The 471,581-nt window shown below is 44.4% G+C and overlaps 3 protein-coding genes and 1 long non-coding RNA gene across 40 annotated transcripts; 2 read left to right on the top strand and 2 right to left on the bottom strand.

The window, feature by feature from the left end:
• Positions 1–7,169: 7,169 nt before the first annotated feature.
• Positions 7,170–55,426, top strand: VWA2 (von Willebrand factor A domain containing 2). Of its 8 annotated transcripts, XM_070219926.1 has the most exons (15): positions 11,033–11,262; positions 14,212–14,318; positions 15,943–16,004; positions 20,191–20,265; positions 21,613–21,746; positions 27,852–27,961; positions 36,209–36,403; positions 40,226–40,359; positions 41,001–41,133; positions 44,194–44,249; positions 46,912–47,019; positions 47,989–48,561; positions 50,777–51,328; positions 52,004–52,129; positions 53,019–55,426. In XM_070219926.1, the coding sequence occupies exons 3-15, from the start codon at positions 15,953–15,955 to the stop codon at positions 53,087–53,089; spliced, it is 2,319 nt and encodes a 772-aa protein (XP_070076027.1). In that variant the 5' UTR covers positions 11,033–11,262; positions 14,212–14,318; positions 15,943–15,952; the 3' UTR covers positions 53,090–55,426. The 8 variants fall into 8 exon arrangements, with proteins under 8 accessions (XP_070076016.1, XP_070076007.1, XP_070076006.1 ...); XM_070219915.1 differs by lacking the exons at positions 11,033–11,262; positions 14,212–14,318 and adding an exon at positions 7,170–7,874; XM_070219906.1 differs by lacking the exons at positions 11,033–11,262; positions 14,212–14,318 and adding an exon at positions 7,170–7,874 and having other exon boundaries at positions 27,795–27,961.
• Positions 55,427–55,628: 202 nt separating this feature from the next.
• Positions 55,629–152,902, bottom strand: AFAP1L2 (actin filament associated protein 1 like 2). 21 transcript variants are annotated; one of them, XM_070219780.1, is made up of 22 exons: positions 152,712–152,793; positions 147,400–147,540; positions 147,026–147,079; positions 96,451–96,579; positions 90,161–90,235; positions 88,425–88,519; positions 80,436–80,526; positions 77,742–77,825; positions 74,794–74,999; positions 73,376–73,555; positions 70,120–70,209; positions 68,407–68,491; positions 67,956–68,060; positions 65,273–65,484; positions 63,261–63,406; positions 62,273–62,384; positions 61,352–61,597; positions 61,092–61,266; positions 60,643–60,798; positions 57,946–58,139; positions 57,701–57,823; positions 55,629–56,815 (listed from the first exon to the last, which is right to left on the bottom strand). In XM_070219780.1, the coding sequence occupies exons 1-22, from the start codon at positions 152,725–152,727 to the stop codon at positions 56,789–56,791; spliced, it is 2,742 nt and encodes a 913-aa protein (XP_070075881.1). In that variant the 5' UTR covers positions 152,728–152,793; the 3' UTR covers positions 55,629–56,788. The 21 variants fall into 21 exon arrangements, with proteins under 21 accessions (XP_070075881.1, XP_070075938.1, XP_070075982.1 ...); XM_070219837.1 differs by lacking the exon at positions 147,400–147,540 and having other exon boundaries at positions 152,588–152,902; XM_070219881.1 differs by lacking the exon at positions 147,400–147,540 and having other exon boundaries at positions 147,026–147,074; positions 152,712–152,902.
• A 24,661-nt stretch (positions 152,903–177,563) lies between these two features.
• ABLIM1 (actin binding LIM protein 1) lies at positions 177,564–468,867 on the bottom strand. 10 transcript variants are annotated; one of them, XR_011441743.1, is made up of 24 exons: positions 468,604–468,864; positions 319,456–319,590; positions 294,357–294,540; positions 290,849–290,958; positions 271,502–271,628; positions 269,463–269,556; positions 228,357–228,444; positions 225,171–225,229; positions 222,654–222,734; positions 213,570–213,647; positions 212,692–212,847; positions 209,565–209,600; positions 207,566–207,695; positions 205,223–205,342; positions 197,234–197,338; positions 195,270–195,317; positions 189,963–190,054; positions 188,613–188,718; positions 186,947–187,011; positions 186,245–186,305; positions 185,563–185,635; positions 184,720–184,794; positions 183,660–183,740; positions 177,564–182,568 (listed from the first exon to the last, which is right to left on the bottom strand). XR_011441743.1 is itself a non-coding variant. In XM_070276223.1 (23 exons), exons 1-23 carry the CDS (start codon positions 468,614–468,616, stop codon positions 182,455–182,457), a joined length of 2,085 nt encoding a protein of 694 aa, XP_070132324.1. In that variant the 5' UTR covers positions 468,617–468,867; the 3' UTR covers positions 177,564–182,454. The 10 variants fall into 10 exon arrangements, 3 of the variants coding, with proteins under 3 accessions (XP_070132324.1, XP_070132317.1, XP_014588662.2); XR_011441742.1 differs by lacking the exon at positions 468,604–468,864 and adding an exon at positions 347,879–348,233; XR_011441741.1 differs by lacking the exons at positions 205,223–205,342; positions 468,604–468,864 and adding exons at positions 192,257–192,403; positions 347,879–348,192.
• LOC106782047 (uncharacterized) lies at positions 347,953–351,232 on the top strand. Its single transcript, XR_001378884.3, has 2 exons — positions 347,953–348,344; positions 350,844–351,232. It is a non-coding gene; the product is annotated as an uncharacterized lncRNA (long non-coding RNA).
• Positions 468,868–471,581: the final 2,714 nt, after the last annotated feature.

Genomic DNA, 471,581 nt, shown 5'->3' with positions numbered 1-471,581 from the left:
GGGCCAGTCTTCCTCAGAAAAAAGAGGAGGATTGGCAGTGGTTAGCTCAGGGCTAATCTTCCTCAAAAAAAAGTTATCAGAGTCCAAGGTTTTATCATATAGTACAGAAATTTGAATACAAACAGGTTTTTGGCTTTTTGCGGTTTTTGGTGAGGAACATTGGCCCAGAGCTAACATCTGTTGCCAATCTTCCTCTTTTTCTTGAGGAAGATTGTTCCTGAGCTAACATCTTTGCTAATCCTCCTCTATTTCTGTATGTGGGACTTTGCAATGGCATGGCTTGATGATTCCTGTGTTGGTCTGCGCCAGGGATCCGACTCCAGGGCTGCTGAAGCGGAGTGTGTGAACTTAACCACTACGCCTCTGGGCCTGCCCCAGAATACAAGCACTTGTCTCACAAATAGAGATACGGGTTAAATGTCTCCTGGCTTAATTCGACATATTCCCATACCAGAAACTAGGTCTTATTTCTGAGTAGGTTTAAGAAGTTTCCTACCTTAATGAACTTTAATTATTCAAGAAATATTTGAGCTCCAGCTATATGTCTGCCATTGAGGTAGGCACTATATTTGTTCACTGGGGCCTCGTAGGGTCCATCACACCTGCCAGTCTTGGTCTCAAAATACCTAGTTCAGTCGTAGGTAAGAACACTAGAACTGAGACCATATAACCAAACGAGTAGTCTCTTCCTCGGCAGAGACCATGTAAATAGACATATCAGATCCATTTTGTCAGGGAAGAGACTTCTGTCATGGAATAGACAGTAAACGGGTTGACAGGCTGGGGAGAAGGCATATGCAATACACCTTTTTTTTTTTTTTTTTTTTTGGTAGAATTCTTTTGCTTGGGCAGCTAGAAATGTAAAAGACTAGAAGTTGTGAATGAGGGGGATTAATATTCTGAAATTGAGCTTTCTTGCTATACATTGAGGATCCTTATCAGCAGGACCCTAAACTGCCAAATTCCAGGAGAGGACTACATCATTGTGAGGCTCCCTACTGTGAGGCTGCCAGCCCAAGGCAATAAACCAGGAGCGTCTCTGGTGGGCTCATCACCAACACAGCCACTGCCTGGTTTCGGCAAATTAAGCTCTTCTGAGATTAACCAAAGGGTGAGGTCTGGGCTCCACGCTGGTGCAAGTGCCTCTTCAGCCCGACTCGCACCCAAGCAGAGCTTCCTCATTAAACAAGATTCTCAAGGGCGGTTTTTGTTTGTTTTTCCAGATAAAAGGAATTGGAGGGCACCCTGGTTCCAAACACGCAGTGAAGAGAGCTGTAGGACAGTTGTGCTCACTGAATCTAAGAGAGGTTCAGTTCCATTGAGATGGCTGCCCATCTGCACAGGGGAGTGTTGCAGAGGGCCCACCCTGAGAACTGCTAACACTTTTTCTCTTGCCCCAAATGTGGTTCAAGTCACTGTTTAGGCAAAACAGTCTAACTTCCCAGGAAGGTTCTCGAGTCTTTGGCAGTAGCTTTCGGATAACCTAAAATTGGTTTCATCTACAGCTTTAGCTGCCCAACCTCAGCCATTTTCCTGCACTGTCCTTTTACCTTGCGACTGTTGGGGAGGAAGACAAATCCTCTACCCTCTAGGTCCTTCCAGCTGGGCTGCAAATTAAATTGACATGAGACAGAATAACAGGAGAAAATCAATCAAAGCTTTATAACATGTATACATGGGAGAAACCCAGGAAGACTCAGCAACTCACCAGAATGGCTGAGGTCACTGCCTTAAATACCATTTTTAGCTAAAGACAATCGAGGGTGTTGGAGATGGGGGATTCAGTTATGGGAGGTTACCAGAAAAAGCACAGTAAGCAAGAGTAAGGTTCTTATGCAGATTTAAGTCCTTGCCTTCTGCATTGATAAGAGTTTCTAAGGGCCAGCCCTGTGGCTGAGTGGTTAAGTTCGTGTGCTCTGCTGTAGCGGTCCAGGGTTTTGCTGGTTCAGATCCTGGGCGTGGACATGGCACTGCTCATCAGGCCACATTGAGGCGGCATCCCACATGCCACAACTAGAAGGACCTGCAACTAAGATATACAACTATGTACCGGGGGGATTTGGGGAGATAAAGCAGAAAAATAAAGTTTCTAGATATAAGTTCATCCCCCTCTTCCTGGGACAGAGAGGGAGACATCTTTACAAATGGAGATTTCCCTTGTAAATGTCCCTTATAAAGGCTAACTTCTACTAGGTTTTCAGAGCTTCTCCCGTGTCTGCAGTTTCTTAAAAGCAACCAGTCCAAAATTATCCTTATGCCAAAGAAACATATTTTGGGGTGGCCAATTCTGATCCCCGCAAGACCCTGAGGTGATGCTGTTTTTAAAACCTCATGGTGATACCCTTTTGATGAGGAGGTGCCTACCTCCTGTGATACAGCCTTCCAGGAAGTGAGATGGACTGAGGCTTATAAGTTGAGCAGAAGCCTACTGTGCCTCCTCCACAGGTGCACCCAGATTCCTCTCAAAATTCATTCAATGAATACTTACGTTAAGGCCTACATATGTTGACACAAATAATCCATAACCAATCTATACATCAAAATTGAGGCGAGTTTATTATGAGCCTGATTTGAGGACTATATAGCCCGGGAGAGTCCTTTCACAAAGGAATGGAGCACTCCAAAGAAGTGGGGGTGTACAGAGTGGTTATATACCGTCAAAGAGCATGTATCTCATATGATTGGAATGTCCCTTTTGCAGTAGTCAAGAGATTGCCTTGCTGGCACAGCAATTCACCCAGAATTGATGAACACAGCAGGTAGCAGGTCTGTAGTCTCCAAGTGGGTGGTCACAGGGTGAGCACAGCAGGCCAGCAATCAATCCTTAGTTTAGGGAGAAATGCTTATCCTAAAGGAAATGCCCATGCAGGGGAAGTTTCATCCTTATCTTTAAGGGCATCATTCTTGTCTTTGGGACATAGTAAATACTTAAAGCAGATATATAATGCATGCTCAATGGCCGTGTCAAGCCCATTTTGGAAAAACAAGTTCAGGCTGAATTAGTTTTATACCAAATGGCTTCCTCATATACTCCAATGTATCCTATTGCTTGTCATGTATTTATCACATATATGTGTGAAAACTAAAGACACCAAATTTGGAAGTATTGACAGTTTAAAGCAGCTTCTGCAGTTCTGGATGTTGACTGAATAACTAACTTAGGTTCCCCAAGCCTTTGCCTTTGTAGACATTCCACGTTTACTTGATTCAGCCAGAGAGCATCCCATTTCCCAGAAGCAAATCCAGTAAAACTTTGTGCCTAATTCTCACTGTCTGAAGGAGTTGGGATGTATGCTCTGAGCCTCAGAACAGTTGGGGCCTACCCCGAACCTAAGGGTCTTTAGCTTTGAGATGGCAGCAGTTCTCTTCCTCGTGTCCCCCACCCCAACTTTGTTCTCTCTCATTGCCCTTAGTGCCACCGTTTTTGCCCTGGCTTAATTTGCTGCCTGTGGAGCACTTCAGAAACAGGCCCTTTGTTTCCTCTGAGACGGTTTCTTTGCCATTTAATATGCATTGTTTCCTGTCCTTTCATTTCTCAACATGAGGGTTCCGGTGTGTGGCTGCTCTGTGGGTTTTGGGAAATCGACGGCTTTTGCGGCTCTATTATGCACCCTTCTCTGGGTCTTTTCGTATGTGCTTCACCTTGCTTTCATCATCTGGGAGACTGGCTGCAAAGAATTTGAATTAGGCTTCCATGGGTTTGGGATTTGAATTTTATAGGCTGAGAAACTGAGCAGTCAAAAATTAGGCATCTTTTCTCTGTCACAAAGCCAGTAGGCAGGAGAGCTAGAGGGGGAACCCCAGACCTCCTCATCTCCAAAAACGGTGAACTTCCACCACACTGGGTGTCTCTCACGGCATGTCGCTCAGTGCGGAAGTCTCCCTTTATCTCTGCATGGAATTCAAACTCGTCTTCATGGCTTGGGTGTTTACTACTGAGATATGCTGTACAGGGAAGTTCATGAATTAATTCACATTAAAAAAAAATTTTCTTTTAAACATTGGCACCTGAGCTAACAACTGTTGCCACTCTTTTTTTTTCTCCTTTTTCTCCCCAAATCCCCCCAGTACATAGTTGTATATTTTAGTTGTAGGTCCTTCTAGTGGTGGCATGTGGGACGCTGCCTCAGCGTGGCCTGATGAGCACTGCCGTGTCCGTGCCCGTGCCCAGGATCCTAACCAGCGAAATCCTGGGCCACCAAAGCAGAGCACATGAACTCAACCATTCGGCCACAGGGCCGGCCCCTAATTCACATTTTAAAAGGGCACTCACTGTGTAGTCACCAGGCATTGGGGCCGCAAAGATGAATAAGGCAAGTCCTTGGCAGCAAGGGGCTCACAAGCCCTTGGGGATGATAGTCCTCTTGGTGACTTTAATTTTGAAATTTCCACAAGTCTTCACAAAGGAGGGGTTGCCATGAATGAGAAAAGTAGCTTCCCAGCTTGTCTCCGTAGAGAAAGCCTCCACCCCTGCTAGTTTCCCCACTCACCACTCTCCAGAACCTGGACCACCTGCCTCTCTCCCCCACCGCATGCATACCTGAGAGAAAGACCTGAGAGGCACCTGCGACAAATGGATTATACTTTGATGTGAAGGAGTTTGAAGCAACTGGTACCTCTACCACTATTTATAATTTTAGCCTTTTACTTCTTAATCAAGGAATGAAAATATGAAATACCCCTAATTAAAGATGTCAAAGTGTCAGGAACACCCAGAATTGAAATATGGCTTCTCTAAGGTAAACCTGATCAGGCAAATGTGCCCTGGTGAATGTTAACAACCGGGGGCCGGCCCGTGGCCAAGTGGTTAAGTTTGTACACTCTGCTTGGGTGGCCTGAGGTTTCACCCATTCACATCCTGGGCTTGGACCTAGCACCACTCATCAAGCCATGCTGAGGCAGCATCCCACATAGCAGAACCAGAAGGACCTACAACTAGAATGTATAACTATGTACTGGGGGCCTTTGGGGAGAAGAAAAAGAAGAAGAAAAAAAAAGAAGAAGATTGGCAACAGATGTTAGCTCTGGGCCAATCTTAAAAAAAAAACAACAAAACACTGTTAACAACCAATCCTAATAGGCGGGGGAGAGGCTGTGAACTGTGAAATTTCCCCCACTTCCGGGACTTGGTCTGCCCTTCTCAAACCCCTGCTCTGTCTAAAGTGGCACAGGCCACTTCCCACTTGTGGCTACCTAACACTTAAAATGTGGCTGGTCCAATTGAGATGTGCTGTAAATGTAAAATACAACAGAATTTTGAAGATAGTGTAAAATGTCTATATTGATTACATGTTGAGATACTTGGGATCTACCGGGTTAATATTAAAATTAAGTTCACCTGTTTCTTCTCACTTTTGTAGTGTGGCTACTAGAACATTTACAATCACCATGTGGCTCACATCATGCATTTCTATAGGACGATGCCTGTCTAGAAGCAGAGACCCTCCAGGCATTTCGCCCTGCACACAAGTTCCCCCGCACAGATGCTTGCACATTGTTTATGCTACCCTAGCGTGGCTCTGTTTTTACATTGGGGTGCTCAGTAAATGCTATTGGGAAGAATTAATGAAGTGAAAAGCGAGTCCTCTTTTCCCCCTCAACAGTGAAGTTTGCTACATTTATGTTACCACAGGCCACTTTCACTGAAAGCTGTTCGTGTTGGGAGGGTTGGAAACCAATTGAAAATCACAGAAATGCAACAATTTTATCATTTTTTAATTTTTTTTTTCTAAAGATTGGCCCTGAGCTAACATCTCTTGCCAATCTTTTTCTTCTTCTTCTTCTTCTCGCCAAAGCCCCCTAGTACATAGTTGTGTATTCTAGTTGTAGGTCCTTCTAGTTTTGCTCTGTGGATGCCGCCTCAGTGTGGCTTGATGAGCGGTGCTAGGTCTGGGCCCAGGATCCGAACTGGCAAAACCCTGGGCTGCTGAAACGGAGCACGCAAACTTAACCACTTGGCCACGGGGCCAGCTCCTAAAATTTTTTTAAAAAGAGAGGTGTAAAAAGAAAATTGTTATCAGTCTATCAGATGGATGTTTACAAGAATAATGGGGTGAGGGGCATGGAAAAGAGGAAACAGGTTAATCTTCCTGGAGGGCAATTTGATAATATCCATCACAAGCCTTAATTTGGATTTACCCTGTAGCCTAGAAATTTACCTTCTTGTAGGTTACACCAAGGAAGTAACTGGACAAAAGCACAAATATCTAATTGCATAACTAAAATGAAAATTTAATAATATTGAACAATAGCAGCTAGGTTAAGTACATTAGAACACTAAGTAGGGGCTAAAAACATGGAATGTTCAAGAAGGGAAACAGAAAAGCTGGTTATGATACAGTATGTATGGAATGAACTAAAAAGAATGTCAATTTTTATAAACGTAGAACAACACTGGAAGAACACACACCATAATGATAACAATGACTATTTCTGGGTGGTGGAATAGGTACAGTTTTTCAACTTGCTTACTGGTATTTTCTTTTTTTGCAATGAGCACACATTATGCAATGACACTTTTTTGATGAAGTATGAAAACTATATGCAATAATTTCTTGTTAGCACCATCCAGTCAGTTCTGACTCCTAGCGACCCTGTGTCCTGCACAATGCTCCACGGCTATTCATAGGGTTTTCATGGCTAATTTTTCAGAAGTGGGTGACTAGGTCCTACTTGCTAGTCGGTCTTAGTCTGGAAGCTCTGCTGAAACCTGTCCCCCACGGGTGACTCTCCTGGTATTTGAAATACCAGTAGCATCGCTTTCAGCATCACGGATCCTCCACAGTATGACAACCGACAGACAGGTTGTGTGATTCCCTGATCTGGAAAGGGACCCGGGCCGCCACAGTGAGAGCGCCAGATCTTAACCACTTGACCACCAGGGCTGGATGCTATGCAATAATAGCCAACGTTTGAGTGCCTACTATGTACAAGGCATTGTGCCACGCATCGTGCTATTTTGCTTTGCGGCATTTGATTTTTAAAAAATCAGGCACCTTCTAGATTTAAACGAGATGCTGGCCAAAAGGCCTGCTTATTAATGCCCAACTGCAATAACAGGACAGACAGGTAAACAAACGGCAATTGCCACGACAAACAGAAGCGATGCCAAAGTCAACATTTTCGCTTGCGTCGGTGCAATAAAACCTGCGGAGTCGACAGCGGATGGCACAGTGCTTGCTCCCTGCTGCACCGCTCAGAGGCGGGGAGGCCCGCGCAGAAGGAGGTACCTTTGTTTATTTGCCCACCTTGGCCAAAGCCTCGTTAACCGCGAGAGGCGACGTTGGCCGGGTTCCCAGAAGCGCCTGATGCACGCCCCTTGGGACAGAGCGTCCAACCCCAGCAGGGTCCGCCCGCGCGTCTCGCCGCCACCCCTCTGTAAGGAATACAGGTGTCCCACGTGGCTCCCACCCCTGGGACGCCCCTCCTGTGGGCCTGCAGCGCCCCCTGGCCCGAGCCGCGCCCGCGCGGGCCAGCAGAGCCGCCCCGGTGTCCGAGGCCCGCCGTGCGCTCGTCCCGCGAAGTCGGAGCCCAGCGCTGTCTCCGCGCTGCAGGGCACGCGCATCCCGGCCCCCGCTAGCGACCTCGGAAGGAGCGCCGGTTACTCCTTCGCGCTCCCAGGAGAGGAGTCCGCTCGGCCCCCAGCCGCCCCGGCCCGGAGGGCGGCGAGCGTGCGCCCCGCGGCGTTGCGGGCTTTGTTCGGCATTGTGTGCGCTTTGTCGGGGCGCCGCCGCGAGGCGAGGCCCGCGCGCCCCCGGCAGTCGGCGTCCCGGGCAGAGCGCACCTGGCGCGCGCCGCCTTCCGGCTCCCCGCCATCGGCCCGGGAGGGCTCGAGGGCCTCTCTCTCTCGGGAAGCACTGGAGCGCGGACCGCAGGTAAGGGGACAGGGACTCGGTGGCTGTGGGTGGAGGAGGGAACCACGTGTCAAATCCGACCTGCTTGGCATAGTCATGGGACCCCCTAACCTGGCGCCAGCAGAAGGGGCGCGCCTTTTGCGTAAAGGCTTCGAGGACATGCCCGAACTCCCCCTGACCCCTTTTACAGTTCAGGTGCAGGTGTTAAGATGCCTACCGTGCAGTTTTCTCAGGCAGCTGAGTGCTCCCAGCGAAGTCTCTGCAAGCTGCACCTGAGGGGCCCGCTGCCCTGAGAAACTGGCCGTTGAGCAATGGGAAGTTTGGGGGATTTGTCCTCCCTGGTGATTTCACATACTGGGACACCCTGCCTCCCTCGGGCCAGCTGACCTAGCTCTGCTTCCTGCACTTCTGCCCAGGGCTCGGCTCTTGGCCACCTGCTGGGACCGTAAAAGAGAGGGTCTCAAAATTACACCTTTGAAACTTGCTAGGGGGCATAGATTTAAAGACATGGTGGGCACCCAGGCAGAAGAGAGGAAGGCACCTTGCTGCCGTTTCACTGAAGAACCAATGGCTCTCCAGCTTAGAGGGGCCTTTCAATGGGGACACCATGCAATGTGTTGGTGTCTTGGAACTTTGAACGGTTTTCAAATTACGAAGTTGTCTTTTGTGGAAATCCAGCTCAGAGCCATTTCTTGATGGTGTAAGGATTTCCCAGACTAGGTCCCCAGGCAAACCCCAAAGGGCCAGGGGGATTCCTTCCTTCATCATCCCTGTCTGTTTGACTGAAAACCATCAATGACAGATATATTTTTCTTTAAATCTGGTTTTTGGTCTGTCATCCGAAACTTAGAGTAGCTATTTCCCCTCCCGCTCAATAGGCTCGAGTCCCCTGGAATGAACCAGTCAGATGCCTATGTTTTTACAGATGAGGAAACTGAGACTCAAAGAAGGTGGAAGACTGCTTGAGGGAAAATGGGAGAGTCTGCCAGGAACCCGATCTTTTGGGTTTTAAAGGGCTTCATAAACAGCAGGGTCATTAATTGTCAAGTGATGGCATTGGAGATAAGTGGTGAAAATGTAAAAGCCTTTTCTTAAGCATGCCTGCACCATGTGTGCATCTTATGGAGCATTTCCGTTACCTCCCCAACACCTGGGACAGTGCTGGGCACAGGGCAGATGCTTAATAGTTTTTATTGAACAAATTAACTTTCATGTAATTGTATCAGTGGAAGGGTCAGCAACACGATGAGGTGTTTAAGGACAATGGTCCTCAAACTTTGGTAGTCGACAGATCAGTGAAAAAAATTAATTGTTTTAATTGAGAGGACTGTAACAGAATTGCTAATTTATTTCATCCCACAAGGATATATATAATGTATATGTGTATGTTTTTTTGGTAAGCAAGATTGTCCCTGCTACATCCATGCAATTTTTCCTCTGTTTTGTATGTGGTGCACCACCACAGTGTGGCTTGATGAGTGGTGTGTAGGTCTGCGCCTGGGATCCCAACCGGTGAACCCCTGGCCTCCAAAGCAGAGCACACAAACTTAACCACTACACCACCAGGCCGGCCCCAAGGATATTTTTTTAAAATAGAACAAATCCCTCCTATAATCTACCAGGCTACTGGAGATCTCTTAGGGACCCTGCACAAGGGAGGGTCTATCCCATGCAATACCCCCACGTCAGCATCACCCCAGGCCAGAGACCTGGGACGGCTGAGTACCATCATTCAGGTTGTATTCCTTTCCTTTAGTTTACCCGTTCACCTTCTAAACAGCTCCAGCCGGCTTCCTCTTCCTCTCCCACCCACAGAATTACCTGCCAGGCTACCCTGTGTATGATCACTGTTCTCCATCCCTCGCTTCCTTTCCTGATCCTGAGTTCCTTCTCTTGAACTGGACTTCTCTGATCTCCACTTAGGAAACTGCCCCTGCCCAGGCATCGTGGTCTTGTGTGACAGTGGCAACACCTTTTCCAGGGAAATAGGATGGGCGATGCCACCCTCATTTTCGAGAGAAGGAAATTGAGTGTCTGAAGTGAAGGAATTTACCAGAGAGGCTCATGCTCAGGTCTCCTGACGTACGACGGGTTCTTTTTCCATTCTGTCTGTGTCCTGTGCACTTCTTGTCATGATCAGGCTGGCCACATCGGAAGACCTGGGCCTGATGCCAAGCTTGTGATTTACTAGCTTTTTGACCTTGGGCCCCAGCTTCTCCAAGACCATTTCCACATATGTAAAAATGGAAACGATCATGTCTACCCTATAAGGTTATGAGTGTCGTTAGATGAAATTAATATGTTAAATGTAATGATAGGCTCTTAACATCGTGCATTTAGGAAGTGTTTTTCCATTAGGAGGGCCTTTCACACGCGATTTCATTGGATCTACAAGACTGGTTGAGTCTGAAACTGAGATTCATCCCATTTGACAGATGAATGAACTGAGGCGGCGGGGGGGGGGGGGGGGAGTTGTTGTTGGCAGTCACGTAGCTGGTTAGAAGCAGAGCTGGTCTGGAATTCTGTCTCTGGACTTCCAGTCCTGTGTGCCTGCTTCCCAGAGTGCCACGGCAGTGAATTTGGGTCCTGTACAACTTAAATAAAGGATTTTCAAGTATCATCAAAACGAAGATCAAAATCTCTTCTGGCTAAAAATGATGCTTAGCAGGTGTGGCGAGTGCGGGAGGCCCTGCGATTTATGCCTCTCCACCCAGCTTTCTCCCCAGCCATCCAGGGAATCCACACGGCATGGTGCTCATCCCTTGGTGCTGACTTCTGGTTGTCGACCATTGGGTTCTGAAAATTTGTGATTCTTTTAGGCAGCTGGGGGAGTTGGGGTGGGAGCATGATTTTCCCCGAGCAGCTTGGAAAGCGCTCGCCCTGCCGTATCAAACTGGAGACGTGTCATCCACTTCCCTGGACTCTCTGGGCCTGAGCCAAGTGTTTCACCAAACGGACAAGGAAGACAGCAGGGGCTTCCTGGCCCAAGACTTTTACCTCCGATTTTCACGTCTTCCTGTTCAGGTGTTGCCTGTTCTTATAAAGGGCTCAGATTTCCATCCCGCTGCCTGAGAGAAGGCTGCCAAGCCCTAATCTAATATTCGGGGTTGGAATTGCATTTTCTAAGGAGTGGAAGTGGTTTCCATTTTCACCCTGCACTCGTTTCATTTCCGATCATAGAGGAGAAGGCGGGCATTGTGCTGCAAACTTGCCTTCAGCTATCGCCAGTCTGGCCCTTCTTTTTCAAAAGTAGCCTTGTTTCGGCCCTCGTTTCTTCCTGTGTCTTGGGAAATGCAAGTCCCGAGTGCAGTGTTTTGTGGCGCCCTGGAGCAAACCTCGCTCACCTGCTGTCCCAAATGTGGCCGGTGCCGCGTGGAATGAGGATTTGAAGACAACAATCAGATGAGAGGTTTGGAGGGCGGAGGGCATCTCTCCATGTGTGAGAACCCCAGAGGCCAGGAAGAAAGTGTGGGATTAGCATGAGTAATGGAACAGAAAGGAAGAAATGTGGTGAGCCAGGTGTCCTGTAATGGAAAAGGCTTGACAAGGTCTACCTGGGAACAAATCTGTTTCTGCCCCTGGGTTGCAGACTGCTCCTGACTACTTTGTACAAAAATGCAGAAAGCTCTGGAAATCTTCTCATGTTAGGTACTCAAGTTTGGGAGTTGCTGGCAGGTTATTACCTGGGTGGAAAACTGCAAAGGGCAGGATTTCGAGTGGCAGATTTTTCATGATCTTTCTGTTCCTCTATCCTGATCCCCAGGATCAGGAACTGACAGGTTGAACAGATTACTGGGAGGCCAGAATGGAGTCCAGTGCATTTATTAGCTGTGTAACCTGGGGCCAAACACTTAACTTCTGTATGCTTCAGTTTTGTCATCTGGAAAGTGGGGATAATACACTCTGGCCGGCTGTGCGGATTGGGAGAGAGAAGACCCTTGAGATTGGAGTCGGGTGCTAGGCACGCAGTAAAAGCTCGCTAGATGGTAGTAGCTGTTGATTTTTACTGTGGAATTTGTCCTTTTCAAAAAGTTTTCAGACGTAGGATCGTATTTAGAATGTGGAATTAGTATTGCAAGAAAGTTTTGATAAGTGAGGAGGGGGAAATAAGCTGCACATTTGAGATGATTGGGTGGGAAGAGATGGTAAAGAGTGCTATTAATACTTTACCAGCATCGAAATAGCATTAGTTTCACTTATCTTGGTATAAAAAAAATACAGTGAGCACAAAGGTTTGTCTGGAAGCATCCCTCTGGCCCATCAGTGGTGGGCATGATAGTATTTATTTTGTACAGCAAGCGCGTATTTCACCTACTGCGTGCTGGGCGCCCACAGCTGGGGCTCCAACAGAGACTAAGATGCAGGCAAGATAAACATCTCAGCAGGCAGTTTCAGTGTGGGCCATGACAATAGACCTTGTGTTTCCGGGACAGGGGAGGGAGGTGCTGCTGAGGTCCCAGAGCCAGCCCCATCTGATCCTAACACGTATGAGGAGGCATTGGACTTCTTGCATCGATTTGCCGGTTGCCAACATAAGTTTTGTTCTAATGAGCAGAAACTTAGGTGACTCAGGAAAACATTCACCTGGGCAAGCAGAGGCACATAGCAGAGCCAGGTGAAGGCACTTAGGTTTGTCTCCTAGCGGAGGGAGGGAGCCTGTGTACTGAGTGCCTTGCTATGCGGCAGGGACCTTCTGTACTTCCACCTTGTCCTCACGGCAGCCTGGGGAGGCTGCTGGCACCCTGGTTTTATAACAAAGTAACAGGTCTGAACCTTGGAGTCCTGCATGTGCCCAAGGTCAGAAGCTGTGACGTCAGAAAATCATCCTGGACCCAAAGACTACACAGCATTGAGAAGTCCTTTACCTCTGCCCTGCACGGCCCCTCGGCCCCAGGCCTCGCCCCTGCCTGGCCCCCAGGCCGCAGGTGGGGACTTGTCCTGCATCCCTTGTGTAGACTAAGAGGAAAGAAAATATGTCCCTGGGGGAAAGGAAAGTGGGGAGTCAGCCTTGCTGGCACCCGCCCAGCTGGAAGCCAGCAGGAAGCCCGTCGGCCTCTCAGCTAGCCCACATCCTCTCCGTCTACCTTTCTCCCTTTGATTGTGTCTGGGAAGCCCCTGACTTCCTTGCTCTTGCAATATTGACTCTGTAGTTTTCACTGAGATTAGGGGAAGCCATGAGCCTCTTAGTTATGTGAAACAAAAGGACACTCAGCTGGTTGGGACACTTGATTCAGTTTGTTTCAGAAATATTTCAAAATCCGACGAGCTGAGTAAGGTCTCACCATCATAGGTCTGTGATGGAGGGGAGACCATAAGGGGATGTTTAAAACCAGAAGACACCTTAGCAGCATCTGGTCCACCCTCCTCCTTTTGTAAGTGAGGAACCACAGCCTCTCATGGGGTCACATGGCATCGGATGAGAAGCGGGGCCCTGGACTCTGGTGCAGGCTCTCTGCCACCATGGGGCAGGTGTGACCCCTGCCTGTCAGTAGTCACTTATGGGTGTGCCAGCTCAATGTGGATGGAGTTCTGAGCAGTGGCTCTAGAAGCAGCATGATTAGAGGAAATCTCATTGAATCAGGAGCTCGAGACCTGCGCTGTGGGACTGCCCAGGACACCTCCCCTTCTGAGCCTCAGTGACCTCATCCTTCATCCACTGAGTTTCCTCTTTAATTTCACACCATATTGTGAGCTCTTCTCCCCTAGCTCCTGCTCCCTGAGGGTGGGAATGCAGGCTTAGGGGTAAGCACTGTCCCATGAAAGCACCCCCACCCCCACTGTTTATTCATATGTCCTGCAATTCCAAGTAACTGGCAATAGCACCTTTATGAACATGAGTGGGCCATTTTAATCTTTTCCGCAAATTAAGAATCTACATTTCCTGGGTGACTTTGATTTTCAAGGCAGCTGTTGCTCTCAGCGTGCTCAGCACATCCTCTGAATTCGGAGTCTGAGTTCTGTTTGGTTCCTGCAGCTGGCAGGTGTGATTTCAATGCCTGGCAGAAGTGGTGGAGTGCGAGTTCCTCTAACAAGTAAGAGAATTCATTTTAGTGCAGGGTAAGTTCAAGGCACTTCGGTGAGCTGCTAAAGATGGCCAGGAAGCTTCTGCTGTGTATTTTGGAGAAGTGGCATCCCCAGTGGAGGCGGGGAGGTCTGAAGCCCCAGGATACATAAATGAAAGCTTGGTGCTCCTGCCTTGTGATCCGTGTTCTGAGATGCAGAAGGGTGGTGCTTATCTAGGATGTTAAAGGGACTTTTCCCAGCCGCGTGCATCAGGTTGGAGTGAGTTTCCCCGATGCGGCTGCACTCTTGGGTACCCCACGCAGTGACTGACACTTCTCCTTCTGCCTTGCTCTAGAACCCGGGGTTCCCCTGGCGTCCTGCAGCTCTTCCCTTCCATATCTCTGCCCAGGATTCTCTCCTGAATGCGTGTCAGTGCTACGTGTTTACTGGAAGGAAACTTTAGTAAGACCTCCATGTGGCATTGCTTTGTTCTTCCAAGTCTTTTCTTTTCTTTTTCCCCTTTTATTTATTTATTTATTTATTTTTTGAGGAAGATTAGCCTTGAGCTAACTACTGCCAGTCCTCCAAAAGACTCTGAGGAAGCCTGGCCCTGAGCTAACATTGTACCCATCTTCCTCTACTTTATATGTGGGACGCCTACAACAGCATGGCCTGCCAAGCGGTGCCATGTCCGCACCCGGGATTCAAACCGGCGAACCCCGGACCACCAAGAAGCGGAACGTGCGAACTTAACTGCTGTGCCACCGGGCCGGCCCCTTCCAAGTCTTTTCTTAATGGGCAAATTCAATGCAGAGAAACCGTAGGCTGAGATCTTGAATGTATTGGATCCCAAAGGGCAAAAAATAGAATTTCTAGAACCTATTGTTAAGATATTTTTAGATTTTTCCCTGCTAAATTATACTGGGGAAAAAGTCTGAATTTCATTCTGTATGACCCCTTTCAGTTCTTGTGCTACAGGTACACTTGCTAAAACATTGGACTGTTTGAATTGTGTGTCAACTCTTTGTGATTCAAATGATAATAATGGTAATAATGCATTTCTTGGGCCTCACAGCTAAAATTAGAAGTAAACCTCAAGTCTGTGCCCTTATGGGATCAGAGATACAGTTTATAGTTTCTTATTAAAAGCTCTCACTTTCCACCCTAGTACCTCCCTCAAAAACTGATAAATAGGGGGCCAGCCCCATGGCCAAGAGGTTAAGTTCGCACTCTGCTTCAGCAGCCCAGTGTTCGCTGGTTCAGATCCTGGGTGCCGACCTACGCACTGCTCATCACACCATGCTGTGGTGGCATCCCACATAGAAGAACTAGAATGACTTACAACTAGGATATAAACTATGTACTGGGGCTTTGGGGAGGAAAAAAAAAGAGGAAGATTGGCAACAGATGTTAGCTCAGGGCCAATCTTCCTCACCAAAAAGCATACCTTCCAAAAAAAAAAAAAAAAAACAGAGAAAAATAATTGATAAATATCAGACCCCATGGATCTGAATTTTACCCTTACTATAAGCATTATTAGGCAATAAAAACTTAACAAAAAGACTTTTGTTTCTTCCTCTGCCACATTACTGTTTATAAATAATTTAGAAAGTGCAGATTTGGTGACCTGCTAGGTTTCAGAAAATGAAGACATTGAAATCAAGTCTTCAGCCTGTCAGAGTCTAGCTCCTCATGAAGACGTGGAGATGCTGAGAGGGAGGGACGTCCCCTAAGGTCACGTGGCTAGTCAGGGCCCAGGCCCAGCCAGGACACAGGTCTCCTGCCTGGGTCGCCTGGACAGAGCATACCTTGCTAGAGTCTGAAGGAGCTGGGGGTCTGGGAGGGGGGGTGTCTGAAGATGTTAGACTGTCCTTTAAAATCAGAGTCACGGGAGTAAAGTCTTCTGTGGCTTTTTGGGAATTTGCGTCAACTCCAGTCTACTGTAGTCATTATGGCGAGGAGGGGTTTCTAGAGTCCTATTTGTGCCCTGGGAAAGGCTGAGTAGTTGTCCTCTTGTTTGGGGGTGCGACTTGGGGACCTCACAGAGCTAATTGCTGATGCTTTTTTTCTTGTCCTGGCCCTCTAGTTCTACCAACATGCCCTCTTTCCTGTTGCTGGAAGCCATCTGCGTTTTCCTGTTTGCCGGAGGTAAGTGTTTTTGGTGGGGGGGTAAGATGTTGAGGGGTTTGGTTTGCCTCACATCCTGTCGATTTTAACTTCTAAAGGTTTCTTGAATGCATCTGTATCTCTCCACTCCACAGTCACCTGCCTAGTCTAAGCCCCATCATCTCGTGCTTGGACCACTGCAGTATCCTCCTGACTTGTGTCCCTGGGCCCTCCTGGTCCCACTCCAGCCCATTCTCCACACAGCAGCCATTTCAAAATGCAAATCTGATCATATCTAGACCCCTCTCCACTCCCACCCCGTGCCTGAAACTTTTAAGTGATGTCCCATTGCTCTTAAGAGGTCTGATCTGACCCATGCCACCTCTCATCCCCTCCGGTGCCCCCTCCCTCCACCCTTTGTGCTGCAGCCTACACTCCATCCAGTCCTGCCCAGCATCCTGGCTCCCTCTCACCTTAGGGGTTCTTGGTTATCGTGGCCCCTCTGCCTGAATCACCCCCTCACCCCAACACTGCTGCCCTGATAAACTCCTAATCATTTTCGGCACCTAGCACATTTCCTGCTGGACCCCCAGATCAGATCAGATCCCCCTATTAAAACCTCCTGTAGCCCTGAGTCCCTCTGCTGTGTAACATGTAACACAGGCATGAGTTTACTTCCGTGTAAAACTTAAAAATTAGTATCCATCTTCTCTACCGGATGTAAGTTCCGTGAGCAAGAGACTCTGCATATATTCTTTATTCACTACTGTGTAATCTCGGTGCCTAGCGCTGTGCTTGGCACCTGGTCGGTGCTCAAGAAGTAGATTAATGAATGAATAACGGAGCCAATCAGTTTTCTTGTTACTTCCCACTCTGTCCCTTCCAAGTTCTAGCCTCTTTGAAATATGAGATGGTACAAAGGAGTAGGTGTGTTTTGCGGATTGTTGTCCCACAAGTAAGAACAAGTGGACTGGGTGACCAGCTGTCCGAGGCTGGCTCAGCATCCTCTTGTGGACTCTGAGATTCTCTCTTGCAATTCCTCCCTCGTCTGTGTTTCTGTGAGTAGGTGTACTCTCTCTCTGCTGAGTTGGCTGCTGTCACCCGCCTATTCCCCAGAGCAGGAGAGATAAGAGAGGCTGGAAGAAGGGGGTGGTTGCTCAGCCCACCTACTGTCCCCTCTCTGAGCCATACAGGTGGATGAAGGAACACAGTAGCTTCATGGCCAAGGGACTGGGGAGAAATGAGACGTGTTTGAGGACAGGGTTTGAATACAGTCCCTGGAGGCCCAGGCCCAGTAAAATTTCTGTTCCAGCTCATTGTGGAACTTCACCTTCTGTGACCCTGTCCAGTTTGCAGAGCACTTGATCTGACCGTTGCTGGGTTGTGCAGATGAGGCAAGGGAGGCCAAGAGAGGCTGTGTGACTTGTCCTGGGTCACACAGCTATTGGTAGCAGAGCTGGGATGACAACCCAAGTCTCCTGACTCCTGGGCTGGCCCCACCACTCTGGGCTCATCTAGGGCAGACAAGACTGTACAGGAATGATCACCCTAAGCCTTGGCTCTCTTATCTGTAAAGTGAAAGGGTTTGATTAGATTAGTGATTCTCAATCCTGCAAGCTCCTTAGCACCACCCATCCCCCCAGGAGATTCAAGTTCTGGAGCCCAGACAGGTGGTCTTCAGAGGTGTGGGCTGAGTTGGTTAGAAGAGGAAGCAGCTATCACACATTCCTCAGCTCCCTGTTCCAGGGGAACCTCTGCAGAGTCCTGAGGTGACTTCACAGGGGAGCAGTGGCGATGTCAGTCAGGCACAAGGGGCTCACCTGAAGCCCGGCACCCCCGAGCATGTTGTACAGGGAGGTGCATTAGCTGAGTCTCATCCTCGGTGAGTGGTCTCTGGTCCTGGGGATGCTCTTTCCTCCCATCCAGGGGAGACGGCTGGTGTGTCTGCACCTGGAGAATTTGCTGGTCAGACATTTATAAAGGCACAGTGGTTTCCTGCAGGGCCTCTGGGATTCCTCAGCTCCTTTGCCAATGATCTGTGGACGCGGTCAGGAAACCTTAGTGTCCTCCTGCTGTGTGCAGAGAGCTGGGCTGGGCTCTGGAGGGCAGGGGCAAGTGGGGAGCTCCCAGGGGAGCAGCACCACATTATGGGGTGGGCTTCGGGGCCCCCGAATTGGCAGGATCTTGATGATGTCTGAACGCCGTAAAGCAGAAAGCATCTATTTTCTGGAAGATCAGGTTGCTGAATTATTGAGTAACTTCATGTTCTTCTGTTTTGGGATGTTTTTGGATGTGTTGCCCCTGCCTCTGTCCCAACATCTGCCATTTTCTATGGAAGCGGAAGATTTTCTTTTCTTTAATTCAGTCCACTGTCTGTGTTTGTAGTTTATGTGTTGTCTCTGCCTCTGGTGGGAAAACGGCAGTGGCAGTGTCCTAGACCTCATGAAAGCTGTTTGTCTGAAGCTTTTGACTGTGGCACTAATTGCTGGTTCCGCATACTGGCCTAGAACCATGTTCTCCATGAGGAGCGATTGGGGGAGGGCAAATCAGGTGAGCGGAAACTATCTGCTCAGAGATTGGGGCGGCGGCGAGAACCAGAAGCTAGTGTAGTTCTCCCCAGGGAATAGTGAGTGGGGAGGAGCCATAGAGGTGGAGATGGTTGACCAGTAACCTCTGGGGGGGCTGCAAACAGGAAGCATCCCCCCCAGAACCCAATATCATCTTTTGGTGTCCCCCTCCTTGTCACTTTCCTGGCATTTGCAAATCCCCATGAGCGCAACATCCCTGCATGTGTGATTCCCTGCCACTCCCCCCCCCCCACTTAACCTCTTTCCCCAGCAGCCCCCAAGCTCATCTTCCTTCCTGTGCCCCCTCCCTGGCTTGGCCTGCTCCTGGGCTCTGCCCACCCCAGCTTGGTCTCCTCTGTGCTGACCCACCAGACGTTGGCATTTATAAAGCATTGGCATGTGTACTTCTGCCACCAGATATCGACCCTTTTCACATTATCCCTCCAAGTGGTCCCCTCTTTGCCTTCAGGACTTGCATCATGGTGGGCTCGCTGTGTGGCAATCCTGGGGCTTCCTGGCATGTTATCCCTGCCCTCAAAGTCTATTTTTTAAATTGTTAATGATTGCTCAGGTACCATTATTACAAATTAACTGGCTTTCATATAAGAGAACAAAAGACTCATCCATGAACAGGAAGTAGGAAACCCCAAAACTTTTTAGCCCTTGTTCATAGTCATTGCGCTGAATGAATATATCAAAGTTTACTCAAAGTCCTGACTCTTTCGATTTTTTTTTATCTCCAGCATTCCTCTGTCACAAATAACATTGAAGGGAGTGGCTTGATGCATGTTTTCCCTTCTCTGAAATTGTTTTTCCTTCAGATCAGTTTCCAGGTGCAATACTACAGGGCCAAATGGTGTGAGCGTTTTTATGACTCTCAATTCATTTGGCCAAATTGTTTTCCAGAAGGGTTGTACCAATTTACAGTGCCACCACTGGAAAGTTTTTTCCTGATTTAATGTTTCCCCAATTACATTTAAATTTAGAAGTTGATCATCTAAATTTCATGTTTACAAGGGTATCTTGAGGCGGCCTAGTGGCATAGTGGTTAAGTTTGTGCACTCTGCTTCAGTGGCCCGGGGTTCACAGTTCAGATCCCAGGTGCAGACCCACACAGCACTCATCAAGCCGTGCTGTGGCAGCACCCCACATACAAATAGAGGAAGATTGGCACAGATGTTAGCTCAGGGACAATCTTCCTCACCAAAAAAAAAAAGGCAGGGGGATATCTCATTGTTTGAGTTAGAGGATTCTGTCACCTGTTTGAACATTTCCCCTTGTGCTTTTCTATGAATTCACTTTCTTCTATGAATTGTCTGTTCACATCCAAGGTTAATTTTTATAGCAAGGAGCTGCACCCCAGAGACACACCCAGTTATTATGCCTAACTAGGGGCAAAACTCATCAGAATCCCAGGCTCTCTATATCCCCTCTGTATATATTTTTAATTTTTCTCTTCAAAATACCCACATTTAAGTACAAAGATCCCTGATAGAAGTGGGGCAGTTGGGGGTTTCTTTATGCTATCCCTCTGGTAATTTTTGAGATACAGTATCATTGAATTCCTCTTTTCTCTCTTTTTACCTGGTCACATATTGTGGAAACTAAGATGCCTCCCCTCTCTGCCTTGTCATGACTCCTTCTGGTGTTTTCTCTCCCAGTGCCCCCGTCCCTGCCTCTTCAGGAAGTCCACGTGAGCAGGGACACCATTGGGAAGATTTCAGCCGCCAGCAAAAGTAAGCCCACGTTTTACTCAACCCTCCAAACGCCCATTTCAGCCTCTGCATGACAGACCCAAGGGAAGCCATGTTACTCCAGACAGTTTCTGCTCCACTCCCATCTTCCTTTCATGCTGTGACCAGAGTCATTTTCCCCAAACGGGTCTGACCAAGTCCTTCTCCTGGGTAAAAACTCTAGGTAAATCTCTGTTGCCAAATTTCTTGGCCCATGCTTGGAGGTCTTCTGTTACATGACCCCCATCTACCCAGCCAGCCTTGTCTGCCGCCATGTTCCTTCCTCTTCCACCCTAATTAGCATCCCCTCTACATGCTCAAGCCACGCCAGCCCATTCCCAGAGGCTCTGTGTGTCCCTTCCTTCCCTCTCTGGTGAAATCCTCCTCAGTCGCTGCCATCTGGGTGTCACCTTCTCGCTGTGCTGCTCTGACTCGCTGGTGTGTCTCTGACTTCACTCTCTTACATGAGAGGTGAGGTGGTAGGGTATGGACTCTGGACCCAGACAGCCTGGGTTTGATTCTCAGCTCCACTTCCTGGTACTTTGACCTTAGGAAAGTTACTGAATTACCCTGTGCCCTGCTTTCTTCATCTCTCTAGTGGAAATAAATATCGCAAATCTGCTTAGGACTGGGGGTAGGGGTGGGGAGCTAAGTGATAGCTCCAGGGTACAGGGTTTCTTTTGAGGTGATAGAAAATGTTCTAAAATTGAGCTGATGATGGAATGTGTCTGTGAAGATACTAAAACCCACTGAACTGTTTACTTTAAATGGGTGAATTGTATGGTATGTGAATAATAGCTCAATAAAACTGTTAAAAATTTAAAAAATAGTCCTCTGTCTCAGGGTGGTTGTGAGAATTAAATAAATTAGTACATAAAGCGTTTGAAGCAGCAGCTGGCCTGTAGGAAAGATGCTGTCAGTGCCGGCTGTTACTGCTTGAACTCTTGGGTGACGTGGCCTCATGTACAGGGTGCCTGGCTGTGTCCTGGACTAGATCCTGGGCCCCGAGGGCTGGACCACGGCTCTTCAGTGTCCCTCACTGGCCGGGTAGCTCCTCCTCTCATATGGCTCAGTTAGTGTTGTTGAAATAGACTCTTCCACTAATGCAGGCTTTCACCTAAGGGCCTGTTGACGAGCATCATGCCCCTGGTGGGGGTGTGCTTCCCGCTGCAGAAGAGGGCTGCCTCTGGCCGGGACTTTGTGCAGTGTTATTTCCCGCATCGTGCTAAGAGGAGCAGCAGCCTGACCCGCCACAGGGTCGTTTCCCACTCCACTCTGCTTTGGGTGAGAGCCTATTGGGACCAGACTGCAGGGAAGCTGGCCGCCACCCTCTGTCCCACTCTCCCCTAGTGATGTGGTGCTCCGCTGCCGTGGACATCCTGTTCCTGATGGATGGTTCGCACAGCGTCGGGAAAGGGAGCTTCGAGAGGTCCAAGCACTTTGCCATCACGGTCTGTGACGCTCTGGACATCAACCTCAAGAGGGTGCGTGCAAGTCTTGTCATCTTTGTGTTAGGGCATCTTTGATTGCAAGTAACAGAAACCCCGTCTTCAGTAGAAGAGGGCATTTCCTGGCTTGTGGATCTGGGAAGACCGAGGGGGTGAATCCTAGTTCCAGGCACAGTGGGATCCAAGGGCTCAGTCCCTCTCTTTTTCTCCTCCTCTCAATTTTGCTTTCCTCAGTTGGCTTCCAGGTAGGTTTTCCTCACATAGCAGAGTGCCCTGCATTGTCCATCAAGCTAGTGACCCCAGGGAAAAGAAAGTGGACTTCTTTCCCTGTAGATCTGGCAGAAGTCCTGGGGAGGGCTCCGATTGGGCAGGCATAGGTCACATGATGATCCCTTGACCAATCACAGTAGTCAGAGGGAAGAGATTGTCTGGCTTGACCTGGGTCCTGTGCTCATCCATGTTCTTAGGGTGAGGAGTGAACACGTGGATTTGGTTTCCTGCTAGAAAGAGAAGTTGCATTTGTGGAACAGTGGGAAAGGGAAAGCATGCTGGCAGACAAAAACTATAACTACCTCCAAAGACTAGAGTCTTAATATGAAGCACAGCTCTTACCCTCTGTGTTCACTTGAAAGGAACTACTCATGCCTGAGTGAATCCAGCCAGTATATTCATTTCTTGTTCTTTGTTACTACAGTAGCAGGTCTTAAATATCAGCAGAGTGTGTTAGCTGTAGCTCTTGTGGCTGAAAGGGGCATTTTGAAACAACTCAATAGAAAAACAGGCAATGAACGCAGACAGACAGTTCCCAGAAGATGAACCACAGGTGGCCCTTAGACATATGAAACAATGCCCAACCACCTCACTCGATGTAATAGCAAATCTCTGGCTAATAGACCATTTTTCACTTACTGGATTAGCAAAAATCCAAAATTTGGTGACATGCTCCCCTGGCAAATCTGTAGGAAACTGGCATTCTCATGCACTGCTGGTGGAAGTGTGCAGCCTCTCTGGGTTGGAATCTGACAGTGTCCATCAAAATTACAAATGCTTGGACCCTTTGACCCAGCAATTTATTCTACAGATACTCCCACAGATGCAAAATAACCCACATATGAAGTCATTCATTGCAGTGTGGTCTGTAATCGTAAAAGATGTCAGACAACCCAAATGCCCATTCCCAGGGACAGGTAAATCCATTATGGTGCATCCATATGATGAAACGCTGGGCTGTTGCAGAAAGTGAATGAGGACGCTCTCTGATATGGAAAGACACCAAAACAAATTAAGTGTGAAAAGTAAGGTGCAAATGGCGCATATGTTACTTTTTATGAAGAATAAAGGAAAGTGCACAGAGTGGATATTGGTGTTTGCTTGTATTTGCATGAAGCGACTCTGGAGGGACTTGTGAGAGGCTAAGAGCAGTGGGGAGGCTGGGAACCGAGTCGGTGAGGTTCAAGTCCACAGGGAGACTGATCGGTATAGATGTTTTTATACTTTATGGATTTTGAACCATGTGAACCTACTCAAAAATCAAATGAAAATTTAGGAAGGGCATTTTGATCTGGAAAGCCATAATTACTTGAATTAGAGACTAGACCCATACAGGTTGAGGAAGGAAGTGGTTTTCCAAGATGACATTCCTGGGTTAATCCTAGAAAAACCTCTAGGATTTAGGAGCAAAAGTGTCTTTTAATGAGGGCCAGATGTTCTCGAGAACAGCATGTCCCTCGGGGAGAGTAGGCACTGTACCCTGGACCTCAGGCAGTCTCGCACAGTTATCCAAAGACACTGTCGCAGATGTCGTTTCCTCTAGGCCTGAGCAGCCTGGAAGTTCCAACCGTGAAATCACCCCATCATAGACTCTAAAAGGGCCGGGGCGAAGGACTGCTGAATCTCCACCCTCCTCCAAACAGGGCTTGCTTTTAAAAGGAAGTGATTCCCTGTGAAGTGTCACTAGTTACTCATGGAGGAAGGCGCCATAAAGATCAAACACTGTTGACCTTGGCATTGATGTAGTATGTCCTGAAATGGGTGGCCTGGAGACCCCTGTGGATGGCAAGTTGGGAGGGAAGAGCTGTGTGGATTATTGGAGAATGTTTTACAGACGAGGAAACAGGCTCAGAGAGGCTAAGTGACTGCCCAGGGTTGCACAGCAATCTTAGAAGAGAGCTCAGTGTGGAAGAACTGGGGCTCTTGACTTTCAGCCCAGGAATGGCTCCATTAGATCATTTGTCTCTCCTAGTGGGTAGCACCTGGGCTAGGGTGAGGTGGTGACGCTCAGAATTCGCACCCTGCTATCACATAGCAAGTGGACAGCTGGCAACACGGCATTGTGTGTGTGTGTGAGAGAGAGAGAGAGAAAGAGAGAGAGAGAGAGAGAGAGAGAGAGAGAGAGATTCCATCAGCACCCTCAGAGAGGGTAAGAAAACTATGACAAAAGACTTTATGGCTGGTGCTGTTGGGGGCAGCTATTTCGACCCACAGGTCCCCAGAGTTCAGGGAACTTAATTTCAGTGTTGCTGGCCCACGTCTAGAATGTGGCATTAAGTTCTGGAGGCTGATTTTTAGGCTAGAGATTGGCAAGCCAGACGGTGCCCACCACAGGTAGTCAGGACAGTGAGAGGCCTGGAAACCTCCATATATGGGGGAAGCTGATTCTCATTTTCACGTGAAAGAGGATACAGAGTGGCTCTGTTTTGCTAAGAGGGCAGAATGCAGGTGGTCAGGTGTTATATTTGGGCTTGACCTGAGAAAAACTTTCTCCCGGCAAGACTTGTTCAGCCAAGGAGCTGGGTGTCTGTTTCAGGGAGCGAGGGGGCATCTTGACGTCCAGGGGGCTCCGATGGCCTTGCTGGGATGCTGGCCAAGGGCTTTTGCATTTGGGCGATTTCAGAGGGTTCGGTCTGATTTGTGGCTTCAGGTTTCATGTTTTTGCTGCTGCGTTTTCGTGTCGTCTTGTTATCTCCACATACAGGGGATTTGATCTGCATCTTATTTTATTTTCTGTAACTTTAGTTGTCGGGGAAGAAATTTTCAGGTAGCTGTAAATTAAGGCTTTTTATGGGTGCTTTGTTGTTGAGGTGAATTTAAGGTGTTTGAAGTCTTCCTCTCAACACTTAAAAGCTGAGAAGTTCACTTCCTGGCTCTAATAGAATGATTGGGGCTGACTGATTGCAGCACGGTAAGACATGCTGGCTCCTCAGCGTGCAGTCAACTGAAGATAAAAGGCAACTGTTTGGCTCCCAAACCACCAATTAAATTAAATGCCTTAACTACTTACTCAAGCTGTTTCCGTCGTGTTTTGTTTTGAAGTTGTGTCCTTCCTGTTTAACCCAAGTAAACACGCCCAGCTGTTGGTCTCAAGGGACTTTTTTTTTAAACTAATTCATTCATTCACATGGTTCAGTAAGAAGACTTTCAATGAAAAGTACTCTTCCCCTCACACATTTTCCATTTGCCCAGTGCCCCTACCTGCTTCCTTGAGTAACCTTGCAGAACTGCTTCATGAAAATATAAGCAATATGAACATATATATTCTTTTTTTTTCTTTTTTTTTTCTGGAGGAGGATTAGCCCTGAGCTAACATCTGCCGCCAATCCTCCTCTTTTTGCTGAGGAAGGCCGGCCCTGAGCTAACCTCCATGCCCATCATTCTCTACTTTTTTTTTTATGTGGGACGCCCACCACAGCACAACCCGCCAAGCAGTGCCACGTCTGCACCTGGGATCTGAACTAGCAAACCCCAGCTGCCGAAGCAGAACGTGCGCACCCAACCACTGCACCACCAGGCCAGCCCCTGAATATATATTCTTATTTTCCCCTTTTTTACACAAAAGGTAGCATACGATGCACCCTGCTCTATCCCTGGCCTTTTTCTCTTTGCATTATCTTGGAAGGCTTTCCACATCTAGCTTTATAGGTAATACAGATATTAATATAGGTACATATTATTTTTTACAGCTGATTAATATTCCATCATAAGAATTCACCAAGGTTTGATTAATGAACCCCTATTGATGGATATTTGCTGTTACCAATATCCTGTGAGCTTGTATTTCACACATGTGGAAGTATGTCTGTAGGGTAAATTCCTAATAGCCCCATCCATTTGTAATTTTCAATAAATATTGACAAACTGCTCTCGATGGATGCTGTAACATTTACGTTCTTATCAACAGTGTTTGAGGACCTGGTTTCCCCCTGCAAATGTTGTATTTGGCTTTTTGCTAAACTGATATAGGAAAATGGCAGCTCAGTGTGGTAAGGTCAAGCATCTTTTCATATATTAAAAAGCCATATGTATATCCTTTTCTGGTGATCTCTGTTTTATCCTTTACCCATTTTTCTGTCAGATTGTTGGTCTTATACATATCAATTCCTAGACACTCTTTGTATATTGGGGAAACTAACTCATTGTCTCTGACATGAGTTGCAAATAATTTCTTCATTTTCGATTGCATTATGGTATGTTTTGCTCTGCAGAAGTTTTCTTCATGTAGTCAGATTTATCAGTCTTTCCTTTATGGCTTCTGGAATTTGTCATAGTGGAGTCTTTTCCACTTTGAAATTATGAAGGAATTCTCCCAAGTTTTCTTCTAGAACTTTCATGGTTACATTTTTCACATATAAGTCTTGAATCCCTTTGCAATTTATCCTTTATTCTTTTGCAGATGGCTATCCAGTCGTTCCAATATCACTTACTGACTAGACCCTCTTTTCCCCACTAGTTTGAGATGCCCCCTGTATCACACAGTAAATTCAAGGGAGATTTCAAAAAGGTTGCTCCTCAGAAACTTCTTCCTGAGCTTCTCTACTGCTCTTTTTTCCAGTGTCCATGTCCCTGACTTGCCCATCCAAGACTTAAATTTCTTCCTTGTTAAGATGTCAACAGCTCCTCCTCAGAACTTCCTGTGGGAGGAAAGCCCAGTGGGCTGTGCTCACTGGGAGCAGATGCAGCCAGCTTGGTGTGGCCAGTGCTTTGATCATCTCCCAAGCCCCAGGCTTGCCAAGGGCTCATCAGTGAAGGAATTCAAGGGGTAAGCAAAAGGCAGCATCATTGCTTAAATATGAATCACTTGGCCCATTTGCAATCTTGGCCAGAAGTGGGGTTAGTTATGAGAACAGTAACTGAGAATGTGGTTCTCCAGAGGTTTTGGAGAGCCAATGATGAAGTGCAGGGCTTGGGCCCTTGAGAGGAAACCTAAATGTTGATAGCCATCTCTGCTCTAGCCACACTAGTGTCCTGAGGGTCCACAGAATGACCTGACTCAATTTCCTTCTCCAGTTTTGCAAGCCATTGCATTTTTTCCTATGGCCTCCTTAAGGAGGATGCATAATCTGTTTGGAATCGCCAGTGGCTCTCACTCCCTCCACTATAGAGGAACCTCAGTTCCAGTATTACTTGTTTCAGGTTAGGCTGTTGACTCTGGTCTGGAGAGCTGGTCTTTCCCTAGCATGGCAGGAGCAGGCCTGGAAGGGCTGACCCCCTGCCCCCAACCAAGCACGGGGTGTGGTGGCTGTGGTGAGTGATGAGCGACCAGCGATGATGGCTGTGGTTGGCTTCTGCGGCAGGCCGACTTGGGTCAGCGAGCATTTTCTTGAAGGCTTGTGCTGGCTCCTGAGAAGAAAAATGGTGTAGCTGAGCCTTGTGAAGATCATAGACACCAAGTCCAATGGCCTGGCTCCCCTTCTTACTAGTCCTGGGCCAGATCTGTATCCTCTCTACATTGTAGTTTCTCCAACAGTAATGTGGGTATTAATAGTGCCTCTGTGGAGTAAGTGAAATAATGTGTGTGATTGTGTAAAACTACCTACATCTAGGAGGCATTTGGTACGTGTGAGCACAGACCCTGCCCTAAAGATGCTCACAGCTCAGCTGAGCGAGCTGCCAGAATGGGGGCCGGGGAGATGGAACTGGTGGTTGTCAGTGCAGAACACAAGCAGCTTTGATATTTCCTTCCAGATCCTCCTCCTGGTTTTTGGATCCTTCTTTTAGGGAGAATGGAGAAGAGCCGGCGCTGGTATTTGTTGAGTAGGCAGGAGGCAGGGTCGTTAACCTTTGTCCTCCTCTCTTCTTTCCCCTTAGGAATGTTGTGACTTGACCCCCCTCTCAGGCCCCTGGGCCCTCTGTCTCCTACTGCAGGTCAGAGTGGGAGCGTTCCAGTTCAGTTCCGCCCCTCATCTGGAATTCCCCTTGGATTCATTTTCAACCCAGCAGGAAGTGAAGGCAAAAATCAAGAGGATGGTTTTCAAGTATGTACGATCAGATGCTGCCATGGTTAGGAGGAAGCTATCTGCTCTTAACATCGCTCCAGAGAGGGCTGTGGGCTGGCTGCCAGCGCCCAGCTGTGCACAGTGGGTGATGAGAATTCCCCTCTCAGGGCTGCCCCTTACTGTTACATGGTAATGTCTCAGGTGGGAACTTCAATGCAAGTTGAAAAAAGGTATTTGCTGCTATTGTGTGTAATTGTCACTTACCTGGGAGAAGGCACTAGTGAAGGTGGGACTGGGGTAAAGAGCATGAGGTGCTGGGAAGAACACTGGCTCCTCCTCCCAGTTCTGTCCCTGGTGACCACCACAGCTTGGACAGTTCACCGTGCTTTTGGAGCCTCGTTTTTGTGGTCTAAAAAGAGTAAGTGCCGTTCTGTTATTGAGAGAGCTTTAAAAATGATGAGTAGCTGTTTATGTGCTCGTACACATCCTATAAATATATGTATGTAGTGGGGTCTTAACTTTCCTCACCAGTCAGCTGATGTGTGTGTGTATATGCACATAGGTCTATACATGTATTTTGTGTATAAATATTTTATATATGTGTGTATTATATATATACACACATAAACATCTAGGTGGATATGAATGTGTTATACACACGCATATATACACATATACACACACACACTGTTCTTCACAAGCCCTCATGGAAGAATGCCTGTCCTTGCCACTTGCCACTCTGATCTCTGGATCCTCTTTGGTTTCTGATGCCCTGTGTGCTAGTGTCCACTGAAGTCCTGCTCAAGAATGTGGTCCCAGCCATTAATGGCCGTCACCTCCAGTTGCAAAGACCCTGAGCTCTGAGGTCCATTTTCCAGCCTCAGGCCTCTATAGGTCTGCCAGTGTGCTCAAAAGGACAAATCCCCACACTGGGCAGGAACTTTGGGGATCCTACAGGCCCCAGGGACCCCCACTGACTTTATTTCAGGCTGTTTATCCCAGCCCTTTCCTCTGCCCATGGGTGCCCTGAACAGAATGAGGGACAAGTCAAAAACAAGAAAGTACAAAAGGAAAAAGCACATTATGTTTCTTAAAATCTGTGTTAGTATATGCTGACCTTTCCTTATTCCCTTGGAGCCTCCAAGCATGGGTTGTATAGAGAACAGTTGTGGCCTCGCTCCTGTATCTTGGGCCCAAACACACAGAGCAGCACTTGTCAGAGTAAGACCTTTGGTTGGAGATCTGGATCAGAATTGCCAAGGGAGTATGGTAACACACAGGTGCCTGGACTCTCCCAAACCCATGGAATCTCTCTCCGGGCCGTGACACTCAGAATCGGCACCTTTACAAGCTCTCTCCCCGCTGCTCCCTGGCCCTAGGACTGTACGTACACACAATAAGTTTTTAAAGCAGCCTTATTGAAATGTCATTTAAATACCATCAAGTCCACACATTTGATGTGTACAGCACAGTGGGTTTGAGTATATTTTCAGAGTTATGCAGCTATGACCATAATCTAAGTTTAGAACATTTTCATCATCCTAACAAGATTTTCATCATCCTAACAGCACATAAAAAGATGCTCAGCATCATTAGGCATTAAGGAAATGCAAATCAAAACCATAAGGAGATACCATTTCATACCCACTAGGAAGGCTAAGATAAAAGAGAATAACAAGTGTTGACAGGGATGTGGAGACACTGGAACCCTCCTACACCGCTGGTAGGATTTGTAAAATGGTGCACCCACTTTGGAAAACAGTCTGGCAGTTCCTCAAAATGTTAAATGTAGAGTTACCATATGACCTGGCAACTCCAAGAGAATTGGAAATATATGCCCCCACAAAAAATTGTACACAAAAACTTGTAATGTCCATAGCAGCATTATTGATAAGAGCCAAAAAATGGAAATAGTGCAAAAGTCCAGTGGATAAATGGATAAACAAAATGTGATATATCCATACAGTGGAATATTATTCAGCCATGAAAACAAATAATGACATGATTCATGCTACACTGTAGATCAACCTTGAAAACTCTCCAAGTGAAAGAAGCCAGACACAAAAGGTCACACATTGTATCATTTCATTTATATGAAATGTCTGGGATAGGCAAATCTATGGAGACAGAGAATCAAGTAGTCATTACCGGGGCTATGGGGAGGGGAAATGGGGAGTGACTGCTAATGTATATAAGCCTTCTTTTTGGGGTGATAAATATGGTTTGGACTTTAGATAGTGGTGATGTGGTACAATGCTCTGAATATACTAAAACCTACTGAATTGTATACTTTAAAAGGGTGAATTTTATGGTATATGAATTATATCATTATTGATATATTTTATTGTTAAAAAAAAAAAAGTCCTTTTGGGGCTTCCCCTGTGGCCTAGTGGTTAAGTTTAGCATGCCCTGCTTCAGCAGCCCAGGTTCAGTTCCCAGGCATGGACCTACACCACTCGTCAGCAGCCATGCTGTGGTGGCGACCCACATACAAAATAGAGGAAGATTGGCACAGATGTTAGCTCAGGGCAAATCTTCCTCAGCCAAAAAACCAAAAAAAAAACAGGGAATCACTTTTGTACCCATTATATACACAGTAACATTTACAGAAGAAAAATAGCCTAAATAAGTTTAGGACTGAAAGTCAAAAACTGTTTGGGTGGCTTCAATTCAAATGACTCAGCCCTGCTCTCATCTGGAAAACTACGCAAATCACAGTGAATTGGTCCAAAAAGGCATTGTAGAGATCACCTCGTGTCTCTTCCAACCCCTTATTTTACAAGGAGGGTACTGAGGTTGAGAAGGAGCAGGTGACTTGGCCAGGACCACAGGGTCAGGCTGCTAGTCCAATAGCCCAACCCGCTGTTCTTTCCCACCTCTCCCCACCCACCTCCCTGCCCCCTCCCCCCCAAACCCCCTAAATAATTAGTTGAGCCTCTTCTCAGCTGTGTTGAAAGTCATACCCAAGGGCTCGAGAGCCAATTATTTATGACCTATGACATCCAGAGATGCATTAAGAATGTGCCAGATGAGGCCACTGGAGGTGGGGAAAGAAGCCTCTTTATGTGTCTGAACAAGGTCACCTCTTCTTTGGGGGCTGTGTAGGGTCAGCACTTGTGCATCCTGTCTGAGAGAGCAAACGAGGCAAGGAGGCAGGCACTGATTTTTTGGCCACAGTTGCAGGGTTGCTGAGGACACTAAACAGTAAGCACGCTATTATTAATCAGAACAGAGGAATGTTGGCCGAATGGGAGCCATGACCTCCCCAGGGCTCTTTACCCTTTTTCTGCAGTGGAGTTTTAAATTCCGGACTCATTAATACAGCTCTCCCCAAAACCCAAAGCACTTGCCTTTCCAGACCAAGGCCATCCCCTAAAACCACCCTGACAACCGCCTTGTTGCTACTTTGCAATATAAAAAATAATACAATCGAACCTTCCAACATCGCACCCTGTGCTAACGTAAAATCAGATAAGCATAGCCAGCAATTGGCTCCCGAATGCCTGGAACTCCTGGCCAGCTGGCTGTGCAGGGAGCTCAGTCATTCCGTTAATCTCACAATAACACAGCTCTGAGTTTTCTGTGATTGAATTCTTTTGGACCCCATCTGCAGCTTTATCAGTTCACTGTATTTAGATAACTCTACAGAAAGAGCACTCGCCACTTTACCTGAGCACAAAGCACCTTACAGCCTCCTCTGGCCTCTTGCAAAGCACATTAACGTCTAAACGTAGCTTTTAGAATAGTTAAAATTACCAAGCACTTTGCTCTTTTTTGACTCAATATTATTTGGTGCGTATTCTGGCGTAAAGCTGCATTCTTTTTCATGTCGGTCCTTTTAAATGCTTATATAATAATCCAGGGAACTGAGCTATGACAATGCATTTAATCACTCCCCTAAAAAGACATACTTAGGTTGATTCCAGGACTTTTGTCTATTACAAAAACAACAGCAAAAAGCCTGTAATCAACATCCCTGTACCTACTGTGAGTTTGCTTATGAATTATTTTCAAAGTCTGTTCCGTGGACCACCTGCGTCAGAATCACCGGAGGCAGGGGAGGGGCGCCTGGGTTTCAAGGTAGATGAATTCTCGGGCCCAGTCACACACCTAACAGTTGGGACTCTCTGAGGACGGAATCTGAAATCCACATTATTACATCTCCTGAGACTCTGGCCTCAGACCTCCCTGTGTGGAGCCAGACCCCGTGCTCAGAACAGACTCAGATAGAGGTGCTCTATGGGATAAGCGAAGTGGAGGTAGCGGTTTCTTCTCATTTCCCAGGGTTCAGAAACTGTTAGCAATCTCACCCGACCTCGGTCGGAAGCCAGTAGAATGTTCTACTGGGACAGGCCAGTTAGGGTGCAGAGGTGGAGAGCGTGGGCGGCACAGGCATTTGTGTGCTGAGCGATATGAAGTGTGGACACCACAAAGGCCAGTGGAGTTGGCGGCCCGGGCTCTCGTGCCCTTGAAATTTAATTTTTCTCTAACCACAGGCTGGTGACTACGAAGAGAGAGGTCCAGACCCACTCAGAAAATCTGGATTGAAATAGAAAACCAAAGTATAACTGTGGAGGGGCGAGGGCAGACCGAGGATGCGGGACCACAGCCAGGAGGCCGTGGGACGCGCTACCAGGGTGAAGGCACAGGGAGCTCTGGGGCCGCGGGGGCACCTGGGCTTTTGGTGGGAAGAGAGTTTTATAACCTTTTAGGCATAACAATATAGAGCGGGGGCAGCAACGTTTTCAGTAAAGAGCCATAGAGTACATATTTTAAGCTTTGAAGGCCATGTGGTCTCTGCGTAGAAAGAAGACTAATGAACTGGGCGTCTGTTTTCCAAGGCCTTTGGGTCCACAGGCTGTAACTGACTAACCCCCAGAGAGGAAGGACCATTGGCTTTTGTATCAGCCTGACTGGGTTTAAAATCCAGTTCTGACCTCCACTCGCTGGGCAGTGACTTGACTGGTTGTGTAACCTTATGGTTAAGAACTTGGGCACAGGAAGTGGAGGGTCCAGTGTTCAAGTCCCACCCCCACGGCTCATGAGCTGTATGACCTTAGAGCAGGCCCTTCTCTGAACTCCCTGTCTCCGAGAGCTGTAGTGAGAGCGACACGAGCTAAACACCTTTATACACACACACATGCACTCTTTTTTTTTTTTTTTACTTTTTATTAAGATTATGATAGTTTACCGCCTTGTGAAATTTCAGTTGTACATTATTGTCAGTCATGTTGTAGGTGCACCACTTCACCCTTTGTGCCTTCCCCCTACCCCTCTTTCCCCTGGAACCACCAATCAGTTCTCTTTGTCTACATGTTTAACTTCCACCTATGAGTGGAGTCATACAGAGTTCATCTTTCTCTATCTGGCTTATTTCACTTAACATAATACCCTCAAGGTCCATCCATGTTGTTGTGAATGGGACAATTTTATCCTTTTTATGGCTGAATAGTATTCCATTGTATATGTACATCATATCTTCTTTATCCAATCATCAGTTGATGGGCACTTAGGTTGCTTCCATGACTTGGCTATTGTGAATAATGCTGCGATGAACATGGGGTGCATGGGACTTTTGGAATGGCTGATTTCAAGTTCTTTGGATAGATATCCAGTAGTGGGATGGCTGGGTCATATGGTATTTCTGTTTTTAATTTTTTGAGAAATCTCAATACTGTTTTCTCATACGGTTCCTTTTTCTCCACAACCTCTCCAACATTCGTCACTTTTTGTTTTGGTTGTTTTTGCCATTCTAACAGGACACTCACACACTCTTAGCAGAGTGGTGCCTGGCACATCCTAAGTGCTCAGTAAATATTACCAGTTACTGTTGCTATTCTCTGAGCAGGGGTTTCCTCATCTGTTAAATGACGATACTGTTAGCACCTTTTACTATAGTTGTAAGGATCACATTCAGTCACAAGTAGGTGATGTGTTTGGCACAAAATGGAAGCTCAGGATTACTGTTATCTCTTAGAATTGGGAGGGCCACGGGGTGGGTTCGCGTGCTCTGCTTCAGCGGCCCAGGGTTTCACCAATTTGAATCCTGGGCGCGGTCATGGCACCGCTCATCAAGCCACGCTGAGGCAGCATCCCACATGCCACAACTAGAAAGACCCACAACTAAAAATACACAACTATGTACTGGGGGGGCTTTGGGAGAAAAAGGAAAAATAAAATCTTAAAAAAAAAAGAAAAAAGAGAAAGAAATGGGAGACAGTCTGCCCTTCCAGGAACCCTAGTAGAAGACTCTTTGCAGACACTGAGCTTTGGTGAAGGTAGTGGTCTTCACGGGAATCAAACCCCTCTTGGCTGTCTTCAGTATCTAACATGAGATCCAGCCCAGTGTGAGAAGAGTCAGGGGCATCCTCTGTGATGAGCCCAGTGCCCAAGCCAGGCCCTCCTCGCCAGCCCCACAACCCAGCTGGTGTTGCTTACACCTCTTCCTCTGATCAGGATGGCCTCCTCCTTTCCTGGTCAGCAGATTCACCAACACCCCATCTGGACGCTTTCCCCTCTGAAGCCTGTTCCCTAAGAGCTCCTCCCCACACTGAACCCCTCCTCAGAACTCTTGTTATTTGCGTCCTTTCGTTGATATTTGTTATCTGCTACCTTATAGGTCTTGTTTCTTCAGCTAGACCAGGAGTTCTTTGAGGGAGGGAGCATGTTATACTTCCTGGTCTTTCTTCACTATCTTCCATCTGTTGGGTCGACAGTAAATACTAGTGGGTTGACAATAGTAAGTGGCTTTTTAATTGATGCAGATGCCAATATATACAGTAGACGAAGAGTCTTAATTCTAGGAGTTGTCCATTCTTGTTGACATTTATGAACTTCATGGATCTCCACAGAAAATTGCCCTCTAAGAAGTCACTTAAAATAGAAAGCATAGCAGTGAAGAATATTCTAGGCCTGGTCCATAAATTATTCCCAAGCACAATGTCCCATGCTCTTTCCTCACCTCTCTGCTGAATGGAAGGGACTTTGAGGACTGAGAGGAAGGTAAGGAGCCTGGATCCCTGAGTAGCTCCTTGGACGAGAGCAAACCAGAAGAGGCGCCTAGGCAGGAAGACCCATGTCAGACTTGCAGGAGAAGTAAACAGTTTTAGTGTTAAAAAAAATATGCACACGCACATTCACACACACATATACGTATGTGTCCACACACACACATACACACACAAGAATGCTATGCTTCTTGTCAGTTGGATGTTTTCACATTAGAAGAATGTGAGGCCCGTAGGCTCCTCTGAGAGGGCTGAATAAAAGGCAGGCATTGCCTTGATTTGTACTCAGAGTGCAATCTGAGAATAAATGTGTTTCCCTCCTCACATCTGTAGTCCGTGATTGGTCAGCACTGCAGAGTGACGATCTAAGTGGGTTCTCTCTAAGCATACAGTTAATATCATGGCGACTCCATCAGCCTCCACATTGTCGTTCATGTTCAGATGCGTTACTGTCCACTGAAAGGTTTGGCCTAAAATCCATTGTAGGGAGTCATTATTTTCTGCCCAGTTGACACTCAAAGCTGGCAGTCCTCCCTTTGAGGATAAGCTGGCAGTCCTCCCTCTGAGGATAAGCTGCCAGTCCTCCCTCTGAGGATATTTGCACAAGATTTAGCAGAGATGCTGTGCTGGGATTCCAAGCTCCGTCGACAGTCCCTGTAACTGGGCTGTGAGGATTAGAGAATCTTAGCATCCTGTTGAGATGGAACCACTGTCACCTGTCCTGATCTGGAAGTGGTCAAACAATTCAGCCTTCCGGCACCCAACCCTGCACTTGGAAGAAAGCCCTGATCATGGAAATGACCCTCATCAGACCCTTGCCCCAAAGCCCTGTCCTTCGCTCTCATGGACTCGTACTAAGCTCAGTTATCTGCTTTCCCACCCCAAGGAGATGTTGAGCCGTAACAAGAAGGGAACAATACAGGGGTGGGGGGATGGGAGGTGGGTGTTAGAACAACGATAAGTCATCAGCCCAGAGCCATCACTGGGGGAGAGAAAGTAAGAACACACACACATAAAGAATGACGTTATTACGTAATGCAACAGAGATGTGCAGGGTGAATCTTAGGTCCATGGGAAAAGTTAATTTCTGTTCATCATTGTGGTTTAGATGGTGAGAAAGTGCATATCTCTTGGTGGAACTGTCACTTTGCGCCTCTGCTGGGGAAAGCGGCCGTCCCTAATAATGGAGGGGCCCATTGTTTCAGGCTCTCATTCCAGCTTCACCTCTCTGGATCCCTGACGCTTTCTTCTTTGTTTTTTTCCTTCTGGGTGAGCTCAGAGGAGGGCGCACAGAGACAGGCCTTGCTCTGAAATACCTTCTGCGCAAAGGGTTCCCTGGGGGCAGAAATGCCTCTGTGCCCCAGATCCTCATCATCATCACTGACGGGAGGTCCCAAGGGCATGTGGCACTGCCGGCCAAGCAGCTGAAGGAAAGAGGCATTACTGTGTTTGCTGTGGGGGTCCGCTTTCCAAGGTAAGAGATTCGGTCACTCTGGCTGGGCCCTCTGGGTCGGCCTGGGGATATGGTGCTGCTGACCACAGGGAGAGAGGCGAGCTGGAAAAACCATCCTGGTCCTTCCAGAATCTGTCTTCTCCTCCCTTTGCTGTGTAGCCTCAGAGCACAGGGAGCTCCACGTGTTGGGAAGTCTGAGAGTTTGCGTTGTCTTTAGTCTGAACGTGTGGTTGTGAGTGCCAGAAACTTGACTCAAACTTATTTGGGCAGAAATGGCAAGTTGTGGACCCATCTAACTGCACTGGGTGGGTCAGGGGTCCCCCCGGAGAGGCAGGAGCCAGGGACTTCAATGCCACTAAGCTGCTTTCTGTCCCGCGCTCCTCTCTGCTGTTCTCTCAGCTGACTCTCTTGGGAAGCTGGGACTGTGGCTGCAGGCCACATGCAGCTCACATCTTCCCAGCTCCACCCTGGAGAGAAAAGACTCTTTCCCCCAGTTTTAAGTGGAATAATCCAAGAAAGGATTCTGCTTAGCCTGTGTCACAGGCCCACTCCTAAAGGAGGGGAGTGGGGTCCGTGACTGGCTGCCCGCCTCCAACCACGTTTCTCCAGATGCTGGAATGTGCCTTCCTAGAAGACAGGAGGGCACAGGTCCTCAATGCTCTCAACCCTAAAAACGAAGGTGACCTCTATGGACCTCTGATTGTTGTTGGTACTAAGTGAAATGACTCTGCTCTGGGCACTGTGCATATACATAAAAATTTCTTTATTAATTTCAGTACATTATTTATTCTCTCAATCAGTAAACATAGGTTGTCTTCCTCATGCCAGATAGTATTCTAGGTTCTCAGGATACAGACAGCAATACAAAGTCCCTGCCCTCTTGGAGCTTCCATTCTAGGAAAGGAACTAGATAATAAACAAGTGGATGAATAAACAAGTAATATAATTTCACGTGGAAATAAAATGCAAAGGAAGGAAAATAAAGTAGGGTGAGAAGTTACAGAGTGATGGAGAATAGAGAGCACAGCTATTTTAGATAGAGATATCTGGCAAGGCTTCTTCAAGGAGTGGATTTTTGAGCAGAAACGTGAGTGGAACGAGGAACAAGTTTTCTGAGCATCAGGGAAAAGAGCACGCAAGGCAGGCGAATGGCAAATGCAAAGGCCCTGAGGCTGTAGCTAGCTTCATGTGTTCTAGGAACAGCAAGACAGCCAGGGAATGGCTAGAATCTAGCCAGCATGGGGTGAATTACAAGAAATAAGATAGAAGAGGTGGGCAGGAGTCAGGCCTGGAGACTTTGTGGGTCATCGTAAAGACTTTGGAGTTTGTTGTGAGTAGGTTGGGATGTCTTTGGAGGGTTTTGAGCAGGGAAATGACATGAATTGGCTTACATTTTTGTTTCACACTAGACTGGCTGCCAGGCACACCGTAGACTGGTGGGGTGGGGTGGGGCAGAGAGAGAAGCAATAACAGGGGAGGTGGAGACACTAGTTAGGGGGTCTTTGGAGCCGCTCACACGAGAGAGAACATCACTGGTAGTAGGAAAGCGGCTGTGACTCCGCTGAGGGAATTGGATGTGGGTGTATGCGAGAAGAATAGAGGATTTGGGCCTGAGCGCCAGGGTGAATGGTGGTGTTATTTACTGAACTGGGAAGGATTGGGAGTAGAACAAGGGAAACTGAGTTCTGTTTCAGATGGATCAAGTTTGAGCTGCCTCCTGGCCGTCTAAGTGGAGAAGCTGAGTAGACGGGTGGGTGTAAGAGTCTGGAGCACGGGAGAGAGCGCAGGCAGAGAGGCTGAAATTGGGGGTGGTTTGTAAAGCCTCACTAGGGTCAACTCAGGCATGGGTGCAGAGGGAGGATGACCGAGGGCCAGCACATGCAGGACAGAAAGAGGAGGAAGATAGAGGGAAGGAGACTGAGGTGCCACCATTACCATGGGGATAGCCCAGATCGTGCCGTGTCCTGGTGGCAATGATGACCGCCACCACCACCATCATCGTTGTTGTTGTCATTGCCAATAAGTTGCTATTTAATGCAGGCTGTCTCATCATTGGCTCTTTGTGAGGGACCTTGCTTCCTGTCTCCCTGGCCCACACGGTGCTGAATAGAGTGCCTTGAACATCACAGTTCAAAGGTTTGTCTGTGAGGATGGAATCCACCACACACTGGAAACCCACGGCCCATTCTGGGAGTTTCTTTTCCAGCTGCTGGCTGCAGCAGTGCCGCTCAAGGTCTCTATGGTGGAGGTCCAGTCTGTTTTGTTTTGTTTTTTGTTTTTTCTAATCCATCATGGACTGATACATTTTTAAAATACAATAAAAAAAATGAATTACTAAAAAAATGAAATAAAATTTAAGCTCAAATGTTTATTACTCAGTTCAGCAGACATAAAGTGACTCTGTCAGGCTGCTGCATGGCTAATTTCTAAGTGCTTACTCTCAGTGTCTGTGCTGGTCTAGGGTGAAACGGTCTGGGGACCCGCACAGGCGCACAGGCCATGCTTTGATCATCCCTGTCTTAGGGAAATCAAGAAGCTATAGATCGGGAGAGCGGGCGTTGCTCAGGTCTGAATGGGCTGAGCAGCAGACACAGGAACCTTCTGAGGAGGCCTGTTGGTCTGCCAGGCCCACCTGACCCCTCCCCACCCTCCTAGTAAAAGGCCGGGTTGCTGTTGACCAGTGGTTCTCAAAGTGTGTTCCCTGGACCAGCAGTATCAGCATCACCTGGGAACCTGTTAGAGCTACTCATACTCGGCCCCCACCACATTGAATCTTCTGCGATGAATGCCTCAATCTGTGGTTTATCAGGCCCTCCATGGTTCTGACGCCCACTGAAGTTTGAGAACCACTGCTGAGGGCAGCATGAGGCTCTGTATGACTCTGTTCCCCTTCTATATTCATTGAGCCCCATCTCTGCTGGTTCTCAACTCTGGCTGAGCATCTGAATTACCCAGGGAGCTTTTAAGAAAGTCTATGGCTGGGCCAGGAGAACTAAGGGTGGGGCCAGGCAGAGCTGCCCACAGAATGCTAATGTGAAGCCAGAACTGAGAAGCTCCCTTCTGTGTGCCAGGCACTGTCCTAGATACTGGGAGAAATATCTGGTTTATATGGCTTCAGAGGAGAATGGGGAGTTTCATATAAGTAAATTTTAGAGATAAATGAAGTTTTTGCCATGTTGCCAAACCTTGGTCTATTTTGATGGGCAGGATTCTAAATGCATTATGGACTGCCTTGTCTTCTTAAAAAGAGGTTTCTCAACATGACTTAACCCTCTCTTCATGCCCTAGTGTCATCATCCCACGCATCACTTTTGTCCTGGGCGCTAACGGTGATGCACTCTGGCTATCAAAGTATGCTGGCTTCTTCCTCTCATGGCTTCACATTGCTGGCCTGAGTTCTTATGTCCACTGTTTGAATTCTTCAGTATTTTTTCTTTTACTAGCTGTCCTTGTTGGCTCTTTCTTGCTATCACCTAGAACCACTTTCCTTCATTTCCTTTTTGGTTACTTTTTTTCCTCATCAGCTGTGGGTTACAAGACCAGACAACCAATCTGTTAGGACCGTGTCTGAAATAAAAGTCAAGGGTTCAAGTGTGAGGAAGTTTGCAGGCTGTAGCAGGCACATGTTGTGACCCATGGCTGGGTGTCCTCACGGTCTGTCTGTGGTTCACTTCTCCATTTTCACCTGCATCCTAGCTGGATGAGGTGGCAGTTAAGTAGCTTCTGGATCATGGGGTGATGTTGCCATCCACAAGGAGCCTCCGGTCTGGGAGATGGGCGGGCAGGAGGAGCGTGGGTATGGGTGATGAGGTGATGTAACCTCTCTGCTGGGGCCGGGGGCAGGTGGGAGGAGCTGCACACACTGGCCAGCGAGCCGAGGGAGCAGCACGTGCTGATGGCTGAGCAGGTGGAGGATGCCGCCAACGGCCTCTTCAGCACCCTCAGCAGCTCTGCCATCTGCACCATCACCTCTCCAGGTATGACCATCCAGGCTGGGAAGGAGTGGCCTTGCGCATATGGAAGTGGGGTGCGGGGTGGGGAGGGTTCCCCGAGGCAAGAGGTCATGGCTCAGGAGGCTCCTTAGGGAGGGCGGGCGAGAGGAACGTGGTCCAGCAGCCTCGGCCCTCAGGTACTTTGCTCTGTTCTGCCTCGCTGTGTCTGGCCCTGTGGGTTTCTCAGCTGGGAACCTTGAGCTTGTCTCCATGGGGTAGAGTGGCCAAGGGCTTGGGACCCAGGTCTTGTGGGACCCCTGTGCCTGTCCCCTTTTTGGGAGGAAGAGCCAAGTCAGCTCCCCACTGTGGTCAGCACAGGGAGGCTTCGGCTTGGGGTGACATCCTGCATTCCTAGTCGTCTTTGTCAGGTCCACCCAGGAGCTAGAGTGAGGTACGTTATATAAAGCATACACGTGTGCATGGGATGTAAAAGCTGTGTGGGGCGGGCCCTGTGCAGGGGAGATGCTCGGGGACTGGCTGCCCAGCCAACAGGCAGAGCAGGACCCTGCCCCGGTGTGCTCTGCCCCAAGAAGCAGAAGGTAGCCCGGGCTGAGAATGGTGGAACCGTGGGTGGGGGAAGGAGTCCTAACCCTGTCTTCTCCATCCTGTTTGCGCTGTGGACACAGACTGCAAGGTCCAGCCTCACCCCTGTGAGCGCAAGACTCTGGAGACGGTCAGGGAGCTTGTCGGCAATGCCCTGTGCTGGAGAGGATCTCGGGGGACCAATGCCGTGCTGGCTGCGCTCTGTCCCTTCTCCAGGTTCGTCTGCAAGGTCTGGGGTCAGAGCTTGAGGGCACAGCCTGGGTGGGGACAGAGGCTCCCAAGGCCGGGCGCTCACGAGCTGCAGGGAGAACAGCTCTTTGGGGCCTTGGTGGTGGAACGTGTGACAGGGATCGGAGGAGGCCTGGGAGGGAGCCAGGGACAGAGCTCGGGGGCTCAGGCAGGGTCACAGCTACTCAGTGTCAAAGTCTTGTCAACACGCTCCCCAGGTACCCAGGGTGTGTGAGGGTGGCAGGGACTCAGCCGCTCTGGAAGGCTGGTAAGTCAGCCAAAAGCTGGTCCCATAAGCCAGTGGTCTGGAGTTGGGATGGTGGTCTGGTAATTTGCTTCCTCTCAGCGCTGGCTTCCACATTTCTGGGGCCTGAGTGAGGCGAGAGGCTTAAGATCCTTGGATGAATTCCAGCTGTGGAGGCCATGGGGGGGATGCTGGGTTCTTTAGGACTCTACTCAGGCACTCAGGAGCACCTGCTGCCAGGCCATCAGCCATTCCCTCGCAAATCCCTGCACCGTCTCTCGGCACTTTGTCCAGACTCGCCTACCTCTGTTGCAGCGCCTCTACTCAGCAACTGCTGATCTAGCCTCTCGCCCTTTCCGGAGGGTCAAAGTGGCATTTGGACCAGTTGTATCTTTGCCCTTGGCCTGCCCCCGTCCATGAGATCAGAGCACACACACAGAGATGAAATGAATTGGCTGAGAAGCCGTGAGGGCCAGGCTGGGCTGATGCAGAGCTGAAAGGCCATCTTGGCAGGGAAGGGCCATGCCCTGCACATGGGTCAGAGGAAATGGGGCCTTGTGCCATGTCAGAGGCCACTAGAGGCTCTTCAGAACCCGAGCTTTCACCTGAAAGGAGGCAATTCTTCCTTCCCCAGTGAGCATGTTCTAAGAGCCCACTCTGAGCCGGGCAATGTGCAGTCACTGCCCCCAAGAAGCTCGCAGTCTAGAGGGGGCATTGGACAAGCAGACCAGTGACCACCTGAGGCATCCCAGGTGCCAGGATGGGACCTGTCCCCCCTGGGACGTCATGGAGAAGGCGCTGCTTGAGCAGTCTTGGAAGATGCGGGGGAACCGGGTGGTGGTGGGCGGAGGCATTCAGAGCCTGGAGCCACGGGGAGAGGCTGGTGGGTAGAGAGGACACGCATGGCTTTGTGCTCGGACTCTGGAGGCAGGCTGCTGAGTTTTTAACCCCAGGATCACCACTAATGAGCTGGGAACCTCCCCCTGCCTGTGTCTACACTGGAAAAGGAGTGTGGCAATAGGATTGTCAAGAGCGTGCAGTGAGTTAATATGCAGAATCACTAATGTTGCAGCCTCCCAGAGTGATGTCTGTGTATAGTAAGCTCTGCTTCATCAATTCCCTCATTCAAGAAATTCTGAGGGTCTTCTAAGCTCCCGCCACTGTCCCAGATCCTGGGAAATCAGCACGAACACCTCAGAAACAAATCTGCCCTCAAGAACTGACACTCTAAAGACAGGAGGTAGCAACGAACAAAACAAATACATAAACTATTAGGTGGATACATGCTATAGGGAAAAGGGATGGGTCAGGGTGGGGTAGGGCCGAAATTTCAAATAGTGTGGGCAGGGAGGGCCTTGCAGAGAATGGGGCATTTAAGTCAGACCTGGGGAGGTGGGGGACAAGCGAGTACAGATCCAGGCAAAGTCCTGTGAACAACAGTGTCTGCCCCAACACCACCAATCCTGGTGCAGGCCTGGGGGACAGGGCGGGCCCATGGAACTCTCTGGGCTAGAACTAGTGGTTTCCTGAGGTCACTAGGAGTAGACATGGAGGAGGGGGAGTAGATTTCTCTTTCATGAGCTGGCAGCGTGGCAAACTTCTGACTTCAGCAACTCCTGGAGTTTGTAATTGACGTAGCATTTATCCTAAGCAGATATTTTGCCCCAGGAAAGACCCTGCCCTTGAGGTGAGCCCAGTGAGCCTGCCTGGCAGCCTGGGGTGGGATCTGGTTGGAAGAAGCCCTCCTTGGAAAGTTTGAGAGAACATTTTTGCCAACGCCCAAAGAGGAGACTCTCCCTAGCTGAGGCCATCTCTGGAGCTGCTGCCAACCAGGAGCAGGGCTTTCTGCCCACAGGACAAGGAGCCGCTCCTACTGCAGCTAAGCCCTTCTCCCCAGAGACTCAGGAGAGCCGGAGGCAAGGCCCAGAGGGTGGAGTGCACGGGCTTTGGAGTCAGATGGTAGCGTTTGGATCCCAGCTCTGCTGTGTTCTAGTAACCATGTGACTTTGGGCAACCTAATTCAGCCCTCTGAACCCGTATCTCCATCTGCAAAATGGAGATAACCGTCTCTTCCAGTAGCTGTGGATTCAAGGTAATGATGTGGACACGTGGAGCATGGAAGCCACCACAGGAATGGTGGCCCTGGTGTTATCACAGAATGTTAGTGCTCAAAAAGTCCTGAGAGGTCATCAAGTCCGGTGGTTTGCAAATCCTCTTGAGCTGCAGAGCCTCGTATGGACACTTGTTGTGCAGACCAGGAAAAGCACATTTGGGGTGAACGGGGTGGCTATGGCACTGGGGGAGGCCAGCACCCTAGCCACTCATTCTCCTTCTCTCTCCATTGAGGCTCCAAGGAACACAGTTGAAAACTACAGATAGAGTTACTATACCAAAGAGGGAACTGGAGACCAGAGAAGGAAAGTAACTTGCCTGGGGTCACAAAGCCAGAATCCAGTTGCCCGCCCACCCCCCACACCCCCAACAGCATTGTGCTGGCCCCAGAAAGTAGCTCTTAATAAGAAAGCTGTTCCCACAGTTCAGAGTATCAAACACGTATCTCTAACTTTTGACATAATAGCCAATTTACATTCTGTTTTTTAAAAAAATTGTCCCTGGGTAGTCTGAAACATTGCCTACTCTGTGCAGGTAAAAGCTGGGGTAGAGTCAAGAAAGAAAACGAGGAAATCTTTCTTGACCCGCTTCTGCATTGGAATCTATGTCAGCTTCTAGCGGTTAAATAACCTTCGCGTTTCTGCCCTCCTGCTACACCTGTGATCTCTACCATTTGTTTCCTTGGATTGTAGCTGGAAGAGAGTGTTCCTAACCCACCCCGCGACCTGCTACAGGACCACCTGCCCAGGTACAGTATGCCTCTTGCATTCTCTGCTCTTTCTGGGCCCTGGGCTGGCTTCTAAAGGGCATTGGCACTCCTGGGGCAGAGGGTGGAGTTGGAGCCAGCTCCGGGGCAGGGGGATGGGCGTTTTGGAGGTGGAGCAGTGTGCTCATGCCATACGCATTAGTCGCTTGATCAGGGGTACTTTTCTCCCTAAGAACAGAGTGAAGGCTTTGGAATGACCTTCCTTTAACCAGTGCCCCTTGCACTGATGAGAGGCAGCGAAGGGTGTGCCCTGAGCACCAGCTTTGCAGACAGAAAGCCTCACATCCAGCTCCGAACTCGGGGCAAGATACCCAAGCCTCAGTTTCCTCCTCTACGAAATGGGGGTAATGTTGGTCCCAGGTCTGGAATCCCCATTTCCCTGCTCTGTGTGATAGGGGGGCTCATACATGGGATCCTTTTGAAGGTTCAATAGATAATGCCCACGGAAGTGCTTCATCAGCTGTAATGTTCCAAGGAAACAGGAGGGCTCAAGAGCGTTAAGCACCATTCAGCCAGGTTCCCCAAGGGGCCCTCACTGCCCCCATCCTGGGGTCTAGTGCATCCCACTGACCCGGAAGCATAGAAATTGCACTCGCAGGTGTTGGCGTCTGTCTTTGTGTGGGTTTGCTCCTGACGAGGTAGGAGTCTGTCTCACGGGGGCAGAGCCAGTGGCCTTACGTGCAGGCGGGGTGGCACTTCCCACCCGGGGTTGGTGTGATCCCCCTGGCATCCCGTTTTCAAGTTCCAACATCACTGGCTTCTGAAGAAACTGGAAGTGAGATTGTTTCTGCTCAGAAATTAAAGTTCGAGGACTTACGGTTTTGGAACCAGAGTGACCTGGGTTTGAGTCCCAGCTGTGCCCCTTCCAACTATCTGACCTCCAGCACCTGAGGACTTATAGTCATCGAGCTTCAGCTTCCTTGTCCGTGAAACGGGCGTTTTTACAGGACCCACTTCACTGGGTTGCATCATTGAAAGGAGATCGTGCATCAGAGGTGCTTAGCCTGGGATCTGGCACATACTCGATGGTCAACTAGAGGCCACCAGTGGTGTTGTGAATGAGCCCCCAGGTGTTTCCAGGATACTCCAGCTGACACAACAGCAGGCCCAGGTGCCCAGAGTTAGCCTCAGTAATCTCCACCTTTGAAAAGTATACACTTAATTACAGTGATGTAACCACCAAGTAATATATGAACATTTTTAAGAAAAAAGGATAGAAATCACCAATTCCTATGGTAACCACACTCAGCTGCTTATCAAGCCCTTTGAACACATGATACTTGAACACATGAATATCCTGTTTGTTCTCTGCAACCCTGGGAGGGAGGTGGTGTATTATTTGCATTTTGCAATAATCCATAAGGAAATTGATAGAAGCTCAGATATTGACTGCAGTGTCTCATAGATCAGACACTTCAGAATGGGCCCGATTTTAACATAAGCTCTGGTTTCCTGTGTCAGATATCACCTTTGAAGAGGTGTTACCCATAATTTGCACCTTCCTTCTAAACGCAAATGCTGTCTTCCCTGTTACGGAGTGTTTTGCTTCATGCCTGGCTTTCTGCTAAGTCTTTCCATGGATTTGTTCATGTACTCCTCACCGTAACACTGTGGAACAAGCTCAGTATGATCACCCCTCTTCAGATGAGGATACTGAAGCTTGGAGGGACTAATTGAGGTGCCCAAGGAAGTGGAGGAGGCCCCATTCATTGATGGAGGATCCAAAGGCTTGTTGTCTTGCTGTGCCAGCCGGCAGAGGCTGTTAAGAACAACCACGTGTAGAACTTAAAGAAGAAACAGCACCATCCACATTGCAGCGTTCCCTGAGTTTTAAGACACCCATACTGTCGCCTTGATGCCACTGAGATGTTCATCCTTATCAAGCTCGGGTCCAATACCCATTAATTGTTATGGCCACCTGGAGCCCCTCAAGGCCTCCTCAGCAGCCGTGGGTTATTAAGGTGGTTGTGTCAGTCACCTAGGCCTGCCATAACAAGAGACCACAGACTGGGGAGCTCAAACAACAGAAATTTATTTTCTCACTGTTCTGGAGGCTGGAAGTCTAAGATGAAGGTGTCACTAGGGTTGGTTTCTTCTGTGGCCTCTCTCCTTGGCTTGGTCACATGACCTTTGCTCTGTGCACATCCCTGCTATCTCTTCCTCTTACAAGGACACCAGTCATTTGGATTAGGGCCCACCCTAGGACCGCCTTTAACCTTAATTTCCTCTTTAAAGGCCCTGTCTCCAAATATAGTCATATTTTAAGGTACTTGGGGTTAGGACTCCTACACATGAATTTGGAGGAGACAGAATTCAGTCCATAACATGTATTCTCAGTGTCAGAGCCAGGAGCCAGGTCCCATTGGCACATCTCCAGGTAAGCCTATAATTCACACAGGCCTTAGCGAGCCCATGATCGAGTGTCCTTTACCACCCACACCCAACCCCTCCTCTATGTACCTTATTGGCTTTCTTTCCCCTCTTTGCTTACAGGTATGGCGACTAATTTCCTAGTGGACCCCAGGGGAAGCAGTGGGCTGGGCCCTGCTGGGGCAGGGTGGCCTGCTGGACTCACCCTCTGGCCAAACCCTTCACACACCTCTGGGCTGATGTGCTAGGCTGTTAATGGGCATCTCTCCCAAAGGCCCTTGTGACTCACAGCCCTGCCAGAATGGAGGCACATGTGTTCCTGAAGGACTGGACAGGTACCACTGCCTCTGCCCAGCGGCCTTCGGAGGGGAGGCCAACTGTGGTATGTATGCACAGGACTTCTAAGCCTCTGACCGTTGGGGAGCCGTGCAGCACAGGCTCCCCCTTCTCACCTCCCACCCTTCTAACTACTAGGCAGAAACTGGCCCTTGAGTCTTAGTGCCACCCACTTTCCAAAGACACCACTGATCTGATGTCTCATGTAGTACAGCCCCTAAGCGCTCTGTGAATGATAACTCAGGTGGTGAGGCTCTGAGTAGGACAGCTGCTCCTGGCTTATTAGCTTTAGAGTGGCCGCTGCTTAATATTTGATCATCATGAGCCCAGCTGCTGGCTAGAGCCAGCCCAACTCTGGGTCCTGGTTCTGGGCAGAGTCTCTTCTCTCCTGTTCCAGAAAGAGGAGCAAGGAGCCTCAACCCTTTTTGGTTTTAAAGGTAGGAAATGAAGTTTATAATAGGCTTTACCCCATAGGATTGTTGGGAGTTTGAAATAAGATTACCTGTGTGAAGGCCTTGGCACCATGGTTGACATACAGTCGGGGTATAGTGCTGGGTCAATTGGAGATCCATCTAGAAAAAAGGGATCTTGACCCCTTACCTCACAAGCTAAACAAAAGTCAACTCCAGATGGATCACAGATCTAAATGCAAAAGGCAAAGCAGTGGGGCTTCTAGAAGAAAAAACATAGGAGCACATTTTCATGATCTTGAGGTAGACAAAGATTTCTCAACAGGACACAAGAAAAACTAACCGTAACAGAAGAAGGTTATAAAATAGGTTACATTTTTCTTTTTACAAAGTGGTGGGGTACAGACCCTTAGCCAGAGCCAGGAGGGAGAGCTCCCTGTCCAGCCCTAACTCTGTGACATGCACCGACTAAGCCCCTGCATCCTCAGTTTTTCTGCCCCTTCTTCCTCCGGGGAGGCCCCGTGTGGTGGTTGGGTGTTCCGGGTGGGACAGCAATCTGCATGCTCCAGGCGGCCATAGTGTGATGGCTGCTGTGAATCTGGCAGCCCCGAAGCTGAGCCTGGAGTGCAGAATCGATGTCCTCTTCTTGCTGGCCGGCTCGGCGGGCACCACCCTGGAGGGCTTCCTGCGGGCCAAGGCCTTCGTGAAGCGGTTTGTGCAAGCCTCGCTGAGCGAGGACTCCCGGGCCCGCGTGGGGGTGGCCCTGTACAGCGAGGAGCTGGTGGTGGCAGTGCCCGTGGGTGAGTACCAGGATGTGCCGCACCTGGTCAGGAGCCTCGATGGCATTCCCTTCAGTGGTGGCGCCACCCTGACGGGCAGTGCCTTGCGGCAGGCGGCAGAGCACGGCTTTGGGAGCGCCACCAGGACAGGCCAGGACCGTCCACGCAGGGTGGTGGTCCTGCTCACTGAGTCACGCTCCCAGGATGAGGTCGCTGGTCCAGCACGTCACGCGAGGGCCCGAGAGCTGTTTCTGCTGGGTGTGGGCAGTGAGGCCGTGCGGACAGAGCTGGAGGAGATCACAGGCAGCCCGAAGCACGTCATGATCTACACCGACCCACAGGACCTGTTCAACCAAATCCCCGAGCTGCAGGGGAAGCTGTGCAGCCGGCCACAGCCAGGTAAGGTCCCAGTGGCTGGGCCGGCTGGTCAGTGGCAGCCCCTTCCTTCTTTTGGTAACCACTCAACCAGAGCTTGTGCTAGGGGCTGGAACCACAGCTCCACTCTTTTACATACTAGCCATGTGCCAAGTAACTTGTCAGATTACTGGTCAATAAAATGGGACTAATAATAGCACCTCCTAAAGAGCTTTTGTGAGGATTAAGTAAAACAAGCAATATAAACACTTAGTACAGAGTAAACACAGAGTACGCACTCAGGAAACTGTAGGTATTGCTATTTTTTTATTATTATTTATTCTTAACAAAAAACTCTGAATCTACTAAGCATACTCGAGAACAGCAGCTTTCCAGCTTCTTTTGGCAATCCACAGAAAGAAATGCATTCCCAGTACACGCACACACATGCACACGGACACACAACTGCAACAAACGTTTCACGAAACAATACTTGTCCTTTCTATCTGGGATGCGTTCTGACATTTTTCTATTCTGTCCAGTTTCACGACCCATGAAGTTGATTTTGTGACCCTCCATTGGAGAGCACTGCCGCTGGGAGTGGACATTCCCATCTGGTGGGCAGGGCCTGGCGCATGGCCCGAGATGTAGTAGCTGAAACACATCCTTGACGGGGCTCCCCATTTCTCCTCTAGAGGGGTGGGAGGGAGGACGCTGCCTGTGGAATTCAGCTCCTCAGCCCAGATGTCACTCTCACCAGAAGTGAGGCTTTCCTTCCTGCAAAGGGGAAGGTCAGCAATCCGCCTGCCCCTCCAATCACGTCTCCCCAGGGCAGCCAGAGTGGGTTCTTTAAAGATAGTTTAGATTTACGGAAAAATTGTAGCAATAGTAGAGTTCCCATATACTCCCGTATAGAATTCTGTATGGGAGTATACTATACTATACTATATATACTGTATACTATACTATACTATATATACTGTATACTAGTATACTATACTCCCATACAGAACTCTATACTCCCATATAGAGTTCCCATATACTACACAGCTTGTAAAGATCTTTAGGTACAACTGTCACAATTAATGAACAAACATGGATACATTATCATTTACTAGTTTTTTACCCACTGTCCTTTTTCTCTTCCAAGGATCCCATCCAGGACATCATGTTACATTTAGTCATCCTGTCTTCTTAGGCTCCCCTCTTAAGTTTCCTCTTGACAGCTTCTCAGCCTTTCCTTACGCTGGAGTGCTAAGATCAGAGCCTCTTACACCATACTTAAACCTTTCCAGCGGCTCCCCAATGCACTTGGAATAACATTCAAACTTTCCCGCTGGCTCTCTTCTGAGAGCTCCCTGTGGTCTGGCCCCTGCAGGCCTCTCGGTAGCCCCTGCGTGAGTGGAGAGGGGAGCAGCCACACACACAGCCTTCTCCATCCTTGAGAAGCACCCCCACCCAGCCAGCTCACACTTACGCCTCCTTCAGTTCTTAGCTAATATGTCACTCCTCAGAGAAACCTTGACCCCTTCTCCCAATCGCGTAATGCTGCCCCTGCTGGTCCCTCTCGTAGTACTCCGCTCTTTTCCTCCACAGCTGCTCACACAGTTTGTAATTCTATGTTGGTTTCATGTCCATCTCCCATAGACTGTCAGCCCATTGTGGGCAGGCAGCGACCCATTTTGTCCACGTGGTATAAGTAGTGCCTTGTATACAGCACAGGGCATGTGGAAGGTGCTCAATAATGGGACGGATAAGGGTGCAGGTGAAGTTGCTGTCACAAGGTCCCCAGAGCTCAATGGCTTACATATGATAGACGTTTCTTTCTTTCACATCACAGTGCAGAGGTGAGTGGCCTGGGCCAGCAGGGTGGCTTGGCTATCTTGTGCTTCTGCCTCTAAGTCCAGGGTCACCGTTTATCAGCCAGCAGGAAGTGGGGAGAGGGGAAGTTGAGGGCAGGCAGCTTCCTTTTGAGGACTTAGAAACTGCACAGTTACGTCTGATCACATCCCATCAGGTAGAATTTGGACACAGGGCCACACCTAGCAGCCACGGAGGCTAAATGTATGGTGAGCTGGGCATGCATATGTCCTGCTAATATTTCAGGAGAGGCTGGAGGACGGATACAGCAGTGGACTGACAGACTGATTGGTCTGGGCTCAGCCCGACTCAGAGCAGTCCCTGCTCTGCCGGCCGGATCCAGATGAGGAGCTCCACCTGGCAGAGCCCACCCTGAGGCCCACTCTGCTTGCTCCCGCAGGCTGCCAGGCACAGTCACTGGACCTGGTTTTCATGTTGGATGCCTCTGCCTCCGTGGGGCCCGGGAACTTCGCCCAGATGCAGAGCTTTGTGAGAAGCTGCACCCTCCAGTTTGACGTGAACCCCGATGTGATGCAGGTTGGCCTGGTGGTGTACGGCAGCCAGGTCCAGACGGCCTTCGGGCTGGACACCCACCCAACCCGTGCCTCAGTGCTGCGGGCCATGAGCCAGGCCCCCTACCTGGGTGGGGCAGGCTCCGCAGGCATGGCCTTGCTGCACATCTATGACAAGGTGATGACTGTCCAGAAGGGCGCCCGGCCTGGTGTCCCCAAGGCTGTAGTGATGCTCACAGGGGGGAGGGGGGCAGAGGACGCGGCCGTCCCCGCCCAGAAGCTGAGGGACAATGGCGTCTCTGTCCTGGTGGTGGGCGTAGGGCCTGTCCTGAGGGAGGCACTGCGGAGGCTTGCAGGTCCCCGGGACTCCCTGATCCACGTGGCATCCTACGCAGACCTGAGGTACCACCAGGACGTGCTCATCGAGTGGCTATGTGGAGGTGAGTCGGGTTGACCTTCGGGGCTGCCTCAAAGGGAGGGTACATCACTACAAGCATTGTGGCTCCTCCCAGCCACCGAGTGCTCTCCACGTGCCAGGCTCTGTGCTAAATCCCACGCTCACATGAAATCCTGCAGCAGGCCCAACCATCTCCATTTGACCTTCAGGATGCAGATAATTCAAGTAACACAGACACCTCTTCCCAAACTTGAGAATTTATGCACTGCATTTAAACAAGACATCATTACAATACCCACTGATCCCCCAAGGGTCTAAGGACCCCAGGTTGACATTGACCTAGGTAGTGAATGACAGAGCTAGGAGCAAACACAGCCAGGCCAGCCTGACTCCAAGGCTTTCTTTGCTAGTGACATCCTGTCTGCCTTTTTTAAAGTATGTGACTGTAATAATCATAGTAAGCACGGGTACATGCACAGCACGTTGAAGGGAAAGAATCTCCATATGCGTGTCGGAGAGCTGGGTGGAAGCTGAGTCTTTGATCTTGCCAAGAAGCATGGGGCACCAACCGTGTGCCAACGTGTTGCTTAAGGGCCCACGGAACATTAAGACGTGTAAGACACTGTTCTAGTGGCCTCGCATGTGTACTGGGGTCCTTAGGGTAGGGGTCTTTCGGTCTGACCCAGGCCAGGCCTGGTGGGCATGTTCCTTCTTGTAGAAGCCAAGCGGCCGGTCAGCCTCTGCAAACCCAGCCCGTGCATGAACAAGGGCACCTGCGTCCTGCAGAACGGCACCTACCGCTGCGAGTGCCGAGGTGGCTGGGAGGGCCCCCACTGTGAGAACCGTAAGTGGGGCTCTTGCTCTGCATGTGTGAACTTAGGGTGGGATTCTGAGTCCTTCCACACCCCAGGAACTCAGCTGAAGGCAGGTCCTATGGCATTCACTCAGTGGAAGGAATCATACAATCATTTGTTCGTTCACGCATTTAGTGGGGTCTCCTACATCCCAGGTGTCCTAGGTGTGGAGAATATAGCAGTAAACAAAACAATAAGAATCTCTGCCCTCGTGGGGGTCCCATGCTAGTGGGGGAGACAGTAAATATAAGCACAACGTGTAGTATAGTAGGTGGTGCTAAGCACATTCAGAAAAATAATGGCGACTGGGAAGAAGGCCTCTGAGGGCGGCCTCGGTTAGGAGCACAGTGGATCCAAAGTAACAGGAACGAAGATGGAGGATGCAGGCACAAATGCAGATGGGTGGGTAGATGTGATGGTGGAAGCTGGTAGGAGTTCTTTTTTTAGTGTTTCTATTTGCTCAATGAAATGGGAGGAACCACTATCAGCTGAGTGAGGATGGGGAGGAGGTTCTGGGGGTTTGAGGAGAGAAGAGCAGTAACTGACTAGCAGAGAAGGGGAATAGACTAAAGACATAGAGAATGACTGTTGGGCAGCATTATGGGCCCACCTGTGGCTCCTGTTCCTGCATTTAAAGTCAGAACAGCCAGCAGCCAGGAGATGATTCCCACTGGAGTCTTGGATTTTCAGCTACCGGCAGAGGTCGGCTTCCTAAGGCCGGGTAGTGGATCTGAAGGGCACTCAGATGGGGCCTCTGATCCAACATCTTCTGCTTGGGTTGTGGAGTGAGAGCAAGACGTGCAGGGGCCCACGGCTGCTGGTTGGTTGAGAAGAGGACTCAGATGCTCCTTGTGTCCTCAGAGTTCACTTCTTTCCCAGGGGCCTTGAGAGGAGATGCCCCCAAGGCACAGGGCTCCCGCCGAGAGCCTGCAGGAGGCCAGCAGCCATAGCCTTTCCAGCAACTACAGAGAAGGCCTGGACAGCCTGGGCGCTGAAAGGGCGCCTGCCCTCAGCAGAGCGTCCTGTCTGCCTTGTGGGGTCCTTTGAGTGTCTGCTTCCAGTTCTGTCCAGAACCCTCCTGCCCACTTTCCTCACTCGGGGAGAAGAGGTGGCCAACTGCAAACTGTGCTGCTTAAGGACACGGCAGGAGCTGGTTTCATCCCCTAATGCTGATGTTGAAAACTCTTGACATAATAGTTACCTTCTGTACCTAGTTGTGCCCTGTTGAGCTTATGTCATCTGCCACCTTTCCTCTGAGGAGGAACAAAGGAACCTGGAGACTGGATGGCCTGTTTGAAGCTCAGTTTGCCCACAACAAATGCTAAATAGAATGTCGTTGGGATAGTAATGCTTAACTGAAAGATTTGACTGGAGTGTCATTCGGACCACTGCAGTGATGGCATTTCAAGATGGAGAAAGGTGGACCTTTTCATACGTCTTTCCCCAAAGATGTCCTGGATGCGTTGATTCTTTTGTTTGAAAAGGGGCTCGAGTGGCATTTGTGGCTTGTTCTGGCGACTGGATCTGTGCGTGGGAGAGAGTTGGAAAGGCCCCAGACTGGAATGTGACTGATTCACTGGCTTGTTTGATGGTAGAGGAGGGGCTGAGTGTGCAAACAGCCTTCGTCTCCAGGGGCCGTGTGAAGTTCGCCTGGGTACCGGGCAGTGTTCGCTTCGACGGGCTTCCTTTAGAGTTACTTAGGAGGGTTCACTGTGCGGCGTTTACTGAGGTCTTGTCTTACTCTCCTTTTATGGGGCAGTAGAATTCTTAAACTCAACAAATAGAGACTAAAGAAACTCAGAGGGGTTTGGCTTTTGTAAGCATCGATCTTCTAGCTCTCTGGGTTTTGGTCTTGTTTTACTCTTTATGTCTAGTTTTTAAAGGAATATTTCAAGAAACGATGTTGGTTATTTAAATAACAGGAGTATTTGTACCTATATGGCAAAGAGGCTTAGTTGGAACATTTTCTGGCACACACAGTTCTTACTCAGCCCTGCAGTAATTAGGAACCAGTTCTCCCCCTTGGTGGTGGGTTTTCGAGTTGGGTTTTCAGTAACAACCTTTGTAGAGCTCCTAAGTCCAGACAAACTTAAAGTCATGTTTTATATGTAAACGTTCAAGGCTACGTTGATTTAAACACCACTTAGCTGTAAGAACTTCAGGATTTCAGGTGCTAGAAAAGCACTCAAAGAGCTGATCGCCGTGGTATTGTGAGACATTAAAAATAGAGTGCGCTATACCAAGCACTGTGTTGCGACAGTCATTCGTGCTCAGTGGATATTTTAATTCCTCTTATTACCTTGGCCTCATCGGAAGGCGACATCAGAGCTGGGTCACAGGCCCACCTGGCAGGTGCAATAGGTGATGTTGGAGAATTTACATGAATCCCCTTGTCTTTAAATCAACAGCAGTTTAATCATTCCACACTGTCTGGCTCGGTGTTCCATTTGGATTACTTGCACTTAACCCCACAAAACCATGGGCCCTGGGCTTACATGGTAAAGGCTTTACTATTTCTCTTTTTAGGTCCCAGCCCTTTACATAAATATGTTTTCCTTGTAAAAATTGAAATACTGCAGATATGTCATCAATCTTTTGTTTTCTCTAAATCATCCTGATTCCGGTACACTTATTCTATTCCTGGGCTACTAAGCGTGTTTGTTAGGAGTGTTGAGATTTGCGGTATGCTTTCCACTTCCTTTGAGATGATTTTTTTGTTCATGTTTAATCTGTTCATATGATGAACTACCAATTAATATATTTTTTGATTGTTGAACCACCTTTGATTTCTTGAATAAGCACTATCTGGTCATGATACATGATTCTTCAAACACTGCTGAATTTCATTTGCCAATATTTTAAGACTTTTTCAGTTTTCTTTTGCAGTATGTGTTGGATATTTGGTATCACAACTATGCTGACGTTATAAAATGGAAAATACATATTCCTCAGGTTTTCAAATTGCTACATTCATAGCATTTTCTGTAATTTAAAAAACTGAGTTCTGCTATTTCATGTTGCCTTAGGTTGTCTTTTTATTGTATCAGTCTTTTTAATGAGCCAGATTTTGGTTTTGTCATTTTTAAAATAAGCACATTTATGCTAGAACTTTCTTAATTACTGCTTAGGCAACCTTCCAAGTATTGGTATGTTTCTTGTCCCCAAGAATGATCTGGGAGTGTGTTTAACTTCCAGCAGCATTGCTGTGCACTCACTCACATAAGATGGGTTTCTGCAGATGTCTCCTGTGTATTTGGTACATTGTTAATTATACTGTTAAAATCCTCTTTCAGCCTTATCTATGCTACTTGACTTAAGGAGGCTTAAGGTCTCCTGCTAAGATCCCTCCTTAATGTTCACCAGTTTTTACTCCACATATTTTGAAGTTCAGTGTGTAAAAAAGCAGATGTTTCTCCCTTGAGACAGAAATCCACCAGGCCCCACTCCAACTCATGTCATGAAACACAAGAAAAGCCCCAAAACCCAAAACACAATTAATATTTTATTAAAAAAAAAATTCTAACCACTTGGTAAAGGGAGACCAAGTGTTTATGACAAAGAAAGAAATGCCCTGGGATTAGAAAGACCATAAGAATCAAAAGACCTTTAGTTCTCAGGAACCAGTGTTGGAGAACTCTGATTCAGAACCCCCAGCAACGAGGCAGAGATGAGAGATGAAATGTTTCAACCTGTGTTAAAAAACAGTGCCACCCGGAGAGAGCACTACCAATTTTAGGAAACAAAAGTCACCACTTTTGGACATTAAGCACAACTTAAAAAACAGGGACTAAGACATTATATTGAATAACTCTTCCCTTAAACATCATGGCCACAGGACTGAATCTGTAAACACAGGATAATCTTTTTTTCTATGGTAATATAAAAAGTCAGTTAAATCTCAAAAGACATTTTTCACTGTTCTAAATTACAGGATTTTAAACATTTTTTTTTTATATAATACAGCATCACTTAAAAATTTATTTAAGAGCAATTGATTCAGGACTGCTTTAGGCTGAAAGAAAGTCTTTAACTTAGTGGAGACAGTGCCTCAGCTTGGTCCCAAATATTTTCCCGTTACCATTTCTTAAAAAGCATATCATAGATGGTATTAATGCTGTTTAAAATCACGGAAGATGGAGTTGGGCCTGCTACTATTGGAGAGAAGAAACTTGAAGGCAAGGATGGTTTAACCTCCAACACTGCTAAGAGATGACAGTCAGGAGTTTGGGTCTTCTCAGTCACCAAAGCCACATGACCAGTGGGCCAGGGCCCTGCTACCTTGATTTCTCTTCCACCAGTCTCAACAGCAGAAGCTTTTCACTACTTAAAAAGCTTGATAAAGCAATTGATGAAAACCTTCAAAGAGGAAACACAGAATACCCCTAAATACAGCAATGTCTTGTTTGCATCCAATAGACTTAGGTCTCCAAAGAAGCCTTCTTTTTTTGTTGTATTATGTCCTTTGGCTCTGAAAAGCGACAGAGCCTCTTCTTAGCCAAAGCTCTCCATTCATAGTACCCGAATCATTACTTTTTCTTCTAAACAGACTCACCCTTTCACAGAGTTGCTGCTTTAATGAAGACTTGAACAAAGTCAGATTGTCTCCAAGGTCCGTATTGACAGGAGAGTCTTTAGATGAAGCTTGTTTCCTAACTTGCTCCTTTCTTCTCCCATTCCTAGGGTACCATCCAAATACCAGCAACCCCCCCACAAAAAATAGGAATGTTAGTTATCTTCTATAGCAACCTCCATATACATAGAAGCAGTTAGGAATAGAGATGACAATTAAGTTTCAAGCCCAGTGTGTTCATCACTGCTTGGAACATCTGTTAAGAGATTTTGAGGCCATGGCACAGCAGAGAGTGGGGCGAGTGATGTGTCTGCCATGGCAGTGAGTGAACGGTGGCTTACGTGCTTGCATGCATTTAATAGTCACTGGTGCAGGTGCCTCAAAATATCTCCAGCAGGTAAGCAGGATAGAAATAAGGAGCAGAGTTTGCGAAAAACAAAGGCAGCTCTAGGCATGTTCTTTATTGTACAAATGCATAAGGGATTAGTAACACTTTTCGTCTAGCCTCCAGGGGAAAAACCCAGTAATGGCATCCGGACCTTGTTTATGCCTGACTGAGCCTTTTGCCACTAGTTGGCTGGGCGGCTTTAGGCAAATCATGTCACCTGTCTGAGTCTGTTTCTTTAATTTTCATGGGAGAAGTCCTTCAGAACCACTGACTTTTTGTTTGGAAAACTATCCAGTCACAATCTGTCTGAACTGCAGCTGTCTCCCTGGAATCTACTGATAGTCGAGTGGTGGGTAGCTCGAGGATTCAAGTATCCTCAGGCTGATTGGTAAGAACACTTGAACCGGGAACCTTTCTGGTTGGTCAGTGCCAAAGACTGAGCGAAAGCAGTGCAAAGCCCCAGCCCCTGTGTCTTCCTGCGGAAGAGGGGAGCCCTCACTCAGAGCTGGTGCCCAAAGCAGCACAGCGCCACCCGGGTGACAAGAGGGGCCCCACCCTAGCGACAGTTCTGCTGTCCACTGGTGCCCCTGAATGACCACTCACCTTGGCTTTCTGGAGGACGGTGCCTTTGCCTGTGACCATGACCGAAAGGGGCCTGTTCTTGAGCGCTGTTGCAGAGTTGACTGGGGTGCAGTCTGGGGCGGGGGTGGGGGTGGCAGCTTTGGGCTGTGGTGACAGGAGAGAACGAGGGCTGAGCCAAGAGGAGGGAGACATGACCCATTTCCCCCAACCCCGGTCCCAGGAGGCCCTGCCAGCAGTTCAGAGGAGCCGCAGCCCCTGGCACTCACTCGGGGGCTCACGCTCTCCAGGTGGGTGGTGTCCACAGTGGTGCCCAGCGTCACGGGCCCGGCCTCGGCCTTCTTCAGGTTGTCCTTCACCTCCACGATGTTGAGCTCGAGGTCCACACGCCTGCTCTCCTCGATCCTGCACTCCTCTTCCATTTCCTTCAGCTTCTGCTCCAGGCTGGCCAGGACTCCCTTGTCTGGAGAGAGAGTTAAGCCGGCTGCAGGGAACCGAGTTTCAGCCACAGACCAGAAAACCCTGCTGGGTAGAAGCAGGATTTACACACAGCCCTGCAGGAACAGCAGGTGGACGTGGACCACAACTCTGGCTCCAACTCTCAGAGCTGGGATGGGCCTGTGTGCGGGGGGCAGCCTCGAAGCCTAAGGCCTGTGTTGGCATTCTGCACAGGCTGGGGAAGGCTCTGGAGGAAGATGGCTCTGCCTTCACAGAGGGCATACGTCCCTTCTGGTAGGTTTTTACAGGCGCTCTGAGCTGCTATTGTTACAGTGACACAAAAGGGTGAGAGAAGCTTTACTAATGACCCTTAGAGGATGGCTGGGCTGTTTCGGCCAGCCCCACACAGTTCCCTCAGTCCTTCTGGCACTCAGTGGTCCTCAGCCCCGGCACCTTCTCAGCCCTGTTTTATGCTGCTTCTCCCTGGGGTTCTCAGGGTGGTACGGCAGCACCAAGAAATGACAACCACGGGAGTCCATGCTAGTTCATCTTGGAGCTCATTACTAGAGCTAAGGATGATACCACACGTGTTCACTAGAGAGTCCCGAGCACCAGTCAACAGCCACTAAAATAACTTATGTGCTGTTTCCAAGTTTTACGGTAAATAATCGTCTGTCAACCCTTGCCGGAGGACAAGCAGTCACAGGCGCCACCGTTTCAGAAAAATTCATGGAGAAAAAGAAAGCTGAGAAAATATGCTAATAATGTTTTTGGGATTGGAGTAAAAAAAAAAAAAGTTCATCTTTATTAGTTAATATCAAAACTTTGAGAATTACTTTCTTATGATCTGTGACTTTTTAGCCTAGCGTGTGCAGAGCTCATTTGCCAGAATAAACTATACAGTCATGCGCTGCGTACTGACATTTGAGTCAACGACGGACTGCACAGACAACAGCGGTCCCGTAAGATTAGCACCATGTAGCCCAGGTGTGTAGTGGGCTGTACCACCTAGACTTATGTCAATACACTCTGTGATATCCACACAAGGACGAAATTGTGTTAACAATGCATTTCTCAGACGCATCCCCCATCCTTAAGTGATGCACGACTATAGTAAAAATTCTCTCTTCTCGTACCTAGAATGTCCACACAGGAGGGAAAGGACTAGGATCCCTGGCTCTTCCTCACAGCCCCAGCTGGTGCACTCGGGGTTTTCAAGGACTGTCCTAGACGAGCCTCTGGTCACGCTCATCAAAACACATCCTCACTCTCTAGTCTGACTGGGTGGAAAGGAAACCAGGCCACTGTCTCTGAGCACTAGCAGCCAGGAGCACAGAACCCTCAGGACCAGTGGACACACATTTATAAAGACAGAAAGCAGACAGTGGTTGCCTAGGGATAGGCGGGTGGAGGGGAAATGGGAGTGACTGCTAATGAGTGTGGGTGATGGAAATGTGCTAACATTGATCGTGGTGATGGTTGCACAACTCTGTGAATGGACTAAAAACCAAAGAGGGGTACACAGTAAATGGGTCAAGGGTATCATCTGAATTCTCTCTCAATAAAGCTGTTAAATTTTTTTTAAAAAGTGGGTGACTTTGTGCCCCCATGACCTTCCTCCACCAGTCGTGTTATAAGCTTCCCAGGAATCGGCTAGGTTTGTCCCCAAACCTGCTTGTGCCACTCGTGCTTGTTAGTGCAACTCTGCAATTTAAATACTAAATGAGCACAGAGTTACGCTATGAAAATGAAGTCAAATGCCTCGGAAAGGTCCTCTGTGAGGCAAGGTGCTAGGAAATGGCTGATGGATGCTGTGAGGATGATTGGGAAAATAATCTAGAAGGACTCAGCTCTACTTGCAAGTGTAAGTTTTTGTTCACTTTAAAGAAATGACTGGAAATTAAGGATGCTGCATTATAGGTGTGGTTAATGCAACAAAGATGACATGGGGCTCCCATTAGCTGGCCCAGGTCTCAGGAAAAGGCATTGGCACTACATCAAAAGATGGGCCAAGAGGGAGCTGGACCAGTGGCGTAGTGGTTAAGTTCGTGTGCTCCCCTTCAGTGGCCTGGGGTTTGCAGGTTCAGATCCTGGGCGTGGACCTAGCACCACTGGTCAAGCCACACTGGTGGCATCCCACATAAAATAGAGGAAGAGCTCAGCAACAATCTTCCTCAAGCAAAAAGAGGAAGATTGGCAACAGGTGTTAGCTCAGGGCCAATCTTCCACACAAACAACAACAACAAAAGATCAGCCAAGAAATATACAAGTGAAAATAAAGCATTTAAGGTCAAAACACAATTTTTAGACATTACTTCCTTTAACTAGCTTTTTCAAGTGCCTCCTAGAAGAGGACTGCAATCTTTCAGACAGGATGGAGGGGACTGAGGCCTTTGCAGGGGAGCATCCATGTGTGCCAAAGATTGACAGAGGCTCCAGGACAGGTGCACAGGTCCTGGAAAGCCCAGGCACACGTCCTCTGAGCCAAAGGCCCCCGTCTGGCCCTCTCCACCTGGGAGGCCCCTTACCTGTACATTTTGACAGGGTCTCTTTCAGCTCCCGTTTCTCTTTCCGGAGCTGAGCCAGGTGCCCCCGGATTTCTTCCTTCTTCCTCTCAAGCCTCTCCTTCTCCTCGGTGTACCGCTTCACCTCAGCTTCTGTCCTGTTCTTGCCAAGTTTGATCTCTACAGACCCAGAGAGAGGGACCACCCCGGTCAGCCAGGCTGGAACATGAGGGCTGTCCCAACCCACTGCACAGGCTCAGAGGGAACCTGGAGCTTTGGCAGATCAGAGCTGGACAACAGGCCAGCCTAGCAGGGACGGAAAATGAAACTGAGCCCACACCTTCTTTGCTGTGTGACCTTGGGCAAGTCCCTTCACCTCTCTGAACCTCTGTTTGCTCATCTGAAAGGGAAGGAATCGGGCTAACGTCTTCAAGCCATTTCCAAAACACAAAACTCTTATCTAGCACAGGCACCTGCAGTGGTCACCCTCAACCTGTCCTTCACAGGTGGGCTGGCTCCAGCTGGGGTGAGGGCCACAGCGTCGGGGCAGCTGGATGGGAAGGAGATTTTCTGCTGTTCAGTCTGGATTTTGACCATCGTGGTTCTCAGGGAAGGCTCCTCAGGCTCCAGATTCTCCTGCTGCATCTGCTTTGGGAGGAAGCAGACAGGACTCAGGCAGCTGAGGGGCCAGGAAGGCAGGGCCACCGCTCACCTGCTGGGGGATGGCCTGTACCTGCAACTCAGGGGTTTCTGGAGACATCTCGAGGGCCTCATCTGGGGTGGGGCTTGGGCCTGGGTCTGCAGGGAGGGCCTCGGCCAGAGGGTCCAGGTGGGACAGTGGTGGGGAGGGGGCCTGGGCCTGTGCACTGCCGGAGCTGTGCAGGAAGGACTTGACGGGCGTCAGGTCCAGGTACACTCGGTCGGGCCCGCTCTCGTCCAGAGCATCTGTGGCAGGGGTGGCTTCCTCGGTGGGTTCCACCTGCAGAGGAAAGAGTCGGGTGGCTTTCACCATTGCCTCCATCCGTCGGCTGTGAGCCCTGTCTCAGAGCTCCTGTCCCCACCCTGTACTGGAGAAAGCAGGGACCTCCCTCTGGGAAGCCTCCTGTTGAGCTGGAGTTAGAAGGCCTGGGTTCAAGTCCTGGATTTGCCACTCAAGAGGTGGGAGATCCAGGACACAGTACCTCACTTTCCTAACCTTACTTCCTCATCCATAAAGAGAAAAGCATCGTAGTACCTCCCTGTAAGGCAGTCAGGATTGAAGGAGAGAATCCACTGAAGCGCTTAGCACAGCGGAGTTCAACGCTCGGTAAATGAACCTGCTGTCAGGATGACGATTCCACCTCAGCTACCACTTTGGGCCTCCAAGGCTAATGGTGTCACCGCTCCCAATCTAACACCACACCTCCCACCCCCAGCACTGACCAGGGCCGTTAACCAGCTGTTTTATCCAAACAAGTCCCCAAGCCAGATGGGCTGCACAGCCCAGTGTACACAAGAGGACCCTGTTGCCCCTAGCTTTCTGCACTGATGGCCCCGCAGGTGACTCGGAATCCACGCCTCTTAGGGATAATCTACAGTGTCTGGTGTTGAGGCAGTGAGGTTTGCCAGGAGGGGGACCAGACAGCCTGGGCCGCTGCCTGGCGGGTGTCCTTACCGTGGCCGACAGCTCCGACATCTCCACGTCATCATACAGCATCTCCTGGCGATCCTGGCTGGGCAGGCCATCGATGTAAGTGTTTGGCTCTGAGAATTTTCTCTGCATCAGTCTGGAAGACACAGCGAGAGGACGACTCAGGACAGGGTTGGTAAAAGCCACCAGTCTCAAAGGATTCGTAACAAAGAGATGCCATGAAAGCCACAGGCTGTGCCAGAGACCTGGGGCCTGGCACCCACCTTTTTAAAAACTAATTCATTTATTTAGCAGCATCTTCTCCCTCTCTTCCAAGGGCCTTTTTACTAGAACTCCTGGTTCCAAATTTCTCTTCCAGAAAAACAAACTTCCCCAGCCCTGTACCCCTCTTTTTAGGATCCTTTTGCCTCTTCTCCGTTCTCCTTCCTTCTAGGACCTCCTTCCAACAACAACAAAATCCCTTCTCATTTTATCTTCACAATACAGTTGGGGCAGCATAGACCAGATACTTTCCCCATTCAGTACGTAAGAAAAGGGCTTCCCTTTCAGTGGCTGGCCAGCTCCCACCAGTGCTGCGTCTATCAGCCGACCCAGGACCACTTCCCCCTGAGCCCCAGTTTGTTCATCTGGAAAGCAGAAACACCACCCACCCTGCCTGTTCCAGGGTGTGCTGGGGACCCAACGCAGGATCCAAGGGAAAGTGCAGAGTCAATAGCAAGGCAAGCGGAAGGCCAGGAAAGGCACTGACTCTCCCACAGGAGCTGGAGAGCATCTAACCAGAGCCCAGGATGCTGTGGCTGCCCCTGCGCCTGAGGCCTGGCTCAGCTCCTAGCTGGCCTCCCTGAGGGCTGCTCCTCGGCCCTAGTCTTCCTGCTGCTGGATAGAACAGGGCTGACCCTGAGTTCTCAGCTGCCACCTGCTCCACTGACCAGCAGAGGCCAGTCTGGGCCTGAGGTCCAGAAGCATGGCTGGGAACAGGAGGGTGCAAAGCAGAAGGCCCCTTAATACTCACAGCAGAGAGTTCTTGGCCGCGCTCACAATACAGGAAACCCTGTCGGCATCCACGTAGTCATAGGTGAATTCTTCTGGGTCTGTCTTGGAGCCCGACTCAGAGAGCAGGAGGCCTAGCCAGTGGCCCATTTCCTCAGAAGACTTGGCCTGGGAGGAGGCAGAGGGGGTCATGAGCAGGCTGGAGTGGGCCATAACAGCATCCCTGCCCTGATGCCCAGCCTGGACAAGGCCTCTGGGAGAGCCTGGGGCCACTGTCCCTCATTTTTACCAGCATATCCCATCCCCTAGGAACCCCAAATAGCATTTCCTGCCATGAGTGGTACCTTGACCACTTCAGTGATGCTGTGGACATTTGTCCCAAGAGCCACATGTGATTTATATACATGTATTTCTAGAAGGCTAATGGACCAGGAGAGAACTGTTACGTTGTATGTATTGTAGGTTGACACCTCTATTTTTTGAACTGTCGCCTGTCAGTTTATCACCCTAATCCATACACATAAGACTGCCTGGATCCCCTGCTAAGAAATAACAAAATTCAAATTTATTTTTGTTTATCGTTTCAGTAAAGTCAAGATGTCTTAAATACCTTACACCAGGGCAACCAGCTCTGATAAATCATGAACTAAACCCCAGTGACACTCATGCCTGGTTTTTTTCCAGGAGAAAACGCACGCTAAACAAATATGTACATTGGGTATTTCTATTAAAACGCCAATGTTGTTTCTTGCCTTTATAACGAGAAGAGACTGGGAATTCTATAAGCACTTACAAGTTTATTTTCATGATGAAAAACAGCTACCACTGTGGCATAACACGACCCAGCTCTACTATCTGATCGCCACGTTCTCGCATTCAGAGAGGCAGCTCTCGGCTGAGTTTGATGTTTAGCTGGTTTCCTTTTCCATTCATTTACAAGTGGATTTCTCAATAGAGCCCTACACGAGCATCCTCTAGTTCCAGCTACCACCGTCTCTGCCCTGGGCAACTGTCCTAACAGGTCCCATTTTGTTTCTTCTTGTCCCCCTTCCATCCATCTTCCACCCAGCAGCTGAAAGAAGCATCTGAAAACCGAAATCTGAGCATGCTACCCTCCCTTGAAACCTTCCGAGTCCCCCACCATTCTTAGGAGCAACCCCCTTGCCTCCCAGCCTCATCACACCGCTGTCCCCCTCCCACCTCCACCCACCCAGCACACCAGCTTTCACACATATCGCAGCCCCTGCACCGCTGCTTTCCAGCAACTGTTCCTAAGTAATTAATTGCGTAATTAATTGAACATCTCTCTATCATGCTAGAATATAAGTTCCATGAGGACAAGGAACATCTCTTGGTCACTATATTATTGCACCGAGTACATATTTGTCGATGGGACAGGTGCTTGGATGAAAGAATACAAGCTTTCCCCGGGTAAGCAATTGGGATGTGGATCTTTTAGCCACCAGAGGGCAGTATTGGAGCAAAATTCAGATGAAGACCCCTGGATAAAGGCCGGAGGGAGCGAAAGGAGTGAACCAGGGTGTGTGTGCTTGGGCCTGCCCAATTCAATGCAAGGCATTATGTCACCTCTTATTTCTGTAAATGTAACATCACATCAAACAGAGGGTGGGGAGTGGGAGAAATGTAATTGTATCACAAACCTAACTCTTCCCCCCAGATAAGCCCTAAACGTCGTCATTTTTACCTACTGGGCCCCGTCTGGTCATACGCAGACTAGATCAGACCCGCTGTGAATCCCCAGAAGGTTTTTCCAGCAGCACAGGGAGTTATAAATACTCTGCTGCCCTAAGTGCAGGAAGTAGCTCATTGTCCCGTTCCTATAACACCACCACCCTGAGGTCAGAAAGGGAATGGAAATTTTTTAAGAATGCAAACAATCTCAGGCAAAAGAAACAAAAATAACACACAACTGCAGTGACTCCCTTTGTGGGACTGCAGTCTTCGTGACCTGCCGTGAACAGCTGTGACCTCCACGCCCTGGCCGGGCCTGCCGCCCCCCACGGCCCGCAGTACCTCAAGTTTGGCCAGCTCCTCGCCGTTGTGGAGGATGCGGAAGGAGTAGAGGTGGTCTGGGCTCGGGTCTGGGACCACCTCGCAGCCCACCAGGCTGAGAGGCTGCTGGGCCACCTTGCTCCTATTCCGGTCCTGATAGAAGTGCAGGTGACTGTCCCGGACGGAGCACCAGCGTGACTTCCACTGGCTGTTGACCAGCACGTTCAGGTAACCTGCAGGAGGAGACAAGGCTGCAGGTGACCCAGGGTGTCCCTGGCCGCCACCGCCTCTGGGCCTCCTGGAGTCACCCCAGAATCAGTTCCCAGACCTGTCACACCTTGCCCAAGACACTTCCTTCCCTCCTGGAGGCTCTGAATCTCAGTGTGCTTTCCTCCTTCCCTCACGTCAGCAGCAGGACCCTTTGGAGGCGGCAGCACAGCTGTACTGGTTTTTGGAAAAGGTCTGTCCAGAAGGATGTGGGTGACTTGGACTAGACCAGGCCCGTTTGTATGTGTGCACAACAGAGGCTCCCCCACCCTCGGCCTCGTCTCCACAGCTCATGGTGCCCAGCAGTCCTCCTCCCACCTCTGGTCACTTAGGTAGGCCTCATGCAGGAGGGTCCCCCAGCTGGGGGCTCCTCACTGCGGGTGTAGCCCTCTTGACTCTACAGCCGTAGTTTCCTCAGACCCCTGATAGCCTTGCCTTCCATGAGTCCCTCAGTCTCAGCCTGCAGAGTCGTCCTCCACTTGGCCAGCTCCTCCCCATCCTCCCACACGCACTGGCCTTGGCCCTCCCTGGGTCCTGCACTCCCTGCTCTGCCTGCCTTTGGAACACTTGGATCCTGGAACCATGAAACTCTGCTTCCATGTCGGCCTCCCCAGCTGGACACGGAGCTTCTCAAGGGCAGGAACCTGCCACGCTCATCTCCAGCACCTGGGGTCTGTGCCCTGTGGCCTCTCCACCAGGGAGCCCCTCTTCCTCTGTCGGCACAGAGGCTGCCAGCACTGGGGTGCACCCATCACGCAAGCCTTTACTGTTCTCGGATGGCTGCATGTGCTGGGTTCACCTTCCCAAGGAGAAGACAGCCGATCACATGAACATTTACGGAGCTGACGCCACATGCCAAGCTTAGCCTTGTCCCTGGGGCTACAAAAATGGGTAAATTTCCATCTTCAGGACCCTCTGCACACCTCACATGTGGTGGGTTGATACCCCTCTGTACTGCTCACCTCCCCAGAGGCACTGGCTCCAAAAGAGGATGCCTTCTCTGTCCCAAGGGCTTGGCAGCTGCTCTGAACCTTAGCTGGGATGAATTAGGTCCATATAGCAGGGTCAAAGTGCACAGCCACCTTCCCACCCAGCCCAGTGCTGGACACACAGTGCGGATCGTGAATTTCTCAGAGCCACGTGAACATCACATCATGGCAGCAAAGTGGAAGAATTCGAGCCCAGGACCTAGGAAGTCTGGCTCATCTGGGCGGGCACCCCACTTGCCCATCACTGTTCTCTGGACCAAAGAGAACTCTGGGTCAGGAGAGGTAGGGAGCTCAGATGCTGAGTCCTGGGAAGAAGCGCAACTGTGTTCTTTCTCGCCCTTCCCCAGCCACAGGGGAGAGGAGCATGCTTTGCTGCTGAGGAGACTGACAGCAATAGCCCAGTCACATCTCCCAAACAGTGACTCACTGGGACGAGGCTCCCATGCCCAAGTCCGTGCCCTCTGAGGCTGCAGGGGCTGGCAGAGCTGGGCCATCACCCGGCACTCTGGCTGGAGAAGCAGGAGGCTCTGAGGGTAAGGCCCCGTCTGCTGCCTTCCCATTCACCGTGGCCACCCTGCCAGCCTCTAAATGCAGAACTGAACTGGGACTCAGGAAAGGAGCCCAAGGCTGGGACATGGGTTCCATGAGGAAGAGGAAAGGGGCCAAAGGTGGACAGTAATGGCCTTCAGGCCCCAGGGAGAGTACAGCAATGGGCCCCAGGTTGGGAGCCAGCACACTGGCTCACCCCAGGATATTTTCTGGGAAAGGCCTTTCTCTCCTGGCCTCAGCTTCCTCAAGCCTGAGTAAAGGCAGTGAGATGACCTCTGAGAGCCTACCAGCACCCACACCCCCTCCACACCAGCAACACTGGGCTACTCATTGTCCCGTTAAAGGGTCTCACCAGACCCCATCTCAGAGTCTTTACACCTGCCCACGGACACCATCCCAGTCTATTCAGCTCCTACCCATCCTTCAAGGCTCAGGTCCAGGAGGCCATCTCTGACAACAGAGAGGTTCCTTCTGTCCCTAAGGCCTTATAGCTTCTAAGATGGCACAGAGTGTGGTTACAGTTATAGAGCTGTCATCTCTCTTAGGCTGTAGGCTCTCAGGACTGTGTCCTCCATCTGTTTGGTCCCCTTTCCCTGACACTGCACCTGCTCTACAAATATTGATCAAATGAACATATTTTTAAAGACCATCAGGAGGACAGCAATCAGTTACCCCTCACGTCCACAAAGGATCCAGCATCGCGGTAGGAGAGAGTCTGTTTAGGCATAAAGAACCACCTGCAGCGAGGATAAACAGAAACTGTGGGCGTGGGGACACCATCCCCAGAGATGTTCAAAGCAAGACCTAAAATCCCGCCTTCGCTGTCTGAGCGGCCTTCCTGGAGACGGCTCCACCCCAGGGAGCAAGCCCTCTGGCCCTGGAGGCCCTACGGTTCTTACTCGACGTCTCGAGGGACCTCTCCGGAGGCTCCAGTGAGGTAGACTTCTTCCTGCCCAGGTTCATTAGGTTGCTCAGTTTGAGGCCAGCAGAACATTTCTTCTTGACTATCAAGATGAGAAAACAAGCAATCAGCGTTGCACACAGCCTACCAATATGCCCTTATGAAAGATGCAAAAGTAATCTAGAGATGATTTCAAGTATATGGGTGGATGTGCATAGGTTACATGCAAATACTACGCCATTGTATAGAGGGGACTCGAGCATGCACGCATTTTGGTATCCACAGGGAACCCTGGAACAAGTACCGAGGGACAACTGTAGTTTATAAACCGGAGGCATGTTAGAATCAGTTGTTAAAACCCATTTAGCCCTGAGCCAGACAGTCAAGTCTCACAGCCTGGAATACCATCCCCCTCCCAAACCTAGGCAGAGAGCCATAAGTGCTGGTACCATCTTTGGTCTCTGGAACCTCAGGGTGACCTTCTATGGAGCTTCCATACTCTGAGGCTGACAGGAACTTCTCAGTTATATCTGGCTGTGGAAGAGAGAGAGAGAAACAAGTGGGTGATCTTGTCTGCAAATGGTTACCTTGGAGACCACAATAATAATAGATATATAGAAATCTATATAATATAGAATATAGAAATATAGAAAATAATAGATGGCTCTTGAGAGTAGGCCAGAGGTCACCTGGAGCCCAGGTCACTGGTGGGACGTTGGCCAGGCTTCCCTCTGGAGAACCTGCTTTCACTCTCCCTTCCTGAGGTTCCCTGACTTCAGGCCACCACTCATCCTTGTTCACGAGTTCTCAAAATGGCCGCTCAACCTGGTGTGACAGTGGCCCCATAGCCAGCGGGGAGGGCAGGTAGCCAGCCACAGGGGTGACATTAGAGTCGGCATCCCAACTGAAGCTGACTGACAAGCTGGGCACCACCCATCCCGGGAGCATGAAGAAGTCTTGAGAACTGACTGTGCTGCCGACACATGGGGCTTTGGAGAAGAGCCAGCTGGGCTGCCCAAGGTCAGACAACGATTCAAATCCTGACTCCAGCATTCTCCAGCCAGGTGGTGTGCGCGAGTCACGACCCTCTCTGAGCCTCGATCCGCATGTGTGTAAACACGGATAATACCCTGTCTGCATTCCCAGGGCTGTTGAGGGACTAGAGAGAGTAGAAGAGTGTAGTGGCTGCTGCTGTAACAATGTGAAGCCCTCAGAATATTCCAGTCAAGCTTCCTCTAGAACCACTTACTCCAGACCTCTGTAAAACAAGCTGAGGGACTCCCAACCAATGGGACCTGGCCAGGGAACACTATGCCAGGTCTTTAGGGAGAACCCCTCTTTTTTTTATTGAGGTATATTTGACACAGAACATTATGTTAGTTTCAGGTGTACAATAGGGAGAGCTCTTGTTTCTCATCTCAAAGTGAAGAAAACCCAGGTTTTCTTCATCAGGTTTTCTTCAGGCCCAGAACGAACAAAACAGCCCCTCTCAGTCATTCTAGAAGGGCTATGGGTATTTCTCCACGGGGATGGCCAAATGAGCCTTCCCAAAGAACAAAGTGCCTCATCCTTGCTCAAGCCCTCTGTCACCCTCTTGCTTTCCTCCCTGCCAGGATGGGGACCCCAAGATGAGACACAGTGACCCTCTGCTCTGTGCACACCTGGGCTCCAGGACACCTACCTGCAGATACTCGGGGACATGAAATGTGACCCCAAAGGTCACAGCCCTCCCCTTAGCCAGCACCCAGCCCAACTTTCTCAACTTTGACCCCTAAGCAGAGGGCCCCACAGCTCCCTGCAAATGAGCACTAGAGCCTTTTGGCTGGGGTCAACATCGTGAGGGTTCCCCCGGCCCTGGAAGCTCTATGAGGAGTAAGTGGGAAGAAAGAGCCTCGAAAAATAAATCTCCCTTCTTTATGGAAAGGAGGGCAAAGTTACATTTGTCCCAGTAAAGCTTCCCTCCTCTAGCATGAAAAAATTTTAGATGTGTATTAATTTCATCAGTTTTCCTGCCAAGCTGAAGTTACTGCCCTGATCCAAGCATTGTATGTTTCTTATTAATTGGGCTGAAATGCAAAAACAAAGTCCTCAATTTTGTACTTTTAGTTTTTAGGGAGAAAAAATGGAAGCAAACTCTCCTTCCAGGCAGAGCAGAGACTTACTTTCTGACAGTTCGGGCGCTGGGCATCTGGGGTGTATTGGTTTCCCTCGGACACCCCTTCTGAAGGCAGGCCGCTCACCTCCTGGATGACCTGAAGGAAGAGGAAAGTCATTAGGGGAGGCCCAGGCCCTCGAGGCCCTTCGGCCTTGCAGACATAGCCAGACCAGAGCTGGAGCCCCTCAGGGTCACAAGGGAGTGGGTGGAGGTGAGAGAGAAGATGCACCATTTCCAGGAAATGGAGAACCACACCAACCCCAGCACTTGGCCCACAAGTGGCCTCAGGACCCAGCTGGGCAGGCTTGGGGCAGGGGGTGTGTTCCTTAGGCCCTCTCTCCTCCAGGACCCCACATGTTCTGGGGGTGGGCAAGGAGGGGGCCTTTGCAGCAGAGCCCCAAGATGGCCAGAGCAGCCAGCCCTCAGTTCCGTGAGCCCTCTCCTCGTCCGCATCCTGGGCAGGGTGCTGTTCAGCTGTGGGTGTGATGAAGAACACATTTGCCATTTGCCGGGTAGCTCCGGGGCTCTCTGTGGAACATCTCCACACTGTCCAGGAAGCAGGCCTGCAAACCTCCTGGGCCCAACGCTGGCTCTCCGGTCCTGCTTGCCACAGTCCACACCACCCTCCTCTGAGAAGGAGCCTTTGAACTGGCACCGGGGGCCTGGGCTGAGGGCAGATACAAGTCAAAGGTAGCTGAGTACACCAAGCAGCAGTACCTGCCCCCCCAAATCTGGGGACCACCTGGGGCATCCCCAGAGGGTACCAGTCAGGGCAGCCACAAACACACTGCCCATCCAGAAGCCCTTTGCAGATACGGACTCAGCAAGAGCAATTTCAGAGACCTTCCTTTTTCAGTCCCCACATAGAGCAGCTTATGGAAAGGAGATAAAATCAGAAAAGCAGAACAGAAGGAAGAACGGCTGTGGGGCTGGGAAACAAGGCTTTTCTCCCTCCTTAGATGGACTCCAGTTTGGGACCTTGGTCCTTGAGGTGGACCAAATATGCGACATGGTGCTGTGGGACAGGGCAGGCACTAGCTCTGTGACCGTGGGCCTCAGTCACATCTGCAGGATGGGACACCTATACCACAGGGCGGCTGTGAGGGCTCGTGGGTAAAGTACCCAGCACAGGAGAGGCACATTCGTTACCATCCTTATTATCTGGGGCCTGGACACACGGGCGCCCTGCCCAGGAGAAGGGTGCCGAACCAGGAATCCAGGCTCGAGGGTGTGGGCTTCTGCTTCTCTGGGAAGTTCTACTTTGTGCCTTCCTTTTCTGGGACTCTCGTGCCATACTCAACATCTCCCATTTACTGTCATATACCTGTCCCACCCCATGGGCACAGGTGAGAGCATGCAGAGTTGAGACACAGAGGCCCAGGGAAGGTAGGTAGGTTTGACAAAACAGATGCATCTGGTCCAGAGCCCATGAAACAAGCTAACCAGCCCCCCAGTTGCAAGTGTGTGCAGCTTCCGAGTCAGGCCCTTCTGGCCGAGTCCACCTCTGCTCATCTGACCAGGCAGGAAAAGGGTCTCTCTGTGAAGGGTGATGGAGAGGCTGTGCCTTCTGAAAGGCTTCTTGTCTTTGAAACCACCAGCAGGGAATGTGGGGTCAGGGGTCTCAGGAAGAGGGCGTGAGAACTGGGGAGGGAGGCTGGGGGTCGGGGAAGGACAGGTGGGTCTGAGCAGTCAATGGGACAGTGCTGAGAACTGGGAGCAAGAGCAGTGTGAGTGTGTGTGCGTGTGCGCGTGTGCACATGTACGTGCATACAAGTATTTCTGTGTGTGTGTGCATGCGTGTGCGTGTGTGGTGGGTGGGGTTGGGGGACAGTTGGCATGGAAACAGGGAACCTGGGCAAGAAAAAGGAGTTAAGAACAAAGCCAGCAGCCCAGGGCCCTGGTCCCAGTCAGTTCTGCAGCCCAGGACAGACCCCTAGCTCTCTCTGGGCCTCACTCAGTGCTCTCGTCTATACTAGTCAAGTTTTATGGAGTGCTCAGTATATGGCAGGTACAGTGCTAAGCACTAGGTATGCATTCACTGACTAACCCAAGATCACAGCTAAAAAGGAGTGAGCCCAGACTTGAACCCAGAGCCCATGCTCCTCAGTGGTCAGGCTCGGCCTTCTGGAGCTAACATTCTCACGGGAACTCTCCCAGAGAGACCTGTGAAGCCGAGCCACAAACCTGCCTGTGAGGTGGGACCCTTCCTGTCCTGTCCACTCCCCTCAGTCACCTGAGAGATTCACAGTAAGGAGCAGGGAGCTGTCAGCTCCTCCCACAAGCCCGGCTCTGAGACAGGCTGGGTCTGGTACTCTGAAACATTTAGTGAGTTCACAAAAGCAGCCTGGCCACCCTGGACCTCGGGTACTCAGCCTAGGAGCCGGCCCGCACCTCGGGCTGGTACCGTTTCAGTCAAGCTTCCATAAGGTGGTGCAGGTCTGTTCTCATGGACTCAGCAGGGTGGTTATGTTCAGCCCGGGCAGCAGACGGGGGTGGACAGTGGATATAACGCTCCTGTGATGGAAATGCATCAACATGGCCACGATGCAGGAGAGGCAGCAGGGGCCTCTCTGGCCTCACCAGGGGCCCTGCAAGGTCCTGCAAGCATGGGCCCCTTCTTGGGGCAAATCTCCTACTTTCTGGACTTGTCAAGCCCATCTTTAAACTGGGGCAGGCAGCCCCGACCCAGGTGCTTCATCACCACTGGGGCTACGTCATGGGGAAGCGTAGGCAGAACTGACCGCATGCATTCAGGATGGTACAACACACAGTCCTAGGTTTGAAACTCGATGCTACCACTCACTTGCAAGGGGACTTTGATCAGTCATCTTGCTCTGAGCCTTAATCTCCACTCCTGTAAAATGGGGACATTACCATCGCCCAGCTACCCCCAGTGTGGTTTGGTGGGTTAAGTCTGCTAAAGACACACGGCCCATAGCAAGTACTTAACAAATAGCAGGGACATCTATTCCTCAATAGGGAGCCTGGTGATGCCTCACTAGAGACCGTAAGACAAGTGGATCTCAACTACAGCCCAAGTCCAGATGACTGAGAAGGACACAGACCTGGCAGTAGACTGCTGTGACCCATTTCCGTAAGACGGACGGCTACCACTTAGAACACGGGCAGCCCTGGGGACTTAAGGACCAAAGGTCGTTTGCCCTTGACAACATCTTTCCTTTTCAGAAAAAGCTGGGAGCCAGAACAGCAGGAGCTCCTGGGGGAGCGGGCCCATGACCTCAGCGGCCTGGCGGCTTTCTCACCCTGAGCCACTGCTCCGCTTGGTCCTTGCTCTGCAGGCCCAGCACGATCACGTCAGCGTTCATCGGCGTGATCTTCAGCTTGTGCTCCTTCTTCCGAACTTGCTTCTCCTTGTGGACGACGCTGCTGCCCAGCAAGTTCACGTCCAACTGAGGGCTGTGGTCCTTGGAGGATTTGTAACACTGGAAGAAAACAGAGATGAGACGCTGCTTTGCCAGGGGTGCCAGGTTCTTCGGAGGGGGCCCACTGGGCATGGCAGGACCTGAGAGCCAGGCTCTGCCCAACAAAACCAAGAGGGTGACACCCCAGCACAAGGGCAGACCCTTCCCCTCAATGTCGGCACCTCCTGTTCTCGGCATCACAGTGACCAAGCCCACTGTCTCCCCCTCCTTCAAGCCTCCTTCTCACCGACCTTGGCACCAGGACCCCATTTATCCAAATGGCTCTAATCTCACTGTCCACCTGGGCTGGCTCCTAAATAATGTCCTCTGCGGGCCTCACTTCTCCAGGGTGGAATGGCTTTTCCCATTTCTCTGCCTCTCTGCATCTCTTGCTCAGCCTCCCCAGTAAGGGGTCCGTAGGGAACGAAGTTAGTTAGGAAGATGATGTTAGCGGAGGAAGGAAGAGACTTTCTTCTCCTACCAGAGAAAATACTCTGCCCCTCAGGGTCTCATTTGTAAAGTGGGGGTCCTCCCAGGTCAACCTCAAAGGACACCTGCACAGAGCAGGGCACGTCGAAACCAGTGAGGAGAGGGCTTTTTAATGATTCCATGGAACTTCAAATCAGGACATAAAACTGGGAATTTTAATTTAAAATAACAGGAAACAGGGCTGTGGTCAGACAAGTATCTTCTGATTCCTTTACGAGTCTTGTTTTAGAATCGGTAAGTCAAGATACTGTGACTTCTGAGAAGATGCCTCTGATTCTCCTGCTGCACAGACGAAAGCAGGAGCCAGAACCGGGGCTGAGATCTAGGCCGGGCACGCCCTGACTGGGCAGCAGGTTCTGCCCAAAACCTCCAGTGGCCCAGATGAGAGGAATAACGGACCCTCGGACCAAGGGGACAGAAAGATCCTGGAAAAAATGTGGACGGGATGGGATGGGGGGCAATGGGAATCACAGCCTCCTTTGAGAAACTGATAAAAACGACTAGACTTTTCTAGTTTAAGAAAAAGCACATTCCTAGAAGCTTGATCAGATTTAGGCTTAATTATTTCTTGGCAATGATAAATCATAAAAATCAAACCCAAAAAGAAGAAAGAAAAAGCACATTCGTTCATGCACACAAAATTCTGTGTACGATTTCAGGTTAGGGAGAGGTGAAAATCTAATACAAAAGGCTCTAACCGCCTGGTATCAGGGTCTGCCCCGCTCCCCCCACAACAGAGAAGACTGGAACGCAACGTGAGACCAACTGACCAGGAGTCTGGTGTCCTTGATGACGCAGAGCTGCTTGGCCCACTGTCCCAGCCACTTCTTGCGCCACAGGAAGGCACAGATGCGGGCGTCCCGCATCAGCTCGATGCTGGCCTCAGGCGAGGGCCACTGGTAGGGGGCTGACTTGCCCTTGTTGCTCTCCTCTTCGTCGTAGGACTCATAGGAGCTGCTCACAGCTTCTCCGTCCTCTGCAAGGAAGACCTGCTGGGTCACAGCCCCATCACCAGCACAGGGTCCCACACATGCAGTTTGCTCAGGAGGAGGGTGGCAGCAGAACAGCCACTGGCCCCCAGGCCACAACGCACCTGCCTCTCCGTGCCCTTGAACCAGCCCCACAGCTGTCAACCACAGACCCAGGCAGACTTTGCAGCCCCCAAAGCCTCTGAGCAAAGCTTCTTGGATGCTGCCTCTGACCACAGACACAAATAACTTAAAACCAGGAGTCTCTCCCTTTTCCTCCTCAAACCTTGTCATCTCAGACTCCACAGAAACCTCTGACAAGACACTGCACAGACGGACTGTTGGCTCCTGAGAAGGCCAGTTCCCCTACTCGTGCCTCTGTTTCCTCCACTAAAGGAAGAAGCGGTGGGGTGAGAAAGTTTCTGGGTTCTTCCAGGCCTGGCACTCTGTCATTCTAAGGGACTGGGAGGAAGGGGTCACCATGGAGCCCAGAGCTGGGCGTGTGGCCAGCTGCCAACAGCTGCCTGCCTGGCCGGGCCTGCTCCATCCCTGGTTCTGCCCTGGGAGCAGCAGGGGGCTGTGGCCCCTCAGAGATGGCTTTCTGGGGAAGCTGGCCACCTCCCCATACTTCAGTGCCCACCTCGTAGTCACAGCCCCTTTTAAAAATCCACTCTTACCCTCCACAGACTCTGTTCTCTTTCCCTCCCTGCTGAACACCTCTCGGCACAAACTCGGCTCCTTCTCCTCGTTGCCAGCTCACAGGATCCGCCACCTCTGGCAACCAGCCAACCTCACTTTTTTGTTCCCTTCGAAAGAATCCCAAAACTCACCAAACACAAACCACACCCGACTCTTTGCACGTTCTACACGCCTTGGTTTGTGTCCCCACCACCCCGCGAGAGTTGCTCTGTTCTCCAGGTCTCACTGCACTATTCAATGCCCACAAAAACTGGGTGAAGAAAATAATAAATCAATAAAACCCTGAAAGGCAAGACATGGAGAAAGGAGAACCTCAGGATCCCCAGTCCAATCCCTGGCTCCACACAGGAATCCTGTCTATCATAACCCTGCTCCAGTCTCTTCTTGAATTCCCCACGGATAGGGAGCTCACTACCTCCTGATTTCTGGACAATTCCTTCCATTGCTAGGCAGCTTCACCAGAAAGCGGGGCCACCATCTACTTCCCTGTGACTTCTACAGACACGTTCTGTCCCCTTGAAGCAGAGTGAATGAAATCTCTCTTTCCTCTCTATGATACAGTTGGGAAAAGAGCCCATGGGCCCCTTATCTTCCCTTCTCTGGAAGCCCCTTCGACCATCTGCATTGCTAGGTTCCTGCATACTAAGAAAACAGAACCATGTTTGAATTAGAATATAGGAATAACGGAATGAGGCCACTCCCACAGTCATTATAGCTACAATGCCAATGAAAAAGTGCCTTATTTTAATATTTTTAAAGATAACACTTTAAATATTTAAATATCAGTTTTCTTTAAAAGCATGGTGGTACTACTCCCCTTCACAGCTTAATAAAAAAAGTTGCACAGTTCATGATTTTATATCAATTATATAAGCAAAGATTGAAACAGTGGTGCTACCCAGTGGGGGACTCCAAACACTCATACTGCTGGTGACAACGTCGATTAACCCAAGCCTCTCAGAAAACAACCTGGCAGCCTGTTGTTTCAGGAGCCATAAAAACACCCATACCTTTTGACCCAGTAATCCCAGTCCCGGAGTTTATCCCAGGAAACTAGTTTTTACAAAAAAGAAGGAAGGGGGAAGGCTATACACATTAAGAAATTCATTCAAGGGCTATTTAACAGTCAGCAGAAGGAGAGGGGAGAAAGGATGATTTCGTCCACGTAGGAGCACACCATGCAACTGTGGTCAGTGGAAACTCTGAAGACGAGTCTGCAACTCGATAAACTCCTTAATACATGATGGTAAGTGAGAAGGCAGAATTAAAATTATTTATGCAAATAGACTAGTGCTAAAAAGCACAGGGAGAACTCAGAATCATTGATTTGATGCTGAGGTAGGATCAGGGTCATTTCATAAAAATGTCAGTATGTATTAGCTGTACAATAAGTGAGATAAGAATATGATGTCATTGGGATTCCTCCTTCAGTAACGAAAATCAATGGAAGGAGGCGGCAGAGGAAGTTGGCTGAATCCCTCGCTGTTTCGTGCTTCTGGGGTTGCCCTACGTGTTCCATGGAGAATTCTAACACCTGCCCCTCTGCCTCCCAGCGGGTGTGGGAAAGCCAGCTGAGAAGAAACAGCAAATCATTGTACCTCAAGCCACCTGGAGTAGCTTGGAGGAAATTTAGGGCAAATGTATCCATTTCATTTGTCCCTAAGAGCAATCATAGCACAACCATAAGTGTAAGATACTCTTAATACAGATACTTGGCTTCCAGGGGTCACAGATGAACAGGAGTGGAAGGCGGGATGCTCAGATAATTCCGTCCCAGTGGACTGCACCCCACTTTGTGCTGCCCAAAGTCCCCAGGAACAGAGGGTAGGACAGCCATGAAGCGCTCTGGGTCATTCAGCCATCATTCAGATGCCACAGGCAGGGGTCTGTGGAAGGCAGAGTAAGTCTCTCCTGGAAGGATGGCACAGGCAGGAGGCATGCACAAGGACAGGAGGAGGGCAGTGGCCATGCTTGGGGCATGTGCCCCATCTCTGAGAGCCAGGCAGCAGGCACGGAATCACTGGCATTCCAGCTCTGGGGACAAGCAGTACCCAGGGTGATCGTGGCGTAAATGACTCCTTCAGGCACCTGCCCCCATCTGGGGACTCCACTGGGAGGAAATCTGCCAGAATGACCTGTAGGATATCCAGAAGCACAGACAAAGGCAAGAAGGAGAGAGACAAGATGAAGAGAAGGACAGATGCAAGTGCAGAGATACAGAGAGAGACCCAGATGTGGCAGCATGGCTGCCTGCCCACCAGAAGTCAGTGCTTTCCCATCGGAGGTGTGGGCTTGTCAGGAGAGGCCCCATCCCCATCAAGGACATCATTTCCCAGCCTCTTCACATCCAGAGATGACCATGTGACTGCCTGTGCCTTCTGCTCCCTCTTTGCAGAGGATTCTGTGGCCTCAGCAGGTGGCCGAGCCCACACTGGAAAGAGCCTGGGTATCCAACCTACCCACTGACCAGTGATACCCACCCCGAACTGTTCTGTGAGGCAGAAACAGACTTGTGTGTGTTACTATAAACTGAAAGGGGGGTTATTTGTTACAGCAGCTGCCACAACCTGGCAGGAGATATCATCAGCCAAGTAGCTGATGCCTCAGGCAAGCAGGACAGACCCTAGTATCTCCTGCACAGGCCATCCGGGCACTTACTAACTTCTACTCAGGGAGAGGCGCCTGGCCCAGGGGAGCAGGTGGGGACAGTGCTGGTATAGTAGGACGAGAATCCAAGCAACTGGTCTTCCGCAGGAAGTCAGCAAAATCGCTGTTGGCCAGAGAACTAGAGCAAGGGGCCAAAGTCCAACGGTCATTCCTCCTGTTGTGACCTGCATGTCCCACTGCTCCAACAGGTGTGGGGGCACACAGGCAGGCACTGAGGGCGGGCTGGCTTACAACGCAGGTGAAGTCCCCTCGGCATGGCAAGTTCTCCCCGAGTCATCCTCGGGCCTTGTCCTGGCAGGAGTAAAGGCAATCGGGCATGTTCCCACCCACCCTCCTGTGTTCGAGCTGCCCTCCCGATGATCCCCTAGTGGTGGCGGAAACCAGTATGAATTCACCGTCAAGAGACAAACACCAAGAAGCCTGGGTCTCTCTGACGACTTGTTTGTGTCGAGATGAAGTGTCTGCCCCACAAACAGGCCCCCAGGAGCGTCTGGAAGGCAGGTCCTGGCTGGCATGGGCCACACCCGAGAGAGACGGGCTTAAGATGCATGGAGGTGTTCACTATGGTGAGTCACTGCTTCCACCTTCCAGACGGCAGCACCGCACCCTCGGCTTGGGTCTGAAATCACTGCGCGGCCGGTGACTCGTGATGTTTCACCCGCTGAGAGGGTTTAAGCTAAGTGACGTCTGCCCACAAAGCCAGCCTCTTAGAAAATAACCTCAGTGCAAACAGGCCCTCCCCTCCCACAGGGTTCCCAGGGCCTCAGGCTGCAGGTAAAGTGTGAAGGAAGAGGAGAGGAATCGGAGGGGGCTCCAAGTGACTGGTCCCATCTCATCCCTGGGCCTGTTCTTTATGGAACCAACAACCCCCCCTCAGCCAAGTTCATTCCCTCCACAGGGGTCCTCACCTCTTACAGTTTCAATTGCTTTATGCTTTCGAAGACTTTTCGCTCACAAAGGAAGAAGAGAGGAGGTAAGAAGGGGAGAGTGAGAGGACCAGGGTCCAGCTGCCTGGGAGAGGAGGATCACAACCATCTTTTCCAGAACTTTTGGGGCCTTTCTGTGTTAGAAAATCCCCACACCAAGGGCATTTCTGATCTGACCTCCTCAGGCTGAGAACCACTAGTCAAGGACAGATGGCTCCAGCATGAGCCCTGCCCCCATAGTACACATGATCTTTCTAATACCTAAGTTAGATCAGTCACCAACTCTCCAAAGGCTAGCAGTCTGATTCAGAGAAAAGCCAAAGTCCTCCCTATGGCCTGAAGTAGCCCTCTGTCCCCATCTCCTGTCTCCCCCTCCCCCCACCTCACCTATCCTGCTACACTGGCCTCCTTGCTGTTCCTCAAACATGCCAAGAGCACTCCTGCCTCAGGGCCTTTGCATGTACTGTGCTCTCTTTCTGCAAAGTTCTCCCTGCAGGTTTCTGCCCCACCTACTTCCCACTTCATTCAGGAATCTGCTTAAGGTCATGCTATCAGAGAGACCATCCTGATCTGAAATAATACCCTTTTCCTTCCCCAACCCAGCCCCTGCTGTTTTCCCTCCTAACGCTTATCACCACCTGACACATGCTATGTTCACTTATCGTCTGTCTGCTCTCACAGAATCGAAGTGCTGTGACCACTGAGTCCTGCCGAATCCTGATTCCTAGAAGTGTGCCAGGCACACAGTGGGAGCGCAGTAACTATTAGGCCAGTGAAAGAACCTGGAAAGTGGGCTCTGATGCAGCCTGGCCACATTTCTACTGCTGGCGAGGGCCTGGTGTCCCTCAGTCAACACACCTCTCCTCTGTCACACTTCTGTGCTGAATCCAGCAACATCCAGGTGGGACCACAGGAAGCATCAGACACAGTAAACCAGCTCATTGTGTTCTATCCCAAGCCCTCCGTGCAGGAGAGCTGGGTCTGCCGTAGACCTTGGCACCCCATCAGACCAGAGGCCGAACGCTCTGTAGCCAGTTTGCACTCCGGGCCACACTCTCTGGCAATAGCAATGAGGGCTGCCCTCTGCTTCCAGTACCAGCATCTGTGCAGGAAGCAGCCGAACCCTCTCCGAGCCCCAGCCCCGGGAGGTACCATTGAGGGATGTGTCATATGGCTCAGCCTCTTCATAGTAACCCTCCGGAGACTCGATCCTTGGGATGGAGAGCTGTTTCCGTTCTGGAATCTGTGGTATGAACAAATAAACACTTTCAGATACAATACACTGGGAATAACTCGGAATTAACCCTTTGGGTGGAAAGAGGGGGAAGTCCAGAAGAAAAAAATGCCTGGCTGGACTTTAAGCAAGTCGGGAGGAATAACACGGATTATCATGACTCCCAGCAGCCACCCAGTCTACAGTGTTTGGTTTGCATCCAGCTGAAGGATTATGGGCACGTTGTTCAACCTTGCTGGGCCTCAGCTTTCTCCCTGTAAAATGAGGCTCAAACCCCACTGCACACACACAATATCGTGCATGTGATGCATAACACACATAAAGATCCAGACGGTGTCAGGCTGCTGTGGTAGCTATGACGGCTCCTACATAGAATACACTTTCCAAAAAGCCAAGGCTAATCAGAGGCACACAGAGGAAGATGACCAAGTTTCTAAATCCCAACTTTTACCATACTAAGTTCAACCATTCGTTCAGCAAATCTTGGATGGCTCCCGTGTACTAGCGGAGGGATGCATCCAGACAAAGTCAAAGTTCTGCGGGAACCAGGAGGGTGTGAGCAACATTTAGGACCGATAAAGGATGCTCAGAGGACAAGATCTTTGAGCTGAGTCTCAAAGACAACCCTGAGGGGCCAGCCCGGTGGCATGGTGGTTAAGTTCACACGTTCCACTTTGGCGGCCCAGGGTTCACGGTCTCAGATCCCAGGTGCGGACATGGCACTGCTTGTCAAGCCATGCTGTGGTAGGTGTCCCACATATAAAGTAGAGAAGATGGGCACAGATGTTAGTTCAAGGCCAGTCTTCCTCAGCAAAAACAGGAGGATTGGCAGCAGATGTTAGCTCAGGGCTTATCTTCCTTAAAAAAAAAAAGGATGACCCTGAGCTTCATATGTGGCACAGGCTCGAATGAACGCAATTTGAGTAGAGCAGAAACCATGTGCAACTGTGCAGGAGCATGGAGCATGAAACCCCTCTGTTCCTCCACTGTTCCACCTGTAAAATGGGCACTAGACTATGAAGCTAATCTATTAAGCAATAGCAGGGGAGGAAAAAAGAGGGAGACTGTGGCATGAATATTAGTATAAACAAGTCATAAATATTACTCTATACAGGTTATAAATACAGGTAAACATCCATCCACATGAGTCCCCAGCATCTTTCTGAGTGACAAAACCTCTGGGAGGGCCAAGGGTATATTCATAATGAGTTGAGAACAGAAATGGCAAAATCTGAAGGGCATTCCCACTCCTGGTTTCGAGAAGTCCTTGTGCTGGGCATTCCATGCGAGGGGCAGGCCTGGGCCTTTGCAGGAGCTCCGAGGGAAAGGAGGGGAAGGCTCTTAGGGTAAAGAGGTGCAGGGCAATCAGAGAGGAGGCAGCCAATGGAGGGAGCCTGCAGGGCCTTGAGCTCAGGTGGACCCTGGGCTTTCGGGAATTCTCTGCTCCACTGGGGAGAGGAGCAGAGATCTAGAAACCCCTGCCTTGGAAAATGAGCTTATTTATGGGACCTAGGACAGAGACAGCTCCCCTAGTCCTGGCCCAGGAGACACTGGGAGAGCAGTCAGCCTGGGCTCAGATCTCTGGGGGTCGGTACTCAGCATAGGCTGCAAGAGTATCCATTCCCAGCTCCCCCAGGGCAGAGCAACGCTCCTGTGGCTGAACAAAAAGCAGGGGCCCCAGAGCCAAGTCCTCCGTGGCTTAGCGCCTACATCTACTTATAGGGACTCTCGAGTGAATGTAACTGGGTTTGAATCCAGGCTTTAGGATTTCATAGATTTAACCGTGGACATGTGACAGCCTCTCTGAGCCTCACGCCAGGTTCCTGGATTGCTGTCTGACAAGCTGAGACAGGTCTCCACGAAGAAGGTTGGCAGAGGCCAGGCCACAGCCTGGGTCCCACACTGCATCCTTCTACCTCCTTCTGGCCTCCCACCAAGAGAGCCGATACAAGTCCCAGAGGCAGGCCGGGAACAGCTTTCATCCCCGGCAGGTGCAACACCCAACACACAGGAAGGAAGAGAATAATCTGCTCATTTCCTAAGCAGACCAGCTGCCTCGCAGGGCCTGCAGATGTGGCTGGATCAAGGGAGTCAGCTGTGAGCGGCACTCAGGCTGGGCTCCTTCCTAGGGGCCAGGGCCTTGCCAACAGCATACGCAACCAACAGCTGCTACTGGATGACCTGTCATCTTTGCTGCCATGAGCCTGGAGAGATGTCTCTGCTCCTCTAGGCCATTCCTAGCCCCTTGGCCAGCCTGAGAAAGAGCTGCCCAAGAGACCCAGCTGTGGTCCTCTGAGAGCCAGCTTCCTGGGGCCCAAGGGGAAAGCATCCCCTCACCTGGGCAGCAACAAGGTGTGTGCAGATGGCTCCTGGGGCTCACGCTTCCTGACTTGGCCAGGCCTCCAGCTCCAGCCTCCCAGAGACCCACTCCCATCAGATGGGCCCTGTAGGGGAGGAAGACATTTCCTCTTCCCAAATGTGGGTTCGTCTGGCCGGAGAACGAATTAAATTCATATGAGACAGAATAGCGAGAGAAAATTAAACAAAGCTTTATGAGGAACCATGGCCCGGGGCCTTTCTTCTCGAAGGAAGAAAGGGCACCAAAGAAGTGGGGTGCATAGAGCGGTTATATACCCCCAAACAGGGTGTTTCACATATGATTGAAATGTCCCTCCCACAATAGTCACAAGATTGCCCTGTCGGCACAGCGCTTGATGGACACAGCAGGCAGTGGTCTGCTATCTCGGAGGGCGTAGCAGGAGGCAAGTCTATTGTCTTGAGCTGGGCGGTCACAGGTGAGCGCAGCAATCAGTTCCTAGCCTAAGGAAAGATGCTTAATCCTTAAGGGAATGCCAACATTGGGAGGGGGACGGAAGTCAGTTACAGGAGGTTACCAGAGAAGCACAATAAAATGCAGATTTAAGTCCTTGCCTTTGGCATTGATTAAGAGTTTCTAGAGAGAAGGTCATCTCCTTTCTTCTTCCTGGTACAGAGAGGGAGGCACCTTTACAGATAGAGATTTACCTTACCAATGTAAATGTGTCCTAACAAAGGGCAAGTTCCATTCCTCAGAGCCTCCTTCCCTGTCCCAGTTTATCAAAAGCAATCAGCCTCAAATAATCCTGATGCCAAAGAGACATATCTTGGGGTGGCCATTTCCAGGTCCCCACAGCCTCTTTTCTCACGGAGGAGACGGATTCCATCTGGAAGGGAGCTCCGAGTACCCAAGATTCCATTGATCAGAACAGGACAAAGGGGGAATGAACCCTTCTGCGGGAGCTCCCAAGTTCTCTTTAAGAGTTTCCCAGGCCTCTCACTGTAAAATCACCCACAGATGGATCTCTACAGAGAGGCAGTGTAGGGCAGGAGGAGGAATCTGATGTCCAGGGCTGGCGTCTGAATCCTGACACTGGCACATCCAAGCAGTGTGACTCTGGGCAATGTACTTGATCTCCCTGGGCCTCTGTTGTAAAATGGGAAGAGTAGAAATACCTGTCAAGTGGGGTTGTTGTAAGGATTAAACTATGCTCAGCACTAGTAAATACTCAGTAAATACTAGTTTTTACTAACCTAAAACATGAAATATAAAAATATCAAGCAAAGGGAGAAACGTTGCATGCACACATTTGGTGGAGGAAGCACAGATGTACTCTAGGGAGACAGAGAAGACACCGGTCTGACCTGTCTTATACCAAGCTCTGCCTCGTTAAAGACAGTCCCTGCCCTCAAGACTGTTTGGGCAAGAGATAAGGGCCTGGTCAAGTTCAAGGATAAACCGATTGAGAATTTACACAACAATTCAGAAGCGAAGTCACATCATTACACAGACACAATGGCCTATTATCAGAGGTCGCAGATCAAGAGATCCTAATCTCCCAGGTTTAAGAATAAAGGACTATTATTTTAATGATCATCATCATTCTGATGACAAGGATCGGGAGGATTGGGAACATTTAACTCAGAAGACGGGACTTCCAAGCCTGAAGGAACGTTCGAGGGCTCCTGGGGAGGGGCGGCAGCAGCCACAGCACTCAGCCTGATTTGCCAGAGGTCGGTCGGCAAACTTCTTCTCTAAAGGGCCAGATCGTAAATACTTTAGGGATTCGCAGGCCATCCAGGGCCTCTGATCTCCGCTGTTTAACTCTGCTGTTGTGCAAAAGCTGCCATCAAGAACACATCACTGGAAAAGCGCGGCTGTGTTCCAGCAAGGCTTTACTGACGAAAAAGCAGGTGGCTGCGGATTTGCATTGGCCAGGGGGCTGCCGTTTGCCAATTCTGCTTTTGATCGGAGAGCTGAAGACGAAGCGTGGCCCCGATGACCCCAGGCGTCCTTGCAGTCCTAAGCAACCTGCCCCAGAGTGGAAGGTTCCTGGGTGGGGGTTAGCGAAGCCAGCTGTCGGCCCCAGCTGACCGAGGCGACGTCCTTTTGTGAAGAAAGCCGCTCCCCTCACAGAGTAGCTCACTTAAAACCAGCGCCAATGTGCGTTCAGGCCCCAGAGGGAGAGACGGGGTGGAGATGGCCATGCTAGCCAGGAGCAGGAAGGGTGCCAGTAAACATCTGTTTCTCCTACAGTGACCACAGCACCTGGCTGGGCAGACCGCGGCCTGGAAGGGCCACAGCTGCCTGAGTCACTGGCCACACCCACGAGGTTGCTCCAGACCCCTGGCTGCCCCTTCCATTGCTGGATGGGTCTGCCTTCCCCTGACTCTGTGGGGGATGGAGAGGGACCCCAGGCTACCAGAGAGAGAATCAAGACACCTCGGACCTGGGACAGAGGCCGCCCTCCCAGCCTAGCCATAGGCACTGAGGACCCCAGGAAGACATCCAGCTTCTGCGGCAGCCCCCAGTGAGCCTGGGGCCAGGCATTCAGGGGAACAGCCACCTTGGCAGCCTGAAGCTCTGGGCTTTGCGTGGGAAGGGCTGTGGGTTTTTCTGTCTGAGGAAGAGAGTTCACGGGGTCACCCCAGGCTCAGGCTGCCACACTCCCCCATCCCAAGCTGCTGCCGCTGCTCTGGACCTCCGCCTCCTCCCTCAGAGCCAGAAGACACAGCTGTTCCCCACTCCGCCCTGACGCCCCTCCTCTGGGGGCCTTGCACCAAGAGTCCCGGCTGCTTCAGCCAGAGAGGAGGCCTGAGGGAGAGCAGCCGTGTGCGCGTGCGCATGGGCGGGATTGGGGAGAATCAGGTTGGCGCCAGCCCCTTCCTCATGCCACATCTGGAAGCCCCTGGGGGTGGGGGTGAGAGTGCGGTGGGCGCCCAGGACAGAACTAGGAGGGACCCAGAAACGGGAGGTGCACTCAGGATCCCTTCTTGGCAGAGAAATTCCAAAGGAGTGAAGACTGTAACATCAGCTCGCTCTGCTGGAAATCTTGCCGGGGCCTGGAGTCTGTCCACAGGAACAATTACTGCACATCGGAAAGGCTGCCCCGGGATTGTGTTATCCTTGGTGGTGATATTTTCCCCCATCCAGCACCAGGTTTCTCTCACACGCCTCTCCTGGGCCCCAGTACCCCCGGGGTCACCGCAGACACAGGAAGTCTGCCCCAGGGGAAGGCTACTTGCCCTCTCCTTGCTCAGAGGCCCTGCGTTTCATATCCCAGAGCCCTTGGGGCCCTTTGTGTCCCTGCCACTGGAGACTGGCAAAGGAGTAGTAAAAGACAGTGACAGAGCCCCTGCGACTGCTGGGACTCGTGTGACCTCATGAGTTTACAACTACACCCCGGACCCAGACCCTCTTAGTGCATCCTCATATTTGTGAGGTTCAGATCTCCACAGCAGATCAGCACCACCCAGCACTCCACCCCTGGGAGACTCTGCCTGGTGAACACCCCGCCCACCAGGTGTTGACCCATAAGCAGCTGCCCCAGGGGGACAGGCGGTGGCACTTCTGAAGGCCCTGGGTCAGAATCAGATGCTGAATTCAGGATAGGAAAATTCCAGCTCTGGCTCAGAGCAGCCATCTCTCCTCCTCGCTCCCACCCAGTGAGTGGTGCCTGGGACACATGAGAAAACCATAGCATCTCCCACCTGGAGAAAGCCAGTGGCAGCTGGATGGGAACAGAGAGGACGAGCTGCCTCCCCGAGTACCGGGGCCGAAAGGGAGGGGCACCTGCTGCTGGAAGGAACACAGCTTGTACCTTTACTCTGCTAAAAAGATCAGCTTAAGTGGAGAGGCTGCAGAGGGGCCTGGAGACCTGGGACCTGCATTCAAATCCTGGCCCCGCTACCACCCAGCGGTGGGACCTTGGCCAGCTCTTGTAACTTTCTGAGCCTCTCTTTCTTCATACAAAAAACAGCGACAAAAACAGGCACCACAGATGGGCGGTGGGGAGGAGAGTGTTTGCATGCACGAGGTGGAAGGGGCAGTCACTAGCATCGTCCGCATAGTGGGGGCACCTGGGACTCAGGCTCGGTCCATCAAGTCTCACCCGGCCTGAGATGAGGTGTCCCTGCCAGCTGTCACCCAGCTCCAGGGGCTCATATGGTGGGATACTGTCCCTGGCACTCCAGAACTGCCCCACCAGCTGCGGCCGTGGGAGAGCAGCTTGAGGAACCCTGTGCCCCTGGGGAAGGCACAAATGAATGGGGTGGTCTGGGGTGAGGGCCCCCTCAGCAGTGACCTGAGCCCACACATCTGGTGATGGATGGTTTGGTAGGAGCTCGTGATCATGCAGCTTCCTGCTGGCACTGGCTCCGGACTCCTGCTACCCACAGAAATCCTTCCCAAGCAGATGCTGTAGAGGAAAGAACCTGGGTTCAAATTCTGGCTCTGCCACTTCAAGGCCGTGTGACATTCAGACATTATAAACCTGCCGATTCTTGGTTTCCTTACCCATAAAATAGAAACACTACTGCTCCCCTCACTGCACGCTAATGCAGCACGCCACGCACAGCCTGAGTCCGAGAATGAGATGATCTCGTGAGAGAGATGTTCATGCTCCATTCATTTAAACACCAGGGAAGAACCAGAGACCTTAAATAACCTGTTCGAGGTCAGAGAGCTGGCATCTGGCAGAGCTGGGATCTGAAGCCAGGCCTGTAGTATTGCATGAGTCCATCCATGCATCCATGAATGTGTGTGTACACCCCACTGTGTGCAGACACAGGACACGAAGGACTAAACAAGAGACATGGTGCCGGTCCTAGGGAGCTTACATCTGGTCTGGGAGGGAAATAATAAACAAGACTGTCTCAATGGTGGCAAGTGCCCCGGAGTGGTAACTGGGCAGTGGGGCCGACAGTAACTAGCATGGGGATGGGGTGGGATGCCTCACATAGGCAGGTGAGGAATGTCTGAGAGATGACGAGGAGGCAGCCATTGAAGACCCACAGCCCAGGAAGTGCAAAGTCCCTGAGGCAGGACCGACCATGTGGTGCCATCCAGGAGCAGAAGGGAGGCCAGTGAAGAGCAGATGTAGTGAGGCTAGAGATGTGGCTGGGCTCGATGGTATAGGCCCTGGGGCCACATTAAGGAGTGTGGATGTTTTTTCCTACATTCAGTGAGAGCTATTGGTGGAAGAGCAGGAAGTGCAGTGTGATATGATTTATATTTCTAAAAGGTCACTGTGGCCTGAGCTGGTGACCACAGCTGTACATGGCCCCACTCGTGTGATGCTGGGTAAAGAGCCTAGCATAGCCTCGGACACAAGGTGGCACTCACCAGAGGCACTCTCCCATCATCTCCCACTCCCAATACCCCGAGCATCCTGAGTAGGTGGCCCTGAGTAAATGATGTCACCTGCAGGCACGCTTATGTTTGTGCAGTCCCTCCCAGTGTCCAGCCCCATGCCCTGCACACAGTAGGTGCTCAAAAAGCGCAGGCGCTTGGTGGACTGGCCCCTGTGAAAACAACCAGAAGTTCACAGGGCCCAAGTCAGGGAAATCAGGGGTCTGGGACCAACACTTACGATCTTGGGTGGCGGGAGGTCCGGCAGACTCTTCTGAGGGGCTGAGGTGTGCTGGCTGGGCTCCCCGTTGGTCAGTGGGCTCTGCTCCTCGGGCACTGTGGGCAGCAAGCAGAGGCTCCATGAAGGGGGCCCAGCCTCGCAGCAGGGTCTCATTATCCAGGAATGTCTGGTCACATGGACCCGTGAGTTCTATTTGAGCAGGTGTTAATTACCCAGGCAGGCAGTCCCCTGAGCCGACATTGTTTTTCCTCTGAGAATAGGGTGTCGTAGTGCCCCAGCCATGGCAGATTCCTCAGAAGGAACTGGTTTGAGGTTTCTGGCAGGCGCCGCACCCTCTCCTCCACCTGCCCCGTGTCAAAAATGGTATAGCCACAGAGCTTCAGCGAGCAGAGCTGCTACCCCGGGTCACTATATCGAGCCACTGGCAGCACGGACCCTGTGATTAAGGCTGTTTCCACCCCAGTTCCCCCGGAAGACAAACGACCCTGGGCACGGTGGCTGCCTTCATGCGGATGAGTTCTGTGGAGCCCCAGGCTGGGCGACAGGGCAGGAGGTGGAAAAGCCACACTGGAGACCTTGGCCATCAACCCTCTGTCTGCTTTTAAGGAAAAGGTGCCAAAGGCTCTTGTGAGCCTGAGGGTTCCAGTGGCAGCCAGGCCGGCCGAGGACAGACAGGCTGAGGCAGACCTGACCTCAGGGCTTTGGCGGCTGGCATCTGCAAGCCAAGCCTCTAACAGGACTGGGAGCTTTGGGGTGCTGTGCTCCCACCTCTCTCTAAGCCTTTGCATCTGAGTCACAGGCGTGGGAGTTGGGAGATGGGGCTTCTAATGCCCCCTCCCTTTTGCAACCAGGCAGCTCTGCTGGCCTCTGGGCCTCCCTGGGGTCCTGCTAGAGCCACTCTTGAAAGTTTTCAGAGGAAAGCAGAGAGCAGAATAAAGCAGGAGAGTAAGACACCATAGAAGACACAGTATGTCCTTCCAATGGAGATAAAATGCTCTGCCAAGAGAGCACCTTTGAACAAAGCCTTTAAATATTAAGGCAGTTGCTGAAATCACCATTTCCTCCCCCTAGGACCTCCCTACGCACATAAAATTCAGACTTCTATCAAAAGCCATAAAGTTGGGGCCAGCCCAGTGGTGCAGTAGTTAAGTTTGTGCACTCTGCTGTAGTGACCTGGGGTTCACGGGTTCAGATCCCAGGTGCGGACCTACACACTGCTCATCAAGCCATGCTGTGAAGGCATCCCACATAAAGTAGAGGAAGATGGGCACAGACGCTAGCTCAGAAACAATCATCCTCAAGCAAAAAGAGGAAGATCGACAACAGATGTTAGCTCAGGGCCAATCTTCCTCACCCGCCCCCCCCGCCCCCCACCAAAAAAAGGACATAAAGCTGGAACCATGGGATCAGCACCATACACAGCTGCTTTCTTAGAACATCTGAATTATGACTTCCTATTCCTGGGATGAGGCTGGGAAAGGCTCAGAGATTTTAGGGACAGATTCCTTAAGCATGAAGAGGATGAGAGATCTTCAAGAGGCAAGGAGGTGGCCTGATGAAACATCCCAAAATATATCAACCCAAAATACCACCAACCAAAATGTGACTTCCAAAAATAACTCCACCAGGCCCGTCTGTGGGGCTGGCTGGGAGGAAGGAGGGTGAGATGGGACCAAGGCTTCTCCCTTCCCCATTCCCGGGAGCTGGCCAGGCCATCAGCAGTCCCAGCCCTGTACCTTTGTCTTGGGACTCGGCATTCTGTTGCTTGTGGACCGTCACTTTGTTCATATAAATGTACTCTTCATCAGAACCTGCAGAAGGGGGATGGGAGACACAGGCTTCATGTGATTTCATGAAGGAAAAGGGCTTCTAGAGAGAAACAGTGTCCCCCTCCCAGAGATACTGTCGTCAGCTTGCATTCCAGTAAAAGCACACAACACTTTGAGTTGATTGAAAGAGTCCATTATCCAGAGAGTTGACAGATTTCCAAAAAAAGAAATGCCAAGTTGCTGACTTTTATTTTTTTAGCCTTGGGGAGGGCAGGGTAGGAAAGGGGAGGGTACAGAAGGAAGGTTTCAGGAATAAAAGTCTTAAGCGGAAATGCACCCATACCTCAAAATCTGCCTCATATTCTATCAAGCAGAGATTTCTCTGGGTTTCCTAGCATTTCATTTAAATTGTAAAACATTTCCTATCAGTCACTGTCAGCCTAGTCTGAATTACTGGCATGGGCTAATTAGAGCAGTGTCTACATAAGATAGGTTACCTCGAGGATCTGGAAGTTTAGCTCCCAGGCCTCTGGGTGGGGTGCCATTGTGGGGGCCTGAGACAGCAAAATCACGAGCTCTGGGTTTGGAGGGTTGAGTGTGCTGGGAATTGGAACTGGAGCGCCACCAGCCACCCGCTCCACCTGCAGACTGCACCTTGCAGCAGAACAGCTCTTTCCCTCCTTTAAAATCATTTCTGTGCAGGTTGTCACCTTCCCAGTGCCTGTCTGGGCAGAGGAAGGGTAACACTTGCTCAGGTGTTAACGCCCAGGGACCCTTTCTCCAGAAGGCTGCAGAGGAAGCTCATCCCAGCGTTGCTCCTCTTAGAAATCCTCCTGCATCTCTTTTGCAGCCCTTAATTTGCATTTCCTAGAAACTTGTGGCTGATAAATTCCAGTGGTTGGAGACCGTGTTACTGAGTCAAGGGGCCTCATTCAAACCCCTGGCGAAGGAGGCAGTTCAGCGTCAGTCCATTCCACGCCACAGACCGCCCAGACTCCAGCCAACAGGCCTGCAAAACAGAGCCTTGAGAACCCAGAGGAACAGGCTGGATGGGTCTTCCACCCTCAGCCTGCGGGATCGCCACCCTGGTGCCCAGCCCTGCCAGGACCAGTCAGCAACGTCACCTCTACACCAAGGGCTGCACAGTTTATGGGCGGGAACTATGAGATCTAAACATAGTTAGCCACAACTTGCGTACTTCCGCTGACGGAGACCCAGAGGGGCTGGGTCAGTACCTTCTCCAGGGCAGGGCACAGGGGAAAGGCGCTCTGCTGGGGGAGGCAGGAGATGTGGGGGTGAGAGGGAGGTCTCAGCCAAGCTCTGCCATTAACGCTGTAATTGTGAGCAAAACACCCAAGCCGTGGGTCTTGATTTTCTTGTCTGCATTTTCTGGAAAATAGTCGTGATGAAATATTGCCTGTTTCTACCTAACTCTTACCTTTTCAAGAGGACAAAACTCAAATATTAGGGAATTTGAAAAAGTAAGATAACCTCATAACTAACAAAGATGAAAAATGACAGCCTAAAACATGGGAAAGAACTCAAAGGCTCAATAATAGGAAAATGATGAAATAAACCACAGCATATCAACATACATACCAGCAGATCACCTTTAAAACTAAACGGATTACTGGAGAGTGTGCAAACTGGCACAACCCTTTGGAGGTGATTTTGGAGGAAAATTTAATTTTAAGTGTTGAGACTCTTTAACCCTGCATTTCCACTGCCAGAAATTTATCCTGAAGATAAACTCCAGCAGGTAAACAAAATTTTATTTCAGGATGTTCGTTGCCATACTATAAGAGATTTTCTTTTAAGAAAAACAAAAAACTGAAATGCCCCCTAACAGGGGGCTGGTTGAACATTATTGTTCACCCCTCAGTGGACATTACCCAACTGCGGAAAAAAAGCGAGTCTGCTGTTTACAAAGATATCCAACACTTACAGTTGAATTAAAGGATCGTGTTTCAGAATAGCAAGAAAAAGAAAAAGTATGTTAACTGTCAACATACGGAAACGTGCACCGGCAGCAATTCTAAACGCAAAAATAACGTAAAGCAGAATACAGAGGCAACGCTCTACCACACGAAAATATTCAGAGGACACTAATAGAGATCAAAAAAGGAATCGAATGTAAATAGGGTTTAATGTTCATTTTATGCTCATTTCTTTTTCCATACGATTGACTAAGCCCACACTCCCGTCCAAAAAAAAAAAAAAAAGGCAAGATATTGTTATTGTTTTAACTGTTGAATTCTGAGCAGGTGCTTCCTCTCCAAGATGGTGATGCGTTAAGCTGCAGGGAAATTGGCACTGGCCGCCTCAAGGCTGTGCCTCCACTCGGGCACTCTGCAAGCTGCGGGTGACTAGTTTTCAGTTCTCAGTGTTGCTAATCCAATACCATCCAGGGTGGTAAGTCGAGGCTCTCGGGACCACCTGCAATCCTAGGAAAAGCCCAGGGAGGCTGGCCCTGGCAGGGGAGGCTGCCGAGCTGTCCCATGTCTGAGCAGCGTGAGTTGGAGAACTTTCTATCATTCTCTCATTCATTTTCAGAAGTGCGCTGAGCACCAGCACTGTGCTCGGTGCTGGGCGTACAGCAGAGAAGACGACAGACATTGTCTCTGCCTTCGTGAACCCAACAGTAGGGGGCGAGGGTGGGGGTGGGGACAGACCCGAATGGGATAGTTACACGGGTGTGTGGGAGATGACAACGGCCACACGTGTGGCTGGAAAGGAGACTCATTGTGTTCTGAGCAAGTGTGTGATTCCTGTGGGAACTACCTGTCTGCAGAGGGCGGTCCTTCCCAGAGAAGTGGGTGAGGGGTGGGGAGGGAGCACATGGACCCTCTTTGCTACAGTTGGTCAGACAGAACGTTTGAAACTCTTGCTATCAGAGGGGCAGCCCCTGAAAGTTTCAGCCCCGGAGTCTCCGAGCAAGGTCCTGAGGCAGGGCTCATGGCCCTCACAGTGAAGGCAGGGACAGAGAGCAGGCCCCCCATAAACAGACCTCAACCTGTGCCTTGACCTCATCACCTAGACAAAAAGCAAAGAGAATAGAAAATTTGTGTTACAGTAATAAAACAAAAGACAAGGAAATGCAAATGGACAATTCCATCTGAAAAGTGTAAACATATACACACTTTACCCCAAATGTGTAGGACTAAACCACAGCTCAGCCAGTGGAGACCACAGCCTATCTCGAAATGATCAGTCTGCCTCCACCTGCAAGGCCCGTCAGGCTGAGCTAACTTTCTGGAAGATCCACAGTGAGGCAGGCCCGGGAGACCGAGAGAGGAAGACGGATGCTCTATTTTCAGGGGACTTTGGATTCTGTCCTGTGCAGCACCACAATTAACCTGATACGGGGAGGGGTGGGGTGGGGAGCATAATGGTTAGGTACACCTGCAGACCCAAGCCTGGCTCTGCCATGTGCCTAGAGCAAGTGACTTGTTGATAAGAGGGGAATAATAGCAACTCCCTCACTGATTTGGGATGAGGATTAGATGATGTAATCCATGTCATTTCATACATGACGCACAATGCAGGGAAATGGTAAACCACAAAAAATGTTAGCTGCTGTTATAACCACTCTGCTGTCTGAGAGGGTGAAAAGAGGACCAGAAGGGAACCTCTCAGTCAAACAGTGGCTATTAATAAGCAGACTGAGATTAGCAGAGGCAGCTGCAGGCCTCATTGTGGCTGTGCACGCTTATCAGTGGCTTGGGGGGTGCTTGTGACGATTTGTGCTGGGGAGCCCACTGACTGGTTCTCAGCGGCCTCCTGCAGCCCTGCAAGCTGCCAAAGTCCAGGGTGGGGGAGACCCGACTTTCTAAGAGCGGAACAATGATCAAGGGTGAAACAAAGGTCATCCCATAGGTGGCTACACGGCACGTTAAACCAAAAAGAGGACCCAACACAGGGAGCTCTGAGAGAGTGGTGAGAACCAAGAACCACGGGCCAGACCCCATTGCAGAGGTGCTCTTCATCACTGCACAGCCTCATGTCGGAGCGCACCCCAATGGTTTGGGGAGTGTGCTTTCCACAGGACTCACTGACGAGTCCTTTCATGGAGTGACTCATCCCTCTCTAACTCACCTGCTTTGTAATGTGGATTTCCCATCTGCCATTCCCACCTTTGATGTGCTGCTGACCAGCCCTCAGGACAGGCTAGCAGACGCTCACTACAAAGCCAGGAGGAGCCTGGGAACCCCGGGGCTGGGCGGGTGGCGGGGGGAGGGTGTGTGGGGGGGCTGGAGGCCTGCAAAGGCGGTGGATGGGGCTCAAGGAAAACGCCTCCAATGAAAGGCTGAGGGAGCCAGATTATTTCACCCAAAGGGAAGGCTTCTGAGCATACAGCAACAAGCTTCAGTTTTACGACTCTCTGTTATTTAGAGAATAGAAACTAGTTCCACAGGGAACAAAGAAAAGGGCAAGGGACCTTGAAATGTAGCCTGGCAGACTCAGGTGGGAGGAGGGAGAACTTCCTGTGGTGGCAAGAGCAGGTGCACACTCTGTCCCTGGCCCGGATTTTGGCTGCTCCTGCCGTGAGGCAGATGGATTCGATGGCCTCTTATGGCCCCTTACTGTCCCAAAACATCACTTCCAATTCTCAAATATCCGATTTAAAAATAAACTCAACTAAACAGTTGTGAGTGCACAAGAAGGTCTTTCTCTTTTAAAAAGAAATCTGACTGTGCTGGAAATGAACCCACATGTCCGTTAGAAGACTTGTACCAGAATGTTCAGAGCAGCCTTATCATTCATAATAGCCCAAATCAGTGAACAACCCAGATGTCCATCAAGAAGTGAGTGGAGGGGCCAGCCCCATGGCCAAGTGGTTAAGTTCGCGTGCTCTGCTTTGGTGGCCCAGGCTTTTGCTGGTTCAGATCCTGGGTGCAGACATGGCACCACTTGTCAGGCCATGCTGAGGCGGCATCCCACATAACACAACCAGAAGGACCCACAACTAAAATATATAACTAAGTACTGGGAGGATTTAGGGAAAAAAAGCAGAAAGAAAGAAAAAAAGATTGGCAACAGTTGTTAGCTCAGGTGCCAATCTTAAAAAAAGGAAAAAAAAAAGAAGTGAGTGGATAAGCAGATTGTGGTGTATTTCCAGAACGGAATACTACTCAGCAACAAAAGGAACAAACAAATGACACATCCCCTAGTGTGGACAAATCTGCTGAGAAAAGAGGCCAGACATAAAGTGAACACTGTAGGACTCGATTTATACGAAGCTCTAGGTCGGGCAACGCTAATCCACAGTGGGAGAAATCAGAACAATGGTTGCCTTGGGGTGGGGCAGGGGAATTCACTGAGAAGGGCCAAGAAAGAACTTTCTGGAATGATAGAAATGTTGTATGTCTTGTTGTGGGTGGTGGGTACACAGGTATATACAATTGTCAAAACTCATGGAATTGAATTCTTAAGATCTGTGTACTTGCTTTTATATCAAATCTACCTCAATAAAAAAGATAGAAAAACTATCAACTCAGGGTTCTGTGATTTACAAAGTCTTAAAACTACATTCTCCTGTCTTCCCTTGGGCTGTATGACATTGGGTAAGTAATTTAAACTCTCCAGGCCTCAGTTTCCTCATCGGTAATAAGAACACCAACCTCACAGGGGCATATTGAAGATGAAACAAGTTGATAGGCGTGCAAGTGGGAAGTGCCCGATTAAACGTTCGTTATTATTATAACAGTCATTGTCCCTTCTCTACTTTCAACCAGTATGGAAAAGTGCTTTGGAAACTCTGTTTAAAACCTCACTCCTGGGTTGCTGTGTTGAGTGTAAAGAGATTTCTGAGGCTCCTGTTCACATCACATCCCTCTGCCCTATTCCTACGGGCTGAACTGGGTCCCTCTCAAATTCATACGCTGAGTCCTAAGCCTCAGTATCTCAGACTGAGACTGTATCTGAAGACAGGGTCTTTACAATAAATGAGGCCACAGGGGTGGGCCCTAATCCAACATGACCAGTGTCCTTATAAGAGGGGACTTGGACACAGATGAGCACACAGAGGGAAGACCATGTGAAGACGGCCATCTACCAGCCAAGGAGAGAGGCCTCAGAAGGAACCAGCCCTGCCGACACCTTGATCTCAGATCTCTGGCCTCCAGGACTGTGAGAAAATAAATGTCTGTTATCTAAGCCAACCAGTCGGTGGGCCTTTGCTACGGTAGCCTAGTACATAACTAACCATCTTTCTGCTGCCACGGGGTCCGCTCTAAGGACCCTGGGGCCATACTTACTGCTGCTCTTGGTGTAAAGCCGGAGGAGCTCAGCCAGGCCACTCTTCTTCACCTCGGCTGTGCTGCTCAGATTCTCCTGGTCAAGAATCTTGAGGAAGTCGTCCAGCTCTGTCAGCAGCTGCTCTAGGGCTAGAAACAGAAACCAGAAAAACCCTTTACAGTGGCTGCCTCTCTCCATAGGCCCAGCTCACATGTACCTCCGAATCCCACAGCATCCCACCATGGATCCACTGGTCCCAAGGCGGGGTTTTGGGGTGAGGCCTGGCAGCACATGGGGGGCTCAGCCAAAATGTGGGCCTCCCAGTGTCAAGGAGGAGGAAACAGGCCCTTGCCTTGGAGATGGACGACCTGGGCCGAAACTGCAGGGCTACCATCTGCTGGAGTGACAGTGGCCAAGGTGGCCCATTCAAACCCATCAGGCCATGGGAGTCTGCAAATAGGATTTTCTTCCTCAATAAAGGTCAATCAAAACAGCACAGGGTCTGGAGAACCTGACCACAGATCAAACCCACAACCATCAAAAGAAATGCTGTGGTTGACCCAGTTGTTAATCCTTTCCCCAAGGATGGGGAAACACCAAGTCACCCCACGGAGCTGAAACAGTGATTGTTCTGTTCCCACAGAAATATGGACAACCCATCAAAAGCCACGCTGAGGCAAACAAAACCTTCCCCTGAGTTTCTTCGATGATTGAGTCACCTCAATGGCCACCGAGTCCAGCATCACTCCCAAGCTGGTTCAGGGCTCTGGGGCTACACATCCAGACATCAAATATGGCTCTCTCAAGGACAATCAGGATAAAAAGCACTCACCAATTTCTAGTTGGAACCACCTTGCAGAAATGCTAATGCAGAGGGCAATAGCCTAGGAGCAGGGCATTCATACTATTGTTTGTGTTATTGTTGAGCTAAGTCTCTATTAAGAACAGGACATCACATTTGCTGATGGCTTCCTCATCTTTGCTCTCCCACCCCGCTGGCTCTCCAGAACATGTTCAGTAATGGCAGCTGGCTCCTTGAGGTTCTAACCAGTGTTTTCCAGCCCTGGTTTTGCATTGGAATCACCTGAAGAGCTATTAAAATTCCTGATGCCCGAGCCACACCCCGGACTGATGATACAGAATCTCTGGAAGTGGAACCCAGGAATCAGTAGTTCTTAAACCTTGTCAAGTGATTCCAAAGTGCAGCCAACACTGACAACCAAGGGTCTAAACCCAGTGCCAGCTCCTGAGGCCCCTGCTCCCGAAGACAGCAGCCAAGAAATTTGGACTTGCCCTGTATCACCTGCTGCAGGAATTCTGAGCAGTTATGGATCTCTCCAAGCTCATTTCCTTATCCATAAAGTGGAGAAAAACATGTGGGCCCCGCCCATCTCAAGAGGTTGTTGTAAATGACAGAAAATCTGTGAAGCTCTTTACAAACTGTGCTTGTGAAATGCTACACTAACCACACAAAGAGTGTTGTCATCATCCTCTCTTCTCACCCTGATTTTTCTTCTCGCCCTTGTGGCATCATTAGTTATTTCTTGTTCTCCACCAACGGCATTCATCTCTAAGCTCCCCTTTAGAGAAAAAACAAAACTTGCAATGTGACATTTCCCACCGTACCACATACGGGAGAGGAGGGAAAGGAAGGTCACCTCCTCTGAGAAGCCTTCACTGACCATTCTTCTAAGAAGATATTTCTTCTTATTTTCTAACTCAGCATCTAACTCCTGCCTTCATAGCCCAGACCACAACTTATTAACAATATGAATATAAAATATTTTTTAAATAAAATTTAAAAGTGAGTAAAATCAGTGAATAATGGTTTTATTTATTTTGCTCATTTTTAAATTGTATTTTTGTCATTCTCACCCTAGTCTAGTCTGTTAGGCTTAGTGAGAGTTGGGACCAGATCTGTCTTAGATCTTTGGCACCTCATACGGTTATAAGTGTTGAGTGAACATTTATGGAATGAATCAGTAAATGAATGGATAAATTTCTTAGGCACCTACTAGTTCACAACTCTAAGAGGTAAGCATCATTATGCCCATTCTGCAGATGTGGACCTAGTGGCCCAGAAAAGGCCCATACGGTCCCACATGACCCATGGCAGAGAGCTGGGTTTGCTGTCTGACTCCAAGGCTGAGCTCTTGGCAACACCCCACCCAATACCTCCATGTAGGGCCTTCTTCCAGTCTCCCCTAAAGGCCTGGCTCCCCAGAACTGAACTCTAGATTATTCCCTAACCCCCTCATTAGACAAGAAGGCCTCACGCTCCCCTGGTTCTAAGGGAGGGCCCAGGGCCTGTTTCTGTTCAAACACCCCCTTGAATCTTAGTGCGAAAGTAGCCTATGAGCTCTATTCCTGCAAAACCAAACTCCCCGGAATGAATACTGCCATTGATGGTGGGAGAGTTGGAGGAGGGGACGGTGGGGTGGTTGTGAGGGTTTGTTATTTCAGAAGAAAGCAGTGAAGCGAGTACCCGCGCACATTACTGTCATAGCAAACACTGGGGTTAGCCAGCTCGCTCAGATGCAGGGGGCACTGCCTCTCGTAGGTCAGAGCGCTCTCTCCCCAGTAGGGGTATTCCTGAAAGAACCTGCCAAAGCTGGAGAACAGGGAAACCTCCTCCCCTGTTCAGTGTCCCGCTAAAGGATGAAGAACCAAGCAGGTTGCAGAGAGGGCTATGTGTCCACAACCCTCTGGCTTGTTGAAAGCAACTGGAGGTGAAATGCAGCCAACGGCCCCAATGCTGCCTGTCATAAGGGCACCAGCAAGAGCTCCCAGAGCCCACGGATGAGTAAGAATCGGGTGAGACACCATGGTGTGCCCAGCACCCGGCCGGGCCCTCAGCCTGAACTTACTGGGAAATTAAAAAGGAGATCAGGATGCCGGGGTCCCTGCCTTTTTGGAAGCTCATTGGCAGGACTAGACCAGCAGAGGTGAAGCAATTTACAGACCAAGATACATCACCAAAAGCAGGTGATACCAACTTCAAGTGTGACAGGAGATCAGACAAGAGCCTGGAAGGCTTCTGGGAAGATGGGGCAGCAGGGGAAGGACTTAGGTGGTTTTCTGCTTTGTTTTGTTTTGTTTTTAATAGCTAGTGATGAGCTTCCTGCTGGCTGCAGGAACTCAACAGGCTAAAGAGCCATGAGCTTAAAGAAGCCACATCAGGAAAAACAAAGCATAAATATCAGGAAAATGACACTGAGCCTCGAACTCAGCTCCAGTGCATAAGGAAAAGTGAAAGGCTGAAAGGCTGCATTTTCCTGACCTTCTGAACTTCCAAGGCTGTCCCACTGCTACTGCTTCTGAACAAAACACAGAAAAGGAAAAAGCACGAAAACTGAAAGCGTCTCTTCACATCCACATCCTCAGCTCCTCCCAAAAGCAGCCCTGATTCCTGGAAAACAGGCTTTGTTTATTTTCACGTGAGCAAATACGTACAAAGGCCAAGGGTGAAAAGCGTGCCTGGCTCTGGGGAGACAAAGGTGACCCAGGTTCAGAGAGGGCGGCCCAGTGGATACACAGGGTGAGAACAGAAGGAATTCAGGAATGTCTCCAAGGACCAGGAATGCAACGAGGAAAGAGACGAACTCTGGGGTTATCAGGGGGAGGAATTTATAAGCTGGTCATTGAGGAATGAACAGGAGCTCACCAGGAAGGGGCAGAGGCATTTCAAGGGGATGAGATGCTCAGAAGACTCAAGGACTGAAAGCACACGGGGTGTTTAAGAAACCATGAGTAGCTCTGCGTATCAGGGGCACATGCAGCATGGGGGTAGGGTGGGCTGGGCCTGAAAGGGGAGAAGGTGGGCTCTGAGGCCAGAATTGTGGGATCAGATCATGTGGGCAAATCATGAGAGTTTTACTGGCTTTGCTAAGGCATTAGTGCTTATCCTGCAGGGCCTCTGGGCAATGTGGTGGGGAAGGCCATGCAGGCTGTTCTTCAAGCAGGCTAGAGATAGAATAACTCTGTCAACAGTGGGGAGGAGGATGGGAGGGAACCAGGGGACCAGGAGGGGAGGCTGGTTAGATAACTGCATTAGTACAGATGAGAATGATGAGGATGCGAGCTACCCCAGCAGCCGGGGGCCATGCAGGGCACTGCACCCCCACCACTTCCAATTCTCACAACCACCCTGCAAGTGCACAGTGTGGGAATGGGCTCCTGAGGCTGAATTATGACCTAACTCGGTCACATTGGTAGTAGCGGCACTGGGGCTCACACCCAAGTATATCCAAATCCAAAGTATTTGCTGTGTCTGTCCGTTGCCTGTAGCCATCCCCAAGAAGCAGAGAGGTTTGCCTGGACCATGGCCTCTGCCTTCCATTCCACTGAACTCCACAATGGATGGAGAGAAGGGGTTGGACTCGAGATGTGCGACAAGTAGAAGCAACGGGACCTGGTGATAATCCCATCAGATGTAGGGACCCTAAGAGAAGATGCCCCTGGGTGGCTGAGAGATGCAGAATGACATCAGACACACAGGCTTGAGGACATTGCAGTGAACTGGGCAGCTGTCATCTCTGCCATCAGGGAACTGAAGGACCAGGCAGATGAGTGGGGGAAGCACTAAGAAAGCAGAGAGACCCTCCTTTCCTCTAAACAGCTGCATTAGGTGAACACTAAGCACCAGGGTTGAAGAAACGCAGGACAGAGAACGAGAGAGGGTCACAAAGCTCAGAACGTCATTTCCCTTCCCCTCTGGATCTGCGTCGTCCTTCAAGGCCCATCCAGGCCCCTTCTCTACAGAGCCACCCATGACCAGCGGCACCCGGCTCTTCTGCCAGCTTCTGCCTGCCTAGATTCCTTACTGTCAAAGCCAGTTGTTCCCAGTTATCTCTGTGTGTGCCAAGTCTATATCTCGGGCTAGGCAAGAGCTCTTCCTGCTCAAAGGTCAGCCTTTGTAGGTTTGGGCCTCTGATGAGGCACTAAACACAGTGGAGGCCAATGATTCTCCTGGATCACACCCTCTGGGATCCTGCTACAGGCTCTTGGAAATAATCAACAAAAGCAAGACCCCAATTTGCGTCAACCCTGGTGATATTTTTCAACCGTCCAAGCTCAGAGGGGCAGGCAATCCCTCAGAGGAATGTGGCTATTTCATTGAGGCTCTGGAAGGAGCTCATCCCATTTCCCTTCCCCCTACCCTGCCCCACGCTTCTCATTTTGGTCCCTTCCTCGTCCTCCAGTGGAGGGAGGGAAAAATAAGTGGGCTGTTCTTTCTGGAAACTGTAGGCCCTTGTGCAGGCTTTCCATCCCGGCTCTGTTAAAGTTCAGAGTTCTCTGCTCAGGGTCTGACAAATCATCAATAAGATTCTTGTTCAGGACTTCCAAGGCCCACGCAGAGCTGGACTTCAACTGCTCGATTCATCGCCCTCGGCCATGGCAAAGCTCTGCCTCCAGATGACCTCCTCCCCCGGTTTTTCTCCTCTCAAGGCAGCCTTGCTTTTTGGTCACTAGGTTCCCAACCATAAACATCTTCCCGACGTGCCAAGAAAGCTTCTCCTCATGGTTCCCCTGCTGTTTTATGCACACATTTTTATTTATTCAGCTGCATTTGCTGAAGACCCACGATGGAGCATGATTTTCCTTCCAAACATGAAACTAAGCAGACATCTTCTTTTAAATACGACGTGCATCACCCCCTCCACCCCAGTGGTTCCCAAGATCAAGCCACGGAGCAGCTTATCCACATGAACCTGACTGCTGGGGACCCACCAAAGTCACCAACGGGGTGGAAGTTTCTGTGCATCATGTAGATGCAATGAAGGATGGAATGGTGAGTAGATTCCTCCTGAACAGAGAGCATCCTCGAGTTCTCAAGAATGAGCTTTTGGAAAACATGCCCCTTCACTCTACCTAAGAAGGAGACATCAGGCCAAAGCCGCCTTTCTTTAAAAACGTCAAATATGGACCTAGCCTTTACCAAACTCCTGCTTTGTAACTGGCACGTTAATAGGAAGTGGGTTTTTACGGGTTTTTTTGTGGTGGTAATACACATATGACATAGAATTTACCATTTTAACCACTTTAAAGTTTACAGTGCAGTGGCATTGAGTACACTCATAAGGTTATACAACCACCATCACGCACCATCTCATTCTAGAACTTTTGAACCCCCTGAAACAGAAACTCATTGAGGCAGTCAATCCCCATGCCCTCCTCCCCGGATCTGTGGCAACCACAAATCTGCTTTCTATCTCTATGGACTTGCCAGTTCTGGATATTTCATATAAATGGAATCATATAATATGTGGCCTTTTGCGTCTGGCTTCTTTCACTTAGCAGAACGATTTCAAGGTTCACCCGTGTTGGAGCTTGGATCAGTACTCCCTTCCTTCCTACGGCCAAATAATGTGCCATTGTATGGATGGACCGCATTCTGCTGACCCATTCATCAGTAATGAGGAAGTGAGTTTTTCTACACAAAAAAATTTTTTAATTGGGGTATAATTTACATACAGTAACATCCTGTTTTCACTGTACAGTTCTAGTATTTTGACCAACACACTCAGTTAGGGAAACTATCACCACAATCAAGGTACAGAACATTTCCATCACCCAAAAAAGGTTCTTTTGTGCCCTTTTACAGGTGGCTCCTTGCCCCCTCCCAGGCCCTGGCAACCTGTACAGCCTTTGGAGTCTGACTCCTTTAACTTAACATAAGGCATCTGAGATTCATCCATGTTGGTCCACGGATGAGAATTTGTTCCTTTTGATTGCTGTGTGGATTTCCATTGGATGGATGGAGGAAACCCATACGTCTGCATAGATCCATCTATCTCCTCTGCTGGGTGCTGCTGCACAGACACAGCAGGTTTCTGTGTCCCCACACCAGTCTGTCATGCTCTTGAAAGCGTCTTCCTGCCGACATTACAGGACACGCCTGCTTTCAGTACACGTAACAGAGGACCACACAGGGGCATGCGTACAACAGGTAAAGCAGTGCTTCTCAGCAATGGCTGCACACTGGAATCACCCAGGGAGTTCAAAAACTTCCTGATGCCTGGGTCTGCCCCCCAGAGATCCTGCTGTAATTGCCCTAGGTGTGGTCTGGGCCGCAGGAGTTTTCAAAGCTTCCCAGGCGATGCTAATGTGCAGCCAAGTTAATGAACCGAGATAAAGGTGTGATTACTGCTTCATGAAAAACTTGTTTTCTTTACAAAATTATAAGATTCCTTTAAAAATAAATTTTCATAGTGCTTCTACATGACTCAATTCTGATTTTACATTTAGAATTTTCTAGGTTCATGCCTGTAAAGTCAGATACACTTGAAAATACCATCCCCGTCCCCCCTAAAGTCCTTTCCCTTCTAGACAGAAAGGAGGCAAGGACCAAGATGTCTATAGGTTTACACATCACTGGACTCAGTTCTTCATCTGCTTAAACAAGTGGAAGCTTCTATCACTGACAATCAGCCCCACCAAAGATGTGCAGGCTACCCCTCCAGCAGGCTGTCGTTGATCCTGCCTGCTTGGACCCCAGGAGACTGAGCCAGAAATGTAAATAACTTTCTCCAGTATAAATACTCCAGGAGTTTTTCTTTATCTCCATCTCCCAGCAATGGCGTAGGGGGAGAGGGTTTTGCTTCACTTACCAGCGCTGTCAATGCGCTGCTCCCTGCCAAGCCTGACCTTCAAGGTCAGCTTGTCATCATTTTTGCAAGATCTGCTTTTTCTCACCTATCTTGGGGTCTCATCACTTAAAACACTTTCCCCAAGAAGAGGCCGCCCTCCGCATTCCCAGATGAGCTGCGCGGGCTGAAGAGATGGGACAGATGCTTTGCTGCGGCTTGCACTACTGGAAAAACAACTTGAGTTGCTCACTGGTGACCTCTCAAACGGAACAAACCTCCCCCCAAGAGCAGAATTCCAACCCCAGCTACGGAGCCAGCTGGAACCAGAGCTGCTCAGAGAGGGCCCTTTGGAAATTCATACAGTAACAGCCGAAGACGTCAAACCAAGCACAGCACAGCGAGGCAGGGAGGCCCGAGGCCAGCCCAGAAGCATGTGGGCCAGATTACCTGGTGATTCTCCCGTCTTCTCCCATCTTTATTGTTTTCTATTTGTCCCATGAATGCAAGTCCTTGGTCCCCAATGAACTTGAAAGCTTTGTGTAGGTAGGGACCTCATCTTCTGGTTTGGTTTCCCCACTGTGCCTAAAACAGTGCTTTGTTCAAAAGCAGTGCTTGGAAAACATCTGCTGAGCATAAGGCTTCCGGACATACACACACACAGCCTCGTGAAAGCTCCTCCTGAATTGTTTCCTACTAAAAGGGTCTGGGCTGGTCTGTCCGGTTGGCCCAGGCAAAGGGCTCACCAGTCCCTGGCCACAATTCCAGTCCCCACCTAGGCCAGTTAACATCTCTGGAATGACCACCCAGAGGCAGCCTCTGGCAGCTAATGGGGCTGAGAGCACATGAGGCTTCTCACTCCTGGACGGTGCTCTGGTGGGAAAACCTTCTCAAGGGCGCAGGTGGGAAGGGCATGCAGGCTGCTCCCCTCGAGACCAGGAACCCAGGGCCAGAGGAGCTCAACCCCCAGGGCATGCCAGCAGTTCAGGGGGGGCACACGAAGGCAGCGGCAGGACACCCAGGTTCTAGCAGCCACCAGGGTCCAGGCCAGACAAAGAGGCTTTGGAGCCCAGGAGGCCTTTGTTCCCAGGCCCAGTTGGGACATTCCTTAAATGCAATCTGCCAGAAGAGTGGCTTCATTCAGACTCGGCGGAGGCCAGTTATGCGGGTGGGAGGCACAGAGGTTCCGCTGGGTGGCTCCCTGCGTGGCAAGTCGACAACTGGCACAGACCATTTGAGTCTCTGAACCAGAGGCTGTCGGGGTCACTCAAGTTCACACTGGAAGTTTGGGAAGTACTGTGTCTGATAGAAAGAAAAGAAGGCTGTAAAAGAACAGTGGTTCTCTCTCGGTGGAGGGGTACAGGAAATTGTTCATTCCTTCTTCACGGCCTCCTCTATTCCTCAAGACAGAAGAGCAGTGGGTTCTTAAACAGAAAAGATACCCCTGCAGCAGCCGCTACACTTTGAGTTTTGGCTGCAAATGTGGGCTTGTCCCTGTTCACTTGCTATTTGTATTAGAGAAAAAGGACACAAACTAAAGATGTATGGAAAGAAAAAAATCACCCTACCATTCAGATTTCCTGTTTCTTTCCAGCATTTGGCAAAAGTAATGAAACCCCACTGGAATGGTGTGCTGGTGGAGGGGGGGGCCTCTTCATCCTGTTCAGGCCTCTGCCCCCAAGGAGGTCAAAATCAGCCCCAGCAATCCAAAACCACCACCACCCTGACCTTAGAGTCAGCTGGCAGGAGGCTGTCCCCAGCCCGACTCAGTGCCCACCGGCCCATACAGGCAGGAGCCCCTCCTTGAGGCTCCAAGGAAGCTGGGCCGGAGAACAAAGCACCCCCAGCCTCCTTGTCTGGCCTGGCCCCTGGTGGCTGCTAGAACCTGGGGTTCCTTGCTCCTGCCTTCACACTCCCCCTGAACCGCTAGAGTGTCCTGCGGAGGAGGGGTCATGCGCCTCTTGGCCTGGGTTCCTGGTCCAGAGGGAGGAGTGTCCTCCATGCCCTTCCCACTTGCGCCAAGTTCCACATTCGAACTGCCTAAATCTTAATTCCAAATCTTGGCTCACTCTTGGCTCCACCACAGACTGGCTGGGTGGCCTTGGGGAGCTTGGTTAACTTCTCTGTGCCTCAGTTTCCTCATTTGTAAAATAGGATTAATAATAGTACCTACGTCATAGGTTTAGTGTAAAGATCACAAAATAATCCCATCAAGTGCATATACTGAGTTAAGTGGTAGCTGCTAAATAAAACCTAAATTCCTACTATAAGATGGATACAGAAAACCCTCCATAAACATACACCCCCCACACACACAACACATGCACACGTACATTATAATTTTAGTAGGACAGCTTCCAAAAAGCAATTGGAAATGTCCTTGCTTGATTTTGCAGGACTCCTAAACGCTGTGCGGGCAGAAAGGCGGCGGGGGCAGTCGAGGGGGAATCCGGGTCAAGCCCCTCTGGGGAATCACCTTCCTAGAAACACACAATGCTGAGAAGAGACAAGTGAAGGTTTTCAATCTCCCTATAGCTCCGCAGCCCAGGTCTCAACAGGTTAAAACTGACACCAGAAGTCAGCAGAGTCAGCGCCAGGCTGTGATTTGAGAGGTGGCCCCTAGCTGCTGTCCTTCTTTTCCACCCTCGGAAAAAGGGTCTAACCCCTGTCCCCACAGCATCACCTCTGCCTGCCTTGACAGCCAACCTTGCCAATGTTCCTTTGGGCAAAGAGTACAACACAATCAGAAATGTTGCCTCAGCAGGGATAACCCGTGAGTGTGTGCAGTGGCTCCTGTTGCTTTTCCCCCTTCCCCAGAATGCGCTCGACCTTTCTTATTTGTACCCAGTTCCCCTTTGGGAAACCTCTTTACTCAACTGAATTTGTGGTTTGGCTGAGACTAGAACCCTCACCCCTGACTCCACGGGCAGCCACATGACATTGGACCAGGCCAAACAGAGCATCTCAGCCCCTCCCCCCAGCTACAGTAACTAGCTTAGGGATGGCCTCGTGACCAGAGCTAAGCCAATGAGCATCGGCCTTGGGACTCTTCCTGGAACTGCTCGGAAGTGCCCGTCTCCTTCCTCAGGGTCTCCGAGCTGCTAGAGTGTCAGCCCGAGACCGCTGTGGCCATCTCTGGGAACAGCCTACCTGAGAAGGAAAACAGAGTCTGGAGATTCTGACAACACTTCAGCCCCGACTCAAACTAGACTTCCCCTAAGCCATTCAGTTATGTGTGGCCAAGACATCCCATTTTTTGATTAAGCTAGACTGGTCTGGCTCTCCTTTGCTTGCAAATGGAGAGAAAACTACCACAGCACATTTTTGACCCTGGGGTCTGGGCCTGGCAGTCTGCATATACAATTTCAGGTCATCCTGTGAGGCAGGCATGACCGTCCCCATGTCATGGAGGGGAGATCTGAGGCCCAAGGAGGGCCACACTGTAAATATCAGAGCTCAGAATCAACAGGTCCTTCTGGCTCCAAGCCTAGAGTTTATGCCATTAAACTGAGTCCACTTTACACTAAAGATTCGCTTATTAGAATAGATAGTCCAGAGAGTAGAATTCAAAAAACGTACTTACGAAAGCAAAGTGTGGGGAAAGATTCAGGAAAAAAAAAGCACCTTGAGAAGCCTGAGATAAAATGTCACCAAGGCCTGGGGTGAGCACAGAGGACAAATGAGCAGAGGGCAGTGAGGACAAACTTCTGCCAGCCTTAGGAATAACATAGGAGTGGAAACTGAAAGGGCAATTCCAAAGGCCCCTGGGGGAGAAGCAAAGCGGGGCATGACACCTGGGGCAATGGAAGGATCTGAGCGGAGACCTTTACTTATGTCAGGCAGTGCTGATGGATTTCAAGACAGTTGAGCCCCCCAGGGCAGCCTGATGCAAGAGCAAGAACGGAAGCTGCAAGTCTTGGCTCAGGAAGCAAAACAGGTGGGAGAGAATGCCATCCCGAAACCTCCACGCCTGACTGCCCAGTGCCAGGGGCCAGGCTGGCAGAACGAGACAGCTGACGAAATGGCTGGGGTGTGACTGTTAAGTTGTGGGAGAGCACAAGAAAAGGGTCTGCCTAAAATGGTCCTTAATATTAGGAAGAGTGGAGAAGCAGAAGTTCTCACATAAAGGAGCAATTTTAACAAAGCCAGCAGTTCCGAATGGCTCCCTAGCTAGACTAACCCTGCTTCTGCTGATCAGAACATCTGTAACAGACAAGAACTCATGATCAGGCAGAGAGCCATGTATAATCTCTTTACGTGAACCCCATCAACTCGGAAGCAGTCCCTTTCACAGCCTTACAGAGTTAGGAATCAATAATGAGTGGAAATTAACTGTTTTGGTCTACTTAGCATTCTTTCCCCCTTCTTTTGGTAACAGGACCTATTCCATATGGTTCAGATTTGGCGTACTCCACCTTAGCCATAGGAGGTGGGGATATAACTGAGGACTGGCCATCCCTCAGGCCCCAGTGATGGATTCATCACTGAACTGAAGCAAGGCCAGAATTTTCCCTAGGATTTGCTCTGTGTGCTTTGAGAGAAAGATGTCTTTCTTCTCTTTGGATTACGAAACCAGGAGGATGTATAGTTGGAGGTGCAGCAGAACACTCCCTCTCCAGTCTGAGGATGAAGCCAGTGCTCAGAGGGGAACAAAGCTGACACGTAGAGAAAGAGACAGAGTCCTACCCACATTGCTAGAGTTCCTGGGTCCAGCCATGCCGGAAGCTAACTTTGCACTTGCCAACTGCATGAACCAATAAACTCCCCTTTTCACATAAGCTGGTTTTTAGTCACTGATGACCAGAAAGTCCATATTAATGTGGAAGTGAACTCTGAACAAATGGTGACTCCATGTAAATAAACCACCCCCTTTAAAAGGCATACCTCAATTTCCCAAAGTCATAAGATGGCCCAGTAGTAATCTTAATTTCCTGCTGCCTTTGAAAGGTCCAAGCACAAAATCTACAGGGCTGGGTAATTTTCTTGAATAATGCCCATGGTGCCCAAACTGCCAGAAAAAGTGCTGACAATGGCCAGCAAACCCTGAGGGCACAGATGTGACAGTCCTGTTTAAAGCACACAGAGAGCAGCAGGCCTAGGGATGGGGAGCTGGGGTGGGGGTGGGGGGTTGCGTCCCTGCCAGGAGCCCAGCTCTTCTCTCTTTTCTGACTGGTGCCCACATCCTTGTGCTGTTCTCCATAGTCCCAACACAGGGTCCACAGCAGTGCTTTTCAAACTGTGGGCATGACCCTTTAGTGGACTGTGCTGTCATCGCAGTAAGTTAGCACTGGAGGCGTAAAAAAAAATTAAGTAGAAAAATATCAGAATGCACTGCATTTAGTAAGGGAGTGTAATCTTTCATAAAACCTGTTTTAGGTGTGTGTGGGCGTACGCACGTGTCCTGGGATACAATGTAAAATACATTTGTTATAATAGTCACGATAGAAAAGTTTGAAAAACATGACTACAGGCCATGATCTCTTATCTGAAACCCGCAGAGCCAGAGAGGTTGTGAAATTCAGTATATTTCAGATTCTATAAAAGGAACATGGTTCACATCCCCCCATCAGGGTTTGGAAAACCCCTCAAGAATAAAACACATTAGTATTTCTCCAGAAAAATACACCAGTACTCACGCTAAGTGGGTTCAATACATTATAAATCACCTCACATCATTTCAGATGCCTGCAAACTAATTTGTGCCGACTTTACAAAAAAACTTCTGGTTTTCCAAGTTTGGGGATTTGGGAATGGAGGAATTCATGACACTGTGGACCTATAGAGGGATTCTCAGGATCTTTTTCTTTCTTCCACCTCAAAATTGACTTTCAATTTTCCAATTTTTAAAAAAGACTTCATGGATGATGGCGAACTCACAGTACACTTTTAATGAATTAATACAAAGCTGTGAGGCCTAAGAAATTCACAGGACTGTGGGCGAGTGGGCCTTTTAAGGACCCTCCTCAAATTAACTCTGCCTCTGAGTGGGGCTCACTCAGGGACACATGGTCTACGACAGTACTGGTCACTAGCCTCCTGTGGCTATTGAGCACATGAACCGTGGTCAGTGTGCATTGAGATGTCCTGTAAGTGTAAAGATGGAATTTTAGACTTAATGCCCCTTGCTCCCTGCAGAAGAATGTAAAATATCTCAACAGCTTTTTTTTTTTTAACATTGATTACATGTTGAAATGATGATGGATGTATTGAGTTTAAATACATTAAATACATTTAAATACTTAAAGTTAACTTCACCTAAGTTTAAAATTTTTTAAACATACTTTAAAATTACATATGTGTTTTGTTTCTTATTCCTACAGGACAGCAGTAGTCTGAAACATCTAGCATAGACTCAGAGCATTTTAAAAGCATGTAAAGTCCTCTCTGTGATGAAAACCAAACAATGCTCAGAGAGAGAAGGGGACTTCGCCAAAGTCATATGGTTAGTTTGCAGCAAGCTGAATTTGCCAAAGCTGCCCAGTGCTTTCTAAACGGAAATTCAAGTCGTTTGTATCCTAGAGAGAAAAGGAAAGATCAAGGGGTCATTCTTTAATGAGCGCTCCCCAGGAGTGGCAGCAAAGGGCTTGGAAAAGGTAAGGCCTTCGAAACGTGTGGGTCATGAGGTGCCAGGTGGAAGAGGAAGTCCTCTCCTCAGGAAAACATCCGTGACCTGGATGAAAACAACCGGGCTCCTAGTGCACGGTGTACTTTGTTTACAGGAACAAGAGCCAGTTATTCATCACAGAAATATTCTAAATTAAACCCTGGAAGCCCTGTTATATAAACCACGTAAAGGTATCACAGAGTTTTCAGTTCGGTCATTGTTTTTGTTTAATGTTTCAGCCAAAATCTGTCAAAAGAAATGGCTGATATACAATTTGTGACTCTTCCAGCACATTTCAGTTTTTGGGAACATTCTCAGTTTGCATTTGGCTCTTTATTCAAATCTCTCTTTTCCTCCCCGGCCAATCTCAGAGGGAGCCCTCAGCTCTTATCTTCCTGCCCCGCCTCCTCTCTCGGCGCCAATTTCTCCAATTGTGGCCCCCAGCGTGGAACACTCTGGAATTATTTTTAGCCACATTTTCTCTGGCAAAACCAAGTTCTCCAATGCAACACCCAAGCACACCACATGCTCTCTGAACTATTATCCCTTCGACTCTCAAATAAGACTTGAAGAGCACCCCAAGGCGTAGTCAGCCTCTCAGCCCACAAGCTTGCCCTGCCCCAGCTCTCCGCAGCCCTGGCCCTGTCTACCCACACCAACTGTTCAACAAGTGTTTCCTGGGTGCCGCCTGTCCATCAGGGGTCCCTTCAGAGATGTACTGGGCACCTACCCTCTGCCAGGGCCATGCTAAGCAATACTATGGGGAGGATAAACAGGCAAATCCCTATTTCTAATTTGCATATATTCCTTGAAATCATAAAATAAGAATGCACGTTGCAACTCTGTGGCAGGTAATGCAGCAATGTTTCCTTTATCCCCTCCCCTCAACTACGGTGCTGCTAAATTGAGGATGCTTCTTAGAATCAGGGACATCTGAGAATCAGTCCTCCCTCGATCAGCTCCTCTGCTTCCAACCACGGTGACTCTCCATTCCCTTGTGGTGAGGGGCCTATTTGCACTGCGTTGAATTTCTCTCGACAACTGATTACTTTCTAAGTGTTCTCAAGTCCCTTAAATGATAAAATTGCATCTGTCCTAAACCTCAGACCAGATTTCTACACCACTACAAGCATCAGGTTTTGGAGTTCACTTTAGGCATCCCCTCCTGCACCTGGTTAGCTACCTGGCTAGGCACCTGTTGGGCACCTGGGTGGGCACACAGCCTGGAGCATGAGTTCACAGCTGTGGCTGACGAAGGCGGTGCTGGGCCTGGGTGAAGAATCCCTCTCCTCTAGCCCACGGCTCTGTACATCCCTGTCCTTTCCATTCAGAACTGGTTGTTGGGACCCCATCCAGCATCGCCTCAAGATTCCTCAGCTGTGAATCCCAAACTTGGTTCAGGAGTTGCTTACTTAGAAGTGAGGCTTCATTAGAAAAACCTGGGAAGAAAGGAGCCTTCTTGTGCCTCACCATTGCTCTGAATGTACTGTGGCATAAAGTAAAGCAAAAATACAATGAACTCTCAATTCAGCAACAAGGATTAGATTTTATGATGGGCCCTTTTCTACTGAAACTTAAACTATGAAGACAGAATTAGTTAAATAAATAACACAAAATGCTACTAATAATAAACCAGTAAAAGAGAAAGAATACACCCAGAAGAGGAAAATTGCTCTTATTAATAATAAAGTCAGCCAAATGACCGACAAAGTTTATCACACTGAGCTCTTATAATAAACCTATATGGCAGATATAATCATCCCTTAGGTAAAGAAACAGATTCAGGGAGGTTAAGTAACTTGCCCAAAGTCACACAGCTAGTAAGTCCAGATCTGAATTCAAACCAATGACCTCTCCCACCATCACCTTGACTGGCCTCCCTTGCAACTTCTTCTTTCATGTACAGATGGTAAAAAAAAAAAAAAAAAAAAATCCACAGTCATTTGAAAATAAAGCCTAGCAGAGAAGGCATATCGAAAGGACTATTGTTTGCCTAGATTTATATATAAATATAGAAGAACTCTGCTGGTCCATTTCGACCCGGCTTGTTAATACAAGTTGCCAGTGACCAAATCATATCCTATGAGAACAGTCACCCAGTGAAAGAGAACAGTAAAAGACTCAGGATATACATTTAACTTACAACAGGTGCTGAGACCACTGTTATTAAAGTTCCTGCTGCGTGACATTGAGTTGTTCAAACACTTGACAAGTTTACCGGTAAATCTCGCATGGTAATTATTTTGCTAATGCAATATTTGTTAAGCATGGGTGGCCAAATTACAAAATGGATCGACTTTATTACTGGGTTTAAAATAACTTTTTGTTTTAAAAAGACTAAATGCCTCTAACAAAGTTAGCTAATAAAAAAAAAATCCACCTTTCAAATGTACTTTGTGAGCCCCGTGTGTAAACATGCCTTGCACGTGTCAACACGGCAACAGGGAAATGGAAAGTGCTGGGAAGGAAATTGATGAGCTTCCATGGACCAACACTACTGGAGGTATTCATCCAAGTCCTCTGGAAACGATTCAACTTTCCTTGCCCCCTGCATGGCAGGTCTACTCAATCAGAGTGGGTTCACGGGGAGAGTTATGTCTGTTAATGGAAAGGTAAAGGAAGGGGTTTGGCTGACAAATGGTGTTTTAATCAAAGCCTTCCTCTGGCTTTAGAAACAGGTTTCAAACAAGGGATCTGCTAGTTCAGTGCAGACCTGGTCAAAGAAATCCAGATAGCTGCACTGTAATAACATATATTATCATCTTTTCTTTCATTCATCTGAAAAAAAAGGTCCTGACATGGTCAGGGCAAGAGGCAAAGGAGGCCAATGGAAATTGAGAAGACTAAGAAAACATGGACACAAAAAAAGGTAATATATATGATACTGCCACCTTACCAGGGCTAAGAATGAACGAATGCCACAGAGATAGAGTGTGATGGTTAATTTTACATGTCAACTTGACTGGGCCATGGGTTTCCATAATCACACGAGCCAATTCCTTATAATAAATCTCTTCCTATAGATAGGTGGATGGGTGGATGGATGGTTGGATGCACAGATATCCTATTGATTTTATTTCTCTGAAGAACCCTGAGTAACAGAGCTTTTGCAAACCAAGGAGATGTCCCACTCAAGTGAAAGACATTTAGAAAAGGGCAAGAAAAATTTCACATGGTCGGGAATTAAAACATTTACCGCTATTGTCCTGAAACCTCAAATCTCCGAGGTATTTTTCTATCCCAACTTTATTCTAACAAGCATGGTTCAAAACCCCATAGATGGGGTCAGCCCGGTGGCGCAGCAGTTAAGTTTGCACGTTCCGCATCTCAGTGGCCTGGGGTTCGCCGGTTGGGATCCTGGGTGCAGACATGGCACCACTTGGCACGCGATGCTGTGGTAGGCGTCCCACGTATAAAGTACAGGAAGATGGGCATGGATGTTAGCTCAGGGCCAGTGTTCCTCAGCAAAAAGAGGAGGACTGGCAGTAGTTAGCTCAGGGATAATCTTCCTCAAAAAAAAAAAAAAAAAAACCACCAAAAACCCATAGATCTGGACAGTCTCCTCAGCGTTGAGGCCAGAAGTCCTCAGAACTTTGGACATGCATTTTCTTTTCCAAGCAAAATTTCTGCTTCAGTACAATAATTTCCCCCATTTATATGTATTCTATTCCTGTGAAATCATGGGACCAAGTGTCAGGAAATAAACCCAGGCAGAAAATGGTGGGCAAGTTTCTGTCTGGGAAGCTGTGGAATTCTGTAGCATTACTGTGATGTCTCAACTGATCCCAGTCCAGAAACATCAATGAGATAATCAAGCTTATTCCCAAACTCCTGACAACTGACTTTAATACAGACTCTGACCCAGGAGGATTTCTGCCAAACATTAAACTGAAAACCCAAGGACAGTACCCACTTGTAAAAACCACTCCCATCTGACATGTGACATCCGAGCAGAAAGGCTAGGACAACTCTGGCACGAAGAGTTTGCAAAACGATGGAAACATCTTGACTTCCCTTTGGCAATTAAGAAGTCACATCCCATAGCGGGGTGTTGCCTCAAGCTGACCATGTCATTGTGCATCTCACAGCTTCATTTCTTCATCAGATATTTATGGAGCACCTGATATGTGTTGGACCCTTAGATTCAACCCCTCAATAAAATGGGTGTGGTCCTCTGGGAGTACACATCAACGTGCCGCAGTGTAAGTCCTCTTGCTATTGGGATGTTAGCTTTTCTGCACCTTTTGGCTGAACATTAGCACAAAATTCCTGGTATTCTTCACGTCTCAGTATTCTTCTGTGATTCTCTATGCACGAATGGGTGGCAGCAAGCCTACATTTTTTTTCTACAGCTATTGGACTAGGACAGCTGTTAAATTTTTCCCTTCTTATGATGAAGGATGACCACGGCACAGTGGAAAGAGCTGGGTTGGAATTCAGTGAGTGCGCTAACAAGCTCTGTGAACTTCAGCAGGTTTGATAACTTCTTGGAACCTTAGTTTTCCCACCTATAAGAAGCAAGAAGAAGCTGCACCTATTTCACAGGGTTAGTATGGGGATGAAAGGAATTAACACATGAAAACCACCAGACGTGAAGCATTTTTCAATAAATGTTATTATTACCCCCAGTAGTGGGTTGAATCGTGGACCCCCAAAGATATACCCAAGTCCTAACCCCTGGTACCTGTGTGACCTTTTTTGAAATTGGGTCTTTGCAGGGGTAACTAAGGATCTCAAGATGAGATTATCCTGGATTTAGGCTGGGCTCTAAGTCCAATAACTAGTATCTTTAAAAGAGAAAGGAGAAGGAGTTCTGAGATAGAGAAACACAGGAAAGGCGGCCATGGGGAGACAGACAGAGATTGGAGTTAATGCTGCCACAGCCAAGGAACACCAGGCGCCATCAGAAACTGGAAGAGACAGGGAAGGATTCTCCCCGAGTCATCAGAGGGAGCAGGGCCCTGCTGACGCCTTGATCTTGGACTTCTGGCCTCCAGAATGGTGAGAGAGTACGTTTCTGTGGTCTTGAACCACCTAGTTTGTGGTATTTGTTACTGCAACCCTAGGAAACCTAGACGTCCCCCTTCAACTCACGGAACTAGAGCAGAATATTCACACACAGCTTTAGGAAGAAAACAAAGAGCCCAGTAAGGAACAGACTCGCAAAAGATTAACCTGGGTTGGAAAAGATCTGACTTTCCACTGGATTATAATAATCTGATTAGGCTTAAAATCAGTTAGGCCAAAAACTTCTGAATTTGAAAATATCCATTCGGTGAAACAGAGCCCTTCATTCTTGCCATAAATAAGTGTGAACAACTTTCACAAAAAGCTGAGCGGGTGGTGGGTCTAGGACTTCTAGGCGAGAGCCCAACAGGTGCAGGCGAGACAACTGCATGGGGCTCATGGGACAGGAACGAGCCCAGGCTGCCCTCCGCCAGGTTCTGCCCCTTACTTGGTGATGGAGGGTCCAAGCCTCTCCTGAACTAGGAGCTGTCTTGCAGGTTCTGGACATAGGGGCAGCAAATTGGGAGAACAGATTTCTAGAAGTTGGAGTGAGGCAACTCTTGGAATGTATGCCAGCCTCAGAAATTCCAAGTTGTGTCCCTTGGAAAGTCCTTTGAGTCCACTGGCTTCCCATCCTTCACACAGCCGGCAGCGTGTATGCCACACACGCCCCAAGGCCCAGAATCAGGCCAGCTGTCCCCTGCACCACCCCAGAGGCAGTGCCCCAGGCCCCCAATGGACAAGCCGTGGGAACATCGTTGAGCCCCTGCTCTGCTTCTGAGTCCTGGTCCTTCTTGTCCTATCTCAGCTCAGTACTTGCCAGATGGGCCTCCAACCAACGTGCACTGAGCGCGAGGCAGTGGCTGGGCCCTTGCGTGTTTTAGTTTCATTTCACTTAATCCTTCACAATCTTACAAAACAGATTTTATTAACCAATCTTAAAGTTCAGGACACCGAGTGAAGTAACTTTCCTAAGGTTAGAGGTAACCAGTGGCAGAGCTAAATCAAAGCCCAGATCTTCGGCCTGGAATCCCATGCTCACCCCCCGCCAGCAGGGAGGCCTTCCTGGATCGGTCCAGATGGCTTTTGCCCTCCAACATTCGGCATCTTCTGTTCATATCACTAAAATGACAGTGCTATCATGTGATGGCCTGCTAAACCAAGGCATTCTACCCACATTATTATCTCTGTCGTCACGTGGCCTTCTCCAGTGTCTCTGCATCCAAACTGCCCTCTTCCTATAAGGTCACCTTATCTTTAGGGCATAAGGGCCCACCTTAATCCAGCATGACCTCATCTTAACTGTATAACATCTGCAAAGACCTTATTTCCAAATAAGGTCATATTCCAGGGACTAGGACTTGAATATATCTTTTGTGGGGACACAATTCAACACACAACAGGGCCCATGGAAGCCCAAACAAATAAATCGTCTTTTCTGAGCCCTCTCACCTGTGGGCCAGCACCTAGCAAGACTCTCCCTCCTCAGCTACAAGGAGTTGAGCTGACTTGCCAGGCTGGCTACAGGGGGACAGGAAGAGGGGGATCCCTTAGGGTCTTCCTGTTCACCCTTGGACCATGGGTTTTGCTTTATTTTAATATCTATGCCCTAGACCAATTAATCAGACTCTTTTTTTAGGAGGGGGTGTCCAAGCAGCTGCAGGTTCCTCATTTCATTCAAGTGAGCAGACAGGATTAAGAACCAGAGTCCTGGGCATAAATTGACTAAACCATTGGTTCAAGAGAGTTGGTAAGTCATATGCAACCAATGGCTGACACTCGTCTGTAATGTGTTTCCAGTGGTTCCCCGACTCCTCTATCCTAACAGTCCAGAGCTGTCAAGGCTTGTTTGGGGCCTGTCTCTCCTTCCCCCACTTCTGCCCAGGCCCCTAGCCTATAAACTTCATGAAGAATATTCCTCCATGTTTGTCTTGAGCATCATTTACTCACAGTGCCGAGATTGGTGGCTGGCACACAGCAGCTGCTCAATATTAAGTTGTTAAATGGATGAGTCAGCAAATGAATGAATACATGAGTGAGTGAACAAATGGACATAGGTAATGTGAAGGGCATTTTAGAAGGAATCAAAGCCACACTGAGGGTAAGTTGAATCTTGCCCTCTATCCAAGAGTTCTTAATCTACAAGGTGGGACACACCCACCCAACTCACCACTCGACAATTCAAGTAAGAGACAATTCAAGTAAGAACGTGTTAAGTCTACTGATTGCCATTCTATGGGGGAGGAAAGTAGAGTGACAAGTGTCTGGGCTGAGCTTTGGAAGATTTGGATAAATGGAGATGGGACAAAGACAGCGTTCAAGGACGTGGTAAGACAAGAGCTTTGGCGGCTGCTGAGAGGCAAAGAGCGCTGGAGCACATGCTTCAAGCAGGTGGAGAGTGAGATATGACTCCTACAGGGTGAGCCAGGCAGGCCTGAGAGAGCCTTGCCAACCAGTTGAAGGTGTGTTCACTTTGCTCCCCAGGTGAAGCCATCCTGTTGGCATGGGGGAGCCACAGATGGCTTGGAGCAGAAGAGAGACAATGAAAACAGAATTATAGAACAGTTAGCTGGCTGTGCTGTGTGCAATGACACAGAAGGAGGAAACCAGAAACCACAGGCCCATCTTGCTCTAACCCAGCCACAAATTCAAGTTTGCAGCTCTCAGACAGAGGCTGGGCATCCGAGTGGTCTGGTGAGCCCTAAATACTATCCAGAAACTTCTAACAGGACATATCTTACAAGGTCAATGGCCTGAAATCAGGACTTCAACGCTGAGGGTTTTCAATAAGGAATTCCTTCCCCTCTTTCTCAGTAGACATACTTATTAAATCATTGTGATCATTTTGGCAAAGAAAACTACTAACTTCTCCAAGCCTTGCTTGACTCTCAGTAATGTAACAATACAGTGTCATGCAAGTAAAACGTGCAGAAATGTCTAGGCGTGTGTATTGTTCTCTTCCATTCCCAAGCTAAGATATAAACCAGAAATCCCCAAGCATACCCTTGAGGACCCTTCAGGAAATCCAGTACTATTGGTATTTTTGGGATCCCTGGGCACCAACCTGAGAGTAAACATAAATGAGGCCCCAAATGCCAAGTCATAAGGTGGCCATCCAGATGATCTAGAATAGGCTTAAAATAATTCTTTAAATTATTAGAAAAAGGAAAATCTACGATTTAAAATCCTCAGAGAAACAATATCTAGGGCCCAGTTTGAGAAATATAATCTTTCTGCGATGTAGAAAACCATCTACAACAGCTTCCAAGGAACTAGTCCCCATCCTCCAGCACAGTCCCCTCAGGGCTCATGACTCACACAAGCGCCTGTGCAGCCAAGTCTGTCCAAACCCAGCCACTGCAATCAGTGGAAGGGGTAACCTTTCTTTGAGCATTCTTGCTTTTCCAGATGTCCATCATGCATTTGTAACTTTCTCTATCTTTGGGGCTGAGAATGACGACAGAACTAAGTGTGTTCCCAGCAGGAATGTTTAGCGAACAGAATCATTAATTGCAGTGAGGAGCCATGGGTCTCAATTTCCAGTAACAAGATGCTACCTCTTAGCAAAAGGGAAGATTCTCAGCTCCTCATGAAAGCGGCAACAGAGGCAGGGCTGGGCTGTGAAAAGGCAGGCAGGGGTGGGTATTCTGTCAAGAGGAACTGCAGGGCCCTCCAGCAAGGAGGGCTACGTAGGGTCCTCAAAACCAAAGGACAAAGTGATGATGGATGGAACGCGTGCACATGATCCCGGCCTTTGAACAGGTCACTTATTTGTGCCCTGTATACTTTCCAAAGGATTTCTGAAAATGGAAACAGAAAACCAAAACCCAAGGGGAAAGACAATATACCTCAAACCAAGCTGAAATTATAAAGACTATAAAATATGAGCTCTGGGGCCAGACCGGTGGCACAGTGGTTAAGTGCACGCATTCCACTTCGGTGGCCCGGGGTTCTCTGGTTCAGATCCTGGGTGTGCACATGGCACCGCTTGGCAAGCCATGCTGTGGTAGGTGTCCCACATATAAAGTAGAGGAAGATGGGCATGGATGTTAGCTCAGGGCCGGTCTTCCTCAGCAAAAAGAGGAGGATTGGCAGTACTTAGCTCAGGGCTAATCTTCCTCAAAAAAAAAAAAAAAAAACCCAAAAAACCCCAAAAACAACAACAAAACAAACAAAAATAAATAAAAAATAAAATAAAATATGAGCTCTGCCTTTCAAAGTAGTCAAGTCAGGTAAAGGAGGAGAGATGATTATTTTTATCTAATCAAAGGAAACACACCAGTCCTTCAGGAGGGACAAGCTTTTTCCTGATACTAAGTTGTAAGAGGAATTCCTCACATTTGACAGATCAAGGCTCCTCCAGTGTTCTTTCATATTAACACTTAGCGGCTAAGACGGCCGGGCAACACCACACCCATGAACAAGGCCCCAAATGCAGGGGAGGTGACAGCCCACACATCACTCTCTGGTTGAGCCAAAAGAAAAACAGAGCTTTGGGTGACTTCCCATCTCTTCTGTGTAACAGGAGTCTTCTTGACAAAAGCGGAGAAGACAAATAGCCTTCTGGAAACACCCTGTCTGTGCCAGGGCAAAACCTCATCAGCTGTTGGCAGATGGACATTCAGGGATTCAGACTCATATCAGGCCAAACTCAGGCTCTCTGACAACATGTTACAGAAAGCAGACTTTGGGGTGCATTCCATCTCCAAAATGCCAGGGGAAAAATTGCTCAATGATTTGGTCCATCTGTTGATGGTGCCTGTCTCCATCGCACACCCCTCCCTTACTAAAGCACAGGGCAGCCCAACACCATACAGTACTAAGGGGACAGGATGTGGTTGTGGGCAAGAGCTAAATGTGAAAAGGGCAGTTTGCAGAGCAGCAAGGAACTGACCAATAATGAGCCCAGTCCCCGCAGCTGCTGATAACAGAAGGCCAGAGGCCACGCTAGAATGCAACCTCCAGTGAATCATTGTTAATTACCAGGGAGAGAGGAATGAAGGCTCTGCTTGAACTTGCAAGTTTATTTCAGGTTATTCCAAAGCCTTCCTGAGCTCCCTGGCAAGGAGGGAGAGGAGGGTAGAGCGAGTGGAGGACAGATCTCTCTCCATCCTTTTCTAACTGGGGGATCATGTTTTGCAACATGGACAGCAGCAGCAGCAGATGGCTGTGGGAATGCAGACACACTGAATACAAACGGAAAGTTGACTTATTCTTCCCACCCTCACAGGCCAGGCTGAAGCATGGTGTTTGGAATCATTAACTACACGGACACATTAACACACATTAATGTACTCCATGTGCACACAGGGAGCAGAGATAAGAAGGATGCGTCGCCAGGAGCAAGATTCCACAAACAGCTGTGGAGCTGGTACAACACGGCCCCAGTGGTGCAGGAGATAAGGGAACGAGGGAGACTGCACCCGCCTTCAAGTTGACAACCCAGCAAGTGATGCCACTAGTTCATAACTATAACACAGGTAGAACAGGGCCAAAATCCTATCTGTCATGAAAACTGCCTACAGGAGGCAACTAGAGGTATTCCCAGTGACACTGGTTTCCTTGGCTGGATGGGAAAAATCAATTCTGATTCATAAAAACTTGTTATGAAAAATTTTAAATTTGTGAAAATTTTCAAAGTAGAGAATAGTAAAACGAACCCCCCATGAACTCAGTCCTGACCTTCATCAGTTCTAAATATTTTGCCATTATTTCATCTCTGTACCGTTTTTGCTCACGTGGTTTTAAAAAACCGGATCAAAATACATGTTTAAGTACTGCAATATGCATAAATACCTCAATGTATCTCTATCAGATAAAACCTTTTACATTAATTCAAAACCAACGATCATACGCAACAAAATTAACATGCCCAAACCCTATCCTTCAGTTATTTTGGCACCTCCTGCCCGTTGTAGGATGCAGAGGGTGGTAAAGGGAAGAGCTGAAATACCCTGTAGTCTTTTGCCACCACCACGCACCGTGACCCTGGGCAACCTGATCAACTCCCCTTAGTCTTAGTTTCCTCACCACTAATAGAAAACCAGAGGCGTTAGTCTCTCAAGTTTTATCCACACTCCAGATACTCTAACTCCGGCTATTCTCAGGCCTCTCAGGGCCCTTACAGGTTAGCTGCAATACTGCCTACAATTCACTCGCATACTCCTCTTTGAATAGTGCAATATATATAGTGCATATAATTTAAATCCTCACCTCAGGACAGGGAGCTAATATTTAAAGTACTCCAATCAGATTACACACACCAGGAGCTGCTGGTTAGTTGAAAGACCCCAATCAGAAGTCCACACCCCAAAGGCAGCTACTTCAATGCTTCGGATATTTTTATGGATGCTAAAACTGTTTCGTTGGTGACGTAAGCAGTGTTGAGGATAAACGGAGTGGCTGGAAATCCTGTTCCGGCACCCCTACCCTTGCATGGATGGGATATGAGAATCTAGGCAAACCCAGCAGCTTCTGACATTCAGAGTCACATCCCAGGTAGGCCCAGGACAAAAGGCGGGGCAGCGTTCACACATTGTTGGAAGACTCTGTTGCCTGATCCACTAGCATAGCTAAATCCTGCCATTAGCATTTTCTTGCACCTGCTTTAAGTGAGGTGCCTGTTGGGCGGAACACCTGAAGCCAGAAGCTTCAGGCCCATAGGACAGACTAAGACTGTTCTTGGATTTGTTTGCTCATAGATGTTTGGGATGCAGAGGAATTCAGTCTGAGACCTGCTTTCATTTTAACCTATCAATGGGGAGTGAAATTGTGGGGGCGGGGGGCTGTGGCCCCTTTCCATATCTTACCATTGGAAGTCGCCGTGTTCGCCAAAAGCACCCACATTGTGGATCTCATCCCACTTCTAAACTTTTATCCGCATTATTTCCCTCCATCTGCAATTCGTTTTTCCCCCTCTCTATAAATCCTTTCCATCTGTTGAAGCCCAGTTCAAATCCTGCTTCCTCCAAAGAGCCTTCTCCAGCCATCAGGACCCAGGTGGCAGCCAGGCAATACCAAATGATCCTTACATTTCCCATGACCGTGGAAATGGTCCCAGACCATTGGGACTGCAGGAATGCTGGGAGTTACTGTGACAGGCTGGCATCTGTTGGGCCTTCCGCAGGGACCCACAGAGAGGGTACTCTGTAAGTGTGGGGCCATTGGCTGGTGGGAGCCAAGCTGGGGCTCGCTCCTTCTCTATCCTCCCTCCCCACCTGCTACTGGGCCGAGCAGCTAAAGTAATGCTGAAAACTTTTCTCAGTCTGCCTGTCGACACACCCAGTTCTCAAAGGAAAAAGCCAGGTGGGTTTGTGCTGAGGAAGAAAAGCAAGCGAAGGGCAAGGGCTTGGCCATCATCTTGGAAACCAACTCAGCTGGGAACAGGCAGATCACGGAATAAGAGGGCTTCTGGTGTGCGTAGTTGTAAATGCTAATTCTGAAGAAAGCAGACAAGCAGGGGAAGACCCCTCCTCAATCCAGGGGGAAAACAAAGACGATTTACCAAGGCCAGAACTCGGGCCACAGAAAATTCCCTGTGTACTTCATTTTTTTTTTAACAACACAAAAGCAGAGGGAAGATTATTTGGGGGGGGAGGGGGGGAGTTGGGGAAGGCCCCTTTATGGCTCACAAACCTAGTGAATTAAATTGGATTCCAGTGTGTGGGTAATATGGGTGAGTTCTGTATTTTATCAGGGGGGAAAAAAGATAAAATGGATATACCTCTCTCCTCGAGAACCACATCCTGCAGAGACAGCAACAACAAAAGTTTCTTCCCCTTAACTTGGATAAAATAGCAAAATTCTTGACTAATTTGTTCCAAATTGAAGTTTCTCCTTAGGCTGGAGGAGCGATGCTCTAAGAGTTGTCCTGTGGAGAATCTCAGGGTGGCTGGAGAGTTTAACCCCCAGAATGAACACTGGTCTTGTCTCTTGATTCCTGGATAGTCACCTGGGCGGGCCCCAGGGCCGCCTGGGGAGCCCTCCTTCCCAGCCCAGAAGCCTTGTGCGCCATTTTTCATTCCAATAAGTTCCCAGGTTTTCCCTCCGTAAACACTAAGCCTAGCTCTGGGCTGACTCGCCATTGTTTGTCCCAGAATTTATGGCTCAGATAACGGAAGCCGCATAGGGCTGGGTGGGGCGGGAGGGGCAGGGGTTGCCATGAGTGAAATAACCCAGTATTTTCTTTTGCTTTATTCTCCATATCTCAATGTCCAGAACAGGCCGAGGGTGACCCGCTCCGGAAGCTTTCATGATGCCAAATACCTTCTCAATGAGTTCTTTTGTGTGCTTTCTTCTATTTTGATTAAACTCTTACTGGAAAAATGGAATGTACACACATGGTAAAAATATATATACCAAATAGCAGTATAAATGCAGGCAATGGAAAATGTCCCTCCCATCTCAGAACCCCCAGCATCAGCCCCCTCCCTGGCTACTACTGTCAATAAACTATGTATCCTACTAAGAATTTCCAATGCCAAATATTCTATATAAAAAACATACAGAGGAAAATACAGACAAAGCTCTTGTATAGTAGTAAGCTCACACTATATATAGCATTCAGAACCTTGCTCTTTTCACTTGCCAATGTCCCTTGGCCATCACTTTACTCAACAAAGGGATGTGCCTCATTCTTTTTAACAGCTCCATGGTACTCCATTGAACACGTACAATATATGTTTAAAAACATATCCTTTTATTTATAAAATACAACATAATTGCTATTTTGCAAAACTTGCCTTACAAGAAATGTACAGTGATGAGGAAAATCTCATGAACCCTTCCTCTTTCTCTTTTTCAAACTTTCAATCATAGCACTTCAAAGTCCCCCTGCTCCACAGGCTGCCCCAAAATGATGACGCTGGGACATTCACTTGGTGGCCAGCACAGAGGAGAGGACTGGGAAGATACAAGCCAGGCCCCCCAGCTCTGCCTCCACTCTCTGGTCTCCTCTTGGAAAACTCCAGGGCTCTGTCACCACGGTTACCTGCCAAGGCAGCCCCACCCCCAACGCCAAGAGGCAGGATGATCTTGCCCCTTCTGTGCTAGTAAAATCAGCACGACCGGGGTTCACAATGGGACCCCTGCCCACATGGAACTTACGTGTCATGTCAAAGAGCACACAACACAGTCCTATTGATTAGACCATGTCACACAAGCTCTACACGCGTAGTCCACTCTTGCTCCTCTCGCTGTTGCTTCAGCGTTCCGGGTTTGGGAGGACATTTTGTTGGTTTTTTCATAGAATTTAACATGCCCACTCCTTAAATCTCCTAGGCAACGTGACCCTAAACATCCCAGCTAGAGTTACAGATTTGAAACGCCTGCACATTATCACTGGATTTTTCTGTAACTTGGTCATTCAAGCAGAAAGAGAAAAAGTGTTTCTGGAAACTGTCCGTGAGACAAACAGCACAGCTGGCTAAACCTCTGGTGTGGAACCATAATGCCAAGGGCAACAGGCCTGACAATCAGGACAGTGGTCTCATTTAAGAAGCTGCAGATGTGTGTTCTTCCCTGGAGGGTCTTCATAGATACCCAGCTGAAGGAGAGAGAGAACCCTCGCAGGTCTCAGACCATCTGCGAGGCTCCCCTTCCCCAGCCTTGGCCTCAAATAAAGGCAGATGCTGTGAGCCCTGGCTTTAGTGAGGCCGTCCTCACTGGTTTGGGAGCAGCAGGGTTTGCTCCAGATTTGTTCCCAGATTTGTCTTTAGCTGCTCAGCACTTATGCAGGAGCTGCCAGAGTCCTGAACTCACCCCCTCGTTGGATGATTCTAGAAGGAAAAAAAAATCATGCAGCTGTTTCAGCTTCTCCATCCTTGGAAAGACCTTCCAACTAGGAGCTGGAAGGGGCCCAGAGCTGACGCTGCATCCTGAAGAAACTCTTTCCTAGACAGATTTCAGAGAACTAGGTCTGTGGGGTGGGGGTGGAGGTGGGGGTGGAGAAGCAGGGTGGGGAGACGGGTGGGTTTAAATCCTGTAGAGCCAAGAAGTGGCATGTGGGAATAGGAACATTCCTCATGGTTGTGATGAGAAGGGAATTTGTCACCAGACCCAACATTACCTGGTCTGGTGTTATTTCAGTTCACCGGAGTGTCTGAGCTAACCTAGTCATGAAAGGCATTAATAGGGGCTACTGCCTCATCCTCTAGAACAGGAGTCAGCGAACTACAGCCCACCAGCCAAATTGAGCCCATCACCTGTTTTTGTATGGCCTTTAAGAATGGCTTTTACATTTTTAAATGGTTGAAACAAAATCCAAAGAAGAATAACATTTTATGACACATGGAAATTTTATGAAATTCACATTTCAATGTCCATCAAGTTTTACTGGAACATAGCCATGCCCATTTGTTTACGTATTGTCTATGGCACACTACAATGACAGAGTTGAGTCATTGCCACACAGACTATATGGCCACAGATTCTAAAATATTTACTATCTGCCCTTTAAAGTTTTTTGGCCCCTATTCTAGAGCTGGCCAACAGGCAAAATCAAGGATATTATGTAGGTACAACTATAAGAAGAGAAAACACAATGTCCACAAAGTTTCTGTGGACAAAATTCAAAACATGATAAGAATAATTGAGTAAATGTTTTATAATACAGGTCCACTAACAAGAATGAAAATGTTTTTTGGGTGGGGATAACATTTTGCTTAATGGGGGTTCAAATTCAGTGTTCCCCCATCATCAAATCTATTGCAAGTGTTCATCTGTAAAAACCACTCTTAGCTTGAAGGCCACTGGCCTGTGCAAAAAGGAAGGTGACTTCAATTTTCTGATTTCATATTTCAGTCCCATAGGAGTCTAATTGTGAACAAAGACAAAAATTTTACATTAGATTTAGGACAACAAAGTATTCCATGGCCAGTTGTAATGTTCCCTTCCACTCCCCAAAAAAGTCACCCTCTTAAAGGAACCACACACACTAAACTTTATTGGAGAGATTGGGAGATCTTCTAGAGGAAGGATCTTGTTTATTCATTATGCATAAGCACTCTGACTGATGAACTAAACCAACATATATGGAGTTTCAACTATGAACTAGGCCTTGTGATCAGATCTGGTGGACATAGGTGAGTGTAATAGAAATAAGCATGAAACATTACCTATACTCAGGGACCTTCAACTTAGAGGAGAAGAGAAGGAATAAATGACATTTAAGTAATAGAACTAAACTCTAACACTGACGCTACAGTCTTCATTGGGCTCCTAGAAGTATGAATTTCTTTTAACCTGGGGAGAAAGTATTGTTTCTCTTAAAACTGAAGAACCTCTACAATCACTGCTCCTCTCCGAAGAGGATTACAGCAATTACCTACACAAGGAAAAGCATTTTGAAACAATCACATGGGCTGAAACACTGCAAATTCAGACCCGATAATGCAGTTGCTGAACTTGTTATATCCAGAACTGTCGGCACTCAATTAAAAACACTCACAACTTCAACACTATCCCAGGGATAGAAATACTGAAGACTTAAGACTAAAGAAAACATGGGAAGAATAAAGGACCACCCAGGCAGAATCAGCCAGAGACTGAGAAACCATTGGAGCTTTCAGGCCTCCCCAGAAGTCACCACCCACAGAGCCATGAGCCAGGAGGAATGGGAGCGAGATGGTGGAGAGACCCCAAGGGACTGGGCTCAGCACACCCTTCACCTGCCTTCCCAACGCAGGGAAGGTGAAAGGCACTCAACTTGATGTTTTCAAACAGCACTAGGGGGCATTACACAAGTTCCCAATACACATGTAAACTATCTCCTTCAGCCCACAGCCAATGCAAACTTGCCCCCTCCCTCCTACCCACCAGACATCCCAAGTCAAAGAACACCTCTGAACAACCAAATGGGAGATGCTGCCAACTTCATCTTAACTAGCACGTGAAGAGCGATCACGCCGGTTTAGCAGATGGAGCATTTCACCAGATTATCTGAAAAGCCTAGCAGAGAGAATCCTTTTCTAAGACTCTTCAGAGAGGCTAGTCTTAAGGCAAGAATCAAACGTGGTCCAAGCGCGATTTGTAAACTAGATTAATCTGGGTGAAGTCCAACCAAAGACAATGACGTGCTTCTCAAAAAGAAGCCCCTCAAAGGCTGGTGGACAGGAAGGACACAAATATCTGTTGACTGCTCTATCATAGACACTGTACCACACGCCAGATGTACTTAATCAAGGGCATATAACTTCCCCATGAGTGGTCAATGCTGTCTACAGAACCAAGGTCTTGGCAAAATAACAGTTAATGGATAGAATGGTTACTGATTTTCCTGAATGTGATGATGTAATTATTCAATAATTATTTATTGAGCTCCCCTACTCTTCTAGATACCAAAATGAATAAGATGTATTTCTGCCCTCAAATGCCTTAATTTCAGTTCGGCAAGTGATGGACCAAGGGCTGGGGAAGCACAGGGACAGGAGTACCTACTGGTCTAAGAGGCTTAAGGAGAAAGCATCACACAGGAGCTCCATTTCCAAGGGACACTGAGAGTACTCCCCAAGTCTGAGGGAGTCTGCAAAGTGCTCCAATGTGTTTTCTGAAACATTTTTCAGCAGTTGCTTGCCAAGAAACTGAATCATGGTCTTTCTGGTTGCTGGTGCCATACCTCTAATGTGCTGTGCCCCTCTCAGGCAAAGAAGGCTGTCACAGCAGAAACAGAGTTCAAATCAAGAGAAAGGGCCTTCAGAATGAGGGTACAAATCACCAGGTGTTCCAACACCTGCAAATGGATTGCTCTGCTTACAAAGAGCATGAAGACACAGTCTTCTTTACACTATTCACAGAATTCACAAGACAGCTGCTTCTGATTTAGTGCTAAACATGTTCTAAAATAAGCATTAGCTTTGTATTGACACAGGAAATTGACTGGAATTTTCAGTCAAACAGGTGCAAAACCATCTCATACTACTGAAGCTTATATCTATTACTTTGTGAATCTTCAATAATCGATACCCTTGTAGACACCTGGATGGAATACAAAAAAGGCTAGAACACATACTAAAATCAGAGTCCTTTCCAGGACAAGATGAAAAGCTTTCTATGAACAAATGTTGAAAGTGTTGTCGTTGTCTTCATTAGCTCCCTAGAGTCCAAGAGATTTAGGGTGTAATGAATACCTTCTAAAATGATGAACTACAATTTCTACATGAGAAATGGTCTCTCTTCATGAAACAACATTATCTTATTTTTCCTGCAACTGTTCCATCCTCCAGACTGTCAGAGACCTCTGCTTCTAAGATGGTGCCTGAAATTTAATTAGCCCCAGAAGACAAAGCTAAAGGCCTAGAAGACGAGAAGGAATGGCCCCAACTTCCAGCTTCTCAAGACCCTACAGTCCAAAAAGTCCCCAAAGAGGACCCATGGGAGAAGAAGCTTGGTCTCCAGGCCTGCAGGGATGTTCTAGCCACCATGGAAGACCAAGAACACATCACTGGTCATCACTAAGTGAATCTGGGCCAGTGAGCCCCAGACCACCAACCGTGAGGAAGCACCTGGCCCTAGCATGTCCGGGCCAAGACACGCACCAGATGGAGAAGAGACTATACCAGCTATGTATATACCACCTATGCCAGCTCCTCTGCAACAGTGATGTCTGAGACACGGTCAGCAAAAGCATTATCTTCAAAGGCAGGTCACAGTGACCCAGTCTAAATATCCTAATTATTTTCCCACAATAAAAAATAAAGAATAATCACCCACCACCCAGTGGAATAGTTAAAACTTTGGAAAATTTTCCCATGAAACAAATGTCTTTGGGGGGTGATAGGGAGAAGGAGGAAGAGACAGACAGACAGAGAGACATTTTCTCCTTTAGTGGCCGTTCTGAAATATCCAGGCAACTTGGATTGCATTTTTATTGCCATTTCTAGGCAAAATCCTTTTGTGATTTCTTGTTCTGCATGGGTTTACCCCACATTCCTACAATGCTTCCAGGACAGTCACATGATGCTCTCTTAATCCCATAACCCCTGAACCCCAAGTGTTTGATGAAGCCTGAGGAAGTAAAAGTTAAGTAGGTCTTTTCCTTGAGTAAATCAGTTCCCTTGCCTTACAACTCCCTAGAGGGTGGAAATCAGCCAAGGTCAGGAGAGTGAGTCTGCTTGGGAAGAGCTGATGATTTCATTGGTTGAGACTTTATGGGGCTCTGTATGTTTTATGTGGCAAATACTTCTGCTCTCCTTTTGCAAGGGGGGAAAAAACAAAACAAAACAAAACAAAACTCTATCCCTGGCAGGGATCTTGAGTCGCACAATCTGGGAAGAGAATGTAGCCAAAGTCCAACCTCACTTCCCCACTGTCTGGGTTCTCAATGGCCATTTAGTGCTGGGGGATGACAGAATTTATGTCCAAGAGGCTTCCATTCCAAAGGGTGGGGCTCACTCGGTCATTCTGTTCATTCTGCTACGAGGAAGCAGACAATGGCTCCAGGGAAGACCCTAAGTGGAACTTCCCACCATGCTGCCCTGAACATTGACAAGGCACCCAAGAGCACCTGACCCAGAACTTTTGGAAAGACCACCCTGTAGATGTCTGTCTTCTTTCTGTCTCAGGGTTGTCTGTCTTAAGCCTTGGTTTCCTCATGCCTACAAGGGGAATGAAAAACTCTACTTACCCTCATAGAATTGAAGGTACAAGATAATTCATATAATGTGTTTGTTAGAGGGCATGGCTAACTAACTTATTTACTACGTATAGGTGGCAGGAACAATGTGGGATGTGATTTGCACAGTCTCTAACTCTGCACTATATATAGACAAGCAGTTAGTAAATGCTTGCAATGAATGGTTTTTAAAACATTAAGAGAGAACACGTCACAAAGCTATAAAAATTAAAGCAGTGTGGGAATGGCATACGAATGGGCAACCACATCAATGAAAAAGACAAGAGCATACAAACCAGGCCCTAGGGCATACAGCAGTGAATTAGTTTATGATAAAGACAATGAGAAAGAAAGATAGATTATTGAAAAACACTGCTGGTATAACAGGGTAGCCATCTGGAAAAATATACATTTAGACCCCTATGTCATACCTCATGAAGAATTTCAGATTCTTCAAAAACTTAAATGTAAAAAATAAGATCACAAAAGTACTAGAAGAAAACATAGCCGGTGGGAATGTAAAATGGTACACTTGCTTTGGAAAACAGTCTGGCAGTTCCTCAAATGACTAAACATAGTTACCGCATGACTCAGAAATTCTTCTCCTAGGTATACACCCAAGAGAAACAACAGCATATGTCCACACAAAAACTTGTACACAAATGTTTACAGCAGCATTATGCATAATAGAGTGGAAACAACACAAATGTCAATCAGTGGAGGAATGGATAAACAAAAATTCATATATCTATGAATATAAATACAATGGAATATCATTTGGCCATAAAAAGGAAAGAAGAGGGGCCAACCTGGAGGCGTAGTGGTTAAGTTCGTGTGCTCTGCTTCAGCGGCCCAGGGTTCGCCAGTTCAGATCCCAGGTGCAGACCTATGCACCGATTGTCAAGCCATGCTGTGGCAGCGTTCCACATATAAAGTAGAGGAAGATGGGCACAGATGTTAGCTCAGGGCCAATCTTCCTCAGCACAAAGAGGAGGATTGGTGGTAGATGTTAGCTCAGGGCTAATCTTCCTCAAAAAAAAAAAAAAAAAGGAAAGAAGTACTGATAACACACTACCACTTGGATTGAACCTTGAAAACATTATGCCAAGTTAAAGAAGCCAATCGTAGGACTCTACATATTATGTGATTCCATTCATATGAAAGTCCAGCATAGGAAAATCTAGAGAGACAGTAAGTAGATTAGTGGTTGCTTAGGGCTTGGGGAGCAGGGAGAGAATGGAAGATAAGAGGGTGACAGCAGAAAGGTAAGGGGTTTCTTTCTGAGTTGATGAAAATGTTGGAAATTGACTGTAGTGATGGTTGCACATATCTGTGAAAGTTTTAAAGCCACTGAATTGTGTGCTTTAAATGGTGAGTTGTATGAGAATGCTTTAAAAAAAAATTTAAGTATAATTTTAGAGAAAGACTTTCTAAGTATAAGCAAAACCCAGAGCCATAAAAGGAGATAAATGTGACCACACACACACACACACACACACACACACACACAAAATCCTACATCAGAAAAGGAAACATAAAAGTCAAAAGACAAGAAACTGAGGGGGAAATTTGCAATTTATTTCCAAAAGGTTAATTTCCTTAACATATAAACACACCTACAAAAGTAATTGTAAAAGACCAACAACCCAATAGAAGAATGGATAATGCATATGAACAGAGTACACATACACACACACAAACGGGTTTTAAACACATGAAAAGACATTTGACTTCACTCATAATAACAGAGAGATACCATAAAGAGACACCTCTGCCCATTCTGACGGGCAAGGATGAAAAAGTGTAACAACATACTGTGTTGATGAGGGTGAGCCTCTGGCACTTTGCTGATGGAAGGAAAAAGGTCACAACTTCCCAGGAGGGCAGTTTGGCACTATCTAATCAAATTGTAAATGCACACATCCTTTGACCCAGGAATTCTACTTTCGAGATTTATGCCACAGATATCCTTCATGTGTCTGAATGACCTCCATGCGAGGAAATTCATGGTGGCATTGCTTGTTACAGCAAAGGATTGGAGAAAACTGAAATGCTCCATGATTATATAACTTTTGTGATCTCCACATAAAGGAATTACTGAGCAAGATTACAAAGAATGCAGCAGCTCTATCAGAAACGAGCTCCCAGAAACATCGTTAACTTAACTAAGAAGGGGAACAGCGAGTGTGCTGCGTTTGAGGGAAAGGGGGAAAATTACACATAGAAGGCTGCTATTTTATTCCATATATTTAGTCCCTAGATGGACTATTTTTTGAAGGATACATAATAAACTGGGGCTTCTGGCCAGAGAAAGTGAGTGAACAGGGGTCTCAGGGGGACCTTTTACTATATCCTTTTGCTTTTTAAAACTTTATAACATGAGGGTTGGAAAGAAGGAGAGGGAAAGAGGGACAGGGAACAGGAGGGGAGGGCAAAGAAGGGAGGAAGGGGAGGGCAGGAAGGCTGGGAGGAGAGAGAGAAGGAAGAAGTGAAGGCAAGACGAAGGAGAGAAAAGTGGGAGGACAGGGACAGTGAGGAGGAAAAATATTTGGACGAATATATCTTGACAGATATCATTGAGGGTGGAATTCTAGGGATTTTCACATTCCGTGTTATAAATTTCTGCTACATGTGCATATCTTATAATAAGTATTTATGTCTTTTGCTATAAAAAATAGATGTAAAATTACTCCATTGCACTCCTTATGGAGTGAAACAGCAATTTGAAATATATAGCTGTGTTTCACTATTTTAAATTATTTAAAATAACTCCAGTGTAAAAATGGAAAATAACGAAAAGAAAAGGAGAAAGAAAAACTGAGTTTGCCCAGTTGGGCCCTATCAGCTTGGAAATCTGACTGTTTATCTTTGCCCTGGAAAGTCAGTGGAGACACAACCGGAGAGGTAAAAGGGAAGCGGAACACGGTGGAAGTGGGGCTTCTAGACGCCTAGCCTAAAAGTTGACAAGACTGAGACCATACTGCTTATCTCTGAGGCCAGAAGCCCTCTCTCTACCTAACTCCCCAGCTCATCTCCTCTTTTTCTCAATCACCCCTTCCCCCTGGTTGCAGAATGAAGCAGAGATCCAGCCCAAGAGCCAGGCGGAGTTCAGATCCCAGCACTCGCCCTTCACGTCTCTCAGCCCCAGTACCCTCATCATTCAACAACAGTAGAGGTGGCCCTACAAGGACCAGACCCTCCAAAACCCTAGGATCCTATAATGATGGCAGAGGGTTTTGCAAACATATCAAGAGGAAGGGCCATCATCCCGTAACTCAACATCTAGAAGACAGTATTGGAGAGGTGGAACCATTCACTCTGATTATTCAGGGCCTTTCTCAGCAGCCATAAATTCCATCCTTTTCTCTGTTCCTTGCTGCCTTCAGCCTCTCTATCTCCATGACTGTCTGGGGCCTTCCTTGTCAAATCAATGGCATCTTGTTTGTAGTCTTGACCTAGCTCCAAGTGATGAACCAACTTCATTGGGAGTGTCTGCTGAGGACTCTCTGAGAAGAGCCATTGTTCCCCTACACTTGTCCAAAGCCTCCATTTAGGGACGGCTGTGAGCGTGGATGGAGGACATTCATCACTAGGAACATTTGCCAACAAATGAGAGACAGCTGTTGGGCTCAAACAGCGTGTGGCTGAATGTTGCCTGCAAAGAGGTTTATCTGCCAAATGAGACCATCTTCACTTATCTTTTCTTTCAAACTGTAAGAAATGGGGAAAACGGTCACCTTCCCCCTGCCATGTGAGAGCCCAAGCTCATCCCACTAATCACATAGCACACAAGGCATCATGGGAGCAAGTCAGCAAACGAGGCCTCCTGCATGATGGTTAAACATCCACCTCTGGGCCCCCAGAGAGAAGCCCAGGTCATGCGAGCCGTGCCTTTACAGCCAGGGACCATGGCTTGCCTCTCTTCATCCTCCACATGCCCACAGCAGTGCTGGGCCCACAAACTCAGGAGGGACTTCAGAAGGCTCGAGAGCTGGTTGAAAGAGGCAGATGAGAAACTCCACATAAATTCGTGGAAATTACCAGGAACAAGGTGAACACCCACCTGTGTGTATAACACTCTGTTATGCATTTTAGGGGCTAAAAAACTAGCTATAAAGACAAGCCAGGGATGTGAGGAAGAGAGATCCACATATGCCAGCAAAGGCGTGCTGACTGGGTCCCACATGGAGTATGAGCAGTTGGGGCCAGACGTGATCCATAAGAGCTGGCTTCTTGGAGGAAGGGATAGTGGATGAAGGTGAGCATGATTGGGAAGGGTGGAGGGAGGGGACCACATTTCCCTGTCATAAAGAGCAGCATGAGCAAAGGCCTGGCTGGACCAGCTGGGCACGCAAGAAAGAGACAGAACACCTGGAACCCAGGCACAGGGCTCTCCTCAGAGACAGCCAAGTATCAGCCATGAACAAAGCTGGGGACGATTCCTCCCCATCCCAAAGGGATGCACCAAGATGGCTGGACTGCAGCCGGTAGACTCAACGCCCTATTTTAGATAAGATTCAAATGTGGCTGCAGGTCAGGTTTGGAGCCATTTGAGCGTGGAGATCATGTCTAGCTCGATCAGGCTAGACTAGGCAGCAGAATGTGCTTGAGAGTTCGATGGAGCCGGGTTTGGATCCTGCCGGATTGGCTGTGAGCTTTTGCTTGGGCTGCCTGTGGCCTTAATGTCTGGCCTCAATTTCCTCCATCCACAGAATAAGGATAATAATATTTACTGTTGGAGTCCTGCCTCCACACCCCCACGCCCCGTTCTTACTCTGCAGACCTGGAACAAGATGAAAGTGGCTGATGGAAAAGCTCTGAGAAGCCTTTTATTAACATTCTTAGCTCAGCCTACCTCAGGGGAACAAGTCCCACATTCCAGGGGACTTCTCCCAAGAGAAGCAATGCCAAGAATGTCACTGAAAGATTCTAAAATGCTCTTTCTATCAGAACCCTCGCAGCTATTCAGCTACCCCAGGGAGCCGACAGGTACCTGGTGGAGGGCGAGAGTTGGCAGTTCGGGTTCTTACCCTCACCTCTCCAGAGTCTCTAGGGATTAAATGAGATGGTGAGAATAAAATGTGCAGGGGAGGTTGCCAATGATGAGCTCTGAACACGGTCACTATTCGATGTTGGCAGCAAGGCTTACACTGGCTGAGAGTCTGAAAACCTACCTTCTGGTAGAAAAAGCTTCCTTGTCAGTAGCTGTGTGACAGTTAGGTTTAAAGTCTCGGGCCCTTAGTTAGCCTATGGAGTAAATAGCCTTCACAAGACTTCTGCCACATCTCCCTTGGATATTTGAGAAGATAAAAAATGGAACATATATAGAAATAAAAAGAGGTACTGGTATTATTATTTTTAATAACTGCTCTTGATTTCTGATGCTTCACTTAATATCAAGAAGGCAGCAGCAGCCGCAGAGCTGGGAAGGCGAAGAAAGTCAGTCAGAGTTGACAAGGAGGGGGCTCCCCTGGACAGAGGTAGTGCCGTAAGTCAGGAGGGAAAAGTTGGGTGTGCCCCAAGCAACCCAGCCCCACCCAGGCAGCAGCTTCCAGGAGACCTGGGGCTCCTTGGGCCCAGAGGGACCCCATGGCCAGGCCAGGAAGCAGCAGGCTGGGATGAGTGAGCACAGCACACCCAGAAGCAGCATGTCACCAAGCAGATGTCCTCCTGGTGTTGCAACTGGTGTTGAGGCCATGCGGGCACTGGTCCTGTGATTGCAGAAGGCTTACTATCCTCCACCATCTTGCAGATGATCACCCTGGCATGGACGGATCCATTGCCTGCAGGACTGAAATGAACTTCACCAGCCTAACCGAATCTCTTACGGAGACTTCACTGTTGACGGTGATCTTGCATCTAATTGCTCACTTCATCAGCCAATCTCAAACAGGATTCCATCCAACCCTGGGTTCCCATGACCAAGAGAGCCCGCCTTCTGGCACTAAATACCCCAGGGTCGAGAATTAGTTTGGAGCAAACTAGCGATGATTACGGTAGCACTGTGGACTTCCCTTTGCCTAGAATTGCAATTCCCAATCCAACATTGAAACAATCACCTTTTATGTGTGTTCACCACTGTCTAGTTTTCTAAACATTTTTATGCCTGGTTTTTCATCTTCCCAACAAGCCCATGACATGAGTAGAGCAGTGATTATTAAAGATGGGGAAAACTGAGGCTGGGATGGCAGAGGACTAAGGAGGCCCAAGATTCCCATACTTACGGGTTCAGAAACAGGAAAGAGCTCTTCTTCATGACTCAGCTTTCCCCTCCCCATGGCAGCATTACTGAAAGCTAAGGTTTCACGTAATGGAAATAAACATGGCCAACGATTCAGCCCAACATCTTGTTTCACCACCACCCACAACCAGTCACTAGCATTTTGGGGCTCTGCGTGCTGAATCTACTGAGAAGCTCTCTAAGTATGAGGTTTCACTCAATCCTTGTAAACCTCCAAGGAAGAGCGTAATCAGCCCCTTTCAGATGAAGAAACTGAGGCTTGGGAAGGTTAAGTAATTGCCCAAGGTCACCAGGGTCCCACTGGATATGAACCAGGTCTGCATAAACCCTGCAACTTTCAACCATTATTATATTCCCTCCCGCTAAACTCAGTCTCAGATGATCCGAACAGTGCAAGAATAAAGCATTCAATGCCTCTTAAAGGAAGAAGCAATTCAGAGATGCTGGGTGGCTCAGATGTCACATAGCTGCCTTCCTTCCCTGGCTTTGCCTGGTGGGAAGAATGTGGGACCGTCATTCCGGAATCTCAGGCAATTGTCCTGCACCTGCCACCAATGAGCTGTGTGCTTGTGGGCTTACTCCACCGCCAATCTCGCCCTCCGAGCCCCCTTCAGTAGAGTCTGGAAAACTGCAATAGGCCTGGAGCACCTCACCTCTTCAGAGAAGTATTGAAGAAGAACATTCTTTTAGGATGTGTTTGGATTTTTCCCATAGAAAAAAAGACTGTTTGGAAGCCAAGGTAGACTAGCTGTCTAACCCACCCATTTGCAGGAGGCAGCAGCCACTTGGCAGGGGGGCTGGGAAACTCAATTCCACTGCTTGTGAAATGCTCTCAGAATGAGATCCAAGCTCCCTGGCGTGGCCCAGCTCTTCCACCTCATCTCTCTCTACCTTCTCTGCTGCTGACTAAGCTCTGTCCCCTGCCGCCACTCTCCTACACCCCCACTATACTAGCCCACTATGGCTCAGAACCTCTGCACCTGCTGTTCCCTCTGCCTGGAACTCTCAACCCTAGTTCTCTATACAGCAGGCTCCTCCTCTTCATGTAGGTGTTAATTCAAATGCCACCTCCTCAGAGAGACTCTCCATGACCACCCTGGCTAACGGTGGACCCCTCCCCTCCCCATTACTCTCACAACATCCTGTTTTCATTTTTCGTGTTACTTACTGCTACCTGAAATTATCCTTTCCTAGAACTGTGTGTGCTTGTTCACAATCAGCTTTCCTCCTCCAGAATGTAAGCTCCCTGAGGACAGAGGCCTCATGAATATTGTGCCCAGCTTTATCACCGCACCTAGACAACATCTGGGACATAGTGAAGCTAAAAAAAAATGCCTACTGTGTGAAATTCTCCCACGTAAAGGGGCTATTTAGGGACATCAGCAAGTTCATTACAAAATCGCAAATCCTTTGAACTGGAAAGGGCCCTGGGCTGACATTTGAAGTTAAGACAACAGAAATGAAGATCTTCATTGTTCCACCACTTGAGGTATCAACATTCCAGTGGACCCAGGAACTGGGAATGCAGGTCAGAGACGGGGGGCGGGGGGGGGGGGGGCAGAAATTGAACATGTCAGTAAACAGACAGTTGGGTGAAGAGCAGCTGTCAATAAATGACTTCCAGTGCATGAGAGAGAACGACGGGAAAACGCCAAACCTCCCGAGCCAACCTCAGGGTTTTTTCCATTTTCTGAAAACCTTAAGCTTTAGTTCTTGGCTTTAAACACAGTTGGATGTGCTGCCCACACTCTGAGCCACACCCGAAAGAGTTAGCTCTTCTGCCCAAGTTCACAAGACCCCAGGCAGCTCCAGGTCCTGCCTCCTGGGCCCAGGCAGCCTTGCAGAGCACACCATTGGGCAGAGCAAAAGTGGGCGCTGGTCTCCTTGCTTCAAGTGGCTCTATACCACGCATCCCCGTGCATCTCTACAAGACTTGAAAAAAAAAAAAGGAAAGAAAAAGAAAAACAGCTATTATTTTAAGTAGAGATAGAGATGGAACAAAAACTGTTGGGGGCCAACTCTGTCCAGATCAAACAGACCCAGGGTGGGAGAGGCAGTTTATCTTGTTTGTATGCACCAATTTTGAGTGAATATTCCCACCTCCTGGGTGGAGGGGAGCAAAAATGAACTGCTGTCCAGAGTCTAGCAACTTCATGTCCAACCAACCAAAAATCCCATTCTACTTGACCTGACAACATGCAGACCTCAGCTCTTGGCCACGATCTGTACTTAGCAATGTGGACCCAAAGATGACTCCAGGTGCTCAGTGGCTGGAGGCAACTGAAAAATACAGAGCTATTCAAATCCAGCTCTACCATCCCAGGCTTATCTGAGGGTGGGTTAGGAGCATCCCCTCCTCTCAATATGATTGCAGACTTCTAATCATGACCACTGCTCTGACAAAAGGTTAAGCTTTGGAGTCAAATGTAAGGGTGGTCTCTTACCACAATCTCACTGGCAAAGGGTCTTGGACAGACCAGCAATGAAGAAGAAGGAAAATGGACTCCCCATTTACTCCTCCCCATGGGGGGTTGGGAAGGGGAGACCCCCCCCCCCCATAGCACAGTGCTTGCACTTCTGGTGTTGCCCTCACTATGCCAAATTCTGCTTCAAGTCAGATTTGTAGGCTTCTAGTATCAACAACAGACTGTAAGCAAACTCTTAGGATTTCCCTTTCATCCCCATATCCCATCCCCTAACAGAGATGACCTTTCTAATATGTACCTTTTTGTTTGTGTGTGTTCCTGTTAATGCGTACTGCTTTATGAACTTTCAGTGGCTGTAAATACTATCGTCAAATGTCCTATCCAGCTTCTTACCTTTCAGTCAGCACTATGTCTTAAAGATCCACCCATGTTGCTGGATGGATATCTAATCCATTGCGTGTACTCCTGCTTAATTCTCTGGGATGTACATCTGCTGTCATAGTTCACCTGTTCACTCTCCCAGGTGACGTGAAGACTGCTTCCTGCCTCCACCACCACAAATAATGTTGCAAAGATCATCCTCGAACCTGCCCTGTGTGGACCCATGCAGAAATTTCTGCAAGTTCTGAGAACACTTGGCATCCTGCAGCCTCCCATTTCCGCTAGCCTCCTGGGTGGCTGTTTAGGTTGGTTGGTCCCTCAGATGCTCGTTAGCTTTTTGGAGGCTCCTTCACTGGTAAACTCCCATTCATACCCTTTAGTCATCTTCTTTTCTGTTGAGATTTCTGCCTCTTTCTGGTTGATTTGCAGTTCTTTATATATTCTAAATGTTAATCCCTTGAAGGCTTTAGACATTGTAAATCTCTCTCTCTCCTTTCTGCCTTGAAGGCTTTAGACATTGTAAATCTCTCTCTCTCTCCTTTCTGCCAGCTGCTTATTAACTTTGTCCAGGGGGTCACTAGTGACCAGAGGCCCTTAACTCTGATGTAATCAGACTCCGAGAACACATGAGAACAGCAACCATTTCTCAATCATACAATTCCAGTTTCTTGAGCACTTACAATATACCCCCAGGGGGTTAGGTGCTGTGGCCACAAGGAAGAATAAGGGCTTTTGACTCTTAAGGAGCTTACAGCCTCCTGGGAATACAGACTTTCCATCAACTATAACACGGGACACAATGACGATGGCCATGGAGGGTTGTGCAAGGTGCAGTGAGGGGTTAAAGGCTTCCTGGGGTCATGGTTAAGGTGTCAAGGCTAAGTGAAACTTGACAGATAAGTTTGCCAGGCAGCCCTGAGGGGAGGGCATCCCAGGTCAATGGAACCACATGCAAAAGCCCAATTTGGGAACCACAAGGAATTGAGTAGGGCTGGGGCATAGAGCAAAGTGAGGAGCAGAGGCTGGACAAATAGGGACGGGCCACGCACAGAAGGAGCTCGGATTTTCTCCAGGGCAGTACAAGGCACAGCACATTGCCTTACTCTCCCCACAGCTGAGGCGAGTTGCCCTCAACACTACCTGCACGCAAGCAAGAGGGCCTGGTTCAGGGGCCTAAAGAAATCTGGGCTCGCTTAGCTATAGCAGCAATGTAGTGAAGTCTCACAGAAACCCATCGACAGAACATTCTAGAAAGAAAAGGGTTCTTGAGTATCCAAGTTAAACTACCTAGGCAGATAAGAGACATCCATTGGACAGGTCTGGACTGTCCTGAATGAAGTGAAGACTTCCCTTCCTGGCCTCAGCTGGAAGCTGTGCCTGCTGCTGCTCCAGCCTTGAAAGTTCTCAGCTGCAAAATTCCCCAACCGCCAAGTGTGCTGGTGCCGGAAATGGACCAAATAAAGTCATTAGTGACACAGCAAATCTTACCCAAGACCCCACCAGGATCTCTGCCAGCCAGCTGTTTCCTCCTGAATCTACACCATTTTCACACTCAATAATGGTAAACTTTTTAAGGAAAAAAAAGAACACCCGTTTGTAGAGAATATTTTGCTCCCAGCTATGTGACTGCCGTCATTTTTCCCAGCCAGAGAAGTAATCTATATGCACGGACACATGGCAGCCAAGTACGAAGGCACAGAGGAGGGCTTTGCGAGGTGTAGTGAGGGGGTTAAAGGCTTGGGGGGGGGGGGGTCAAGGGCAAGGGGTCAAGGCTGAGTGAGCCTTGACAAATAAGCGTGGAATCTGGAAGTCACTCCACCCCAACAGAACACAGTCTCTCAGAACTCTCACTTTCTCTCCTTCAAGCTGCCTCAGCATCCCCAGGGCAAAAAAATCAATCTTGTGGGACAGCAATCTTACCCTTTGAGGGCATTAGGTAAACAGCTTTAGGAAATTTCAAGAAAAGGGGGCTGTCACCTGACACCTCCTCTCCTCCAAAATACACACGTCCCAATCATACCTGACGTCTGTAAAGTAATGCACTTAGGTTCTTTCTCCTTCGCTGTGGCCCCACCAGCTAGGTATGTTTGGGGCTGTAAGGATGTAAGGAGGAGAGGGAGCCCGACCCCCAAGTCTGGTGTCCCCCACCTCTCTCCAACCTACCAAAGACGTTTTCCAACACAATCCTGTGCCCACTTTTGCTCTGAGATGGCTCTCAACTCTATTGCTAGAAAAAAGGAGGTAATTAAGTACCCAAAGCCACCTCCACACTCTAGAGGCCTCCTGCTCGGGACAAGAGGCTCCTCCCCCTGCCAGCTGCTCCCCCAGGAGTCCAGCTGTACTGGGAGAAATGAGGTGGAAACTGACGTGACCCCACACTCCTGCCCTGATTAGTGGGCCTCACCTTCTCACACAGACAACATCGGCTGCTGGCTCCCTCCTACCGTTAACACCTCAGTGCCCCCTGCATACTTGAGAGCACTGGGGCCTTTATGTTGGGGTCAAAGAAGCAAAAACTCACGCACTAAGAGATTCATTAATTAATTAGTCCCCAGAGTCTCTCTCAGTCATAAATGGAGACCAAAGAGGTGGGGGCCCGGGAAGGAGTCATGCTTCAGAAGGATTTGATCCCAAAAGCCACAGACTAAATTCTCCCTCTGAGAACAACACGGCCTTTCCCACTCTCGAGGGAACCAGCGACACCTGGATCCCATAACTCTCAGAGATCTGCTCCCAGCCTGAACTGTTTACAGTTACATACAGCAAAGCCACATCAGATGGGCGGGAGATGGACGCTTGCCCACTGAGAAGGCAGGAGGTCAATGGGAAAAAATTATTTTAGTCAATGTTGAGCCTTCAAGTTCGGAACTTTATCCAAACTGTGGCGATGTTCTCATGCTCCCCCTGTGCGGATGCCAGGCCCTCCTCTGATGCTCACTTCCAGGGAAGCTGGGCTGGCAGTGGGAGGAGCCCCACACAGGGCCAAGCCTGTTTCTTCCACCCCTCGGAGGTTAGCAGGTCACAGGGCTGGTTAAGGACCCACAGAACTCTTTTTCCTGGGAATCCTAGTCACTGTGACGCTAACCTGCACTAGGCCAGGTGGGGTGGCAGGCAAGGGCCCAGGGTTATGGATGCTGAGGGTTGGGGAAGGTGGCATTCTTTGCAGCAGGCCATGTGGAGCGACAATTCCTAGGGCTTGATGAAGCTTCAGGAGTCACGCTGAACAGATTTTCACTCAGGCCTCCTCTTCCAGGAGGGAATCAGATGCTCCCCGTCTGGCTGAGAGCAAGCCCTATTTTCCCCACCCTGAGTCTGAGATCATCAGCTCCTCCTGGGGAAGCCTGGGATTCTAGCCATGGCTACTAGAAGTGCAAGCATGAGGCGACCAGAGAGCTGGTGTCAAGGGGAGGCTCTCTCTTTCTGGGTCTTTCTTGCCTCAGGTTCTCAGGGGAAATCCCTTTTCTAGACTCAAGACCCAGGAGACCTTAATGGAATTGGCAGAAAAAAAGAGTGAGGAAGTGGGACAGAGTCAAGAGGGGAGAATAAAGGAATGAAAGAAGAGAGCAGGAGGGAGGAAAGAGAGAGAGAGAGAATGGTGCATGCACAGGAGCAGCTGTGAGCCTGTGTGTACCCAGGGGGTTTCTGGAGCACCTAACAAACGTACTGTGCGTGATGGTTTTGTCATCAACCCAACCTGCTTTGCCACAGGCTAACCTTCAGGGCATCTAGGATGTTACTGACTTGAACCAGAGGTAGGCTGCCACCATCTCCAGTGAGACGTGAGCCTCACCCAGCTCAAGAACCGGCAGTGGCTCTCTCAGGGGATACCCATGGGCTCTAGACACCTGAAGCTGGCACAATGCAACTGCGTGACAGCCATCCAGACAACCACATTTGACCATCATACATACCATGATCCTCAGCCACAATTCCAGCGACATCAACTGCAGAGACCCCCATCTCTAAAACATGCTAAAAGACACGTAACCCAACTCTGCCATGACTGTCACGGGCCAGCCGCACTGCAGTAGGCATTTGAGCAGCAGGTATGAGGTTGTTGAGACTTGCTGCTTCTGCCCAAGATCCGCCACCCTTTATTTCCTTCTACTTGTGCAGGAAACTGCCAAGGAGAAGCCACAGGGGGCCTCTGTTAACTATAGTATCTAATGGTGGTGCCCATCTTTATTTCTTCAAAGTATGTGCTAGAAGCGAATGCCACAACAGGCCTGACAATGCAAAGGGCAGTAGGGGGGTGACCATCTCAAGTTCATAAGGAGTCTGGGATTGTAACTGAGGATGTTTGCCCCCAAGGAGACCCAAGACCATAAAGATGACGATGAGATGCCCCAAGCAAACTTGCCGCCATAGGTCCCAGCCTTGACATCAGGGTTACCGAGCACCCTAGCAGAGTTCCTTCCAAAAGGACCACATTTGAATTTTAGTAAATCAGCTCAATATGTTCTAGGACTGTGGGTATTAAATAAAAGAAGTCAGTGAAATCTCCAAACAATAAGCTCATTCAACACAATCTTTTTTTCTCCCCCCATCTGGGGACTTGAATACAGTTAACATGAATAAATGCTCTTGTGTAAAAACTGGGGGAGAAAAGAAGGGGGGTGGAGGATGGAAGGAAATGGCAGGGTTCCCACTTGTTGGTCTAACAGGAAGGCTAAGACAGTCCCCAGAACCCAAAGGATGCCAGTGTGCCAGGGTAGCCCTAGGGAGATGGTGGCAACAGTTTGCAGTCCAGGTAAGGAAGTATCAGGAATTTCCCCACCCAAGCACTCCCAGCTTCTCCTCTGCAGCCCTCCCATACTTGTACTCAAACTAGAAGTGGGCCCTGGGGGTGTCCCAAACCTGGCCCTTCCTAGGTGGACCAGCCACAAGCCAGGCCTGACTCAGCCTCGGGGAGGGTTCACTTAAAATATGCATAGAAAATATTTCCTGCTTCTTCCCCCTGCCTCCACGTCCTCCAACAAAGTGGAGACAATTAGGACTAAGGCCCACACCAGCTATTATTCTGCAATTCTTCCTGAATACTCCACAAATAGGTGGAACAAACCTGCCTTTGTAGGTGACTAGTGGCTTTGACATGTCTGTGATTAAGAAGAGTTGCATGCGTGAAATTCTCCTGGGTAATTCATAGTTTAAAGTGATCTGGGCCCATATGGTCATCGTGAAAGGAAGTCCTACAGCCTTCCAACACGCTCTACTTAAGGAAGATGGGAAGACACAGATCCAGCTCCTGAGGTCATAGAACCAGACACAGTTCACCCAAAAAACAAGCCAATTTGAGAGGGGTTTTGATTTTTTTAAAAATGGAAACCACCAAGATCTTCAGACTCCATTAGGACCACCAGAGTGATACCCCTTCATTCTCTTGGGATTCCACAACCCGTCTCCCGAACCAGTGCAGCAAGGGTGGGGATTCAGCCCTTGGACCATGAGGCTTTTCCCTGTCTGGAAACAAGAGGACTGATTCCTCACATCACATGGGACTGGGTGCATTACTTTGCTAAATCATGGGTTCTCCCCCATCAAAATGAATCCAAGCTAGCATAGACAAGCAGGACTGCCAAAAATAAAAAGTCAGCCAGGAAATAACTATGGTGCAGACTTGGGTATTCAATTCCAATTCAATAACTTTATTGGTGAGAAAAAAAAAAAAAAAAGACTTGTAGAAAGACTGCCAAAGTCAATACATTAGATCCATGTGTGTGTAGCAGCGAGTTCCCAGGGTGGGAAGCTGGACTAATGCTTTGATATTCCATGTCCCTCCTAGGCTCATCAGCTGCCTGATTTTAGGAGAACAGTTTTTTCCTTTTCTCTAAAGAGAGGGAGACTTCCACCATCACACTGTTTATGCCTAATGGAGAAGTCTCTTGCATCTAGGATATACCGTCATCTACGGTCTCTTTGTTTTGTATGAAAATTCTTCACCGCCTTCTGCTGTCTCTCCAGATCGCTGGAGGCAAGACCACACCAAGACCTCAGAGTCTATTTACAACCTGTGATGGCCGAGCCTGTGCTGGGTGGATTCTTCACTGATACCACAGTATCACAAACTACTAGGGTTTGTTTTAAAGTCAGCTTTCTGGAGGTACAATTTACACACAGAAAAAAAAAAAAAGGCCCTGTGAACCACACAGTTCTGAGTTTCCCAAACACCTAAAGCTCTGTAAGCACTACCACCATAAAGATGTGAAAAATAAAGATTTCTATCATTCCAGAAATTTCCCTCATACCCCTTTGTGGTCAAGCCCTTCCCTCAGCCCCGGCAACTACTGACTTGTTTTCTTCCCCCAGTTTCGCCTTTTCCTGAAAGTCACATAAATGGAATCGTACACTGTGTAGGCTTTTGAGTCTGGCTTCTTTCACTTAACCTACTGGTGCGTATCACTGGGAGTTAGTTATGAACTGTTAGTTTTTAAGTCTGGGACTTTTGCCTTCTTGTCAAAGAGACAAAATGATTGGCTCTAGTTCATCTGCCCGGGACGTGGGACTTTCGGTGGTAAAATCAGGAAAGTCCCAGGCAAACCAGGATGGTTTGTCACCTTCCTTGGGAAAGCTACCTCTAAGGGCAGGCATACACACTCGCCTGCTCAGATGCCTTCTGGGGCACAGGAGGTCGCTCTCTCTGAGCTACCAGCTGACACTCCTTTCTCCGTTTCATCACAAGCAGAAGGCCAGTTTGCAATCTGCTGGGGCTGAGCCCCCGTACAGAGCTCACCACACTCCACCAGGCCTGCAGCTGCCTGTGAAGTCCCTAGGAGGGGCTCAAGGGAGTGAGAAGAGAACTCAGAGGTCTGTTTAGAAAACAGCAGAGCAAGGCTTCTGTTGGCGTCGGCGCCCCTCCCCACTCCTCCGTAATATTTAATGCCCACAGAGTGTTGTGACATGAATGTGCCCTGGGCTCATTCTGTTTTTGTGCCAGTCCAATGCAACATTTCCAGGGCATTGCCAGCTCCTACTGTTTTTCTATACATTCTCCCTACTCCTTCCTCTCAATGGGGTTGTTGGTGAGTTTGTTTTGAGACTAACAGGAAGAAGGTGAGAGCCACGTGATAGAAAATTAATAAAGAGCTCAAAGTCCCTGTTAGATTTTAAGGGTCTCTCCTAGATAAACATGCTGAGACAACAGAGAAAAGTCAGGCAGGGCCAGGATGTGGCTCCACACATCAGGCTTAAGAATGAGCAGTTTCTTGCCTAGCTCCTTTCCAGCTGACCTTGAGCCAGGCTGCCTGGGAACAGGCTGAGCATCCTCAACTCAGAACTCCCAATAGCTTCAAAGAGCATGTGATGGCCATAGCTGGTGTCCAAATTAACTTTGATGACCCAACCCAGGAAGGCAAGAACTGGTGGGTTCAGAGCCATGTCAGAGGTTTCAGGGTATCTGCTCCCCTGAATTAATTTCACATTGCCCCTTCTCAAAGTATTCACCAGTAGCTCTCAGAAGTTATTCCACCAAGCAGCCTGTGAGGTGGGTTAGTAATCATTATCTTCACTTGTACAGATGAGGAAACAAGGCCCAGAGAGATTAATTGACTTGCCCAAGGTCGCAGAGCGAGTTAGTGGCAAAGGCCAGATTAGAACCCCAAGCCCCGGAGTGCCCAGGCCGGCGCCCAGCTCCATGAGATCCCCCAGCCTTCGGTCCAGAGCATGGGCAGAGCCAGGTCTGCGCCCCCGGGAGCCCTGGAGGCCAGATGAGCTGCTGCAGAGGGCACAGGCAGGCTCATACTCACAAGCAGAAACCTGCAGGATCCTTCTCTGTACCACCAGACAGCAACACCCCTGTGCTGGAACAGACAGAAATAAGGCTCAAGTCGGGAAAGCCAAGGGCAGCCACTGTACACTTGCATCTCCACTCTGGAATTTGGCTTTGAGATTTTGCTTCATTTCCCCTTGTGACCGAGGTCTGTTCTTGAGGGCCAGAGCATAGGAAAATAGGTGCTCTCATTGCCTGGCATTCATTCACTCACTCATTCCCCAATCATGGCCCAGGCATCTTCTACAGGCACGTGCTGCATAACGACGTTTCAGTCAACGACAGCCCACATATACAACGGTGGTCCCATAAAACTAGTACCAAATAGCCTAGGAGTGTAGTAGGCTGTACCATCTAGGTTGATGTAAGCACACTCTGTGATGTCCACACAACGATGAAATCGCCTAATGACACATTTCTCAGAACGTATCCCCATCAAGTGACACACGATGGTAAGTGCCTGGCAGTGCATCAGGGGCTGGGAGAGGGACCCTAGGAGGAGAAAGACAAGATCCCTGTGTTGGAGGAGTTCAGTCTAACAGGGGCAACAGACATATATACATGTAATTCTAAGACAATGTGACATTAATTCAACAAATATTTGCTGAGTCCCTACGATGTGCCAGGCATTGATGAGGCTATACGTAAAGTAGTAAGGGAACACAGAGGGCATCAGGGGAGGCTTCACGGAAGAGGAGGCACGTGGGCTAGGTCCTGAAGACTGAGGAGTGTTTCACTGAGCAGCTAGTCCTTCCCTGGCTAAAGGAACTCGGATAAGGAATGAGCCCAAAATTGTCTTGTGTACTTTTTTCTAAATAAACCCTTGCTGTTTTTAGAACAGGAATTCGACCCTTTAGAAACTCAGTTCTCAAGGATACTGTATCCTGTTTCTGACTCTCTGAGTTGTTGCTTAATCTCTTCAGGCCTCAGTTGACCTGTCTCTCAAATGGGAGTGATTCAGAGGGTGGCTCGGGGCTTCACTACAATCTTTGGAGACACGTTCACACAAAAGTCCTTGAGAAACAAATTCCTCACATGGCCCATGGCATTCCCTTTCCCACTCAGTCTGCTGCTCTCCACTCTCAACGGAAATTGGTTGTATTTATAAGAATCACGATCGTAAACTGACCCTTGTTGGGCTACCCGCACTCCCTCCCTCATTTCCCTCTCCTCCTCAAGACACATCCTCCTTCCAAAGATTCCTCACGGACCACAGGGCAACCAGCACTGAAGCGTGCTCGGGAAGTCAGAGGGACAAATCCTGGAGGTTGTCTTCTAGATGTAGAAACTGAGGCCAGGAGAGCTCAATGACCTGTCCCGGGAAACAGAACACGTGGGTCTCCCGGTTCCCAAGCCACTGCTTTCTCCATTGCACCGTGACCGTCTCCCTCATGTCTCAGCCTGGGCCCTGGGCAGACGCGCCATCCTTCCTGGCTTAGGGAAAATCTCCGTTCTGTGAATGACAGAAGTGTTTAGAGCAACATTTCCCATCATTAAAGGGATTTAGAAGAAAACTGGCACAGCCTCCCAAGCTTTGAAGCTCATTGGCCCCTCCTGGCCCTTTAATTGTGTTTGGAACCAGCCCAGTTCCCAGAGCTCCCCCCTTTAAGAAGAGGGGACAGGCCCAAAGCAGAATTCCCCCACCCCTCTGGCCTTTCAGCACCAATGGTGACCTCTCAGTATTTCTGCTTCAGACCACTTCATTGCCAAAGCATCAAGGGCTCCCACACAAAGAGCTTCAAAGTCAGGAGGGCTCAGGGTCAAGTACAACCATGAGCAAACCCTGAGCTTAGGATTCTGAAGCATCATATTTGAGATGGTTTTTCAGCAGTGTTCCCACACCCTTTTAAAGCCTATAATCACTTAAGGTGAATTACCTTCGACTTCTGCAGGTATCATAAGATTTGGGTAAAGCATATCAGGTGAGTATGGAGGGGGAATCTTTCACTCGACATTTGCTTTTAATTTTCCAGGCGAGGAAGGTATACATATAATTACTTATCTTCTGTCAATTGTTCTCAACATTGGCTGCACATTAGAATCACCTAGAGACCTTTAAAAAATGTATAATGCCTAAGCTGGACCCCTAGACCAATTAAATCAGACTGTCTTGGGTGGGGTCTACATAACCCTATTTTTTAAAGCTCTCCAATGGTTCCCATGTGTGGCTAAGGGTTAGAACCACTGCCTTAGGTAGAACTTCAACAAGGAAAAACCTGAGCTCCAAGGCATGGAAAAATAACAAATACAGATGATTCCTATGAAGGTGAAATGAACATTATTAATCTGCCCAGCTCTTTTAATTAGCTTTTCTTTTTCAGACCTTTCCTGACCACAGATCCAATGATTCCCATATAAGCTTTCAAGTATTTTACTGGCTTGACTCTTCACAGCTCATCTCTACTTTCCGGTACCCTAGAACTAAGAGCCATCTCCTGAGAATCAGGTGATTCGACTCAGAAACAAAAGAACACAGGAAAAGAATGATTACACTTTCAGTCAATTACTGTGATCCAAATTAAAGTCACTATCTCAGCCATGTCTGTTTGGATCCAAGTATGACACAATTTCAGGAAGCTTCAGCCTGGACGTTCCAAGTGCGATCCACAGATAGTAGGTCAGTCACATTTGGCCCTGGATGCACTCACCAGCTGGAAGAACAGTAGGAACCAGAATCCTTGACCACGTGGTATGAGTTCGGCCATGGGCTAACGCACAGTGATACAAGGATGCGCTTACGAGAGTCATAAATATGTAAACACCCAAGGATGGGAACCTTTTCAAAGTACCCTATAGAACTTAGCACTGCTTATACAAAACCAAAGAGATTCACATACAAGATATAGCAACTCTACCAACATTTTTTATGACAACTCTCATAAAAGCTCCATCTCTCTGGGAAGACACTCCCACATACTCTCCCCACTCCCCTTGTTTTTGCTTGCAAGAGCCATGGCTGTCTAGCAGAACGGCTTAGAAGGAATGGGGAGCAATCCTGGAAATGTTTCTGCATTAGACATAAGGTAATATTCCAACCACTCTTCAGCTCCAGACCTTTCTTTACATCCTACCAAACAATGGAAAATGAGCCCAGAGCCTAAAAATCATAGGCTAGTTTTGGAGGATGTATAACATGTTAACAGGCAGGCTGGGGAACACGGAAAACAATTTCTCCATCAACTGCTTTGTAAGATTTACAAATTAGACAAAACATTTTGAGAATGTGGAGACAGTGATGAGGCATTCTACCTATGAGATGGAGGGAGAGCTCAAAATTGGGAGTATAGAAACATAGAATGAGGCATTTAAATAAGTTTTTAAAGCGTCACAAGTAATTCTTCTTTACAATTTTTACATATGTTTTGAGAGCCCAAGAAATCTTGCTTTTGCATTTAACTTTGTTGTTTAAACCACTATACCTAGTTATTCCATTATTCAGTCTTACCTTAGAAAAAAAGAAAACGCCCTCCAACTCTAACAAGCACATTATGCATTCTACTTAGAGTTGCACTGGTTAATCGGAGATTGGGCCCAACATGCTTCATTTTGCAGAGACCAACTTTTCAATTCTGTGAGTGATCAAAGCACAACTCAGCTTCTTCTCAAGTGAACAGGAAATTCTACATGGGGGGGGGTCCCCCAAATTCCTCAGCTGAAAGGAGTAGTAAACAGAAGCATTCACCAGTGACACCTGAAGAGATTTCTCTCCAGAGTCAAACACTAAAAAAACAGTAGGATTAGCCTCTGCAATCCAGATAATTCTGTGTCCACTTATCACTGTCTGTGTCTCACTGACTGCAGAATAATGAGGCAGACACATGTGTCACCAAAAACACAAACACTCTGAGCTGGAAACTGTTTCCTTCAGTTGGCAAAAACCCCTAACTGATCTTCCAGGGTGGGAGGATTCAAACTCCCAAGAGACAAACATAACTAAGGAGACTTTCTCAGGTCAAGGGCCAAGTCAAAAGCTATGAATACAAAAACCTTCCCATAGTAACTGGGCATTTGGAAAGAAGATCCAAAACGTTATCATTTGCCCTAACTTTGAAAGATTAATATGCTTGCAATCTGGACCTTCAACCAGGAGCTACCACAAGGCAGGAAAGGCAGACCCTGAGCTGGAAGGGCCCCTCCAGTGGACAATTCAAGTCCTAAATTCCCTGTGAGGGTCCCTCCCAAAGGGCGCTGAGCCAGCGTCGGGGAGGGAGCAGCAAACTGCCCTTTTAGAAGGAGAGGGGCTGCGGCGGCCTCAAGTGTTCTGAGGCTCCACAAGGGCGCTTTCAGTCATTCAGGCGCAAAACTGACGCGATCTCAGCAGAATTTGAGACGAAAAAAAACACCCGGTTAGAAATGTGAGAGAGGCTCCGGCGAGGCTTCGCAGAAAGAAACCGGAGGTTGCCAACAAATTTAACCCTGTCCCCCCAGCCGGCTTCCTGTGCTCCTGGCAAAGACCCTTCCTTTACCTGTGAAGCGCTAAGATTTAGGTCTTTCTCCCTCACCTGTAACCAGGTGACCCAGACGAGGAAAAGCAATAGGAAAATCAAAAGACACGACTACTTTAGGGAACTAAAGCCGGTCCCCAAAGGTTCCTTTACGTCAGTTTCAGAAATGAGAAACCACTGGGAGCGAGATTCCTTGGGAATCTCAGCATTCTCCTTTATTGCTCTCTCCCAGGGGAAAATAAATATAGAAACAGTATTTCCTCTTCAGGTTTGGCAGAGACGAGTCCAGGACAAGAAAGTAAGTGCAAGAGGCTTTCCCAAAGGAAAGCGGGTAAGGGAGCCCGCAGCGTCCCGCTTAAGGGACACTTCTTTCAGCTCCTTTGCCCAAAGATCTGCAATTCGAGGCTTCTAGACTCCAGCCCAGGGGCTCCAAGCAAGGGTGCGAGCTGGGCACAGGACACAACCCCGGCCTCAGCCAAACCCAAAACTTGCCCAGCTGCGCACTGCGCTAAGCCCTCGGGCCGAGACGCTTCCACGCACTCCACCTGCAGGACACCGTGTTCGGCCCCCAATCCCTGCCCGCCTCCCCTGCCTGGGGGTAGGGGACCGGAGAAGGGCTCAGAGAGAGACGGTGACCGAAGCTGCCGGACGACTGGGGTAGCCCGACCAAGCCGGGAGCGGAGCCAAGCGCCCGCCCCACAGCCCAAGCGCATCGCGTCGCAGGTTCTTTCCCGGGGTCCGCAGAAGACCTTCACTCCGTCTGGCGCCCGGGCGAGAGGACCCAACAACTTGCCCCTTTGCTCCCAAGCAGCCCCGCACTGTTCCGACCTCACTCGGGGACTCCTCGGCCCCGGGCATCTTTCCGGGGCGTCTGGGGCCTGGCGGGTCGGGGGGCACGAGGGGGTCGCAAACCGCATGCTCTGTCCTCCAACAGGTGAGAAGCCTCCCCACGCCGACCCCCGCCCTCCGCGCCCGGGAGGATCAGAGGGCCCGGGCCGCGGCCGCCACCTAGGAGTCCACTCGCCCGGCCCGCGGCGCGGCTGTGGCCCCAGTCTTCGGGCCAGGTCTGGGCGGGGGCAGCCGGCTCTGCTCACCTGAGTCCAGGCGGGACGGGAGGCGCAGGCGGTGACGCCCCCCTCCATCCCTAGCCCTCCTTTCCGGCGCCGTGCGGGGCAGGAAGGGAGTGGGTGCGCGCCGCGCCGGGACCCGCGCGCTCACCTTTGTACCGCTCCATCGGGGCCACGGCGTGAGCTCCTCGCTGCTCGGCTCGGGCGCTGAGCTCTCGGCGCTCGGCTCCGCGCCCAGGGCCGCCGCGCTGGCCCCTCCCCGTGAGGTCACGCTCGCGGCCGGACCTCCTGGCGCGGCTGCCGCGCCCGGGGCGCTCGGACCCGGTCCCCGCCCGCGCGCCGCCCCCGCCGGGGAACTCCGCAGCCGACCCGCTGCGCTCCTGTCCCTGCGCACTCCGGGCCGCGCTCCCCGCCGGCAGTTCCCTCAAGTCTGGGCCCCGGGGGCGGCGGGACGGAGCGAGACCGGGACGTGCCCAAACCCTGGGGGAGGCTCCGGGGAGGGGCGGGCTCGGGCGGGCCTACACGAGCCGTTCTTCCAACCGCGGGGCTGCAAACCCACTGCCCGGAGGAGGAGACTGAGGCCTGAGCCAGGAGCCAGAGACGCGCCTAGAGCGCCTCCCTGTTGGCCCCGGGGCCAGCGCGCTTATGCCCTTGGCCTTCCTCGAGGGGCGGCATGGGGATAGGGATGGGCGCAACCGAGCCCTGCCCCCGCGCCTGCGCCCAGCTCTTTAAGAATCGCTCCCACCCTCTTGCAACCTCTCTAGGCAGCAGCCGCCGATCGCACACATGAGGGCACGTGAAAACGTCTACCCGCTGCCCTGTACCGGAGCCCAAGTTCCCCGGGCGCCATTGTTCCAGGCCCTCCTGAGAAGGACTGAAATTCCAGAGCCGCCTGGACAGATCCCGGAGCGCCGGTTCCTCGCTCAGCGCAGCGCGCGACCAACCCCGGAGGGTGGCATCTATTCCATAAGGAGTTCAGTCGTGGCTGTCACTCCACCCCGCCGCCACCAAGCGCCACACTTCCACCCTTTACCTCTTGTCATCTGTCCCTCTGTTCTCTTAACACGCCCAAGTCCTCCCCATCCGCCCCCTAAGGGATCCATGGCTTCCTTTAAACTTTTCTATTTTCACTTTAAAATCTCAGTCATGGTTTGTGCAGGATGCCTGGTTTTTCAACAAGTCTCCCCCAACTTCCTTGAAGGAACACTTAAGGAAGATTTGTTGTTGCTACTGCTGCTGTTTTCTGAAAGACTTCTTAATTGTTCTTGGAACGGCAGATTTAGCTCTGACGTTTGGAGACCTTGTGCCCTAGCCGTCTGAGAAATATTTTCCTCAGTTCTGTTAGCAGCTCACACTCACATCGATGGAGCCCTCCTCACAAAGCCGGGTGCCAAGGGCTGTACCTGCGCTGCCTTTAGTTTTCCCAATAACCCTGTGATGTGGGTATTATTATTACTTCTATCATGTAGTTGAAGAAACTGAGGCTTAGAGAAGTTAAACCACTTGCCCAAAGTTACACAGCTAAAAAGGAACAGAGCAGGCATTAAACCCAGGTCCGTCTGCTTCCAGATGTTTATTCACTAAACTTTCCTGGGGCTCATAGGAAATGCCAGTCTGTCTGTTACCATCTCTTGGAAAACAATGGCAACAGCCATGTAGGTGCTCTGATAAAACTGGAATGCAAGGGATTCTGGGAACCCAGTGGAGGGCCCTGAACCAGCCTGGAGAAGCCTCCTGAGTCTTGTAGAAGAGGTGATGGCTGAGCTGAGTCTTAAAAGATGACTTAGAGGTAGTGAGGTGCCAGCAGAGGCGGAGTGAGTGCAGCCTTTCAGGCAGACAGGACAGAAGGGACAAAGGCAGGGAGGTGAACCATTTCAGGGTCAAACAGTTCTGTGTTGCTGAAGCCAAAAGGGAGAAGCCAGGAGAGAAGGAGGTGAGGCCGGGGAGGTGGGTACAGGCATGCTCGAGGGCCCACAAGGCCAAGTGATCCAGAAGCCAAGGGGATTGGGCAGCTTTGAAAAGTGGGGGTGCCTTGGGGCTCCCTCGGAAGCTGAGTGGAGGGTGGAGTGCAGGAGGCAGTTGCGCCAGCCAGGTGAGAAGTGGCTGGGTGGTGGAAACCAGATGGGGAAGAGAGGACCGAGGGCAGAAATATGCAGGAAGTTTGATGCCAAGGCTCCGTGTCTGAGCACAGAGCGTGAGGAAGAAGGAAGACCCGAGGTTGACCTTCTGGTTTCCAGCAACTTAGGTGACCAGGTGGACAGTATCACCACTCATGCATTCGGTCATCCCTTACATATTTATTACCTGAGGCTCTGTTAGGTGCCAGGTGCTACCAGGCACTGCAGAGAGCATGAGCAAGGGAGACAAGGGGTTGCTGTTGGGACTGTGGGTAGGGGTCGGAACAACAAGCAAGAAAAGAGATGAGCATCACTGAGTCAGACACAGAGAGGTGGCAGCAGGTTGGGTGTTGAGGGAGAAAGTGAAGGGCCCACAGCACCTCCAGGGAGCTTAGAGCCCTGGATCTGAGCCCTCAGACTCAGCCACCTACATTATCTCCTTTAATTCTCTCCGCCACTCTTCCAGGTGGGCCAGGCTCATGCGGGTTCAAGAAATGGAAATAGTGGAGGCTGCAGCAAGAATGCTGATGTCTCAAGGAATCAAAGGACAGGAAATAGGGTTCAGCAGGCCTTGTGCAAGGTGGAGCTGGGATCCTGGTCTGCACGGAGGGTGCTCTTGCATTTTGTGTTCTCTTTTTCTCTCTCTTCCCTCCTCCCTCCCTTTCCTCATCTTGCAAGTGGCCGGGCATGGCACCCACCCTCCAGTCTACAGTGTGCCAAGACTACCATCGATGGCTCCCAGGTTTCCTTTCAAATTCTCAGGGAGAATCTGATTGTGTAGCTTGTCATTTTGAAACCAGCCTCAAGTGTGGTGGCTGGTCACTCTTGGTCAGATTCCAGCTCCGGCAGTCAGCTGGGGCCAGTGGGGGGAGGTTTCACCATCCAGCCCCACTCCCCAGGGTGCTGTTCGAGCTGACCCTCCCAGAGCAGGTGAGGGCAGAGCTGGCTCTGACTGAGGTTGCCAAGAGCAAAAGATGGAGATTAACCTGTCTCCATCCTACAAGTGAGGACACAAAGAAGTTAGGGACCTCGCGAAAGTCACCAAGTCTTTCAGAACTAGGACTCAAGAATCTGGTTTCCTGATTCCAAACCCTGTGCTTTGTCACCCGCCTCAGTTCCGGCTTTCCCAGCGTTGTAACTGGGCAAGGCTTTACCCCAGCAAGTCCTCTGGTGGCTGTCTCTGGAGGCACTTCCCGTAACCGCACCCCCTCTCTGCAGGCCAAGGGGTGGCTCGATATCTCTATCATGCCTGCTCCCTCTCCCCTTTCCCTCATTGGCTCCAGCCCGTTAATTACCTCTTCCTAAATCCTCTCTAGTTTATTGACGGAGACTTGGCAAGTCCCAGAGCCTCTAGACAAACAGAAATCAATCAGAAATGTATGCAGTGTGAATTTAAAATGGGAATTCGCCGCCCTTTCCAAGAATGAAACTGAAACACTACTTAAAACCATCAGTAGGAATCTGAGGCCTCTGGAAAGCTCAGCACAGCTTCCCCATCTCTCCAAAACCTGGGGGAGGTTAACCCCAGGTTCTTAGTCACTTGGCAACTTCCACAAAAGGGCCACTCACATTCAAATTCTAGTTCATTGGGTATCTGGCCTCCTGGATCAGATGATTGGGTTTCCAGATCATTCTCAACCTTCTGACCCACCCAGACCAACAGGATCCAAAATGGGCTGTCCTGCTACACATACAGTCCTGAAACCAAACTGAGTACCCTGCCCCGGAGTCTAGGCGGTGGGCATTCCCACCAAGCTCCACTGGGGTTGGGGCGCATCGGGACCTCAGTGTGTGGGGTGAAGGCATCCAGGACACAGATAACTGACTGCCCAACGGGCTTGTTCTCTGGTGATTTCTACACCTATTCTCAGCATCAGAGAGATTTCTCCAATCACAAGGGGGCTTCTCCAGCTGAGGCAATGAGGAGGGGGCCCACTGGCAGGCAGTTGCTTTGCAAACTTTACCCTGTTTGATTCTCACAGTGATCCAGGCAGCAGATACTATTTCCCCTCATTTCACACTCGGAGACCTTACGTAACTTGCCCAAGGTCACCGCTGGGTAGGACCCAAGCTAATCCCATTTGAGCAGCATCTCTGACCCAACTTCCCACCCAGGCTCTCTTTTGCAATCCTATTTTGTCAAAAGTCACCCATCAAACTGTTCTTTACTTCATTCCTACTCATTCTTCAATAGCCAGCTCAAAAGCTGTCAGCTCTGAGGGCAGTCCCCTCCCCCGCCACCCTCCATGCCCTCCTCAGCATAGTTCCGCTCCGGCTCTCCCAGGCTGTCTGCCCCTACTCATTCCACACCCCTCTATGTTGTATCACATTAGTTCTCTGTCCCCGTGTTTAATATAGCACCTGGCAGGGAGCAGGTGCTCCATCATGCCTGTGGAAGGAACAATGGATGACTTTTCCGTTTCTTCCCTCTTGGGGTTTCTGTGAAAACACACACACATACACACACAATGTCTTTGCTAGTTCAGATAGATGAAACAAATGATTACCAGAGGACATATCAGGTCTGGTTGGATGGGCATGGGGTGGGTTGATGCAGGAGGAAGATGGCTTTTGAACCAGGTCTTGAAAGAAAGAATTAACACTTGTTTTTTTTATTGTAATAAAATATACATAAAATGTACCATTTTACCATTTTTAAGTGTACAGTTGAGTGGCGTGAAGTACATTCACACTGTTGTACAACCATCACCACCATCCATCTCCAGACCTTTCTTTCTCATCATCCCAGTCTGAAACTGTATCCATTAGATAGTACTCCCCATGCTCCCTCCCCTAACCCCATGTAAACACTATTCTACTTCCTGTCGCTAGGAATTTGACTATTCTAGGTATCTCATAGAAATGGAATTATACAATATTTGTCCTTCTGCGTCTGGTTTATTTCACTTAGCATGCTGTCCAAGGTTCATCCATGTCCCAGGATGTATCAGAATTCTACTCCCTTTTAAGGCCGAATAATATTTCGTTGTATGTATAGACCATGTGTTGTTTATCCATTCCTCTGTCAATGGACATTTGGGTTGTTTCCATCTTTTCGTTATGGTGAATAATGCTGTTATGAGCATTGAGTTACAAACATCTATTGAGGTCCCTGCTTTCAATTCTTTTGGATATAAACCTAACAGTATAATTGCTGAGTCATGTGGTAATTCTAAGTGTAACTTTCTGACGTTATACCACCAAGATCTTTTCCGTAGTGGTTCCACCATTGTACATTCCCACTAGCAATGCATGAGGGTTCCAATTTCTCCGCATCCTCGCCAACGCTTGCTATTTTCCATTTTTTGATTATTTCCATCCTGGTGGGTTTCTTTCATTTTTTAAGACTCTGAAGTCAATGTGGCATAAAGTTGATGTTTCTTAAATCTGCGTGGTTGCTACATAAGCGTTTTTTATATTATACAGTGAGGACCACTGGTTGGGGTCCAATCCCCTCATAGCTTTACATTTGAGGAAACTGAGGCCTGTAATCTCCAAGTTGGAAGTGTTCAATAAATACTCAGGTGACTGAGCCCTCTCAGCATGTTTGAAATACTCCAGAATTTAAAAAAAAATATTTGATATTTTTTATCAAATATTTATTTGATAAATATTTGGCCTAGAGAAAGCAAGCAAATACTGAGAGGAGGGGAAATAGATGGAGAGGGGGAGAGTGGGGGGGCTAGAAGAGGGGGACTCCCAGGTGCCCCCCTGAGTCAGGATCTGTGCCAGAACCTACAGCAGGTGACAACAGGGAAAAGAAAGAAACGTCAGCACCAATCTCTGGCCCTCCCAGTGCCTTCAGCTGCACACCTCCTCAGGCACAGCCGGCACAATGGAGGGTCACAGGCCTGCAAACCGGGGCAAGTATGATTGCTGTTAACTGTTTAGAAAAGCACTCCTAGTTTATTCTGGCCAATGTTCCTATAATGATTTAGTTTACGTAAAGGGGCTATTTTTTTTTTTTTTGAGGAAGATTAGCTGAGCTAACTACTGCCAATCCCCCTCTTTTTTCTGAGGAAGACTGGCCCTGAGCTAACATCCATGCCCATCTTCCTCTACTTTATGCGTGGGACGTCTACCACAGCATGGCTTGGCAAGCAGTGCCATGTCCGCACCCAGGATCTGAACCGGCAAATCCCAGGCTGCCGAAGCAGAACATTCGAACTTTGCTGCGCCACCAGGCCAGCACCGGGCTATTTATTTTTCTAAATTTCCTTAAAATACCCTATAAGGTAGAGTAACTGACAGGTGACTCTCTACATATCTGCATAATTGAAGATCAAAGAGTCCAAGAATGTCAGTTTGGGGAGTAGTGGACATAGGACCCCTCACTTCATACAGATTGGTCAGTGATTCCAGGAATGCTTGCCCAGGTCATGCTGTGGGACAAGGGCTCACAGCCCAGAGCCTAGGGCTCCTCCAGGCCTCTTTTCTGTGGCCCGAGGGTCCTGGTCCCTCCTTGGTCCCTAGGACCATAGATGGGCAGGGCTGCTTGGTTTCCTGACTCTGTGCACAAAGGTTACGTTCTCCTCTCACAGCTCTGGGGTGCTGGCTGGGCCCCCAGCCCTTCTCTCTCACTCTGGAAAAGCACATTGCATGTTTCTGTAAACAACTCCCCTGTGTTCCAGATTCTGATGTGCCACCCGCCCCTCCAGAGGAGACTGAGGATTGACCTTCCCTCATCACCTTTCTCACTTTCCTCCTGAAATCACATATCCACTCAGTTACCAGGTAGGGTTCTCAAACTCTCGGTTGGGTCTTCTCTTCCGTAAGTTGGGGTTGGAGGGAGCAAAAGGACAAATTCTCCAGTCATCTACCCACCAAAATTGGAGGTTCTGTAGCTCAGTGGACAAACGCATCCTTGTCCCATCTTTTTTCTCTCCATTTCTCTTCTGTCTTTGCCTAACATTTCACACAGTCCCCCTCCAGGCCCTTTGCCTCCAATTTCCTGCTACCGTTCCCAACCCATCAATGTAGAGCATTTCAGACCTGTTTGGAAACTTGGAATCAATAGTGAATCCAACTGAGTGACCTGATGTTAAGGATACAGGAGGTATCCAGAGGGATACCAGCGCCTGCCCAAGGGTACCAGCAGCTGGCAGGTGGCACCAGTGCCCAGATGAGGTATCCAGCAAGAGCTCTTCTTCCACCTGCTTCTCCTCAGGGCTCAGCTGCCCTTTCTCCCTGAGGAGTCCTAACCCGGAGTCACACTAAGTCATACAGCACCACTGGAACTTGCCTGAATTCTGGTTCCTGGGCAGTGGCCAGGATCCTGATCTTGGATTCACTTCCTGGATTGTTTTTGCTGACTCTTCCCATGATTGCTAAGATCACCGGTTCTCAGAAGAGGCTCAGGCAGAAATGCAGCCAGACCAGAACTGGCAGCCCCACAGGTTCCTCGGAGTCCCCAGACAAGGAGATCTCCGAGAGGAATCATTCACTCGTGCCTGGAAGCAGAGAGCACTTCCTGCTTTTCCCCTTCTAGAATGTTCTTTCCCACCTCGGCAGAGTCTCGGCTGGTCCTTCTAGACCCAGCCCAGAGGCCTTCTTCCTCCATCAAGGCTTTCCAGAACGTCTTGAAAGCACCGAAGGATTGAAAGGATTCTTGAAATCCTGTAACACCTTTTCCCCCAAGATTCATTTCTCATTTAATAACAGAAAATAATGGCCATCTTTTTAGGTCTTGCCTCTTCAAATAGACTATATAGGATGATGTGAGCAGGAACTCAGTTTAGGCCCCTTGGTATCCAGTCAGGGCTAGCAAACGTCAGGCGTTGGGGTTTATAGGTTTGTTGTAGGTCCGTAGATCCTGCCACAGTGGGTGCTTCCCCAGCACCTCACTGCGCTGTGGATGAGCTCGGCTCCCCCAGGCCTCTTGTGGCTGCTGGGGCACCACCCCAGGCCAGAACAGCTCAGCCTCTCAATCCTTCTCCATTTAGCATGGCTGAGCTTCTTCCAACTCTCATCCTTGGGTTTCAGAAGACCTCTGTCTCCTGGTTGACATGCCTGGCTACTACTTCCAATTCTTTGGTGTTCTCTCTGTGGACCTTTTGCCTGTGGTTGGATGAAGTGGCATTTTAAGTCTTTTCCCTGAAGTCGTTGATTGGGGTAAAGGACGGAAATGGAAAGAAATTATTTAGGGATTAGCCCAATCTTGCAGAAACAACATTTTGTTAGTATCTAAGGGAAAGCAGATGGGCACTGATGGGGCTCCTGCCCAAGCAGCCCCTGGGGCGGGGAGGTGGGGGGGGTGGAGCAGAAGGCTGTCTTGAGGGCACCAGTGCATCTTTGTAACCCTGAACCGGGATCCTTCCCCAACAGGTCTGCTTCCAGCTCGCCAATCCGCCTATCCTTAGACTCACAGCATGTTTTTTCTTTAAAAGTGCTGATTTAGTTCAAATCCCTCAGTTCAAGGTTGGTGACAGAGGTGCTGAGAGATGGAATGACTGACCCCAAGCAACACGAGCAGGATTGGGGCTGGACTCTGGGTCTCCTGATTCTCCTCTTCCTGCAGCAGCCACTGTGCTGAGGGTAAACCTAGGGTCCTGCTTCCTACATGATGGGAAACGTTGCTGCATCTGGCCAAGGCCCCTGGTCCTGTTGTTCTGCTCAGACAGCCTGTCTAGAACCCCAAACACCAGACTCCTCACTATGAGGACAGCCTAGCACACAGCAAGTGCCCACAAATATTTCACTCATGAGCGAGGCACTCTCCTTGGGAGTGAGTGTATCCCTAAGGGGGCAAAGATTGGTTCTCGGGGGAGAGTGAAAAAATCTTACATATAGTATATAAAGACACTCACATACATGTAGAATATAAACAGATATTAACATTTCGTGGAGGAGTTATATCCTGGCCACAAATTACAACGTGTGTGGGGAGTTTTCCCCACACAGCCAAGCAATTCTCTGTCACCAGCTGGCTGTCCCACAATTCACCTCAATTCTAACATTATCTACCTGGAGATAGCATCAGATCCAACAGGATAAGGGCTCAGTCCTATGGCCCCTCCACTTTAGACGCCAGTCCCAGATCCAGGTTGTCGTCTGTGCCTCTGACCCACCAGCTATAGATTGGTGGTTCCAAAGACCTCCTCCTCGGGTCGATTAATTTGCTTGAGTGGCTCAAAGAATTCGGAGATACATTTTACTTACTGGATTACCAGTTTATTATAAAAGGATAGAACTCAGGAACAGCCAGATGCAAGAGATGCACAGGGCAAGGTCAGGGGAAAGGGCTCAGAGCTTCCATGCTGTCTCAGGCAAGCCACTCTCCCCAGTCTCAGCCTTCACTAACCTGGAAGTTCTCCGAACTCTCTGCTTTTAGGTTTTTAAGGAGGCTTCATTACACAGGCATGATTGATGAAATCATTGGTCACTGGTGATTCGTTCAACCTCCAGCCCCTCTCTCCGCCCAGGAGTCCAGGGGGCTGGGACTGAGAGTTCCTATCCTCCAATCACATGTTGCTTCCCCTGGCAACCAACCCCTATCCTTAGGAGCTTTCCAAAAGCCACCACATTAACATCAGCTCAGGTGTGGTTGAAAGGAGCTTATTATGAACATCAAAACATCGTTGTGGCTCTTATCATTTGGAAATCCCGAGGGTTTTAGGAGCTCTGTGCCAGAAACGAGAGGAAGACCAAATATCTACTTCTTCTTATCACAATCACAATTATCACAGGAAGCAATTAGGATAAAATGTCTAAAAAGGCTCCTGGAAGAAGGCAATTATGAAAAAAGGTGAGAAACACTAGACTAGAGGCTCTGGTTAGACTCTCCCCTCCACCTCTTCCCCGCTGGGTGACCTTGGGCAACTCACTTAACGTTTCTGCACCCCAGTTTCTCCCTCAGTTAAATGGAAATAAAAGTTGTACGCACTTCATAGGTTGTTGTGAGGATTGCATGAGATGATGTACATGAGGAATTTAGCTTGGTGTCTGGTACATAAGTTCACAACAGACGTTAGGTACAATAATTATTAAGGTGGCTGAAACCGAGGACGTCCTCCCCACAGCATGATAACTTAGGAAGAACCACTCGTGCCTCCACGGCGGAGAAAACAGAGCTACCAGATGTTTCAATAGTAATCGCCCAACACTCAGAATGGTCCTACTCAGTGTCAAGTGTTGGCATTGGTGCTATGATTTCAACCACCCAGCCCTCCACCCACCCACTCAGCTCTCGCCCTCCACCTCTCTGTGTGTCAGATGCCGACTAAGCACGGTGCTGCACGCTTTATTGGACATAAATTGCACAAAGTCCTTAAGGGATTAATAGCCTCAAAAGGGCGACCAGAAACTCCATCATCACTGGCAAAGGAGCCTGTTCACTAAGCCATTGCTTCTCGCACATCGACGTCTATAGGAATCACCTGGGGATCTGGTTAACATTCAGATTCTGATTGGTAAGGTCTGGGGTGGGACCTGAGATTCTGCATTTCTGACAAGCTCCTTGGAGGGCGGGAGTGACGAAGCCGCTTTCGAGGACTACACATCATTGAGGAGCCAAGTACTAAAGAAGCAGCCTTTTCCCACAGTTAGCCAACGTGAGGAAACGGGGTGTCCCTTCCTCTGCTGATGGCTGTGCATCATTTTGGCATCTTATGGCACCCACAATAAAGTGTCTAGAAAATTCCACGCTGGTGAATTCTGGAACAAAACCTTCAAGGCAAGTTCATCCTGCAACCTGGGGTCCTGACCGGGCTCTGACTATTTTGAACCCAGTGTTACAATGAGCTCGCTTCACTGCTCCTGCTGGATCACACGGTTGTACTTGTGTTTCTTTCATGATCAAAATACTTAGGGGAAGGGAGGGGAAGAGAAAAGAGAGAAGACGGGAGAGGAGAGTCATTGTAATGCAGCTTCCTAACTTCCTTTTGGAAACAGCCTCAGGGAGCCACAGTTTTTTCTGGCAGAATCAGCTGAGAGAATGTAAATAGGAATCGTTTTAGAGGATCCTCTAGCAGGGCAGGACATTTGAAACCAGGCCACTACAATCACATAGTGTCTGGGGATCTCATTCTGTCACTCGATTCGAATTTTTAGTGTAATTAAAGAGTCGGTGAAAATAATCCATAACCAATCTATAAATGAAAATTTGGGTGAGTTTATTCTGAGCTGAAATCTGAGGACCATGGCCCGGGGCCTTTCTTCCTGAAGGAAGAAAGGGCACCAAAGAAGTGAGGTGTACAGAGTGTTTATATACCCCCAAACAGGACGTTTCACATATGATTGAAATGTCCCTCACACAATAGTCACAAGATTGCCCTGTCAGCACAGCGCTTGATGGACACAGCAGGTAGTGGGTCTGCTCTCTCAGAGGGCATAGCAGGAGGCAAGTCTATTGTCTCGAGCTGGGTGGTCACAGGTGAGCACAGCAATCAGTTTCTAGCCTAAGGAAAGATGCTTAATCCTTAAGGAGATGCCAACGTTGGGAGGGGGAGGGAAGTTGCACCTTTATCTCAAGGGCCTTTGTTCTTGCCATAGGGAATATCTAAAGCAGATATACAATGCATGCTCAACAGCCATGGTGAGGCCCTTTTGGAAAGACAATGTCAGGCCGAATTAGGTTTATACCAAATGGCTTCCTCATATTCTCCAATATATGCTATTGCTTGCCATTTTTATTTGTCACAAGCAATGTTTATGGAAGGTCCCAGAGCAGAAAGGTTGGGGTGTGGTGTTCAGAGCCAAGAACAGGCAGGTCCTGGATGGCAAGGAACAAGAATCTTCCCTTTTTTTTAAATTAATGCGCTTGAGGAGCAGTTTCCTCCAAAAAAGGGAAAACCTGTTAACACATAAATATGTGGCAAATTGGACCTCTCAGAGAATGAAGCTGCAAGTGTGTTTGACTTGTGGCTTTGTTCTTTGAACTGCCCCATCCACCTGAGGGCTCGGGGTAGCCTTTATATCCTGCCTCACATAACCATTGTTGCTTAATTCAAACAACAACTCGGGACACCAAAGTGGTAAGGTCTTAGAATCCATGGTCTAGCCAACAGGTGGGCCACCTCTAGAGGGTTGTGAAAGTGGAATGGCTTGGGAAGCTGTGAGAAAGGCTTTCCTGAGCAGGGTCACGTCTTGATTCAAACATATCCTTCAGACTAAAGAGTCAGAGGGTATGAGAATCCCAGCTCCATCATTTATGATCTGTGTGCCATTGCGCATGGTTCTTCATCTGTAAAATGAGGATAACAATAATACCTACCTCACAAACACGTTGTAAGGATGCTGTAGGATGAAGCACACAAAAACCTTAGCATAATATCTGACATTGAGTGAGTGCTCAAAAAATGGTAGTGAATGCATTTAGAAAGTGCTCAAGGCTTGGGGAAGGGATGAAGGAACAAGGCGGAGGAAAGAGCTAAGAGCTTAGAAAGTTGTTTTTCTACCAAAGCTTTCCTTCATGCACATAGAACCAAATTCAGTGTCCTCACCCTAAGCCATAAATGTAGATCCCTCCTGTGCAAGTTTCTCGCCCACTCCCCATCGGGGAAAAAACCAACAGCCGCTTCTGAGCCTCTCATGACAGAGCGCTGGAAATGCCCCGCCCTCGCTCTTGATTTGTGCTTTGTGAATCTCTCATCCTTCTGCATCTCGAGCTGACACTGGGCTGGATCTAGCTTTTCTCCAAATCGATGGCATCTTTCTCCACTGAATACTTTTTGTTTCTTATGATAAAAATAAAGCTTTATTTACATCTTTCCAAATTAATTGCCCTTCTTTGTCACTGGATGTGTTTTTAATTGTGTTGAATTTCATCTTATTGATATGTCACAATTTTTATAACCATTCTCCCACGGAGGGGTGTCTAGATGATTTCTAGATTTCAGTATTATAAACAGAACATCTAAAAACATCTTTACACAGATTATCTTTCTTCCATTTTAAAAACAGTTTTGAGATATAATTGACATACCGTAGAAGTCACCCATTTGAAGTGTGTACAATTTAGTGTTTTTTAAATATATTAACAGAGTTGTGCAACCATCACCACAATTAATTTTAGAACATCTCCATCACTCTGAAAAGAAACCTCGTACCCATTTGTACTCGCCTCTTTCTTCCTCCGCCTCTGGCCTTAGGGAACCACTTATCTATTTTCCAACTCTATAGATTTACCTATTCTGGGAATGGCATATAAATGGAATCACAGAATATTCCCAAAGCCCATCCCATTACATGGTCTTTTGTGCCTGGTTTCTGCACTTGGTGTAATGTTTTCAAGGTTCATCCACGTTGCAGCATGTGTCAGTATTTTATTCCTTTATATTGTCAAATAATATTCCATTGTATAGATTATCACATTTTATTTATCCATTCATCAATTGATGGACATTTGAGTTGTTTCCACCTTTGGTCTCTTATGAATAATACTGCTAGGAATATTCCTGGACAAGTTTCTATGTGAACATGTTTTCCTTTCTATTGGGTCCACTGCGTAGTTATGTTCTTAATCTGGTGTTGCTCCCTGTGGTTTAACTCTTGTTCGTATGTTGACCTCGTGATCTCCCTCTCTGCCCCAAATCTGCTCCTCCTCCCAAGTACACTACAGCTTCCACCACCTGTCCTGTTGCACAATCCAAAACTTACCCATCATCCTTTGCACCTCCTTCAACTCCTCCATCCTCCAAGACACTGCAGCCCATATTCAGTGCAGTTGCAACTCAGATAGACGCATTCCCCAGAGAAGGCTTTGCTGACATTCTAGAATCAATCAGGCCATTAATTCTTTACACACTTATATCCCTCTGTTTATATTTGTTGGATTATTTGATTAATGTCTGTTTGCTTACTCTTTTATCTCAAGTGCTTAGCATAGTACCTACTTTATAGCAAGGCTGTAAGCCTCTCAACATTGGATATATATCACTTTTCTTTTATAACATCTCACAGATCTCAATACACTAATATTGTCAATAAAAATTTGTTGTCTTGAACTGCTTTTATTGCCTCTTCTTACAATTTTTTTTATTAAGGTATAATTTACGTAGAGCAGAATTCGCCCATTTTGGTGTACAGTTCTGACAAACGTATGCAGTTATGTAATCACCCCGACAATTAAGACACAGAACATTTCATCACCCCCCCATATTTCCATGTGCCCCTTTGTAGTCAACTTTCCCCCTAGCCTATTCCCTAGAAACCTCTGATTTGTGGTTTTCTGTTCCTAGAGTTTTGCCTTTTTCAGAATATCATATGAATCTAATCATACATTATGTAGCTTTTTGATTCTGGCTTTTGTTTCACTGAGCACAAGCATTTGAGCTTCACCCATGTATCTGCAAGAGCTCCTTCCTTTTTATTACTGAGTACTGTTCCACTGATGGGCGAATTACGGTTTGTTCATCCATTCCCCAGTGAAAGAACATTTGGGATGTTTCCAGATTTTGTCAATTTGTATGAAGTCAGTATAAACATTCACGTACAGGTTTTTGTGTGAACCAAGGTTTTGGTCTCACTTGGATAAACACCTGGGCATGGGATTGCCAGGTCACATGATAAGTTTACATTTAACTCTATAAGAAACTGTCAAACTGTTTTCAAAGGGGCGGTCTCATTTTGCATCCCCGCCCGCAGCGCACGAGCACCCCAGCTGCTCTGCCTCCTCGCCGGCACTGAGGATTGAGAGTGCTTTATATATTATGGATTCCAGTCCTTTATTGGATATGTGATTTGCAAGTATTTATTCCCAACTGAGGCTTGTTGTTTCATTCTCTTTATGATCTCTTTCAAAGAGCACACGATCTTAATTTTGACAACCAATTTATCACTTTTTCAAATTTTATGGATCGTGCTTTTGGTATCATAGCTAAGAACTCTTTGCCTAACTCAATGTCATGAAAATTTTCTCCTAGAAATTTTATGGCTTTGGTGTTTATATTTAGGCCTTTGGTCCATTTAATTTCTTTTTTATCTTATGAACGTTTTCATCTGCTTTAGTTCCCAAATCTAATCTATGATTTACTTGTCTAAGTTGCTCTCCAGGCCGGAAGCTCACTGAGGGCAGGGCCTGTGTCTTCTCCAGGTTGGTATTTGCATGAGCCTGAGAGTGGGCTCTCCTTGAATTGCGAGCCCTCGGCACCTCACCTGCCTCACCCTAGTCTCTGCCCCTTATTTTCTCCATAGTCATATTTTCCACAACACCAGGCATCGGGTCTCTTACTTTAGATCCTAAATAGATGTTACTGGAATTTAAAAATGAAGTATCAGAATGGCTTGAGGGCTGCTTATCCCATCGAGAATTAAGGGAAATTAGCACGACTGGGAAAAACCCTTTCTAGTCATTCCACAAGCACTGACTGTATGTTGTACACCTACTATGTGCCAGACGCTTGAGCGCCTCCCGTTGGCCCAGGAAGTTATTTCATGCAGTGTGACCTTCTTATCACAGAATTTATCACATTACCCAGAAACCAGGAATACTGAGCTGTATGACAACTAAAGTGCTCTAATAGGGCGTTTTAAAAATCTGAAACACATTCAGGTGGAAAGTAGCAATGGATAGAGACGCAATGTGTGAGCCCTAAAAGTGGAAAGACAACTTTCTACCTCAAGTTCAAGTAGGGCCAGATGTGTAAAGATAAGGGCTAGACTTGCAGGCCTCCTTCTCTCTAGTGCTCCTCTGGTTGCACTTTTCTCCCCCAACATGAAAGAGTTTTCATGGAACACCCACTTTCTGGCGACCTGGGGAGCAGGGACAGGACTTTCTCCATTCAAGGGTCGCAGATTCAAAGACTCGAGGAAAAGCCCAGTGCGTCTGGAAGCTGACTTGCTAGCTATCTTGGTCTGTTCAAGCTACAGCAACAAAAATGCCATAAACTGAGAGGCTTATAAACAACAGAAGTTTACTTCTCCCAGTTCTGGAGGCTGGAGGTCTGAGCTTAGGGTGCCGGCACAGTGGGGTGGGGGCCCTCATCTGGGATGCAGCCCTCTCCTTCCGGCCTCCCCTGGTGGAAGGGGCTGATGGACCTTCCCGGGGCCTCTTGTAGAAACCACTGATCTCAGTCGTGCAGACTCCGCCCTCATGACTCATCACCCCGCAAAGACCCCGGCTCCTAACACCGTCACCTTGGGCATCAGGATTTCAACATATCAGTTTTGTGGGGGACACTTTCAAACCACAGCACTGACCTGTTTCAGAACGTTTCATGGGAGGCATTCCGCGTCAGCAGCAACGAGAGAGGTAACTTTGGGCATCAAAGCAGCCCACCTGGATGTGAGTGGGCTTTACTTAGAGAAGGGATATCTCACTGTGCTGGGGTAGTAGGTGGATGCTCCCCCGGGCATCTGCTCATGTGTTTGGGAAGGAAGACACAGGGGCTGGAGAAGGACAAATCCACTCTCACCTCTGGAAAGATCTTAAAGAACTTCAAAGCTTTGATAGAACGTTTGTCCCAGACTGGAAAAAAATCCATTTAAATACCCTGTGTGTGTGTGTTTTCTTTCTAAATTACATAGCTTGAGAAATGATGAGCATAAAGCTTAGTGATTTGAATTTAAGCACCTCTGGGGCAGAAAAAGACTCAAGAGAAACTTATGACCTCGGCATTTTGTATGATTTAAAAGTAACCAAATACAGAAAACGAAATGAGATGTCAAGATTTCAATTTTAATTTTAAAGCAAGCATAGTCTCTTCCCAGTGATTAGTAATTAAAATAAGCTTCATACATCTAAGGGAGGAACAACCTAATTTGGGCAGTGTTTTTACAACTAATAATTTGTGAACCACTAGGCCCAGAATCACTTGAGAGTTTTGTTCAAAAAGTCTCTCTCTCTCTCCAGAGCTGATGACCTAGTGATTAAAGTTCAGGGCACTCTGCTTCGGCGGCCTGGGCCGGCTCCCAGGCACAGAACCACACCAGCCGTCTGTCAGTTGCCATGCTGTGGCGGCAGCTCACACAGAAGAACCAGAAGGACTTACAACTAGAATATACAACTGTGTACTGGGGCTTTGGGGAGGAAAAAAAACCAAGGAAGATTGGCAACAGATGTTAGCTCAGGGTGAACCTTTAAAAACAAAACTCTCTGTCTCACACACACACACATACATGCACGCACAATCACACACACAGAAATTAGTGGGTCCCACGTTAAACCTATTGAATCAAACTCTGGTGGTAAAGCCTAGGAGTCCGCATTTTTTAAAGAACTCCTTGGGTATAGACAGGATCATTTGAGTTTTAAAACTGCTAATGTACGTTTTCCCCTCATGGTGATAACACCTAATACTAAATACTAATAATACTGACAATAACAATGATATTTTGCCAACCATTAGTGGCTGTTACTGTGTGCCTCTTTTTTTTTTTTAAAGATTGTCACCTGAGCTAACATCTGTTGCCACTCTTCTTTTTTCTTTTTATTCTTCTCCCCAAAGCCCCCCAGTACCTAGTTGTATATTCTGATTGTGAGTGCCTCTGGCTGTGCTATGTGGGACGCTGCCTCAGCATGGCCTGATGAGCGGTGCCATGTCCACGCCCAGGATCCAAATCAGCGAAACCCTGGGCCGCTGAAGCGGACCGCACGAACTTAATCTCTCCGCCATGGGGCCCGCCCCCATGTGCCTGTTTTAAGTGCACCATGTGCATTAACCCATTTAATCCTCTCAGCAGCTCTCTGGGATAAGCATCGTCATCCTCCTCACTATGGAGATGAGGAAAGTGAGGCATGAGTGACTTGTCCAGCTCAAGCTGTTGGTCAGTGGCTCCCGTCTAAAGGAGTCAGCATATAGGGTGCCTAACAGCCTACAGGGAAGAGGCGGAACTTGCAGGCCCCTTTGCCCCTGAGCCTGGCAGAAATGGTGCACCTTGGCATCAATGCTCTGAGTTCTAACCTAGCCCAAGGCCAGGCTCCATCCTAACAGCAAAGTTCCTTGAGGCAGGAGGGGACAGCCACCATCTGGTTGGCCGACCCTGTTCTGCCCAGAGGGGGTCCTTTCCCAAGGTGGGTTGTACCTGCTGAAAACATTCCAAATAGCTTTAGCCAGTGAGGCCTGCTACACAAGCCCATTGATAACCAGGCAAAAGTTGATCTTCTTTTCTTTTCTAGGAAGGAAAAAATCAAATCTTTACCTGCCTCCCTGGGTTGGAGAAGTAGGCCTTGTTTCTCCATACCTGGGCAGGAGCATCATGGTGTCCTGGGGCTCTAGGTCAGCACCCTGGGGGAGTCTGGCCCGGACCTCTGCCTGTTCTACCTTGCCGAGGAGTTAGAGACCTTTCTCCACTGGTGAGGATGCAATCCGAGTCTCCTGGGCTACTATCGCAAATGACCACAAACTGGACGGCTTTAAGACAATGGGAGTTTATCCTCTCACAGTTCTAGGGTCCAGAAGTCCAAAATCACGGGGCAGGCAGCGCCATGCTCCTGCTGAAGGCTCTAGCAGAGGATCCTTTCTTGCCTCTTCCAGCTTCCCATGCTCCTGGCATTCCTCGGTTTGTGGCAACACAACTCTAATCTCTGCCTCGGTCTTCTCTGGGTGTACCTCTGTGTCTTCTCTTTTCAGTCTCTTACCAGGACGCTCATCATTAGATTTCAGGCTCGCTCGAATCTAGGATTATGTCCTCACCAGATGCTTGCCTTAACTACATCTGCAAAGACCCTTATTCCGAACAAGGTCACACTCAGGTTCTGGATGGACATGTCTTTTGGGGGACATTATTTCAACCCTCTGTAGATGCTTTCCTATGTGAGGTTTCAAAAATAAAATAACTAATCTTATGTAAAAAAAAAAAGTTTGCAGTCACGACTCCTGGCTTCCTTGTTCTTACTCTCCCTCCAGCCAGGCCCTGAAGACAGTCACTAAATTTCCCTGGAGTGACAGTCTCAGTAGAAAACCTAAGACTGGAGTTTTTTACGCTCACTCTCCTAGCAAACAATAGACTGAAGAAACAGTGAGCACCCTGGGGGGAAAAATAAGTTGTTTGGTACAATCTCAGTATTTCTAGGTCATGTTCTTCAACATTCAGAGGTTTCTCAAGGTTGCAAGTGGAGAAAAGGAGGAGAATAGATGCCGGTGGATTGTTTTTCCTTTAAGCAACTGAGCACCTGACCGGTTCAGTTCTCTCTCATCTCAGGCTTCTTTCTTTAAATGGAGACAATCTCCTTGCAAATGAGGTGACATTTGAGCGGATTCTGATGGAATCTGTCCAGAGGGCTGGACAGCCTGCTGTGCTGAAGGAAGATGCCAGCCATCTCCTAGGGAGCCCTCTGGGGACAGTAGTCCTCTCTGCAGGGCCTGACTTCCTAGGCCTTGTCTGACTTCTGGTCCCATGAACTGGGCTGACAGTGAGTGATGAAGCCTGGCCACGGGTTCTTGGCTAGTCACAGACCAGCTCTGCTCTTGACTAGAACTACGCACCGTGGGGCAGGTGTTCCCAAACTTGCTTGATCAGAATCACCTGGAAGCTGTGAAATTTTGTTTAAAGAGACAGCTGCCCAGCTCCCACCCCAGAACTACCTAATCAGGATCTCGTTGTGGACTAAAGCATGAGCTTTGCAGTCGGACCTGGGTCCAGTCTCGGCTCCTCCCCCAACTCCTCCTGCAAGCTTGGGCAAGTCAGGCAACCTCTGATCTGTGTATCGAGGCAACACCACTCACCCAGGTTGCTTATGGGGATCATAGTTGATGCGTTTGAAAGTGCCACATTCAGGGGAAGCCGTTTGATTAAAATAATGATTAATATATACCAGCAATTTACTCTGAGATGTCTGAAACATCTTGTTTTTATGTGGAGGAGGGGAGTAATCATTCTATTTAAAAACCAAGCCGGGGGCAAGCCTGGTGGTGGCATAGTGGTTGGGTTCACATGCTCTGCTTTGGGGGCCTGGCTTGTGGGTTCAGATCCTTGTTGCAGACCTACACACTGCTCATCAAGCCATGCTGTGGTGGCGTCTCACGTACAAAATAGAAGAAGACTGGCACAGACATTAGCTCAGTGACAATCTTCCTCAAGCAAAAAGAGGAAGATTGGCAACAGATGTTAGCTCAGGGCCAGTCTTCCTCGCCAAAAAAAAAAAAAAAAAAAAAAAGAGGAAGAAGAAGAAGAAAAAGAAAAAAGAAACCAAACAAGAGAAACTGGCTGACTCTTACTCCCACCTAATGGGAATGTAACCACCCATCAACACCTTCTAACTTCTCATTAAGAAGCATGTGTTTTGAGACAATAGCAGGAACCACAGAACTTACCCTTTCTGTGCCAGCATCCTTCCAGTTTCAAACTAAATGTTGTTATTCATGGCCAGGCTCCACCTTGCTCAGAAAGGCTCATATTTGTCTTTGCAAAGACGGTCTTTCTGGCAAATCTTCAGAAAACCTCGAGCTAACATGTTGACCCCAGAGAGCTGTGACAGCCTTACGGGGAATGTGGTTTTTGAACTTGATGGGAGGGGGTTAGAATCCCACCCACCTGCCAGTGGGCCTCTCTCATTCCTGGGTTTACCCTCTGCAGATTAAGTGAAACAACCTACACAGAGTATTTAGCCCAGCACTTGGCACTCCAGAGGCCCTCAAAGAATGTTAGGCTGCCATCACACCACCATCACACCATCCTTTACTATCATCTGAACTCACATACCCTCGAGCCTGATTCCCAAACTCTGGGTCTGGAAGCCGCCCAGGGCTCTGCCCTGCCTCCAGGCCCATGGGGATGTTCTGGGAGGCCCCCCCGCCCTGCTCCCCCCCCCACCCCCCCACCCCCCCACCCCCCCACCCCCCCCCCCCCCCACCACCACTAACATACCCTTAGGGCAAAGCAGAAACGGCTTCTGCTTTGGAGGGAGGTTTTCCTAAGCCAACTTTTCTTTTTATCTGACGGGAAGGGCTGAGTTAAGAGGCAGCAGCAGGGGGACGCACAAATAAATACAGAAAACCCTCTCCAGGGGCTGCTATTGTGCTTAGTACAATGGCAGGCTCTGGAGAGCATTTTTATCCAGTTGAGATTGGAAAGTAAAATAAATGTGGTCATATTACACCCTCCTCCAGAGCCCTGACTGGCTACAGCCTTCCCCCTAGGGCCGTAGGAGTGGAAGGGGCACTTTTTGTCAGAGTCCCGGCCTTGTGTGACGGAGAAGAGAACTTAGGGGGTGGAGGCAGGTCCTCAAGTTTGGGGTCAGGATTCCCAGAAGTTTTGGGCACTAGGCCTCCCACCAGCCTGGGCTTTCTCAAAGGCTGCCAGCACCAAGTCCACACCCTTCCCAGGGCTTTCCGGCCAACAATGGGCCATGGTCAAGAGGGCAGGCCTGGCAACACACCCAGGCTGTTTGGCTCTGAGGGGAAGAGGAGCCCCCTTCCAGCAATGGGCAGCAGGGGCTCCGGTGGACTGGTGGCTTTCTGGAGTCAAGGAAATGTCCCCAGTACTGTAAGGACTGGCAGCTCAGCCTTTGCTGCCTTGGGTTGCTTTGAAGTGAGTCATACAATTGGAAAGATCTTTCTGGAACCAAAGCCATCTTGAGTCTCAGCTCTTTTGCAGCTGGTATTTCTAGGCATCCCTCGAGAAGGCTAGGAAACTCCTCCCTACCCAGGAAACACTGGAGCCAATGGCTCTAAAAACCCCTCAGGAAGAGCCGAGCCCCAACCTGGAGCCTTTGGATGCTTCCATTTTGAGCAGCCTGCGACCCTGGCTGCCACAGCGCCCATGGGGATGCCAAAGCCCTTCTGCATGACACTTGCCCACGTGCCCAGCTTGCAACTGGAGAGGCAGGGTGTGAATCCGAGCCCCACCACTGGGTAGGGCACATCTTGTACAAGACACTTGCTCTCAGTTCTAAAATAGAAATGATGTAAGGAGCTTTGTGAAATCAATCGTGTCATACGCTTAGCTCAGGGCTGGGCAAATAAGTCCCTATTACATGGCAGTGATTTTATTAAAAAAAGCTAATGTTTGCTCATTTTGTATCATGTTGGGTCCTGTTCTACATGAGTCTCACAATATCCCTTTGAGGTAGGTTTTATTCTTCCTATTATAGAAGTGGAAATTGAGGCTTAGAGAAGTTAAGCAAATTGTCACTAGCTACACAGGTAATTATTGGTGGAGCTGGACTCAAACCCAGGCAGTCTGGTGTACAGCCTGCACTCAACTACTATATACTACTTTCTGTAATGGTTCCTATTAATTGGCACATCTTCAGGGGATCTCAACCTTAGACTATTATTGGACCAAGAGAGTGCTGTTATTGAAGCATATAAAAGAAGTTGTAGGCTTGTTTTAATGCTGGAGTGTTCATATACAGACTAGAGGGGGGAAAAAGTCCAAACAAAAACTAAAATTCTCAAATGACTAAGCTATTTAAAATAGTATAGACCTCATCCAAGTACCAGAAATCCTGATCACCCAACACCATCTGATATAATATAACCACCTGCTTTCCTGTGTTTGCTGTGTTTCTGCCTTACTTCATTTGGCCTCACAACCCCATACGACAGCCAGAGCAGGTATTCATTCCTAACTGACCAATCAGGAAACTGAGGCTCAAGGAGCTTAAGGGGTTCTTTATGTCTAAGTGGCTAATTACTCTTAATAAAGATCACTAAAGTTTCTCGAGCAATTACTGTGTGCTAAGTACTGTGCTGTGCTCAACATGTGTTATCACAATACAGCAACAATGTTTGATGGGCATTACTATTTTGTCCAACTTGAAGATGAACAAACTGAAGCCTAGAGAGGTTAAATAACTCACCCTAAGACACACAGCTAGTGAGGACCCCCAACCATTGTTCATAACCACGGTGTGGTGGTAGTGATGGGCCTCACGGCCAGACTGAAGGGAACTGGCCAGTCTCACACTGAGAACCTGCTCTATGCGGTGCACCCTGGGAGATTTAGAAGGTGGGAGACACAGTCCTTGCCTTCAGAAGCTCACAGGCAGTGGGACACAGAGGAAAACAGCCCGGGATTTGAAGTGGGACAGACCTGGGTAATCCCAGCTCTGCTGCTCCCTGGCTGTGTGATTAGGCACGTTTAGTTAGCCTCTGAACTCTGGCTTCCTCCCCCATAGAGAGGAGCTACAGTGATCTGTCAGGTAGGGATGTCATGAGGGATACCATTAGCACAAGGCCTGGCACTCAATATAAAGATCTCTCTGCAACTAAACTGAGGAGCAGAAACACATGCAAAGCCAGCAGTACCAGGCAACACTTGAAAAGTGTCAAACATGATGTTCAACCATAGTATGCAAAGAATGTACTGGGGCAGGTAGGGTTGGGCCCATCAAGACAGGCTTTGGAGAGGGTGTGGACTCAGGCTTGTCTTTGATTTAGGGCAAATGGAGCCCATGGGAAATTCACACGGTCACTCCAAGAACTGTGGGCAACTGATTTCAAATAGTCAGCATTGCCATTACCTCCTGTCCCTGGGGCCAGATCCTCTCTTCTCTCCGCCTCCTTGAAGAATTGGACATTGTACAGAAGAAATGCCATTGGCAAAGCTACAGAGGCAGGAGAGGGCATGGTGTGCTCAGGGAACTCACAGTGGTTTGGAAGAGCTGGAGGGCAAGGGTCAAAGGTGGGGCATTGTGGGAGGGGAAGCTGAGTGGTGGGCGAGGCCAGGGCCGGTCATGAAGGGCCTTGGATTCCCCACACAGGCTTGTCAGCTTTGCTGCGAGTGTGTGACAGCTAACCAGTGAAGTTAGGCAAGGAGTCAACTTTCAATGCAATGGTGATGACAGTGGCAAATGCCACACAGAGCGCAAGATAAGAACTGAAGACAAACACTGGCCGTGCTAATTATGGACCCAGGTGGTCACGCTGGGGTGGGTTGAAGCAACAAAAGAGTAGAACTCAGACTTCCAGCCAGGGCCTCCTGACCTCTTTTCTACAGTAGGGAACTAACAAGCCAAGTGTCTCGAGAATAACCTGTTTCCAGCTTCCAAGTGCGGGTCCACATGAACGCTAGTGCAACTGGCCCCTGGACAGGTGTTACGGACTGCACGTTTGTGTTCTTCCCAAATTCATACGGTCAAACCCTAACCTAACCCCCAATAGGAACGTATTAGGAGCAAGGGCTTTTGGGAGGTAATTAGATCATGAGGATGGAGCCCTCATGATGGGATTAGTACCCTTATAAGAGGAAACTTGAGAGAACTTCCTTCCTCTGTTCTCCACCATGTGAGGACACAAGAAGACAGTGCTGGTCTACAAAGCCAACGGACTCTCACCAGACACCAGGTCTGCCAGCACCTTGATTGTGGCCTTCCAGGCTTCCAGAGCTGTGAGAAAGAAATGTTTGCTGTTCAAGCTACCCAGGCTGTAGTATTCTGTTGTAGCAACCCAAACTGACTAAGACAATAGGCTCGATAGACACACAGTAGATCAGCTATGGTGGGAGGAGGCCATCTTGAGTATAAACAGATTCTTGCATTTTCTGGCAAGCCCAAAATCTCAGCAGTAAAGATAAGTAAATTGAAACCTGGAAGATTTTCTTCACTTAAAATTTGATAATGCAGGGGAGGTCAAAGATTTGAAAGATGTTTCCCCCCACTGCATTCTAGTTTCTTAGCACAATGGCCCCCACTCATGGCAATTCAGAAGCTCTTGTCCTCAGACCTCCTCAAATCCACAGCCTTGTCTAAACGATGACATTGTGTCACAAACAAAACCAAACCCAGCTAGAACAGCACAGTGCAACAGCGCCGTGAAAATTTTTTTCTTTAGTCGACTTGGTCAGTGTGGTCTGAATTATCGGACAAACAGTCTTGGAACACACCATTACTATTTGTTGCGTTTCCCCCTCTAACTGACCTTCCTGCATGATAAAAATGCACTCCCAAGGCTTCGGCTGAATTCTGATTGTGTGTTGGATATTGGAAGTTGGGCTGATGCTTTTTCAAACGGGACAGATCTTTAAAAGGAGCAGAGGAACGAGAAAGAAAACACAGTGTGGAGGCCTTTACGAATAAAGCACACACTTTATTCACAGAGTTGTGAGTACAACAGCGATGCAGAGCGCAGCGCGGATCGGGGGGCAGGTGCTGCCTGCAACAGGAGCACGGGGCAGGTGGCAATCACAAAGCACAGCGACATGGGGCCAGCGGGCCACACCGCCTCTGCGTGCTAGCACACGGTACTCGGGGTGCAGAGGACCCACCCACTCACTTTCACGGGGACACAACACATCTTTTAAACAGCGGTTCTTCCAAATATTTGCTTTCATAGTCTGAAAGGGGAGGGTGGGGGCCGGGGGGCAGGAAGAGCCGTGTGCCTTCCGACACTTGAATAGAAAACGCCATAAACCCAACATAAAATGAAAGAACCGCGAGAGCTTCGATGCAGGATTGTCAGCAACTCACAGAAACCACACACATTTATTACTGGACGGGTGTGTACACCAAACCCCCAAAGGACATCAATTCTGCAGACATTCGTTTTCTCTTCCGCAGAGAAACAAACGCATATACAATCATGCAGTGGCTCACTGCCTCTCTGAATGTTAGCGTATACGCTATTGTCTCCTGCCTTTGGAGAATGGGCTCAGAAAATGACTCAAGGGATCTTCATTCTGGGCAAGAGACACTTTTGGGAAGAATTTTATTTAATGGTAACAATTGCCACTCAATTATACTAAGCATCAAAAAATGTTGGATTTGTTTAACTCTGCTGTGTACACATACATTGTTTGGAAAGTTCCTTTCAGCTTAAACTGACCACCTCCCCCTTTCTTTTTGAGTTTACCATACATTAAATGGCCAAATAAAAACACAAAAATCCATAAGCAAAGCGTGTCAGTCTCCATCTCCCCACTGCTTCCTGGGCAGCAAATGGAAAGACAGGAATTTTCTTAAAATGTCAAAGTTTCTCTTTCTTTTCATTACAACACAGTTGCGTAGTTCCCTTAATGTACTCTAAGATGGTGCCATTGCAAATCTCAAGCCCCAAATAATCTCTTTTTCTGAACAGAACATTCTTCAGAAGAGAGCACTATGAGTGAGTTTTAGGGAATACTGACAAACACTTGGTTTGTAAAAGAAAATAATTTGACAAATCAAATAAAATCAAGGCTGGCCTAGGAAACAGATTAAACAGTGACCAGAAATACAGAAAGGTAAGAACTGAGCTGGCTTCAGAGGACACAGAAGAGTTGGTGATGAAGAGTTCATTTTCCTTCCACCATCTTTCAAGACAGTCAGAAAGAGGCTCTGTGAGCCCAGAGCCTGGAGGGTCGCCTGCCCCTTCAACAGGCAGGAGAACGAGAGAACACTAACACCAAGTCCGCTTTGAAGAGTTTTTAGAAAGACCTACCTAGTCAAAAGTGGTTAATTTGAATTTTTTAAACTTGCAAAAGCGTATACATTTTATATAATCATCTGAGAAGCAATTCTTTAGAAAAAGGTGTTTGCTTTAAAGTGTAAAGAAACTAGGAGAAAGTTTTATAAACATTTCCAGCAAGACTTCTCCAAGTGGAGTTGATTGACATAACCAGACTGAGGGGAGGAGAGTTGAAAAGAGTTGCTGCAGCCTCACCTCAGAAGAGGAAACTCAGTTTGGAAACAACAGAATTGGGAGAAGGAGGAAGAGCCTAGAAGACAGGGCAGATAAAAACCACTTTTTTTTGCAACTTTTTACCTATTAACTCTAGCTTTTCTGTTTGAGGTTTCAGAGAACGGGCAATTGATCTTTACCTATTGAAGCAATCACATCAAGAATGTTTCATAACTCACCCAAACCACAAGGTAGATGCATAGCCAGCTATGCAAGTTTCCAGATGCGCTCTATGTCTCATCCTAAGTCACACAGGAAGACTAGATGGCATCCTGGCTTTTCTGGAAGAAACTTTAAAGGAAGCACTGACTCTCATATTGCCATAGAGGCCTCTTTTACTTCCTGCCATCAGCGGTGCTTAAAGCATCACAAGTAAGCCCAACACTCAAAAATGTAGCCCTTTACGTATATACTGGGGAAGCTTGCCATGTGCATGATTCCCTTCCTGGAGTGAACAATCCCTGTTCATTTGACTGTTAATAACTGGACTTTTTACGTGTAGCGCAGGGCAGGGATCAAGCAGAGAACACTATCTCCTGTGCAGTGACCCGGACATTTTGGGGACAAGCATGCTGAGCCCAGTTTAGCAAAATGGATAGGGCATGGTAGCCCACAGAGACTTGGCAGTTGGGAGAAACAGAGAGCTCCAGAACCCATCCCTCTAGGGGGAGCCTTCTGCTGGGGAGTGGAGTTGGGGGAACCCATTCTGCATTGCAACTTCCAGTGCCCTCTCCCCAGAGCACAGCACTGCTCTGCTGGCAGGCAGGAGGTGACTGAGGTTTTCTGGCAACACATTTTTGCATTGTGCTGTTTAAATTTGCTAATACACTTGATATGGAAAGGACCTCCTCTGTCCCCACTAAGTTGGATGCAGAACTGAATTCAAAAGCTACAAGAAAAGTAGGGTTTTATTAGTGGGAACAGATTTTGGATTCAGTTAACTATCATTGCAATTTTTCTTATACTGACATTTGATCTGCATGTGCATGGCTCATAACTCATTAACTGATGAAAATATTCAGGGTCCTTTATTATCCCCACAATGAAAAAAATCTCTCCCCAGCCTAGCCCTGGGACCTATTGCACCATCCCTGTCATTGATTGTGGCAGGGAAACACTGGGAATACACCATAGTCCCCACCCCTTACTTTGCCAGACAAAGCTAGGACTAGGACACCCAGGCATCGTGCCGAGGCAGAAAGAAGATGGACAGTGGAAACCTCAGATGAAGCAAGAGGCAATTGATATACGAAGGGGCAACACTGCAAGGAAGAGCTGGTCTCCTCAGGTCCATCCCATCAGAGCTGTTTGCAAAATATGTTAGTAGGTCCAAAACACACACACACACGAATTTGTGAGAACAGTCCTCAAACATTCAGTGCCCAGCACTGAAAGGACAGGCAAATTCAGATGCCTCTGGGAAGACTGCAGGAGAATACCATAAAGCAATTACAGTGCTCAATTCAACACCCAGCTGATGGAGTGTGTCATGAGGTTGGGGTCTGCAGCACAGGTTCAGAAACTATTCTCCTTGCTTTTGCCCCTGGTGTCAGCTACTAACCAATCCTCATCCTTGGTGCCGGTAGCGGGAAGAATTTCTGAGCTTTTATTATCAGTGGCATAGGCAGGTGAATTGTTCTCTCCTTTGGCTTTAAAACCGAGCTTTAACTCCTTAGCAGAGCCCCAGAGCAGAACACATGTGCCCTGACCTCCTGTGGGTGGGGCTGCAGATCCTCTCCCTCATCTGACTCACATCCCGTTGGAGTCACAGCCACTGGCTTTCAGGAATCACGATGTGGTCTGAGACGCAAGTTCGGGTGAAATCCTAGACACTCAACTTGTGTTGACAAGTTGAGGGCTCTGGTGAGATGCTCTGATCCCACACACAGCCTGATCCTAGGTCTGTGGTCTTCGGTCTGATGCGGACCTGAGTTACGTCAGCCATGGAGTGTGCTGGCTTCCAAGCACCAACGCCCTCCCACAGAGAATGTAGTGGCGGGGATACAGTTTGGCCTCACTCTTGATCTTTGAGTCACGCACACCTGTGCAACTGTCCCTTGGAAGCTGCAGCACAGTGGGATGAGCATTCCAGCAGAAATAAAATTAAAAAGCATGTGCAGACTCACGAAACTACCCTGGGTGAATTAAAACACACACACATTCATCCATACACACAAACCATGAAGTCCACAGTGCTAGGCCAGAAGGAAAGCTGAAAAGGCCAAATTAAATCAGTTCGAGGCAATCTATCTTGGAGTTGCAGAGACTTAAAATGGAAAAACATGCCTTTCCTTAGCCTACCACTGAAAAGACCTTAAAAAAACCAAAATCCGCGTGGGCTTGATCTGAATGAGAGGATGCCAGATATAGAGCAGAGGCAAGAACTTGCAGTGGGAAGACACGGAACAATTTTTTTTTTTGCCTAGAGTGCTACGGCCCCTGTGCTAACATCATCAACCAGCATGCAGCTGGGCCAATCTGGAGAAAATGTTTTTTTCCTTTCTTTGCAAAGGGGTCCCCCCGAGACAGCTCCTGTCCTTGGTGGGAAGGAAGAAGAAAGCACACTATTTGATGCAGAAAAAGAGTTAAGGGAGGTTTTCCTTTCATTCCTTTTCCCTCTCTTTCTCTTAAAAAAAATTTCTTTTTAAATAATAGCTAAGTCCTTTACCAGCCAGGTCCTAGCAAAGAGCAGAGAACAAGGAGCTTGTTAGAAATTACTCGGGCTGCTATTCAGCCCGCCCGGCCAGATCTGCCGGGTTCCCCGACCGATTTCCATCCTGCTGGGGTGCAGGCAGAGCTGCGTGAGGCCAGTGAGGAAAGGCGTGTGCAAAATGGCTCTACCACATGGATATGTCCCTCAGGCTCTTGCTTCTTAGCCACAGTGCTACATAATAAATATATTCATACTTTGGAATTATTACAACTGCTTTTTTCCATGCGGCATCCTAAGGGCACTTGCTGGCACTTATCCACACAGTCAGCACAATTGTTGGACAACAGTTAAAAGAAAACAAAAGAAGTAGCTCCTGTTGTATACATGTGGTGATGTAAAAAGGTCACATGTGAACACGACTGTCAAGTGTGGGAACATAGAAATTTCTACCCCATTGCTTCCTGGCAAGTGTTGCCGTCGGTCGGCTCAATATTTGGCTTGTAGGTGTTTTAATCAGATTTTCCCTTTTTGTTGTTGCTGAGGGATAGTAGTTTGCAAATTCTCCAGTCCAGTTTGGGCCTTAATACAACATCCTATGTGTCACCGCCATTGTCAGTCCTTTTGCTAATTGCTGTCTACGTGTAGGATTTAGAAGAGTTTCGCTTTTTTCTTCAGGTCATTGCGTCTCCAAAGAGGTAACTTGTCAAACTCCTGTATGGACATTCCAAAGATTTCCCGAAACACTTCTGGGGCTAAGTGACGCTGTGGTGAGAGAAAAGAACAGTGGTCAGTCCTGATGGCTACATGGATGGCCTGGAGAGCCGCTCTCTAGTTTACACATTATCATTTTGAAGAGCAAGGCAGAAGAACGGAAGAATTCACCATCTGGTAGTTCCATACCTGGTCAGGCCAGGTGAGGCGACCTCCCCACCAAACAAAAGAGCTGGCAGAGTATTAATGATGAGTATAATAATGCAGAATGGTGCTGGGACATAGGCAGGGGACTTATTATGCTGGAGGCAACTCCACTTCAGGTCCTTGGGATATTGAGAAGATGCAGGACAAATGGACCACGGCAATAAGAAAGCCAGAGAGAAACTTCCAGGGCGGTCTGTGGGGAGCCCTGGGGCTTCCTCTCTCTTTAGCAACAGGAGTTCAGGGGGATGTCCTGTCTACTGAGGAGAACTTCCACCTGTCGTCCCTCCTAGAAAAGTTCCCTCAGGATACAGGAGCCTTTATTCTCTGTGCCAGGCTGATCTGGCGTACAAAGGTGCTGCCTTTGTAGGGGAAAAGTAATGATTCTTCATGAGACTGGCAGCCAGAGTTTTTCTTAATTAAAATCATTCAGACGGAAAAGTACAAAGATCACTCTTCCACGTCTAAGGAGGTCTAGGGTATGTGTACCCAGATAACCCTTCAACAAAGAATGGGGAAACAGCCAAGAGAGAAACTTGTCCTGTGCAAACCTCCTTACTGAGAGCTCCCTCCCCTCTCTCAACAGACTCAACCCAGGGTCTGGGAAAAATAAGAACCTGGGGTTATAGGAAGAAGGACAGAGACTTCATCCTACATCGCCAGCCATAATTATGGCAACATCAAGCTCCCAAAGAAAATGACTAAAATCACACTGTATCTTCTGGATCATTCTAGATTTTACCACACATTTTTATGCTGCTCTCCTAAGTATAAATTTGGCTTTTTCTCCAAAGTTATCTTAGTTCTACCTGCAATATGAGGTTGACCCTTTTTATTTTTTGTCTTCACTAAAGCATTTCTTAGGGGAAAGTTGGGGGGTTGAGGGAAATGCACAGGGATCTGCAGTTGAGACTGGATTTTTAAAAAAATTTTTTTACCTCCAGCCTGGTTCTGTCCACGTCTCTTAGGATTTTGTTGCGCCCTCTGTTGGTCACCATGAGCATTTCATATGGAAATATCTGAGAAGCAAAGAAAAAGTCTCTTCTAGAATACTACTGTCCATTTTATTAACAAGAAGAGTCTACCTAAAATATGGCACTCCCAAGATAGAGCTCCTAAGAGATTATAATCAGAGCATCTCAGTGATGGGTGCTCCTCCTTCAAGACCAGCTGAAGTTCAAGTTTCCAGTGGACTGGGACAGGGTCTTACTCTCAACGCCCCACCAGTGTCTCAAGTAGCACAATGCCTTTGGAGGGCTTTGTTGAGTGAAAGAACACAAACTTACTACGTATTAGGGATGCAAATTAAAATTAGAAGAGGACTGAAATTCAGGTATGTATTTTATCTTTACATGATGCTGTTATATGGCAGGCTATTTTCATGCAGGCTTCAATGATCTTGTTCCATGATCGGCTCATGACTCCATGGAGCCAGGCAGGCCCACAAGCAGTGTTCTGGTGGATGATACACTGAAATAAGCCCCAAGTACACTCACCAGGGAGCACAGCCCTTTAACACCTCTGGAGGTACAGGATGTTCTGGAGCTAGGGTGACCAACCAGCTCAGTTTGCTCCAAACTGAGGAGGTTTCTCAGATGCAAGACTTTCAGTGCTAACACTGGGAAAGTCCTGGGGAAACTGGGACATGTTGGCCACCCTATCTGGTCTGTAACTACTCCACCGAACACTGGGCATGTCTTTGGGCATGTCTTACAGCGCTCATCGCAGGGGCCAAGTTACTACTGACGTCACAGGAGAGATGTGCTGGTCCTTCACCGTGAACACACAGTGCCACACCCAGTGAAGGCCTGAACCTGCTGACTTGGTGTGACCAAACTAGCGGAACGGCAGGGTGCTTTATGACATGGCTTGCTAATGCACCTGCCTAGACCCAAGTGGGCCTCAACACTCTGACAATGAGGAAAAGATAGAAAACCAAATCTTTTTAGGGTTTTGTCCCAGTTTGTCATCCCCATGAGAGGCAACAGTTGCACTTGCCTTTGGTTCCAACATGTTGGGCATAGACACTCCTCGGTCCATTCTCATTGCAGGCATGTGGCCATCTGGAAGGGTCTGCAACAGAAAAGCTGGTTCAAGGAGAAGTAGATGACAGTGTGGGGAGCTGAGAGGGAGAACGTTGTGGGCTCCCACGCCTCCCTGTTTGGGTCTCAAACCTCATCACCACTTTGTAGATGTGTCATCTTAACCACCACGGACTTTTCAAAATGAGATCCTTGCTGAATACGAGCAGGAATCCTGCTATTTTATAATCAAGTTAGGGAAATACTTAGCTTAATAGCTATTGACTAATCCATGCATGAATTGAGGCTCCGTGCACGAAAGTATATGGTACATTAAAAAAAAAGCCAAGTCTATGATCATTATTTTCTTATTTTAATCTTAGTTTTCTTTGCACTTTGTTTCCTTTTCTCATTCTCCATAATTTTACAAGGTTTAGGTCCCAGGGAAAAAGGAACGGTACCAGAGCAGCTCTTTCCTATTGGCCAAGACAGAAGTTTCTTTTCATTTGGGACCATGCAAAGTTGGGGAGGACCTAAAATACTGAGTGGTTATAACTAAAAGAAAAAAAGCTGCACATGGGCGGACCCGTGATGCTGGTCTACTTCCACCCCAGAGAGGACTCTCCAAGGCTAGAGAAGAGAGTCCTCTGACGCCTGGCCTAATTCATGCCATATCCCCAAGGCCTGCAGGCACAGCTTGACCCAGGCCCCAGGCATGCCTGCTCCTCATGGCTCCTCAGAGCTATGGACTAATGATTAGACAGATCAACCAAAATAAACATCTTCTCATCAGAAACCCTTCACTGGAGCAGCAACGCACGTCTGGGGTGAAAAATGGCTGTTCTGCTGGTGTGGCCAACTCGAGAAAGACAAAGTGTTCCATACCTGGTAGTCTGGAGAAGAAAGAAAAAGAAAATATCAGAAGGGAAAGATCATAGAAAAACATGGAAACATTACTAGAGAGACTATATTCCATTGGAGTTCCTCAAACGTTCCCCAAGGAACCATGTTCTTTCCCTGCTCTCTGCATACACTGCCACCTGCCTCCCTGAAGCCAGGAAATGCCTCCTCTAGTTTTAGTTATCAGTTAAAACACTCATTTCTCTTGGAAGCTTTCCCTGACCTCCCAAAGATGTTCCTTCCTTCTCTCTGCATCTCCCATCACAGTATTTATCACACGGAGCTTCTCTCTCTCACTCTGCCATATGCATTTTAAGGACAGGGGCCATGTTTTGCCTATTGCTGTATCTTTAGGTATCTAATCGAGTGCTCCACACACAGTAGGAGCGATGATTCCTTCTTACAAACTCGCTTCTCATGGTCTCATTTCGGGACTGGAGGTCCTTTGAGGTTTGAGTAAATGCTCTGTTAGCTCACAGAGGATGGATGTGGTCCTGCTTAGGGATGCAATGTGGCATGAACCCAGCCAATATACTTGTGACTGGATGGCTTCTCCTCAAGCTCAGCCACAGTCAGTCAGAACCCGGCCACAGGAGCCTCACCTCGCACTCCGCCACTGACGTCCCCATAGCTGTTGTACTGAGCAAAGTCTGTAGAAACAGGCTAAAATGAGGAAAAACACATTATCAGAAAATCCACTCTACAGTGAATGTTTTGGAGTCATGTGAAATGAAGAAAGGATTTACAAAATCCTAAGAAGTCTGCCCAAGCTGAATTCCTGGACCTTCACTGTTTTTCTTTCCTATTTCCTCTTCTACTACTAGCAAATCTTTGTCTTGTAGTATACCCAGCGCAGCTGCTCAGCAGGCCCTTGGTAAGCAAGTGTCTCTTGCTGATAAATAAAAACACATTTCTCCACATAGTTACACAATTACATGTGTTCTATGCTTTGTGGGAGGGCAGTTGCAACAAACTTTCCTATATCTTTTCACAGCAGAGATTGGCTCAAAAAATTACTTTTTGTTTGATTGTAAAAATACCTGTCACACAGTTACTTAATCGAGACTTCTCATAAGTTTGTACCGGCCATTCTTTTATCTAAAGTCAATTTCTCTTTCTCTTAATAGAAATATTTTATTTTGCTTATAACTCAAAGTGATTTACCAGGAGATCAAGGAGATTACAACTTTCAATATATTCCAACACTGAGATCACATTGTGAGATGTATTCAGACAATATGTCAGCACTTCAACCAGGACTGAAAGGGGAAAAAATGCAGACACAATTAATTGAGAAACCTTACCCGGTGAAGCCCATTTCTTCCATAGCCTGGGAGAGAAGAGGTTTTTGATGACAGAGCACGTGACGCTGAATGAGAAAAAAGTAAAAAAGCAACTGTTAGGAAACTGCAAGTCCAATTCTTTAAGAAATTGGCAGTGTATCTTCTACCTTGTAGAACAGAAGATTTAGAAAAAATAATCCAAATAACATTGGGCTCAAATGTTCACAAAATGCTGCCATATTTAGGTGACACAGGGAGTGGGTAGGCAGTGACATTCCTGAGGAGGGGTGGGGAAGGAAGAAGCGCTCAGCATGCATTATCTCTGAATCCTCAAACCCTAAGAAGACTATTCTTATTTCCATTTTACAGAATAAAAATTGAGGCTAAGAGAAGTTAAATATCTTGCCCAAGGTCGCTCACCTTGTAAATAGCTGAGCAACGATTTGAACCCAGGGCTATTTGAATCTATAAGCCCATGCCCCAGTTGGTACGGCAGCAGTAACTGACCTGGAAGCCAACCAGGTAAGTTATCAAGATCGACTGGCCAAGCACAGTCGGACTCCCGGGAGGCCAGGGACTGGGTGCACCACCCAGCAACAGCATGGCCGCCTCAGAAACTGCTGGGCTCTGGATGGAGCAGACCTGGGCTTCAATTCTGGCTCTACAGCTTAACACGTCTGCAACTTTGGGCATGCTATTTCCTCTTTTTATGTCTTCATTTCTTGACCCACGTAGGTATAGTACTATATACTCTTATAGAACAGAATTCAGAATTAGAAGGAACTCTAAAGATTAGTAAACCACCTAATCCAAGATCAATGCCAGTGAGGCATCTAGGAGAAGTTGCAGGGCATTCCAGCTAAGAGTGTGGGCTCTGGTTCTAATACTCGGACTCCTAAATCTTAGTTTTGCTAGTTATTAGCAATATGACACCAGGCAAATTACTTAAACTTCCTATCCCTGCCTTCTGCTTTACAAAATGGGGATGGTAATAATAATAATATCATTACTTCATTGGCATGTTGTGAAGATAAAGTGAAGTAACATTTAGCAAAAGTGCTTGCATATAGTAAACATTAAACCCATTTTTAAAGGAACCCCCAGGAAAGAAAATTATGCACTATTTCAGAACAAGGGAGAAGAAATCTTGTGGGTAAGAGAGAATTAGCTTATGACAAATATAAGCAGGGGAAAACATACTGATAGAATATTTCAGCCCAGTATATAAGTAATCTTCTTCAAAAGTATCAAAAACACCATTATAGCCCTCAGCTCTTATATTGAACATATTAATGTAAAATCATAATGCTTAGAAAATGTTGTGCATGCTTTCTACAGTCAAAAAGCATTCTTTGTTCTCTATCAGGATGTCCTTTTTGCTGCTTCCCTCTGAGATGAGTATTCTAGAAGGTAGACCTAGCACACGGGAACTCACTCCTCATGGTTCTTGAGATCCTCCAAGGGCTCCCCCATCTCCAGCAGGAAGGAAACCCACACTTAAGGAGGAAGCCCGGCATGCTTATAAGCTAAGTTGACATGAAGTGGGCTTTGCACACTTTCCTTCCTGTAGAACACTCTGTGGGTTCCACCAGAAATGGCTCTGCCTCTCCTGGAACAGTCAAGGCAGGCTCCTTGCAGGCAGGTGGCTGGCTGCTGGCCTGGGGAAGGCGGTGGGTCTGCTGCTCACCTGAGTTGATGGGAGAATCATAGCGACTGGCTGACAGGGATGACCTCTCCCGGCTCTCCTTCTCCATCTCTTCTTTCAATATCAACTGCCCCAGGCCTGAGTTGAGCTATTCACAATGAAAAGAAAAATGAAAGTGAAGCCTGCAATTACTTTCATGGAACTACAGTTTCTTTTTAGGAGATCCTGTAAGAAGTTCCAGATTCTGGAGAGGCCTGGATGCATTTAGTCCCAGAGCCTTGTGGTTCCGCAAGAAGTAGGCTAGGTTTTAGACCTTGAACCCCTCTTAGCCTTTTCAAGATCAAGGCTCCATTTCCCCAAGCCAGGCTCCACGTCAGAAGAATGTTCTCCCTCCTTGTCCTCCCTAAAAGTGTCAGCAGGTAACCTCAGGAGGCATGAGTATGTGCAAATTTTTGATGTGGGAAGGGAAGATTGGGGCTAGTATCCTTAAAAAAGAAATTATACTGATTTGTTTAAAAACAAAGAAAAAAAAGTAATACATGCTCATTGTACAGATTTTAGAAAATCCAGAAGGAAAGAAGAGTAACCCCATAATTCACCACACAGAGACAACCACCATTCACATTTTGATTTATATCCATCCGTATTTTTCTATGTACATATTATACAAAACCGGGGTCATTCAATGAATGCAACTTTGTATCTCCCCCCTCCCCACATAACTAGTATCATATGCAGTTCCCATATGGTTAAGTACCTTTGGAAAACATCATTTGAAGGGTTTCATCAGTCCTCTATTGGTAGGAGCGTTTATAATTTCCTGGCTCCCTCTACCCCAGGCTAAAATTGGCCATCTTTTGTCTTCTGGGAGGCTGCAAGCCCATGCCAGAGATAGGAGAGTAGAATGAGGGCTTCTCAGTGGCAGTCTATTTTATCCCTTCCCTCCTGGCCCAGGTATACACACAAAGTCCAATGAATCCCGAGGGAAGACTTGGAGAAATGCTCAATCCCTAGGGAATTCCCTCAGCAGAGCCTACACGAGGGAAGGAAGGTGTTACACCTCAGTGTACCTGGCTCTTCAGCAAACTTTCAACACTTGCCCTGCACACACATACCCCACACAGGGTCTCCTCCTCCTCCTCGCAGAAGCCCCAATACTCCACATGCCTTTGACCTCCAGCCTCCAGGTCATCTCTTCCAGAACCTACTAAGTACTCTGTCTTATTATATTTAATCACTAGATGCCCATCTTATCTCACCTACGAGACTGCTAGCCCTGGAGGGCTGGGCCCATCTCCTCTTCATCTTGGTGGCTCACCCATAGTAGTCATTCAAAAAATATGAATCAAATGAAACTGAAGTGGACTGCAGCAAAATATTTTAAGGACAAACCTTCATTAACTGCTCTTCTTGAAGCTGCCGGCGTCTCAGAAGTTCCTCATCATCTTCCTCTCTGCCACTAGATCTGCGTCTCATGTCAGCTCCTAATTCCACAGCAAAGACAACTTCTCACATTAGCCTCATGGCAAGGGGATTTTAAGGGACTAGTTCACCTGTGCTCAACTTGTCAGGCTGTCAAAGTCAGCAGTGGTCTGGAACAATTTGTGAACAAAACAAGGCAAAAAAGAGCCTACCACCAATTCAACATGACTGGCTGGTTTCTTGAAACAACGGGCCCGTTTGACAAGCCAGTTCAGTGTGTGATCCAGTAAGGGATGAAGTTTGGCCTCCCAACAATTGGTCTGCTCAATTAGAACTTGGGTTTGCTATTGCGATGGGGTCTAAGTCATCCCTTTGGTCATTGGTCAGAGCTCTCCACAGTAGGTGGGAAGGGCATCTATAGTTAATATTTTGAGGTCCCTTAGGTTAATTTTCAAATAGAGAGGAATTCAAACTCATTTACATACCATCAAATAGGTAAGACAGTCACTCCCTTGTGACAAGTTTTAAAATTTTGTATTTTTCTCTTTTCTGAATATTTAGACTTGTCATCACCCTGTCTTCTACCCTTACTAAATTCATTACAAGCATGCTTTTTTATTTTTCTCTTAAGGGATGGGCCTCTAATGTTTCCTTTTTCTCAATCCTTTGAAAAATGGCCACAAGAGTTTTATACTGATGGGTCAATAAAAAGTGTTAATACAGCCAAAATGCTACTTATTTCAGACCAATATAGCAGCTCTTGTACAATTTTTAAGCTTCCTGGAAAAGGGGAGATGGAGTAGAAAGAGGAATCTGTTTGAAAGATTAGGAAATTAAGATAAGTATTGTTTTTCCTAAATTGCTTGGATTAATCTGGCTGTGGGAGGTAACAGGAAAGCTTGCTAATCTAATCAAAACAAACTTTAACTAACAGTCTCAGTTTTTCTCATTTTGATTAATGGACTAGAAATTTTCTTCATTTTGGAACCCAAAAGAGCTTTAAACTATTTAGTGATGACAGTTTCAACAACAAAATTTTAACTCTCCCTCTCCCCACGTTTAGCTGCTGTAATATTGTAATTGCCATAACACTGTACTAAGCAATACGACCGAACCAGGCCCCTCAAAGACCCCAAGAACTGCCTGGAGGGTAGAGACTGGGAGGGGAAAGTTGATGACTGATTCCTAGTTCCTCAAATCATAAACGTCAATGTGAATTTTCTCTCTTTAATCTATACTAATAAAAATTAATAGACACAAGTCTGCAAGAATTAGAGAAATCTCAGGTCAATATAACGTATAGAATACTTGTGAATAATGAACCCAGAAGGCAGATTTTCCCTTACCTAGTTCACACATATAAATTGCTTTAAAATCCACTTATATTGCTTTTAAAAGTTATTCCCAAAATAACCTGATGAAAAATAGCATGATGAAGAAAATTTAGAAAATTGAAGGCCTTTTAGGTTGTCAATTGAAATGTGATAAGATAGTCATATCTTTGTAAAGTTGACTCGCTAAATTTTCAGTATTTGCTTCTGAGTTTCGTAATACCACTTTTTAGGCCAAGTGATTTCACTATTGACAAAACAGTACAGACACGGACACAATTCTGAAGCATAAATTTGTGGTTCAAAGCAAAGAATGAAACAGCTCAAATGTGACACTTTAGCACAGAATTCATGGAAATGACAGATGTAAACTCACGTAACTTTACACGAGTAGTATTTCAGCACACCCGCTACCCTGTAACAGCCCTTCTCAGTAATGGCACACGTGATCTTGCAGGAACAGCAAAAGTGCTTCAGTGTTAAGATTGGTTGTTAAGAGGATTGTAATTACAACCCAGAAATAGTCTAAAACAAATTTAACTGAAAGAAGTCACGCTTCTGTGGATACTTGGTAAATGCACCCACTAGACTCTAATTATACAGAATGATGTTCTTGCCAAAAGGCTTGGACTCCACTGTGTTCAAAAGAGTTACTGATTTTGCAGCAATAACTATGAGAGTCCACACAAATCACCAGTTTTAGATGCATCTCAGTGGGCCTGGTTAGAGCAAGGCTCTGGTGATTGTTTTTTTTGTAACTCTGAAGCATTCTACACACACCTTAATACCACATTAGTGCTTTTCACTATTCTACCTCTTGGTCATCCTTTTCTTAAACATCTTTAAGACAGGACACATTTTCTTGCATATTTTTAAGCATTTCGAGATCTCCTAGCCATTTGTCCATTTGGCTTAGCTGCAACAGTTGCATACCTACGGCGGCAAGTGAGGGGGGACCAGGCCAGTGGTCCGTCTCAATCTTTGGTGTCTCGCTGGGGTCTGGAGCCTGAGCTGCTGGAAACTTGGAAAACTTGATGATGTCTTCTGAAGACCTGCTCTGGGCTGCCAGGGCAGCTGCATCTAGGCGGGAATCAGGGGGAGCTTAGCTATCAGTCTGCAAGGCCGTGGTGGTACCACCCCACTTACATAGTTTTTCTTGTTCTCTGGCAAAAGTTTCCACTCCAGAAACTCTGGTTATCACCATTATCAATTGCCCAGTCACTCAGTGGTGCCTAGTGACAACTCAACTCATTTTCCTTTTGTTCCTTCGGAAGCCAAGTTTCATACCATGTCTGTTCTACATCTGGAAATCCTTGTTCAAGATCTGAGCTGTCCAATACTAGCTATGTGTGGTTATTTAAATTTAAATCAATAAAGTTAAATGAAATGAAAAAATTGCGAAAATTAAAATTCAGCCCCTCAATTGCACTAGCCACACTGTAAGTGTTCAACAGCCACATGAGATTAGTGGCTACTGTATTGGATGGCACAGTTACAGAAGATTTCCATCATCACAGAAGGTTCGATTGGATAATATTCTTCTAGAACAATTAGATATTTGAATTAGTAATTTGAAATTAAAGAGCTAAGTTAAAAGCATGATACTGTCATTTGAAGGCTGGCTGGTTTCATATCTTTGTGGATCCTTAGCCACTAATACGTTGGTCTAGTCGATTCTAATCCTTACATATTACTTATGTGTCCTTGAGTCCTAGGAGAAATGGAAATGGGAAAATCCACTTTCACCTTGCAGGAACTGAGCATTGTGACTTATGTATGCCATACCCACTCATAGTTTTGTTCAAGGGTCTGCACAGATGAGTGAGTCATCCAACTTTAAAACAACGAAAGCCAGACTAGCAGCAGCATTAGTCTGCAGAGTTCTTAAGGGCTCTGCTTAGAAGAGGAGTCATTGGCTTAGAGCCCCAAATCTAATCAAATCAAAACGAAACCAAACAAACCAGGTTAAATGGTCAGTCCCTGATTCTAGCTAATGTTGCAAACTGGCCTGGGATGTTACTCAACATTTCAAAATATATTTATAATGCTTTAAATAAAACTTTCCCCTCCCTGGCCTCACATAGTTTAAAATCTAGAAATAACTTTTTGAATTTTCAGCTCCAATTCCCCAATCTTTTAGTAGCCTTCTGGGTCTCGATTTTCTTGGGTAACTTGACCAAGGTCACTCCATATAATGACAAGAAGTAAAGTGTTGGCCAGGTATGGAACAGAGTTTCCCTGACTCTCTAACCTCATGAGAAAAAAGAGATAGAGCTTGGAAAACACTGCATACTGTATCCTCTTCTTAAAGGACAGAACACGTTAGCATATCAAAGACTGAGAAATTCTGCATTACCAAAAAAAAAAAAAAAGTTGACTTTATTTAAGTCTAGCATTTTCCAAATGCATCAGGGCACAGACACTAGTATTTTGGTATAACATCTCTATCTATCGCATGGAGCTGCTGTTTTGCAGAACGTCCTTTGGGAGGTGCTGCCCTGGTTGTGTTACTCTTAGTTAATCACAGTCTGAAAGTAAAATGTAAGGTTAAAATAAATTTCACGAAGCCAATTAATCTCTTCCCAATAAATAATCTAACATTATCTAATCTCTTTAAATCTTAATTATTTGATGACTTTTGTTTAGAGAGACAGGGCCTAGAGATTTTAGTATTTAAAAAAGTCTCTAAATTGATAAATCAAACTATGAGAATCTTATTCTTAAATTTAAAATGAAAAGCATGACTTCAAACAGTACTTACGCATTAGAATTGGTGAAGTCAGTAAACATTCACATGTTAATGAGTGGGTGAGAAGACATTAAACCATAAAAAAACAAACAAAAACAATGTCAACAAACTTAAAAGCAAGCACATGGTGTAAAATCTTAAAAAAAAAAAACAAATGAGGTTAAAAAATCATAGTTCTAGAACGATTACAATACATACTTTCTCTTTTCTCCCCTAGAATGTTGGCCTAAAACTTTTTCCTTGTGCATTTTCAACTTTATTTGCTTTTCACGTCATCCTAATCCTTAACGACTCATTAATGTCAACTGGATTCTAAGGGTAGCCTTCAAATTTCCAGGCACAATTTGTATTTAATTTTCTGAAATCACCTGAAGACTAATCTTGGCTTTCTATCCAGTCACAAAGATTTATGGCAGTTAAATCTACAGGGACCTCATAATGCTGGAGGAAAATGTGGCTTACATATGGTAATGTGATTTCCTGAGTTTAGAAATTTGTATTCCCAGAAAAGGAAAACATAATCATAAATCCACATCCTGATTCTTTGTTTGCAGGAATTTTAGAGACAAGCTGGCCTAACTCACTGGTTTTTGCAGATGAGAAAACTGAGGGACAGAGATGGGGTCCATGACATCACAGAGCCATTTAGGTGAAGAGCTGGGACCAGGGCTAGGACCTCTGTCTCAGTGTATGTCCCATCCACTCCACTGCAGAGCACAGATGTCCGCACGCCCCATAAGAAACTGGGGTTCTGTTCGGACAGTCAAGTTGATGCAGGCTTAGTCAAATTAACTTTTCTGGGTGGCTGGCTTTTACTAGTTTTAATTAGCCAAACTAATTGCAAGCTCATCAAAATTATTACAGAGGTTGGCTAAATTATTTGATGGCAGGAAAAAAAAAGTCATGTCAGGGTGTTTGTGAATTATTGTGTGGCCAGTACTTCCCCTTTTCTATTAATGGAATGATACATGGTTTGATGGGCTCAGAAATAGGTTAGGAGCTTCCTAACCAATTCTCCATCTAGGAAAACAATTTTACAATATTTGCATCTTAGGAGATTGTAGAGGCATACATAATAAGCTGTGCACCCCAGTTCGATTCTCAAAAGCAGCAGCAGATAAGTCTTTCAGAGGACAGCAAAGAGAAATTCAGCTGACCCTGCTACTTAAAAGCTACTTGGAGGAAAGTGGGTTTTACCATGCTGTTTGTAGATGGGTGGTTTTCGGTAAATGTTGATCCCTTGATCTGTGGAAATGAAAAGCAAAGGTGTGTGGTTATGGGAAACAGTCCAGCGATGGGAAAAACAGATCAATCAAGAGGCAAACCAAACTGAAGACTATTGAACAAAAATAACCCAGGAGGTTAACTTTCGTATTACAAAGATTGAACTTACTGGAAAAAGAGATAACAGGAATGAGCAAATACTATAGACAAGTGATATGGAATCCTTTGTAATACATCTTAGGATAGATAGAGATGTCATTAATTTATGAGCTATTCATTTCAAATACACACTTCGCTAAAAGTGGGATTAAAACAGGAAGAAATGCAAGCAGTGGAGGTACTTCAATGGTAAGAAAGACATAACCAGTTTGGGGAAAATCCCCAAATTGCTACTGTCTAGAAATTGAGCTCCCAGTAGATACCAATGGCTCAATTTACCTTTCAACCAATGAGTGGAACAGTGGAAAGCAATGTAGTAAAATAAAGAGTATATATATATTTAAACATAAAAACACTTTTTATGCACAAGGGTAGCCCGATGTGCTGACAGTATGCTTGACAAAATCCTAACTCATATAGGCCAAATTAAAAAAAGAAAAGAAAAGAAAGAGAAAGAAAAGAAATGCCAAATATTATTCATATATTTATACAGGACTCCATTTGGTTATGCTACCATTTCACTTTGACTGCAAATACTCAGGAAATTTCAAAAGTTTGTTTCTCCAGAATCTTGGGCACTGTATCTTGAGGGGCATTCTTCATGAGAAAAAGTCTCAAATGTAGAACACTGGTTTTCAAGCTTCAATGAAACTTTTTAAAAAAGGCAGTCCTATCTTAGTGATATGAATCTCATTGAACTTTCCTCTGTTTTATTAAGTTTGGAATGCAAAAGAAAAAACGATTACAAATTCCAAATATGTACACTAACATTAACATAATGGATAATTTATTAAACCACTTTCGTAGCTAAAAGAAGCAAAACGACGTACAGTCAAGCGTTGCATAACAACATTTCGGTCAATGATGGACTGCGTAGATGACAGGGTCCCATAAGATTAGTACCATGTAGACTAGGTGTGTAGTTGTCTGTGCCATCTAGGTTTGTGTAAATACACTCTATGATGTTTGCACAAAGATGAAATTGCCTAACGATGCATTTCTTAGAACATGACCTTATTGTTAAGCAATGCATGACTGTACTTCCAATGGAAAAATAATATCGTGACTTCTGATAGGCAAACTTGCCTTTACAAATTGAGCTGACCTTATACATTAAGATATTGATGGGTTCTGACTTTTCCAGTTCCTGATGGCAAATTACTATTTGTAAACTGCGACAGTAAATGCTTGTGAGCACAGAGCGAAGCTTGCAGCACCAAGCCTAAATTGCAAGATACCTTTGTGGGCTACGGAGACTGGTTCGTTAGTTCTACCCTACAGAAAGACCACTCAGCTGATCCAATTCCACACCTCTCTGAAAAGAAAAGTTTGTGGAAAGAATCTCCACATTGGAGACAAACGGGAAAAATAAAAGTACTCTCAAGTGACGCTGTGGTTCAATATTTAGGAGGAGAAGATAACTAGATTGCCACTGTGATAATTGGTCAATGACACCAATCCACAGACTAATATCTTAGAAGGCACTAACATAAAGGACAAATGGAAACAAAACAAAACAACTCAACCCTCATTCCTTTACCCTCTGCCTCCCACTTCCCTTCAAAACATTTTGAGAAAACTTAAACCTTCAGTACAATTCTGGCATTTCACATATAAAACTTTCAAAAGGCCCTTTAGGTCAGATCCTGCAATTTAGGGTTTGTCGACTGGGTGCATCCCAATTAAAAGAGCATGAGAAATGGAGACGAGACAGAGGTAACAAGGCTACATTCTACACTGTGACAGGACACCAAGACACAGACCATGTCAGCTCCTACCTGGAACATGGAAATGTTTAGGGGCCTGAGCGTAAGTTGGAGTTAGAGGGCGGCTGTCTGGCCGGTAAGGGAGAGGGGAGTTCCGGCCGCTGCACGGCTCATTGCCTCCGATGAGAAGAATGGAGAAAACAAAATGAGAGAAGGGAGAGCAATAAAGAAAACAAAGCTAGCATAATAAAAATTCAAAACAATAAACTGGAAGGAGGTACATCAAAAAGGAGAAACAAAAGAAACAAACTCAATTTATCAACTTGGCTTGCAAAGGTGATATAAGGTTTTGTTTTCCAAAAAAGAGATTTGAGTTCAAGTGGAACCAGGTTAAAAGCAGCTAGCAGGAAGATGCGTCATTCCAATGGCATGCGGTTGGAGGCTGTGAGCTAGCAGCAAACTGATTAGATGGAAAGTCCATTAAGAGGAATGGAAAGTCACTTGCTAATGATTCAGGATCAGTCGTCAGATGGTTAAATCCCAAGCAGGTAAACGGGTGGAAGATGCAAACCCAAATACAATCACTTCCAGGCACGATGGCAGAGGCTGGCAATTGGAATACATTTCTCTGAATGGAGGGCTAAGTCTGGGAAGCTGTGCGGTCATCCAGTCCTTCCCATTAGCAACACAAAGTCTCTTCAATGAAGCATATGTTTCTGTTTCCTCACTTTGAAACACACACGATAAAGTCAGACCCCTTTCTCCAGGTCCTTTGGGACCAGTTATACCTCTTTCCACCATTCTCTTCAAAGGCACCACTGAAGTTCCATCCAGTCTAATAACTCCATCAATGAAACATTTACTAAACACCTACTATGGCTGGGCACTGAGCTATGACTGAGGATAAGGAGATGAATGAGATACAGTCCTTGCCTTCAAGGGGCTCAGAGTCTACCTAAGGAGACAGACTAAAGACACATAAATATAATATCACATAATTGCTTACTCAGAGATATATGAAAAATTCTATGACACTCCAATGAAGGTGCCATCGATTCTTCAGGAAGGCTACAGAAATGTGTTAGAATTGAGCTGGGCGCTGAAGAATCAGCTCATGAAGTGGGTGGTGAGCAGAGGGGTGGAAGGGCCCAGATTCCAGAGGGCTGGAGCATCATGAGGAAGGAAGAGCCATGGTATGTGACAGCAACCGGACTGGCCACTGTGGCTGGACAGCATGGTGCTCTTGGAGGAGAGAATGGGGAAGAGGCTGGGAAGGATTGCTGGGGCTTGGCTGCAAAAGCCCTGAGTGTGACCATAGCCACCATCACTCCCTCTTGACCAGGAGAAGCGCAGGGATGGATGGAGGCTGGTGCAAAATTGGAAGGAGATCCGCTATTGCCCTAGACTGTCCTCCTACCCCATGTCTGAGCAAATATCTGCCCCACAAATACACCAGAAGATGTGGGACTATCAAAACTTAATGAATTAGTAATGTAATTACTTTTATGATTGAATTGTAACAGTTCTTTACATATTCTGGATAAAGTCCCTTATCAGATATATGATTTGCAAATATTTTGCCCTATTCTGAGGGTTGTCTTTTACTTTCTTGATAGTATCCTTTGAAGCACAGAAGTTTTTAATTTTGATAGTCTTATTTGTCAATTAATGCTAACAATTTTAAATAAATCATAGATCTTCAGAAAATAGAGCATGAGCCAACTTTTTTTTTACTTTGTCTTTTTAAATTATTTTTTTAAATGGAGATAAAATTGACATATAACATTGTATTACTATTAGGTGTACAAGAGCCAGTTTCTTTAGGTAAGTCAAACTCTTCTAAATCTGGCCAGCAAAGTATGAAAGATGTCAGTTGCTGGAGTTTTAAACTAAAATATTTCAGTTTTAATTTCTCAATATGTATATTTTTAGGTAACCAGAGCACAGATCTGTACCAATGAGCAGTAAGATTTTCTGAATATGAGATCTGAAATTGTTACTGTCTCAAATTTAGATTCCAGGTTTTTGGTTATTGTGTTCTAAAACTTTTGCCTTTTTTTCCTCAAGAGTCAGTTAGCATCTAGCTCCCAATATATAATGTAGAATTTACAACTTAAGTCAGATATTAGCTTCTAAAAATTATGAAGCTTCACCCCAAACTTGATCTACTAAAAGGCCAATTTAAAAAAATGTTATCACATTTACTGTCACTCTCCTAAAGAGAAATAACCAGCTCCTGTCTGAAAAAAGGAGTACAAAAAGCACAGGTAGAGGCAAGTAGAGAAGGAAGGATATAGTTTATGTTTAGAAGCAAATTCTGTTTTCAATTAATGGCTGAATTAGAACTGGGTCTCATTCATCTCTGTGTGCTCAGCATGGTGCCTGGCCAAGAGTAAGTGGAATAAATGTCTGTGAATGAATGACTGAAGTAGGCCAACTAATTAATTCTACGGCCATTAATGGCCTAATTCAGTAAGCACCACTGCTGGGTTAACCACCATCTTTCTCAGATCTCTTAATTCAAGGCAGCCAGATGCTAGTATACAGCAACCCCCTTTTGATAGCACCCCCTTTGGATAACTTTCCCATTAGAGTTAATCCTCGACAACCCCAATTTAGTGGCGTCACTTTAGAAGAATTCTTTACTCCTATAAACATTACAAACTATTCACAAGAGTTATCCATACTTGAACAGCTATTCTTGGGGGCTATTCTCTAAGGGAGGTCTAGAGAACCTCAACTTTCCTGCCTTATTTGAGGTCGTCTTTTGAAGACTCTTCCTGTGGATCCTGAGCAGTGGCTGCTCCTGCTTCTGAACCACACTGCTGCCTGCGCTTCACCCTTCACCTCTAACCTTCCTGCACTTGTAGAATGTCAGGTATTTCAGGGCAATGTTTGCACACGTTTTGCTTTTAATACCTAATCAGATGAAACACCATTAAATTTGTTTTGATAATTATTAGCTAGTATCATGCACACACAAAAGTATCTTCATATACGGGACACAAAGGTTGAAGGTTATTAGAATCAGCATTTGCCCAAATAGCAAACTTTTTCTGTCTTTATGCTGGCAAGTGGCAGTACAAGCTGCTCACTTCTTGGATATGGCTGACAACTCTCAAGGGCCATGGAGTGGCTGTGTGAATTCCCAGTAGGTGAATTCTGGCTCAATGCGGTCTCCAGGTGGGTGTAGTTCTTTATTTGGCTGCAAATTTTGGCAACCATTGACCTTTCTAGTTGCTGGAAAAAGACTAGTACATTCAAGTCTTTGTAAGTAGATTTAACTCTAAATCCTTTAAAACCTTTCACAAAACATTTTAAAACACTAGGCAAAGAGAGACTCACGAACACATCCATCTAAGGGATTCTGCACATAACGGTTCCCACACGTCACAACAGCTCATTGGGGAATAAGGTCTGAGAACACAGACTCTTGCTAGGTACCACATTCTTAGCCCTTGAAATACTAAAGGCATTAAAAATTCTGGCACTTTTTTTTTTTTTTTTTTTTTTTTTTTTTTAAGATTTTATTTTTTCCTTTTTCTCCCCAAAGCCCCCCGGTACATAGTTGTGTATTCTTCGTTGTGGGTCCTTCTAGTTGCGGCATGTGAGACGCTGCCTCAGCGTGGTCTGATGAGCAGTGCCATGTCCGCGCCCAGGATTCGAACCAACGAAACACTGGGCCGCCTGCAGCGGAGCGCGCGAACTTAACCACTCGGCCACGGGGCCAGCCCCCAAAATTCTGGCACTTTTAAAAGAAAGAGAAAAATTCTCAAGATGAGGTCTCTATCCCTTTTCTAACATTCTAAATGATACAACTTTCCACTCTGATGATGGTCCCAAAAGGTTATTTTTGCGCTTAGTTCATTACTTAGGCAAACTAATGTATGAGACATCAGAGGAAATATCATATGTGGAAGGTGTTATTATTACTATCATCATCATCTATCAGCCTGGAGTTAAGACACTGTTTAAAAATAATAGTGTATATATCATGTAATATTGTATATGTCACACTCATAGCCATTTTGTTTCTTCAAATAAGTCCTTGTACTCACTCTAGTTGAGTTGTCATCTTAGCTACTGTGATGAGAAGCTACCTACATATATATATATATATATATATGTTTCTATATATTTCTTGGCCTTCATTTCTGGCTCCTACCATGTCACCCTAATAAGCTAATTTTCCAGTCCTTCGGAGATCATTCACTTGCAGGATTCTCACTGTACTTTACAAATTCACTTTCATTCTCTCTCTCTCTCTCTTTTTTTTTTGTGAGGAAGACTGGCCCTGAGCTAACATCTGTGCCAATCTTCCTCTGTTTTGTATCTGGGATGCCACGACGGCACGGCTTGATGAGTGGTATGTAGGTCTGCGCCCAGGATCCGAACCTGCAAACCCTGGGCCGACAAAGGGGAGCTAGTGAACTTAACCACTATGCCACTAGGCCAGCCTCACTTTCATTCTTCTTTCTGGCACCCAGACAGCCTAAGCGACCAATTCTAAGACAAGTAAACTGAAAGGGCTGTGCATGTGTCTGCTGTGGGATCCTGCTGGAACACTGCTCAGCTTTCCGGACTCTTTAAGTGCTTTTATTCCAAAAGATAAATGAATATTTTGAGGGGACCTTAGAATTGGCAGCATCTAGAATTTCATGACAGAGTTTCCAGATTGCTCATTCTTGCCTAAAACTTCAATAACAGTTATGGTTTCCTTCAGCAAGTGTCAAGTACACATTTACATCATAACAACTCATATCTATAGCAAAACATGGAAGATTCCCTTCAAAGAGACTTAATGTATGTAGCCCTCCTGTTCACAAATCTGATTTATACTTCACGGAGACAGAACGTAATGTCTAACAGTATTTCAAAGGGGAGGGAAGAGAAACTCAGCAAACATGGTACAAAGCCCCAAATGAAGTGAAAACAGTTTTTCCAAATCTCTAGACATGCACTTGCCCAAATGACCCAACAATGATATATGAATATAGTATGAGAGAGAAGAAATAAAAACGCACCCCAAAACAAGATGGACATTACAGAAAGGGGATGGGGAAGCCAGTGAAATAGAGAGACAGCCTGTGATGTGTGTGTCAGTTTTACACCCATGCAGGCATCCTCAGCTCCAAGGACGCTGGAGGCCTGGGCCACATGCATCAGAAACAAGGACCAGGAAGTGCATTGGGCAACAGGAGGCTGGGTTTCTGGCTGCCAGGGTGATAAAGGGTCCCCTGCTTCTATCTACACATTTCTGAGATGGACATCCTACTCTGGGGTCCTCAAGCTCTTCAGCTTACATTTGTTTTAAAAATAACTTCCCTGAGATCACAAGATAAATGACAAGCTCCAAGATAAAAACTAAATATTCGAATGAAGGGCCATGGAAAACCCTGGGAGACTGTACCCCATGTTTTCTGAAATGGCTATAAGTTCCCTCTGTGCTGAAATTGCAAGTGCTAGAGAGGCCTTCCATGTAAATGGATGCATGCTTTTCAAAATAACTAAGAAGTAATTCTTTGGAGAATAGCATTTAGCTATTCAACTATAATAGGCTTTTAAAGCAATGTCTTTAATATACAAATTCGCCATGATTTATTTTGTAGTTTAGCAAAAAGCTTATCTGATTTTAAAACTGAGCATATAGTGTTTTGTAGATTATATTTTGCAACTGAAGTATACAAACTATTTCATACGAACAAACAATAGGCATATGTCCAGTAAAAAGAAACTGGGAGAGGATCTATTAGATGTCTTTAAGTGTAAGCTCAGGGTCACCCTAATTCCTCTTGGCCTAATGCTTTTCGTAATTTAAACTCATAATATCTGGCTGTGTCAAAACCCTCAAATTCAGACTAAAACCAAAAAAGAATGTATATCTACATTCTTAATAAAGCACCATCTAGGCACATAGAGGTGCTGTAATTTTTATAACTATTTGGCATTTTTACTAAAAAGTAAAAATCTGTTAATTTTGTAATTTAAATGTCTCAAAGTCGCTGTTCCTCTTAGCCCCAATAAGAATGCAGTTTTCTAGTTAAAAAGAGATGGAAAGTCAAAGTTTGCTTTAAAAGTTATACTTCATGTATATTTAAAATGAAACACACATATACCTAACAGGAATGAGGGATGAGAAGGCCTGGGGTCTGGTGTAGGTTCTGCCACTTCCTAGCTGTGAGCCCTTAGCTGGGTCACTTAACCAGCGCCCCCTGCTCTTCATATCCCCCCGGGCGTATTTCACAGGGATGCTGAGAATGGGGGTGGGGGAGGGGAATCACAGACAGATGTAACTGAGTGCTCACTACACACCAGGGCACTTTACTTCACACCCCCTACTGACCTAGAAGAGGTTTTATACACGAGGTAAGTGACACTCAAAAGGTCAAGTCAACAACGCAAGGTCTCACAGCTAGCAAGTGACAGAGAATATTCAAACCCAGGACTCCAGTGTCTGCTTGGGGTTCCATCTCCCCATAGGCTGTTCACAGACACAAGATATTGTGAGTCTTGATGTTTTGTGATGTGTTATTTGTACAAACTTTAAATAACTTTACTGGGCACATGACATTGTTCTTCTTACAAAACGTTATCTCTTCTGAAAGATGAAACATAATAACTGAACAAGGCAGTTTACATTTTAATGCATTAAAAAGTGTATTTTCTCTTACATATAAGAAATAAACAAATAAAAAAATCTTAATTTGGTCAAGGGCTTCTATATTAAAGTCTCTTTAAAATACACCTCTGAATTTTTTTTCAATGATTTCTGATGGTTTTATAAACATTCTTTAAAGTATCCTCTTGACATCTAGCTAATAAAAGGTATTTTCCCAAAAAACACTAATTAGCAGTAATAATTTTAAATAATCTGTCAAGAATTTTAGAAAGTGCTGTGCTTACTGGGAAAGAGTGATTTCTTCACTAATGGCAAATGATGTGTGCCTTCACTAAGCATGTCAGCAATATTATTTTTACAGTACAGAAAATGCTAAAACAGCACACTTATAAAATAACTGCATACTGATGAGTATAGTACATTTATATTTTAGGACTCAAAAATCCAAGTGAGCAGAAAGCAAATAGCTTGGGTAGATGGAAATGAAGGTTCAGTCAAGGAGAACAACACAGAAGCTACTCGATAGAAGCATTAGTGATGTGAGCACTTGGAACTCAGGATTAGAATCCTGTGGGTCTGTTTTAAGACCCATGACAACATCTGTGTTTGCCTGTTACTCCCTCCTTCAGCTATTTTCGTTAATTAATTTGGTTCAAATCAAGATGATGGAAAGAGTTAGCCTCCTTTTGGGAGCTTATACTTATTTTAAATTATGGCCCCTTCATAATCCCTTCAGGGCTCCTGGCTCTCCCAACCCGTGGCGGGAACAGGAACTCCGATTGAGGACTGCTACAGAAGCGTAATGGACAATGAGGAAAACAATGGGAATGCCATAAAGGGAATGGGGAGAAACGTGGGGCAAGAACAGAAAACAAAAGGCAAAGTCCCTCTTCCCCATCATGCAAAAATCAGGACAAATCAAAAGAAGATTCCTCTAAGAGCTGGCTCAAGGAGAGAAATTTAAGTTATGTTGCCATAGATCTTTTACACTGTCCAAAAGTTTTAATATTGTGAAGTGGTTAAGTGGCTTATCACCATTTAGACAACTTTTGGATATTTGTTGCTAAATACCGTTGTGTTTTGCTGAGCCATATCACATACCCAAACCAGGAAAATATCCCAACTATATATTATATTTTGCTTTCGACACAGAGAAAAACAAAATAATAATATATATTTTTCTAAGCAGTGGATAATAAATCTTATGGTCTTAAACATACTTCCTGTTTCTTCATCTAGAGCCCTTAGAAGTGACATATTTCTCCTAAAGAGAGATGCCATGCCAGTTCTAAGACACTCTTGGGTGTAGTCATGACACACGCAGGCATGCTGAGAGGTCCAAAGCTCGGAGCTAACTCTTGGGGATGCACCTTATTAGCCTTCCCAAGGTTCTAATAAATGTCCACTACGCAGGGTGCTGCCTGAGAAGCCTGCCTCCTTACCTTTGATATGGGGAATGAAGTGGTGTCGAAAGGGGGAGTTGGGGCGGGAGTCGCTGTGGGTGGAGCTGAGGCTGCTGGTGCGCAGGTGGGACAACCTCTGCACACCAGGAGACAGCAGCTCTGTGCGGCAAGGAGTCAGGGGCAGGGCAAGGTGGAAACAGAAAAGAAGAGCAGATATTAACACAGGAGCAGGGACAACGGCATCGTTCCGAGGGAAAAAAAATAAAGAACGTTAATCAGGAGTCTGAAAAAGGAGGAAGGAAGAAGGGTTAAGAATGCACCTGCTAAGGGTTAGGCAAAGTGGGGAGGATTTGCAAAAAGGGTGAGGTCGGTACAGAGGCACCCTCTGAGAATAAACTGCTTTAGTGAGAGGAAGGGGCACCAGGACATTCCCTGTCAGGATGATGCCAGCTACCGTTGTTGAGCTAGTAGCAGGCACAACATTTAGGCTCAAAAACAGCTGTTTTAGAAAAGCACCTGACAAAACAGAACCCTCCGAAACACACGTGAAAATAAAATGACAATCATTTCTAGAAGCTTGAAAAGAAGTACTTATGCGTAAAGGTCAGATTCTTCTTTTCAAGCTGCAAACTTCTCCCCCTGGAAGTTTAATTTTATTTCGCCTACAGAGGAAAACCTGTCTGTGTCCCCTGGGTGACAAGAGCTCTTGTGATCTTGAGAATTGTGTAGTGGCAGCTCTGGGGAAGTGGAAACTTAGTTATCTCGGAAGAAGAATGCACCATTAAAACTCAACCCAGACCTCAGGGGTGCCCCTCATCACCTGGCATCTAGCAGAGATGGGGGGGTGATCCGAGGTGTTCTACACTGAGCACAGCTATGCTATCAGAACCCCCTTTTCGCTTTGGAAGAGTAGACCTCGAAAAAATACTAATAAACCCTAATAACTGGCATCATGCATATGTGTAATATATTGTGGAGGGAAAGGAGGAGGAGCGCTTGGAGTGGGGGATGTTCTGAAGGTTATTGGCATCAGAACCATGGAACAGACTAAAACTTCCTAGTGCTCAATAACGGTATGATCTTTAGGGAAACAATGTCCCTGACTGAGCCCTCTCTTGCTATGCAGGGCTCTCTGGAACAATAATTTCCCTGCAACCCACGTCCCACGTCACTATGACAAGTGTGGCCAGACTTGTGTGTTACTGACTGGAGACTCAGTGACCTCTGCATATGCCCATATGTAGGGGCGGCAGCATAAAGGATTTCTTGTCACCCAGATAGACAGGGCTTAACTCGAGACCCAGGTCCAGTGCACGAATAAAATGAAAATCGTTGTAGATGAAGAAAGAAAGGAATTCATTTCCTGAAAATTCTCATTTAACGTAACAACAAACAGTGAGTAAATATTTATGAGCCTAGAGAAAATTATACCTTTGAAGGATCAAATAGTAAAAATTCAAGGCTCTACAAGCATTAAATCCATGTCTTTAAAGAGAAGATTGCAGCCTTTGTATATTCTGTTCATTTCCTTTGGTTTTATTTTATAAAATACGTTAGCATATGAATGGGTTTGTTCTCATTAGCCTGTGCAGAAGCAAGAAGCTTAAAATGAAATCTTCATAGATGTACATCATCACTACCAAGTTTGTTTAGAAGGCCAAAGTCTTTCTTTGTGAATCTATTTCTCAGAGCTTCCTGGATCTGTGCTGGCATTCTTTCCCTACTCCACGTATGAGACACCCACTAACAGCAGCAGGGACTAAATTCTGCGCAGATAAAGGTCAACTGAAGTCCACAACTATTTAATATTCTCTACCGCAATACATCTCTAATGTTTTTCTGTTTTCCAAGTCTGATTCAAAATCTTAGGGTTGGAAGGGATCTTAAAAGTCATCAAACACAACCCTGAGGTTGTACACAATACTTCCTTCTAGAAGGTGCTTAGCCAAACATGCTTAGTAATACCACATGCCAGGATAGGGAAAATATAATAAACCCACAAATAAATGCTAATACTGGATTTTAGATGACGCTGATATGCCTAAAAAGCACATCAAAATATTTTCTTTTGGAGATCTTCATTTTAAGTCTCAAAGTGAGGAGATTTTCTTCAAGTCTAAAAAAAAAAAATCTCCCTTCCTTCTAGTCATTCACTGTCAAAATGTAATTATTTAATAAATCATAATGAATACAACTATAAAATCACTCGTTTCAACAAAAGATAGAACACAAAACATAGTTGGATATGAGTTTCTTTTCTTTTCTAGGAGAGGGGTAGATCTATTTGGTAGCCAGACTTTTTAATGCACTATCAGTGGGAAAAAAATCACAGAGAAACACAGATTATTATACAGAATGAATCCTAGGAACAGATGCCCTTACCGGGTCTGTGAAAATGCTGGGGAGAGCGAGACGTGGTTGGGGTATAGCTGTGGCGGCTGTACCCGGGGGAGTTGATGGAGCCCTGGCTGGTGGAGCGGTGGATCATCCGATCCCGAACGTCCTGGTACCCCTGGGAACAGAGAACGAGAAAGCAAGAGAACAAAATGTACATTCAGGTTATCAACACGTTCAAGTAAAATCGAGTTCCACAAAAGTTCCCAGGACCTATCATGTCTATGTTTTAGGGCCATATTCCTTAACTATGTATGCAGACAAGCATTCCACGGTTAATGCATTTTGTTCAAAGTCTGCAGTACTTGCATTTATCAAAATTTTAAGATGTAAAAATTATAAACCCCAATGTTGATAGAGCTCTGGGAAAAGAGGGAATAATTCCAATGACCACTTTTATATTGTGCTTTTCAGTTTTACAGAGTGTGCTCATGTATATTTTATCAGATATGCATAATAAGGAAGGTAGAAAACATGGAATTAGCTCCCTTCTCCCCTAATACAGACTGTTTCAGAAGGCTCCAAGCAGGCGAGAAACTGTGTGCAGGGGTGTAGCTCGTACAGGCAGAGCCTGCTTCAGAACCAGCCTCCAGACTCTAATCTCACCCCCCTACTCTGACCACCAACCCACACTGTCCACAGAACTGATCTGGGGATATTTCAAGTTGATTTTCCTGGAGAACATGCTGGTGGTGGCCTCAAACCCAGTAATTCTACTCCCAATTATTCCAAGGGAAACATATTCCAAGGAAATAATAAAAAATAGTCTTTAAATGGAAAAGTATAGTCAAAGATATTTGTAATACCACCATTTATAAAGACAAAACTGTGTATTACACGCTCAACAAATTGGGGAATGACTAAGTACATTATAGTACAGCAATGCAATGGAATATGATAGCACCACTAATATGTCACCTACGTCCACTTCTAGAAAGGAATATATTAGGTATTAAATACAAAAAAATCACACACACACCAACATAATACAAAACTGTTAAAACAATTAGAAGAGTACAAGGAATGTTTTAAATTTTAGGAATTTGATGTCTTATGAAGTTTCCACTAGTGTATGCTGGGTCAGACCTTGGTGCTGGACCACACTCAGATTTGGGTCAGTCTGAGCTTGGGCCACTAGCCTCAAAGCCACCCCTCAAGGGAAGAATTATGCAGGGGCACCAGAAAGTACTTCTATGGTTTCTGGTCACCAAGTAGGTGGTCAATGTTGCGGGAGGGCAAAACCAAGCACCTAATGAAACCAGAGGGTATGGGGTGAAGGAGTTGTTTCATTTTGCAGATCAGTACCATCAGCTTCCTGAAGAACCTTTACTCAAATGGGTTGTGAAAGTAACTAATATAGGGGCTGCCTTTAGTGTTGAATGCTGCAGAGTGGACGAGCATGTTTGGGCTGGTAAGGGACCCATGGCTCACTAGTGTACAATCACCGATGGCTCTATGTGAACCAGACACTTAGCAGGTTATCCCTGAGGGAACAGCCAGCCTGGTCGACTGGATAAAAGCCACTGTAAGGTCTGTTTACCCTGAGAAGGAGGAGAATAATATTGATTTTAGACTTAAAAGGAATGGCCTTCCAAGACGATGGCTCTGCTTACAGAATACACTATGACCGCTCTTGCCATTTCAGATGAACCAGTAGATTAGGATGCAGGTCAACTAATTATGGACGAGGGGAGAGAGCCCCACGTTGGGACAAGCAGCTTCACTCTCTGCAAACCCTTTCCTGCCACTTAGAGGAATAGGTTCCCATCAGCGTAAGGCTGTTTTCACCCCCCAGTCTCCATTTAAAAAGAAATTTCCTGCTGTGTCTTATAGTCACATCACACAAGTAAGGGATCCTGCGTTCGTCATAACCTTGCACAGTTTTTCTGTTCTTTTGTTTACTGTCCTTTTTAAAAAATTCCAGCCTAGGAAAGGTCCAAATAACTCCCCAAATCCACCCATTATAATTTTCAACAATGGCACTTACTTCTGCTGATGGAGTAGGAGACAAAGTCCTTGGAGACTAGAAGAATAAAAGAGAATTTAAATTAACTCGTTGTCAGTTTACTTAGAGTTGTTTATCAGAATCCCCTGGAAGCACTACTCAAAGTACAGATGCCAGCCACCTCTGGCGCATCTCCCATCTTCTGATTCAGTAAGTTGAGAGCGGGGATCAGACTGGTACACATGACAAAGCTCCTGGGAGACTCTGCACGTGGCTCTGCTGAAGAACCATGGTTTTGAGAATACGTTGTGATGCTTTAGGTGTTTAAGTTAGACAGACTGGAACTATTTCCCTTAGATGCTCAAGCCATGCTCAGTTTACTATTATGAGTTACAGTGTCTGCTGAAATACAGAATTTTGTAAACATGGTTGTTGACTAAATTTTAACCACAGCAATCACATAAAATAGTTTGATGACTAAAATAGGTGTGTGATGACTAGGTCTGTGGTATCCTGCCCTGGTGGCCTTGCCAACCTCCTCACCATTCACCTTCTCGTTTCCCTCCTTCCAGGCACACAGGTCTTCCTTGGGGCAATCAACAGACCAAGCCCTCTCTCACCTCAGGGCCTTTGCACTTGCTGCCCCCTCTGCCAGCAGTGCTTTGCACTCAGACACCAGCAGGGCTCACTCTCCATTTTCAGTGAGGTCTCTCCTCAACTGCACCACCACCCAGTGCCTTCTGTGACCCTCCAATTTAACAACCAACCGGGCCCCGGCATGCATTCTCCTCACTCTGCTTCGTCTTCCTCACAGCACTCTCGCTCTATAAAATCAGATTACATCCCTATTTGTTTATCGTCTGTCTCCCACATTACACTGCAGGCTCCAGGAGGGTAAGGACTCCATTCATTTACAACTAAGTATTCCCTGTGACTACGGCAGCTCCTGGTACATATTAGGCCAGGTCTGCCCCCGCTAACAGCAGGCTTCTGGATTCACCCTACTCATGCCTTCTGAAGGCACAAATGGCTACACAGAGCTTCAAGTGTACTCTTCCAGTGTTTCTAAAGTGGCCCGATGTGGAGTCTATGAAAGAAGTGTAAATAACTAAAGGAATAAATAATCAAATAGCTTGTAAAGTTTTCTAAGTCGCAAGGCCCATGTGTGTGGGAAGAGTGCAGTAATATGCCTGATTTCTTATCCGGGGGCATCTTCCCACCAAGATTCTATGCTCAGGGAAACTGGCAGGTCATCATTCCAGGTTATGACAGTAACGATGCTGATTATGAAAACAGCCAGCACTTTTATTGAGCTCTTATTCCATGCCAGGTACCGTTCTAATTTAAACATTTCACTTAATTCTTACAGAAAACCTCTTAGGTAGGTACTATTATTATCTTGAGTTCATAGAGAAGGAGATTGAAATACGTACTTTTCCCAAAGTCGTATGGTTAGTAAATATGAGAGTCTGGTTCCAAACCCAGAAATGTTTACTTCAAAGCCCAAACTCTTGAGTCATGTTTTACTGCCCAACATGGAGCCACTGGAAAGCACACAGAAATACAGACACTCTCCCGCCAAGCCTCCTAAAACAACTCACCTCCCCCTTGTTTGTATGATTTGAACACTAGGAAATTCTCATCCATTTGCTCCAGGAACAGCTCCTGTGCACTCTGCTCAGGAAGCTTCCTTGCCCTTTATCCCTTATGAAACTCTCCAGGGCCCAATGGCAGCTAAACAACGCAGGCCAGTCAACCTGCGCTTGAGAGCTGTTGCAGGTGCAGTTATAGCTATGTGACCACTAGGTGGCACTACAGGAAAACGGATACCACTTCCTGCCCAATGGACCGTTTCAATGCTGAGCTACCGCTCTGGAATAAAACCCAGATTGGACAATAGATAAATAAAAAGAACAATGTATATTATAATTATAAATGAATATAAACATCGTCATAAAACGATAAATATTATATATATTATTCAGAACAAATTAATAGAATTTTTCATGCCTTTTCTTCATCTATGACCTCAAAGCACCGTGTGATGCTATAGATAGTTTACAGTCTGTTTTAACCTTGGTTGAATGGCTGATTTTGATCCACTACTTGGGTAACATCTGATTGGACTTAAAGCAGTCTACAGATGATTCTAATTAAAAAAAATTAAAGGGGAAAAACATTTAGACTGAGTTGAATAAGCCAAGGGGAACAGACCAGAGCCCATGGGACCTGGGTAGGGGGTGACAGCAGGGAACCCCAACCCTGAGAGGGAAGGGGAGGACCTCAAGGGGCTGGGAGGCTGTGCTCCAGTCTCTGGATCATTAACGCGGGGAGAGCATTAATAAGCCCCAAGAAGAAACGTGAAAACAACAGTAGTAGCTGTGACTTGCTGAACATTTACGATGAGTCTGGTTCCCTGCTAATTGCTTTAATAGATTAGTTTATATAGGCTAGCTTTAATAGATAATAAATTACCTAGATATTATATAGATATTAATCTTTAATAGATAGTTTATTTAATTCTAACACCCTATGAGGTAGATTCTGTCTGTTTTTCAGATGAGGAAACTAGGTCAGAATGCTTGTCACATGGCCAAAGTCACACAAACAGCATGTGGAGCCCCTGGGTTGAGCCCAGAACCATGGCTGGTACCACTGTGCTATACTGTGGCCCCCAATCTCTCTACTCTCTCTGTTCTTGCACATTCTAACTATCTTAGGATGCTGAAAACTGCAGCTGTCAAAATTTAGGGTGTACACTCTCTCTCCTCATGATCCCCATGAATATATTTCAGCTTGTCTCAAGACCAAGACCCCCCAGGGGACCCTCCCTCCCTCATTCCCTGTGCCCAGCTCACAGACTCTCCCCTGACAACTTCAGCTTCCTTCCCAGAATGCTGGCTCTGCTCTCCTACAACCTGATCCTCACGCTTATTCATCCTCACTGTTGGTTTCTGTGGTTGGCCTCTCCCACCTCTCGGTAACCTCCTGAGGGCAGGGATGGTGCCACAGGCTTTTTAGTACCTCAAAGCACCTGGGATGGAAGCCTGCAAATAGTAGGCAATCAAAAGGACCACCTGATTTATTCTGACTCCAATCAGTAGTTTTATACATGTGACAAAAGAGAAGAAAGTTGTCGTACAACTCACAACTTCTAAGAATTGATTACCTCTCCCAGGCTCTGTCTGTCCTGTTTGTCATCATAGCCCGAAGAGTAGAAATGCTCATAGGTAATAAGATCTGGACGTTCAATATCATAAATTGCCTTGACCTTGGGAATGGCTGCTAAATCCTTGTAATCCAGGATTTCGTTGTCCACTTTTGCCTGGAAAAGTTAAACAGAAAGAAAAATTACTCTATAGTCTCATTTCTTCAGGGAACTATTGTCAGTGCATTTCATGTCTTGCTCAAAAAGTGAAGACCTTAAAAATAAACAAAGACCAAAACACTTTGCTTAGCACGGTCATACTTTGTAGGAAGTTGCCCATTTATACCATTTATTGATTGTTTTTAAAACCAAGTCACCAAAAGCTTAGGAAAAGACTATGCAGCATTCATCAAGTAGAGAAGACTGTAAAGCTTTAGGATAATTTCCTAAGTTTATTACGGAAAAGCAAAAGCTCAAACAGATGGTCAAAATATCCTCCCAGATGGCTAAAAACAAGAACTGCATGTCTAATAAACTAAATATTTAAATATCTTTGTGGCAGAATTTAAGAACACTCAGTATCAGCATTATAAAATGTAGAATTAACCTCTAATATCTGCATGCATGTTAGGCACAACAGTTTTTTAAGTCCTGCATCATGTCACTGCATTTTACAGGTCATCTACTCGATCACGCCACTGATGGTCACGTTCACTTATAAATTTAATTATCTGAAGGAAAACGTGATTGAGAATGCTGATCTACAAAAATGAAAATCGGATCTCACAACAGAAATAGAAATCCTCTGAATTAGCTTCTATTTTGGATTACCCACTGCACTCTGACAATCTCCTACCTTACCTGTCCCGAAAACGTCTCTTCCAGAAGTAGATACTTACATAGATAGTGTGACCTGGCGAGCCAGGGATACTGGAGCCTGGTCTAGAATAAATGCTTTCCGAGGAAGTCCTGGTAGGCTGTAAAATAAACAGTGACTTGTAAGATTTCAGACCCTGGCTTCAGAATCTGGACTGGCCTGAGTCCCTAAGCTTTACTAAAAAACTAAGCTGGTTAAAAAGGAAAGATTTGTGACTTTTGTGATGAAAGGCCAATACAGCTTAGAAGGAAAGATAAATGAAAACTAGTTGTGCAAGCCAGCCTTGAAAATGCATTTGGGGTCTTCCTTTTTACCTGCTCTTCCTTGCTCCCCACAAGGCCTTCTGGCTCTACCTTCGCACACATTTCTCTCCATCTCCATTCCCAGGATCCTGGCCCCAGTCATCACCTCGGCTCGCCTGGACTACTGCAATGGCCTCCTCTGTGGGTTTCCTGTCTTCACTCTTGCTCTCTTCAAATCCACTTGGCACCCACCAGCCAGAGAAGGCTTTTAAGAACATAATTTGGACTGTCACTATCCTGTTTTTGGCATCAGTGTCCACTTAGAATAAAACCACATCTCCCAGACCTCAGGATTTTGTCCCTGCCTTCCTCTCCAACTCTATCACTCACTAGCCCCCATCGCTCATGGGACACGGTGCCCGTCCCTGCTTCAGGGTTCTTAGCCTTGCTGCTCCCTCTGCCTGAAATGCTGTGAGCTCATTTCACTTGGCTGTTATTTTTCCTCCTTCCATCTTGGCTTAACTATCACCTCCTCAAAGAAGCCTTCCCTAATCTTTCAATGCAGAGTTGGTTCTCTCTGTTATTTTCTCTAACAAAATTTGTAACTCCAGATTTATTGGTTTCCTTGCATCATGTCTATCTCCATGATTAACTTTAGCTATGATCTCTGTCCTCATAGGGCTTATTTTTTCACCACTGACTATGCCCAATGTTTTGCACAGGTACTCAGAAGACATAAATGTTTGTTGAGGAAATGAGCTAGAATTTATTACTTGTAAACAAATACTCAGTTTGTGGACAGTTGACTCATGTTAATGACATGATTTGAACCTAGCCTCATGGAGAGTCACTGAAGTAAGCTTAGTGGTTGGCCACTGGGGAAGGTAAAAGAAACGGGACTTTATAATATATGCTTGGAGAACTCTGAGGGCGAGTGGTGGTCATAGGAGTGGGAGGGGAAAGTATAAGCCAGGATTAACTGCCTCCTACCTCTGCTTAGCATATTCTGGAAAGCTCTGCAAAGAAAACTGAAGGCCTAGCCTTCTCAGAAGACCTGCTCCCCTCTGTGCAGCTACTTCTTGGTGAGGATAATTTATAGTTCTAAGTCGGGGATAGGACCTTTTCCTCTTCGGTATTGTTTCTACCCATATTTGGCACCTTGAATGTGAGTGTAAGGGAGCCAAATGAGCTCCTAAAAACAAGGATGCTGCAGCACTACATAATTTCTATCTGAAGCAAGGAAGGGCAACCCACCCGGCCAGTTCGAGTCAGGCGGCCATTAGACTCACTGGAATAGTGAGAAGTAATTCATCGGGGAGACTGAGAGCAATCACGCTCAGGCAGCGTCTCCAGGATCTCTGAGCTACCAGGGTGGTGGGTTGGGGAAATCACACTGTGAACAGATAAAGGTGAGCCCGGCTCATCGCTTCTGGTCTTCCTCCCCAAGACCTGCCACATACAAGCACTTGCCTTCTAGAATGACAGTTTTCCAATCACAGGCATATCTCAATGTGAGAAAATTCCTAATTCTGAGTATACTGAAAAAGAAAGTATTTACATAATAACACTACTCAAAAAGTGCAATTCCTAGATCCATTCCCCAAGCAAAACACAGAAGTGACACAACCAAAGTGCAGCCCTCCTTTAAAAAGAGACGCCATCCCTTAATAAAGGTGAGCCAACATCCACCTCCGTGGGACTATTACTAATTACAGGGAGGCCGTCAGCTTCAAGTGGCCAGGATGTAATATTTGCCAAACCCAACACAAAGATGAAACCTCTTGACTAGCAACACAGGACTATTAACAGCAGCTAACATTTACTGCCCACTTACTATGTGGCAGGCCCCGTGCTGAGCTCTTCCCAGGCATGATCTCATTTAACCTTCTCAATAACCCCTGGAGGTAGGTTCTGTTACCACCCCTATTTTACAAATGAGGGAAAAGCACATGTGCACCAAGCCACAAAGGTAGGCAAGTGTGAGGATTTGGAGCCAGACACCCTACAGGCAGAGCCCAAGCTCTTAATCCCTGCACTAAATTTTCTCCCATATTGTAAGGCGAGTGTGACCATTTATCCCCTATCAACATAGCTTTGGGACAAACGAGGTGAAAGTAAAAGAAAAATATGAAGATCAACTAGCAAACAAGAGTGCCTGCTAACTGAAAATATTTTTATTGCCACCAGCAACATGAGAACCCCATACTAGCTCCCTGGGTTGGGGTGGGGCAGGAGAGGGTGTGCTCTAGCACAGTCAGATGTCCTGCAGTTGCTGGTGTTGCTATGACAAAGGCCTGTTTTCATTAACAAGCATCTAGGACATTATGTGAATAGCTGGAGTGCACGCTGAGCTTTGGGGTCTCTCCCACGTTACTCATCCGTATTTTTGCCAAATGTGGGTCAGGAACGCTTTCTTTCTTTCCTCTAACGACGCACCCGGGGATGGCTCTGAAGTGTTTTGTTCTCTCGTGTGCTGCACATGCTGCTAGGAATATAGCTGGAGGACAACACCAGCACATGTCAGGAAGCGGTCTTTAACGCTCTCTTCCAGGGATGACGAACGCCCTGGGAAGAAGAGGGCTCTTGGCCGACCTAGCCTGTTTCAGTTCAGTCTCTCTCTACCTTCCATCTTCCCTGGATTAAAGGATCCTGTGGGTTATGGAGGCTTTCTCGGAAGCACTTATCTTGTTCATGTACACTAAGAATATTGTTGGGCTAAGGGTTTTAAGAGTTGTCTGACAAACTGAATTCTTGTCAAGTCTCATTTGATTCTTTAAAAGTTTTCAGATCGGAATCACCTCCAATTTGCATACACCTGTCCAGGGTTCTCTGATTCGAAAACAAATATTCTAGGTTTTTATAGTCAGTGTTCAAAGTCAAGTCAATGTTCACCAAAGCTGCCAATGCTCTGGTGCTTCCTAGAGAGATCACTCTGCCATGCGCATCTTTAGACTACTTAGCGCTGTTTGAGAAATGCTCAGGATGTCTCTTGCAGATTCAGAAGCTGCTCTTCTTTCATTGCATTTACCACTGTCTGCTTTGGCTGCATTCTGACCTCCTAACCTTACTGTAAGATCTACTTCCACAGGCATCGCGTTTATGGGTTGGGTTGCACTCTTGCTGAAATTCTTTCTTACAAGGGCCCTTCTTTGTTTTCCTGTCTAAAATGAAATAATGGGATAAAACACAACTCACTATAAAATAATATAGTGGGGTTAAAAGGCTCGCTTTGAAGTCATAACTTGGTTCAAATCCTGGCTCTACCAGTTGTGTGACATTATGTGAGTTTTTCTTTTTCTTTCCTTTCTCTTTTCTCTTTTAACTTCCTTGAGCTTCAACTTCTCTATTTACAGAATGGAGGAGAGGATGCTAACAACACCTATTTTATAGGGATAAATGAGACGATATATATAAAGCTTCAAGTACCTTGCCTGGCACATGGCAAGTAACCAGCACTTTCCGGATATTAGACTGGATTTCTTAGCCAGTTAATCTCAAATAACGAGGGACAGTGCTGCCTCTGTTTTGCTTCTCATGATAGGATAGTCCTTTCCAATATGAGTTACATAAACTAGACTTCCTTAGAGTTCTCTACAGCTACCACACTTGGATTCCTTCCCATCAGAACTCAGATATGTTTAGGAATTTATCACAGTACATGGGGCAGCAGTCCCACCTGAGTTGACAAATGTCCTTCCCCTTAAGAACTCTATGAAGTGATCCTGTATCTTCTTGAGATGGTGACTTCCTGCTTAAGTCTCGGCTCTAGTAATTAATGCCCTTCCGTGTCGGATGGCAAAGACCTTGCGCAGGCCCGTCGTATCTGCCAGGACACTTCCTGCTTTGCTGCCTCTTGAACTGTGCTCAAGCCTTACACAGCACACAGGGATCGTCTGCTTTTTGTCACAGTCTCTAATGGCTTCCAAAATGTATTTGCTCACTCAGTAGAGATCAGAAGTCTCTCCCTTACGAAGACAGTAAAATTACTTTTTAAAACTGAACTCTTATTTTTGAAGTTTTAATCCTAAATATTTAGAATTTTACATTTCCACTCTAAACATCTAGAACTCCAAACATGTTGAATTTTAAATGAACATCTTGTTTGTTATTGAAAGAACTCCTTTTATTCTTCTAGCTGTATTTTTTCCCCTAATTAATACATAACTTGCTGAGGGTCTCTGATGGCCAAGACATCTTCAAAAGGCACGAAGCTGTCTTCCAACAGCCCAAATCCACTCAAATTGCAACTCACCTTCCCTTAGAAGCAACAACTTATTGATATGCTTTCCCTCTTTCAAATCCCACTGATAGTTTCTTCTTTACCATTAACTTAACTTGGGCTGTAACCAAGTTTTACAGATGTTCCATATTTCCAAAGATGATCCTTATGCACAATCATTTAACCTAAATTACCATTTTAACCCATTCAGATGTCTAGGTTAACAATAGTGACCCAATAATTATGAATTGAATTCAATAACCCAACGGATCAGCAGCCTTTGTTTCTGGAATTCTCTATAAGAGTTATGATGAACAAAATTACTCTCTTGCCTATATTATAAATGAAGATAATTTCAAATATTTATCCCCAAAGACATGCCCACTTCTGTTCTACAAAGAAAGGAAACAGGGACCTGTGACTAAGCTGTTAAAAGCAGTTGTAATTTACTTACTTTTCTTTAAGCACATTTTCCTTCATGTTTTGCAGGAAAAAAAGAACTTGAAAGCACAGATGGAAAAATTCAGTTCTTTCTTTTGATGCCATCTTTGGCAAAAAAAAAAAAAAAGGCAGAGAGAGGAGTGGAGAAGGCACAGTAGATATAGAAAGGATCATAGACTGACTGTGAGCTCTCAGAGTATTTTGCCAACAAAATCAGGCAAATAATTTAATCCTCATTTTGGCAACAGGAGGAAAGGAGCCTTCAGTAGGAACTTTCTAGTTGGGTGTGGCTGTCCACACTCCATCTCTCATGCAGAAGGGGTCCATATATGACCTACATTTATTTCCCAGCACACCTTCACACTCACTTTTCATTTCAAAAGCTTTTTTATATGATTTCAAAAAGGTTTTTTATCCGCAAGAAAAAAAAGTAAAAAAAAATCAACAGAGAGGTCTCACTAGAAGACTAGTGATTCACTCTAATGGGAACAAAAAAAAATGGCATTTGATCACTAAGAGTAGATGTTTGGAAATGCATATCTTTTTGTTTTCTGTATGAAATCTTTTCAAAAAGCCCTCTAATGACATTGCATCTGATTTTTTTCCCCTTTGCCTTGACTTTGCCCATCTGTCCTACCATTCAGAAGGGAAATTACACTGAAGAGATCTTTTTGTTTCCACTTCAGCTGTGATCATTCTTCAAATATTGACCATTAAAAACACTTACCAGAGCTCTGCCTGGCGAGTAAGTGGAGAAATGACATTTTCCACTTACTTTCATTCTGGGCCACCATGTACGCCTGGTCCCTTCTCAGAAGGAGAGTGCTGGAAAGCACTCTGCTGCGCCCACCCGCCCCCCACTCAGCAGGAGCAGCGATGCACGACTACGTTCATCTAATTTGCGCTCGTCCAAAGCCATGCTCTACGGAGGGAGAGAAACTACAGGCGACTGGCAACCAGATCAGGAAGCTCTTAGGAACACCTAGGGGACAACTACTGATATAAGGTGACTGCACCTTATACGAAGTGCTGCTGAGCATGACAGTACCTGCCTTGCGTTTTTGTGGAAGTTCACTAGACAGGGTGGTGGTAATAGCTGCAGAAGAAGGAATACTTTTAAAATCTGCATACACTGAATGTTCAGTGCTAAGTCAAGAAAGGGTGAAACCATCTCCTTCGGAAAAAGAAATTCGTGTTTGAGAAGAAGGAGGAGGGGCTCGTGGGCACACATTTCCTTCTCTGGAGACAGTTTCCCAAATGCCATCAGCCTTGATTATGGCCAAGAGGCCTCAGTGTCTTTGCAGTGTAAATCTTAACACCTATACATTCTGATGAATTGCAAAGACACACTAAATAGAATAAAATACTCGAACACAGTGAATGCTGAGAATAGAGCAACATGTATTGTAGCGACACTAATAAAACAAAAACCACCACTATTATTCCGTTGTTCTAAACATACATAAAGACACTAATTTGCTCCTTTTAAAAAAACATACACACGGTATTTGGTATATTATAGGTTTGCAAGTGCATATGTAATAATAGGTGAATGTTAGTTTCAAAAGAAAAAAAATCTCATGCCCATTTTGTATGGCAGTCCATTCATGCTTGAGCCTCCAAAGGCATAGCAAAGAAGCCCCTTTTTAGAATGAAAGCAAGGGATCCACTCTGGATTATTACAGATTTGGTCCTGGGAATATCATGTGCTGTGTCTAGAATGAATTGCAACAGGAATTACAAATGCTCAGTACTGAATTTTACCTATAGACAAAATCTGCTATTCACATAAAACTCTTCCAAGTAAGAAAGACTGGAATATGTTTTTGTTAGGTAATTCTATTGTCATCAATTTCTTTTCCCTATGATTTAGCAAGAGGAAGGAAGGAACAATGTCAGAATATAAATAATAAAATGACTTTCCTCTCTTAAATTTGACTTTCCTCTACAGCAAAACCAGGGCTCATTTCTGGTGCATACGGTGCTAAACGTTCCTGCAAGGATTACAGTTTATCTAACAGCTAAAGGTGTTTGATATTATCTGGTGAAATGAGCTGCTGTATAGGCCACAGTATTTAAAAGATCAAAACATCTGTGTGACTTGAGAATTGCTTTGGAGTTTTTAGGCTACTTAAAGGTTCTAGTGAGCTGCTCCTCCATGGCCAATGGGTGAAGGAGGACCTTGTCAAATGGCTCATTTTCTCTGCCAGGTCCCAAGCTGTTTACAACTTTCTGTGATAAAGCTAAAGTTGACTTCATTGATATTTACGGCTGAATAATTGGAATCAGATGTCCCTTGTGAACAACAGAAGAGGAAGAGAGAAGTTATTAAAAACAGACCTCTCTTTCTTTCCTTTAACCTATCACTTCTCAAGACGCTCCACGGCTCTTAAACTGAAGGATCTGGAGTAAACCAAAACATTTCCCACTTGATGAATGTATTTTTCTTCATGTCCGGAAGATACATCACTTGGCTATACCCTTAGGCTAACAAAATAAACACCATTTGAGTTATGAAGTATACTTTTGGGGGAAAAAACCCAAAAACTATTGAAAAGGCAACTTCTTGCCAACTAGAGGTACTAATTCTGGGCAACACTCATTTGCAGTGGGTACAAGCTTTGGCTGTTCCTCTGGATTCATGAGACTGTAATTTCATTGTATGTGAAAACTCTGCCACTGGAGCTAAAGTTTTAAGACACAATGAAGATCATACAAGAAATACAAGTTGGAGCGTAACCCAACATCACGGCCAACACAACGCACCCACGGCCTGGAATCTGTAGTTAAGTCTTGTTGCTCACGACCTGCGTTGTCCTGGGCTGACTTCACTCTATAGATAAAGAAACTGTCTGAAAGGCTTCTTTCCACTCTAAAACTCTACTTCTATCTTTCAAGTCATTTAAAGAAAGAAGGTGAAGTTTTAATAAAAGTAGATGAAAACCAAAACTCTTCTCAACCTTAGTGCAGCTTTGGCAGGCACAGAAAAAAGGCACAGGAATGAAGCCCAGACCACGGTGCTGTGCTGCAATTTGAATTGTTAGCAGAGCTACAAAATGGGTTTCATCTGGTCAAAGACGGGATTTGGAAAGACACTTGTAATTTAACAGGTGAAGGTTTCACTGATTCTCAGAGACCCCCAAAGAAGGTCAACTACGTGCGGGGAACACAGTCTCCTGCCTCGCTGCTCATCTGGAGAGCTGGCCGAGTACTCTCCCTGTTTCTGCACAGGTCCTACAGTCATCTGCTCTCTTCCTTAAACACTATCAGACTTAAGCCAAGATTTAGTGCTCTCCTCCTCCTGTCTTCCCAGGTTTCTTGTTCTCTCTCCTCTTGTGGCATAGAGGAAAGAACATGAGTTATGGGCTTACAGAGACCTGGGTTCCAATCCTAGCTGTTCCACTTCCCGGTGAGGAAACTCTGGGGATGTTCCTTAAATATGAGTGGTCCCAGTCTCTGCATCTGTAAAAGGGCAATAAGGATGGCTACCTCAGAGGAATTCTTAGGGAGAGCAACTGAGAGTACACGTAAATCCTCCAGCCTCTGCAGAGTAGGTCCCTGATCTCATTTGTTTCCTTTCCCACTTCACTACTCCATTCTTGAGCCCAACCACTTCCTACCTGAGCATTGCTGTTCCCTGGCCCTATGCTCCTGCTGTTCTTTTCACCAGGCCCACCCCTTTCTTGTCATCTCCACATATTCAAATCTCATCCAGCCTCCAAAATTCAACTCAAAGACCACTTTTCCCAGGAAGTGACCCTGGAGACTTTTTCCTTCATCTGACATTCTTTGATCTATCTGACCCATATCCTGTCATACATTTCTATGCCATTTTATAATTACTTATATGTTTTTTCTTCCCTACCAGTCTAGGTCTAGAGCATCTAGCCCAGCATTAACTACACCTGGGTGCTCAGCAAATATTTGTTCAATGAACAAACGTGAACACAGGACCAAAAGGGTAGCTTCTAATGTGCTCATTTTAATGAAGACAATGCTTTAGCCACTGCTCTAAATGAAAACATTGATCAGAGAAGAAATAGCCAGAATCAGGATGTGAGATACACTCTGTGGGGTGAGAAAAAGCATCTGCCGCTGCAGGAGCCAAAGAAGTTATGTGGGAAAAGCAGCACACAGAGGGAAAGCGACAGAAGCCTGGGGCCAGCACAATGGCTCTGAGCCTCAGCCTGGACACAGCGCCAACCTGCAGAGACGGAGACCGTCCTGTGCGTCGAATCAGACTTTTGGGATAAAAGAAATCGGATGAAGAACGACGAACGTTTGGCTGCCGTGAAACATGAGAAAAGGTAAGAATGAACAAAGAAATATCCTCAATTCAGAAACACTATCCAAAAAAAAAAAAACTTTCAGGAAAACTAATTTGATAGTAATCCCAAGTGGCGTTGCTTTAGTTGATACATGCGTGTGTGCGTGTGTGCGTGCGTGCGTGTGCGTGTGTTTGGGGGCCCATGTTTAAAAGCATATTAACTGGTCTTCCAGTACATTTGTCTATGTTCCAACCCCCAGCCCTTCCTTTCCATTTATTTTGGCTTAGACATTCTTACATATGAAGAGTAAGAAGCCAAGGAAGCCAATGAGAGATGTTCTTAAGAATCTGTTGTTATAAACGCCCCACGAGTTCTTAAATATCAAGAATGTGGATTACTCAGTGGGGTTGCTGAAAGATTCCTAAAACATTTTCATTTTGCTATGGTAACTGCATTAATGCGAGACCCAGTGAAAGGCCTGGAAATCTTGGCTCAAGATTTGTGATCTGTAGACACACCCTTAAGAGAGTACAAGATTTATTCCCTTATTCAAAAACTGATTCCCCTTTAAACCCCACCAATGTCAGCATGTCCCCCACCCGGGGCAGACTGGAACATCTTCCCCATGGGGGTGCACCATCCTTCTCACTACTGGGCTTCCCAAAGGTGCGTGAGCTGAGGGCTGGCCTGACCTCCCAAGTGGTAAATGTTGGCTTTAGGAGAAGAGCTTTGGAATTCTCTAGAAAGCTTTCACTAAAGGAACGAAAAACAATAGCTCCTCTTGACCAGAATGAGTGGAAGTATTTCACTAGTTGTTTTCATAAGCTTATCCAGAGAGTTCCATCAAGATGTGATCAAGAGTGTTGATTTTTTTAAAAAAAATCATTTTAGTAACACAATCTGCGAACTCAAGCAATCCTTACAGAGAAAAGACACACATTCCACGCAGTCTGGCCTCATTAGCATTCCTCCTTTTGTCTACCAAAAGACTTCATCAGGGATGAAGGAAAAATGATAATTCAAAAAACTAAAAGTACCACTGTAGAGATAGTGCAAACCACTATCTACTTGGGTGGTTTCTGGGCAGCATCCCCTAGCTGTGTTGTGAATTTTACATTCTTATGATAAAAGTGACAATAAGTACTATCTTTAATGTCCCACTATTTTATAAAGATAACCCATTTCCAAAGCATCTATGGTTCCTCAAAAATCCCAGAGTCTGGCCCTCAGACACAAGTGACTGTTCTAGTGTGGGCCTGCCTGGTCGATGGACTTGATGGTTATATTCACACATGCTCGTGTTGAAGATGCATGTCGGAACAGAGACCAAAACCATTCTGATATCGGCATATAAATTCCTTTTAAGTTTGTCTTGTCCTTACTCAATTATTCTGAGAAAAAGTAGTTTTTCCTCCACTTAAAGCATGCTGTACCGGGTTTATATACATGGCTCCGTAGGCCTGCTCGTGGCAGATTGAGAAGAAATGATACCATACTCCAGAGTCTGGCCTCCAATATAAATTCAGGCCATTCTTTTCCCTGAGACACCAAGTGGAGTACGGTCCAACTCCAGTTTTTCCAAGGGTACCACTGTGTTAGTTAAACGGAGAGACTGTGGACTGGAATCCAGTCTGATTATTGCTCTGAAAAATACTTCACAGCCCAGGTCAAAAACTGGGCCATCTGAACAGAATACGGATTATGATAATGACCTTACAACTGTGCATAGCCCTTTGCTTCTGAAAGAGACAAAATATTGTCATCTGGAGGTCTTCTGAGACTTGACTAAGACCAGGAGAAAGCTTTAGAAGTTATAGATAAAAGGATTTATCCTTTTGTTCATGTGCTCCATGTTCTAGGATAGTTACTAAAACATTTTGATGCTACCTAAGAGTTAAGTTACAAAACCATCCAGGGCTCTTGTCCACCTTGACACATCTGGGATCATCATTATTTCCCCCAAAGGTTTTATCTGACAAACCATCAGCTTTTGGAGATGGAGGCCACTCAGTGAATTCGGATTTGAGAGGTCAGTAAAATGTACCAAGAGTGGAGCAGTGAATGCAGAGTTTGGGTTGGAGTGGTTACAGAATAAGTACAAAAAAAAAGGTCTGGTAAGGAGGTCACTAGATGTTGGACCTAGAACTTGATGAATCATTTTTTCACATCTGTATGATTTGACTTTTCCCTTGATTGCTTTCCTAAGGACCCGACTAGTGAGGCAAGGCTTACTTTGTCTAACACAAGCATTTGGAAACAAAACCCACAATCAAAGGGAACCTCCTTTCCTGGACAAATGGTTTTTCAATGGCTTTTCAATGGACAATGGCTTTTTTTGGTCTGCTATAGAGAAAAAAAGTAATTTCACCCAAACTCCAGTCCCAAGAATTTGTGACTATAAAATATAGGGCCCGCAAATGCACGAGGCCTCACAGCTCTAATTACTTCCTTACCCGCAGCTTTTCCTCAGTCTTAGTAGATTGCTTACAGTCGGGATGCCAAACGGTGGAACCTGGCAAGACATAAAGCACCACTCAGAGTAAAGGAATTGGAAAGAAGGCATAGTTCTATTAGACAGAACTTTGAGAATGGTTCATATCCCTCTTTCCCCATAACAGGGAGTGTTAGAGCCCTATGGCCAAGTGAATTACGACAACTCCAAATTCTGCGTGAGTTTTCCTCATCCAGTCTGAGCTTGTTCTTTAAAGGTCATTATTGTAGACCACAGAGACCACTAACTGGGCACAAGGGTATTTTGACGCAAGAGATATTTAGTTCTTGACTGGGTGTGTATTTTTTTTTTTAAACCATATTATTATCCTTTAGAAGTAATGTCTGTGTGCTTACTACAAGCTGCATGTAACTTCAGAAATATGGGCCACACGCCATGTTTATATAACATCAAAACAAATAAGCAATTTAGATGAGGGAAATAAAGTCAAACCGGGCAGTCTACATCGAAAAGCAAAACTCTCTGAATTCTTCTGTAGATCCGATTTTACACACAGTCATCTACACAGACAGGGGAAGTCAAGCCAATCAGTAGAAAGGCTGAAAATTATATTACAAATCCCAGTTTCCTTTAACTTCCAACCTTTTAATTAACAACAACAAAAAAGTCTCCACTTTTAAACTGGTGAAGTTACTACTTAAGTGTCATTTTCCACTCCAAGGTCAATGGCCCTCTTTCTCAGAGTATGAAGCCCTTTCACAGACAGAACCGATGTCAGGAAACTCAGCAAAGTACTTATATCCAATAGAAAACTCTTATCTTGTGAGAATGCAAGCCTGCCTCTACTATTTTGAGTGCGTAGATACATAACATATGTCATTTATACAATTGGGGAGAAGACCTATACGTAAGTCCCAAGTTCACAAAAGGGTATGTTCGAATGTGGGGATGGGCAGGCAAGCTTGAGGGAGCACTCAGAAAGACTTAAGCAAATCAAGTTACTAAGTTGAAAGCAGGGAGTAAATATATAAATTTAACAAGAATCTCAGTATGAATATTAGACTTTCTCCATTTTATTGTTGAAATCTTCACCTCTTCCAGCAGCAATCTGTGTGGACTTGAAAAGTCACCAAATTAATATAACTCGAATTATTTTACACCACTGAGCTAAAATAACACTAAATTAATGACTCAGAAAATACATTTTATATCAGAATAATATTTTAATCCCTATTTAACAATCCTTTCTATCTCGCTTAACCCAGGTCCAAAAAAAAAAGAAAATCAAACAAACAACCATCAGGCAGACACACAGTCTCTTCAGCACTAACATTTACTCGGAGGCTGGCTACAAAGCACAGGAAATCCTCTTAACGTGCAGGGCCAAGGGGTCAGGGGCCGGGCCCGGGAGCAGCGTTCTCTGTGAAGGCTCCATTGAGCGGGAGTCCTTGGCCAGAACACCAGGTTTGTACACAGTGTCACATTGTTCTCCAGAGGTCAGACACCCAAAGAATGTGACTCAGAGGGAACATCAGATGTTGAGGAAGATGAAGCTGCTCATTCTTCAAGGATGTGCTGAGAGGGCAGGCAAAGAGGACCAAAGCCCAACTCTAGAAGAGATTTATAGCAATGCTGGAATTCTGCACGGAGCCCATCTTAACAGACAGTTGTTTATTTGTAGTACGAATATGCTGTATTGGTGCCCAGCTTGAAATCACTCTCTCTATTCAGCTTCCAGAACCATGTGAACGTGCAGAGCTACACCCAGAGCCTTTGAATCTCTGTTCCCAGCAGACGTAGGGTTGACGTGCGCTCCTGTGTCTTTGTGTTTGAGTGCTATAATTAACACACTCAAATCTAAAACAAAGCCTGGAGACCAAATGAAGAATAAATCGGCTCCATGCTGAAAATGCAAAATGACACCTGCCTATCGCTACTACAGATTCACAGCCTATCCTTCGGGAAATGTGTCACATAAAGCCCACATGAGACCATAGATTCAGATGCCTGTCACTCGCCTTTATGGGGTCCTTTAAAATTCAGTGGATTTTTTTAATCTTAATTTTTCAGAGTGATCATTCCAAAGCTAAAGGATGTTTGGGTTGTCAATTTCTCACACAGATAGCCTTTTTTAGGGGAGAGTAGCTGCAGCTTTGCTTTAATACTCAAGAATCATTTCTGTAGACTTTTCTTAGTTGCATAAAAACAAAACTGAGAGCAAAGCAAACCATTCATTAAAACTACACATAGTGTTACGTGCAAAGAGAAACGAAGACACAACGCGCAAAGGCAGATGAGACCCAGTAATTACCGAAACTGAACGAGCAAAAGCTCTTACGGTTCTTGCTAATTTTACTGATAAGCCCTTGTCTATTTAATGACTCTTTTCCCAGCTAAAAATAGTAAACCGCTTGCACAGATGGTGCTGTTTGACTGGAAGAGAATCTTCCCCTAAAGCTCTCTGAGAGGCTCCAGAATTTTAGAGGAGACAAAAACTAAACATAGTTGTACACTGGGTAAATTTCTCAAAATCATTTTCATTAAAGAAAAATCTAATGGCCTTCTGGTAATGGATACTTCGTTGGCTCCAGAAACTTCTCAATTTCTCTTTCAGGGACTTTGGGTGTGTTTGCTCTCACTCTTTCAATATGAGAGCTATGTCATCTTCATGGGATGAAGTACGTCCGTGATACAATTCACCAAATATGAGATTTTCTTCTTCCTGAAAGCCTGGATAAGAGCAGCTGAGAGACTAAAAAAAAACCTTTCTTGCAGCATAGTGAAATGAGAAAAGACAAGTAGCCATACAATAAGTTGCACATCTAGAAATGCATTCTCCCTTTTGATCTTTTGTTTCCCAAACACATTCCCGGGGAGGGTTGGGAGGAGGTATTGCTAATTTTCACTCTTGCTTTACATCTAAAGCATCAACATCCAGTCCTATTCATTCATTCCAGAAGCAGCACAGTTCATTCGTTAGCCTCAGGGGCTCACTGCCAGCATGTCATGTCAATTGCTCAGCTGATTAATATTAACTGATGAGGTCACTTTTGGCCACGTTCATTTTGGACCTGGGTAGCCTCACAGCTAATGAAATGCCTCCTCCTCTAAAAACAGTCAAGCAAACATAGCAAGGTTTTCCTTCCCCAGCTAGGGAGAACTTATTGGATTCTTGAGACCATCTTACCTTGAAGATACATTTCCTCTCCTTCTGTGAACATCTGGTTGCATCTGCTGCATCGTGCACAGCTGGGGTGGTAATGTTTGTCACCTGCCTGCAAGAGAAGAGGTGGGGAATATTTAGTCTACTCCTGGTCACCATTCTCGGCCCCTTTTCTGGACTTGGGGATTTGCAGGAAAAGAGAAGAAGCTGAGGCAGGAAAAATAATTGTCCAATTGACCAAACTTTCTACACCAACAGCCCTAGAAGCTGACGCCAACCCATTGGAACTGGGAGGGGCTCAAAGACCAGCTATTCGTGCCTGCTGGGATGGGGCTGCCATGCTCCTGGGGTTTCTGGCTTCCCTTTCTCTCTTGCCTTGGGCTCTCCTGGATGGTTGCCAATCACACCATGTTCCTGAGGTGGGTCCACTCCATCTCCCAAAATCCCCACCTCATAACATCCGAATTGATGTTGGAAGCTAATGTCAGTTTGTACTAAAGCAATACAAAGAAAAGATCCTATTTAGCAGGTTCTTGCTTTCTTAGCTAAAGAGTCTGAAAATAATGAAATCTACCCAGCATACATCAAGACGAGAAAAACCATAGTAAAAGACACCGTCCACTTCTTTTATCTCAGAAGGAGCTCAAGTTCTCTTCCATGCTGCTTATAACAATCTTTTGCCAAAGTCTTATGTTAATTGTTTTCTGAAGAAGGCATTTTATTGAGGTGGCTCTGCATTATTCATGGGCATTTCACATTCCTAAATATGACAGATGCCATCACAGCAGGTGTTGACTTCCCCACAGCAAAATGTTACCGGACACAGGGACAATTCTCTAGACAGGTGCCAAGTCACACTGAGTCACGCTCCAAATACATGCCTGACAAAATGAAATCCTTTTGTTTATAGCTTAGCAAAAACTCTCACCACCTAAAAATTATCAAATGTACTCTGCAATTAAATCAACTGTGAAAACATTTCTTCAGCATTAACCATGTGCAAGGCAGTGCTGAGAGTCCAGAGTTAAAAGTGGCTGCATTTTGTACCTACATAAAATCTCACCAGGAAATCAGAGGTCGTATAGTGAATCCTTTCTCACACCTTCCTGTGGAAACTACAAAAGCCACTTAACAAGCAGAGTGTGAGACGGTGGTCAGCTACTCAAGATAATCAAGTAGAAAAAAATTGAAGTTATTTAAAAGTAGAAGCCAGGAATGAAATCTTTTCAGTGGTGTCTGCCAGAAAATTCCAAAAGTGGAAATCTTGTTCTTGTCCACACAGTATTTTTTATTTATTTTTTTCCCAGGGGGTGATGGGAGAGTAGAAAATGTTAACACAAAGTAGCTCCTTTCCTTAGGCCATCCGGGGTCCAATGTGAGGAAAAGCAGGAAGAGAAAAGATATTACTCAGTTCTAGGGGCTGGCCCTGTGGTGTAGTGTTAAGTCTGGTGCTCTCCGCTTTGGTGGCCTGGTTTCACAGGTTCAGATCTCAGGTGTAGACCAACACCACTTGTCAAAGCCATGCTTAGGCGGTGACCCACATGCAAAGTAGCGGAAGACTGGCACAGATGTTAGCTCAGGGCTAATCTTCCTCAAGCAAAAAAAGAGGAAGCTTGGCAATGGATTTTAGCTCAGAGCTAATCTTTCTTGCCAAAAAAAGAAAAAAAAAATATTACTCAGTTCTAAACCACATTTGCTCAGCTGGGATGTCAACGCTGGGAGGTCTCAGGCAGTTGAGATAATCTCTGGATTCTCAAGGAAAATGAAAGGGAAAGAGTGAAGGCCCCTTGGTAGGAATCTTGTGTAGTCTACAGTGAAAACCAAACTCCTCAGTAAGCTAGGAATAGAAAGAAATTTCTTCAGATTGATAAAGTATAACTACCACATTTAGTGGTGCAACATTAGAGGCATTCTCATTAGAAATGGGAACAAGATGATGTACATTTTCACTAATGTTTTTCCACATTGTTTTAGTCCTAGCCGATGTGATGTCAAGAAAAAAAATAAGCATGAAGGTCACTAATAAAAGAGTTCAATCAACTAGCCAGATAAAAAATTAACATACAAAACCCAATAGTTTTCCTATTCACTAGCAAAACAAATTTAGTCAGTGTAATGGGAAAACAGGACCCCATTTGTAATAGCAACAAATAAACTTCTCAATGCAAGGTCTACACAAGGAAAACTACAGAACTTAACTGATGGACATAAAAGACTTAGTAACATACACTGCTTTTGGATGAGAAAACTAAATATTGTAATTTATCTAACATGAGCCTATTAATGCAATGCATTCCCAATCAAAATATTCACAGCTGTTTCCTCTATAGACCTTGACAAGCTGATTCTATAAGTTCCCATGGAAGAAAAAGATGCACAAAAATACAAAGACATTTTTTTAAAAAGAGAGAAGCAATGAGGGGGGATTGTCCCTTCTCAATATAAAAATTTATTCCAAGGCTAAAGTAATTAAAGTGCTTTAATATTGATGCACGAATAGAAAATAAATCAGTGGAACAGAAGAGAAGAAACAGTTGCCCAGCCATCCACACAGGAATAGAATTCAGTTTTGATAAAGGTGGCATTTGAAATGAGTTGAAAAAATGGATTATTCCATTAACAATGAAGATGACGGGTTCTCCACTTAGGGAAAGGTACAGTCTAGACTCCTAAGTCATAACCTACACAAAAACGAATTCTAGAGAGTTACAAAGCTAAATACAGAAACAAAATTATAGAAATATTAGAAAGACATATAGGACACTATTTTTAATAAACTTGGGGTAGGAAGGCTTTCTTAAGCAAGGCAAAACCTAGAAACAGTAAGGACAAATATTGACTGTGCACAAAAAAATAAAAATCTCTAGACATAAAACAAAGTTAAAAGAGAAGTAACAGGAAGAAAATATTTGCATGCATTTCAGACAAAAGATTATTATCTAGAATATATAAAGAGCATCTATAATGAAAAATAAATGGCAATATGGGCAAAAGGCAATTTCCAGAGGACATGTAGATAACCCAAAAAACAAAGAATTAGCTCAACTCCACTAGAAATCAGGGAAACACAATTTAGAAAAAAATATTTTTGTTCATCAAATTGCCAAAGATAAAAAGAAGACTAGTGTGAGGAAAGAGGCATTCTCACAGTGTTGGTGAGCAAAATTCTGTTTTTTGGAAGGCACCTTTGGCAGTATTTATTGATGAGGAAGCTGAGGGTTGGAGAGGTTTAGTAACTTGTCCATGGGCACACAGCTAGGAATGGTGGGGCTAGGATGCAAACCCAGGCAGTCTGGCTCTGGAATATGTGTTCTTAACTAGAATCATAACTAATAACCATACAGTACTCCACTGCGATAACTACCTCACAGTGATGTTATTAGGGTAAATGACCAAGTGACACTTTGGAAATGGTGTGACAGACTGCATACGATAATGATAGGAATAACAACACAGTAACTCTGCACAGAGATGGTTCCTGGGCCATTCACAAAAAGAAGCCTTGTTAGTGCGGTTTGGGATGCTGTCCCAAGGACAGGCACAGGAGAGTAACTGTGTTATATGAACTGTCACACCAGATGGGTGGACGATACATCAAGGTCCCATTGGCAGGGATTTGCTCTAAAAATTAGCAAAAACACTGCTAAGAAACAGTATCGTCATAATGCCAGGGACATCAGTCTTAACCCATGCACTTGCTTCATCCCACGATGCCGAACATGTCAAGAAATTCAGTGAGCCAGAATCAAAGGGCAGTTTCACTGCCATTCAAAAGCTTTTCTGTTTTTGTCGCAGTGGAGGCCTGGGGAGCCACAGAGTTAGCTGCTCAAGGATAAGGGAGCTCCTCCTTTGCATGTATGGGCAACCCCCTCTCTGTTTCACTTCTTCTTACACTGGTACCCATGACGGTTCCCAGATCAGCTTTGTGCACAGGACCAGAAAAAAGCACCAGAGCTGAACACAGACACAGGGTCATATGCAAACTAACCCCCCAAAAAACGGATGTAGTTGAATCAAAATCATTTAAATTGGGTCATTTTTAGAAGAAGGAAAAGTATTTCAGATCATGAACAAAATGAAAGTCTAAATAGTACCCATATAAGAACAGATGATAAATATATAATTCATTGTGGAGAGGGGGCTACTGACACAGACTTTAAAGCACAGTGGGCTTTGCTGTGACAGGTGATCCCACGAACAGTGGGTACCAGGTACCTGGCCCCAGGCCCAAACCCTGCAACTTGGCTCTGCCTGAGTCTGGAAGGCCAGATGTATTGCCAGGGCTCACCAGAGCTCTGTTGTCAATATTCTCCAACCATCTTTGTGCCCTGCTATTTAAAAAATTACAACCTTATTTTCTTCATTTTCATATATTCAAAATGCACATGTTAAAAGCCCACATTCTGGCTGGCATTAAAATCCACAGACAATAAACAATTTGCTTTTTTAGCTGAGTTCTGAACACCTTGTGGATCTGGGGTGCCCCAGGAAAGGGCTATAATATTTGGAATCAGGAGATTTGGCTGTCATTCCTCAATTTCTTATTCATGGGACCTCAATTACGTCACTACTTACCCTCTCCAAGCCCCAGGCCCCTCATCTGTAAAAAGCGAAGGCTGGACTAGACAATTTTTTTTTTTTTTAAAGATTTTATTTTTTCCTTTTTCTCCCCAAAGCCCCGCGGTACATAGTTGTATATTCTTAGTTGTGGGTCCTTCTAGTTGTGGCATATGGGACGCTGCCTCAGCGTGGTTTGATGAGCAGTGCCATGTCCGCGCCCAGGATTCGAACCAACGAAACACTGGGCTGCCTGCAGCGGAGTGCGCCCGAACTTGGCCACGGGGCCAGCCCCAGGGACTAGACAATTTTGAGTCCCATTCAGCTGTAAAATTCTGATTCTGTGTGAAATCCCCTATCTCCACAAGCTGACACAGCAGTGTGAACAGAAAAGCAATCTGGATAGAGAGAGGAAACTCTTGGTGGCAGGAAATGGAATTTAATTGATGACCCCATAGTGTTTGATACCCAGGAGGGACTCTGCTGCCCTGACTGAGCCCTGTGCCTACTCTAGTAGACCCCTGGGAGGAAAGAAAGAGAACTGTCATTACGCCTCATCCTTGGACAGATCATCTGCTTAGCTCCTGGACAGCTAACTGTCCTTTTTAGTTTCTCTTTCCCTCCTTTCTCTTGGAGCGCTCTACACCTGACTCGAGCCCAGGAGATGTGGAAAACAGCCCTGAGGTCAACCTTCAGCCATTTATAACTTATGCCCTACCTACTTCCAAAAAGGCCTTGCAGATGCTTATCAGAGAAGGCCATGATCAACTGGGCAATTGGATAACAACCTTAGAGGAAAAGAAAAATCAAAAGATTTCAAACTCAGGCAAACATGTTTGTTGAGATCTGAGTTTCATAGTAGATGAAGACAAAAGGGAAAATGGGCCACAAAAGTCTCACAGTGTGAAAAAATGGCCACACACAATTGTCACCAGAGAGGCAACGGTTCCCGATTCTAAATTAATAACAGTCATCGTGGGCTGAACTTCCATAGTGTCTTGCTCTGTGCCAGGCATTGTACCAAAAGACTTCAAGTGACTGGTCTTACACCGTCCCTGAGGTAGGTGCTATTTTATAGTTTCGTATTGCAAAGAAAGTAAACAATTTACCCAAAGCCCCCAGTGCTTGCAAACAGTAGAGCTGGCTTTGAGTCCAGGTGCCTGACTCCAGGCCTACCCTGCTACACTGCCTCGAACAGCACCAACGGAATTCTCATAGAGGGAGCTCAGCTCTGGACCAGAAAAAGATCTTCCACACTCATTTTGCTGATGTTTAGAAACGTTCAAGTAGTTGTGTCTTATATAGACCCTTGAGAAAAACTAAGGCTGTAGCACTGAAAGAAAATTGAATGAAGTCATTTCCACAGGGGAAGTTCAACTATCAACATCTAGGTTTGCAGTTTTCTTAAAGATCTGACTTGATTCAGAGATGGTGCTTGGAATACCCAAAGGAACAAACAAATTGCTTTCCTGTGCCCGTGACTCTTGCAAACAGCTCCGGTGGGTGGTGATTTCTGACTTAAGGATATACAAACGCCTGGAAGTTAGTGAGCTGGCCTAGACCAGGAGTTTTCTAACTTTACTGTGAGCATCCAAGAGCCTTTTAAAAATGGGTTCAGTGGCCCTAAGGTGGGGCCCAGAAATCAGCTTCTTTGTTTATTTTATAAATGCTGAAATGAGACTATGCAGATGATCATGAACTGGGGAAACACCAACCAAATCCCAAACCTGACGGTAGATGAGAAAATCAAAGGGAGTAACAAGGATGTGTTGCTTACACGGCAGGTGCATGGGTGGGAAGGAAGAGGCAGAATCACTCAAGTTCCTGTTTGACTCCTGCAGAAAGACAGGGCAGGGGCTGACTCAGCCTTCTTTGCGTTTGCCGTTTTTTTCCCTTGCAGTGGGAGAGGTTTCCAGTGCGGCTGGACTGGCTTGATCTCTAAGCTGGACACTCCCCTGTTCCAGGAGGCTTTTTTTCCCCTGATGCAACGTCCTGAACGGGCAGGATAATGAGGGTGTGCCTTGGCCCAAAGTTTGTATCCTGGGCAAAGGTGAATAAACCAGTCTGCTCAGGCAGCTTTCACAAAGCCCAGAGGGTCTATACAAGTCTGTGCAAAGCCAGCCTGCATGGATGAGAGCATCCTGCAGCCCCACCGCCTCACCAGCTACAACCCCTGCTCCAAACACATGTGCTCTGTCAATGGGTAGGGTGATAGCTTGTCAAGATGCACAAAATAATGCAGAGAGAAATACATCATTGCCTTCCAATATTCTGGTTTTCTTTGACCAGCTACTCAAAACAGAAAAGATAGCACCAACTCCCTTCTTTTTTTCTTTTAAATTATTTTACTGAAGTCATATTGGCTTATAACATTGTGTAATTTCAGGTGTACATTATTATTTATCAGTTTCTGTATAGACTGCATATTGCACCCCTAATAGTCTAGTTTTTATCCATCACCATACATATGCTCCCCTTTACTCCTTTTGCCCTCCTCTACACCCCCTTCCCCTCTGGTAACCACTAATCTGTTCTCCTTATCCATGTGTCTGTTTATCTTCCACATATGAGTGAAATCATATGGTGTTTGTCTTTCTCTGTGTGGCTTATTTTGCTTAACATAATACCCTCCAAATCCATGTATGTCATCACAAATGGGATGATTTTATCTTTTTTATGGCTGAGTAGTATTCCATCATATATGTATATATATATGCCACATTTTCTTTATCCATTCATCAGTGATGGGCACTTCCAACTCCCTTCTTTTAACGGGGGGTAAAGAATGAAAAAAGTGGCAACATCCCAGCATAAATATATAGTAGCTTTTTGCAGATGGTTATTGCTTTCCCATCTCCTTCCAAAGAATTAAGTGCAAAAACTTTAAAGCAGTCTTTGCAATTTAACAGTGCTTTATAAAAGTTATCTGTAAACATGTGCATTCCTAAAGTACCTAACCAGTCTCTTTAAATTGAGCTATAGATTCAATGCAACCTCTACTGAAATCCCAGCCAGGCTGTTGTAGAAATTAACAAACTGATCCTAAAATGAATATGGCAATGCAAGGGACCTAGGAGAGTCAAAAATTTTTGAAAAAGGAGAACAGGATAAAGTTGGAGGACTTAAACTACCTGATTTCAAAACTTACTATAAAGCTACAAGTATTCAAGACAGCATGGTATTGGCATTGGAATAGACACATAGGTCCATGGAACAGAAGAGACAGCTCCAAATAAACCCACATATTTATTGTCAGTTGATTTTTAATAAAGTGCCAAGGCAATTTGATGGGGAAGGGACAGTCTTTCCAACAAATGATGATGGGACAATTGGATAAACATAGCCAACCAAACCCTACCTCACACCATACACAAAATTTAACTTAAAATGGATCACAGCGCTAAACATAAAAGCTAAAAATATAAGACCTCTAGACAAAAACATCACAGAAAATATTTGTGACTTTTGTTTAGGCAAAGATTTCTCAGATATTATACAACAGCATAATCCATAAAAGAAAAAATTGATAAATTAAATGTCAAGACACTGTTAAGAAAATAGAAAGACCTGCCAAAGACTGGAAGAAATTTCTGTACATAATAAGCACCTTACAAATCTTATCCCATCTGACCCTCCTGGCAACACTGTGAGGTAGGCATTATGTCCATCTAACACATGAGGAAATCAAAGCTTAGGGAGATCGAGGAATTGCCCTAGGTTACCCACGTAGCAAGGGATGGAGCCGTGACCTGAACTCAGGTCTGTTCAACTCTAGACTGTGCTCAGACCATTGGGTCCTACAGTCTTCTTCTGCAGCTCAGTCAATGAGGGGAGGCGCCAGCTGAGGTCTGCCCTGGCAGAGCAGATCTCCTATGACTTGATGGTATCATCTTTCAATTTCCTTCTTTTTTTTTTTTTAAGAATACAATCAAAAGTTTATTGTACAAAATTAAGGCCTTCAAAGTTTACAGTTTGCTTAGGTTAAAAAAGACTAGATAATTTTTAAGTCCTTAAAACAAAAACAAACAAAAATTTTACTTTCACTATCCCGTCCCCAGTTATTAAGATGGTGTGATGAAACGTTACGAAAAACAAAAAAACTATAAATAACACCAAGTCCTTTAAAGACAACTATCTCAAACGTTTCTTGACCTAGGCGATCTTCATGGTATGGGGCAGCGTGACCCAAAATCCTCGTAAAGTACCCTGGCACCTCCAGCCTGCGTGTCATTTTCGAATTCAACAACAGCAACGTTGTCTCTCCCAGGTACCGAATGTACTTCCTTGAAACCAGGAACTGACTACATCACATGGATAACATCATCTCATTCATCTCTTTCGGTAAGTTATTAAGGAATACAACATAGTTGAGAGGGTAATGGGGGACCTGAGGGTTTGGGGTTGAATGTCTCTGGGTGTTTGCTGATTTGGTATTTCCTGACCAGCTGTTTTGTTTGTGGTTGTTGCAGTCTATTCCACAGATTGGCTTTTTTCCTTTCTTTGTCACCAAAACTGCCATGCATTTTACATATTATATCAGATTGTTCTCCCTTACAAGGTAGGTAGAAAGCCTTGAATATACTTCTTTTTTTTTCCTTCTTTGGAGTAGGAAAGAGGTATGCCTTTATTTTTTTCTCTTAAGTAAACTTCTTTATTGAAGTATAACATACACCAAGATAAAATGCACAAATTGTTAAGTGTACAGCTCAATGAATTTTCATAAATGCAACACATCCTGTAACCAGAACCCGAATCAAGAAACAGAAGATTCCCTGCACCCAGAAGCCCCCTCAGGCCTTTTCCCAGTCACCATGCCTTCTAATCACTATGCTGGCTTCTGCCTCCACAGGCCAGCGTTACCTGTTTTGGAAGTTCACATACACGGAAGCAAATATGTCTGGCTTCTTTTACCTGACACTGTGAGAATTATTCATGACGCTGCGTGTGCTTGCGCTTCACTTCATCTCAGGATTGCACAGTATTCCTTTGGGTAATTATACTATATTTTATTTATCCACTTCTACCCTTGACAGGCATTTTGGTCGTTTTAAACTATTGGCTGTTTTGAACAGTGTCGCTGCGAAAATTCTCGCCCCCGTCTTTTGGTGAATCATGTAACATTTCAGTTGAACACATACACAGGAGTAGATGGTATATAGCAAGGTCATTGGGTACATTTATGTTCTGATTCAGCAGCTACTGCCAAACAGTTGTCCAAAGTGGTTTCGGCCTTTTATTACGATTTTAATCCGAGAGGAATTGAAGGAATTAAATAAGAAGAATCAAATTAACAGCGCTTTGCCAAATGGATTCCCAAAGTGTTTTTCTAACCTCTGTGAAGTGAATGATCCTTTTTTTAATAAAATGGGCTCTAAGTAAAAGCTCTGTAGTTTAATCCCATCAGGTATCCATTATTCCAGGACCTCCAGAGTGTCACTGAGCAATTTCAATCCTTTCATCCTCGTCCTGTTGGTAGTATCCTTTGAACTGACAGGGAGATGTAGATGGAATGCAAATAGCCCTCATATTTAATTCCTAAACTGACTCAAAATCAGCAGGCAGGAGCTGGCATTGCCAGGATCACTCTGCATACGTCTTTCCATGAAGCCTCAAAAGTGGCTTTTTCTAGTCAGGGCCAAGGCTCACTGGAGATTTGGAAGGTTGAGGAGTTGAGCGGCTACTAAAAGATCTAATTTTTCCTCTCATGATTGAGTTTAAACATTTCTTATCAAGTATTTTTATTGTTAATAATACCCTTTGCATTTGTTCTGTAGTTGAACATTCAGAAAGCATGTTCACATTTAATCCCCCCAAAGCTTCCTGGGTGGATCCTATTATTTTTGTACCTATTTACAGACAAAGAAAAGTCTTCAAAGTTACAGAGCTAGTGTTCAAATCTGGGTTGTTTTTTTTTTATTAAGTCCATTCTCCCCTGCCCCCAAACTCTGCTCCATGTCAAGAGTCAGAAAGACAAGAAATTACTTTGGTAGCTTGGATAGTTTAAAAATAATAAGCGTTCTTTGTCTCCTTCTTCCATAGATTATCATAAGGGAGTACAGAAGCTAACCATCCAGGCAAGAGCCGATGGATCTTTGTAAGGCTATCCTTTGCATAATAGCAACTCACTCACGGTGATGCTAATTTGAAATTTTCAACAAGAAAAGGGGCCTGGTTTCTAGGATCTCTCTAAGAGGGGGTCAATTAGCTTGTTTTAGACATGTTATTAGGCTGCCCCAGTTTCTGTACGTGCAATGTCAGAAATGGTAAAAAGGTGCATGTTTGAGAAATCGGTTAGGTTGAACCCTGAAAGGAACTTTCAGAATGACTGGATACATGGGGACCTGACTGTTTTGTTCCCCTGACCCTCTGTATATTCTGAAAAGACTTTTATGGTATATAATGTTAAAAGGATATGAAAGTCTTGGTTCTGTCTAGCTCGCAAGATTAGCTTGCTGTGTGGGTAAAAGAAATGTTAATTATTTATAAATTCACTTTGAGTAATATGACATGGGGAGAAGATGAACGAGGCTGCAAAACACCAGATGACTCTAGGCCATTTTCTGTCCAAAGACTTATACTCTGAAAGGAATTTTAAAGGGGTTTCTTCAGGAGGTTGGACCTAAGAGGGAGAGACTCTCAGAATCCAATGGAACATTACTGTGAACATTGAGCAGGACATCAAGTCAGCTGCTGCTCTGCACGTGGTAAAAACGATCAGCATAGTTCCAGGGAAGGAACAATGAGAAACTCATCCTGTTTCTGGCTTAACACAACCTGCTTGCCAAACTCAGACACCGCCCTACAGTTGAGGTCAAGGGTTTTACATCCTTTCCTTTCTTAACCCCAAAAGATAAATATTTGCCTTCAAGTTCAACACTCTTGAAACCTAATCCCAATGGAATAATTTTTGTCTCTTGTGCAAGGACAAACACAAGTTTTCTTATTACTCATGATGTCATTCTTGGTCTCCCTTCCAACAAAGAGCATGTTGGAATCAGGAATGTATAATAACAGCAATCCAGAGGGTCTCTTCCACACCAGCTGCTCCAAGAGAATCAATGATCAATACGCATGTCCTGGTGGCCAAATGGCAAAATTAAACGCATGGGGGGCAGGGGGAGGAATATGGCAATACCAGAGTATGGGACAAGTCCCCTTTGTTAATATCTTCATAATGACTTTGTAACTTGTAGGAAACACGCAGAAGACAGGTTTTGCAAATTAAAAATATTTCAGCTTGTTATATAGTATATAGCAAATTTGTTATCCCAATTCCGTGAGATTCCAGTTTGTCAACTGCTTCTCTTCACCAAGTTGCTACCTCTAAAGTATATTCCAGTTCTGTGATTTCCATCCTTCTCCAGAAATTACAAACATTTCCCCATCCCACCCCACTCTTTTTTCTTCCTCAGTATTTCTACCCTAAAATGACTCTCAAAGGACTTCATGGGAGCTGGATAAGACACAGAGTCTTGTACGCAGCCCGTGCCTCTCTCTGGAGTCTTGGGTGACCCCTTACAAGTTATTTTCCCTGAAACCATTGCTCTGAGTTATCAACTCTTTTACAGATGGTTCGGCTCTGGGCTGCCTACAGAACACTATCAGACTAAAAATATTTTTCCTTCCCCAGGGTTAGAGGAGCCTTCAGGGTGGGAACCAACACTGGAGCAGTCAGAAAAACACAGCTTGCTTTTACAAACATCCTTGTCTGATTTCCTCTCCCATTGTGGCTGGACTTCACCCCCTTTAACAAACAACTACGCCCTCCAGCCCAGGGTCTACAGAGCCCAGACTCTGTTGTTTCACTGCGAGCGGCAGGGAGGGGTGCTCTAGCCATCAATGAGTATCAGTTCTAATTGTCAGTAGGAAGAAAAAACAGTGAAAAGTAAATTCTAAGAAGGAGGGGAGATATATGAAAGAATTCAGGACTCCCAGGTTTGGCAATATCCCAAATCAGAGCCCAATTAAGGTAAGGCTCTTGCCTTTGGGTGACAACCAAAGCATTTCTGTACCCTACAAAGAAACAGATACATGAATTCACATTCCAGACCCCTGCCCTGGGTCCTCTGGATTCCTCTGGAAGTGCAGGCCTCAGGGACTGGAGTCAGGAGAAGTGGGGAGGGCTCTGCAGTGGGCGCCCTGCCAGCTGCACCTGCCACACCTCCCACCAGTCACAGTCAGGCAAAAGGGGGACCTGTCAGAGGGGAACTTCTGACCCTGCCATGGCTGGACACTGGGACCCAGATGACAGCCAAGCCATATACACCTGATTTTGTGAACTCTGAGTTCCATTTTGTGCAGTCATGTAGCTCTGTACCTTCAGAGTGTTAGAGTTGGCCACCAGAGCTGACGTCAAGCCTGAATTTTGCCTCAGGGCAGCAAACCGGCCTGAGTTCTAAGGTAAAGGCATTCAGGTACTCCTTAGCGAAGCCCACCGAACTTCGTCAAAGCCAGCTCCTCTGATGACAGACAGACAGACAGGAAAAGCCCAGCTTCCCACGTAAAGTAGCCGCTCTGCTAAGAAATGCTGGTGGTGCCCCTTGGTCAGTCCTCTCTCCCCACTGCTCAGCAGCCTGCCTCAGAGGCCCTTTACTGAGCTGAGGACACTGAAAGCCCAGGTTAGTTTTCATTAACTACCACATGGATCCCAATGCTCTCTGGATAAGTCTTTAATGTCAGCCCATTGCCTACTGACAAAAGCTGAACTTCCTAACCCTGGCCTTCAACAACCTCCACAATCTGCTCTCGACCTACTTGTGCAGCTTTAAAAAATTATAGGGCCCCCTTGAGAGAGGGTGGAGCAGGTCTGGGGAAGGGCTTGGGCCTCAGCACCTTTATAAAGCTCCCCAAGTGATCCCCAGGGGCAGCCCAGGTTGAGAACTTCTAGACTACAACGAGCCTTCGCCAGCTCTCCAGACTTACGCATTCCCTTCGTTCTGCATCTATTTCTTGACTATACACTTTAGATACATTGATATAAAGTAGGCACCATTAATCTAATGCAATAAACTATATTATAACTGCTGGTTGCTTAACAGGTTTTCTCACTAGACGTAACTTCTCAGAAGCAAGGACGTTGTCTTAGCCATTTTTGTATTTCCAGAGTCCAACAGGTATTAAGCACATATTAGGTATCTTTGGTAAAAACAGTCCATTTTGCATAATAAAATATCAATGCTCCAAGCTTGGCTCAAATGCTGCCTTCTCTAGGGAACTTTTCTTATCAATCTCAGCCGGACGTGATTCCTCGCTCCTCTGCACTCTTACAGCATTTATTTATTCCACTCATGCAATGCCTTGAGCTGTAGATATTTATGTGTCTTATGACTCCCACTAACTTTTAAGTTCCATTAAGGCAGGCACTGTGTCTTTTATAATTGTATATTATAACTGTAATTATACACTCAGCTAGCATAGTACAAGCACAAAATGTTAAATTCTTGTATAAAGAATTATACAAACTAGTAGACCAAAAATATGCTATGGAAGTATAGTGCTGAGAAAAATTATAATGCTGCAGAAATAAGGCAGAATAAATTTTTGAGAGTGAGCTATATCGGTGAAGCCACATTAGGATTTTATTCTATTCTAAGCTATGTTTTCCTTCAAAAATTATTTTTACACCTCCCTCACCTCTTTCTAAAATAGTCTCATTTCTTGAAATTTTTCTCTTCATGCATTTCCTGGCAAAGGGTAATTCTAGTTCTTTCAGTATGCAACAAACAGGTCACGTCCAGAAAATACTCCCGACTCTCAGCAGAAAAACCAACTGTCTATATTGTACAATATTCCCTTCCGGCTGTTTGGAGCATTATAAAGTTTAAGGGCCTTCCTCTCCTGCTGGACCAAGCAGTTCTCCCTCTGCCACTGTCTCAAACTTGAACACAGTTATCAATAAACTATCTCAGGTGGACAGATGCTCTCTCAGCATCTTTCTGGAGCAGAAAGCCTGGTCCAGGCAATCCCCATCCAAGACAAGTCAGTTGCCTTCTGTCCAATTAAGACAGTAAAGCTGCTCACACTTCCTTGCTGCAGGCCAGCCATGATGAGCACAAGATGACTCGCATGAATCATGGGTGGAGGGGATACTTATTCCAAAAGTAATGAGTCTATTAAATAGGCAGGAGGCTGAACAAAATGCTGTTTTCTCCTGTGCGTAAAGAGGGCCAGAATTAATGATCTGGGGAAAGAAAATGTGTTACAACCCAATGCAAAGCACACTTGCTGAATATCTTGTATATACTAACGTCATGCTGCATCCTATAGGGGCCAGAAGCCTGTCTGCATGAGGCCAAAAGCCTTTAGGCAGGAGCCTTATTCATCTTTGCATCCTCAATTTGTTCAAATAGTAAGTTTTCAGTAAACATCCATTGAATGAAACACTCGGCCTTTGCATCAAGAAGAAGGGACAGTGGTTAATTATGATTCAAGGGGTCAGAGAAGACTTCATGGAAAAAGGACCTGTAAATCAAGATTAGAAAGAGAACAGAATCTCCCTTTCATTACTCTATGTACCAAAACTCAAGAATTTTTTCCCTATTACTTACATTATAGTCAGAAGATATCCATCTGTACTACTCCATGCACCCTCCCTTTCCCCAGCAACCCCAGAAAACCAGACATTTCTTTACCTAAAGTTACTTTTCCATATAATTTCCATGTACAATGCTCAGGTGAAAGTTCATGTCTTATCTCTTGCACATTTAAATGATAAATGTGATGAATTTAGAAAACAAAAAGAGGGGATAGAAAGAGAAGAGAGAAGGATATTGGTTCTTCATTGCAGAAAAGCAGCTATCTTCGGAGAAAAATGTCCCTACCATGCAATATAATGGCTCAGAACAGGAAGAAATTAGCTTTATTTCAGTAACAGCCAGTATTCTACCACCTCTTAAATCAAGCAAAAATAATTATCACACACACGCATACAAAACCCACTGGCAGGCAATATCCGACAGTAATGATTTCACACTCAATTTATCCTGAGCTGGTTTACACCACATCACAGCAATTCCATCAGGTCAACATGCTTCAGTTCACCCCTTCCTGACCTTAGCAAATAACCAACAATAAAAGTCCAACTCAGCCTATAGCACTAATGTGCTTAGAGTCAATGTGAATTTAAAGTCCCTCACTAATTCTGGTGGCTGGTGAGAGCAAAGGGTGTCTCTCATTAACCAGGAATGAAAGAACCGCTAAATGGGTTCTTAGCACTTCCTATCTTTTCCAGAGCTCATAGATATAAGCAATCAATTTTTTCATGAAGGGTGATGAATTCAATGCTACTGAGAAATAGATCCTTCACCAAGAGACAGCAAGGATTAGTGCCCTGGCAGAGTCTACTTAGCTACTGAGATGTGCCAAGTTTGGGTCCTATTACAAATTTCCAAGACAGAGAGACTCTTAAAAATGTCATCACAAGCCTGAAAAGTTTTGAAATGATGCCATCTCTCAAGTGATTATACTCAAGGAGTCACTATGTCTACCTTTAAGCTGAATGGGCATCTCTTCTTGGATTATCTACAGATTAGTTATCTCAGGTGGCTTTCTCTAGGCTGCTCACAGTGGACCCAGAGAATAAAGTTATTTTTCCTTTTTTTTTTTTTTAAAGATTGGCACCTGAGCTAACAACTGTGGCCAGTCCTTTTTTTTTTTTTCCTGCTTTATCTCTTCCAATCCCCCCAGTACAAAGTTGTATATCTTAGTCGCAGGTCCCTCTAGCTGTGGCATGTGGGACGCCACTTCAACGTGACCTGACGAGCAGTGCCATATCCCCACCCACGATTCGAACTGGCGAAACCCTGGGCCGCCGCAGCGGAGCGTGTGAACTTAACCACTTGGCCACAGGGCTGGCCCCTAAAGTTATGTTCCAATATTAGCTAGAGGCAAGCACAATTAAGAAGTGGAATGAGCACTCTGAGTTGTGAGCTGTTTTGATAATATATGCAGTCATTCCCTTGAATTAATTTTCATAGTTGAAATGGAACAGCACTTTTTCCAGCAGTGAGCGCATGAAAAAGCACACAAAAAGGCATTCAAAGTACAGGAAACAGGCTTCCTTCAGGCCCTTTAGCAGAGTTTAAAACTGCTTCTACACTAGTGTGATCCCATTTCAAAGCTTTAGTTTGAAAACTAAAATAAGAGGCAAAAAGCACCTGTCGTTGATATCTACCATCAAGGCGTCCTTGGGGATTAAAGATTAAATTACTAATCTCTATGCGCTTTCTGCCTGAATGCAAATACACCGACCTTTCAGACAAATCAAAACTCTAATAACACGCCTGAGGACATCGCTCAGAACCTGAAAGTGGGTTAGTCCAGGTAAATGTGCAGCGGATGGAAAAGAACAAACCCAGGCCCTAGATCACATGAACAGCAAGTCAAGACAAATAACAAGTCAAGACAAGGGTCATTTAAAAGTAACGTGTGGCAGTGGCTACACCAAGCTCACAGATCCCCCAGAGACCATGTCAAGGATACCACGCTCTTTTGGGGAGCCTCATCCTCCCCCAGCTCCAGACATGGGAGCTGCCATTCTCTCCACGACCTGCCTCTAGCCACAGCGAATGGTCCAGGCTGGACAGGTGAACGCATTGCAATGGGCTCTTCCCCAGGACTTCCTAATGTGAGCAGAGGAGAGAAGAGCCTTTTCTGCTGAGGTTGAGAAGCTCTGATCTGCTGCAGCTGTCCTTCTCAGGCAGGGAGAGCGGGTTTGTGAGCACGAGTGCCACACAGAGACAGGCCAACAGAGCTGAGAGCAGGCTGATGGCATCTGAGGCCCTGGCTTCAGTCACTCCTGTCCCCTGCAGCAGCTTGGTGATGTCAGTCCCTGTCTGCTTCAGCTGGTGTTATGGGTTGAACTGTGTCCCCTAAAAAGATACGTTGAAGCTCCAACTCCCAGCACCTCAGGGTGTGACCTTATTTGGAAATAGGATTGTTGCAGATGTAATTAGTTAAAATGGGGAGACACTGGAGTAGGTACGTCCTTAATCCAGGATGACTGACGTCCTCATAAGATAAGGAAAGGGAGACAGACAAGAAGAGAATGCCAAGTGACAAGGAGGCAGAGATGGGAGTGACACTGCCACAAGCCAAGGACTGCCTGGAGTCTCCGGAAATTGGAAAAGGGAAGAAGGATCCTTCCCCAGAAGGCTCTGAGAGAGCCCGGCCCTGCCCACACCCTGAGTTCAGACCTCTAGCCTCCAGAACTGTGAGAGAATAAATGTCTCCTATTTTAAAGCCACTCACTTTGTAGGACTTTGTTACGGCAGCCCAAGGACACTAACGCAGCTGGTGTGAGGTGAGATTCTGTCACTTGTGACCAAGGGTGCTGTCTCAGAATCTGAAGTGGGCGGGCCTCATTCCTCAATTTAAAAAATTAGAACATTTTTTGTATCCAAGTGTCTTGTGCAACATAAATAAGAGCTGCTTCCTCAAACTATTAAAAACAGGTCACAAACTCAGTCACAAGCTATTAAAAACAGATCACATACTCAGCCTCAGTCCTTTATTTTTGCATTAATACAACTTTCTCCTGAGAAATTATACAAATAGATGGTGTTGCCTATCCGAGCCTCACACTGGATTCAGTGAAACCTCAAAACTCAACAATCAGTGCTGGTTCATTTCAGGGAAAGGCTGCTATTCACTGGCACCAACGGAAGGAAAAACTCCTGGGGACTACCAAAGAAAGTTTTCCTTCTGCTTCCTTTTCAATTAAAGTATCAGATATGCAAACACTTTTCTCATTAGCCTCTTTCTTTGCTGAACTTGGTAAGAAAATTCCTAGAAGTCTTGCAGTTCTGGCTGCTGCTTCTCTGCAACTGATATCTTAGACTTGCAAATGACTATAGCAGATGCCATTCCTGGGATTTCCAAGGTTCTCCTCAAAGAGCAGGGCTGTGGATTATGACAAGAAGGAGGCTCTTGCTCCTTTCCTCACAAACAGGAGGAAAAGCCTCAGAAGGAAGAACACTCTGATTTTCAGACAGAGGACAATGGACTGAATTGAATTGTGGCCCCCACAAGATATGCCCATCTAGAACCAAAGAATGTACCTTTGTCTGGAATAAGGGTCTTTGCAGATGTAATTAAGGATCTTGAGAGGAGGTCATCCTGGATTAGGGTGTTCCTTAAATCCAATGACATGTCCTTTTAAGAAGAGACAAGGGAAACAGATCCACAGACAGAGAGGAGGGCCGTGTAAAGATGGAGGTAAAGATCGGAGTGATGCGTCCACAAGCCAAGGAAGGCCCAGGACTGCCAGTAACCACCAGAAGTGAGGACAGAGGTAGGAGACAGGTTCCCCATCAGAGCCTCCAGGAGGAGCCAGCCCCACTGAAACTTTGACTTCAGAAGTCTGGCCCCAGAACTACGAGGAAATAAACTTCAGTTGTCTTAAGCCACCGAGTTTGTGGTACTTTGTCACAGCAGCCCCGTGAAACTAACAGAGGGCATCTCTGAAAGCACAGACTTTAAAGGGTGGGCACAGCGTGTGGTGTGGGTCTACCCTGCTTACCACAACCCACATGCCACAGCATTACGGAAAACCTGGAATTTTCACAGAAATCTCTTCAAACACAAGGTTAACCTTAAAATTTGCTCTGAATCCTTCGTTGCCATGCAAAACCATTTATTAACTCACCACATGTCCATAGCGCTGGGCTGGGAGCAAGCTAGGCTGAAGCAATCCCCCCTTTGGAAGGCTAACATGGAGTGCCACCAAGACATACAGGGCAATGGGAAGCAAACGAGACATCATCTTTGACATCAGCCAGCAATTACTTACATACATAGTTATTCTTTTGTATTTGGCATGATTTCTTGGTGGAAGGTAAAGAACGAGGCCATGATGTGGCCATTAAAAAAAAAGTCATAAATCTAAAAGCACCGACACTGAGTCACTGCCAAGTGAAGAAAGGGAAACTGTAGAACAATATGTACAATATGGTCTTGTTTGTATAAAAAAGAATATATACCCTCCCACATGTATCTGTGCATAAGAAACAGGAGAAAAGCAAGATACAGAACACCACATTCTGGATGACAAAATTTATGTGACTAAACTCCATGTTTACAAACATTTCTATGGATGCCAGGGAGAATATAGACTGGACTCTCACAATAACCACTTCTGCGGAGTGGGGTTGAGGAGTGAATGGAGGATGTTTACTTTTACCTTCTACCAGGGTTGGCAAACTGCAGCCCATGGGCCAAATCTGGCCCGCAATCTGCCTTTGTAAATAAAGCTTTATTGGAACACAGCCATGTCCATTCATTTGCATCTATCCATCTGCTCTGGCCCTCCAATAGCAGAGCTGAGTCGCTGAGACAGAGACAGTTTGATCCATGATGCTGGAAATATTTATTATTTGGCCCCTTACAGAAAGAGTTTGCTGCCTTCGACCTTGAATGTTTCTATACTGTGCATTTAGTTGTTTATTCACATATTTATTTACAGTGAGCACATATTACTTGGTAAAGGAAACTTCTAAAGATTTTATTTTTTTTCCTTTTTCTCCCCAAAGCCCCCTGGTACATAGTTGTATATTCTTCGTTGTGGGTCCTTCCAGTTGTGGCATGTGGGACGCTGCCTCAGCGTGGTTTGATGAGCAGTGCCATGTCCACGCCCAGGATTCGAACCGACGAAACACTGGGCCGCCTGCAGCGGAGTGTGCGAACTTAACTACACGGCCACGGGGCCAGCCCCAGAAAACTTTTAGAAGTTGTCTGCTTGGACTTTGGGAAGGGACCTCTGGGCAATTATCAGCAATCTTCCAGGAGGCAGGCAGGAACTCAGGAGTTTTTAGGATGAGAAGAAAGGCTCTAATGGCCTGGGAAAGGGAAGGTGTTCCAAAACAGAGAGAGTATGAAAAAAAAGGTTTGAGCAAAAACTTCTCAAATATCCACTGAATGCCTACAGAGAAATCCACTCAATTCCCTAGCACCTTGCTTCCACGTAACGGCTTTACGATTCCAAAGGCCTTTTGGAGATACCTGGGTTTTGTTTTTTTTGGACAATGAGCAGAGAAGTAGCTGAAGGCGGCAGCCTGGGGGGTTGGGAGGGGTGGAGCACTGAACTGCTCTGAGGTCTACTTTTGGCTCTCTCACCAATGGACTGTGCCTTCTTGTGTTTTCTGGGTCTCAGTGTCCTCAACTTTAAGATGGTCAGACTAGATTAAATCTATGAAACTTTTCTGCCATGATATTTCAAGGAGTCTAGAGCAGCAATTACTTTAATACATATAAACAGGTAGAAAAGAGTTGTTTCTGGTTGGTGCAAGGCCAGATCTGGGAACCAGCCAACGAGTTGCAGCCCATGTGGTTGTGAGTTCAGATTAGACAAGGCACCAATTAACAAATGGCTCTGGGCTAGAAGTGGCATGAGAGAACTATTAATCAGCCATACATTCCTTTCCAATACTCTCAATGCACAGCAGTTACATTGTAAATCACGAGACATGTTTATTAGTGAGTCCATGCAAGGCCACAATGCCCTTGGAGAAGCTGTGTTAAAAAGTCAGAGTCCTTCCAACCTTGCTCAGGCATGGTCAAAGGGACAATAAGTGGCTGTGATCTTTGTGATGGACAGAGAAGCCAGATGACACTTTGGGTCTCACTCACAGATTCCTCACAGAAGCCACAACTGAGCACTTCTCGGCAGTGCTACCTCAATGCTGGAAGGCCTTTTGAGTTCTCTCACATTCATAAATAGCGTGTAGGCAGCACCTTCTTGCTTATCATCCCTTCCACTGAGGAAAATGGGAACCAGCTGGGTTGGCCCTAAAGCTGGGTGAAACTTGGTTATGTGCCCAGAAAAGCTTTGACAGACCAGCCTGACAAGGCTACAAACTCTGCCCTGTTGTCATCAGGACTTGTCTTGTGCTGGAAAATTCAAGATGTCAGACAATGAGAGACCTGCACCTGACAGGCCAGCACAGGCTGCTCAGCTCCCACCCAAAGACTCCACTGCAGAGGGCACAGCACAGGTGCGGGAACCTCTGCACGAGAACAGTCAACCATTTCCACCTCGACTTTATGTAAAGACAGCAGTTTTCTCATCTTAGAACAGGCTCAGAGAATTACATTTAGATGGCAGCAAAGGCTTCTGATCTTGGCTTTCTGCTTCAGCAATGGGACATCCTGGGGCCAACCAAACTCACAAAGCCTGGTGTCAAGGAGAGGCAGCTGATTAGAACCACCGGGTTATGTCAAAAACACAGAAGAAATGCTGACACTTTCAAAATTTTAAAGATTTTTCCAAGTCTTTCCCACTCGAAATTTCTACCTCCGGCTGCTATGGTGTTGTTCTCAGTGTAAGGTTTATGTGTTCTAAGAAAAATCAATGTAATGCTGGGAGCTGAAGAAAGAAAAACTGATTCCTAGGGCCGCTTGGGTTAAAGCACAGACCGTGAGTCAACAGCAGCTGAACCTTTTACTAATAGAGTGGCTTACATAAGAAATACGAGAGTTGAAGCAATCAATTAAGCCGTGTCAGTGAAAAAAGGTGACTTAAGACACAGCAGCTAGTTGTCCTTAGAGATAAACTCATATTTATAATATTTATATAATATTATAGATATTGTAAATAATATTTATAAGCTCAAATAATAAAGAAGAGAGGGAGAAGGTGAGATCTTAGGTTTCACTCATTTGGCAAAAGTCTGTGGCGGGCCTGTGAGTCAGGTACCAGATACCTGATGAGGAGCAGAAAAAGACCACAGAAAATGGGCGTTGAAGTCAGATGTCTTGGATTCCAATCCTGGCCCTGACAGTAATCATCTGTGTGCCTTTGGGCAGCTGCTCTGAGCCTCAGTTTGCAAAACAAAGAGAGAGGTTTATAAAGTGCTGTGGAGGTAAGACTAACAACAAGTACAACCATAATCACCCTTTATTAGATACTCCCGCCCTCAGGAAGCTTCCCCAGCAGAGGTGTGGCTGAGGCGTAAGCAAGTGACTACAACAGGATGAGTCTGTTGGTGTAATGCACCAAGTGAGGTGGGTGTGGGGAGAAAACTGTCCAAGCCTACAGTGCTGGGGATTCAGGGAGGCATCACAGAAGAGGAGCACTTAGTTTGACTTAGAGAGGAGGAGTTTACTAAGCAGGCGGCCCACCCTTGCTTTCCCTCTCCTTCCCTTCCCATTCATCCATTCATTTATCCATCCACACATCCATTTATTGAGCACCGCCCTTCTGTCAGATAATGTTTTAGGTCCTGGAGATACGATAGCACCTGTCAGGAAGTTTACATTCTAGCATCGGATGACAGACAATAGACATGTATACAAACAGAAGAATTTCAGATCGTGGGGGGAAAGGTGCCATGAAGAAATAAAACAGGGCCAGGGGATAGAAGATGACCTGGGGCCTGGGTAGGTGGAGGCACCTTCAGCGAGGTGATCAGGGGAGGTGTCTCCAAGGAACAACAGGCGGGTTGAATGATGGGGGAAGAATGTTCCAGGCAGGGGAAACAGCAAGTGCAAAGACCCCCACATGGAAAGAGTGAGTGCTTGAGGGACAGAGAGAAGGGAGGTGGGGCTGGAGTGAAAGAGGGGGAGAGATGTAGGTGACCAGGTCGGGGGAGGGCTGTGTAAGCCAAGACAAGGTTTTTACATTTCTGAGGTTTAAACTCAACACAAAAAACCCAGTCAAGCACATTTTTTTCCTTATGCTTTGAAACTCTTTAAAAAAATACAAAGGAAGACTGGAAATCTACCCTCCCCCACCTCCCAGCCCTCCCCCCCCAACGCCCCCGCAAGTCCCTAGGCCCTCGACTTTGTCATATAAGAACCAACACCTTCTTTAATCTGTTGCCAGAACCAGATACACTTTGCATCCTAAACAAGCTGCCAAAACAAAGCAGAAAGCTGGGCTTAAACTCTGTTAGAGGATGTCCTAAACTTTGCAAAACACATTTCTCTCTCTTTTCAAGTATGTTTATTTGGACAAGGTATACGGATATAAGCACGGATGCAGGCAGCCAGCTGCAGAGAACCCAGACTAACAGAACGATTATTTAGCAGTAGAGAAAGATAAAAGCAGTCTTAAGTGTAAGCAAACATGTCTGCTTCATCTAATGTTTATGAGCAAAAAACGACCTCAATGGGAGCCAGCAATGCTGAGGAAGGGACAGAGTCATATTTGCCAAAAACATTCTGGGTTTGGTGAACAAGAAAAGCAGCAGGGTTTGCTTCCTCTTTCATTAGGGCCTCCTTCCCCCAAGGCCTTATTTAAGCGTCTGCAGCTTAAGGTACTGGTTAGACTCATTCTTGTTCACACAGACTCATACCAGGGGCTCCGCTCAGAAAAATGCAGACGGGGTCAGTCTCTGAGTTACAGCATTAAGACCATCTTTTGCTTCTTTACCTTTCCTTACATCCTGCGTATTCCAAGATAAGTTCCCATTTTAAGTTGTCTGCCTCATCTGGACACCCTGTCCTGATAGCTGGCTCAGGAAATGGGGGCTCTTTTGAGCAGTAGCATTCTGATTTACCAGCAGCCACTGCCAACCCTCTAAGGCTTCAAACCAGGACACGTACAGTAAACGAGATGTGTTTCTCCCGTATGACCTACAAGTTCTTTCTTTTGACTGGATAATTTTCTTAAAAACAAGGCGGCTGGGAATGCCTGGCCTTTGGGTCAAATCCCTGGTTAGTACACTTTTTATCTTATTGAATCTATGATGCACTCAGCTGCAGGTTCCAGAAGAAAAAAAGAACTAGGTGTGCCCAGATTTACTCAAAGCCCACATATCAAAAAACCTATATTTGCAGACCTGATAAGTTATGGGTAATTATTTGCTTTATAAAATGGGCTATTCTTTGAGATTCCTCTTTTTAAAAATAGTACATTCCTGGAATGCACTTAAGATAGGATTCAACTTAAGAGAAGTTTGATTACCATGCAACCAACGCACTGTATCAAATAAGGCCCACAAGGGACCACGAGGGGAGAGGCCAGGAGCAGAAGAATGTGCATCCAGAACAGAGTTAATGCACCCACCCCTGAACACCCCAGCATGTGATTTCAAACAAAAACTAAACAGAATATATGCCTGAAACTTATACAATGTTATAAGCCAATATAACCTCAATAAAACAACTTTTTTAAAAGCTGTAAAGAGCAAACAAAAATCAATACAATTAAAAAAAAAAGAATAAAACCCAAAATGATCAAGGCAAAATATTTGTCCTGTCACTGCTCCCCTGACTGAGCCACCCTCCCTTGGGATCCGGCCTCCTTCACAGCCCTCTCTTCCTGGTCCCTCCTCAGCAGCAGTAGGCCTCAAAAGTGGTTTCTCTACAGCAGTGGTTTCTCCTACAGCAGTGGTGATTTTCCCTCGCAGGGAACATTTGGCAGTGTCTAGAGACATTTGGTTTGTCATAACTAGGGAAGGAAAGCTACTGTCATCTGGTGGGTACAGGCCAGGGATGTTGCTAAATATCCCACAGGACAGTCCCCCACATGGTGCTGAGGCTGAGAAACCCCAGTCTACAGGAGGCAAAGTCACGGCTGTCCCTCCACAGAGTTAGGAAGCCAGTACTGAGTACTTCTGACTTTCCGTCCTTTTAAATTAGCTATTATTTAGTTGGAGGGCAAACCCTACAGACCTCTGCTGTCATGATATGCTATTCCCTGAACCAGCTGGCTAAGCCACTGATGCATGGGCTAAACTCACTGACACATGAAAACGCCTGAAAAACCCACTTGAAAACTTTTGGTCAAAACATGTATTCCAAGCGCTCTAATGAGAGGCTTGGTAGGGCCGCACACTTAGTCTTAAAAAGGCTTCTCAAAAGTAATTTATACCAATGAGCCATGGCAAATTCACCTATTCTGTAAGTACATCGAGACCCAACAAGCCTTTTGATCCATTATAGAATGGCAACAATTATATTTTAATCAGTTATTTTTCACTTACTTGTCAGAACCTGTTTGGATAATCTAAATAACTTCACATCCTCTTAACATTCCTCATGAGACTGTCTCAGAGAAAACACACTCAATTTTCTCTTAAATCCTCAATCCTAGTTAAGTGAGAGAGGAGACTGCTAGAGCGACCACACTCCTGCTGCTTTTTTGGCTAGATGCACTTTTTTTTTTAAACTTTCCCATATCATAAATCTATTTCTTTCAAATTTGGATGACTTTTCTGGTCTCATTCCTTCTTTAACACTAGCACAGAACACTTCAGAACTTTTTTCTAAAAAATAAACTTTAGAGTATGGTTTAATAACTAGGTTTTTAGAAAAACTATTTTCATGAGAAAGACAAGAATCTCTAGATTTCTTTCATTTCCTGCCCAGGGATGGCAAAAGAGGCAATTATCAAGCTCTTTCAACCTGTAGCTGTAACGAAATATGAATAACGCTGAACGTTTGCTTCCTCATTTCCATTCATGGAGAACGTCTTTAAAAAAAAAGGCCACACATTAATAGTAGCAGATAATCTTCTCAATTCCCTGCACCACTTTTACCACCAAACGCTCTAAATATGCCTCCAAAGTCCTTTCATCTCAAACACAAATTCCACAGAGTTCTACAAACCACAGACAAAACAAAACAAATCTGGAAACCACACTCTCAATTTGGGGGGCAGTAGCCTGAAAAAAACACAAATATTCTTTAAAAGGTCAATAAACTCTAACTCTCAGTAAAATAATCTGCCTTTCCTGCTCTTTACTCCAGTCCTGTATCAATGAAACAAGCTCCGTAGTTCATCTTGCATCATAAGAAAAACAAAAGTTTAACTAAAACGTATTTCAGGCCAATGCAAGTGGCCTCTGTCGCCAGCATCCAGCAGACCACATCTGCAGGAGGCTTGGGGTCGCCGACGGCGCCACGGAAGCCAGGGGTTTCAGTCTGCCCTGCAGAGCACAGGACACCTCGTGCAATGTCTGCTTTACCTTATGCCAGGGCTCCTTGTCTTTCGTTCCTTGGCTGTGCTGAGCAGGGAACTCCTCCGGGTTTCAAACTCAGAACACGGGGAAGAGGCTTGTAAAAGCCCGACCTCAGCTCGCCAGACTGGGGCTCCCTGCCCTCCCCTGTTTATAAGCGGGCTCCTCTTCTGCAGCTCTAGGCAAAGGAAACGTGCATCTCGAGAGACACACACCCAAAAAAGGAGCAGAGCGGGGCAGGCGATCCCACGCCGCCCTCTCCCCGCTGCACTTACTAGTTAAACACACCACCAACCACTACGGGCCAGTCCATGTTTCTAAAAAAGGAGGGGAGTAGGTTTTCTTTTTTTTCAAGGCAGGTGGGGAATGTACCATTTCTTTGCATTGACTCACAACTGTCTGCATCATAAATCTGACAGTAATCGTCCCTGAGGCAGAGGCTTGCAGTGAAAGCAGAGTCTTATGCTTTTTAAGTTTCTTCCATGGATTTGAGATGATGGGAAGGTGTACCACTGAGCACAGCTATCAAATAGCTGGCAGCCTTCCCTCCCAAGTGACTGCTTTTGAGGCACACATTATGGAATCCTTTATGTAAGTGCAATAAAACGGAGTGCAACTGGATTTTGATTTCTATTTGTTATTCAGAATTTTTGTATTTCAGAATTTTCACATTCAGATTTTTTCATGGAAATGTGACCCAAAAAAGACTTTGCTTATCAAGCTTCCTTGATTCATATTTTTGGTACAGCTCGTATTGTGCTCTTTTATTGCAGCAAAAAATTATTAGATACCTACATTCCAGGCACTTTACACACATGTCCTCATTGTCAACTAAACCGGCCTGCAGAAATCCCAGGTGAACCAGCGACAGAAGGAGAAGCCACAGGCTCTCATACATGTGAAGAGAGAGAAGGAGTCAGAAACCTTCTACTGTGAGAGCACAGCACCTTTTTATATTCTCCTTTCATAGGACTAGGGCAAGATTCTGTTACAACTCTTGTCATTTTTAACAAGACTAAAGTGATTTAGGGAAATTTTTCATGGAGATTATTTGCCCATAAAGATCAGCTAATAAAAGACCCTTTGTGCGTGTGTGGAATCTCTCTAAGCTGGTTTGGAAGCAATCCCAAACATTGTTGAAGAAATGTTAAGGTTTTTAGCAACAAAGCAGTGCTTCTAAAAGGAAGAGGAAGCCACTGGATTGCACATTATAATAATTACAGAGGGTTAACTTCATTTCTGGTGTGTTTTTCTTCTGAGGCGTCAAAGCCTCTGTGAATGTGCCTTCACCACACCCTTGCAGGGCCAGTTTCTCCAGTGTGATTTGCGGCCTCCCACCCCTACCGCAATCACCCAGAGTAGGGTGGTGTGTTAACACGCAGATCTCCAGGCTCCAGCATGGACCCCCTGAAGTAGAATCCCTGGGTGAGGCCTCGGAAGCCATACTTTAAACAAGATATCCAGGCAATTCTTATGTATGGCAGTTTTAGGAACCCAGCCTTGGACTGTAAAACTGAGGCAGTTAGGGGCTGTACCTTTGACCTCTGTGACCTCAGAACTTATGTTTGGGATATTAGCAGGCAGTCAACTATCTGTCAGAGAAGTGAAGGAGTCCTCCTCATAAAGGAAATAGGGAAACTCAATCAGGCTTCCAGTCACACAGCTAGAAGTACTGACCGAAGCGTTGCAACTGGCGTCATTGCTCTACAGACTTCATCCTCTTCCTACTCTCCCATATTTGGAATACCGGCTCCTCTGTCAGATTTTATTTATTTAACCACCTCTATGTCTTCTAGGATGGGGAGAAAGAGGACGGTTCATCTTCAAATTTACCAAGCAAATTTCCAAATTTGTGAGTTTCCAAATGAAAGAGCCAAGAACCAACACCATGTGGAGTCAAGAGGTTCAAGAAACTCGCCTGGTTGGGCAGCCCTTGCTGAGCACTATGAGATGCCTTTCCTGTCCTCCTGCCTCTGTACATTCGTATGGACAGGATTTGGTGAAAGAAAGTGAAAAGTAAAGAACCAAAGGATGGGCACATGGATCTGCTTGAGGTGATGGAAATGTTCTAAAATTGGAATGAGATGATGGTTGCACAACTCTGTAAATTTACTAAAGATCACTGAATTACACACTTAACCTGGGAGAATTGTAAGGTATGTAAATAAAGGTGTTACTAATCACAGGGGTAGTTGGTTCACATCTGTTCCAAAGGGACTCAGTGCTATATTAAGGAGCTGATACAGGAGCTCTTACAGTCCACAGAGGCTAAGAGGCCTCTTCATCACCACCTTAAATACTGATGAAGGCCCCATCTGGGCAAGTGTGCTGGGCTTTATACAGAACAACGAAACAGAATAGCATGAATCCTCCAGAGTTCATGCTCACACAGATCATACTCGGGTGGATGCAATAAGAGAGACATTAACAGACAGGAGAAAGGCAGGTGGGCATTCACTTCACATGTGAGTGAAAGGAACAGGTATTTAACAGGGTGGCGAGAATTTACGCCCAAAGAGTATGTGGAATCTTTAATGGTTTTGGTTCAAGACCATGGCAAAAATTCATAATGGGGAAAATAATAATTTTTCAACAAATCTTTATTTGGCAACTGCTAGATGCCTGGTAAAAAATAACAGAAAATACTTGCTGAAGCAATGGTAGATTGAATTTATGGGCATAAATGCATGTGAATACAGTCACTCACTGCATAATGACATTTCCGTCAACATTGGACTGCATATAAGACAGTGGTCCCATACGATTGGTACCATGTAGCCTAGTGTGTAGTAGGCTATGCCATCTAGATTTGTGTAAGTATAGTCTATGATGTTTGCACAACAAAAAAATCACATAACGATGCATTTCCCAGAACACATTTCTCAGAATGTATCTCCACATGACTCTATCTAAAGTAAAGTGATTTAAGAAATTTTCAAACCAAAGCATCAACATGACTGTTCACACGATTGTTAACCTGTCTATCTGAAATAATCACACAACTACATCAGAAAGTAAATAGATAGGGGTGAGCCTGACTCCTTCATTCAAACAGGAAGTTGTGAGCTCATTCAAAATACTGGGCTTTTACAAAATCTGTTTCTTCATTTACAAATGAAGGAAATGGAAAAAAATTCTTGAAGCACTGCATGTCAGGGCCTGTCCCAGACGGCTCATTTACTATCTGATTTAAGCCTTTAAGAGGTAAGCATTATTGTGCAGCTGAGGCTCAGAGAGTTTAGGCAACTTGCTAACTACTCAGCTCCAAGCGTAGCTATTGAAATCACCTCCTGGAGTGTCTGGCTGTATCAGTTCTTTCCAGTAATCACTCTTCTTTCCCTCCCACCTTGCCTAAGACCACTTCAAGCTCCAAAATTCCAGATTCTATCTATCTATGTTCCCAAGATGCTTGCAGCTTTGAGTTTTGCCACAGGGCCATGAACATAGATAGTTTATAAACAGTTTTCCTTTGCAAGGCTACTCCAAAATGTCCTTTTGGGGGAGGAATTACTGTACCAGTTCGTTTCTGCTGGGCAGGATGGGCACCAGCCCTAACTGTCACTCCTTCTGACTAGCTGGCAAATTCTAAGCAGGTCCATCTGCTGGAATTGGCATAACATGCCTAACAAGGTGGGAAGCCGTGAGGTCCAGGAAGCAAGCACGTTCAGGTGGAAAACAAAAGAGGAGGAAGTCTGTCCTAGTAGGACGGGCAGCAGGCAGCAGTATTGCTTGGGGCCAAGAGGATGAAATGCTCCCATTTCCTCTGAGCATTCATCATCTCCTGGGCCTGGCGGAAAGTTTCATATCCTTACCTAGAGAAAGCTGTACCCAGGGTAGAAGTTGTCCTGGTGACCTTTGGATGGTGCCATTTTTCAACGTATAACCTCAAGTCACATGCTCACTGAAAGAGGCTAAGTGGACAAAAGAACTAGGACAAAACAGAGCAGAGGTAGCTTGAGACACCGCTTTTTGTCTGAGCTGTCACGAATCCAGAGGCTAGAGAAGATTGCTTGAGACCCAAAGGGACGTCATAACGTCCACCAGAGGCACAATCCAGATTCCAAGAGAAAGGCTGGTTCTGGGTGTAGAGAGCCATTTGGGTCTCTTGCCATCCACCATTGGCCAGGTAGGCAGATCCAAGTGGATGGTAAGCATTTTCTAATAGGAAAAATCTTTCAGACGGAGAATGGGTCCAGGCGAGCTCACAAAAGCCAGTTTACCTCAAAATTAAACTAAAATAATGCTAGTCTGTAACAGAAAATATTTTTTCAATTTTTAAAATTTATACACTGACTACTTACAAAAATGATTTGAAGTGGAAAATAGCACATTATGAGTATGCAATTAAACAAAATGGCAAGACCAAATCACATGTTTAAAATCAAAGACTCAAACAAGGTAGGAAAGAGGTGACCCATGACTTCGATAAGAATAGCAAATGGAGATAAATTTCCCACTTTCACATGCCTATCACTATCCATTCCTCAAGATCCAAACCTGACTTCTTCTGTAATAAGCGACAAGAATCTCTCTTAAGCCTGGGGCATTTACTGTATGTGCTTCTGCCTTGGCCCTCGTACTACTGTGGGTCCCCAGTTATCTTTTGTGTACTGAGATACACTGCTAAAGATTGAACTCTTCTTCTGCTCCACCAAGAGAAGGTCAGGAAAATTACCTTGGAATTCATTGAAGGTCACCTCTGAGGGGAGGTGAGGCACCTTGGAACTGATTACTTAGAAGAAGGGGTATAATCATCCCTTTTAGGTTTATCGTAGTAAAAGATGACGTGAAAGGAGGCAGGTGGGGACCAGCAGGAAGGCAAAGGATTGGTGCTCTGGGTCCATGAGAAACCAGACACACGAGTCCTTCTGAGGCCCAGGAAGTATTAGGTCCTGGAGAGTTGAAACGATAACCCTGAGGGGTCATCACTTCTGTGTCCAGACCAGGAGATCCACCCCTTCTCTGTGCTTGGCAGTAACTTGCCTAGACAGGCTGTCTCTCTGCTGTTGGAGACTAGTCATTTCTAAAGTTCAATACCCTTACTGAGAATCCCCTCAGACTGAAGCTGTTGCAATAGCCTTGGGCACCCATGAGCCCTGGGGGTCCCCTGGACACTCCACAGGTGTATTACTTTTAGAAATATACATCTTATCTATGTCCTAAATCTTATCTACAAGTCCTAAATCTTACATTATCTTCTGTCACCCCCAATGTTGGGCCACCAGCATGTGCTCAATACTACTTGTTGATTTCTTTAGAAGAGTCATATTCCACCACTTGGTTCAACTGTCACCCCCTTTCCTCCCAGCACACACACACATTTCACCAGCAATAGGCTAAACTCTCTAAAGTTAAGTAACACTGAAAAATAAACCATCATTTTAACTCAAAACACAAATTCTTTTCAAAATGTCATTTCCGGATAAGGAAGCCCTTCTATTTGTGCTGACAGGAAATGGAATGATTTTTTCATAAATATCAAATCTTTACTCCTTGTGAACAAACTCTTCTGCTACCCTGGCAACACATTTCCTCTTTTCATTAATGTATGAGAAACTGAATAACTCTGGGTGAATCAGACAGATTCTCCTCAAATTATGTATCGTGTCAAGGTGCTTACGCCCTACTGGGTCAATTCGCAATCTGTAAATGATGGAAAGGACAAAATATTAGCACCAGGTTATTCTTCACAAATAAGATGTTGCAACCAACACATCATAAACCATATGCTGGTTAAACTTGAGTTTGCTTTCCTGCACTGGAAAGATTTTATACTAATCAAGTCACACTCTATGATCAAGGGCAGGGTTCTGCGCCATGCAAGAGAATAAAAGTTTAAATGCCCACAAAGGGAAAGAACCTGGCACACAGTCGTGCATTAAGACATTTATTGACTTAAATCCTCATTCTTGTCTTTTCCCCATTGTTCTTCTACCTAATAAGTCAAACTGTCAAAGACTTCAAGAAAGAAGAAAAAGGGAGAGAGGGTAGGGAGCCAACCTGACTAATTATGCCAGGGGTTTTGCATGTCTTTTTTTTAATAATCCTGCATCTCTATGAGGTCACAATTAGTATTCTCATTTTATAGACAAGGAAACTGACAATAACAGGATCCCAACTCTCTATCACCTGTATATCTCTGCAAAGACAGACAGATGTGTATGTACATATGTAGGTACATATATATATTTAAATTGAGATATAATCCACATACCATACAACTCACCCTTTTAAAGTATAAAATTCAGTGGTTTTTAGTATATTCACAGAGTTGTGCAATCATTCACCATTATCTAATTCTAGAACATTTTTATCACCCCAAAAAGAAACCCATGCCCATTAACTGTCATTTCTCCCTTCCCCCAGCCCTTGATAACCACTAATTTACTTTCTATCTCTATGGGTTTGCCTATTCTAGACATTGCATATAAATGGAATCATACAACATGTGGTCTTTTATGACTGGCTTCTTTCACTTAGCATATTTTCAAGGCTCATCCATGCTATAGCACACATCAGTACTTCATTCCTTTTTATTGCTGAATAATATCCCATTGTATGGATATACCACATCTTGTCTAACTTATATTCAAAATGAGGCCATTTCTATAGTTTATTGTTAAGCTATAGATATAAATTAGGAAAGGTAACTGGTGTACCCGTATTGGTCCTCCCGCACAGGACCTTCTTGACTATCCACTGAGCTCTGAAGAGTTCTAAACTACAGCTCTGTGAAGAAAGTGTGCTCCCTAACCTGAGACAGCATCATCCATCTATAATATTCTCCCAAGGTCATGCCAGGTGCCCTTGCGGAGCCTACAGATAAATAAAGGAGACAAGAAACTATGAAGTATGACTGCATAGACAAGACACTATGAGATATGCCTGCATAGAACAGACTCTATGAGCAGGGTCACTGACTTGCAGTGACATTTTATACTTTTAAAAAGTAAACCAAACAAGCAGCAAATGTTTATTCTCCTGAAAATAAATATAACAAGGCCACTAATGAGATAGACTTTCCCCATTTCACCAGGAATGGTAAATTTTGGTCCTTCAGTAAGTTATTTTGGGAGGCGAACTAATTACTCATTTTCTTCAACGATGACTGCCAGGTGGATCATGAAGCAGTGTGCGTGCGTGCATGCATGTGTGTGTGTGTCTGTGCGTTCCTATCTTCTGAGAACTGAGAGACCTGGCTTCTAATTGTGGTTCTGTTACTAATTAGCCCCTGAGTCCCCAGCGCTAAGCAGCCTCATCTCTAAATGGAGGTCAGTAGTAACTGCCTTGACCACTCTACAGGCTTCTTGTGAGAATTAAATATTTATGAGATCATTTGCAAATGTTAAAAATATCATACAAAAGCAGGATATTGAGGTGGTTCACTGTCCACCAGGACACAGACCAGTTCAACCAATACTACTAAGATTACACGATTCTTTTCTCTTTCCTGATCCTCAAAAATATTTGAGTCCACAATTGAGTGTAAGAAGGCATGAATTCCTCTGAGCACAGTGAGAACGAGAAGAATGCAATTAGTTTTCTGCGTGAACACGGGTTATTACTCTTGCTTTGCATGTATATGATACACACAAAACAAGAAAGGGGAGGTTGGCATTTCAGCCTGTCCTTTGCAAATTACATCTTCGATGGTCATAAAAAGATTATAAGCTATGCAAGTGCCGTGGGATAACCTGTGTTTCCTCTCACTAGATAACAGGCCGGCCAGAACAAGACCGACTCACTGCTTACGGCTATTCCAACATGCCATGCTTAAAATACCCACAGCAAAAGGAAGGAAGAGGACAAGGGCCTCCAATTTATAAAGTGAATTAGTTTCACAGGAACATCGTAAATATTTGTCCCTGGGCTTTAAGAAAAAGCAGTTTTAGTCAAAAAGTAGAACAAAACAAAGCTACCCATTTTTAATCCTTCAGAGAATCAAGAAAAAGGATTTGGCTGAATCACATTGTGATTCCATTTCCTACACCGCAGGAGCTCAGCAGGAGGGAGACTGAAGCAAGTCTAAATCCTGTCCTTTGTCCATCATTTCCAAGCGAACAGATAAAGACTGGACAGTGTCACCCCCCGAGGTATGATGGGAAAGGCATTAAAGCGGCCGGAGGATTTGGCATGTGCTGCATTGGAGGGTCTCTCTCTGACATCCTGTGGTATACAAGTAGTTGCACACACCATCACACATTTCTCCCTGGAGAGCACAAGAGGCACGGTAAATACCACGCCACATAAAGACGTGTGCCACCAGCCTTTCTGGAAAGACAAGGAGGATTGATTTCCTTGGTGTGGAGATGTGAGGAAGAAAGGAGAGGGAAAGCCCATGAGACCCAAGCAAGAAAGCAGAGCCCCGCCTTCCTCCTCGGGGTAAGAAGGCAGGGATACAAGTTTCCTTTGTCTCTGAGAGAAGAGCATGCAAGAGGAAGAGGAGGGCTCCAGCGTGCAGTCTGGCAGGTGCCTGCTAGGGAGGAAATGTCTGCAGAGGGAGCCAACGGATGAGAGCATTCATCCTGAAGGAATGAGTGGAGTGCTCAGTAAACACAGAGCCCCTGGGGAAGGGAGTTGTGCAAGAGAGCTGAGAGACTACGAGACGTCAAGCCCACCCTTGGCCTGCTCATGGACTGGCCCAAGACACAGGGGAACACGGAGGGAACAAACCATTTTCCTTTACCCTCAAGACTTCTGTTTCCAGTTTGACATTCGCGTTTTTTTCTGTGCTGCTTTCACTTTAAAACTATCTTGTTGCTGTTTTCTTTCTGCATGAAGTTGGCAGGTAACAACCTGCACCCAGGAAAGGAAGTTTGCTGGAGTCAGAGATCTCCTAGGACCTTCCATTACTGATGGAAGGGAATTCATACCAACAGGATGCTCCCCCCCCCCACATCTGCTGACATCTGTGACCTAAGTCTGAAGTCTCATGTAGCTTCCTGTTACCATGAGGCTGCTAAAGCAGAAGGGAGTGGAGTCGGGGTGGGGCCGGGGTAAGCTTGCTTCAGAGAAGAGTTTAGAGGTGGAGATGGAGATAGAAGGCTATTGGAAAACTCCAGTCTCTCACACTAATTTGCTTCTGGACTTCTCAATTAGGAGGCAGGTTGTAAAGCTCTTCAGATCTCTCCTGAGGAGCTTCTAGGATAATTAGAATAAGCTTTTAAAGATGTGCCATTTATAGCACGATCTCTCTAAAAAGAGAATCTCGCTGTCAAAAACAAAACTGAGAGCCAGCAAATGATAAATAAAGCTACAAATGGAGTGTATGCTATATGCTGAGTGTTACATGCCAGTTTCCAGAAAATCTCTTCAGAAAAAAAAAACTACTGGTTCTGACCCCTTAGATCTAAGATACGAGAATTACTGAACTCAGATCCTTAGAGCCAAAGAGACTTTAGGAGTTAAGCGGTTCAAGTATTGGATTTACATATTTATTTTTAATGCTTGTATTTAAAGAAAACTGAGGCTCAATGAAGTTGAGAGTTGCCCAAGGTCACAAGGATGAGTTCCAAGGGCCAAGAGTAGGTTCCTGATTCCCTGTCACCTGGGGCCCTTTTCAGTAAAACACAAGAAGGCTCTCCCCCCGACAGCTTCAAGCTGATGTGATGGGTGGGGTTTACAACTACTAAGGAATCGCAGAGGGAGATGCAATTTTAGAGCAGGATGGAGTTTCAGAGGTTACAAGCCTCTCCCTTTACCTGTGAAATGAAGATAGTCTCAGAGAGGCTGAAGGACCTGTCAAAAATGACTCAGGAATTCATGACGTAGCTGAGCCTGGAGCTTCTTGATCATTGCCCAGTGACCTTTCTCCTCAAAGTTCCCTCAGGCATTCGATGGCATCTCAGGTGAAACCACACTCACAGAAGTGGCCTTACGGCCCCCCCCAATGCTTACGGAGGGTTCAATTAAAACCACACCGGAGCTCCAGCCCTCATTGGGATGACGTTAAGTTCCCAGGTTTACTGGAGGGGGTTGAATGGTGGCTCCCCAAAAGAGATGTCCACGTCAAATCTTTGGAAGCTGTGAATGTCTGGAAAGAGAGTCTTTGCAGATGTAATTAAGCGAAGAATCTTGAGATGAGGAGATCATCCTGGATGATCTGGGTAGGCCCTAAATCCAATGACAAGTGTCCTTCTAAGAAAAAGGCAGAGGAAGGTTTGACAGAGAGAGAAGACGCAGAGAGGAAGGCCGTGTGAAGGTGGAGGCAGAGATCAGGGCTACGCAGCTGCAGCCACCAGAAGCTGGGAGAGGCAAGGAAGGGTTTTCCCCTAGAGCCTTTTGGAGGGAGCACGGCCCTGCCAACATCTTGATTTTGGACTTCCGGCTTCCAGAACTGTGAGAGAATAGGTTTCTGCTGTTTTATGCCACCACTGTTACAGCAGATACAGGAAACGAACAAATTTACCATCTCTACGGATGAAATCAATCAGAAAAAACAACTAGAAAAAATCAAAGATCACAGAATGGAGAAGTACAATGTGGTATATCCATACAATGGAATATTATTCAGCCTTAAAAAGGAAGGAAATGCTGGTCCATGCTATAACATGGATGAATCTTGAGGACTTTATAGTAAGAGAAATAAGCCAGTCACAGAAAACCCTAAATACTTTATGATTCCACTTATATGAGATACTTAGAGAAGTCAAAGTCATAGAGACAGAAAGTAGAATGGTCATTGCCAGGGGCTGTGGGGAGAGAGAAATGGGGAGTTACTGTTCAATGAGTACAGGGTTTCAGTTCTACAGGATATAAAGACTTATGGAGACGGATGGTGCTGATGGTTTCACAACATTACGAATGTATTCAAATACACTGAACTGTTTGCTTAAAAATGGTTAAGATGGTAAAGTTTATGTTACACGGATTTTACCACAATTTTAAAAATTGGGGAAAAAAAAACCAAAAAGCAAGGATTACAGTATTTACAACAAATCCACAACGTTTCACCAGTGACGGAGTCAGAGAATGAAAGGCAGAGGGAGGAAGGCAGAGTGTGGAGACCAGTCCTGTTTTATATGGGTAATCAAGCCAAACTGACTCATGAGCTGTCACATGTCAGAGTGCTAACTGTGCAGGACATTTTTCTAGATCACACACCCATCCGAGGAGGACGGCATGCCTGCTGGGTGGATCTTGAATCTACCAACAACCCTACTGCAAACTGCTCCCAGAAGGCCCAACTCTGAAGGCATAGTGTGGACCGCGTCCAAGCCTTCCGCCTTCCAAGCAGCCCTCGCTGAGACCTGAAGGCAATCTGGTGAGGGTCCCTTGCAGCCGCAGAAAACACTGAAATACTCAGGCCTTCAGGGAGAAGCCAGAGTAAGCAGATGTTTCTTCAAAATGGCACATTCGTGGATCTAGTTTTATTGTAGACGTTCCTTCCCACAGCTGTTGAACTAAATCTGAAGGGAATCAACACTGCCCCCGGCCCCCAGCCCTTTTGCCTTGCCAACTCTTTTGTATTAGTTCCAGATGCGGACTGAGGAGGCAGCTGTTTTGATCCACACCTTCTGAGAACGTGGCTGCCTCAAATCCAGGGGCTGTGTTCTGTCTCTTCCTGCCTCTCTTCCTATAGCTGAACACCTGGGAAATGGTTCTGGTGTTTTATTATCGTTGTTTTAAAATGAAATTTCCCAATTGCTCCCAACTCAACAGGTTTATTTCAGTCTCATGCAGCAGACGGAACTTGGGAACCCCACAGGAAATGCTGTCGGGACCCCTCAGCTCCTTTTGAGAGCAGCACTGTGGGGCTCTAGGGAGGGATGAAGGACACATGCAGGGGACAGGCGGGGGAGCACCCTCCACTGTACTTTGAGTCTTGGGATGTGACCACTGGACTTCACGCTGCCTTTTGGATGGGTCACATCCGTCTTCTCCAATAGCTTTCCCGGGAATGTGCTTCACCTGGGGCCCAAACCGCAGTCTTGACAGATACTTGGGCTGACCATTAGAGCTTTATTGGAAAGACCATGAAAACTCCTCCTCACACCCATACTGTGTGTGTGTGTGGGAGGATGCAGGGGGTCGAATTCTCAGGTTTCCCTCCAGCCAGTGCCACCGCTATTTTGTGTCCAGAGTTCTGCAGTCGTCTCCTAACTGGCCTCCTTGTCTCCAAACTCACCCCTTTTCCATTCATTTAAAAATTTGAGGTGAAATTCACATAACATAAAATTCACCATTTTATTTTTTAAGGAAGATTAGCCCTGAGCCAACTGCTGCCAATTCTCTTCTTTTTGCTGAGGAAGACTGGCCCTGAGCTAACATCCGTGCCCATCTTCCTCTACTTTATACATGGGACGCCTACCACAGCATGGCTTGACGAGTGGTGCCATGTCCGCACCTGGGATCCGAACTAGCGAACCCCGGGCCGCTGAGGAGCAGAATGTGCTCACTTAATCGCTGCACCACCAGGCCAGCCCCAAATTAACTGTTTTAAAGTGAACAGTTCCATGGCATTTAGGACATTCACAACATTGTGCATCCACTACCTCTAACTAGTTCCAAAACATTTTTATCACCCTACTTGAGACCAGTAAGCAGTTACTCCCCATTTTCCCTGCCCAACAACTCCAGGCAACTGCCAATCTGCTTTCTGTTTATAAGGATTTACCTATTCTAGATATTTCATTGAAATGGAATCATACAGTTTGTGGCCTTTTGTGACTGGCTTCTTCCATCTAGCATAATGTTTTCAAGGTTCATCCATGCTGTAGCCTGTGCCAGAATCCCTTCCTTTTTAAGGCTGAATAATATTCCGTTATCCGTATATACTGTATTTTATTTTTCCATCCATCCATCCATGCATGCATGCACACTTGGGTTGTTTCCACCTTCTGGCTGTTGTGAATGGAGCTGCTGTGAACATGGATGGACACATATTTGAGTACTCCCATTCATTCTCTTCCCAACAATCTGACCCAATCACATGATACTCCAGCTACAATCACTTCCTACCACTCTTAGGATAATGCCCAAGCTCCTAAATGTGACCTTTGAGGTCCTCACGCTCTGGCCCCTCCCCACTGCTCCAGCATCATCTCTCCCACCTGCAATCCTGCCCGACTGACTTTTTGTTTCTTGCGTGTGCTGTGCTTTTCCTTGCCTCTGAGCCTCTGCAGATGCTGCTCCCTCTCTCTGGAACACCCTTCCCCTGGGTAAGAGGCAACTGCATTGACAACACTCATTTCCTTATCCCTCAAGTCCAACTAGCTGCACTAGGTCCCAGCAGAGCCAACAGTGACCTCTCTGTGGCATCGCAGAGCTTGCTGTGGGATAAGGCCACGCTGGACCTGGCTGTGAAATCCCACGGAGGCCACCCAGAGACACCTTGGGGCCTCTCAGATTTACGTCAGGTGTCACTGAAACACACCCTGCTGGGAAGTTTGAAGGTGGTCATGTGGACTCAGTGTCCTTGTGTCTGCCGAAGGGATGTGACAAGCTGCAGGACCAGTCCGTCGCCTTGCCAGCTGCTGGGCGTCCTGACTCACCTCTGCTCGGTAAACATTCTCCACCCTGAACTGTGGGACAGGTATGAGGCAACCTTTACTCTTTCCATCGGAACTGGTTAACTCCCCACAGGCTGTAAGAAGTGGGGCAGTCGCTGTGAACTCTGGCCCCGTAATTCCACGATGGCCTCAAGCCCAGGAGGAGCCTGGCTCAGCCCAGAGGCAGAAGCTGGTGGGGCCACTGCTGAGAAAGCAGGAACCAAGCTCTCCAGTGCAAGGTAGTCACACCTTAACTTGACAGGCTCAGCCTCGCCCCCAGGGGGTTCTGGGTCATGCAGGATGTGGTTTTCTAAGGGTGGGGAAGTCTATGCCTTCACTTTTCACACACCGTTTCTTTTCTTTGTTTTTTTTTGTTTTGTTTTTTTTTTTTGAGGAAGATTAGCCCTCAGCTAACTACTGCCAGTCCTCCTCTTTTTGCTGAGGAAGCCTGACTCTGAGCTAACATCCGTGCCCATCTTCCTCTAGTTTATACGTGGGACGCCTACCACAGCATGGCTGCCAAGCAGTGCCATGTCCGCACCCGGGATCCGAACCAGCGAACCCTGGGCCGCCGAGAAGCGGAACGTGCGAACTTAACCGCGGCGCCACCGGGCCGGCCCCAACACACCGTTTCTTTTCTCAGCTTCAATTCTGAGCCTCTGCTCCCTGAGTCTGTACACTCCCACAGGTACTCACGTGACGCAAGAGCACACACACCTACACGTACACTCCCATGTGTACCCGCACGCGTGCACACACGTACACTCCCACACACAAGTGTACATGGACACATACGTACATGGACACATCCACGTGCAGGCACACATACACGTGTGCATAGACACACGTACACACATATACCTGTGGCTCTAACATGCTCTTCATTTCCTCTTTTTCTAACTTCTAAAAATGAGAACAGTCTAATATAACCCTCCCTTCTACATAATTCCTAATAGAGCCTGTATCATTTTTTTCCTTCAAATTCTCCATCATGCCAATTTCCGCATGAACATTTAGTAGAAACTGCCTGTGAAGACAGTACAACACATTCATTCTCTAAGAGATCAGTCATCTGCAACGACTTTCTTTTCTCTCTCTGTGAGGAAATAAATGGAAGACGAGGCTGTGTGTTTATGAGGGCCTCTGAGGAAATGACTGGCTTTGAGGGGAGCCCGTCTGTCACTTACCTCCAGCACCTTCCCTGTGATAAACTGGTGACAGGCTTCACATCTCACCCCAAAGAGCCCCTGGTAGTCCTTCTCGCAATACGGAGCGCCGTCCCTGCAGGACAGAAGAGGGGTCAGCTCCTGAGAGGAGGCCGAGGGGTGGGGAAGACCCCAAACCACATTTCTGGGAGCCCTTTCCCACAGAACGGTCATGGAACGTGCTTCTCTGATCCTTGGCATTCACGTGCCTGGAGATCCACTCAGACATGATCAAAACCCATGAAACCAAGCGATCCGGGGAGCGCCGTGGTTCTCCGGGTCACACAGAGGTGACAGCCGAATCACCACACGATGCCCACTGCTGAGTCCACGCATGTCTCAGACCTAACTAGCACAACCCAGCATCACTCCTGTTCACTACCAGCCATGTGGGCGTCAGATGCGCTCTTGGGTGTCCGTCTTCCTCTGAGGAGGCCCCACCACCACCTTCCCCCCACTGCCTCCTCAAGCCCAGGACACCGTCTCCTCAGCCCTTGGGAGGCCTGAGGGGCCCAGGGCCTTCTCATCCAGCTCCCGCCCTTCCTTCATCTACCTCAGAGCACAGGAAAAATACCACCTCCTACGTGTGTTGTTGCTGGACAGGTGGCAGAGCACCACTCTAGACGCCCATTACTGACCACTGTGCAGCCTTCCGTGTTAGTCAAAAGCTGGGCGTTTTTCTCATGTTACTTTGGCTGTGCGTCAGAACCACCTGTGAGTGCTCCCTTTCTAACACAGGTGTTTCAGCATCACCCCAGACCTACAGAATTGGATTTCTAGGGGCTGGGGCCCAAGCTGCTTTTTTCCTTTGTTTCACTATATTCTTAAATTAAATTTGTTTAATTTTTTTGAGTAGGCAATGTATTCACCTGGTTGGAGGACACTTTTTATTTTATTTATTTATTTTTTTGAGGAATATTGTTGCTGAGCTAACATCTGTGCCAATCTTCCTCTATTTTGTGTGGGATGCCACCACAGCATGGCTTGACAGGCAGTGTGTAGGTCTGAGCCTGGGATCTGAAGAGGTGAACCCTGGGCTGCCAAAGCGGAGCATGCAAACTTAACTGCTACACCACCGGGATGTCCTGAGAACATTTTCTAAAGCATAGAAAAATGTATTGCAGGGGCTGGCCTGGTGGTCTAGTGGTTAAGTTCGTGCCCTCTGCTTTGGCAGCCTGGGGTTCGCAGGTTCAGATCCTGGGTGCAGACCTAGCACCACCCATCAAGCCATGCTGTGGCAGCATCACATATAAAATAGAGGAAGACTGGCACCGATGTTAGCTCAGTGACAATCTTCCTCAAGCAAAAAGAAGAAGATTGGCAATAGATGTTAGCTCAGGGCAAATCTTCCTCACCAAAAAAAAAGAAAAAAGTATCACAGACAATTTTCCCTCATTGCCACTAGATGCCCCCCCACCCGTGCTCATTCTTTCCTCCTTAACTCAAAAGGTAACCACTGTAACTAGTTTCTCCAGGCTACATTAAAAAAAAAAATACTTCACTTACTCTAACTTTTATCCCCACAAGCATCTGACTCTAACACCAACCCATTCCCTAGCCGTTGTTTTGTGCATTGGTCTTATTGGGCTCAGGGCCTAGACCCTGTGTGTTTTTTTGGGGAGGGGTCTACAAATATGTTCAAGACCTGGAAGGAAGACAAAGGGTCACTAGTTCCAAATAGGAAAAAGAAAATTAGCAGAAGTAAAACTATTAAATGCTTAATTAGTTACAACCTACAGTATAACATTATGTCACTTTCATTAATAGTTCAAGTAGACGACGATCAACATTTTGTTAAATTTATAGTAGGCAAACTAGGGCAACAGAAGAATAAAATTCTTTTCAAAAAGTTTACAAAAACTAAAGTTTTATAGTAGAAGTTAATATGGATTGCGGGCTGTGAATGTCTTTCCTTACATCTGACGGGAGGGGGAGGGGTCCCCCAGAGCAGGGCCTACAGTACAGGCAGCCACAGGCCCCATCCCTGCGTGAAGGATCCGCGCAGCCCTGGCCCCTCTTACTTGCTGATGTACTCCCCGGTGAGGACCTTCCCGCAGGACTTGCATTTAAAGCACCCCAAGTGCCACTGCTTCTCCAGCGCCAGCAGCGCCTGCCCGTTCTTGATATCTCTTCCGCAGCCAGCACAATCTGGAAAAGAGCAGCAGCCAGCAGTTACTACATGTTTGTTTTGCTAAATCCAGTCATGCAGGCCGGCTCTGAACCCCAGAGTAAAACCATCACAAGCTCAATAAATATTTACTTAAGCACCATTTCATTCCGTTTTCTTTCCCTTTACAAAATTTTTCCCGGTTGTCTCACAGACCCCATTCTCACACAGCACGGAAACTTCACGAACCTCGGTAGATCCAAGGGGATGGATGTTCTTCATCTGTTTATTTCCTTGGGGTTTATTTAAATACCCTCTGAGCTCCAGCTGGCCCAGAGAATATTTAATTATAGTGTCTTGGCTGTGATTTTAAGAACCTGCTCATAGGCCTTTATTAATTGAGGGCACATGTGAGCAGCTAAGCACCTCCTGCTGGAGGCCACATATCACACTATATATGTGATTTCTGGAATGCTGCCCATAAATCTCATTTTTGTAAACAGGACTCTCCTTCCTTATCAACCTAAACCAGACTTTCGAAGATTTGTGATCATCAGTTAAATGGCTCCTAATTCCTTAGCTTTAAATTCTCCTTGGCAGCCTCCTGTGAAGCAGATAAAGGAGAAAGGGTTTCTTCCTGTGAAAAGCGTGGGCCCTGGAATGAGATGGCCCAGTTCTGAGCCCCAGCTCCACACTTCATTGGCCAGCCACGTGGCCCAGGCTACCTCTCCTCTTTCTCAGCCTCGGTTTCCTCATATGGGAACCAGGATTCAATAAAAATCACAGATTTAGCACGGTGCTTGGCACATAGGAAGTGGCTCCATAAACATCTGTTATTATTATAATTGCCATTATTATTCTGATTATTAAGTACCTCATTGTTAGGGAAGTTGAGTATTTAAAAAAACCCAGAAGAATGTAAGTTGGTGCAACCTTTTTGGAAAGAAACATAAACATCTACAAACATTTAAGATCAATGTACCTGAGAAAGTAAAAGAAAGCAGGTGGCAGGTTGGCCATGATTTCCGCAACTGATCACGAAAAACACTCATGGGATAAAGCTATGTCCAGACAAGGCCACTCTGTGGCCATTCGGTACATAAAATGATTCAACACCCCCTCTTCTGAGCACATCCACGACGGCTGGTCCTTACTAATGACACTTCTAGCCCAACGTGAACCCTCTCTCATCCTGGAAAAACTGAGTGAGACAGGCAGTCACTGACTGACTCCTGCTTCCTGACAACACCCAACCCAGAACTGCTCCCATTCCCCTGAATCCTCCCTAAAACTATCCAGCACAAGCTCACACCCTGTAAAACTTCCTCCAAATGCCATCCCGAGATGGCTCACTACTCCTCTGGCTTTCTCCCTTGCTGCAGTTTAAGTGAACTCGGCTTTTTTTGACTATAGGTGTGCTTCTGCTGATCTTTGGTCAGTGGGCATTATTAACATAGCTTTAGATCCAGCAATTTCATGTCTAAGATTTTATTCTAGAAATAAATTTGCAAAACAGTGTGTGTGTGTGTGTGTGCGCGCACGTGCACACATGTATTCCCTGAAAAATATATACTCATTCCCCGCAGCATTTTTGTAACAACAAAACTGAAAATAGCTTCTATGGACATTAATGAAGGACTAATTAAATTAATTACAGTATAGTCAATAATGGAATACTATGTGCTGTTAAAAATAAAGCAAATCTGCATGCTGACATGGAAAGATGTCCAAAATAGATTAAGTAAAAAAAAAAAAAAACAGCAAGCTGTAGAACACTACACACAGCATAAATTCATTCACAGAAAAATAGTAAAGAATAGGGTATACGTGTGTTCGCAGACATGCTTGTATATAAATAGAACATTTCTTGGAAAAAAAACATAAGCTCGTAATACACTTCCTTCTGTGCAGAAGGACTCTACTTTTTTTCACATCCTCTGTGTTGAGTTTTTTTTTTTACCATGAGAATGTAAAAAAAATTGAGCAAATATTTACAAAGTTAAAAATATATCTGCTATATAAGTTATGAATACTGAAGATTAGAATTTGTCAAAGTATAGCCCATTATAAGCCGAGTGTGTATTATATGATCACAAAGCATCACATATTCTTTTAAAAGTTGGGTTTATATGTATCCCAGCATCTCACCAAAAATCTTATAAAGGAAATCTCACATCTGGTAGTTTACTATAAAGATAAAAGTGAAGGGGTATAATATTTGCTTATAAATACAAATTTTAAAGGTTAGGAGCACAGCATGGTCTTGAGATAAATTGACAGTTTTAATCCAAGATGAACTGAATTTTTTCTTCATTCTTCAGATTACATCATGCCCAGTAGGTGGCAGTAAAGATTTAAAATAATAGATCTGGGCGATAGAATTTTTAAAGCAGAAAATAAACTTTAGGAATGGCTTTTCAGTTCTACAACTGGAGACAGCTGGGCTCAGGGAGGTTGGCAGAGCCAGACGGGGTCTCTCCCTGCCCAGAGGTGAGATCTAGGGAGACGGAAGATGGGGGAACCATAAGAGCACAGGCTTTGGGATTAGCAAGACTTGGGCAAGTTAACTCTCTCCGAACCATCTTTCTTCATCTATGAAATGCTGACAATAATACCTACTTCCTAGATTGCTGTGAAGGTGAAGAGAGATTCTGCATTACGAAGTGCTTGGTACGCGTTGGACACTCAATGTGAAAACCCCTTGAAAGAAGCTGAGACACAATTTGAGAGCAATAATGACTTCTCTGATCATTCTACGTTGAGGGCTTTCGATGAACTAGGCACCATGTGAAGGCTATATAGACAGGATACTATTTATTCTTCATGGTCATTCCTTCATCCTAAATCTTGACATAAATCAAGCAAATCAACAAAGACTGCCTCCTAGAAAGTAAAACACCAGCCCATGATGCAAAGTATTCCAGTATATTCCACAGAGGCTACCCATTCACTCTTCTCTGGACAAAGCCATATTCTCCACTTAAGCCTGACGTCATGCTGGGGAAAGTGGAAAAGATGAAGAGACAGAAAGGCTCATGCTGGATTGTTCTCGCCTCCCATGCTCATTCCACTTAAGCTCTTTTATAAAGAACGAAATGTCCTACTCTCTATCTTCATGTTTTTCAGCTGTTGAGAAAATTGTTTCCACATCACTGAAGCAGCTGCTGACAAATATAGAAAGCTGGTGATTGGCACTGGAATTATTGTCAAAGTCAGAAATAGGTGAATATGGAGCAGCATTAAGGGAATCAAACCCTCTAGCGACTGATAAGTGTTCTATCATGGACAAATAATGACCAAAGGTGAAAAAAGACGACAATGGCAACAATAAAAACTTCACCCCCAAGCCTGTCATTCTTGGCATTGGGAGCCAGGAGAAAAGCAGAGATTTGGTTACTCGTGTGCAAGTGAAACCCACATCCAAGTACACACCTGGTTCCATATTTATTTCATTTCGATCAAAGGCAACAGATATCCTTGAAAACAGGGATCCTGCTTCTCTCGTTTAATGTATCTAAATTTTTTTTTTTTTTTTTTTTTTTTTAGCATAGGGCCATGGATACCTGGGCTTCAAAAGTATTTAAGTTGAAGAAGATGAGAAATGTCTCTCAGGAAGGAAACCACTGTTTCCAAGCTAAGAAAGGTGTCATCACTTGGGTAGTACTTAAGATCCTGTTAGCCTGGATGCCTAGGTGCTCCTTGAAAACTGTTTCTGCCTTCCTAGAATTTCCCATTTGGGAAGAGTAAGGGCCCAAAAGGTGTCTTACTGAGTGAAGATGCCTCTCTGGAAAAGAAGGCTGAGGACATGGAGCTATAGAAAAGGCAACCACTTAGTAACCGAAAGCCCATGCATCCCCAGCTTCCCAGGCCTGCACACTCCAGTCATGCCTAGAACCACTGCTGAAGGTGGAAAGTGCCATTCAGAGTAGCTACCCATCTAGGATCAAAGCTTCCCGAATACGGAATTAGACTTTTTCTAGTGTCTTGGAATTTTTGGCTACGGTCTTAGAGCTGAAAATGATGGGGATAAACATTACATCTTTCAAAGAAGGGTGCTAGGAATATCCTTGCTGGACTCACCCAAGATCTACCTGCTGAGTGTCAGCCCCTACTGCCTGCCTATCTCTGGAACCCGAAGTTCGAAAAGGCATAGAGGAGAGTCAGCAGGGGAGTTGCCCACACAGCTGGAGTGTGGTGTTCCCTCCCCTCTGCTGTGAGAAGACTCTTCGAGAAGGGAAGACCAGCCTCCCATTGTCTACCTAGATGTTTACTGAGTGGGGATGCTCAGGCCCTGGTGCTGTCAAGGGATCCAAGAGAAGCTTGTTGTTAGAGTTCTTGGGACAAACTGACTGGAGTGTCCTGGAGCTTGGAAGCGTTCATAAACAAAAAGTGTGCAGCCTGCTGAATTTGGAAGCTGGCTGGAGCCCCTCCTGATGGCAGGCTAAGGAGAAGACAGAAGAGGAAGAGGTGTGCACCTCCACTGTCTGGCTCCCGGGGGATGCACTTGTGTCCTGTGGATGGTACCCAGGCTCAAGCAGCATGAATGAACCCACCTGAGAAGGCTGCCTGCCGAGGGTGGGGGACTGCACTAATAAGAGGCTGTGGGAGGCCATGAGTGAGCAGGACCTGAGGCTGCAATGGAGGAATGGGGTTTGTTGTAACAGGTTGGCCAGAAAATGTACACTTTTGTCAAGGAACTCATAATAGGCCCCATTAAAAAAACCATGTCTCCAACCAGTGTTAGCTGAAAGGAACTGTGATAATGCCAGAGTTAGAACACCTTTCCTGCTCTACCTCTAATCTCCCCCCACCCCCCCACCCCCCCACACCCCCCCCCCCACCCCCCGCTGCCCGGACTCCAAAGGAGCCACAAGCAGGACGGGATGGAGGTACAGAAGGAGTAGAAGAAGAGGCTGTGCCCCCTTCCTCGTTGCAGGTCTCCAACTTGGGTTGAGCCTGAATGCGAAGCAGTGCAGCTCTGAAATGGATGTGAAAATAACATTTTCAACTGGCCTGGACTTTTAAGAGCTGAAAGTGACCAGAAAGTTACAGGATCTGCCTAAGATATTATTAAGGGTGGGAGAGAGAATGCTGACAGAGGATAATAAAAGTAGCCACGGGAAAACACAAGACTTTTCAGTGTTTTGTCCCACATGTATTTTGGCCCATTCTGCACGCTAATTGTACGACTCACAGCATTAGCAACTTTGGATGCAAAGAGATCTAGAGTCAAATTCCAGCTCTGACCCTGAAGCAAGGGACTTTGGGCAAACTAGGCAACCACTGGGCTCCAGTTTCCTCATCTGTAAAATGGGTAGGTTAACAATACCCACCTTCCCGGCTGTTGTGAGGATTGAAGAGAATATGCACTATCACTGAGCAGAGCATAGAGCACACAGTAAACACTCCGTGTCTGTTCTCACAGCTGCAATAATCTACAAAACCTACATTTCATCTTCCTCTTAACAAATACACATGACCCACTGTCAGCCTCCAGGGAAGGCATTTTGCTTTCTCTGGTTCCATCATCATCATCATATTATTATCATTGTTATCATTCAACTTTTAACTTTGTTTTTGGTGAGGAAGATGGTCACTGAGCTAATATCTGTTGCCAATCTTCCTCTTTTTGCCTGAGGAAGATTGTCCCTGAGCTAACATCTGTGCCAGTCTTCCCCTATTTTGTATGGGGGACACCGCCACAGCGTGGCTTGATAAACGGAGTGTAGGTCCACGTCCGGGATCTGAACCTGTGAACCCTGGGCCGCCAAAGCAGAGTGCTTGAATTCAACCACTACACCACCGGGCTGGCCCCTCAACTTTTAACTTTTGAAAGGTCTTGTACTTCTATTGACTCAGTCCACTCTTAGGGATCCCGCTCACCTGGAAGCACGGTGGTTATCGACATTCTACAGATCACAGAATGTTTGAGAGTCAGAGGGACCTTGCAGACCATTTGACGTAAATGCTTCATTTTACAGACAGGAAGCTGAGGCCCAGGGTGGACCTGGGTTTTACACAAGGCCACACAGCTGAACAGTGTCTGACTAACTGCAGAGTGGGGATCTTCTGTTTCCAAACGCATGACTCAGGCCTTTATGGCTTATAGTGCTTCTCTGGGTTTAAATCTTCAATCATGGGTTTGTTTTCCTGGTTATTGCCTCTTCCGCTGTCAGTTGGCTAAAACAGCCATGATGGAACTGGAGCACGAGGTGTTCACTTGAGGGTAAAGATTGTGTAAGTAGAGAATTATTGGGAACATAATGTAAATCGCAAAAGGGACCAGAGAGGGCCTTTACTCATTTAATTGATGCTTGCTGAGATACCAAGATGTTATAAAATATCCAAAGGGATTTGGAGTCTGTTCAGAGTATTTCCTTCTTTACTGTAAAATTTTAAAAATTAGGAATAAAAAAAATCAACTTTTAGTATTGAAACTGTTGCCCATGTAAGTTCCAGAAAATTCAAGCTTTCTCTGGAATTCTTTTTTAAGAATAATAATAAAAAAGAAACTATATTTGTCATCAACAAAGATTAGCACATAAGTCCATGGCTATACACATGGATAAAAAATAAATAGAAACAAAATCATTTCAGATTTAAGTTGTCATTAATAGAAAGTGGAATAAGACTTTGGAAACCCTATAAAATATTCAAGTGATGTCCTTTTAATAGACTGTTAACTTGAGACACTTTATGCCTGGCCAGGACTCAATCTAAGGAACTTCAAGGAAAACAAAAACCAAATTTAAGTTCCAGTTTGGCTAACTTGAGTCCTGAATTGAATGACATTGTATCTTGTCACTTAACTGTTCCTACAGGGCATGGATTTCCCATTATCTTGTGTGATAAAATGGTGAAGGTTGAATGCTAGAGGAGAGTTTTTCTGTCCAAAAGAGAGAAAAAGAAGGGACATAGAAAAGAGTAACCAGAACATGGGTCAGATTGTAAAGTTAAGCTGCTTTGAACACAAGCTTTCAACATGTGTCAGATCAGCCTCTGACATATGGATTCCCTCATGAGACTAACTGGAAGCATGTAGTGGCTGCCCACTTCACATGGGACAGATATTTCTAGTCTGCTAGGGTTCCCTTCCCTCCATAGGGTCTAAATGCCAATTGCCACTCATCGTCATGCTTGAACTGACTGCATGCACCTGTTACCTGCCTGGCCTTTTTTGTAAACCCTTGAATTTATAACCCATGGATTATTAAAAAATCTAGACTTTCTTGATATTATTATTTTTTTTAATAAGAGTTGGCCTACAGTTTTAACATCTTTAAGGTATAAAGGATTTGGGTATTTGAAAACCTTCCCTTGACCAAAATGTCCACATCATTTAGTAGTGATATGAATGTCCATCCAGCAAGTGGATATTGCTGCATGTTGACTTTCATCTTCATCTGGGCTCTTAAATGTTGTCAGGTTGTCAGGTTCTAAACTGGACATCTATAAGTTGATAAACGGTGACTGGCCACAATCCTTTTTTTTGCTGAGGAAGATTAGCCCTGAGCTAACATCTATGCCAATCTTCCTCCACTTTATATATGGGTCGCCACACAGCATGGCTGAAGAGTATTGTAGGTCCATGCCCAGAATCTGAACTCACAAACCCGGGCTGCCAAAGTGCAGCACACCAAACTTAACCACTATGCCATGGGGGCTGCTCCCATAGTCCACTTTCTAAAAACCTTAAACCAAGTCACTGAAATGAGTCCACAATCTTCCTTTTTGCATTTCATGTCAAATACCATGGGTATGGGGTCACCACAAGAAGGACAGGTAGAGGGTAAAACAGAAAGTAAAACTGCAAAAGTGTTAGGCAAAGCACTTTTCAAGAATTAGTCTTTAAAAGTGCTTTTTAACTTCTGAAATTCTCTGCCGCCATTAGCCAAAAAAAGCACTATGATGTCACAAGACAAATATTGGCTGGGGGTGGAGGGTAAGAATGTTCATGTAAGTGCAATGTGTTTGCCACTCTGTAAAAAGGGTCTCAATGCTACGAATAGTTTATATCTCAAATTCACTAAAAATGACCCTGAATTATTTTAAAAGGTTTCTGTGCTGCCTGAATATGTAACCTTGAACCAGACTTTCCATAACCGCTCACATCCCTGCTTAGGTCAGTTCCTCCCTTTGCTGTCTTGATGGCCACAATGGAAAGGAACATCATAAGCCAGAGCAGACTCTGACCTGCTATTTTAAGTGAAGGATCTTGTTGTCTTTGGAAAACAATACCACACAACAAAGTTTTTATGGGCCATAATAGCAACAGATTAGCATCATCAGCTTCATCAGCAAAACTGAAGGCAGGCCTGGCAGCAGCCATTTTCCAAGTCCTCTATAATCCAGTATTTGGCAATAAATCCTATCTTTCCTCCTTTTAAAGAGCATATCCTATATACTTATAGGATTTCAGTTACTTTGGTCATAAGTTTCATAAATATAGACCATTTACACATTTGAAACTTCCAATTCTAATCCCTAAACCAGTGCTCACAGAATTCTCTTAGGAGTATTATGGATTCCCAAGGTCAAGAAGCTTTCTCCAGGGCCAGCCTGGTGGCACAGTGGTTAAGTTCTTGCACTCTTCTTTGGCAGCCTGGGATTTGCTGGTTTGGATCCTGGGCGCGGACCTACACACTGCTTATCAAGCCATGCTGTAGCGGCATCCCACATAAAACAACTAGAAGGACTTACAACTAGGATATACAATTATGTCCTGGAGCTTTGGGGAGGGAAAAAAAGAGAGGAAGATTGGCAACAGATGGTCTCTCAGAGCCAATCTTCCTCACCAAAAAAAAAAAAAAAGGAGAAGAAGAAGGAGCAGCTTTCTCCTTTAACTAGTATTTGGTGTGCTTTTCCCCATATTCATGACTAGGATCTGAACTGGAAATTAAAAGGAGCCAGATTGTTTGCCTTTCCTCTCCATTAATTGATTATGAATTTATTAAGCAGGAATCCCACGGCTAATGCTGCTAGGCATGATGGCAAGCATCAAAGAAACAGAAGATAGTCTGTTACAGACTTGGTACCAACTCAGACTCTCACCCCCAAACCTCATTAGAATCAAGAACTCATTAGAATTGAAAGTCTGAGAAAATCCACTAATTACCTTTGGAGGATGGCTTTGAATGGCCCACAAATACACCACAGTGCTCAGGACAGCACTCAATAACTGATGGGCCTATAGAGGCTGCATTTCTCATGACCCGCCTGGAACAGGGTGAATGACATGGCTGCCTTCTACCCAGTAAGAATGCCAGATATGTGAGAGTATACATTTATGGAGCAGAACATGTACTTTGGAAAGGACGTGGAAAAGTGGTTAGGAGCTGACAACTTTAACATCTGCTTAAAGAAAGCGTCCACTGCCTTGTGAAAGGAATCTCTTCAACAGCCGCTCTTTCATTTCCCTGAGCAACAAATAAAAAGAACACCACGCCTGGATTTCCTAGGGAAGTAATGGAGATTCTTCGAGGAGAAAAAAAAAAAATTAGCATAAAACATTAATACTATTTTTTTCACCTGCTCCAATTTTTAGGTTTAAGGTTGTATCAAAGAGAACTCTGTGTGTGAGTGTGTGTGTGTGTGTGTGTGTGTGTGCGTGTGTGTGTGTGTTCACACACATGTTTTCAGAACTATAAGTAAAAGGAAGGACTAAATGTAAGGAATAAGCCAACATCCTAATAAGTACAGTCACAACTTCAAAATTCCCAGATAACAATTTCCAAAGCCCAGCTGGTGGAGGACAGACCCAGAGGATCACTGCTTTGCAGGCCCTCCCCCTGAACTGTCAGTCTGCGTTTGTCCCAGGTGGTTGCTCAGCATCATTTCTGATGATGCAAACATCACAGGGATTGACCCCAGATTAAAAGTAGGATTCTCTTTTGACTGAAAATGCCATGAGGACAGCAACAGGAAGATGGGAAGCTGTGACCCAATCATGGGATGCTCTCAGAAAAGGCTACAGTCACATGGCAGCCTCAAGGATACTGATTTCCAATCTGTCTAGGTGAAAAGTTCAGGCCATAGCTCCAGTGGACAGGGCGTTCTTGTCATGGGGCCTCCCCTAGGACAGGACAAGTGACCTCTCACCAGTACTTCTCAGTGGGTTCGGAGCAGTTCTCCTTTCTGCCTACAAGGTATAATCCACACAAGCCTCGTAAACATTATTTGATCCCTGAGCCACTCCTCAAAAGGGCAATTGTTACGTATTTTTCCGCAAGAAGACAGAACTAATATGTCAGAAGCTCAAAGCCTGAGTCCTCAGCACTGTTGATACCCTTTTCAGGACAGGGTTTGGAAAATTGGGGGTCAGACTTCTACCAGCAGGCTGAGCAATGGCCAAGTAGTCCTCTATGGCCAGCAGCGGAGGAGGAAAAGGGGTGAAAAAGAGGAAGGAAGAGTGGGAGAGTGAGCAAATAAGGGAGGAAGCAAGACAGAAGCCCCAGGAGAAGGCTGCTACCCGCAATCACCGGGGGGCATTCAGTGGTGCCCACTCCACAGCCACACTGTGGACACCAGAGGACACCAGGCCAACCGTTTCTGGGGGGTGGTAGCCACCGCTTTAAAGATTTGTGATGGTCCCTAGCCTACCCCTCTGAAAGCTGTGCCAAGACCCAAATGAATCACAAACAGGGACTCAAACAAATGCTTGCACAGGCACATTCACAGCAGCACTATTCACAATACCAAAAAGGTGGGAAGGACCTACATGTCTAATTAACAGGAGAATGAAGAAACAAATGTGGTCTCTCCATGGTGGAATATTACTCAGCCACAAAAAAGAAATGAGGTACTGATAAATGCTACAACTTAGATGAATTTTGAAAACATTATGCTAAATGGAAGAAGACAGAAACCAAAGGCCACATATGTAAGATTCCATTTGTACGAAATATCCAGAATGGGTAAATGCACAGAAACGAAAGTGGATTGCTGGTTGCTAGGGGCTGAGAGGAGGAGGGAACAGGGAGGAGCAGCTTAATGGGATTTTCTTCGGGGCTGATGAAGACGTTTTGGAACTAGATAAAGGGGGTGGTTAGACGACATTGTGAATGCTCTAAAATGTTCACTTTAAAATGGTTAATTTTTGTTATGTGAATTTCACCTCAATGAAAAAAAGTACCAAGAAGGTTTGTTCCTGCACTGATTTCCCTAGTTCAAGTGTAAACTTTAACTGGTGAAGAGTTTTCTCATAAATCTTTAACTGGCTGTGGTTGCCCAGCATACATGGGTCCTTGCCCAAGAGGAAATCATACTTGGGTTTTACGTCAGTTTCTCAGGTTCACTTCTCATTAGCAAACTCCAGCTCATTTACTCCAAAGACAGGAAGGAGAAAAGAGGGGGGAGAATGTCAGTTTCAGTACTTTCATCATGTGACCAGTCACTTAATGCACACACACACACACACACACACACACACACACACACACACGGCTGAAGGTCACAGCAAGGGCAAACTGTAGTGAGATTTGTCTGGAACGGGCCTTTTATTTTATTTCATAAAATTAACATTATTTTATTTTTTATGTACTTGAGTTATAAATAGGTAATACACACACATGGTTAAAAAATTTATTTTCATATAGTACAAATAATTTCCTTCCTTCCTGGCTCCCAGCCACTCCCTCCCTCCCTGCTAGAGACCAGTACTAATAGCAATGTCTTAATATCTTTCTGGAGAATATAGGAATATACAGTTATAGGTATACCCAGCAGTCCTTTGAACAGCTAAATCTTTACCGCTACTGAAAAATTAAAATTAAACTGGCGGAATGACTGCTGTTGCAATCATTAAAATTATAGTTTTATTGATAAGTTGTTAGAAGGTGTGGGTCTTATTACATAAGAGGCATATCTAGGGAAACAAAAATAGCAAATAACAAAATGCTGTTAACTTTCCATTGACTGAAAAGACTTTTTGTGCCCACTTCCACTTTTTGCCATTTAGTTGCACCCATTCCTTATAAAGCAGGAACTTTTCTTGCAACTGAGATAATCAAGGCTCTGGTTAAGTGAAAAGACGTGTCACTCTGGGATCTTTATGTCTGACTCATAATTGTTATAGATTTCTGTCTGAAAAATCTGAATGTTAATGTTCCTTCGCACAACATACCTTGTTTCTCTGTAACGAACCTCTGGCAAACATGTAAATCCTAAACTGTCTCAACACCCCACTCCATAGCCAGTAGAGCAATACTGGAACTGCCAAGCCAGGTGAGACCCCTGCCCCTCCAGGCCTGAGGCTGACATCCAAAACGCCCAGAGAGGTGAGGCCTCCCTCCAACCTCCCACCCAAAGCTGGGGAAATACATTCCCTGATATTTCTACTTTTTTAAAAAAAAAAAAACCTTGTGACTCTGTCGCCAACAAATTTTTCCGAAGCAATAACCACTTCCCCTTGCATTAAATAAGGGAAAAAGCCTGTAAATACGATGAGAAAATAAAAGTTTAAATGGCCAATACTCCTTGCTTCCCATGCATGCAAGCTGTATCTATGTAATTTTACAAAACCACAAAAGTCATCTTCATTGAAGTAGCAGTCAGAACTCAACATTCCGGACCTGCGAGCTGAAAGTGACTTCCTCAGAAGGCTCTCCTGGGATGGCTTCAATTCACTCGCTAAGTGAACATTTATGCACTTGCAGTGTGCAAGTGCTATTCATAAGGACAAAAAAAAAAATACAGTCCTTACCATTAAGGAGCCATAGTCTGGTCAGAGAGATAAACATACAAAGAACAGCAGGACTGTAATGGGTAATAACTGTCAGAAATGCAAAGCACATCTTTGGCTAGGACACATGTGAGCTGGCCCTGCTCCCAAGGCATCTGAGCAAATTCAAGGCTTTCAGCCTTTTGTGTGATGCTCAAAAGAAAAAATGATTTTTGACAAGAAGATAGGTGAATAAAATGCCATGGGAAGAATTTATGTAAAATTGTACACACATCTACAGCACTGAGAGCAATATGCAGAAGAATGTGCACCAGAATGTTAATAGAGGGGATGTCCTGGCGATGGGATTTCAGGTGATTTTTATCTCCTTCTTTGTACTTTTCTGTAATATTTGTACTCTTTTACGACAAATACTTAAACCCATTTAAAAAGAGAAGATTGTTATTAGCCCGGTTTAGAGAGAGAAACGGCTTTGACTCAATTTCCAGAATGTTGATCCAGGGCGTTATGTGCTAGACCTTGCATAAGAGAGAAGGACAACAGGTCCTTATATTCAGTGAGTTCATTATCTTGGTGGTGGAGGCGGGCACAAATCTAAACAATTAAAGTGCAATAGGTTACGTACCAATGTTGGTTTCTTGGTTGTGACGAATGTATCATAGTAATATATTACGCTAACTGTGTAAAAAAGAATTTGGCTGGTGCCTGGAACAGAGGAGGTGCTCAAAGAAACGTTTGCTGAGTGAATGAATGACATCCAACATCTTTCTTTGACATGGTCCTTTTTATTTGCCTTCTTCATCTTTTCTCACAGCCATCACCTGTACCCACAATCAGTTATCTCCCCAGCCCTGACCACCGATGCCAAATTGCTGCTTTTGCATACCACTGCCGCCATTACTGCCTTAATCTTTCTAGCACATTGTTTTCATCTGGTCATCCTCGAGGTTTGAGACTACCTGAGGAGCTGCTCTTTGCCAAGCTCCTCAAGGCCTCCCTAAACCTGTCCCCATCGCTCCGTCTTTCCACTTTCACTTCCCAGGACATGGAGCACAGCATCGGTTCTGTCCGGGTTTCCTCCGGCACTGCCTTTACAAGTGCCTTCCCACATTTAGACTGCCCTTCTATGCAGTATCTCATTTAATCCTCATAACAACCTTTAGAAGTAGATATCTTCCAATAGTAGGATGAGGGGACTGAGGTTCTGAGACATCAAATAACTCGTCCAAGGCTGCGTGACTGTAAGAGGTAAAACCAGGATTCACCCCAGGCATTCTGAGAGTAGGGCCACGTTCTTACCCACGTGCTATCCCCTCTTCCTTCTTTCCTCTCTGAGTATCTCTAAGCTTAAGTTCTAGTCTTACGATTTCCTTAAAGAATAATGGTTAACATATATACGTACTTACTAGGTGTCATGAATCTTCTAAGGACTTTCCTTATATTAATCCCAAGAACAACCAATTGAGAAAGGAACTATTATTGTTTCCCATTCTATAGGCAAAGAAACAGAGGCACAGAGAGATTGCGTTCTCAAGGCCACACAGCCTCTAAGTGGTAGAACTGGGATTAGAACAAGCCAACAACCTGTCCAGAAGCCATACTCTTCAGCAGTGTCCTGCCAAGCCTCCTCTGCCACCCCATTTACAGAAAAAAAATGTCTGACGATGGAGGAGCAGATCGGTTTTTGGAGACCTACCATAAAACACATCACCAAGAGTCAAACTTCAGCAATCTGTGGGCTATGTATGTGTTGATGTGTTCCTACCTTCACTGGTTTTTATACTGGTGGAAAACATCAAATGAGCAGAGAAAGACAGCTATCATGAACAGAAGAGTGAAAAAATTGGAGTCACAAAAAGTAGAGACTGTCTTACACAAAAATCCAGAAATTAATGCCTGAACAGTAAGTTATTGTTTTCTAAGCACACAGCACTCTTACATACGTGCTCACTTCCTCTTACAAGGTAGGTACCTATTACTATCCCATTTTACAGATAAGGAAATGGAGGATGGAGAGGTCAAGAGACTGCTACTAAGTGGCAGAGCCAGGACCTGACCCAGCATGAGATCATCCCCACTCCCCCTATTGTTAGGTGCCTCAGCAGACAAGTCCCACTCAACCTGTAAATGATTTCTTGAGAGAGAATATAAAGATAAAATAAAAATTATCTTGCAACTATTAAAAGCTGTTGCACCAAACAGAAAGGTAAAATAACGGAAAAATTCTTCCTCCCCTTGGAAACATGCACGTGACTCTCTCTGGAATGCTTTAAATTCAGTCCAAGGAGCGCATGAGCCCTGACACCTGTAGGAGTTCCAGTTGCAGTTGGAATAATGACAGTGCTGCACAGAGAGGGATAAGAGAGAGAGGAAGATGGCTTTGGATGTATTTGTGTGTGGGTGTTCCTCGCGTCAATCCGCCAAACCCACACACAATCAGACATGAGTCATACAGCCTTTGAAACGGACTGGGTGAGTGTAGACAGCAGCCCACTCCTGCTCAGATGCCTGAAATAGACAGGAGCTGTGTAGGAAACAATGATCCAAACCCGATTTCCCTATGCTCTAGTTTGCCACACACAGACTTCGCCCTCCCCTGGCTCCTTAACCTATGGGAATCCAGTCCCTCAGTTACTGGCAAATACATGAAGAACAGAGTGGAATTAAGTTTTAGAGGAGTGTATGCAACCTTCTGGTAGAGCATGAGTCTTCCGGACATATATTTCTGTTTTTAAAGCATGGATCAGCTACACATAGCGTGTTGATTTTTTTTTTTATTACTAGTAAAAGCAGTTTAGTTAATGTTCATCACAACCTTGTGAGGTAACTTTTACTATTATCTCCGTTATATAAAGTTTATTGATTTTTTTTTTCCTTGAGGAAGATTAGCCCTGAGCTAACATCTGCTGCCAATCCTCCTCTTTTTGCTGAGGAAGACTGACCCTGAGCTAACATCTGTGCCCAACTTCCTCTACTTTATATGTGGGACACCTGCCACAGCATGGCTTGCCAAGCAGTGCCATGTCTGCACCCGGGATCCAAACTGGCGAACCCGGGCTGCTGAAGCGAAACGTGCACATTTAACTGCTGCACCACCATGCTGGCCCCATTTATTGCTTACTGAATTTAAATTGCATTAGACTGGATGCTGCAACAATTTTAACTAATTCAGGGGCCATAATCCTTAATTGAAGTAGTTTGTTTCTATGAATAACTTCCTGATGGTTCCCATTCACCAAGCCTTGCTCCAACAGGGAGGCAATTATGGCCTGTAGAAAGCACACCGTCCTTGAAGGCAGACACTTGGATAAATCTGCAGACAAGTCAGGTCATCGTTCCAAGGCCCAGCACCTCCATCTCTGAAAATCAGACTGATACTTAACCTTGTAAAATAAATATCAGGGACGTAGCATGGCATCTGGGGCCAGACAGCCTGGGTTTGTATCCCAGCTCCATCACTCACTGTCTGTGTAATTTGGGGAAATTACCTAACCTCTCTGGCCCTTTGTTTCTTCATCTGTGAAAAGGGGATGGTTTTAGTATCACCTTATAGGGTGGTTATGAGGATTAAATAAGTTAAAATTTATAGACCAGTTACACATTGCCTGGTTCACAATGAGTACTACGGGAATGCTTGATGAAGAAAATAAAATAGACAGAAAGGTTAGAAGCAGCATTTTAAGGTGGAAGGAAGCACGGAGCAGAGTGTCTACAGCATCACAGGCACTCCACTGGCAGTTCTCCCTAAATCAGAGCACTACAGACACGGTAGCCCCTGAGGGGCTGGAATAGAAACTGCATCTCTATTCGGGAAGCTCAAAAGGAGACTAGTTTATGTACATTCTCATCGCCTCATTGCCTTGGCTTCTGTTGGCCACTCTGTGCTTCTCTCCCTCTCTTGTTGTCTTCACCTCCTAGCAATGATGGAAAACCAGCCATAGAATGCGAAATAAAACTGCACTTCAGAAGAGGAAACTCGTTTTTGAAAGAACATTTCAAAGGAAAAAGAAGATCATGGCTCTCTAGTTCACCGACTGTGTGAACATTATCAAAGTAGAGTTTCACTTTTTGCTTCTATTTAGGAAGCTTCACTAAGTTAAAAAAATTTTCTTTAAATAAGAATCAAAGTCACATCAGGATAGTTTTAAAGTATAGGGCAACTCTTAAAGAATTACAAATAATGACCAAGTGTTTTCTAATTATGCTCCAATGAATTTCAGAAACTTGCCGAAAATTCCCTTGCTCCAGTCTTTGTGCGCCTGCCTCGTTTGGGCATTTTGCATGTGTGTAGCCATCTATAAGGGCTCTCTTCTTTACAGACACCCACACCCACATGCCCTACAAATGCTATTTGAGTACTTATTTAAATAGACAAGTACTTGTTGAAAATAAAAATGTTCTGACCAAAGCCATTGCATAGAATTGGGATTTCATCCACTGAGAGCAGAGGAGAAAATATCACTTGGTCTGTCAATTTGCGTTTAAGCAATATGCATTAAATTTAGCATTAGAAATGTGGATTTGATGTTGATATATTTTTACACCTAAACTTTTAATTTCTTTCTTATGTGCATAACATGTATGTCATATAAAAATAGAAAATATAGATAAAGCAAAGAAATGTTTAATAAAAATTAGAATAACCATTTTGCTAGATTGTGACTAGGAAAAATGTCCCCAAATTGCATGCACGGAGAGGACGGGAAGGCTTTACAAATATTACATTTCTGTTTCTTAAATTAAACAATGAGGAGTATTAGATAAAACCAAAAAGAGAGCCCCAAAGCACAGTCAAGAGGCCTGCCTCTAATCCTACCTTATTATTGGATAGCCTGAGTATGCCCATGAGCCTCAATTTCCCCACCTATCAAGAAAGATAATTGTACTAAGAGACGCCACAGAATTAGAGGATGCGGCCGTTCCTATTTATAGGCCTTTGGACACAATCCACCGTTACAGCTGTCATCCCATCCTCGGACTCCTAAAATCCTCTTTTTCTTAACTAGACTGAACAATTCCTCCAAAGTTTTGTTAATGTACTTTCAAAGCAAGCCCTCCCACACAGTGGGTGACTATTGCCACCCAGATCACCTTCCCGATGACCTGGTTAGAGCAGGGTAGGTAAGAACAGTGAAGGACTCGAAGTCCTGCTGGCCTGCCTCTAATCCTACCTTATTATTGGATAGCCTGAGTATGCCCATGAGCCTCAATTTCCCCACCTATCAAGAAAGATAATTGTGCCCTGCCTTGTAGCTATTATTCTAGTTTTTTACCAGCAGGGCATGTAAATTTCACATGCTAAGGATCCAGTCATGTGTATTGAATAAGTTGCACTAATACATTTATTTTCTTCTTTCCTCCCAATGGTCAAAATCCAATTTCTATGCAAATACCTTGGTCAGAACATTTTTATTTTTAACAGGTATAAGGATTCTTCTACTTTAACAGGAAGATTTGGAATCTGTTGCAAATTGCACAAAATTCCTCTGGAGCAGAAGTGGCTTACCTCATTCCCATGGACTGAGATGGGCAGGGCTTAAAGGGGTATTTCCAGGTCTCCCAGGGACTGGAAAAATCCACAGGAACCAACGTAAACCTCTAGTCCACTTCCCAATGCCCAGGAAAGAGAAGCAAGTAGAGCTTCTTTGTTTGGTGCCCAGAGTTCAGGATACGCCTCACTTAAAAGTTAACTGACCTACCCAGGGTTATTTACTAGAAGAAATAGTGCAATTGGTCACTATTTTTATTTTGGGGGAAGTTCCTTTTCTTTGGATTCCTACAGATCAGACAAAACCTTGTCATAGGAATCACAAATCCCACCATATACATATAGCTTGTTCCCACACTGTCTTCAGATCTCTCCTTAGGTGTCACCTTTTAAGAGAGGTTTCCCCTCATGGGCCCTTATAAGCGCAGCCCCTTGACCTTGCTTTTTCTTCTTACTTTAATTTTTCTACATATTAGATATTTTTGTGTATGCATTTAATGGCTACCTGCTCCCATGAGAAAGCAAGCTTCCTGAGGATGCTGGGCTTGTTTTGCTCACACCTGTGTCTCCAGTGTGAACAGCAACACACATTGTAGGTGCTCAGCAAAGCAGCTGTTCAATGAATAAATATCAGAAACCCTCCAGGTGAACAGAGAATAGTTAAGACGGATAAAGAATAAAGAATTATATAAGGATAAGCATAAAGTACCACATTAGCCCTAGGCACAGTGGGGACAGCTTTTTTCATACACAGAGATCTCAGTCACTTCACCACCAAATGCTCTCACATCTCAACCCCCATGACTAGAGACGGGCATTTCTAATGTAAAGTTTTGGAATTCCTTTTCCTTCATTTACTGTCAAAACATGCAGTTTGATGTCCAATTCTGTTTGTCTTTTTGAAGGAAGGGAGATGCTCTCACTGCATGGGTTGTAGGGAAGGCTTCTCCACACATCATGTCTTACAATTGAAAATGCCTTAGACAGGACTACTCTTCGCTCCAGGTAACAGAGTTTCTCAAAAAGGGGAGCCCATGCCTAAGCTACCTTTGCGGTAGGAAGGAGTTTACGTCCAGGTGGGGCCGGGCACTTACTGCTGGAGCAGGAGGCTTCTTGAGGGCTGGATGACATTGGCTGCGCACAGAGTTGACAGAGGCAGTCTCTCCCATTGAATGTGACGCGATCTCCAGGTGGAAACGGGCGCCTGGAGACAGAAAGACATCGCCCTCAAGGTTATTCCAGAAATTTCATTCCTTTTCCCGACTCCTTCTGCTGCTGCCCTCTGGTGCCAATTCGTTTCTTGGAGGAGCACCAGCCAAAATGTCTCAAAAGCAGTCTTAACCAAGCCAGCCAGCTGGATACAGTTCAAACAAATAAACGTGCCACATTTGAGAAGAAGGGAGAACGCACGGCTTCCACAAGTGACCAGAGGGTAAAATGGAATGATTTACCTCTAATCCTTAGTGGAGGGATGTTCCAACAAGTTACCTAGCAGGGCACACATGGTAAAATTTTCCATTTTCCAAATGGAAAATCCTTCATGAAGAAACACTTTAAATGCCATAAATTCCTATGCAAGCTTAAGGCCCCTCCCCAGGAGAACTGATTACAGATCAAGCATTAACTTTTTCAGACTTTTTCCCTAGACCTATATGATAATTAGGCTCAATTAGACTTTGTCCTGGACATCTGAATGGGTGAACTGAATGTTTCACAGTGCTGGAGACCCAGTCCCTTATAAACTTGGAGAAATAAAACAGCTTGGCAAATATCTGTTAAAATTTAGTATTAGCTTCTTTTCAGAAGGGCACTTTCCTTTCACATTGGACATTCAATAACAGCACATTTTGCAAAAATATTCCTTCTGCATGTATGTTATAAGTTTCTTCTCCTCCCAGTTCAGCAGGCAAATAGGTTTTCAAAAAAATCATTAATTAATAGCCATATGACAGTTTCCATCCTGCTTACTTGCAATTGGCCAATTTGCCAATAATCTTCACCAACGTAAGTTTTCAAACGTGTGATTCTGTCAACTAGGAAACATAAAACTCTCAAGCAAAACATCCCCACACACCTGAGTCAGAAGCAATTCCTTAAGAACAAATTCAAGCTTCTTGACATGAGTTCTACTTTCCCAGCTGCTATTCCTCCTTTCAGTTGCCCTTAGGCTGCCCAACAGTTGGTAATTAACTGGAATACACACACAGATAGTAAATTTGGACTTAACTCTACAATTGGTGCCAGTCATCAAGGAGACTTAAACTCTCATGCCCCCACATTTTAGAAGTGCTCAGTTGAGGTGCTCTCTTCCCCTTTCATGGTGCTGTGTTACTTTCCATTGTTCAGATAAGGCTCAGAGAGGTTAAGTGACTTGCCTAGATTGACCAGCTAGGGAGAGCAGGTCACAGGCAAGTGCAGGACCCTGAGAGGGAGTGCCCCTTTAAAATGTGCACCCTAGGTGCCTTGCCCACCTTGCTCTAGTCCAGGCCCTCCCTCTGATCTAAACTTATATTTTCTTACTTGAATCCCATACAGACCCACTATGGGATAAGCTAGAGTCCAGTTCTCAACACAGGGCCAGCCAGGTCTTTTGAACTTTGCGTTTTATCTTCTAAATGACCCTCTTCAGCACTTTCCCCTTTCCTGCGTCCTCTGCCCACACGGGTTCACTTCCTTCTGTTATTGGCATGAATGCTTGTAATAGAAAGAGAACTGGATTTAGAGTAAGAAAATCTGAGTTGAAATCTTAGCCTTGCAACGTTAGGGACTGGGAAAGTCCCTCCGACTTGAAGACTCGGAATCACTCACAAATAGGGATGCTAATTCCTGCTCGGCTTCACAGTATTGCTAAGAGGGTTGAATCCAATTCTACATGAAGGCAATTTGTAAACTGAAAAGGGGGCCTCCAGTTCTGGTAGAATCCCCATCCTTCAGCAGTGGCAGCAGCAGCAACAGTGATCACCTCTCTGCTGGCTCCAGCATCCAGGGACACGGCTATCACCAATAAATGTCTGTCCCTCGTTACCCACTTTAAAACAACGATCTCTCAGGGCCAGGACCAGGAGGGCTCTGAGGGTTTACCGGGGCCACGGCCTTCCAACCTGGCTGATTCATATCATACTGGGGAACCCTCCAGAAACTACTAAATCAGCATGCAAGTTTTTTTGGGGGAAGGCTAGAAATGGATATTTTTAAAGCACCCTCCCCAGGGAATTCCAGTGAGCATCCCTGTTTGGGGAATCACCTGCATCTAGTCCACAGCCTCTCATTTTACAGATGAGGCAACTGCCATGGAAAAGCTAATTCACAGAGGTCTCGGATCAGCCTTGGAAGCAGGACTAGACCTCCAGTCTCCTGAATGCCAGCCCAGCTCTTAACCAGGATTCAGCCAGAAAAGGGAGAGGTCAAGAGGAAACTCTGCTTTTGAGAAAATGCGGAAAAATTTCCATCTCATGAATCCAGAATTTTTAAACCATGATTTTTACACAATGTAATTGAGGAATGGGTTAATCATTAAAAAAGTTAATAAAATAATTTTACTAAGAATATTTCACTTAAATCTTATTGTGACTTATCTATGACTATTATCTTGTTAATTAATTATATAAAATTAAATTTACCCTTTGAGAGTGTACATCTCTCTGGCCTAGAAACAGGAAATGCTTAAAAACAAAACAAAGCACCTCCTCTGAACTGTAGTTTTCACAAAGGCAGAGCAAAATGGAGCACACAATCCCCACCACTCCAAAAGGCATGGGATTGCCCAATTAGAATGGATCGATAAAGTCACTGACCCTTACTTGTGAATCTCCTCGTTATGGAAATCAAACCCACTTTAAGTTCTATAATGTGTAGCCCTCAAAACACAACAAGGAAAGCACATTTTCCCACCCACACGTCACACAGTTCCTTCTCCCTAACTGATCATTTTAATCAAGCTGGTTTGTGCAGTTAATATTTAACTTTGGTAGATGATAGATGCCTAGAGAGCAGCGGTTGGCAAACTTTTCCCCTGAAAGACCAGATTGTAAATATTTTTCTGAGACTTTGCAGACTATACGGTTTCTGTCACAACTACTTAACTCCGCCACTGTAGCTTGAAAGCAGCCACCGACAATACACAATACGTAAACAGATGGGCGTGGCTGTGTGCCAATAAAACTTTATTTACAAAACAGGTACTGGGTCTAATTTGGCAGTTTGCTCAGTCTTGCTATAGAGTAAATGAGACTATTTTAAACACACACACACATATATACATAAGAACTTATACTTCCCAACAAGCTTTATCTTTCCAAACAGTTATGCCATTTCCTCCAATCTTTTAATGCTCAAAATGTTTTCAGACCCAGAGCTGCTTTCAGACTTAGTTTCAAGGCACTTAAAATCAGTTGTGTTATTTCGCAGAGGACATCATGCATAAAGTTTCCCAACTAAACTATTTTTTGACTAAGACTGATACTATAATACGAGTTTTAAAAATCTAAGGCTGCATCCGAAAAAGAGTGTTTTAAGACTACATACAACTCGAGACAAGAGGTGGATTCCCCAAGCTTTGACAGCAAAACGCGGCACTGCTCTGCAGGGGAAGCCATCACTTACTTGCAGATAGTGCAAGCAAAGCAGTTGGGATGGTACGTCTTGCCCAGGGCGGTCACCACCTCTCCTTCCACGAATTCCCCACAGCCATGGCAGCGTGTCCCGTACATCCTCTGGTAGTCCAGGGTGCACAGATACTCCCCGTTCTTGATGAAGAAGCCCCCTTGCGCCAGGTCACAGCCGCACACTGTGGGAAGACAAGTTCACATCTGGTCATCATCTGCCAAGCTGCTGGGCAGCAGCTGCTTTCTACTGCCTGCTGGTTACTTACTGTATGACCTCAGTGGTTTGGGGTTAGGGGAGGGGACTGGTACAAAGAGCTATTTATTGTTGGGCTTTGAGTTCTCTCTTGCCTCCCTCCCCTTTCGTTTCCCTCCCTTTGGGAGCTATGCAATATCTCATACAAGTAAAATCCATTGGCTAGGTCTCAATGGCTTTTGTGGTATGTCTAAGATTCAGAGACAATCAAACAGTCTTTGATGGAAAGATACTCTTGGTTCATGCTGTCTCAAATACGAACAAAGGTGTCCCTGGCAGTGTTATTAGGAAAGGTACCCACTGCTTACCCACACAACTGCTTGGCTTGAGCCAAGATTGTTACTGAGCTGAGTAATAAATTCCCACTATACCAAAAGCAGTAGCTGAAATGTCCAATGTCTATTTTTTCACACTCTAGAAATACTTTCCCATAGCTATGAAAAATTCAGACATTTAATTTTCTCTTTGTACAGTAAATAGGATAAGGCAATTATTTATATATTACAGAGAGAGATAAATATGAACAGGCAAAAGAGGAAAGAAAAGGGAATGTGTCCAAGATAAAACTGTCCTTCGGGACCTCCACACATGCAAAAGAGGATGCTTTGCTGTGTCTGGATTTTGGCATCTCTTTCAAACTGTGCAGCTATGAATTATGGAGATGGTGCAAAGAAGCAGGTCCTGGGCTGCCAGGGGCTTGGGGCTGGTCTACGTGTTCAGACAAGACCAGAGCAGGACACAGCAACTTGTCCAAAAATAAAGCCAAAGGCAGTCCCTGAGAATAAACATTTTCTACTGCCAAGTGACTGGGAAGCAACAGCCAAAGCTGGAAATCTCCAGTCTTACCCTCTAGATTCCCAAGGTTGGATGACTCCGATACAATTAAGGACCTTAGGGGAAGAATATAGGATTCTTCCTCATTATTCCTGCAAGCAGGTGGAATAGGCACTCAGTTGGGGTAGAGAGGAGGGGAGTTCAACCGCTAAATTGCTTTCCTAAGGACCTACTAGAACTCTTCCAGGGTTCATCTGATTAGTTCCCATGACTCATTAATGCATCCAGATGCAGCAGTGCTGAGCACAGAAAGACTCTGACTGAGGTAACTAGTCCCCCACCCTCAGTTAGAGGTCTTTACTAAGTGCAAACTATTAAAGACAATCAAGGTGACATAGAACCTACAAACAAGCCTCCTACTGTGGATTCATCAGTCTTTGTTTAGGTCAACACTCCATAGCTATGACCTCCTTCTTTGCAATTTATAATCAAGTAACCCAAGATGATGGCCTGAGTCCATCACATCTGAAAATGACCACCCTATAAATACTACTGTGATCACATTACCTGGAAAACAGCTCGTTCACCACCTGCTGCCTCCTCTAACCTGCCAGTGCCCCCGCTGTTCTCACACCTGCTCCATCCCTACTAAATGGGTCCTGTGGGTCGAGGGAACTCAAGTATGGACTAGCCTCTCTTCAACAGCAATAAACACAATCTTAGGGGTCACAGAACACCTGAGAGATTTTTTCTTCAATATTTTTCTATGTACATATCTTATTTTCCCACGAGATGACAAAGCACTTTATGGGTAACAGTCCCCATCTTTACTTCTTTTGGTTCCTCTTTAGGAAACTTCAGCTATGGTATCTAAGGTAATACTGGGAACACGATTTTTGAGTTAAGTTGAATCCAGCCTCAAATTTGGTGGGTCTCCCCGGATTTCACCACAGTCCTGATGTCTCAGTGACTCTTCCAAACTTGGGTATTTCTCAAAACCATGAGAAATGACAAAGTAATGCATTTGGACTGCTAGTAATTCCCTTTGTTCTCTCCTCCAATCACCTATGGTAGGTTTAAAACTTCACAGATCCTTTATAAAAAGACCAGGTGGCAGGGGCTGGCCCCGTGGCCGAGTGGTTAAGTTCGCGCGCTCCGCTGCAGGCGGCCCAGTGTTTCATCGGTTCGAATCCTGGGCGTGGACATGGCACTGCTCGTCAGACCACGCTGAGGCTGCGTCCCACATGCCACAACTAGAGGAACCCACAATGAAGAATACACAACTATGTACCGGGGGGCTTTGGGGAGAAAAAGGAAAAAATTAAAAAAAAAAAAACTTATTAAAAAAAAAAGACCAGGTGGCAACAGGGTAATCTTTATGCTAATACGGATTGTTGAGACAGCTTCAAGGCTAAATGTTTTAGAAATGTTCTCAGTGTTATAGAAATTCCTTATAGTTACTGCTTCCTTAGGATACCTCTGGATAGTCTTTCTAGTTCACGTGGTTTTGTGAAATTGACATATATTCTCCTTTATTAATAAAATCCTAGTTTATATCAAACTAACGTAGCCTTAACAAAATGACTTCCTAACTACCATTGAGAGCTGCCAAACTACAGTGGAACTGTGCTCCTTTGTGGTTTGATATCGCTTAGTCCTTAACTTGAAAGCAGCGGCCTAGACTGGCTTATCGAACTGTACTGTTGTTTCTTGTGTATAATACACAAGGAAACCAGCATTTGAAGAAAGACTCATGGAGGCAGGGGTGGCTGAAGGTATAGAACAGGAAGCAGAGAGAGGGAAAGGCTATGCTGCTAATACCTGAAGATACTTAATTCTTACATTTCCTAAGAATGGACCGGTTGTGACATAACTTCAGACTCTTCCTTCTTTCGTCTCTCCAGGCTTTACTTGCCTGTTCCTCTTCCTCCTCCTCCAAACACAACTGCTCTCCTAGGCCAGACCCTTAAACGCAGATAACTCTCATGGAGGCCATCTCCTTCCTCTAGAATATAAGACCCCCCTGGGAACAGATCTCCTCCACTCTCAGAGCTCCAACTATGACTTTGTGCAAGGGCTCTCAAATCAATGTCTCTATCTATGATGTCTTCCCCAAGCTTTAGACCCTTATTTTTAGCTGCCTGCTGGGCACAAACAGACAGCATGCCTATCTCAATCTCAGCATTCTCAAAACAAACCCTAACATCTCCGCTTCTCTGCCATCCTCCTTCTAACCTTCTGCTATTCTTCTATTCCTTCTTTCAATAAAATGGCAGCACTTTTCATTCTCCCACTCTTACACCAAAATTTTCATCCAGCCACTAACTCCAATTCATTTTCCCAACAAAACATTTCTTTGATCCACTTCCTCCCCTGCCTCTTGGCGTCACTACTCAGATTCTGGCCTTCAGCATCATTCTCTTGTCTTAACAATTTTATTGTAGTAGTCTTTGTACTGGAAACAAAACAAAACAACTCAAATTTCCATCAGTAGAGAAATAGTTGAATAAATTACGGTATGTCCAGTCTATGGAGCTGGTATTATAAAGAAAGGATTAGATCAACATCTACAACCCAGAGTTATGACATGATATAACATTAAGAAGAAAGAACAAACAGCACAGAGTAAAGAATTTTAATAACCCCATTTAGAAAAAGGCTACTTACGTCTTTATGAACAAGGAAAAGTGAGTCAACACAAACGTAGGGTTATTAAATTGATTATCTCAGCAGGACGGAGAATTATTAACTTTTTCTTCACATACCTATGTGTCGGCTCACTTTAAAAAAAACTAACTGTGGTGAAATACACATAACATTTACCATCATAACCATTTTTAAGTGTACAGTTCAGCGCATTATATACATTTACCCTGTTGTACATTTTTCATCTTGCAAAACTGAAACTCTGTACCCATTAAACAATAACTCCCCATTCTCCCTCCCCCAACCCCTGGAAACCACCATTCTCCTTTCTGTCTCTATGAATTTGACTATTCTAGGTACCTTATATAAGTGGAAGCTCACTTTAATATTAAGATGCTAAGAAAAAGTATCCCAAACTTGGAAATAAGGTAAGGGAGAGAAGCATATTCTTCTAATGTCATATTGGAGTATTAACAGCTCACCCAAGGATTATTTCATTACCTAGGGCACTGGATCTGTGTTTGACAAGTTCTTTACTATTGATAAAGGCCCAGACTTTGAAAGTAATGGTAACTTGTTGATTCTTATCCAGTAGAGATACAGATGATTTCCGTCTAGCTTTTTTTAGATTATTTTTTTATTATTTCTTTTTCTCCCCAAAGCGCCCTTGGCACATAGTTGTATAATTTTAGTTGTGGGTCTTTCTAGTTGTGGCACGTGGGATGCTGCCTCAGTGTGGCCTGACGAGCAGTGCCATGTCCATGCCCAGGATCCGAACCAGCGAAACCCTGGGCCGCCGAAGTGGAGCGCTCGAACTTAACCACTCAGCCATGGGGCTGGCCTCTCTATCTAGTTTTATTGGCCTGTTCGACTGCTCATCAGTTTATATCTAACCCTGGCATCTTATCCCAACATTCCTTCTTGAACGCCTTTATAACCCATTCCCTTGGTTCTCCTTTGAACCAGCTTTACCATCCCTCTGGCTCCCTCATTAATGAGTTGGATAAATTTTTGATACAAGTTCATTCTATATTTGTATGAGTGTCATATATTAAACTTTTTGAAAGTTACACTTTGACAAAGGGGTTACTCATTTTAACCAAAAATATCTAAATCGATGAACATTTAAAATTTTGAAAAAGCTTTGGTCAGTTTTATATCAACAGCTTAGCAAATACTTTCAACTGATGGCACAAAGCAAAACTTTCGCATCTACATGATTACAAAATTTCAGTTAGTAAGGTCAAACTTCAGTAGGATATATTTAGATTTTTAACCTCGGGAGCGCCATTTGTCTTTGCTTTAGTTGAAAGGTAACGTATGCCCAGGGAAAAGCGTAGACTTCTTTCACTAAAAAAACAGAGCTACCAGTGAAAGAAATTAATCTTGATGATCAGTTATTTAAAACGTGCCCCACTCAAGGCCCCACTGAATCTTGCCTGCTTTCCTGTCACTAAGTCATGGCCACAAACAGACATATACCTTCTTGGTGTTATGCTCTTGAATTCATTCCCTGCAAACCACTGAATACTATTAACTAGTGAAGCAGGAATATGTACATCCAAGCAATTTTATCTAAAAGTTGTGAAATTAGTAACAGGCCCATTTTAAAGTCTTAAATCTTTAAAAGAAAATTAACATGTTGTAAAAATACCACAGAGCAGGAGAGGAACTAAATCTGGAGGTGTCAAACAAGGGTGGAAACAGAACAGTATTTTAGTGCCATGAACAAGGCTGCTGTTGCAACTATTTCCTCAACCTTCTAAAAATAGCAGTTACATTTTATGTTGCAACAAATTCATTTCAGGGACATTCCATCTGCCTGTCAAGTGGTTCATACTGCCAAAAATTTAGAAGAATAGGTAGTACTCAAAGCTCTGCCCAGACACGGGGTTGCAGGTAAAATGCAAAAGATATTTTCTTCATCTATATCAGTAGGCTGAAGGTCTCTGCTGGGCCACCGCTCTCATTTGTGTTCTAATCAATTCATGCCAGCGAGAGAGGGAGGGATGCTAAGCAAACATGATTAATGTTTTCAATTTAGTTTTGAGCAACACAAGCATTTTAACTGGGGGACCAGGAGCCCTTCTGAGCTTGCTCCAGTGACGTGGAGGCCCCACGTGGCCGGGACCTGAGTTACATCCCCTCACTACTGGTGATAAGGGCCATGTGCTCTACAATTGCTGCTTACCCATAGCCAGGTCAAAACCCTGCTCTACCCTGCCTGGGCCAGCACCATCTCTGCCTCCTCCTAGGCTGCCAGGTGCTGAAGCTGGGGGTGAGATACACATAGGGTATGGAAGTCTCAAACACTCCACTGGCAGATTAGTGCTGTGAGTACCAAATACTCCTAATTCTCTTCCTCCATCCTTGACTCCAGCTAAATTTTAAAAGAATTTTATTTTATCCAAGATGTTGTTCTATTCATTTCCTCAAACTCTCTCTTCATAGAAAATACAAAGGTACACTTTGACATAGCATCTTCCCAAACCACCCAAAATTCCATTACAGTGTGGGGTCTCCTTGAATCCATTTTTGCTCTGAAACCCAGAGTAGTGTGTTTCAAAGTACCATACACTGTAGCTCAAAAATGCTATATACTGTAGCCCAGAGCTCAAAACAGCTGAGCAGAGACTCATAAACAATAATATGAGGGGGTGGCTTCCCCCCAGAAATAACTATTTGCCAATGCATTATCCTGGAAGCAAATACTATGCCTCAAAAAACATATTTAAATAGATTTTCACGTTAGCTTCTAAATGCACATCAAAATCAATGATCATTTCTGAGAAAGAAGATAGCAGTCAAACCAGGCAAAATGGGCCCCCAAAGCAAGGCATTTGAGGGTTGTATTTAATTCAGAGTTTAAATTTATATTAAGTAAAGAGTCTTGGTTGGAAAGGAATCATTTCAGAACCCCTTTTGTTAATAAAATCTTTGACTACATAGTAAGTTTGTTTTTAACACCTGTTGTGGAACTTCATGTACAAACAATACTAATTATAACCAGCTCGAATAAGAACGATATCACTCAGAATAAGATCTCTCATTTAATGTACCATTTTGTTTTGTTTTTGCTTTCAAAGATTTATCCCATAACACAAGAACAAGTATTAAACTCTTCCATGATAGCATAGATTACTTTAATAATCAGAAATATCAGGCATAAGGGCTGAAAATGTGGACAAGGAAAAAATGAAAGTCTGGCCATGCTTAATAGGACCTTGCTTACCCCAAGTAAGCCTATCTCAAACTAAGGCACGCGTTTGAATTTGGGGCCCACAGGTAAATGTTATTAGGTCTATATTCTCTCCTCTCCTTTTCCCCTTTTCAGTCCCCAGGAAGAGCTGGGTCACGTATCTTTGCATGTTATGAACTTTGCTCCGAGACAGCCTCAGTGAGAGTTGTATGTGTGTCTATAAGCTGACCCTAGAGAAAACAGATGAAAGCACAGAGGCTTTGCCATTTTTGCCAGCAACAACAAAAAGCAGTTAGCATGGGGTCTATTAACCCTCCCAATGGGCTCTTTTTCTCTAGTTTCTCCCCAGCCCAATTTACCCTACACAGTTCCTTCAAATTAATAGGATAAGAGACAGCTTTTATCCAGTGGTTCTCCTGCTCGGCTCTGCCAAATGCTTTGACCTTGTAAATAAGGTCCTCACATCTACTAAACCTCCATCTCACTCCTCCTGAACACCAGCGCTTTGCTCCAGTCAGTATGACTCTCCACTCCCTGAGGGACAGACACCTGCTCTCACCTCCTGCTGACGCCAACCCCACCCAGGATCCCTGGCTCCACTCAGGTTCAATCTCCTGATGAAGCTGATTGCCTCCTTCAGTTCCCTTCGGCTCCGCTTCCTCAGGCTCAGAATAATTAATGACACATGACTCCTATTTAATATACGTTGTCTGGTACCTTATACCGCCCTTGTGACTTTCTCCTTATCTCAACAGCAATCTTACAGAAGGCAAAGACCACTTCTCCTGTTATTTTATATCTTCGCAACACATAGATGGCAAATTACTGTCCCTTTCCCCCTCTTTCATATTGCTTTAAACCAGGCTGGGGTCTGGACAGTGTGGGCAGAGCCAAGTTCCTTTGGCATAGCATATGGAAAGGGCCATTAGGCATGACTTTGAGCCAATAATCCTGTCTTTGCTTCTGAAAGTCCTAATTGGCATCAAGATGGTGGTGCCAAAGTAGTAACTCCACCCCCTCCCAACTTCTCTAGTCTTTTAAGGCCCTGAACTTCCTTAGCAACTGAAACTGACTGCAACTCAACAACTAAGAGACCACTTCAATTCACATGTGCTACATATGTGGTCAGACTATGCTCTATTTTGTGGTGAGCAATACTAAGAAGGCCCTGATTACAGAGAATAAGACTGTGACTGGTTAAGCGCTCCATGATTTATGGTGCATGAGAAGAAACTAAAATGGGATCACAGGGCAGCAACAGGAATAATTAAAGGGCTGAGAGAGAACACTTAAAAAAAAAAAAAGTAGATGAAATTGGAATTAGACCAAAGAAAAAGAGGTTGGGATAATAATGGTCTTTAAGGGAATGGTGAGTCATTTTAAGGAAATCAATAATCACCTCTTTTCCATCTAAGAAGGCCAAAATGGGGGAAAGTTTGTTTTACATGTACCAAGAGGTGTAGGTAAGATAAGCTTACAGCTATAACCATAGAGATGACTACAAACGAGAAGAGGCCCCTAAAGGAGGCTGTATCATATCTATGGTTAGGAAATATTCATGATAGAATAAATGGCTTTTCCATCCAGGACAGCAAACAAACATTCTTCTGGATATGGACATTGTGATAATGTTACTTTACTGAGCTATATACATTTAGGTCAAATAACAGAGATTACGTTGCAATGAAAAGAACATCAAATTCATCATTTTACCACCTTCTAAAGTTCCATTTTAGAAATGAGATATAAACATAAAGAGTTAGTTCTTATAGCATATAATTTAGATAATACAATTTTACTTTAAAAAAACTATCTAAACACAGAAAACCCTTAATCTATATACTCAACCTCCCAATTTTCATCCATTTTACTCCATAAAAATTTATGCATTTTTATAAATGCATATATTCTACATGGAAAGATTCTGACCTGCTAAACATCTTACAAACTCTAAGATGGCAAAATGGAAAGAGCTATTGGAGATGGGATGTTTTCCCCAAGACCCTACACAGAACCCAATCTTTAAAGACTAATTCTTGAAATACATATTGCAATTCATTGACATGAGTAGAGTTGTAGCCTGAATTTTCTAAGTTTTAGATACACATTTAAAAGTAATTTTGGGGGCCATCCCCATGGCCGAGTGGTTCAGTTCTCATGCTCCACTTTGCTGGCCCAGGGTTTCACTCGTTCGGATCCTGGGCACGGATATGGCACTGCTCATCAGGCCATGCTGAGGTGGTGTCCCACATGCCACAACGGGAAGGACCCACAACTAAAAAAAAATATGCAACTAGGTACTGGGGGGATTTGGGGAGAAAAAGAAGATTGGCAACAGTTGTTAGCTCAGGTGCCAATCTTGAAAAATAAATAAATAAATAAAAATAAATAAACAAAAACAATTTTGATGTTCATGGGTTCTCTTGATGGATTGAACATTACAGAGGCCAAGAGATTTTTTTAAAGCTATCAAAAGATAGCATTTTCCATACCCTCTAACACACAGTTAAGATTCACATTGCTAAGTGGTGACAGCCTAGTAAAACATAATTCTATACGAGGATTTCTGCTAATGCTACCTTGAGAGAAGAGTTTATATGATCTGATTTTTAAAATTTTTCCACAGATACCCAATATTCAGAAGTCTATTTAAAACTATGTGGTTATGAATAGCATATAACACTAGTTCCATTTTTGAAAAGGAATAAAGTTACTATAATTAATGTTTAAAATGACATCTTTCAAACGACAATAGGAACATCATGGTCTCATTTATTTCTGGTAGAAGGCTGCTTGCCCAAATGAAAGCCAATATGCCAACTCTAGCCACACCTCTGTCTTCATCACCCACTGCCGTGGACAAGGCAGCCCCTACCTCTGACCACACCTAGCAGGCTCCCGCTTTCCAGTCCCGGGAAGGTCAAGTTTTCTGCAGCAGCCATGTTTCATAATATTTAGTCCCCTCCTTGGCAACATCCCCAGACCACTGAGCTCTAGGTGATCTCTGCAGCCTCTGACTCACCTCACCTGGGCTCTGGACCCCTCGCCTGTACCTGTCCTGCTACCAGCCAGGTTCCACTTGCATGCACCTTGCTTCCCAACAGATCACAGGGGTAGGTACTATGTCATACGTAACTTTTAACCCTCCATAGCCTAGCATGCTGAATGCATAGATGACAGATGCTTCATAAACATTTCACAAGGTAAAGATTTGAGGGCCATCATGTATCAATATGCAAAACTTGAGTGACTTTTAGTAAGAAAAGAATGCAAATCTGCTATTTGGAAGAACGAAGTCTATTTAGTTGACTTTTATTACAAGGAGGAATTAAGTGGTTGTTTTATTTTCATCCTTTATATGTCACTCAAACTTCTCTTCCTGGAGAGGTGGGGGTGGTGTGGGGAGCTGCTTCTGACCATCTCCTCATCCTAAATACATCTGTTGCAAGCTCACATTTTTGCTCATGCAGCTCTTTTTATTTTCCCTTTGTGGCATGGATCAGAGTTGGTAAACCACCTTTGTATCATTATTTGAGTGTCCGATTAATATCCTATCTTAGTCCATTCAGGCTGCTATAACAAAATACCATAGATTGGGTGGCTTGTCAACAACAGAAATGTATTCCTCATAGTTCTGGAGGCTGGGAAGTCCAAGACCAAAGTGCTGGCAGATTCAGTGCCTGGTGAGGGGCCACTTCTTAGTTCACAGATGGCCTTCTTCTTGCTGGGTCCTCACACAGCAGAAGGGGCGAGGGAGCTCTCTGGGGTCTCTTTTATGAGGGCTCTAATCCCACTCATGAGGGCTCCACCATCATGACCTAATCACCTCCTAAATGCCTCACCTACAAATACCATCACATTGGAGATTAGGCTGCAGCATATGAATTTGGCGGGGGCGGGGAAGACAAACATACAGCCTACGGGGTATGCCACAGAAATTATTTTTGAGTGTTTTGGCACTCAAAAAATATTTGTTGAATGAACAAATACTACTGTTTACGCTCAGAATTTATAGTGTGCTCTACAGCTCAGCCAGGATTTCCAACATTAATAGTCATTTGATTTCGCTTTTCAGCTTTCAACTTATGAGTGCAGAGAAATTGTATAATAGGGTATTCTAGAGCCTTGCTTCTTTGCTCCTATTTAGAATTCATAGGACATATCTGGATCTAATCCCTTTTTCCATCTTCATATTACTAGTCAGGTATGTTTGGAGCATACCTTTTTATATCTACTCTTTAGCTGAGCATTTTGTAACTAAATTCTATATTTAATGAAGCTGTTCTAAAGAAAAGCCCAATTCCTGGGAATTTCATAGACCACAGGGAACACGACCGGAGAATCCTTATCTAGGTGGTCCTGAACAGGCCACTGAAATACTCTTTCTTTTGTTCTCTTCATGGACCTCGTTCCACCCCGACCCCGCCATCACCCCACTACCAATTTAAGCCCTCCATCAAGACCTGTTTCCCAAGCTTTCCCAATTTCATTCATGTACTACATTCACTATTTTTTGCCATAGTTTTTGATCTATTTATTCTATTTCCTCAATGTCTTTTAAAAACAAGCTCACTTTTATTAAGTACGATTATTTTAAAAGTACAATTATTTTTAAAAGGACAATGATTTTGAAAGCCAGCCCTGGCGGTCTAGTGGTGAAGATTCAGTGCTCTCACTGCCGTGGCCCGGGTTTGTCTCCCAGTCAGGGAACCACACCAGCCGTCTGTTGGTTGTCATACTGTGGTGACTGCCTATTGCTGTGATGCTGAAAGCTATGCCACCATATTTCAAACACCAGTAGGGTCGCCCATGGTGGAGAGGTTTCAGCAGAGCTTCCAGACTAAAACAGACTAGGAAGAAGGACCTGGCCACCCACTCCCAAAAAACTGGCTGTGAAAACCCTGTGAATAGCAGCGGAGCATTGTCTGAAATAGCGCCAGAAGGTGAGAGGATGGAGCAAAAAGACTGGGCAGGGTTCCGCTCTGCCAACAGAGGGTTGCTAGGAGTCGGAATAGACTCCACGGCAATGACAACAAATTTTAGAGGGCAAATGCATACACTACCATAAATCAAACTTCTAATGTCACTTCCTCTCTATATAAAGAATCTGTAGAAATAAATACTAAATAGTGAATTTAATTTGAGCTTTGATGCCATTGTCTGATGGAGGCCCTGGGCCTGAAAGCTGTTCTATCTTTATTATAAAGACCTTCTGCTTCATGAAATTAGAAGGATTGAGAAAAGAATTGAAGAGAATATTTTTTTCACTGTGTGAAAAATGCTGTGTTGGGAACAACAAAAACAATTTCCTCCTTCCCACACTTAAAAAGACATTGATTGAAATCATATGTGAGTGACCTGGATTTCACAATTTGGAAATAATGTAATTAGTACATTGCTCAACGACAAACATTCTATTCATTTGTTTAACAAATATTATTGAGTGCCTACTGTAAGCTAGGCTTTTTTCTAGGGACTGCTGACACCAACCTCCTGCCTTATTGGTGCCTACATTCTAGTGGAGGAGACAGGCAATAAACAAACAAACCTTCACTTAATAACTTAATAATTTAATAACTTAAATTGCACATAAATGCATATACAGTCTATGCACACACACAGATACACATACATACATCAGTGCATATCAGACAGTGGCAAGGATGAACTCATTGATAAATTCATCAACGAACTTGAAGAGACCCGAAGAAAGTAAGGGAGGGCACCAGCCACATATCTGGGTAAAAACCTTGTCAGGCAAAAGGAACAGTAAGCACAAAGGTCCTAAGGCTGTTCAGTGCTTGGTTTGTGTAAGAACGCTCAAGCAGACCAGTACAGCTTAGCAGAGTGAGCCAGGGTGAAAATGGTGGGAGATGAGGCCAGAGAGTAACAGTAGGGAGGGGCCTTGAAAGCTAAATTAAGATCTTTGGATTTCATTCTGAAAGACGAGGAAATTCCTTGGAAAGGTGACAGGATCTGACTTTTTTAAAGATCACCTTGGCTAAACTCTAGGGGGAGGCAAGGACAGACATAGGGAGACCTGATAAAATTATTAATCCAGGCAAGACACGAGAGTGGCTTGGAGCAGGGCGTTATCTTTGGGACAGTGATAAATGGTGAGAGTTTGTACACACTATGCAGATAGGGCTGACAGGATTTATGAGTGGATACTTGTGGCATGTGAGAGAAAAAGAAGAGTTGCAAATGACTCCAAGGTTTTAGCCTGAGCAACTGGGAAGAAGGTCTTGATAAATGCTGAAATTTAAAGACTGAAGAAGACGCTTAGGGGTGGGGATGGTGCTAGTTATGAGGAGTTTTGGTTTGAGAGGCCTAGTGGAGATGCTGAGAAGGCCTTTGAAGGTGCCAGTGTGGAATGCAGGGGAGAGGTAAAGAGTTGTGAATTATCAGGATACAGATGGCACTTCTACCACAAGACTGAATGAGGTCACTAGGAAGTGGACATGGAGATGAGGTCTGAGCATGGGGCACTCCAATGTGCCCAATGTTCAGGGTCAGGAGATGAAAAGAACCAGCAATATGATTGGTTCAATGCTTGCTTTAAAGATTCTCGAGGAAAATTTCAGCTTTCCTCCTTTCTCTATAGTTTAAACACTTAAATAAACTTTGTTGTACAAATCATTTTCTTAGAAAATGTGTTCTTCCTCGATCACGTTTGGTGAACTTCAGCACACTCTTTCTCAAGAAATAAGCTTTCATGGACATGTACTTTGAGTTGTCAAGAACTGTGAAGAAATGTAGATTTTACTTACAAGTCAACAAGTCAGCCTGCCTAGTTTTATGGACGTTGGCAGAGATGTAAAACTGCTGGGTCAGAAGTGAAAAGACTTGGGGCCGGCTCCGTGGCTGAGCGGTTAACTTTGCGTGCTCCGCTGCGGTGGTCCAGGGTTCAGATCCTGGGCGCGGACATGGCACCGCTCGTCAGGCCACGTTGAGGCAGGGTCCCACATCCCACGACTAGAAGGACATGCAACTCAGATATACAACCGTGTACGGGGGGGGGTTTGGGGAGATAAAGCAGAAAAAAAAAAAAAAGATTGGCAACAGTTGTTAGCCCAGGTGCCAATCTTTAAAAAAAAAAACTAAAAAAAAAAAAGAAGTGAAAAGACTGTATTACTCACAGCAGGTGGCACGAGCTTCATCTTTGTTACTGGTTCCCCATGCCCCCCGAGATCCCGCAGAGGCAAGAGAAGCAGGCCTGGCTGGATGCTGCACGTGCAGAGGGTCTGTGTCACAGCTGAGGAAACCCAAGCTTAGGAAACCCCAACCTTTGATGAGCTGTAAGCAGACCTGTCCAATCTTTGCTTCAGAGGCAGATATTATCTTTATTATACTAGACAGCAAACAAATCCGTCCGCTACTCAAGAGGGAAAGTCTCTGTCTTCCAAGGCTGTTTGCTATAGAAACATCCTTGAAAAGACCATTCAGAACGAAAAGTTCCCAGTGCCTCTGCTCACCAGAGACCCATGGATGATTATCTCTCATCTCCCAGTAAGAGTCAGAATTGTTAAGCAGTGTATTTTGGAGAATTTATGAGCCCTTATCCTGTTCCAGTTTGGAACAGTTTGGAATTCAAAACCTTAACTATTTAAAAAAATCTAAATTATATTCATTTGACTGGCTAACACTTTAGCATGGTACAAAATTCAAAAGATAAAATACACAAGATGATCCTTTTATAAACCAAAGATGGCATGAAAGTGGTTTCTCATTTGTTGTGAGAAGGCAGCATATTTGTATCAGACTTATTTTTCTTGCCTCCTGGTAATCTCTGCTTTTTAATCAATTTCCAAATGACTAAGATTCTCTAAATAGTCATTAAAAGCTTGAGCTTAGCTCGTAGGGGATATATAAACTTCTTTCATCATATTGGAGTTTTATCAATTTTCCACTTGAGACCGAAAAGAACCCATAGCCAGTGTGCCCATGCAAGCCCAGGTGAGAAATCTGAGGGTCCAAACCAGCATAAAAAACGAAGCAGCAGAAACCTCTTCACCAAGAGCTGCCTCAGAGGGCTCTTCACACGAGTTCTCTCATCTGTTCTATCTGCCAAGCAGACATGTAATCAATGATGGATAGCTTTACTTATGCTCTTTCTTTTCAGAAGGTAATGTTACTGTCTAGTACCCACTTGAGGACACATATCATTGTAAGCACTTGATAAATCTTGCATACTAGCTGTACCATTAGAAACATTTACTAATATTCAAGTTCCAAAGAAATACATGATTATTGCTCATTCATTCGTTGAGTCACTCACCGTACTGAGCACCTGCCACATCAGGCATTGTTCTAGGCACTGGGTATACAGCAGTGAACAAAAAAGACCAAAATCTCCACCCTCAAGGAGCTCGCTCTTTAGGAGTGGGTGAAGATAAATGAACAAAATGTGTTAAATAATGATAAATCTTAAAGCAAAAAGATAAGGCAGGGCAAGATGTGAGATAAGGAGTAGCTGAAGTCTTATACAGGATAGTCCAAGAAAGGCTCACTAAAAACGATCCTCTGGGCCCTGGTCTTTCCTAAATGCTCTACTAGTTTCTGGCAGAAAATAGATCTAGGGCATTATCCTGAAAAAATATTCAAGATAAACAAGAATAATTATAATGAACAATACAATGTATCAATATGGTGAACTATATATATAATTAAATTAAATATTAAATATAATTAATTAAATATATAGTATATAATATTTAAGTAGATTTCTTTTTTTTTAACTTTCAGGTGTACATCGTAATATATTTTGAATTCTATATAGATTACATCATGTTCACCACCTAAACACTAATTACAATCCATCACCATGCACATGTGCCTAATCACCCCTTTCGCCCTCCTTCCTTCCCACTTCTCCTCTAGTAACCACCAATGCAATCTCCGTTGCTACGCATTTGTTTGTCGTTGTTTTTATCTTCTACTTATGAGTGAGATCATACGATATTTGACTTTCTTACTCTGACATTTCATTTAGCATAATACCCTCAAGATCCATCCATGTTTTCACAAATGGTCAGATTTCATTCTTTCTTATGGCTGAGTAGTATTCCATTGTGTATATATACCACATCTTCTTTATCCATTCACCCCTTGATGGGAATCTAGGTTGCTTCCAAGCGTTGGCTATTGCGAATAATGCTGTGATGAACATAGGAGTGCATGTATCTTTACGCATTTGTGTTTTCAAGTTCTTTGGATAGTACCCAGCAATGGAATAGCTGGATCATATGGTAGATCTATTCTTAATTTTCTGAGGAAACTCCATATGTTTTCCACAGTGGCTGCACCAGTTTGCACTCCCACCAGCAGTGTATGAGGGTTCCCTTCTCTCCACATCCTCTCCAACACTTGTTGTTTCCTGTCTTGTTAATTATAGCCATTCTGACCGGAGTGAGGTGATATCTCATTGTAGTTTTGACTTGTATTTCCCTGACAGTCAATGATGTTGAACACGTTTTCATGTGCCTGTTGGCCATCCATGTATTTTCTTTGGAGAAATCGCTGTTCAGATCTTTTGCCCATTTTTTAATTGGGTTGTTGAGACATATGAGTTTTTTGTATGTTTTGGATATTAACCCCTTATCTGATATATGGTTTGCAAATAACTTCTCCCAATTGTGAGGTTGTCTTTTCATTTTGTTGATGGTTTCCTTTGCTGTGCAGAAGCTTTTTAGTTTGATGTAGTCCCATTTGTTTATTTTTTCTGTTGTTTCCCTTGTCCGGTCAGACACGGTATTTGAAAAAATGCTGCTAAGACCGACGTCAAAGAGCGCACTGCCTGTGTTTTCTTCTAGAAGTTTCATGGTCAGAGGTCTTACATTCAAGTCTTGAATCTATTTTGAGTTGATTTTTGTGCATGATATAAGATAATGGTCTACTTTCATTCTTTTGCATGTGGCTGTCCAGTTTTCCCAACACCATTTATTGAAGAGACTCTCCTTTCTCTAATGTATGCTCTTGACTCCCTTGTTGAAAATTAGCTGTCCATGTATGTGTGGGTTTATTTCTGGGCCCTCAATACTGTTCCATTGATCTGTGTGTCTGTTTTTGTGCCAGTACCATGCTGTTTTGGTTACTACAGCTTTGTAGTATATTTTGAAAGCAGGGAGTGTGATACCTCCAGCTTTGTTCTTTTTCTTCAGGCTTGCTTTGGCTATTCGGAGTCTTTTGCTGTTCCATATAAATCTTAGGATTCTTTGTTCTATTTCTGTGAAAAATATTGTTGGAACTTTGATAGGGATTGCACTGAATCTACAGATTGCTTTAGGAAGTATGGACATTTATGTATGTTAATTCTTCCAATCCAAGAGCACAGAATATCTTTCCATTTCTTTGTGTCTTCAATTTCTTTCAACAGTGTTTTATAGTTTTCAGTGTACAGATCTTTCACTTTTTTGGTTAAGTTCATTTCTAGGTATTTTATTCTTTTTATTGCAGTTGTAAATGGGATTGTATTCTTAATTTCTCTTTCTGCTACTTCATTATTAGTGTATAGAAATGCAACTGATTTTTGTACGTTCATTTTGTATGCTGCAACTTGACTGTATTTATTTATTATTTCTAAAAGTTTTTTAGTGGATTCTTTTCGGTTTTCTCTATATAAAATCATGTCACCTGTAAATAGTGACAGTTTCACTTCTTCTTTTCCAATTTGGATCCCTTTTATTTCTTTTTCTTGCCTGATTGCTCTGGCTAGGACTTCCAATACTGTATTACATAAGAGTGGTAAAAGTGGGCATCCTTGTCCGGTTCCTGTTCTTAGAGGACTAGCTTTCAGTTTTTCTCCATTGAAAATGATATTAGCCATGGGTTTGTCATATATGGCCTTTATTATGTTGAGGTATTTTCCTTCTATACCCATTTTATTCAGAGTTTTTATCATAAATGAATGTGTATCTTGTCAAATGCTTTCTCGGCATCTATTGAGATGATCATGTGATTTTTATTTTTCATTTTGTTAATGTGGTGTATCACGTTGATTGATTTGCAGATGCCGAGCCATCCCTGCATCCCTGGAATAAATCCCACTTGATCATGATGTATGATCTTTTTAATGTATTGTTGTATTCCATTTGCCAGTATTTTGTTGAGGATTTCTGCATGGATGTTCATCAGTGATATTGGTCTGTAATTTTCTTTTTTTGTGTTGTCCTTGTCTGATTTTGGTATCAGGATAATGTTGGCTTCATAGAATGAGTTAGAAAGATTCCTCTCCTCTTCAATTTTTTGGAACAGTTTGAGAAGGATAGGTATTAAGTCTTCTTTGAATGTTTGGTAGAATTCACTAGGGAAGCCATCTGGTCCTGGACTTTTATTTTGGGAGGTTTTTGATTACTCTTTTGATCTCCTTACCGGTGATCGGTCTATTCAAATTCACTACTTCTTCTTGATTCAGTTTTTGGAAGGTTGTATGACTGTAAGAATTTATCCATTTCTTGTAGATTATCCAATTTGTTGGCATATAGCTTTTCATAGTATTCTTCTACAATCGTTTGTATTTCTGAGATGTCCATTGTAATTTCTCCTCTTTCACTTCTAATTTTATTTATTTGAGCCTTCTCTCTTTTTTTCTTGGTGAGTCTATCTAAAGGTTTGTCAATTTTGTTTATCTTTTCAAAGAACCAGCTCTTGGTTTCATTGATTTTTTTTCTATTTTTTTTTTTTGTCTCCATTTCATTTATTTCTGCTCTGATTTTTATTATTTCCTTCCTTCTGCTGATTTTGGGCTTGGTTTGTTCTTCTTTTTCCATTTCCTTTAAGTGCACTGTTAGAGTGTTTATTTGGGACTTTTCTTGTCTGTTGAGGTAGGCCTGAATTGCTATGTTTCCCTCTTAGAATCACTTTTGCTGTATCCCATAGATTTTGGCATGTCGTATTTATATTTTTATTTGTCTCCAGGTATTTTTTGATTTCTCCTTTGATTTCTTCATTGACCCATTTGTTGTTCAGTAGCATTTGTTTAATCTCCACATTTTTGTGGCTTTTCTGATTTTCTTCCTGTAGTTGATTTCTAGTTTCATAGCTTTGTAGTCAGAAAAGATGCTTGGTATTATTTTGATCTTCTTAAATTTATTGAGACTTGTTTTGTGGCCTAATATGTGATCAATCCTGGAGACCGTTCCATGTTCATTTGAAAAGAATGCGTAATCTGCGGATTTGGCTGGAATGTTCTATATATAACTCTACTAAGTCCATCTGGTCTAATGTGTCGTTTAAGGCCAATGTTTCCTTATTGATCTTCTGTTTGGATGATCTATCATTGGTGTAAGTGGAGTGTTAAGGTCCCTTACTATTATTGTGTTACTGTCTATTTCTCCTTTTATGTCTGTTAATAATTGCTTTATATATTTATGTGCTCATATGTTGGGTGCTAGATATTTATAAGTGTTATATTCTCTTGTTGGATTGTTCCCTTTATCATTATGTAGTGCCCTTCTTTGTCTCTTGTTACAGTTTTTGTTTTAAAGCCTATTTTGTCTGGTATAAGTATGGCTACCCCTGCTTTCTTTTCTTTGCCATTTGCATGGAGTATCTTTTTCCATCCTTTCACTTTCAGTTTGTGAGTGTCTTTATGTCTCAAGTGTGTTTCTTCTATGCAGCATATACATGGGTCTTTGTTTTTTTATCTGATCAGCCACCCTATACCTTTTGATTGGAGCATTTAGTCCAGTGACATTTAAAGTAGCTATTGATAAATATATGTTTATTGCCATTTTGTTACCTTTTTTTCCCCTGGCTGTTTTAGTATTTCTTCTCTGCTCCTTTCTTCTTCTCTTGCTCTCTTCCCTTGTGGTTTGATGGCTTTCTTTAGTAATATGTTTGATTTCTTTCCTCTTACTTATTTGTTTATTTATTATAGGTTTCTGGTTTGTGATTACCATGAGGTTCCTATATAATATTCTATGTATATAGCAATCCATATTGAGTTGATAGTCTCTTTAGCTTGACCTCTTTCTAAAAGCTCTTAAGTAGATTTCTTATTCTCTCATAGAGCACGTATTACAATCATGATGCAGACAATGTGATATATTAAAAAACTATCACATCACTGGAACAATATCAGAATGAATGGAGAGCATTAAAAAAAAAACTCCTTTAAATTAGTGGGATGATTGCTGCTAACGGGCAACGATGAAAAATAAGGCTACTGAGTACTGAAGATAAAGAATAGTTTCATCCAGAACCCTGAAGCCATATTTTACTCCCATTGGGTTATTATAAAGAATAACAGCAGCTTTCGGGATCTCTTTTTCTTTTAATTATAGAATCCATCTATTAACTAAACCACTTTCCTCATCTCATTACGAGGTGGGTTCACTTTCCAAGGTTACAATGGGAATTAGGTTCTACTTCCTTCAGCTGCTGGAATTCTTTATTATTCAGTTCCTGCCTTTTGCCCTTTCCCAGAGAAATTTCACAAACAATCATATAGCTTCAGCCACTATCTAGATGCCAAACACTTTCAAATCCTTCTTCCCAACATAGCATCTTTTTTTTTTTTTTTGAGGAAGATTAGCCCTGAGCTAACATCTGCTGCCAATCCTCTTTTTGCTGAGGAAGACTGGCCCTGAGCTAACATCCATGCCCATCTTCTTCTACTTTTTATATGTGGGACGCCTACTCCAACAGCATGGCTTGCCAAGCGATGCCATGTCCACACCGGGGATGTGAACCGGCGAACCCCAGGCTGCTGAAGCAGAATGTGTCCACTTAACTGCTGTGCCACTGGGCTGGCCCCCCAACACAGTATCTGTTGAGTGCTAAGCCTACTGGACTCTGGATGGACCATGTGTACTCAGCCTCAGTGGATCCCAGACTGAACACTATTAAGTGCTCCTGTAATTCCTTAGTTAGCGGCAACCATTTGTCTAACCAGGCAGTCCAACTGGAAACCTGGATTCGTCTTCACTCCTCACGTAAAATCAGTCCTCAAATCCTATCAACCTTAACTTTAAATGGCTCTTAAATCTGTCCCTTATTCTCTACCACATCTGCTGCTACCTCACATTATTTCCACCTGGACCACCATTATACCTGCCCCATGAGTCTCCCTGCCTCCAGTCTGCATCCTATGTATCTCTCCAACACAGCACTTATTACTCAGTATCATAAACGTTGCTTATTTATGTCTCTTCAAGTACCTCGTGAGTTCTTCGAGGTCCAACATGGTATGTTGTCTCTTTCTATTCTCAGCACTTAGCATAATATCCTGCATGGAGTCTGTGTTCAATTAACATTCACTAACTGGATAAATAACTCCTAGACCATCAGATGCCAAGATGTCAGAAATTTCAGGAAGTGAGATGAGTTCACCAACAAAATTTCTGCTCACCGACCCTGACCCTTTTACAGCTAAACCTATGAAGTCACGGGCTGGTCATTGGTTTCAGTTTGTGCTATGACCTTTAATTCCTCCACAGCAACCCTTCCCCACCTTTGTACTTGTCTAGATCTTATGTAAGATGTTCAGTGTCCTCTTTCCCCCTCTCCTTTCAAAATCCATTCTTAGTGAAAGAGTTCATTTCTGCTTTTTATTCCTACAGGTATTTGCATTTACGAGCTTTCCTCCTAATTGTGGAAAGCCACTTCTGGTTCCATTCAAGAACTGGGAGGCTTTGGCAACATGGTATATGGGGAAGGAGAACTGGGTGGGAAGGAGAGGAGAGAATTCGAGGGAGAAATTCTGGCTGGCCCCGAAATCACAGCCAGAATCTGAAGGTTTCTCCTCTGCACTCAGCCAGCTCTTGAGCAGAAGCCCAGTCTTGTTGTAGCAAGTGCTCTCCACCCAAAATCCTCTGTCCCAGGGCATTAGCTCACTGTCGGAACCTGGCACCTCTACTTATATGTAACAAAAAGAAAACAATACTGCTGTTTTAAGAATTAGCTGTAGTCAGGGCCACTTAAGTTAGGGGGAAAACAGCATTCCTCAAGGAGAAGACTTCTGTTTCTTCTGGGAAACCATCCTAATGGACTTGTAAAAAGTAAAAACCCTAAGGAAATTTAGAGTCCTGATCTGACAGTAGAGAAGGAAATTGGAGTCCTTGGGATGGAGAGAAGGGTCTTTGTAGAGAGAGGAGGTGCTACCAAGACAGTGGCAGGTGAGATTCTGAGTAAGTATGAGAAATGGCCCTCACTGTACTTTCCGCTCAATTTTTCTGTGAACCTAAAACTGCTCTGAAAACTAAAGTCTATTAATTTAAAAAAAGAAAGAAAGAAATGGCCTTGGCCAATGACAGATTTCTTGTTCCGGAGACGGCCTGAGCATATTAGGGCAGTTGTTGCCTATTCTGTGCTATAAATTCCTTCCATTATCTAAACCTTCAGTAAGTCTGCTGAAAACAGCTGCCTTGTGTGGTGGTACTTCGGAAAAGGTGACCAAGGTGGGGTGAAGCAATGCAAAAGGCATAGCACTCATAAAGGGGAGACCACGAATTTGGTACTGGCAAGAGTTGGCAGCAAGAGGGGACCACAAGAATGCAAACCTCAAGGAATCTCTAGAACTGTGCTGGCCTGTACGTAGCCACTAACTACATGTGGCTATTGAGCACCTGAAATGTGACTAGTCCAAAGTGAGATGTGCTGTTAAGCTAGAATGAAAAGTTATATATAAAGAATGTCAAGCATCTCAATAGTTTTTATACTAATTTTACATTGAAATGATAATATTTTGGGTATATAGGGATAAATAAAATATAATGTGAAAGTTAATTGCACCTGTCCTTTCTTACCTTTTAAATATAGCTATTAGAAAGTTTAGAACTACATATGTGGCTTCTATCATATTCCTATTAGACAACAGTTCTCTAGAATCTTGGGGAAAAGGCATGAACTTGCTAGAATACAAAGCATGGGGAATGTAAACCACTTTCTTTGGATATTAAAGAAAAGGGTGACCACAGGAAGTCAGGGACACAAGATAGTAGATATTGACAGATTAAGTGTGATAAAATATAAATTTACAAGAATAGATAACATATTTTAGCAAAATTTTGTTAAATTAAATATAATTTCTACAAATAGGAAGTGCTCTTAAAATATGATTCAATTTGGGGGCCAGCCTGGTGGTGTAGTGGTTAAGTTCGCATGCTCCTCGTTTGAGGTCTGGGGTTTGCAGGTTCAGATCTTGGGCATGGACCTATACACCACTCATCAAGCCATGCTGCGGCAGCATCCCACATACAAAATAGAGGAACATTGGCACAGATGTTAGCTCAGTGACAATCTTTCTCAAGCTAAAAGAAGAGGATTGGCAATAGATGTTAACTCAGGGCCAATCTTCCTCACAAAAAGAAAAAAAAATATGATCCAATTTGTACAAAAATTCAACTTTTCAGGAATACATTGATAGCATGAAACAAATCATATATGGTACAACTTTCCAACATAGACAACTTACATTCAGTCCTTAGATTTAAACTGGAAGAGAAAAAAGCAAGGAAGCTTCCAGCCCACGGGGGATAAACGAACATGTTTTCTAATCTCTTGATGTGCTGAACAGTGATGACCCGGACCTGAAACTAACACTGTGTAGTTTCAACTACAAATATAAAATACGTACAGGGCTACAGTTGTTTATAGATTGTATTTATTTCATACTCAACCTACCCCTTGAGCCATGTCTCAGGAAATTTAAGATAAAAAAATAAAACAAAATATAATGCCTGACTCCAAGGTAGCCAAAATCGATCTAACCAGAAAGCATTTTTTTCTCTGACACGCTACTTAAGAGGCTTTACTTCAGTGCCTCTGGGTTCTATATTATACACATACATGGTTATGCATGTATGGAATCGGCAAACTTCAGACCCAGGGTGATTTAAAAATCACATGATCTAGTCTCTTTATTTTGTAGATAAGGATGTGGAGTCATAGGGATACATGTAACTCGCTGAGATCACAGAGCTGCTTAGTGGCAATGGCAGGACTCGAGTGACACAGAGCAACAGTGCAGTCAGTACCCTGGGTGTGACCCTGATGTTTCCTGCTGACCAACTTGGGTTGTCTGAAAACTGGGGATTTATGGTACTGACTCATACGGGTTTTCAGGAGGATTAAAGAATCTCTCTATCTAAGATGTGCTTTACAGCCGTCTGTAATCTCTGTCATGCTCATTGGGAGTTAAGCTCATGCCCTCGCTTCTCCTTCCATCTTTTCACTCGCGCTATATGCGAGTGCTCTTTCTCCTGAAAAGTTTACACTCTGTGGAGTCCAGAAAAGCCCCCATGCCTCCTTTGTTCACATATTTGAGGGTCACTAGGTAGCCTGGAGTCTACTTAAGAGGCTGCCTGGCTATGGACATAATGGCTTATGACGGCAATGCTGAGTTCACAACCTAAAACACAAAATGGAACGCGGTTTCCAGGGATGAACGTGGTTACCAGGTGCACAGCGCAGAGTCAAGCTACAACGCAGCTCAGTCTTGTCCGTCTTCCGTCTCTCTTCCTACTTCCCTCCACTCCAACCTGAGCTACACAGATGTGCCCTCAGCTCAAGTAACCTGCTTCTCAAATAAACACATAAAAATCACTCTCTTCTTCTTTTTCCCCACTCAGCCATGCCCTGGCTCCAGAATAACAGGTCAGCATATTTCATACCAAGATGCCTAGTTATAAATCCCAAAACAGAGGACTGTTAATGGAAATCAACCACAAATTGGTACCTTCTTGGATGGGAGTTATTTTTCTTCTTGGAGGCCTTCCAAGCATTCTTGCTTAATTCTCAGTTCTCAACACACACACACACACACACACACACACACACACACACACACACACACAAGACTGTACATACCTCACAGGATCCAGTGACTTAGAGCCCTAATCTTACAGGTTTTCCAGCCCTCCTATAGGTAATGGCTATTGGGACAAAGTTACTTTTGGGTAGGAATCCCTCATTTCAGAGGAAAAGAAATTTAAAGGACAAAACATAAAACTGAATTTTTACTGCTCTTCCACAATTAGTCCCTGCTCCCAGGGTCAGGAACCTCAGTGAACACTCAGAGGCCTGGGTACCACTGGTCTTGGGGGGACTCGGTCTCTCCTTTGAGTCTAATCTAATCCCAAACTAGAGAAGGTAAGTGATTCCAGGGCTTCTGAGCACATTCACTTATCATCTGGCGACCTGGTGTGGAGTTAAGAGGATGGGCAGACCCCAAGGCAAGCACCGATTGTGACTTGCCACTAAGCCAGGAAGTGGGAGGCACCGTACCTTTGCAGGTGAAACATTTGATGTGGAAATGTTTGGTCTGGACCCGAAGCACTTCACCTTTGCACGGCTCCCCACATTTATGGCAGTGAATGACTGGCTTCTCGGATGGGTGGTGAGGGTCCTGCGGGTGGGCCACTGAAAGAAAAGCAACAAAAGACTACATGAGAAGAAAGCATTCCTACAAAAGGGATCTTTATAGGCATGCATAAGTATCTCCATAATTTTGGTATCAAATAGCCAACATTGATTCAATAAGTATGAATTCAGCACCTTCCCCCATGCCATAACCATGGGGATACACAAATAAATAAGAAAGTTGTAGCTTTAATAGTCCAGTAGGGAAAACACTGGGCTTGTTCCTCTGGGAGCCAGCACTTCTCTTTTGTCTTCCCAAACTTCTCCAGGACTACATAATTGGGTCATTAACTATAGAATCTTATTGGGTTCAGCGTTTTGTAATATGTATTTGTAATAAATATGTCTTTATCTTGATTTAGAAAGCAATCCTTTCAGAGAAGAGTTCACTACAAACTGTAAATTCCTTGAGGATGGGGACTATTTCTTAAAGTTCTTTTTCCTCTTCCCTTTTGTACTTCTCCTTCCTTCCCTGAGCTCCTCAGAACATAGCAGAATGCTCCTGTACTAAAAGAGCTCAATAAATGTTTATTTACTTAACAGTTAGTATGTGCTGGCTGGTTTCTCATCTGCTCTACCAGTGTCATTCCTGATCTTAATTTGGCGACTCATTTAACCTGTTGGGGGCCTATTATGAGCCTCCTGTTGTGTGCATAGTTTCTGATACACACACTGCAGGCAGTAATTCTTTAAAAAACTAGTTAGTAACGATGTAGATCTCTCTGAACCTCAGCTTCCTCTCCTGTAAAACAAAAGGGGTTGGATCAGAGGATTTCAAAGCTCTTTGCAGTCTCTCAAATCATATGATGGGGCTTACAGGCATTATTCTCTCAGTTTCCAGAGTGAGGTCTTCAGAGAACAGAAGTTACAGAGATTGCCCTGCCCCAGGAAGGAGATTTACAGCCTCCCCTTTACAAAGGACTGAGGGAGAAGGCAGCGAGAGGGCACCTGTGGTTTGAAGCTAACCAAAGGTCTCATTTAGCTTGCAGTTTCCCAGCCAGAGAATGCAGATAGATACTTTTTGTTATTAAATTCCTTTTCTGATCTGGGTCCTCAGAAGGAGGAACTTTGTGATACATAAAAATGTGTTACATAAGTAACTACATAAGCATGATATGGGATATGAACAGTGAACCTAAAATTAATCGACCAACACAAAGAACAAAGATGATGTTTTTTCTCAAATGGTAAAACCGGGCTGGACAGGAGGGAGATGTGGGAAGATATTGCTGAAACTCCATTTAGAAACACCTTGCAGCCAGGAGCATTCCGTACACCACGAGTATAATGGTTCATTGTTTCTCTCAGACCACTGTAATGTTCTCATTTTGCCTGGAAAGAATTTGGACAAGACAGTCCAAGTAATCCATTACTAGCTAAATTCTGAGAGACAAGGTGGTTCTTGTGAGCTGTGGACCAGGAGCAGGTGTAGTTTCGGGTTAAACACCTGAGCCGAGGTCTCAGCGCTGGACTCCGGGAGCATCTGGCAAAGGCACCAACATTGTGATCCACCTGCGTTTCCTTATCTACCTGCTGGGATCTCTCCCCGCACCTGTACTTACAACAGAAGTCAGCATTATCTATAGGAATTAAGGAGGGGCATCCTTTCAAGATCTCTAAGCAACCATTGACTTTTAAAGTGATGTGTAACAAGCCCAAAAATCTACTCACCTGGGCATTAAAAAAGAAGTTTCCCTTAACAATATCTGCTTCAAGTGCTAGTGGAGAATATGATGCTTTTTTTTTTTTTTTAATTCCTGCTGCCTACAAGAATGGAGGAAAGTAATACTTACTGAGCATCTGTCTCCTAAGAGCACAGTGCTAGGTGCTTACACACACGTCATTTTATTCCATCCTCACCACCCCTCTCTCTCAGTGGGTAATATTGTTTCCATTCGACAGATGAAGAAATAGAGCCTCAGAGAAGTTGATCAACCTGCCCAAGTAACAGTAAGCAGACGCTCAAAGATCCACACCCAGGTCTTTCTGACTCCCAAGCTCATGCTCCTCCCCTCCCTATCTGGCTAAATCAGAAATTGTATTAAGCCAGGCAATGACTGTTATATGTCAATGACGGATTTAGTCAAGCTCAGGCACAGTGCTAAAAGCAGCAGCTAGGACTTGGTTTATAAAGGGAACACACACGGAGTATGCAAAATTATCACTAGGTGGGCGTGGCACCCAGGTGGTAATCCTCAAGGTGGCTCTGCTGAACCAGAACCCCTATGCCATGTATTAAAAATGCAGATTCCATCAACAGATGAATGGATAAAGATGTGGTATATATACACAATGGAATACTACTCAGCCATAAAAAAGACAAAACTGTCCCATTTGCAACAACGTGGATGGACCTTGGAGGTATTGTGCTGAGGGAAATAAGTCAGGCAGAGAAAGACAAATACCGTATGATTTCACTCATATTTGGAAGATAAGCAAACACACAGATAAGGAGAACAGATTAATGTTTATCAGAGGAGAAGGGGGCCGTGGGAGGGCAAAAGTGGTAAGGGGGCGCATATGTAACGTGATGGATAAAAATTGGACTGTAGGTGGTGAACGCGATGCAGTCTGTACAGAAACTGAAATATAGTGATGTACACCTGAAATTTACACAATCTTGTAAGACAATATAATCCCAATAAAATGATTTTTTAAAATGCAGATTCCTCGGCCCCATTGAACTAGGCGTACGAGTCGGGGATCTATCATTTCAGTAAGCCTCTCAGGTGATTTGTCTGCATCCTACATTTGAAGAACTATTTACCTTTAGAATTCAGACAATACGGATAAGCAAGTTACAGAGAAGAGGGAGAATGAAGAAAGTCATGCACAAGACTATCCTCTTCAGAAAGAGTATCAGCACACAGCGGATCTCCTGACCCCAAGGGAGAATGCATTTTTGGATAAGACACTGCACTGCAGTTTCTCTTGACACTTGAATTTTTCATAGCTAAGCAAGCAAGCCCTGCTGAGTAACGATGAGGGAAGGAAAACATTTCACTTCTTGGCTTTTCCCTTTGTCTGAACAAAGGTGCCAGTGAAAATGCTGGCACCAGTCACAAAGGTCAGAATTGGGATCGGTATCTGCATTTTGCAAGCATTTCCCTTTGGAAATATATATTACAGTGCGAAGTCCTCCATGCTCAGAGATGACCTTTGCTTTCACCCCGAGATGAGCAGAGACTATATCATGTGTACTCACCTTCCCATCGTACATCAGCCTCGGCAGACACATATCAGAACAACCCACTTGTGAAGAAATGGGCTTTTCTTGTTAGAGAATGACAGAATCAGAAGACCAAAAGAGACTCAGTGTTTATTTCATCCAAACACAAATCAGTGTAGACAAAAGAATCTCTCTCCTTTTTGAAGACTGATAAAGAGGTTTATTTTACATAACTGCCTCTGGCAGTTTGGTTAATACCAAATGTATGTTCACTGGCTCAATTCTACTTTTCTAAAACATGCTGAGTCAGTTGCAATATAGTGAGGACATTAATTCTGTACTCCTCTTAATTGCCCTTGGCTCTGGTGCTAATATTTTACTTGATTGCTCCGTCTTTCAGAGCTTGGGTGGTCCCTACTCATTCTCCTGATAGGGAAACTGAGGGCAGAGAGTTTACATTCCTTGCCCAAAGTCACCAGCAAGTTATCAGCAGAGATACACTCAGCACTCCTTCTTCCCAGCTCTTTCTACTGTACCAAGGAGTCAATCATTTACCCTGGAACTCGGGCAAACATGGTTAAAATTTTCCATGGCTCATCAATTTGTTGCTAAAATAAGAAGAGTACAATGAAGAGCAAAAAGCATGGTTGCCTACTTCCTGAATAATGAGGAAATATATATGAAGAAACAAGTCTGTTTGCCTGAACAGGTAAAGGGATTCCTCCACTGCAATATATGCAGTTCGGAGGGATTCTGGCTGCTCATAAAACAGCCCATTGCAAGGCTAACTGAGAAGATTCACGTGGTCTTTCACAGTCAAGCAAGGCAGGTTAGCCACATCCCTGAAACTCCAGTGTAGGGCAGGAATCAAAAGTTCCCCTTTGGAAATGCCTATTAGCTATCTCAGGCAAGGAGACTGGGGGATTGAGACGTTTAAGAAAATCTCAGGAAAATTCAGTGCCCCCAAGCAAAGGCCATTACAGGCTGTAAGGGGAAGGCCAAAAAGAACAGGCAGAGCCCCTCCTTCTAATTCAGAACCAGCCTCGTCTTGCCCAAGCTATCTCCATCTGGGGGACAGACCGTGGATCTAGACCATCAGAAAAAGAATATCTGAGGAAGCATATTTGGGATAAAAATCTCCTTAGCAGGGGACTATCACAACCTGTGATGGTGTACTCAGTGTGAGTTAGAACTTGTCCGGGGTTATCTGAAATATTCAGACTCAACCAGGGAACAAATCCCCCCTCCCAAGTACCCTTCCCTCTCAATAGCACCAGCACTCCCTTAACCAGCCTGAGAAACTACACGGCGCTGTGTGCCTGGCGGCTTTCAAAGCCCTTACCTCTGTGTTATCTCATTTCACTCTCACCAGAGCTCCACAAAATAGGAAGAACAGGGACTGGTAACTCTATTTTACAAATGGCCAAACTGAGACTCAGAGGAACAAAGTGACTCACGCAGGGTGACACAGCCAAGAAATAAAGAGTCGGGCAGTAAACTAATGCATTGCTCCTTACACCCAGACAATCCCCTAATCACCGACGCTGGGAACCTTGCCATCATCCTCAATCCCACCCTCTCTTTCATCTCCCAATAATTCTGTCCACTCATCCCTTCACCCAGCAATGAATCCAGCCTTCAACTCCTTTTTCTCAGATTGCTGAGTGTTTCCTACTCTCTGGAACCTTCTTCTCCAATGCAACCAGCAAAGAACAGGCCACTCAAAGAGGTGAAGCATCACCCCCCAACCCAACCCCCCAGCTCCTTAAGTGCGGGCTGTACTTGGTGACTTCCTTCCAAAGAGGACAGTATGGAAAGGGGGGGAAAAGAGTCACTTTACAGTGGACAAATCTGACAAACACTACCTCAGCCAGGTGGTCAAGGTCAACACCAACAGTGATAGTCATGTTGATAGCACCTTAGATGTGATGTGAGGAAACTGGCCTTTGCCTGCGTGATCTTCCTTCCCCACGACCTCATAATCCTAGTCTAACCATGAGAAAATTCCCAAATTGAGGGATATTCTACAAAAACCTGACCAGCACACTTCAACATTGTCAAGATCATCAAAAACAAAGAGGAAAGTCCTCTTGCCACGGCCAAGGGGAGCCTAAGGAGAACTAACGATAAAATGTAACGTGGTACCTCAGAACAGAAAAAGGACATCAGATAAAAACTAAGGAAACATGAATAAAGGATGGACTGTAGTTAATAAAGTATCAGTATTGGTTCATTGATTGTAACAAAAGCATTATATTAAAGTAAGATGTTACTAATTTGGGAAACTAGGTGTCGGGTATATGGAAACTCTCTGTACTACCTTCTTGAATTTTCTATAAACCTAAAACTGTTCTAAAAGATAAAGTTTATTATAATAAAAAAACTTTCGATAGCTCTCTTGGTCCCAATTCATCAAGTCTGAAGTTCTCTGTCTAGCTTCTGAGATCTTCAATAACACAGCCCACCTTTGCTATTCAGATTCTAAGAAGGAACGACATTTGCTGAGTATTTATCTTAACTATTTGTGCTAAGCAGTCTTGAACTCAGGCAGTCCAACCCCAAAGAATGCACACTAAAACACTTTGCTATTTATGTGTGTAAATGTGCAAATCTCCCTTTGGTTGGGCCTTCTGACCACTTCCTAGCCTATGATCTCCATCCTCCCCACTGCCTTCACTCATGCTGGGTGCCTCCCTTGGAAAGGTTTCTCCAAATCAAACCTGACCCACAGGGCCCAGCCCAGATGCTGGTTCTTCTCTGAAGCTTTCACTCTGGCTTATATTGATCAAATATTCATTCTCCCCCAAGTCCTTCAGCACTAAATACCTGTACTGTCACCCAACACTTAATTTTCTCTTGTTTTGTGTTTACTTTGCTTTTGTTTCACAATGCATCAATCTCAACCCTACAAAATTGCATTCTCAATGGTCAATTCCTCCAAATTTCTGGGATACTTCTCATTTCACATGTCAAATAACCTGAGTTGTCATCTCTGTACTTCTCAGCTCAATTTTTGGGTCAGAGAAAATATGGTTACCACCCAAAACCACTATACCTCCCACATGAAGTTAGAGAGTCTTGGACTTGTGATATCTCAATAAATATCTCCATAACACTATTATATTATAACAGGTACAATTATTGAATGCTTATTATGTCCCAGGCACTGTGATAACTAATTTATACTCACAATCAGAGGTAATTCTCACAACCGCCTTAAGGGGGTGCTGTTTTATTATTCCTGTATGACAGAGGAGGCCACCCAGGCTAAGAGTCAAATACCTTGTTCAAGATCACACCACAAGAAGCAGTCTGACTCCAAAGCCCACACTCTGAAGCTCTGGGTAGGGGATTTCCACAGGAAAGTCTTGTCCAGCATAGAAGGAAATCAAGCCAGTGCAACATACTAAGTAAATTCTGATGACACAGCTCAGAAGCAGTGGACACCCAGCTGCGTCATAATCCCAAAGGTAACCCCTGCTCGTAAAGAAGCAGATGGGAAATAACACTTCAAACACAAAAAGAAATTATTCTGGGCTGCAGCAATTTATGGGAAAAGAACACTTTCCGAGTAATGGGGATACAGGAAGGAAATGCAACCCAGCAGCAGGCAGGCCCTCCCTGTAGCCTCCACCCTGAGCAGAGACCTGGATCGGACCCTGTCCCTGGGGAGGATTGGTCTGGATTTGCAATCACAAAATGACACGCTGCTGGTAAGTTCGGTTTCTGCTTCAAGACAGTAATTGGATTCTCCTGGGAGTCTAATTTCAGAGAGACTGCTATTCTCTAGAACATTTTCTATGCTCTAGCCCATGAGTTCCCATTTAATTGTAAACACACATTGCAGAGCTGTGTTCTCCCCTCTCCTACTCCTTCCCTCCACCTCCTATTCCCTTTCTTGAAGCTAGAATGGTGCTGGTGTTGAGCCTAGGAAACAAGAAACTCAAGAGTTTAAATAGACACACAGAGTGCTTAATTTGCAGTTTACCTAAAAGTCCACTTCCTGCTGTGGCAAGTGGTAGTTACTTGAAGCTACACACTGGTACCCTGTCATTAGTTGTCCAAAAAGATCCTTCTCTTTGATTGGCTTCCACGACCTCATTTTCCTATACCCTGTCAGTTTGGTAATCAGGATTATTACTCGGCACAAAGTGCAGGGCTGTCCTGGCACAAACACTCCCAGAGGAGGCAGAAAGATGGCTCTGCTCTGATTTCCCCGCCACTTGTGGCTTTCCCCTTGTAAGGTGTTTTGAAACTTGATTTGCCTTCTCTGAGGCAACGCAATAGGTCCCTGCCGTTCCTCCAAACAAAAAAGACAGCAGTCAGCAATTGGTCAGCTGGGCTCCTGATTATAGACACAGCCCAGATTCAAATCCAGTTAATCTGATTTCCCCAAAGCAAAGAGGTACTAGGATTATAAAAATTCAACCAGGAAATGTCCTCCTTGTAAATCACATGATGCTTTTGCCCTGATGTCCTACACCTGCCTTCTATGTAGGAGGGTTAATCTTGGGAAGGGATTTAAAATCAGCTTGGCACCTAGCCTCCTCCTTTCAGACACACCTTTGGGTTGAGATGACTCACTGAGACAACACCCTCCTTTGACCTCCCGTAGCCTTCCTCTGATGGCACTCAGTAATTTGACTTTGGAGTACTGTCATTTGCATAAAGTCCCGCCTCTCCTCCCAAACAGTAACTAGAAAGGTCCTCAGATTAGGAGTTAGTTAGACCTGACTCCCAGGCTTCTCTCTCTTGCCACGTGCATCCCCGTCCCTGAGACTGTAAAGAGCGGCTAAGAATACAGGGTGGTGGTGGAGACCAGGGGGGTCATCTCCTCCTCGGAGCCCCTACAGCACCAGCCTGGTACACAGATGTCCGTGTCAGCTGAATGTCAAGCAAGACTGTCACAAACCTGTAGGAACAGAGCTTTCTGAAGTATAACAAAAATCCTTTTTGAAATTTGATATAGCCTTTTAAGGTCACCCAGGGATATCAAATTGTCCCTGCACCAGCAATTCCATTTAGAGATGGATCAAGTCAAACAATTGGGCGGTGGCTTCAGCATGAACCCTGCTGGCAGAACATCACATCCTTATGGCCTGCTAGAGTGTCTGCTCAGTGCTGATTCTGCGATTGGGAGGGAGCGTGGTTCCATTGGAGCCATTTATGGGAATGCAAGTTAACAGAGAGGGTCACAGTCTACTAGCATTCAGGCCTACGGCCCTGAGCCAGGGTTATCTTAGGCAGGGTACCACACTGCCTTCTACCCCCTAATTCCAAATCCAGACACTTTAGAAGGGTTTTAAAAACACAACCAAGATGTGGATCAAAGTGTCCCTGTGAGGTACAACCAAAATCTCATAACAGCACTGGGAGCTCCCCAGCTGTCCTCGTCTCTTCTTTTGGTCTGCTTCTACTTACCGCCCAGGACACACCGGAAATTACTAACTAGTTAAAAACAGCATTTTAGGCAAATTAATAAAAATGATGAATATGTGTATGGTAATTCACAATTTACAAAAGGTATTCAAATATAATCTCTCTTTTGATCCCATCCACCTCAATTATCCTCATTCTACGAATATGAAAACTGAGCTTTAGGGATGTTAAGGGACTTGCTCCAAGAGTGCTGAGCTGAAGCTGACTCTTGCCAGTCACAGAGAGCTGACTGTGCACAGCTCTGCCCAACTGTGAGGTCAGTGACTTCACCTGAGTAGCATGAAATTGGCCATGGTCGGGGTATTTACACCATGGAAATTGGCAAACTTTACAGATCAGGGCGTTCCCCATTCCCCCTCCCAGAGCTGGTTGTTAAACACTTACCAGCACACCACTGTGCCATGGTTACACGGCTAGTAGACCAGGGGAAGGTGAGTGTGGGTGTTGATTCACAGAGCAGGCGTGGGAGCGTCTTTTCAGAAACAAAAATTTGAACCCTTTCTGAAAAGGCACTCCCACGCCTGCTCTGTGAATCAACACCCAAACTCACCTTCCCCTGGGTCTCTCCGGCGTCTGTACATCCAGGGGGAGACAGTGTGTAAACATCCATAGGGAGACGAAAGCAAAAGACTCGTGTCCACAGCATCCAACATGCAGAGTCAGACATGATTTTACAAATGCTACAACTATTCTCTAGGTACAAAGGCTCCTCCAGACCTGAAGTCCTGGCCCATTCAAATTTTCGGGATGACATAATTTTGCCTGGTTACCTTTGCAAGAAAAGGCAAACACACATAATCTATACTTGTCACCTTGCCAGGTATTCGCCTAGTCATCCAGGTGACAGCATAATCATTCTCTCATTTAACTTCAGGGGTTCATCTGCTTGAGTGGGAGAGAAGAGATAGATTATCTCCTCAAGTTTAACGAAGCTTAGACCCAGAGAAGTCTACCACTGGGAAAGAAAAAATATGTTTGAAGTCCAAGATGGGACTGGGGAGAGAGGGGAGAGAGACATTTAAAAAATGCCTCCATGAAAAGCCCTAAATGTAACCTTCCAACCCTTGGGTAATAACTTCTTACCAACAGAGTCAACAATATTGACCAAGTGAGTGCCGCTGTGTGTGCTGTGTTGTGCCAGGCTCTGTGGGGAACTGCAGAGACAGACCACTCATGCCATCCCCGCCTCTGATGGCAGGGATCCCAGGTGTGTGCACAGCACACAGGAAGTCCTACCTAGGGAGTTGGTCAACACAGACAGAAAACCATTTGTCAGCTGTCCTGGGAGGTTAAGAACATAGGAGAGGTATGGACAATATGCTAGGACTTCTGAAGACAGAAGATGCAGTAGGCCAGGACTAATAGGTGGAGAAAGTTCCACAGAGGAGGGAGTAGAATTTCACACTGCAGGACAGGGGTGTACATGAAAAGGTGACAAGGGAACGATAGTTCAGAAAGCAGGGACACCATGAGCAAGGGCCTGAAGGTGGGAGAGCCAGGGCTCATCAAGGGGCACGTTCAGTAAGTCAGGCAGTCTTATGAAACAGAGGCTTCATGGACAAGAGCAACAAAAGAAGAGAGCTGTGGTGTTTCTCTCATGACATTCCTGTAAATCCCAGATCCTGCCCTCCAAGAGCTTCCAGCTTAGTAGTGTAGAAGGATGGAGGTGGAGGAAAGGGGAGAGAGAGAGAAAATGAATGGGAATGAGTGAATATGAATACAAGATAGAGACTAAATCATGTGCCAGAAGACAGTTGTAAAATGAGGAGAGAGAAACCAGAAAAATGCTTCAAGAAGGAAGCACCCTTCCAGCTGTGCCTTAAAGGAAGAGTAGGATTTAAACGGTAGGAAGGAAGAAGTCATCTTAGATAACAGGAAGGGTAGGACGAAGTATGTTTGGGGGACATCAGGAAATCTGGTTTGGGTGAAACATGGATTCATGGAAGCATCATGGAATCTAAAACAGTGAAGAGGTTTGCCCGGTGCCTTTTTGAAGGACAAGCTAAGGAACAGACTTTAAAGGTTCATGTCCCCTTGAGTTGAGACCTTGAGATGAATGATATAATCAGAGTATAGTCTAGCCTTCTTCTTAGGACCTGAGATAGGACCATTTTTCAGCTTATAGTGAAGACAAATTGGGAGCCCCGGACTGTGACATAATGGCTTTGGGGGAGGGGTCACGTCCAGTGGTGAGCTGGTCACAGCTCTAGTTCTGATCAGACAGACTTCGTGTGAATCCCGCCTCCACCCCTCTTACTCTGAGATCTTGAAACAAGTTACTTTTCTTCCCTAAGCCTCAATTTCTTCTTCTGTAAAATGGGGATAGAGCCAGCCCTGATGGCTTAGTGGTTAAAGTTCAACATGCTCTACTTTGGTGGCCCAGGTTTGGTCCCTGGTCACAGAACCATGACACTCATCTGTCGGTAGCCATGCTGTGGCGGTGCCTCACAGAGAAGAACCAGAAGGACTTAGAACCAGAATATACAACTATGTACTGGGGCTTTGGGGAGAAAAAAAAAAGGAAGATTGGCAACAGAAGTTAGCTCAGGATGAATCTTTCCCAGCAAAAAAAACCCCCAAAAAGGTCAGGATCATTTAAAAAAAACGGGAGAGGGGAGGATAAATCCTACTTTAACACTTAGGAGGATAAATGAGCTAATGCATGTTAAGTGCTCAGCACTTTTTGTGACAGATAGTGAGTGCTCAAGAAATGGAGCCATTACTGTTTCCATGGTGTTTCAATGAGAGAATACGGCAGGTCATAGTTTAAGGTCCTTGATCATAAATGCCCATGTGCTACACCTTAAACTCAAATATGTTGAATTTCCAGCTCTGTTGTCTTCTGTGACTTTTAGCAACAGACGCACTTTTCTGCTGCATAATATCCAGTGAATGTTCTGTTCACCCAATAAATCTTACAGCTGTCAGTGTCACCATTTCAGCTTAATCCATAGGGCTGTAAACAGTAGGTTTGATTTAACAGCTTTATTGAGAAGTAATTCATATATCATACAATTCAATGGTTTTTGGTCCATTCGCAGAGTTGTGCAACCATCATCACAATCTGGTTTTGGAACATTTTCATCACCCCAAAAAGAAACCTCATACCCATTAGCAGTTACTCCCCAGTCCCTCCCCTGCTCAGTCCCAAGCAACCACTAATCTATCTTCTGTCTCCAGATTTTAAGCAGCAGGTTTGACTGGTATTTGTGAGTCATTAGAAGGAACAACTCTATATACACAAACAGACAGGAAACACCCAACACCTTCTACACATCTCACACCTCGTTAGTGCATGAAATCCTCCCTGCTTATGTATATATTTGTTTTTCACCAACACATCCCCACCCTGACAAATGTCCTCATTATCATTTCATCTCTGCTGCCCTCTTGGGAAGGAGCCCATAAAAAGACAAAAAAAATTTGAATGAGATACCATCAGACCCAGTTTATGTCTCATATGGGAGGTCTTCACAAACACGATTTGCCTAGAGGTACTTCAATACCAGTGTCAGCACCAGAGATTTGCCAGAAAATTAGAAACAATAGGATATGCCTAAAAGAAACTGATCCCTCTCAATGAAACAAAGAGCTGGTTCTTTAAGAAGATAAACAAAATTGACAAACACTTAGCCAGACTCCCTAAGCAAAAAACAGAGAAGGCTCAAATAAATAAAATTAGAAATGAAAGAGGAGAAATTACAATGGATACCACAAAAAGGCAAAGGATTATAAGAGAATACTACGAAAAACTAAACGCCAACAAATTGGACAATCTAGAAGAAAGGGATATATTCTTAGACTCATACAACCTCCCCAAACTGAACCAAGAAGATAGAGAATCTGAGTAGACCAATTACAAGTAAAGAGACTGAAACAGTAATCAAAACCTCCCCAAAAATAAAAGTCCAGGACCAGATGGCTTCTCTGGAGAATTCTACTAAACATTCAAGGAAGACTTAATACTTATCCTTCTCAAACCATTCCAAAAAATTGAGGAAGATGGAACACTTTCTAATACATTCTATGAGGCCAACATCACCCTGATAGCAAAGCCAGACAAAGACAACACAAAGAAGGAAAATTACAGGCCAATATTGCTCATGAACATAGATGCAAAAATCCTCAGCAAAATATTGGCAAACCAAATACAGCAATACATTAAAAAGACCGTATGCCATGATCAAGTGGGATTTATACCAGGGACACAGGGATGGTTCAACATCCACAAATCAACGAATGTGACACATCACATTAACAAAATGAGGAATAAAAAAATCACATGATCATCTCAATAGACACAGAGACAGCATTTGACAAGATCCAACATCATTTTACATAAAAAAAACTCTCAATAAAATGGGTATAGAAGGAAAGTACCTCAACATAATAAAGGCCATATATGATAAATCCACAGCCAACATCATACTCAATGGGGAAAAACTGAAAGCCATCCCTCTGAGAACAGGAATAAGTCAAGGGTGCCTATTCTCGCCACTCTTATTCAGCACAGTACTTAAGGTTTTGGCCAGAGCAATTAGGCAAGAAAAGGAAATGAAAGGAGTCCAAATAGGCAATGAAGAAGTGAAACTCTCACTGTTTGTAGATGACATGATTTTACATACAGAAAACCCTAAAGAATCCATCGGAAAACTATTAGAAATAATCAAGAACTACAACAAAGTTGTAGGGTACAAAATCAACTTACAAAAATCAGTTGCATTTCTATACTCCAATAATGAACTAACAGAAGGAGAACTCAAGAATAAAATCTCATTTACACTCGCAACCAAAAGAATAAAATATCTAGGAATAAATTTAACCAAGGAGGTGAAAGACCCATACAATGAAAACTACAAGACATTATTGAAAGAAATCGATGATGACATAAAGAAATGGAAAGATATTCCATGCACATGGATTGGAAGAATAAACATAGTTAAAATGTCCATACTGCCTAAGCAATCTACAGATTCAATGCAATCCCAATCAGAATCCCAATGACATTCTTCACAGAAATAGAACAAAGAATCTTAAAATTCATATGGGCCAACAAAAGACCCCGAATAGATAAAGAAATCCTGAGAAAAAAGAACAAAGCTGGAGGCATCACAATCCCTGACTTCAAAATATACTCCAAAGCCATAGTAACCAAAACAGCATGGTACTGGTACAAAACCCAGAAACACAGATCAATGGAACAGAACTGAAAGCCCAGAAATAAAACCACACAGCTACAGATAGCTTATCTTCAACAAAGAAGCTAAGAACATACAATGGAAAAAGGAAAGTCTCTTTAATAAATGGTGTTGGGAAACTGGACAGCCACATGCAAAAGAATGAAAGTAGACCATTATCTTTCACTATACACAAATTTAACTCAAAATGGATCAAAGACTTGACGGTAATACATGAAACCATAAAACTAGAAGAAAATATAGGCAGTACACTCTTTGACATCAGTCTTAGAAGCATCTTTTCAAATACCATGTCTACTTGGACAAGGGAAATGAAAGGAAAAATAAACAAGTGGGACTTCATCAGACTAAAGAGCTTCTGCAAGGCAAAGGGAACCAGGAACAAAATGAAAAGACAACCCACCAACAGGAAGAAAATATTTACAAATCATTGATCCGATAAAGGGCTAATCTCCAAAATATATAAAGAACTCACACAACAGAACAACAAAAAAACAAACAACCCAATCAAAAAAGGGGCAGAGGATATGAACAGACATTTTTCCAAAGAAGATATACAGATGTCCAATAGGCACATGAAAAGATGTTCAACATCACTAATCATGAGAGAAATGCAAATCAAAACTACACTAAGATATCATCTTACATCCATCAGAGCGGCTATAATCAACAAGACAAAAGATAACAATTATTGGAGAGGATGTGGAGAAAAGGGAACCCTCATACACGGCTGGTGGGAATGCAAACTGGTACAGCCACTATGGAAAATAGTACGGAGATTTCTCAAAAAATTAAAAATAGAAATGTCATATGACCCAGCTATCTCACTACTGAGTATTTATCCAGAGAACTCGAAATCAACAATTCAAAGAGACTTATGCACCCCTATGTTCATTGCAGCATTATTCACCATAGCCAAGAAGTGGAAGCAACCCAAGTGCCCATCAACTGATGAATGGATAAAGAAGATGTGGTGTATATATATACAACGGAATACTACTCAGCCATAAAAAGACAAAATCATCCCATTCACAACAACATGGACGGACCTTGAGGGTATTATGTTAAGCGAAATAGGCCAGACAAAGACAACCACTGTACGATTTCATTCATATGTGGAAGACACACTAACACACAGACAAAGAGAAAGCTGAGTGGTTACCAGAGGGGAAGTGGGTTGGGGAGTGGGCACAAGGTGAAGGGGCACATTTATATGGTGACTGACAATAACTGAAATTTCACAAGATTATAAACTATTATGACCTCAATAAAATAAATAAATAAATAAAATTTAAAGAAGAAAGAAATTGATCCCTCACCAAGCAAGGTGTTAGGAGGGGTTTATGAGACAGTTAAGAAGCATGCAAGGAGTCCGTGTCTTCAAACGGTGTGGGCTTTGGCTCATTTGTTCAATCTCTGCCACACACCAATCAGAATGATCTTTGAAGGACATAATTTGAGCAGATCACTGCCGTAATTAAGTAGTGCTCCAAGCAGCTTTCCCTGCACTCTCCAAGATGCCCTACTGTGGCCACAGAGCCCTGCCTACCTTTCCAGTCTCTTCTCTTGACCTCTCCACACCACTCCCAAGCTGCAGTTCCTGCTGCTTCAGCATCTCCTTTCACCTTCCCAGAAGGCTTGTCCCCCAGCTATTTGCAAGGGTGGCTCCTCTCCCTCTGGTCTCACCCTAGAGCATCTTATATGCCCCCTGTCACAGAGCCCTCCCCGAAGCAAATAAGTAAAGGCAGTCTCCCTGGGTCCCTGTATCCACCCCCACCTCTGTTTACTTTCTTTCTACTTACCACAGTCTAAACATTGTTTCTTTCTTTATTTTCTGTCTTCTCCACCACAAGGTAACTGCCACTACATTCCCAGGGACCAGCACAGTTCCTGGTACAAGTCTGTATGTATGTTCACTATATTCATTCATTTGACATTAGCCCGGTTTTCCGTCCCTCTTCCTTAGCAACAGCCTCCAGGTGAAACTGAAAGTTGGTTGAACACCTTGGGTTTACTAACAGTATCTACCAATTAGGTAATTTTGATGATGTCAGTAAACTCAACTAATGAACAAGACACGAGACTTCCTTAAGCCTCTGGCTCAGAAAAAAAACAAAAGCTTAAGGAATGAGCTTACGGACAGATCAGTTGTAAATCAACCCTGGCTAAGCTTCTCTCTGAATGAGAACCACCCCAGAAAGCACAATCTCCAGCTAAACTGACCCACGGGGAGGAGTGGAGGTGGCACCAGAGCCTTGGAAAAGCTAACTGCATTGTCCCCAGTACGTGACATGATGATGTGGAATGGCAGCAGGGACTGTCGCAGAGTGGGTGGTCAGCTTCCTCCACAAGAATCCTGAGCACAACTGGCTTCCAGCCTGAAACACTTTAAAACAGCTGATTTTACAAGGTCCACATGCTCCTGCACCAATCAGTATTGGACATCTGATTTCATTCCACAGCATAAAGATGAACTAGAGTCCTCAGCTTGCTTGCCCCAACGTGGGCATCAAGAACCCAGCAAGCAGGATTCCTTGGTGAAGTTCTATCACGGGACGGTAGGAATTACTGGCCACAGGAAGCCACTCGTGTGGTCCTGCAGTAGCGTGGGGCGACAAAGGTTTATGAAGTCTTGCTCTGCTTGAGATAAGCTGCGAAGAGAGTGCCCCGCAGAAATGCGTGGGGCTTCCCAGGCACCTCAACTCACCTATCCTAGCTCTACTTACTTGCCTGGGTCCCAAAACTAATCTGATTACTAAACGTCATATCACTGAACACGCAGTCCCTGATTTTACTCAGCCAAGAGGAGTAACAGCAGTCACAGCAGCAAGAGCAGACAACCACTGAGCTCTCGTTCACTGCCAGCCATTGTCTTCAATGCTTTACGTGCATTAATTGATTCTATGCTCATGACAGTCCTATGAGGTTGGTACTATTAATATCCTTATTTTCTGATGAGGAAGCTGAAGCACAGGGAGGGTGAGTGACTTGCCCAAGGTCACACAATTAATAAACAGCAGAGCTGGGATTTGAACCAGGCAGTCTGGCTGCAGAGTTCCCACGCATAAACACAACTTGTATTTCAGGCAAATCTATAAAATCTTGAAGGCTTAGGGGATAATTGTACAAAACCATCAAGGCAAATGGAAGGACAACTGTACCACAAGGGACAAATGAGAAAGAGATGGACATGTACAGGGAGGGGCTTCACAAGTCAGGCTCTGAACCTGTCGCCACTGAAACTCCCAGCTGAAGGCAGTTTGCCACTCCATCCAGTTATAAACTTAATTCTTCTCACCACCTACATCTAAATCTTATTTTCTCTGCAAGGGATCTTGGGCCATTTCCTTTGGCTCTAGGCTATGCACCTACCCTGTTGCTTAAATAACTCTATAGATCAATAGATCTTCAATTAACATTTATTGAGCACCTACTGCATAGCAGGAGCCACATTTGAAGCTTTTACACAAACTGTCTCATTTACATTAATCCTGACAATAAAGATATTAAGAGGGTGGTGTGGGTTTTCTCCCACGTTTTTATTTGTATCAAGTTTTAAGAAACTAAATAGACTTATATGCACAAAAAACAAATATGCTAAAATGCATGATGGCAATTGCCTGCCCCACTCCTCCCACCCTCCCATAGGCAAATGTGTTCAACTTTTGGTGTTTTTTTCTAGTCTTCATTGCTACATTGCTTAACACTGTGCTTACACCAACTCAGCCATTACTTATTAACATCCTGCTCTTACCAATATGGCTGTACTACAGTATTCAGTTAAATCTGTGGTCACTGTTTACACTTTGACAATGTAATTATTGTTCTACTAAGCTCTGTAGTGCATTCTGTGAATAAATTCCCTTTCTTGTACAATCTTTTTTTCTCTTAGATTTAATCATTTCCTTTTTTCCCGCTTGCCTAGCTTCTGATAAACAATCCATCATGTTTATTGTTGTTTTAAAATCAATTTTTGTTGTAGATCTACCAAAAGTCTTCCAACGCTCAAACTTATCAGATAACTTATCAAACCTCCCCAGCTGGAAAGAAAAGTGGGTGTTCTCAGTTCTATCTTCACCGAAGAAAAAATTGAATCCCACACAGGTGGAGAGCTTGGTTCCACGTCCTCTGGGAAGTGGCAGAGACGTGATTCATCTGATACCAATCCTGGCATTCGCTCCCTGGCAGCACACCGCCTCTGAGTAAAGAGGATGGGCAGGCTGTGGGCTGCTCCAGAGGGTGCTGTTCCCCCACAGGAGGATGAGAGCGGTGTCCCAGAGGGAGGCAATGCACAGGCCGTATAAAGAAAGTGCCTTCCCAGCTCATCTTCAAACACTGCACCTGGTCATCTTGCATGGTAGTGGCCCCTACCCCTGATGGTATTATATTGGCTACTCTCCAACCTAGCAAGCTACTGCTCTCTGTCTGGCCTTGGTTGCTTAATTCATGCTTAGCAGCTGGTTTCTTAGCGTACTTATTATGCAAAACCACCATATTAGTGCTGCCTCGCTGCGGTCATGTGGCTTTCATGGTTGGCATGGCCGTTCCCGAGGGGTCTCACTGTCACGCCAGCTCCTTCCAAGGGCAAGAAGCTACCCTTGGGCTTGTTTCAAAAGTCCAAGCTCTTCTGGAGTCCTCTCGCATGTTGCAGGGGTGCCTCTACTCAAGATAGGAGTGATGCCATGCAAACCCTCAACCCAGAGGATGGTCATGCCTTTCCTGCTGCATTGAAGGCTTGCTTTGACAACTCACTTCTCAGACATTCCTGAGGGAGGGGTGACCCCTCTCCAAAGCCCCTAAATGATAATCTCTCTCAAAATGCTCTGACGTGTCAAAAATGAATGCTATATAGTACGTGATGCCCACAGATGGAGGTGAAGAGCTGTTGCACTGATGATGGGTGAGACGGTGCATGACAGACTGCCCAAGCCCTGAATTTGTCCTTTGCTCCCCAGCTGTGATGCAAACACAAGGGGATCAGGTGAGGTCAGAGTGGTGATGCAGAATCACATGGGGAAATTCTTAATAGTTGTAGAAATACCACGCTTAGAACTGATGACGCCTGAATGGAGGATTCCTTTGGACTTTCTGCTGAACTTCAACCACACAGCATTCTACTCTGAATTTAACAGCTGGGTCAGTTCTTAACTGTATCAAGCACCCAAAAAGATGACACCAAATTCTAGTCAACTTTTGTTTAGGATAAAGTAATCATAAGATTCTGGGGCCAGCCTGGTGGCACAGTGGTTAAGTTCACACGTTCCGCTTCGGCGGCCCAGGGTTCACACGTTCGGATCCCGGGTGTGAACATGGTATCGCTTGTCAAGCCATGCTGTGGCAGGCGTCCCACAAATAGTAGAGGAAGATGGACACGGATATTAGCTCAGGGCCAGTCTTGCTCAGCAAAAAGAGGAGGATTGGTGGCAGATGTTAGCTCAGGGCTAATCTTCCTCAAAAAAAAAAAAAGATTCTGAAATTATTTTCTCAAAACTTTTCCAATTGCAAGTGAAGAAACCCAACTTAACCAAAACATACCTATTAATCACTATTATAAAAGTATCCAGGATGGAAATATGATTGCCCAGGAAAGTACCTCATTCTGTTTTCATCCAATAAAACTTTAGTTAGTGAAGATGTTCTAAACCAGTGATTTTCAAACTTTGGGTCTTGACTCATCGAAACATGAAATCAAGTCAACAGATCATGACCAGCATATTTAAAAAATAGAATAGATAACAGCAGAGAGGAAACGTAAGTATTGTTTCATGTGACTTTTATTTTAGCCATTTATATGCATACGCGCATGAGTCCTGCATCCTGAGGTGGGAAAATGTATTTCTTACTGTGGGTAGGTTTGGTGAGCTCTGCGTTAAGCCCCAGACCACAATCTGGAGGCCCTTCGGGTGAGTCCTGCCCACAGACATGTTTTGTTTGGCCCACACAAAGATTTCTTTGAAAAGAAAGTTGAATCATTTGCCAACATTTAAACATCTGGAGATTTTACATAAAAATCTCTATTTCTAGTTACTCTAGAAAATTGGAAGGTCTGACCACTTGGCCTATGTCCCTCCATGGAAACTAGGATGGAAGTGAGAGAGTGGCTTCTCCCTTTAGAGAGGGCCATGCTGTCCAGTTTCCCCCAGTCTCCACTCATGTAGGTCACCTGCCCGGTTCTTGGAGGCATCTGTATGATCACGCTCCAGTTCTAACCGTCCTCAGCTCCTTCCAATCGGCAGAGCCCTCTACCCTTCCTGTGTCCCTTCCTCTACTAAGTGACCAATAGTAGCTCCTGCCAAACTCAGCCGGCTGCATTTCCTCAGACAGAGGTTGTACTTCACTGCTTCTGTTTTGCCAATTTGACCACTTTTCTCTCATTTCCTCTCTACTTACTGCTGCACTCCTATTCATCCTTCCAAGCCTAGCCTGCCATGACCTCACAGCAGAATTAATTGTTCCCTGCACTGTGGTCCCCTATCACTTTAACAGTTCTCTGTTGAATACATTTCCCATTGTATCATAATTACTTATTTATGTGTCTATGTTGCTTACTAGAATGAGAGTACTTTCAGGTCAAGAATTGTATTTTATTTGTTTCTATACCTAGATTGCTTATCTCTTATTAGGTTCTGAATAAACATTTAAATAAGTGTAACCATCGCCTCCACCCATACACATCATTCATTTACTTATTAGTTCATTCAGCATTCACTGAGCACTTATGGAGCAGACTCTGTGTTATGGATACAAGTGGAATTAAACACCATCCCTAACCTTAAGAAACTTATAGAACCTCTCAGGACCAATCTTAAATGACCCCTTTTCTGTAAGGCCTTTTCTGATTCATTTGAAACACTAACTCTTCCTTCCTTTGAACCCCCACAGAATCTTGTTTATACCACTTCTATCATCATGTGTCGCCTCTATTTGTATTCTCAATCAGCACGCTTCCCAACACCAGCTATTTCATTAACCTCCTGCAGGTAGGAACTTTTCAGTGTATCAGTTTATCCCCGAAATACCTCGCAGAGAGTAGACCTCAATAAACTTGTGCTGTGATCAAGAAGCCATTGCTAAGGTTCGTTGTTTCAGGCCAGGACCCTTACACATGGCAGAACCGGTAGTGTTTTCCAAGCGAGCAGGCACCACCTGGCTGGACTCCAGTCCAGCAGACACCATTCCCATGGTGTGCCCTGAAACTCTGTTCCTCACTGACTGCTCAGACAGGGGTCCCAAGTGTGGCACACAGACAGCAGTCCAGCAGACACTCATCTGACCCACGTGTCACTTATGGGACCCTCCATGGACCTGGGAACCTAGAGACCCTGCCATTTTTCTGAGGGGTACTCAGCCCTCTCTCCCATTTTTGCCTCAGACACTCCATTGTGGAATAACCTGGCTATCTTTTTCTACCATTCTCTGTTTTTCTTAATTTTTCTTAAACTTTTCCCTTCATGGTGTTTCAAATAATGAACAACAGAAACAATGTAGACAGTTAGACTATAGATCAGATACAGTGGTAGCGGGTGAAACACTCCAAGTTTCAATGATATATTTTAGCTCCTCAAAGAGTAAAGAGGGAGTTGTAGCCTTTGTGAGCCAAGATATCTAATGAAACTATCTTTTACCAAAGGATTCCAAAGAGCTCTATGAACCCAAGTAAAAATGCTCGCCTAAGCCTTGGAGAACTAGGAATGATGCCTAGAGAATGGCCCAGCTGTGCCTTGACTCCAAATTAGTGCTGCCTTCCCCAAGTCAAGCTGAACCCCAATTCGCTCCCAGGAAAAGGTAGCTTGTCACTTCCTCGCACACCCACCCTGCCCACCCTCTGCACATCCAGTGTCATATACTGACAGCAGAAGGTCCGTTTTATTACACACCATAGCTTCATTCCACACTGCGGGAGAGTCAGAGTGAGAATGATGCTCCTTGCCTTCTCTTTGCCACCTGTGCATTATAAGCAAGACAAAGTTAGCGAAAGGGAATAGAGAGGCTACGTTGTAAGTTTTCACTTATCTGCCTGAAGGGCTGGTCATTTTACCCACAAAAAATGTGGATTACCTAGACAGTGTCAAAGTGTCGTTTCCGGCCCAGGTGCATCAGCATCACCTGAGAGTTGTAAGAAATGCAAAACCTTGTGTCCTTCCCCAGACTGAATCAGAACCTCTGGAAGCAAGCCCCAGAAATCCATGTTTTAACAAGCCCTCCAGGTGGTAATGAAGCCTGCTGACATTTGAGAACCACCGCCCTAGATAGTAATTTCCCCGGAAGTATTACGAAAGCCAGCATCTTCACAGTTAAGTCCAAGTATTCAAACAAGTCAGCCTGCTCAACTTGGGATACTGCAATGGGATACAGAAACTCACCCCTAGTATTCCCCCAGGGCACAGTGGACCATAATAGCATTAATCATGTCAGTGTGAACACAAATACAAAGTTTCAGAGAAAAGAGGTCATGCATACAAATATTTGCCCTCTCCACTAACAAAATTTGCCCTTGAATACACTGCTCCTGCCAATTTGGGATAAACATAACTCGCAGTATGAGTCACCATCAGACCAACACACAATGAAATAGGAAACTGGGCTGGTTTCTACTGTGGTTTGCCCAGATCAGGCTCAACCACAATGGGAAGAAATCCTGCACCGCTCACTGGCCACTGAACCTTCTGAAAAGTTCTCTGGCTCTCTAACGCTGGCTCAGGAAAACACGGCATTTTGACCTTGGCATATGAGAGGCAAACGAGAGCAGGACCCTCCTTCTCCCCTCTGGACTGTGAATATGACGACACAGAGGGGCCCCTCTTAAAGTGAATCAGATGCCACTAGTGAATGTCAGCAGGGTGAATGTCCCTTAAGATGTCTTTCCTGCAGGAATTTGGAAAGTCAATTTATTTCTCTTTAAAGAGAGGGTTTCTGTGATGCAGGACAGGTTGTTTCACTCTTCCTGGTCACCTAACCAGGTAAGCAGAGAGGCAAGAGGCAGGGCCACCTCCCAAAGTCTGGGAGTAGCTGACAATAGGGCTGGCTCACCCTTCAGCTTAGATGTCCACTGTCTCCATGTTTTGAGTTCACCCCCTGATCAAAAACTGCTCTCAAGGGCCCTGGGTAAATTTAAGCCAATGTGTTCCTTCTCTCAGATTTATTTACAACTTCAGCCTTAACTCTTAATTGTAGAAACAAAGTCTTCTTTTCCTTCTGGATAAACCAATGAGTAGGTGGCAGAGGGCAGGGGATTTGTTATGCTTTTTTTTAAAATGTGAAGTTCTTTCCCTTGGCCTTGGAAATCCCGTCATCCAAACAGCTCTTCTGGAGTGAAGATAAGCTAGGCAGAGCCATTGTTCTGGGGAGAGTGGCACTCTTGTTCATAAAAGAATGAGAGCACTTCACGCTTGGATTTTTTTTCTCTCGAGTGGAATATGATGATAAAAACTGGAGCTCCCTCCCTTCAAAGATGCAAAGTTCACAACTGAGTGGTGTGTATAAGTTACCAATCAAGACAATTTATTCTGAAACTCGTAGCATTGTGGTGTCTCCTTTAATCAACAGCTTCCCTTTAGACTTTACTTAGGAAATGTCCTTCTCATTGGTGAATCCTTGAAAAGCTTGGGACTTTTCAAATTAAGGAAAAGATGACGAACTTAGACAATTCCAGGACCAGGTAGGGGTGGGACTTTAAAGATTAACCTGGAAAGTAGGGTTGAGGGGCTGGCCTGATGGCATAGTGGTTAAGATCACGCACTCTGCTTCAGAGGCCCAGGGTTCGCCAGTTTGGATCCTGGGTGCAGACCTACACACCACTCGTCAAGCAATGCTATGGCAGCATCCCACATAGAGGAACTAGAAGGACTTACAACTAGTATATACAACTATGTACTGGGGCTTTGGGAAGAAAAAAAAAAAAAGAGGAAGATTAGCAACAGATGTTAGCTCAAGGCCAATCTTCTTCACCAAAAAAACAAAAGAAAAAAGAAAGCAGGTTGGCAAACTGAATCCAGGAGTGGCTATAATACACTGAAGAGGGGGCCTGAAAGGTGACTTGGACATATGAGGAATGATTACACTGCAGAGAAAGACCTACCGTTCTCAGACTTCCCCAAGGATGGAACGAAAATAGGTTTCGGTTTCCAATACATTAGTCAGCGTGCACGGACCTGAGTGGGTAGTATCTGTGTGGGTGTGTGTTTTAGGAGGAGTGGGTGCGGGAGGGGGCAGATAGCATCAGAGGCAGCGACAATTCACACCTCTACAGGTTGTTTTACAGGACCACATATGAAGTCAACAAACAGCTGAGGAGAGACAGAGCTGGCTCTTGAGTTGCACAGGCGACTGAATTGTTTAATTTCCTTGGTGTTTACTTAGGTGCACAGAGTAACTCTAGAAGAATTCACAGAAAGGATGGGCCTTTGAGAAACATTATAAAAAAGCAGAACTTGAGTCACGTCTTTAACAAACACAGAAAAGGAGAATACATATATTTCTCATTAGGGCAGGAGGGGCAATACGACTGAGGTTGGAGAGGAAAACTACCCCCCATGATTATTCAAGTAGGAAAAATGGAGAGGAGGAAGCGTAAGTACAATTAGCACAGATTTTGGGGCCAGATAGGCCTGGGTAGAAAATCAGCTCTCCTGCTTTCTAGCTAAGTGATCTCTGGCAAGTTTCTAAACTCCTGTGAGCCTCCGCTTCCTCATCTATTAAAGGGGAGAAATACCACCGAGCTTGAGGGGTTCAAAGATTAGAGACAACGTATGTAAAGCTCTCAGCACAAAGACTGACGTTTAGTATGTGTTCAATAACAGGCAGATTTAATAATAACATTAAAAAGAGAACTAAAACAAGATTAGCTTAGACAGGGGTGGGGAGGAGGTAATTTAAGGACTTGGGGAGAATCCTCAATGATTAGCAGGAAGCCTTGAACTTTACCTTGTCACTCATTTAGGTTTTTGAGCTGGAAATATGATGACATCAGTGTCCTAAGAGAATTACTTTGGTGCCAGACTGTAGGGCACATTGAGACACAGTACATCATTGTTCTCAGAAGCTACCCAGAAATAAGATTGCCGTGTGTGTGTGTGTGTATGTGTGTGCATGTGTGTCCCACACACCTGAATGTCAGGTGGAGAGTGAGCATCTCTCCATCATGGGTGGACTGGAATGAGTTTCACTGGGTCTCACTCTAACCTAAAAGCAGGTTGGGCCATCCAACAGCGGCAGAAAGCTTCTAGGAAACAAAACAAAACCAAAATCATGTGCCCAAATGTAAACCTCTATTTACCTTTATGTGCCTCCCCTGCCGCTAAATTCGTATTCTCTCATGTGGTTTCCAAACCATAAGCATCCCTTACTATTTAAATTAGATGAGTGTTTACATAACTTAACCTCTCATATTTGTTTATTCTTGTTTTCTCTAACAAAAAGAAAGAATCCCTTTTGTGTGTATTTTTAAAACTTGCACTAGAACACACATTAGCTAGACAATGATAGCTTTTAAATGAGTATAGTGAGCCTCTGGAGTTCAAGTTGATGAGAGGATATTTGGGAAGACAGATATTGACTGATAAACCCACAAAAATCTCTCCTGCTTCTTTGTTACAGGATACAACAAGGGAAGGATGTCCTTGAACACATCAGGGAAATACCCATTTCATCAAAATTCTCGGATCAATAAGCATCTGCAACTGGAAGTGGATGGGCGCCTGGTTAGGAGAACAAAAGATAATGAGGGTCAAAGTGTGTCGACAGATGCAATTCCACACTAGCAGAGGTGTGACCTGCCCTCAAGCTTTCTCTCCAGTCAGTGTCAACCCCAACCCAGACAGAGGCAAGGAAACTTTATCCAGAAGAGAAAATGGTGGCACAAATCACTGTGAGCTAAACCATCTCTAACTGGTGAGCACGACAGGGAATTTCTGTCCGTCCTTCAGAAGGCCTCCCATGTTCTCACGATGGGCACTGCCATGATCTGAGCCTGCACAAGGGTGATTCGTGTCAGCTCCAGGAGGGAGGAGGCAGGTCTCTCTGGGAGCAAGGAGGAATGGAGAGGAATGGACAGTTCTCAGAATTGAGAAGACACACGTTCCAGCCCCAGCTCTGAAAACAGGCCAACCTGTTTCAACTGTTGGAGAATCTGCGCTGGGGCAGACACTATATCATGCGCTGGAAAATTAAAGATGGAGATGCAGTGCAGCTTCCGAGAGGCTCCCTGGGCTGTGAGAGAGCCAGCGGACGTTAAGACGCTGCGGTAAGCGCAGTCCCTGAGCCACGGACACCTTCGATGGAACACAGAGGATGAGTGCTTGGTCCAAGTACCCACTGTGGGACCCTGAGCAATTTCCTTACCCTTCTGAACCCCCGTTTTCACATCTCTAGGATGAAGGCCTGGACTACATACTCCCCTGTATCCTTCTCACTTTAAAAGCTATCATGAAATTTCTTTCTTTCCATGGGAAGCTCTTGTGCACCTGCCAAAAAACCCTGCCTTCCTCTGCTGTTGGCTGAGGTCAGTGCAGTCAGAGAGCTGGGAGGCAGCAGTGTGGACTGACACAGACCTCAAAATAAAAAAGGAACAGCCTTTAATCAGTGGCTAAGGGCTAAGATAATACGAGTATGTGACCTCTCGGTGGCCTGTCCAAAGTGTTCCAGTTAGAAAGTGGTTACTGACTTATAAAGCAAACATGAACCCAGGCAATCTGAGCTTTGGGAAGTCTGCAATGACTTAGAAAAAGAGTTGCTATTGTGGGACTACTGATCTATAATACATATACCACATACAGCAAGTCTGCAACCTCCACGAGCCCAGAGGGATAGAACGAGAAGCGGCTTTTGTAATCACCTTTCCCATCACTCATAAAGTACTCATATTAAGGAAACGAACTCAAATCCATTAGCAACAGCAATCAGGGCCAGGTTGTTCTGGGTAGGAGGTACAAAGGATGAGACCTGACCTTTATTAAATGTTGATATCTGTATTTGTTACTCTGAGGGATCCTGGAAGCACCCCAAGAAAGAGAGGAAACATTATTAGAAGCACCTTTATTCACACCAAGTCATTTCACTCAGTCACCACTTACTCAAAACCAAAGGTAAAGCGAGTGATTATTACAGACATGGAGGAGCAGAATGGATCCAGCACAACCATGTTTCTCTTTGTCCTAAGGTGCAGCTTTAACACTGTTAGCCATCATGATCCTATTTCTTCACCCATCCATTAGTATAATAAAATGAACTGAGTTTCCAGCAACAAGGATCAATTCAAGTTCAGCGTGTTCACCTCAAAGTTATTCCCGGTAGGGGCTTTAAGAGAAAGTAGATAGAGATAAGTCATTGAAATGGTTTAAGATAGCCCCAAAGAGCAGCCATCCACGTTTATGGAGAAAGTACATCCCACACTAAGAAAATATGGCAGAGTAAATCCACGCTTACCAAAGGGCAAAATTAGAGGGTGGTTATTCACATTATAGAATTACGTGGTGAAGGTTCCTAAGACATATTAGTAAGAGAGAAAAATCAAGTCACAGAAAAATGATCATAGAGTGATCTCATTTTTCTACCCCTGTCTATCTCATTCCTGTCTACCTATCTTATTCCTGTCTAGAAAGATACACACTAACTACTAATAATTCTGCTTCTAAAGAGAAGGGAGAATTGAGTGACACAGGCTAAGGGTGAGGGATTTTTGCTTTTTGCTCTCTATTCTCCTGTAACATTTCACTTTCTCAGCATAAGCTGTATTTATATATTAGTTGGATAATTAAAATCAAGCATTGCTGTGTTCTTTTACATTTCCCAGGTAAAGTAATTATTTATAGTTCAGTTCTGAAAGATTTAACTTACATTTCAGGACCACGCCCAGTGCCGAAATACTGTACACCTGGGCAGAGCTCGCCCACCCACTCCCTCTTCACATTCTCCTTATGCCATCTGCCACCTCTGACATGCAGAGCATCCTTTAAGATGTTTGGAGGAGTGATTAGAGAGATACGGCTGAAATGCCAGCTTATTAAAGCAGCACCCCTGAAACCTTTAAAACAGCCCGCTTCTCCTCTCAGCCAGTCCCAGCTAGGCTTGGGCACGGACCAACACAGCACAAGCCCGGTAGAAGGACTTTTCCGTTACACACCTTAATTAACTTGATTTGGGTGGGGGTAACCGAGGAAGAGAATGAAGGCTAGGATGGGGGCAGGAAGGCAAGTCTCAAACACAACCGAAAATTCAAAATGCAATAACAATCAAAAGAGACACACTCAGGAGCTCAGCTGTGCAAACACTCCAGAAATAGGATGTGCTTCAGACGCCGCGGCTAAAGGAAAGGTTCTAATGAAGTCTCCGTTCCATGGAAACCCAGACTTCACAATGCAGAGATTCTCGACCTCAAGAACATGTCTACCCAGCTTTCCATTGATCATCCCCCATTAGGTGGCCAAGCCCTGCAGCACCATTCCAACTTCTGCAACCATGCACGGTGATCGATATTTATAATTACCTTTCTCCTTCACCATGGCAACCGGGTCCTCTGGCGAGCAGCACTGAAGGAATCAGGAATTAAGTCTAGGAGTGGGAGCGCGCCTGGGCAGACAGACCCGCGGCTGCAGAGGCTGCGAGGACAAGCCCCGGCGGCATCCACTCGCCAAGTCCGGGGCTTCTTTCTAAAATCCCGCCCCCATCTCGGAGGGCCGAGCTCCGGTGCCGCCCCAGAGATCGCGCCGAGCAGTGGCCGCGCCCTGCTTGGGGGCTCTGCCCTTGGGCCCGAACCGCTCGCTACAGCTGCTGCCGCTGTAACAAATGCAAAATTCCACTGGCCTAATCTGTGGCTGACACCACCTTGCATTCCTCGCGCCGAGGCCCAGGAAAACCGGGCAGCAGAATGCTCTGGAGCCCTGGCCCCTCCCGGGGTCTGATAAATGATTGCCAGAAGAGGGGGGGCCGAGAAACAGCCAGGGACTGTTCCAGTAAGTAAAACTAGTCAATTGTTAGCTTATTAGTTTCCTATTACCCCTGCTTTCCATTCTTTTCACAGCTTGAGACAAACTGAATAAATAAAATTAGCCTTAGTAGAAAAATAATGCTCGTGGCTCCTTCAAGTTCATTTTCTTCAACTTTTAAGGTCCCGGAGGCTCGATTATAATGAAAAATGAATAATGACATTTGTTTTGCCCTACTGCTCCCCCCTCTGGTACCTGAAGGCTGGGAGAAGGGTGGAGGGGACTGAGACAATGAGAGACAGCCTGGGAAGAGGATCTTTCAGGATTCAATTCCTTATCCAGGATCAAATTCAAGATCAAAGTAAACATCTGACTTATCCAGTTAGGTAGGATTCTGACTTCCACCTTCTCCTCGCTTCATTAGAATTTTCTAGACAAGCCCTTTGGATGTGAAGGGAGGAAACTCAGCCACAAAGTGGGGGGCACACAGTCACACCCATACCCCTCACTAGCCTAAGCCTGAACCAGCAGCAGTAGCTCCTGACACGGCTTTTGATTTCTGAGCCCCAGGGTCACAGGTCTGTCTCCTGGGGCAGAGGACTTCCGGGTTCACAAAGCCAGCGCCCGCCTCACACCAGCACCTGTCTCCCAAACCCAGACCTTCTTTCCCCACCGCACGTCATATACATCCACCATGTGGGAGACACGTGATGAGCAAGAGACAAAAAGACAGACATCGCACCCCTCCGGGAGAGAAGCAGATGGCCAGCACATCTTTCAGAACCAGAATGCACAGCTAGTATTAGACTGTATTTACTGCAAATATTGTAACGTGTTGGGTCTGAGAGCCAGGGTAACAGAAAGGAATGAAGTCAATCAACCTGCCTCATCTTTGACTCAGAGGTTGTTTACAGCTGAAATTACGTGGCGGGGGGGGGGGGGGGGGGGTGGCTGGGGCAGACCTTTATGCCGGTTTTTTGATGGGTAACAGTAGCAGATCTCAAGCAGCTGTGACATTCCTACATCTGTGACTCAGGGCTTCACTATTAATAGCTTGGGTGTCTCAGCCTGTAAGGAAGGGCTAAGTCTCCTCCAACCCTGGGTCCTCTTTTTGATGACACACACTTTGCCCACACTTCTCCCTGCCCCCACGGCAGCTCTGTAGGGTCAGGTTTTTCCTAAGTCAGCGGCCAGCTGGATTATAAGCACTTTATAAGAGCCTTTAAGCAGCTTCTCTAGCCTCCATTCATAAATGTGAGCCAAGCACGAGAACAACCCGACCTCAAGTCTAGCAGGATGGGCAGGATTCAAGAGTATGAAGGAGACAAGCCCTTTACATGCCCAATTTTCATGGCTAAAACTGCACTTGTCTACTCCTCTCAACCCTCATCACCCTCAGAGCCCCTAAGGGGATGCTGACAAGCAAAATTAACCTCAGAGAGCTGGAACTGGTTTGGTGCTATGAGCCTAGCAGGTGGATTTAGTTTATTATATTTTTGCTGCGTAAATAGATCAGCACCTCACTTAGGCCCTTCTCTCCAAGGCTGTCATGTTATTTAGCTCAAAGCTCTTACACCAGTCTCTCTCCCTCTCTCTTTCCCCCCGCCCCCCCACCCCCATCTCCCTCTCCCCCTCCCTCCCCCTCCTATCCTCTCCTTCTCTCCCTAATGGAATGTGACAGTAAAACACCATTGGGTTTCTAGTCCAAACCCCATCATACATAAGTGTTCCAGGTACTGTAAATGCAATTAGTTCAATTTCTCTTTTACTCAGGATGACAATTTTTAATCCTGAGATTTAACTTTATTAACTGGCCCCTTATTACAGTTCTGAACCTACCTGTATGCCTCGGTGGATAAACTGCACAGAAACCCTGGTTTAGAAGGGCTCTCTGGCAGCTTTGGAGACTAAGCCAGCAGAGGGACAGCTGGTGCCTATTCGTTTTCGCAGAAGCCTTTTCTAAAGGAAAATACTACACAGTGGTGCGGAGAGATTTCCCCCTCCTGTGTTTTCCATGGAAAGAATTTTCCTGTACCACAGTCAAACGGAATGAGTCACCAGCATTTAGCTGCTAAATAACGGTCATATGGCGAGAGTCCCCCCGACAATCAGACACTGCTACTTTAGGATAAAAGCATCCACTCTGCATTTTAAGATAACCAAAGAGGGTATTACTCAAGTTATTTTTGGAATGTTGGAGAGTAAAACCAAATTGTCTTTGTGTCCCTGCCTCGGGGCCACATAGTTAAGAGCTTTGAGGACAGAAGCAAAGCATAGATATTTTCTACTTTCCAGTTAAAACTACAAGAAGTACAGCAAAATAAATCCAGAAAAAAGAAAAATTTACGGTTCCTAAGAAGCCAGGATTTTTTATTCTTGTTTCTAGAGATGATTTCCAAAAAACTTAATTCAATCTCATTTGACTTAGATGAGGTAAGGCTTGATAAGACAGACACCGTCCCATGGTTTGATTTGTTGTTTTATCCCCCCAAACTGACTCACTGCTGTGTTTTCATTCATTCACAGAATGAAGCAAGGGTTGTTCACAAGTGACCAAAGGGCAGAAACCATTTTGTTGGAGAGAAAAGCTTTGTTAGCAAACAGCCACTCTTGGCAAAAATTCAAGAGGACATCATTTCAATAGAAGCCATGCCAATTAAGAGGGAAATGTTACAACCAGAAAACAAGCAAGCTGGGGGAGTCCACTTCCTCCTTGCTCTCTCTCTTCAACCGAGCTACGGATTGCCTACTGCTTGTGCACTTGTAGGGCAGGAATTGCAGGACCCTTCCACGGCCCTGGGCCCCAGGTTCCCAGGTATCTCACATCCCTCAGCACCTTGGGACTCATTGGCAAATTGCCCTCCAAAGCCTTTCTAGAAGAATTCAGCTGAAATAAAACCCAAGAATGCATTTTTTATTTGCTTTCTATGTAATGTTTACATCTATCAACCTCACTGCAGGCCTTGATGGAGCATCCACTGTGTGCTGGGTACCAGGCTGGCAGTACAAAAACGAGAAGAGAGAAACCACTGCTCTCGAGTTGCTTACCATCTGGGATGCACACACATGAATATTCCCAATGACACAGGAAGGTGCTAAGAAAGAAGTAGAGTGCACAGGGTACAGGGCAGTGCTGAACCCAAGGGGGAAGCAGGAGAGGCTTCCAGGAGGAGTGAGGGGGCAAGTAAGGGCTGCCGAGTGAAGAAAGGGGGACAGATCATTCCAAGCAGAGGTGACGGGGTGACATGGTATCAAGCAGTTCACTGTTCATGGGGAACAGCGAGAGGCTCAAGCTAAGGGTTGGGGGGTGGGTCACGGAGGGCTCTGAACACCACACTAAGGAGGGTGGACCTTAGAAGTGATGTAGTTAGAGTTTCCAAACTGAGCTGCCTACTTCTTTCCAAGTTAAGTTCCAAAGACTTGGGCTGCTTTTCAAAGTCCACCATGATCTGTTTCCAACCTTATTGCCTCCTTCCTCCAAACTGGGTTGTATTGGCGTGTGTGTGTCCAGTGGTGAGCAGACTGCTGGTCATGCAATAGATGCCAGGGAATGTCTATGTTTATTAGTTTATTTAAATATTTGTCTGATGAACAGAATAAAATGACACCTGTGCACATCTCACACATAGCATTTTAAGTAGCACAAACCATTTGGGATTGGTTTCTTCTTCTGTAGTAACGGCTTCATGTCCACAACTAGGCTGTGAGCTCCATGAAGGTGAGGAGGATTCCATGCTTTTCTAGACTCCCAAGAGCTCAGTCTGCAGACCTCCAAGGATAGAAGTACTAAGGGTGCTTTAAATGCAGACACTTGGTCCCCACCCAAGGTCTGATGCCTCTGATTCTCTGGGGCTGAGCTGCAGCCAGCTCCTCCAGTGACTAAGGGCCAGTGGCCTAGCACACTGGCCTGCGAAGCAGGAGGTGAATGAACGTGAGGTTCACAAACAGAACTATACACCACACCACCACATCGGAAAAAAAACCCTATCCTCTCAGTTAGCCAAAATAACAATCAGCCTGACATTCACTGCAATCTTAAAAATTTACTGGAAGTGATGATTCCAAAGTTTCCTACAGTCTGAGACAAATTCCAAAATGTCTGAGCCCTCTTGATCCTACTAACTCTCATGCCCTCAACTGAGAATTCTTAGGATTTTTTCCATATGAATCTCACAGAATCAATGCCCAGCAGAGTTCTTTTCCATGAGTTCTTAAAGTAGAATTATTTTACATCCATATCCAAAACTTCCCCATGGTCCTTAGAAGCCGCTTCTGTGTTTGGACTTAAACAATAGGTTGCAGCTTAAGAAAATGACAGAAATTACTAAGGTATGTTTAAAGTTCCCTTTGAATAATCCACTAAGGATAGAAACTACAGAATGAGCATAAAACAAGCCATTTTCCTACAAGTGTGCTAGAACCTATTACCAGAATTCAAAGGATCTTTTGATAGTAAAGAGAGTTTCATGGGTTTAGCCTAATTACAGGCACGTGAGAAGTTTACAAGAAGCACGAATAGCTCTGAATTACTTGGGAAAAGATCTTTTTTAAAAAAACAGTTTACTAGTAGCTTTATCTTTTTCCTTAGTATTTTCTAGGTAGAAAAACAGTTATTAGATAGAAAAATGGGCTCTTTCTATCATCTAGGACTGCAATGACTTCCTTAACAAGACTCGCTTCTTTCTGGTACTTCAATGTTACCTGTGCCCTGATGTTGACTACACTGCAATGAAGGATTTACATGTCTATTTTTGCAAAAGACTGTGGACTCTCTGAAGGAAGGGATCACATGCAAATATCTGTATTCACATAGTGATAGGCCAAAGTAGGGATGCAATATTTGATGAATACTAAGGAATAAATGTCACTAGCTTACCACAGTAAGTCAAAATGTTAGATAAGTATTCATTTTTAAAGTCCAATAGACTGATTTAAAAATCTAACTCAAATAAATTAAAAGTAAATTCAGTCTCCTTTATATAAATCAATTTAGTGGTTGCTTGGAAGTATTTGCCAAGATGCAAACCAATAATTCAACTTAGAGAGAAAGCAAGCTGAAAAGAAACTTAATCAGCTAGTCATTTTACTAAGTCCCCTTAATAACTAACCCTCAATACCACTCTTGTCACCATTTACCAAATGGTGCTTATTATGTGTCACCCACCAGTCTAGTCTCTTTACATTTATCACCTCCTTTAATCCTCCTAACAATTGGACAAGATAATATTATTACACTTTACACATGTGGAAAGAGGTCTGTCAGAATCCAAAGCCACAGGCTCTCCCTTTGCTCTGTTGGGCCCTTCCTTCCACAGAGGTTGTCAAGGAGCCTTCCCCTCCCGGTCCCCAATTACACACACACACACATATTTCTTGAGTCCAGATGCACTCAATGTACATTGACTTTGGCATTTCCATTAGACCTGGCACAATGGAAATGATGTTGTGTTTTGCTGTGTCTGTACAAAATGATCTTCTCTCCTGATACTTATCCTTCGTTGGTTTGTGGACGTCTTATGATAGGACCCGCCAGGTGAATAGCATCATAACCTTGGTCTGTTGGATTCATCCTTGGCTAGACTGGGCAAGACAGTGTACCTAGATCCACACATCAAGTCTTTTAGGATGCAATTCAGTCATCCACCCTGTCTAATCACTCTCAAGGAATAGCCTTCCTGTGGTCTACATAGAGAGACAATTCAAAAAATTTTTGGAGACCATCACAAAATTTTTGCAAGGTCTACAAAGCCTTCATTTGCCCTCCTCATTTAGCCTCACAACTCTAATTATGCCTTGGCACACTCCCAGAAAATAGCTTCTCTCTCATTCTCCTCAGACTTCTCGGCCGTCATCTGAGGGATAGGCCAAATAAAGCATGCAAAGTGGAGAGCCATTAGTGCATTTGCTCCCACAGGAAGGGTGGCAATGCCACCCATCACGTCTCAGTGACTTTCTCCAGTTGGTATAAAGAGAGAAAGGACCATGCAGCCAACACTCTGGTTTGTGAAAAACTATAACCTGTATGAAAAAAAAAAGCATTAATTTCACGTATATGTAAGATGACAACTAACGTTCTAAGGCAGACTGGTCCAAGGTTACACAATTACTTGGAAATTGGTCAAAACCCTTGGTGTCTTACTTCCTACCCAGAGGTTATTCCATTATACGACACTGGCCCCACAGGCAGCCTGATCAGACACAGCCAGGGTTTGAATTCCAGCTCCGCCATAGGCTGAGTGACATTGGGCACATTATTTTCTCTCTCTGGGTTTCAACAGGCTCATCTGTGAATGGTAATAACATGCTGCACTTGCGAGGTTGTGGTGAGGACAGGACCGGCTTCACGGGCATGCGACCTGTGCAGTTGCATAGGACCCTGTGCTGAGAAGGACCCTCCATCTGGTTTAATGTTTTGATCTTGTCATATTGAGATTTGTAATAATTTTGTCTTTGAACTTGTGTTTCATACATGAAGTCTGAGGGGACCATCGAGCACGCATGTCAGCAGACGAGATATGTGCAGTATGTATATCTGCCATTTCTGCTGCCCCATTCACATACAGTATTTGCAATGCCCATGAGCACAGAACTCCAGTGGAGCCGTGATGCATGGGGATTCAGGGAGACTCAAGTAAGTGCACGGTAAGCTGTTACATATACAACTGAATAACCAGGGGTGCTGGGAAGTCACTTTCCACTCAAACCAGGATGCTTGCTTCAAATGCAGAAAGGAGGCAGTGGTGTTCTAGGAAACACAAACAAGCAGGGAAACCTGTCACCCTTTCTTATCCATGTTTCTTCCCTACCTTAGGCAACAATCTACGCTGAAAATGATGACATAGAAGGAAAGAGAAAGATAGGGCAAGCCATTGCCCCCATTCCTTTCAGTCCTTTCTTCCTTATCAGTGAGATGAACAGAGGTTTGGTAGAATGTGCTTGCATCTAGAAGTGAAATTAAAACAATCGAGTTAGTTGTGTGCAGCATTCCCACTCTTCTGGAAAGAATCAAACACGTATGTATTTGCAATCTAGGAAATATCAATTGTGTAATTTCAGTGATTCCATGTATGAGGTAAAGACTCATATCTGCATTTGAAATGGGCACAGCACAATGTAAACACAAAAGGTAAAATTTGTGTTCATAATTTAAAATTTTACTTTATTTAAGACATTAAATAGCAAATAAAAACTCTATGACAGGGGGCCAGTCCTGTGGCCGAGTGGTTGAGTTTGCGAGCTCTGTTTTGGCAGCCCAGGGTTCACCAGTTGGGATCCTGGGCGCAGACCTACACACCACTCATCAAGCCATGCTGTGGCAGTGTCCCACATAGAAGAACTAGAATGATTTACAACTAGGATGTAGAACTATGTACTGGGGCTTGGGGAGAAAAAAAAATGTGATGACAAGATGAGAAGTCTGTGAAATAAAGAAAAAAGCTTAATGGCACTTTATTCCTGCACTTTGAACAAGAGACCCCACATTCTCCTTTTGCACCAGGCGTGGCAAATTATGTCACCAGTGCTGGGTGAGGATGAAAGACACTCTACGTGAAATGAAAGAGCCTGGCACTGATAAGGAGGGCAACGAAGGACGATAATGATGGTTATCATTTGGTTTCTTGCTGCTTCATCAATGTACAACAAAATAGGATACGCTTAAAAACTGTAAAGTTCAGGTTTTTAAAACCATTTTAGGTTATCAGGAGCCTTTTGATAACATTGAATCTGGGGGATTTAACCTATAATGCCTTAAAGAATTTTAATACCTCCTCATACCTTGACATATGACATGTGATGCCAAATGAGAAGAGTCAGTGTGATGTCAATCATCGAAGAGAGAGTGGACATTGATGTTAGGAAATCTTCCCAGGAAGCCGAAGTTATTACCTCAGCTGACTCATTCATTCAGCAAATATCTATTGAGTGCTTCCTAAGTGTCAGGGTCTGTTCTAGATGTTGGGATCTCTCAGTAGACAAAACCGACAAAAATCCCTGCCATGATGGAGCTTACATTCTAGTTGGAAGGATCGGGGTTGACATAATAAAATATATAAGTAAATTATATAAACACATATATAATATATGTGATATGATATATAGATATATATCATATATGATATACAATATATATATACATATGTGTATATATTATACATATAAGTCATAAATCCTATGACGAAAAATCAAGACTGGAGGATTGAGAGCTGGGGGAAGGAGTTGTGGTTTTATGTGAGTGGCTCTTTGAGAAAGTGCCATTTGAGTAAACCTGAAGGAGGTGGGAGAATAAGTGACATGAATATCTGAGGAAAGAGGATCCCAGACAGAGGGAACAGTAAGAGCAAAGGTCCTGGGGCTGACCACATGGCCGAGTGGTTAAGTTGGAGCGCTCCGCTTTGGCAGCCTGAGGTTTCGCCGGTTTGGATCCTCGGTGTGGACATGGCACCGCTTGTCAGGCCACTTTGAGGTGGCATCCCACATGCCACAACTAGAAGGACCCACAACTATAATATACAACTATGTACTGGGGGGATTTGGGGAGATAAAAGCAGAAAAAAAAAAAAGAAAAAGAGCAAAGGTCCTAAGGTTGGGAGCTTGCCTGGTGTGTTCAGGGCAGCGAGAAGGCCGGCGACACTGGAGGCATATGAGAGCTGGAGTGAAGTTAGAGAGGCAGAAGGTGTCAGGGCCCTACAGGTCATTGCAAGGACTTTGGCTTTTGCCTTGAGTGAGGTAGGAAGCCACTGGAGGTTTTGAACAGAAAAAGTCACATGATGTGACTGGCATTTCCATGGATCCTTCTGGTTTCTGTGTGGTGACTACAGTGAAGGGCAGCGGGCACAGATGTAGAATGTTGAATTAGTGCCTGAAATAGACAAAGAGCTTGAGGGTGAGATGATGGCACATCAGAAAGAGATGAAGAAAAAGATCATAGAAATAAGAAGTGAAAATTGAGGACCAAGACAGTGTCAATAGTAATAAATGAAACATCAAAGAACTGAACAGACACTGATAAAATATCTAATTCTCAGCACAGAAAAAAGTTTGAGATGATCACAACGAATGCAGAAGAAAGAGCCTAAAATAATGAGAGAAAATCAATAGATGTGCAAAATAAAGAAGGACTTTGAGAAAATTATGTCCTAGAAGTAGAGAGAAGCAGACAAGCAGAAGATGTATTCAAAGATCTAATACACAAGGATTTCCCTGAAATGAAGATAGATCTGAACATGCAGATTTAAAGAGTACAGATATAATATTTTGGCAAAATTTGATACAGAATGTTAACCCTAAGTCCTATTCTAGATTTTGAACTTCAAAGGATATGATTCTCCATATATCCAGACAGAAAAAAATCCTATCGCCCACAAAAAGAGAAAAACTCAGGCTAATCTCAGACTTCTCAACAGCAATACTGATGCATAGAAGACAATGGGGTAATGCCTGGAAGTCTTGAGGGAATGAAACTGTGTGTCCCGAGAACTTTACACCCAGCCAAAATGTTGTTTAACATAAGGCGATGGGCAAGCCACCACAAGCACAAATGTGCTCAGGGTATACCACACCACAAAAACAGCTGGATGACAACATCCAGCCAACTAAGAAATGAGTCAATATAAACTCAGGAATGCAAATATTGTAGTAAAAGGACTAGCAGTGAGCAGTGAATCCTATTAAATATAAAACTGATGCCCCAATTACTGGATTATGGTTATAGAAGAGAATGGAAATGTTTCGAGCAAAGAAAGCAAAGAGAAACATGAAAACGATATTATAACTAACAAAAACCAGGAGGTGGGTGGAAGAGAAGTACAAAAGGGCTGCTGTCCTTGTTTTCACAGCAGGAAGAGAATGACTGCACCAGACTGTCCAAGATTCTTCATCTAAGCATCTCCTAGAAGAGTCTGAAGTCACATCATCCAATCGATTTATCTTTGCTTAGAGATTATGCAAAATCTCATCACTGTTTTTATACTTCATCTCCCATTCCTTGGACTTGGTGAGGCAAAGGGTATCACAAGGCAAATGTAGCTCCAGGGTTCTTTAAGAAAAGAGAGACGACATCACTTTACCTTTTACTCACTATTTCCAAATTCTAGGGCAAGAACCAAAATTGTCACTAATTTATTTATAGCTAGGATTTCCATAGCATCTTTTCTCCAGAGAGGTTGATGAGTTAAAAAAAAAAAAAAGATGAATACACTGGTTCTAAGGATAGCCACATAGGGTTTTATTTTTCTTTCTAGTTATTTAGCCTTCATATTCATGAAAATGCCATGGAATTCCTCATGAGAAGACTTTTATTTATCAACATCGAGTCATTGCCCAGGTGTAAGACATGCCTTGGGAGACCCTTGCTCCATCTATTCCTCTTCTGTCCCCATTCTACCTCTCCCATGAGTAGGCACTGAGCCCCGTGACTTCTCATTTTGGCCATGGCTGACTGGGTTGTTAGTAGACAGTGGATAGGGGGTGGGGGTTGGGGGAGACCCATACATCAGCTGGCCAAGCAGTTACAATTTATATCCTGTCTTGAAAAAGATGGGCTGGGCCAGTTAGTTTTTCACTCCTTGGTATCTGAACTAAGAGATAGTAAGTGGCCCAGTAAGTGGCGGGTACTTGTATTAAAAGATCAAGTAGGGGCTGGCCCTGCGGCCTAGTGTTTGGGTTTGGCAGCCTGGGTTTGGTTCCTGAGTGTAGACCTACACCACTTGTCAGCAGCCATGCTCTGGTGGTGACCCACATACAAAATAGAGGAAGATTGGCACAGATGTTAGCTCAGGGAGAATCTTCCTCAGAACAAAAAAAAAAAAGATCAACTAAGTCCAAGGCCAGGGGCAGGAATCACAGAGCCATGTGGATACCAAAATTCCGAGGGGTAGAGTGTCAGAGGAAGCCAGCTGGGAGGGAGGAGTATACAACATTTTCCACAACTGAACTGATGGCTGTGGAGCGGCCTGGAATTCTATGCTTCCTGAGGCCTGGCTGTTCAGCATTTCCTGAGTTCCTATGAGACCTCTTTATGTGCTTATACATATACATTCCACTCTCTTTTGATTTGCTTATATCTCCTCAGCATTAACTTCTAAAAATCAAACGTGGTTACTGGAAACATCACAATGCGTGAGTTAATATCCCTGGAAGCAGCTTTCAACCAATGACAGAGGGGAAAGTGGTGGATCAATACCCCAGCTTCTTGTTTCTTGGCTGAGACGTCCCTGAGGCATGGTCTACACTATCTCCCAGAGTTCCCAGTCAATTCAGCTTGGGCAGCCCACACTGGTAACTGGTTTGATAATTTACCCTTTATTAGCTTCACTCCCCTACCAGCGTTTCCTGGGATCACCTTCCCAACAAATGACTTGCCCTCAAATCCTTGTCTCAGGGTCTGCTTTTGGGGGGAGTTCAACACAAAACAGAATCTAAGTTATCCATATTTTTATGCTTAAAAAGAAAAATTGTCTCGATCCATTGATCACTTTCAACTAGTCTTCTACTTTAGATTACAGAGACTTACTCTAGAACAATACCCTGAAGACACCCAATATGCTCTTCAGACAGTATATATTATTTTTTTCTCAAGAGAATCAGTGATTAATTGGATCATTTTATTGTGCAAACATAATGGAATTTGTATGCACACACACACTGTGCTAAAGTGCTTCTTCTTGTAAAATATGTAAATGAGCCTGCTTGGATTAATTTCTGGTAATGGGGGTCAGAACAACCGCCTCATAAACAAACATGCCCCACAATGTCTTTTAAGCCTGCAGTTAAATTTAGGGGGAAGGATGTGCTTTACGACATTTATCAAGCTCTGTAGAAATGAGTCATCTTGTATTTACATATATGCATGGGATCTCTTTTTAAAATTTAAACAGCTGCATATTACAAGTCAACCAAAGATTGTGCAGGTACAACATGCCATATGCCAAGTTGGCTGTATTTTTAAAAGAGGTATGGAGGTAGTTTTATTCCCTTCCTCCCTTCTCACCATTCCCCAGCAAGATGGAAAACACTCTGCATTTGTATTGGATTCGTTGGGGTTTGGGGAGATAGGAAGGGACATATTTAGAGTTTAAATTCTTCCTTGTTTTGGATCTGGATTACACAATTTTTCTTTTCTTCCTGAATGAAATATCCTAAGGCTGCTGAGCATTTACCAACATGCTTCATTGGCTATTAAATTTGCACACAGAAAAAAGCAACTAAGCCACAAAAATAGCATTAAGCCATAGCATCACACAATTAAGAGCAAAGTGGGCAAAAAAGTCAGAGAAGAAGAAAAGAAATAAACTACTGTGGACTCATTAATCATGCTAACACATATTTATTGAGCATCTACAATACGCAAAACATCACCTCCAAGAGGCTGAAAATGGTTTATAGATCAAAGATGCCTACATAAAGCCCTCAATGAGTTTATGTTCTAGTAGGGCAAACAGCAGAAGTACTTAAATAACTGTAAAAAGAGGTGGAAAGGGATTGAAATCAAAGATACTGAGAAAATGCTACAAAGGTTTGAAGGAAGGAATTTTGCCTCTTAGCAAAAGAGGAGTAGAATGTGATCCTCCCCAATACAGGAAGAGCTACAGCAAGTTGGCTGGGCTCAACATCTTTTTACCAGCTGCTACAGAAAGAAATGAACAGACCACTCCTGGTATCTAGATAGCTAACCAAGAAATGTGTTGAAAGTAGCTGTTTATACCCTCTTTAAACTCTTAAAATAGACCAACTGAACCATGATCTATGCTAGATCAAGTTTGGTCAAAGGATTACTAAGCAAAGTAACATCATGTAGTATTTCCATCAAGGATAAATTGGAGCAATTGATGACCTCAATGATTTGGCAGTTATTTATTAAGTAGCCTGTATGCCTGCAGAAGGGCTGGCTACCGAGTGACTACAGAGTTTGACTGTACCCTTCAAGGACAAGTCTGGCCTGAGGAAAGGATAACATGAGCATATCCAGCTACATACTAGAATCACACGATAGCACTTCAGGGAAAAGAGTGATATGAAATAGAACTGGGAATTGTCCCCACCAGGAGAGCAAATGTTAAACATTCCAGAATATTCTAGTGATGTCAAAAATGACCTTACAAAATGATCTGGGTCATGGTGGACGGAAAGGGAGAAGGCTGGGTGCTGGCAGTGGCCCCAACTATTTGACTTTTCTTCCCAAGGCCATCTTTATCCCATGGGGACCCATTTATGTCGTGAGAATCCTCCCTCTCCATTGGGCTGCATGCAGACCTTTGTGAGCTGGATTTTTCTGGGCACTGTGAGTCAGAACCTCTCTGACATCCTCTGATTCATTTCAGTTGCTATCTATGGCTACAGAACTTGAATGAGAAACGATCTCTAAACAGCAAACCAAACAAAACTAGGGGGCTACAGTAAGGTACCTGCAGCATGAATGAAGAAACCAGCTAACTAATGTCTCAGAGTAAAGACACTACCTTCCTTTACATAATATGTCTGCAGACCTTTAAGTTGGAGGGAAATAAGGGGTTTTGAAGATTAAGATACAGTATGCAAAGAGACATGACTGCACATATGGGATTTTTCATTTTAGTGAAAACTGTTACTTCACTTTCAGGGAATAGCTTTGACTTAACTTAAAATTGTATTAAATGCAATTTTAACGCAAAATAGTGCAGTTGCTGGGGAAAAGGGTTTGTCAGTTCCTCAAAAAGTGAAACACAGAGTTATCATATGACCCAGCTATCCCACTCCTAGTTACATACCAAGGAGAAGTGAAAAAATGTCCACACAAAAAGCTGTACACAATGTTGATAACAGCATTATTCACAATACCCAAAAAGCAGAAACAACCCAAATGTCCATCAGCTGATGAATAAATTAACAAAATGTGGTATATCCATACAATGGGATATTATTCAGCCACAAAAAGGAATGAAATACTGATACATGCTACAACATCGATGGACTGTGGAAACATACTAAGTAAAAGAAGCCAGACGCAAAAGGCCACATGTTGTGTGATTCCAATTATATGAAATGTCCAGAATAGGCAAATACATAGAGACAGAAAGTAGATCAGTAGTTGCCAGGGGCTGGGGAGTGTTGGCAATAGGGAATGACTGCTAATGGATAGACGGTTGCTTTTAGGGGTGATAAAAATGCTCTGGAATTAGATAATGGTGATGGTTGCACAACTTTCTGAATACTAAAAAACCACAGAATTGTACATATTAAAATGGTATTTTTTTTAAAGATTTTATTTTTCCTTTTTCTCCCCAAAGCCCCCCTGTACATAGTTGTGTATTTTTAGTTGTGGGAACTTACAGTTGTGGCATGTGGGACGCTGCCTCAGCATGGCCTGATGAGCAGTGCCATGTCCGTGCTCAGGATTCGAACTGGTGAAACCCTGGGCTGCCGAAGTGGAGCGTGCGAACTTAACTACTCGGTCACAGGGCCAGCCCCCCAAATAGTATATTTTTATGGCATGTGAATTATATCTTAATTTAAAAAATGTATGGAGTACCTTTGTTTACCAAGCATTGTATTATATACACTGGAGAAACAAAGACCATTAAGCCCACTTTCCTGCCAATAAGAACCTTAGTACCTGGTAGGGAGAGACATGCAGACAAACAGATATAACCAACCATAAAGGTGCTTCATGGGCATTTGGGTGGTACAAGGAAGGGCCCCAAAAGAAGGGAAGTCCGAAAGGCTTCACAGGAAAGTTTCACCTGAGCTGAATCTAATTTAACTGAAAAAATTTTCGATAATCCTTCGGTCCTCTCTTCTGCAATGTTAAACAGGGAGCAAGAAGGCTAGTTCTTCATCTAATTCCACCTCTAATTTATGCGACAGAGACTTTCCCAAAAGTCATTTTACTTCTCTGGGCCTCCGTCTCCCACTCCCTGTAGGAAGGTGTTGACATCAAACTTTTATTTCTAAGAAACATCTAGAATTCTAATGCATACCATCATCCATCTAGAGTTCTGACATATTTAAATTTGAAGGCCCCATGAACTCTGGTTTTGTGAAGGATTTCTCTAATGCCTTCTGGATGTGGCACCTTCTGAAAGTTGAGAAAGGAGTCATTTCTCTCCTGGCTACCTCTACATCTTAATGAACAGCACACAGACTATGTTACCTGCCTGTTGGCAGCCTTCGTCTTGCACCCCAGCGCCATTCCAAACTCACGGCTGATTCACTGAGTTAACAGGAGTCTATAGTGCTCAGCACTGGGTCACACCCTAGAATTGTTAGGATCAAATGATGGTAAATCAGGAGTTTCCATGAAGGTAAGCCACTATTAGTAAGAATCAAATTTTTTTTAAGCCAGGATAAAAACAATGAACTTAAATTGTCTTACCCTCTGACTTTAAATAAGATTAGTTTTTAAGTACATATAATTAAAACTAATGGGGCATTTCAGCACATTTAGTTACTCAAGGAAGTAAATTAAATAGGAACATTTCCTGTGGAAATACTTGTTCATATTCCTGGGTCTAAAAAATAAATAAATAAAAACAAAGAAACAAAACAACAGGCTGGACCATACAGAGTCAGGCAGTGGAACTAGGTGAAAAATGTCTTACTTCTATTTTTTTCTTTTTGCACTCGTATCATTGTGATATTTTCCTTCTACTCATATTTTGGGTAAATCTTGTGTATTTTCCAGCTTAAAGCCTACTTTCTCTTTCACTGGCCACACAAGGCCAAAGTTATGTTTCCTTCCTTTGAAAACTAATTGTGTTTATTACCTAACCATATATTTTGCTTCTCACACATTTGGGGTGGAGAGAAGAAGAGGAAAAGGAGGAAATATTTATTAAGAACCTATTAAATGCTAGTATATTTTCTTCTTTTATATTTATGTTTTCTTTTAGTCCTTATAATATTACTGCAATGTAGGTAGTATTATCCACATTTGACATGCGGTAAGACTGAGGCTCAGAGATACTAGTAACGTGTCCAGGTCACACAGCTAAAGAGTGGTGCTAGGCAAGCGGTACTTGAACTGGGCAAGGCGGTCTGATCCCACAGCCCAGAACTCGAAGCTACTACACCATGCTGCTTCGTCTGGCCTCAGCTACTTGAAGGCAGATGGATAATTTTATGCCCATGGTAGTCTAACTTGGTGATTTGATTCTGCAAAAATTCATTCATTCACTCACTCATACACTTACAGTCTTCTTCCATGCCAGATACTGTAATGGAACAAAAATATGAATGTGGCTCCTTCCACACCCTCAGAGAGGAACTCAGTATGTACTCAAAGAGAGAGGTTTGTAAACAGGCAACTCTAACAGAGATATGCATAGGACACAGTAGAAGCACAGAGAAGGATGAGGCAAGAGGTAAGACAAGCCTCCCCCGGGGAGGAAAAGCTTGAACTGAATCCAGTCCGAGAGTCAGAGGAACCGGGAAGGCTACGCCAGGCAGGAGAACAGCACGGACAGAGAGAGGCCAAAGATGAAACACGTCCTTTCAAAGACTTGTGACAAAGGAGTCTGTCGGGGTGTTTGGGGGTGAATGGTAGGACATGATAGAGACATAGGGCCTGACTGTCAAGGGCAGGAAACTATGATTCTGGGAAATATGATTAAACTAATAGAATAGGAAGCCTCGGGAAGTTAACAGGGGTTACTGATAACTACAAGTCAACGAAAAAATGCAGACTCTCTAATGCTTTACCACACAGCTGAAATCTCAAATCTCTCTCCTTCTGTGCCCTCCCAAGACTTAGAAGAAACTGGCCACCACCTATCATTTCCAACCTCAACAGAATAAAAGTCAAAGTGAGACCACTGTTTTGAGCAACAAACTGGACGTGGCCCTGGCGTCCTGGCACGCTGGAGGAACTGAGGCCACGCGGCAGCACAGCTCCTCGTGAGCACCAGATTCCTGTTACTACTTTGTGTTTGCCACGCGGTCAGCGAAGAGAGCAGGGTGCGGGGTGCACCACAGTCCTCCTGGTCATATCTTCTGGGATACGTTTTTCACGGCCAGGTCAAACAGTTCTCTCAAATTTAAGGGAGGGTCTTCACCACCGAGCTTGAGGTTTGCAAAGTATTTAAAATGTTTTTCCAACACATCATCTCAATACCACCAGGAAGATGTGATAGTAAAGCTCCACAGAGTCTTGAGGAACATGCTCTTCAAACTGTGGACAACAAAGTCCCCTTTGGCCTTTGGCCCACAATGTCCAACATCCCCCCAGCCCTTTGACATAAACATCTGATCTATGGGGTTGGAATTAGTGATCGTGAACGGGATGAAAAGGGACACAAAAAGAAAAGTTACAGAAGCATAGTGTTATATGTTATGACATATAACAAAACAGGTTGATATCACTTCAAGAAAAAACAATGTACAAACACCCATGAGGTTTTCTCATTTATGTGGAAAATCTGAGTACTTAGGTCTTGGGGAAACCATCCCAAGTGAAGACAATCTCTAGGGGTGGACTGAACATAACAAGGAGGACACAGGAGACAATGAACCAGAGCAAAATCACCTTTCTCTCTTCGGGGATATGAATTGCTTTTCCAGGGAGGGGACTGCCAAGTCTACTTTGGTCCCTGGTCTCCAGTCCAGAACATTCTGCTTTAGGATTTGGAATCAGCTGACAACATAATCACTGAACCCTTTCCAGATATCCTTAGGGCCTTTGATAACAGTGCCAGTCTCTTCTTCTTTGTTTGTCAAGAAGGTAATTGCCCTAAATAAGCTCTTTCATTTGTACTAGATCTAAAAGCTCAGAAGGACAGGAAGAAACGCAGGTTCAAAAACTTACTCTAAGTTCCTACAGTAGGGTGAAGAGAAAACCCCATACAGATAGTTTGTATTTATGAACTAGGGAAAAGAAATATTTGCTAATTTTCCTGGCAAAAACAATTTATTTTATAACAGAATCTTCAAATTTGAGTTGCTTGCTTAGTAAGCACTACTACTTACAAATTTTAAGAGTGCCAATGCTCAGCAGATCTCAGGGATGACCTGTCCTTATGTTCCTAGGTCTGAGGCCATACAGCATCATGATTAAGACCATGAAGTTGGGGATCAGGCCTACTTGGGTCCAAATCCAGCTCTTCCACTCACTAACCTATGTCACTTTTGGCAGGTTTCTTAACTGCGTATGCCTCCGTTTCCTCATTTGCAAAACAAGGATTAAAGTCACACTTGCTTTGTTGAGTTATTAGGAATATTAAATGTGGAAAAATGACAAAGCACTTGGCACAGTGTTTGAGACACAGCCGGCCTCAGTGCATGACAGCTGTTCTTCTAGAACGGTACTGCATCCACAACCAGAGACAGAGTTACATCCACATGCAGAAGCTATTTCTTATGTTCCCTGATATGTTTGCTTTGTCTACATGTCCCAGCTTCTTGCCAATTCCTTTCCTGTTGGTAAATGTGGAAAACAGTTCCTTCCCTACTGACTTCCGAGGGTTGTTTTGAGTCTGACAGAGGAGAGATACACATAGGGGCACTTGGAGAAGCGTGGAGGCCTGTGCAACTCAAAGCAGGGGTTGAGCACCAGACAACAACAGGAAGCTGCAGCATCTTGAGGTCTTTCTGGCAGCTGCAGGAGGCCTTTGCCAAATATCCCTGAGCATCCTGCCAAGAGCTGCTCCTGAGCTCTGGGGCTTCGCTAACACAGGAACACACATAACTGCAGGAGGGCGCACTTCCTCCAAGCACCTGTCCTAAACAGGATACTCCAAGCACAAACGGTGGCTTCCTGGGAATCCCACTTCCTGTGCTGTGTTTATAGTCCTGGGCCTCAGCAGCACAAAACCTGGGCCTCTAATGCTTCACAGCAGTGGAAGGCAAACAAGAGAAATCATTATTTTTTTAAATAATAAACTATTTTATTGTATTTTTATTGTAGTTAAAATTTAATGGATGCTTACATATGCCATTACAGCAAATGCTTTTGATATGCATGTTCTCATTGGATCCTCATAATCAGTACTGCCCTTAGACCTGGGTAAGCAGGGCCTCTGGCCCTAAACCATACCTTCCTCAAAAATATCTAAGTCCCTTTTTGGTGCCTGGGACCAGCCAGGCCCAGGAGTAGCATCTAGGTGGGCAGTCCAGCCTCCTCTTTGGAGCTGTCTCTGATGATCCTTTACATCTCGCCCACACTGTGTAGGGTGTTGACCAGATGCCCTGAAGAGCTCTAGGACTCCTGCCGATGGGGTTGTCTCAGGGCCCTGGATCTAGCTCGATTCCAGGATGGGAGTTTGGTGAACAATCAATTCCTCAAGCTGGCATGGTATTTCTTTACTATGATTGAGCAAGATTGGGCTGTTGACATACTCATTTGGGGTGATTCAAATTGTTTATACTACTTGAATAATAGTATAAATGATTATTCAAAGATTCAATACTATTGAAATCAATATTCAAATATTATTCAAATAATAAACTATTTTGTGGGGACCCCACAAAAAATATTTGCCCGGGGATTCATATACCCTAGGATGGACCTGCTTATAGCTATCATACAAAGTATACATTCTTCTGCACACCTTACAGATGGGGAAACTGAGGTGGAGACACTGTCTTCCCAAAATAACACATTTAGTAAGTAGAAGAGCTGGGGCTCAAATTCTGGAATGTCCGTCCCCAAAGCCACATGTTGAACTAATCCCCCAGATTTCCTTATCTGCCTCCACTAAGATATGGATATCCCAATGGTGGTTACCCTTTCCTTTACCCAGGGCTCTCTTTGATACTGTTTAGTCCCTTGTTCTCCTGTGAATGAAACTACTGACAAGCCATTGTCCAGCACACTCTCATTCAACCACAGTTTACCTGGTCTCCCCTTGACTTCCTGCCTTCTCCTGCTGGCAGACTTTCTCTCTTTCATGAGTATCAACAGCTTATTCCAAATCCATCTGATTTGAATCTCTTTTAGTAGAAGCACCAAACTCATTCACAACAACATGTTAGCTCCAGCAGAAATCTACATGTTGAGTTTTTATCCCTGATTGTGGAAGAAACTACCCCCCCCCCCACCCCTGCAGTAAAGGGATTTTAGGTATCTATCAGCATGTGAACCTGCTATTTGAGAGAGGTGCCCTAAACTGCAATAGGCAAGGTCAGCTGGTTCTGAACAAAAGTTTTCTAGGGTAGTTTATAAGGGGCCTGGGGGAAGGAGTCATGGTTTCCCCATCCTCACTCCTTGCTCCTCTGAAAAGGATGAGCCTGGAGTAGCGAAGTGGTGACTGTTGGAGAGTAAGAAAGCTAAAGAACTGTCAGCATCAGGAAACTTCAACACCTGTTAGATCAGTATCCCGTCCTGCCTTAGTACTGATCTGCTAGCCAGCCTCTCTCTTCCCACGCAAAGTTCAGTATAGCCATAATGAGACACCATTTCATACCCACTAGGATGGCTAGAATGAAAAAGTCAGATAATAACGAGTATTGGCAAGGATGTGAAGAAATTGGAACCTTCATCTGCTGCTAGTGGGAATGTAAAATGGTGTAGCCCCCTTGGAAAACAGTCTGGGAGTTCCTCAGAGAGTTAAACATAGAATTACCATATGACCCAGCAATTCCACTCCTAGGTATATACCCAAGAGAACTGAGAACATATGTCCACACAAAATCTTGTACACGAGTGTTCATAGCAGTATTATTCACAATAGCCAAATGTGGAAACCACCCAAATGTCCATCAACTGATGAAGGAATAAACACGTGAATGAATAAAAAATGTGGCATATCCATACAATGGAATATTATTTAACCATAAGAAGAAATAAAGTACTGATGAATGCTACAATATGAATCAACCTAAAAAACATGCTGAGTTAAAGATGCCAGACACAAAAAACCATATATTGTAAGTTCCACTCATACAAAATGTCCAGAATAGGGAAATCTATATAGACAGACAGTAAATTAATGATTTCTTAGGGCTGGGGAGTGCCTATGGAGAGGTTGGGGTGGGGGTGGGATAATAGCAAAAGGGTACAAGGTTTCTTTTTGAGACAATAATAAAAATATTCCGAGCCTCAGTGTGGCCTGACGAGCGGTGCCATGTCTGCGTCCTGAATCCCAACCAGCGAAACCCTGGGCCACCGCAGCGGAGCACACGAACTTAACCACTCAGCCACAGGGCCAGCCCCCATAGCACTGCTTTTTAAGAAATTTCTGGTAGAAAATGCTAAGTAATAAACAAATATGAGATAAATAAAGAAAAAAAAAGGGTGCCAGCTCTGTGTCCGAGTGGTTAAGTTCGCACACTCCGCTGCGGCGGCCCAGGGTTTGGATCCTGGGTGCAGACATGTCACCGCTCTCAGGCCACGTTCAGGCAGCATCCCACATCCCACAACTAGAAGGACCTGCAACTAGGATATACAACTGTGTACAGGGGGGATTTGGGGAGGTAAAGCAGAAAAAAAAAATTCCAACATTCACTGTGATGATGGTTGCATTTATCAGTGAACATACTAAAAACCATTGAGTGGTATACTTTATTTATTTATTTTGCTGAGGAAGATTCACCCTGAGCTAACATATGTTGCCAATCCTCCTCTTTCTGTATGTGAGCCACTGCCACAGCATGGCCACTGACAGACGAGTGGTGTAGGTTTGCACCCAGGAACCGGACCTATAGCACTGGAGTGGAGCACACTGAACTTAACCACTAGGTCACTGGGGCTGGCCCAAATTGTATACTTTAAATGGGTGACTTGTATGCCATATGAATTATATCTCAATAAAGCTGTTAAAAAATTAATTGCAAAAAACAAAATAAAACACCTGAGTATAGGTTAACTCCCTTACCTCACCTAACCTTAATCCAACCCCACCCTTCTCTCTAGCTGTCCAAGAACTATCAGGTGTACATTCTGCTTTCTGGCTCACCTTCAGATGTTTGTAGGGGCCACGTCTAATAGCCTTCTGCCTCCTGTACTAATTCAGGTATTGATTTTGACAAGGAGTGAGCAGTTGAGTAGGTATCATCTTCATTAACAAAAGCACCATTATAACTTCAAAGTCTGAAAATTCCCAAGTGCAGTAACTCTTGTCCTCAGACTGGGCTTTCTTTACTTTTTCCCAGGGAGGTGGACAAACGACCTCATTTTAATGAGCTTCATTGAAAAGAAGCCTCAACGAGCTCTCTCAGTATTATAAATCCTTTGTTTTTCTTTTCTAGTGTCAATGTGCTGCCTTGAACATTTCTTTGCCATTCACCCATTACCATATGAAAGAACAGCATCTATTGATAGAGATCTTTCTTTTCCATCATACTTCCTGTTATACACAATTAGTAGTACCAAGTTTGGAAAGAGAGACATTTGTTACCGAGATCATAAAATCATGGACAAAAGAACCCTCAGAATTTAGCTCCATAGCTATACTTGTGTTACATTCTCCACTTCCCCTACCCTCACCCCATTAATTAGATATTAAGGATAGTGTTTCCTTTGAAGAATACATTATGGAAGAATGGTTCTAGATAGTACTTTATTACTTACGCCTGTCACAAAACACAAAGCCACGTCCAAAGTGGGGTCTTTCACTTACCAAGAGGGTCACAGTTGTTACACAAGTGCTCAAACGTGCAGTAGACCTCAGGATGGAGATACAACATATGGGTGATGGTGGCACGCCTGTGCGCAGGGTAGGGGGGTCCAGTGACACTCACATCCTTGACAACCAGTCCCCTTCTAGATGAGCCCCTGGTGCTGCTCCTCTCAGATGAAGTGACTTTGCTTTTCTCAGAGCTGCACAATTTCCCCAGACACTTTAAACCAAGGAAGGAAGGCATCTTGGCATGGATTACAAAGAAATGAGAAATGGACACCAGGATCCCAAGAAGCTGTCCTTCCCCACAACTCTCCTGGCTCCTTCTTGTTTTTTTCTCACTGCCCAGCAAAGAAGATTAAGGAAGATGTATTTAAGTGATTACCCTCAAGAGCTTAGGGCTCCGTATACTCAGATGATCAGATATAAAAACAGCTGCTACTAGGAACTCAAGACTACATCAGTCAGAGACGTGAATGCATTTTCAAAACTCATATTAATATTCAGAGCAAGAGAAAGGACATAGCTGCAATATCTAAAATAATTTACTTTGGAATATTCCTAGTATATTCAGTAACTTCTAGTAAGATACTGTGAATAGGTCTAGGCAAATATACACATATTGTATACAATCTAAAAATGCATATCAGAAAAAACTCAGGATGATAATTTCAAATTCTCCAGTATTTCAGATCTCATGGAAGGGAGACCTCACTTACAGTTTTTCAGCTTCAACTAGCAAGAAATCCAACTCCAGGCCACAGAAAACAATCTTTTTCCATTTTCTAGAGGGAAATCTCTCCCCCTTGTTCCATGAAAATCTTTCTGCCTTGTTCCATTAATCCAACGCTAATAATATTCTTAATGTTGTTTCATGGGTTTTCTGCTATTGCAGTCTCTAGCAGGATCACATGATGAAGACAGAATTACCATGTAAGTAGCTGCAGGATGTCACAGAATTACAAGCTAGCAGAACCTTGACACAGTTAGGGTGCTGATATACAAAGGGCAACCCTGGTACTGAGCATTTACCCTCTGACATCCACTCAGTAATGTTAAGCACAATATGTGACAGTGTATAACCACACAATAGTCACAAGTCAGAGTGAATAAACCCACACTCCTTCTTCTGTCATTGGGCTATTATGTTCTAATACCATTTTCTTTTCATTAAAACCCTTACACATTTTAAACAGAATAGAATTATAGAGCCGGAAAGGTTTTCAAAGAGAATCTAGTCCAGTGATTCCCAAATATTGCTGTGCATAAGAATCTTCTGCAGAGCTTTTGAAAAATACAAAATCTGGGGCACTAACACAGACCTCCCAATGAAATTCTTTGGGAGTGAGCCCCAGGAACTTATATTTCGCTAAGTTCCCCAGACCAGGACCCACATTCAGGAAGCAGTGATCTACTCCAGCCCTTCAACTTTTAGATGAGGCAGGTAAGTCTCAGAGATGCTAAGTGACTTTCCCACAACAACACAACAAGCCTATGGTGGGGCCAGTTCTCCTGACTCCTAAGCTATGACTGTTCCTACCACAGTGGTCAGGTCCGTCCACAAAAGCTACAGACGGATGAAGCAGAGAAAGGAAATCTTTGTTTCTTTTGTTACTAGCTCCTAATCTTTAATGCGGGATTAGACAACAGAGTTCACGAGCCAGAGATTCCAAATTTGCGAGAATGATTCTAGCCCAATAGGAAGCACAGTGGGAATGGAGGAGATACACTCTGTCCCAGAGGCCGTTCAGACTGGGGCAGAGCTGAGCAGAGTGGAAATATGGGAGCTGTCTGCTCCCATAGTCACATGGTGAAATTTCTGTTCTCAAATTTTGGGAATTAAGCCCTATCCCAACATCGCCCCCAGAAAATAATTCCTTCCAAGGGTTTCCTCTAAAAACAGTTTACAAAGCAGGGAAAACAATCTGTATGTGTTCTATTTCTTGCTTGTCTATTTCAAAGATCCTTAGGATATACAATGTAGGATGTTTTATCGATGTTTCCCAAAGTGTAGTTCCCGGACCAATTTGTTTAAAACACAGTTGCCCGAGGCCCATCTCAGACCTACTAGGTTCTTCTAGAGTGTTTTTCTAATAAAATTCATAGTGTGGGGACCTCTGCCCTACACCATTAATTCTTTCTTCCTGAGGTTAGTTTCCTATAGCCCTGCTCTTTGCAAATTGAGAAAGTAAGCAGCTCTATCTGCTTATATGTGTTCACACAGCCTGTTTGTGTTTATATAGAGAAGCCAAATGCTGCCGCTTTAAACTTAGGCTCTAGTATACACTAACAATACACAAACATAGAGTTTGGACAGATAAGATGATTATTTCCTTCAAATTCAGCCTCTTCCTGACCAAGCAAAAGAATAACTATTCCATACAAAGCTGTTCTGCCTTCTTGGTCTCTAAATGGGTCAAGCAGTGCCCACTAAAACAAATTCTACAGCCCTGACTCCACCTCAGTGCTTAGCTGTTGTATCAGCAGAATATATTTAGGCCACCCCTAAATTTTTGGAAAAGTTTATAGATCTATGTATTTAGTTCAGAAAGCAATTGTGTTCTGATAGACTGTAAAAGAAAAAAAATTAAATTCTTCTTCAATAAAAGGATTATATGTTAGAAGTTTGCTAAATTTTATGAATTTTAGATCAGGATGGAAAATAAACTAAATGTGGACCATAGAGAAGGCTGATGAGAATAACAAACATTTGTTTGCTTTTTTTTTTTAGGAAGATTAGCCCTGAGCTAACATCTGCCACCAATTCTCCTCTTTTTGCTGAGGAAGGCTGGCCCTGAGCTAACATCCATGCCCATCTTCCTCCACTTTATATGTGGGACGCCTGCCACAGCATAGCTTGCCAAGCGGTGTCATGACGAAACCCGGGATCCGAACCAGTGAACCCTGGGCCGCCGAAACGGAACGTGCATACTTAACCACTGTACCACCGGGCCGGCCCTAGTTTGTTTGCTTTTAAAGGCAATCTGAATTCCTATAAAGGTGAGAGGCTGACTCCTTTTTCAGGTGGTGGACAGAGTCAAGAGGTCAGATGCTGGCTGCTTGCGGGTTGGAGCCGGCAGTGACAATGGGCACCCATGAAATAAGTTCCACTTTTCAGGGTGCCCAGAGTTTTCAACCCAACCTCTTCCACATAGTTCAGGGTAAATTCCCAGCAGAGGCCAAGCCTCCAGTCTTAAAAATACACTTTCAGTGGTATCTGCCTGACAGCAACCTCTTCAGCCATGAAAGCACAGCAGGGAGAAGATCCTTAAAGAAGCACCAGCAGACCTATTTCTTCCGCTGCTGCACAAACATCAGCCTCTCGCCACAGCTCATGTAAAATTACAGTCACAGCATTTACAAGGAGTGCGCTGTTTTCTGTGACAATTTATATAGTGGTATGTATGACAGTTTATACGACAAGTTATCACAATGCACTACACTACATAGCCAATGCTAGTTACGAATGCTTAACTTTCACCCGAGGTTTTGCTGGCCTGCATATCTTATCAGATAGAACACTCCTAATCCTGATAGCAACAGTTCCATTGTACCCCAACAAGCACTTCTTCTATAATAAACTATGAAAAGAAACCAGCAGGGGGCAAATTTGCCAAGGGGCTTCAACCTGCACTGAGAGGCCCTGAGTGCTCTGCCTCTGCACCCTGTAGGAGCTCAGTAATGAGATGAACCCCAACCTCAGAGCTAGGCCTTTGGGGGCTACACGGTCCTCAGGAGATGGATGACTTAACCACTGCTCATAATTTGCCAGTCACAGGTTGGTCTCTGCAGCATTTCTCCACCAATGAACTTTAGTTCTTCTTTAATTTTATTCTATGTAGTGATTTAGGTCTTCTTTTTTTTTCAGACCAATGTCTCCCTCCCCCTTTAAATCATCTGCTAAGATCTACCTGCTTCTTGCTAAGGGAAAAAAAAAATTTAACAGAGAAAATCGCCACCTCTAAAATGGGAATCTTTATGGGATTTAGTTTTCTCAGGAAATGGCCTGAATTTACAGCCTGTGGCTTCATTTGTAATAATGGGGTTACTTGCTTTTCAGTTTTTGTTTTTGTTTTAATCAGAAATGAGCAAACGAAAGAGCTCAGCAAGCCCGTGGAAAACACCTGCAGTAGCTCACAATAATCAGGATGATCTTTGCTGCTGAGCAGAACAGAGTAAGCAGAGAAACAGCAGTTTTTTAAGTGGGAGGGCTCAGAGGAAGGGACACATCTGACTTCCAGATAATGGCACCTCGGCCCATGGGAGGTTCTCCCATTCCAACAGCTACACCTGCTCCCTGCCACTGGCAAATCCTAAATTTAATCCTTCTCCTGATCTCAATCGTCAACCCTGGATATCTCCTCTGCAAAGCCCAATGTTTAAGGGGTCTTACCCATCCTTCCAAAGCAGGATGTGATTTTCTGAGCATACTGGCACAGGCTCCCATCTGGGTAGGGCTCCTCTGGAAGGCCTGCTTCGTCCATCACTCTGCAAGGAGCTGCCTCTCTTCCCGTAATGCCACCCACCCAAGACCGGCTCAAAATGGAACAAGCAGCCAAGCCCCCTCTTCCATATCATCTCCATTAATAATTCAGATACTACATAAAATCTGCTGAGCATTCAGGATTGAGAGCACCAAGGCACTCTGAACACTGAAGCATAATTAGTTTAACAGACAGCAAGTGTCTCAGATTACTCTCTGACAATACACTCCATAGGCAAGATTTCCAAATGGCAATGAGAGCCAGGCTTGGAATGCCTTCAAGGAAGCAGCCGCAGATGGGGATCAGCTCAGGGAGGGTCACAGGCATCCCCGGAGCTCAAACCCCATATGTTAGACAAGGCTGTCCCGCGAATCTGTTCCATAGGGTCAGAGCACTAAGTTACTGACCACATATCACAACCCACTAGGCTGTGGTCTCCTCCAGCTGCCGAACCTTCTCCATGCCCTGAACACACCCCATACTCCCCAACCCTTAATCCTTCCTGTGCTTCTTTCTCTTTTTCTGAAATTCCTCAACTTCCTCCCATCTGATCCTTCCGAAAATCCATTTGCGCTTAAAAATGCATCTCAACTGTTATCTCCTCCATCAAGCCTTCCAGTCACTCCAGGTAGAATCAATTTCTTCCTGTCTTATCCCAAAATACCAACTATTCCATGGTGTTTATTATATCCTGCCTTGCAATATGGTTACCTGTACACTGTCCTATTTCCCCTGCTAGCTGCTAAGCTTCTAGAAGGCAGGAATCTTGCCTTTGTCATCCTCTTTCCTTCACATAGGACTCTACACATTCTAGGTGCTCAATGCCTTGTTTAGAATTTGGCAATTCTCAGGAAGAAGTCATTGTGACATATGAGTACCCCATACTTGGATAAAAGGCAGATATCAAAGACGAAACACCCTTTGGTCATTATTAACTGCTTAAATAGCAGAGGAAAATAAAGACTTTCTATATGAACGGGTCTGAGAATTCCTCTTCCTACATATGCAGCTGCAGGATGTGGTTCTCCTTCTGCTGGGCACAGCCCATCTCAGTGCCACTGAACTGGAAGGCACTAAGTGGCAGGTGCATGCCTGAGAGGCCTAGGTGAGCTGTGGCCACAGGAAGCTCTCCCAGTGGTTAGTCATTAGGAGACAGGCCATCCTTGCTGGTGGGATAAATAGCTGAGTGTAGGCCTAGAAACCTCAGCATCAGCGCTTCTCTGCACCTGGGCTGATGGAAGTGCTGACCCTGGAGCAGATGCGGGGGCCTGCCTGCCCCAGCTTCCCTCCACGGACCTCCCAGGAGGAAAAGTGCAGAGGGAAGCATTTCCAGTGGCACAGTTTGAAGTATTTATAATTCATCTCTCTCAACACAGATTACCTCCAACTCACTCTGGTAAACCTCATGTTCACTGTCACGTTACTAGGAAATGTCAAACTTCCCAAATCATCTCTTTCCTGACTGTGTCACAATCAGGCTCTCTTGTTCACTATTGTCTTTTCTTGAGATCCTTCATCTCTAGATTTAAACTTTGACTTCACAGAGGAACTCTATAGTTTATGATCATAAGAAATATGTACGGTAGAGAAGGAATATAATAGCAGATCTGATTAAAACCAGTGTCGGGCTTTTCTCATCCTTTGTTTAAGGGAGCTATCTTCATTCTACAAACATTTACAGAGCGCCTACAATATGACAGGCCAGGTGTTGGCTGCCTTAATGATGAATAAGATGGGGGCCATCAAAGAGCACATGAATTAGCAGGCGCTGCAGGCCTGTATACGCCTAACCATAGGGCAACTTGGTAAATACCACTCCCATGTATAGGTATAGCAATAAAAGGTCGGGGGTTGGCTTAGAGTTTGGATATGGTTAGTGGTAACTTTTAGTTTTCTGTCTTAATGAAAGAATGTGTTTCAGAAAGAGAAGTGGCTTATGTTTCACATTGCACACGGACGATTTTACATATTTCTATTACATTCCCGAGAATAGCACACACACACAGTTTTCCCTCTAGGGAGTCCGCACGGGGTGCATGTCAACTGTGTTTCCTCGCCATGCTCTCAATGCCATGCTCTGACGCTATGAAAGTGCATGAGAGGGAAAGACTGAGTCAGCCTGGTGCTGGTGGGATTGTGGAGAATATGATGTTCGATCCGGACCTTGAAGAAAAAACTTACTAAGAAAATAAGGGGAGGAGAGTAAGGCAGAAAAAGAACATTCCAAACAGAACCTTCCAGAAGAAAGCTTTACTCAGATCATACAAGAGGATGGGAAGGGAGATCAGAGAACATAGATAAGGTCTTGGAAGGAAGAACGTAGCCATTCACATATAAACAACTATATTTAGAGACTAATATAGCATTACCTCTGAGCAAGCACAGAACATGCCTCCAGAAAGTCTGCTCCCTGCCATTCTTTCATTAGAGCGTCAGAATTCTGGGAAAAGTCTTGGCGCATATCCACGAATGCATTTCACACCGATTCATTATTAACAGCCTCGCTCAGCACTTGTTTTTGTCCAAGTACTTTATAGCCACAATTTTGTTAATCACAGCAGCAGTCCTGTGAGGTCAAAGGGTGGCACGGAGCCCCCACATCACAGACTGAGAAACTGAGACCTGGGAGGTATTGTTTCCCTCGAAATGAAACCCACAGTCACAATTAGACATGCGAAGAGAACCTAAACTCCCCAAAGGCAAATCCAAGACCTTACTATGAATAAAAGATGTCTTTGGCTATTCTGAAGTTCAGGGCTGTAGAAGGTTTTAGAACAGTGTTTTAAACGTGCCTATCGACGAACAACTTTTTTTCTAACAAAGGAGACTTTCCCTCGTCTTTCCACAGTCTGAGCTGATCTTGTGACTTTCTTCTGCACCTTTACCTGCAAGGGACAATTTATTGGATACAGACCTGAGAGTCTCTGATATGAAAGACGCTTTTAGGCAGAATCATTGTCCAGGCGTCATTTCATCTAGTGGTTGCCAAAACAGGGTACACCATACCTAAAAGATAATCTATTACAATGTAGAAAGAAAGTTCTAGATCATATATATATATTATATATACACACACACATAAAATCTCCTTCTTTAGCATTCTAAAATATGTGTATGCTTTAGAATGTGCATACTATTAATCCAATGCAAGTATATTATTATATTATAAATAATATACCTAAGTAGGCAATTTTTTTCTTCTTAACCACTAGGGATGCAAAATCAAGAGAGTTTGGAGACCCGGGATTGTTCTATCAAAATAAATCACAAGAAAACTAACAAGAACTCAACTAATCAGAGGTATTAAATAATAGATGAAACCAAAATTAAAAGTAAACAAAGAAGAACAGCAATGTGGTGGGTAATGGCATGGGCTCTGCAGCTCCTCACTGCTGGGCAAGCTCGGGTGCAGTCTTCACTTACTTAAGCCTTGGTTACCTTGTCTGTAAAATGGATATGGTAATAGTATCTCCATTACACATCTACTAAAGTCCTGAGTAGTTCCTAGTACATAGGAGGGGCTCTATAAATGTGAATTCAAAGGCTGCAAATTCAAATACTCATAGGAGTAAAATAGAAATTAACACAATGGAGGCAGTAGGTTGGTCCGGAGGCACTGGTGAGTGGCAGGACATGTGTGAAGTACCTTCCCCACCCAAAGGAGGAGCCCCGATGCAGATCCAGGCAATTCTTTGCTATTTTGCAATGCAAGCCAAGTATTGCCAGATGTTCAGATTTTTATGTGAAATCTCCCAAGTTTCAAACATTTGTAACTAATTAAAAAGAAGAAATTGTCTGCATCCCTCCTTCAGAAAAAAAGAAAACAAAACAAAACATGTTCACAGGCCTACCATGGCCTATGGGCTACCAGCCTGGGACCTATATATTAGTTGTTTCAAACCTGTGATGTAAACCCTCCCACTCTGCAAGTTTAAATCAAACAGTTGTGATTTATTTCAGGTACTAGAGGAAGGCAGTGGGGTGCAAGATTTTTAGAAGCATTGGAAGATTTCACATAAAAGATTCACACCAGGGTTTACCTGGTGGCATAGTGGCTGAGTTTGCACACTCTGCTTTGGGGTCCCGGGGTTCGCTGGTTCGGATCCTGGGCGCGGACCTGTGTGCCGCTTGTGAAGTCATGCTGTGGTGGCATCCCACATAGAAGAACTAGAAGGACTTGCAACTGTGATATACAACTATGGACTGGGGCTTTGAGGAGAAAAAAAAAAAAGAGTTTGCAAGCTCTGCTTCGGCAGCCTGAGGTTCACGGGTTTGGATCCCGGGTGTGGACCCACACCCTGTTCATCAAGCCATGCCATGGTGGTGTCCATATATGAGACAGAGGAAGATGGGCACATATGTTAGCTGAGGGACAATCCTCCTCAAGCAAAATAAAAGAAAATAGATTGATACCTTCTCATTTGTGAAATCAGATTTTAGTTATGGTATCTCTGCTATGAACTGCGAAAGTAGCCATGTATTCCCAAACAATTGAGTGTATGATCCCAGTAACACTTCCAGAGCAAATTTTGCCACATTTTTTCCCTTGCCACAAATACAAGAGCAAGTCCTTTCTCCGTGACATTATTTTGTTTATTCCTACATTATATAATCTTTTGCCTTTAATCACTAGTAGGATACTCTTATACATATTACTCTGTAATTTTTCCCCTTAATTTTTTGTTTCTTTTATAAAATAAGGTATAATTTATATACAATGAAAAGCATGAATCTTAGGTGTACAATTCAATGAGTTTTGACAAATACATTTGCCCATGTAACCCCCATCTCTATCAAGATACAGAACACTTTCACCACCTCACAAAATTCCTTGTGCTCCTTGCCAGTCAATCCCCACCCCAACACCAGAGGTGATCACTGTTCTGATTCCTATCACCATTTTGCACATTCTAGAGCTCCATATAACTAGAACTATCCAGTATGGACTCTTTTGCCTCTAGCTTCTTTTGAGTATGTTTTTGAGATTCATCCATGTTTCTCCACTAGGTTTCACCTCTCACATCTCCCCTCAATGTGAAAATCACAGCTTCTCTCCAATATGCCATAAATCATAATCTGGGTGTTATTACCCCATGGTAAACACCCATTTCATGAACTTTTTGAAATGAGAACAAACGCAATACCTACTTTTGGAGTCCTGATGACATCTTAAACTCACCATTACATCTGAAATTAGTTCATTATCACCTCTTTCCACCAAAACTCATTCTCTTTCCTAGGTCTGCTGTCCCAATGGCTCTACTTTTTTCTAGTCACCAAAGTGAGGGGTGGAGCCACAGGAGTGGATGAAAGAGAAAAGAAATCACTGGACCACAGACTTCTGGAAAGCAAAGGTGGTCTCCCTCATTTCTGCGTGTCCTTCAGGGGAGGAGCTTCACAAATATTGATGAACATTGGACCTTAAATTGAATACTTCATGTGAGTTATCTGAGAAAAAATATTAAAATTGCCCATCTAGACTCAATTTACTCAAACTGACCCTCTGCACATAAATGCTTGTACCTCTCAGCTCATTGCATTAACGAAATGATCCAACTTGGCACTACTTCCTAGCATTCTAATTAAAGACGCATACATTTTATTGATTAAAATTTCCAGTAACCCAGCATAATGCTATTACTTACCCTGCCAAGAAAAGAGAAGCAGTTAAAAAAAACCCACTCACAGAAGGCTTCAATTCATCCTCCAATTCATCACATACAATTTAAAAATGTAGCAATTAAATTCACCTGCGAGGATAGAGGTTTGCAGAGAATAGATTCAGAAAAACACTGGATTCTAAAGAATACTAACCCTTCCACAACCCACTTCATAATTATAAATGTGCTCCCATCAGTAAAAATGTGCACAGAGAAATCCAAATGTGGCAGAGACCATGATCTGTTTAAAAGCAATTCAATCAGGATTTATTGAGCATTTCTTTGTGCACAGCCCTGCAATAGGTATAAAATACAAGAAAAAAGTGCTTTGCTTTTCATTTTCTGATGGAAACCAGAGTACTCTTTAACGGCTTCCAATATAGGCACTCTCAAGACAAAGCAAACAAAAATAGCCTGCACCAGGATGAAGTGGGTGGTGGATGTCTTCAACAGGACAGATGGATCATTTGGAGCTCCGTGTGTGTGTGTGTGTGTGTGTGTGTTTCTGGGGTTCTTTTATTTACTTATCTTTTAGGAGGAGAGAATAGCTTGGCACAATTAATTTTTAAACTCACATTGGCATATGGAGAAGCAGGGAGAGAAAAAGCCAGCCTCAAAATAGAGAACAGAGCAAATGGTAATGCCTGAAGATGTAAAAGGATAGAAAGACCTTTTTAAGAATAAGAATCACAAATGGCTTAAAAGATCATCACGTTAGAGTTGAAGGAAAAGCAATTACATACTTGAAGTACCATAGAATCCATGAAGTTGATAGAAACAGAGTCAGACCAACACAGGTTGAGGAACACAGGCCAGAGGAAACATCACACAAGGTTAGCTGACCAGCCCCCATCCCTGCTTTCAACCACATCTTCCCTAAATGCTGTCCCCACTCCTCTTAAGGTTTTCTCCTCTGTGAAGCCTTCTCCAACTCCACAACCCATACGAATTTGCCCATCTCTGAATTGCTTCTTCACCCCTAGAATTCCAAACTTGATTTATAATTGAGGATCAGGTTATGCCAAATATCTTCTCAACTACAGTTTCTGCCATTTCAACCTTTCTGATACAGAAGTAACATACTCCACTAAAGAAAATTTGGGAAACACTGAAAACTATAAGGAAATGGAAATAACACAATCCTAATAGAAACCACTGTTAATTCTTCAGTATATTTCCGTTCAGTTTTTTCTATGAATTTTTAAGTAGTTCAGATCACATTATATAGGCAATTAATAACTCTGGTTTATCAAAACTTTCCCCCATGTCATTCAAATCAATTGTAATAATTTTTAATGTTAAATTTTTTATTGAAATTAATCTTACATATGGCAAAGTTTACATATCTCAAGCATACAGCTCAGTGAATTTTTGCATGTGTATCATGTAACCACCACCCAGATCAAGATCTAGAACATTCTTAACACCCAGAAAGTTCCTTTGTACTCAGTCAATACTGCACCCTCCTCCCTCCAGGAAACTACTCTGACTTATTATAGTAGATTCGTTTTGCTTGCTTCTGAACTTCAAGATAATTCACACAGTATGTACTCTTCCATGTTTGGCTCCTTTTGCTCACCATAATGCCTGTTGAGTTCATCCATGTTCTTACGTGTATCAGTAGTTTTTGGTTTTGTTTCTTTGCTTGGTAATATTCCATTTAAAGAATACACCATAGGGGCTGGCCCAGTGGCATAGTGGTTAAGTGTGCACGCTCTGCTTTGGCAGCCCAGGGTTCACTGGTTCGGATCCTGGGCACAGACCTAGTACTACTTGTCAAGCCACGCTGTGGCAGCATCCCACATAAAACAGAGGAAGACTGGCACAGATGTTAGCTCAGCAACAGTCTTCCTAAAGCAAAAAGAGGAAGATTGGCAACAGATGTTAGCTCAGGGCTAATCTTCTTCACAAAACAAACAAACAAAAAAAACCATAACTAATTTATCCATTCTCCTGTTTTGGGATATTTGGGTTTTTCCTGTTTGGGGCTATTACAAATAAATCTGCTATGAATATTATTCTATATGTCCATTAGTGGACATACATGCTCATTCATCTTGAGTATATACCTAGGGTAGAGTAGATGTGTGTTAACTTTTGAAGGTACCATCAAACACCTTTCTAAAGTAATTGGTTCAGTTTACACTTGAACCAGCAAGGCAGGAGAATTCCAGTTGTTTCACATCCTTGCCAAGATTTAGTATTATCAGTCCTTTTAATTTTAGCCATTCCAATAGATGAATAATGGTATCTCATTGGGTTTTAACTTCCATCTTGCTGATGACTAATGCTAGTGATACTTTTTTATATGCTTATTGGCCATTTTGGATATCCTCTTTTGTGAAGTGTATGTCTTTGTCAAGTACAGATTATCTGCCTTTTCCCATTGATTTGTAAGGCTTCTTCATGTACACTGGATACAAGTACTTTTTCAGATAGACATAATGCAACTACATTCTCCTAGATGGTGGATTGCCTATTCATTGTCTTAATGATGTCTTTTGATGAACAGTTCCTAATTTTAACAACATTCAATTTAACAACTTTTTTCTTTTATAGTTAGTGCTTGCTTTTGGTTCTTTTTAAAAAATTTTTGTTTACTCCATGCTTATGAAGATGTTCTCCTGCTTTATCCCAGAAGCTTGCTTGTTTTAGCTTTTATGTTCCATCTCAAATTAATTTTGGTAAATGGTGTAAGATAGGGATTCCCCTACATGGATATCCAATGGCTCCAGCACTATTTATTGAATTGCAGTGGGACTTCTGTTGCAAATGAAATGACCGTATGTGTGTGGGACTATTTCTGGACTCCATTCTCTTCTATTTCTCTATTTTTAAAAATCTTTCCACCAACACCACACTACCATTCAAATTTACTTATAATTCTTTTTTTTTTTTTTTGCTGAGGAAGCGGTTATCCCTGAGCTAACATCTGTTGCCACTCTTCCTCTGTTTTTTTTTTTTTTCTGCTTGAAGAATATAAGCCCTGAGCTAATATCTGTGCTAATCTTCCTCCACTTTATATGTGGGTCGCCACCACAGCATGGCTGACAAGTAGTATAGGTCTTCGCCTGGGATCCAGACCCGCGAACCCAGGCCGCCAAAGTGGAGTGTGCTGAACTTAACCACTACGCCATGGGGCCAGCCCCGGTAATTAATTTTTATTTATTTATTTATGAGGAAGATTGGCCTGAGCTAACATCTGTTCTAATCTTCCTCTACTTTTGGTATGTGGGACGCCGCCACAGCATGGCTTGACGAGTGGTGCTAGGTCCGTGCCTGGGATCTGAACCTGTGAACCCCAGGCTGCTGAAGCCGAGCGGGCACACTTAACCATCACACCACTGGGCCAGCCCCTCCTGTACTTATTTTTAATTAAAAAAAAAACCTTTACCACATTAACTTGTACACAATCCTTCAATATTTGGTCATTGCACAATCCAATCCAAAACTCTTACATGGTATGCACTCACAAGCATCTCCCTCCTCATCTCTCGAAGGCTTCATCCTCATTTGCTATGCTCTAGTCACAGACGCCATCTTTCAGTTCCTTGAGCATGCCGCACTTCGTTCCCACACCAGGGACCTCATATACCTCTTCCCTCTGCTGGGCAATCTGTATAGCTTCCTACCACTGCCATGCTCACTCCTATTCATCAGTTAGGCCCCAGCTTAAATGGCACCTCCTCTGTGAGGCCTTCCAGGGTGCCCCAATCTAAAGTGAATTCTGTTATCACACTATATATTTTCTCATGGTAGCACAATTTATACAATTATCTGCATAAAGTCTGTCTTCCCAAAAGCCTGTAAGGAGCACCACGACAGCAGGGACCACATCTACTGTATCCCCAGTCTCCTAGCCTCTATCACGGGCCTATAGTAGGCGTTCAATAATTACTTATTTGAATATTTTTGTTTTTAATAAAGATGAAATTCCTAGAGTTACTTTTGAAAATTTATTCTAAAAAGAGGCATTATGGGCAAACATTCAGGCAAATGCATTCAGAAGAAAAAATGTAAAAAGTGAAACAGGTTAGCTGGTTAGCAAACATTGGCTTATCAGGGACCTTATATACACACCTGTGGTCTCAATCCTTAAGAATAAGCTGAGTAGTTACTATTTTAAATGTACATCATAACCATAAAGAATTTCCTATATGCTTAGCCACTTCATGTTCAGGGAGTCGAGAGGTAGTGAGAGCATAAATTTTGCAATTAGACTCGGGTTCAAGGTCTTGATCTGCCACTTACCATGGCGTTGGGCACGACACTTCTATAAGCAACCATTTCCTCATCTGTAAAATATGGATAATAATAGTGTCTCCTTTCCAGAGTTATTGAGACAATTAAATGAGATAATATGACATGTAAAGACCTAGCACAATGCATGTCACATAAATAGGAACTCAAAAAAGTTTTGCTATCTTAATTCTTGTGATTCTTAATGTCATGGTGGAAGCAACCAACTGTTCAAACCTTCAAAATCAGAAATGTGTATGAATGCGCTAGGGGCCAAAAAGAGACTAAAATAGGGGGCTGGCCCCGTGGCCGAGTGGTTGGGTTCGCGCACTCCGCTGCAGGCGGCCCAGTGTTTCATCGGTTCGAATCCTGGGCGTGGACATGGCACTGCTCATCAAACCACGCCGAGGCGGCATCTCACATGCCACAACTGGAAGGACCCACAACTAAAAATACACAACTATGTACCGGGGGGGGTTGGGGAGAAAAAAGGAAAAAATAAAATCTTTAAAAAAGAAAGAGACTAAAATAGATTCTTCTCCTTCATAAACAGAACATCTGCAAGGTTATTGGAAGGCTAGATCTTAGGAAGTTTCTTCGCAGATCCTTGACCTAATCCTTTGTGTAGCCTCTCTGTGGATCCCTTGCTGTGTGAACACAAAACACTAAGAAAGGAAATTAACTAAAACAGAGGAAAGAGAACTTCCCAAGAAAACATAACGTATGTAAGCAAATTAAAAGAAAATGTGAGATAATAATCAGTAACAGTGAGAGTGGATTTACGCAATTATGTTACCTGGGAAAATGGTGTTTTTCCAAAAACTCAGGGGATTTCAAATTACAGTGTTCTCAAAACCTCCCAAGAATTATTTTTCATTTTATTGCAAACCTCAGGTATAACGACTAGGAATGGAGAATTCTAAGTTCTTTCATGGTGCAGTTTTATTTTTATCATATGTATTTCAAATCAGGAGGGAGTTTATTTACCTTGGGGAAAATCCCTCTCTGAGGAGGCCAGGTCCCTCCCTCTTGGACGCCCTGGCACACTGATGTGCTGTGATCTACTTGGCTATATCTGTTGCTGGTCCATGAGCAGCGCAAACAGAAGGATCATCGCTATCTTTTCATTGTTGTACCTAGGTCCTAGCGCAGTGACTGATACAAAGCAGGCGCTCAGTAAATAATAGTGAAACGAGTGAAATGAAACAATAACTTTCAGCCTGCTTCTTCCATGTGTATTTTGACATCAGGAGAGAAAAACCAAGAAACACCAGAGAAAAATATGAAGCTTTAGAAAATTTTAATCGAATTAAGACTCTTATCCAAGGGGATTCCTCCTTCCCGTCTTTCCTAAAGCTACGCTCCAAACTCTTCTGTCTCTGGATTTAAGCGGCAGAAATCCATTAAAGTACAGCCTACTAACGAAAAGCTGACTAACTGAGTAAACAGGCATTAAAGATCTTGAGCAAGAAATCTTTATTTTCTAATGTTATTCTGAGCTTTTCTTCTATCTTTAAATATAGGGAAAAAAACATGAAGATTGCTAAGTAAAATCTAAGTGAAACACAATTGAGGTGGAAAAACACCCACTTGAATCCTGCATATTGTTTCTTAACAGTTAAAAATAAATCATTTCTACTAATCTCTTTAGTTCCTTTATACAAATCTAGGTCACATTAGTCAAATAAAATTTTCAAAGTGGCGTAAAATCAAATCACTTGAGGTATTTCTTTCATTTTATTTCTGAACCTTTTTTTTCTCTTTCTACAGCCAAGCAAGAACACTAACATTTCTTAGTAAACATGTTTTCAAACAGGCATTCAGAAGCAGAAATAATTTGTAGCAAGTACTACTTTTGAAGAGTGATGAGTTTCCATTCTGGCTGAACCCCGTTAACCTGCTGGAAAATTTATTTATTGAATGACCATATGGTTTCTTATGACTTCACCTCTAAAACACATCTGGTTAACCTAATCTTTATTGCCTTCAAAACCATTGTACCTTCTACAAAAATCTTCCATATCTGACCCTTTCTCATTTCTTTCAGTATTCTAGGCTGGTGGTCTATAAACTAAAGGGCTGTCTGGTTTTGTAAATAAAGTTTTATTGGAACACAGTCATGTCCATTCATTTATGTATTGTCTACAGCAGCTTCTGTGCTACAATCACAGTTGCATAGTTACAACTGAGACCATTGGGCTCACAAAGGCTAAAATATTTACCATCTTATCCTTTACAGAAGAAGTTTGCTTTAGGCTAGACACACAAAGTGTGCAAATCTTCTATTGCATAGCATTTTGCTCTATAAACATCTCATTCACTAGTTTCCTCTGTATATTATTTCCTCAAATATGGTTAGTAAGGTCCCTGAGTGTTAGAATTTTTTTTTTAATCAAAAATGAAAGTCTTGTCAGGTTTATTGGGCAAAAGACTTTTATTTCAGTGAATCTCAATATGTGTTCTTTCACACTAACACTACTGCTACTGCATAGAAGGCACAGTAGTTTGGATCAGTGGTCATAATCTATCATTCCTCCTTGTATCCAAGTCCTTTGCCACGTAACTTTCCAATGCCCTCAAACCAGACCGATTCTGACTCCAAGTTAAGAATGTCTATTTTCGTTTTTAAAGGACTGAGAAAGAGAGAGAAAGGAAGAGGGAAAGAAAGAAGCAGTAGCAGCAGTGACAGATCATATTCAGTCGTCCCTCAGTATCCGTGGGGGATTGGTTCCAGGACGCCCCGCAGATACCAAAATCCACGGATGCTCAAGCTCCTTAGTTGGCCCTTCGTATCCATGGGTTCCACATGTGCAGATACAGAGAGCCGACTATATCCTGTAACACCTGAAATTTTACTATCTGGATCGTTACAGAAAAAGTTTGCTGACTGGTGTTCTAGAGGCTTAACAGACCTCTCCTGGGTACTATTAATTATCTCCCCCAAACAGGTAAAATTAGAAGTATTTTAAACCCTTTAATAGATTGCAAAATTATTTAACCATGAAATATAAAAAGGTAAAAAGTTCCACTTAGAAAAGCCACATTCTGTAACAGAAATGCCACAGTTTGATCATCCTACCAAGTCAGGCCAGAAAAACTTTATAATCTTTGGCTCTTATTCTTTGGTTTCACATTCATGGGAGAAGACACTGACTTTTAAAACTAGGAACATGCAATTACTTTGATGAAAATAAAATGAATAAATGAAACTGATAACAGTAGTTACCACCTAGGTTTGGATGCTGGCCAAGGGGAGATTTTGCGTTTTAAATCCTCTTTGAAATTTTTACAGTGAGAGCTTATTCTTGTATGATTTGTACAATTAAAAATAACTAAAGTAAAACACGCACATAAAAATAAAATAAAATAACCAAACTAGAAAAAAGGCCTTGGATTCCAAAGCACTATTCAATAATATAAATGATTCAGAAGCATTTGAATTTCTCAGGTAGAAGTATAATTGCTAATTATACAACCCATTCATTATTACATGCGAGGCACCGTGCCACGGGTTTTATAGACATCCTCATTTAATTCTCACAATCTTATAAAGCAGGTAGAACTATTAGCTCCATTTTATAGATGTGGAAACTGAGGGTTGGAGAATTTGATACTTGCCCTGGGTTACATGGCTAGGAGGTATCAAAGCTGCGATGTGAACCAGGTCTCTCTGCGTCTACAGCTCAAGAGCTTAACAGAGCATGTTTCTTCTGCAAGTCCAAAGTCATATATTTATATAAGAAAAAATAACAAATTCACCAAAGAATAGTCATTTTAGCAAGAGGAACATAAATCTCTAATCTCTTGTGGCTCTGGCAGTGAGGAGGCAGCAGAGATGGTTCCCGAGGACCAGAGACATCCTTTCCCCATGCTGGAGCCATAGTAAGAAGTAACCTGAGGTCAGATTGTGCCCCTTGAAACCAGTGGGGTAATCTATATCCCAAGGAGCCCCAGGCCTTCTCTAGCCAGCATCCTAACCTCTTTAGGTGACTAAATCCTCTTACATCTTATATTCCAGTACTTGCATTCTTCACCTTCCCAGGTCCTTACTAATGTCTCACTTTGGTTAGTTGCCCAGCACATCTTTGGCACATACATGCCAGTGGTCCTTCCAAGATTATAGATTCTAAATGACAGAGATTTATTCTGAACAGTGTCTAGTACAGTGTCTGCCACCTGCTGAAAGATGCTTACTAAATTAACCATAACAAACAGAAACGTTTATGAGCTGCTCGAATGCCAAGTCCAGGAAGGGCTCAATGACACATCGGCAGACCCTCCCTGATGAAACTACCAATTAGAGACAGACTATTACAGTCAGAGCGCCTTTAAACTTAAAAAAATAAATAAAGACATGGGTGACGCCAAAAGCCTCAAAAGTAAAATGGCTGATTCAATTCATGAATCTGTGTATCTGAGTGTACACATAGCCAGCATCACCTTATATATGAAAAATGAGAACAGACCATTTACACCATTTAAAATCATCAACAGAGATGTGCTGCCCACAAAATAATACCACTCCACTAACATGCTGACCTTTTCCCAAGAGCACTGTGTATCCCCTCTCTTCACCTTCTAACTCTCTGTACCACTTCAATTCATACGACAGCAGGAGGTATGGTTCCCATGCAAAGTGTCATAAAGAAGAGTAATACCAGGCCCGGGGAGTTTCTATTCTGTTAAGATGAAGATCTTCAAGGCACAGTGGTGTGGTCACAAGTCTGCAGAGCCTGCGGACATGAACTGTGGGGGAGGGGAGGCTCAGACAGGAGCTCTCGAGGCCCGTTCTACTGCTAACTATTCTGTAAAGACCCAATGCTCAGTGCTCCTGCAGCCTGCTTCCACTGCTCAGGCACGTCCCTGGCAATGCCATGCTCTAACTGACCCACAGGTCACCGACCTTGGCAGAGCTCACTTGCAATGGCAGCTGTGACTGCCTCGTAAAGCAGAAAAACCTGTCCAGCATTCCATTCTCTCATACGAAACCTAAAAGGAGTGCTAATCAGCATGTTGCATTTTTTCCCCTTTTTGGAAATGAATGGCATCAGAGATAAGTCTTGTTAAACCTCAGTATTCTGAATTAATATCCTATCATCCCAACCTTTAAAGTATGTTAATTATGGAGAAGTATATGTCAGCAGTCAGATTTTAATATAAAAGAGAGAGCTGTGTATCTCATATGCCTAAATTACTATTAATTGTATGCAAACACTAGCTCTAAGCACATCCTTTAGAGCAGAAGGTAGTAAATTGCTGTATCAAAGTCTTATGTCAACAGTCATCTAACTAGCTAATGCTTTCAAGGTGTGCCAGGAGAGAAAGGATAGGATAATGTACTCCTATTAAAAGAGGGATGGATGAGCCGGTGAAAGCTTTTTGCTGCTCTAAAACATCAGGGACCAAGCTAAAAGAACAAGAGACAAAATTTAAGCACGGTCAAACCTGTTCATTATATATCCTTTCAAAATATCCTTCTATTTTTTAAAAAAGGCAATTAAAATATATCGTCAATATTCCCCATGGAGAGTACTTTTAAAACGATGCAGGGTAAACCCCTTATGTTGCAAACATAAGGTGCACCTGTTTTTAAGTCTCAGCATCATTTGCCGACTTCCAATTTAATTATGACTGAGAGGCAAGTCAACTGTCGAGTGTTCTCAGGATACACTTTTTGTAGATTCCAGCTGGCAGCAGGTGGAAACACTCTACATACCTTAAAAATACACCATGGAGTGGCAGGGAGGAGAGTAGTAAAAAATGGAAAAAAGAAATGAAATTCTCTCAAAAGAATTTCTTTCTTTCCAGTTTGACTATGAGAAATATAATCAGGTATAGCACTTACTCTGTTCACTTATAATCTTTCCCTTATGTAAGATTTTCGAAAACCTGCACTATCTTTCCTGGAAACCAAAACTAAAATCCACTCTTTGTACAGTGCAAGCAAAACAGAGGGATTCAAATTATATTCAATAGAGACATATAGACATTTTGAGATATTTTAATTTTATCTCTAAGACCTCCTTTCAGTTTGAAAAAGCCATCAAATCATAATTTCCAACTCTAAATACCAGTAATACATTAATATTGACTAATATGCACAGTGTTATCACTAAAATTCAGACTCTATCTTCGAGGAGAGGCCAGAGAGTGTCAAAGGATCTAGAGGCCTTTAGTAAACATCAGGTTATGTTACACTCCAGAAGAAACGGGAGGATAAAGTTGGGGCAGAGTTCTTGGCTTACTCCCACACAGGACCACCGTCAGCTTTAGATTTAATTATTCTGATGTTTGTCAACTTTTGTCTTCCCAGTAAACGTCTATGGCAGATCAATAAAAATAGGAAACCACATTTCCAGATTTTTCAGTCAGCACTGTCTTTCAAAATAATGTTTACTTACAAGAGAAATTTTATGGCACAAGAAGCCATCATGAATTATTCATTAGTTACAGAACATGCCAACCTTCCATTCCTTTGTACCTCTCAACAAGTGCGTACACGTGAAGTGCAGCATACTGAGGCTCCCAGTCCTACCCTTCCTGGGCAGGACGGCAAACCCGAGCTCACTGGAGGTCCTGGGAAACTGAGAAGAGCAGAGTACTCGGAAGTGAAGGCGGGAGGGTACAAAGCATATCTGCCTTCCATGGAATTACCCACCAGCCCACTCTCTGGAAACCCAAGTAAGTTATTACAACTGCTTCTCTTAAGGGGTCTAGGATCAAAAGAATCAGCACGAATCAACAGTTTGCTGGTTTCAACCAAGCACTGGGCAAGATTGCGTTGAGCTGCCTCTGAAGCTGTGGTGTTGGCTGTCAGTCCCTGGGGATGCTGAGCAGGATGCGCTGGGTCCCTCCTGAAGCCGGCCTCATCAGGAACAAACTTTCCATAAAAGACAACTCTAAGGGAAGCCTTCTAGGGATGGCATTTCCTAACTCAAACATCGTGCCCACCCACGGAGACAAAACTACAGCATAAGGAGGATGAAAGAATTTGTCTCAAATGATATGTTGGTTAACATATTAGCTATGTTAACACAGAGGTACTGTCATGGAAATGGGGGGTAAAAGAAAAAGAGAGCACATGAGCAGAAATGGGATCACGGGTGTTGACCCACAGTCATTGAGGACTCCTTTTAAAGTGCTCCAACAGACCAACCTACCTAAATGTAATTTAATTTAATTTAGCTGGACTTCTAAGAAACGGTCATATCAACTTTAAAATCAATTATATTAATGATATCTTTAAATATGTTGATATATGACATATGCATTTTATACAAACCTGTGTTACGCACATAAATAGATCAGAATGTTAACATACTATAATAGGTGTAAAATTATTTTAACCAATGGAAAAGTCCCTGCACCTCTCCCCATCTGTAAACACATGGTCCACCCCAGACAACACACATGCCAAGTTTACAGAATGGACAGTCAAACCTTGGTTGTCTCCGATGACAGGATGAGGGTCCATGAGCTCAGGCGGTTCCCAGATCATCAACATTCACAAAGCTCTGAGATCTCAGCTCTTCTTCACCAGGTAGCTGGAACGCGGAAGGACTGCATCCAATCCTCCAAGAAAAGGCTGGGGCCCTGGCTTTCCTCCCAGGAGTTTGTGGGCTGAGTTGGACTCGAGGGAGGGGTGTGCCACACCAGAGGGTGTGCCACAAGCCAGCTCAGGAAGAATGAGGAGTTTCCTGCATGATTCTAGCTCCTTCCTCACACACAGAATCCTCATCCTCTTCTCCTCTCCACTGTGTCTCCACCATGAACAGTGAACATCAGTTCACTGACACCACATCTGCAGCAAACTGTCCTTTCTGGGAAGCCTCTATTAAAACACACCCAGAATGTTCTTCAAATTTTCCTCCACTCTGCACAATCCAGAATTCAGATTTCGGTCACTGTCATTTCACAATAACGCAAACACATGAGACAAAGAAAGAAAAGGATGGATTTTCCCAAGCCTTCTGCCTCTTCTTTTCACTTAATGAATTATCATCTCACCAGATGGGTTTTTTATGACTTTTTTTAATACTAGGATTTAACAAAAATACTATAACTTGGGGGGGCTCCTTTTACTATCAGCCTGGCTGTTCATCATGGGTTTAGATGTTGTTCCCTAACAAAACACTGGTATGAGACAAGTCATGGACTTTGAGCCCATTTATATTAGGTACACACTGTCTGAAAACAATGACCTCATCCGGAAAGGCTCAGGAAAGAGGCCTATTTTTCCCTTAGTCACTAATGCCCTGATGCTGGGTTGAATTACCCACCACCCACAGCCCAAGTTTTCTCCCAGCTATTTTTGAACACCAGGGCTTTTGCAAATTGGGAATGTTATGAAGACAGTTTAAATAGGAAAAGACACTTAAGACAACCATCCTCTGTATCAGACACATTTATTGGCTAAGAGGTAGAAGGAAACTGGCGAAATTGTTTTCAGCGTGAGGGTAGGTCATTTAATTCCTCCAATAAAGACATAACTGCCGCACCTACTCTGAGATATTAATTTAATGTAAGGCCCATAATCTACACATTGAAAGGAAAGACTATATGATTGCATTGTTTAAATATAAAGTTTGATTAACTGAACATTCCCAGCTTACACTCTTCCCCATCTAGGTGGCTTTTGTGTTTTGCTTTGAAAAGGCTCTGGGGACAGCCATACTCCTGGGTCACCCCATCCTCCCTTCCGCTAGACCAGGCCACTGCCTAGAACTTTGTGCCTGATAACGTCCTCCTGACTTGGCTGAAGCACCAGGCGCCAGACAAAGGATCACAACTGGACCACTCATTGATAAAATGCTTGGCATTTGCAGAGCTGTCATATGGTAGCTGCTGCCAAAAGGCCAGTCGCATTTACTGAAATCTTCTGATTACGCCTAATGCCTAGCATTCTCATGACAGTGAGTTCATAGTTTAGCCTTAATGTTTTTTTGTTAGTGTCTCAGGATCCTTCCCATAAGGATGGAATAGAAGTCTTTCATAGGTGCATTTTTTATTTTCTTTAGCACTCATTCCAAATGTAATGGAAGCTTGTTTTTCCTACTCCCTTGAAATCTCAGATTATGATTCCTATCTGACTTTACATGAAAGGGGAAAGAAGAAACCATGTGTAGTGCTGCTGCTATTTTCTGGGGCTGAAACAGGATTCTAGTTTAAAAGCAACTTGTTTCGGCTCCTTGCCTTATACAAGGCAGGACAGTGGTGGGAGGGTGGGATGGGGTTGGGGGGGGGGGGGCAATCCAACACAGAAACTGACTTTTCGAATAGTTAGCCAATCAAGTAGTTCCTTCCTAGTCATGATTCCCCAAATTTGACTTCTGTTAGTTGAACTAGAGATCATTTGGCGATTTATTAGAACCCAGAAACCAACTGCTTAGAAACCGTTTAAAATATACAACTGTTTTCTAATTAAAGGATAATGGTACTTCCACAATATCAGTTTAAAATCAGAAATACTGCTATGTGTTCTTTACCTTATGTAACTTAGTGATCTTAGGAACCTGGAGCAGAAGTCTTTCCCTCAGAACTCCTCAGAACTTTTCCCAGGAAAGAGACTATCGGTAAGCAAAATTAATAAATAAAAAATGCTTTAAATTGTGTATTCACCTATATTTGAGAAATACTTGATTAACCATGAACTTCTCAGAGACATTAATATGCACGTGTGCTTTATAACTCTTTAAGAGAAGAATAAGGTAAGAGGCATTTCCTTAATTTATTCAACCAGAGAACACCCAACCCCAGCACAAATATTAACTTACCACCAAACAGAGTTTGGAGAACACTGCTCTGAGGAAGGAAAGAGCTAGAAGGGATTTTAGAGATAATTTACTTTAGAGTGTCAAAGATGAGAAATCTTAAAGCCAGAGGAATTTAGGAGCTGCCTAAGGCCACACAGGACGTAAAGGAGGACAATGCTGACCAGCAACATTCGGATCTGCTGTTTGGATGGCTACAGTAGGCCACTGTGCCTCGTGTGGTTTGCAAGTGAGGTATGGCCCCCAGGGATGCTACCATGCCCTAGGAACATAGATGCTGCATGTTCTCAGGCAAACAACACATATTACAACACAGATTATGTTAAAAGATGCAGCCTAGGAGATGAAGCCTACCATAATGTAATTTATGACCGTGCCGAGAGTGAAAATAGGAGATATCAGTAACAAAAGAAGCACAAGGCCCTGGCTTCATCTTTCAAACTAAGCAGAGGAGACAGAAACTTGAAGCAAATCGAATTCTATTAGAGAAATGATTTCACTGGGAAAGATGAAAACTAAATTTCTTAAAAGGTCACATTCAATAAGGAAGACGACCTTTCTAGACCTTAACTAGAGAGGCACAGGAAAAAGTTAAGTATTGATTTGTCATTTCCCTTGAAACTTTTGTTCCAATGATATTCAGTTTTAAGCCCAGAAAACTGGCCCCAAACCAAGCTCAGCTATATGACTCCATCGGAAAGAAACATCAATTTCAAGAACTAAAAGAACTTGCCGTTCACTACACAGTTAAACAGAAAGCACACTAGAGGGTAGCTTAATCTAGAAATGGTCTTTATACCACACAACGTTCTGTGCTATTAGACCCAGTTTCTGCTTATGATTTCCAACTGGATCCCATGTAATTATTTTTGTGACTGGAAATGAAATTTTATGGACTTGACTAAGATAATATCAACTCCTCTTACATATGGACACTATATATCTCAACTTCATAAACTGCAAATAGAATGACCTCATTATTATTCATAGCTCACATTTACTGAGCGCTCACTCTCTGTAGGCATTGAACAAAGATTCCCTCATTGATTTCTTATAACCCTCTGAGGCAGGTACCATTATCATCTCCATCTTAAAGATGAGGCAACTGAAACAGAAGTTAAAGAAATTGCCCGAGGTCACTCCACTAACAAGAGATGCAGCTGGGACTTAGACACAAACAGTCTTAATCAGAGACCATGGCCAGCATGCTAAAACTCCCTCAAGAATACTAAAACTGCTCAGGGTGAATCATGAAATCAGAGAAGATGCCAAAGCCATATCCATGCCTGAAATAATGGTAGGGTGATCCAAAACACGAGTTTAGCAGTACAAAAAGGCTTTTTGTAAAAAGTCTAAATACTGAAGCTGTATGGAAGGGGGAAGAGTTATAACTGATGTCACAAGAATCATTTTTCTGAGTCACATTCTGTTTCCGTGAGATTCTCCTGAATTCATCTTCTTCACGAAGAGAGAGAGCCAATGGGTGATGCCTGTCTCCACAGAGGCTGCAGTGATGGGAGGACCATCATGGCAGACTGCTCCTCGCATCTCACGCCCACTGCACAGGGCAGTATCCACGTTCAGGTTGGAGTTGCCATCTAACACTTACTAGACCAGGAAGAGGCAGAAGACCCAACTTGTTGTCCTGGTCCTATTGCTTACTCACCAATGATCCTAGACAGTAACCAAGCTGTCTTCCAGGTCTTTAAAATGGGCCAGTAATACCTGCTCTGTCTACATCAGAATAGGCAGGAAATAACACAGTCTACCCATCTTTTCTGTCAATTCTTTTTTTTCTTCTTTCTTTCTCTCCTTTTTTTTTTGGCCAATATTTGTCAAAAAGGACTTGAGATGAAATCTCCAGCACACAGAAAGTGGACTCCCCACACCAAACAAGAAGCTAAATGGGAGAGGATAGCTAGAATTTGGGAAGTTATCACCTGGCTTTATGCTCATCTTAATCACTGCTGATGCTGCCCCAACCTCTGCCACCAATACCCCAAATGGGGCTAATATTTTTCAAACATTGATTCTGTCCCAGGGACTACAATAAGCATTTTTACTCACATCTCTCAATTTTTCCTTATAACAACCTTAGAAGGCAAGTGCTTAAAAGAAGGGTATTATTAGCCCCTCTTTAACAGATGAGAAAACTAAGCCTAGAGAGAAAGTAATTTTCCTCAACATCACAGCTTGTAGGCAGAGGAGCAGGGACTTGAACTCAGGTCTGTACGTCTTAACCGCTGTGCTATAGTGAGATGTGATCAAATGGCTCAGCCTCATCATCCTCCAGCCTTCGCCATGTCCCTCTGCTGGAAGAATCCACGATTGCTAACTAACCAATATCAATGCTGTTATTTGTGTGACCCTTTCCAAATAAAGAAGGAATAATTAGAAGCAGAATGTACTTAGTGGTTGCCGTCAGATGCTTTCTGCATCACCCATCCACAGCTAAGAAGTTGGTGATGACAGACTTACCATTTCTCTCCTCTCCTCCCTTTATCTATTTCATCTGGCCTGACTCTCACTCCTACCCAGCCTGCTCAGCTAGGCTAGAGGGGATTACAAGGTATTCTGTATTCCCTGCAAAAATAACAGGCATTTCTCTTCAGTGACTCATTTGACACAAATAAACTGTAGGAACTGGAGGGTTCCAATCTTTCTGTGCCTTTGAAAAGGATGCAATGATGAAGTCTAAAAGGAAAAAAAATTACTGCAGAATGAGCAGATTCTACCTTTCTCTCATTATAAGAGGATCAAACATTAGGTTAAATCATAATGATTTAGTGGACCCTGCATGTTTATAATTTCCACATTAATTACCATTTGGCTCACAAGTCACATATGACCACAGCAATTGCAAAATATTCCACACATAGCTTCACTCCTAGAAAATGAAAGAGTTTATTTATTGACTGTGCTATACACAGAGGGCTACATTTTATATGGAATTTTTTGTTGTTGGAGGGTAGGAAAACAGAATAAACACCTAGAAGACACATACCTACCCTGGAAATGTTACTACATCATTCCATCTCGCCTGTGTCTTTCACTCAATGTGTACCACTACCAAGCCGGTCCACCACCACCTCTTTAGACGCTGCATTCAGAGTTAGGGAGAATAGAAAATATGCCACATTTTAATGAGAATAAGAATGCTACTTCAAACCACTGACTCTGATTCAACTCTCCAGTTTAATTTGGGGAACTTTAAATTCAATTTAACATTCTGTATTACCCTGCCTAATAACAATTTACTGACAGTAAAACATTCATACCTCATCTCTAATGAAAGCAACCATTCATTTATGGTCTCAAGCAAACTAATTATTCCAAAGACTTTCCAAAGTCTTGTGAAAATCATAACGTCTTGTCTCCTCCTGCTTTCAACTCACATCTCTTCCAAGATCATTTACTTATTTCAGCAATGGGAATTGGGCTGGTCTGTAACTATATATATCACAACTTTATAAACCCAGTCAAAAATCAAAAAACAAAACAAAAATCTTTCTACTTTGCTCCAAATTCAAGAGGATAATTCTAGTTTAAGCTACTTTTAATGATAGAGCAAAAAAAAAAAAACCAAAAAAAAGAAAAACAACCAAATCCCAACGTGCATTTAAACCTTTCAAAATAAGTCACCACTGAGGATGCCTTGCTAAACCTTTATAACCAACCCCTGGGGTCAAGGACAAAACCGCCTTTAGCAGTCCAATCTCTCTCCCCAGCAGTAGCCTCCTGATGTGCATGCTCCATTCCTTCGAGCACACAGGCACCGAGGGTACGGAAGCTAGAGGGAGCCTCTAGATCATCTAGTCTGGTTGTTTTCAAGCTCACACAGAATAATCAGGCTTCTCAGAGATTAGCGATAGATTAGAGGAGGAGGGTTGACTCTGGGCCCCACCCCACCTTCCATCAGAGAAATTTCAACTCATCTGCTTAATTTTCTGGGCTTCCAGATGAGCTTGTATTTGAAGAAAGGGTTCCATAGCTAAAAACAACCATATACTTTGAAAAATTCCCATCCTGTCCAATCCTTTCCTTTTAGAAAGGAGGAAAATGAAGGCCAGTGAGAGTAAGTGACAAGTCCCAGGTCCCAGAATGAGAGAGTGGCCAAGGCAGGGCTCTGAGCAATGTGCTCCAGTATACACACTTCCCCCAAATAGCCAAGTGCACAGCCCCTAAGGAACACGTCCCCTGTCCTTATCCATGGAAATGCTCAAGTCTACCCACTGTGCTCTTACCAGCAGTGCCCACAACCCTACGGCACAGGCTTGCAGGTGCATGGTTGCTGTTTTGTTCTTTTTCTTCTTCTTATCATTATTTTAAACATTTTTGAAGCACTAGACAGAGAGTCCAGGGGCAGAAAATAGCATGAGCCCTATCAATATAAGATGAAAGGTGACAATTTTCTGAAATTTAATGTAAACCAATAGAAAATAATATTTGGTTGATAGAAGTTGAATTTACACTCAAAGAAAAGGATGTGGACACTCTATGGGATCTGCTTGCTGCAGCCTTCACTCCTACAAGCTTCACTTGTGAAGTTTTACTCAGCAAAGCGGAGCTGAACTCACGGTGTGGGGTGTGCGGGGTCCAGTTCCAGGTGTCACTCTAGGTACTCATGACCAGCACCTCGCCTCTGCAGGTGGTCTGGGATCACATTCTGGAAGAATACCATAGTCCCCGGCTCCTGGAAGGTGGGCTCTACATTTTGTAAAATGTAGTGAACCAAGATGGGAGTAACAAATACTGACCAATTAGATTGGACTATTCCAACCATTCCTAGGGTCTCTGACGGACAAAGGGCTCCTTTAAATAAACTCATAAAATGGCCCTGGTTGTCAAGCACTCGTTCAGTGATCTGAGAAGGTTATTTTACCTCCAAGTGCCTCAGTTTTCTCGGCTGTAAGATGGGGATAACTACAGCACCTGCCTTACAGGGTGCTGTAAAATTCAAGTAAACAGTTCCTGGTACATACTGACCTCTATATAAACATTAGTTGTCATCATTGTTGTTATTCTCATTTTTCTTAAAAAAAAAAAACATTAAGTTTTAGACAGAGAGGCCAGGATCAGGAAAGTAGTAAGAGCCCTACTAATTTAAGGTGAAAAATGAAGACGAAATTGTTCTGAAGCTTAATGTAAATCAATAGAAAATAATAATTGGTTGATAAAAGTAGAATTTACAAGCAAACTGGGATCATGGTCAGCCTCGCCATCTACTCTAAGACCTTGCTGCTCAAAGCCAGACCTGGCGCTGCAGCACACACCTGGAACTTGTTAGAAATGCAGACTCTCAGCACCCAACCCCCATTCCCACCCACCAAATCAGAATCTGGATTTTAATAAGATCTCCAGGGAATTTACGTGCATATGAAAGTTGGAGAAAGGCTGCTTTATGGTATACATTGTAGGTCAAAGGAATAAGACCTCATTCTATAGTTACGTCTCCATTTGTTATCCTAAATCCTATACCCCTTTCCATTAGCCCTCATGTTAATTTCATCTAACCTGAGTCTTAAAGCAGATACCCACTTCATGGGACAGAATGATACTTCAGGAGGGCACCCAAAGCAACAAGTCACCTCTCATTAGTAAGGTCAATGATTTTAAAATGTCATCATGATGATCATCCATCAACGGCTGACATTTATCGAGCTCTTAAAATATACAAGGATTAACGCAAGGTGCTCTCCATATGTTCTCACTGAATACTCACAATATCCTTTCCAGTAGATATTATTACCCCCATTTTATAGATGAGGGAACTGAGGCTCAGAGAGGGTACATCACTTTCTCAAGGCCAAGTTGAATGATGAAAAAGGCCTTTCTGAGGTCCACTCTCTTTCTACAACCTCAAACTGGCTACAACCTCAAAATAGTCTCTCTGTGAGATGGGGAGCAGTAATTATCTCCCTTTTTAGGTAAGCAAAACAGACACAGAGAGAGTGAATGAATTATGCAGAGTTAACAACCTGAGACTTAGATCAGAACTAGTCCATCAGGATTCAAATTTTTCAAATTAAAGCATTCTGCTGCTAGAAATACCGATGATAATGCAATGGCATTGAAGAGGTGGGGGAAAAACATATAAAATAAAAAGAAGGGTGTCCATTCAATAAGCTTTGCACAAGCAAATCAAGGAACTTCAATTTCTTTTTTATGTTCTTATTCTTATTTATTTATTTATTTTTTTGCTGGGAAAGATTTGCCCTGATCTAAACATCTGTTGCCAATCTTGCTCTCTCTCTCTCTTTTTTCTCCCCAAAGCCCCAGTACATAGTTGTATATTCTAGTTGTAGGTCTTCCAGTTCTTCTACACGAGCCACTGCCATAGCATGGCTACTGAGAGACAAGTGGTATGATTCTGCACCCAGGAACCGAACCTGGGCTGCCAAAGCAGAGTGTGTCGAACTTTAACCACTAGGCCATCAGGGCTGGTTCAAGGAATCTCAAATTTTAATCTCTGAAGTCAACAGCTTATTGGAGTGTCAGTCTTCGGCAAACCAGAACGTTCAGATTTCTACTGCCATCACTTGTGGCAACTGGTCCTCATCAGCCTATCTCAGCTAACATCCTACACAATGTTACTCCTGCACACTTGTGAAATTCTCCTACTTACACTCTCTGATTTCCCTCACTAGATCTCTATCCAAGTTTGACATCCAAAGAGTTCAGAACTTGGCAAGATTAGTCAAAATCTCTCCTTGATAGCACCGGTGTCTATAGAAAGTCAAAGATACAGGTTTTAGAATCAAGCCATCAAGAGGACTTGCCCACGCCCCAGTGAATGCCTTCCACCCATCCCTGTTGGCAGCAAGGAAAGAATCAGGACCGGTTGGCTAAAGGTTCTGTATCAGTTTTCTAGGGCTGCCACAACAAAATCCTCCTAACTGGGTGGTTTGAAACAGCAGAATGTCTTCCCTCACAGTTCTGGAGGCTAGAAGTCCAAGATCAAGGTGTCAGCAGGTTTGCTTGTGAGGTCTCTCTCCTTGGCTTGCAGGTGGCCACCTTCTCATTGTGTCCTCAGATGGTCATCCCTCTGTGTGTGCACATGTCTAATGTCTCTCTCTTCCTCTATGTCCAAATGTCCTCTTCTTACAAGGACACCAGTCAGATTAGATTAGGGGTAACCCAAGGGACCCCATTTTAACTTAATTATATCTTTCAAAGCCCTATCTCCAAATACACTCACATTCTGAGGTACCTGGGGGGAGGGCTTCAACATACGAATTGGGGAGGACCAAATTCAGCTCATAGCAGATGCTGAATGGATCTTTTCATCCATCATCACTAAGTCCTAGGGCTGTGCGGAGGCTTCTCATTCAGTCTGGATTCAATAAGAACAAGAGTTTGCAATAATCTGAACTCTCAGGCCCATGTCTCAGAGCTCTCTGGAGGAGGAAGGAAGAGAATGGAGCTCCCAGTCAGGCCTTTTCTTTCTGGTTTATGGGCTCAGAGATAAACAATTCTCCACCTCGCCATACACCAGCACAGCCTAGCTTCTTCCCTGCCCCAACTCATCACAGGCTTATGTAAGGTCACTCTGAGGTAGGTTTTTAAAAAAATTTAAGTAGCACTTATAAAACAGTCTGAGTCATAGAAACGAACAGTTATTAAAAAGTACAAACTGGAATGAAGGACTGGAATCTGGCAGCCTGCAAGGCCTCTCGTGCCCTGGGGCAAATGTTCCTGCATCGTGAGGCGATGAGTCCCGGGGAGCTGGCTCTGGCTCCCAAGACAGCTGTCCTGTGCAGCAGGACAGCCAGGAGGCAAGAGCCAGCCCTGGGCCGGCCCACTCAGCCCCGGGCGGCAGCACCAGCAAATGTCAGCAAGTAGGAGGGAGGGAAACCAGCATAGTGCGAACACGTCAGGAGGTGCTAGCTCCACACAGGGTGTGTGCAAACGCCATCTAACAGCGAATTAGACTTTGTGTCTTAGTGAGCATCCAAACCATGATACAATAGGAACAGAGCAAGACTAACGTGAGAGCGGAATTTACCATTAAAAAGAAAACCCACACGTATCATTCAGTCTAATAAACCTTTTTAATTTAGATTGCCCTAATTTTCAATATTATTAATTCAGCTATTGTTTACTCATCAATTTTTAAACTTGGTTCTCAAAATTTTTTCATATTAATATAAAATTCTATAATTCTTCCTTAGGGTTTTAAAAGATCATTTTGCCATTTCATTTTGGTATATGATAAGCGCTTTGAAGTAAAAACTATTTTAGATCAATATATTATTAAATGTATTGAAGATTATATTTTAGAGACCTCTTTGCCTGCAGACCAACACAACCACAGAGAAAAATTACACCAGCAAGGAAATAGGAGGAAAAATTAACCCCCCAAACAGAAGTTTCCTTATTAATCCTCCAATTAATTCATTAACACATATGAAGAAACAAATAAGAATCACTAGACATTTAAGGAAAACAAACAGCACAAAATGGGACAAAGGTTAAAATACAAATACATGATTCTAGAGAAAAACAGATAATTCAGGCTGCAGAAGAGGATGTAAATAAAAATTCAAATTCAACTCATATCCTCTAAGGTATTTGAGAACACACTGTCTCTATGAAATAAAAATGGGGGAAAAAGTTGAAGGAGCAATCAGAGAAAAAGAGAGTTTTGAGAAATTAAAAAATGATTATGAAAATGAAAAGAAATTCAACAGACAGGCTAGAAAAAAATGTAAGATCTCCAAGAAGGTAAAGTAAAATAAAAGAGATTGAAAATACAAAAGAAAAATTAAGAGATAGGAAGTCCAGCATCTACTTAATGGGAGTCTCAGAAAGAGAAAATAGAGGCGAGAAAATAATAAAGAAAATCTCCCAGAGCTGAAGAGAGACGCAGGTCTTCATATCAAATGGGGAAACCAGGTGTAAACAGGATGAAGAAAAAAGACAAACGTAAGACACATCCTGGTGGAATCTCAGAACTCTGAAGATACAGAGAAGATTCCAAAAGCTAACAGAGACCAAGTCAGGTTACCAAGAAAGGAAAAGGACTCTAGCCGTCATCAGAGTTGGCAGCCACTCTGGATATCAAAAGACAGTGGAACAAAACTTTTCAAGTTTTAAGGAAAACACAGCTTTGAATCTGGATATCTATACCAGATCAATCAAGTGTGTAGGCAAAAGAAGACTTTTTCAGACATGCGAGGATTCCATTTACCTTCCATGTACCCTTATTGAAAAAGTTACTTAAGGATTCACTCAAACAGAAAGAAAAGTTTATCCTCAAAAACAAAGCTATACATTCCAAGAAAATGTAGAATTAGTTTAAAAATAAAAGGGTGGAGGAGGGGGGAGTGGAATCCCACAATAACAGCTATGCAACAGATCTGGAAACCAGTGCGTCCAAACTAGCACATCATCAGAGGGTCCAAGAAAACATTTTCAAGACAGTAGATTTTGAGGCTGGCCCAGTGGCATAGTGGTTAAGTTTGCAGGCCCTGCTTCAGCGGCCCCAGGGTTTGTGGGCCCGAATCCTGGGCACAGACCTACACACCGCTCATGAAACAGTGCTGTGGTGGTGTCCCACATACAAAATAGAGGAAGATTGGCACAGATGCTAGCTCAGCGACAATCTTCCCCCAGCAAAAAGAGGAAGATTAGCAACAGATATTAGCTCAGGGCCAAGCTTCCTCATCAAGAAAAAAAAGAAAGAAAATAGATTTCACTCAACAAGTTAGTATCATTAAGAGGATGGAAGATCTTAGTGACGCTATTAATGTATTCGTTTTGCTTAGCAAAAAAAAAAAAGAATTGGAATTAAAGGTTTTTTGTGGATTAAAAATCTGTATAAGAAAATCATGGTGCAACTACGAAGCAAACTAAAAAGTAACATAATTTTGACCAAAAAAAGACTTTTGGAAAAGAGCTTTTTGATGCTGCTGCTTTGAGAATGCTTGGACATGCTCTTAGAGCAAGACAGATTTAGCACACGAAATAGTAATTCCTGCTCTACAGGTCCAATCATAGTACCCCCTTCTGCAGATAAGAATATTTACATAATTTTAACGCTATAAAGGCTTTCTATTGGTTTTCAGATCTAAAAACCAACCTATAAGAAATAAGAAAGCATGAAAGTTAGAAGATGTAAAGTATTGAAAACCCTGACAATGTATAAGTAAGGTATAGCTGAGAGCAGCAAGAAGGCAGAAAGAGTGAGTGGAGAAGAGAAGTGAGCTGGAGGGGTGAGAATTGCCTCATTTACATAATAGGGAGTCAGGAGGTATTAGCTACAGTCAGATAAAAAATAGCAGTATATTATTAGAGTTATAAAGACAACCAACAGTAAATTTAATGCTAATAAAACTCTAGAAGTGAGTAGTAAAGCTAGTTAAGAGATGCTGTTGAAAGAAATGCAAGTACAAACATTATTTATTTAGAATTACAGTAGTACCCACCAGAAGCAAAAAAATAAATTTTTAAAAACGGCTATGTCTGCTATAAAAGGACAGCACAAGGGATCCTGTGGGGATGGATCTGTTCTGTGTCTTGACTGAATCCATGTCAATATACTTGTTGTGATATTGTGCAAAGATGTCGCCTAGTTCCATGACAGAATTAAGCAAAAAAAGTTATTTTAGTGACAATATTCTTAATTCTACCAAAGAATCCTACCAAGTCAATGATTTCTCTTCTTTTTCTAGCTTTACTGAGGTATAATTGACAAATAAAATTGCAATATATTGAAAGCGTACAACATGATGATTTGATATACATATACATTGTGAAAGGATTCCGACCCTCGAGTTAATTAGTACATCCATCACCTCATAAGTTACCTTTTGTGTGTGTGTGAGAATGCTTAAGACCTACTCTCTCAGCAAATTTCAAGTATGCAACACAGCGTCATCAACTATAGTCATCATGCTGTACATTAGATCCTCAGACCTTATTCATCTTACAACTGACAGCTTGTGCCCTTCTACCAACCTCTTCTTATTTCCCCTCCCCCCTGCCCCAGCAACCATCATTCTACTCTCTGGTTCTACAATTCACCTTTTTTTTAAGTTTCCACGTTTAAGTGATACCCTAATACATTTCTAGATTCATAAGCAATAAGTTAATTTGTTACATATGAAGGATGCATTCAGACTAATTCTCTTGTGAAACTTCATTGAAAAAGGCTGCATTCCACAAAACCCTAGAAATAATTGCTGAATCAATTAAAGAAAACATAAATAAATGGAGATATGTATCATGCCTATGGATTCTAAGATTTAATATTAACATGTTCATTTCCCTGAAATTAATTTGTGAATTCAATGTAACCCCAATAATATTCGCAGAAGATGTTTTTAAACAGAAATTGGCAAACTGATTTTAAAATAGATGTGAGGGTGGTGGGAAGGCGAGAGATAAAGGGGCACATATGTATGATGATGGTTAAAAAACAGACTATTGGTAGTGGACACAATGCAGTCTAAACAGAAACTGAAATATAATAATGTATACCTGAGATTTACACAACGCTATAAACCAATAAGACCTTGATAAAATAATTTTAAAAACTGAACAATAAAAAAAGTTAACAATAAAAACAAAATTCAACCAAGAAAAAAAAAAATAGATGTGGAAACATAAAGGGCCTAGGATGGTCAAAACAATCTTGAAGAAGAACAAAGATGGAGGACTTGTCTTATATGACTTCAAGACTTTCTGTAGAGCTACAGTCGTCAGGACACTGTGGTATTGGCATCATGAAAGGCAAATTGATCCATGAACCAGAAGAGAAAATTCTAGAAGTAGATCCACATTTAACAGAATCAATTGATTTTCTGCAAAGGCCCCAGTGTAGTTTGATGGAGGAAGGGGTCTTTTCAACAAATGATGCTGGAACAACTGAATATTTTATGTGGGAAAAAAAAATGAACCTCAACCTTTATTTCACAGTATATACAAAAATTATTTTGAGATGGATCACAGACATAAACTTAAAATCTAAACCCAAAAAGCTTTTAGAGGAAAACATAGAGTACCTTTGTTCCTTGCGGCTGGGCAAAGATTTCTTGGATAGGATACAAAAAACACAAACCATAAAAACTGACAAATTAAACTTCATCAAAAGACACTATTAAGAAAATAAATAGGCAAACCTTGGACTGGGAGAAAAATATTTGCAAAACATAAGTGGACAAAAAACTTGTATTCAGAATATACTTTTAAGAAGTCCTACAGCTCAATAAGAAGACAAACAATACAATTGAAAAGTGGAGGGAAAAAAGACTTGAACAGGCACTTCACAAAAAAGATATGCAAATAGCCACTAAGCACATGAAAAAGTTCCCACATAATTAGCCATCAGGGAAATGCAAATTAAAATCACAATAAGATGTCACTATACCAAATGGAAATACTAAATGTTGGTGAGGATGTGAAACAACCAGAACTCTAATAGACTGCTCTACTGAGAATATAACATGGTACAACAATTCTGGAAAAAGGTATGGCATTTTCTTATAAAGTAAAATATACACCTACCATTTGACCTAGTAATTCCACATCTAGATGTTTATCCAAGAGAAATGAAAACACAAACTCACAAAAAGACTTTTCCCTGAATGTTCACAGCTGCTTTATTTATATTGGCAAAAATTATAAACAAGTCAAATGTCCATCAATAGTATGGATAAACAAATTGTGGTACAATGGAATACTACTCACCAATAAAAAGGAACGAACTGCTCCTATACACAACAGCATGCATGAATCACACAGACCTTATGCTGAGCAAAAGAGGCTTTACACAAAAGCGTACATAATGTATGAATCCTTTATATGAAGTTCTAGAATAGGTAAACCTAATTAGAACTGTGGTTGTCTAGGGGTCAGAGACCTCAATGACAAGGGACACAAGCACATATCTGGGGATGTGGAGATGTTCAATAGTGTGATAAAAGTATGGGTTACAGGGGTGTATCCATTTGCAAAAAGTGTATAGCCAAGATTTGTACATTTCAACATTTGCCAATTATACCTAAAAAAATAACTGTTAAAAAAATAATAAAGGGGGCTGAGAGTTCAGATAAAACAAGAATGGCAGAGTGTTGATAATTGTTGAAACTGGGTGACTGATATGTGAGGTACATTATACTATTTTATTTTTTATTACAGAAATCTTCAAAGATATGCAGAGTAAAAAATGTACACTGAATTTTAACTCTGTATAACAGCAACATGATCAGATGTTTAGAATATCTAATACTTTTGAGTTTAAAAACATCCACTGGCAGATTTTTATTATTTTTATTCTTTCATTTTTGAATGGGAAATGGGAAAAAATAAGATTTCAGTCTTCTATTTTCAAGCTTTTCTTTGTAAATCCCACACTGTAAGTGAGGGAAGTCCTTATTGCTAATAATCAAAAAGACAAATTGGAGCTAATCATTAACATATTATCTTGCCAAAACATTGGCTTTTGAAATACCATAGGTATTCCAATAAGTTATAGAAGGATTTTAATTAGGTGAGTAAAACTTACAAATCTGGTGAAGATGAACTTGAGAATAAGAGTTGGCCAAATTAAAAATTTTTAATGACAAAAATGATTCACTTGTATTTTAACATCAATGTTTTTTATGTTTCTTGTTTTTAACCAATGGTTTGTCATGGCTATCCCTTGAACAATATATGAGTAAGAATAAACACACTTTAAAATGTCATGACACTCGATATCATTAGAAGTGTTCATACAAATAAGTCAACTCCACAAATTAAAATAGACTTTCACTTACTAGTCATTCAGAGGCTCTTAAACCATTCATTCTTAATAATAAAAATATTTAAATAATCATTTCATTTGTTGATTTTTTCATTGTAATTACATACCAGTATTGCTTTTAAATACGTGAACTTTGGGGGCATCTAAGTGAACTAATTCAGACATTGGTAAACCCCTAACAGAAGATTTTTATTACATGTATATATAATTCATGCTGAGTAAAACTTAATGGTTATGAGGCATGGAATAGCCTTTCTGAAATACTACGAGTTTTACAACCTTCGACACAAATAAAATAAAATAATCTACGATCCCTCAGCTTGGAATGCCCTTCATACCCCCTCACAGACATACTCTCCACCCACTGATCAAAAGAGTTTTACTTGGGGCTGGCCCAGTGGCACAGCAGTTAGGTTCGCACGTTCCACTTCGGGGCCCAGGGTTCGCTGGTTCGGATCCCGGGTGCGGACATGGCACCACTTGGCATGCCATGCTGTGGCAGGCGTCCCATATATAAAGTAGAGGAAGAGGGGCACGCATATTAGCTCAGGGCCAGTCTTCCGTAGCAAAAAGAGGAGGATTGGCGGCAGATGTTAGCTCAGGGCTAATGTTACTCAAAAAAAAAAAAGGTAAAAGAATTTTACTCACCTTCAGCACTCAGCTCAGAGGTTACTTCTTCCTTGGAGCTGCCCCTTCTAACTGCAGTCTAAGTTCATTACTCTATCCTTCGCTGCTCTAGCAGTTTGCCTAACCTTGATTACAGCACATTTGCCTCATAGGATTACTTGGCTCTGTGTGTGACTTCCAACAGGTCTATGTTTTCAGCAGTGGTGGAAGAAGCTGGAGGTATTATTGTACCCATTTTACGGATAAGAAACCAAAGATTGAGAAGGATGAAACAACTTCCCCTTCAAGTTCCATCGACAACAGCGGCAACACCAGGATTCCAGTACCAGCTGCGGGCCTCTCAAGCCCATGCTCTTAAAAACAAGGGATATTTTCCTCCAAAATACCTAAGCAGTTCAGAGTTTAGTCACCTTCGCAGCCTCCGAAGTACCTGGTCTGTGCTTTACACATTACACTCCCTGTAAATGCTCACTGAATTGGGTCTGAGTTTACATTAAGATTTGTGAGAATAAGACATTCAGTTAAAACAGTTTATCAGCTCAGGCGTGTGAACAGAGCTCAGAAGATTCCCAAACGTGGGCTGGGGGCATGGTCCACCACCACCCTCTACTGGACAATCAGTTTCTCACAAGAAATTTTTCTGCCTTCTTGCTAGAATGAGTTTGACTCCTTTTTGGAGTGAATGTGCTCACTAAATCTTTATTCCTAGAAAAAGCTGTGAATTCTCTTTGTAGAAACAGTATGCAAAGTGTACGCTCACATGCCAAGGAATGCCAGAAAAAAAAGATACCGGACTTATGCTCTTATGAAACACAAACCACTTCTTATCGACGTGGTTAGATTAGCGAGGACCGACTCTCAAATAGTATGGATACTGTATGCCTATGAGACCCTGTGCCTCTACCTGCTGCTACCTGCCACCTGCCACTTACTTGTCACTTCTGCGCTTTGACTTTTCTAGGTACTCAGTGGTTCAATTTGTCTCTCTCTCTGCCCTCCTGTTTCACGCAGACAGACAACATGACATCCATGAGGTACCTTGGAGTCAGAAGAATTTAAGTTGTTACCAAATAAACTATAAAAAAGTAACTGTATAGTGCTTCTCAGTAGAATATTTTCACAAATGGGGATTAACTATAACTCAGCTTTGGCCAGCTATTAAACCAGTATTTAGGATACACACTGCATATTGGCAGAGATTTCCTAACGCCCAGTTTCAAGCTTCCCTTAAATTGGTTATAGCTCATTTAATTTTCACATCATTTTAGATAAAATGATTTACAGGCAAAGTCTGTCTTTGGTCATTCTGAGGGGAAAAAAGATTAACCTAATGGGCAAAGCAAATCAGTCTCTCCCTTCTTGAGTGGATGTGGGGTCCAATGTCTTTTTTTCTGCCATACTCGGGAATGTGAAAGCACTTTGTTATATGCTGTTTCTACAAAGAGAATCCACAGATTGTTTCCAACAATAAAGATCTGGCGGATGGTTGACTTTAATAAGGAGTCAAGCCAAAAGTCAGTGAATTCTGATTCTCAAAGACAAACTCATGAATAGTTCATAAGCTGAAGTGGAAAAGCTGCTTTATAATTCCTTTCATGTATACCAGTCTTAAGACTTTTTCAAAAGATTGGATAATTATGCCAAAAATTTCTGAGCTCACTGAAGTACCTTAAGCAATATGGTGAGGTATTAAGAAATAAAAGTTTGAGTTCTTTTTCATTAACATCAGATCTAGTTCTTAAACTAAATACACTCAGAATCAGCTCAAAATCAGCTGAGAAGCGTCTGGTTCATGTCATGACTTCCAGGCAGAAATGTACTTAAACCATCTTAGAAATAGGAATATTTGTGCTCATGCTCAAGGCTTCTAGGCAAGAGCATAGGAATTTTTTAAATGCTAAAACAAGACAGCAGGCAGAATTCTGACTAGACTAGAACCAACCAGTCTCAGCCGTGTTTGAAAGCAGTTACTAAAATGTAATTTATTGACAAAGACTTGAGGTAAGGATATGAATTCAACAAGTGTACTTGCTGGACCTCATCCTATATCCCAAAGTCAAATGTGGGGGCCAATGAGAACCTCACTATGGTCCATGAGGGGCAGTCATCTTTCTTATCACAGAGGATTGGATCCATTTAATAATCACCAAGTCAAACTCAAATCTTCAAACCTGAATCTCAAGTGCAAGACTGCACTCCTTCCTGACGTCACCCTCAGAATCTGACACTCAACCAGGATCCGTGGAGCACCTACTATGTACAAAATAATAACATATAATTACATAAGGAGACAGGAAAACTAACTACATATAAGCAGGCACAAGAAAGTTCAAAGGATTAGGAAGCCTTTGGGAGTTAATCGATTTAGTCACAGGCCCTCTTTCTAGGACAGACTTTATATTGTTTCTTCACAAGGTGCATTCTGTCATCCAAGTTACATAGACAATATTGTATTAGCCGCAGTAGTACGAGCTTGGTCATCAACCGATATCAAAGTTTTGTAGGATACCCTTAGCAATAAAAAAATCCTAAACCATGAGTTATTCTCATAAATGTCCACTGGCAATGATGGTACGAAAGTTGACCCCGAGAATCAAGTCAGTGCACATTCCAATATGGAAGCACAAACAGGCAATTACAGATGCCATTACCTAATTTTTTTTCCTAGAGGAGTATACCAGGGATGGCTTGTAGTCTAGACATCAACGAGATAGAGCCTAAGGCTAAAAACATCCAAGGCAACTGCTGAATTATGATGGGCAGAAGTAGAGTTATAAGAGATAACCTTTGGGGGAAATATTTTCCTAAAAGCAGAGAACAAGTTCTGTTGTTTGACTTGTTACAGCCCCCAAGGGGTTTCATTATCCTGATTCCCATTCACTATAAAGAGAATGGCCCACTACTCTGATTTGTTATGTTTCAGAGTTTCGTTCAACTTAAAAAAATTTAAAACCCTGCCCAGTCCTGTGCAAAAGCAAAACCACCTCTCCCTAGACTTCCAGGAAGCCTGTCAGGCCTCACTAATATACTTTCAGACACACAGAATGGCATATTAGAGATCAGTACTATCAATAGAAATATAATGCGGGCCACGCCATTTAAATTTTCCTAGTGACCATATTAAAAAAGTAAAAGGAAAGAGGTGAAATTAATTATAACAATTATTTTATTTAACCCAATATACATCCCAAAGTTCTCCCATTTGAGTTTGGTTTTGTTTTTAATGACAAATTTACTAAACTATCAAGCCCACTGCCCTGGGCTTCCTGAATACTAGTCATTAGAAACTAATTACCAACTGAGTTTTCCATGTTCTTACTAAGCTGTTTTGCTAATCACTGTTTTTCAAAGCCTGTTTTGGTAGCAGGTCTTGTATTTGTTCACACGTGTGGATGCAGACAAAACACGTACAACTGAACAGTCTCGGTGAAGGGCAACCTTATTAAGACCTTCCTTAGCCACAAAGAAAAGGGCATTTAGAAAAGGAACCACCATGAGAAGCATGGCAAGGGTGAAACGTGCGCTGTGCTATCTCTAGATAAAGTGATCCAGCTATTGGCACATTTGAAACAAACACCCTCCACAGGCAACGTTCCAAGGCTGTCACATGATGATGAAGCAGCTACACCCAGTGAAGCCATCACAAACCTCTTCACCTAACAAAACAGCCAGTATTGGGGCTGTGGTGGCCAAGTGGTTAAGTTCACACGCTCCGCTTCGGCGGCCCAGAGTTTTGCCCATTCGGATCCTGGGCACAGACATGGCACCGCTCACCAGGCGGTGCTGAGGTGGCGTCCCACATAGCACAACCAGAAGGACCTAGAATATACAACTACGTACTGAGGGGCTTCAGGGAGAAGAAGAAGAAGAAGAAAAAAGGAAGATTGACAACAGACGTTAGCTCAGGTGCCAATCTTTAAAAAAAAAATAAAACCAGCCAGTATTTCCCTGAAAGTGCTTCTTCCTACCTGTCAAGTCCTCTCTCCAAACTCTCTGTCACAAACATCTCCTTGCCAAGCATGAGGGAAGGTGAAGGGCCCTCCTTTCCTGGGACCCCAAAACCACAGGGGGCTGATCATTGGAGGCAGTAGCAACACCCATGAAAATAAATAGTGTATTTGTGGTGACAGAAAATGTTAAGAGAAGGTAGAGAGAAAAAGCAGAGAGAATGCAAAAAAAGAGAACTAAAGAAAAGCAAACAAATTAAGTAATTAAAAAAAGAGGTATTTATTCTCCCCTTACATTTGGGAAAGAAGAAGGAAGGAAGGAAGGCAAGAAGGAAGGAAGGAAGGAACTAGAGTAATAAAACCTACCTATCCTAAAAGTCAATTCTAGGTCACAAAATCTGGGGTCCATTTCTTAATGCTTGAGTGAGGCAGCAGACAAGCTTTCCAATATAATTAACAGGAGTGGATTTACCATGAAGCTAATGATGCTTAAGCTTCAGGGACTGTCACTGGCAGAAGTCCCTTTCAAAGTCCTGGGAGTAGCCCTAATATTTATTCACATGGTCACATGTCCATAAAATTTGCATACACACAAAGATTTTTTTTGAGGAAGATTAGCCCTGAGCTAACATCTGCCGCCAATCTTCCTCTTTTTGCTGAGGAATACTGGCCCTGAGCTAACATCCGTGCCCATCTTCCTCTACTTTACATGTGGGACGCCTGCCTCAGCATGGCGTGCCAAGCGGTGCCACGTCCACACCCAGGATCTGAACCTGAAAATCCCAGGCCGCCAAAGCGGAATGTGTGCACTTAACCACTGCGCCACTGGGCCGACCCCCAAAAAGATATTTTAATCACAACCTTTTAAGACTACCATCTCTTTCCATTTTGACTGGCCCCCTGCCCTCCCATAGGTCAGTACTGGAGTAGCACAGGGTATATTTTAAGACTCTGGCTAAGGAGAGTTTAAGTCAGGGATACATTTCGTTTGGGGTTTCATTGAATCTATCTATGGGGCTCATGGTCTCTTCCGTGTATAGTTAAGTTATTGCTAGTCACTATTGCAAAGTGTAAGAATGACTTCCAGGAACACTCCCCCTGCTTACTATGCTGGCTCACCTAGCACCACAACATGAAGAGGTGAGACTAGAGGTCATATGATAAGAATGTGTCCATGGCATCCGGCACAAGAATTATGTGGGTACCAGAAGAGAAACGAGGTTTCAATTGTACAAAGGAGAAAGCTGGTCTATGGAGAAACCTTCTAACCATCAGACACACAAAATCAGAAGCAGAGAATTCAGTCCTCATCAACATCTACACGAAACAGTTATTTCCTGTCACAAATACACTGAATAACGAAACAGACATCATCACAAATGTACCATACATTTTTAAGTGGGTACTACGTGAAAGAGAAATTCTCAAAATTCTGGTATTTGTAGACCCAAAATTGTAGCAGTGAGTACAAGTGTGTGTGAAATCGCTTGTTCTATGTATTCCAGCTGGCAATAGATAAAAAATAAATTTCCATAAGCTATGCTGGAGGAAAGATGAAAGTCTCTTTCTTTTCTGTATATGGAAAATATTACAAAATTGTCACGTAAAGAGGCAATCAGAGTACGCCATCAAAAACGTAGTGGGACACATATTACAAAGATATGTCACATGTTCATTAATTAACTGCCTGTTATTCTTCCATATTTTATGATATTTGGTAACTGCCACTTTAAAAAATTTGACATTTCTTGAGACTTTTTCTCTTCCTAAATACTCACTTTTATACCTAATTTTGTATTCATAAGTTTTCGTTCTTTTACCTAAAGAGGACTCCTCAAATTATATAAGCTTCAGGCTCCATAAAACCTGGATCTCCCCCTAATTAACATTAATAGCTACGTATACCACTGTCCCCACTATGTGCATACATATGCATACACATGTACACACTTGCATGCACACATACACATCTACCTGGGCAAGAAGAACAGTCTTGTGAGTAAAATCTGTGACTCTCTAAAGCAAATGGTTTGTCCAGGTCAAGGATACCCACTGGACTTTCCATCAACTCCTTTCACAGGTTCAGCTGCCCAATAGATCCAGAGTGAGAGGGACTCAGCAGGGCTGCGGCAACTATCAGAATTGTAGTAAAATGAAATCTTAACAGAATACACAGAAATACATGGGTCCATATTTGCACGCTAAGTGTTCGAATCCCGTTATCTCACTAGAAAAGCCGAGGCTTTGGAACATTTGCTCATCTCTCACTCATTCCTTAAAATTCCAAAGACGTTCTGACATGTCCCACTCAAAGACGACCTATAAGCTCATACTTGTGTGTAAGTGGGCCTGAAAAGAGCAGTTGGTGATTATGATAATATTCAGGCTATTCCTATCCCATTTTGGAGTCTGTAGTCCCTATGTGGTGTCTCTCTCTGTCACAAGACACCATATAGTCACCTGTCAAAAGTGAATTTTTACCTGTCACAAGACCAACAGTAACAAAAACCATCTTATTTCTGGTTGTTACAAGCAAGGCAATGGATACTGCTATCCAGGCTCCCATTAGAAATCTGCTTTCACTAGGGTTTTGCATAATTTTCTCTTGCTGATTGTCTTACTTGCAGTCATCCTATTTCAACTTACCATGAGCCCTTCTTGTTGCTACACGATGGCTTTCATAGGAATTGAGCATGTTCCCTTTTTGATGGGATGTTCAATGTTCAATTTCCGTAGTGACAGTGATGAGAGCATTGAAGAAGCCGAGTGTAAAGTTTATCATAGACCCAAGTCTCACAGTCACACATACCACTTTTAGGACCAGGAGTGGCCACTCCTCACACTAGACTTGCATAGCAGTCAGGGTCTAGGCAGGAAACAGGTAGAACATTCAAAACGCATCAGTTGAAAAAAGTTGAAAAAGGGATATTTACAAAAGTATGGGAAGGGTTTAGGTAAACCTACAAGGGACATGCACTACACTGAGGCTAGCCACAGTCGAGAGCCGTTACTACGCCTACTAAGGAGGGGAGGGGTAGAGTACAAGCCAGAATCTGACGTGGGTAGCCAAATGGAGAAGGCTACCTCACAGGAGCTGTGGCCTTTAAAAGAGTGACAGACCACCAATGGTGGCCTGGTCGGGAAGGAGTCAGGGAAATAAATACCCCAGACACATTCTCCTCCCACTCTCAGATCTCCTGCCAGGGCCCCCCACTCAGGGCTGGACCCAGCTCAAAGCAGAAGTCAACGGAGCCATTGGTGAAGCTGCAGAGGTCAGTCTCCTGGAGCACAGGGTAGGGCAAAGGGTAGAAAGAGGAGCTGAAGGAAGAGGAGGAAGACATTCAGCATATCCTTCAGAATGAGAGGGAAAATTTTTGCATTACTAAGTGTATTAATCCTATAATTAGAAGCTATAGTAGTTCCTTCATAAGACCTAAAAATTACAATGCAGAGGCATAAGATGGTTTTCAAACCAACACAATAAATGCATAAGAGAGGAAATTTAAAAGCAAAAAGACTGCAGCCTATTATGGGCTACACTCACTCAGACTGATGACACTTGACCCAGGCCCTACCTTCTATTGCCAGGCTCCCCAGTGTCACGTGGCTTTCTTGGTTTGGGTTTTCCACTTTACTGTCACCATATGGTGAGACACACATGCTAAGCAGATAAAACTTAAGGAGATGACAGCTCCCACTCTGATGCGACTAGTGAAAATTTTTAATGGTATGTGGAACAACCCTGATGCAGGTTGGTCTATGACACCAGGATATTTGGGGCTTTTTAGGGCAAAGTTGAGTCTGCTTAACAAAACTATCAATGATTTACATAGGTACTTCTTACTTATTGAAAATCAAACCCTAGAGCAATGGATTGCCTCCTTCCCCTACAGTTCCATCACTAACGAAATACACACCTTCTCCTCCAGTTATTTCCATGACATAGTATGTTGATAACTTTTGATTCAGGATTTAACAAGGAAAAGAAGAGTAGCTGAGGGGACATTTTCCTGGTATAAGAAAACGCCTGGGAAGGAGGAAGCCATTTCCTACTGTGTTGGCCTCTCTCTGGGGCACATGTGTTACTTGCCAAGGATGGCAAAAGAGCAGGGGTGAGGTCTCTGTTCTAGACCAGTACAGGACAATCCCTTTCAGACAGAATGCCCAAGATCCCATGCACTAAAATTCCTTACATTTTGGGGCATATTATAAAACTTTTATTCTGTTATGAAGGAATAAGGGAACCATGTCCCCAAGGGATGCTGGTTTTTAAGTACACAATAATAAGATCTGACAATAAACTACACATCCGAGAGAAATCAAAACCAAGTGCAAGATGAAGGGAAAGCAAAAATAAAAAACCAGGATTGTCAAGAAGCCATCCCTCAGTGTTTTTCTTACCTAGTGAAGGGCATTACAATGCTTGTCACCCCACATTTCCTACCACTGGGACTTACTTAGAGAAAGTATGCCTTTTCACTTGTGTTAGTCTTTTTTTAATAGCACTAAAGAACTTTCAGGGAGTTATAACTTGCTTTCCATTTCAATCAGCCAGCTTCATTCAACAGGACCATTTCCCTTCAAGGGGCCGTTTTTAAGAAAACTTTACTCCCTTCAGTAAAAGAATAATAAAAACAGTGAGGAATTCACATACATCTTTCTCTAAATGCAAACAATAGTAATTGGTAAATATCACTATTGCAGACAACATCGTGTCTCCCTGCTTAAAAAATACACACAACGGGGGCTGGCCCTGGGGCATAGCAGTGAAGTTCACGTGCTCCAATTCAGCAGCCTAGAGTTCACAAATTTGGATCTGGGGGCGGAACTAGCACGGCACATCAAGCCACAATGTGGTGGCATCCCACATAACGTAGAGGAAGATTGACACAGATGTTAGCTCAGAAACAATCTTTCTCAAGCAAAAAGAGGAAGATTGGCAACAGAGGATAGCTCAGGGCCAATCTTCCTCAGAAAAAGAAAGAAAAGAAAGGAAAGAAGAAAGAAAGAAAAGAAAGAAAGAAAGAAAGAAAGAAAGAAAGCACAATGAATCAGGTGACAGCTAAAAGGGGCTCAAATGGGACAGTGCATTCGACCTATTCTGTGTTAACTGCATTCTGTACTATGAAATGCATCTGTTCTGTATTCATAGGGTCTACACATCAACTTGGACTTTGCAGATCACCTCCCAGAAATGCCTAGAGAGGAACATCAATAAATACAGCATAATCAGCTCTCGCAAACATCTTACTTTCTAGTATATTGTTCCCAAAAGAGCATTCTCTGAAGTGGCCCTCCTCTGCTGTTCAGCCTGAGATTGAGTGCCTTCTCTTCCTGTTTATTAATCACAGGGTTGGAGCTGGTTTTTGAATTAACTGCATTTAGATCATGAAATCATCCGTTTGGGACCTCAGACTTCACATCTCATTTACAGATGAGAAAACTAAAGTTCACTGAGGCTAAGTGACTTGCTGCAGATTAGACAGCTAATCAAATTTAAGCCCGGAACAAAGGTCTTTGGACATAGAATCCAAGGCTTTTTCTACTATAGCACTTCTGGATCCCTAGCCAAACACTGACATTCAAAAAGAGGCTGTCAACAACAGGCATTGAAAGAAGCCAGGGATCCTGGCATCTTAAGTTGAAAACGGTGCTGGAAAAAGATTTGGGGACTCTAGAGGTGCTCGTGACTAATGTTACCAAAAGATTCCCAAATCAGCTGGACGTGTCCAACAACTACTGATGCTGTGTCATTCTCCAACCTGTAACCTGAGCAGGCAGCTTCACAGAAGAATGTAAAACGCTCCATCCGATAATCCTGGGATTACATACACACTCGGAGGAGTTAGGTTTGGTTTCTTTTGGTGTGGTCTGCACAGAAGTCAATAGTAGATTACTCTATGTAAACTTTTTACAGATTCAGAAAACTAAGGGAAAGCTTTAAGAAGACTATTATCCATTCACTGTTATAAGAAGTAAATAAATTGACCCCACATCATGTTCTTATAACATATATCAAAGGATTGTTATTAAAAAGAACTTCAGCTTCCTGTTTCTCTCTTCCTCCTGCTCTCCCTCCCTCTCTGTTTCTCTATTATACCACGGAGGCAGAAGTGATTCCAACGTTGACTATTGATATTCTCAAAGAAAGAAGGAAAGGAAAAGAAAAGATAAGAAAGAAAAGAAAAACACAGATACCAAAGATGAAACCATATCTAAAATTCCAAAACTTTGAAAAGTTACTTATGTTTCATCTAATATTGTTATTATTAAACTTACTTTCACATAAGCACAGACCTTCTTATTTGATGCAGAGAAAGAAGGCAAAAAGATTTTCCAGACAGGCTGAGGGCCAAGGGAGTTGGAAGAGGGAGCCAAGAATGAAAATTCCAGTCATTTTAGTTGCTGTACTTAGGGAGCATTGCCCTTTCCTCCTAATTAGCTAGCCAAATACCATTGATTTTCACAAACACACCTAGGATTAATATCCAACCCTCTTCCTTCAATTCTTTCCTAGTAAAATTAGTTGCCAGAAAAGGACAAGCCTGGGAATTTGGGAATCTTCTGCTCTTTACCTAGTAAGAATACATTTAATAAAACAAAAAACAAATTACATTCCTCAAAAAACACGTATTTCCTAACAATGGCTCCTCCCTGATAAGGGATCCAGACTTACCATTGCTGCTGACTTGTCCCCACTCAGCACAGCGGGGTTAACCAACTGGCTGCCCACATACAAAGTCAGTTCTCAAAGGAAGACAAGGTGCAGAGGGGACCACGTCCTGCATGACCTCAACCTTCACTGTGACTTTTCCTTTTCATAAGAAACATACAGTAACATATTTACCACTTAGAGCTTTGGGGATATTTAAGCTTAAAATTGAAGTACATACAGTCATGTGTCACTTAATGATGGGGATACATTCTGAGAAATACGTCATTAGGTGATTTCATCCCTGTGCGAACATCACAGAGTGTACTTACACAAACATAGATGGTACACTACACACTACGCTACTACACACCTAGGCTATATGGTACTGATCTCATGGGACCACTGGTCTGTCATTGATGGAAACATTGTTACGCTGTGCATGACCATATACCAAAAAGAAAACATTTTTCCTGAATACTAATTTTTTATTTCCAATCAAATATTAAACTTCTTAATTCTTTCATTTGCATACTGAGAATAAGGAAAATGTCAACAGAGGTATAATATGGAAATAAACATAAATAAAATTAACATGTTATCGATTACCCTTGAAATTAGTCCTAAGAGTTAGGTACACAGGTTGGAGCAATCCAATTCTCCTATGCCATCCTATGAAGCCAGGTCACAGAGGTTCTATCTGTCCCCACGTCTCCCTCTGTTTACCAACCAAAACAATCAAGTATTTCCCCAAAAGGATATTGTAAGGATAAAGCAGAAAATCTCTCTGGTGCTATTAGAAGTGCATTTTCCACCCACCCCAAGAATCACTATTATCTGTCTCACACTATCTTGTCTGGAGTCCTCCAGACCAGGGGAGGAGCTATCTAATAAGAAGTGGAGAAGACTCAGAACCTTTCATCATCATCTGCCATGTCCTTCCACGTAAGGAAAATTTGATCCTTCCATCTTTTATGGCCAGTGTTAGAACTGTTTTTCCAGCTCTGTCTGCCACTCTTCAGCTATAGTAACTAAGTAAGCTAAGTAGATAGATGCAAGTTCTAACGGGTTTTCACAGATAGGGGTCCAAAATTAGTAGAGAGAAAGAGAGAAGAAAAAAACCTCTCCCCACAGCCCCCAAAAGAAAAAAGAAACAATGTCAAGGTAAATATGTTCTGATTTTCTTATGTGGGGAACACTACCTCTTGAACTTACGAGGGATGTTTTCTTGAAGATGATCATTTTTTCTGATTGATGGACCTCATCTTGAACATACATGCTAACTATTAAGATCACATAAACTTTCCAACTTAGGATCCTCCTGTCTGCTACCAATGATTTGGGAATCCAAGGGAAAACAAGTCACTGAAAACTCCAAGAAGAAATGATCTTCTCTCTGAGTGGTTTTTATGCGGGTCTTCTAGATTGAATTTATTATACACTAGCCGCTTCTGCAGATGACAGTTATACATAAATTTCTTCTGTAATTGCTCGCACTGCTTGGAATTGTTCATCAACAGGAGCAGGAGGAAAATACAGGAGAAACGGTGAGCTCTATAAATGGAAGCTACCACGTGGACACAGAGCTGTCATGGATGTCATAGTCACCATGAAGCCAAGTATATGCTGGTGCCAAATTTCTGCTCAGATCACTGCTGCAAGCCCATCAGCTAATGCCAAAGCATCAAATATCTCCTTCACTCGTTCAACCAACGTCTACAGAGCCCTGAGTATGACACGGGGCTGGGGAAATGAGCAAATGTGAGGCCTCCTCTGTGAATGATTCACCAGTGGTTTAAGTCTTGCATCAGTGTTTGTTAGGAGCAAGTGAACTCCTCTGCACTGATGTCATTATATACTGATATGAAGAGATTCTGAGAATCTTACAGCCGGAAGGGAGGTAAGAAATACACAAAACCACAAAATTGAAATCACATAGAGAGACATTGAACTAGATTAATCAACTAAGATTCCTCAATCTTAGCAACTTTGACATCTGGAGCCCAATAATTCTTTTTGTGGGGGATGTCTGTGCATTGTAGGATGTTAAGCTCCATCCCTGGCCTCTGCCTACTATGTGCCAGCAGCACCCCTCCCCCAACCGTGACAACCAGAAATGTTTTCAGACATTGTCAAATGTCCCCTGGGGACAAAACTGCCTCCAGTTGAGTACCACTGAAACAGATAACCACTAATATCTCTTCAAACTAGGATTTTATGATATTTTAAAAGGAAGGAAGCTGGAAAGAGGGGAAATAAGTATGCACATAGTGTCCCTTTGAATGAAACTTCCAAATTATCAATAGATGACCCCAAAGAGTTGAGTGGTTTACTGCTTTCCCCCAAACACATACACACACACACACACACACACACACACACACAAACACACAAACACTTTTTTTTCTCTATTTTATGATAGGAAGCCCAATATGGAAACATCTTTATTATCATCTGCTGTATAATTCTAAAAAGAATCACATGTGGTTCCATTTTGTTAGAAAATTTTCCTTCTCCAAAAGCTATTGGTAACGAGGACAAAGACTGGAGCATTCTCTCCTGATTCAGGCTGATGATTAATTACTTCTGTGGAGCAGCAATGCAGCAGCTGTGTCTGCCAAGTGTCCCTGGGACCCATAATTAACCCAGAAGGTCTTCCAGGGGGAATCAGACTAGAAGCCAAAGGAATATAATTAAATCCCTTGCAGTTTTAAAGGTGCTCAAGTCCTAGATTCTTAACCAAATTCATTCTTTGCCTTGAACCACCAGTCTCCCATTTTTATCCAAGATCTTCCAAATATTCTAGCCTTGTATTACTCTATATTGATGTCATGCAAAGTTTTAAAAAATGCAAAAGCAAGTTACAGAAGAGGGTGTGTGGGCTGCTCTCATTTGTGTAAAGAGCAAGATACAGATGTGCATACGTGCAGGAAAAATTTCTGGAAGGAAACAAAATCAATTTAACATTGGCTACCTCTGGGGAGTATAAGTTGGGTCACAGGAAGCTCATTTTATTGAATAACATTTTATGCTGTTTGAACTTCTGTTCATGTGCACATGTTATATTATAATAATGACCAACCATCATGGGAAAAACTTGGCAAGAATGGCCTGGGATAAAACGAAAAGTAGGGAAGATAATGTGAAAGACAATGGATTCCACACCTCCACCAAAATGTCATTGACTTCCCTGCCTTAAATGACAGAATTTATGTTGGTTATAGTTTCATAGAGTTTGAAAATTAAATACCTAGTCTTTTTCCATAAAAAGTGTAATAAACATTTTTTGACTACCTACTATGACCCAAGATACTGTACTGGGCAGTCTACATAAATGATCTCAGTGGAATCTTAAACAACCCTGAGAAGTAGAATCTCTATTCTCATATGAACTGCAGGACTTTGCCCAAGGTCACTTATTGGTTAACTAGCCACAAGGCTTGAGCCTGATGCCAAATTCTGTCCTTCCACTTCACCACGCATCTTTGGTGTGCAAAGTGAAAGTAATCTATCAAGGCCACTGATCTTACTCCTCCTTGGAATATTTGTGGAGATTAGTGGCCTTTTCATGGCTGGTGTCAGGCACACAATATAATTCTAAGTATTACAGCTAAAACGGCGTCCATCCTTGTGTCACAGTTTGTACATCTTGGGCAGACCACAGGAAATAGAAAGGCTGGTATTTGCGTGTGTCACGCTTCTGTCTTCGGCTGGACAATCCCAGCAGCTTTGTGCTGGCTGTTCCAGCTGAAGTTTGGGGCTCCCTGCTTTAGCATTCTGGTGGCCTCTGTGAATAAGCTCATCTTCCAATGGTTAAACATTTCAGAATCTCCATTCTTTAATCAAACGTATCTGCCTTTTCTTCCATTCCTTCAGAATAATCCTCAATAAGTAACCCTATAAGCCATGAAGAAGTATCTATGAAAAATCCACGTGAAATATCCAATTAACCTTTCTGAAGTAATGTATTTTCACAGGCCTTCTGGGAGACTCAAAGGCCGCTCACGTCAATGAGCAAGTGCAGAGAGATCTCTAGGATAAAGAGCAAATTCTAGTAGCCTTTGAATCACAGTACTTACTCATCCTGAGACCTCTTTGTTGATCCCTTTTTCCCAGTTCCTTATGGAGGTAGCAAGACAGGGGGAAATGCACTCAAATAGAAAACAGTAAGCAGGAAAACTTCCATCTTAAAGAAAATCAGACAACCAAATTTACTTTCCACACAACATGAATCATAAAACATAATCCTTCCCATTCCTGGTGGGACATTTGCCTGCCACTTACCTTCAATCTTCAAATCTCCAACTGAGCAAATAAACAAGGATAACTAATGGTGTGTCTAATTGAAAACCTTATTCCCAGCAGTGGCTTAAAACCAAACACAGAATGTCTGAGACCCCAATTCCTTCTCTGCTCTTCAAGGGTCCTGAGCCAGGGTCAACCCACCTAATAAATCTGGCTTGCACGAAATGTCAGTTACTCTATAAAAGGCTGCTCTGAGAATTAATTGAAAACTGTGCTCAGTTAAGATAAGGAGGCTTGCCACACTATTTATTAATAGATCAAGTAGCTTTTCAAAGTCTGGTTTGGTGGTGATGGGGATTAGCTGTGTTCTTCTCCAAGCACGTTACTGGCCTGACCCCTCTGGGGACAGTTTCCTTAGTTAGCAGTAACCCCCTGGCCAGTGACCTTCACCACTTAGGAGTGGAGGCAGCGCAAGACAATCTCCTGGGCCTCAGGAACAAGCATCTTTATGGTTCCTGGGACATGGCTTGTGGACTGCACCTGCCCGCAGGGCCCCTGAGGACTTCCATCCATGGAGGTGCCCAGGTGATGTCTCCCTGCTTTATGCAAACAGATCGGTCTCCAGGGACGTCCTTGGTGAACAGGCAAGCAGGCCCTAAGAATAACTAAATGTCCTCAGAAGATCATGTTTAAACCTCATCATCAGATCTCAATGCCCAGTCACACTTTTTCCTGATAAAATTCCAGAGATCTAAACTTCTAAACCAATCCATTAGCTTCAACTAAAAAATAAAAAATAATCGTCATTTACTCATAGTTTCTATCTCATATTTAAACACACACACACACACAATTTTTAAGGGCCAAAGGGAAGAAGAAAATCTGTTTTCCTGGCATTTCTTTTGCTCCAACTCATTTTGCTTACAGGAATCCCACTGGTACCCAGAGAGGCCTGTCTAAGCAGAAGATGCTTTGTCTTTGCCTGGGCAGACGCAGAGCTGAGGGAGCAGCGAGCTGCCTGTCACTGTCTGGACAGGACAGGCAGGGAAGGGGGCTCAGCATCTGCATTGCTCTTTCCCTCCCTTTTCTGACCAGCAAATTCCCACTTGTGCTTCAAGACCCAGCTCAAGCTGGGCAAATCCCTCCCTCTTCTGTAAGCATAGCTCGAGGTGTACATGCCTCAGCCACAGCACTGAGCACATCACCCTGTAATGATTATTTACATGGCTGTCTTGCCAGTAGACCACAAGCTACAGGACCTCCAGCACCCAGCACAGCTCACAGGCACAGAACAGCAGAATACTTCTTTGTTGAATAAATGAATACTTACCCTCACATGTGATTTGCTTATTTAGTCCTTTCTGAATCTCTCACCAGATTTTGGTGAGAAAGAGAAAGTGATAGATGGAAAGGACAGGAATATCCAGGGGAGGCAGGCTCAGGAGAAGACCAGAGCCACAGTAGACCGGGGACAGCTATGGGTGCCAGGGGGGATGTACAATGACAAGGGGATAAGCCCCTATAAAAATATTCAGGTGATCTAAGAGAGCAAATTTTAACCTGGCTGAAAGCTGGGGTCTCAGGAAATGGAATATGCCATCTATAAATTTTAATGGATGAAAAAAGAATCAATGAACGCACAGGCTACCACCTGGGAGGGCAAGTTTGGATGGAATTGTATTGGAGGACTGAGCCAGGCCAGCATGAAAGGGCTAAAGGGAAAGGTTAGCGTGCATCCAGACCTTTTCAAATCCTTGAAAAACATCATCAATCTACCCCTGGCTGACTCTTGCCCATGCTCCTCCCTACCACCAACCTACCACGGGGGCAGCCTCTCTGCTTTTCCAGTCTATCTGACATGCCTATACAAATTGTGTAGAGATGAATCTGTGTTTCAGTGGGAAACTATGCATTGTCTACAACCAGCACACACTTCAGGGTTATCTGATTCCAGCCCTGTTCATTGTCTTTGAGTTATTTTGCACCTCTTTGTATTGTAGGTAACAGACATGTAATCTCTGTCTTGTCTGCTAGAGGTTCAATTATCTTCCCTCCTACTCTGTGGAAAAATCAGTTTGCCTCCATTTACATATTTGTTTAAATATTCCTGATCTAGAAATGGGTTTGGTTTTCAATTCTCTTTTGAACTGGTTACGACATCTGCATGGTTGCTTCGTTGATTAATGAGTAAAATAAAACCTTTGACACGTGTTCATTTTCATATCTGTAGGAGAGTCATGATTTCCCTTTTTCTGAAAACCATCTTTTAACAATTGCTATTGCCTCTATTCCCAAATTTCCAACACTTTTTTAAAAAGAAGCTCCCTCCTTTCACATCTGGAAGGCCACCGATGATATTTAAACTGCACATTCTTTACTATTGTGCAGCAGACAAAGCCCTGGACAAGAGAATCCTAGTGGCCCCCAGTTCTGCCACTTACTAGCAGTGTGTCCTTGAGTAAGTTACTTGACTTCTTTGGGTCTCAGTTTCATTTGTAAAATAGAGTCACTGTGAGGATCCAAGGAGAATGTATATGAAAGTATGAGCCAGACTATAAAGTACCTCCAACGGAAGCTATCACCACTGTCATTATTATCTTTATGGAACCAAGGAATTGTTAAAATTGGAAAAACTCAGCTCCTCTCCTGCTTCTGTCTAGGGACAAAACAGGCAAAGTTGCCTTTGACACCCCCAAGCCCCAGGCCTGACCTTCTCTCTTCTCTATCCCTTCTCCTTCCCATCATCCCCTAGAAGCTACACTGATGGCATCTACTTAGTACGTAACTCTTTCAAGGCCTTCCGAGGTGAAGAGAATCCCTACCCTATTAACAGAACAGGGCCCCGGGGAACTCCGAGCAGCCCTGCCTTCCTGCCGTGAGCAGAGCAGGTGCATTGTATACAGACCTTTTAGGGCCAGGCCCTCACCTGGACTGTCCAACCCTAAGGAGAGACTCGAAGAGGGCCTTGAGGCCAGGGAGGCAGTGAGGGCAGTGACCTCACCAGGGGGGATGGGCAGGTGGGCCCCAGGGTTCTCCTGAACCACACCAGATATGAGCCACCAGATGCTCAATGCCTGCCACGCTCCTGCCAGTAAATGAGCCTGCCTATTCTCTTATGCAAAGTGAAGCATATTAAGTTAAAACATGCTTCACATTTTCATATATTTAGATACACCATGAGTAAAATTATGTTTCTCTTTTCTCTTCTTTCCCTCCACCCCCAGTCACACAAAACAACTCAATGCTATTTTTAAAAAAGAAGAAGAAAGCTTCCTCAACAAGCATCAGGCCTTCCCTCCAAAATTAGCATTTGGGAATGTATTTTTTAAGTCTCCAGGATTAAAACTGAAGAATTAAAAAGCACATAACCTGTGAACTAACAAATTCTGCCACTAGCAATTTATCCTATGGATATACCAGCAAAAATAGGTCAAAGATATATGTACAAGGGTATTTCCTGCAGCGTGGCAGGTAAAAAGCAAAACAAAACAGAAACAAAAAGCAAATTCCTGGAAATACCTAAATATCCACTAATAGGGACTATGGAACTGTTTTTTTTTTTTTTTTTTTTTTTTAAAGATTTTATTTTTTCCTTTTTCTCCCCAACGCCCCCCGGTACATAGTTGTGTATTCTTCGTTGTGGGTTCTTCTAGTTGTGGCATGTGGTGATGAGCAGTGCCATGTCCGCGCCCAGGATTCAAACCAACGAAACACTGGGCCGCCTGCAGCGGAGCACGCGAACTTAACCACTCGGCCACGGGGCCAGCCCTATGGAACTCTTTTTTAAAAAAAATTCGGACCCTCCATACAATAAACATGGTACTGCCATTAATGAGGACCCAGCACATCTGTACACACAGGTGTGACACAACCCCAAGGTAGATGATCAAGTTTAAAAAACTAAAGGACAAAATAGTGTGTACAGTATGAGCCCTTATGAGAAATTAAGTGCATTTCTTCTGGACGGATACAAAGAATCTCTCTTCAGAGAGACACACTGGTTGTCAGGAAAGGAAGAACTTGGGGCAAGTACTGTTCAGATGTAAGCTACGTACATATATCACTTTCCTCATTTTTAAATGTCCACAGGCATTATCTGGATTGTGTGACTTGAATTCATTTTTTTGTGCATTTCTGTATTTAATTGCTATTTTTTATACCTCCAAAGAATATGAGGGTGTAATTTGTAAAAGGTTTTAGGAAATAGGCTTTGAGATTTGTTCTTGTTGTTACAAAACAGCTGTTATGAGTATGTGGGAAAGTTGTTTTCTGCAGTTTTCACAAAAATGCTTTATTTTGCCAGTGGGCAAAAAGTTTTTGTGAGCTGTAGCAATTCAACTCTGCCTACCCTGCAGAAACAATGTTAAATGTGAATGCATATAAATAACAGCAATAAAGCAACCCCCAAAATTCTACAGAATCCCAAACTGTCATCATCAAAGATATTTACCTCCCTTTGGGAGGCTGACACGCCCCAGGGCATGAACAAATCAGCAGACCCACTTCATCTCCTTGCCGTCTCGTCTAAAGTGAGTCTGCTAGCATACGAAGAAAAACGAAGAAAAACGTATGGTGTCACCTGCCAGAACAAACTAACTAATATTTTAAAAGCTTTTATCAAGAAAGAATAGTTTCATCTTAGAAACAAGATAAAATTTCAAGTGGCAATTCAGAAGTTTCTGATTGTGTTTTGAGACAATAACAAAAAAGTAGAATGTGGAATTTTAGAATATGTAGGAGGGGAAAAATATCTTTCCTCTAACCATCTTAGGTTCTCAGTTGGGTCTCTAACAGAAGGCAGATCAACAAGAGGAAAGCATACAAATTTATTTAACATAAGTTTTACATGACACAGGGGCCTTCATAAGGAAACGAAGACCCAAAGAAGGGGTTAAAACTGAGCGTTTTTTATGGTATTTGTTTTTTTTAATTGAGATATAATTGACATATAACATTATATTAGTCTCACTACAACATAATGAATCGATATCTGTGGATATTCCAAAATGATCACCACAATAAGTCTAACATCCATCATCACACATAGTCACAAATTTTTTTTCTTGCGTTGAGAACATTTAAGATTTACTCTCTTAGCAACATTCAAATGTCCAATACAGTATTATTAACTATAGTCACCATGCTGTACATTACATCCCAGGACTTATTTATTTTATAACTAGAAGGTTGTACTTTTTGACCACCCTCACACATTTCACCCTCCCACCACCCCCTGCCTCTCGCATCCACCTATCTGTTCTCTGTATCTATAAATTGGGTATTTTTGCTACGGTTAACGAAGAGTGGAAAGTTGTGGGAAAATGCGACAGGACAAAGGGTATGAGCTACGTGTAGGAACTGGGAAAACAGCAAAGCCTGTTCGTTCAGAATCCTCTCAGTGTCCCTTGTCTTAGAAATAAGGATGCTCCTTTCCTCTGGGTACAGGGAGGGCACATCTCACATGAGGGTCTTCTAACCTGCTTCCAGGAAAGGTCAGAAAGTCCTTCTGGCACCTGCCATCTCTCAAATTCCTTCAGCTTGAAATATTCAATATGTCAAGGTGCCATATTTTGGGGTAGTATGTCCTGAACCCCACAAATATCTAAAACAAATGCAAAAAAGTATTTCTCTCTGTCATCCACAAATTCAGAATTTTCCCAATGTTAAATAAAGTGGTCTCCTGTCAATTGGTTGCCCATCTAGGGGGAAAAAAAGCTTACATGCCTACTTTACAATACACATACAAATAAATTCCAAATGGATTAAAAATCTTAAAAAAAGCAAAACTGTAAAACTTGTAGAAGAGAATATAGAATAGCTTTAACAACCTCAGGGTAAGGAACAACTTCAACAGGTGTTCAAGGGGACGAGTCATAGAGGAAAAGTTTGATAAAACTGATTACATTCACATTGAAAATTTCTGTTAAAAAACAGCCACCACAAACAAAAGCAAATTGGGAGATTTGTGAAAATATAACAAAGAATTAGTGTCCAGAATTTATAAACACCTATAAATTAATAATAATAATAAAACAGGGTAAACCATTGGGAAATGAATAAAGATATTAATAGGTGATTCACAATTGAGGAAAAACAAATGACCTCATATAAATGTATGAAAAGGTGCTGTTCAGATTCATCGGTAATCAGGAAAATGAAAATTAAAGCTAAAGTGAGTTATCATTTCATACTCAAACCTGACAATGGCAAATCTGTGGAGAAATGAGAATGCTCTTACGCTGCTGGTAACATAAGCCCATAAAAGCACTTTGGAGAGCAAAGGTTTAACATCTAGTAAAACTGAAGATGCGCAAGCCCAATGCTCCAATAGTCCCTCCTCCATTTATGCCCCCTGCATCAGGAGGACACAAAGTAAGAATGTTATTGCCTAATTGTTATAATAGCAAGAGACTGGGGAGAATCGGAACCTAAATATCCATCAACACCAAGAATGGATGAATTCTGATACAGTCATAAAAGTACTATAAGACAAAGAAGGAATATGCATCAATATGAATTAATCTCAAAGACATAATGGTGAGCCAAAAAAACAAAGAGCAAGCTATAGAACAGTGTATAATACTTTCATATAACGAGTGAAAATACGCAAAGCTGTTGTTCATTTCCATATATATGTAGGAATGCTCTAAAAGTATCTATCATAGTGACAATAACATATTCGTGACAGCAATGACCTCTTTGGAGAGGAGATTAAAGAGATTTGGGAGGGGTGTATAGGGAATTCAGCTGTATTTGTGATATTTTATTTCTTAAAAAAATGCTTGAAGCAAGTATGGCAAAATTGTAGAATTCTATATACCAGTGTGGATATTATGATTTTCTCTATTCTTTTCCATACATTCCAAATACTTTTTATTCTGAAGTGTTCATAAATTAATGTCCTCCAGTCTGTAGTTAGGAGTCCATTCATTCATTCATTCATTCATCCATCCATTCAACAATTATCTACTGAACATGTGCCGGCACTGGTTCTAGGTGTGGCCACAGAATTGTTTACTCTGTATAACCATGTGCCAGGGACTGTGATCTGCACCTTTCAAGTGTTAGCTCCTTTAATCGTCTCTTCACTCCCGGGCTCTTATTACTTTAATTTGCCAGTGAGGAAACTGAGGCTTAGAGAAAGTATTTGACCAAGTTCTTGCAGCTTAGCAAGTGGCAGAGTTGAGTATGAACCCAGGATGACTCCAAAGCCAGTGTTCTCGCCAGGGCACTCACTGTCTGCCTCCAGAGGTTTTAATGTATGGATATACCCTGAGCTGCAAAACATTCTGGGGCTTTCCATTCAACATGGCACCAGCATCCTGGTCCCAAAGCTGACGACATCATCAAATCTGGGGTGATATCAAGACTCCAAGGAAATGAGGATTCTTTTTTTTTTTTTTTTAAAGATTTATTTTTTTTTTCCTTTTTCTCCCCAAAGCCCCTCGGTACATAGTTGTACATTCTTCATTGTGGGTCCTCCTAGTTGTGGCATGTGGGACGCTGCCTCAGCGTGGCTTGATGAGTAGTGCCATGTCTGCACCCAGGATTCGAACTGACGAAACACCGGGCTGCTTGCAGCGGAGCGCATGAGCTTAACCACTCGGCCACGGGGCCAGCCCCTGAGGATTCTTTTAAAAAAAAGATTATGGGTAGTCTGTCATGCCCAGAAGTAATTATCTATGACATCAAAAATACCCTAGAGCCAGCCCTGATGGCCTAGTGGTTAAAGTTCAGTGGGCTCTGCTTTGGCCACCCGGGTTCAGTTCCTAGGTGTGGAACCACACCTCTCATCTGTCAGTAGCCATGCTGTGGTGGCGGCTCACATATAACAACTAGCAGGACCTACAATTAGAACATACAACTATGTACTGGGGCTTTGGAAAGGAAGAAAAAAGAGGAAGGTTGGAAACAGATGTTAGCTCAGGGCCAATCTTAAAAACAAAACAAAACAAAACAAAAAACCCATATTATTTGTATTTAAAAAAAAAAAACCCTAAAGGACCAAATCTTGAAGTAGTTTGCACAGTCTGATTCCCAAATTGAAACAGAAACTGCTGAGTGAGTTTTTAAGTCTTCTGACTGTGAATGGCCTAGTTGCTCCCAGGACAGCATAGGACACCGTGTAGAATGGCCAAGGAATGGAGTCTGCACAAAAATCTAGGGTGCTTCTTAAACCCAGGCCTGAGAAAATGAGACTGTACTACAGTGTTATAGGAAATAGAGAGAAGATAACATTTTGATGGAATATAAGTTTGCTAAGCAAGACTCCTTTCTAATTATTTTGCTTTATGTTCTATTGTTCGGCTGGGAAAAAGCCACGTTATTCTGCTTAGTCAGCACAATTATTGGGTAAAATAAAAAATAACAGTTTACTCACTCTTTTATCCACTTCCCTAGAATGTAAACATTTTGAGAACAGAGCTATTATTATATCAGTAAACTTACATACAAATAAATCAGCCTAATGCAGTGGCTTTTTATTCTTCATTCAAATCTGCTTTACTGTACATACAGCTGGGTCATGTTTCTTTTCTAAAATAATGTGTACACAAAGAATGTATTCCTTGAGGGAAAATGTAGACTATAAGTAGCTGGAATGCTGTTTCCTTTACTGGAGTACAAAATTCCACCTAGAGTGAAATGACCAAGTAAGCTGTGATCAGTCACCATGATGAAATCCTAAGCTAGTGGACTAATGACACCATGGATTATGGAACTAATCTGTAAATCACACAAATTAGAGCTGAATTCACAGCCAAGCAATAGCAAGTATATGGACCTTTATAGGATAATACCAGTTTTATTCCTAGATCCATTTTATATCTGTATGTTGTTTCAATTTTCTCACCTACTTTGTTTTTGAGATAAAATACACATACCATAATTCATCCTTTTCAAGTGTACAATTCAGTGGGTTTCAGTATATTCAAAAAGTTGTACAACCATTACCACTATATAATCAAATATTTTTATCATCTAAAAAGAATCACTGTATCCATTAGCAGTCACTCCTCATTCCTCTTCCTCTTAGCCCCTGGCAACCACTTTCTGTCTCTATGAATTTATCTATTCTGCATCTTTCAAATAAATGCAGTCAAATGTCACTTTTGTGTCTGGTTTCTTTCTCTTAGGACGTTTTCAAGGTTCATCCATGTTGTAGAATGTATCAGTACTTCATTCTTTTTATTGCTGAAAAATATCCCATGGTATGGATATACTACATGGTATGGATTGCTACAACCAGAATATACAACTATGTACTGGGGGGCTTTGGGGAGAAGAAGAAGGGGGAAAAAAAAAAGATTAGCAACAGATGTTAGCTCAGGTGCCAATCTTTAAAAAAAAAAAAAAGAAAGAAATCATTGCCTACTCCAAGGACATGAAGATTTACAGTTATGTTTTCTTCTATCTCACCTACTTTAAATCATGCTACCTTGGTATATTTTATACATCATTATAAACTGCCTTAAATTACTTCTAGAAAAAAGCAAGATATTAATGAATTAATTTTTTGAAAAGTCGTAGCCACTGAAAAGGATAACTATGTTGATTACCTTAATATATGGAAATATCTATAACAAATACTTAAACAAAAAACTAAAAAGTTTAAAACTCAAAATACAAAAATGAATTTTTTACATTGACTTAGGCTCCAATTGAAGATCCAGGTGATATATAAATGTTCAGATTCTCTAGTCTATATTGTTGTTTCATTTAATATAGATATAATAATTAAGAATATGCTGGAATCATTGATTCTATATTATGAAACTTAAAAGTGGATTAGGACCATATTGTAGAGGGCCATGATAGAAAGGTTATAGAGTTTGGACTTTGCTGTGTAAACAAAACCTTTTAGAAGGTTTCTGAGCAAGAAAGTGACACAATCTCAGTTGTATTTTAGGGAGATTTGGTGGGGTGCCAGGTACAGTGTGAACTAGATAGGTGATGGGGTGGAGTGGGAACAGAGGAAAGACAGCCTAATTAAGGGCTACAGGGAAAACTGCAACTATTCTGAATCCTTGGACTGAAGTGTCTAGCAACACAAAGCAGGTCCCCAAAATTGCCCTTTAGAACAAAAATATTGTAACCCACTGCTCATGTGGCTTGATCATATGTAATTCAGCCACTGCAATGCTATACTCCAAGCAAAAACATGCTCCTTGAAGATCTAGAGTTTGATCTCTGGAATTAATTTAATCAGCCACACTAAACAATTTAAAAGTCAGCCTTCTTGTAGCATGCTGGGCTGAAGTTACTTATTTATGTACTGAACTAGAACCTGCTGAGATAAACCCTCAGAGATGTCACACCCCATTTTCTTCAGTATCCAAAAAACACAAGTGTGCATGGAAAAATTAATTTACAACATCCAACTTCAGTCTCCTTATAATTAGATAAAGGACTTGTTTGTGCTCAATAAGTAACAGAGTAAGTACTTCTGCCAAATCCCACCTATATCAGAAACATACTCCCTGCTGCTGTCAGGCTCTAGTAAAATGTTTTTGGCATCTCATTCTTCCTTTGTATTTTCACCATGAACTCCCTATTTCAGGATCTTGAGACTTTAATAGGTGGATTTAGTATCTAACTGGTCTTCCTGTCTCTGATCCCTGCCTCAGCCCCCTGCCACCTAATTTAATTCACCCTGTACCTGGTTCCCCACCGAATCTTCCTAAAATACCGCTTAGATTGTCAGTCCCTTGCACACAAACATTCCAAATGGTTTTCTGTTTACAGAGCAAAGCCCAAACTGCATAACCTTACACTTATGGCCCCCCATGACATGCTTCTGACCCACTTTTCCAACCTTATCAATAATGACTCACTCTCCCAAAGTCTCCATTCTCGTCAAAATGGTCTTCTCAGTTTCTCCCAAATACTTCCTCTACTCTCCCCAACCATCGCCCTGGCTCCCCTCATCCTCCTTCTCTGGAAGGCCCTCCTCGCACCTGTTTTCCAAACCCTTCCAATCCATTGAGACTGAGCTCAACCCTCTGTGGGAGGAAGCCTTCCCAGACCACTGGGCACATAATAGGGTGATGTGCTTTCCTGCCCGTGATTTGACTCATCATGGCATCAATCCTCAATAGATTATTTTACATAAATTACTAAATTTTCAAAAGGGTTAAGTCTTCCCTTTACAACTAAACAGTAAGTTTCCTGAGGGTAAGGCTTCTTCAGTATGCCTTTCATCCAGTAAAAACTTAGTAAATATATCTAACAATTAAGTAAATACACTCAAGAGATTAAGAAAGTTAGTATGCCTTTTGTTGAGTAAAAGCTTAGTAAATATCTAATAATTAAGTGAATATACTCAACGGGTTAAGAAAGTTCTTGCCTGGAATAGTTTTTAAGTGAGGACATGCTACCTAAACTGGTTCCAGAAAGAATTTAAAGCAGTTTACAAGTCTGTGTAAGATGCAGCAAGTTAGCAAGTACAACTCTGGAATTCTTCTTTTTCTTCCCTACCATGCACACAGTGCAGTTGTAGGTACTGCAAAGGTTTACAAAGATAAGACAGATCCTTGGTTCCCTACCCTTGAGAAGCCTGAAATCTCGTACGCTAGCTCAAGCCCCCAGGTACTCCCTAAAATATGCTTCGGGTAAAGCGAAAGGCATGAAGGGAGAAAGACGGCTCCTACTTTGAGTACCACTGAAGGGTCTCAGTCTAAAGAACAATGATTTTCCCAGGTATCTAAGATTTTTTATTATCTGTGGAGCCAATAAAGTACTGTCCTTAATTTCTTTTGGACACAAACAAAAAATTTTCCCCTTTCAATATGTTCCAGGGACTTGGGAACCAGTTGGAATTCCTTTTTTTTTTAATTTATATTTCTTATTACATTAATAAATATAAATAACTGGTCTTAGAATGAAAAATGTTTTAGTAAAACTGCAGTTCTATTTGCGAAGCTGGAACAGGAATCCGATAGTCAAATATTACAACACAGTATGTGTGCTTCTGTCACCAAGGAGACGAGGTGAAGGAATATGGATGAGTAATCACAAACCTCTATATTACTCTCAAAATATCTAACCGCACATCCTTACCAAGGGAGGGCCAGTAGATCTTCCTGCCCCATCATTTGTGGAGCAGTGTGGCATCTAAACTTGCTGGTGAAGGCATGTTTTTACACAATGTACTCACAAAGAGAGCTAGAGTTTCTGCAAAAGAGATTTTGATGAGTAGTGGTGTTTTTCTTGAACCGTTTCTATAATCCCAAAGTGCCCCCCAGGAACCAGGAGGCACTCGTTTTATAGCCCACTATTATATCATCTGTCATCTGTGAAAAATAGCCTGGCCCTGGGATATGAGATAAAATACAGATACTGCTGCATTAAGCAAAGACCTCATAAATAACAACGTAATTAACAGCCATAGTGATTTAATCCTTATTGCCATTTGGGGTTTGATTACTAAGCCAAGCGAAACAGAGACAAAGAATCAGATGAGTGTGTTGGCTCACTGGGTTGTATATTAAAAAACAAAACCCTAAGATACCATTTCAGTCCCAGCTTAAAAAGTAATAAAACTGAAAATTATACAAAGTTATTAACCATTGTCTAAGAATAACAAAAGAGATACTTGGGCTAGAAAAAAATATAAAATGGTACATACAGTGACAGCTATCTAAACGTGAAGCCAGGGACAACATGGAGATTAGCTTATAAAAAATTAGATTATAGACTACCCTGTCTATAAAAACATAAAATACCCTTAAATCCAGTGACAAACATATAGGTAGAAATACCACTTTACCACTTTGTGCTTTTAAAAAAGCCCACAATACAATGATGTGTATATCGATCTGAAATAGTTTCAAACTACATGTTGTCTAACATTCTAGTAACTCTGGAAGAAGACACTAGCATGTCCCAGATTCATCTGTTGAACTGTGGCAGCTGGCATCAGCAGGAAATAAAATGGTGGCAGAAAGTGGACAGTCCTTGATCACTTTGGGAGAACCACTTTTTCAAATCTTCTGACCTCTGAACTCCAGGCTCTCTTCTATCTTGATCTTTGAGACTTGCGTAATCCTCAGTGCTTCCTGACTTCCTGGTTTCAACACAATGGCCGTTCTAATTCCAAATCCCTCCTAACCTGAACTTTGCTATCCCCTGACCCCAAATCCTGATCCCGTAAATGGACCTGTTCATATCCTGATGAATCCTTATCCTAATTAAAGGAACATTCGAACCTTGTATGATCAACAGGTACAAAATCACTAAAAAATTTTTGAGAATTTTTATCTCACACTTCAAGGAGATGTAGTAAAGACACTAAAAATACAGTTCAAAGCCACCCAGTAAAGAAATCTCTAAATTTGTTGCTACAAATACAGAGTATACTGAAACAGATCTGAATGATTACGGTCTTAGGAGATAGAGGCCAAAAGTGGAATGACTGTGCACTTGCATACCCACATAATAAAATACTTCACATTTTTAAAGGTCATGCACTTCTTAAAATCTCATGTTTGCCCAACATTAGCTCAGCCTCAGAACCATTCTAGTAAAAAAAGTTATCATTATAGTTGTTCTCTACTATTTCAACTACTTTTGTGGATATTAAAATATTTTACTAAAAAAATTAAGTTGCATAATCTTGTGATTTTATGAAAAACAACTAAACTGTCTAATTTAAGAGGGTGAATTCTATGGTGTGTGAATTATAGCTCAATAAGAAAAATATTAAAACATTATGCTTTCCAGATTAGAGATGGGAGAAATTTGAGACACTTGGAGAAAAAAGTCATTTATTCAAAGCCAAAAAGGATATCCATGGAAAAATGTACAAGTGCGGACAAAACCTAATGCAGCCCTTTATCCCCTCCAGTCATTCAATTAAAGAGAAAGAATAATTACAAAATCCTTTTACTCTCTTGGTTTAAAAAGGAAAAATGCAGACACTCTACCAAGACAGAGTTCATAGACATGGGTCTCCTCTAGCCCATGAATCCTTTAGTAGCTGGGTTTTAGCTCAAAACTGAAAAGGAAAAAATGACAACTTTATGAATAAACTCCTAGTTGGATCTATAAGAGACAGAAACTGAGGCACAGTAAGGGAAATAGGAATTGCTGGAAGGCAAAGGAAGGGAAAGTAGACTTGTTATTTTTACAGAGTGGTTGGGATGAACAAGGACATACTCTAAGACAAGGAAGGGAAATGATTCTCTTCAGACGATAGTATGACTAAGAAGCTAAAAGATCTTAATAATGTAGGGAAAACATAATGGCTCTTCTCTAATCGCAAAAAAGAAAGGCAACTAAAACCTCCAGAACAGGCAGAGGAGGTACAAGAAAGTCACTATCTGAACAGGAATCAGTTCACAGGTGATGTGATTTTGAGTCACTGGAATGTAAGAAAAGAGAAGCCATTTGAACATTCTCCTCCAAGAAGCACAGGTTTGGTTATATGGAATTGCATTTCTTTCTCTAGTTTCCAATGTTTAGCATAAGCCTATAGACAAAGCAGGGCAAGTTTAATTATAACAACATCAGAATGTAAATGTCAAATTTTGATCATATAAAAATAGTGCTAGAGCTGATGGAGTTCAGGAGTTGGAGCAAAGGAGAAGTTGAGAATAATTAGGGATGATAGTTGCTCAGCTTACATCCTAGTGAGTCCATAGGGTCTAGAATTGATAGAACAAGAAGTTGGGATACAAGCATAATTTTTAAAATTCAAAAAGTTTATATGTAATATTAAAGATATTAAGAGAGGTACAATGCAGTAAGTATGCTAAATCTTTACCTTTCATAGCGAAGAGTCTAACATTAATGAAGGAAGAAACAGCAATGTAGTTTTTAGGTGTTACCCTCCCCCCCCCCCCAGAAAAACACATCATTTAAAAGTAGTTCTGAGGTGTAGAGCAAATGGGGCAGGATATTTTTTCTTTTTACTTAATATCATTCAGTACTGTTTGATTTTTTTCTTTTACATTACGCATGCATTGCTTTTACCATAATTTCTTGATCTTTTTAATCACAGAATTGAGGGAAAAAAATAATCTGCATGAGAAATGGGCATATTAAAGACCTTTTGCCATCAAAAACATAAATCCATTGGATGCGGCAATTTCCCACTTCAATCCAGATGGTCAACTGCCAACTCAGCTGGCATTCAGGCAATGTTAGGTCCTTGCTTTGACACTAGAAGATAAAGAGAACACAGCCCAACAGGCTTAAAGGAAGCTTGGCCAAGATATGTTCCTGCTAGGACATATTTCTATGGGTGAAAACTAAAGTAAAAAGAAGCAAAAAATGCACTGGCCTTGAGTACAATGGATGGACGCCCTATTTTCAGCTAGGATAAGGATAGCTATTTCTAAAATAACAACAAATCTGTTAGCACCAATTTTTTTAAAGTCTAAATCTGAGCATACAAAGTGCAATTACGGGACACAGAGAAAGAAGTGTCACCAAAATGATTTAACAGTGTTTCCAGGCAATAAATGGAGAATCTTTTACAATATATTTGACAGTTGAATACACATTTATATGATTTTTAACTAAGCCTGGCAAATGCTAATATGTGCCTCAAAATTTTAATAATATCCATCTTGTTAGTTATGAGTAAGAACTCCTTTTAAGAATAGACATTTCAAGCTTTTCATACTTGCAGCTCATATTGCATATAAGGGAAGCAGGAACATTAACCCAAATGGACAGTCACAGGTTTTCAGCAGAAGCTTTGCCCCTTCCCTACATTCTCTTAGGGAAATTTGGGGTTACTGGCCTAGGACTGCGTAGAAATAAGTAATCCCAGGGCTCTTCCACACTTCCCTTAGAAGTCTTTCTTATTCTACCCAGGAGGAAATCTGGGCGTGATTAAATCCTAACTCCTACACATCCTCCTAGGGGACTCGTTAAAGTTGAAAATTGGGGGTATGGAAAGGAAGTGGCTGCAGCCTCAAATTTAAATTTCCAGGAAAATTAGTACTGTACTGATTAGAAGTGGATAGTCACTTGGACAGAGCTGATAGGGAAGCAGACCTTTGAAATAAGAAAAAGTTCTGCTTTTCTGAAGTGATGTATAGACTGCAAATGAAGGAAGATGCTGTCTTAACACTTTGGAAACCACTGAGCCATGTGGCATACTTCTTTCACCTAAAGTCACCCTAAAGTCACCTAAAGTCACCCTAAAGAATTCTACTAGACAACACCTTGATAGGCTTATTCTTAATATGAATCCTTTAAATAATGAAAAAGCACTAGATTTAAAATCAAAAAACCTGCCAATAACTAGGAAGGTATATGTACAACATATATCAGAAAAAATAGTTAATATCCTTAGGAAGAGAAACAAAGGGACATCCTCCTGTCCCCCCACCCCAACCTCCCACCATAAAAAAAAATCAAGCAATTCACAAAATGTAGTATATGGAAAAGGCCAGATTCATTCCTGATTAGAATCATGTAAGCCTGAATAAGATCCTTTTTGTTAGCTACAAATAACTGACAGAGATTATTTTAAGCCAAAATCTAGAAATTGTAAGGGCACTATCATAAACTCTTAGTGGAAGTTTAAAATGATATAGCGTTTCAGGAAAAACGGCTGGCAATATGTCTTCAAATTATGGTACATTCATTCAACGCAACATTATGCAGTCATGAAAAGAATCCTGTGGAAGTTTTTATAGACATGGAAAGTTGTTTATAGAAAACTATAACAAAACATAAATACAGAAAAATTACCTTTTTGTCAAACATAGGAAACACAACCTATTCATAACTTGTGGACTTTCTATATTTAATAAGAATTTTTAGGGTTCCTATTAGGGCAAAGTAGGTTGCTTCTACCCTTAATTCTCATAGATTTTGCTAACTTTAGTAGAAAGCTAGCTTAACTCAAGTGGATTCCCTTCTTATAAAATACAAATGCTCTAAGAAAAATAAAAAGGTGCTCAATTTTTATATTTCACACTATAAAATAAAGGCTGTACTAAGTGTTCTTTGAAAGTCCCCGAATATTTTTAATTGCTGTGTTTACCTTACTTTAAATATTATAAAATCAGTTAATTCATTACAAAATGCTCAAGTGTATCTAATGACTAACTGTCAAAAAACACTTTGGTTCCACAAAAAAATGTGGAGAGATACAATTTATCTTAGTGTCCCATCACTGCATTATTTGAGTTTATTTCCAACCCTTACAAGCAAAACAAAACAAAAATGTCGCTGTCCGTACTCTACATATCACTTGCTTCCATAAGTAAAACATCCAGACCAGCAAATTGAATATGAAAAAAAATTCTCTTCCTGATTAAGTGACTTTGAGCCAGTTACTTAACTTCACTGTGCCTCAGTTTCCTCATCTGTCAAATGGGGCCGTAACATTATCTACTTAGTGATGGACTGAATGTTTGTGTTCCCTCAAGTTCATGTTAAAATCCTAACCCCCAAAGGTGATGGTATTAGGAGGTGGGGCTTTTGGGAGGTGATCAGGTCATGAGGATGGAGCTCTCATGAATGGGATTGGTGCTCTTATAAAAGAGATCCCACAGGGCTCCCTCCCACCATGCGAGGACACAGACAGAAAGCGCAGGCTAGGAACCAGGAAGAGGGCCCTTATCAAAACGTGACCATGCCTGCACCTTGATCTTGGACTTCCCAGCCTCCAGAACTGTGAGCAGTGAATTTCAGTTGTTTATAAGCTACCCAGTCTATAGTATTTTGTTACAGCAGTTCAAACAGCCTAAGACATATCTCAAGGATTGTAAACGATTTTTGTTATTAGCACCACAGAGTCCATTTTGACCCCTAGCGGCCCTGAGTACAGCACAGTGGAACGCTGCCTGGTCTTTTTGCTCCATCCTTTCACCTTTTAGCACTATTTCAGACAATGCTCTGCTACTATTCACAGAGTTTTCATGGCCAATTTTTTCAGAAGTGGTGGCCAGGTCCTTCTTCCTAGCTTGTCTTAGTCTGGAAGCTCCAATGAAACCTGTCCACCATGGGTGGCCCTGCTGGTGTTTGAAATGCCAGCAGCATAGCTTTCAGTATCACAGCAACATGCAGCCGCCACAGTGTGACAACCGACAGACGGGTGGTGTGGTTCTCTGACAGGAAACAAACCCGGGCTGCGGCAGTGAGAGCACCAAATCTTAACCACTAGACAACCACAGCTGGCTTGCAAATTAATTAATCAGTGTAAAAATCTTAGAATATTGCTTGGCACATAGTACCTCAATAAATGTTAGATTTTGTAATTATTACCATTACTACTGCTAAGAAGTAGTACACTTTTAAAATTATTATTATTTTATGTGAGGATCACACTAATATGGTTAAAGCAAAATTAAAGCAACTAGAAAAAGTCACTTTAAGGTTATTTTGCCTAAAAATGAAGATCTAGAAGAGATTCGAGTTAAGAATTTATATTCCATTGGTGTTGACTTAGGAGTAACGAAACCTAGAGTATTAGGATTACAGACAATGTGTCGTGGGCATCTGTATGGAAGCACTCAGAGTAAGTGACTCAGTTAGCTATCAAAGGTGTCATATATTTTAGAACTCAGGAAAACAAAAGGTCAATACCAGAACCACTTGTACTTTTGGAAGTTCAAATTCCCAAACTCAGATACACGGCCAGATTTCTTGCATAAATTAGATATAACCATCTTGGATCTTTTTGTGAAATAATAATGTTTTAAAATCAGACCAAGTGGTTAAGATAATAAATTTTTTAGTTGTTTGTCTTCTTTTTCTTTTTCCAAAGCCTGAGAAATTCTTTAGCCTCTAAAAATCAAATTAGCCCTTTTCAAAAGGATTCCAGGGAAGTAACTGTGTTTGTCAACAATATATTTAAAAAACGAAAACCCTAAAGTTTGTATTAAAGATCAGGCCTGGCTGAGCGAGGCTGTCAGCTGCCTCCGCCTCCGGTTCCCCTCACGGACCCTGATTCGTATGGGCTGATATGCAGCCGAGAGGACGGATCCTGGGAAACGGAGATAGGACGGCCTTGTTTCTCAGCTCTGCCACATGGACAAGGTCTGACCTCCATAAAGAGAGGGGCTGATGTAAAAGAAGAAAAAGCTGCTTTCTGCAGGGACTTCATAAAATATAAAAACCTGAAATATAAATAGGGTTTCTCTGGGGACCCACATGACAAAGTGAGACCAGAAGTTGGGGAGAAGACACATTTCCGTAAGGACCAATGGGGATGCAGTCCCTACTGGCAACCTAAGTAGGCCTCTTGGGAGACCAAGAGACATCACCCGGGCATAGACGCAGAAGTATCGTGATGGGATCACAGATCCGCTGGTGTAATATCACTGGCCTCATTATGGTACTCCCTAGGGAAAAGGGCAATATGCAGTCGCAGTAAAGCACCTGTGCTCTGGAGGCAGACTGCGTTCAAATCGAAGGAAAACCAAAGTTTTTCTTTTACCTCACTGGCTATTTATTCTCAGGGCTCTGTTTCTACCTCTTCCTTCTCTGTTCAACCTCTAAACTTCAGAGCAGAGTTCTTCAACTGTCTGGGGAGAGGAGCCAGGTGTTTTTGTTTTAACTTCCAATCCATTGCAGAACAATATTATTGTAAAATGCAATAAAAATGAATTACCAAAACAATAAAATCAAAAGGCATACAGGACGCAAGCCACTGATCAGGCATCTGCTATAATTGCTATAAAAGTTCCTAAAACTTACCCTCAATTCAGTTTTTATCTCACTGGGGACCAGTGACAGGGTGTGGCCGGGCTCCGGGCTGTGGATCACCTTCGAGCAGCACCGCTCCAGAGAATGCCACAGTCTTCCCCTCTACACTATCTTCCTAGGCAATGTCCCCAAGCTTTATGCTGACAAATCCCCAATTTAAAGCTCTTGCCTTATGCCTCCCCTGAGATAGAGACTCACATAGATGTCCAGCTGCCAGCCTGACCGCCCCTCTTGGATGTCTTGGAGGCATCTCAGATTAACACGTGCTAACAGAACTCATGATGTTAGCCTCACTCCAAAACCTGTTCTACCTCCCTAAACAGAACCACAACCCTCACTCTTGCTCAGGTGCTCTCTCTCCCTCACAGTCTTGACTCCACTCCACCAGTAATTCCTGCCAACTTCCCCTCTAAAATATTCCACAAATTCGTCCACTTGCCCTCCCTCCACTGCCCCACTCTCCTCCAAGCCGCCATCCTTCCTCCCCTACATCACTGAAAAGGCATCCCAGATGTTCTCTCTGACGTCTCTCCAGTCTACCTGTAACTGACAGCCCACAAAGCAGCAAAAGTGAAGTTTTAAAAGGTGAATCAGACCCCATCGTGCCCCTGCTTCAAACCCTCCAGTGGGTTTTTATGACTGCCAGAATAAAATCAACCTCTGTTACGATGGCACACAAGATCCTGCCCGGCCTGGGCTCTGCCTCGCCTCCATTTTCTTCTCTGATTTCGTTCCCATCGATAGCTATTCCAGCTATATGGATCTTCTTCTGTTCCTGAAACACATCAAGCTGCTTTCTGTCTTGGGACCTTTACGTCTGCTGTTCCCTCCGCCTGTAATACTCGTTCTCAAGATCTTCAGGTGACTGGCTCCTTCTTTTCAATCTGACCTCAGCTCAAAGGTCCCTTCTCAAAATGGCTTCCCTGACACCTCCAAAGATCCCTCCAGTCATTCTCTTTCACATAACCCTGGCTTACTTTTGTCATATCACTATCTGGAATTATCTTTTCTGTCTCTTGTTTATTGTCTGTCTGCACCTCTCCTGGCCCCTAAGAGATTACAAACCTGAGAACAGGGGTCCCTAACTGTGCCATTCGCTGCTATGGCCCGGCGTCTGAACAGTGCCTGAAACATGGTTGGTTCACAAAAAATATTTAAGTCAATAAATGGGTGATTCTGAGAAATGCCACTTAATAACCCTATAAGTCTTTAATCTCAGTGTGTCTGTTTCTTCATCTGTAAAACAGAAACACTAATGCCCGCTCCATCCAGTGGCTGTGACAATTCATTCATTCATAAACGAAGTAATGTATGGAAAGCCCTGGGAACAGGGCCTGGCAGTAGCATTCTGTGAATGGTGGCTAAAAAGTAACTTCTGTGCAGTGGCCTGTAATAAGGAGCTTACACTAGAACATGGTAAGCTCATTCACAGCACATGAGATACCCCCTTGGCTCTGCCAGAAAAGGTGGGAGAGACTTCCAGGGAGGGAAATGCTGAGTGTTTCCAGCTTTTCAGGTGTGGGCCACTGAGCCAGCAAAATTTGGATGCTTATATGTATATGCCGTCATCTGTACTCACTGGCTGGATGGCTCTGGAGGAATGTGGTATGCATTTGCATTTATACATCTTTCACACTAAAATACCAACCTGGGTTTGCAGATGTCTAGATGGAGTCTGAATATCTCATTTAATTTTATATTTAGAAGGAATCTTACTTGACAACCCACTATTTTTCTCAAATATGCCTATATAGAAACATAACTCCAGTTTTAGAATCTTTTTCAAAAGAAGTGGGTGATAAATAATCATGCTCTTTTGAGTAACATCCAAATTATACTAAAAGCAGTGGGGAAACAGAACATGCGTACCCTCTGATCAGTTCCCTCAATTCATCCTTCCACAAAATCCACATAGAGTATGTGCGATTTACCTCACATTACTACATCTAAACCAGGAGTAACAAATTCCACTCTCTAGCATTACTATTAACTAATGTTTCCCTCCTCAACTCACCTGAACCTGCCCACCTTTAAGAGTATATCTGACCAAGGTCCAGTTTATTTGATTCACTGACATCCCATGCTTAAAATGGTCCATTTTTCTTTTGTGCTGTGATATATTTTTATTACGCTCCTGTAAATGTGTCTTTATCACTAATTTTAGTTGAATGAATAGAGAAGTAGACCAGATTAGAGGTCTCTAGCTAATGTGGTTCCTAAGACGGCATTGATGATATTAGAGAAGGGGTGATGATCACAATTCAAAAGTTCCCTGGAGAGCTGAAGCTCCTCCTATCTGTCCCTTTGTGTGATCAACAGGGAGTTACAGCAGCACAAGAGCACACAAAGAAATAGCCGTGCATCCACACAAGCTGGTCAGTTTTCCTCATGCCTGAAGAAAAGAGAATGGTAAATGATGAGCATCTGCAAAAGGTGTTACTGCAGGCCTTATTATTTCAAAAACTGCATTTGGCCTCCCAATGCTGGCTTTTCAATATGATCAACTCAATGAGATCAAATACTCAAAGAGAGACAGGCACAGGCCTTTGTACTTTTCAAGCGACAGGCATATCAGACAGAGGGAAACGAGGACTCCATTGGTTCATAAAAAGTTAGCACTTGATATATGAAATCAGAAGATATTTTAGGAAATTTGAAGACGGGCATAATAATGCAGTAGAATTGTGACAAAATGGGTGGATTCCTAGGAGAAGGAAGAAGAAATTACCCAAACTCATCTACTGCTATCTTTTAGTTTCCTGAAAATAAAACTGAAGTCTAGATTAAGGCATCAGTTTATCATTGACTTCATGTTGTTATGAATCTTTAGAAAGCAGTATATTCTAATCATGAATACTTTGTGGCCCTATTATAGGAAAGAACTTTTTCTGTGAGATGGATTTGTCCCATGAGATCAAGTGGAGAAAGAAGCTCAAGGTTGCAGCCAAGTGTTCCGTAAGGGTCAATTATCCAGTCTGAGAGTTGTTCTGACTATAAATTCGCTCTCCTCTCTCTTAGAGGCCCCCAGGCACCCACGCTGCTGTATGCTCCTTTAGATCCTCATTAGGCCTATCCTTGTAACTTAAAAATTACTTTTCCCTCACACTTCCTCCTCCGAACTAAAGTCCCCTTCTCTTCAATACTGGCTGACTTAAGCCAAATCAAAATAAAAACAATAAACTAACTCACTTATAAGACCTTTCCTTGACACTGCATTTTGAAAGAGGATATTGGTTAACTCAACCCAATCTTTGATCAACATAACGTCAGGCAACACAGCAAGGTGAATGAAGGAGACACGTTCAAACTTCTAAATCAAGCCCTCTAACAAAAGGCTGCCCCCCCCTCACGTTTCATGGCCATTATTAAAATAAGAATGACCAGCATTTTTTGGGAAAAGTTGATGTGACTGCTCTAATCAGAATCCTGTCTCTCCCAATTTTTTATTTTGATTAATGCAATGATAATAATTAAAAAATAATAATAAGAGGAGTGAGGGAAAAACCTCATACTCACTTTCCACCCCTTAGGCAGTAGACACTGGTTATCTCACTTAATCTGCACATTTACTCCCCTAACCCTATGGAGTAGTTATTACTCTCATCCTTTTCAAAGGAGGAGAATCTGAGGCTAGGATGATTTAAGTATGTCCTGAAATTCACACAGCCCGTGGGAGGCAGAGGCAAAATCTGAATTCAAAAACCCAGGCTCTTTCTGTATCCTCTGTTGACTCATCATTTCAATTCAAGAAATATTTACTAAGCACCTACGAGGTACACAACACCACGCTAAAATTGTTTTAATGGGCAAGACACACAGTGCAGTTGAGCAGACCAAGGCTGGAATCTCGGCTATGCCATTCACTGTCCGTGTGACCCTGGGCAAGTTGCTCAACTTCCCTGAGTCTCACTCTCCTCATCTTTAAAATGGGGATAATATAAACCTCACGGAGTCTTTGTTAGGATGAAATATTATGATGTTTGCAAATACTAATCACTAATGTTAACTAAGTGTGAACTATGTGCCAAGCTCTGTCCTAAACCCTTCTTCTGTATGAATTTTCCTGTATGAATTTTTCATGTTATTCTCTCAGCAACCATATGAGACGGTTGTTATTTATGAGGAAACAGGCACAGAGAGGTGAGGGCTCTTGTCCAGCGTTGCCCAGCTCTAAGTGGCAGCACCGGGATTTAAACGCAGGCAGTCTGCTTTTAGAGTTGTCTTCACTAAATGCCATCCTGTCTCTCACCACCTGGCATGGAATGAGGACTCAATTTATTAATGGTAGCTTAAAAAATATTTCCTTTCAGTTTCAGAATGTTATAAACTATTATGACCTCAACAAAAAAAATTTCCTTTCTAAGTAAGAAGAATACAATTAAAACAAACACGTGAATCTCCATAACGCAAAGAAGATTGTTCTACAAGATACGAGACTCCAAAAAAGCAGAAGAGGTCTCTCTCTCTCAGAAGAGAAGTCTTCAGAGCATACAAGATGGGCCTTAAAAAATAGACACCATTTTCTCAGAAACTAGTGAAGAAGGTATTCCAGGGGGAAATAGAGTAAAAAGCATAGCTGTGTTTGGAAAAGATGAACAGTCTAGCTTGATCAAAGCAAAGGTTTCAGACAGAAAAGTAAGGTGGGTCATCCAGGTTAGGAAGAGCCTTGAATGCCGAGTTAGAGATATCTGAAGGCAATTCAAGAGGCAACAGAGGGTCATGAAAGTTTTTTGCATAGGCCAGCCATTGCAATCATGCAATCAAGTTGCAGAAAATTAATTAATTTGGAAGTCGTTTCTGCTGTGTGTGCCTGTCTCGCCACTCTGCTCAATAGTGTGCATGTCCAGCAAATTTGTCTCTTCCCTCCAAAAGAATTAAAACATCCTGGTACTTATCACAAAGGAGCCTGGAACGCAGTGGTAGAGGAATCTGAAGGTAATTCAAGACACAGTGGGGGGTGGGGGGGGTCACGGAAGCCTTTTGATAGGGAAGCCAGACAATCAAGGCCAAGCTGTAGAAAATTAATTTGGCAGTGATACGTAGAATGAAGTAGAAAGGGAATATGGGTGAGACTGATAACAGTAGTCCGTAAGTACAAATGACCCAGTTTACAATCCTAATTGCTTTCTTTATATATTCTCGAAATTTAGGAATAGCATTACCTGAAATTAATTACTTAAAAGGCTTTATTAGACATGGAAAACCATGACATGATCATGCTGGAACTGCTGAACTGCCAAACAAAGGGGAAAAATTACAAACCATGTGAAGTCCTGTGCTTGAATAATTCTCATTTTAATGGAAATCATGAACTAAGTTTGGAAAATTGAGCTGACTCTATTTTTAGCTATCATTTATCTCTATTATCTTTCTGTTCTTAAAAAGCATATATATAGTAGTAAACAGACATGAAATTAGATACTGTCTCTGGTTGGCCAGCTTAAATATGCAATCTATACAACGGTGATCCAGAAGGAAAAGGGCAGTTCTGTTCTGAACTTATGTTTCTGCTGGCAGATACGCAGAGACAACAATGAAAATGTTATCTGTGCATGTTTTAATATAGCTTCAGGCCTTCAGAAGTCATATCTAGTGTGTGCTCCTGTCTCTCATTCTGTTCAACATGTATCCATGTCCAGTAAATTCATCTCTTCTCTCCCATTTGTCTGCTTTCAAAAAAAAAAAAAACCAAATGAAAACATCCTGGTACATATCACGCAAGACCAGGCAAGGATGGCAGCTGAGATTTTTGACAACAGTCACACCTGCGTGTACCTCTGTCCCAGGGGATTTGTCTCCAGCTCAAATAACATGTTAGGGGGAAGACTAATAACTTAATTGATGTACCATTCCGAAAATCCTGGGTCTACTGAAAGTACAATGATTTATCGTCAGACATCTTGATTTCTAAGCTTAGTCACACCCTTCACGGGGTGGTTATCTAGTTTTACAGCTTTTCCTTTCTGAAACCACAGAAGGAAGGGGTTTGCCTTCCTCTAGTAGTTATTCTTCTGGACTATATCAATGCTCTAAGCCAAATGTTAGCTACCCTTGCTTCTTTCTTGTTCTAACAATATAAGTGACCTGTTGTACAGGATGCACACTTTGCTAGCTACAAATGGTATCAGTAGCCATAGCTAAGTTTTATTCACACCATTATCCACAAATTAAAACAATAAAAACACACACCAGGCAGGACTAGGGAAAGGGGAATGAGGTGCTTAGGGTGTAAAAGTTAAGGAGGCCTCACTCTCAGGGTTGTGTCTTACTCCCCTTAGACACACACACACACACACACATGCATGCACACACACCACAAAATCCAAAGATGACCAAATACTATATACTATATAAATAAACAAGCTAAAGCCACAGATCAGGGTTTCTTATGTTTTCTTTAAAAGTATATTCAGTTCAGGTCAACATTTAACTAAGAGTGTTCGTCTGCTCAACACCAGCCAATGGTTCCCATCTCACTCAAAGTAAAAGCCAAAGTCCTTACACTGGTTCACAAGACAGCACATGGCCGGTCCTCCAAGCGCCCACCATCTCTCTGACCTCCCCCTCCTACTAGCCTCACTGTGTCTGAAACACTCCAAGCACGCTCTTGACTCAGGGTTGCAGTGGGCTGTTCCCTCTGCCTAGAATTCTCCTACACAAGATACCCGCAAGGCTTCCTTTCTCTCCTCCTTCTCTTTGTGTAAATGTCATCTTCTCAATGAAGCCTTCCCTGATCGCCCCACCCCACACTCTTCACCCCCCATCCCTGCTTCCTTTCTCCAGAGCACTAATCGCCTGGTATTCTGGTATATCATCTGATAGTCTACATATTTTACTTACTTACATTTCACAAATGTAATTTTTACATAAATAAAATTCCCTAGTAAGCTCCCACTGGCAAGGATTTTTTTAAAATCTGTTTTGTGCACTGCTGCATCTACTACTCCTAAGACAACAGGTGCTTAGTAAATATTTGTGAAATGAATGTACTAGGTGCTAGACAGACAGATTTGCCTAAGATATTGTTCCTACTATTCAGGTAGTAACAGTATCCGTGAATACTGCTTCCCAAATAAAGTCAAACCTGTCAAATTATCTCCAGTAGGGTCTTTGTCAGTTTGTCGTTAACCTTACTAAATCATTAGCAATACGTCTTTGAAGAAGTAAATTCAAACATTTTTCAGAATAAGTGCACATAAATGTATAACCTAGTTTAAGTAGAATAAAAACCCCCAAAAAACACTAGAAAATAAATTTGAAAAGAGGCAGCTTGGGAAAGTGAAAACGTTGTTGATAATTTTCTCAACAAAGCTGAAGGTAGATAGAGGAGACCCCTTCTGTCATAGCTTCATGTTGTCAATATTCATAACTTCCAGAATCATTCTACTGAATCTTAAAAGTATATTACACAAGACAACAATTTCCTATAAAACATCTTTCTTCTAGCATTCTATTAATAAAATATATTTCCACTAAAAAGCTTCCCTTTGTTGTGACCTCGTCAATAAGACGGTAAAAATAAGTTTTCAAAAAACTTTTGCCCTAACAGGTATTAAAGTCATATTCTACAGATTACATTTAGCATCCCAACATCAATTTTATAAGGAATATTTTCTTCTGCAATGAATAATACAAAAGTAGTAATCATTGTGTTTTCTACAAAAACTGCCAATTATTGTGTAAGAGGCTTTTCCCCTGACTTGTCCATTAACACTTCCTTTTATTAACTGAGAAAGATGTTGTATAATTTGACTATCATGATTCTGAACATTAAAGTGCTTGATGGAGAAAACTGCCTTAACTACCGAATTCATCAAAAGGAAGAGAAAGAAAACCATTCAGTCACTGATGCTTTACTGTAGCCAAAAAACTCTATGAGGTAAACAGGGGCTGTTTTGAACGAATACTCAAATAGGTAATCCCCGTTTGTCAAATTTGTATTTCCTCTTTGCCAAATAAATCTTTGATATTTTTGTTTGTTTGTTACCAGAACCAACAGCAAGAGGTATGGAGAAAACAAAGAAGATATTGACATTTTCCTAATCCTTTCTAGTCCATACAAAAGTTGGCATTTAAATTCTTTTATAAGTTAGATATGATATGCTTATATTAAGCCTTATTAGTCAATGCTTCCAAATAAATTCATCCAGCAAACCTAGTGAACACCATATGACCCTTTCTAAAAGCAAAGGACGTCCCCTGTTAGTTTTATGTTTGGGCTCCTTGACCAAAACATGTTATAAGCATCATTAAAAATGGTATACAACACCCAAACTCAAGAAGGATTCTCTCCTTTCACTAGCAAACTTTTCATTTCGTTGGTTTAAGAGCACCAAACCCACTGCAGGCTTCTCAGAAACTCTATCGGCTCTCCTAGCAAACCAGGAGACACATCTTGCAAAGACAAAAGTGAGAAGCAGCCTAAAATTTTAGTACCATGACTTGAGATGGCAGCCAGCCCCATTCCCAACCCCTTTGCCCAAATAACATTACATAAAATGCTGCCAATTTCTGCTCCTGTCTGCTGCAACTCCGGCCAAAAGTTAAGCATTACAGGAATTTAGACAAAATAAAATTGAGTCATCTGATCTGGAAATTCATTTTTAGTTTCAGGACTTGGAAGAGGAAGAGTCTTCTGAGATCATCTAGGCAATAGACAGGAATAAGGGAATGGGGTTCCACGATGAGGGTCTGTTGTATGGTATGCCCGCAATCCCACAGCCAGGGCAGCAGAGCTGAAGGTAGAACTCAAGTCTCCTGACTCCTCATCTGACTCTTCCCACTAGAACGTACCGCCTTCTGTGGGACGCCTGCCATTTTGATTATTTTTAAGCAGGGACATTTGGACCCAATCTTAAAAAGAATTAATTTTCAGGTTTTGTTTAGTAACTGAGGGTAACAAGTGACCATGAATAAGAATAAATAATCCAGCCTTTGGGAAATATATCAGCACCAGACTATTTTGTGATGATCCTGTCCTAAAAGCAATGGGTCATTCTGGAGAAAATTAATTCCATAACAGGCAATGAGGTTTGCTTTAGATGAAGTGAGGAAAAATATTCTTTTTTCCTCTGGGCTAGAAGTGGCCTGCCCCTTGGTGTAAATGAAGGAAATGTCTGTAACATTTTCTGGTGCTGGAGAAATAAGCTGCTCCTAGCTGGGGAGAGACTGAATGGGGGCAAGGCAGGAGACAGCACAGGAGGGGCCTACGGCAGGTCAGCTCCAGAGGGGTGTTGGAGACATCCTGTGGACCATGCTCTCTTTCCATTATCTCTGAACAAACAGCAATGCCTCTGTAAAAGTTAGAGCCTCATACCTATGGCTATAGTCTAAATATCTGAACAAGAAACATGTACAAAGATGTTCAGTTCAGCACTGTCCATAAAAGCAAACATGCAAAGTATCTATCACTAAAGGTCTATTAAATTAGGTATGGTGCAACCATATGAATGAACAATGTGCAGTAATAAGAAAATGAGCCCTATCTGTATGTACTAACATGGAGAGATCTCAAGATACACTATGTGAAAAAGGCAGTGGGTATTTTTAAAAAGTAAATAAGAAGATAGTAGTTTTATAGGTAATAGATGGATTGATTCTAGTGTACTAGTACACACATAACTTTTCTCTAGAAAGGAATCTCAAGAAACCATTAATGGTGGTTACTTCATGGGATGGGGACCTTTCACTTTTCCTTTACGTTATTAAAATTGTTCTGTTTGAATTTAGCTATATGTGTATATTTCTGTTTTATGTCAATGGAGTTTCCCTGGATAGTGAGATCACAGCTCTTAGGATTATAAAAGAAGCTTTCAGCTTTTAGTTTTCAGCTAGTTTTTGAAGTTACACCTTGGTCTCAGTTATGCTGTTAGGAGGAGCCTCTGGTCCCACTTAATTCAAAGCAGTTCAGGGAGACTAGTGGCCAGTCTACGTGAGAGTTGGAGAGGCGACCAGAGGCCGCAGCAAAACAGCAGTTCTCAAGAATGTTGTCCATGCCAAGGCAGCATGGTTTCAGCCAAGCTGGATATCCGAACATAAGAACCAAAAAAGCTCATTCCTAGACACATGTGAGACAATATCTTAGGAAACTCTTAGAAATAACCAAGGGACACTTTGAAGGAGGCTAACTTACAGCTACAATGCAGTGGGCAACACAACAACATACCCAATATGCACTCCAGCATCCCTACCACATTCCAGAAGCTAGTGATGAGTGGGAATGAAGAGCATGGGTGTGAGGCGGGGTGAGAGCAGGAGAGGTTAGGGTATCCGGCATACACATTGCCTTGTAGTAAGACAAAATGCAGGGGGCAGGAGGGTAAAGTTGCCCATCAGAGCAACCACATCAAAGTGTCTGGCTTAGCTCCTTCCAGAACCCAGCCCACCGAAGAACACAATGGATGGGGTTAGAATCTGCATGTCAAACACTTCCCATCCAAGTAGGAAAAATACAACTGTGTCCTTGATCAGGTCTAAGAGCAGAGGTGTATGAGAAAACGAACTTCCAGGTCATGTTCAACTCAACAGAGTTCAACTAAAAGGGGTGACCCTTTCTTCTCTAAATAATTGTTCATTAAACATCTACTCAGCTCCAGGTTCTGGGGTAGGTGAGGATCTGGGAATACCCACGTAACACTCGGTCCCTGACTTCTCAGAATTCACAGTCTAGAAGAGGATATAGCCGCTGAGAGGACTCTGCAGTTTAGTGTCAGTGTAATAGACACTAAAACGAAAAAGTCTGGGAGGAGGAAGCGTAGCTGTCAGAGGAAAAGCAGAGTTATACCAAGTTCAAAATGTGTTTACGAGCAGGGAAACCAGGGCAAAAGGATGCCTCCAGAACAAGGCGCTGATTTAATCAAAGGGATTCAGAGAACCAGGGCAGCCTCATCTCCAGGAAACACTAATAGGATGCTCAGTTAAATCAAATGTTCTGAACACCAGCAAATAAATATCCTTTCTCTGCTTAGGCAGCTTGGCTATGGAAGCAGAAAAGGCTGAGATGAATGAGTTCATTAGATTGCCAGTTCTAACTCAGCTCCAAGGTGCCCTTTGTCATCTTTTTCAGCAGTCAGTCCTTCCAGAAGTAGAGCATAACCACCAAGTTACCTTTATTTCCATGGTTAAGGTGTGCCAGGGTCACAGGGGAGCCCAGTATTAACCTTAAATGACCACTTAGTATCCTTCCTAACGTCCAGAAAAGGGATAAAGCCTCAGACCAGACTATCCTAAGGAGTGTGAATGTTCTAGAAGGCAGGAAAGAGTGGGAGTGACGACAGCCTTCCAATTCCGATGTCAATCCTAGGTCCGATGTGGCCTCTTTGAGGCAGGGACTACGCCTTACTCATTGCTGTACCCCTCGCATTTGCTACTGAAAACTCCCCATGCGTGTTTGTGAAATGCATGAGTGAATGCCATCCTCAGAGCTTGTCTAGCCCGTTTTGTGCAGAGATTAAAACTCCAAGGAGGTCCGCAGGTGAGTCTAATAGTAACACTGTCAAAGCATTTGCCAAGCTTTCAAAGAGGCTCTCAGTAGCATCCCACACGTGTCTCTGCCTTTTTCCCTCTTACCTGCTGGCTAGACTTTCCTGGTGCAGGTGGCCAGGCTCCAGTCAGCTGTGCTGGGGCCTGGTGAGAACTACAAGCCAGAACGCAGGGTGTGGTATTTTTAACCACACAGAAATCTTTTACTTTTATGTAGTTAAATGTATCTACATTTTCTTTTATGACTCTTAGGCTTTGTATCCTGTATAAAAGGTCAGGAACCTTGTAACATTCTCAGGTTATAAATTCACCTGTGTTTTCTTCTGGGACTTCTATTGCTTCAGCTATTTTACACTTAACTATTTAATACATTAGGAATTCTCTGTGTGTGTGTAAGAAACAAGAAAGGGATCCAGATTTATTTTTTGTAAACAGCCAGTTGTCCCAACATCATTTATTGAATAATCTCTCTTCTCATACTGATCTTAAAATGCCACTTCGCTAGAACTAAATTGCATGTTCATTTGTTCACTGTACCCTAATCTTTTCCACTACCCTCATTTTTCTCCAATACTAAACTTCTTAAATTATTGCAGTTTCACCATATATTTTAATATCTGGTGGGGTTAATCTCCCTTAATTACACTTATTTTTCAGAATTTCATGTATTCCATTTTGCTAAATAAATAATAGTGTCATTTTACTACTTCTAAAAAAAAAAGTTTCTGCTGGCATTTTAACCAGGATTTCACTTCTTCTATAGAGAGATTTAGTAGAAATGGACAATTTTACTATATGGTGTCTTGTTATCCAAGAGCCTCGTAGATCCACGGAATGACAAATCTTTCACGTTCCTCAGTGTAGTTTTTAAATTTTCTTCATAGTGTTCCTGTATGTTACATTTCAGTTCAAATGTTTTATTCTTAATGTTTAATATGCTCAATTGCCATTTTTTTAAATTCTAAAAACACGCTGTTTTCTGTGTTTGGAATACTTTTCTACCACTTCTCCATTTGGCAAATTCCGCTCATTCTTCGAGGCCCCATTCCAGTATCGCTTGCTTTGTAAAGTCTTCCTCGGCCCCACATCCAGTCAGGATGGAACAGCGTCCTTCCTCTGCGCTCCCACAATGCCCTCTATATACCACCATCACGCTATACCACCATCACGCCACTGCTCACATTGTGCTGTAACTTCTGTGCACAGCCTCTCACCTTCGTTAGTCTGGGAGCTCTGTAAACAGAGGAGCTAGTGCCCCCCAAGCCCGGCTCCAAGCAAGCATTCAGTGATTACATCGAATGAATGAATGCCATAATCCCAGAATACACTTCAATCCTAGAATACACATACACTTCATGGTATTGTACACAATACAATTCAGTAGCATTTCTGTAATGGTAACAATGATAATATTGATAAATGGTAGAATCTGGAATAATGTAATGACAGGGATATTTTTCCCCTTAAACACAAGCCATCTTTAAAAATGCAGAAAGTTATCTCACATAATGAGAAAATCATAAATGATTAAGAAAGGAAAAGCAGATACATTATTTTGCTGGCTCGTATTTCAGCCTGATGTATAAAGGCAGCATTGTGGTGGGTAGAGCATACTCTGGCATTAACAAGACCTGAATTGAAATCCTAGATCAACCACTTATTAGCTAGATGATCTCAGGCAGGTTTCTTTACTTCTTTAGGTCTCATTTTCTCTATCTTTAAAATGGGCATAATAAATATCTTCATTAAAGGATGCCTAAGAGACATCTCAAACTTAAATGTCCAAAACACTTGATGCCCCCACCAACTCAAATCTGCTCTTTAGATACTCTTCTCCATCCCAGGAAATGGCATGCTCTCCTCTCAGTTGCTAAAAAAAATGGAGGTATCCACAATTCTCCTCTTCCTTCTACTCCATGCTTCCAACCCAATAGCAAGTCCTATTAAGGACTTCCTTAGAAATATTTCCAGGATCCAATGACTTCTCACCAGCTGCTCTCCTACCATCTGGTCTAAGCCACCATCTTCTCTTGTTCTGACCATTACAATAGCCTCCTAACTAGTCTTCTTGTGTCTACCCTTGCTCCCTACAGTCTATTCTCCTCATCGTTGACCGAGTGATGCTTTTAAACTACATCAAATCATGTCACTACTCTGCTTAGAACCATCCAAGGGTTTTCAATATCACTCAAAGGAAAACTCAAGTCCACACAGTGGCCTGCGAGCACCACTTTGACACCACCACTCCCCACCCTCCCTCTGACTTCACCTCCATCCCTCTCCCCTCTACCCTCCGATCCAGCCACAATGGACTCCCTGCTGGTCGGAGGACACACAAGCAGGTAGACCTCAGGGCCTCTGCATTGCTTCACTCACTGACTAGAAAACCCTTGTACCAGAATATGCATGATCCCCTCCCTTCCTTTGGGTCTCTGCTCAAATGTCACTGTGTTAAAGAGGCCTTCCATTATCACCCTATATAAAATAGCACCTTCCCTGCCCTCTCGTCTCCAACATTCTCTCTTCTACTTGCCCTTCTGTATTTTTCTTCAGAGCACTTTATCACCAGCTGTCACGTTATATGTTTATGTGGTAAGTGGCTGTCTCACCCCAACACCTAGAACAGCTGAAGCACTTAGTAGGTGTTCAACTAATACTTACTGACTGACCGTATAAATGAATACATTATTTATAGCTACAAGGCTATAGTTATACAAAGTGTCTAACCACAGAATAGATTCTCCTAAAATAAACAGTAACTAAGAAACTGGTGAGAAAACTAAACCATCACGGATGTTCATGCTCATTACTCACTCAAATGCTTAAATGAATCAAAAGAAAGATTCCCTTGTTTTACCCAGAACAACAACAACAAAAATCTCCCCAGAATCCATTAGAGATTGCCAACCTTAACCTCTTTTCTACCTTCTTTTCAACATTTAAAAATTACGGCTTTTCCCCTCTCCCTCCTTCCCCCAGACTCTGGGACTCCTCTCCTTCTGTTCATTCCTATTTGGAGCTGAAAGCCAGAAATAGTTGTTTACTTCATTGTCCTCATTTCCCTTCATTGTTACCATTCAGTTCTCTGGTGGCCACCCTGTGTGAATGTGTTTTTTTTAAATGAATTCTCAATAAGCTGAGAAAGAAAAGCATGAGTAAAGACCTTGGACACAGTTTTAAGCAAAACATATTATAAGATATTTTCTTTAGGAAAAACTATTTATAAATTGACTCTAACATAGTTACATATATACCATCCAATATTATGCTCACATGTAATAATGTTAAAGAGCTGGAGAAAGAACACACTGTACAGAATAAAGACCTCTAATTTATTAAAATGTGAATAATAATAATTATGTATGTAGAGTGCTTCCTTTTAGGAGCCTAAAAAAAATTACCTAGCAAAGGACAAAATCATATGACCTCTAATTAATCAGCAAGTAATTTTTGAGTGCTTGACCCACAACTCCTGCTTTCATTTTTATTCTAATGCAGGGCACAACAATACAAAAGCTTTTATACATAGATCTACTAAATAAGGACTTCCCCACCCAGTAATTATAAAACAAAATAGTAACAATTTCCTTATAGTGGTAAATGCATATTAGATAATTTTCCCAATAAAATAATACAATTTACGGGGGAAATAAATCTCAAATGCACTAGCAGAGAGTCATTAAGTAGGGAGCGAGTTCAAGAATAACCGTAGGTAAACTGAACCACACATTTTAAAGCTGCTTTGAAACTGCATTAACTAGAATAAATAGAGTCACTCATTTAAAATGACTACGGAGGGAACAAAGGTACTAAAGATTTCCTTCCCACAATAGTTTTTCTCTAGATAATTTACCCCAATACAAGGAAACCATTATGTGAATTACCCAAAAAATAGAAAAACAAATATTCCAAAAATTCATTTGGGTTTGACTTTGTACTAAATGTTACTGTTTATAATAGCAATTACACCTGAGCATACCAATGACGTGAGTAGTTACACCTGCAGCATACCTCCTATGTGAGAGGAAGTAGCTCAGAAATGCACTGGATTGAAGGGGAGGAAATAGCCAGTCCAGGATTTAAGTTAAATTTTGATGTAGCTAATACGTAATGTAGCTAATCCTACAGGCAGATACTCAGTTACTAAACAAATTCTATCTGACGCCAAAACACAGGCAGGCTAGAAACACCACTCGTTGGGAAAGCCACAGTCCCCACTTGCCTGAGACAGCCCCACTACACCCCTGCTGTCCCAGTATCCCATCTGGTTTAGCGTTTGTCCTAGACAGAAGTTCCCCATTTGGGAGATAACTTACATGGTACATGTAAAATATACTATATATTTAAATGTGAGCAATAAATGATGATCAGCCCCTATTTGCCCCAGCTTCATTCAATCACAAATTCTAACACCCTTTAACTTCCTCAACTCAAAAATCATGACAATCCTCACCCCAGAGTTCTCAATAAATATTTGTTAGATAACTTCATTAATTAACATATTAGCATCATCAGTCCAGGAATGGATTTGGAATAAATCTGGCTACTCTACGAAAGAGGTTCAATAAATACTAGCTGACTGAATATCAGTGAGGAAAATCAAAAGAGTTAACCACAGGCCATCACACTGTCTTCTTGCTTGCTGTCAAGAAATTTTCAGACAAATGGTTGGCATTTCTGATCCTTGGGAAAGGGGATAGAAGAAAGCATGTATTTTCTTAAGTGTGGAATCCCTTTTATATCTAATGTAAATCACAACTGCACTAGCTTCTATTCCATTCTCAATAAAGAAAAACATGATAATTCAATTTACACTAGCAAATCCTTAATTTACACTCAAATCCAATGTCTCTATTTTCAATTTTTAATAGTCTTATTTAATATACATCAATCCCTCTATTGCTCTCATACTCTCTCTTCCTCTCTCTCTCTCTTTTTACCCTTAAAACAGTTTCCTATCCACAGGGGGAAGGGGCTAAGGACTGGGCACAAAGGGTGAAGGTGCACACCTATATGGTAGCTGACAAATAATAATGTACAACTGAAATCTCACAATGTTGTAAACTACCATAACCTCAATTAAAAAAAGACAAAGAATTGGAAATCATTTCAGCAAATCAGAAAAAAGTAAAATAACGATATTAATAACAACAACAACAACAGCAACAAAATAGTTTCCTATCCAGTCTGTATGTGAGTTGGTTTTGGCCCCAGGCTGTTGTCTGTGACAGAATGATGATACGTGGGCTCTAGACCATGAGGTATTCACAAAGGAAGCAAAGAGTATACCCTAACTTGCAAGGGAGAAAACAAGAGCTGAAAGTGGGAGTGCCCCAGAAGAGCCCACAGGAAACACAGGGCTTGCTCTATCCATGGGGTAGAATCATAGGTACCTTTTTAGCCTTGCTACACTGTCACCAAGATGGTTGGACAGGACGGGACGGGACGAAGCTTCAAAATGCTTCTCAAGAAGTCCTTAAAGAAAGTGAACAAAACAGGTTCTTTTTGGCACAAGCTGCTACGTATGGCTAGTGCTGCACATTTTAAGAGAGAACATTGATGATGAAGGCTCAACAGACGTCCACAGGATGAATGGATGGATGAATGGATGGATGAATGGATGACGGTCCTAGAGACGTTGCTTTAACCAGAGTGAAATGCTGACCACTGACATTCTTTGTCCTTTCTCTACCCAAGAACACTGGTAACCAGGGATTAAGCAGATAATGGCAGTCACAGTGAAATACAGTTCAGGTTTTAATAAGCAGTATATTCTGAATGGAGCAACACAATGCCAGAATGTATCAAGTGGTTAGTACTACTTATGTCAATGAACACTAACATGGATTAGTTAGAGAAGCTGAAACCACAGGCTCATGAAAAATAAACATTTCTTCCACAACAGACAATGAAGACTAATTTAGCATCTCAAAGATAATGTTCCATAAATTTTACAAAATTTCTTCTTTCATTTTAAAGGGCTCATGAATTAGTGCTGTTTTGTTCCTTTCTAGAACTGAGGAAACTTTTAGTAATGTGCACGTAAAAATAGGATCCATTAAGAATGCATGCTTCTTCCTCGGGGAATGGCCTCGCTCCTTCCCCTTGCTAGAGTCAAACATGTTGCTTGAATGTTCTGCCTTCACGACTCCCATATGCCAGCATTCTTAGTACTGGGATTTTCTGGTGTCAGGTTCAAAACTAAAGACAAGACTCAGATAGTCTAATCTACCATGTGAAAGGAAATACAAGCGAGAGCTTTTGGCAAGATTTCTGCCTAAATGAGAACCGTGGTCAGGATAAAATGTAACTCACTGCCACATAATTTGGCAATAAAATGCCATCTCTAGTACTGTGGGCGGTTGAACAACCAGGGGTGAGTTATCCTGAAGGTACCAAGGACAAACCTCTCATCTCCCTTCTTCATATCTGTACTTCTCTATTCAGGAAAAGCCTTTGACATAAGACTCACTAGTTTACTGTATCATTCCCGTCTTCCCTCTTCTTCTTCCTCTCCCCACCGCAAATCTTGTACCCCTCACACTTCACAGACCCCTTCCCCTCCACATATCCTGCAATTTCACTCCTGCCTGTTTTGACCAGTGCTGTTCCTTCTGAACGGAAAGTCCATCTTTCAGTATTCTGCCTGCCAAATTCCTACTCATCCTTCAAGATCCAGCTCGGATCCCACCTCCTCTGTGAAATGAAGCTGTTCTTCTTATCCCCGGTCACAATTAGTTGACTCTCCCATTCCAGTTTGATCAGTCCTATACGATAATTTTTATCACAACCTTTTCCTGTCAGCTGTGTGAATAACCTTACACACACACACACACATCCCTCAGTTGGAGTTCCTTCGGGCAAAAACTAATCTTTTTTCATTTTGTATACCTAGTCCCTAACAGAATAAGGCATGCTGTTGCATTAAGTGATATAAATTTCCAAATAAGATCAGAAATATGTATATGTTCATAAAATCAGTTATCCAATTAAGACTTTGATTAATCCTTGAAACACATACACACACACACACAAAAAATAACTTGGTACTTGTAGCTTTAAATATAAGAACTGCTCTAAGAATTGGTTTTACTACAGATCCAGGGACATACATAACAAATGTTTTAGAATAGCTGCCAATGGGGAAAAGGGAATGGGCTTGGGGGATAGAGATAAAAATATATCATAAATAAACTAGACAAGAGAGGGGTCTGATGACCCGGTGGTGGTGTGAGCCATAACCTGAGAAGTGTGATTAACTCCCCCTTCTCTGCATGAGGTCTCAAAATAAATAACAGAAAATGCAATGCTATTCACGATACAATGTGGGAACAATTCAACCTTCCAAAAATCTTTTCTTAAACATGATTCTCCCACATGTGAGATACTGATGTCCACAGCTATTTCTCTCATATAAACAAAATCTATTTATTGAATTGGAACCCATTTATTTTAAATGCAAAAAAGGACTTTCAGGAAGTGTAGTGTGTTGCTGTTTTGATTTTTTTTTGTAATACCAAAACTAATAATGGCCAAAGTTGACTTTAAAATGTATCTTCTCCTTCTTCAGTTTGATAAACTGATTGAGTTCTGTAACCCAAAAAGAGGAGACACTGTAGCTAATACAGGCCAGAAAAAAAGGCCACCATGCAACACCAAATCAGAAGTCTTAGTGTATTAATCTTTACAACATCATCGACAAAGGTGGAGTGATGCAGAGGATGGTATAACAGGCAGAGAGTTACAGGAAGAAGTAAGAGAGAAGAACAAACAGAATGCAAGTGTCCCCTTTTTCAATTAGCAGATATACGTTTGTTGATGTAAGCATCAACTACTGTAAGCACGGAAGCTCAAGAAGTCAGCAAACATCAGTGCAGCTCTGATTCCTATAGACTCTCTGCACCACATCCTACCTGGGCCCCAATGCTATGAAAGAGCCACTGTCCAGCAGAGGGCTTTGCTCTACTCTATAAAGCTGATGGCAGCCCTCACCGCCCTCTGCCTTCAGCCAGTACTGCCAGGGACTCAGCTTGGACTGCAACCAAAACACCTCATTCCAAAGTTAGGATATTTGAGGCCAGTCATGCCCAACCATCTCCCTCATTCCTGCAGTCTCAATGACGGAAAAGATGGAGAGCCTGCCTCCCTGCTCATTCTTCCCACCTCTCATCCCTTTCTGCCCTGTGCTTCCTCTCTCCTGCTGCACATCTCCCACCACTGACAACCTTCCACTGTGCTGTCTGGAACCACAGTTCCTGGTAAACGAAAATCTCTACAACCTCAGCCTTTCCACAAAGTGCCCTCTGCACCTCCTGACTCAACTGAAATCTGGCTCTCCTCTCCTCTCCCAGGGAAATGTGCCATCCTGCACCAACGTGCTTCCCAGGACCGACACACACCCTATTGTTTCTTTTTCATGCTCTCTCCCTGGAAAGCCCCTCCCTCCACCCCATCCTTTTCCATCTGGCTAAATCCAACTCATTCTCCAAGGAAACAACTCTGCTTTCCTCGGGAAGTTTCACCTGATTTAACGGGCCTCACCCTCCCAACCCTGCCCTCCACACCCCACCCCCTGCCAAGGTTGTATTTGGTGCCACCGTTCTGTATCACCATGATACCGTCTCTCTATCCCATATTCTCTCTCTCCTTCTCTCTGCACCCAGCATATCCTTTTATAAATATTTATGTATTTGTCTCCCCAACAAAACTGTGAGCTCCTTGTGGGTATATACTGGGTCCTAGTCATCGACTGCCAGCATATAACAGGTGTTCAATAAATGTTTGCTGAATGAATGAATGAAAATGTATGGCCTCACTCAAAAACAATGAATGAGTGGGGAGGAAGTGGATATTTTTTACTTACTGGATTTTTCTCCTGATCTATTAAACCTATATCTGTTTGCTAGTAAACAACACAAAGATATATTCAAAGAAAAGCCAACTATCTTCTCTCCCCACTCTTGCCTTCAAGGTAATGACTGTTAAATGCTTAGTTTGTACTGTTGTGTGATTTTCTCTATACCCATAGCACACACATACGCACAAATAGGGATTTTTCTCAATTTGCAAAACTGAGATCATACATTACATACACCTTATTCTAAAACTTGCTCTTTTCAGTAACAATGTATCATGGCCATCCCTCCAGACCAACACAAATGGATCTAACTCATTTTTTCTAATAGTTGCATAACAGATCATAGTATGGGCATACCATAATTTAGTGACTCATTTCCCAGTGGATGAACATTCACGTCGCTTCCAGTTTTATGGAAGTTCTGAAAACAAAGGTAGCAAGACTGATCTAACATTTCAAGAGCAAACATACTTGGAGGTATTTCTCTGCCAGTGCAATGGACCCTATCTACACACCTGCACCTTTTTTCTCAAGATTCAGCTTCTGATAAGCTAGTAGGCTCATGAGTGATCTCTTCTGTGTACAGTACCTGTTATCTGCCATGAGTCTTATACGGAATAGGTATTTAATATTTATTGAATTTAACCAAAGCTAACCAGATAGAAACTGCCTGGAAGGATACACAGAATGCACTGTTTACCATTCTTAAATCTGAGGATTTGGTAGGAAGGGAGTAAAAATAGGGAATTTTCATTTTTAACTATATATTTCTGTTTGAATTTTTAATATATTACTTTATAATTTAAATATTTAATATACCATTAATATGTTAATACAACATACAACAATAAAATATATTGTCCTTTTATAATAAAAACATATTGATAATGAATTTCAACATATTACTTTTATAACTTAAATGCAGCTTTTTTCAAAACTTGCTGGATGATACAGAACCCTGAATTAGAAGAAACAAGCTCTAATTCGATGGCTTCCAAGTCTGCCTGTACATAAGAAGCAACTGGGGCTTATTAAACATTCAGATTCCCAGGCCTCTCCTTGAACATTTGATTTAGTAGATCTGAAACAGAGCCCTGATATCAATATGTTAATAAATACTCCAGATGATTCTTACAATTCTGCTCTAATCTATTGGTCCTTAGAATTACCTGGGGAGCTTTTCACATACATGAACTTTTGGGCTCTGTCTTCAGCGTTAATGAGCCGTTAGATCTGGACTGAGGCTTGGGAATACACATTTTTAAAAGACTACCTAGGACAATTCTCCCCAGATTTGGAAACTCTATTCCAACTGTTATAATTTCCTCTAGTTGGTAATTCAAAAATCAAGATATGATGGCTCCATTTCAGTCTATAGTAGTAAAAATACAACACTAAGCTAAAAGTCTTTGATGAGAATATTCTAAAAGACCACAAGATGGGAATGTCTTCACTTGCCCTATCATGGAATTAAAGAATGCTTTTTATTGCTCGTTTGAATAGTGAATTGAATTTTAGTACTCTGTTTATATCTTAAAGAGCAGATGAATTAAAGAATGATATTTTTCTCTCTAAAATTTTAAAATAAAATCACTTTTCTTATGAGATTTAATTACTTTCAGTTTTTCAATTTTTAAAAGGTATTTCTACCCCTACGATAACCTACAAGCCAGATATTAGAAATAAGCAGAGATCGTTTTTTAAATCAATGATGTTTATGTTTCCAAGTGTCTAAAGACCCTCCTATTTGCAAGTTAGGTATTTAAATAGACACATGAGCTTTCTGATCCTGAAGGTTTACCTCTACTTTTAGGAGTACAGATGAGAGCAAATACTGGATATGAGAACCAGAGTGAAGCTCACAAGTTTGACAACATCTTTTACAAAAAATAAATATCAAACATTTTTCCACACAAGCTCAATTCAGTAGCTACCCTACCAGGAACTCTACTGATCACTTAGAATTGCTTTTTACAAATTCATAAAAATAACAATGCTTCATGAAAACATAAGAAAAATCTTCAGTCATTGGTAAGATCTAAGAAGTTCTGGTCCTCAAAACTGAAACAGGAGCGAGCAGAGTGGGAATATCCACTGAACATCAGGGATCAGGGGCCTTGCTTCCTTCACTCTGCCATTACCAAATGCCCACGAAGATGTGTCTAAATGTATTGGCATTCCAGGTTACTCACAAAGGCCATTTCCCTTAAATCTCAAGTATAAGGCATTTTCTCTCTCTTATTAGTAAATCAATGACTGCAATGTTTACTATAATATTCAAAGGACTAATAACGGAGAGGCAGTAAAACAAAGCAGGTGTGATCAGAAGTCAGACAGACCTGGGTGGAAATCAGCATCTGCCACTTAACAACTGTTTGAGCTCAGGCAATTTACACAATCTCTTAAAATCTCCGTTCCTCCATCTGTGAAATGGGGAGGTAAGAACGGAATCTACTTGATTCAGTTATTGCGAGGATAAAATGACATAATACATGTAAAGTACCTGACACATAATAAGTAGGCAATAACTGATATTTATTATCATGGTTTTTTCCCCTGCAATTTTAGTCAAACTTTAAACTGTTAAATGCAGGATTATCAACATGGGGTTTGAAGGGGAAACAAGACAGCTGAGAGAAATGTCTATGTCTGATTCCAAATCATTCTGCTTGAAACCAGGTTCAAAAAGAAATACTTGAGAACAAAGCCCTAATCCAGGGCTGTAGCCCTCTGAATCACTGGGCCATCTTCATTTCTTATGCTCAGATAAATACAGGAGACCCTGCAATAGAAGGGGCCAGAGACAAGGGGAAACTGGGGGGGGGGGACGACGACAACCTAATGAAGCATGCTTCTGAGGACATACCACGTTTGTTCCCAGTAGTTATTTGGCTTCTACAGTGTGCAAGGTTCTGTACTAAGGGTTTTGGGTGGTGTAAAGCTGGATCAGAAGTGGACTCTGACCACAGAGAGTTTTACAACCTATGAGAGAGATTCCCCACACTTTCCCTGTGGCACTTAGGAGAGAGATGAGGACCGACGGTCTCAGACTTAGAACACAGTTTAGAGATTGTACAGCTGGAGGCACTCGGAAGATCCCGTACACACATCCAGTCCCCCATAATCATATCTGCTCCATCCTCTTTTTTCTTTCTCTAATACGCACAAATCATTAGGCGTCATTAGGCAGGTAGCATCTCAGGGCCCCACGTCCCCTCTGTAGCCCAGTATGTACAGATGTAAATTCTGTTATTGCACCCAGCTCTTACCACCCCATTTCCAGGTCTACAACCAACCGACCACGTTGCCAGATCAACAAAGACATGTTTCCTTAAAAAGGAATTTAAACATTCTGGATAGAAATTACTCTATTCATTTCATGCCCCAGAATGAACCCTGAAAAGCAGCACTTAATTATCCAACACATGCTATCAAATTCTTAAACTTACCCCTACCCGCTCCCAAAAAAGCAGGGTTAACCTTTCAGTTAAAAAAAAAAAAAGCAAAACACCTCTGCAATTCCTCTTACAAGTTTCAGGGTATCAAAGGGGTGGAACTTATTGCTTTGCAAAAACACTTTCTAAAAATAATCAATATTTTCCTTAAATGCTATGTGAAAGCAACCAAGTCTCTTCGTTTCAACTGCTGGCAAGCTGCACAAAGACTTGATCTCTTTAATATTTCACTCATAGTAGCAGCCACTGAGCTATGACTAACCCACTCTCCCCAGCATCACCACTGGCTCCAGATGGCAAGAAATACATTCCCTTCACTCTTGCCTGAAAAGCAATTCTGATTTTTTTTTTCTTTTACCCAGTTTCACCTGCAGTAATTGTTTCACTCCAGAAAGAAAATGGGGGGTGGGGGAGGGAGGTGAGATTAATGCAAAGAGGAGTACAGGTAGGGAATTTACTTTTTTTAATGGGGTGTGAGCACTGCAGCTTTAAATGTTACTGCATCAAGCCCTGGATTCCTTCCATAATCGAGCTGCAAAATGGTAACAAGAAAGGAGGAAAAAAAATACCTCTTCCTCCCTCCTGGCCAGCCCTTCAGGCTGCTCCCCAGCAGGACGGGCGGCGGCGAGCCCATCCCCCACGCCTTCCCAGCCCCAACGTGCCGCTTGGACAGGTGAGCCCGGCACCGACCTTGGCCCTCAGGCTTCGCCCACATCCGGGGAACAAGGTCAAGGGCGAGGGCTTCCTTCCACCCGCCAGCCGCCCAGAGCCCAGGGATCCGATGCCAAAGTTTCAGGCCAGGTTGGGGCCAGCGCGGCTCTCGCAGCCCCTCGCCCTCCAGCACCTGCCCGGGCCGCGCGGCTCCGCGCCCTGCCCCACCGGGCCTGGCGAGGGGTCCGCGGACGGCGCCCACCTGGTCCCCACTCACCCCTTGCGGACATGGTTCAGGCGGCAGGAGCCGAAGCAGGGAGGGCAGAGGAGAAACCCGGCAGGGCGTGAGGAGGAGAATATCCCCGAAACGCAAGCCGCGCACACGCGCCGGCCCGCCGTGGGGAGGCGGCTCGCAGCGCCCGGTCGCCTCCCGCAGGACACCTGGCCGCCCGCTCGGTGCAGCGCGGCCGGCAGGCGGGGACGCAGCGGCCAGCGGGACGGCCGCCGGGCGCGGCCACGCTGACAGCCCGCGGCCCGCGCTGGGCGGGGCCCGCCTCCCGCCTCCCGCCTCCTCGCGGCCCACCGGGTCCAGGGCCGCGCTACTGCGGCGCCCGGCGGGGCTTTTGTCCCCAGCGAGGTGGGGCGTGCAGGAAGGGGCTGCGTCTTCCCCTCCGCCGACCCGGGTTTTTAACTAAAAATAATAACTAATAATAATATTGGTGCTGTTATTAGTGGCTTTCCAGCCTCCTGCTTTGGTCCCAGAGAAAGAAAGCATGAGCGAGCTGTTCCCTCCCCTAGGTGATGCCCTTGACCGGAGGAGAAGACCACCACTGCCTGAGAGGGCCTGGCCCTCAGTGGGAAGAACGACCTGGGCGGTCCGCACGCGGGTCAAAGCAAAATTAGCGACCAAGGTCAAAGTCAGCTGGGTGGGATGGGCGGGGCTTTTCTTCCAGCTACCCTTGAGGTAAGCCCTGGAGAGCAGGGACCACTGACCCAGCGCCGTGTCTAGAGTCAACAGACGCTCGAAGATCGTCTGCAGACATATTTGATTCATTGTATCAACTCTGAAGTGTCAGGGCAGGGCTGGGCTGGAGAGCAGGACCAACTCTCTAAAACAAATCCACTGTTTCTATACTTAAGGGAGAAAACAAGAAAATACAACGACCGATCTCCTACTGCCCTGGAGGTTTATCAACTAGAGCTCGGTGCTAGAAAGCAACAAAACAAAAGCCACCAGATCTAGAAGTTCTAAACTGAAGAAGCGGGATTCTAAGCTTCAAGAACAGGAACAGTACCTTAAATTAAACTTCTAAGACTGGTGGAAGAATTCCAAGTTTCTGGAATTCACACATTCCCTGCTCTGTTGTCTTCTCCTCTGTACTCTCTCACAATAGGTGTTCTAGTTATTTCCTATGTAGACACTTCTGAAATCTATCCTGGTATGATGGGAATTGCATAATAGGTCTGACAATTCCAAAATATTCAAAGAATAGGAAAATGTAATAGCTCTAGAGAAAAATAATTGGTGGGTAATTGAGCATCATTGAAGAAAACCCCTTCAAATGATCATGTGAGGAAGCAATACTGGAAAAAAGATAAGTAAAAAGAGTAGAAGTTCTCAAATTCCACTACCAACTACAAAAATTAACTTATTTATCCATCTTGACAACATCCCTTTCACTGTCTTCTAGGCAGAAAACTTGCCAATAAATCACAATCCAGTTGCTTCAGTCTCAAAACAACTCTTCTTTCCCACTGTTCTCAGTCCACTATTAACCCTTCTCACCCAAAGGATGATTACATGAATAGCTTAGCTGCTCTCCCTATATCCAGCCTCCACTTCCTCCAATTTATTCTGCCTATGGCCTTGAGAATAGTTTTCCTAAAACACTATTTATAACATGACATCTTACATAACATGACATACTCCAAAACCTCCAGTGACTCCACACCGATCTCCAGATAAAGACTCAACATTTCAAAGTGTCTTCATCCATGCAATTAATTCATTCAACAGACTTTTATTGAACATACACAATATACCAGCCTCTATGTTAGGTACTAGCGTTATAATGGTGAACAAGATAGACATTGTCCACGTCTATGTGGAGCTTAAGGTCTTCAGAGATTTTAAGCCCTTCCACACTCTATGCTCTCCTACCTCTCCAGCATCATCTCTAGCTAGGCCGCTAAGCAAACACTCTGTTGTAGACAGAATACTTTCCCCTCTGATTTTCAGTAATATCATAATATCCAGTCTCCCTCGTTCTCATTGCTCTTCCCAAATACCATTCTCCTCACCCAAATTAACCTACATACTGCCTCCTTATGAAATGTTCTCTGGCTGCCTCAACCCACATTGATCTCTGCATTCTCTCAACTTTGTAGCTTGTATTTTCAGAACCACTTATTTTTACTTAATATACTAATTTGTGTTGCTACTTAATGGTTTTGTTATATATCTTTCCTGTCTCCCCAACTGATTGTAAGTTTCTTGAAATCAGAAACTTGGATAGTCTTGTTGAATTGAATTTGTTCTGGAAGTACACTACAGATTATATATTATACTAGACACCATTCTATAAGATAAAAAGGTCCCAGAATTGTGTACCTTTCTACTTTTATCCTTGTAATTAATATCCAGTTCTTTTCTCTGACTGCCATAATAGTTCTGGTCCTTATAGCCTCACGCCAGAACTATAAGTACAATGCAAAAGCCTAATAATGAACAGAGTTTACTCTTGTCCTTTAGATGCTTATAACAGACTACACAGATGCTTATAAAATATATCCCTGTACATCATTGTCTCTGAAGTAAGACACCTTACACAATACTGCTAGGTACACAACTAGTATTCAGTCCCTGATTGACTGGCAGGTTGGAAAATGGGAAGTTTATTATCAAAGATCATCTTCGGCTGAAGAAAAGTTTCCCTATGAATTTAGCTTTAGGTTAAGTATCAGTTCAGATTTAAAAACACATATGATTTGCTTATATTTTGGAATTATGACACTTTGAAATGCCTCTTAAGATCAATCGCATCATCCCAGAATCTCTTCCTATAATCTTGGAAATCTGAAACTAATTCTTTCAACCACAAAGCAACCAAGTTCCTGTTAATAGCTTGACAGATTTTTTTTGTAGCCTAACAAATTTCTCATCTAAAATAACTGAGAATACTTTAGAAATAATTGTAAAAGCGAACTGTAAGGTGCAAGGAATCTTAAGAGCAATGTTAAGTGCCACTTTTTAAA

This window comes from Equus caballus, chromosome 1, assembly GCF_041296265.1.
Source record: "Equus caballus isolate H_3958 breed thoroughbred chromosome 1, TB-T2T, whole genome shotgun sequence".
Classification (NCBI taxonomy): domain Eukaryota; kingdom Metazoa; phylum Chordata; class Mammalia; order Perissodactyla; family Equidae; genus Equus; species Equus caballus.
This window is presented reverse-complemented; position numbering and strand designations above follow the sequence as displayed.

Excerpts from the sequence above, each read along its gene's own strand:
- AFAP1L2 (XM_070219780.1), bottom strand. Across the intron at positions 75,000-77,741 it reads TTACGCCACGATCACCCTGG|AGGACGGAGAAGCTGTGAGC; the intron begins GTACTGCTTGTC and ends TCTTCCTTGCAG. Across the intron at positions 58,140-60,642 it reads GACCCTGTCAAAATGTACAG|ACAAGGGAGTCCTGGCCAGC; the intron begins GTAAGGGGCCTC and ends CTCTCTCTCCAG.
- ABLIM1 (XM_070276223.1), bottom strand. Across the intron at positions 228,445-269,462 it reads TCACAGGGAAGGTGCTGGAG|GCAGGTGACAAACATTACCA; the intron begins GTAAGTGACAGA and ends CTTCTCTTGCAG. Across the intron at positions 183,741-184,719 it reads CCAACATGTTGGAACCAAAG|ATATTTCCATATGAAATGCT; the intron begins GCAAGTGCAACT and ends TTTGCTTCTCAG.
- VWA2 (XM_070219895.1), top strand. The coding sequence starts at position 15,953 with ATGCCCTCTTTCCTGTTGCTGGAAGCCATCTGCGTTTTCCTGTTTGCC. Across the intron at positions 21,747-27,794 it reads TGGACATCAACCTCAAGAGG|GAATGTTGTGACTTGACCCC; the intron begins GTGCGTGCAAGT and ends CTTTCCCCTTAG. Across the intron at positions 44,250-46,911 it reads CTACAGGACCACCTGCCCAG|GCCCTTGTGACTCACAGCCC; the intron begins GTACAGTATGCC and ends TCTCTCCCAAAG.